At 42.5% G+C, this 491600-nt stretch overlaps 5 protein-coding genes and 1 long non-coding RNA gene across 12 annotated transcripts; 3 read left to right on the top strand and 3 right to left on the bottom strand.

The window, feature by feature from the left end:
- Positions 1-21775: 21775 nt before the first annotated feature.
- LOC140249202 (uncharacterized) lies at positions 21776-25405 on the bottom strand. Its single transcript, XR_011902962.1, has 4 exons — positions 25297-25405; positions 24885-24975; positions 22785-22898; positions 21776-21880 (listed from the first exon to the last, which is right to left on the bottom strand). It is a non-coding gene; the product is annotated as an uncharacterized lncRNA (long non-coding RNA).
- Positions 25406-31277: 5872 nt separating this feature from the next.
- GREB1L (GREB1 like retinoic acid receptor coactivator) lies at positions 31278-154729 on the top strand. 4 transcript variants are annotated; one of them, XM_072329355.1, is made up of 34 exons: positions 31278-31458; positions 84552-84655; positions 97409-97568; positions 97791-97988; positions 105607-105783; positions 107774-107950; positions 110175-110297; positions 113659-113793; positions 115256-115393; positions 115719-115838; positions 117423-117560; positions 119315-119500; positions 123453-123779; positions 124594-124722; positions 125255-125389; positions 127896-128093; positions 129635-129815; positions 131143-131335; positions 131759-131892; positions 134119-134458; positions 137923-138038; positions 138415-138659; positions 139692-140254; positions 140744-140846; positions 143968-144123; positions 144339-144478; positions 146357-146518; positions 146842-147046; positions 147704-147869; positions 148223-148450; positions 149361-149502; positions 150096-150296; positions 151028-151166; positions 151911-154729. In XM_072329355.1, exons 3-34 carry the CDS (start codon positions 97412-97414, stop codon positions 152072-152074), a joined length of 5916 nt encoding a protein of 1971 aa, XP_072185456.1. In that variant the 5' UTR covers positions 31278-31458; positions 84552-84655; positions 97409-97411; the 3' UTR covers positions 152075-154729. The 4 variants fall into 4 exon arrangements, with proteins under 4 accessions (XP_072185456.1, XP_072185458.1, XP_072185457.1 ...); XM_072329357.1 differs by lacking the exon at positions 110175-110297; XM_072329356.1 differs by lacking the exon at positions 110175-110297 and having other exon boundaries at positions 31282-31458; positions 97409-97580.
- Positions 154730-155182: 453 nt separating this feature from the next.
- ESCO1 (establishment of sister chromatid cohesion N-acetyltransferase 1) lies at positions 155183-182450 on the bottom strand. 2 transcript variants are annotated; one of them, XR_011902807.1, is made up of 13 exons: positions 182360-182450; positions 179731-179834; positions 179342-179540; positions 177416-178790; positions 176795-176906; positions 175590-175659; positions 174471-174585; positions 165979-166110; positions 159869-159991; positions 159188-159277; positions 157935-158078; positions 157476-157663; positions 155190-156176 (listed from the first exon to the last, which is right to left on the bottom strand). XR_011902807.1 is itself a non-coding variant. In XM_072328575.1 (12 exons), the coding sequence occupies exons 3-12, from the start codon at positions 179536-179538 to the stop codon at positions 156029-156031; spliced, it is 2571 nt and encodes an 856-aa protein (XP_072184676.1). In that variant the 5' UTR covers positions 179539-179540; positions 179731-179834; positions 182360-182450; the 3' UTR covers positions 155183-156028. The 2 variants fall into 2 exon arrangements, 1 of the variants encoding a protein (XP_072184676.1); XM_072328575.1 differs by lacking the exon at positions 159869-159991 and having other exon boundaries at positions 155183-156176.
- Positions 182451-185396: 2946 nt separating this feature from the next.
- Positions 185397-207499, bottom strand: ABHD3 (abhydrolase domain containing 3, phospholipase). Its single transcript, XM_072327824.1, has 9 exons — positions 207216-207499; positions 205596-205759; positions 202615-202797; positions 200838-200883; positions 197982-198094; positions 193735-193908; positions 193029-193077; positions 192779-192944; positions 185397-187074 (listed from the first exon to the last, which is right to left on the bottom strand). Exons 1-9 carry the CDS (start codon positions 207360-207362, stop codon positions 186896-186898), a joined length of 1221 nt encoding a protein of 406 aa, XP_072183925.1. The 5' UTR covers positions 207363-207499; the 3' UTR covers positions 185397-186895.
- A 9374-nt stretch (positions 207500-216873) lies between these two features.
- On the top strand, positions 216874-287722 carry MIB1 (MIB E3 ubiquitin protein ligase 1). Of its 3 annotated transcripts, none has more exons than XM_072328054.1 (21): positions 216874-217389; positions 225262-225433; positions 228105-228234; positions 229846-229950; positions 236596-236662; positions 239799-240003; positions 241637-241820; positions 242124-242268; positions 243684-243817; positions 244818-244925; positions 246922-247119; positions 249221-249372; positions 264619-264751; positions 265040-265126; positions 267792-267920; positions 271857-272038; positions 273771-273963; positions 275639-275717; positions 275969-276082; positions 277250-277350; positions 282395-287722. In XM_072328054.1, the coding sequence occupies exons 1-21, from the start codon at positions 217161-217163 to the stop codon at positions 282533-282535; spliced, it is 2988 nt and encodes a 995-aa protein (XP_072184155.1). In that variant the 5' UTR covers positions 216874-217160; the 3' UTR covers positions 282536-287722. The 3 variants fall into 3 exon arrangements, with proteins under 3 accessions (XP_072184155.1, XP_072184154.1, XP_072184153.1); XM_072328053.1 differs by having other exon boundaries at positions 267792-267953; positions 275969-276055; XM_072328052.1 differs by having other exon boundaries at positions 267792-267953.
- An 83931-nt stretch (positions 287723-371653) lies between these two features.
- On the top strand, positions 371654-391178 carry GATA6 (GATA binding protein 6). The gene is made up of 7 exons (XM_072328653.1): positions 371654-371787; positions 372470-373247; positions 375666-375832; positions 378736-378861; positions 380360-380447; positions 380538-380644; positions 388525-391178. Exons 2-7 carry the CDS (start codon positions 372488-372490, stop codon positions 388690-388692), a joined length of 1416 nt encoding a protein of 471 aa, XP_072184754.1. The 5' UTR covers positions 371654-371787; positions 372470-372487; the 3' UTR covers positions 388693-391178.
- The last annotated feature ends 100422 nt before the right edge of the window (positions 391179-491600 follow it).

The following is a 491600-nucleotide window of genomic DNA, read 5'->3' as shown; positions in this document are numbered from 1 at the left end:
GTTCCAGTTCCCTCAGCCACTCCCTGTAATACTTGTGCTCCAGACCTCTCACAACTTCACTGCCCTTCTTTGAAGGCAATGCTCCAGTGCCCTCGATAATGACTTTCTTGTAGTGAGGGGCCTGAAAATGAATGCAGTAGTCAAAACAAGTAGTCACTTGCCCAATGCACCCAGCTCCAAAACAACGCTCAGAGAGGAGCACCATCCCCTTGGCTTGACATCTGTATGGGAGATTGGTAATCACAGCCTGAACCTCTGATTAATCAGCTGAGGCAAGTATGGGGTCAGCTGTGGGAGCACAGGTGAGAGTGATGTAGCTGTGCTCCCAGAAGGGGTGGAGCTCGACTCCATCCCCTCAGACCTCATTTAAGGGCTAACTCCCACTGCGGCAGCATCTCTTGGAGATTGCTTGCTAGTGAGGACTGCCCCAGCTTCTTCAGCTAAGGCACCACCACTGGTGAGTTTTCCTTTGCTTATTGCTTCTTAGTACTTTTTTTGCCATCTGTATATTAAAAACCAATACAATATCTTGGGGAATTCTCGGATAGGAGAACTGGGTGGTGGGAAGGCCTGAGCTCACACATTGTGAATGATTTTGCCACAGTAGCAGTATAGCCTAGTAACCTCCTCCAGTGTTCCTCATGAGGGAAGCTGCTGTGTGTGTGTGCTCAGCTGCATGCAAACAGAATATTTTAAACACCTCCATCAAATTGAGCTTTTCTCATGAGTATGGTGGACTAAAAATGAATGTCTGCCTCAAAATGCCACAGAATTTGTGTGGGAAGAGCTTCAGCCAGCTGTCTAGGAAAGCGTGAGCCCTGCTTTGAAAGCATCAGGGGAAGCAAAAGAGAAAATAAATGCTAATTTTAAAAGCAGCTATGGGTTAAATGTGTCTGCTGTGGTAAAATACTCACACTGTACTCATGAGTGTAATCATAGAATCATCATAGAATCACAGAATGGCCTGGGTTATAAAGGATAATCCAGTTTCAACCCCCCTGCCATGTGCAGGGTCACCAGGCACCAGATCAGGCTGCCCAGAGCCACATCCAGCCTGGCCTTGAATGCCCCCAGGGTTGGGGCATCCCATGTAATGGATTCTAATCCATTGAACACTCATTCACATGCTTCACTCTTCAAACTCATTTTCACAGTCTGCACTCAGAATGTATCTGTATGATAAGGAATTTATGCATTTCTAGCTTTGCCCTCTTAGAAACCTCATGAAGTTCTATCCTTGATTAGCAGCTATAATGCGGTGAACACCCTCCTTAGGCAAAACATTTTGCTTTAGCTAAAGTTCATCTGTGCACCAGAAAGTCCTTTTGCAGGAGCGCTCAGCATTTCAGGCAAGGACCAATGATACGTCAGCATAACTGAACTGACTTTAGATAATGAAAAACCTCATACCAACACTGTGCTTGGTGTACCTTCAACGTGTGAAAAAGGCTGTGTTGAGAGGTGGATGCTGGTAGCTTCAGGTAGCTCCAAGTGACGCTTCCCTTGCAGGCTGCATGCTGGCAGAACTACTGAAGGAATTACAGATTATATTGAGCCAGTGGGAGAGAGAAAACACAGAAAGATGACAGATATCATTCATACTGCTTAGTACAAGAAAAATAAGGCATTTTGGTTCTTGCGGGATGAGGGAAGGTAACAATGAAGACAGAATAAAAACAGAAGAGAATAGAAATTGCCTAGGGAATAAAAATCATTAGCAAGTGAAGACAAATTGGGATATGAACAGTAAAAAAGAGAATTTGTCATGGTTGTAGTCAGTGAAAGTAGTATCTTTCAAACATCTGTAGGTGGTCAGACATTGCAAAATATACAGGTGTAGATGTGTGTGTGTCACTGGTATTAATAGACATGGAGGGCTCCAGCTACATGACCGTGCAGTTTGTGTGTAGTGAGTGATAGATGAGAAACAGATCGCCTGGATCTTTGTTGTTCTCTTGAATGAGCAAGAAATAGGCAAAGAAAAAATAGTCACCTTTCTGAAGTGTTGCAGTGGACGGGTTTGGTCAGGATTTGGGGAGGGCGAGGTTTAAGAAGAAACTGTTGCAAGCTCAGAAGCAAACTGAATGGGATGGTCTGCTCCAGTGCAAACACAGATGTGTCTGCTGCTAGCAGGCAAGGGCAGAGTTGCAAAAACAGCTCAGCATAAGCCCTCCCAAAGCAACTTGTTAAGAGTGTATTAAAGCAGGAGCTAAAAATTAATCTCCTGATGGCATCACCTATTGGGTTATAAACAACAGAGAATTGTTTCTTTTTAATTCCATTGTAAGTAAAGCAATTACCGTCATTACAGACCTCTTTGTACATTAAGCTGTCGTGAGTCTGACCTGCTGTTAATTTGTTAGCCATGAATCATCTACAGCATTAAGAATCGTTCTTCCCATTTCCTCAGTTCCTCCTCCCAGACTCTCTCCCAGAACAATTTTCTCTCACCCCACCTTACTCCTACTTGACCCACATATGCATATCATATTTCCCGGGGTTGGAGTTTGCCAGTCCTCACTCAAATAGTTGTTCTTCTGAAGACAAAAGTTGTGAAGTAAGCCGGGCTGAGTTTAAAGGTGAACTAGCTTTGATTCTCCCTGTTTACCTTATATATATTGTCCTAAATAACTACACTGCCTGTAAATGCTTTGCTCTTTTGCTGAAGACTATGTCAAATCCATAAAAATCTAGGTTTTTATCATGGGTCTGGAAAATATTTAACTGTTTCAGACTTTGGCAGATAATTAACTTCTAAACTGCGCATTTCATAACTTTGCTGGAATATCTGGAGCAGGCTTTGTGCAGCCCTTCTGTAGGCAGGATGGCAGTTGATACTCATCACAATATCGAGTTTTGTAAGACAAGATTCAGGCAACTTCTAATATCAACAAGCTTCATGTGATTGCATCTGTTTTGGTTTTTTTTCTTGCCTCTGAGCTTTAAACTGAAGGCACTCAAGTGTGAGGTACTACAGAATCATTTTTAAAAGCTTTGTCAACAATGAAGAATGTGAACTCAGTGAAAGAACTGGAATTATAAATGAATCAGGTGGTTTTTAATAACTAAATCGCAGCAGCTGCCTTGGTCATTTTGCTCACTCTCAGGATGTTTTCAAATTCTTCTGTTCATTTTGTGCCATTGTGGGCTGCTGACTTACTGCTATTTTACACCAGCACTGTGTTGTCATGTTTCTGGAGCTCTATTACTCTTAAAGCACATCTGTAAGATTCAAGGGAGTGTAGTCTTAAAATACTGAGAGAATTTCCATTTGGTCTTTGTTGCAATCCTGTTTTCATTTGACCATAATGGTCCAAAACTATAAATGGAAGCTTTACAGGTGTGGTCATAGGCAGAACACAAAGTGTTCCAAAGTGTGAGAAAGCTTCCCTCAGGTCTCAAATCAAAGGGTTAATTTTGCTTTTTCTTCTCTCCCTCCCCTCCTCAAAGATAAAAGACACTAAACTTCCTACTTGTTGCAAAACACCATGTTGGGTAATTCAGCTTTGAATACTTGAAAGGCGGTAATTTTATATCAGTTTATCCCTTTGTTATACTGATAACTTCAGGTCAGAGGCACTGCCTTAAACCGATTCAGAACAAAGACAGAGGCCCATAGTTTCTTCACCTGGTGAGAGCAAAACCTGACAAAGTGATGGACCCAAGGCTGGGAGCTCGCGTCCTCCTGAGATCCATCTCGAAAGTGGTGTACACTCAGAGTCATCCCTCCCCAGCAGCAGTTTCTCAGGCAGGAGGAAAAAGGAGCCTGCTCAGTCTGCTTCTTCTACTAAGGTCACCTACTGCCTGTCTGCTGGGCCTGGAGAAGCTCAGAAATGATCCAGAATATTTGTATGAGCTTTATTTTATGTGCCCTACATTTTGTCTGCAATCTCTTGTTTCTGGAGTGACTGTGTCAGAGAGAAGCGTTTTTAAGGGCGGAATTACCTAAAAATCTGTCCAAACCTTGTGCTGCAACCTCCTGAAAATTCATGTCTGCCCTTTTCTTCAGAGCTGTTTTGTAATGACACTCATAAACTATCCCAGTGGGATGGCAGGATAGATTAGGCTGTCCTGTAGAGCACTCCATTAAAAAAATTACAAGCTGATTGACTCACTTATGGCCTGTGGCCACAAAAATGCTTGCCAAATCACACCTCTATGGCGCTGTAGCACCTTTACCAAAGCAACAAAAGGTTGGGTGATGAGCAGAGGTTTCCTTTGAGTCTTAGGGACCAAAGAGGTAGCCATGAAACGCCTAGGCAAAGCTGGTGCTTTGTTATGTTCTGTTATTACAGATCTTTAATCCTTACTCCTCTTGTGTGGCCAACCTTCACGAAACCATGGAGTCGTTCAGAACTAAAGTGCTTTTCAACAAATTACTGAAACCACACATACTATATCCAAACCACTAAGGAGTCCATGGCTGTGGCCATGCCATGACTTCGTACTCATTCTGCTGTCCACGCTGTAAAACATCCACAGTAATTCTGACCACGTCAGCACTGCACTTCACAGATGTGATGGTGCAATGCTGAAGTAGCAGCAGATACATTCTCCTACCTCAGGCTTGAAAAACATGTGGCAAGACTAGAAGTCTGTCCTTTTACCTCCAAACACACTTGCTGAGGAGAGAATTACTGCACTGCACCTGCAGGCTGATGCAGGCTAGTTTCTAGCTAGCTACCTGGGCTACCAGCATTAGAGAAATCAGTGTCTGGGAATGCCTTGTTGCTTGTTCAGCCCCAAAGCCATGTTGCTGCAGCTTTGTGCAGCTGTTCCATCCAGCTGCATTGCACAATCACGTCTGTGCTGGCGTAGGCTGAGTTCCTGCAGGCACTGTGCGGCACAGATAAGACAGCGTCACTGTCGTCACAGGAGGATAAAATGATGGTCACTGCAAAGGAGTGCCCGGAACTGAAAACCAGAAGAATTTTTCACTAAAAGAAACCCAGGCTCCACAATAGTTTGGCTCTGTGTTATTTGGATACTTCGAGTACAGCAGTTAAAAATCTAAATCCAACTAATTATGAAAATTCATTCAGTTGTAGCAATCAGTGGTCACTGATGTTATCTGCACTGTGGGTAAGAATGGCAAGAATGCCTCGTGGCCAATATTTTTCCTATTTGATGACCATATGATTATCTTTGGTCAGCTGTTCCCATTTCCTCCTTGAGTCATTCCTGAAAAGCACTGAAATGTTGCAGCCTTATTGCTTGTCCAGCCCTAATTGCGTCTGTCTCTAAATCAGTTTTTCAAACAGCATCTCTCACTGAGAGTGTACATGTCCTGCATCTTGTCAACTGGAAGCACCCACTGTGTGTAGGACTTGAGTCACACAGGTTGGCAACTTGCTTGGTCTTGCTGAAATGGAAGAGGTGCAATGGAGGACCATCAAATGTGCCACGATGGTAACACAACACAAGAAGGAAACAGGGAAAATAATAGAATAATGAATCATTTGAGTTGGAAGTTACCATTAAAGGCCATCTAGTCCAACTCCCCTTCAATAAACAGGGACATCTACAGCTATATCAGATTGCTCAGCGCCCCATGTGCTAGGGGAGACCATCTGCTCTTGGGCAGGTTTGTTGTCTGTAAGTGCCTGAGGCCACTGCGTTGTTCTGAGCACACGCTCTACTGCTGGCTTTGTCACGTCCTGACCGGGCTGTTGCAAAACACTGTGTGCAGACTCCCCAAAATGAGTCATGTCTGCAGGCATGGATGTCTGCATAGTGGCGCAGAGCTGTGCAGAGAGCATGGCACTGCCAGTACCATGCAAGAGCCCATTCACTAAAAACAGAGCGTCGGGTGAGCAAATGAGCCAGGAGTTAAGGGCTCTGCCATGTGAGAGATACATTACTGTGTGAAATTCAGGTGTCCCCCCTGAATACATCCCCACTTGCAGAGGGCTTCAAGCTGTGCTCTGAAGGGCCGCTCCCCATAAGATCGTGTAATGATGGAGCGTGACCTGCCCCGTGCGTCCAAGCCCTCAGCCTTTCCACATTTCTTGGAAAACCTTGTCACAGCCTACAAGACAAAATCCTATACTGGGAGACATAGCTGTGTTACTCATACATTTCAAAACTGTGGGTAAACTGGATAGTTTCTTGCACCATTAGACATATGACTTCATCCTGTCTATCTTCCTGAGTCTGTTTGCCTGTGCTGCCAAATCTGCACAATGACTCCCCGTGCTCCGGAGGTATCTCCATGCTGCCTTATCACCAGCTGAATGCAAATTCCTTGTCACCTCCTAAGCTGAAGGGTGCTGAAGTGTGGGATCTCATGTTTTGTATCCATCGGATACTAACTGCGCTGTTTCAGTATTTTCTTTCTTAATATTTTATTTCATGTTAAACAGCAACAGAAAGGGTAGTATGGCAAAACTGAATCAGAGAATCACAGAATCGTAGGGGTTAGAAGAGACCTCCAGAGACCATCGAGTCCAACCCCCCTGCCAAAGCAGGTTCCCTACCCCAGGTAGCACAAGTAGGCATCCAGGCGGGTCTTGAATATCTCCAGAGAAGGAGACTCCACAACCCCCCTGGGCAGCCTGTTCCAGTGCTCCGTCACCCTCACCATAAAGAAGTTATTGCACACATTCGTGCAGAACTTCCTATGCTCCAGTTTCTGGCCATTTCCCCTAGTCCTGTCTCCATACAGTGCTGAAAAGAGCCTGGCCTCACCACTTTGTCCCCACACCTCAGATATTTATAGACTTGGGTCAGGTCCCCTCTCAGTCTTCTTTTCTCAAGGCTAAACAGACCCAGTTCACTTAGCCTTTCTTCATAAGGGAGATGCTCCAGGCCCTTCACCATCTTTGTGGCCCTCCATTGACCTCTCTCCGAGAGATCCCTGTCTTTTTTGTACTGGGGAGCCCAGAACTGGACACAGTACTCCAGATGAGGCCTCACCAGGGCAGAGTAGAGGGGGAGGATCACCTCCCTCGACCTGCTGGCCACGCTCTTTTTAATGCACTCCAGAATGCCATTGGCCTTTTTGGCCACGAGGGCACACTGCTGGTTCATGGCCAACCTGTCGTTCACCAGGTCCCTCTCTGCAGAGCTTAGTATCCTAATACAATTGTATTTCAATATCATAGAATCATAGGAGCACGGACTGGTTTGAGTTGGAAGGGATCTCAAAGCCCACCCAATCCCACCCCGTCCCATGGGCAGGGCTGCCCTCCAGCAGCTCAGCTGCCCAGGGTCCCATCCAACCTGGCCTTGAGCTCCTCCAGGGATGGGGCATCCACAACCTCTCTGAGCAACCTGTTCTAGAGCTTTGCTGGCCTCTCAGTAAAAAATTCCCCTTGACATCTCATCTAAATCTCCAGGTTACCCACCTGGCCCATCTTGAAACACGGACCAAGGAATCCAGCCTATGCAGAAGTTGGCAGCTCATGCAAAAGTTTGCAATGTGACAGCAAAAAGAGAAAAGTGTTTTCCGTTTGGTGATTTCTGGGTCTTTCACAATGCAGTTAGCTGGGCAGTTTACTCAGGGTATTCATGAGCTTGCTGTCATTAGCAATGAGCTATTAGTTGCTCAATCTCTCAGGTTTGATTTTATTATCACTTCAGTATAACAAAATCTTATACAGCCCAGTCCATTTCAAGCCCTACAATTTACACTCACTAAAATGCTAGGACCAAAACCACATCCCAAAATTGTCCCATCCTTCTCGGTGTGCTTCCTCTCTGTTTCTGAGCAGCTGTTTCCAAGCCTGTACAGCACAAATGTTTTATTTGCAGAAAGTAGCATCTCAGGTGGATATTGAAATGTTTACACTCCTGCAATCGCACTAAGATAAAATAAAACAGAATTACAAAGCAGCTATGGACAAACTGATATTGATAAATAGTGATACAAAATGAAGCATCTTTCCCACTGGTAGCAGTTTCCAGTACTCTGCCTTTGTCCTTCGGATTTAATTAAATCTCTCACAGAAAGCAGAATGCGCTGGTACTTGACCTTTGTTTTCAGCAGGCACAACACAAAAGGCATTAGAATCAGTGACAATGCACAAACCCCAACACACTCCAGTTGTCATTCAGCGCAACACAGTACTCATCCTTTGTAGCATCCTTTAAATGGAGAGACCCTGGGTTAGGAATTGATTCAAATGAAGCCATAATCTTCTTTCCTAGGCTCTCCTGAAGAACCGCGACAGCTACTCCAAGCTGAGTACACATCATGCAGCCCACCAGCACTGCAAAGCGCTGCTGCTAAGGCCATCTCTTTTTCGCATTGCATAAACTACATGACTCTGCGCTCCTTATTTGGCTTTCCTTCCTGTCCATTACCCCATCCCCTCCCTTGGGACCATCCATAATCTCCCCGCTCCCACCCCTCCTACCTCCTCCTAGCCTCCTTTTTCTCCACACTTGTTTTCCAGCTGCTTTCCTCTGCATCATCCCTGTCACTTACTTCTCTTTACACCCACGTGGCTCTTCACACAGCCACTTCACACTTTTTCTTTCTCTTCTCACACCAACACTTTTTCTTCCTTTTCTCTCACAGTGTTTTTGTTTTTTCTTCTTCTTCTCTGCTTTCGCATTAAGGCGTGGGGGCACAGAAATCAGGAGTGAGCAGATCTGTGCTAGTGGTGAAAAGTCACTAATGAAAAACTTTAATTCTTGCAAAACTCATTGAAACTGGCCCAAAAATTAATTCTCTCAGCTAAGATGAGAACCGGTGTGAAGTTCATTAAGGAAAAGAATGATGCTAAGTGGCCTGGAACCAATAGGAAAGATTGTTGAGTGAGAAGCAGCAAGAACAATGTGGCTTCTGGTTACGTTAACAAGGGATAAGAAGGCACACATTAGATATGCTCCTTGTATCAGGAGTGTTTGGAATACTTCCTATGCCTGAAACCCTTCTTAGCCCTTGTGGGGAGGCCCGGCACTACAGAAGGATGCTCTCTTCCCACAGTGCCTGTGGGAATTTACTGTGGAAGTGGAAGAAGCAACAAATGCAAGCTAATAACATCTGTGGGAAGTGATTTAAATGCTATTGTAACTGCTATCTGAACTTGTACCCAACCCCGAAGCCCTCTGCATTCAACACAAACCATGAAAAAAAGCGTTTTTTCTCCAATATTTTCACGGTGATCTATAGCTATTTCCAGATCACCTGAACCAAGACCAGCCAGAGAACATCAAGCCTGGCAGAACGTGGCTGTGCCCTTCATTTCTCTGCGAGACAATTTCCCAGCAAGCACAGAAGCCTTGACAACCACACCAGACGCTCAGATCATGGCATGCCATGTCCAAGGCGTAGGTCATTTCCCCAGCACCTTGAAGGAGGCGATGTGCTGCCTCTGCCATCCCTGGCTTCTCCGCATTACGTGTTCTCACTGCTGTTGTTCTCTTCATTCTGTCTTCATCCAAACTTTGACCTCTGAGTGACTTTGAAGTTTACATACGAGAAAAAAGCAGTCGGGCAGCTGCTAAAACAAGCAAGGAAAGATCAAAGGGTTCCGAAAGAATTAAAAACAAACGACTTTTATCTTTTACTTTTGTGTTTACCAATACATTAACGGACACAGACAGATGGAGAGATACACAAACACGTACACATATATTTAAATGGTAAAGTACAGAAATTACTGTGAAGGAATATTGCTCAGATTAGCGTGGCTGAGTGCTGAAGCATAAGGAAATTAGGAAAAATAGGAAATACCAGATTAAGATTGCTATGCTAATTTATTTCTGCCACCGGGTGTGATTATCCCGCTGTACAGCATGAGGTATGCATCCTGTGGGAAAGTCTGCAGTTTGGTGGTGCCGGGGATGCATCTGTGAGAACACAAGTGTGCCAGGACAGGGAATGAAAAGAGAATTTAAGTCTAATCTTTTCTGGCGTGTCAAGAACTGGCTCTGTGAGTTAACTGGTGCTGTGCTACCAAGTGGGACATGGGAACTGGATGCTCTAGCTTTTTTATTGGGAAGAAAGCTGGAGGAGGGCAGTCCCTGCAGCACAGATAAGGAATCCCTTATTCTTGCCATTTATTCGGTAACACAAGCTGGGTTTTCAGGCATTTATTCCTTCAATTTAGACATGGAAGTGTGGTAAGCTGAAGCCATTTGAACCACATCCTGGAAGTCTGGTGAGGAGGAATCAGGTTTTATTTCCTCTACCTCACAAAACCTTCCTAGCCCTTTTCTCTATTAAATCTACTCTGGAAATGTGATCCCACTTTTGTATCATGCTTTCTCCTAACGCTCTGTCACCCACTGCTGTCATGGTGTCAATGAGAACGCAGGTCCGTAAAGCAGTGCGGTTGGCCAGCCATCCTGGCAGCCTGCCCTGACCTTTGCTGGAGAAACCAACCAGAGAAAGGCCAGGGACATTTCCGGCAGTTAACATTTCAATGAGAGTCACACAGAAATTCACAGAGCACAGGAAAAATTGTCTCTGAGATGAATGGTTTTGCCATCCAAAGGTTGCTGAAGAAAAAAGCAAAGATGTTAAACTTCCCAAAAGATCTTAATCTACCCAAGAAGAAATTCTACAGGTACAAGTATGAATAACAATCGAAAACAATGCTTTTATTGAAAGTAAAGCTCCAATGCTTCCTCAGAGGTTTCTGGTTATTGCTAAGATCCTCCTGCTCTGCACCATCTGGGCTCTGCAATGCTTGGTTGCTTGGGGCAGGCTGTCCTGTCCTTTGGCATCGCATATACGGTTACGGTCATTTCCACAGCCAACTAATTCAAATCTACTTTCCTATATGCTTAAACAGTGCTAAAATGTCTTTAAAGGAAAACAGCGATTCACTCTATTATAGAAGGAGGCACATCCTACTAAATGACAGCTCTCTGCATGTCATTTTGCCACTCTGCCTTTGATAATCCACAGTCTCTCACAGAAGCCTGTAACCTTAATCAGTTACAAAAGGTGCCTTTTGGGGCACATGAAAATACATTTCCCTGTGTTTGTTTGCTTGTTTGTTTCTTCCATAATGCTGGATTTCACCCTTTGTTACAATGGACCTTGCAGAGCAGAGTATGGCCATAAACAGAAGTAGAATCATCCCTGAGGTATTAGCCTCACAGTTTGAAGCAGTTTGTATATAGCTATCTTCTCTATCTATCCCTTGGGCGTAAAGGCAGTAAAAGAATTCCTAAAGAAGGAAAGGAAATTGCATTGGTCAAGATCAAATTGCAAGCTTGCGCAATTGGATGTACTGACAACTGGCCACCAGATATCTCTGCAGGAGTCTTGCCAGCACATCAATTGTCCCATGGTCTGGAATTTGGTGTTTAACAAACATCTCCTCCTAGGTGTAGTTGTGGGATGGAAGTTACGACAGTTGCGAAGATTGCTTGTCTTACTGAACGTGCAATAATGAGCAGCACTAAGAGAAACCCAGATTTTAAATGAAGATCCCCCTGCTTGCTAGCACTGGTAGGGATACTGCATGGATAGGGAGTTCAGCTTCATAGCTTCAGTATACTGAGCCTGCACAGGGCTCCAAGTTTATCTTTGGGGCTCAAAATGAACTCAGCCTCTAGGGGAGCAGGACAGTTGTGTGCAGCATAACAAAGCTGACCTTGTGTACAACAGCTCAGAGCTATATTTTGCTCTCATTGCATGGAAGTTAAAGCACAGCCTTTGCACCAGCAGTGAGTTCTGAGCATTTTTTGTTTGTTTGTTTTGGAACCAACAGCAGCAGAGCACATTTTGTGCATTCACTCATTTGAAACCTGTCCAATTCCCGGTGGAGGAACAAGAAAATGGATGGGTTTGGGGAAGCCTGCAGTAGTTGCGGTACACGGCAGTCACCTCTCAACATTCAGATGGATAATATCTGTGCACATAAGCTGTGCTGCTGGTGCATTCTGTTGTTGTTTTTGAGCTGTCCTCAAGTATACGGGAAAGGATGGTAAGACATGAAGAAGGCACACTGTCAGTTCTGCAAGCTGTCAGTCATCAGCTCACACCTCGGGACATAAGAAGCAGCTTTATTTACTGTCTTCTGAAGCAAAGACACCCCTCAACAGTTCACTGTGCACACTTCTAGCGAGCAAAATGTTTCTGTGTACATCCTAATCTGACATTGGGTAGGCAGCTATTCATCACCCCAGCGCTGAGCAGTGTGCACACATAATGAGAAAACATATCCCTTCGTATAGGACAAAACAATTCTCACTTTGACTGCTAGGATTTTATCCCAGATACTAAGAAAACTCTGCCTAATTGCTGACTGCATGCATCTGCTCTCATGGGAGGAGAAACAGCCTCACAGCAGCCAAATGATTTTCTGGAGGGTGGATGATTCTGCCTTTCTGCTGGACTGAGAAGAATCCTTCTAAGCATGTGCTGAAACATCTGCTTTGTTGTAGCTGGTGATGTGGGAATGATACAAATGGGCTTAGCTTCTGCTTTTGGGTGGAGAAGGTTAAACGACTACCTAGGGAACACTCGCATTAAACAACAAATATCCCATATACACTGGATTAATGAAGCATGTAGATGATCAGCACTTCCCATAAGCACCTTATGGTGACTTAAGCCCTTTTCCTGTGATATTCTTACTTCCCTATCAATAAAATTCTGTAGCTGTTCATCATGATATCATTCTGCACTGTTACAAAAGTTATCCAGGATGAGACGCACGGATTTCCTTCTTTCCTGAAGATGTTGCTATATTTGTTGTGGTATTCCTTGACAGAATTCTGGGCAACAAAGCTAAGACTAAATAATACTAAATAGTATTGGACAAGTCCAGCCTGGAGCCCTGCAGCCCAGGGTAAAAGGCTTTGTGGACACTGGGAAACATTTTGCTTCTAGTAGCTGAGGAAACATATTGACATTTGTCTTTGGTGCTGGCGCCAAGGTACATTTTGGCTGTCCCTCTGGGAGGTGAAGGGGGGTGATGGGTCTAAAGGTCTTGTGTTTTATCACCATAACTTACCCCATCCTAGATTGCACAGAACAACGAGAGGAAAATGTCATTGTTGCCAGGTTTCTTATTCAGCCCAATGACATTCCCCTGGGCTGAATCAAGGATGAGTGAAGGAATCTGAGGTTGAGCAAGAGAATTTGAGGAACACAGCTACATTGCTGCCATGAGCAGAAGCGAGCAGAGGAATGATGAGCTGATCTTAGTCACCTCCCTTACTTTATAGGGCAGAAATACAGAGGAGGTGCCCTAAAGGCCTAGAATAGACCAAGGTCTGAGTCTGTGAACACAGTTTGGTTATGTGGCAATATTCCAGCCTTAAAAGAGGTAAATGTACCCACTCTCCTGTTTACTTTCCCTTACAGAAGATGTTGGCTTGGGTCAGTCTCTGTGCAGACAAGTTTGGTGAGGGCTGCTTAGCCTGGGACACTGGCATGGTTGAAGATATCTACTGAGTGAAAGACGTTCATCACTTTGAGCAAAATACTGCTTACCCATTTCTCACTGCTTGCCTCTCTCATTGGCACCGAGGGATGTGGGTTAGTGGGCATTCTGGAGATGGTGGTTAGACTAGATGAACTTGGTGGTCTTTTCCAGGCTTAGTGATTCTGTGATACCATTTCTGCTTCATCTCTTGAATTCTCTCATCTTTTCTTCTTTCTTCCATGTATTTCCAACACATGCTGGACATCGGCCATAGTAGCTTCTTCTCTCACGTGTGCCTTGTTTGCATTTTCCATGGGCATCAAATCACTCCAGCGTTTGGGATGGAAATTGCTGCTGTTTGTACAGTCAAAATCCCTTTACATGTAACTATTTCAAATGAGGGACAGCAGACAGTGAAACATCCAGCTATTTAAAATGTAAAAAGCCCGGGTCCTTCGGAAAGTTCTTTCTACTGGTCCTGCAGAAGATGGAGGGCAATCAGAAGGGGAGCGGCCACCACCTCTACCAGGTTGCAGCAGCAGAGAAGCCCTGCTCCTGGAGGAGATCCCACTGTGGGAATCTCCAGCCTGCTGAAGTTATGCACACATAGGCAGAGCAGACTTGGCAGTCTGAACAGTCTGTCCCTTAGGAATATTGACAGATGAATGTAAACTCATTTACTTCGCTTTTTCATTCCAGTCCGCGTGCTTGCGCAGTACACCAAGTACAGCAGCATCTGGAGTCACTTTGAACAACAGGAGAAAGCATTTTCCGGTGCCAGAAGTAGAATTTGGTACATTTATAACTCGTGAAATGTCAGGAGTTTTGGCTACGCTTTGTTTCCCATCGTTATGAAAAAAACAAAACCCCTACAAATGCAACAAACCAAAACGTATGCAAAAGGATTCTCTTTTTTGTTTCTTTTTCCTTTTTTTTTCCCATAGCTGAACGTCTCTGAGCCATTTTGCTTAGGAGCCCTCAAAACTGAAAGACCTAAAACCAGCTCCTGAATTTTCCTTACCATTCTCCCTACCACCACCATCTTCGGTATCCATTAACCCGGCTCCTCACCGAAAGCTGAAAACACAAAAGAAGTAAACATCAGTTAATGAGGTTTGCACCTGGGGGTGGTAAACAAAGCTGCTCGGGAAACTGCTGTGGGAGAGCCAAGCCCAGCCCAGAGAGGGCAGGTCTGTCTGGGGTAGGCAGTGTGTGCAGGGAGCAGCAAAGGTATTTCCATCTTTAGGATTTCAGAATCAGACAGGGAACGGTGAGGAGAAACACCTTTCCTAAATGTTCCCGTCCTGTTAGAAAGTGCGTATTTGTCTGTCCCTTCTTTTCATCGCACTTGGAAGTAGAATTTGATACTAATCCCCTTCCTTATTCCTCCGCAGTTCGAGGCATTCCAGATCTGTACTTCTGTCATACATTTGTCCTGGGCTTTTGCCTCCACCCGAAAGAATCAAGACTTTGTCTTTGACTTGGAGAATTGAGACTTTGTCTGACAAGGGCCGACATGGCGCACGCTAAACAAAACAAGCCTTTGTGTACCATTGTTATCAAAACATTGTAACACCAGGAAACAGCCACACAAGGACTTTCCTTTGCTATTAACTGCTGCTAGAAGTCTGTAGAAGTTCAGCTCCTCTTACTTCTCAGTCCTACTGCAGTAACCAAATGCTTTGGTGAAGAGACCATAAGAGGATTTTTTTTGTTACAGAATAGTAATGCATGTATTAAAAGAGCACATTCTCACCTTATGTTCCCTTCACTTCCACGCATACACCTGTGCATTTGGTGCCCTGGGAGCCCCCACAACACAGCCCCACAAGGTGACAGTGCTGCGTGAGCTGCTTGGTGCAAGGAGCATCCTGCAAGGCTTCCTTCCTGCTGCCAGGCCCACTTCACAGGGCTATGGTCTGAAATAAGAGCAAACTAGGCAGGATCCAACTTCCCTGTGCTCACACTGAGGGTGGTTTCCTTCTTCTGTTCTTGTGGTGCTCAGGTGTTATGAGGATTGGTGCCGCTGCAGGCAGTGGAGCTAAACCAACACTGCACAAAGGAGAATCGGGCTGTAGGTCTGCAAAACATCCATCCCCACCACGGGCTTTTATTGCTGCAAAGACATAAATCTTTGTATTAGGTGACTTCAAAAGTCATAAAGCCCTAATTGTCCACACAGCCTACCAGCAATGCACTGCTGATGCATAAAATGTGTGTAGATAGTACACAAATACACTCAGCCCGGGCTTAAATTTAGCATGAACCACACAAAAGATATCTTTATAACTAAGGATGGTGGGAAGAAAGATCTCATTCCAGAACAGATGAACAAGTCATTTTTTCACTGATCCTGGATTTGGCCGACCCGCCTTAAATGTGACCTAAGGCATTTCTTAATGCTTTGGAAACTGCATCAACGTACTTGGGTTGGAGATGCCGCAGTCGGGAAAAAAAAACCCAGTAAAGCTGCTATTTTTAAAATTCTGCTGTTCCTTTTTAAAATAGAACAACCAAAACCCAAGTTTTCCTATAGCTGTAGTCTTTCGGGCTAAGCAAACTCCAGTGATTTCAAAAGCAATGGGAACACGGAGTCACTTGGGGCCAACCAGGAAAGGCTTAACTATTTGTTCTTTCACAGGGAAACGCTGTCAAAAAGAGTCTGCTTGTAGAGCAGAATGTAAAATACAAATATAAAATGAATATCAGAAGTAGAAATTAAAATAAAGCAATTAAAATAAAGCTTTTTTTCTTAAAAGACAGGGCAAAAGGAAAGAAAATACAGCAGCAGTGGTTTCGGTGGTGTGCAAGCAGTGCTAACATGTTCAGCTCTGTGTTTGCACAGTGCCTTTCAGTAGAACGGGACTTTACCAATGACAACTGGCACTGGGAAGCCAGTGTCGAGGGGAGGCCAACGGGAGCTATGAATGCCTTTCAGCAGCAGGAGGCTGTGAGCTGCACACTCTGAAAGCTTGTGCTGCTACTCCCACCAGCACTGCAGACTCAAAGCCTTCCCTTAATAATGTACAACCCCACTCTTCAGATTTAAAGGGAAAAAAGTCTCCTTCCAGCAGTAGAACATGCTTGAATACTGAGCATGACTAGGATGGATCCTTGTTTCATGCTTGTCTTGTACCAGACAACCAATCAATATTTCATGAGCTGGTGCTAGGTGATTTTAGGTCATACCTTTTATACCCATACCAAATACCCCCAAAACATTGAAAAAACCCAGACATGGGTAGGGAGGATAGCCTGGCCTTTGGGATGTGTTTAGCTGCAGGATGGGTTCACTGCCAGAAGACTCACCTCTGAGCATCACTCATCCCACAGACAAAGTGTCTCAGAGGAGGACTCGGCCTTCATGCATCCTGTCAGCTGCAGCTCAGGGCTGATGATTTCAGCAGGGACTCAGCTCCCATTTGTCCATAAGTTGGACATCCTTTGGTATATGAGGAAGAAACTCTTTACTCAGAGAGTGGTGAGGCGCTGGCACAGCTGCCCATAGAAGCTGTGGTGCCCCATCCCTGGAGGCGCTCAAGGCCAGGTTGGATGGGGCCCTGGGCAGCTGAGCTGCTGGGGGGCAGCCCTGCCCATGGCACAAGGTGGGACTGGGTGGGCTCTGAGGTCCCTTCCAACCCAAACCATTCTATGAAGATTAATTTTTTCAAAACATTTTAAGTATGGGAATAGCACAGAAAAACAAACAAATCCTGAGTGGCTTCCAAGTTGGTGGATTAATGATAGTTTGGAATGGGCAGGGCTTGGCCTATGCAGTCTGAGAACCATACTGGGAATCTGGGATCGACACTTGGGCTTTGAAAGCACCAGCCATCTCCTGTTTGTTTGTATCTACATCTATGTTGGGATAAACAGCACTCAGCAGAAGAAAATGGTTTGTTTCAGCATTTCAGCCAAAGGACAGCAACTGCAACAATGAGGCACTCCCTTCCCTACCTTCAAAGCCAACACAAGATCAGTCTTGAGGCTGAAACATCTTCCAGCTGCACCAACTTGGCAGGTCAGGGCTGCTGCTGGGCCACGTGTTGTGCAATGCTGTGGACATTTTATAGCTAGAGCATTTTTGTCTCATTGATTATGGAATAGAAATTACTTGGGCACATTGTGGTGATGTTGCAAAGCCTTTGTTGAGAAATGAGTCTCTCCACGGAGTAACTGCCATGTGTGGTCAGTAGGCAGACCAGGCACTGGGAAACCTTTAATCTCGGGCCATCTGAGTAGCTCAGCAGTGCTTTCTGGAACATCTCCAGACCCTGAGAGGTCAGAAAATGTGTCACATAAATGTTTAATGGTATTTGAAGTCACACATCCACGAGTATGCATTGTTTCTAGGGAGAAAAACACAAACATAAAGACTTGAATCAATCATTGAATCAATCATAGAATCAATCATAGAATCACAAGGTTGGAAAGGACCTACAAGATCATCTAGTCCAACCGTCCTCCCTTAATCATACCTACAGAAAACCCCTAAACCATATCTCCTAGCTCCCTATCCAGATGCCTCTTGAACACTGCCAGTGATGGCGACTCCACCACCTCCCTGGGCAGGCTATTCCAGTGCCTGACCACTCTCTGAGAGAAAAAGTTCCTTCTTATGTCCAGTCTAAACCTCATCTGATACAACCTGTGGCCATTTCCTCGGGTCCTGTTTGTTGCCTGGCAGAAGAGGCCAAGCCCCTCCTCATCACAACCTCCCTTCAGGAAGTTATAGAACGCAATGAGGTCTCCCCTGAGCCTCCTCTTCTCCAGGCTTAACAATCCCAGCTCCCTCAGCCACTCCTCATAAGGCCTGTGCTCCAGACCCCTCACCAGTTTTGTTGCCCCTCTCTGGACACGTTCCAGGGCCTCAATGTCTTTCTTGTAGTGAGGAGCCCCAAACTGAACACAGTACTCGAGGTGCAGCCTCACCAGAGCTGAGTACTCTCTGCTCCTGCTGGCCACACTATTTCTTATACAGGCCAGGATGCTGTTGGCCTTCTTGGCCACCTGGGCACACTGTCGGCTCATGTTCAGCCGAGCATCGACCAACACCCCCAGGTCCCTTTCCTCTTCACAGTCACCCAGCCACTCTGCCCCAAGCCTATAGCGCTGCATGAAGTAGTAAAGCTCTGGTGGTATGGAGGTGCTGTGAGTGCAGTGAATACTCTGCAGATACAGCTCGTAGCAGCTCCGCATGTTGGTGCTGGCAAAACCAGAAGGAGCAGTGTCCAACATCCCCAAGATTTCCATGAGCTGATCGGGTCATGAGGAATCTTGTCAGCAAAACTCTGTTCTTTGGCTTTAGAAATAGTGCCTGCAATGTATAAACTATTCTAAAGAGCAATTTGTCAAGGCTAAGCCACACGTACATTCACTGCATGATTTAATAATAGTAAAGATAACTTAGGAAAGAACAGTGTGTTTTATTTAAGCAGTGCTGCCTGATTAATTCAGGCATGGTTTTCTGATCCTCACTGGGGTCCAAAGCACATGGAGAGTATTTTTTCACTTTTCACCATCTCAGCATAGTTAATAGAGCAGTGAGAGTCAGCGTCGTCCCTGATATGCAGACAACTGAGAGACCAGGCACTTCTCAGCATTTAATTCTGCTGTTACATCTTCGGCAGAGCTGCACCAAGTAATTCTGCCATTTGAGTTCAGTTTTTCTGCCAGCGATGCTAATAGTTTGTTTTGCATGTTGTACCAGAAAATCTCTCCTGCTAGAAGGGTAAAAAAGTAGCATCTTCATCCTTGCTCCTTTTAGCTTTTTCAAGTGTTTCTAAATTTTCATCTGGAGGTTTTGGTTCTAAAAAAGCCAACTTAAATATCGGGCCATAATTATGTTTGTGAATGATCCCCTGCCAATTAGTTCAATAAGAACTGCTTAGCATTTTCCAGTATGGCCAAGAGATTCTGTACACTCTTTCCTGTGGGCAGTGGCTATTTTACACAGTACAGTGCGAATGGCACAGGGCCAGCGGTCAGATGAGAAACACACAGAGAAAGAAACCCGAATACATTTCAAATGCCCGCAGTCTGGGGATACAGCAGATTTAGCTTTAGGATTTGTAGTATCAGACCAGCCGCTTGCAGACCCGTCCTTACTTTCTACGTTTTACCTTCATCCTCTTTGCCGTATCAGCCCCGTGCTTTCTTCTAGAGCTGGCCGGCTACGCGCAAAGCGTGAAGCCCCGATCTGAGAGCGGAGCGGTGTGGGCGCGGTGTGGGCCGGCACCGCTGGGCGGCAGTGCGGGGCAGCGCTCCCCCAAGCTGAGTGCATCGGAGCGCTGAGTGCCTCGCAGTGCATCCTCGTTAAGTCTGGTGACACACGAAGTGGGGAAGTGTTGCTGTTTCCCCGGAGGGCTGAGAGGCCTTGCAGAGGGATCAAGATACATTGCAGCGCTGGACAATCATCAGTGGCACAAAGTTCAACATAAGAAAATGCAACCTGCTAAGCCTGGGATGGAGCAGTGCTGGACTGGGAATGGACTGGGGAGCAGCTCAGCAGGAAGGTACCTGGGGCTGCTGGTGCCAGAAACTCGGTGTGAGCAGCAGCGTGCCCAGCAGCCAAGAGGGCAAAATTCACTGTGGAGTGCACTAAGCACAGCACAGGCAGCTGGACAAAAGAAGTGATTCTCCTACTGTTCTTGGTGTTGTGTGGTCTCACTTGGAATATTATGCGCAGTTCTCATCTCCACAGCTTAAAAAGGATGACAGTGGCATTGAAAGCATCCAGATAAGGGCAACAAAGCAGGTCTGGGAGGCATTTCCTGTGAGAGAAGGCCAAGGATATCAAGCTGTCCAGTATGGAAAAGAGGCTGAGAGGCAATCTTGCTGCTCTCAACAGCTGGTGGAGAAGTAGAGGGAAGTGCTGGGCTCTGCTCCTGGGAACCAACGGCAGGAGGGGAAAGGCAGAGAACTTCCAGGGGAGAGTCAGACTGGGCACTGGGGAACATTTCTTTACCCTGAGAGGAGTCAAAACCTGGAACAGGCTTCCTAAAGAGGTGTTTGGTGCCCCATGCCTGTCAGCGTTAAAGACATTTTGTCGCTTCCCCCAGTAATGTGCTATAGCTTTTTGAACTGTTCGGGTGGTTTGATGCGATGATCTTTGAAGGTCCTCAACTCTACACTATTCTATTCTGTTCTATTTTATTTTATTCTATTGTAGCTGACAATGTCCCACTCCAAGAGCTGTGGATGAAGAGAGGTGGGAAAAGATGAACGGCAGCCCTGCTGTACTGAATAGTGCTGGTACTTAGTGCCAACTACAGTGACTTATGCTTGGGCGAAGCAAACAGAACTCCAGTTTTGCTGTTTAAGAATCTCTACAACTGGAATATCTCTCAGGTGAGCTATGGAGGCAGCGAGGCCTCAGGAAGACTCACTCCATACCCACAAGTATGAGCTGAGCAATAGCTGCATGCTGCATGCATCTCAATCCACTGAGATGGTTGAAAAAAGGAAGTCATGTCTGGTCACACTGCTGGTGAGACAAGGCTGTACACAACAGTTCTGCTATCGGGCATCCTAAAATGGGAAAACTTGTACCATTATTATCCTTGAAGTTTCAAAGAGCTGACAGAGGAACACTGTGAGCCACTAAAAGTCACTGCCAGAAGAACTGGAAGTCCAAGGGATCTCCAGGGGCTGGGAAAGAAGGGCACCCTGCAACTGTGTTTTGAAAGGTGTGCAGAAGAGCCCAGACCATTTCAGGCTATGGAGTATTCAGCATTATGCTGGCTATGGGCCTAATGGATGTTCATAGCCTAACGAGAATGCTGGCCAAAATGCCTGTGTTATTAGATCACAAAATAAAAGAAGTAGAGGCTATTTATGCCAATGGGCGTGGATTTACAGAAAGAAGTAGATTATGCTGAGCTAACATGCTATGTTTTGAGAGGAGTAAGAGCTTACTTCATTAAAACAGCTCTGTTCATATAGTAAATTCCTATGAAGCACGAGGCTTTTGTTGTGCACAAGTATTTGACCAAGAAGTTGTAGCAAATTAATTGACTGGATGGTTCAGAAAGTGGTTAACCCAATTTTTAATCTGAATGTGAAACAATGAGCCATTGACCAGAGAGGTGTTAACTAGGGGAGCACTGTGGGGGTTGTTTCCTGGCCACTGCCCATTTGGATTTGTGATACAGAAGAAAACAAAGCCATCATGTTGCCACAGACATGAAGACTGGAACAGACCTGAATTTTGGTCATAGGCAGAACTAAGTACAGGTGAAGTAAAGGTCTGCAAGTCTTTCTCCTGGGATGGAAATCACATCCTTTTACAACAGTCATCCTAAATACGTAAAACTTTATACATTTCTGAAGTTCAGGACTTCTGAAAATAGCACAGTAAGAGACATTACAGAGTTTGCCCCATACAAAGATAATTTATTCAGTCCCTCTGGCTCTCCTGGGTAAGAGATGCAGGGAGAAGGGGGTGAGCATGGAATTGGGTTGTGCAACCAGCACTCCTTCCATTCATTCAGACCTCTTGCTCAGTTTGCTACAGTGGCTTCATACTAGCAGCTTGGAAACAAAATCTGTTAAAAAGAAGAATTTGTGCTTTTTCCAAGGGTTTCTTCAACCACAAGCACCCCTCCCTGCACCCTCACATTCTGCTATTGGACTGCTTTCCCACAGAACAGCTAAAGCCAGTGCTTGCGTGTCTGTGTGTTTACTTCTATGTAAGCCATCCGCACCTTCACACTTGTGTTATTTTTTTCATGTTAGCTACAACAGCAGAGTTGACATTGCTGGGAAGCTGAAAGCACCTATAACTGTCCCATCTTCTTTACTGAGGCAGTGCAGCTGCTTACTGAAAGAAGAAAGGGAGAGCACCTACTCCAGCCCTCTGTTCAGACCAGGCCCAAGCTCTAAATGTGCCCCAGGATGAGAAATTGTTGGTCCCTCTGGGCAATCAGAGGCACCAAAGTAAGTCTTCCTTCTCTGTCACCCTGGTGGAATTTCCCTTCTTGTTCCCCAACAGGTGAGTGTCAGCTGGTGCTTGCAGTAGAAAGGGGAGCACTCAGTTATGATGTGATGAAGGACAAGCTTCTTTGCTTGAACATTCTCAAGTGTGTTTTTGGTCCAACTTGTTGCTCAGCAACCCTGCTCCAGCAAAACCAGATAAGGTGTGAGTGGAAACACTGCTCCCAGTCAGCTGGCAGTGAAAAGAGCAGGTAGTAGACCAAAGCGTTTGATGAAGCCTGCTTCTACCAGTAACAAGTGCTGTGTTTACCTGTTTCCCTTTCTTGTCCATCCACAGATGGCAAAAACAATGCCATTAATTTCTGGTTCCCTCCCTGGCAGCACCTCTTGAAGGATTTTATAAGCCACTTCTAGTATCCACTTTCAGCTCTCACTGTCAATAGGATTTCCTTCCTAAAACCCTCTGCTCACAGTGTGCTTTTCTCTTCACCCTCAGTTTTATTTGGAAATCAATACCTCAAAGTCTTGTGATTTTCAAGTTTCCTTCTGCACAACGTTCAAGTCCCCGGTGCTGGCAATCAGAGCAGATGTAGAGGGGACCCAGACACCAGGAGCAGATATCTGGCAACTCTAAAAGCAAAGGAAGAAGGAGATACAGACAAGTGGGATTACTGATCTGAAAACAGTCCTGTAGAAGAAGAAGTCTTCTTTATGTGGTTTAATATTTGATTTCACGTTTATAGATCGATAACACAAGTAGACACAGTAAGAGACATAGCTGGCTTTTTATTACTTTGGATGAACAAGTCCTCTTGCAAGCAAACTAGAAAACACAGAGGAATTTATTTTGCATAGCCTGGACCTACCCTTTCTCTGGAGCTGTTGGAACATGGACTGCTCTACACAGTAAACACATAATAATTAAATGAATGGAGATTAAATGGTAACGTAATTCTTAATTAGAGTTTTATGTTAGAAATAATCCACGGTGTTAATGACTACAATTTTTGTAGCCATAGGGATTTTCTTTGTCCCTGCAGCTGCTTTTAGCAAATTTCTATTCAGCAGTGCAAACAGCCAGATTTCCTTCCCTCCAGATGGCAATAGCAATCTGCTTTCTGTCTAACCAGCAGGAGGTACCGGGAAACATGTAAAAGAAACCCAACTACCCAATATGTAAATAAGAAAGGAGCTGAAACTTCACATTGTAGTCATGAGGATCCCACACTGCCGGAGCCAGGACTGAGGGTTATTTTGGCTGCTGCAGGTACTCAGATAAAGAGATAGAGCAAGTTAGCACAGCAGCCTTCCCTGCTGACAAACCTGAATCTGAATCCCATCTTGGATTGCTGGCAAAACGCATGTGGGGACCCTCCACTGGCTGCGCTCTGCTGATGCCCACAGAAGACAGATGAGAGTGAAAAGCTGAACAGCGCATGGCTAGCAAACTCACTTCACTGACTGCATGTTTGGTAGCACCCTATGCCTGAATACAGAGAGTGATGGTGAATGATACCAACCTCCACAGAACTACCAACTTCCCTGATCCCTAAGTAAATGCAACTCAGAATTTAAACCAAAAGGCTTCTCGTGCACTGAACAAAATTCACATCCCAGGAGAATTACTCATAGAAGAATGGGCATAGTAGGAAGATAAAAGTAAAAGTAATCAATACACTATAGCTCAGATACAGATTTATTTCTACAAGTAGGTTTGTAGGCATATAGAAACTGGAACATTTAACCTTGTGGTTTTTAATCTTTGAGAAATGAGAGCCAGCTGGGAGACAAGCAGCTAAAACCCTCAGTGCCTGCACACCTGCAGAGTGCAGGTTAAGGCAGCTCAAGGTGAGGACCCCAGGAGCTCCCCACAGAGGTGTGGTGGCTGCCGGACATGTTTCTGGAGCTCTGGAGGAAGCTTTGGCTATGGGAAAGGCATGTCACGCCCTGCAGCACATGCTTACCTGGCTTTCTGTGCTTGGAGACAACCCAGCCGAGTTGCGTCTGCATTCACAAACATGTAAACCCTCTTGGGAAGTTGGGGAATTTGTAAATATGGGAGTAGGCAGGCACAGAGATCTGCCTCCAGAAGGCTGTGAGAGAGGTCTGCTCCCAACAGCACCTATGCCTGTTAGGACATAGTGAACGCTGCATGAGCTCCACTCAGCAGCTTAGCTTTTCACTAGGATAAGGCCTACTGTGACATGCATGGACCCAGTAGGAAAACTGGGAGGGGAGAGGCTGTTAGTTCTGGCAGCTCCACAGGCCTGGGGAGTTTGCCGTAAGCTGCTTGAAGCAGGAATTTTGTCTGTATAAAGACAGCAATGACAAAACCAAGCATGGTTGGGCTTGTCCAGCCTTTGCCACCTCATCTTAAAAACATTTTCCATCTCAGAAAACCCAAAAAGCTCAAACGCATCTCTGTCCTTCCAGCAACAAAACAAAATGAAGTCACAATCCAAGAGGAAAACATGATGCCCTGAACAGATAAACTTCCACAGATTACGGGCAGTGAAAAAAAACATAAAGTCAAGCCATTTTTAAAATGCTAACAATGCTTTGCAGTATGAACTTTACTGCCAGAAATACTGTAAGTGTGGGATTTTAGGTTTTTACCTGTAAAGTGCCCAGTTTCCATATCTTGGCTCCACAGTGGATTCAGGGCCATTTTCTACACTTAGTGTTATGTTCTTGACAGCTCGTGCTCCTACAGAGAGCAAATAACTAATGAAAAAGGCAGCAAAAATAAAATAGCAAGTAAGCTTACTGCTATTCTGCATGCGGGGGCAGAGCAAACACCCCAACAAACATAAGCCAATGCATTTACTTTGATGAGATTCACTGCTTTTACCAAAAAAAAACCACAGCAAATGCTGCAAATTTGGAATTTGAAGATTTACCGTTAAAATGAACCAAACCAGCCAACCAACCCCCCCAAAAAATAACCTAAAAACAACAAGAAGACAGCAATAAAGCAAGGTTTTGTGAGGTCAGAATTTAATAGCTGATATGAAAGCCCTTTTCTCACCTCTGATGAGCAAGCCAGGGGACTGAACTTCAGAGACAGCCCATGAGTGCTTCTATTGTGTACATCAGGGAATGACTGTGGGAATGCGTTATATCCCTCACTATGCCATCAGTAGTACTGCAGGAAGAGGGGCTGCACTCACCTAATAGTGGTGTTGTGCAGGCTCAGTGAGGTCTCCAAGCTCTTTTAAAGTCAAAGAAGAGAATCAGGGGAGAGGGGCTGCGTTCTGAAAGTGTTTGATTCAGAATGGGATGGAACCAGAATTGCCAAGTAAGGAAAGTTCATTGTGTAAGGAAAGATGGATGAGAGCTAAACTTCCAAGTGGCTTCAAGTTAGGCATGACTACCTCCTCTCTCCATGTAAGCCCTATTTAAAAGGATTATTTCACTCTAGATTGTAAAATAGAGTTTGATTAGATTATGTGTTTAGCAGCAGAGGGGTGCTGGTGTCCTACCCATGTTTTCAAAGATATCTGGAAATTACTTAAACGTCAATCAGCCACATTCTAGAGTATCTTTTTTACTACAAAGCCTAATTACTAAAAAAAAAAAAAAAAAAAAAATCAGAAATATTCGTGAATTTTGAAAATGAATGAGAAAAGCAAAATTTATACCAAAATATAAGGGAAACAGAACCTCTGATTAATCGTCTGAGGCAAGCGAGGAGTCAGCTGTGGGAGCACAGGTGAAGGTAATTCAGCTGTGCTACCGGAAGGGGTGGAGCTTGGCTCCACCTTTCCCAGATCCCATTTAAAGGCTGACCACCACTAAGGCAGCATCTCTTTCTGGAGATTGCTCCTTTCTGGAGAGCCTTGACATTGGTGAGTGCCTATCTTGAAGGCTTCAGAGTTGGTGAGTCCTTTTCCTTAGTTATTCTTTGGCTATTTATTTCCAATGATATTTGTACTATTCCAACTGTGTATTATATGTGTGCCTCCGGTGGCACAGTGGTAGAATTGCTGCTTGCAACACCAGAGGCCTGGGGTTCGAATTCCTCCTGTGGCGCAAGTGGCAGAAATGCTGCTCTGCTACATAGAAGGGCTCGAATCCCGGGAGTTGGACTCGATGATCTCTAAGGTCCCTTCCAACTCACACGATACTATGATACTATGATATACTTGTATTATTTCAACTGTACAATACCATACTTGTATTATTTCCACTGTATACAAAAAAAAACCTCCACAAACAAACCCCAAACCATAACTCTGTAAGGCTCAGCTATGACAAGTGCTAGTTTTAAAACAGTTTTAACACAGAACTTATTTTCTCACAGCATCTCTCTCAGTATAAGAAATGGGAGGTCCCTTCACATTGCGTTGTCTGAATATAGAGAAGCACAGTTACTGAGTCTCTTGTACAGTATTGGCACAAAGTGTTCTTGCTTTTCAAAGAATAACTCACATTTAGGCAGGATAATGCCTTTTACCTTTTGCTGGCACTGTCTGCTGTTAGGGCTACGCTTCTTGGAAAAGGTAAAAGCACCTTACTGTGTCTAGACAGGGTACTGTTGTAAGCCTGTAAACAAGAGTTGATATTGCAATACCAAGTATTTTATAGAAAGTTCTGAACAAAATGAGAAGTCGGCTATAATTCCCACTGAGACTGACATTTTAGGGATTAGCTTCAGGGCTTTCATGTAACCACTTCTTTCTCTTTGTGAAACGATTATCTCTGAAAGTGCTCATTCTGCAAAATCCTATCAAAATCAGGAAGGAATAGAAAGTCTTTGTGTGCTACTGGTGATGTGCTACTGTGAAACTACCAGGAAAGCTCCATTCTTGGAAATGATCAAGGCCAGGATGAATGGGGCTTTGGCTACCCTGATCTAGTGGAAGGTGCCCCTGCTCATGGCAGGGGGTTGGAACTAGATGATCTTTAGAGTCCTTTCCAACCTTAGATACGATGACGCTGGGATTAAAGCAGTGGCTGATCATCAAGAAGCATGAATTCTGCTCCTAGCCCTGCTCTAAATGGTGGGGTTTTTTGCAATAAAACCATTTAATTTTACATACTCCAGCTCCTCATCTTCAGTATTGCTTCTGTTTCATGCTAAACATCTGTTTTGTCCACTGATAAGAAACATTCTTCAGGGAATAGCTAATCCAGGTTGTGTCCATTTCATCAACACCTCGATTTTAAACATACCTGACAGAAATTTACTGTATCACGATCAGGGAAGGAATAATTCATGACAATAATAAAAGAGAAAGGTATACTAAATCAGAACAGACCATTGAGATTCATGCAGAAAAATAATGGTTACTTAGAAGGCTCATGCCAGAATTACCTATCACGATAGTGGGATTTGCTATTGCCCCAACAAAGGTAGTCAAAGCAAAGTCTGCTATCAGTTTTTAACAACTGCAAGACCAGGCCTGTGGAATTCAGACACTTTTTCTCAGATAAAGTTTAATATCAACAGTTTGGTAGGCTGGGTCAAATAAAACCTTCATACTAATGTTTCTAGGAAAGAAATCATTGCTTCCAGACATTCATAGCTCACGAATATCGAGAAAATAAAGCAGGGTTCCCTTTTGTTGCTGTTCATATTTTATTGTCATAGAAATTTATTGTTAATTTCTTGAAACCTGAAAATGATTATTCCTGGAAACTATTAAGAAATTATTGTTTAATTTCTTGAAACCTGACTTCTGAAGCTGGAAACGTCAGGCCATCAGCAAATGTAACAGGCAAGACAGATATAAACCACAAGCTCTGGTTCAGAGGATGATCTAAGATGAACAGCCTACTACTTTCACTAAAAATGAAATATACTGGAAAGTTTGATAGCTGTTGGAAATTGTTGAGAAGTTTGCAGTCTGCACTCATAGCTAGGAAGGGGAGAACTGGCAATTCCTACTGGCCACAGTATTAAACATACTACATTGAAAGGGATATTATTTGCAGTGCCCTCTAAACTGGAAATCACAAGGAAAGTGAAGATATACGTAAAGGCAGGGGAAAATGAAATCTATTGTGAAGGCTCAAGACTGAAGTATACCTGTCAGCATCTGGAGTTCCACCGAGCCCTATCAAACCTTGTGCAAACTGTAACATCATCGTTAGCTCTTAGGCAGTCCTTCGTAACAGAAGATAGTACAGGTGATGGTGTCTTGCTTGCTTTGTGACTGTGAACGTGTCTAAAGCCCAACAATAAATGACAAAGTTGCCTAGTCAGGGATCAGAAAACACCAAGCCAGGTGCCTTTTTGATACTGACTCTTCACATCAGTATTAACTGACATTGCATCCCTAAGTGAGCCTCTAATCTCTGTGTGGGTGCATGGCTGCTTGTCAATAATTCCCAGAGATTGACTCCAGTTTCCCACTGCCTGAAGTTGCACTTTCTTGTTCCCTCAAACGTTCTTTTGTCCTCGCTGCTTGTATGCTGCCCCAACTGTGTGGTCTCTCTTTCACTCGGCAGCTGCTTTGGCATTCCGAGTCTTCTATTTCAGTTATATGAGCGGCTCCACACATTCATGCTGTGAATATCATTACTTCAAATCCTGAAAGACTTTAACGTCCCAAAATGTTCTTGTTACGGATTGTATCCCACCATCTGATGTACAATATGGCACGCAGATGGCACAGAGGAAACCACCCTACAAGCTGTAAATGTTAACACGCAAAATGGAAAGTCAGAAGAAAACATAATGAATGTTTCTTCCTGTAAAAATAGAAGTATAAGTAAGACCAAATAAGAAAATAATTATTGCGTTAAAGCAACCAAAATAATTCTCACCCATGCAGTAGTAAAGTAAAATCAAAGTAAAATTAAAGTAAAGTAGAATGAAGCATATGTCAAGGGAAATCTAGACTGCAATAAGGATCAATGTAGGCATAACTAAGTCATTTAGGTTAAAATGATCATATGCTATAGCAGGTATTCTACAAGCACCTTGATATGCTTTCAAATCAAGATGTGCTTTTTAAAGTAATGATTCTGTTACTGTCTGAATCTGTTCAGGGTAACATAACAACATTAGCTTGAAGGGCTGACACTGATATTGCTCAATTCATTCACATTTTGAAGCATATTGACAGCGCAGTTGACATCTACAAGATACAAGCGAACATGCTAGAACAGCAGCCTAACTCTTTAGCAACAAACAACTCTCAGGTTTCCAGGAAATTAAGTGTACCATTTAGAACAGGCAAAATAGCAGAGCTTTAGGACTTGACCTCAAAGCCTGATCTGACTTAGCAGATTCCCTTGAACTCCACTTTGGCTAAAGTTTTATCTGTCTATTGTGAAGGGTCGTATTTTCAGCAATGCTGCAAATACACAGAAACAAATTGGGCTAAAATGGAGGCGTGTCTTCAGTATGCCAGAGCTGAAGCACAGCTCTAAGCAATTCAAACACGTGAACAGTGCATTACTTAACAGCTACCCTGATCCTGAGAACTGTAGCAGGAGAGTGTATAGAAGAATGCTGTGGGGCTTACGGCTGTAGCCAAAGAAGCTGGCAGAAAAAAATCCATGTATGCAGAAGTACTTACTCACATGGGTGCGTACAAAGCAGTGAGCACTTATCTGTTGCATGTGAAGATTTTTCCCTGGCATGTTTGTTTCAAAGGCTGCCTACAATCTTGCCCCAAGCTTTGGTCTCTAACATACATACAGACAGCTCCAGCTGTTCCCCATCAGTGAAAGAAACCACAAATTAGCACGGCGTAAAAAAAGCAATGCTCAAATCAAGGTAAAACAAAACAGAGCCAGCAGTGAAAAAAGCCTCTTTAACATCTATTGGGGAGAGTGCGATTAGTGAATAAAAGGTTAACCTTGTTGAGTAATCACAGACATCTACATAATCTACTAGACAGGTACCTGTTGCTCACTGCTGGAATATCATCTCCGAGCAATCTCTGCTTCCTCCAAGAGGCAGGGACAGTTTGTTTTCTCTGCTCCCTTTTGATGTAAAACTCTCATATTTGTGGTAACGAGAGCACTAGCTGTAATGCTGGAACTCAGTATTTCAACCAGCAAAGACAAAAGGAAAGGATGTGAGAGAAGTATCTTATTCCTCTCAATGTCATGCAGCAACGGGTTGCTGTCAAATAAAAGCAAGGTTCAATGGCTGTTTACCCTCAGAGTGCCTTGCTGCATTTCCAGCCCCCTGCCCACGCTCCAACTAAATCCAACCTTCATCTTTATGCACACTGGGAGTTCATACCCACTGTTTCTCCACAAAGACTGTCGCTTCTTACAGCTTGAAATGTTCCAGAACGTTCTCTGTCCATCATCTCCAATACACTCAGGTTCGCTCAGCTGTCTGCCTTGCCTGCCCCTGCTCAGTTTAATCTCCTACACAAATACACACACGATGCCCTTTTCTGTTCTGGGTCCAGCAGTCTCCCAGCTCACTCAGCTCTTGCAGTTTCTACCTTACCACTTGTGAGCCAGCTCAGACTAACCAGCCCCAAAACAAGATGTGAGCTGACCCCTCTGACGATAAACTGCGCTCATACTCCTCTCCTGCCTGGTAACCACTGCCTCTCATGAAGGAAATGACACTTTGCCCAGGGCCATCTTCTGCCTTCCCCATCAAGTCCAACTCCTGGCTCCACACAGGGCCACCCAAAATCCAACCCCTATGTCTGAGAGCGCTGTCCAGATGCTCCTTGATCTCCAGCACTCGGGGCCGTGCCCACCCTGCATCCCGTTCCATGCCCACCGCCCTGTGGTGCAGCACCTGGCCCCGACCCCCAGCCGCCCCTCCCCTGGCACAGCTCCATGCCGTTCCCTCGGGCCCTGTCGCTGTCACACAGAGCAGAGCTCAGCGCTGCCCCTCCGCTCCCTATGAGGAGCAGCAGCCGCCATCAGGGCTCCATCAGCTCCTCTGCTCTGCCTGAGCAAACCCAAGAACCTCAACCCCCGCCGACCCCCGGTCCCCGCTGTCAGAGCAGCGCAGGAGGGGCGGCACCTGTGGGACCGCCCCCTTCTCCTCCCTCCCTTCCCCTCCCCTCTTCCCGGCGGAGAGAGCGAGAGAGACTGAGACCCGTAGGGAGACGGCGGCAGCGGGGCTGCCGAGCGGCGCTGCTCGCAGCGAAGGGGCGGCTTTAGGGAGAGGGAGGCGGGGGGGAAGAAAGGGGGAAAAAAAGAAGAAGTGAGAGAGGGGTGGAAGGAAAGCGCTCAACTCCTGCTCTCCTTGCCCGGCGAGGTAAGGCAGCGGTTCGGGGCTCCCTTCGTGTTTTCGCCGCTTCCCGGGGAGGGCACAAAGGTAGCGGTGCGGAACTCGGTGCCGCTCGCCCCGCGGCCGCTGTCACCGGCGGCTGCTAATGCGCTGCCCCGGGTGGGCTCCGGCCCTTTGTTAGCCGACTGCGGACCGCAAGCGGCGTCGTTGGGAGAGCCGCGTAGGGAGCACCGTGCGGCGCAGCCGGCCGAGGTGGGCGGGGTGACGGGGGGTGCAGGTGGCTCCGGCGGAGGGCGGCGGGCGCGGAGCTCGGCGGGCGGCGCTGCCGCGCGGGCCACAGCCGGCAGGGGGCTCCCCTCGCTGCGGGAGGCTCGGCTGTGGGCGCCGGGTGCCGCGGAAGGGATGGCCGGGCCGGCGGGGCTGAGGGGCGGCCCTGAGGGCACGGTGCCGCTCGGAGGAGTTGCGGTGGTAGTTCCGAGCTGCGAGGGCCTGAGTGCAGGAGGGGAAAGCAAACAAACAAACAAGAACCCCAACAAAACGGCTTGAGTAGATGTCGCTGCTCAAAAGCAGCTGACAGATTTATTAGCTGCGCCTCCCGCTCTCCGAAGCGTCTGGAAAGCCGTGAGACTTTGGCCTTCCAAACGCTCCCCGGCTCCCTTCTGAAGTGTCTGAAAGGTGAAAACTTTCTTTAAGCCGCCGGGTTCTGTCCGCCGGTTGCCGTTTGGTTCGGCCGCGGGTCTGCCTGCATTCTGCCGTGTGAGAATCATCGATGGGCGAATGTGTTTAAAGTGCAGAATGCTTCTGACCTACCGAGCCAAAAAAGAGCTCCCTGCTCCTTTATCTGGGTAGGATTTCTCCTTTAATCGCCCTGGAGATGTGACGTTGTAAGTATGACTGCGTTTAGCTTCCTTTGACGCTTGTGACTTTGCCACCGAGTGACATGTTTGGTCCTGAAGTGATGCTTCAGATTCTCCGTGTGCCATCAATACTTGTGTTATAAAGAGCTTTTTATTTTTAAAGACTGCAGTAAAAGGCCCTTGAAGGTTAAAGTGGACTTTATTTCTTGATGTCTTAGGAATAAACGAAGCGTACATTTTCCTTTGTGTGGATGAGAGGAAAGCCAGTAGGTGCCTGTTTCAGTTCAGGACGTAGCTCTGTGTGTGACATGGGGAGGGTGGCTAAGAGCTCTCTGTGCTGTTCAACACTGATGCTTCACCGGGTCTCTGGTTTTTCCCTGTGGTTGGCCATACCCTCCAAAGAAAAACAAGGGTGTTTGTGTGAAACAAATCTTGTCCGAGATCTTTAACAGAAGAAGTTTAGTTACAAAAGCCCTGTGTGTACCTACTGGTACTTATTTTGTTAGTTGCATTTGGCTGGAGGTATGTAACAACAACGAGTAGCAGGGATGTTTTGGAAAGGCAGGTTGTAAGCCCAGGATGTGAGATTAAAGGGAATAGGAAACCTGAGCTTTTAGTAGGTTGGCTCAATATGTGATGCTTTGTAAGATCTCACGAGGGCATCACAGTGTGAAAAGTTGGTTTAGGATTCAATAAAGCAGATTGGTTCAAGGTCTTCTCCAAAGCATCCCTATTGGCACTGATATTTGATGGTTCAGTGAGTCGTGTGTCAAGTATTTCATAGCTACAAGGAAGAAGAAAATTGGGAGAGTAATTAATAGGAAATAGGGAATGAAATGGTTTTAAGGGGAGATGTGAGAAAACCTCTGTTTTGTGATTGCCAGCACATTACAGATGCTGTGCTGTTTGTTCAGCAAAAGGCTTGACTGGGCATAGTGTCAAAAATAGATTCTGGGACACATTATTAGCGACAGCTTAAACATGATTTGATGCATTTCTCTATAATTTTGGGTTCTTAGGAGAACTGAAGGGGGTGTAGAACTGTAAGGATTTTACTTTGAGGACTGTATCCTGCTGCTTCTTTCATATTTGAGTGGGTTTTAAACATGCTTTTATGTCTTGTGTGGTTCTGTACCATATGTTTTGTATTTAATTCTTTGAATGACCACTGAAGTGCAGCGAGCATTGGGTGAATGTGGCGACTGTTAAGTAGTGCTTAGTGGCGGGGCACAGTGATCAAGAGGGGAAGTGAAGAAGAGTACCATGTCTAATTGAAACTACAGGGGGCAGTTGGGTAGGTAGGATGTAATTAACAAAACCTGGAGCTTGGACATGATATTAAGGCATCACGTCTTTACTCTTGTAAAAAGAGCGGTGAGATAGCGTAGAAAACACTTTGCTTGTTTGGTTTTAGAACTCAGTAGTGTAGCCTCGTTGAGGCATTTGCGTTTTGCCAGTTCTTGCACGGTCATTTCTTGCGCATAGCACAGCAGACGTGTTTTCCTTTGCTTCAAAAACAGAACTGCGAGGACTGTTGAGAGGGCTGACAAAGGAAAGAGTAATAAGCCTTGACATTTTGACAATGATGTCTTCTAGAGGATTAGCCCCGTGAGCTAGACTTCATTAGAAACAATAACTGATTAAGATATCGTGGATATTCTGAAACTTAATACAGTGGCAATCATAAAACAACACTAAATTTTTACCGCTGATTGGCGTGGTTTGTTTTATGGTTTTTTTTTGGTAAGTATCATTGACTTCCCTTAAATCATGTCTGGTCATGATGCCCCTTAAAAATGTTTTTGCCTAATATAGTCAGCTTTGCTTTGTTGTTGGTTTTTTTTTCTTAATCCCCAACCTAACCTCATCTTGTTTCATGCTTTACTCTGTACATCAATCTGCTGATTTTGTTTTGTGTGTTGCAAACGCATCCTCTTACTGAGAACTCTGAAAATACCAATTCTCTCCTTATTATGTGAAGGAAAATGAATTTGCATTTAGTCTCCACAGGCTCATTTGCAACTTTGAGCATGGTATATATGGCTTGTGGTAATGAATTTGAACTAGCCAATAGGTAGGGAAATCTCCCTAAAATAAGCAGTTATATTGTGAAGGTGCTTATAGTGGTGAATTATCCAGTTACATTAGGCTCCTACTATTTTAGTAGAACAATTAAGGTTTCTAAAATGCCCAAACAAACAAAAAAGCAAACCAACCAAAGACAACAACAGAACCTCTGCAGAATGTCTGCTGGAGGAACCCGCAGATGACAGAAGTCTGGAACAATGTTTATTCGTGCTGGTAGCAGCCATGTTTTGTACGCTGCTATGGCTGGCTTGGGAATCTCAAGTGGAAGCACAGAGTTCTTCATAGAAGTGACTCTAAAACCTAATTATTTTTGCTTTGAGTGACTCATCACTCAAGTCAAGTGCTTTGGTTAATTTGTGTTTAATCAATGTGTATATATATTTAATAGCAATTGTGGTACTAAATAAAATGTTGATAAAACAGAACAGACTTGAAGAAGTGTATATTGTGACGTAAAATCTCCAGAACAGTAGGCTAGGTAGGGAACTGCCCAAGTCAGCGCGACAAGGTTTATGATAGAAATCTTCACTTAACATTCCAGGTAAGATTTCAGATGTTATTCTGAAGTAGATTTTTTTTCAAGTTGATGGTGCTGTGAACAGCAAAACTGTGTGGGCAGGCTTAAGGTACTGTTACTTAAGAGATTACCAGACATCTGTCACAGTTGTTCCATGAACAGTTCTGGAGCAACTGGTTTTACAGAATGCCATACAAGGTGCCCCAGTTCTCCATCTCTATCACAGGTTGTGGTTAGTCTCCAGTAGCTCTGTTCAAGATGGTTGGTGTGATCCGAGCAGAGCACTCAGAGGTGAGTGAAGGTAGTTACTGAATGTCAGTAGCTTTAAAATGAAAGCTCACCCTTGCCAAAAGTAATAGAACTTGCCTGGAACATACAGTGTGAAGTTGTTAAGGTTAGTTAGGTAAGTGAGAGCTCTTCTCAGTAGCTTAGTGCAGCTGGTTTCTATGCCACGAGGAGCCTGGGCGCCTATGTCTTCTACACTGGAGTCATGGTGAAATAGGAGTGTTCAGATTGTGAGGAGCATTATTGTTGCCTCTTAATATTACTGATGTCTCAGGATGAGGATCAAATAAAGAAGAACCTTGTCCTGTCAGCTGTCAATCTGCAGATCTCCATAACCTGTCCTGAGTGCATTGGCTTTCTGCTGTTGCTATATACCTTGCTACTTCTAGTTCTCTGCTTACTGTTTCTTTGGTGTGCAGCTGCATCTCAGCCTTGCTATCCAGGAGATTGTGCCATCTGCTTTTACTGCATCTGTTCCTGCCTCACTTAATCTCCCTGTGGCTTGCCAGCAAGCCCTCTGCATCTTGTGTTCCTTTAGGGCCCTACATGGCATAAGTCTTCTCACGCTTTCAGTCCATGTGGAGAATAGCTGTTTTGTAAAGGAAGCTTCATCTCGCAGTTTCTTTAAACCACTTCCACAGAATCAAATTCGTAGTGCAACAAAGAGATTCCTTTGAATACGAGGAACTATATCTTGATTTTTCTACTGCTACCATGCCCTTCTCTGCATTGAGAAAAGGTTAACAGCTTCCTGCCTAGGCCAGCTATGATGTGTGTGACGTTTAAGGGTGTGAGGGTTTCCTAGCGTTGTCAAAAATGCTTTCAACAAATTACTTATAGGGATAAGCTGTCCAAAAGTTGCCATTACTCTTCCTATCTTGATCTCTTTGGGGGAAAATTCTGATCTTGAGAACAATAATTAGATGTATCAGGTGGGCAATGGGTACCAGCTCACAGAGGTGCAGTTATAAAGAAGACCTAGAGGGAGAGGGCAAAGCCTTCCCAGGGAGGTGGTGGAGCCACCGGCCCTGGGGGTATTCAAGGAACGATTGCATGTTGTGTTGAGGAACGGTGTAGTGGGAGCTCTTGGTAATAGGTGAACGGTTAGACTGGATGATCTTTTAAGTCTTTTCCAACCTTGGTGATTCTATGATTCTGTGATTCAGAGGCATCCAAGAGGATTTCAGCGCCCAGGACGGAGAGGTATGCAGAAGCACTGCTGAAGTGCTTAAAAGCAGAATAACAAGTTGAATGTGAAGAATACATGCACTGTCATAGGCCTAGCTGCAACAGTTTCAGCAAATCTTAAAGGGTAGCTTTTTGCCAGATTTTTTCCTTTTAGGAGACTCAGCTCTTGGTTTCCAAGCCTCTTAAAGAGCGGGAAGACGGCTTTCCTGCCAGAATGTTGTTTTTTCTTCTCCCTCTAGGTCTGCAGTCACGATAGCAGCAGATGTGGGAGGTAATGTGGATTTCAGAGGCATCAAGATTAAAACATGTTAGCTGTTGGAAGCTTTTGTGTTGTGTTGCAGAATCTTTCAAAATGAAACAGCAGGACATCTAAATGCACAGATTGTTTTTTTGTTTTGTGGCATTAATTTAATAATACCCTTATTACTTAGGGACCCGGTGTCATAATGGCTTGATGTCTTAATGGGTCAGAGTGTTCATTTTCTTTGTTCAGCGATCGCTTGGTTAAGGTGGCTTATGTGGGTATGAATGCCAAGAGCCTGTTCACGGTTGTGTTTGTTGTGTATTTAGGCCAAGAATTCTTGATGTGTAGTAGAAATACCATGAGACGTATTCAAAGTTGTATGCCTCTGAAATACTTAAATAAAAACCATCACCAAAAAAGCTTCAATTTTCAAAAGCAGATGTGACCTTGAGCCAGACAAGCTTAGAAGGGAGCATTTTTCTGGCTGCTCTCAGCTCTCTTAATGACCAGTATTTACTTGCTAACTGTCTGATGTGGTTGTTTCCTTGCAGTGCCTAATGGCTGTGCAGGTAGGTGTCTGTTCTCCTATGTGGCTCAGGTGGCTGGCTTTCTGTCAGGCCTGATTTTGAGGTGATTCTTGTGGATTTGGTGTAGGAGGAAGGCTGTGCTTGTGATAGGGGTAAAGAGCTTTCCTGCACGACATGGCGAAGGTTTGTGTCTCCATTTGCTGTCACTGTAGTAAATCCATTTGTGATTATGTGCTAAAACTGGACTGGTTAACTGCTGAGTTGAACTTGTGAAGTTCCATGTTTGTGTCATGTTCCTCTTGATGGGGGGGGGGGGGGGGGGGGAACAGCAAATCTGCATAATCTGTGTGTGCAGGACAGCTGAAAACTCCTCCTAACGTTGTTGCTTTGATGTCTGTTTGAAGGGGAAAATAATGTTTGCTTTCTATCAGTGTGTTTAAAGGATGCTGTCCCAGCAGTGTAATAAATGAGAGCTGGATCTGGGATTTGCATTCAGCGGAAAGCAGTGTTCTTCCAGATGTGTTTTAATTGAATTGTCCTGTGAAAACGGGCTCACCTTGGAACTCAGTAACATGCAGTTCAGGGGCTTGCAGTTGAAAAAGAGAGGAATGCAGCAGATGTTTTGATGCTTGCGATGGCTGATGATACTGATATCTTGAGGCTTGTGTTCTCTACTCTGATTCACTGCATAAACAAGTACGGGATGAACCTCCGTGTGTAACCTTGACATATGACTGGATCTTTGCTTTGTAGTTCATTAGTCATTTATCCAAATTGCAGTATCTGTGTATTGGGAAACAGATTAAACATAATAGTGAAACATCACCTTTTTCTATTTAACCTGAGGGAAAGATGTATTTTTGAGCTTCTGGAATATATGTTATTAAGAAACAGAACTTCAGTTCTAGTTCTCCTGAGAATAACTGGGAGCCTTTACATCTAAATTTGTCAGGTTAAGAAGTCAAAACTGTTGATGCAGGTCAGCCCCAAACCAAAAGACATCAAAGCAGTGTTTTGTTTTCACAGTGTTTCCAATGTGGCCAAGCTTTCCGTGTGATGTTGGGCTGTGTGACCTTCAGAGGTCCCTTCCAGTCTAAATTATTCTGTTTCGTGTAAAGTAGGAAAGTGCGAAAAAAAAACCCCATACAACCTCACAGAACCGGCCAGTGTTAGATGTTGGTTAGATGCAACTTCTGCAACAATTTATCTGGTCTCACAGCTTTGGAAAGGTACCTGAGGAACAGGCTATCAGCAGCATGGACTATTTTGGTAGCCAGCTGTCTGCTTGCTGTCTTTCTGACTGTTACTCTGCCCTGGGCTAGATGTGCTTTCTGTATGTGATCAGAAATGCATATTGATTTCATATCCAATTATGTATGTTAGTGGAGAGCTACTTCGAGTTATTACTAGCAGCTATCTGCAGGTTTGGTTGTACTGCTTTGTGGGAACCTAGAAATGTGCTGCTGATTGAGGTGTTGATGCTCATATGTCAGTAGGAGGGCTACAGTGTGTAAGCTTCAGTACTCCGTAAGAGGCTGTTCAGCTTGGTTTGGGTAGAAGATGGAGCACCAGAGGATAATATTGATACCCACCAGACTGACTTTGATGCATTGTCTGAAATCAGCCTTCCTGGGTTAATGTTCATAATCCAACATTTTACTTCAAGGAATCTACAAATAAGCCCTGTAACATATTTTTAATGCTTTTCTGGACTAAAATTATGTGTTAGGAGGAGAGATTTGCTTGTTTTATTTCAGCCGGTCACTTCTACAGTTTTAGTAATTGGTGAGGCTTGAGAAATGCTGCTCTCTGTTACTTCCCCATGTGCATATTTCCAGTAACTGAGTTGTATGTGTGCCCATGCGTTTTTCAGGACGCATTGATGGCAGTGTGGTATTAATGTTGACTCAGGGTATGGGTTGAAGTTTCAGTCTAGATGAACGTATTCCAGCAGTCAAAAGTGGGAAGAAGGGATTTGCGCTTCTTAGCTCTAATTGTGAAAAGAGGAGTGGAATCTGTTCCAAGTGGCTATCGGAACAAACTGTGAGAAGTTGAGCTTTTATTAAAAACCAAAATAGCAACAAAGCAAAGGCAATGGCAACAAGAAAACATCAGCAAGGGAAAAAAAAGGGAGAAGAAGGAACTGGAAATCTGCAATTAGAGATGGGATGTTTTTCAAGATATGCAGTTTTAGGAAGAAGTTGACCTGCAAGTTAAAGGGTCAGAGCAGAGCTGTTAAGATTCATAATCAGTCCTTTTTCCCAAAGGAGAGAGAATGAGTGTATTCTAGGCTAATGTTTGGAAGGAGGCTGGCCTCGGGATGTGTTCATTAAAGCAACTCTGTCCTCCGTGTTCCAAAGTGCAGTTCATGTTGAGGGGAACTGATAAATCTCTTATTTGAAAAATGCATGTTGAAAATTAAATCTATTCCCTGCGTTGTCAGAGTGCCGTTCTGGTCTGGAATAAATCTCATATACCGTTTCTTTCAGCCAGTGTGCAGAGATATGAAAACACACTGGTGAGCCTTCTTGTGTCCAGGCTGTCGTTATGTGTGCTGGGAAAAATGGGAGGCACTACAAATATGGAAAGACAAAATAATTTAAGAGAACCGTCTTCTGCAACGTGTTGGTGTCAAGCTGATGAGTAAACAGTTCAAGACAGCATCTCTGTATTATCCGTAAGAGGGTTATCATTCAGGTGGTGATTTTCTTTATTTCGAAAGTGAGGCTCGCAATGATCTGCCTACTATCACTATTGGCTTCCTTTTACCTGATGTTCTGTAATTTCTTCTAACTTTCTACAGCTAGGCTGATTTTGATGTAACAGAGCTTCTGGTCGCTGTTCTTTACTCTTCTGTTTCCATTTTCCCGTTTCACTGGAGAAAAGCACTTGTGATTTCCATAAATAAGAGTTTGTATTCAACTGATATTTAGGTACTACTTGTACTACTTTCTTTTGAGAACTGTTTTGTAAGTTTGGCTTGAGGTTAGTGCATCTGACTAGAGGAGGTGAAGTGTAGTGTAGTTCAAGATAAAGAGTCAAGTAGAACTCAATGCCTCAGACAGAGTCAGGAGACCTAGAGATCTGAACTAGCAGTTTGAGTTTTAGAGAATCCAAGGAAAACCTTTTAAAATGTTGTTAGGAAAAGGCAGTGGTGAGCAAGCTCTTTGGGCATCAGTCCTGAAGGTTACCTTAAAAACTTGTATCTTCTTGCATTTCAGCCAAAAAAACATACCATGTATCAGGGGATTCCACTTTGGCCAAGGAATCTGGAGTTTCTTTAGTCTCTGAAGAAAAGCCTGATGGCAGTTGGGAGGGGAAGAAACCCAGTCTTTCCTTCCCTTCTGAGATGATAATGTCTTTCATATCATGGTAGTGCTGTGTTAAGGATATCAGTTTATGACCATAAGAGGAAAACTTGTAATGCTATGATAAATATTTATGTAAAGCTATGGCATAGGATTTGTTAATATGACGGATTGTGTAGTAGCGCATAAAAGACCTTCTGTTGCAAGGGCGTATTTCAAAGCATTTACACTGATGTTTAGAAGAATCAAAGCCATTACAATCCATACAGACAACTTGCTAATGCACATTAGAGAGAAATTGTAGGATTTTATATATATATATATATATATATATATATATATATATATATATATATATATTTAGCCAAATTCTTAAGTGTTAGAAAAGATCTTATATCCATTTCTTTGTAATACTAGAGGACTTTGCTACCTGCTCGATGAGAGAGAGAATAGCTTCATAAAGTGACTTCAGCTACAAGATTCGTAGTAATCAGTAATGAGGCAAGGGAAATCAGTTGAAAAAACGTTGATTCTGGCCATGAGTTTAAGTGAATGACGTTTTGCTTTCACTTGAGTGCTCTGGGTGACCGTATGATGTGGACTGGGGTCCTCAGAAGGGTTTTGCTTTCAGATTCTGCAGAAAATGTACAGCTCCTCTATGCCTCTGTTGCTGCCTCAGTAAAATGAGGGTGACATGGTGATGCTAGGAGGCCTTTAAAGTGCTGTATGACAGTAATGATAAGGTGTTACGATTTTCTGTGACCAAGCCTAAGGGTCTTTAATTCAATAGTCCTGTCGTGACCTTGGGTCACTGTGCATCATGCTGCTGTCATGAAGCTGTGGACATATTAGACCACAAATTCTGTTCCTGGCGTATGCCTGAACAGTTATTAATTTGGCTTTTGTGTTCAAACCTTCTGTTTAATTTGAATTAGCTTAGCTGTAATTTGAGTTGAAATGCCTTGGTCTCTGGTTTCTCTGCGAGGTCAGGGTGCTGCGCGTGGACAGCCGGCGCGCTGTCCCCACTGAAGCAGTTTTGCAGCCAAATGGACTCTAAAGTCCAAGGCCCTTTGTCAGAGAAGCAGACTGTGTTTACCCATGGCAGTATCTACATCGTTGTCAAACGGTTATATAAAATACAGAGGGATAGGGAGCCAGGCTGTGTTTGGGAGAAGAGCTCTGGATCACTGAGGAGCAAATGCAGCCCTTGCAGGCTGGCACAGCCTTTCCCTTCCCCCAGAGAAAGACTCATTTTCTTTCATGGGGGTTTTTGTTTATTTGGCCGTATGTTTTAGTAGTCTGAGTATGGCAACCAGGGCCCCAGCTTTCATAGGATACCCAGTTTGTTGCTGAAGTGAAACTTTTTCTTTCCTGTTTAATTTCTGCAAGGGTTGTAATTGTAAACCTTATTATTATTTATTACAGATGATGCTTAGTAGGATCACATTTAACTACATCTCCTTTGAGGCCAGCCTGTCTGTCACCCATTTGTATGACACCAGGACACGCACACCAGTTTGTTATTGGCTCTCAGTGTGAATTTCAGAGCCACTGCTCCTTACCCAGCTCCCCGTCCCCCTTCTCCTGCTCTGTACTCCCTACAGAAAGACACTGTGGCTCTGCCTCTGGGAAGGAGATTCTGCTGGTGTTTTCCAGTACCCCAGGTTGCTCATTCTGACCTAGGCTGGTTCGTTCACTGTGAATGCTCAGAGCAATCGCCTTGTTTGCAGGCGTGCCCTTCTGTACACTGATGATAACCGTGGCCCGTTTGCAGGGGATTACGTTTCAGGATTTTCATAGGTTAAAGCACACACAGAGGTTTACGATGATGACTTTTTCAAAAAGCTCAACCCTTTTGTCAGGGTGGCGATCAGAATCGTGCCGCTTCTATATACAACAAGTCAGGAATTGTGCTCCTCAGAGGAGCCCTTTCTCAGGTGTCCAGTGAGGCCCTGGGCCCTAATCCTGCCCCACGGGGAGCCTGCAGGCTGCCTTCCTGCTTACACCCAGGCCCGTTGCCCTCCTGCATTGCCCCTGAGGAGGATAAGCACTCCAGCACCACATCTCTCATTGGAAAAATAACTCAAGGCACAAGCACAGTACCCTAGCGGGCTGAAATGTGTGTGTATCGGGGAGGAGGGGAATTACGAGTAGGGGAAGATTTATGCCTTCCTTTGCGCTGTTGCTTGGTAACAGAAAATGCCTCTTAAGCCTATTTTTGGTGAGGGGAGGGGTGAAACTTGATTCAGTGACCATCTGTCCCAAGCCAGTTGATTTCCTGTTGAGCTGTCCTTTGTTTCTGTCAAACAATTGATTGTTACCCTTTGCAGATAAGGATACTGTTGGTGACATTGCCCTGAATCAGCAGGTTGGCTTGTGGAGACCACAAATCAGACCTACCACTTTTTTTTTTTTTTCCTCTTTTAAGTGTTTTGGGTTTTTGGTTCTTCTGAGGCCACTAATTGCATTATTTTTTTCCTGGTTTTTATTCATTTGTATTGCTCCTTCCTTTTTTCTTTTTGATTTGTTTTCCTTTTTGGGGAACGTCTGTCAGTACAATATTAGAGTGGCATAAATTCAATTGAAATATATATTTTTTTCAAGAAGTAATAGTGCTCTTTTTGTAGTGTGGAGTCATTGGGAAAAAGCCACAGTTTTGGCTGTGTAAGTTTTTTAGCAGTGACGGAAGCAGAAATTAACTGAAGTCACTATTGAAGAAATCCCTGCTGTTTCTTTGGAACAAAACCAAAGGATTTTGTTTTTATTTTTATTTTATAATTACAAATGGAATATTGTATATATTAATAATATATACAATATATTATTTATATATATTATATATGTACTGTTCTTGCTTAGTTGTTAGAAAATCATTCTCTCAGTATAGTATCTCCTGATGTTTGCTTAGTAATAGATAGATTTAAACTCCGATTAGATTATTTGTCATCTTCTTTCATTATATAGCAAAAGCTCGTATTTTTCCTTCAGGTTTATGCATGTAGGGTACAAGACATGCTCTGTAGCTGCCTTTTTTGGTTAAGCATTTGCATTCTACTTCCTTTCCAGCCTTGAATTACAGTGTTCAAAGAGGAGGGTTGTGCTTTGGTTATTGGCTGGAAAAAGAGTAAGGAATACATATCCAGAAAGACAAGTAAAATCTGCGCGTACAGAAGATATGTAGTCTGAAGCTTCTCAACATTGCCTTGGATGTCTATTGGATTAGGATCTTTTTGAGCTGGTAGCAAAGTACCTACTAAACACTGAGTTTAGTGGATGTTGGGTCAGGAATACTTGTGAGTTTTTGTTACTTCCTTTATGAAGATGCAGGAGATGATTAAAATCTGTGACTTGGCTTAATAAGAGTTTCTTAACAAACCATGTCAGTGAGCCTGTGGTTAGATGTGTGGGAGCACTGTGGCTTTCTTGCTGATTAGCCACCTTTGTATCTTCCTTTCTGGTTGGCTGAAGAGAAGTTCTGAGACCTGAACCTCTCTTTTCCCCCTGTTGTGTTGCTGTTTGTATGCCATGTGCTGTGGTCTGGCATAGGAAGTGATCCACTTGAAAAGAACTTCTAGGTTACTTTTTCATATATATATAAAGTTCCTTGATCCAACACACCAAGCTGAGGTGTGCAATGATATGTGTGACTGAGTATAATCTCTTTTTCGTTAGTTAATGGCAAATATATCGAGCTGTTTACAAATGTGAAGTTTATTAGGTAGAGAAATGCTACTTTAGGATTAGTTCGGGAATGTTGTTAACTGGATGTACATACAGATTTTTTCAAAACTAATTGGACATGCATATATGCTGCTTTCTGCCTTTCTTGTGCTAGAGATTAATAGACAGCATCAAGATGTCTTTCAGCCTTTTTTACACTGTCTTGAAAATCCAAGAACATTTGTATAAATTAGGTGGTTGGTTGGGGCTATGAAGTTTAAACCTTGCAGGGAGGGAGCTGTTCTGAATTGTCTTGGAGTGGTTCTTTTTTGTCCTACCTGCAGTAATGAATTTCTTTGAAGGTGGGAAAGCATAAAGAGCTTCAGAATTTATTTTTTTTCAGGCTTGAAATTCCAGTCCCATGTATTTTTCTGTCACAGAGTAGTTATTTTTCTGGTAAAGTGTAGTTATGTTGCTAAGCTGTATAGCTCAAATTGTAGGGAAAAGACTGAAGGTCCGGTTCTCTCAAGCAGGTGAGTCAGTGGTGCACACAAATGACAGAGCAGTTAGGCTTCTGATTTGCACCTATCTCCATCTTCTCCTGAGTTGTGCTGTACCGCATTTCTTCCATTTAAAACAGATCTCATGTGTGCTTTGTTCACAGATAAAAGCAGCTGCAGATCTGTTGTTAAGGGGGTGCAGCACCTGTGGCTTACCTTACATGCAGGAGAGCAGTAATTTGAGAAAGAGAAGCAGGTAGGAGACTGGCATCTGCTTGCATTCACCTTCTTGTGTTGCTGTTGCAAGGGTACAATTATTTATGTATGTCTTTTGCCTTTTGAATGCTGTCAGAGTCTGAGCAGTGCGTTTCAGTGCTGGAGCATTCTGCAGTGCTTTTCTTTGAGGAAGGGACATGCATGGGGTAGGGTCTTGAGTGGTAGGGTCGTGATCAAGTTGCTTTATCACACCAGGTGAACTAATGTTAGCGCCTTGCATACATCATTGTTACAATGATCATATTGCAACTCAGCCACCATTCACAGAACCAATAGCGGTGCTGTTTTTAACACAAGTTTGAGAAATATTTCTTTGCTGTGGTATAAAGGCCTACTTGCGGTATGCGGGAGAGAATTTGGTCACTGTATCAATGAATTCTTGCTGTGAGAAAGATGGTGCTGTCCTGTCCCCTCCAGCCCATCCCTTTATTTCTAAAATCACGTGCATCAAAGGTGAATGTGCCAAGCTTCTCTTCTCCCTGCAAGGTGTGGCTACCGGTACCAGTGGTAGGTTTTCCAGTGGGGAAGTAACTAAAAGAAGATTTTTTATGGAATGTTTCTTTTCCAGCAAATGGCTTTTTGCTAAAGTTTCTCTTTGGAAAGAAAAAGAATAAAGAAACATGAACTTAAGGGAGATGCTGTCAGCTACTTAATCGTTTGTCACAGCCCCCTTCTGCCTTAGAGGCTATTCCATAGGTGAATGCTTGCTTTCAGAATAGATGTGGCCCTTGGGCATGCTAACTGTGCTTTTTCTCCAGTCTTTGCTTTGTATTGACTTGATTGCTGGCTGGGCTGCTCCTCTTGGACCACCTCTGCTAGCTTCATCCGCATCTCATTTCAGAGAACTCAGTTTTCTGAAGGCAGGAGAATGGTCCATATGGATCAGTCCTGCCCTGTGTTCTGGTTCATCTCCCATGCCCTTTGTTGGATGGTGAGGATGCTCAGTAGCAGGGAGAAGTTTTGGGGAGATTTTCTGGAACTGCCTGGAACAGCTTCCTTTTCATCTTTTCTAGCGAGAGAGAAAAATCCATAAAGAAGCTTTGTGGGGGTTAGATGAAATCAACCGATTTAAGTTCACTTTCATTTCTGCTTCTTCAGAGAAGAATCATTCTGGTACATGTAGAGCTAGAAGAGAATCTGCTGGTTTTGCTGGGGGAAGCCTTTGTGGGCTTGCTAGGTGGGGGGGTGCTCTTACCCAATTTGGGTAGGCAGGCAGGTCTGTGCCAAGCAGTGTATGTAAAACCAGTCTGGAGGTGTGAAGTGATGTAATAGATGGGAGGGAAATTGGAGAGAAATAGAGTTTCTTGTAATTTATGCAAACTTGTATCTGGTTTCAATACTATAAACATATTTTGTATGCTAAATGAATTCATCTATTTAAATATTTTAGGAATCCTTTTATATTATTTTTAGAACTTGTGGTTTCCCTAAGATCCTTTTCTCCTTAAAAGTGATTACACTTATTTTGCCTCATTTACAGTCAGAGAACAGAGTGATGGAAAAACGAAGGGACTAATTGACCTGAAAATTGGAGTTGTGAGGCCTAAGCTAATGTCTCCAACCTGAGGTGACCTTCGTTATGTCTGTGGCAGGAGAAAATGTGCTCTTTTATAATCTGCTGCCTCACTGCTCTTATGGATGCACTAACCATTGTGGGGATGAGGTTGTTTCTGGACACCTGATGGCATTCAAGAGGATGGAAATAGCAAGCCCTTTTTTTTTATCTGCAAAAGTCGTGAACGGATAATGAAATATTCTCCCATCCATAATGACTAGTGGGCTTTCATTTAGGTATTCCTCTTGATTTAACTTAGAAGTTGGAGTTGCCTGGAGAAATACTGCTGTTCTGCAGTGTGATTAGGTGAACTAGTTTGTTCAGGCAGACACTGAGGGTGTAAACTCTGAACACTTGATGTGATTCTAAAGTCAAGTCTTGCCATAGTGTGGTACTCATCCTCTATGTTTGTAAACGAGTGCAGAAGACTGCAAATAAATGGAGGTGTCTTGAAATGGCAGTTTCTTTGAATGTAAACAGATAAAATGGAATGTATCAGTTTGAAGGGAGGTGATGAGATGTGTAGGGAGATTAGGCCAGTCTCTCTGACTGAACTGCTGTCACCTTCCAGTTTTTCTCATGTAAAGATTTGTCATCACATGATGACTGTGTAGGTCTTGTCTTCTTTTGTTTTACCCCTCACTGAGGAAAAAAAATTCTTTCTTTTTCCCTGTTTTTCTCATTCTGCAGCTCCACTATGTTTTATCATCATATCAAGGAAGTTGATCGGGCTTTCAGAGAACAAAGTTTTGATTAACAGGTTGTTTTTGTTGGCCGTATCGTTGCGTGTTTGTAATATGTAGCTGATTCCACAGTCCTCTTTTGAGGAGAGTTAGCTGACTTCCTTGGGTTTTCTGAGCATGTTGCTGGTGTACTTGCAAAGGAAGAAACTACGTGAGGCTGTGAGTGTAAAGATGGAGAAGCTTTTGGTGTGCTAGGGGCTGGCTCTAACATAATCCAGATGGTTGCGTTTCTGCTTATTTTTTTCTGACATCTTTGCCTGAAGCTTTTTCAGATTGTTTTCCCAAGCGACCAGATACCAGCAAGGGGCTGGTCTTGGAGTTAAGCCGGCTCAAGGCGGTGGTTGGAGGATCTTTGTTCTGATCCGTCTTGACCACAAAGTTCCTAGCAGACCTTGGGGGTTGGGGGTTTGGAGCTCAGTCCTTGTTCTGTGGGTTTGTTTTTTGTTTTGTTTTAACTTTTCTTTCTTTCTTTCAGTGAGTAAAACAAGCAGCTAAATTCTCCTTAGTGTTTGTGTTGAATTAACACCCCCGTTAAAGCCTGTAAATAAACTGTTCTTGAGGTTACCAAAATGTCCTGAGCAGATATCTTGGCTTATTTTTTTTGCAGGACATTTGTTTAAAGTAAATTCTCTATTAAGTCCCAAGAAAGTGGCTCTTTGTTTTACGCCTTGTTTTGGAATGCTATTTATTAGTGATATCCAGGGGGGTCAGAAACATAAATAATGTTTGTTTCAAGGTTTGTTGGGTGCAAATGGTGGGGGGTTCACACTGAAGAGAGCTGTTTTGTTTGGTGTGGCTAATCAGGAGTGAGGCTGGAATTGCTCATAGCTGTCATTCAGGTTTTGTTTCAAAGTCCAAGGGCCTACTGGGAAAAACAAAAAGCTAATGAAAGCTGACTGTATTTCAGCCCAAACCCTCAGGAATCCAAAATGATGTCCTGACACTCAGTGTATTCTTATTCTCCTGCATTCCCTTGGTTACTAAGGTAACAGGTTTTTAGAGGCTTTACATCTTCATTGTCAAGTATTTGCTACACTTATTGTTGCTGTTTGCAGATTAGGGCAATTTAAACAATGCCTTTTGAAATGGGGACCAAAAAATACAAAAAGAAATATGGTAGAAATAGATGTAATGAATCAATTACCTTCTCTCCTTTACATTTTCAGTGCTACTTCTCAGAGGCTTCATACAGAATTTAACACCGGATTTTAAGCGTGGAGGCATTTTCTTTTTCTTTTTTTTTCCCTTTTCTTTTGAGGCTATTCATTACAGGACTCCTTGAATATAGATGTTAAGAGTATTACTTTGTAACTTTGTGCCTTTTCCTAACAACAGAGTTGTCCTGAAGGAGCTTCAGTTTGGATTTGCATCCGGGTGTTGTTTCTCTGATTAAAATACACCTAAGACAGTCACCTGAACTTCACAAGCTGTATTACTGCTACATCACTGCGTGGGTGAAATCAGACTTGAAAAATTAAGCATCCAGGGACAAATAGGAGAAGACTTCTGTGTGTGTTTAACAACACAGCAGAACTCGAGCCCAGGGTGCTCTGTTGATGCTCCTCTATGTCCATTTAGCTAGAGCAGAAATGTGCTTGTTCACATCTTCCCTGGAAAAGAGGATCGTGGTGGAGATGATCAGACTTATTTTAAATGCAACTTCTAGAAACTTACTTTTTTTTTATTGTCTTATTTTTTACTGGCTGTTAGAGAGTTTGCAGCAGCAAACATCTTCATTCTGTATCCGTGATAAGAGAGTAATAAATGCTTGGTGTGCAGTGTTAACTCTTGAAACTACTGGGGACTTTATGCCAAGCTGATTTATGCGTTGGCTGTTAGGCACGTAATTTTAAGCTTTGTGTCGTAAAATCTTCCTTCTGTAAAATATGGATGATGCCCAGATATGAGTTAGGAGGAAAAAGTGTAGGTCTGAGCCCATGTGTATAAAGGACTTTTGGGGGACTGTGATGCTGTGTGTGTAAGATTATGTGCCCAGATCATGACAGACAGAATGTAAGGTTGGAGCTCTCTCTGTTAATGAGTTTTGGATGTTTTGATTTTGATAATGTTTTAATCGTTATCACTAAATAATTCTCATCCTACATGTAAGCTTTAATTTAAACAAACAAACAAACTTCTTGCATTTATATGAAGCAAGCTAGTGCTATGATTATATCTTTATTACATAGTTCAAATAATTGACATTTTGTAAGAATGATGGAGTTTAAATATCGTTTCACTGGTGGTTTACGGTGTGGTTTCTTTTATCCCCTCCATTCCCCTTTTCTCCTAAACAACTTTTTCTCTTTGCCTGCTGCAGTTTAAATGCTTTTAAAGCAACTATACAGCTGCCTTCAGCTTGTGTTGCAAGAAATATGGTGTGAACAGAGTTTGAAGAGTCAGAGAAGACTTTCTAGCTGTTGTTAGAGCTCCTGTTGATTAACAAGATATTGCTTCGTGCATCTCAAATCAATGACACTTGTGATCTCCTCTTTGCAAATAACTGAGTTTGAATATTGATAACTGCTTATGTCTCATTCATGTATGCAGTCTGGGCTCATCTTTAATTCTGCACTAGTGTTTCTACCTCTGCATAACAACTCTTGCTTAAGCAAAGTTTCTTTAAAATAAAATCTCATTTTGAACAATATCATCACAAGCCAGATTCTGTTTCAGAATAAGTGATCTTACCAGGTAATTTCTAGGAATAGACAACACTTTTCCAGTGATGAAAGCAGTCTTTTTCAGCTCTCTTTAAAGAGAGTTTACTCTGGCATAGCTGTATTATAAAGATAGACTGACTGTACAAAGTGGGCTTGAGGCTGAATTTAGGATGCAGTTTTGTGTAGCTGCATGGCATTGTAGCTGACTGTTGTACACAGCCTAAACCAGACCGAATGCAGTATGGTGGATGCTGAGTCCTTCTTAATGTCACAGAGGCAGCGTTCTTAGTTGAGAACAGTCTTACCATACTGGGGAAGATGCAGATTTTCTCTGTCCTTGAAGTGAGGCCATAGTCTTACACTCCAGAGCCATTTGCCCACACACAGGCAGCAGCTGTGGGTGAGATCCCCTTACTGCTGAAATGATTCGCTAACTCACTGAGAGTGTGCCCTTGGATTGCGTTTTTTTGTGAAGGTTGTCTATATAAAGGCAACGTTTTTGCTGCTTGTTTGCTGCTGAATATAGTTTCTTTGGAAACATGAGTTAGAGGCCCTGTTGGGCGCCATTTTGTGAATGGTGCTGGCCTTGGCTTGGGCTTACTGAGATGGGTTGCTGTGTGTGCTGAGTTACAGCTGTCCCTACCCCCGTTACAGCAGGAGGTAGCTTACCTAAAGGAGACAGGGCTTAGGGGCTGATGTGTGGATTCTCCAAACACAGAGCAGATTACCCCATAAAAAGGAGGTGGCAGATGGGTGGCAGACCAGAAGGGGTGAAGCTGAAGGCAGGCTGAAGTACTCCCTGAGATGAAGGGCAGAAGGGTCTTTGCATGCGTCAAGCACAAATTATCATGTTTGTAGGGAAGACTTTGATTAGGTTGTTACCTTAATAGTTCTGTGTGTGTGATTGGTGCTTTGCCCTGGACACAGGTGTGATTTGGTATCAAAACAGCTATGAACAAATGAAGATGACTTCCTCCTTTATAATAAGCTACTTACTTATAGGACTTACATGTTTAAAAAGCTAATTAAGGGAATGATAACAAATAGGGTATGCAAAGAAAAAGTATACTTCTTTGCCATAAGACTTTAATAAACAGTTTTACCTTTGTGGTTGTTTTTACTGTTGTTGTTGCAGGGCTGCTTATGTTTAAATTTCCCCTCTTTTGAGATTCGAAGATAGTAGTATTCATCATGGCTGTTGTAAGCTTACTGGGACAGCTTGTAAATTCCTTAGTTTGGAGGGGGGGAAGAAAAAAAGAAGTGACCAAATTGTTAAGGCTATGAGCGCTGACTTGGATGCAAAAGAGTCTGCAAGGATTTGTTTGTTTTAAATAGAGACTTCTTATTGCTGTTTTACAAACTTGGAACAATCATTGCAAGTCAGTGTGGCAAGAGGCTGTTATATCTCCTAGCAGATATTTTTTTTCCCTCTATTTTGTAATAGTTGTTTTCCTTCCCTGTGGGAAGAGCGATGAATGTTAACCCATCACAGTGTACTCTCAGAGGCTCCCAGAGGAGACTGGTTGGACTTAACTGTAGGGAATGGGGAGAGTTTCTTGGTGCTTTGTGTGTGCTCTGTCATTCCAGATGTAACCAGCTCAGCAGAGCCCTGCTTTTTGTCAATGGAAACAAACCTTCCTTCCCTCTTCGGCTCCCCATCTAATAAGCAAGAGTAAGTCTTGTGCAGAAATACTTCTTCATGCTATTTTTTTTTCTTTTTTTTTTTTTTTTTCCTTCGTGGTGTTTGTTTTGTTTTCTTTAACAACGATTTTTGTGCTTTAATCAAACTGCATCGTCATCTCTTCAGGAAATAAAGGGAGGAAATAAAAGCATTCCTAGCAATTTGTGATGGATGCCAAAGAAAAAAAAAAAAGGAAACAAAAAATAATAATAATAATAAAAAAAAGAGGCTCCTAGCAGCAGAGAGAAGCTATCGCAGTGAAATTAATAAGTACAGAGAACCTGTGTGTAGGGAGATAAAGGTAGGAGAATGGTCAGTGCAAGCGAGGCTGACCAAAGTATCGCTTTCATTTCTGGAAAAAGCAGGGAGTAGGAAAATGGAAACCAAAGCAAATCTATCAATAACCTCCTGTGCAGTTAAAACTCATACTCCTTCCTCTGCCATCCTGGGTTTTTGTTTTCGTACGTATTACCTGATTTTTGAGCAGTTCTAGGGAGAAAGTCAGTAGGCAAAAGGTAGATGATATTGCATGGCTGTGGCTGAACTGTGAGTTGAAGGAGTCTTCCTGGCAGCACATCGGTCTGTGCTGTCCCATGTGCAAGGGCACTCAGATGCTGCTGTCTGACAGTACTGGCTTTTCAGAAAAGTGCCCAACTTTGTCTTTGAAGAAAATGTGTTTGGATCTGGAACCTACACAATTACTTAGGCCTGATTACGCAGACACGCTTCAAAAACAGCGTGAGAGAACATCATCTTACTACGTGGGAGTTATCATCTGAATTAAAACGAACACAAACCAGTAATAGAAACCCCATCTGGCTTACTAACACAGTAAACCTAGTGCACAGTTAAATGGAAGGGCTTTGCTTTATATAGAAATCTGTGGTCTGTGTTTAAAACAAATCTAACCTTCTTGTCCTAACGAAGGCAGTATTTCATTTGAACAAGAAGCAAGGAGAATCAGTATGTCGCAAAAGGCAAATGTTACCTGTATGGTGAGCACATAATAATATATTGCATGATGCAGACTTGCAGAACAAGATGCACAATATTTTGGGCAGGGAAAGCCTGAGGACAAAATTCTTTGCTCTTGCTGCATGCTGGCCTGTTTAGCCCTGGACTACCTTTCACTCAAGTCTGAATCGAGTGCCAATCCATTCACTTAAGAATCTCACTGCCTGGTTTCTGAATCATTACACAAATGAACTGACACTTCAGCCAGTTGCCGTTAGTACAAGAATGAGAAAGGATAAATATTCTGAAAATTGATGTTTGCAATAATAATGAAAAAAAAATCAAGAAAAAAAGCACTACTTGTTTCTGTTAGAGATTGTTTTCTTTGCTAAATTTCAGCTTTGGATTTCATTCCTTATTAAACTGATGGGTCAGGTAGTACCTATGGATATTACATGTGCCAGCTCTTGTAGTGCAATTGAGGACAGAATTTTGTGACTGTTTTTATTTAGTTAGTTATTTTTGATGGAAGGTGCTCAAATGCTGTTATTTTTAGATAGCAGTCAGAATGATTTACATGCCTCTGGATCTTTTAGCCATGCAGCGCTACTCATCAGTTGACTGGATCACATTTATCTCAGTAATATCTAGGTGTGGTTGAGTGCCAGAGAAAAGAGCTGTAGTTTAAATGCCAACTGTCTGAAATTGTTGACTTTTTTCACAGTCTAGAAAGTTCAGGTTTCTGGTGCTTCAAAATAATTATTCCCATGGGAAGAGCTTGTTTGCCTGAACAATTAGGCAGCCTAGTGATGTGTCCCCATTGATGAAGATGACAATGATGAAGCACAGGCATCTTAGAATCAAGCAGTAAACTTTATTCCTGGCATGCCAGCAGCTGTTTAAAATGGCTTATATTACCAAACATGAAAAGTCTTAACCATATTAGTAAGTGTTGTGTATTATAGTCCACACTGGGGAAAGATGGAATGAAATGTAAGTATGTTCTTTGTCTTTGAAGTGGTTTTCTCTTATGGAAGAATGGATTATAGAAACGATTCAAGAACCTTTTTCAGGCTACAAAATGTTATTCACTTCATATATGTGTGTGTGTGTATTTATATATATGTACATGTGTATTTATGTATTTTAAGGTTCCTGTTACTGTACTAGAAGGAATGGACTTAGTTCATCAGCATAGTGATTCTGAAGAGGGTTGGAGAGGTGGAACAACCTGCCCTCTTATCTGAGGAGAGCAGCGTTTCTGTGCGTTGTTAACGTCATTTCTAAATTAAGTAAATTCTTAAGGAATGTCTCATTATCAGCATGGCAGTTCTAAAAATCTGGAGAGGATGTGAAGGCCATGCAATAAATTGAAAGTAAGTCATACATTGAGTAATGTTGTCTTTGTTATTTAATGCTTTAATAGAAGAGTGATTAAATGTTGTAGTGTATTCAGGCTATTCAAACAAAATGTGTCTGATGTTAATTAAGTATGCAACATTTTTCAGATATGATTTAACCCTTGAGTCTTAAATATGTGTGTGTTACAGTCTCTAGTTTGATACCGTTTGAATGCCCTTCTGGGAGAGCATGTGCTGCTGTTCACCTCTGTAGTACTGCAGCGGCGCGAAACAAGGGCCAAATGAATACAAACGACTGGTTGCAGCTGAGTTTCGTTTGCAAAAAGGGATACAGTGGAAACCAAGAGGCCAAGGGGGTTGTCTTCCATCTGTGCTGAAGATGCAAAGTCATGCTATCTAAAGGAGAAGAAAGATGACATTGCCCTTTAGCCTTGGTTTAATGTAGGTCACTTGGGTCACCAGATGACATGACTTTAATGGCCAAACTGCTTTTAACAATTGCCTCGGGCAGTGTTTAATTTTAGTGATCTTTTGGCAGCCTTCAGGAGAAGGGAGAGGAAAATTCCACCTTATCTTCTGGTTTTCACACGGTGCGCACTCAGCTGTTTCTGTGATCTTTTATGACTGGTCAGTATAGAGCAACATGTGTCAATGTGATTATCCACATATGAGAAGCGTCATTTACTTCCAAGCTGCTGGAAAGCTGTCAGAACAGTTATTAATTATTTTTTGTTTTGTTTTCTCACTTCATTTTCTTGCTGGTAAAAGCCTCGGGGACTGAGCAGGCAGAAAAAATGTCTTCATATCATCTTGGTAATTGCTTGTCATGTTTTCTTCCTAAAAGAGAGTTAACACTCAATATTTATACTTGGTAACTTCACATACTCTTCTGTGCTGAAATTTTTCTACTGAAACGCAATACTCTGTGAACATTTTTTTACTGTGGGTTTATAATAAATCTTGGTCTAGGTTCACTAAAAGGTTTGTCAGCGTTCTTGGGCTCCTTGTATGCAGAATTTCTAGTCAGCTTGAGCTGACTTACAATTTACTATCCTGCTTTCATGTGTGATATTTCTGTTTGTGTTATGAAGCACTTTAACAATTAATCACATACCATAAAAACAGATAAGGAAGGGTAGAGCTGTATTCCTATTGTCCTACTTTTTTTTTGTCCTAGGGATGGACTAGATTAATAGTGCAGGGAATATACAATGTTCCCTTTCAGAAATGCCTCATATATCTTGGCAGGTGTGTGCGTGTATTTCCGTTCTGTATAGATGCTTTTGGTGAGTTATTGCTCGGAAACAATGTCTCGAAGTTGTAATGGAGAGTGTGATTAACATGCTAGCTTAATGGACTGTGATGGGAGGGGAAAAAAAAGACAAAAGCAAATGTTACTAAAGGGAAAAAAAAAAAAGAGATTAAAGCAGAAAACATGATTCCACCATGCACATTCATCTTCAGTATATCAAATTACTGAATGTCATATGCAGTTTGTCGCACTCCCTCTTTTACGCAATAACAGGTATTAAGACTGGGAAGAAAACACACAGAAAGGTGGTAAGAGATCAAAGGTGCAGAACAACTACTACATCAGAAACAATTAACTAAACATCAGCCTGGGAGAAAGACTGCTGAGGTCCATAGAATAATGTGAGGCAGATGGCGGTACCTGGTCATGTCTTCTGATGCTCCTCGGTTCTTTCTCCACAGATGGAATCAGTAAGTGCCATGCTGAACATGAGTAAAAGGTGGTAACTGTAAGGTGAGCTGTGATACTCTGCTTTCAGCACACCAGCATGCTGCAAGCTTAAGTGTTTTCTTTTTGTGGAAGCTGGACAAGTTCATAGCTGCTGTTAAATGAGCCTTGAGCTATGGATCAGTGGAGACTGGAGTTGTATTTTGGATAGTTACTCCTACAGTAACATCATGGTTTCTGTATTCTTCTAAGCATCAGCAATTGGTCACTGTGAATGAAGTGACGAGGCTGACACACCATGGCTAGTTTGAGGTTGTTGTGACCATCCCATAATTCTTTGTTTGAGTGGGTCACTGGATTGGATGGCGTGGGCTGTAGAAAGCCTTCCAGTTCTGGTCTTTGCTCGTGGTGCCTTTTCTGCTGGCTGAGAGCTGGAAGAAAGCAGTATGCGGTTTTCTGGTCTGTGCTGGTTTTGTAGGTGATAAAACTAAGCATGAAAAGGAATTTGAGGAGCCCTGAAACAACCTCTAGTTTCCTAAATATTTGGATTTTTCAGTTGATGGGTAAGGTCAGTCCCTCCAGTGGGTTTTTCTTATGTTACCTTTCCCTAGCAGCTGGGACTGTTAGATGTGCTGCCTAACTGGCTAGGTTCCCTCATGAATATTGAGGAGCCTAAACATCTTTTGTACTCCTGTCTAATCTTTATGGAATTTATTTGCGAGTTTAAATGCAGTTGAAAGAAAACGTAATTATTTGAGCCGCTTTTCTATCAGAAGTGGACAAAAGCAAATGTTACAAAATAAATACAAATAATTAGAAAGAAAATCACTTTGTCTTGCCCCAAATAGTAATAATAAAGTCACCGGAAAGAACCTTTTATATCTTTTTAAAGCTCTGAATGTAATATGCCATTGCTTCAGTGTGCACAGGAACAGTGGGGCATGAGGGTGACATCCAATTTTTCTTACATTATTTAGTAACTGACACAACATGCTGTGTTCTTGCTGGTTGTTAACAGCACGTGAATTATGAGGCCAAAGGGGTCTTCCTCATGACAATAGCCAATGTTTGTAGAAATGCAAAGGTCGTGATCGCGGCTACTTTTTTTTTTAAAATGCCAATGGGATAGTGATGACAATCACTGACCTAGACAGATTTTGAGGGGTTTATTGACTCATCTCCTATACTTTATGAGCACTGATGGTTTTGGTGCAGGTCTGACATCTGTGCTGTGCCATATGAAGTGAGTTTGACCTCACAATGAAATACAGTTCTTTCATATTTCTGTGAAAAGCAAGAACACTTGGTTTGCTAGCTTTATGTTTCAGTGCCGTAAAGCTACAGTAGCATTATTTGCCATCTTTAAGAGTCACCTATTTAAAATGTGGTTTTGTTTTCAGCATAATTTTGTTTTGCTTATGAATTTGTTGAGGGGAAAAAAAGGGGGGGAGGGTTTGGGAGGGCTGTTGATTTACTTCCAGTTCATATGTGTTAATATGAACAGTACTATACTTTCAAACAGAAAGCGTTATCAAATTTGAATTAACACTTCATAACTTAATCTTAGGCCTTTCAAACAAAGCTTTTTAATGGCCTTCTGCTGACTGTACATGACTGTATGTTTTAGAATTTATTTATGGATTTTACTCATGAATAATGTGTTGGAAGGAATTTGTGGTTGTGAGCAACGTGGCCACGTGTTTTAGTTTCTCTCTCCTAGCTCCAAGCAGGTGTTCCAAACTGCCTTTCTGTGAATGTTGAATTGGTCCTGAACCAATTCTTCTGCACGTGGAGTGATCTTATGTATGTAAGTGTATTTCCTGGATAGAGTGGGATTTTCAAAGAATGAACCCCGCCATGTTTTAGTCACCTCTGATAAAGATTAAAAATTAGAAATGGAAAAAAAGAAAAGAGAGGGTCATTATTTGGTCCTTAGGAAACCATGATTTTCAGCAACTGCATTGGGATGCCTTTTGGAGTAGTAGAAGACAAGACTAGGAGAGGGAGTGTGGGTGGCACACGGCCACACTGAGTCACAGCTCTAGGAAATGTATTTCTTTGTAGCCTGAGGAGACAAGAGGCATTGGATGACCTAATCTTTTTCATCTTGAATTTTTCTCTTCTGACGTTTCTTTTTCATTGCTGAGGCTAAATGTGGAGCCATGCTATTTATTTCCTTTTTCATAGTAAAGTTTCAGCAGCGTAGAGTTCATTAGTTTGAGCCTGTCTGAGTCCATGCCTTCAAGCATGGTGTTATTTTATGTTTACCGAGCCATTGGTTTATTACTAAAGCAGATGAACTTTCTTTGCTTTGTGATGAGAATTCTTGTCTTGAAAGAGGCTGGCAATTATGCAGTATGTGACTTTGGCAGTGGATAGTAATAGCAAATTCATGTGATCTTTGTCATAAGCTAAAAGAGTTGATCTAAAACCAGTCATGACTATGAACTAATTGAGAGTAATCCTAAAGTTCTTGGCTGAACTCTTCCAGTATTTTGGAGGGGCTGGGGGAAGATGGAGGCTGAAAGTCTCAACAAGGTTAAAATGAATTTTAGAAACAAATAAAAAGAAACAGTGGGAACTTTTGGTTTCGACAAAGATTATTTATTGATTTAATAATCATAGATGAAACTGGTAATGTAATCTGTTAAGCTTGTTTCTGTTGTACAGTTTAGTGTTCCAGTGCTCTCCCAGACGGTGGTTATTTGTGTGAAACTTGTGCTTACTGAACAGCTGTTAGACTACTCTGTCCCCATATTTCAGTCGCAGTATTTGGCAGTTCTTGGCATCAAGCATGCAGATGAAACAATTGCTTTGTTTGCAGAATGGGAAACATTTTAAGGTCACTGTTCTTTCCTGCTGCTTTTTTTTTTTTTTTTTTGCTAACAGCCTTGCACTGTAATTACCTTGTGCTTGGCAGGAATCAACTTAGTCTTGACAGTGCATCTTAACTGTCCCTTCAGGAGTCGGCCAAAGCTATCCAAGTTAAAAGCCAACATTTCTAGCTAATTCATGCTCAGAAACTTGGTTGTGGTGATCTGCTGAAATCCTGCATTCCTTGTGTCTCTGCTCTAGCCCACAGCTATGAGGAATGGAGCAGGACTTCTACCTGCAGTTGTTCCTCTGGCCATGTCGAGCCCTCTGAAACTCAGGCAGTGAAGCTGAGGAGACTTCTAGGGTTTAGTTTGTGTGAGTCTGAGTTCACTGGTTGGACTTAGGCAATGTGCAGATGGTGAGGGTATGGAAACACTCAGAGAGAGAGAAAGAAAGGTAAAGGAGGTGAAGCTGGCCATGCAAGAATCTGAGTGCTGGGAAATGAAGGAAGAAATGCATGCTAGAAAATAGTGAGATTGGCTTGATGAGGAAGAACATGGGAATCAGGATAAGAAGCAGAAATGATGGGGCCATTGGAGGCAAAGCTGGGTAATGACTCTGAGAATGTCATGTCATGGAGCCTGAGAACCGACTAAGTTAGGGGAAAAAAGATCTGATGAAATAAAGTACTTCTGACCAGTTCAGTTACAAAGTGGATTGGTAAGGAGCCTTTGGATGGGACAGAACTAGAACTTGAGTGAGGGCTGTATGAGACAGCTGAGACTGTCTAGTGAAATAGGCTGGGCTAAAGCTAGACAAGCCAGGTGGGAGGGGAAGCAGAGATTGTTAGACCAGAATAATGCATTTCCATCTTGCTTTATCCTTTGTAATGCCTAAAACTGAATAGGAAGACTTTGTTTTTTTTTTTTTTTCTCCCCTTAACCTCATCATTCTTTTGCTGTCAGTAAACCTCTGAAGTCAAGTTGACTGACGAAGCCGTGCCCCACTAATAGTGGTGTGTGTGGAGCACCGTGACCTGAAGGGAGAGCTCCAAAGCCCTTTGCCACTTCTGTTTGTAAAGCAAATGTGGGAGAACCAAACGCTCTGTGAGCTGTGGGAATACTGGCAGTGCTGCCTGCCTTCTGTTTGTCTTCATAATGACAAACCATCAGCCTCTCCATCTGGGGCTTCAGTATGCCAACAGGCTCTCTGTGATCATTGCTGTGGCAAAGGCATGGCAGGGCTGGCTGAGGTCCTGGGTCAGGCTGGCATTGGGATAGAAGCAGGTCACAAAGAGGGATGGGAATGACTGAGGTCAGGGAACCAGAGAAGCACAAATGAATTAATTTCAAGGGCAAGGCAGAGGTGAAGGAGCTAGGCCGCGATCTGGAAAGGAAAAGTCGTTGCCTGCCAGAGTAAACATCAAAGCCTGCAGGCTGAGGTGAGACTCAAACCTGAACCAGGATGCAGGAAAGGAGCCCAAAGAATCAGGCTGCTAGAAACTGAGGTGTGATGTACAGCTTTAGGAAAACAAATAAGCTCCTGGAATGTCTTCTCCGGTGACATGCCTGCCACTTTGTGGCAGTATTTCTGAGTATGGGGCTTCTGCCTCGTCTGCTGGCCGAGTGGGGGACTCATTTCATCACATGGAAAAAATCAAACTGAGCCATAGTCCTGTAATTGAAGATAAAGTATGCTGTCTGACTTAGTGCTGGTGCCTAGGTTTCTGTAAGAGGGTGCTACACAAATGGGTCTGTACTTTGTAGTGTCACCTTTGTTTTGTCAAAACAGGGACACAGGGAAGAAAAATTCACTTAAGCTGAATTGTGTCCTAAAGTTGGTTGTCTGGTAATCAGTTAAGTCCCTAACTTATCAGAATTTTTTCCTTTCCTTTTCTCCACCTTCACTCAACCCCATTCCCAGCACCCCAGGAGAAGCTTTTTCATCCATAAAACTTCATTATTCTTTCAAAACTTGTATTTAGTGATATCCTTTATATACTATGTTTGTAAGCTGTGAAAGAGGCACATCAAAACTTACAAGTTCTGTTTTTTTTGTTTTGTTTTTTGTTCAGTGTGTTTGTTTTTGGCAGAGGAAGCACAAAGTGTAGTGAAGGGGAGCAGTGTTAAGGGAAAATGTAATGCTTGACTTAACATCTATTTTTCATTTTAAAGACTATTTTAATTCGATGTTCTGTCTAATACAGTATTTGGATTCTCCTTTATTTTTCAGTGTCTCTCTACTCTCTAGATTCCAGGAAATCCTTTTCATCAGGGAGCAGTCATGAGCAATGACAACAAACTTTTTGGGCTTTCACCAATGCTGCAAAATACACTTTTTTTTTTTTTTTTTTTTTTTTAAGACTGTGAAATGTACTAAAATATTCACTGTTACCTAAGAGAACTGCCAATCTAAAGATCTCTTAATTGTGATGTGGAATTGGTAGGACTGCTGCATGTTGGCTCCTCCTTCCTTCCTTTTTGCTTACCAGTAACTCTGATTCTCTTTAAAAAAAAAAAACAAAAAAAAAAAAACAAAAAACATATATATATATATATATATATAAAATTTTAAAAAATCTCATCATAGCATATTTTGAGTTGGAAAGGACATTTAAAGGTCATCTGTTCTAACTCCTTGTAATGAACAGGGACATGCACAGCTAGATCATATTGCTAAGAGCCTTGTCCAGCTTTTGACCTTGAGCATCTCCAGGGATGGGGCTTCCTCCACCTCTCTGGGCAGCATGTTCCAGTGCCCCATCACACTTAACTGAAAAAAAAGAGAGAAAAAAAAAACAGAAAACAAACAAACAAACAAAAAAATGCAAAAAGAAAAAGCAACAACAACAACAAAAAAACTTTCTTCCTTATATCCAATCAAAATCTCCTCTCTTTTAGTTTGGAACAATTTCCCCTTGTTCTGTCACAATAGACCCTGTTAAAGAATCTGTCCCCTTCTTTCTTATAGCCCCCATTTAAATACTGAAAGGCTACTATTGGGTCTTCACAGAGCCTTCTTTCCTCCAGGCTGAACAGCCCCAGCTCACTCAGCCTATACTCATAGACGAGGTGTTCCATCCCTTACATCGTTTTTGTGGCCTTCCTCTGGAAGAACTCTTAACAGGTCCATGTCTCTCCTGTACTGAGGACTCCACATCTGTACTCCAGGTGAGGCCTCACCAGCACAGAGCAGAGGGGCAGGATCACCTCCCTTGCCCTGCTGGCCACGTTTCTTTTGAATGAGCCTAGGATATGGTTGGCTTTCAGGGCTGTGAGGGCACATTACTGGCTTGTGTCCCGCTTCTCACCCACCAGTAACCCCTGGTCTCTTTTGGTAGGGCTGTGCTCAATCCTTTCATCCCCCAGCTTGTATTGGTAGTGAGAGTTGTCTTGACCCAGGTGCAAGACCTTGGATTTGGATCTGTTGAACCTCGTGAGGTTCATGTGGGCCCTCTACTCAAGCCTATCTAGGTCCTTCTGGATGGCATCCCATCCCTCTGGTGTGTTAACAGCACCCCACAGCTTGGTGTCATCTGCAAACTTCCTGAGGGTGCACTCAATCCAACTGTCGATGTCAATGATGAAAGTGTTAAAGAGCACTGGTCCCAGTACTGACCCCTGAGGGACACCACTTGTCACCAATTCTTCCTTCCCCACCCAACAAATGCTTTATAGCTGACAAACATAAGCCATTTCCTAACCTTATCCTCTTTCTACAGAGGTCATAAAAATTGCTAATGCAAATGATGTTGCCTTCTGTTGTGCGCTTATAGAAGGAAGCGGATCACTGCAGTTTATGGGGTACTTACCCTTTTCGGTACATGATGAATGGCTCACTTCAAATGATGTTTCCTCATTGATTTCCCACTATTTATCACCAGAAAAGGCAGAGCAGGAAGAAGAGCATTTAAACATGAAGTTGATTTTGAAGATGACATAAATTACACTACAGTGTGAAATCATGGCAATATAGCATTTGCTGGAGTAGTGGAGCAAAATACATGAAGTCGCTTCTTTAAACTTAGAACTACATTGCAGTTTTACTGCTTGCAAGACTAGCTAAGATTTAATTGATGTTACAGTCTCTGAATACCTCAGTTACTGCTTCACAAGAAGTAAAATTCTTTAATCTTCCTGAGATGTTAGTCCTTAAACTTGTTTGCATTGTTTGTTTCACAGAATCCAGTGTTGGCTAACTTGCTAGCAAAGATGAGGTTACATGGGCTAGAAAAGAATAGGGTGTTTCAGAAGTCGCTTTGGTAGCTACTACTGCAAACCAGTTAACATAATAAAAATGTGTACGTTGGATTTTGAAGACAATGAAACTGTTGAGGTGAGGTCTGCTTGTTTCAGGAGTTGTGAGTTGTAATGATTTTCATTTTCACTGTGTAATAGCAGAGCTATCAGTGATTTTCTTGCATTATTTATGTCTGCTGAGATGCGGTATTAGTTCTGCTCAGTGTAGTAGAAAAGACTCTTTGCTTTCTTTGGACTTGTGCTTATAGATTTTTAGGCTTAAACCATAATACAGTCTGCAGGCTTCCCAGTCTGATCAGTTTTGATCTTCCTTGTTTTCTGGAAACCATTTTGAGTGAATCTGTGAACAATCTCCATGACTGCTTAGAGATGACTGGGAAAAAATATGCTGTCCATTTCCCTTCTAGGAATTATGGAAGTGGTCTTCAGATACCTTTGCTGTAGACATGGAGCAGTGTGGTGTGCAGAAAAGCAGATTATATCATGGCTCTTCACTTATTTGCACATGTTCTTTCTAAACTGTGGAGCACTTCTCTGCAAAACTAATTTCTAGAATGAATATTACCAAGTGTGCCATGCTTAGTTTGACTCATTTCTTCCAGTTCAACTGCAGTTACTTTCAAGAGAAGGACTCTGTGTCTTGTGGGAGGACACTTCAATACAATAGCAACAATAAAAATAGTTACCAGCCTTGCACAATGCAGGATTATGTTGAATTAATTTAGTGGGGTAAGTGTTGCTCTCTAAAGGGCTACATCAGTTCCCACAATGCCCAAGTGGAGCTGCCACAGTTAGTGTCTGATGTACAGTCTCTTTGGATAGAGATGTTAATTGGGTGGATGCTGAGTAGTGTGTAATTTTATGAAGAATAGCTGCAGCTTTGCATCTGTATAAGATTTTTAACTGAACAGCTAATTGGAAATATATCTTCAAGAGTAGTTGTTAGGAAGCAAGGAACAAACTATGTATTATTACTTCGAGGATTTGTAAGGATGAGGGTAAAAAAAGAAAAGGAAAAATACCATTGATTTTTCTCTGGCGTGCTTCATCTTCATGAAAAACAACTGTAATTCATTTCAGTGTATCTGCTTTTTTTGTAACTTAGTGTTTAGTGTGCACGCTTGAGTGGCAGAGAACACAATGTACTTTTTTGAAGATAACAAATGTTTTAAATGTTCGTGATGAGAGCAGCATGCACTGAACAAGCACAAATCATTCAGGCACCTCTTTAAATTTCAGATGTTGAATTTAAGTGGTTTAAGATCGAGCTGAAGTAATAATACAAAAATATGCTTTTTTTTTTTTTTCTTCCCTCCTAAATCCAGTGTTTGTAATTGATATTGTACATCAAGCAGCTGCTGATGGCAAGCCTTGAAGGAACTGACCCCAAATCTGAATCTAATAGTGTTCTGGGATGAATTGTTCCCAGTCCTTGTACTTCTAAACCAGTCTCATTTCTGACAGTGGTAGAAGCATCTGTACTTGGCCTCTGTTTTGCTGTTGCTGGGGACATGACATGCGCTGAAATTACTAAGTTTAGAGATCCTGACAACTAGACAAGAGCATCTGAATCCTGATAGTAACAGGGAGGTAGTCACTTGGTAAGGTCAGAACAGTGTTGCTGTTTCATGGTGTTGCTGGAAGATGAGTAATTTCAAACAGAGCGCAATAGCAATAAAATGGTGACAGAATTTTTATGAAGTTAAAACTGCTATGTGAGAGTATTCCACATGTATCTACACCTCTCTTTTGCCTGTCTGATATTGTCTATATATTAACAACACAAACAATATATGAGAGAAAACTTGTGAGAGTCATCTCTTTGTTGTCAGTAATTTTCCTTGGATTTTTATAGTTATGGGAAGAGGAATTAAATGGGAGATTTAACAAGACTGAATTATCTCTGAATGCCATTATACTTGTATTCTGGTCCTGGTTCAAAGTCTTACATTACTGCAGTCAAAATAACATTGTTTTTTTTTTATCATTGAAGGCTGAAAGCTTGAGCAGAGATTCTTGTTGTAAATGAGGATTGCTTGTTGCTATGACTTCTAAAACAATGTCATTTAATGCAAGCTATCTGCATGCCACTGAGTGCTTCTCTTCCTTTTGTAAGCGCCAAGTTGTGTGTTTCCAGAAGGTTCGACTCCATCTGTAGGCAAAACTTAGGGGAGCTGCAATACAGTTCTTTCCTCCAGTCTGTTCCTACCACCCAGTACAATTAAATCACCATAATAAATAAAGCTTTTATACTTAGACTATATTTTAATTTCTCTTTTCCACATCTTCTGTTTTTTTCTTTGTAATTTCCTGCTTCATCTGGAGCAAGATGTTTTTTTTTGATTGCTGGTTTGTTTGGTGATTTTTTTATTTTTTATTTTTTTATTTTTTTGTAACTTCTAGTTTTCTCACTGTTTTTCTTCTTGGTGAAAGGCCAAAAGTTGAGGCCTCTAGATGAATTGCATGCATTGCCAAAGAAGAAGAGTTGCGTAACCTATCATTAAATTTCTTAATCACTGCCACTCACCTTCAGGACAGAAATGCACGCTGCTTCCAAAACCACAAACTAACAAGTACATTTGTGTTTATCGCTCAGACACATGACTTTTTATTTCTGGACATTAGAACTGTAATCCATCCAAGAAGATAATTTTATAGAGCTATTAACTTTATAACAGCTGTGTTTTTTCTTCACTGTCTCTTCTGCAATGCACTTTAAAGGCACACATGCTGGACTTCAGGGAAAGGCTGGTCTTTGAAAGGCACCTACCAGGGCAGCAAGAAGCTGCACATGAGCTCTCCAGTCTCTTTTTCAGATGGAGGTGCCAGGGGAGCTGTGTGTGCTGTATCCTGGCTCTCAAGCTGCCTCCTGGCCCCAGATATCTTTGCTCTGCATGTGTGGGAAAGATACAGCCTAGTTTGGACTGTAGGTCAATTGCAAGCTGTGTTAACAAAAGAAACAGTTTCAAAGGCATGTCTTATCTTTGCCCAAGCTGCTGCAGGTCCCAGGCCTTTCCCATTCTGTCGCTGCTAGAGAACAACTCCATTGCTTTCATGCATGTAATGCAAAGTTCAAGAGGCGCCTGGGTGAGGAGCTAGGAGATACTACCCACTGAGCTACTAAACTGTAATGGTGATAGGAGGAAAGTTGAACTAGATGGATGATATTGTGGGTACTTTTCAACCTTGTGATTCTATGATTCAGCAGTAAACAACAATTGTAATGTTCGTTGTTAATCTTTGCCTTTAGCTTGACAGACTTCTAGCTCGCTTTTAGTCTTCCCGTTTAAGAGGGATAATGCAGAACTGACAGATAAGAGTGCTAGGAGTTCTTGCATAGCTGAATCTTAATTAAAAATACTTCTTTTCAGTCCTCCAGTGTTCTTAAATCCACTTGTCTAGTTCCTGTGGTCCAGTAACACTCCATCTGGTGCTGTGGCTGTAAACATCTGCTAAGTTCTTGCCACTCGCTTTACAACACTGTGCTCAGCCAAGAGGCACAGCCCCTTCCCAACTCCAGGGAACTTGCCTTTGGCTGGCCTGGGCATTTGTAGGGTTACAGTTGACAATCTGTTTATTTATTTCCATCCCCCTAGTTTTGACTCTGTATTCCCAGTCTATAAGTCTTACGCTAGTAGTGTGGGAATGCAATCCAGAAACAGAAGCACTGTTATTTCTGGCAGCAAAGGTGGCTTGGGCATGAGGAAAGGCAGCTTTTTTGATAGCCCATACTGAGGGAGAGGGGAAGAAAGAGGGAAGCAGTCTTACCCTTATCTTTACATCCCTTAAAGCAAGATATGCAGTATGAGTGCTTGGCATTTCTTCTGTGTGAGATAGCTGTGGAAGGATCCCAGAGATAAATATTTGGGGAGCAGGACAGCTGCAATAGATAGATTGCTCAAGTGGACGCACCAAGCAAATCTGCTAGCAGAGTTTGTGCTTTCCTCTCTGGTTTATGAGGCCTATGGTTTCTAGCTTACTGTCTTGAGTAAAATATGTATCTAATAACTTATAATTACTTTGAGAGTTACTTACTAACAGTTATGATTTCATTGCTGTTGTTGTTTGCTCTTACTTCATGGCTGTACCAAGAATACAGGACTTCAAAATCTATCCTGTTCCTCTCAGTTCATTCAATTTTGGTATGCTTTGACTGGAAAGGAGTAGATAATAAAACAAGTTTAGGGCTTTTTTTGCTTTTTTTTCTTCTAAGCTTACACATAACAGAAGCATCAACAGCTGTGGCTGTGATTCTAGCAGGACCCAGAAGTGCTTCTGCAGGCAGGGGTGAGGTAACATAGATGCTGATTTTGCCTCTTGGACATTTTCTGCTGTTGTGAGATGTGGTTGTGTGGTCAATTATATCTCCTCGATTAAGTGATACTTAATGCTTACAATTGCATAAAATACCAGTAAAGCTATGGGAAGGTCTATTTCCAGGCTGTGTCCTGCAGTATTTGCTGCAGAAATTAGAGTTTCTTAGTCTGACATCGGCAGTATTTGAACTTACGGGCAGTTCCAGCCTGCTTGGTGTCCCCTAAAATATCACACAGTTTGTGGAAAGAATGCTGCATTCATTCTTTGAACAGCTAATTTTATTGAATTGATGGTATATGTCACAGAAGCGGTGACCAGACTGTGGTGTAACTGAGCAAAAGAGGAGTGCTTTGAGAACTGGTCAGGGCCTGATAACAAGCAATTATTTTTAAGGGGGAGTTGGGTAAACCCTGATTTAAACAGTCAAGAGTGAAGTGGGACAGATAAATCCAGGGTCACAGAGTCCTCGTGCCTTGATGAAGCTGTCTTTCTTGGCAGCCTCAGAGAACATAGGCTCCTGTAGGCTTTTCTTTGGTGGTTACATCTGTCAGCCAGAGGACTGTACAGGTTATGGCCTGATTACATTTGAAATAGATCACCAGGAACTGAATCAGACATCCCTGGCTGCAGTAGTTGCCAGAGTGCCATGCCTTGATCCTTCCTGGCCTGAACCAAGAGTTGTCCAGGAAACAGAGCATTGAAAGAAGTGTGTAACATCGCTTTCCCCTTCTCTATGAGTGCAGAAAAGAATTAAATGGGCATATAATTATAGCCAAGTCTTTGCTTTATGTTTTTTTGGGGAAGGTGAGGGAGATGAGTGGAACTAAAAGAAAGGTATAAATATATGGAATGTGCATATAATAGGAATATATACACATATATGAGAAAAACTGCATTTTGCCTACTAAGTATGTGTTTTTGAGAAGTATTCAGAATGTGGCTCATGTATTTATTTATTTATTTTTTTAACATAAGGGTATCTGTGGTGGATTGCAACAAATCAGTTCCCTCAATGATACATTACTAGAGTGGAGCTCAGTTGCGTAGGGAGTATATAGTACCCTCCTTTAAGAAGGCATTTTTAGTTGTTTTTCCTTTAAAAGATGAAATGCCACAGAGTTTTCACAAGTAAATATGTTACATCTTGCGTAAAGTAGGAAAAGAGGAGGCAATTGAACTGTGTAAAAAGAGAAAACATTAGGTAGGAATCTCTAGCAGGCCTGTGAATGGGAGAGAAGGAAAGGAGGCCTTGGTGTGCAGTCCTGCTCACAAGGGAGAGTGAAATTGGAATCAACCATCATTTAGAAAGCACGACATGCTTACAACTTTAATATTTACTGTCTCTTCTTTCAATGCACTGTAGTGCTGACTCTGTCTCCACGATTTTTCTGGATTTTAAATCAGACCAGTGTAATTAGCTAACTTTACTTATTAGCCTGAGCTGACTCTAGCCACACAATGGTTGAATTGGTTGCCATTATATTTGTTTAACTGCTCTAAAGTAAGTTTCCAACAAAGGGTTCCTGCACTTAAATAGCACTGTGAGCACTGCTGCCCTATCAATCATGCAGGCCTTTCCCTCCTGCTGTCCGCTCTGATAGACAGATCTGCTGATGTGGGTACTCTGGAAGAAGAGATCAGGAAGAAGGGATGATGGATAAAGACCATCTCCTGTCTTGAGAGGAAATCAGAAAAATCCTTTCTTTCACTGTCAATAAGCTGCTTTGTCAAGGTGTCACAAGATTAATTATGCTCATGCAAGGAGTGAGAACTTTTCCCCCTCTCATTTTGGAGTAATGGGGTGGCATTCTTCTGAACTGTGACAGAACTGCAAAGAAAGAAGCTTAAGAGATTTCAGTGCTGTAACATCACTGTTCTGTAAGCATTTGTAAAGCTCTTTGGCATACATCCCGGGTACTGTGAGGTTCTGCCAGTAATTGATTGATCAAAGTATTTGTTTCAGGTGCAGCATGGACTTGATCCCACGAAACATGTGGTGCTAACAGAACTGCAGTCTGTCAGCACTGTGGGTTTTTGTAGGTTTTTAAAGATCAAACTTTCAATGGAGAGCTGCAGAGAGCCTTTCTATGACTTAACCATGAATGCAAAAGCATTCATGTGCGTTAGTTTCTGAAATTACACATTTTCACAAAAAGGGAAAATCTCCCATAAGTGATTGGGGAATATTTTCTTACTGGATCTGTAGAATTCCATTTAGCATTTTGTTTTACCGTTGCCCTTTTGCATGTTTTGATTAAACAAAATGTAGAGCACATTAAAAACGGAATGATCTGGCATTTCAAATTAGTCTTTTAGTGGATCAATGCAATGAGTTAACGTGAATTCTGAACAGAATAGGTTGAAATTTAAATAAAAAAGTCTTAAAATTAAATCAGGGACCTGGGGAAAAGAAAAAAAAAGAAACCTCTTTAAAATGTGAGGCCATTTTGACTTTGTGACTTGAGATATTAAGCAAGTCTCTTTGCAGGCTCTTGGAATGTTGCACAAATTACATCAGTGAAAGGGCTCCTTTCTGTGACTTAGTCCTGTGGTCAGATGGAAAGCATTTCTTGTAATTTGTTGGTTTATATGTACTTACGTATTTCTTAGGAGTTACGTTTTAAATTAGTAAAAGAGAATTGGATACTTAAATAGCCTCATCAGTATTTCGGCCTAGCATCTCTGGAATAGATTTTCTGGTTTTAATGTTCACGGTGCTGCACTATGAAAAGCAGCTTATTTTTTTATTAATTTTTTTAATGTTTAATGTTGATGCTCCCGTGCAGCTTCCCTTCAAATTAACGTCGCTTTAAAACTGCTGATCTCTAATATATGAGAAATGAAATCCTAACTAAACCAGCATTTTCAACATGGATGTGCCTGACCTTGAAATGCTGCTGATAAAAGCTAATGCTGTTAAATTGCATGACAAATTAACCCTCATTTCCAATGCTTTGTGTGTGTGTGTGTGTGTGTGTGTTTCCTGTAGGATATATTGGCTTTGATCCTACAAAGCAACGCTTCTTTTACAGTCGGTTATTTTTTAATGAAGGAAAATCAATGAACAGGTTTCAGTGTCTGATTTCAGTGGTAGCAAAATGAAATGGTTCTTTTTGCATCCCTCTGCCACTCTTCTTAATTGTATTGAATGCCTGACATGAATCATTGCCTTGGTGGGGAGGTAACACTTACAGCTTGAAACTTTATTTTTACGTATGTAAACCTCTTTAAGGATCACAAGTTTACATGAGAAAAGCATAGGAAAATCAATAGCGGAATGGGCAAGGAATAGCTTCCTGAAGCAGCTTATTTATATATTTATTAAGGCTTAGTGAATCATCGTGGCATCATTGTAAATGTTCTTTTAGTCTGACTTGAGATGAACACTGCTTGTCTCACAAGTAGCTTTTTCCTGAAACATTCAATTTTTGTACCATTTCAGCATCTGTCCGTCCTGGAGCACGCTTTTATGTTATTGAGAAATGACATTGCAGTATTTATTGTGAATTCAGAAGTTAGATTGCAGGACCGTACACAATCTGTTTTTTCACTTGCATTTCTTGAGGAGCGTGGCCTTGGTATGGGATTTGACGGGAGATAGGGATCTGCCTTCCTGGCCTGCTGGCCCTGTGTGCATAGCCCAGTGGTGCAAATTGCCACTGAAATGGAATAAACAAGCAGCTGTAGAAATAATTCACATAGCAGTAACTGGCTTTTGCTAGTTTTTGTCTGCTGAAGACCTGGCATGTTTTCGTTTTGAATTGAACCGTCGTCTGCATGAATTCATTTGAAGGGGCTATTATCATCCTGTGTGAACTTTGGAGGGAAGCACTCACAGGTCATAAAGTGAATCACCCACCTCCCTGTGCTCGAGCAGGGACCTGTCTATGCCATGGGGACATTCAGCTGTCAGCTCAGCATGGTGAAAGCACACTGTATCCTCCCTCTTGCATCCCTTCTCCCCCTGAGCCTGCCCTGCCAGCAGTGGCAGAGCCTGCCTCCCTGACGGCCCTTCTGGATGGTTTTGCTCTTTCACTGGGGAGGAATGACAGATTTTTACCTCCCACCTTCTCTGTGTCAAGCCTCTTGTTCGCTGACTTGGACAAATACAACCTAGTGCGTGCCCTTTGTTTTCTGTGCCTGTCACCTTGTTTGTGTTACCTATTTTTTCTTTTTTTTTTTTTTTGCATTCCTCTGCTTGTGTTGTGTTGTCTTTATAGCATCAAATTTAAGCTCTTTATCTTCTCTTTCAAGGCCCTCAAATCCCCGAGGTTTTTTCCTTCCCATTATCTGCCCCCGTCTCTCCTTGTTATTGAGATGTCAGCCCCGGACCCATTCAGCCCGCAGTGCCTAATGGGGCAGACACAGCTGACCTTGATCGAGGGCCAGGCTGGCTCTGGACTTGGATTTTTGTGTTAGCCAGTGCAGTTCTGTGCCTGCTCCTCTGGGCTTGTGGGGTGCTTGTGTTCCAGTGGAAGCTTTGGGCAGGATGAAGAGCTTGATGTCTCCTTCAGAGAAACCCAGAAGCTGGGTTTAGAGCTGTTGCGGACCATGGGGTTTTACAGCAGTGTGGGTTGAAGTGCAGCGGGGCCTTTGTTCTGAAGGGGTAGTGCACCTGAGGGAGCGGGTGACAGTGCCAAAGGGGTGGCTGGAGAAGGGATGTGAGGTCTCAGCCAGCTCTGCTCTCACGGTCACCAGCTTTTGTCTTAAAATTCCTCTTTGAGGAGCAAAAATAAGGTGGTGGGTATAGCAAGGGTACTGTTGTGTTGTATCTGAAGGAACCTTAGGAGGATGCTGACAGGGAGAGGAAGAGGTGAAAGCTTTGTTACTGTTTCACCAGCATTTCTCAGAGAAATTAAGAGAAAATGAGTTCTGCTGAAGTGACCTTTTTTTTTTCCATTGCAACTCCTAAATAACAAACGAGAAGCATTTTGAAGCTGAAAACTTTAGTGTTATCCTCCTTTTGCATCCTTTCCTGTAACTAAACTAAGGGTTTTGTTGAAACCTGAAAACTGTTTTAAAAGGGGCAAAGTACTTGATCTTGCAAAGACCCGTACATTCCTGTAGGAGTACCAGGGAATGGAGGATGATGATTTTTCTTTTTCAAAATTAGATCTCCAACAGATCAAATGTGAGCTTGAAAATAGACTGTTCTGGGAAGGAAGTGAACTTGAGAAAAACAGGCAATTTAATAGGAATGCTTTAACCTTGCTTTTAGCACAAAGTATTTTTGTTATGCTTGTTGACCCGATTGCTTCAGTGTCATTGCAGAGTATATTTTCTTGTATTTTCTGTTGTTGTTCTTCACATATTCATGGAGAAGGAGTAATCCGCATGCAACATTTGCTTGATACCTAACCTCAGATAAAACAGTTGAGTCTCTGCTTTCCTACAGAGAGTTTTTCCATATGTTATTTCTTACAGTTTTAGAAAGATAAGAACTACTGTTTTTCTGCTTTAGTAGATGAATGGCTGTGAATGGCACCTTGCAATAAAGTCAGTGTTTCAGTGCTGTTCCCATTAGGCCTTTTGTATTTATCAGGAAGGAATCCCTGAGCACAGGCTTGTTTTCTGTGCAAACACTGGGAGAATGTGGGGACCAACAAGGTTGAGCTGACCCTACGTGCTGGTCTGTTCTGTGCAGCTGACTGACATGTTTCAAAGGTTAAGCTAACTGGGGATGAAATGTAATCAGTAGCGTGCTGGATCCTTTCCAGATCACACTAGAGGGGTGCAATAACCAGCACTGTTAGCTTTGGGAGAGCAAGAGAGACAGAGGTCATTACCTGTGAGCATAAGGAACCAACTGTCTTCTCTGTTACCTCCCACGTTCGTTTATTTAAATCTTATCTGGAATTGTTATCCTGCTGGACTCTGGTTTTCCAAAAAGAAAAATGGCTGTTTATTCTTCATACACTGTAATTTGTATCTTTCTGCTGATTTCTTGGGAGTTTCCCCAGGATTTCAAACCCTGTCAATAGTTGGGATTTAAAACAGTGTTCAGGGAAGTGGGAAAAGCTGCAAGAAAAAGTTGCTGCTTTTCACATGGCAGCCAAAAATAGGCCGGGGTAAACGAGACAGTACTCTAGTTAGAGAGTTGTATTGCACCAGTAGAGGGAGATGCTCTTGGTTAAGTTTTGTTCTTTCAGTAGGTAGTAGCTAGGAAATGAGCTGATATGGTTGGAAGCTGGTGAGGGATGGAAAACAAGAATCATGGAATCCGTAGAGCTGGAAGGGATTCTTAAAGGTCATCTGGTCCAACTCCCCTGCAGTGGACAAGGACAGCACAGGTTGTCCACGGTCTGTTCCAGCCTCACTTTGAAAGTCTCCAGGGACTGGGCACCAACCACATCTCTGGGCAACCTGTTCCAGTGCCTCACTACTCTTACTATAAAATACTTCTTCTTTATATCCAACTTAAATCTACATTCTTTAAGCTTGAAGTCATTTCCCTTTGTTCTGTCACCACAGACACTGCTAAAGAGTCTGTCACCTTCTTTCCTGTAGCTCATCTTTACATATTGAAAGGCTACTATGACATCTTCACAGAGCCTTCTCTCCTCAGAGAGCCTTGTCCACTGTTGCAGTGACATATCATAAAAGGCTACTAGGTTGGTCAAGCAGGATTTGCCCTCAGTGAAGTCATGGTGGTTCTCCCATATCACCTCCTTGTCTTCATGTGCCTTAGCGTCAGTTCCAGGAAGATCTGCTCCATGATCTTTCCCAGGACAGAGGTGAAACAGAGGATAGGTTGGTAGTTCCTGCAGTCATCCTTTTAACCCTTTTTAAAAATGGGTGTGATCTTGCCTTTTTCCAGTCACCAGGGACTTCACCTGATTGCCATTTTCAGATAGCACTGAGAGTGGCTTGGCAACTGTGCCAGCTAATTCTGTCAGGACTCTGGGATGCATCTCATTGGGATCAATTGACATGTCAATGTTCAGGTTCTGCAGGTGATCACAAACCTGATTTTCACTTATGGGGATGTTGCTTCCTCAACCCCCTCCCACCAAATTGAACCTCTGAGGGTTGTGCAGGGAGCAGTTATCAGAGAGGATTGAGGCAAAAGAAGTTTAAGTTTCTCAGCCTTTAACATTGTTATCAGCTTGCCCATGTCACTCAATAGGGGGGATACTCCTTCCTGGACTTCCTTTTCTGGTTGAGGTACCCATAGAAGCCTTTCTTGGACTAACTCCCTGAAGAGCTGCAATTTAGTAACTCCCCGAAGAGCTGCAATTTAGCTTTCCTAAAATTTGGCATCCTAATTTTACTGTTCCCTGTCTCATATTCCTCTACCATAACTCAACCATAGCGTGGTCTCTACAGCCCAGGAAGCTATGGAATGGGGGGAAATGGAACAGAAGCAACAAAGCAAAGGTAGCATCTCTGAGAAATTACTTCCTCTTTCTTCCTATTCTCAACCACCCAATTTTATTTTTCTTCAGCTCCATCTCAGTATTTTCGATCTTCTGCATTCAGATCAGAAATCCGTTCTGAGCATCAGATAAAAAGGCTTCCTGGAAGGCACCAGAAGTGTGCAGCATATGGTGGGGAAGTACTGCTTATTGTCACGTTAGGGATTTCAGGGTTGACAGGCAGTGAAGCTAGGATTTTTCTCCCTGCTTAGCTTTTATACAACCTGTTCTCAGAAACTATCTGTACAATAAGAATCTACTAAGCAGGGAACAAAAAATTGCCTTCTTTTTGAATTCATTGAAAAGGTTCCCACTCTACAAAGCATGTTGTTTTCTTTATAGAGCAGTGTATGAATATGGCCTTGAAAGCCAATACATGTAGCAGCAATGGAGCCTTTTCTCTGAAAGAAAAAGGAAGCAGATGGAGGATGTACGTTTCACAGCAAGTCAGACCTATTAGGCCTGTAGAAAGGATTAGATTAATAAGTGTCCTTGTATATAGTCCTGATTTTTATGTTATAATTAACAGCTGGAAACATGAAAGCCTTTTCCAGGATTTCTCTGAGTGTTTCAGTTTATGCATTTTGCAGCGCTCACTAAAGAAGCCCTGACTAAAATAGAGGTCTGTATTAGTTAATAGGAAGATAGGCTTTGTCCTGAGTTCTGCGTAGGTTGGTTATGATGCCAGAAGAAGAAAATGTTATTGTTTCTACCTTTATTAGACTATGGGGAATGTAGTCACAGAGAGAACTCCCTTATTAGTATTGCCATCCCTTGCTACCCTCCTATATTTAAAGCATAGAACAAACTTTTCCTTATTTCTGAGTCTTCCGGACAGAGGGATCTTCTTATTTCAGTGTGTGAGAGAGAGAACAAGGTGTTTTCTTCCTATCTGCTTTTCTTACGAAATTCTTCTTGAAAGGCCTTTTATTTTCTAAACTGATTTTTATTTTCCGCTATGCTTGAGTACTGGGGATGTGGCCAGACTGAGCAAAATCACTGTCTTGTCCGTGTGAAACCTGACTATTTGTCCTGCCTTTCACTTAGGCCTTTGTCTATACTAGATTTCTTAATTGCTCAAAGAGCAATGTGTTTGGTTTCGCCACCAACCGTAAAGTAAAATTCAACATCCATTTCCAGAAACACTTCCAATCTTTTAGCAAACAGTGTCTAAATTAGACATCATATCTGTAGAGATATAGTTTCTTCTCTACTAGGATAGCTCTTCTGGTGTTTGTTATTTGTAATCTAGATGTCTACTCACATTTACTGTCACTTCAGGTAGCTCTCTAGGCTTTATGGAGGTCCTTGTTTGAAGGGCTTCTCAACAAAATCAGTTTTAATGTGAAAGAGGTTTTAGACTCCAACTGCACTCTTAGAGGATTTGATCAGCACAAATAGTGAAGATGTCATGACCTGCCTGCAGCTATCCCATCAAGTCTAGATTGGAGCCCTTCAGTTTGCCAGTGAGGGTCTTTCTTCCAGAGGAAGGTTCCTCTGCTAGGGAACCTTAGGAACAAGAAACGCAATTTCTTCCACCTCCAAGATGTTCAATCAGCTGTCCAAAGTGGGGTCCACGACAGTTCTAGGTGAGGGGAGACTGGGGAGTCAGTCATTTTCCCTATGGAAAAATATTTAGAATTCCTCAAAGACATTCAAAGTTAGAATTTCTAAGAAGATTTGGCTGTGTATGTCTTTCTGCACAAGCAACAGCAGTTAAGCAGCAAGCCCAAGGGTTTCTCTTTTGCTGGATTACCGCAGTGCTGAAGGAATCCAAAGGAACAAAATGAAATAATGTTGCTTAGAAAAGCCCTTTGTAAATGAAGTATATGGGATCTGCTTGGATTAAGCATCTAAAGATTACTTTTAATATTCTGGGCTAATCATCTTGCCTCTTCGTTTAGGGTGCTCTGACACTTTTATAAGAAAGAGACTTTGAAAAGATCGCTAATGGACATTTACTGTGTACGGCTGCCAGCAAAGATTGTGGTGCCGTCCTTCAGCAGAGTAAAGGCTTCCTTCATGACACTCCTTACATCTTTCCTTACAGTTTTCTTTCTGTGAATTCATAAAGGCACATTTAAGCCTATTTTGGATAAGAAGTTAACTTTAAAAGCACAGTGATAGAAAAGGTTTTCTGCTATGTCAATATTCTGTCTCCCAGGTCGTGCCTGCAGTATTTTTGCTGCTGTGCAGAGCCGTGTTGATGTCTCACAGCCAGAGCAGTTTGGGACCATGGAAAATCACCCTTGCACAATTTCCATTCTATGCCATTGGACTGTTTTTATTCTTGTGTTTTTATTCTTGTCCTGATGTCAGTATGGTGGTACCAGTGTCATCAGAGGATGTCCTTACTGTGAAATGAGACGTCTGTACCGTCCTCCACTTTTCAGATATGTTTTACATGTTATTGCAAAGCCATCGGGTAACAGAGGGTGTTTGCAGAGCTTTTATGGGATGCCTCGATAGCAGGCTCTCCTTGTCAGTATGTACTGTAAGTTGTACCTGGACACAGTCACTGTTTGGGCTTTACGGTGTCTCTGACTTCTCCAGGATGTTTTTTCAGAGTACATTCACTGTGCTTCCCCCTGAGAAGAATCAGTTGGCTGTGGATACATATGCTTATGAAATCCTGTCCCTGCTGAATCTGCTGTGTTCTCTGTGTTCCTTATAGATACTTCATAGCATGACAGTTCTCTCTCTAGGAAAGAAAGCAAATTAGCTTAATTTCTTGTCAGCATGTGTAATTCTTCATTGTGTTCTGGATAAGACAAAATTGTGGCAAATTTTCTGAGTTTAGCCTGAAAACTTTTCTTCTTCTAATATCTGTATGTCTGTACAGACATCCATGCCTTGATTTTACAGTTCTTTCCTAGAGATGGAAATGCACCCAGACCTGCTTCAGCATCAAAATCCTCTTAATGTTCTCCTTCTGATAAGGCACGTAGTACAACTCTTTCCTGTGATGAAAGCGAGCAAGTGAGACATGTATGTGTGCAACACAGGAGCCTTCTCATGTGGTGACAAGAGAATATTTGCAGTATGCGCCTTCTCTGCAGGCGGCTCTTACATACAGGTAGAACTAATAAATCTGTTCATCTTGCCTAGCAAACATGTCAGTCATTCAACAGAAACCTGTACAGCAGATTTAAGAAGCATTATTAGATCTATAAAAGGTCACAGGGATTCAAAGGCAAAGAGGCTCGTTTAACTCTTTATACTGCATTGAGGAATGCATTATTTCAGGAGCCTGTCTGTGCTGCTGCAGTGCTTCATTGCTTCAGATGTCACTTGAAGCAGGAGCGGTTTTTATAACTACACAGTAAACTCAAGATGGCTTAATGGAAATGATTTCTTCATGTGTCAAAATGACCCCTTTGTTTCTCATTTTACTCTTTTGTTGCCTGCAGCTAATCTGCTTCTGGGTTATCAGATCCAAGCATCTTACAATGCTGACTCTAGCAGTGGTATTCAGCTGGAATGCCGCCTTTTGTTTACTGGTTTTACCAGGCCTCCAATGCTTTCTTTGGTCATCTGGTGTCTCCACTAATGTGATTTGCACTCCCAGGCTCTGCAGGTAGTCATGGGCTTTTATAAGGGAATTAGAGGAAGGCCTGCCACCCTGGTTGCTAATGAATCCATAGGGTATTTCTTGTTTATGTTTCGTTTTTTTCAGCTTTTTTATTCTTTTTTTTTTTTCCATTTTTCCTTTTTGTGGGGGTGGGGAGGGAACAGCCTGTTTGTGTTCTTACGCATTTTTCCCCCCTCTGTTCAAACTTCTGCTCTAAGTTGCTTTACTTGGCTCTGTGGCATTCATGTTTTAAATGAAATTCCAAATCTTGTTGATCAGACTGTGCTTTTTATTTTGTTTTGCTTTATTTTCAGAACTGGTAAAGAAAAATAAGTGACCACACAAAATACTTAAGCTTCATATTGCAACAAGAAACAGTTGTTCCTTCTGCTACTGAATGTAGCTCTGAGAAAGAAAACTGCCTTCCTTCAAGAAAATTGTTTCAATTAAAATAGCAAATGTTGGCATAAGTAGGGAAGTTGAAGTGTTTTATTAATTGTGCTGCAGCTGGAATTGTAAGTCTTGCAAGCACGCCAGAGTTAGTCGTAAGTTGAGAAACACCATCAGTGCAGTCTGTTCATTCTGAGCCAGTGAAGGGCATAGTTGACATAGTCAAGTAAATATTGTAATAGACTTCACAAAAGAATGTAGATCTGAGATTGTTTTTAATGTGAAATACGTAAATATTTCATCCATTAATATTAAATATATATTCATATATATATATGGATGTATATATAATGAGAATAAATACTTAAACATTTTGTACTTATTTTCTAAAGTAGAGGTGATTTCTAGGCTCTGGGGAGTTAAGTTGGTAGGAATGTCAAATGCTGAGTAAGTTGCCATATCTATATCCACAACCTCATACTTAACTATCGCTGTTGATCTGAGTGAGGACTAATAGAATGATTAGGGTTTTTTTGGATTAAGCCTACTATTTTGTTACAGCCAGCATTTGGCTTGCACAAAAAACAAGCACAATGTCAATGCTTTTCAGGCTTCCTGCTAGTCTAATTAAGACTGGACCTGCAGTGGCAGGACCTGTGTATTTTTTTTTTATCTTTGCAAAATATTTTTGTTTTTGTTGTTTTAGAATGGGAGATACTGAATCTGTGATAAAAGCAAAGGGATTTTGGAAATAAACGGGCCCTTTTCAGAAGATAATAGCCAATCTCTTTATCCGAGTCTGAAGAATTTAGAGTGATAAGAGTCGTCTCGCTGATATGTGACTTGCAGGGCTGAACCTTTAGGAGAGAGCTTTATAAATAGTAAAACACATGGGCATGTTACAGCGCCCTTCCTTTGTGCTATTCTGTGATGCTGGAAGAGGTTATATGTTTCATTGTTTCATGCAAGTATATTTGTATTTTTAACACATAACCTGAACATTGGAGCATTATTTTCTGTTCAAAGAAATGCAGTAACATTGAGTTGATGTTTGTACTTCAGAAAAATCTGTAGAAATTCAGGTGCAGGATTTTCAATAATGGCCATATTAAATGAGGGTATGTCAATTGAGTTTTAGCAGGCTGACAGCCATGCTGAAGGTCCTTGTGACCCAGAAGTTTGTGACCCATGAAATCTCAGTTTTCCTTCTATTGGTAGCGTATCCTGAAGTACAGAGAACTGAAAAATGCATCCTGTGTGACCCAGCACACTGATCCTGTACAAGGGGAAAATTATTTTGAGCATTTGGCCAGAAATGTGTTCGGTACAAACAGATGTAAGGAGTAAGATTAAATTGTATTCTTAAGCAAATTCTCGGCACAAATTCAGACAGGCAGAAGGTGATATTTGCGGGCATGAATGAGGTCTGCTGTATTTTTATTCAGAACGGTGATTTCAGATGCTTGGCCATTTCATTGACTCAGCTTCACGTGCTGCATGTCAGCAAGCAGAAATTGAAGTATTCCTTTATTAATGTACTTGTGTCTGATGGAAGGAGATGAGTGACAGCAAGGAAATGGGCAGCATTACTTCTAAAAATGGTAAATATCCCAAGGCTCCTGAAAGCAAGCAGGCAGGCAGGCGGATTTTACAGCTCTGTCCAGAGCACAGAAGGAAGATAAATCATGGCCATCCCCCTCTCATTTTTGAAATGGTTCAACCCTGGGGTTTAGCTGAAGGACTTAAGGAGTTTTTGAAGTGCAAATAGACTGGTGAAGGGTAAACCTTTTCAGAGTTTCATTTAGATGGATTTTTTTTTTTTTTCTATGTGAATTTCTGGCACCAGCTGAGATCTGGAAGGCCACGGGATTTTTTTGTTTTTGATCAATCAAGCAAACAGGACTTGCTATGGGGGTGTACATTCTCTGCATACGTATTGATCCTATTGTGTTTAAAAGTAGTTAATTTAATCGGGGCTTTTTGAAACCTTCCTCCGTAAGACTTGCATTAATGGAGCTGTCATTTCAAGGTCATGTTTCAGTGTCAATAACTTAATACTAGTGGCACTAGTAGCAATATTTCAGTTATTCTATGTTAGTATTGAGTTGTGTTAGAATTGGTTTTACAAAAATACTTTAAAAAAATACTCAGTCTCAATTGAAAAATGTTGTATTCATCAAACGAGACATTTCCAAAGCAGACTGGTGTTACTAAATACATCAACACAAGTAGTTGTGTTACTCTTCATTACTGCTTAGGTCACTGTCTTTGGCCTGATCTGTTGCATAGAAAGTTGGGCTCCAAGAACCCATTTTACACCTTGTCCTTTCTCACAAGAGATAAAGTCTGAGGAATTACTCAGAGCTCTATAATGTAGTTTTGACCTTTTACCATATTCTTGGTCTTGTTTACCTAAAAGATGGACTGCATATTAACTATAAACACTTCTCTCTACTGTGATCAATATTTGGAATTGCGACATGTAAAGGTTGTCTCTATGATAAGATATCTATTTGACTGTAGGGCAGCATATATTTTGCTACTTTTGGTCTGTACTCGATGCCAAGACCTCAAAGTATTCAGAATATGATTTCAGAGCAGTGTGGACTGATCAGGCTGGGAAGTGAGGTAGAAAGCAGAGCATTTTGTGCAGCTGTTTCAGTCATGTCCCAGTACGATAGAGGCTCCTACATTTATGTTTTTCCCAACCGAGTGGGGAGTTATCAAATGTTTTGGTGCAGGGATCACTCAGTGGCTCAGAGTGGGAGAGCAACTGTGAAGTTAGGATGCACCTCTCTTGTTGGGATGCTTCCACAGTTTCTGTTCAAAAAGGACCAAATGCAGTTGATGTTATTTGTTCTTTTCACAGATGATATGCAGAGAGACTAACTCAAGTCCTGTTAAAAAAATATGGCTGCAGAAGTGTGTATTGCAGTTTTCCCCAGGCCTCGCATTAAACTTTTGGTTAATAGACCCCCTACGCTTCGTTTTACAGCTCTAGCTTTTATCTCCATTAACCTCATGTGCTGTCAATCTCATGTACTGTAATGATGGTTATTTCCTGTAGTGTTTGAAAACCGGTCATGAGATGCTGTTTAAAACTTTCCTGAGAGAGAAGGAGAGAGTATCTGTGGCATCACTTTTGCAAGTATGTCACTGGGAGATGCTAATATGCCCTTCTCTTTGTTGAGTAAGAGATTTACAGAACCACCCAGGACTGTTTCTCTCCCACACAGAAGTCTGTTTGCACCAAAAAGTTAAAAGACTCTGTGTGCATTTTGAAGCAGAGATTTTTGCTCCAATCTGCTTAGACGTGTGAGTTTTAGCTGCAAAATATACCACTCTAATTATAAAAAATCATAATAATTTAAATGATGTGTGCTCAGATGTCAAAACAGACTTTGTAAATTACAGATTTGTCAAGCAGCTGTGATGTTGAAGTAACATAACTCCCATTAAACTATATGTTCATCAAGTACACTTGCTGGTACTGTGATTATGAATTCCTGTAGAACTTAACTGTGAAACAGCTGGTCTGTAGAATGTGTAGGCCTCAATGGAGTAATATTTGTGTTTTGAAGGAGAACTTGTGTGTAGTGTTGCTGAAACTGTTTCCAAATGCCTTCTAAGTTTGTAAGAATTTTTCAGCAGTTTTTATACCAAATGTCTCTACTCTTTCATTTTGATCACAGGTAAACTTCACAAAATCCTTCCATGGGTTGCTAGGGTAAAGAAAGTAAAAAGGCCGTCATTGCCACTAACTACAGCTGCCACAAAGCACATTCTCTTTTTGGCCTTTGATTGTGTCAGATTCCTTTTCTTTGCAATTGTTTTTCCTTTTTTTTTTTTTTTTTTTTTTTTTCTTCTTCCACTTGAGAGAGGTTTATGGTGCCATGTCCTTCAGGACAGCCCTGTCTTAGGGTTGAAGTTGTATTTCTCTCTGAGTTCCTAGAGGTGATGTTATCTTTTGTTCCCTTAGCAGCGTGGTCATTCCTAAGAGCATCTGTCACTTGGGGCATCGTAAGATGGATGAGCCTCAAGTGAACTGCTGGTTGAAGCAAATGGTGAAAATAAGAAAAGCTGAGGGGGCTGGGGTCTTCAGAAGGGACAGACAACAAGGAAGCTCTGTTAGAAATCAAAAGTAAGCCAGGCGGTATTGGAAGGAAGAGCCAAGATAGATCACACATTACCGTATCCTATGAGTCTTGGAAGCTAAGACTGAGGACTGATTTATGCTGAAGAGATCCGTCTTGGTGAAAATGCCATAGGTTTTCTTCCTGTCTGCAAATAAAGGAGGATCCAAAGGGCATGATCTGAACATCATGTGAAAACATCATGTGAAGAAATTATATTTTTGCAACATGCTCCAAGGCTAAGACAAATCAATGCTGCCGTTAACCAGCAGAAGGGTTGCCAATTTTTTTGTGCTTCCTAAGTGGTATGTGAGAATCTTTCAATACCGAGTGGGTCTGTAACAACAGAAAATCAAAGCTGAGTTTATTAGTAATTAGTATTAGATTTGCTTCTGGAAAAACAGGAAACTTGAAATTCTTAGCATTTTGGCTTTCAAAGGGTGCTTAATGTTTCATTGCAGTATCTCTGATGCAGTCTAGCTAGCTAGTTCAGTTAGTCATTGTAATGGAAAGAAAGTGGTGTACAAAAAACAACACCACCCAACATCCCAAGTCCCCCCAAAACTGCCCCCAACACGCTAACAAGTGAAGCCAGAGCTCCAAACCGAGCAGAGGTCTGTGTTTGCAAAAGCAGCTGGCTGCAAACAAAAGGCGCAGCCCAGTGTGTGTCAAGGTTTGGGAAGGGTCTGGGAGGATCTCGACTTGAAAAATTATTTTGTCACACTATTGGCATTGGTCCATAAGGGGAAGCACTGGTTGAAAGGCGAAGAAATTAAGATGATTAGAAGCTTTAAAGCTTCACAAATGGTAGAGTATCTCTCTTCTGAATGGATGTAAATAATAGATGAAAGACTAGGGGTGACAACAAAGGATCAGGGCGTTTAAGAGAATGTGTGCAGCCTGAATAGCGGTCTGTGGCCTAGGGCCAAAGGTCTTAGCTTTGAGTGTAATTAGAAGAAAATACAAAAATGTCATTACTAGCAGGTGAAATGTTCAGCACGTGTCCGAAAAATAGCAATTTCAGACCCAGGAGCTGCTGGAATTGGATTACTGCCGTTCTGCGATCATTAAAGTCCTCACAGAGTCCTCTGGTTTGGTCAGGAGCTGAGCGCATTAACCTCATTGGCCATCTGTGGTAGATCTGCTGCTGGGCTAGCAGGGATGTGGGGCAGGAGCTGTGTGCACATCTTCACCCAGAACACAATCCCAAACAAAAACATTTCCTTGGTAAGAGATAAGGGCTGGAGTTGCTTTCCTCAGTAGTCTGATTTCTAAAAACACAAGGAGGAAGAAGTTTAAAGCTATTTCCCTTTGAATTTTAAAACCTGGCTTCTGAATTACAGGCATGCATTGTACAGAGTTATATTCATTCTGTTCTTGACAATGGGTCTAAAGGTGTGGTATCAGCTTTAAGCCTGAAATCCTATCTGGGAGCAAGAAGACAGATTCCTTGAAATCTTTTTGCAAAATATTAAGAAGTCAAACCAGCTTGTATGCCTAAAAGTCTTGTCAGAATCCCATTGATGATAATGTAATGCTTTTCCTCATGTTAATTACTGTTCTGTACAGCCACTAGTATTTTAGGAGATACTGTTCTGCTTGTTACTTGCTCTGCCGTTGTTGTCATTCTTTGAGTATTTCAGGTGTATTCTGTTTTATAAATTGTAATTTCTATTAGAAATACTTCCACTTAAATACCTTTGTGGGGTGTCAAATAGGAGAGAAATCAGCAAATTCTGACGTTGTTTTGAAAACTGTTCTCTAGTTCTGACTAGATAACCACCCACCCATTTAGGTGGCTTCTTTTTGAATGAGGAGTCAAACAATTATTTCTACATTATCATTTCTTTTTGATGTTTCTGTAACAGTTAAATGTTTCACACTGATGAGGTAGGTTCCTAATATTGCATATGGTGACTTCAGCACTAAAAATGTACAGATGTTGTGACAGACTTGGACTTTCTGGTAGAATGCACAGAAAAAAAGCAATGCAGCTTCAACCAAGTATGCCCTTTAACCAGGTGTGGATAGGCAGGTTTTGTTGGGTGGTTATAAAATACATGCTGGCACAAATCATTCTAATGTTTTTTTTCTTTCTCCCTTCTTATTTTTCAGGTGGTTTGGAGTTTTAAGCAGTTTCACAGCAAGACTTCACAAACTCTTAGCTGCATCCTTTAATCATGACTGCATTTCAGATAGGCTAAAAGGAATCTGAGAAGGTACTGTACTCCTCTTTCCTAATAAAGAATATGTGGGATGTTTGTGTTTCACTTTTGAGCTTTCAAATACACGGACTACATTTTGAGAATGTTGTAGACTGTAAATTTCTATATTGTTTTGCTTTGATCATGCATGTATCTTAAGTTCTCCAGAGAGGTCTAGCGTATGCTTCCATTTTTCTTACATATCCATCGTGAGGTCAGCTTTGTTATTTAACGACACTTGCAGCTGTAACAATTTTCTTCTGATACTGTACTTAGAAGTGCTGCAAATACCTAAGCTACTAGCTAAATATGAGTTTTATTCACTTGGAGAGTGGGTGTTTGTTTGTTTGTCCTCTCAAAGGGCTTAAAACAAATGGGAAGAAGAATGCAGATCTTTGTCATGATCGGGATAGATTTGTGCTTCCAACTGAGATTCTCACAAGTGTTTTTTCTGACTTCTTAAAGGGGGAGGCTTGACTTAGTATACAGTATTGGGCTTGCATAGTTTCTTGTTGCATTTAAATAGCCAGCGTACCCAGAAGGCTGAAGATGCTTTATGACCTCTTGCATCCCTGGGGCAAGGGCAACGTGGAGGCCTAGCAGAGCTAGGGGGTCATTGCCACCGCCCGTGTCCCGAGTGGCCCCTGCAGGGTCCCAAAACCTGCCTGCAGGAAGGTTTTACTTGGCAACATCTGGATCGTGGTAGGAGTCAGTAAGGGGGGAACCTCCAGCGTTTTGCTTCCCTGGGTGCCAGGAAGATGCAACATTCGCCTCCTCGATGGGGGGGAGGCAGATTCTGTGGCCCTGAAGTTAGGCCTAAACAATTGCAGAGGTCAAAGGACAGCTGAGTGCGGTCAATGAGACACCCTGGGGTGTATTTTGTTACTTAGTAAAAGGAGCAGCATCCTAAAACCCTAAAGGATTCTCTTGAAAATCTGTGTTGTGAAAAGGTTTTATGAGTCTGATGGCAAAAAGTGCTGATTTAGCTAAGGAATGCTTTCTTTTGTCTAAATGAAAGGCTAATCCTTACCAAATGTTGGCAGCTATTATAGCGCGGTCAATGCGGGTCTGAAAGGACAGTTAGAGAAGGTATACTTTGGTATCCCAAACGTTTATCATTTTATTGGTTCTATAACTGAAAAAGTTCCCGAACCTTCACCTTTTGATCCTAACATTTATATGTCATAACCAAAAAGTACGAAGTAAAGCCCATCAGTTAGAAATTAAGACTGCTTCTTCGGGAACTGTCCTATCCCAGTCACTCTGTCTCTCCTCAAAGATTTGCTTTAGATTATCAAGATACAGCCTCGTTTAAATTATAACTTTTTAATCTCCTAAAACTTACTAAGTGGTTGAAAATATGGGGTTGTTTTTTGCTGCTCTTGAGCAATTTTTGCTGATCGTGTTGTAATGCTCACAATGAATTTTAAAGGACAGTTTTTGAGTAATTAATTCCAATAATTTATTTAGCATTACCTTTCTTCAAATTGACAGATTATTAACACTTAACATTTGTCACAGAAACAGATAAGAAATCAATGTCAAGAGCCAAGACCTCGTAAGTAACAAGAAAGGAAATGCAATAGCAGCTGTCTTCGCAAGAAAGGTGGTGGGGGAAGGAGCTTGTATGTGGCTGAAAAGGTTTAGTGCTTTTTGTTTCCCTTTGGAAAGGGGGGTGGCTGCGGGGCACAACCCAAGATCTCAGACTCCTCGGCCCTCCTGTCTTACACAAACAGTCATTGTCAAATTAGGAAGAAAAGATACTTGGGAGCCAGTGCTAGCATTTATATTGTAACTAACATGGCGGTTTGTCCTGATCTTTAGAAGAACACCATAAGAAGAGTGAAGAAGAATGAATTGCTTAATTTTCAAAGGAAAAAAAAAAAAAAAAAAAAAAAAGAGCAAAGATGTTGACAAACAATTTTGTCTATTTTTTTTTCCTATTTATTTTGGGGAAAAAAACAAAAAAACAACTTGACTGCAAATTGTGGCTCTCCAAAGAGCTTAATTTTTAAACTCTTTAAAAATGCTATTTACAGATGCTTAGCATTGATTTATGTCAAGGTTAAGGCACCTTTAAACAAATAAAGTTGTGAATGAATAAACCTACTAAAATACAAATCACCAATTAAACACAGAAGATATTTGTATAGCATTCAAGTTGCTACAAATCTGACACATATTCTGAATTTCTTTTGATAACCCCATCTAAAATCATCAGGAAATGATAGCGTGTGTGTTTGAGGGGTACACAAGGGAGTGTACAGATAGGGTAGGGATGGAAGGTCAAGCCTTAACTTTGACTTTCTAGGCCTTAGCTTAATTCTTTTGCAATAAGGCAGTAACAGATGAAGAAACAATTAGTGATTTATTTATCCATGAGACTGAATTGGCTTTTGCCATCGGGATGTCTGTTCGCAGCTTTATACATATTAATATCCCATTTTATATATGTGTCTGTGTAAAATGAAGAGATACTTAATATCAGCTTTATAATTAATACACTTTGGGAAGTATATATGTGAGCTGGAAAACTTACTTTTATGATCCTATAATTTAGTTACTCAAGATATATGGAAGTATGTGTATTATTAAGACTTTTTTTCATCTGCTGTTCTGCAGAGAATTGTTCTTTATCTTATTTACATGTTTATTGGGATTTTTTCCCCAAAGAAGATTTTAGCCCGCAGTAAGTATTTTGCACATAGTATTTACTCTGACTGCTGCAAAAGCAGAATATAAATACTGAGAGGGCTGTTTTCTTTATACTGAATGTCAGTATTCACTGGAAGTTTTATGTGGGTGCCTCCAAGAGTTCATAGAACCAGTAAATGTTTTGTATTACTGACTCACTAAACAACAATAGCAGCTTTGGGAATCAAAATTGCCTCTGCTCGTGTGTTCCTGTTGCAGGTAAATTAAGTCCAATTTGTAAACATTCTTAAGTCTTTTTGGGAGAAAAACAAGTAGAGAAGCACATCTGATGCCTCCAATAGATAATACATGTTAGTATCATCTTTTTTCCTTCCAGGACATAAAGACCCCATATGCAATGTGTCAGAACAAGTAATGAATTGCATCACAGGACAAAAAGGAGCATTAGAATTATGAATTTTTTCTTCTGTTAGGGGTTAATATGTAATTATTGATTTTTTTTTTTTCATCTTTTAGGTAAAGATTAAGGTTTTTCTTTGTCAGATCTAAATGGCATTATATAAATGCCCAGAAAGGGGTACATGCCACAGACACCTATTGGGATTCCAAAGCATCTGGAAAGAAAAGCTTCAATGACAGTTTTTTTGTTGAGGCGTATCCCTTTGAATGTCAAAACTGTTCTTTCTAGATACATCCCCCACATATGATGATGTTAATGTTTGGTTCTGTTGATGACTTGCTGGTGGAAATTCTCATTTTACTGAAAGCTTGGATGTTGCAGAAGGCCAACCAGTGATGTGCATCTTTGATCTCAAACAGGGACTGCCTCTGGTAATTTCAGAGATGCTTGACAGAGTCTTTGTTTATTTTACAGAAGAATTCATGGTATTCTGGGGAGGGGAGAAAGTAGTCAGGTTTGACACATGATAAACCCATGTTTCAGGAAAGGAAAAAGGATTCTACAAAGCACTCCACAATTTGAAGTTCATTTCCACCAAGATTCTGTGCTAGACACTTGTCTTTTTAATAGAAATTCTATCAGAGATGTAAAAATCTCAGCAGGGAGCCTGCAGAAAATGTCCATACAATATTTAGCTTAAGATTGTGTGTTTAAGGTGATCGCTATGGTGATGCGAAAGCAGCTTGCTTTATTTGTTTGCCTCTGCATCACTAGTTAAAAGGAGCTGCAGAAAAAAGATGCTACATATGTCTCTTGACCTGTGGACAGCACGGGAGCTTCAGATTAGAAAAGAATTGTTGGTTCCTTTTTAAAAACATATTCTGAGCTCTCATGAGGAGAAATGGAACCATTTTGATCTATTTGAGAATAATAGTTTTGGAAGAGTTGCACAGGAATGTGCTCTGAGAACTTCTGACAAACATTCTGACACAGCCTCTCCACAACAGAAGAGAGGCTCCTTTCCACGTTTGTTGGTTCCTTTCTAGGAGTCATCGTTTCCAACCCTCATAAAAGTAAGGCTAATGCTTTTTTTGGACTTGCTTTGTTTTCAGTCAGGGCGTTAGGCAGGAAAAGGATTGTAACCCATCACCCACGTATACATTTTTATACAAATGCTTTAGTGAAGGGAGTTTGACTTTTCAAGACATTATTTATTACTCCTTGATTTATTTTTACTTTTTAATCTAGAAATCTGTGTCATGGATTCGTTTAATAATCTGAGAGAGAGAGAGAGAGAGAGAGAAAGAGAGAGAGAAAGAAGTAAAACTTGATAGTGCTTTTGGCAGGATTATTCATTTTATGGATCAAGGAGATGTGGGAAACGGAACTCGTGATGTTCTTGGCTGTTAAGTATCCTGGTTTGTGCCACATCACAGCCGAGCTCTGGGTGTAGATCCCATCTGGTTTTCAAGGTGCTAACCCCAGCAGAAGGGTAATCCTGAGGTGGCTTTCTGGTTGTGTATTTGAGAAACTGCCACACAATGACCGCAGTTCTGCTGGCTTCAAGGGGTAAAAATGAGCCGCTTGCAGCAAAAGAAGGGATGAATCTTACAAAGTCTTCCCGCAGAGCTTCAGTTTTAGTCTTTTACAGCTGCCACAAATCAGAACAGGCATCAGATAAGATGAAGACTGGAAAAAGAAAGTATTTGGTAGATATTCCTGAAGAATCAGGCTGTCCATTTGGAAAGTTGCAGTAGCAAAAAAAAAAAAGAAAAGAAAATAAAAGAATGAGAGTTAGGAACAAACTGAGTAAATATAAAGGTTCAAAAGAATGTGGATATTAATAGTGTCACATGGTGATTTCTGTTAGTCCAGTAGTGTTGAAGAGTTGATCACAAACTCTACTGCTAAGGCCTTCAAATGATGTTTGGTGCTGTAGGTGAAGCACTCAGCTTCTCACTGTCAGGCCAACTTAGCTTAATAGACCTCCACGGAGTCCATTTTTACTAGCAGTGCAAGTTGAAATGCCACCATCAGTGCTTCATTTTGTGTCATTGTGTATCTGTGAAACATGGAAATTTAAAAATATATATTAAAATATATATGTATGTCTAAATGGGTTATTATTAGACAGTGCTCCATTGCAATAACCATTAAATCTACGTTAAAACTTCGGGTTTAAGTTACCTAACTGATGTGACTAAAAAGATACATTCATGTGTTATAGATTAACATAAACTATGCAACAACATCATGTCTGCAGTGGTTCTAACTTGTTTGTTTTGCTTAGCAATTGCTAAATGCATTTTAGCTAGTTGCTTACTATCAGAATGTTTGGTCAGTGAATGCCTATATATCTGTAAGCATGAAAACTATATACGTATATACATATATATTTACATGTAAATGAATGAAAATCTCTAGGCTTGGAAGCAAATACCAGTTTTGATTACATGATTTTGGGAACTTATTTGAGATCAGAGAAACATCTCATTTTTGCTACATCTGGATATATAGTTATTTAAATCATTCTTATGTTAATTGCATAGATACTACTCGTTCTTTAGTTTCACTAGCTGAGGTGTGAGTGGTGGTACCCCAGTTTTCAAACATAACTTTCCTGATTGTGCTAAGGCGCAAAGTTTTTGGGAGCCTTAATTCGTGTCTACAACTAATTGCTAAATCAGAATTACACAGCCAAATAATACACTTTGATCTTAGAACTGAGATTAAGCACCATTACTGATTTAGTTGTATTGCAGTGGCATTAATAATGTGGTTAATAGCCCAAGTGATTTAAGGGAAAGGCCGTAAAGGGTGAAAGCTGAGTAGGAGTGGGCTTGCTTTAAGGAAACAGGATGAGATCTTCGGAAGTGCTCCTTGGTGATTCCCTTGTGCTACCTCTGCAATCACTGTGAGCACATCCTTTGCTTTAAATTGATGAAATCTTTCAACATTACCAAAAATTAAAAATGACAAGTTAGATTTTTATGATGATAATTTTTTTTTCCTTGAAGTTTTTTTTCCATATCAATAAAAGGGTGAAATGTACACTTTTGGTTGAAGGTACATAGAAATGTTCCGTCCCCTGTGTACACAGTGGAAGATCCCGGTAGCACAAAAGGATTTGCTCCAGCTTTCGCAAGTTAATTTTAAAAACCTTGGAAAACCTTGACAGTAACTTCTCCAATCATTTCATAGAATCATTTACTGGACTCAGAGAAGCCTTGCAGTCGGAATGGGTTAAATCAACATAATTAACTTCTGAAAGCTTCTGTTTCATGAAGAATATTTGCGAAAAGCTCAGACTTCGCTGTATTATCTTCTTATTCTCATATGCTTATGTGTTACTAAACTTTATATTACTGGCAAATTAGTTTTTGTATTAATTCTTCTATTTTATTTTATTTTTTGCCCTTATGTTCAAATTTGTGGTTGTCTTTCTGTACTCTTCCACAAACCTGTACTGAAGAACTTTCCATGAAACACCAAAGGAAAACATGAACCAGTGGGGAAATGATTAAAAGGATTTAAATTATTTATTATTATTTACCTATTTAAATTATTGCTAAACATGACGTACAGTTTGCTTATAGTTTCTAAGTAGGTTTGTTTTTCCACAGTAGTCCATCAGAGGGAGATGTCTGGGGAGTTTGGTTGGGGATATATATGTGAACAGTTGGGCAGGTGAGGCTGTAAAAGAGGCAGTAAGAGTTTGTGTATGCATGCAAGTGGTGACAGGACATAGTGTTTATTTGTAGATGAGCATTTACATGCATAGGAGGTTCTTTGCACATGAAACCTAGTTGTGTGCTTATGGCAGCCATCAAGGTGTTCCTCATTTCAGAGCAGCCTGCTGGATGTCGCATTTGTGCTCCATTAGTGTTCCAGTATTTTTATAGAACTTTCAGTAATTCTTCTGTGTTCAGGCATTTCACTGCCTTAAAGGACTATAGCATAGTGTCATTTATTCACAGATACGAGCCTCTCATGATTATTGCATATTGTGCAATCACTGTGTGTGAACTCGCTTAAAATAAGTAGTCAAATGTTTTCTTTCATCTGTTTGTTGCATCTGTTTAGCAAGGAAATGGCATCAGAGCTAGTTTGGTACTTGCTCAATCCTTAAATCATCTCAAATCTCACAAAAGGAATGTGATCAGCATCCCCAGCCTTCCTCTGTTTGTGGCATGTGAGCTTAGAATACCTGGGATTCGGCATCTGGTTTCTGAGTTGGAGGCCATGGCCTGGAGGAAAGTAAATCCAGCCCAAGCTCTATGTAGTTCAACTCACAAAGCCTCATGCGTGGGAATGTGGCCAAATAGTTTTCAGCTCCAGATGGGGCTAAGGAGGACCCACTGCTGTCAGTTTGACGTGGATTGACTCTAACCACACACACTGAACTTTGAAACAGTACTTGGAAATTTCAGACTTGTAAAAGATTACATCTAAAGAGAGCATTCGAAAGATGAAGGAAAATGCAGGATGTTGAGCAATAAACTGCTGAGCTCATAACTTAAAAGTACTGAATGACAATTTTGTCATACTTGAGCTCAACTCTGAGAGACTTCTGAAACAGAGCACCTCACAGTGTATTCTGAGTTTGATTGCAGCTGTGAACTCCTCTTGATGTGTGCGAATAATGTTAAAAAGAATCAGAGACATTCAGAGCTTTAAATAGGTGACTGAGTTTCAGATTTGATTTCTTGGTTATTTTCCTTTTGTAGCCTCAGTGCTGCATCACTGAGTTTTACCTTTAGCGTGTTTATTATTTTGTGAGCTGTGCCTGAAGACTATGAGGATGTCTGATGCAGTCGGGCTAGAGCATCCATTTGGGATTTGCTTTCTGTTCTCGTTGTGGAATAGCTTTTCTATCTGCATCTGGTGAAGAAATTTTCCAAGTCCCATGTAATCTGGTTCACTACTCCAAGTACAGAGAGATGCTACTGAGTAAGAAAAAGGAAAATATTGTCAGGAAAAGTAAGTGTTCTTGATCTTTCACATTCTTTACTTGGACGTGGTAGTGGATATAGGATGTTATCAATATTTTCTTCAAAGTAAATGCAAAATTGTAAGACAGCCCCACTATAAGCAGTCAGTATAGTCTAATTGTTCATTTTTCTTTTTTTTCTGGAAGGCTTTGTGAATTGTCTTGTCACTCACCAGATAAAATTGTAAACTCTTTTACAGTTGAGCTTGAATAACCCCAACACAGACAAAAGCAGGGTGAGAATCTCAGGATCTTGAAAGGACTGTGGGGGTAAAAGGGATCTTACAAAGGCTGTGAGATAAGGTACATGTTAATGAGAACACTCTGTCTTTCATTCTTGTCTTGAATCCCATATTAAGTCTTTCCTCCTTGTTGCTGTGGTTGATGCTGGTACATACTTCTGTCATTGTAGTCTACGCTTTTGATTAACAAATGTATTTGTTACTTGTGTTGTTAGCTGTCGTCCTTTCTGCTTGCATGCATGCTTGTGATAGATCCTAAGGATGCCCTAGTGGAAAAAATATGAGTCCCAGAACATCAGTAAGGCTGATGTAAATAACAGAAAATGCTTGATGTACCTGAAGCAATCAGCTCCCAAACAATTTTACAGTATAAATAGATGCCTGCTTTCCCTTTGCCTAAGATGACCCATCGAGATACAGAAGCTTTGTGGGGCCTGAGAGTACCTTTGTCAAGAAACTTGTTTTCTTTTCCTTTGAAGAGAAACTTTTCTGTGGGGTTAAGCCAGATCAAAAGTCAGATTATGTGTTTTGGAGAATACAATTACATCATTAGGTTAAACACAAAGTAAGGACTTGATAGAGCTGACTTAATGGAGGGTGTTTGCATCAGATTCATCATTCGCTATCAGGTAATTGTGAAATTGCTTTAAGCCATAACAACAACACTCACCCCTCCCTCATCCTCCAGTTCAGTTCCTCTCCTTTAAAGTCTCTGGGGTCATGACCCACCTGGAGGCCAGATATGCGCTATCTGGTGTACTGAATGATCTGATTATATTTTTACTCGTAAAGCCTACAGCTCCATATGTAGATCTGCTCCAAAGAATTGCTGGGTAATGGCCTACTTTCCAAAAAAGCTCTACTTTCTTTTTTTCCTTAGTGTATGGGAGGGGTATGTGCAGGACCAGAGTGATGTATTTTTCTGATTGGAACAAGTCTGTAACGTTTGCAGTGCTCAGACACTGCCAGTCTGCTGGAGCTGTAAAGAAACTAGGACCTGCTTCTTCTGGAACATGCAGTGTCCTGTTTGTGCGCAGATCTCTTGGCCATACAGAACTAGATTATTTGCTTGAATTGATATGACTTCGTTGCAAATTCAGCCTCTGTGGTTGAAAGAAGCATTGAAATTTGTCCTTTACTGCCGTGCTAAAATCATATTTTGAAATCTTTAGCTACTTCTAATTCTGTCTGCCTTTACAGAGTCACCTGTCAGTCCTAGTTTTGTTTTCTACAGTGAACATCTATAGTTAATTTCTGACCAAAATTTACAGCATTAGTAGCCCAATTCAGACTGCAGAGTAGCTCTCTAACTCCAGCAAATGCCCCTTAATCCTTCGGCTCAGTGTTAGCTACTGCAAAGAAGGCGTGAAGTAGTCTCAGTAAATGTGCTTTGAAGCAGCAGGGCAGTAGTGGAGATGCTCAGGATGTGTAGGGTAGGAGTCATGATGACTTAGTGTCAGGATCTTTACAGAAAAGCACCCTCAGAGTGATAGAGTTGGGAGGTGCAGGTCGTCTGAATGTCAGGATGTTCTCCTTTTAGGTTTTGCTGCAAGTTTCATTTTGAAGTCATTAAATTTTAATTGTCTCATGTCTCTCAATAGTGTTTTAAGAACATGGATTAAAAATTGCCTGATTCGAGTGGCAAAGTTGGTGGAATAGAAGGGGTATCTGAACCTTCTTCCTTGACGGAGTAATGAGAAAGCATAGAGGAAAATCTTAATACACATACATACTCAGCATAATCCACAAAATAACGCTCTGCACGGTACAGTTTGAAACAGCTAAAGATACACTGGGCTACAGACTTCTGCAGAGATTTGAAAACAAAAGTCAGTTTCTAAATCATGATATCCAGTGGTGTGAGTTAGTAAGAGCTGAAATATAGGAATTTAACCAGGTCTGTGCTTATCTAGCTGCAGTTGGTATGCATGGAAAGAATTACGTGCCCCCAGATTAAACCTCTTGCACATTAGAGACCCCTGAGTGTGCTCAAATAGTCCAACTTTGGTTGTTTTATTTATTATTATTATTATTATTATTATTATTATTATTTTAAACCAATGTGGAAATAAAGGATAAACATATTATTTGGATTTTTTTTTTTTTTTTTTTAATCATAACCATTAATTCGTTTGTGTTAAATCACTAGTTTTGGTCAAATTTTAATGCAGAGACAGCAGGTACATGTTCTAGTGACAGAAATACTTTTTGCCTCTTTTTCTCTCCCTTCCAGTTCCACCTATTTATTTTTGCCCCTTTGGAAATCAGCCTTGAAGCCCCTCCACAGACACACTTAAAGCAGGTGATGCTGTGCTGCTGCTCTGCTGCTGCTGCAGTGTGCTGACTGCAAGCCCCCTACCACCGACACAGTCAGGAGGAAAATGAAATGCTTCCTAATTGCACCAGGCACTCAGGGCAGATTGAAAAACAGAAACACAAAGGCAGTAATGCCCTGAATCAATGTCCTTGGCTTTTGGTTGGCTGGATTAGAAGAGTGGATGGGAGAGCTGCATGCTGTGGGAAGGCCTCTCCAGCCCTCTCCCTTGCAGAGGGGCAGCCTCCTTCTCCTGCCCCTTCTATCCCCAGCTCCCTTGAACTCCCTGTGAGGCCCAGCTGCCCTAATGGCCTGGGGCAGCGTTAGGACATCAGCTGCCCAGCTCTGGCTTGCTGGCACTGGGCTCCCTGGGGCCTAACTTCCCCTGCTGCAGCCAGGCCCATGTCTTGCGACTGCTCCCTCACCACATCCCACCTCCTGGTTTCCTCACTCTTCTATATATATAAATATATATCACAGATTATGGAGAAAGCAGAGTATGAAGTGACTTCAGATAGACAGTGCCCTGTGGGAAGTGGAAATTTTTTAAATTATTATGAAAGGTTGATTCATTTTTATCATGGTACTGTATGCTTATACACACTCTCTGTGTATGAAATTTCTTCTCAGAAAGAGCAGTGAGGCAGTGGCACAGACTGCCCAGGGAGGTGGTGGAGTCACCATCTCTGGAGCTGTTTGAGAACCATGTGGATGTATGTAGCACTGAGTGACATGGGTCAGTGGACATGGTGGGGATGGGCTGATGGTTGGACAAGATGGTCTCAGTGGTCTTTCCAACCTTAATGATTCTATGTGGAATTGTACGAAGTCTGAACAACTAACTGTGCCTCTCACCCACCTGAGGTGAGTAATTAGGTAAACTTCATCCCCAAGTCTTACAGGAGGACAGGAATATTCTTCTATGCTGGGAGCTCTGAAACACTACTGCAAGCAGCTATTGTTGCACTTTTACAGGTGGTGCTGAAAACCTTGAGCAACCCAGTAATCAACCAGGAATAGAATTGCAGGTTTTCTAAATGCCTACTTATCTTCTTGGCTGAGGCCTTTTTCTGGCTGTGGGACTAGGTGACATCTAGTGAAGGAAAGTACAAAGACAATATTATAAGTGTTTGTACTTTGTACTATTGATTTAACAGAGGAAAAGTAACCTCTGTTGAAATAAAATTCTCTGAAAATGCAGTCTTGTATTTTGAGCAGTAGAAAATGTTACATCTTAAATTGTTTTTTTGGAGTAAATGTTACATGGCATGATGACCCAGCAAAGTGGAAAATTTCATGTTTCATTGAGTCTGCCCTACCTAGATGTAAACCTTTCTGTGGCCATCCTGGTACTAGATGTTTTACTATATCCTAATGCTGAGGGAACAAATATAAGTGGTTGTGGGGTGAATAATGTTGCCCAAGGAGAAGTGATGATATAAAGGTGTATTTGTGCTTAATATTTCATAAAATTAATAAGTTAATCATTGTTATAAACATGAACGTTAACTGTCAAAATAGACGTTTAGAAGGTTGTTATCACTATAGCAATGTAAAGCATCATTTAAAATAAAAACACTGTGTTTGCAGAAGACTCTTAAAAACAGGGAGCTGACTTCTACGCAATTCAGTTAATATTAGCAAAACCAAAATTTCAAGTTACTGGATGTCTATATAAGGGTTTTTGTTGTTGGCTTGTTTGTTTGTTTTGCAAAGGATGGCATATTCACTCCCAAGTTAAATAACGTTAAAGTAGTTCAACAACTAGTGATGAAGCCAGACTTGAAGTTTTCAGTCTTCTGTGTTGTGTTCACTTCTATGGTCTATTTCAAAAATTCTTAAAATGATAATAGTAATGATTTTCTCTCTCCGCTCTGCCCTCGCTCAACCAAAATTCTACACCAGAGGGGTTCTTGAGTTTGCTGCAAAGGAAATGTATGTGCAAAACACAAAGCAATTGTGCTAAAACCTGTAATTGAAACAAGAGTACGCGTGGTGTACCAAATACTTAGAAATATAGCGCTAGTTAGAGCACAATATTATCAAACTTGACGTCTCTGCCAATGTCTGCCATGGTGGATATTAAAAAGACCTCACTTGTCCTTTGTAAAATGTCTGTATGTGCACTTTCCCTTGTGCTTATCAACCATTTTCTTTGCATTTTTAGATCATGGGGAATTCATACGCAGGGCAGCTAAAATCTGCCCGTTTTGAGGAAGCTCTTCATAACTCCATAGAAGCTTCTCTGAGATGTAGTAGCGTTGTCCCACGGCCGATCTTCTCACAGCTGTACCTGGATCCTGACCAGCCACCTTTCTTGCCGGAAGGTAACCATGAAAGTATGGCACATTTCAATTGTTGTTTTTCTGAGAAAAGGGTGGGATGTGTTTCATTATATAACAAAAAGCTGTACTGCTGTTCATTGTGTGACACAAAATCTGAATTTCAGACCTTGTTGAGGAGACTGAATAGCATACTGTTTTTTTTTTTAAAAGGGGGTAGTCACAAATGCTGATGAAAATTTTATTGTGTATTTTATTCTTGCTCAGATGTGAAGCCAAAGGTGGAAGAGCTGGATAAAGAGTTAGTACACCGCTATTCACAAAATGGAAATTTGGACTTTTCTACTAACCAAACTGTTAATGAAATGGAAGATGAAGAGGAGGATGAAGACATGTCAGATTCAAGCAGTCCACCAATCCCGTATTCACAAAAACCCGCCCCAGAAGGGTCTTGCACTACTGATGGTTGGTGTACTTTCTTTTACCTGTGAGATCTTCAAAAGCAGGTCATAGTATAACGCATTATCTCTGAACTTAGAAACACTTGAGCAAGGAGGTCTCAAATTAACTGTTCATAGTCAAAGCCCTAGATCTAAGATAGCATTAAGTAAGAGGCCTTTTTTTTTTTTTTTAGCACATAAAATGAAATATGTTACTTGAAAACAGTTCCTGAGATTCATTGTGGCACATTATTAGTTTCTGAAAGTCCCTCGTTTTCTTTTCTCACCACTGATTCATTGTCCATAAAGAAGTTACTTGAGTTAACATTGATATGGCTTGTTCCTGGTCTATCTCTAAAACCATGGCAGAGTGATTAGACATTGAGGTGTGTCAGAAACTTTGACGAAACTGGATTTTATTGCTTGCATGGGCAGAAGGCAGAGTTGGAGGGAGAACATGGGGAAGAGACTTGGTGTTTGTTCTGCTGCTAGGAGGACAAGAGGGATTTTAGCAGAAGCCTGTTTTCTCTTCCCTACCTGCCCACTTGCCATTGGTTACTTACCCTGAGCAGTCCTGATTGTTGTTCAAGGTAATCAAAATTGCAGACAGTACTATTTTTGTTTTCTTTTAAACATGTGAAAGAAAGGGATGGATCATTATGAATATACCTGTTGAACTTTTCTTTCATTTAAGTATTCACCCTTAATGACAATGTACCTCCAGTTCCCCTTAATACAAATAATAGACTGTCCACTATGGGAAGTTCTTTGGAAGGCTCTTTGCTTGCCAGAACAAGAGCTGAAATGGCATCTAAGAGAAAGTCATGCCAGCAGGACTCTGTAGCTGGGAGTGTGATGAGAGAGGCAACTAAACTGAGCAGCAAGGCTGGTGAGGTATCTGGCGCACTGGTCTTATGAGGAATCGTTGAGGAAACTGAGATTGTTCATTCTGGAGAAGAGGAGGCTTATGAGAGACCTCATCACCCTGTACAGCTTCCTGAAAGGAGGTTGTGACCAGGTGGGGGGTTGGCCTGTTCTCCTGTATAACTAGCAATGGAACTAGAGGGGGTGGCCTCAAGTTGCACCAAGGGAAGTTCAGGTGGAATGTTAGGAAAAATGTATTCTCTGGAAAAATGGTCAAGTGCTGGAATGGGCTGGGCTGCTCAGGGAGGTGATTGAGTCAGTGTTTCTGGAGGTGTTAAGAAATGTTTAGATGTTGTACTAAGGGACATGGTTTAGTGGGGGAAATACTAGTGGCAGGTGGTTGGCTGGACTAGATGATCTTAGAGGTCTTCTCCAACCATGGTGATTCTATGATCTACATGAAATGCAAACTGTTCCATGTTTATCAGTGCTGCTTCACTGCTGCCTAACATGACACTTGAAGGAAATGCTCACTGACAAGTGCTCCCTGCATTGCAGTGTGGTTGCATATTGCTTATCAGAAGGTTATGCCTAGTGACACTATAGTTACATAGTGCATGTAACTATGTGCTCATGTATTCATGTTGTTGTCTGAAGTGCGTTCTGGAAGACCTTACGTAGGCAGTTCTGTGTTTTGATTTTTATCTAAAAGTCGCCTATGGTCAGCGTACATTGGAATAAATTTTTTTATCTCATGTTCTCCAAAATTTAGGATTGTGCAGTTCATTGCTCTTTGTCAACTTAGCTGTTCTGAATTTGCAAAATCTCTCTCCAGTGTTTTCCATTTAAAAGTACATTCCTTTTGTGTCTGGAAAATGAAAGGAAATATATATATATTTTTTAAGATTACCAATGATCTGTAAGAAGAGTTTTATTTGTGTTTAAAACCCCCAGTTTTGTTTAAAACATTCACTCTGCTGGTTGTATCTCAGCAAGATATTAATCTGATAGCTCATCTTTCTTCTCATGAATATGCCCTTCCAGAGACTTAAGATACAATCACTGTCACTGTTTACATTCCTTATCTTAGTTATTTAATTACAAAGATAAATAACGTTAGGTAAATGTTAAAGAATACTGGTAGACTAATTAAAGTCACTGTAGCTGTTTCGATGGATTAAACTGAGCATGTGCTTCATTGCTTATCCAGGAGCAAAATCTTGGTACCAGAACCCGCTGTTCATATCTCCTCTTGCTGTAAAACCCATCTCCCACATTTTAGCACAGGTGGGGTGAAATCTCTCCTTTTTCAGATATTTGCACAGTTTGCTTTTCCTGCATTCAGGATTTACGCTGTTGTCATCAGGTTATTTTCTGTGATGACCTGTTCCTTTACTCAGATGGCTGAGTTGTCAGTCACATGAAAGCTCTCGTTGCCTTTTTTCACCTGTAAAAAAAACAAGTGCTTTGCGACTGACAATTTGCTGGATGCTCCTTTGCAGTTGGCCATAATGTTACATCCCTTAACTTTCCTGTTAGCCTTTGGAAGGAGCCAACTGCATTTGTTATCGATGCTCACTATTTGGAATAAAAGTAAGGGCTTTGTAATCAAGAAGAATAGGTATATAATTAACTTATTGTAACTTCCATGAAGGTTAGATTTTAAGAAAAAATACTTCTCTGTTTTCATACAGGTACCTCAAATTCAACAAAATAGTGCAGGAAACTGCTCTGATTTGTTTGCTGTTGCTTTAAAAACGCACCGTTTCTAAGTTGTAGGAAAGCATTTTATGCACAACGTGGGAAGCACAATGGTAACACCTCGCTTTTGTTAGAAAATCCTCAGTTTACTTGTAGCTTAAAGATGGGCCGAGGTAGTTTCTGAGACAATTAGGTAAACAGGTACTTAACACCTGATCAGTTACTGTGAAGTTACAATAGCAAGTGACAGTGTCTGGTCATTCATATGTAATTCTTGGAAGCTAATTTCTTATGCAAATACCTCATTTATTGCAGTTCAACAAGGGGCTGGTACCCCGCACTGAAACTGCTTCTTCCTATCAGCGGGGAAAGGGAAGACGTATAAAAACCACAATTTGAAGAAGATTCTGGGTGTCAGCAGTTGAGAAGACGCGTTTTCATTTTCAAAATGATGGCACTGAATTAACCTAAAGAAAGTGGTGCTGAGAATGCAAGTAGAATACTCAGAAACAAAAACGAATGGATTTTCTTTCAAAGAAATGCAGATAATGCCTGTAAAAGCCATTCGCTATTCTTTCTGTGACTGCTCTTGGTATTTGCAAATCCCCAATCAGAACACAAATGCCTGTTCTTTATTTAAACAAAGCTGATATCCTGTGGGAAGATTATTTTCATCGGTTTTGTAGTCCTCTTATTTGTCTATAAGATACACACAGGTTGGTGGGACATGAATGTGCCATTCTTTTTCCTTAGGTCGTGTGTGTTAGGGCTGCTCAGCATAAAAAATAAGGTGTTAACTCGGTTACAAACGAGTTATAAATCTCAGCCGTGAGATGCAGATAGATTTTGCATGGTCAAAATCTTACACATGGGCAGCACAATTTAGATTTGTGTAGAGAGATCCAGCTTTGTCTTTTCTAATAAGGGAAACCTTAATATCAATTCATAATCGTGCAAAACAGAGGGGAAAAGAGGTTGGGGTTTCTGTGTTGTTTGCTGGCTAGAAAAATATACTTTCATAGTTCAAACGTAGCAGAGAAAGTGGTAATCCCTCCTTAGTATACCTGTAGTCAATCACATGTTTCTAAATAACTATTGCTTGCATGGAGTTTTCTCATTTCGTTTAAAAAAACAGCTGAAACCAGAAGAGTGATTTACAGTCCCAAAAACCGAGGGGAAGGATGTAGATGACAGGCTCTTGAGTGAATACCAACCCCCTTTCTTTGAAGGAAGATTCAAGACTTTACTGCACAGCAGCAACTTTACATTCTCTGAACATCTCCTGCTTTAAGCGAGCACCAGCTGTGCTGTACCTGGCCAAAAATGCCAGCCTCCCCTCGCTGGTGCTGTGGCAGCTGGGTGAACGGGAACACCTGGAAGTGTGAGGCTCCCTGTGCTGCCCCCTATCGCTGCTTGTCTGTTAGGATGGCTTGTCTTTGCTGCTGGGGGAGCCGGGGGAACTGCTTTCTTTTCAGTGTCGGTGCTGTTAATCTGTCTGCTTCCCAGGAAAACGCGGTTGATGCAATTGCCTGGATGTCCTGCTGCCGGTCTGTCAGCGGGATGGTAGCTGCTTTCGGCCACTTTGGGCTGAAATGTAGAGAGCCTAGTATCAGCAAGATCTGTAAAGTTCAGGAGCTTGTCAGGTGACATTGGAGCCCCCAAACTAGTGTCCCCTGGAGCAGAAAAGTAATTATACCTCTCCTTTCACACAGCCCAAACATTACGGAGGCATGTGGTGGCCAGCTGATCTACACATGCATACCTCTGATGCAGAGATGTCGCCAGCTGAGGCAGACAAAGATGCAGGCTTGAGATTGCGCAGAGAGGAAGGAGATCGTAGTAGGGTTCTGAGAGAACTTTGGATGGAGGAAGAGATGACACAGGGACACGAGTTACATATTATTTGCAAGTTGTGCAGGAGTATATGTAGAGTACTGGTGCAACACTTCATTTCACTGGGACGTCCAAACCTTCAATCATCCAGAAAAGCTCAGAGTTTCATGTATGATGTGGAATCATCAAATGGTTTGGGTTGAAAGGGACCTCAAAGCCCACCCAGTCCCACCCCATGCTGTGGGCAGGGCTTCCCCCCAGCAGCTCAGCTACCCAGGGCCCCATCCAACCTGGCCTTGAGCACCTCCAAGGATGGGGCACCACAGCTTCTATGGGCAGCTGTGCCAGTGCCTCACCACCATTTGAGTGAAGCATTTCTTCCTAACATCTGCTCTAAACCTTATTCGCTTTAAAACTGTTACCTTTTGTACTACAGCTGTGTTCAGCTAACTGAACATTGCATGTTGGAAAGCAAGTCCATAGTGAAATGCGTTAAGTGTTGACGATCAGAATCCTGCTTTCTCTTGTGTTGTAGTATTGCTGTCGCCAACAGTTCATTCAATAGCCTCTCTCTAGACATTGTGCTTCTGGGCATTTCTGGAGAAAATCCTTCTTTAAAGATACAGGTTTAAATCTGTCTTGAAATCTTATCACATTTGCTGTTTCATAATCCTTATCTACAGATTTCCTGTTTGCCAACATTGTCAACAATGGGTAATTTTTCTGTTTTAAATCTAGATGTACAGTGGTATTTTCTAAGTATGTCAGCTACTCAGATTTCACAGAATGTCCAAAATATTTCAGATCTGTTTTGAAAATTCTGGGCATAATATCCAAATGACATATAAATTTGAGTAAGAAGAATCTGCTCTGAATGTAAGGGAGTTTTCATTCACATATTTATTGGCAACTGTCTCTTCACAAATTACTCTATAAAGTCTAGATAATACTTACCTGGGCTCCTAGCCTTCCGTTTAATTAGGATTAATCCTAATGTCTTGGAGGAATACACCTTTGAAAGAGTTTTACGTACTGTAATCCAACTTCATCTAGTCATAAAATAAGTTGTTTTGCTTTAAATAGGGAGTTTCAATGTTTTCCCCCTAAAATGTAGGCTCCTTCTCATTGGTGAACAATCATTAAAATTCACTGATTTGTAAACAAATTAAAAAACCTCAGGCATTTAATTTTAATTAATTGGTCGGAAGAAGGGAATGCAAAAGGGGAATGAATCTGGACTAGCTCTCAGCTTCAACGAGCTGTTGCTTCAGCTGAGCTAATTGAATTGCTGAAGAAAATATTCGGCCAAGAACTGGCTCAGCAGACTGTGGGTGTAGGCGCAGGACTGAACACGTATTGTATGGTGTTTTCAGCAAGTTGCTGCTTGCCAGGGAGTTGAACGTCTGACTGTAGGCGTTCCCCTTCACACGTGATCCTTGCCTGGTAAAGTTTTGAGATAAAAACAAACAAAAACCAACATTAGGTTTCACTGTCCTCACTGGAGTGTTAAGCTGTGTGTGAGTGTAGTACATGAGAGTGCAGCCAAGTTAATAATACTCAAGGTGGCTGTGGGTTAAGCTACAAATTTTAGAGTCTTTCTCTAGTGGTTTGCTTTTTCTTCCTGATTTCTCTACCAGCTGTGGAGTGCTTGAAAAATATTTAAAATCTGATTAATATACATTAGTAGGTTAAATGTTGATAGGTATTTCAATAATTCCAAATTAAGTTCGGTGTGTTTTTAACGACAATGTCAAAACAGGATATGTTTTCGTGATACTTTATGTAGAAATATTGATTCATACAGATACATGCATGTGTTGTCCTTGCTACCATATTCCTATGGCTGTAGCAAAAGAGAGTCTCTTTTACACTGCGTAATGTCTTTGGACATCAGAGTCTTGTTCTTAGTAAAAGTTGGTGGTGCTTTCACTGACTCCTGCCTAGGGGAAATCAGGAAGCCCCATGTGATCAGGAAGCCCACAGAGGAAACTACATAACTGTTGTTTTCTCTCACACCTGTTGCTTCTTCATTTGAAAGTGGAAATCACTAAAGAAAAAGGTTTTGGGTGGTTGTGATCCTTCAGGTTCAGTACTGAAGTTCATGGAAGAGTCTTTGAAAGTTGTTAGGTTAAAAGAATCTGACTTTGGAGTTGGCTTTCTTTTGCTTAAAATATTGGTCCAGGTGAACTTGCAGAAGTCCCCAAATTGTTCTGCAGTGTTGAAAACCCCAAAGCTATTTCATCCAACCTTTCAAAAATCCCAAGCATGGTGGCCTAGTAGGTGGCTGCCAAGCCCATCATGAGTCCTGAGCTCTTAAGGATGTTGCTGGGACTCTCAGCCACAGATTTGGGCTGCTTTTTGGTGTGTCCCCCTCTGCCCCCTACACACTGCTCACTCCAGTTCCCCTTGCCCACATCACTGGCTTTTTCATTGTAATAACGAGCAGTACGAGAACCAGTGTTATGTGTTTGCCTATCTGTGTGCAGGAAAAACCAACTGGAGACTTGAAGTCACGCAGCACTCAACTGGAGATTTACAGACAGCGTGTTGTACAGCTCCAAAAACTTCTATAAAAAAGAACTGAGGAGGAATGCTAAAAGCTTTCTGAAAAAACTCTGAGCTGACATGATCAGTGTGGAGTTGGAGAGCAGACAGGTTGATGAGCGCAAGCTTTTACTGAAGCAGCGAATTACCTCATTTATCCTTGATGGAATTACTAGAACGCTCAATTTAGAGACAAGTTAAAATTTAATTTGAAAATATTATTCCTTTAGTAGTCAGTATTAAGCTTCAGTCATCGTTTTTTTAAGCACGCCTTTGTACTACTTAGTGGTGGTTTTTCACCAGTGTCAGCCGGAGACAAGTAACAAAACCAAAGCTGATTCCTCTGAACTTAGACTGTAAACTAAGATTTTGAGAAGAAAAGAATAATTCTTCAGGGTGTTTTAAGAGCCGTTTCCTTCTTATTTTGAAAGCTTGTGGGAAAAAATAACAGTTTCTGAGCCATGTGATATCTTGTCTTTATAGTCTTAATTCTCTTCTTTTCCCAAATGTTCAGGATTTCTTTAAAATAGTGTATTTATCTACTGTCTTTGAACTTCTGAGCTAGTGGGTCTGATCAGATGCTGTATCACTGATGTGAAACCCCATTTGTTAATGGAACTGATAAAAAGAAACAATAATAGTAAAAAAAAAATAAATCTTGTAAAAGTTTATAATTTATTTTGGTTTTATTTTATTTTTAGGTTTTTGTCAAGCAGGCAAGGATTTACGATTAGTATCACTGTGCACGGAGCAAATTGATATCCCAGCAGGCTTCCTGTTAGTAGGAGCCAAGTCTCCAAACCTTCCTGAGCACATTCTAGTCTGCGCAGTTGACAAGCGGTTTTTGCCAGATGATCATGGAAAAAATGCACTTTTAGGTAAGAGGATCTTGTTTGTTTGTTTCCTTCATACCATAACAATTCAGAGAAAAAGGTTGGTTCAGAATGATCTGATGTCATTTCAGCTGATGATCTTCTATTGGAAATACATTGAGAAGAGGCTTGTTTTTATTAAATCTGTAGCTGGACCTGCCATAAAAGCCTAGTTTGAAATAAGTCCATCATTCCACAATTAACCACAACTGAAGCTGGATGATTTCTGTGTGGGCTGAAAACAGTTGTTTGCCTGGCAATGTGAAGTATCCAAGTATTCTTTATTTCTGCTGATGCTTGCAGCACTTTCATTAAAGAAGAAATATGCTCATACAGCTGTGGATGATAAGCTATTTTTCTGTAGATTAATGGGCAAATTCTACTCTTCTCTCCATCAGGAGCATAGCTTTCAATAGGAGCTCTGGTGTCAGTTTGGCTCTCAGAAACTAACACGCAGATTTTGATAATACATTTACATCAGTGGTTACATTTATGAGCTTCTGCATTTTAATACAGGACTATTTCTTGGTCCCTGGAGAAAGGCACCTGGATTTTCCTACCTGGCTCACAACTGGTGCACATTTTAACAGAACAGTAAAAGTGATGTAAAAGTAATGTATTTTGGCATCTACATCCTGTTTTGACTTTACATTCTCATTTCTCTCTCCATTCACTGTGCTGCCTAGCATACATTCAGAAAGACCTTTCAACAGGCAAGAAATTACAGTGAAGCGTAAATAACCCTTCTGTTAAAGGCTCAAATTCTGGTCCATTCTAGCAATATTTTAACTATTGAAAACACCTCCTCCGCATACTTATGAGCTTTAATATTATTTTTCCCTTAAGCCTATTTAATATTCTATAAACCTTTGGACCTGTGGCAGAGGGGAAAATTAGATGGGAGATGCTATGAGATGTGTCCTTGCCGGGTATAGCTGGGGAAGTGAGGTCATGGGGAGTACTCTGGTGTTCATCGCTATCCTCATAGGAACTGCTTCCCAGTGAACAAGGGAAATGTCAAGAGTTGATCAATACAGGCTATCTCATACAGAATGCTGCTGATGTTCAGTCTGATCAGATGTGGTAGTACTTGTCTTTGTGGGTAAGCTCCCCATGTCATACCTTTGTATCAATTAATTGTCTCTGATGTCACTTGATAATGAGCCTACTGACTCACAACTGTGTTCTGGCATTGCTGATGTTATGTATTTAAACAACTATGTGCCTGTGTAACTGGTACACAGGAAATGACTGAGTAACCCTGTGAGACCCTAATGACTGCTTCTGAAAACTGTAGACATGCACCAATAGTTCCCATGGGAACAGCCATATCAAGGGTGTAACCCAGTATAGGCCCCTATTTTATGAAACTATGTCAGAAACATTGCAGAAAAGCAGTCTTTTACCTGCCTTGCTCCTAAATATGTTCCTTTTATGTAAGCTTATATAGCAGCCTTAAATGAGTGGTTTTAAGTCACCAATATTAAAGATGCAAGGTCCACCTTATTTGGAGAGTGCCTTGTATAAGGAATCTCAGAGAAAGTCACTAGATATTAGGTTAATTTTAGCCAAAGTTGCTGTCATATCATGGAGCAGGCACTATTTTGAGAGAGGGAAGGAAGCACTTGGCTTGGAACCTGTGGTTTTTAAGGTAGGAATGTGGAACAGAAATGGGGAGACCTTATGAAAATCATAGCTTCTCCCAACCTCACAAACTGTTCTTTGCTCTGCATAGAGTGGAACAGCTGTGGTAGAATTTTGGCCTAAGTCAGTGTGACCTGAAAGGATGGGAAAGTTTCAGAAAGGTAAAGACTAAAATCTGCCTTTGTTTGGCTGCTTCCTGACACATGCACTGAGCAGCGCATCTATGGTAACTATCTGGCTGAGGGCATCTAGGCACTCTGAACTGGATGTGCAGGTAGGTTAAAGTGGCTTCGTTCCTAGCAGCCGTCACATGCTGTTCAATCTGTGTGTACCTTCTGCTTCATTCATGCAGGATTTTCTGGGAATTGTATAGGCTGTGGAGAAAGAGGATTTCGGTACTTCACAGAGTTCTCTAATCATATCAACCTGAAATTAACCACTCAGCCAAAGAAGCAGAAGCACTTAAAGTACTACCTAGTAAGAAGTTCCCAAGGTGTACTGTCAAAGGGACCTCTTATTTGCTGGAAAGGTAATTAAGGTGCCCGTTCACTTGGGGTTTTAATATTATATTGACATGATGTTGAATGGAAAAATGAAAGTTGCTGCTGGAAACGTATACATTAAAAAGAAACTACTGAAAATGAATTTATTTTCTGATTGAAAGAGAAATTCTCTATGATTTCGTTGAAGTTTGGATTGTGCCAGAGAGATTTTTTGAATCTTCTTAGTAACCACGCAAATAGAAATCATCTTCTTCCATCTCCCAGTGCTTCCACTGGGAATGCTAAATCTGTCCTTGAGATGTGCAGCCACCTAGGTCAAAGATACAAAATTCCTCTATCTGGTGCTCCTTCCCTGTACCTAAAACAAGGTGACTCGTAGCCAGGGCTCTGGCACTGGCTTTACACTGATATTTATCTTAGTAGGTACAATTCAATCTGGCTAATGCCTGAGGATAGCCAGCACATCATTGTATTAAGAAAGCTCTTCTCACCGATTGCAAGGAAAGGAGATTATGCATACTCGTGCCATTCACTGGGTGTTTTATACATGGGCTTACCCTCTACCTCTGCAGTATTGTTAACAAATCTGCTAAAGAGATGGCATTTGCAAGCCAAAGGCAAGGCAAGGGGGTCTGGTAATTATGTATGTAGAATTTTTGAGCTAGAGCCATACAAAGTCTTGAGAACAGTTTACCTTCTCACTGCCTGCTAAGCTCGTATATATGCTGGCTGCCTATTTTCTTCAGCTGTGTTGTCAGTAATGACAGAGTTCAGTCTGGTTCCTGTTGTTCCAAAGTAGATGAGGAGAGGAGAAACTCCACAGGAGGACTGACACTCATCTAAAGGGTCACATCCTCATGTGAATGGTAGCAGGACACCAGAGAGATGATTATCACCAAACTGTATGAGTAATTATAGTACTGTATCAGTTTGTGGTTCAAAGGGGTCCTGTCTTTGTCTGCTTTTCTTGATTACAAGTATAGTTATCTACTACTTCAGAATGGATGTGTTTTTCAACATCATTTTTCACAAGAACTACTGAAATTGAATTCGGTAGTCTGTTTCTTATGTTCCGAATACTGAGAAAGAAAACCTTATTTTATGTTATTTTTCCATGAATTATGAAGGGGTTTGTCCATGCAATACTTAGCAGATTGTTATGTTGGAACACTGTGTGCAGCCTGATGATGTTCACATGCAAGACTATTGACAACAATCAATCTTTGCTTGGTTAGTGAGTGTAATCTGCAGTCATGTTTTATTTTGTTTCGTTGTATGTAGACTTTTTTCATCGGAGGCAATATTTAGGCTACTGGTATGCTGAGATGCAAGGAGGGGAGCAGAACTAGCTTCTGAATCCTTTCAATGAACCCCCTGATGTTCATGCTATTGGGGTTGGTGTATGTCCTCGTTCATACTATCAGGGCTAGCACATGTGAGAAGCTATTTTAAACCTTTCAGTCACAGATGTGATATGTGATGGCGTGGAAGAAGTAGATAAAAAGCTAGCTTTTAGTTATGTGCTGACTGTGTGTGTTTTGAGAGCCTAGAAAGTTTAGAGTATTGACCAAAAATAGACCTCATGGACATTATTTTGATGGGATCTACCTCTGTATTGATACCATCCATCTAGAAACCCTTCAGCATTCATTTACGGTAAAGCTCTAACCAGAAGAGAAGTGCTGTTGAACATTCCAATCTCTTCAAACAAAGCCTGATTAGATCTCAGTAAAAAAAAAAGAAAAAAAAGAAAGATTAATATGAGATTTTAAAAGTCATTTTCTCCTCCCTCAACTAAGTTTTCAGCCAGACAGACGTTCCCAGGGATGTGATCTCCCTGAAGATTTTCTGGACACATACTGAGAATCTGAGTGTCAGCACTATTTTCCTTCTAAAGGGCAACATATGATGGTTTGTATAAAGGTTGCGCCACGTAGCATTTCCTGGGAAATGTCCAATACCTTCAAATCTCTTGCAGACTGAGAGTTGAGGGCTCTTGCCATTTTGCAGCATCTGGTCTCTGTTTGCCAGGCGCTCTCAGTGGCCCCTGGGGAGGCTTTCTTAATTAGAAGACAAAGTTGACTAAACTGCTTGAGCTGTATTTTCGTTGAATGCTGCCATTTGCTGCTGTTTGTTGTATGTGCCGTGTGTATGCTTTTAACATTTTGTCACCTTTCACCACTGTGTTGCTGAACTTTCCGGCTGGAAGGCAGGCCTTGTTAATATGTACTGTAGCTGCTTCGTTTGCAGAATGTAGAAGCAGGCAATCATCTGCTGCTAGCCTCTCTGCTAAACCAAATTCTGCGGTGTCACCGTCCACGACCCCAGAGGGTGGATCAGCTAATGGATACAAATCAGGGTTCACTCAGACAGGTAGGAGCTGAAAGTGCTATAAAGATAACCATTGGGGTGGTAAGTTACCTCAGATATTGTTGGTTTAGAGATGCCATAAACAAGTGAGTATTTACTTTGAGCCATGTGTAGATTACAGCTGGGAGGATACCTTTTGGAATTTGCTGTGGGAAAGATTAAGAGCCAGATGAGGTTGAAGACGAACTTGTTCTTCATAAGAGCAGTCAATTAAAGCATTAAATGATCTTTTGTTTAATTTATTAGATTCCTTGTTTCCCTGTATTTGCATCATTTTGTGGATCTCAAAATATTTGAATTATGCGTTAATAGCATTTACAGCAAGATCTTTACGTAGTGTATATAGACTAGGATATTTGCCTAGAAATGGAAAAAAACTTCTCCTTTGGGGCTGAGCAGGACAGTTCTTATTTATTTATTTGCTTATTTATTTATTTCCACACAGGTAAAAGTAAAAATCAAAGCATTTCCTCTTACAAATACAGGCTTTTTTAATGTTATGTGAGCTCTAGTATGCATCTCATATGTGCTTTCCAGTTCTAAAATGCTATTAGTGACATACTTGACTGAGGAGAAACAGTAAAAATCAAATGGACAATGGCTGACAAAGGAGCAGCATCCTATATTAATTTATTTCTCACAAATAGCTGAAGAGCTTCTCTTCGACCTTTGTTTTCTCATAGTTTCATTGCAGCTTCATCTGTGTTGTTGTATGCTTTTATGTCTGTTTCTGCTATTTCTTGAAAAATTAAAAGCAGGAAAAAGTTTGGTGGTTGTAAGTGGCTGATGTGTATGTGCCACAACAGAAATCCCTTTAGTGGAGGATGAAATGCAGATGAAAAAAACAAGCTTGTTCAAATAGAAAGAAAAGGAAAAAAAACCAAAAACAACCAAAAACAACCCTAATAATAATAAAGCTGTAAATGCGTAACAAACAAAAACCGAACATAGGTCTTTTAATGGAACTGCAGTCACTAATCAATATATTCAGGAAAATCCTTTCTCCAGGTGGCCAAGCTGCCTTCTGTTTAGCAGGCTGTATGCTTTAGGCTTTTGTTACAATGAATTGAGAGTGTCATTCAGACACATCTGCATTTCACTGCATGATCCATTGGCTTCCAGAGGCTGGCATGAGAACTGTGCAAATGCATGGGAACCAATTTATATGAAGTAACAAATGACACAATAATTAACACAGCTTTGTCTTCTATTGTACCTGCCAAGTTAATAGATACACCTTTTATGTACTGCTTTCTGCTTATCACTCACTGTGATTTTCAGTCTGCTTGGTTTTTCTGTGTCACTGTTTGTACTCTTAGGTCACAGTTGCCCCAGACCTTTTCATCTTGTTCTGGGTTATCTTCTAGTGAAGATAATGTTTCATCCATACATCTGAATCCATACGTTTCAATTCCCAGTGACCAGGAGAAGGGGGAAGGGCACCTTTTTCCTCTGGTGTGAATTCTGACATATGTTGCCCATAAAGGTCTGGCTGTTACTCCCCTTGGATTGCATAGCTGCTTGCACTTCAGGTTGGATGGCGTGTTGTTTTAAAATGGGAGTACTCATTAGCAGGTTGCTTTTTAAAATCGTTTTCAGTTTCTTGTCAACTCACCCATTTTTCCCTTTGAACTTGTGTAAGTATTTCTGTCTCCTGCCTTTGTAAGGCGTTAGTTAAGTCTCCATATCCTAGAAGCCACCTGTAGGCAGGCAGTCGCGCTGAGTACTGCACTGAAATTGTAATTTCATGATAGAAGTTAGAGCGCAGTAGAATTATGAACTATCCTAGTTAAACTTGACAGTGTGCTGTGGCCACGACACTGTCCCTTTTTCAGAACAGCATGGGAAGATGCAGTTCCATGTCAGATGAGCTGTATTTTAATTGGCATTACAACAGTGGCTGAAACTTTGAACAGCATCAGGAGCTCTGTTTAGGCAGACATGCAAGAGATAAAACTTCAGGTGCTTAAAGGATAGTAAACAGCTAGAAACAAGGTTTTATGATAGAAAGATAAACTACTTTTATTAAAGGCAGTATTACAAGTGCTGCATAGGTGTCAATGTGATGTTTATACCAGCCATCTGATTTCACACATAAAATGTCAAGAAAATGTATTAGAACTGAAAGAGTAGGAGAAGACAAACAAACATACTCAACAAAATGAGAGACCAGCATAATCTTGCAAAGCTTCTGAGCCTAACAGTCTGGTGGCTGTTATAGCATTTGTCCTGTGAACGTGGACAAGGCTTTCTTCTGGAACAACCCTATTGGCTCCTGTTTTCTCCCCATCTCAGTTGCTTGTCTGGCAAAACAGACTCTCCTCCTCCCATCCTTCCTCGCCAAATGGCGTGTCGCCTGAAGGGGAATGTATTTGGCAGATCTAATTGGTCTTTGCCTTCTGTTTTTTTGGGTTTTTTTATTTGTTTGTTTTTCCACTGGCTGTTTTGCTAGGACATCTGTAGGTGAACTTAGCCTGTTTCTTGCAGACAACTTTCTGCACAGATGTTGAGATAATGTCCCTTCACCCTGGGAAGAAAAAAATTTGGATTTGCCAGTGTGTCAGCATCCTAGTGTTGAATTTTTCTTTGTAATAAACTGCAGGTATGAAATGCCTAACGTTAGCATGCAGACAGCTTTTGAACCTGTTACGATTTACATTTTTATACTGGGCAAGCTTCAGGTTATTTTTTTTTCTTATGCAAATTATTTATTTTAGATGTTTTTCCTTAAGCATTTCTTAGGCAGGGTCACACTTTTTGTAGCCTTATCGATAATAGAGCTGTAAGGTGATATGTATTTGATTTTGATGAGCCCTAAGTCAGGCTCTTCTTAGTCTGACAGAAGTTCTGTAACGTGTTCTTGAAAGTCTCACATGACACAGATTCCAAAGCCTTTGAGGCAGCTTATTGCAAGTGCTCATTTGCTGTGCTTGCTGGGGACAGATCACTGGCTCTTTGCCTTAGCTTTCTCATCTGTTACACAGGATAAATGCATTTACTTGCCTACCTCACAGGTGTGTTTTAAGGATCAGTTTTGAGAGCAGGCTCTTTCTGCAGTTAAAATATTTTTCAGCTGGATGTGAAGATGTTCTGAACGAGATCTATCATGTTCAGAGTGTTCTGAACGAGATCTATCACGGGCTTAGTGTATTATTGGATTCTACAGAAATGACTGGTAAATGTTTGTTGCAACTCCTGTAAGATATCTTTAAATGATTTTTTAAGTGTAAAATAGTTCGTTTGCGTTATTTGCAAAGGTGTATAGATAAACGTATACGCATGATTGTCCTTATACAGTACAAAACATAAATACTGACATATGTAGTTTTCAATTATTACATAGTTAAATGTCTTCTTTTCTTAGATTCTTCAGTGTTCAGTCCAGCAAAATCATCTTCTGCTATTAATTTAAGTGGAACTCAAGACCCATCTCGGAACAAGAACATTGTGAAACCTTTGGCTTTGTCAGTGCAACTCGTAGGAAAGACATTTGCTTCAGGTAGCACTTTGCTTTCCAGGACAACTGAAAGCCAAGGGAATTATCTGCTTAGAAGCAAAGAAATAAGAAAATGATCCTAGAGATGGAAAAAGGAAAGGAGAACATTCACTAGTATTTTCTAGAGTCTTCAGATTCGTGAAGACCTTCGAACTGAGATTATCTGTGGCCATTACTGTCTCCGGACAGATCTTTGGCTTTCAGATTTGACATTCTGATAGAAGTGCATATGGTATCACTCTTGTACTTGCTAAGACATCTAAGAGAGCAGAAAAGTCGTCTCTTGATAATGACTGTGATTCTTGCATCAATAACTGAGATGTGTGTGCTTTTCTCCTTTTGTAATGGGTATAGTTACTTCAGATGCATGCTGTGGAATACATTCTCGCTTAAAAGAGGTTTACTATATGTGCCATTTTAATTGATCATTTCTATATTGTATGTTTAATAAATTAGAAGTCTCAACTGTGGCACCTAGAGCCCTCATTTAGGTACTCTGTTATGATATTCTGATTATTTATTAATTAATTAGCCCTCTAAACAATCAAAATTAACACAAATAATATAGGGAAATATTTTTTTCTTATTCAAGCATATGTTTACTTCATTTACATATGCATGTGAGCATTATGTTTTGTACGTAACGCTTTATTTCCACTTTATATGCATACTACTGTATTGCTCCTAAGGAATATACTGCATTGCAGAAATCATTAGCACAGTTTTGTGTAAAATGGCTAATTCTGCATTCAAGTATTCTATATGTATTATATCTTCAGTATACTAGTACTTTCCCCCTCTTTACTTAAGAGAATTCAATGTTCAGGAGGAATTACTTCCCACCCTTTTCAACTCATTTCTGTAATTAAGCCACATCCACCAGATCTGTCCATACCAGATCATTGACATGGGAGTACAAACAGGGAGCTTGCAACAGGCAAGTGCTGTTAACTCAGATTTTGAGAGGCATGGTTTGCCTCATTAATGCTTAGGGCACGCTGCGCAGCAAACTGTTGTGTCTCCCATGCGAAGGCTTCAGATGAGAGTCCTATAGTGATTTAATGTGTACGGCATATGGATAATCAGGGAAAAAAATAAGTAGGTGTACCAGTGAGACATAGATACCTTTAGGAACTGAATTTATGATAGGTACCTTTTAAAATTCTTGGTGTCTGAAAAACATTCCACAAGATTACCCGTGATTTGTGTGTGCAATCTTTTTATTCTGGTGAGGTTATTTTGGATTTTCTCCTCATCCAATTTTTTCCTTCCTGGAAATGCAGATATCTTGTTTCAGTGTTAAGATTTTGAAGCCTATGTCCAAATTATCCTCCACTAGGTACTCTTCATGCTTTCAGTCAGGCATCTTGCCATGTTCTTTTGTGTGTGCATGCTGCTGTATTGTTTTGTTTGTTTGTTTTCAAGATTGTCTCAAGCCACACACTCTGTATTTTATTATACTCAGCTCCTCTTTCACTGCGTGCCACTGATGTTGCTAATGGAAACGCTAATGGAGGAAGAAATAATGTATTGAGTTCTACAGCCTCTCGGCCAATGCCTCACTCGACCTCTCCTAGCCCTGCCTGTGCAGCTGGAGACCAAGGTAAAGAAAACTCTGCTCTGAGTTCTTTTTAAGCTGCAGTGGCTGTTGGACCCAAAATTGAGGATCTGGGTTTTCTTCCCATCATAGCAGTTCAGTCTTTACAGATTTATTTGTTTTCTGGTGATGACAGCACTGTTTTTAACAGTTTTTAACAGAGATGGCAGCGTTTCTAACATCGTAGTCTGGCTTCATGTAAGTCTAGGTTTAAACCTCAGGAGCTCTGTAGTGTGAAACAGCTCAACACTATTGTGAAATGGAAATGTAGGCTCGAGTCAGGTCATTCAAAAGAATGGAGTTTAGAATTAGTTTTTGCTTTTCTTCACAGCATCAATGTCCAATTCTGGACCACCAAAGAAACGTCATCGGGGATGGTCTCCTGGATCCCCAGTACCTCCTCCTGGCTTAGTGGTACCTGTTCCTACGATTCGACCCTCAACTAGAACAGGTAAAACACTAAGGATACAGAGATTTCATTTGCAAAAAGCTGTAGTCAGGCAGACCAGCAGCCCTGTGCTGCTTCACTTAAGGATCGCACAGAAAATATCACTGAGCTTGCTGTTAGTAATTAAAGACCCTGTGGAGAGTTTTTCAGATGTCCCAGAAAAGTTTCCATAATCAAAGATAGGACAATAGGAAAGCAAAGCTCTTGATCCTTCAAGGAGAGAAAAGGAAGATGAGAGTTACAAGGACCTAATTTTAACTAACTTCCCCAAATCTAACTCAGTTCTTCTGAAATTGTACAGGTGTGTGAATATATGCATATATTTGAAGGGTTGCCATTAGCCTTCAGCTTGAATATCGTGTCTCCATCTAGTGTGACGTGCTCTTGAAACAGCACACTCAGTTCTTTTATAGGAAAGATGCATTTATGGAATTTTGGCCTAACATACAATGCTGATATCTCCATTTTCGGTTAGAAGGAAAAGGCTGTGAGACCAAAAGGCCTGTGTGTGGAAAAGCTCTAGGAGGGACATATAATATCACAATATGAAATAGGATTAAGTATATGCACGTGTGAGTCGTCATCAATACACAACAGCACTACTTCATACATGACTACTAAGAAAACTGTTTACTATTGAAGGGCTTTGCAGCTATGGGAGTCAGAATAGTTTATAAAGGGGAATATGCAATTACTGATCTCTCTGTATAGTGGGAGAATAAACACATAAGAAAGGGGAAAAAAGCCCAAAGCATTTGTTGCCACGTACAACTTATTTTTAATTCTGCTTTGGGAGATTTGGTTGAGAGAGATTTTGGAATTTATTTTTCAGAGGTGTTTATCATGAAATAAGGGTTACATAGTAGAAAGGGCAAATTGAGCAGTTCTGCCTACTTGAGGACCTCCAGTCGATCACAGCTGTTTCCACAGCTAAAGCGTATGCATGCATACATTCATTCGAGCTGCCTGTGATGTTTTTCTGCAGATAGCATTGTTTGAAAAACCTGTTGCAAACAACCAAAAGAAGCCTGAGAAACTTCTGAAGCATGCCTCACACTGAAAGCTGATAACATATGACAGAATTTTGCACTTTGTTTCTTTTTACATGTGAAAGCTACTTTTGCACCTTCATGCGTGAAGCCTAACTTTTATCCTTCTAACAACCGTTCAAGGGCATCTTTGAGATTTTGGCTTCTGTTTTCTTATCTGCATACGTTCTAGGTCCTAAGTCAGACCAGTTGGTTCCCTTTTACTGAAAGGTATTATTGAGAGGTGGGCTCTGCCTTAGAGATGGCCTCTTGGCTTAGTACTTGGCTTTGTTTGAAGATGCATATTCAAGCCTGTGTTTTCCTCCCTCATTCCCACCAACAATACAGTGGCCAGAAAAGTTTTATTTTAGGGGTGGGGCTACAGGAGGGTATAGCTTCTTCATTTAAATTACTTAAAGCTATAGCAGGAAATGCAGAGGCCTTTTGAATTTTATTACAGTTTGTGATCTGCAGTTATTTATTTTTTTATTTGTTAATATGACCAAATCACAGTATGAGCCTCCTAGTAATGAAAGCTTCTCTTTTCTTTATTTTATAGAGCCTCTTTTGTCAGTCCCAGTTCCTCAATCCATGTTAACTGGAATTTTACAGCCTCAACCCATCCCAGCAGGGGAGACTGTAATTGTTCCTGAAAACCTGCTGAATAACTCGGGAGTCAGACCAGTGATTCTGATAGGTAAGTTTTACACTGGGGAGTCGAATGCTGCATTTTGAACAAATGCATGTTCCCCTAGGAGAAACGTGTTGCTTTTCTTTTTTTCAGTTTCTTTTTGTTCCTTCTTGCATTCAGTACATATGTTTCTGTCATGGGCAGTTTGCTTTAGTTGCTCAACACTTCAAATTTGGAGTTAGATTTCTGAGAAGCTGATTTGCAAACAGGTCGTGACCTCTGGCCGAGCCGAAATTTTGTACAAATGCCATTTTTGTAAAATCCAAGAATAGAAATATTTCCACATAACGAATACAGCTCTCCAGAAGAAACAACTTACAAAACAAGTATTTCCTGCAGCATTTGTAGTCCAGATCTCAAAGCCCAAGAATTCCACGTGAGAAACAGAAAATTGACTTGATATGACTAATCCAAAGTGAACTGGACTAACTTTTTGTCTTTTATAGTCTATAATTACTGTAAGCAACTGAGATAACAGGTCAGGCTTTTAAAATTCTTTAGCTGTATGAGTACATTGTTAACCTCTAGGAGGACATTGCTTTTACTGCAGAAGTGTGACTCGTAGTCTGAATATTCTTCTCAAGCTGAACAATATAGGCATAAAATATAACACAAATAGGTTGGCTGAGTCTGTGGAAAGTTTTGACAGATTTTAACTCTTCAAATCTCTTCCCAGTCCAGCACAGTACAGTTCCTTATGTAAAGTAACTTCAGTGTTAAAAGAAAACATCTGTATAATCCATGGGATAGTTTATCATTCATGAAGAAATAGAGAAGTTCTGAGTCCTCACCTGCACATATAATCCTAATACAATTTCAAAAGAATTAACAGGTCTGTCTACACCACTAAAACCACCAAGGGTAGGGTTACACTTCTTTCGGTTTGTCTTGTTTTCTGGAAGCGTATTCTAAAGCTGCAGTGTGGTGCTTTAATGTTTTCAGAGAAACATTTCATTATTAAAGATGAGGTTGTCTACGGTTATCAGATTAAGTGCAAACTGAATGCGGCCCTCAGGCTCTTGGAGAGTTGCCAACGGAGTCCTCAGCTTGGCTAAATGTTAGTGTCCCTGAGAAACAGAGTCCTATTAATAGAACAGAACCAGATGTACCCAAATGGATGGGTTTGGCAAAATCTGTGCGGAAATTTTTTTCAAAGGAAAACATTCTCAAGGAAAAAAAAGGGAGCCTGTTCTCCTCATCTGCTTTACCTGACAGAACACCATGTTTATTTGTGGATGCTTTTTTAACCTGTTAATGGAAACAGAAAGCAAGCATGGAAGAAAAGTGAAATGAATCAAGGCAGTACTGTGGCAGCTGAAATCAATTCTACTGATACTGATGCTGCTTTTGTAACATTAAGATCAATATTCTTTTGCCTCCATTGATTTTTGGGTGTTGGTGTTTTTTTTTTTGCACACTGTATTATGGAGAATGTGTAAAAGGTCAGGGTAAGACCCAAGCAGATAATATTCTCATTTGTATTTGGAAAAAAATAATAATTATCCTAATGTGCCGTTGTCCATAGTTTTTGCACATCTGTGTGATCCTTCATGGTAATTAGTAAATAACTAAAAGCTAAAGGAACAGTGGCCTGTCTCATTTATTTTGTTAGTAATTATAATGTCAAGAGCAGTCGCCGATGCAGTATATTTAGCAAGGTAACATTTAGGAGCAATTTGGAAACGTATATGTTGCACATGATTTCGTGTAGTGACGTATCTTGTGAATTTCTGTTTTTTGTTTTGTTTCTTTTATGAAAGGTTATGGCACTTTACCTTATTTCTATGGCAATGTTGGTGATATTGTTGTAAGTCCCTTGCTGGTGAATTGCTACAAGATTCCACAGCTGGAAAACAAGGATTTGGAGCTCCTGGGTTTGACCAGCAGTCAGCTGCTAAGTGTGGAGAACATGATCCTTTTAACTATTCAATATCTTGTCCAACTAGGTAAGCAGTGTGTCCCTAAATACTCCAGTTCTTATTTTTTACTGCCCTTTTTCTCATCAGCCTCTTTATGATGTCTGCTTCAATTTTCTGATTATTTTTTTTGTCCCTTGAAGAGGTAGGTGGCTCCATCTAGCGTGTGTGTGTATTCGCTACTTTGAATGTCAGGTTGAAGAAGAGAATTTTAGGGCTGATACTGCTTCTGCTCTCCATATGGGGATTGACCAGGTCACCTTTGTGAAAACTGATCCTCCTTTGCAATGCAGATAACTCATTTGCTTAGGGTATCAAACCATCAGTTACCACGGCTCTTTCTAAGGACACTTGGTCTGTTTTATTTAGTTTTGTAACAAATGCTAGCAGATGTGTGATGGTCATCATTGTTTTGGTGACAGCACCGTTTACATGAAAACCACATTTGTTATTCAGATGAAGGCAAATTGTTCAAAGCATATCTCATTCATGTAAATGTATTTGAAATGGATCCTTTGCAAATTTGAGAGCAAAGCAGGTTTTCTTTCTCTTATTACACGTCCAGACGTTTTCCCCTGCTTTAGATAAACCTTACTGTTGACACTACTATATTTTTTAGAAGTCAAAGAGATTACGCAGAGCATCTTTAAGGAAGCTTCTGTGAGCAGATTCTGTCTTAACTTCTGTATTTGAAAAGATGCTATTTGTAATAGAGGAGTGTCAAGTGACTTTTGTGAAGATCACCCTGCTTTTCCTGTACTAGATACCTGTTAAAACATCTGTAATACATAATGGTGTGAAATGTGCAGACATTTCAAAAGAAGTGCAACTGGTGATAACCCTATAATTTGGGAAATAAATGTGCTCTGTGTCAGTTTAACCCTTGTGTTCTTACTCTCTGCTGTTCTCTGTTGATGCAGTACTGTGACAGACAGGAAAAAGGCTGTCTTCTGTGTTGTAATGCCCTAAGTGACCTGTTTGCTTTATTTATCATTCTCTGCTGTGAAATACCCTTAATAGTCCATTGTGTGCCAGGCTAGAACAGACAAAGTGTTTCTTTTTCTTTACAGGGTGAATGTATTTCTCTTGCTGTCCTTTCAGTGGGCTTATATTTGTTAGCCGAGGTTTTTTAACCTCACTGGAAAGTTGTTAGAGTTTTCATTTTAAAAACAGCTGCCTCACACAGTTTTGGATTGATAGAGGCAGCTTGCAAACTTCCTTCTGAGAGACACGTAGCCAGCTGGTACAGCACTTCTGATTAGAAATATTTTTTAATTGAAGCCTATGAAATCAGTGAGCCTCATTCCATAAGTAGATCTTGCCTTAGGAGATGTTTTGTCTGTCATTGCCGCAGGCTGGAGCAAAAGCTTCTGGAGTTGAGCTGAGCAATGTCTAGTAAGCACCATGCCTTCGTAATAAAGAAATTCCTTTGTTAGCAGGTGTTACGTTGGCTACGTGCACAAAGCTGAGCAGTTTGCTACTTGGCCTTACTTGGAGGTAGGCATTGGCAGTGTGAGATGAAGGAACCTAATGAGGGAAAAGTTAGAAACATTCTGAAGAGTGTGGGAATCAAAACATGGCACTGGTTTTGATCCTGCTCCAAACTGAAAATTGTTGGAGTCCTGACAGTTGCACTGAGCTGCAGACTTTATCCAATTTGTAAAAGCAAAGCAGATTAAAGATGATTGATTGGAGGGCAGCCACGTCCCAAACGTTTTTGATGAGGAGAAAAGACACATTGCACGCATAAATGACCAGTTTATTCATGTGAGCCTCTTTCTTGAGAAATATTTGTGCATAAAACTGTATAGAAGTGCAGATCATACGTATACAATTTATGAAAGTTCTCCTTTTTGGTTACATAGCCAAAACTATATACATAGGGCTGTGTGTATGCATGAGAGTTTGTTTCAGTCTCCCTGTGAGACCATGGCAACATTATTAATAGTAATAAAATGCTGTTAAATTTTCTGCAACCAAAATGAATGATCTCACAGCAATGTTACAAATTAACTGCAAAGCAAGTACATCTTTAATACTGTTTGAACCTACTACGAAGGCAATTCACAGTTAAAGCTGTGATTGTAAGCCATAATGCTTCTGTAAATAAATTCTTATAATAAATGCTGACTGATGAAGAAATGACTTAAAAATGTTCAGGAAATGTGTTCGATATTTCCTTTACTTCATCATATGCGACCCTGAGGTCTGTGTTTTGAATTTTCACCTGGAGATTTCTGAACTACCTTTTAACTACCAGTCTAGATTTATAAAATCATTCTTTCTCAATTGAATCACTTTGACTGTGCTCTTGCTCAGTGCAAGAACAAGCCTCTGTATTCTGTGAAAGGGATGTGCAGACACCCAAACCTTGAGAGGTTATCCTAGCAATGCCCCCAGCCTTAAATGGCTGGAGGGCTCTCTGGGTACACAGTGAAGTGTGTGTTCCCAGAACTGGATGGCACTGAACTTAAACTGAAGATGCTTTTGAAAACATAACTACTTTAATAAGGTCTTCCTCAGATGTGAATTGTATATGGTATTATTCCTTAGCAGTTTCATTTTCTAAAGTCAAGATGATCCTTTGAGAACTCGTTTCTGTAGAGAGGCTTTCAATTTTTCCATTTAGTTTAGAACATCTTTTCTGTTATGGTCGATGGGTGTTAGATGGAGTTTTTTTTTCTGAGAAAAGTTATTTATTTGTCTATCAACTAACATTTACTTCTGCTGCTTTGAGATTTTCAAAGACGATTCCTCATGAAGGAAAATATTTTTTCTAAAAAAAGAGAATTATAATGAGGGTTATGTCCGTCTGTGCTCTGTAGCCCACAGTGTCCATGTCTTAAATGAGGTTCATCAGAACATCTCAGTGTGCAGAAAAAAATGGAGACAGGTTTGCATTTAGAAGTCTGTAGTTCCTTCACCATGCTATAGTAGGTAATTGGTTGGTGACACTCTCCACATTTACGTCTTAAAAAGGCAAAATGACAACAGGCAGCGATATTTACATGTCATGTACTTGTGTTACTCACCCACGCCCTGCCCGGCTTCTGTCACAACCCTTGTTTTCTTTTTTCACTACCCAATTTGCTTCTTGTCTTTGGCCCCAAAAGAAAACATACAAACAAAAGAACCCAGCATTTCACATGTTGCTGGTATTTGTTCCCCCTCTTTTTGTCACCGAAAAGCAAACTGCTAAAGTGTGAAGCTCTATCTGCTTTTGCACTGACATGAGACCTACGCAATTTGAAGTATGGTTACTTTTTGCTCTGCATTCATGAATATTTTTAATGTGTTCCTGGGTATCTCTGGCTGTAAGATAAGTCTTAGTGAGCAAAGCGTTATTTAGAGCTGAATGACTGATACTAAGATAGGATGACTTCCGTTTTCCAGTTGAAGTTTACTATATAGTTTACAAGCTCTAAGAAATGTAGATGAAAAGTTGTATGTACATATGCTTCTTAAATGTATGAGCTTGAAATTTTGCTATATTAAATTGTAAAAGAAAAGGTTAAGCATATTCATTTGCATCCAAGTTTAGTTTATTGGTATGAAAAATGAGGAAAACCAGCATGAAGACCAGTGATAGGTTTTGTCATACTGCACGGCTGTGATTAGAGTGCAAGAATAAGCATTTGCATTGTCTGCTGTAAAGATGTATAGAGGCAATGTGATTAACCCTTCTGTTTCAGGCACTTGCTTCCCCTTCCCCTTGTTTGTGCCACCGTTTTCTCAGGATAGAAAAGCTAGGAATAAAATGGAGGGGTGGTAGGAGATTAAGTACAAAGGGGAGAGAGGGGATTCTAATAAGAAAAAGCAAGAATATGTCATGCAGATAGATTTCCACTGAGTAGAGAATGGGTTTTTACATTTAAAAATACAATGAAGGAACTTCTCACGTCAAGACAGACAAGAGTTATTTCTGGTTCATTAACATTTTCACATGAGATACTGTTCTTCTATTTGTTTGTTTTTAATGTAGGTCCTGACCAGATACCCCTGAGGGAAGAATTTGAGCAGATCATGCTGAAAGCTATGCAGGAGTTCACTCTGAGAGAGCGATCCTTGCAGATGAGTGCACAGTGCATCTCTGTGTCACCAGCTCAACTCCCCTGGCTCGCTAGGTTAATTGCCAGCGTGTCTCGGGACCTCGTGCACGTGGTGGTTACCCAGAACTCTCTGGCAGAGGGGATCTCGGAGACATTGAGGACTCTCAATGAAATGAAACATCAGCAAAAGCTACCAGATTATGTAGTTGCCATTTGTGCATCAAAGATAAGAGGAAATGAATTCTGCGTAGTAGTTCTGGGTAAGTAACAGTTGCAGTACACTGAATGCATTTTGTCAGGACATTATTCCAGCTTTCCAGTTTTGTTCTTTTTATTTTCCTTTGTGTTATTATACTGCAGTGTCACAGTTCACTCAATCAAGACTTGGTGCACGGGTGTCCATAGGAACCTAGAAAAAAACTGTACAGTAGTGGTTACTACTCCTTGAGAGGCCTGAAGCTCGATTGTTTTTGAGGCATCTTTAGAAAACATCTTTGAGTGACCCAAACATCTTTGAGTGGCAAATTTGTCTGTCTCTCTTTCTTACATGGCACTATTGATTCCCCACAGTCTTCTGCAGATCACTGCAAAACATGATATTATTTTATCCTTTTTACCATGTTGAATTTTAGATTCCTCGTTGGTGGTTGGCTGTGACATCTATGCGTGTGTGTGTGTGTCTGGCTGGAAGTGAATTTTGACTTGTCTTTTGTCCTTAGCTGATAAATTAAGAATGTCTTTTTTGTGTTTTTTTTTTTTTTAATTTCCCACACTGAGGCTAATTACTTTTTAATTTTTAACCAAAATCCTCCATTCCATCCAAGGTACAAGCCTTTATTTTGCATATTATTTGTTACCCAAGGTGCAAACTTAACGGGCAACAGGTGGCAAAGTACATGCTATACGTATATCCAATTTTTCTGTCAACTATCACAATTGTTTTGAGACTTCTCTCCCAGTCAGTGGAGATCCATCACTGAAGATCTACGTGCCTCTGAACTCTGGAATGGAAATATTATGTTGACAGTTCACTGTATTGTAGATGAATCTTCCTTTTTTTCCACTCTCCTCCAGGTCAGTATCAATCTAGAGCACTTGCAGAAAGCATGCTTACCACCAGTGAGTTCTTGAAAGAGATCAGTTATGAACTCATCACGGGGAAAGTTAGTTTCCTGGCATCACACTTCAAAAATACTTCTCTAGGTGAGTGATCCTAAGAAACAGAAGTTCCAATAAATGCGGTGGTTGTGTAATTTCTTTGGGGAAGGAGCTCAGCAGCTGATGCATACATGCACAAAGATAGTTCTCCCTTCTCCATTGAGAGGCATTACTTTTTTCTCTTTGCTGAATGAGTGTAAAGAAGTGTTCATCTTATCCTTTATCTGTGTGAGAATTACTCATCCTTTGACAGAATGTTTTTAACGCTGTTGGTACTGCTAAATATAATAGGAATGAGTGTTCTTGTTTGTGTTTTTAGCATCGGCTAGAGGCCATTTCTTTGTAATCATCAGATGTCACCATTAGCTATAAAGGCACAGAAATTAGATTATTCAGCTTTGGTTTCTTTTTCTTGGAATTGATTTAACTAGCAAAATCTCCTTTCCTCTCTTCCCTTTATTTCCAGCTTCCCTTCACAGATTTTACATCAGCTGTGTGCGAACGTGTGTGTGTCATGTTCTACATCATTTGTCTAAAAGTGCTTCCAAATAATTTGGTGTTGTTAATTCTTCACTAGGTGATGATTTGGATAAGCTGCTAGAGAAAATGCTACAGCAGAGAGGGGAAAGTGTCATTATTCCTTTTAATGGAGATGTGAGTGAGTGTGTGTCATCTCAGGAGGCAATTGCCATGGTATCTACACAAGAACCAGGTAATGTTTTTTACATACAAGATGTGAAATAACTGAGTAGGTTGTTAAATGTCAAATGTACATATTCTAAGGCATATGCCTTAGAAAAGTCTGAATGCTGCAGTCACTGTGCCAACCTTCAAATACTAATACTGCCAGCTGGATGTAGACATCAAGCAGTCTCTTGGACAGAAAATCTTAGTAATAACCTTCAGCAGTATTTACCACCCTGCATTTGATAAAGTCATATGATCATCTGCTCTGCACTAAGTAAAGTAGAGGAGGTGCCAGCATGGACTTGTCCAACCTTTGTAAACCTAGAAAAGGTTGTGCAGTCTTGGGCTTAAGGCAGGGAACTGTGCTCTCCTCCTGATCTCCCTAGTAGGTGTCCTGTATTTTTTTTATATTCCTCAACTTTCCATGTTTATAGTGGTTAATAATAATAATATGTGCTACACAGTTATGCCTTGGGATTTTTTTTTCCCCCAATTTTTCAGGAAAGTGTATTAAAGATTTTGGATTGAATGTGCTAGGCAAGCGCAACCTATCGTTTTCTTACCTGAGATGTGTACTTATTCAGCATACATGGCAAGATACTTACATGCAAAGGATGAAGCAGAGTTGTCTGTCTGAAGATGTTAATTATCATTTTCCCATTTTTGAATTCTTTAATTACTCAAAGTTTTAATAAGTTTTAACCACGTTTTCATTTCTGTGTGACAGTAATGGTAAAAGAAGATACATTGAGCTGCTGTGAACACTGGGATTGTTTTAGGTCTAGAATCAAAACAGATTCAACCTCCTGTAAATCTTTGCTTTCCCTGTGAAAGATCATGTGCTCATGATTCACGCTAGTTAGCTCAAAGTAATGATCTCAGTGTTAAATCTGAACTAAAATAAGATATTTTTATAGTCTCCACATGGTTCAGAAGATCCAGTTAGGGTGGCAGCTAGGTACTTTCTTCTCCCCCAGAAAGATAAGCCTTGAGCTTCCTCACGGGACTAATTTGAAGTGAGAACCATCTTTTGATTATTTTATTTTTCTGTTGTTCTTAACATGTAATGATATACATTGATGCTTTTAAAAAACCTCCATGTTTTCTCAAACAATGATTCTGAGCTAGTTTTATCTTTAAAATATGGCTGTACAATGACTGAAGCTATTGGGAATCAGCCTGAATAAAAAAGAAGAGGTAAGTTTCCTAGGCAGTGAGTGAGACCTTTCACCCAAAGGAGATCTATGGAAATAAGCACCAAGGCAGGTCTGAACAGGAGATAAACAGATACACATGAACATGTCTTTGTAGAATTGACATATCAGGTTTTGACGCCCCAAACACATTCAAACTTTCATGCATATGAAAGCGCTTAATAGTGGCTTGTCACTTGTAAAAAGGGAGTTCAGTTCTTTAGTATTAGCTTTGAAGCAGATCTGGGTTTATTTGCATGTTAAAAAATGCTCTTCTAGGAAATTTTTATGATAAGCAATCTGTTAATTTGGATTTCATTTGTACTAGAAAAAGTGATGTAAACAAAAACCGTAATGTTATTCTATTCAATCCTACTTACTATTAGTAATCTACAAGTTGCCAAAATTCAGGGGCTATTGAAACTTGGATTGTTAGGCATAGAAAATACCCACTGGAAATAGTGAAATATAGGAACATGCTTTTTCTTTTAGGCATATACCAGAGCTTTCAAATTTCCCATAGCAGAGTCCCCAGTTCTCTGTAGGTAGTACTGTATTGACCTTTATGAAGTTCCAATTAATTTAAGACTAAAATCTTGTTAAAAATGAAGAAACCTCTAATCAAATTTAAAAGGGGGAAAAAAAAGCTCCCCCCTGCAAAAGACCCCCTTAATTGTTTGCTTGTCTTCCATTCACAGCATACGTTAGTACCAGGTAGTGTATATATATGGTGCTAATTTAGAGTGAGGCTGAAGCAGTCAGAGTAGAGCTGATGTATGAATGAACTCCCGGCTGCCCTGCTAGAATGTCTGTGGCAGAATTATCAACATGGGCTCAGTTTCCTCAGGTTAAGAGATGTGGTGGTTCTCTTGCCACAGTGCCCTGAGTACAGCAACCTCAGCACCCATGGATGGTCCTCTTGGCAGGAGGGAGGAAGGGAAGCTTCTGAAAGAGAACTGCAAGCTTCAGGAAGAAGATTAGGGATATAGAGATATCTCTGATATGTGCATACTATGTATGTGTTGGTTCATTTACCAGATTGCATATTACTTTGTTGGCACTGAGGTTTCCTTGGGTTGTACCCTTCAAAACCCTCAAAATGTTGAAGGCATTTTAAGAATGGGAGTGCTGTACTCAAGGTCATTTGACAGATAGTTACATTTTGATCAAAAAAGAGAAAGGTGACATTTGTGAACTCTGTTAGATTTATTTTGGTGAGTTATTCTTTTTCCCTGGTAATGGAGAGTACGCTATTGGGTTGGTCATGTTTTTTGGGGCGGTGTGAAAGTAAACATGTTCCTTGTGTTCTGTTTTCTTTTTCAAACAAACACACTCTAGATTTGGATGTTGATACCTTCCAAATTTACCAGCCACAGCTTACAGTTGCCAGAAAGCTCTTGTCCCAGGTTTGTGCTATAGCAGACAGTGGCAATCAGAGCCTGGATCTGGGCCACTTCAGCAAAGTAGACTTCATCATTATAGTTCCCCGTTCAGAAGTCCTTGTGCAGCAGACCCTGCAACGGATCCGGCAGTCAGGTAAACGAGAGGGGTGGGAAAGGAAACGGTTAATTCAGGCCAAAGTATATGATTGCTGTTAGGCTATTATCTGATATAAATGCAGAAGTAAGCTACACTAGCATGTATTTTGCGCACTGTGTATTAGCTCCTTTAGTTGGTATTATTGATGAATTCAAAACATTCCTTTCTCAGACTCGACTCAAACTGTATCACATAAGCAACAAAAGAAATTCTTGCAGAATGGAGGAATGTATGACTTAAAGTAATATTCAGCTGTCAAGAGAAAGAGGGGATGGATGGCTGCAGTTCTGGTCTTTTATCACCTATAATTGCTAGTGCAGTTCATTCTAGGTACACATTTGTTCATACACTCTTATGTACTGAACACAGGGATCGGTGCAGGAAACTCTTAGATAAATAAATGAGTGAGCAATGCAATCACATTAGTGGACAATAATTACTTTGCTGGTTCAAACAATGAGTTTTTATATCAGTCTTGTGTCTGAACATAGCTGATACCAACTGCTTAAAGAACAAGAAAGCTTTAGGAGGGAGATGATAGAGTACATCTCTTGAGAATTACCCTTTTGATTCACTGTTAGTGACTGGCCTGTGCCCAGGAAACTGTAGGAGTTTCTCTTTGTTGTACTTGATTTTGTTGTCCCTCTCTGCATGTATTTTTTATTAGCTTGATACTATTTTACTGCTAAAATGAGAAGAATGAAATAGGTTATTGAAGTAGGTGTTACTTTTCCTTTCTAAAATGACTGTTGTTACATTTCTTGTTTCTTCAGATATTTTATTTACTTAATTGTATTTGTGTCATAATAATGCTCCACATTAAACCAGAGGTTGTCGGATATCTTTTAAATGCTTTACATTATTTTTTGAGTGAGTGGTTTCTACTTTTTCACACAGTTTTTAAGATGACTGAAGCCATGGTAAATGTAAATTTGAGCTGTATCACCATGGCTTGTTGCTACTTCTTTAATTCAGAAGGTGTTCAAAGCTACATTACAACTTGCCTTTTTTATGAAGACGATGACAGTTGATCATTGCAAAGACTACTACGGAGTAGCTGTATTTTACAGACATTTGAACATTAACCTTGAGGTAAAACATGAAAAGAGCGTGAAAAAAAAAAATAGCATTCTTGTGAGCTACTTTTACTTAAGTTTATTGTTTTTGTAAAGGTAAGATCAGAGCAACAGCTTCTGATTCTATCAAGTTTAGTATGGCCTAACATGGGGAAATTTGACCTGGTATCATGGAGCACCACCAACTGAGTGCTGCTCTGGAATTTTTTTGTGGATATATTTTGTTGTTGCTGTAAACATGAGAAGTCCTGAAAGGTCTTTGGGCATTTTTTGAAGAAAATCCAGAGGTCAAAAAGCGAATGGCAGTCTTCATTGTGAGAAAGAGTGCGTTCTGATTACTGTCTTCTTACCAATGCCTGTCAGTGATAAGTTCTGATATTGGCAGATAATATCTGCAGGTGACACTTGACATTTGGATGTACTCAAAGGAAAAGGTTTTTGTTGCGTTCTCCTTTCTGGCAGGTGTCCTTGTGGACCTGGGCCTAGAAGACAATGGAACAGCATATCAGAGAGCTGAGAAATATGTGGTTCGGCTCGACAATGAGATTCAAACAAAATTTGAAGTTTTCATGAAACGAGTGAAGCAGAATCCATACACGCTGTTTGTGCTGGTTCATGACAATGCACATGTGGATCTAACAAGGTAGCTGATTCAATGTACTGCAGGAAAACAATTCTCTTCTGGTATCTTTCTGTTTTGTATTTCAGAAGACTCATCTTTGACACCCAGAGGTTTCCCTAGGTCTAAGGCATTTGGTTCCACAGAATCAAATATTGTCCTTTTGCTTGGGTCTGATGTTTGGTTAACTGATTTCATTGAAGTAGGATGAAAACTAGCTTTGGATTTTTAGATCTTTAATAAAACTGTTAACAGGGATAAGTTCTACAGTGCTGAAATTTGACAAGAAGAGTGGAGTTTAACATCTTTGCTTACTTCTTTGTCTTTTTTCAATTCCCTGTTTTTGTGTTTGTTTGTTTTTTTCTGTGCATAACTTAAAAACTATCCCATGTTCACAAACTAGTCATGATTTAGTTCATGTTTTTATCTTTAATGATAGTGTTGTTTTTGAAATGAAAAGGATTACGATTAACCAGTAATATTTTCTGAAAAATATCCTAGGACCTGTGAGAAAAGGACTTAAAGAACAGTAGTTTGGTTGCAGTTGACCAGTGTAAGATAAGTAAAGAGCTTATCATACACACATGTGAAGAAAAATTTCTTCACACTGAATCATAATTTTGCAATGGAAAAAGAAAATAAGTAAAGCTTATTGTTCTGGTCTTGTTTCTGGAGTAAACCGAGGAGAAAAATGTTAATGTGATTTAGATGTGTTGCATAAGGTTGTGGGACTCACTTGACAGCAGAGTCAATAATGAAAATACTTTCCTTGTTGGAGAGCTAAAAATACCCAGCAGCAATGTTCTTCCTGCGTTATGCTTCTCATCAAATTTTTGTTATTGTGTTTGGTGTACAGATTTTGGAATTCCCTTTTAACCTGGAAGCTAACTTGATTCCAGGAGCTGGAAATCATGACAACAGGAGACTATCAAGTCCTCTAATCTCTTTAAATAAAGAAAGTTGTTTCTGCCTGGAAAATCAGGTGGATTTTGTAAATGTGTTCCTGTACCCTATCCCCACAACTCACGCAACAGGGTTCATCTGTAAGAGAGGCTTCATCAATTTTGGCTCATTTTTGGTTGCCTCCGTCTTACGATGGATTAAATTAGCTCACTAATTCAGTGTCTTACTTACAACAGATTTAGTCCTTTATTTAGGTTTGGGATTTTTTTTGTCCTTCTTGTCTACTCTACCTGTAGAGAACACTCAAATGTTTCACATCTTTCACCTTTTCAGAGTGTTTTTTAAGCTGTGATTCTCAATGCTGTTGGAGATTTTTCTGGAGAAAGAGAGTAATCCATTGAATCTCGGGATGTCAGTAAGGCAATTCTTTGCGTTCTTATTTCTGCAGTGCCATTTCAAGTTCCCTGTCACATGGTGAGCCTAGTCATGGTCTGGCTGATAGAGTTATTAATTGCAGGGAGGTCCTTGAAGCATTCAACCTCCTTGTTCTTCAGGTCAGCTCTTTTCCTTATGCCTTGCAAACGCAGCAGTCCAGGATCAGCTCTAGCAATGAGGTACATTGGATACAATTTGATGCTGTGGTAAGTGTTTTATTTATAATTTTAATTGTGAATTTGAACAGAATTGTTAATTTTACTGAATCTAGCAGATATATATTAAAGAAAAACTTTAGAAGAGAGCTCTTTCTCTTCTGGTGCTTGTTTGCTCAGGTTCTAGCTACACAATCCTGGGATGGTGACAGTAGAGGTACAGTTGACCTTTAGGCCCAGGAATTCTCCTTTATCCAGGTCATGTAAGATGAGCAGTGGCTTGTTTGTGCTCTGGTCAGACAGAGCTGTGCAGGTGTGCTGGAAACCTCTGGAGCTGACTTTATATTTTCAAGTAGTCTGTTGTGTTAGCAGGAGATAGAATAGTGGAATGAAGGAGTGAGTGTATATACTTGGCTTTACAATTGAAAGTATTTCCAGCTTTTTGTATGTTCTTGCTTTTTCTGTATGAAACAGGATGACACAGCAAGTGAAGACAAGCTGTACTTTGGATTGAATGAATACAGCAAGTCTCTCCAATGGGGAGTGACAAGCCCACTTTTGAGATGTGATGAAACCTTTGAAAAAATGGTCACCACGCTTTTAGAAAGGTAAATAGTAACGTGAGATGCTGCTGAAGTGGGATCTTAAGTGCACAGATGCTTGTCAGCCCCATCATGGGAGGATGAAGGCATGATATGACATTTGATGTTGATCTTGATCTGTTACATGTGCTATTTTTATTTTTGTAACAAAAATTCTTGTATTTTTCAACAAGAAGGAGGGGATGTATTTCATTCCTTTATAGAATTATTAGGCCTATTCAGTGCCAATTCATGCTCGCAGGTGCTCCTGCCTTTTGGCTCAGCCCTCATTAAGCTACGTGAAGTTTCATACCCCTTCACTTCTGGTGGCTGTCTGCTGAGACTGCCAACAGATTGGTTAGTGGTGTCCCAGGTGAGTGATATCATTTCTAAACCTTCCATTTTATTTATTTCACTAGCTGACTAGGTTTTCATCCCTGCATCTGTGCGAGCAGAGGGGCGGAATCACCTCCCTCAACCTGCTGGTCACATTTCTCTTGATGCAACCCAGGATATGGTTGGCCTTCTGGGCTGCAAGCACATACTTAGCAGCTCATCAGCAGACACCCCTAGTCCTTCTCCTCAGGTTTGCTCTCAAGGTGTTCTTTGCCCGGCCAATATTTGTGCTTGGGATTGTCCTAACCTATCTGCTTTCTGCAAGCTGGGTGGTATGGTTAGAGCACTTGCTGGTGAAGGCTGAGGCAAAGAAGTCATTGAGCACCTCAGCTTTATATCCTTTATGACCAGTTTACTTCTGGAGTGGGCCTACATCTTCCCTAGCCTTGTTTTTATCACTGATATACCTGTAGAATTTCTTCTTGATTCTGTTACAATTAATAATTGAAAATGTATCTATATTTATTGAGTAAAATACAATAACAACTATGCTGAGTTAGCAACATGAATCATTAAGCACATCCTTGTTTAGTATCTACAAATATATAAGTAATAAGTGTGATGAATAATATTAAGGTCAGTTAATCTCATTGCATCAGTTCTTTCAGCTTTTCATAGTCTTTCTGACCAAGTCCAGTGGAAGAGTTGGTGGCCATTGCTGCTGTCTTTCTGTTCTCAAGATGTGGATGGGGAAAAGAGTGATGGAAGATTAGATCATATGCAAATATTATCTTGATGTTGAAGTTAAGATCAGCCTAGAAATAGAGAGAAAGTGAACCTGTTTCTTGGAGCCAAGATGTATTTTTCATCTTACTTTGTTGATTAAGTCTCTGTTTCAAAGAGACTATACCTTTTGTGTAGGTAAGCCATGCAGCCTTGCGAGTCTGAATAGGTGTCGGATGTTTTGGTTTTATCAGAAAGACTCCATTTATTTTAGTGTCCTAATTGCAGCAGGTACTTGAATGAGAGGAGGGATAAGAGGTGTTTATAAATTTACTGATTACGGTTCATAGAGATACTGTAACAGACAGGCTCAAAACTTTATTCAGGTGGGCCTCATACTAAATTACTCCAGAAAGGGAACAATGAAATTTGGAGCTTTTTGTTGTTTGGACTTTTGTAGCACAAGGCTACTGCTCCAGGTGTATTAGTGTCAGATTTTATTTGATGTTATGGCAGTGAGTGAACTTGTGGGGAATGTGTAGAAACTGAGTGCTATTTAGCTTGAGTAGGTTTAATTTCTTTTTTTTTCTTAGCATTTCCCATTTTGATTTCTGATCTGTTATCACTGAATGTAACTGTAATGAGAGAGAAGGAAATATTGGCTGTATAGCTTAAAAGGCAAAGTGCAAGTTCAGTTTTGGGCTCAGAGCCAGCAGTCTCTGCTGGGTAAGTTTGGCTTTCTGCTGAGACGGTGGGAAATGGGAAATCATGAAGAACTTCTTACCGAAACCACTTAAAGCAGCGATGGTCCTCTGAGTTCATGTAAGAAACAAACCTTCTGGACAGCAAAGCAATTAGCCTGCAGTCTTGGAGTGAATCACATCTGAGATGATCAATATCTCCATCAAACTGAAGAACTTTAGCAGAAATTGTTTCCCAAAGGAAGATAACAGAAGCTTATCATTCCTTTTAGCTCAGAGCAGGACTTTGCTCTTTATTCTCTGCATTCAAGGAATATCTGCTTAAGACATAGTTAGATTTGGTGCAAAGTCATTGTGAAAATTAAAGACTTTGTTCTTTAAGCACTAAAGACAAATGGGCACTTCTTTACTCCACAGACCTGGTGTTTGGTTGATTTTTCAGACACTGCTTTGATTTTGCATGTGCTGAAACAGAGTTGTTATCTCCCCTAAGGTATCCACGGCTGCACAGCATGGTGATTCGCTGCTACCTTCTCATTCAGCAGTATTCCCAAGCTCTGATGTCTCTCACGACAATGGCCTCGCTAAGAGATCACAGCACACCTGAAACGCTCAGCATAATGGATGACCTTATCACTTCTCCAGGAAAGGATAAGAATGGCTGTGGCCACATGCTTGTCATTAGGGTGCCATCTGTGCAGCTAGCCATGCTGGCCAAGGAGAGGTTGCAAGAAGTAAGAGACAAGTTAGGTCTGCAGTATCGTTTTGAGATCCTCCTTGGGAATCCTGCCTCAGAACTCACTGTTGCAAAACACTTTGTAACACGTTTGAAGGTGAGCAGAAGCTATTTCTTTGTATGGCCATTGTAGTCCTATGACTGTTGGACATGTTTTTTGTGCTTCCCCATGTATTTTTAAGTTAATTGCTATATGGAAGGATGAATGTTCTGTATCTTTCTCTAAGGAAGTATACTGTACTTCTGGTGTCTGTAATGATTTAGAAACTCAGAAAAAAAAAACAACAGGTTGTTTCTGAACCCTGACTTCTGGATTCCTGAAGTCAGACACCAGATGTTATCTCACTTTTTAAAACTGAATATCAGCATGAGTCAGGTAGGTTTCCTCTTTGAATTTCTGAAAGCAGAGCTCAGATCTCTCTAGACAAGCTAGTTATTGCCACCAGCTTATCTATTTAGTGTATCTAACTGCATGCTCAGTTTTTCCACCTTCTGCTCTTCTGGTAACCAGTAAATCCCTTGTAGATTTCTTGTCTCAAACCACTGCATGCTGAAAGCCTCTTCTGCATAGCATATATGCACCAAGCTAAACTTGTGCATGGACCTGTAAAAGCCTGGTACAAACAGCCGCATCCACTTCCTGTATTAACCTCACTACGCTAAGCCAAGTTTGGTTGCCTTTCTTAGGTACCAGCCTGAGAATAGTTCAGGTTATCTGTCCTGATTTGTGCTCTAAGTCTCACATAGTGATTTGTTCAGTGTGCTCAGAAACACACAGAAAATGAAGGAAACGTATGAGCCTTTTTGCAAAGTTTCTGAAGAGCTTCTCTACAACCCAAACCAGGCAGAATGTCCTTTAAGAAACCACACCTTCTGCTTTCTAAATCCTGCCTGCAGCAGAAGAAGGAAGAAAAATAGTGAAGGAGAAAATAAGTTGTGAGGTAACAGTTCTGTGCTCTGCTGGTGGGAGTTTTGTTGCCGTTGGTTTGTTTGGTTTTATTCAGCTAGATTTCAAATAATTCTGGACTGTGAATATGGTGAGACTTTCTTTATGGCCCTTTGTCTTGCTGTTGCAGCCCCATGCTCATTTCCAGAACAGCCTGTTAGGCTTTTTAGTAGGGATCAGGATGAGTGTGAGAGTCTGATGCAGATGAATATCCATATATCCATTGATCTGAATAGAGGACTTTGATCAGGTAGGAAAAAAAAACCAAACAACAACAACAACAAAACCTCCTAAGTAATTCTTCTTATCCCTCTTACCCACAACATAAGATGCTTTCCTGGAGTAAACAAAGCTACAGGCTTCTGGTCTTGTTTCTTTCCTTGTATACAACTTAAAAAAAAACAACAAAAAAACACAAAACCAACAAAACCTACTCAATTCTGAAAGATGCATATGAGTGAGAAGAATTTAGTTGCCCAAAAGGAAGTCTTTTCAAGTGAGTTATTTCAGTTGGATGCTCCAGAAAGATGAAAATTGACTGTGAGGCTTGTGCTTGGCTGCCACAGCTGCTAATCTGGCACGTGGATTTTCTCATGATATTAAGGGTAATACTAAAGGTGAAGAATGAGAGTGGGGAATGGGTCACAGTCTGTTTTCCCTGTGAGTACAGAGGAGAGGAGAGTAGGCCGCTGGTGAGGCTGAGGCATCAAGTGCTGGTCCCACTGACAGCTGCTGTGGGTTTCAGAGAGAATGAGATTTCAACCCAATCTTTTGGAAGAGCAGGGAGGGAATGTTTGATTTGACTTTAGCGTCTTCCAAAAAGCAAGTAACCAGTGTGTGTGGTTCCCCAGCAGGGCTATGGTCTCTGGTGCTGGTAGCTGAGCAATATATCCTCCATCAGATGAGCCCCATGGCAGCCTTGGAGGGAAGAATCACCTGGAGGTGCAGAATGAAAGAAGAGATGGCAAATAATTTAAATAACTGTTTTGTTGAACAGGCCTGTTGTCATGGCTATAGAGGTCACCTTTTAAGCATAACAAGAATCAGTTTTGGAGCCACTGAGAAGTGAGGAGACCAAAGGGCTGCAGCTGTCTACCCCTCCACGGTACTGTGGACAAGAAATACATTTGTGTGCCAGTCCACAGTTGAAAGCTCCAGGCACTCGAGCTTCTTTTCAAACCTTTAGGCTAGAAGAAATAAAATCATCCTTGAACCTGTCTTCCCCTATTTCATTTTCTAGCCGTGCTTTTTCTGAGAAGCTTCAAGAGTTGGAGAGGCAGGCTGACACACAGCCAGGCTAACCCTGCTGAACCTACAAATCTCAGCTTCTGAGGCTGCTTGACTGAGATGTAGAGTTTGTTAGGTAGTTGGAGAAATTACTTCTTTTCTACGAGCATCTTACACAGAGGATGCAGAAATCAGCAGGGGAGTGAAATCAGGACTGAGAAAAGAGAATTAAAGCCATAACAGAGAAGGGAAATACTATTCCAAATCATGTTCTTCATAAGCTAAGAAGGGGAATATTCTTGGGTTATTTCAGTGGAAATTTTCTCAAGATAAAGTGGCATGCTGAGTCACTGGTCTGCTGTTGATTCCTCCTTTTCAGTCCCCTTCATCTGCCTGAGAAGATGACTCATAAAACATGACCTTTCTGGGGTGGAGAAAAGGTGAGGAAAGAACAGGTTAAGCGTTTAGAACAGAAGAATGGAGAGGGAATTCAGGGCAGGATTCTCTTTGCAGGTCATGTTTTTCATACGGTTTGCATAAGTTGCTTTGTCAAGACAGCTTTGTCTTGTCTTGCCCATCTGTGCTGAAAAGAGTAATTTTTATATTTATATTTATTTTTAATAGGAAGATGAGTGGTTGAGTTTGCCATCTGTGTGACTCAACAAAGTAGACTCTGTGTCTCAGCTAGGTTTTAGTTTTCTTCTGAACTCATTTTGTATGTTATTACAAAGATGGACAGGAAAACTTCTTCCAATGGACTAATATGATGCAGTGCAAACATGTAGTGATTCTGGAACCAGTATGGCTTATTTTCTTGGTCTGAAGAGCCCTTAATGTCTCTAGTCAATGTAGAAGTATGAAATCTCTGTTATATGTGAAGACCCTGCTAGTCTCTGCTGATCTCCTGCCCCTGGACTGGTCGCTGATTGAAGAGGCAGTTTTATCATGCAGTACCCACAAAGTATTGACAAGAATGGCTAGGTACGAACCTGCATTTTCTCATTTCATCTTTATAATTCTGATGTTTGTAAAGGCAAAATGACTACTTGCCTTTCTAAGTGAGAATCTCTTGAGTCATTCAGCTTTGCTTCCTGTTAACAGTTGCTGTAGTATGCTCATGCCTCTTGAATAAATGCTGCCTGTATCCTATGGAAGCGTGGGCACTGTGCAACGATACAAGAAAGTTAGTGTTGTTCAAGACAGAGCAGTGTTTTAGGAGGCTGAATGCAAAACAGAGAACACAAATGGGCTCAACCATGTTCACCAAGCTCTGCTGAAACAAGAGTGTGCTAACCTGCATACAAAGAAAAAGCAGGAACTGGAAACAAAAAGGAGTAACAGTTTAAAAGGTATCACTTAGATGTGACTTGAATATTCTCCATTCACAGGCCTGGAGGGGAAATGAGCAGGACGACTGGATTCCTCGCACCTATCAGGATCTGGAAGGTCTACCTTGCATTGTTATTTTAACTGGCAAGGATCCTCTGGGAGAAACCTTCCCCAGGTGCTGTTACTGTGATACAGTTGTTTTCTAAAATGTTTAGATAGCTATTTCTTTGGGGAAAGATAAGTGGTTTGATACCAAGTGGTTGTTTATTTTTCACAGAGAAGTGCACGTTAGGAGGCTTTCTTTTTGGGGAACAGTTTACAATTTTGGGAAGCGTGGTTTGTGAGAAGTAAGGCTCCTGCACTGTGTGGGTCAGTGAACATTTGTGCCAAGTACTGAGGAGCATGACCTATGTGCTGAATGTTGTAACACTATGTGATATTTCATGGCTGCTAAAATTGTTCATGACTGTTTAATAAGCAGTTAGAGATACAGAATATTCTCCAGAGTTGCAGAAGACAAACCATCCTTTTTCTTTGGTTGGATTTTGTAGGTCACTGAAGTACTGTGACCTTCGGCTAATTGACTCAAGCTACTTAACTCGGACTGCATTAGAGCAAGAAGTGGGCCTGGCTTGCTGCTATGTCTCAAAGGAGGTGATTCAAGGGCCTATTGTAGCTCTTGACCTTAGTGAGAAAGAGCATGAGAAGGCAAATGGTAGCGAGAATGATGCCGATGAGCTGTTGATAGACTTGGACAGGCCGCAGAGTAACAGCAGCGCTGTCACTGGAACCTCAGGTCAGTTAACTGCTGCTGCTCTGAAGAGTAAGTCTTCATTTATACATCTTTGAAATTTGAGTGTGAATATTGAGATGTTTTGACAAACATGGACTGTTTGGAAGTATGCTGCTGCAGGCTGAGCAGTGAAATGCTAGTAGCAGATTCTTGCCACAGTGAGCAATTTTCCTGTCTGCAGCTCAAAGGGGAAAGTGCTGCAGTGGGAGAATGGGCTGCCGTACCTAATTGTCCTTATGATTTTGCTTAAACAGTTGCAACAGTTTGATCTGTTGGATCCAGAAAGGATCTTAAAAATGAGGATGGGAATAGATAGGATATAATATTAGGAACAGCAAAATGCTGTGTAACTGTTGGGGTAGCTGTGGGTGAAGGTGGATGTTTGCCTCCTGGCTAAGACCAACAGAAGGGCTCGGCCTTACCCTTCCTCTTCAGGCATCAGTAGAAGATCACCCCTCACCAGGTTTTTCCTTCCTTGTGTTCATCTGTCACCTCTAGGTCCTTCCCTTTGCTTCTGTATGAATTTGAGGAATTAAGACAGCTTAATTGTGCACCAGATTTTGCCATGCGCTAACATAAAAGTGGCTGATATGGAGGAGGGAGCATAGGTCCAAGTTGCATTAAGATCGCTGTGAAATAAAAGCTCTCTTCTCCATAGAAGAGAGAGTCAAATTGATCTGTGTATACACTGGCATTTTATACTTGAATTTCAGAAGATTATACCAACAAATTCTAAATCCCAGATGGAAAATGATAGTTAACATGCTGTGATTACTGTACATTTGGAATTGGATTGTGTTTGGATTCTGAACTTGAAAAGAATGGCTGTTGCCCCTCCAATAAAAGAGGAAGATGGTGATGGTTTTTTTTAATGGTGAAATACTCACCCATCTACAGCACATGGTGAGCCCTCCCAGCTGTACTCAGGGAACAGAAGTATTTGTAGGGTAGGATTGTCCCCAGATGAGTTCAGGATTTATTTGCATTGCCTCATGTCAGTCACATCTGTCCATTTCCCACCTTTTGTTTCACCAGGTTCCCTGGCTGACAACGGCGTGAGCTCCTCAAGCGCTGCAGACAGGTCTCAGAAGCAAGCACCGTCACTTAACTTTCAAATGGTTGCACACAGCTCAGTAGATGAGGGGGCTTACCCTGAGTTCACAGCCGGAGAGACTCTGAAACAGGAATGTGACTCCTTGGGTAACCAGATGGCAAGCAGCACCACTTCAAAACTATCATCACTGTCGTCAGTCTCTCAGACATTTCGGTGGCCTGGTCATTCAACCAAAGACAGCAAAGCCCTCCGTGCTGCACTGCCACGCATCGTCATTCTGTCAAAAGCTGCTTACTGCCTCCTCAGCTCACAGAAAAGTGGGAATTTGCCTTCCTCCTCTTCCCTGCTGCCTCACGCTGACGTGTCCTGGCTGAGCTCTCTAAGGCCTCTGCTTCACAAGGACATGAGCAGCGAGGAGCAGTCACTCTACTACAGGCAGTGGACAACAGCCCGGCAGCACCATGCAGACTTCAGCAATCAGGGGGAGGCATCCAGCTCAAGGAGTTTTCACCCCAGGCGTCTGCTTTTGACAGGGCCACCACAAGTAAGAGCACAGTTCTTTCCTCCTTCCCTACTAGCAGGATAAGTGGACCAGTGTCGAGGACTGCTATAGCAGCTGCAGGTGGAGATGTACTTGAAAAGCTCGTGCAAAGTTGCACCCAATTATGTGTTCAGAAGTGAAAAATCAGGCAAATTTGAAGGTTAAGTTCATGCTGAAAGTTGTTAAGAGAATGGTTCTTTATGTCTCTTGTTTTAAGCTGGTAAGATATACTTGTGAATGGCACCAGACATTAAATTGCTGTATCAGTGGAGAAATGGTCAATCACTGCCCATCTCTCTTCATACAGAAGTGATAGAGGCTCTAGGCCAGGTTTTCCTCACAGATCAACTTTGTAATGCCATTCAGCATAATGGGCAATATTAGGTCATGTTAAGTTTTCAGGAAGAACTAGAGTGGCAAAAAAAAACCCATGCATTTATCCAAACCGTATCCTTCTTTCATATTAATCTGAGTTGGGATTCTCTGGTTCAGGTGGGAAAGACTGGCTCGTACCTGCAGTTTCTAAGGATTCTCTTCCGCATGCTGATCAGGTTGCTGGAAGTAGATGTGTACGATGAAGAGGAAATTAATACCAGTGAGTATTTAGAAGTCATTATTAATAAGCATTATTTAGTGACCTTGTTATGTATTGACAAGCGGTGGCAAATATTTTAGATTTACAGAAAGACTTCATAAATTACAACTGCCACTTGTTCTGTCTAGTAATGGGCAGTTAGACTTGTAGGTACCTGCATATGCTTAAAAATAGATTAATAAAAATGTAAATTTTACATTGGACTTAACTAAGAACTCTTTAAGTGCATTTTTGACCGGTTTGTTTATTTGGCACTAAAGTGAAAGTGAATATAAAGCTCTATACAGGAAACATCTGCTTGCTATTTGCAGCATCTCTGCTAGCTGATTTTAAGCTGTGGCTGCTACTAAGCAGAAAAGACAGATTGAAGAACACTGCTTTTCTGCCTGAGACATTAGTATTACTTAATTAAAAATTAGAAACCAATCTTAAATGTATTCCCAGAACTTTGAGTACTGTTATTTTCTCATTATTTGAACTAAATTTCCCCCATAAGCTTAGGATGAAGTCAGTGTGTAAGACCAGGCAGTCTGGTCTGTTGTGTTCCCTGCAAATGTGTCACACCCCTTCCAGGAATGTGTGACAGCGCGTCAGAAGAGCAGTTTGGGTTTGACTTGGGGTTTGTGGTTGTGGGTTTGTTTTATTTTCCCTGCAGCTTCTAATGGAATCCTCTTCTAGATCCTCCATGCTCTGGTGGTTGAAAATATTCGGGGGCTGGACTAGAGGATCTCTAGAGGTCCCTTCCAGCTTCTGCAGTTCTGTGATTCTTTTTATTCCCCAGTAAAAAGATATTCCTGTGTCCCAATTATCGACGTTTTAGAGAAGATTGAAAAAGATGTTGCTTCAAAATGCTTTTACTCTTCTTTGATGTTTGCTTATATCATGCAGAAATCTTACTCCCTCTCAGCTTTCATCTAGGTAGTCTGAACCAGCTGGCAGGATCCCCACAAATGACAAGCCCACTATTCTTGTCATCAGTTTAGTAGTTCATCTGGACATCTATTTTCAATTTATCCTTCCAGCATGTCTGACCAGAAATGTGTGTGATGTTGTGCAGAATGTTAACATAATGTTACCAACGTGCAACAGCTTGTGTATTTCCCTGCCTCCACTGAAAGCCCCATGATAGTTGAAACCCATGATTGCACTTGTCTTTTCCATTTTCCTGTTTCACTGACAGCTCTGTTTAGCTTGTGCTCGTGGGTTCTTCTGCAGCTCAGTGGTTTCCAGCTGACAGACACCCAGCCTACAGCAGAAATGCTTGTTATTAGACCTTGACTGCACAAACAACTTTCATTTCTTCTGCTGAATGTCGCCCAGTTTCTGTTTCTTTAGTTTTTGAGCTCATTGAATTCTTTCTGGGTGATCATCTGTGCCTTCTCTGTATTGACAACAGCTCTTAAGTTTGTTGGTGACACAGATCTAAGGCTTGGTTTCTTTTTGAGGCAGTGATGCTAGTGAAAATATTAAACAGTGTGCCCACCCTGCTGATCTCTGTTAACTTCATTGGCAATCTCCAGCAACATTAATGCTTATGACGTTACATGCTGCCATCTTCTGTTTAATCAGCTTGTTCAGCTTACAGACCATTTCTTGTCTCTGTTCTCTTGAACTGATGTGATTTGTCATATAGCACCGTATCAAATACTGAAGTCCAGAAAGATATGTTGCACTTTTTTTATTTAAAGAAATAGATCTGTCACATCTGTATAATGAAAGTCATGCAGCATTTCTTTGGTCAACCAAAGAATGTGACTGCATTTTATTGCATTTTTCATTTACTCTATCTTTATACAAATGTCACAGTAATGGACCCAGAGTTTCATAGATCTCCTCTGAAATGGTGACAATATATGCATTGTGCTTGCACTGCAGTCAGGTTTATACCAGATTTCATAACCTTTTCTTTAAGAAAAGTGGCATGAAGTTTATTCTTCCTCATTCATTGAGGTGTGGATCAAACTTCAAAACAAAACAGCTGTGCTTTGCTGAAGTCTGCCTCAGCGTGATACTTAGAAAAGCTTTTTTTATCTTGGGCTTGTTGTCATTCGAGGCAAAGCTTTATTTGCTGATGAGCTTTTTCCATTTCTCTTGGACTTTCTACATTCTTAGTGTTCTTTTTGCCTCTGAAGCCCCTTCCTCTTGGTGATCTCTCATGGCTTGGTTTGCTGGTTACTGATTGTTTGGCAGAAGTGACTCCAGGAAGCCCAATTCTTATTTGCAGAAGAGTGCCTGGTGTTCTCAGCCCGGTGGGTGAGCTCGCTTGGGATTTGTGTGAACAGACTTATGGGCTTCAGAGGTTAGCATTGTTTGACCAGCAGCTTCCTACCAGTCTGGGTAGGGTGAGCATATGCTTGTTTGGAGACACTGCTTTCGTTTCATCTGAGTTTACCTTCCCGAAATCAGTAACCTTATTCATTTGGCCACTCTTATGTGTTCTCTCTGATTTTAAACTGGATCAGTTCCTGTTCAAGCTTTGTTTCAAGTGTCAGTTTGTCATCTTAGGAGAGTGCTTTCTGATGTTGTTGCTCACACTTGATTGTCTACCTTGGACACACCTCTACTGGATGAAGCAAAAAAGTTCTAGTTGATCCCTGCTCTCACACCTTGTTCTCTAATAGAAGTGTGTCTTTTACTGCCTTTATCATCTACTCAGCAGCTAGTTTATACATTTATACACTCTGTTTCTCCTTGCTTTAATATCCTTTTGCCTTTGGATGCTTTTGCTTCTTCTTTACCCATTGCTCTTCTTTCCGTGTACTGAAATGGAAGCCATAGAGGGGCTGGAAGCTCTGTCAGTATCTTCTGCAAAGACAGCTTATCTGAGCAGTTTATGTATAAACCAGAATGAATTATGCTTCAGCAACTTGACAAAGAGCAGAGCAGAAAGTTACCCATGAGGCTGCTTCACCTACACACATTTTCCAAGGAACTGCTGTTTCTTTGAAGTGACTTTATGTTGACCATAATTTCAATTTTGGTAACACTGATGATGTTTAGAGATGTCTGTGGTGTGTGCGTGTGCACACTTGTCTGAGTTCCTGTGCAGTTGTAAATCAGCAAACATTAAGCACCATTTAGTGGGTATCTGATACTGCTTACCTAAAACGTGTTGTTGCAGATCATACAGAAAGCAGTGAAATTGCTCAGTCTAGCAATGACCACTGGCCAGATATTGAGATCTTCAGTAAAATGTCTTTTGACCTGAATGTACATGACCCCAAGTACAGAAATATAAGTCCAGTGTACACGGAACAACTGTCAAGAGTGAAACAAGGTGAGTAAAAAAAGAATTTTCTCAGAATACTTTCCTATTTAAAAAACAAAACTGTTTATTATCTTAATTGGATTCGTGAACTGAAGAGAAGCCTTTATTCTCCTAAATGATATCGAGCAAAACAAAACATTTGTTCTTTACAGTTGTTACAAGGATCACAGTGTCTGGATTTGGATGCTCATAAAATTTCTTTTTCTTCTTTCATCTGTGTAAAGAAACAAGCAAAGAAATGAAATCAGAGGAACCTAAGAAAAGAGAGACCGTGTCCATGATGCTGACAAAATATGCAGCTTACAATACGTTCCATCACTGTGAGCAGTGCCACCAGTACATGGACATCAATCCTGCTGCACAGGTTGGTGCCAAGGCCCTAGGGTAAACTGCATCCTTGATTTTTCTGTGGTCTCTGCAGGCATACCACTCTGGTCTCACGACTCACGCTTTCACCTTCCCTGAGATGGAATTGTTTAATTTCTTCCATTCTCAGGGGAGATATTGAGCTACAGACCCTGGAGCATCAACTGTGTCTGCTGCGTTCCACATGAGCAGTTCTCTTCCCCAGCTGCCTCTGACAAAGGGTGAATATTTGGACTAGTTATCTCAACCCAGAGCATTATTCAGCCTACCCAGAGGGTTCTTAGTGTCTCATGGGAGAAGACTGTAACGTTGAGAGGGATGCTTGTCTTACCTAATGGCAGCCAACCTCTAGTAGGAGACTGGGTGGCCTATTTCTTCCTCCCTTTGTTGGTAACCGTCCCTGCTTCTTGGCAGTGGCTTTACAAGTCACTGGACAAAAAGGATCATTTTTAATTGTTTCATAATCCTTTTGGTTCTCTAAAATGAAGATTTTTGCTCACCAGGAGGCTGGCAGGTAAGATTTTTCCTGTTTAGTAGCTCAGAATTACTTATTAACCACCACCAATAGTTTACTTTGGGGCTTCTTACCTCAATTCATTCTTTTCTTGCTCACTAATCTTTGCCAGCAGCTTGCTATTAACCTAACACAGCATAGACACACTGACCTGGAAATGTACAATGTCAGTTATTACAGAGCTGCACCAGCAAATCTCTTTTAAACCTCATGCTTCATTACCTACGTTGACACAAGCAAATCCTCCCAAAGGACATCTGTTGTTCCCTTTACACATCTTTGTGCATCTGGTCAAGCATAATGACTAGTAATAAATAGAAGTATCTACTTGTTCTTGTAACTACAAGTTATGTATGTAGAAGTATGAAAGAGAACTCTGAGAAATTACATATCCGAAGGAGAGTCATTGGTTTGCAAGCATTATGAAGGGAGAGAGATTCTTAAAGGCTTTAACAGAATCTAAATAAACCCCTTTTCATGCTTCGTCTTTACTTTGGCTAATTACATCAGCTCTTTAGAAAACATTATAGAGGCGTGACTGCCAGGAGCAAAGGATTTGACCTTGAGGTACAACACCTCCCTCTCTAGGAGGAAGTCTTACCAGATATGTCGGCATTTTAGATGCATTTGCATGGTTCAGTGAAGTGCTGTGCAAACTCAGGCTCGCCCCATATATTTCATGGCTTTGTTGATGGAGGGGTCTGCCTTGGTTACGTCTTGCTTAGAAGGGGATTGTCACTGGAAAAATGCCATGCTCACGTGACCATGCTGCTGCCACCTCTGAATGGCTGGGCATTCTGCTGTGGAGAATCACCTGTATGATGCAGTGGTCTTTGAATCTTTGGGGAAAACTTCTTTTTTTTTTTTTTCCTAGTGTGTGTATGTGTGTATATCTATACTTATGTTCCATTTCTCCTTGTAAATGCTCGTAAATAATTTCCAGCTCTAATAAACTTCAGAAAAGCCCAGATGGGCCAAAGATCACTGATGATGTAGAAAGCTGTTTCAGTAGCAGCGGTTACATGTTACATGCCGAAATGATGTCACTTGTGGTAGAGGAAAATGAGAACATAATAAAGTTAGCGTCAGTTACTGAAAGAAAATGTGGTTGTTCTTCTCTGGTGGCTGCCAGTATTGTAACTGCCAGAGCAGGATGACGTATTATAGAATCTTAGAATCACAACGTTAGAATGGCCTGGGTTGAAAAGGAACACAATGATCATGTAGTTTTAACCCCTCTACTATGTGCAGGGTTGTCAACCACCAGACCAGGCTGCCCGGAGCCACATCCGTATGTATGTTCCTTGTCCAATACCTGCTTTCAAATTCTTCTGCTTTTTGTTTGTTTGTTTTTAAATACAGGTATCTGACTCCACTCTGCACGCGTTCACGTTTTCATCTTCAATGCTAGGAGAAGAGGTCCAACTGCATTTTATAATCCCAAAGTCCAAAGAGAGCCATTTTGTCTTTAGCAAGCAAGGGAAGCACTTAGAAAGCATGCGTCTCCCTCTCGTTTCTGACAAGGTGCGTGTATGGCTCCTATCCGTTTGTGGTCTACATGTGCTGAGTGCAGTCAGCTTGACAAGCATCTACAAACTAATGATGATTGGCTGGTTTATCTTCTTCTTGTTGCTGCTGTTTTATTTTAGTCCTTTGCATAGATCTTGCCTTACCCTCCTTTGAACTGGACTTCTTGAAGAGATTCATTCCTATTTGCATTCCTGGTATCCAACCCAGATGTGTTGCAATGATGAATAATGTTCAAGACTAGTACAATAAGTAAAAATACCTATAAGGAATAACTTGCTTTTTACAAAATGTTGGCTGAATATCTCCTGTTCTAGCAGAATTTGAATGCAGTCAAGAGTCCTATCTTCACTCCATCGAGTGGACGTCATGAGCATGGCCTCTTGAACCTCTACCATGCCATGGAAGGCATCAGTCACCTTCACCTCCTCGTAGTCAAGGAGTATGAAATGCCACTGTACCGCAAGTACTGGCCCAACCACATCATGCTCGTCCTGCCAGGCATGTTCAACAATGCTGGCGTTGGTAAGAAACACCATCAGTGCTGTGCAAATGTCAACATCCACATTGAGCAGTATGGGTCACGTTGTTTGAGAAACTTTCCAATGTTGTGATAGCAGCAGTCTGAGTGCAAGATATGGTGGTTTGTAAGAAATGCTGCTGGAGATGTAGTTTGCATATTTATGTACAGCATCTCAGTTAAAAATAGGGTGTTTTATAGACTGCATTCATTCATTTTACTCGGCTCTGATGTATGGACATTCATTCTAGGTATTTTACCCAGATTTTCTTTATTGGTTAAGCTGAGGCTGAATATCAACTGTAGCTGAACATTGTGGGTTTGAACTTCAGACTTCATTTTCATGGAGTTCCCGAGTTTCACCTGCATAAAGTTTTAAGTAGCTTTGATTTTAGGATCTCAGCCACTTTTTGGTTTATGTTATTCTTTTAATGCCGACCAAATCATTTTTTTTGTGATCTCTTAAACGATCCACTTTCCTTTGTATCTGCCTTTTAGGTTGCAGTCCCACTGAAAAATGGATGTTTTGATTTCTTCTTAAACTAAGATGTGATGAACTCTAAGTTCATAAAGGGTTTGCAGATCTTTCATAGCCTTTCTTCTACAAGAGAGAGTGATAAAATCTAAGATCTCTGCATGTCTTCTTTACGTTGTTTCCTCAGGTGCTGCAAGGTTTCTTATTAAGGAGCTTTCATACCACAATCTGGAGCTGGAGCGAAACCGCTTGGAGGAACTGGGAGTCAAGCGTCAGTGCGTGTGGCCTTTCATTGTGGTCATGGATGACTCCTGTGTGCTGTGGAACATGCACAGTGTTCACGAGCAATCCAGGTAAGTCTCCTTCCAGAAATGGTACATAGGGTGATTCCTTTTCCCTTTCTAAATTGCTGCATGAGACCCGATTGTGCTGAAGGGCCCCTATTCTTATGATAGCTGAATAGACGGGATAGGATTGTTTGGTGGTTGTTTGAAAAGCCTGTGTTTGTTTATTTATCTATATGTTTAAAGCATGTAGAATAGCATGTCTTGATAATGGAATTTCTTGCACCTGTATCTACATGTATTCCATTAACTGTGCACATGCGTATAGGTATGTGCACACTCAAGCACGTACATATAGTGTCGGTTCCATAGACAAAGTAAGCCACGTCTGTGTGTTGTGTGCGTTTCCTTCCATTTTGCAGCCAGTCCCTGGAGCCTGGGGGCACCAGTAAGAACGTGTCTTTGAAGAATGTTCTCCAGCACATTGAAGCCACCCCCAAAATTGTTCATTATGCAATATTGGGTGTTCAGAAGTGGAACAGTAAGCTAAATGCCAAGAAGACAAAGGCTCCGTTCTCCCGGTGTCACGTGCATGACTTTATTCTGCTCAACATAGACCTGACCCAGAATGTGCAATATGATCTGAACAGGTGGGTGGTGTGTGTTGGTGGTGAGATATTTTGACGGGGCAAGAAGCTCGTCACTGTGTTTCTAAATGTCTCTGAGGTCAACGGGAGGATCCTGTCTGAGGTACATAGTCACAGAAATAAAACAGTCGTGTATGCTGCATCAGGATGAATAAGGCATTAAAGCACACTTAGCAGCTGAAAGAATGGGAAGGGAAGCTGTGAGGCAAAAGAGAGCTACAGAGGGCTGAAAATGCAGGGATAGAAGGGGGAAACTTCAGGAGAAAAGAAGAACTGGGGGGTCGCACTTAAGGAACAGCAGCCAAAATGAGCCAGTGACAGGAAGTGTGGGGCTCCTGGAGTGCAGGAGCCTCTTACATGACTAAGAGCCGAAGTGTGGGCAATGGCTGGGCCACTGTTGTGTCAAGAGCACTGTCAAGGGATTTCTTCTGATTCCTTTGGTCACCTCTCCCTCTCTGTTGCCTCCTGGCTTGAAATTACAACAGATGAACTTTGTGCTGTATCTTTCCTTCTTTTTTTCCCCCTCTTATAACAACTCCATCCTAAAGCATTTGCAGTAAGGCACTGCTATCACAGGGCTTTACTTCTAATTCTTATCAGAGTGAAGCAAAATCTTATTCCCTGCCCCTGGTTTCAGCCAGGTGGGTTCAAAGAAAACCCACTGGGGCATCTCACCCTGCATCCTGCTGAAAAGCAAAAGTTTGTCATCAGAGATCACCAGAAGTTGTTTTCCTACACCAGGAACACACTGAAGAAAAGTATCTTAGGAGCCATGTAAAGAAATTACACCAGAGGCATATCACACTGTCTCCAGAGCTCAATGCTAAGCCCACCTGGATGTGGGTGTTAGCAGCGGGTGTGTGTATTGCTGACTTACAGCAGCTGACTCAGTCACCTTGTGTTTTATTCCCAGGTATTTCTGTGAAGATATAGATTTCAATCTGAGGACAAACAGTAGCGGCCTGCTCATCTGTCGATTCAACAACTTCAGCGTCATGAAGAAACATATTCAGGTTGGAGGACAGAAGGACTTTGTTGTTAAGCCAAAAATTGTGGTGAGTGTGTATCCATGCTCAGTCATATGTAAAGGGTGAAATCCAGACCCATTTACCTGAAAAAGAAGGAATTTTCTAGGCTGTTACATTTATTTAGTATTTATTTGAAATTTGAAGTTGGTGGCCTACTCTGTGGTAGAGCTGCAGGAAGTATATTGCTAAGGATAAATGATTAACAACAACCCTCCTAAACAACTGGAAGATAGACTGGGATTGGAAAGAGTGTGGTCTAGCTCTGCACCTCCAAAGGTGAAAAATTTCTTCACCAGCAGAGTGGTGAGGCAGTGGGACAGGCTGCCGGGGAGCTGTCGTGTTACCATCCCTGCAGGTGGTGAAGGACTGTGTGGATGTGGCAGTGGGGGACATGGTTAGCGGGCACGGTGGAGTTTGGGCTGATGGTTGAACTAAATGATCTTACAGGTCTTTTCTAACCTTAATGCTTTAATATGGCAAAATCAAGTAGAGGGGTTTGATTCTTCACCCAGCTTTTTCTCTTCCTCCTGCTGTGGTGATCCTCTCCCCTGCTGGATGAACCTCTGTAGGGAAGATGTACTTAAGGGGGTTTAAAGGGACTCCTTTTGCTTTTGTTGCAGGTTTCTGACAGCCCGGCACCAATCATGCCTCTCCAGTACGTCTGTGCCCCAGACAGTGAGCACACGCTGTTGGCAGCCCCATCGCAGTTCCTCCTGGAGAAGTTCCTTCAGCATGCAACATACAAACTCTTCCCTAAGGCCATTCATAACTTCAAGAACCCAGTATTGGCCATTGACTGCTATGTGAACATCGGTCTTGAGGTACAAAATATTTGCAGGGATTGTGGGGAGCAGGAAATGCAACCCTGTACTTCAGCATCTTTAGTATTGAAAACACTTCTTTTGCAAACAGCCTCTTGTGATTGGAAAGAGCTTGGTCTAGCTCTGCACCTCTGAAGGTGAACAATTTATGCTCAGGAAGTGTAGTGAGCCATTGGTACCTGCTGCCCAGGGGGTGGTGGAGTCACCATTGCTGGAGGTGTTCCAGAACTGTGTGGGTGTGTCACTGAGGGACATGGTCTGTGGGCATGCTGGTAACGGGCCGATGGTTGGACGAGGTGATCTTTTTTTTTTAACAAACATAGCAATTCTGTGATTGATGCAGGGGCCTGAAATAAGGCACTTCATGGTTTGTGACCAAATGTGAAGTTAGTCTGGTTTGTCCGGTGAGTTCTTTGCCCAGGGAGGTGGTGGAGTCACTGTCCCTGGCAGTGTTGGAGAGGTGTCTGGATGAGGAGCTACAAGATATGGGTTAGTGGCTTGTGGTAGCAATGGTGACAGGAGGATGGCTGGACTGGATGACATTGTAGGTCCTTTCCAACCTTGTGATTCTATGATTTGATTTCCCTGTGAAGTCAGCTCATCACTGCTGATGGTCTGTATGGCTGCCAGCACCATCTCACCCACCAGTCAGCACCGCTTTGTGCTCCCTTCCACTCCAGGCCCTCACAAGGCCATGTTTAACACAAGTGCGTGCTTTCCCCTTCATGCAGGTGGCCATTTGCTATGTCAGCTCACGGCCGCACTCCGTCAACGTCAACTGCGAAGGGGTGTTCTTCAGTGGGCTCCTGCTGTACCTCTGCGACTCCTTTGTCGGCGCTGACTTCCTCAAGCGGTTCCGGTTTCTGAAAGGTAAAGCCTTGCCCTGCTGCACGCTTTACTTTGCCAGGATGAGCAGCACAGGGGAAATGGGAAGGCAGAGCGATGAACAGGTGCATTGAATGACTCAATTTTCACCTACTGCTGCCATCGTTTTCACAAGAAATAGATGGCCTGTCAATTTTCAGAGCGTACAATGCTGCTGCTTTGGTAGTAGGTGCGGGTCATTGAACCTTAGCTCAGCTTTGGTAAATTGCATTTGTTAACATTACTTTAAAGTCACGTCACACGGAGACAGGTGCAGAAAAATGAGGACAGGTGGAGATCAGTCTGTGAGCTGTAGTTGCAGCAGCTTGAGAGCTGGGAGCACAACGCCATCACTGCTGACACAAATGAGACCATCTGCCACAGTGCTCCGTACCACGGCACAGAACGCTCAGTGCTGTGGGATGGGACAGCTCTTAGCTGGAGGATGGAGGGGGTCTGCCCTCACCGGGACTTACAAACCTTGTCCAAGTCCCTCTTGTCTTTATAGTGACACATCGCCAATTGCCATGGGCTAACATGGGTGAGTTTGTGGTAGCATCTGAGCACATCAGCCTCCCGTGCTGAGGATGGCGGAATTACTTCACTAACGATTTAAGGATCGTGGATGGAGGTTAATGCTCTCCGTGCTGTGGCTGACAGCAGCACCTCGTATTTACGATCCTGTCAGGCAGGGAATGAAACAAAGAGTCATTACGGTTCCTTAATGCTCTCCTGTATTTTCACTCGAAGGTGCCACACTGTGCGTCATATGCCAGGACCGGAGCTCGCTGCGACAGACCATCGTCCGCCTGGAGCTGGAGGACGAGTGGCAGTTCCGCCTTCGGGATGAGTTCCAAACTGCTAACAGCAGTGACGACAAACCGCTCTATTTTCTTACCGGGCGCCATATATAAGCTTTGAGGAGATGCCCATCGTGGGAAAAAAAAAGGAACACTTTTGTTTGTTTGTTTGTTTTAAAAAGTACAATCACTGTGGAGCAAAGTGCAACCAATATTTATCAAGACTACTCAAAAGGGATCCCCCAGCCTTCGAAAGCAGGCTTTATTCCTAGCTCTCAAACGATCACAGCAGTTCCAATTTTGAGGATCATGGATTCCAGTTATTGTCACGTTGGTCCCAACCGCCGACCCCGATCATGCGGCCATCGTGCTGGTCTGGGAAGAGGACAGAATTCAGCTGATGGGGAATTCTCTCTGTTTCCAGCTGAGTTAGTTCGGGGAGAAGCCGCTTTCAGCAGCCGCTCACTTGAAGGTGTTACAAAAGCTCAATGCAGCATATGGGGTTTATCAAAGATACGCGGAGGAGAGCCCAGTGTCTCTCTACAGACTGTACTGCGGTACAGTAATACTCAGGGGTTTGAAACTACAATGTATGGTAGATATTTGTATTAAAAGGAATAGTCTCGTTCTCTGTGCAGTGTTAGCTTAAAATTTGTAATTGTGTTTGTACTGAAACTGTCTTTGGCAAAATTTCCACAGGTGTTCAAAGTTTACTACTCGGACCTGAACAAAGCAGCAGCTGCATGGCAGGCACGGGGTGGTGCTCACAGGTCCTCCTTGTGGTGTTACTGCGTCCCACTGTGGAGTTCCTCACCTCCAGGGATAAAGCTGCAGGCTCACATGGTGAGGAGGCTCCTCCTGCAGAGGCTCTCTTCATTTGGAGCCCAGCGCAGCCTGCCAGCAGGAGACCTTCAGGTTCCCCATTTCTCCGAGTTTTGAAAAGCTGTGGCCCATCTTCCCCTGTGTGTCCTGCTGTGCGGATGGTGACGGATGCTCACTAAGGCTTAGATGGTCTCAGTGGTCTTTTCCAACCTTAACGACTGTACGGTGCCTGGGGGTGGGAGGGCAAGCACTGTTTAGATCCTTCTCAGTCAGCTGCAGTTGGCTGCAGAGCTGAGCTGCATCACTTCCCACCTCTATGTAAATCAGAATGTGTCAACGGTGCTGGGAGGGCATCGGTGCCTGAGCTGGATTGCAGAGAGAAAAAATGAGTCCAAATGAAGGAGCTCTTACAGCATCTGAAGGGGAGAAGTCCCAGGGAGCTGGGTCTGCTCAGGGGGGCTTCTGCCCAGATGTAGTGTCCACTGGATGCACCCCCTGAGGCCGTCAGCCCTTTGTTTTTCATTATCTACTGGCTGTAGTGATGGTCACACTGTGGTCTGATGCTGGACAAGAGTCAGGAATCTGTCCGTTGTTTGAGAGGAATCCAGAGCAGTGGAATGTGGTTGTCAGGGTTAAATCCCCCTGGGACACGGTCTCACTCCTGCCCTTAGCACTGGTGACCCAGCTGATGTTCCCATGTGTTATTAAGAGAGAAAATCTCCCAGCACGTCGTGATGTCTTTATTAGAAAGAAAAATGCAGCGTGTTTGTAAGAGAAGCCCAGGTATGTTCATTAAATCTCTGAAAAATAATGAAATTGGTCCATTGATACTTAGCTGCCACTCACTGGAGGAGCTGCTGTAGCTGCATTCTTATTTTCCACACCCTGTGGTAACTGAGCAACTGTTTTATCTGATAAGAAGTTTACAGATGAAATCCCATCATGTCTTAGGCTGAGGCAAAAGGAAAATGAGTTGCCCCTGTTCGTGTCACTTAACTCTGATGCAGCAGATTTAGCAGACTCCAGCTGAACGCCGCCCTTCTGCAGCTGGGTTTTGGATTTTCCTGCAGCCCCAGCCTGCCTTATATTTGAACTCTCACAGGGACACAGAGGTGGGTGCTGAAGCTTTTGCTTTGTCCCTGAATGCAGCCCTGGAGTTCTGGTTTGCCCAGAGGGGCTGAAGGGTGGCTCCGGCTCTCAGTGTGATATTAAAGGTTCGGACACTGGGCGTTCAGCAATCAGATCCTTTCTGCTCGCGTACTCCATGTTTGCACTAACAAGTTTTAAAATCCCAGATGCTGAGACTGCTGTGAGGACGCAGCCCTTTGGTGAAACAGTGCGAAGTTGTCCCGGAGGTTGAGGTCAGCAGCAGAATGTCGGCATGGTGGCCTTCCTGTACTAAGAAACAGTGATCCGAGCAGCTGGGTTACCTCAGCTCCCACCTGCGCAGACAGGAGGAGGTCTGGAACTGCAGGGAAACAGGACACAAATGGGCCCACAGCACGTAGGGCCTGTCCAGCGCCTTCCTGGAAAGGAGCCCCTTGGTTGACATCTGGATTAGCGCTATTCCACCTTGAGTTTAAGCCTCGCCCTCACGGCCATGCCTATGAATGTATTACAGCGGCCAGCGTGATATTTTACTTGTAGATGTTATTGCCTATTCACAGGTTAAATTTGAATGTAAACTAAGATTTAAAGAATCATATTCAGATGCTTTTTTTGCTTAACTTATGTAATTGCTTTCTGTGACTTTTGGAAGAGGGTTCAAATGTCGCTTTCCTCGTGTAAAGCTTTCTTAACCAAAAACAAAAACAAACCTTGGTGAATTTAGCTTCACTAGTCAGTCTACCTCATGTTATTGTCGATGAACTGAAACTGTCTCAAGTTGTGGCGATGGTACGTTTATAATGTGCTTTCATTAAATCTGAGTCAATTAAGATACCATTTGAAACCACTTCTGTCCTGACGTTGGCAGCGGCTGCTCTCCAGGCCCACACCAGCGGTGCTCACCTCCGTGCTTTCTGTGCACCTCCCCCAGCTGTGTGACGAAGCCCATGGCAGCACAGCTCACTCTGACAAAGGTTAAGGAGGTTCCCAAATCAAAGCGAACTAAAAGTATGAATTTCAGTTCCTTCCCGCCCTCCAGGATGGCTTTAAGCCATTGGTCAAGGATGACGGTAGCACCTCTCATCAGCCCCTGAGCCTCCTGGCAGGATGGTGCTGAGCCAGAGCTCCCAGGAACTGACCAGCAGCACCCACTGCCACCGCCCTGATTGCCAAAGAGCCAATTCTGACCCCAAGAGCACAGGGATTGTTTCTCATAGCCCCTGTCCAACCCACGGTGCTACGGTTCTGTTTCACATACAGAAGGATAAATACACAAAGGATTCACTCACACTTGGTGTCAGTGCAGAGTAACTTTAGAAAAAGCTATCAAGAATTTTATTTTTCCATCTATCTACATTATGTACAGGTCAAGAAAGGCCACAGCAGTTTTTCAACATACAAACCCTTTAAAAGAGGAGAGCTTTATGAAGGAGTGACAAGTAGCAAAGTGAAGTCCGCTAACAAAGGCGTATACTCAGTACAGTACTGGATGCTGGTCCCTGCCATCCGCACTGCCCCTTTGACTCTACGACTGACCTGGGCCAAAAGGCCATTGGGGGTGGTTTGGTGCCAGGCTGGCCCAGCAGTAGCAGAAAGGTGCACCCACCGCCCACCAGCAGCCACAGGGGTCTCTGCCCAGCACAGCTGTGCAGGTGCTCCTGGCCCTGCTGATATGGGGTGGGGCTGGGGGCTCTGCCACGCAGGCAGCCTTCAGCTGCCTCACCTGGTGTGGGGAGATGGGCTCCCAGCTCCACCCAGCACTGGTATATCACCACATTAGGAACTTCAGCCTGTACTCATCAGTGAGACTATAGTCTTTGCATTAGTTTACAGTCCACTATGAACAATTTTCTGCTGCATGTAAACATGACTAACTAGATAAAATACAATCATACTTCTGTAAAAGTTAATAAAATATCTTTTCTTTAAAAAAAAAACCAAACCAAACCAAACCAAGCCCAAAGTTAGCCTAGTACTGCATTGTTTACAATTTTAATAAAATATAGTACAACCGTTTGGTTGTTACCAGTCCTGAGTTCACGGTAAGAAAAATGGCCCTGGCTTCTGCATAAGGTCCGTGCCCATCCCGTCCGTTCTGGCAGAAGTCTCCCAGCAGAAATGGGGTTCCTTTGGGGGCAGCTAAACCTGCTGCTGCCCGTTGAGGAAGTTGTACACCAGGAACTGCCCGGTGCCGCAGTACTGAGTCGCAAAGAGTTTGCCATCGGGAGTGGGGTCTGAGAACGCTATTTCTTCTTTACTTAAATACGAGCCATAGATGAAGTTGCTCCTGTTTCAAAGAGAGGTAGAAAGAAAAACTGAATTACCCTCAGAGGATAAGGTAAGGTTATTTACACTATCAGGCCACAGATCGTCGATGAGGAGGTGGGACGTTCCAAAGGAGGAAGCCTCATTCTCTATGAGCTGACTCCTCTTATCAAACAGCAAAAAGAAGCCCTCGTTCTGGGAAGGTTTTCCCCTCCTAGAAGAATAGTTTCTATGGGGCAGTCTCTTCCGAGCTGCACTGAGTTCAGTTTTGGTGTTTGCTCTAAATTCTTTCCAGCTATTTAAAGCACAACCACCAGGAAGGGAAACAACAATGACCAGCAAGGCAGGCTCCTCGCTGAGGGGCCTGGTGGAATTTCAAGTGCCAGTCCGAAATAAAACACGTTTGACGTTTTGGATGGGAGCACAGCTTGGATTAATTTGGAACACCTAAAAACACGGCCTTAACACAACTCCTAAGCAATATGCATTCTGTGGTGATTATATGAAAAGGAAGATTCAAATTCATTTGCTTTTATATGAAGATATTCTATGAGTTCTGTTCTTGCTTGAATACACAAGGAAGTGGTCAAGGATACCGCTGTACTTTTCCGGATGGCCACATGAGAAGTTGGGGAAAACAAGCCAGTGAGAGACCAAGCAAGAACCAGGACGCAGCAAAAGGTGAAATGCAGCGTTTTTAACATTTGTTCAAACAGCAGTGCAAATATTTGAGTCCTTTTGCACTTAGTACGCAGCTGAAGCTGCTCCTCAGTACCTACCAAAGCCCTGTGGAAACTGAAAACCCCTCAGAACATTTGGTGAAGCTGAGCAAAGCTTTAAAAAAAAAAACAAGTCAAAAACTGAACCACGTGGCTGAAGTACAGCTGTAAATGCTGACTGGGCACCATCAAACAGCTGTGTGCGCTTCTTACCCTCTCATTTCCCCCTTCTTACCAGTAAGGATCGGGCCTTAGGCCAGTGACAGTGTCACAGTCCTTAACACTTGGGCCCCAAGCACTCGGCCTGATTTCCTTCACTCATAATTGCCTGAGAGGAATTTACCCAAGCCCACCTGCAGGGCACTAGGCCGGATTATCACAGCTCTTAGATAGAGACCCCTTTCAAACACAAGATACTGCAGAACACTGACGTTAGTTCCTGAACCCCACGCTATACTGGAACCATCAACTACACTCACCGCTATATTCCCAGCTATCACAGGAAACTTAAAAACCCGAGCTTGAAGCACAAAGTAATGCAAGGGCGTCTTGGATTAAGTTCCAGAAAAGCCACATAACCAAGGAAACATCTTTATTATTACCTGAGACACTCTATCATCCGAGAAGCAATCTTCTTCCGCCGCATCATGCTGAACACCCATATTCGACTGATCCCACAGATAGCAGGCTCTGGGGAGGTTGAGCAGCACCACGCTTTCTGCCTTTCAAATATGACTTTTTCATTTTCTGAACTAATTTCTGGAACCTTCTCTTCTATCACTCTGTAGCCCTACAGGTGACATCAAAACATTTGTTACTTCTTAACAGCATCATTATCAAATAAACTAATTCTTGTGTGCCTCAGCTCAGAGTCAACTATACAAAAAGGAATGGCTACACTTCAGAGCGATTTAACACCGAGAACCTTCCCCATCCCTCTCCCCATATGGGCTCAATGGCCAGTCCTGGGTTCAAAGCTAATTCTGTAGCTGCAGAACACCAGGAACACAGCTACCAAGCACCAGCTCTTACATACCACCTTTCTCCACTCCATCACTTACCCACTGGATGTGTTCTGCAATTAAACAGCCAATAACTTTTTTGTCATTAGAAATAAAAAGAAGAGTTTTCGTTCTCGAGTAACACATGAGCGGGGCTTGCTGAAATCCCAAGTCGTTGTCTACCATTTCTCTAATTTCTTCAACCTGTCAAAATCAGTTTAAATGCTATATAAGAAATATATATATATATATATAAAATACACGTCTTTACAAATATTCATAAAAACAGCTATATGGAAGCACGTTAAAGCATGTAGAACGCTAAAAGCTACTCCAGAAGTAAGGATTATCCTAAGGCACGTACAACATGAGCCCACATAACTGCTTCTTGAATAACACTCGGCTGAAATAGGAAGAGTAGACGCCTCTCCATCAGCTTTCAATAAGACCAAGCCCCAGTTATTAAGAGCTGACAGAATGCAGGTTATCAAAGCGTGGACTCTGATACTTAGCAGATGAGGTCTATGCCAAACCACAGAAATGAGGCAGTCTCCCTCAGTGGTGCATTAAAAGGCACCAGCTGCCTTAACGCACACTGCAGTTACGCACGACACTGGATGTAACGGTGCTACGAGTGTATAAAGCTAGTGGCATTCTAATGAAAATTATGTACCACTTGTTTGCTCTGGAAGAACAACGTGTACTCATGAGCTTAAATTGCAGTACAGAGATCCTATTGGATACGGAGGGAACAATTCCCACGTTATGGACACAGAAGTACTGCAATGAATTCTTGGGGAGTTATACAAAAAGGCCCAAACAAAAAGCCCACAGTGGCACAAGTGTAATACAGTTACTGGATGCAGCATAACCAGAGCTAATCCTGCTTTGGACACAGGAATGGAAGAGATGACTTTGAGGCCACTAGGTCCGTTTTTAGCCAACCATCATCTAGAGAATGGTGCAGGCTCTCATGCTGTGAAATACCATCAGCATGTTTCAGTTTGTTTAAACACAGCAGAACATTTTTATTACACAAAGTACCTTGGCAGGCATTCAGCAAATAGGTTACAAACAAGGCGAGCAGCAGTTGGCTGGAGCTGCTCCTGCCTTGCCTCCCCTCCAGCCCAGCTCCACCTCCTCATGAGAGGCACGCTGCAGGAGCGAGATCTTGGACCTCCTTGTGGAGGAGGCTGCAGAGCCACGGCAGCTTTGAGTCCAACCTCAACTGTTTACTAACTCTACACCCCCATCACTCATACCAAAGTAATCAGACAAAGTAAGATACACAAGTCCAGTCCTTTTCACCGTACCTTTTTAAGTGCATACTTTGGGTCATCAGGAAGAACCATTATTATCCTCCCATCAGGATACTCAGCCAAAATTCTCTCCTTTTTCCATCCCTAAATAAAACAAACATTTATCTAAACCAGATACAAGGCGCACTTTTACAAACAGCAATTGCATATCATTGCTCTAGACACTGAACTTAGGCAGAGACTTCCAACTATTTAGCAGCTTGCTGTGCTAGCGAAGGAAACTTCAGCTAGCGTCTTAAAACGAGCACAAGAGATATAACAGGATCTTATTTATGGTAGAATACAACAGCCTAACTACAACTAGAAAGGATTTATGAAAGCGTCTCATTTCCCAGCTAGTCTTTTTCCCCCAAGGACCGCAGCGCACACGGAACTTTTAAATGGAAGCAGCACACTCTGCTCACACAACTGATCTCCACACCTACGTCATACTTATTTTCAAGTCCAGCCAATGGAAAAAACCCTACCGGTTCATCGAAAGATTTCTTTTTAACATAGTTACCTCCACAAATACACACTCAGTTTTAAAGTTTTGGCATGCGAAAGACCTCCAGGAGGTTCTAAGTGAACTGATTGGCATGCAGTTGCCCAAAATGTAAGGAATAGTTTATTTTGTTACTGATCATAACTAATAAAGCCACAAGAAGGATACTATAAAAAAATTTGTATAACTACCTTCTAAGAATCTAATGGGGAAGGAGGCTACGTTGTGTGTATCTGAAGTATAAACATACTCAAAAAAATAGAGGTAATTAACTCTTCTTCAGATCCACACTGGTGGTGAATAATGAGCAGTACCTGCATGGAAAAAAACAAAACAAAAAAGCCACTTAAATCTAGTAAGATGGGACTGGTAGATATCAGAAATCAAGTTGCTTTGACGGGACCTAAAACACTGAATGCAGAAGTAACTTCAGCCACTAGAAAGGCTGATCGACGAGTCTTACACAAAGCAACTGCAAAGGAAAAAGCCTTGGAAGAAACAATATCGATGGAGTAATTCTCATTGCAATCCATAACTTCCCACAAAATAACATTCAGCTAAAGACCAAGCAATGCAATTTGGCACCGAATGAATGCCATATACACTACCACCAAAAAAAAAGTGACAAACTTTGGTGTTGTAACACTTGAGCTGCACCTCAGGTGCATCGTGCTGGTTTCAGCCCCTTGCCCCAAACATGACATGAAGAGAATAACTTTAGCAACTCCCCTGCTTGCCAGCAGTCCTGCAGCTACTGAGGTGTAAGTCTCACCCCCGGCAAGGCAACAGCAGCAATACAGACACCATTTAGATCCTGCCCGCCTTCCTGCTCTGTACTGCTTGCACTGGGTATCAGCACAACCATTTGGATTTGTATTTATTGTGGTCTAAACATGATTCAGGTAAGCAAGCAAGTGTCATTTGTAGGACTGTGATGTGCACTTTGAGAATGCTGGAAAAGGGGGACAAAAAAATCTGGGCAGGGCTTATTATTCTCCAACCTCAGACAAGGAAAGCTTCTGTCTACCTACATTACACCACCTTTGAGCATCACTTAGCAGCTAAACAGCCCCAAACAGCACCCAAAATATGTCGCAGGCCTCACACAGAAAAACACTCTCTATGTTTAAAGCTCAGGCATTCTGTCAACCTAATAGCCAGGGATCTCCAGCAAAATGAAATCTGTTCAGAAACATTTTCTGCTATCACCACGCTGCTGTTGTATGTTTAAGCAATAGCTTGTAAAGCACAAGTCTAAATCTAATTCAGTCAAAATACAGTAACTAAAGATAAAATTGCTCTCTAGCACTCAGAGCTCATTACTGTTCACCTATTTGTTTTCTTAAGTGATTGGTACTATATAGGAACTAACTGCATTCAGAGGAAGGGGATGTTCTAAATTCAAGTCGTTTGGAATTGAAGCTGAAACGTATCTTTTAGATGGAGTTCAAAACCTTTCTCCAAACGCTGAGCTCATCTACGATTTCTAGTTCACTTGGTTTACATTAGAGAAGACACTTAAAGCCCTTTGTTCCTGAAGCAGCTCCATGCATTTCACACATCTCCTTCCTCAGCACCCTTAGTTCTCAGCCTTAGGAAGGAAGGAACTGTTCTTCATATACAAATGACTATCAGAAAGATCTGTCACTAACACTGGGCTGTAATGCAGGCAGAGGGCAGCAATGTATTACTACAGTAAGAAACAAAAGCGTAGTGTCTGCAGTGTATTTTACAGTATTCTACTTCAATGTCAGAAAATGCTTTTCCCTTCCCTTTTAACTGACATTACTCCAGGGCACTAAGACTTACTGCAGAACAAGACGCCCTGGCACTCCTGTACATTGCTTGTGATCAACTGAACAAAAAGGGAAGCTCTTGTTCTCACCAGGATACATGTTCTGCAAAGGCCTGGGGTAGAAGAGTGTGATTATGCCACTCCTCCCTGACACTGGGAGCCTTTCTTAACAGCAGATGACCTATATGAGTAGCTGTAGCGTGGCACATATAACCTCATCACCAAAGCTAGGCAGATGAGTGCCGCACAGAGTCCCACTGGTGCATACCAACAGTTGCAGTGCCCTCTTCCCTTCCATGTCACAGCTATTTACCCCACAGGGACTCACAATGCTTTGAAAACGTGCCCTGAAAAGCCCACCTGATACTTCATGACATTTCAAACTATTCGATAACTTTCCCATCCAATTCAAACAAGACTGAAGATTGCTTGTGCTTGTTTATTCGGGTACGACAGCAATAAAAGTACACAAAACAGAGACCAGAAAAAGGACAACACAGCTGCTAGTCCATCAGGATAAAGTGATACAGACAGTAAGTACAGCTACGCTGCAGTACGCTGCCCTCACTGGATACGTGTGTGACAAGGTAGAACACAGGTGGAAAGATGGCTCCCAGAGCCCTGTAGCGCAAGTGTTCCATGCTCAGATAACATACAGTATGTTCTGCTAAGAGATTGATACTATCTAACAGATTTGCTTTTGAAAACATGCACTGGAAAACACAGTAAGACTGCTTCCTGTGCATTTCCTCGTGTGTTAGAAGTTCTTAAGTACAAAGTATGGCAGCAAACCTGGTATTTTTCCATGTCTGTCAGTGCTGACTTGACAGTACATTATCTTCCCCAAATGAACACATATCGATCAAAAGCAGTGCTGTATTTTTCTTGCACAATTTCTTCCCCCAAAACGACTGAGTTAGAGAGGGAGACGTGGTTAATACTGTGTAATTCTAGATATCTTCACGTAGAAAAGCACTGGTGGCATTTTCCCTTTAGTATGAAACGTTATAATACTTCGCAGCAGAGAAATAGGCCCGGTGCATTCTTCTTCCTGCCTCTTTCATTAAGTCAGAGATACTCAGCCTCTCCTTCAACTGTAACACGGAGAAGGGGGTTCTGACTACAGAATGCATGAAGATCACTGGATGCTGCTGTTCTAACACAGCTCACAAACTATGGGTATTACAGGAGGCTGCTAACGGTAAGAACTTAATTTGTCATATTACATTTCATTTTGCATAGATGGATCAATTTTGGAATTCATGCAAATCAAGAGAAGGTGACATGAAGCTGATCGTCATCTTCAAGCCTGACAGCCTGTTAACATCAGCTTCCAGGAAGCTGGTTGTTATGATGTGAAAATCATAAGCACCTCAGAGACAAACCTGTATGCTGTTAGTAGAATACCCGTTTAAAACTTAGGCAGATTTAACATCAGCCCAAACAACAGCTCCTTCTGCTTTCTTGAGCTCTTAACTGAGACAATGAGCTAGAAATACAAACACTGCATCAACTGCATTCACAGCGTGCAGCCAAATCCACAGGCATTTCCTAACTTAAATATTTATCTTCACGACATAAAAACCTCATTAAAAATAACATCTCTCTCAACAAAAAATATCTGTGCTGAAGTACGGAATTGATGTACGTGGTGTCACAGAGACACTCAACATCTGCTTTTTTACAACTGAAACTGAACCACGTATCCATCCTCCAGTTTAGCACTGAGGTTAACAACTGATATGTAATCGCTCAATGCAAGCACATGCTAGAAAGGAGTATTTCTCCAGAGATTTTCAGATGTCTGAAACCAGAAGGATAGCGAGACAGATTCCTGCCTTCTGGCTACTTGGTACTTAAAAAAGAAGGCAAAAATAATCCACAAAGCAGCTGCATGAAGGTGGGCAAGCCACTAACAACAATGCCAATTTTCACAGTTCACAGTAACAGAAGCTCTGCCATCATATACATACAGTCTTTTTTTTGTGATTCTGTGAGATGAATCACCAACAGAAATACCAAGCACATAACAAGAGAAACTCAATAGGGAGAAAGGCTGAGAATTATAGAATGGTTTGGGGCCTTCAAGATAATCTTGTTTTAACACCTCCCTCCAGACCAGGTTGCTCACAGCCCCATCCAGCCTGGCCTTGAATGCTTCCAGGAATGGGGCATCCACAACCTCTCTGGGCAACCTGTTCCACTGTCTCACCACCCCCACAGTAAAGAATTTCTTCCTAACACGTAGTCTAAATCTACCCTCTTCCAGTTCAAAGCCATTTCCCCTTATCCTGTTTCTACCTGCCCTTACACAAAGTCCCTCCCCAGTTTACCTATAGGACCCCTTCAGGTACTGGAAAAGTCATCTCAAGTCAGATTGGGACTACACCATATGAGATGAAGAATGTTAATAAGGAAAAGATGCTCCTAAAATATTTTAAAACAGCCTCCCAATCAACAATAGTACCACACCTGTTAACTACATAAAGCCCACATTTGGAGTGCTAATACAATAACATCCAAGGTCACCTGGGTCGAACTAAGATCTTCTCTAAAACATTCTAATTGCCTGACGGTGCCATCACTTCTGTCAGGGAAAGGAATGTAGTTACAGGTTCAATACAATAATTATATGTAAGCCTTTAGAAACCAAGCATATGTCCTCCAAATCATCCTTTCAGAAATCCCCACTAGAAGCCTCCCAGCGAAAGCAGGCTAACAAGCAAGCATTCTTCTGGTATCTGGGCAACAAAGAATTAGTAAGGAGAGACTTAGTGTACTAATTCACTGGCAAGAAGGCTTATCTACAATTCTAATTATTTTCTAAGAGGAGGTGAAGGCGTTTCTGTCATGAACATTACCTCTCTACAATCAACAAACCACCAACTATGGTCAAATGATTAGTGCTAGAGATGTATCTACTCAGCAAGGCAGAAAACTGAGTCAGTCACATTTTCATGAGGAAAAAAAGCCAGAGGGGAATGTAAAGACTCAGAAAGACCTTCCTTCACGTCTTACCCTACACAGTTTCTGTTACAGAATACCCAGCTACATTATCACTCTGCACTCATCTGTCATGAAATGTAACTAAGCCCTAACATTGCAGAAATACAAATGTTCACTTGCTGAACTGACAATGCAAACCATTTGCTTAAAAACAAACTGTGTCAAGTTTTACCAAGGTGCCCAGCAGCAGAAAGAAGAGTAGGTATGTCTTTAATTTGATTTCAACCTTCCCTAACTTCGCTTATTTACAACTGCCGTAAGGCAGTCCGCTCTTTCACTTTTTATATACAAGTAAGAAATTTCAATCTCTGAAATATCCGATTCCAAACTTCAGTGCAGCTTCCTATCACCATGTAAACCTAGCAGCTTTAAATATCTTCTGAACTCATATGCCAGCTTCTGCTCGAAAGAACTAACGCTTTCTAGTGACTTATCTTTACATCTCTGGTAACACTTAAGATCTTAAAATACTTGGGAATATGGGAGGGAAGGCAAATAGGAGTAAAATGAGAAAACGTTTCTCATCCTACAAGGTAGCTGCCCCATTGCAGAAGAAATCTTTCAAGACGTCTGCATTATTCAGCAAAAACTAACCAAGAGCAGAACAAGTGCCAGAACTATCTACCAGGCAGCTTCAAATGCTAGCTATAAAGGTATATTTTTGTATTTATGAATCATGGAATAAATTGAGCTTGAGATTTAAAAGCAGCCCATACTGCCGTTTGGTACGTACATGAAATGAATTGGTGGCCTCAGTTCAGTTATCCTGGAGGTCTTATCTACTCGAGTGTAGAGTACTGAAGGTAACATGTGTGATAAAGAAAAACAGACTCTGGGGATTCTGTTCTGGATTTCAGACATGTGAACAGATATTTTCTATGGGTCTTGTAATATCAGCTACTGAGAAATAGCTGATTTTACAGCAGCAGAGAAATTGCACAAAAATTTTGTATCTCAGTTTGAATATGAGAGATATTTAGCTATAGCAAACAGAACAGACCTACTGAATAACAGCTGGAATTTATACTTAAAAATTACTATTGCACTATAAATTTGGTAAGGTTTCAAAACACTGTGATGTTCTATCAACTGGACTGTGAGGCAGTAATGTAATTAAGAAAAAGCAATTTAGAAGTCATCTAACATTTCACAATTACAAAAACAGTCATATCTTTTCCTGACAATTAAATCCAACCACTGCAAGCAGAAACCTGTATTAAGCACTCTCAAAACAGTGACATTACTTTGCCTTCCTACCATCACCACATTCCCACCTCCCACTGCTAAGGAATTGCAAAAGAAAGAATATAATGGCAATGCAACATCACTATTCTAGTGAATGCCTTTATAAGTGGCATACAGCCTGTCTGCTATGGCTTTTGAAACCATTCATTTCCAACAGTGGATTCATAGTCTCTTGTGATATTAATCTATTCAAACAGGACAGTGCAGTATGAATTTTAAATAGTACACAGCAAGTAAAAGATAATATTTTCTTACCACATATTTTACAGCACTTATGAACTGGTTATGAAAGAGCAGGTGTTGGGTTTCATCCTCTGGATTTGATGCAGTATAAAGCATTCCACAAATATTACAAGAAATAGCACCAAATCTCTTCTGTCCTGCATCCTATTGAAGAAAAAGAAAGAAAAAAAAAAGTCATGTCAATTCCAAGCACAGAAAATATAAACAGAGCTTCCAACTCATCGGAAATGCCCTTCATAACAGTATAAAGGATCTTCTATACACACCTAATAACAAAGGCTAAAATTGAGTGAAACACAAGAAATAGTAAGGAGAGAAGTTAGAATTCCATCCTTTGAAAACCCACGCAGCCTTAAAGGGACGTGCACTACCTATCATTAAAACACTATCATTATTAAAATTAGGTTTCATCCTTCCTATGCTATGAACAATGGACTTCTTTTCCTATTTAAAAACCCAACTTTCCTTGTTACACTACTTGCAGTAAATATGATCATTTCTTCACACATACTAAACCACATCCAGACCCACACTATTCGGCGTGCACTACAGATCTGTAGCTACAACACGAATGGAAGATCATACAGCTTTATTCGTAACCCTTTGTGCTACCCTCCAACTCTACAACCGAGCACTTTCTAATTAAGGGCACCACTCAGTGCGGATTGCTTTGGGATTTATTCATCCAGGTGCAACACATTACAAAGTAACTGTATGCTCTGATATATATGATATTCTGTAAAGAAATTGATAGTTGTGCACAGATTGAAAGTACTCAATTTGTCAGAAAATATATCACCCATATTTGTTTTCTAATAGATGATACGTTCACAGTCAAAAGGTCTACTTCACAGAAAAGCACGTTACAACGCAAAAGTGTTGGTCAGATACTTCTCACTCCTTCCATCTTGAAAGATACTCTTAAGCCAGCCTAAGAGCTGCATGCCAGCTCAGTTCTCCAAGTGAGAGCAACTTATTTCCAGTAACCATTAGAGAAGTCTGACACACAGGTATCAGTTTCTTTCCAAGAAGAGATTACAGGTACAACTGCTTTGGTCACACAGACCCAGAACTGAACTTCTCTTGAAGAGCACATGCGTGGAAGTCAGCCAGAAGAGAGAAGGTGAATCTGACAAGGTGTGCCAGTTCATGCATTCACATCATATACAGAAAGGCAAACAGAAACACACTACTTCGATGAAGGAAAGGGAGAGATGCATCCTGAGGTTACATTTGCAAAGTCGGGACAAGATGAAGTTTCTAAAGGTGTAAAAAGTGAATTCAATACATTTCATTCTACCTGCAGACTTCCTTTAAGGAAGCAACATAATACTAAAGAAGGTCCCCATCCAGACACCAAAAAACGCTCAAGGGCTTATCTACGAAAGAAAAGGCAGTTCAGCAGGAAGGATGCACAGTGATTGTCTTAAAATGAACCAACTGAGCCAAACTTAATTGCTAGATGAGGATGGAGAACATACTCCCCATATCCAGGGTACAGCAAGTGAAGAGGGAGTCTATGCTGGTCCTTGGAGTACACTTAAGAAAAAAAAAGTAGATTAGAAAATCTGTTACCTAAAGTAACCCCTAAAATACCAGTACTGCAATGAAACAATTTCTGTTCAATTTGCTGAGGAATTGAAGGTATTTAAGCCAAAACATCTATCTGGAGCTAAAATCAAGCAAATAATAAAATAGCTACGTAGGATGCCATCAACAACGAGGGACTAGAAAATCCTCAAAGCTGCCAAGCTTTTTAGCTTGTACCACCTCATATTGTAAATACACACACACTGTTTTGGCAGTATTGCCACAGTTGATAGTTTGTCTCCCTTAGATGCCGCTGGTATCACTTTGACACGCACACGGTTGCATCAGTGCGTGACATACAAACAGGTTAGTGCTATAAACCTGCTACATGAACATCAGAAAAACACATTATAGCACCCACAGCAATCTTCTGAACTCCGTAGCCTCCACAAATGCTGGCTCTATTTTCCTATTTTTCTTTTGTTTAGCAAATACTTAGCAGTGTTCTGAGGGTAATAATGGCGATAGCCTTTTTTGTAACTGAAAGAGGGTTTCAGATGCGCACTGCAGGACATAACGCTTCAAGGACGGAAAAGAAAAAAGCTTTGTAGATCCATATAGTACAAAACTAGGACACGGAAAATGAAGTTAGGAGTTACGAAGAATCCATTTTGCACTTTAAGAAAACATCTAGAGAATCTGGCTATTTTTAACCTTATGCCATTGCAAAAGTAAAAGGGGAAAGGGCATGCATCAAGAGATAAGAAGTGCTCCCAAACAACACTGCATTCAAGGTCACCAGTACTCCCTAATAGGAAGACAAACAAACAAATCAACATTATGCACCACACTGGAGAGTAAACGAAACCCTTAATAACTTGGATGTGGGGAATTAAAAGCAAACAAACAAAAAACCCAACAAACAAAAAGCAACATGCTTTCGCAATCTAATTACAGTATTTATTTATTTACGTTTATCTTGCTTTAACTTCAAATTGATGGGCTTCAATCTTGTCAGCCAACACTGGATTCTAGAAACTGGACAATAAATGTACTGATGACTATTGTGGGGGACCTGCTTTAGAAGGAGGGTTGGACTCAATGATCTCTTGATGTCCCTTCCAACCCCTGCAATTCTGATTCTGTGACTTGCAGAACTAGGAAAATGTGTCAGAGCTCAAAGAGGGGCTTCATATCAGAACAGCATCTAAGAAAATTTCTGGTTGCAGGAAGAAAAATAAATTATTCTATATAAATTGCGATTTTCCAAACAGTAACAATAAAGAGCAGGGATACTTCTACTTCCAAATGAGATTCTGCAGGTGTAGATGGCAGTTAAGCATTCCCGATACATAGAATCATAGAATTACTCAGGTTGGAAAAGACCTTGAAGATCATCAAGTCCAACCGCAGCCTAACCAGTAGCCTATCTCTTAAAAAACAACCACAAAACAATACCACAACAACAAACCTCTGCTAAATCATATCCCTGAGTACCACATCCAAGCGGCTCTTAAACACATCCAGGGATGGCGATTCAACCACCTCCTTGGCGAGCCCATTCCAGTACCTAACCACCCTTTCTGTAAAGAAGTTCTTTCTAATATCCAACCTAAACTTGCCCTGGCGCAACTTGAGGCCATTTCCCCTCGTCCTGTCACAAGTCAGTAGTGAGAATAGACCTGCCCCACGCTCACTGTAAGAACCTTTCAGGTACTGGAAGACAGCAATAAGGTCTCCCCTCAGCCTCCTCTTCCTCAGACTAAACAGCCCCAGCTTCCTTAGTCTCTCCTCATAGGGCTGATTCTCCAAGCCCTTAACAAGCCTCGTTGCCCTTCTCTGGACCTGCTCCAGTACCTCCATGTCCTTCTTATGCTGAGGTGCCCAAAACTGGACACAGTACTCGAGGTGAGGCCTCACCAATGCTGAGTACAGGGGCAGGATGACTTCCTTAGTCCTGCTCACCACACCATTCCTGATACAAGCCAGGATGCCATTGGCCTTCTTGGCCACCTGGGCACACTGCTGGCTCATATTCAGCTGACTGTCCATCAGCACACCAAGGTCCCTTTCCGTCTGGGAGCTTTCCAGCCACACCTCCCCAAGCCTGTGGTGTTGCCTGGGGTTGTTATGACCAAAATGCAGGACCCGACACTTGGCCCTGTTGAAACTCATTCCGTTAACCTTGGCCCATCGATCAAGTCCATCCAGGTCCCTCTGTAGTGCCCTTCTCCCCTCAGGCAGATCAACACTCCCTCCCAGCTTAGTGTCGTCTGTGAACTTACTGAGGGTGCACTCAATCCCCTCATCCAAATCATCAATGAAGATGTTAAACAGAAGCGGCCCAAGCACCGAGCCCTGGGGGACGCCACTTGTGACCGGAGGTAATCCTCATTAGCGAAATTACATCAGGTAATCCTCATTAGCGAAAGTAAAGGATATGTGAGATGCACTGGTTTTCTAGGCTAATTGTAATTGAACGTTGCAGCAATGTTGTCTCATTCTCCAGAAGGATTTCTTAAATCTGTGTTAGACAGAAAGAAAAGTCTTACCAATATCTTCCTTGAGAAGATGCATGTCTGCTGATCCTCCATGTGTAGAATAGGGAGCCCTGCAAGCAAAAAAGGCATTTGGTGCCTCTGTAGGAGATGAAAAGGGGCCTTTTTTATTCTTCCCTCTCTCTTCAGGCACGGATCAGGTCACCTCTTTCTTTATTACCTAGTGTGTGTTACAGCAAGATTATTTTTTCCCCTCGCCTTCTCATGGAGCAAAGAATAGAACCCCGCCATAAAACAGGCAGGCTGGAAAGGAAATACAGCGGAGAAGAACAGGAAGGAACAACACAAAGATTTTTGGGCACCCCACAGCAAATGAAAACATCAAAGAATGCCATTTCAACAAAAGATGCATTCAAGACAGAAGTTGATGGGTGGATCCACTTGGATGGGAGGATCAGAAGACACAACCCAACTCAGAAACAAGTTTCACTTGGAAATGGAACTGCTGTGTATGGCATTTGTTATTATAAATACAAAGTTAAAAACCAGCTCTGCACAATCCATTCTCAACCCATGTGAAAACGTAACTCAAGTACATCACAGAGTGCCCTGACGGTAGCAGCCTTTGTGCTTGACTTCCCAAATCAGGTCACAACTACCTCAGGGAACACTCTTCAAAACTCTCAGGACAAAGGATGCTGAACACCTGAATTTGAGAGAGAAGGCTGGGCTTTGCTGCTGGAGCAGAAATGAGAAGGAATAACAATGAGAGACAGTGACCACGACAGTCCCATGAGGGGCAGAGCTGTCCCAAAGGATAAGATTTAAATGAGAAGTAAGGGAGAGTCACTGCTCTCATCTCTACTCAGTCCCTTCCCACACATTCACACAGTAACCACTGCTTTGTTCTTGCTGGGACTGCAGGACATCGACAGCATGTAACTAATGAGAAGAACACAATATTGACCCAAAAACATTCTCCACTTCTTCAGAGAAATTGACAACTGGACCGTTCCAGTTTAAGGAAGAAATCTGCAATTTTAAATGCCTGTCATACAAGTTTCTTCAGGCTCATGAGAAATCAGTTCTATGCTTGTTTTTATTGTTTCCATCAAGGGTTGTGGTTTCAAACTGAAAATTATGTCCAAGTTCAAACAAAATACAAGGAATACTTCAAGTATGACATCCAAATGCATAAAGTGAATTAAGCTACACACCACTACTATACAAGGCATCGGAACCAAAGCACCTTTCATCAAGCAATCCTGATCCATACATTTACTGACATTCAAAATCACCTACACTTCTTCAGACTTGCTCCCATCCAGGCATAGATCAGATCATTAGAATGGAAGAAGCAGCTCTACAATCCTATATTTTTATCATTTTGATTATGTGTTTTCACTGTTTAATTACTGTACATGTTACTCCCTAAATCTAGTGAGCACAATTTTCAACAGAGTAGCTTTATTTGCAGAGGAACTTGTGTCCTTAGTGGCGCAAAATGGAAGAAAACCTGTGAGGTACAGGGATACTACTCAGAACGTTCTTTTGTAGCATTATCATTTCATACTTTTATGGTCAAAATTTTGTTCTAGATGTGGCAGGAAATCAGAATCTTACAAGACAACAACAGATGACTTTCCTCGTCTTGGATGCAAAGCAAGATCTCATACAAGCTGACAACGCCTGCTTTGCAGATTTACATTTCCTTTAACTTCTGAAACTGAAAGAACAGATGATTTCATATTCAAATAAAAGAAAACAGTGCATCATTCTGTAGAAGTTTCAGTTTGGAACTTCACTCTACCTGTACAGTACAGTTCACAGATATTCAAAACACACTCCTTCTCTAAACACTAAGTTGGGGAGTTGGAACATAACATATTTTGGGGCTCAGTCTGACCCTCCTGCAGAAGAACAGAGGTACCTAGCTCAGAACCTAAGTCACTGCACATCACATGAGTAGCATTGTTTTCCATCACTGCTTGTTTTACAAAGAGCTGCAACATTAGAATCCCTTTTCAGCTTAAGTGCCGCACTTGGAAGATCCCTGCTTTTTAGGATGTGTAAGACAAAGCAAATCTGAGGAACATGGAAACAACTCATCCTGCCTTAGCTCTGCCTTTATACAACAATGATAATGTAATGTTCAAAAGTTGCTCGGATGACTAGATGATGTACACCAAGAAAAAGAATGTTGCAAGTACAGCTAGTAAATATTGCTTCTACAAATGGAAGTCATATTATTTTACTTCTTGCAATTAAAGAGCCTTAAAGCTTGTTACGAATTTTATATTTATATACATATATACATATATATATATATGTGTGTGTGTGTATATATATATATATATAAATAAAATTCATTTGTGAGAAGAAGGAAGATAATATACATCCCCAAAGACTGAGTACAAAAATAAGGCACGTTGTAGAAAACAATGACTAGCTTCATCATACCACCTCCCCAAACATTTAGAATACACAGATGATATTTTTAACGTCTCAAATTCTGAACCTCAAGATAGTTAAAAGGCACCTCTCAGGCACTTACTTACTTTAAGGTACAAGAAACTGTGAGTTAAACATTCCCTGCTCTGAATAAAAGCAGGACTTCTCACGTTTGCTCAAATGAAAGAATGGGACTGCTTCACTATTCTTAGAGGATTGCTGAAGAAGTACATAAGCACCTTTGAAACCATCCCCATAAGAACAACAAAAAACAATTCATAGAACCAATTCCCCCAGATCTCTCAGAGCTGTTCAGCCATTCAGAATGAACACTTAAGAAATTCACCACGGATTTGCAAAACAGAACTATTACCTTCAAAAAGAATTGTAGTTTATTAGATGTCTTTAATTCCATTCTTTTGAGTATTTCTATGAACTAAGTCTGTGCTTCAGAGGCCCACTCAGCAATTCTTTCTCCCCCAGCAGGTACTAGCACAAACTATCGCTGACATAACTTTGTCTTGTCTCCACAGTAACTAACATCAGTTTTACAGGGTGCCATAACAAATATTTGAGACCCTCAGTATGTTTTGATAGTGCTAACAGAATATCAGAGTGCTACGTTCCCCAGCGCTTTCCTGGTAAAGCAAACTACAGGCATTATCAAAACGCTCTTTCAAGAGAATAAAAAAAGTCAACTCCAAACACAGTAAAACTGAAGTGAATTAGGCTTGCATGAAGTGATAAAACCAAAACATAATAAATGGTCCAAAGCTGCTGTTTGCAAGTAAGCAGCATATTTTGTTTTTAAATGGGCACTTTCCAGAAATACTTACAGAAAACAAGAATTAGGTCTCTCTCATTTCTCCTACTGCTCTTCAGAGGTGACCATTCTTTATAATCTAAAATTTTGCTGGGTTAAATAACTTTTATTTGAATATCTGGTGAAAAAAATTACTCCCTGCAGTAGCTAAGCAGCAAGTTATTTCTTCTTGTCAAAGGTCCTAAGCAACTCATCAGTCACACTCTATTAACTGCATAACTAAAAAATATGTAAAATACACTGCAGCGACGAGGAATACTCTACAGTTCTTTCTATATAGCTATTTAATGACTCACATTAACTTTGTTGGTAAAATGATTTTTAAGTAGGCAATAGCCAAACTACTTAAGTAAATGTTAGTTATTGTTCATAATATACTATTTTACGCCGTTTACCATTCTGTGACTAGGCATCCAAGCATCTAGCTGGGTGTCACTTAGGCAAATGAAGGATATACTTATCAAATCACTTCTCAGAAGTTCTACTTTTGAAATATCAAAGCATTCAGGGTTCAGCTGGTTCTATTTTGGTTAATACCTTCCTATGTATAATCTATGCCTTACATGAAAAATACTGCAATTTAGCCAGAACATCAATGCCATACGAGAGGGGTAATCTCATTGAGAAGCATCCCACAGACTCCTTCCTAATGCTCTGGCTTCCCCCCCCCAGCAGCTTCCCAGATTTCAATTTCCCAACGCTTCTGTAATGTATTATGGTGAAAATCAGCGTGTTTATGGAAGAAAAATAAAATACATTTGTTCCAAGACAAAAAGTTTGTCTCAGAACCTTGCATACCTGAATGATGCAGGAATAAAACCATTCATACCGATTTCACACGCATCTACCACATGCAAACCCCCATCCATCTGAAATATTAGGAAACTGAGTTTTTGCGCATAAGCAAATGCACATTCATTATCCCTAAAGCAAATGAATTTATACTGAGCAGTCAGTCTTTTCAAAGCAGCAGAATTTTTCTAACAAGAACCAGTTTTAAATGTAAGTCACTCAGCTACCACTTCCTCTAAAAATACCAAACGATCATTTAGCAAGGGTTCAATTCTAATAAATCATTTACAATAGCAATAGCAGTACATACAAGTGAGGATTCTTTCTCTTGCTCTTAAAAACACAGCACTGCTAATTCAAAAGTAATTTGTTTGAGGAAGTATAAACCTTACTAAAGGGGAGTTACTTACTATGATCAGCTGCTTTTCACCATCTTTTCCTGCTTCCTTTAGCTTCTGAATATGCTCCTCAGATGGTAGCAAGTTACTGCACTTTGATGTTAATGCAGGATTTGTCAATGGAACCCTAAAATACAAATATACTTCATGTTAAAAAGGAACTGCTCATAGCTGTCATTCCAGACACTTAAAACCACTGTGATTAGTATAACTAAGCTTTAAAAGGATGCAAATGTAAGTTTCGATCTCCAAAACGTAGACCTATATACCTTAGCTTGCAAACCAGATAGAAAAGAAGGGAAACAAGAGGACTAACTAAAAATACAGTTTGTGTCTAAACCAATTACAAGGTGCTTTTTTTTAGTAATGAAAAAAAAAAGGTGGAATTTATTATCAGGTAGGATAGGTTATTCACATCTATTAACAGAATAGAGACATTTTTTAGAGCATTAAGGATGGCGCCTAATGCGATTCATTTCCCACACGAGGTTTAGATTACTTGTTACAGGTATCATGTGTCAGGCTGCTGAAGCAAACTCTGTAAATACTGCCACGAATTCCAGAGAGCTATATAAAACAGATAACATAAATCTCTCAAACTCAGTTCAGACTTATTGTTGTCAGTCAGGGGAGATGGGGAGGAGGGAGGGGAGAGGGAGGAAGAAGGGCACTGAACTGTAGTTTTACAGCAATCATAAGAAAATCTCAAATTAAGTCCTCTTTCCCTTAGCTGAGAAAACCACATACACAAAGACCATCCTAATTTAAGGATTAGGAAATCCTCCCAAAAGTAGACAAAACAATCCAGTAAGCAAAAATCACGTAGTAATCCCAACTAACGTACTTTCTCTTAGTCTCCTCCTCAAGTCAGGTGATTATTAGAAATGTTTGCCTGACTTTGCTGAACCCTACTTTAAAACAGTACAGTTATTTACAAGAACTTCCTTGGCTTTCTTAACAGAACAAAAATATCCTTTAATAACTAGATAAAACAGAAGTCTATTTTTATTTAATAAAAATAAGAAACCAGTCATTTGAAATTGGAAGTTGAGGCTAGAACAGCCTTATAATAAAAACGGTCGTAACTCTAAGAAAGGTTACAGCCATTCCAGAACCTATGAAATACTATACCTGTTCTCAGTTTCAGAAGTTTGATTTGTAGATGAAGTGTGTGTCAACTGCTTGGGAGCCAAACCTACAACTAAACAAAGATTGTCATTTCATTAGAAAGTTGTTCAAATTTCCTTTGTAGCTGACTACACAGCATGTTCTTTTAGACACTAATTAAAACTAATTAAGTTAAAGATAATGCTGCAATTTGCTCATAAACAATAAAGAGAAACAACTTTTGAGGCAGTATACAAGTGTTTCATCACATATACTTAAAAAACATGCAGTTTTCCTTAACTTTTTCTGGGCAGTTCTGCATAGCAGCTTGCCATCCACTAAGCATGGGCAGTAGTGAAACTACACCAGAGTTTATAGTACTAGAATCATAAATGCCACCACCTGGAATGTGCTCTATAACACTGAAGAAGAGATTCAGAATAGATTACAAAAAACAAACAGCAAAACTTTCTCATTCATCACATTTCTCGCATTCTCGTACAGCACAGAGTCATTAGTTCTACAAAAATACCCTAAAACAGTAGTAAAATCATAACTGCTTAGTAGAGCGAAGTAATTAAACAGTGCTCTCAAGATCAGATCTTTCAAACGAAACAAAATCCTGTCAAATCAAGAATTCAAGGACACAAAGCAAAAGGATGAACAACTTCAAGGGGAAAGATACACTAGTAATACGCTGATAGTATTTCTTAATCAAACATATTTGAGCTAAAATATGTACATCACACTCATCTCAAGGTCTAACAAACTGAATTCACAAGCTGAAAAAACAAGAATATATCATAAAATGGGAGAACAATTGCACAATTCATAATTTGGTCAAGACCAAGCACAACAAATTAGAAGACAATTAATAAACTGAAGGTTTATTTTATTACATGGAAAAGGTTGTTATTTGTGCTTGCTTATTCATAAGTTGTCACTTCACTTATGTTAAAATGGGGCACGTTAAAGCATTAAAACATTCACGCATAAAGCACAAAGAAGAGCCAGAAGTAGAGCTGGGAAGAAAAACAGATACTACTTCCCACTTCAGAACCCTCGGATAAAACCACATTTGCTGCTATTAACATGGTTATAGTGTTAGGTGCAAAGATACATTAAAACCTTCAGTGAACAGTTCCAGTTCTGGAAGTTTGGCTCCATGAAACATCTGTCTGGAAGGAAGCTGATCAGAAAAAGTAGAAAAGTTATTAGTAAGCAATTACCTTGTGGATCACATTCTCCAGGTTCTTTTTTTAATTGCTTTGATGGTTTAGGAGCTGTAAGATGCTTTACTGGAGAGTTTTCTGGACTTGATTCCAAACTTAATTTGAAGTTCTAAATAGAACACAGACAATTAGATTTAAATTGAAAAAGCAAACAACTATTTAATGCCTCTAATATATTATCAAAGCCATTCAGTTAACTCAGCATTAACATCTTGAACGCAGCGCCAATCATACTTTAAGTAGACAAAATGCTTAGGCAGTCCACACTCAAGAAGAGAACAGTCCTCCTACTCCATTTCTTTTAATACATCTTTTCAGAACAGCTTAAGATGTCAAGAAGCATCCAGATGAATCTGTACAACCTTTGGCTGCAGCAGGAAACTTTTTACCACCCACATTTAATTGGCTAAGGAACTTGGGAGAATGAACAGATCAATTTTCCAGTTTACTGTCATTTCATCTACAATAACATATCAGCAACAGGACCTTTAGCGTGTCTGAAAATTTAAATTACTGTAAAATAAAGTTATTGATAAAACAAACCTTCTGAGCAGGGCATTCTCAGAAAACAGACTCAGAACACCCTCCCCACCACACACTGTAGCTAAAATGACTTACCTCATCAGGTCGTGGCTCAGAGAAATGTTTTGTCAAGTTATGCAACAAACCATTTTCCGCACCACTTTTCATGGGTTGTTTCATTTCTAAAGCCACTTCTTTGCTTCTGGCTCTTTCCGATGAAGGATCTGACTTATCCTGCACACAAGTTGTACTTTCAGTCTCAGACAGTCTTGTCGCTGGCAGCTGGCCTTCCACCTTAGAATGTTGTGCTTCTGTAGCTATTTGACTTGCCTCTGAAACTTCCGGGAAATTTTTTAACAAAGAAAGCTTGGGGGCATTAACAGAATTTAAGTTAGTCTGCTTCATGTTATTAGCTTTCAGTAATTTAATTTTGGTCCATTTAGAGTTTTTGTTTGAGGAGTTACTCCTACCATTCAAAGTACACTTAACAGGCATTCCTTTTTTGCTAGGGAAAAAACGTTTGCACTGAGTACTTTGAGCAGGCTGTTTCTGAGTAAGCATTTCACTTTGTTGCAGCTGTACTTCAGCATGCTTTTCTTCTTCTATTTTACCACATTCAGCATTAGAGGAATCTTTTTTCACCTCTACTGTATCTGACTCAATTTCACCGGCAATTTCTTCACAAAGTTCAAGGATGCTCACCCTTTTGGATTTCACATCACTCTCCGCTTGATCAGCTACTTTTGTTTCACTTACAGACGGCTGTGAAACCTTGTTTGGTTTTACACTGCCTTTTACGTTCTGGTGCACTTGTTGCTTTTCCTTGGTTACCGTCTTAGAATTTGGCTTTGGAGAATCTTCCTTCACTTTCTTTGTGCTGCTAAGAATTGGAGATACAGGGTCTTTTTGGTCTTTCTTAACTTCCTCAAGGCCGTCATCAGGACATAATGATGAGTCTTGAACGCTGTGTTGAAGGCTTTTTGAATTATCGTTTTTCTTGTCTGCCTTACACTTCTTCTCTTTTGGAGAGCTGGTCACCTCTACACACATCTCTTTATCTTCTTTTGCATTGTTTGACTTTATTTTGGTGTTTTTCTGTTCTGCTTTCTCTCCAGCAGGTTTAAGCACTTTCACCGCAACATTATGAGCAGGTCTTTTTGCTTGGCTACTCTGTTTCACATCCAAAGCTTTTTCTTCTTTAACTTCTCTGCTGCGGAGGGATCTTGCAGGCTCTTCCACATGTGTTAGCTGCTGCAGCCTCTGTGATCTCCTCGCACCGGGCTCGCTTGGAGCAGTTATGCATTTTGACTTAAGAATTTCTTGCACAGGTTTTTTCTGGCACACCTCTTTACTTTTTGTAGACTTAGGCTGCTGCTGGACCTTTTTATCAGGTACTACTTTACTATTTGAGTTGAACCCTGATGATCTTGTAGTCATGCGTGTTCCTAGTTCAGATTCATTTGTGTTGACACTGAAATATTCAAATAATTATTTTTCAGCATCCAGAAAAATCAATTTGTCATTAAAACCTATGAGCCTCTGCATCTGATTTGTTTTTTTCCCCTTCCTTATAAATAAGAAAGTATATATCTCTAATGCTTTTAGAATCACTTTCTCTAGAATCTGTCTGAAGAGACATCACTTCTACCCGGTTACTCTTAAGTGCAGTGCTCAATGCATTTTATGAATTGCAAGACTGAACCATGAACTCCACATGAATGCCTTCCAACACTTCTAGCAGATCTTAATTGTTGATACTTATAGCTTTTAAATGAAGTACCAGCTTTATTCTCCCTTCAAAACCCCTTCTTGGAGGAGTCTTTCTGGATTTCAAGACACTAAAATGGTTCCAGAGAAACATCATCTAGAAGATATCAAAATGACTTAAAGCTGATTGCCCCACCAGTAATATTTAACTATTTCAACCACCTTTAACTCTAATTCACTCTCTTTATACTATTTCTGCACTAATTCAGTCTAGGAAGAAAATGTACAATAACTACATATTGTTTTATCACTGACCTGTTTGATTTGACAGAGGTTCTGAGTACAGTTTTCTCCTGCACCGCACACTGATTAGAGTTTGATTTATTTGAGGCATGTTTTGTATCTGACACCTCTTTCTCCTTCTTTGCTGACGATGGTTTGCTGTTCTTGTCCAGCCTGGGACGTTTAGCAGATGGCTCTACTAACGCAGACTTCCTTTTCTGAGCTGCCATTTCTGCAAACCACAACAATTGATTCAGCTTTCAGCATCTTTGTCAGCTGTTACAATAGAATCAAAGATTTGCCCCTTTTACAAAATAAAGTAACTGACATTCACTTTTCCTTTCAGAGGCAGGCCATGTAACTACATTCAGAGAGCGAATCATCAAAGCAACTTCAAATCAAACTACATTTATTTTACTTACAGGTTTTTACAAGAGGCAATTGATGTTTAGGCCAAAGTAACTGATCACGGTGTGCCAAGAGCATTCCTTACGTATATGCTTACGAACAAGACGTTTCATGACACCTACAAAAAAATCAAACACACACGTTCACATAGCACTTAGATCAAGTCAGCACGTTATTAAGTTTCTTCTCAGACTCTGAACTCAATATTCCCACCCTTTACCAACCCCTCAAATAATATTTAAAACGTCTTTAATGTTCAATTTAAAAACAAACAGAGAAAAAATTCTGCTTTTATTTACACATCTCATAATGTTGGGGATTTTGCTGCCTTACCTGTCAAACTGTGGCAGATACAGTACATATATGTGAAGTTTCTCAGCCTTTTGCATTTTTCCAGAGAATAGCACGGTGCCCGTTTTTCACAGCCCTTAGAGAAGTGGGCCTCCTCTTAACTCCGTGCATCCCAGCAACAGCCAATCAACTCATTCCATTCTGAGTCTGCCACTACAGAACTTTAAGGACATCGGCAACTGTCTACAACTTTTCAATCTAATACCAATTACGCGACGGTTCAGAGACAGAAAGTCTAGGAAGTGGCATTTTTGAGACATTTGCCCTAGGCATTAAAGATGACGATGTCTCCTGAAACAACGTTAAAGATGCAGCAGTTAATAAGCACTAGAGTCTAAAAACTAACAGATTCCCAGTGAAGTTATCCCAGGCTCTTTTACATCTGTGGCTTCTGCAGCTTTTCACTTCTCTTATCCAAAGGTACCATTTTAAGCAATAATTGTTCAGTAAACATATCACCTCTCTAAAAAACTGAGGTTGCTGGAAGATGCAGTGCTCAGAACTTCCCTACCACCTTTTTAGGTCAAGATTTATCCATTAATTTTTGCCGAGGGCAGCCAGATAATTTTCTAAATGAGGATTCTAATAACTTTCAAGCATTAACTCATCCGATGTAAAATGGCAGATTTTAAAGCCCAACATGAACAATTACCAGCTGTACAACGCTGGTTAGACACTTCATTTCAGCACAACTTCAGTCAGCCTTCCAGCACTGACAAACACGTGCCTTTTTCTAGCAATTTGGAAGACACGTTAAGCAACTTTTAATAACCATTCATCATCCAAACAGAAAAGAGCTATATATTCTTTCCAGCAATTCACGCTTACAATTGTCCTTAATCCCACTTTCATTTCCCCACTCCCTTGCGAGGCCATCTCTAAACATGCAAGATGAACGATGCTCAGATTCAAACAGACACCAATGCTGTTTTCTGACTTTCTGATTGTAAGAAGCTGTGTGACCAGCAACATACATTTGAAGTGGCATTAGAGAACGTATAGAGGGAAAAAAATCTCTAATAGCACTCCACATATTGCACTAATCTCATATTGATTCTCATCCAGGTTGGATGGGGCCCTCAGCAGTCTGATCTAGTGGTTGGCAACCATGTCCATGGTAGGGGCTTGATGGTCCCTTCCATCCTAAGCCACTTTGTGATTCTATTTCCATGTCTCTCCCTAAGAAGCAGAAAACAGAGCCTTGCTAATAGTGAGTGTGCTCTAAGACAGATAGAAAAAGAACAGTTTTTCACTCCCCAAATATTACCAGTCAAGAGATGCGGTATTGCCAGTTTACAACTGCACTCAGGATGAAAACACCAGGCACAGAGGCCAAATGAGGCTGTGGGCTCACATTCTCTTAGTTCAGAGAATGCCACTGACCGCCAGCATTTGAGATCACAGTGACACACACACCGTGCAGCCAGCCAGACCTTCCTGGTGCTTTCCAGCCACTCTGGGCCACATGACAGGGCACACTCAAGGAAAACTTTCAAGACCAAAACACAAACCGTGACCCTTCCCTTGCCGGTACTGTTTTTCAGGACGCTGACAAATCGTTCTCCTACCACAAAGAGCTCCAGCTTCTTAACAGCCAATCCCTCTCTCCTAATGCTGTTGGCAGCTGGGCAAGGACCTGCCAGCTCTTCAGCTCCTGCACTGAAGAAGTCCGTCTGGTACAAAGCCAGGTTAGGAGAAGGGAAGGCGCTGAAGATACGCGAGAATAAACTATGCAACGACCAAAGCTTTCGGTACACGAAGTGGAGGAGAGCCCAGCGACGCCGCAGAACCTACAGCGCCGAGTCCCTGAGGCAAGAACGAGCCCTCGGGCTCCGACAAGCCGGTGGGGGAGGGGAGAGGGGTTGGGGACACCTGCCTGACAGGGCTGGGCTGGCACACGGACCTCGGAACTCCAGAGAAAGGCCGAGGGAAGGCCTCGGTGCGGGCCCGGTGCCGCCCCACGGCCACAGCGTAGCCGGAGCGGGACCCGCCGGAGCCCCACAGCCGGAGGGAGCCTCCCCAGCGCGGGGCGGCCATCCCCGCGGAGCCAGCGGGGGCTGAGGGAAACGGCCGCACGCCTCCGGGCCCAACGGCAGCCGGCACCGCCCGCTCGCCCCCGCCACGATCTCGGGGCTCCGCGGCCGGCGGCAGGGCCGGGCCGACAGGCCCGAGGCGGGGAGAAGGCACGGCTCGGCGAAGGGCTGCCAGACGCGCGGAGCCGACAGGAGCAGCCGGCAAACAGCGGCCGGTACCCGCGGGTGGCAGCGACCCCCGGTCCACCCGCCCGCTTACCTCGCGCCAGGGCAGGGACGTGCGGCAGCGCTCAGCCGCCCTCCGCACCGGGCTGCCAGCTGCGGGATCGGGGCGGGGGGAGGAGGGGGGCGGAGCGGGGGGGCGGAGCGCAGAGAGGCTCACATCCGGGCATCGCCGCGGGGAGGGGCTGCGCCTGCGCAGTAGGGCGGCGGCTTGAGGCGGGCGCGGCTCCGGCGTCGACCGGTGGCGGCGTGTGGGGTTGGGGCGGGATTTCCCTTCGGGCTGTCCTATGGGCGGAGGCGCCTACCACAGTAAGGGGGGGAGCTGGGGTTGCTCGTTGTTTGCTGCTGAAGTGTCCGGATTCATACAGTTATTAATGGTTGGAAAAGACGATTAAACTCGTCTGTTTCACCGTGCCTGCTGAGCGCATCCCTCGGTGCCGCAGCCACGCAGTTCGTGAACACCTCCATTCTTGTGCAGGTGTTACTTATATCTCCCTGTAACTGCTCCTTTTCAACGCATGATACTCTGCCGTGACTTTACTTTTAGTGCACCAACACCTGGTCTCTTGTAGGTTACTGCAGGAGAGCAGCATGCTTTCCAGATGAAAGATGCTTTAAGCACTGGATTGCCTGTAAACTTCCCGGCGGATGATAAAAGCATTTTTTAATGTGACGGCCAGCTTTGTAAGCTTAACATGATGTATTGACATCCTTTGTCCTTAGGACCACGAAGCAAGTAAAGCTAGTTTTTTTTCCTCACATTGTTCCATGTATTTTGTTGAACAGCACATTTATTGTAAAGAAGCGAGCATTCTTGTAAAGCACTGCATTCCAAAACCTGAGAAAACTCGGGTCGTGCAATACAAGAATATGAGTAAACTTCCAGCTTTCCACAGAAGGTGGAAGCATTGGAAGCGCTAATTTCAGTTTGAGCGTGCAAGAGAATGTCTCCTTTACTGAAAGAACTCCTCCTCAGAGGATGTGGTGGCTGTGAACAGGAGTGCTTAGGAGCAGTCTTACTCTGGATCTAGGGGACTTGAGGAGGAAGGAGGAGCTGCATTCACACAGGTGCAGCATGTTGACTGAACAGGTGTAAAGCCAAAAGGATTTTATATTAATTTAGTTTTATTTACTAATTTTAAGTATAATACTGCTGGAGTGCCTGTTGACTGCAGCTGACTCAAGAAGGAACTGCTGTATACTTGCAGTCTAGGTTCTTGGTTATGAACCCTATCATGGCAGTCCTGCTAGCACAGAGACCTTGCAGCCCCTTTGACGTGTTAGCACATACCAAAACTGCCCTGCTGGTTATCAGGTATCTCAACTGGTCAAGGAAGTGGTGACTGACAGATGCAGAGGTAGCTATTGCTTAAGCGTCACAGCTGTGATTAACCCTGCATACACTGCCAGTGCATCTGAAGAATTCCTCAGGCAGGTTACCCAAAGCCACGTGTGAAGCTGTTTTGAACCAGTGGTTTTCTAATCACTGTATGTTTAGTTCCTTTAATAGACTGGAAGGGCAGCTGAGACAGCACAGGGTACCGTATTCCCACCCTTTCTGCAGATTCGTGAGGTCCCCATACCCTCATCCAACAGGAGGGAAGAGGCAGGATTCTTGCAAATCTAATGGGAAAAAGAAGGACAGGAAAATTGGATCCCACAGAGGAAGAGGTTTTTTGCCAGTGAAGAACTGCTGGCTATTGTGGCTGCTTGTGTATTTGGCAGAAACAAATAATACGTACACATATGTATGGCTGGGATATTCTACAGCAGTTATCTGCAGATGTTGTTTTCCTGGCTGGCAAGAAACACTGCTAACCTGTCTCAAAGAAGGGATCCAGCGTGTATGCTGGAGGTATAGCTATGTCTGGTTTGCAGTGATTTGGGGCCAGGCCAGAGACTGTAAACTATGTCAGTTACACACAAGAGGTCCAAACAATGACAGAAAAAAGGAAGGGGCCCAAAGTCTGAAACATTTGGGAACTGCTAAGGTAAGCAAGCTGCTTCATTTTGTTGGCTTGAAGGGCTCAAACCATTTCTTACTAGAACTCAGTTGGAAGAGGCAACTTGCAGCCGAGAGGAGGTAAGGAGCTTCCAGAAACACACACTGGATGTAATTCTTGAAAGCAGAGGCCTTTTCTAATCCCTGTAGTGATCAATCTAGTTGTCAGAGTGACTGTGCTCTGTGACAATCAGCATGTCTGTTACTGAAGCTTGACACTTGGTGCTTTACCAACACAACCATGAAGACCTGCCTCATGTCAGCAGCATGTATTGCCATTTCATCAACACCAGCTCTCATGGAGTTGTTCACTGCTCTCCATAGCCCACTCTGGTTAAGTCTTGTAAGCTGTACTGGTGTGTGTCCTGGTTTCCTAAAAAAACATTAATCCTTCTGTTCAGTGTGAAATGTACACAGTGGGTTAGTTTCTTTGCATCCTTGGTATTACATTTTCATTTCTATTCTAAATTATCTTTTATTCTAGGTCTATTTGACAAGGCTTAATACGTTGTACTCTAAAACCTTAGATCCAGCAAGGTTTCTGGGTGACTGAAGGTCTCAAGAGCAAGCTGAGGTTATGCTTTGGAGCATACATGTTATAGGCACCCTTGCGAGCAGGAGGATAGCACTAGTTTCTAGATTTTCCTTTCGACTTCAGCTACTACACAGTTCTGAACAGAGTGCACATCCTGGACTCAGTATTTTGGCCACTCTGACTTGCTGGTGAAGCTTTGTGTAGAACATATAAAAACACCACATAGGAAAATTGCTTGTTGTGTTTCTTAGTAGCTCTCGTGTCTCTGAAAATAACTGAGTTATTAAGTGTCTACATCTTATTTTTTTCAGACAGTCTGACTGGGAAAGCTTGAAGGTAACCACAGTGAAACTGGATTGTTGTCTGTTAGCATGCAGTGCTTTGGACAATGCATTTTCCCCAGCAGGATGTAAGCAAAAGCACTCTGCATCGAGGGGATGACAAACACCTTAATAGATACTTATACAGAGAAACGTACCACGTGGTTCTGTGTGGGGGATTGGCCCTAAAGGAAATAAGTGCAAAGAGACAGAAATTCTGCCATCAACCATGTTACTTTTATTTAATCAGTAAGGTGTGTTTTTAATATAAGTGGTTTTATTTTTTATTAATATTTCCTGCTGAGTTTCCAACAGTCCCATACCCGAACAATTTTACAAACGTAATGCTCAATACACAGTTTATTGCTCATTGTTTCTGTAGGAACATAACTTCTCTAATGGGAATGGATTTAAGAATGAGTAAGGCACCCTACTAATATGCTGATTTCATCTGTTGTAGCAACATGCATAAAATTTCATTTTGCTTTTCCCACTGGTATTGGGTAATTAAGTTAGACTGTATTATCTGTGCAAAGCCCAATGCCTTGCCTAAAAGGACAAAACTTGAAAACACTTTCTAATTTTTAATGTAACCTCCCGCCTTATAAAATGAGCTCTTATGTAGCGTATCTTGATTTCTGCTTCATCTGAAGACAAAAAGTTATTTCTGTTCTTCCCTTGCCTTTGCTGTTACTAGGATACTTGCCTTGCAAGAGGACCGTTCACGTGTTACTTAAGACAGATGACCTGACTTGCTTTTTATCCACATTTTCTTCTTGCACTGACCCTGTTCAAAACATAGCAATAAAAATGCAAAGGCATCTCCACCACTGGATTCAGATTGACACATTTGTTAAAATTTAAAACAGACTATATCATAACTCCCTAGTGCTCTATGGTTTCTTATTTAAAACTGTAATGTTCTTGCAAGGTAATATAAACATAACAGACAGTAATTGAATTTACCAGTTATATGGAGTATCTATTACAGATATGACTACACCCAGCTGTACACAAACACCGAAATGCAAAATGCCTTTTAATTATATAAGTGATTACAGTACTCTTTTAAAGGAATCTTTTGGTTATATGTAAACACTATAGATAAGCCGCTTAAAAAAATACACACGTAAAATGAATACGGCATTGGCATAGTTTAAAACACAATAACTAGACCTAGATCTGGATACTGTCAGGGTAAAACAGCAAAAGTCAATCAGCCTAATGCTACAGAATAGCATGCTGCAATTTAGACTTGTTTGAAGAGCCAGAGCTGCTTTTTGTTCTCTCCTTTTGTTTTCTGAAGATTTTCACCTAAGGAATGGGACAACTTCTACTATGTTTGGCAAGACAATAAATGCTATTTTGAATGTTGCCGTTCTAATATTAAAAGCCATCTAAATTAACTCTCCTAAATATGTACTGGTTTAAATTAAAATCTCGAGGAATTACAGTCTATTTACTCGATGATTTTGGTTAAGTGCAATTCGATGTATGCAGAATGCTGTTTCATTTAAGGTCATTCTCAGTAAGGCATATTAAAAATAAATACAAAAGTGACAATGTATTATTTAGTTTCTTGCTACAAAATCTTAGGCAAAAAATATTTTTGCGTGTAGTAATGGACTTTCTCCATTTGCTGGCTTATGGTAGTTAAAATTTGTGCATTAAGCTTAACTGCCCTTGTTAGAATGTGCCACTGCGCTATAGCCAAAGCTACATGCTATAGATTTTGTTTCCATGCTCAAACACGGCTTGTACAAACTGCTTGAAGACTCTGTCCATGTAAGTGCACTTCCTTGGCCATATTCCTTCCAGAAAACCAATGTGGCCTCCACAAGAAGTCAGGACCAAAGCTACATTTGCGTTTTGTTTGGCAGCTTCCACCGGTATAGCTAAAAGGGAGGAAAAAGAACTTCAGGTATTTATCATACTATATATGAATAGATATGCACAATAAGCTTAAATGTGTAGCAGGAGTTAGAAACAGAGCTGTGTCAAAAGCCATTTCTGTCTCTTCATCATTAACTCAGCTTTTCTGTGTGATTCTTCTGGCTGCTGTAAAACCATCAAGTGTTCATGTTTTTCACCAAAAGGATGGTGAGGGGCTGGAAAAGGCTGCCAGAGAGGTTCTGGATGCTCCATCCCAGTAGGTGTTCAAGGCCAAGTTGGACGGGGCCTTGAGCAACTTAATCCTGGGTTATCATTATCGTGTCTGTTTTTCTGTACAATTACATCTGTATGTTTAGACCATACCATGAAAATATAGCGAGAGGTGGTGCTTGCTCTGAGGAACTCATCACCTGAATACACAAGGTAAGCAAAAGATGAGGAAATGGGCTAACACTGTCACTATATCAACTGGTCAACACAAGGTCAGAGTTGTATGGAGCTGTGGTGTTTGTGCTCTTGATTCAAGAAATGGTTGTTTTAAGCATTTTCCTCTGAAGTTTTGCATATGCTTAACATGCTTTTCTCCTAAACAAGCAGAAATCTCTGTACATTTCAGTGAAGAGCACTGTTTCAAGTTCCAGTTTACAAATAATAAACTGTGGAATACAAACAAACGAAACAAAAACAATCCACCAAAATCCACACAGATTTGGTTACTCGGGACTGACAGAACAGCAGCAAAAGAATAGCCATGTTGTCCAGAGACAAGGAAGTTACAGGGATTTCACCGTATTTGTCTAAAAAAGGTGATGATTCCACAAGAAAATAAATCCAATTTCGGGTCATACACTGTATGGGAGATTGGTAATCACAGCCTGAACCTCTGATTAATCAGCTGAGGCAAGTGTGGGGTCAGCTGTGGGAGCACAGGTGAGAGTGATGTAGCTGTGCTCCCAGAAGGGGTGGAGCTCGACTCCATCCCCTCAGACCTCATTTAAGGGCTGACTCCCACTGAAGCAGTATCTCTTGGAGATTGCTCTTCAGTGAGGACTGCCCCAGCTTCTTCAGCCAAGGCACCACCACTGGTGAGTTTTCCTTTACTTATATTTATTTATACCTTCTGTACATTTGTTACCACCTGTATATTAATAGCCAATACATACACAAAGTTAAAATTGCCTTGGCACCACAACAGTGACCCATTCACAGGACTTTTAATGCCGCCTTATGCATTAAAAAGCATTTTTTTAAAGAGACACTTCATCAGGTTCACTTTGGGGTGGGTCAGTTGTCCATATCCTTTCTGAGCTTTGTCCCCCCTGCTTCCTGGAGGTCTCTGTTTCTTTACCACTTATACATTTTCTACATTAAAGGTCATTATCCCTGCACATCTTTACCTTTTCTATGCACATGTTCCCTCCTTTCATTTGGAGGCTGGCAGGCTGACTGCTGCATGCTTCAGATGCCAATTTGCCCTCATTCTTATCAACTAGAGGAACAGCATGTCACCCATTCCCCAGCTAAAGAAGGACTGTCAGCCAGAGAAGCTGCACAGGATGTTGAATGCAGTGACTGTAAAACAGATCCCACCTTAAAACAGCTGGGGGCAGAAGCACTGGACCTGCATGTTCATGAGAGCAGCCTGCACCTCAGAAGTCTGTCCCAGCAGTGCATGGCACAACACACTGCGTTCCACTCCAGTCCTCAGCATGGTTGCTAAAACCACTGCACATACAGCACAGATAGTGTCTTTTCTGAATGCTGTGTTATCTGGCTCCTGCCCATAATACAGATACTTGATTGTACACTGCACACAGCCAATGAGCGCCAGAGAGCAGTGGGAATTCTCTTGCAGAGCTGAGATTCTTCATTACTCTCCACTGTCCATTTTTTTTCATCCTTTTAAAGCTGCATGCATTTAAGTAGCTTGATTCCAGCATTTAGTAAGTGATTTAGATTCTTTAAGTAAAAGGAGCTGTGTTTCTCACTGTCTCTACAAAAAATCCTTTACTTTTCCTTTGTTCAGCTGGAAAATTGGAAATGCCATATGCAGCACCTAGGTCTTTTATAGCAAGGCTGAGGCAAAGCTAAATAGAAAAGTCAATGAGGCCAGCCAGACAGGAATAGGTAACAGCACTTTTCTGTGCTGGGTAAAGTGTGAGCCATATGCAGGTCTTTGTGAACATCATCTTCCCCATCCTGAATGTTCCCTATTCTATCTTACATTCATTTACAACAGAATTCTGCCACAGATCATTGCTCTTATCAAAAACTGCAGCACTGGGCTGAATATGTAGTCATTTCTTTCCATTTGCAGTGAGGATGATCAGTAGCTGCCAAGTTTGACCTGCTGTTCCATTTCTGCTCTAACTTCCCCTACAGAGCACAGGAAAGCCTGTCCATGGCACAGTCTCGACACAGCTAGGTCACCATTTGTACAGTTCCTCCCCAGCAGAGTTTCTTGCTCTTCAGCTTCTCAGGAGAGAACTGAAAAATGTGCCAAAAATGCAAATGATGCTTGGCAACCACATGGTGCTTCTCTCAAAGCTGTTTCCATCCACTAATAAAGCCACAGCGCAACAGAGCAAATTCTGCAAAGTAAAGCGCAGACAAATGGAGCACTGCTCTCTGGATTACAGGGCGGTATGCCAAAAGACAATACTGTTCATCTTTGTCCAAATCTAACCTTGTGCATATGCTTCCAATGACCAAAATCTGTACTGCTGCTTGACCCAGCAATGCACACATCTGTAATATGTGATCACAGAACCACAATGTTAAACGCACGTGCAGAATTGTTCAGAATCAATCTGTTGTGGCTTCTTTGCAGGACAACAGAAAAAAACAAACCATGGTATTTGCATAAGAGGATGCAAAATAACACCTAAGAGTCATTATACCAAGTCTGGATTCAGAGAGTCAGAGATGTCCAATAAAAAGTACAGTACCTAACTTCAAGGACAGGGTTTCAGCTTGGACACAACACACACCAGCAGCAATTAGCTAGCACTAGTATGATGAAATTTAAGTTGGATGCTTAATATGCTGCTGAAAGTCTGTTCAGATGAAAAGTCAAACGTGACACTGACTCTGTGACACCAGCCCTTTAGGTTTGCTACTGCAAAACTGACAGAGGAAGCATCAAGATGGGTGACCTCCAGTAACTGACTGCAGCAGCTGCAAATTCTAGGTTGTTAATCAAGGTGCCCTGTGTTTCCTACCAGCACTCAGTGTGGAAAGTTGTTGCATGTGGCACCAACTAAAAAGGAGTCAAGGATACACATACATAACAAAGTCATGCTGTTATCTGTAAATCAGACTGGTGACCCATCCTAGAGTAAACTAATCACCATCACAACAACAGTGCAATCCTGTGAACAAAGAATAAACAAATGCCTATTCCCACACACATTTTCATTGAGAAAGGCGAGTTAGAGTCAGAGTTCAAGAGAGGATGGACAGTCTCTAACAGACTGTAACATTCATTGTTTCAGATTCTTCACGGTGCTCTACCTCACCTCTCTCTACTCTGCAAGACAGCTAAGGCATTTTTTATTGTTTAGTTCTAACAATAGGTTTGATACTTAATCTTAGCCAAGAGACCATCCTTATAATCCACTGTTCACCACGAGCCATGCTTCCTTTAAAGACCAGCTCTAAGAGAGGAGAGATCCAGTACAATAATACTCCAGGGGGCTCAGGCTGCTGGTTTGTCAAGCTATGGAACCCCAGAACTGCACAGAGTGTGGAAGGGAGCTCCTGAGATCATCTAGCTTACTACTCAGGCAGGACCAGACAGAGCAGGCTGTGCAGGACTGCATCCATCAGGTTTTGAACACATCATGGATGGAGCTGTTCAAACGATTTATTCAGACAATCTGCTGCTCCAGTGTGTGACCACCCTCAGAGTAAATAAATAAATCAAGTGTTTACTTGTGTTCAGACTGAATTTCATGAGGTCAGACTTGGGGGATGGAGCATCTGTGCCCTAGCTTTAGTCTATCTAACAAAGGTCCCACACCCTGTGAGACACAAGTATGCTGTCTAGTTCGCCACTGCTGCTACCTGCACTAACTAGCCAGCTTACTCCTGTCACAGTATTTCCTATTCAAATAGAAACCACAAACTGAGCTAGAGCGAAGCAGAGGCAAATCAGAGGCAGAACTGTGGCACACCAGAACACCTGTTTTGTGGTACTGTGGGGGAAGTCATCCATGAGTAAAAAATTATCTTCAGAATGACTAGCCAGGTTTTACATTTGGACCCAGGATTTAAGATCATAGCCACATCCATTATCATTTCCAAGTCAGTATATGCTTGCAACAGTAACTCAAGCAGGAAAAATAAATAAGTCCTACAGAGGCTAGTAAATAAAACTCTGTCTTACTACATTCCTGAACTATTAATTGTTGAAAGTCAATGAAGTATTCTGGAAGAGTATTACTATGTTTGCCTAGATCTTACTTTTTTTTTTAGGTCTCTGTTTTGGCCAATGTAAGGGATGGGAGGCTGTCAGCTCTTTATATTGCTCCTGAGTAGCACAGACAGTTTTTGTTCAAGAGGAGGAAAAAAACCAAATCTGGCTTTTTTTCTAGTGCACTCCACTGGAATGGCCCTTATCTCTTCACGTCAAATTTGTCTCTAACAGGTCTTCAAAATACTAACATAAAATATGTGCATTTTTCAGTATATGTTTTACATGTGGGCAATACATAAACAGAACATACATGCGTATACAGTATCTTCCAGTTCCTACATTCTTCCATTTGTTGTTCTAGTCTGTTTACCAGTCTCGATTTTGTGATTCATTCTACAATAATCTCACTTGACTTGTGGTAACAGAAGAAAACTTCCCTGAGATAAATCAACTGAATTAACTTTGTATTTAAAGGTATCAGGTGTTGACTGCGTTGGTGTCCTCAACCAGCTGTTCATTACAGTGATTTTCTTCTATATTAACTTTTGTTTTTCACTCTTCCTTCTCAGACACTGTAACCAATACACAGATTGCAGGAATAAGCAAATCTTTTTTGAGACAGTTAGGAACAGGGTTAAAGATCAAAAGCACAGTGTTCATAATGATTGCATGTCTGGCTGAAAATAGGAAGAGAAAGGAAAGCAAGGTATTCAGCCAACCAGTTACTATTTAATATTGCATCTTCATCCAGTTGGGTTTTTATTGATTATAATGTGTCTCCTTTTAGAAGTTCACCTCCTCTGTATCTTTTCTCCTGCCCTAGATTTTGGCCTGCATGCTAACTTATGTGTTTTTTTTTCCTATTTAGTTTTCAGGGACTGGATTTCATGTCATTGGAATCATGAACAACAAGAAGGAGACTTTGAGTCATGAAACATAAGCAAACCTTGGACATTCTTTGTAGGGACTAGGGAAGAAATGGTAACAAAGAATATTTGCTTTAAATTCTGTTGAACGTATTTCTTTGCTGTTATATAGAGACTAAGGGCTAATGGCTGCCACCCCACGTGCTTCTTCTGCATTCTATCCTAATCAGGCCTCTCTGTACCCAGCTATTTTGTATGTGTTTTATACCAAGTAAACTGCAAGACTGACCCACTCCTGGAGGTTATGAACTATGCATAAGTAATTATATACAACTTCACACACAGTTCATTCTCAGACCTTTATAGTTTGTCTTAAGGATTGTACAAATAGAGAAATACATTTTTTAAAAAAGCTACACTTACCATGACCTGGTGAGAAAACATCATCCACAGAGTTTAGGCATAACACTGGAATGCCTACAGACTTCAGCTTGCGACACGGGCTGGCATCTTCATAGTAATCATCAATTGTACGGTAGCCAAACATGACAGAAGTGAACTGTTTATCAAATTCTCTAACAGTTCTAGCCTGAAGTACAGAATTCAAACAGGGAACCATGTCAGCATTTGGAAAACGCCACCAAGATAAAGTGAAAGTAACATTTTTGCATACCTTCATCACAAGATCCATATCAAATAATTTCTCCAGCATTTGCCGATGCCTAAAGAGAAAGGGATACAAATTGTAGGGTTATATGAACAGATGTAGAGGCCCTCTGCTCCATAGACACGTTTGTATAGGTATCTTCCTATCAACAACATGCCTGTTTTTAATTTTATCGTATGAAAAATCTGCCTGTGGAAATCAAGAACATAAGAATCATTCTTTTCTATGCAGACACATCCAGCAACATAGTCAAAATCTGCATTAGTCATAAGAAAGATGCTAAAGTTCAAAGAATTAAATACTTGAAATACAAAACACAACCTAATTTTACAAAGCAAAGGATGAACTAATCCTCTCCATGCTTCTGCAATCAAAGCTGACTGAAAAGAATTTGTATATGTAATACATACACATAAGTATACAGCTCAAACTCTATACGTGTGGATGTCTAAAAAGTTAAATCGGTTAATTCCATAACTCCAGAAGTACATTAGTTTTCTGCTGACTCCCTGGACGAAGAGAGAAATTTAGTCACATCAATGACAATTTTTCCTGCAAAGATCCCTTTGATTTCAAAGCCCGTAGAAAAATGCATGCAGGACAACTTTGTGAAGTGTTGTTACAGCACAAATTTTGCCAGCATTATTGTACCTGCTGCAGACCTTATGCTAACATCCTGCCATCTTGCCAAATAGTTTAGAAGGCAACTCACCTGCTGATAGAGGATTGTAGACAAGTAGTCAAGTAATAGTTGAAAAGAAGCCAGTTTAGTGGCTTCTCCAGAGATTCTACAGATTCAAAAACATTCCAACCCGCAGAGAAAATTGCAGCTGCCATTAAAGGAGTGTCTCTGCCAGTTTTGCCCAGGTAATTTAAAAGAAGCATGCTACAAACAGAAATGAGAAACAGAAACACATATACTATCAAGTTGTTTGCTTCAATCTAAAGCACATATAACAATCAGCCACCTTTTTGTCTGCTTTTCCTTATAGTTATTGTATGAGCCTTACAGCTGTGCCTCTAGAAAGCAGTCAACGTCATCAGCATATGACTCAAGAAGTTTTCTTTCTCTCTCTACATTCAGAAAGGAACTGAGTATGTTGTGTGGGATGCGGGTAGAAGCACATTTAAAAATAAAGATATATCTACTAGTCTTATTTATATCACTGAAAGGGAGGAAAATGTCAAGCAAATATACCTTACTCACGGAACAGGTATTCTTGACTGTTAGTATGTTTTACAATTTTACAACACTTAAACTTCCTGAGCCAGTAAATCTAATCAGTCTGCCTGATAAATGCACCCCTGGCACACTTGCATCATTATGAAGCTGTCTTTGGAATGGAACATAATACCTTTACCCCACCTCAGAGATATGAGAGAACACAGCCCCTTTTTCTTAACAGAAAGCATGAAAAGAATGAAGTGGTAGATAATTAATAAAACTAAAAATCATGACCCAAATAGATGGTATAAATCTTGCCTTTCTGACCAATTGCAGCTTACAGACTGTACTGCTGATGTTTAATTGAGTTGGAAAAAAAGGGAGAGTTCACGAGTACCTGACCCTTCAGATGTTCAAAAATTAAATTAGTGAGAAGATAGATAGTAAAGGAAAAATATCAACAGAAAAGCTGTTAAGGTTTACTTGACTGCTTGATACCCCAAGGCTTCCAAGCAGCATTTTAACATCAGATCTTGAAGCCAAAACATTAGAAGCTCCACAAATTAATATACCCTCCTGGATCACCAACCCTCTATACCTTGGCTTTATCTGTTATACAATGGGAGACAGCAGCCTATAGCAATGACAGTGTGAATCACTCTGCCATCACAGAGAATTTATCCCTGCACCCTGCCCACCAAATTGCAGGATAGCAGTGCAGAAGGGAGATGTAGGTTACTGCCTACTCACCAGTTGGTAGGAACAAGCAGGAGAAGAATAACTAACAGTGCTTGGGAATGCGTACTGCAAACTACTCGAGTTAAACCCATTGAGGAAAGCTGCCTGTGACACGTATAGGAGTTAGGTAGTGTGTGCTCCCCTTCAGTCACAGGAAAGGAGGAGCACATGAGCCAAGGGTCTATATACTCCAAGAAGAAAAATGAGCCATAAACCAATAAAAAAAGTTGCAGTAGTAGCAGAAACCTTATAACTTTACAGAACATGTGTAGGGGAGATAAGGTATAGGAATATTTCTGTTAGAAAACAAAGTCCCTTTCCATAATAATATGTACCAAGGATCTGACGATCATTTTACATTTACGTTTTTGTGAAGTGAATGTCTATTTTTTTTTCTCAAATGGGCAAATATGTCCTATATAACTTAACTGGAAATTCAGAAATAATTTAAAAAAATATAAATAATGAAAAATATTGTTAGATTAGGACAAGCGGATGATATTCACAGTATGCTCCTAGTGAAATCTCTGCTCCTGCTCAATTTTAAACATGTAAGTGCACCAATTAATTTTGAAGTATGGAGACAGTCCCCATGTGGACTTTTGACTGAGTTAATAAAAATATCCTGAAGATGGAAGGAGGGGGTGGGTGGAGAGCTGGCTGCCAGGGAGATACAGTCATTGCACAAGCATGCAGGAGACTCTGTATGGAATACCTGAAGTTCAGCTGGAATTGGAATTGGAATTGGTAAGGAACATGCAGAACAGGGCTTCCCTATAAGTACACTGTTAACAAAAGAAAGGCTCAGAACAACATTGACTCCTTACCCCTCAACAGTGAAACCAGTTGTAACATCACAGAAGGAAAGCACACTTTGTCCTTGATAAATCCAATCTCATTCTTATCACTTGTGTGACTGGAAATGGCTTCCATAGGATCTCCTCAAAGAATGAAGTTAAGCTGACCAACCTATATTCCCCCCTGGACCAACTACTCAACAGAGCAGGGGACCTTATGACAAAACATTTGTAAAAGGCCAAGGGTACCTTTTATTTTCTGTCTCTACTGCTGAGGTTAAGTCCATTCTCAAGCCTACTATGTTCCTTTGCCTAGTGGCAGAGTATGGGAGACTGAAGAGTTACTCATGGAAGAGGAAGACTGAGCAAGGACCCAGTTAGGCAAACTGGACACACAGGATAAAGTGTGGTGCACCAAAGCTCCAGAAGGAGAGAGACAAGGTCCATGTGAAACTGCTATCACTTTTGAAACAATGCAGCAACTATAATGTACTCCTGATGCCTGGAAAAAAGTACATGTCGCACACTGCAAAAACAAGAGGACTAACTTTGGGACTATCATTTGGATGCCATTTCCAAGCATGTGAAAATCAGATAGTGACTGGTAACAGCCAAACAGCCAAGGACAAAGCATGCCTGATTGCCTTCTCTTATAAGCCAACTGCTTTTGAAGATTATAGGAAGGGAGAAGACATTGCTTACTTTAAATTTAGCAGGGCTTTTGAGAATCTTCCATAGTCTCCATGTAGCCCATGGAGGGACAGGGTATTAATAGGAGACCTGTAATGTGGTGGAAAACTGGCTTAGACCACTAGGTTCAGACGGCTGTGATCAGGAGCATGACATCCACAACCAAAGATGTTGGATCTGTTTAGCGATGTTCCTTTGGGATCAGCACTGGGGCCGATACTGCATAACAACTGCATAATGAGATGAACTACAACCTTGGTGGGCTTGCAGGCCAAACTGTGGGGAGGGCAGTTGCAAAAAGACAAAGTTGCCATTCTAAGTGCCCTCAATAGGCTGTAGAAATAGACCAGTAGACACCTTGTGAAGTTCAACAAAGCGAAATGCTAAGTCTTACGCCTAAGACAGATCCAGGACTGGAGAAAAAGTGGTGCTGCTTCTGAAAACGACTTGGGCAAGCCAAGCACAGATGAGCAATGCACCCTCGCAGCAATGAAGATTAACAATATGCTGTGTTAGTACAAGCAAAATATGCAGGTCTAGACAAGTGAAAATTTCCTTGTACTCGGCACTTACGAGGTGGTATCTGGAGTACCAGGCCCGATTTTGGGCTTTCCAGAAAGACTGATATTGAGAAACCAAAGAGGACCATATCTCTTTATACTGAATACACTGGCCAAATTTCAACATCATCAATGGAAAAACATTGGCCTAATTGATTTAAAAGACTTTGAAGTTTCTGATTTAATAACTACAGTGCTTGAATAAACCTGTATTTACCCCAAAGTTCTTACAAGTCATTAGTAGATTAATGTCAATGCACAGCTCTATTATCTGCCCTCTGTCCATAAAACTCATGACAAGGAAGTCTCAAAGTTTCTACTGTGCCTGCAGGAGGGAAGCTCCCTTCTCCTCCATTTTTTGTTCAAGAGGCTGTCTGAACATTTCTCCTACTTTCTAGCAGTGATTTTTCTAGCAACTGTTCTATCGGTATCTGTTCTAGCTATGCTTTTTGGACACAAGCCAGGACACAACAAGTCTTAACGCCACATGCTAAAAATCAACCCATGCTGGCTTTCAGTAACAATGCTACTACTTGCTTTTGAGCGAGACAGAGCAGATACTCACACCTCTTCCACCAATACCTACCCACACGCTGCAGAGCCTGGGCAGACTGAAAATCTTTTTAAAACCTGTAAATTCCAGAGACTGTTAAAAAACATGGTACATTAGCTCTAGTTTCTATTTCGTATTCCTTTGTTACAAAGATGGTCTTCATAGCTCCCATAGATTGTATAGCCCACTTGTTTCTCTGTCAATCCATCTGTGTTTGTTCTCTGTTTGTCCCTATGGTGTCCTCCCCTCAAATCTTTTGAACACTGTTTGCTTTCTGCCTTACCCGACACAGAGCTAAAAGAGCTAAAAGAAGAGAGTCTTCTGAATACTCACAAATACAGACAGACCAAAATCAGTTGCAGTAAGTATTGAAGAATAATTACAATTTACAATCATGCTGTAACAGTCTTATTGAGATCACAGATAAACTGAGACTTCTGTTACATAATACCTTACCCTCCCATAGAAACACCTGCTGCCATGAAGGGAGCTGAGGGGTGCAAGTTGTGTATGTGATGAATCACTGCCTCCAAATCCTCCGTGTTAGCTGCACAGTAAGTCCTTGGAGTCTGTAAGGAGTCATAGGGAAAAATGGCACCATAAGCTTTTTTATCAACCTTTAAGGACAAAGCAAACTGTACAGTGGGACATTTATGTAACAAGATAAATTTAACATTTATCCTGAAAGCGCACTAAATAGCAAATAGAAATCCAAGCATTTCAGGAGGAGGTGGATGAAGGAGAGTCTTGCTATCATTACAAAATAAGATTGGTAATAAAGATGTTCACTACCTGCAACTATTAAATCATTATGTGAAATCTAACCACAGAGTCACTAGCTAAACTAGATAAAACTAGATAGGCACCAATATTTTTAAGATATCCTAAGGAAATGAAGACACATCATCAAGGCCATAATTTACTAATAAATCAAAAAAAGCCATAATGGCAATTTGATCATCGTCCACATTCAAGTGCCAAAGAAAATATAGATTTCAAGTTCTGTCAGCTCAAACTTGAAAGTTAGACTGTATTTAGATTCTATACACAATATGAGCAAATAAATAAAAATTCAGCACTGCAGTTTACCCAATTTACTACCATACTCTATTAACAAAAGCAATGGAACATATATATTATATCCCTTCTCTATCTACCAGCTGCAACTCTTCAGATCCTGAACTGGAATGTGAAATGCTTCTCACTGCCATCAATAGGGTTTGGATAATCCCCTCCCTGCTTACCTGAAGCTAAGATAAGCCTGGCTTTTGAGCCTCACCTGCATAGGCAACTACCACAGGTCACAACCTGAAGACTTTGTGGAGCAGTGTAAGGGAGTTAAATACTTTTAGGAACAGTAGGAATTACAGAGATTTGGTTTTTTTTTTTCTTTTCTAACAGTGTTGTCTAGATTTCTTCAACAGAACTTGAACATTGCAGTTGTTACTAAACATATTAGTGACCTTGGCTTAACTTAAGGTAGTGGCTAGCCTGCCAGAATTCAGTACAATAAACATCAAAAGTAACTATAAAAGTATTCTATTTTAAATTAACTGGTTTTGTTTTTGTTGCTTGAAGCAACACCGTATTTTAAGGTGATTTTTTTTTTCTCCTTTTTCTGTTGTTGTTTTAAACTGTTTTCAGTTAAACAGCTTGGATATTTGTGGGCAGTTTTATCAAGTTTAATTAGAAGGAGCTAATTACTTAAAGTACATTGAACGTGGTGAACATTAAAATGTTGAAGTAAAAAAAAACAGGAGAGAAAACCTAAATCTGGATAATGAAAACTGAAGATGTTTTCCATTTATGTTGCATTCCCAATTCTCATCCACATGAATCACTGTGCCCTTTATTACATCCCATTAATTATAAATGGTGTGAATGTGTTTTATTTTAATTAAGTTGTCAAGTTTACAAGGAAAAACACATTATTTTTGGTAACTAAGGTCTAATGTATTCTAAGTGAATGTATATCAGATTAAAAGTTTATAAAACTGTAAGTGACTGAACTTATAAAGCTATAGCTTATAAAACTATTTAATTTCAGTTAATTCCTAATACTTTTATCAGGATACCTTTTCATTGTACTAAGGCATTTTAAGACAGTGTCTTAGCTCACATTGGCTGTGGTCACTTATTATTTGATGATTCTGTAACAATAATTCACAGTAACTTTTAATTAAAAACAAACAAACAAAAAAACAACAAGCCATCTCATTTATTTAACTGATTCCCTATATAGCTATCACATAGTGTAAATTTACATCCATCTTTAAAGAGGCGAGAAAAATAATTACTTGCTTGACTAATTTCCACGGTGCTGCTCAACCATGCTTCAAACGCATTAACTAGGGATTTCATATTGAAATGTAGAAACCCCCTTACAGAAAACGTTACAATTTCAGCTGTTTTGCTCCACAGTAAGATCTTATAATGCTTAAATATGTAAATCCGATTACACTAAATTACACACAATGCTCCCAAACAAGAGATCTTTTCTGTTAGCGCTTCAGAAATTCATCAATAAGGACTTTGTGTGTCACAAAACTGCTTTGTACATCCATCTCCAGAAGTATGCAGAAAAAATACCCTAACATGGCAATATTTGCATTGAAATATTTTATCTGATTATGGGAAAACGTTCAGAGCTTTTTAAGTTTGAAACCAGGGGATTAAAAAGAATGCAAAACAATACTGAGTATTATGCACACTCATACCAGCTGCAAAATTCTCAACAAAACACATATGAAGAAACAAAGCTTATTCAGCAGTATTTCATCACAGCTTGTGCCCAGCTGCAGGAAATGTTTAGCTTCACAATCTCATCATCTGTGGGACTGCCCGTTATTCCTAGGCAAACGTGACATGTGTGTCTCAGTCACACAGCAAAGCTATTTGTTTGTAACTAAGTTTGTGTCATAACTGCAGAGAAATACAGAAGAACACATTCTATTTTTAGGTATGGCTATCCATATAAATCTGCTTTGTTAATTCAGTAACACATAATACAGAACAATTTTAACAGCACAGCTTTTTAACCATATCAATATTTAGCCTAAATTGATATGGGCAGTTGTGCAAGTAATTATCACTGCTCCTACTGAAAAAGAATTTTGTGTTGAGCAGTTGGTCTCTGAGATTTAAAATAAAAGGTTATATCTCCTCATTATTGATCTACCAGATGAGATGTTCTCTGCATTTTCAACACACTCTATGAGTCCCTCTCCCTTAAATAGAGCCTTACAAATAGACACCAATGGTTACATATCCACTGATTACACGAGAGATGTTTATCTTAACATTCATCCTTACCAGAAGCTCCTCACCAGCAATTCCTCGATTGTTAAAAACCACGCATCTGAAAATTGAGATAGTAAATCCCATGATATAGATTGTTTGTTCATCTAAAAAAATAACGTGCATGCAAATGAAAATACATAAAGAAATGCAAGCCAATTCTATGCTTAAGTTCAGCGCATAAATATTTACTGTTCTACAAATGCTGAAATCTGACAGGAGCAGGATGACCTTTATACCAGAATGGGACTTCACTGAAGTCAGTGTGACTGTAAGGGAACTCTGTGATCTGTCAGTCTCATCTGCAGGATGAGAACTGCATGGCTTACCTGACAACAGCGCATGGATCTCGCTCTGCCTGCACTCGGAGCTGGCCAATTACAGGCTGTAAGTTATGCCAGTGCGGTGCTGAGCCTAAAGCAGTGCTCTGCAGAAGGACAGCTATGTGCAGACATTCTCCATATCACATCATTTTATGAATTAGCAATAAATGACCCAATTCAAAACTACAACGGCTGCATCTAAATTTTGTACAAGATCCTGGGGATCTTTGTTTTTTGTCCTGCACAGCAATGTTTCTGCTTTCTCTATGCTGGAGTTGCTGAATTTTCTAGCAGTTACACAATACCTTAGGAATATATGCTTTCTTAACAAATCTTATTTCTCTATTGCTTTTCTATCACGCCATTGGAATGACCTTGTTAAATAAAATATACATATTTAAATGGGTTAAAGGTACGTGAAAAGAATGAATAATGAAAAAATGGATTACTTTGCTGTTTTCCAAATGCTGCTGTTTAAAAACAAAGCCAAAAGTTCTCCTTTATAACGTCATATTTCCCTTTGCTAGGTGATCAAATGCAGGTTTTTCATTCGGGACTATTTTAGAAACAATTCTAAGTTGTTGATTTGGGGTCTTTCTTCCTTTCTTTCTTCTTTCTTCTTCAGCACTTGTAGTGCTGTTTACACACAAACGTGGAAGCAATAGTTATTTTGAAAGCAGTTTGAACAGTTAAGAGTGCTGCCGTACTTTCACAATTTATAAAACAGTCACCCAGATGTCCAAACAGAGAACAAACAGCCAGAAATGAGCATAAACACTCATATATACTTGAAGAACTTCGTATTGTCAATACCAGAAGCCAGTCTGCAATTATAAAATGCCACATTTCAAGCAGCAACAATGACAACATATTTTAAAGCACAGTTGTGGGAATATGATTACATAAAGGAATTCCCTCACTGACTAATGCACTTATTACCCAATTCTCACCAGAAGCCTTAATAACAAAACTAAATTACACAGTGGCAGTCAAGAGGTGACAAACCTCTTCCTGCAGCATTACCAGTAGCTGTGGGTTGGCTTCCCTTTCTGCACTCAAGAATTGAAGGCTACTGAATTGGGCAGTTCTGGCATTCAGCAGCTGATCTCCTCCAAGGCCTGCTGCCAGCAATCCATCCACACAAGGCTTTGTGAAGCTGAATACAAACCCCTTCTCAAGGAAGTGTAAAGGTACACAAGTGCTGATGTTATAGTTTAGGATATGGCAGCAAAGCCCTATAAAGACATAGCTTGTTTTCACTGCAATTTCTGAAGCACATCAGTAGACACTAAAACAGATTTTTAGAATTTACTGCCTGTTACATAATTTGGTGATCATTATTATTATTACCTCTAATACTTTCTTACATAAACTAATTTCCCTAAATCTCATTGGCTTTAGGAAGATTCCTCATATATAAACATATTTGATCTTGCACATAAAATACAAGTAATGAAATCCAACAGCACCTATATCCCAGTGTTTCACTTTGATGGATCATATGAAGAATGTAGGATTCCTTGCTTGTTCCCGTCAGACCAGGCAACAACAGGACTGTAGGTCTTGTGCTGGCATCCGGATAATATAAGCTGTCATTATTATCAAACCAATCCAACGAAATCTGTCCTCCATCTGCTGTTCTAATGAGCTCACTGAAAGGCACATTTTAAGACAACCATGATTAGTTTTAAAATATATGCATCCTAGTAAGAGTGCTTAAACTGTAAAATTTAGCAGGTATGAAATCTGCTTGGTTCATTGTGTTTTAACACTCAAAGTACCACCTGGGTATGTTTACAGATATAACAGGTGACAGGAGTTAGTGCAGTCAGTTGATGGCACAACTCCAGCTTACACTCAATGAAGATCTGACCTTTCATCATTTGCTGTTGATGCAGTTGAAGTTTGTAACTAATGTGGCTTTTGGCACTGCCTATTTTATGTGGGTTTGTCTACTACAGTTTTCTTTTCCTTTGTGTGGTCCGAGAACCTTTTGATAGCACTTTGGGCAGTGTGTCGAATACCTATCGTGGTTTTTTTCCTCTACTCAAAGAAGCAGTGTGTATAACTGATGACACTTGGCTATGTTTTTAACACATGGAACACAGACAGACACTACTCCATCTTTACAGGATCAGCAAAGCCAGAATTTCACCCTATACCTCTACCAACTTTGCTAGCATGAACTCTTAAAACACATACCTTAAGAATGTAACAAATGTGATACTATCCCAAGAAGCTAAGCATGCATTAAACAATGAGATGATGGTTTCAATATATATATCTTTTTTTGTTTGTTTGTTTTGTTTTAAATAGAAACATACAGCATCTTCCCTTTTCTCTGGTGATGTATACATCACGTGAGAGAGCTAATGTAGAAACTACCAAAATTTAGGTCCTCTTTGCATTTGATTTTTCACTTGAAAATATAGTTTTGATAGAAATTACTACAGATTTTAAAGCTAATCAGCCTTCTTGAACCCACAGTGTCAGCTTTGCCCTTTTTTAGTAATGGGCAGTAGACGCAATACTAGCATGTACTGCCAACACAATCTCCAATGGTGCAAATTAAGCTTTGCCTCATGGAACTACATTTCTTTCCTCACAAACCTTGCAACAGAGAGCACACAAGCAGGGCTACAAACAGTGGACATGGCCATGCCACTGAAATGTTTCCTAGTTACTAAAACTAAGGAAAGCTGCTAAATGCTAAATCTATTCTACCATGCAAACAGAGCTGAAACAACTTGTGCTGCATCCAGGTTCCGGAGCATAAAAGTATTTCTCCTTAGCTCTTGTGCCAAATGCCTCACTTGCCAGACTTAGTCTCACTTCTGTGTAAGAGAGATCAGCTAAGGACAAACAATACATTTAATTTCTTTCCTCTTAGAATTTAGGCATCAAAGAACACAAGACAAACCTGAGAGGTAAAACTAACTCTGAAAATTCCAGAAGACTCATATATTCAGAACTAGGCTGAGAGCAGCCATGCTATGATTAAGGTTGAACATATTGGTTAAATGGATAGACAGAGTGATAGCATTACCTTTCCAAAATGAAAGCATTCAATCACCAGAATAACACTATTTTTTAACATGTTCACCACCATCAGCTCTGCATTTTTGCCAGCACTGAACAAGAATCTGCATGCCAAGCTCATAAAAATCTGTACCAGCGGAGACGACCCACTGCTGCTGTCACCACTGCAGAAACACATCACTCACTGCCTCATTGTGCTCACAGCCACTGGTTGGTCTCCATCAATGTTCAGCAAGCATCAATGAATGTCAACGGGTGCCATTTTTTTTCCCACATGGAAGAATTCAGTGACACTCCGTTGCTTTATCCACACTTCCATGTCAGATGCCATTCTGTTGGACTGCCCCTCTGCTGCCATCTGTCACACAGCAACAACATGTGATGGAATATTGGTGGGAAGGTTCAACCTCTACTGCTGTACCACCAACATCCACCTCTGATCTTATGTGCCAACATCATAAGGAGGCATTCAATCACCAGAATATTTGATCATTCAATCACCAGAATATTTGATGCACCAGATGACTCTGCTGCCATCCAAAGGAACCTCAACAGGATGGAGAAATGGGTTCACAGGAACTGCTTGCATTTCTACAAAGGGATGTACAAGTCCTGCACCTGGGGAGAAACAACCCCCAGGCACCAGAACATGATGTGAGCTACCCAGATTGAAGGCAGCTCTGCAAAAAAGGACCAGGGGTCCTGGTGAACACCAAGGTGACGGTAAGTCAGCAGTATGCCCATGCCACAAAGGCTGATAGTATCTTGGGCTACACTGGGCAAATTCTCACCATCAGGTCAAGAGAGGCAATTCTATTCAGCTCTAGCAAGGCCACACCTGGAGGGCTGGGTCCAGTTCTGGGTCCCCCAGCACAAGAGAGACATGGACACACAGCAGAGAGTCCAACAAAGGGCCATGAAGATGCTGAAGAGCCTGAAACATCTCTCCTGTTTAGACAGGCTAAGAGAGCTGGGCCTGCTCAGTTTAATGGGGTAGTTATCAACATGTACAAATAACTGAAGGGAGGGAGCAAAGAGGACAGAGCCAGGATCTTTTCAGTGGTGTCCTGTGCTAGGACAAGAGGCAATGGGCACAACTGGAACACAGGAGGTTCCCTCTGAATATGTGGCACTTCTGTGCCATGTGTACAATGGAGAACTGGCATAGGTTGTAGAATCTCCTCCTTGGAGTTCTTCAAAAGCTGCTGGGATGTAGGCCTGGGCTATGACTTTCTGAACTTACTACATATTGAAACTGGGACAGAAACAGTACCAAGCCTAGGACAGAGTTGTAGAGATGGGCATAAAGCAAATACATGGGCACAAGCTTGAGCAGTGATGGTAGCTGTGACCCAGAGCAAGGTGACCATTGGCTACACAAACAGTCACTTTCCAGAAGAAAAGCACTTACTTTCTGTACTGTACTTGGGGTCTAGAGGTGATAAAGGGACGCAGGAGTGTTTGCACCCGACCTTCCCAGCACCAAATCGTGGGATAGTAAGTTTCTGTCACAACAGGACAATACTCTTCCAGAAAGCGGCAGAAACGCTCATTGCTTGCCACCAGCTGGGGTTTCTAGGAAGAGAGACTACAGTCAGGAATGGGCATTCAGAGGAAAAATAAGTAAATAAGTAATAAATCAACAAAAGTCTGTTTAAATCCTCTCCCAGAAGATCAATTTTTTTAACATATTTACTTACATAGTGAAGATATAAGTAAACAAAAACCAAATGAAATGCTAACATTGTGCAACTGAAAAACAAAAATCACTAAGCATTATGGATTCCTATTTCTGATAATACACTATTCCAGCTCTACTTCTACCAGCGTCATACCTTTCCCTGAGGAGCCAAAAACACAGTGTAACGCTGCAAGTGAGAAAAGTCCGTACTGCATCCATTTTCCTGTATGATGCAGGAATGAAGCTTAACCAGGGATGTGGACTGTTCTCTTGCAGTTCCTATTTTAACCTGGCAGTACATTCCCTCTCCCACCTCAGGCTACAGCACACACTGCATTGGTACTCACCTCTATAATGCTCTGCATGCAGATATATTTCTCACAGCTTCAATCCCAATTAATGTGGAAATCATCATACCAAGAGACTCATATTTTAGCAACCATATTACTTAAGCTTCCCTTTTACGCTGACTCTCCAGCATGCAGGCAGTAGCAGGACAATAACAGAAGATCTAAAGAAAACCGTTACACACACGGCAGCAGCAGCCTGTCCTCCCGACCCCTTATTTTCCTCCTCTGACGAAAAGAAAGCGTCCTTTTTTTGACGGAGAGGAAGGCAATGTTCTCAGCAATTCTATGGGAGCTCATGGCAGAACGCAAGTCTTTCCCGGCCTTAAATCTTTGCATGTGTGTATTTTCAGTTGGTTAAGCACTCAATGTGGCACTCACTATTACTCCACGGGGCCGCTTTAGATGGGATCAGGCTCGCTGTACCCAAATGATGTGTGAAACCTCTCCTGACCAGATGTACAAGGGTGGTAGAGCCCTAAAACGCAGCAGCAGCAAGTCCAACAGTACTTAAACCGACACTGAGGGCAGACACAAGGGCAGCGAGCTCCTTCGTGACCCGTGCTGCTCCTAAACCCCACACCCGGTCTTTCATCGGAGCAGGGATTCCTCAGGCCGTTCCCGAGTCACCGCTTCCCGTCTCAATGCACTGCAGGACACCACCAGGCAAAGCCCCTCACCCCACGCCCTCCGGGCCGGACCCCCCCCTTCTTCCAGCCCCAGGGCCGCGTTTCGGGCAGCGGGAGGCCGCGCACCCCCTCACTCCGGGTGGGCCGCGCAGCAAAGCTCGGGGTTCTTCCACGGCCCGGCCCGGCGGAAGGGCCCTCTGAGGGCTGACCCCGCCGCAAGGACGCCGGGCATCCCCGGCACGGGCAGGGAGGGGACGCTGCGCCCTGCCCTCCGCCGGCCACCCGAGGGCCGGTGGCAGAGGTGACCTTCGCGGGACCGCGGGACGCTGTCAGCGGGACACCTGCGGAGCCCGGCCCGCCGCCCTCCCGCTCACCTTGGCGATGCTGCTGAGGTAGTAGCAGGCGTAGGCGACGCCGAAGCCCAGCACCAGGGACAAGCCCACGCCGGAGCCGAAGAGCCCCACGCGGACCTGGCTCTCCAGGTAGAGGGACAGCTCCCGGGTCAGCACCTGCCAGTCCATCGCTCCGCACCGCCGCCCACAGCCGGAGCGAAGAGGAGGAGCCGCCGCCCGGCTCCCGCTGTCCGCCGGCTGCGCACGGCGCCGGGCACCGCTCCGCGTTACAGCGCCGCCGGCGCCATGCCCGGCCCGCCCCCGGCCCGCCCCGGCCTGCGGGGAGCGGGCGGCCGCCAGGCCCGGGGCATCAGGGGGCGGCGTGAGGCGGTGCTGGGGGTGGCGGGGCCGGGCGAAGAGGCCGGGCTGGGCCGTGGGGAGCCTCAGCTCGCGGCTGGTCCTTTCCTAGAGTGCCCCAGCCCTGCGCTTTCCCTTCACATGGGACGTCCTGGAGACGGGGGCAGAGAGAGCGACGTATGGAAACGCAGTGACTGCGGTACTGCTCCTGCCCGCACGCTGTTATCTGTACAGCACAAGAGCCCTCAGGAGTACGGGAGGGAGACGGGACGCTGGGGATTTCCAGGTGCAGAACTGGCTCATCCTCACCAGCCGTGGAAATGTGCTTGAGACTGAAGTGTGTGGCAGCTTTGCTATCTCTCCTTTTAGTTTCAAGGCGTTAGTGAAGAACAGAGCGGAGCAGATGCAGTCTGGAGCTCCCCAGGATATCTCTGCATGCTCCCTTCCAGCAGCACGGATTGCTGCATGGAGACCCTCACGTGTTTGCCTGCTCTGACGCTTCCCTCTCCAGCTGAAGTAGCAGTGTGACTGCGTTTTTCCTTGGTAAAATCATAGGAGTCCTGTTGATAATACGTGGGCGTCCAACTTTTTGGCTTGCCTGCACTGTATTGAGTGAAGAGGAATGGCCCTGGGCTGTATATACATAAGTTACTCTGAACGTAATGCCTCCTATTTATTTCCATGGAAACTACAACAGATGAAAAGAGCGCGATAACACTATTTGATAGAGCAAACTCGCATCTACAAAACACTATTTTTTAACATGTTCACCACCGTCAGCTCTGCATTTTTGCCAGCACTGAACAAGAATCTGCATGCCAAGCTCATAAAAATCTGTACCAGTGGAGACAACCCACTGCTGCTGTCACCACTGCAGAAACACATCGCTCACTGCCTCATTGTGCTCACAGCCACTGGTTGGTCTCCATCAATGTTCAGCAAGCATCAGTGAATGTCAACGGGTGCCATTTTTTTCCCACATGGAAGAATTCAGTGACACTCCGTTGCTTTATCTACACTTCCGTGTCAGATGCCATTCTGTTGGACTGCCCCTCTGCTGCCATCTGTCACACAGCAACAACATGTGATGGAATATTGGTGGGAAGGTTCAACCTCTACTGCTGTACCACCAACATCCACCTCTGATCTTACGTGCCAACATCATAAGGAGGCATTTCTTTCAGAGCAGCCTCGTAAAATATATGTTTAATATGTAAGTAACAAAACATTTTAATTTTTAATGCTGTTTTTTCTTCTTAAAACCAACCAAACAGGGAAAAAACCCGGAGAGGAACAAGGCCATAAAACTAGTGGGATCACTAGTGGGATATTTGCCCTTGTTGCTGTGAAACTGACATGTCACTCTGGTTCAATGGCAGTGGCTGCGATCCTCAGTGGGCTCACAAGGTATTCCTCAGAGATTTTTGACTAACTTTTACTCTTTCTGTACGTCATCCTTGAAAATATTTGTTCACGCATGTATGTACTGCTGAAAAGCGGTGACATGAATGAGGCGTGGCTGTGAAGTGAGGGGTATTTATCTCTGGTAAGAGGGCTCACAGAAGTCTGACAGAGAGACATTTGGGGGCTGAATATCTGATTGCAACTCTATATATTCCATTTGAAAATTTTCAGGTAATGTATTTACGTCAACTGGAAATGATACTGTGAACATGAATTGTTTTTGCCCCAATCTTGAAACCAATGCTCAAATTCTTTATCAAAATGGAAAGCATGGTTGCATATTCTTTGCTGTTCAGAGCACTGTGTTTAGCCTGTTTATCAAAATGGATAACATTATTTTCCATCACTTGAATCAGCACTGCCCAGCACTGCCTTCCCTGTGCCCTGGCTTCAGTCGACACAGTGTGAATAGCACACTGATGGTTTGGGTGTTGCTGAGCAGTGGATACATGCCCTGAACCACTCTGCAGTGAAGAAACATCACCTTTATAGTGCAGGGTGGAAGGCGACTGCATTGCAAGCTGAGCCAGCCCTCGGGTTGCACATGCCTGGCTGGCCCTCAGGTTGCACAAATATCCTGCAGCTGTGTATCTGCTGCTGGAAGTGCTCCTGCACATCACAGGACTCAGCAGTACCATCCTGCTCTTTATTTTATGCCTCGGCTCCATGATCTGTTGGGGAAATACATATTTATTGAGACCCTTCTTTGCAAGGAAGACCTAGTTGTTCTACTGCTTACCTTACTGCTTACCAACAGTGTTGTCGTGCTATCCCTTGGAGACTCACCACAAAAACACAAACAGGAAAAGGCATGTAAAAGCTGGAGATGAGGCGTGGCCTACCTTCTTGCTTCTCCTTGATCTCAGATCTTATCAGAGAGACACTGCTCTGATGGAATTTGAAAACATTTCTGGTCCTGACTTGTTCATCATTAAATGGTGGGGGCAAAGCTCCTGGCTGTCTTGGATATTGAGCCAAAGAGCTTAGGGAAGTACTACAAGTTGCTTGCTCATGGGAGTAATAAAGCGTCAGGTATACAGGACAGGCCACATGCAAACTGAAAGAAATGCCTGTACTGATCAGGGTATCATCTTGCTTTTAGGGTATGTCACTTACGGTGTCAATAACAGCGATGTTAATAACTAACTTCCTTGTAAGTAATCCCTGTCACACCATCCAATTCCAGTGTTACTTTCAAGTCTTCAAATACTTACCTTGTGACCAATGACAAACTTTGCAGAGCCAATAAAGAAAATACTTTATCCTGTCCATGCTACAACCACTTCCAAGTAATATTGTGACTGCGCATGGTGTGTGTGTGGAGACATCAGGTGATCAACACGGTGCTTTGAAATCTTACTGCATTGTCCTTTCAAAGGAGCAGAGTCCTGCACTATGAAGTGCTTGTATTTTGCCCTATGCTCTCCAGTGCTTACTAACATTCTTGAATCAACCCAGCTGCAATGAACTGTAAAGATCAGTCAGAAGGGAAAGGGCACGGAGTTGTTCTTTCACACTGTGTCCCAATTTATTTTGTTTAAGCAATAGATAATAATTTACAGAAGCAACTGGCGAGTCATAGCTTGATTTGTGTATTTATTTATTAATTAACTAGGAAGTTACATTAGTAGTATTCTATCTTTTTATTTTTTAATTAAGAGAGGCGACTCCGTGACCATCTGGAGTTGGAGGGAGGAGCCGTTACGTCCTTACAGTTGGAAGCTGGTCCCAACAGAGTTCTCTGTAGCCCCACTTTTGGAATTGATTCCAGTAGGTGGTACAGCCTAGTTCTGAGGAGAAAACAGGTGACACCTTGCCTCGGGGTTTTAAATGCGAGGTTTTGTTTGTTTGTTTCTGCTTTTATTTTATTATTTTTATTTTTCATTTTTATTTTTATTTTAAATTGTTTAACTGTATATCTCATCAAGCAAAATGGGGAAAATATCTTCTGTGTCAGCTTGACCTATCTAGGGACTACATTAAAAGCTCCTTTTCTGTGTATGAACTATATGAGAAGTTTTCCATCAGTGCAGGAAAAATGGTATTAATTGCTCCAGATATTTTTTTATCAGCAGGGGAATGAAAGAAGAAAAACACATTTGAAATGTTCAAGTCAGTATTTCTCAGGCTTTCGTGTGTATGACAAGTTTTTTTCCCTTGAAGTGCGAATCAAGTAGTGAAATGGTAAAGTCCACATAAGTTAGAAGTACTTTCAGTTTTGAAGGAAAGAGACAGCTGTGTATATGCTTGTACCCTTGGTGTTCATGAAGAATAAGTAAAGAAAACAATGATTGTGGCATTAGGAATAGTTGTTTCTATGTGCCCCTTTCCTGAACTTTGCTACTTAGGCCATTATATTCACTTCCTCACACTGCCAGATCTTTTTCTTTGCTCCTTCAGGGTATATTCCTCAGCCCTTTCCATCTATCAAAGCTACAAGAAACATAGGATTCAAAGAGAATGCTTGCTATGCTTTGTATCATTCTATTCAGCTTTCCATTAACTATCGTTCCTCCAATTAAAGGGTGAGAATTTCAGTTGCAAGGTAGACTTGGTACCTTGAGCACAAATGCAACAACACAACTTAGCACTCTTTCACTCTCTGTTTAGGTGGTTGAAGATACCATCAACAGCTGTTGTAACGTGAAGGCTGCCTGGTACTCTTCTCCCTTGGACAACCTCTTGCGTAAATACTGATGAGCATAGAGTACATGAAACCATTTCCCTACATTTGAATACAGCTGATGAACTGCTAAACACAGGTTTGTAGTTAGTAGAAGACTGGGCAAATTTGACTCATTACTGTTTAAATAATGGTGATAAAACTTGGTTTGTGTAATTTACAACATTCACAGAAGAATTAAAAATCTGTAAGACGTAGTTGTCAGAAATGTGAATTAGCTTCAAATTGATTGTTTTGCTCAGAAATCAATGATGATAATTCATGGCATGCTGAAAACTGAGAATATGAGACTGTAAAACAAAGTAAATTCAGTATAAAGCGGGTGAATACTTTGAGGACGTGTTTCTTAACATTTGTAATGAAATAGATGAATTTGATTACCAAAAGCTGCTACACAACTCAACAATTTTCCTAAGGGTGCAGTAGAGTTCAACTTTGAGTCTAGGTTAAATTTCCTCCTGGCCCCGAGGCGTCTTTTTGGTAGCTTAAAGTGAAACGTTTTCAATTTTGTTTACTCACTTTCATTCCTTTATATACACTTTAAAATTGAGAAAAACCTGCCCTTTTTATTTCAAACACAAAGTCAAAGCATCTTAGAATGTTTTATCGTAACATAAAAAACTGCTGTACATACGTGGTGAACTCTTGTTCTGCCCACAACTGTAGTATGGATCCATCTGAATTCAGTAGCCAGAAAGATGTCCAATGACCCTTTTTCCTTTAGACAATTCCTTAGATTTTTCTTTAGCACAATAAATTACAGTTATTTATTAGCAGTAGACACAATCTTAAATGAGATGTGTTTTTAAAACACTTTGTTTATGTATGTATGTTTATCAACACCTTATTATTATTATTATTATTGAGAATTTCTAGCAGTATTTTTATTAAATAGAGAATTCAACACATCCAATGGAGTGTGCTAGATATCTTATTGGAGCTTAAGATACGTTATGTTACGACTGGGACTTAGGAATAAACAAACAATGTTTAGATTCTCCTTTAGCTCTCCATGTTTGATACTGCTTTAGCAGGTTGTTAAAATTGAACGTATATATTACTCAGTGCTTAAATAATCCTTCTGGCGTTACATCGTGCATACTGAAAGCCTTCATAATAAAATAAGGTCCTATACTATATGTTTCATTAAGAACACAGTTAATTGATCTTGACAAAAATTACCCATGAAGACAGTTTATTTTCCTGTCAGTTTAAAAATAGGACAGAATCACAAGATGGTTAAGGTTGGAAGAGACCACTAGGTCCATCTGGACCAACCTCTGCTCAAGCAGGGACACACAGAGGAGGTTGCTTAGGACCACCATGTCCAATTGGCTTTTGGCTTTTGAAGATCTTCAAGGAGGAGACCCCACAGCCTCTCTGGGCAACCTGTGCTAGTTTGTATCAGTCACCCCTTGTCCTTCATCCTCTCACACCCTTCCTTCAGGTGTATATGGACACTGATGAAATCCCCCTGAGCTTTCTCTTTTCCAGTCTGAACTGTCTGGCTTTCCCAGCCTCTCCTCACAGGAGAGATGTTCCAGTCTTTTCATCATTTTCCTGCCTCTTTGATGGACTCTCTCCAATGTGTCCATGTCTCTCATGTACTGGGGAGCCCAGAACTGGACCCAGTATTTCAGGCCTGGCCTCACCAGCACTGAGAAGAGATGAAGGATTTCATCAGTTACAGAATCTGCTGGTGGTACTTTGCCAAATGCATCCCAGGACACCATCAGCTTTCTTTGTTGCAAGAACATGCAGCTGGCTCATGTTCAGCTTGGTGTTTGCCAGGACTCCCAGGTGTCCTTTTCTATCAGACCGCCTTCCAGCTGGGTGGCCTACAACTGGGGGCTAAACATTTGGAAGTGTCAGGTAGGAATGTGCTCTTGGATCCACTGAGGTGCACTGATGTAGGAGGATTTGTAACAAACACAAGCACATACTTTTATACTACTCATTCTGTATCAGGTATGTTGTTTTTACTCAGAACAGTTCAGCCTTAAAAGGTTATTCAAAGGAGAAGGTTCTGAGATAATTATTTCAGGGAAAGATGCTCTTCTTCATCCTAAAATGTTGTGGGTTTTTTTTATCATTTTGTTTTGCTTTCCAGCATGGTGAGGCACTGGGATACTTCATTTTTTTGGGCAGATCTCCAAGGAATTAGTTTATTTTCACAGAATGAAAATGAAGTAATTTATTTATAATCTCTGCTCAGCTGTTTTGCCTAGAAGAGAGCAGCAGATAAAACTTGTTATGAAAAGAAACGGTGGCATTGACATTGGCAGTTAATATACATGTTGTAATTAACACATTCATAGGGAGAGCATAAGAAGCATCCATAGCAGTAGCATAATAAAAATACCAAACCCAGCAAAACTGCTAGTTGTGTTGTATGACAGCTTGCTCACTGTCTGCCAGTAAAAGTAATCGAATCTGCAGAAACTTGGAAAAAAACCAACATCAGTTGCTTATGTTATTTCTGAAAATCGGGGAAGAAATGGCGTGGAGTTGTAGATGATGAATCTGGCAATCAAAACTGGAAGTACAATGCAACAGTAAACGGGATAGGTGTATAATGGGAGGCACTGCACGGCCATGTGATGGCAGCAGAGGCTGAGGAATTAGTGATTTATTTATTTTTTTTCCTACAAAACCTGGACAACCAAGATGTGGCCTAAAGTTAATGACTCATTCTTTGGAGTCTGGAGTATCTACATTAGAGGATACAGATGGACAACTCCCATTTTTTTTTTCTATTCACTTCAAAAGATGTGTGGCAAGTTCCTCAGACCAGAGGTTTCTGTGGAAGGCGCTTACATACTTTTTTAAATGACATTTTGGGGCGAAACTTCTCAGCAAAGCAGGTTTTCACTTAGCTTGCAGATATTTCCATCTATTTTCCTGGGTTTGTCAAATGAGTTTCACAAAGAAGAGTATGCATATTTCAACACAATCAAGGCAGTTGCTTACTTTTTCCTAATGCCTTTTCCTAATGCTTCTTTTTTTCCCCCCCTCCACCGGAAAAAAAGCTACACTGAAAAATAACCTCCTGGGGAAAGCAGAGAATTAAAATCAGCTGTAGTCAAACAGGACAGTCCACAAAAGCTTTTATCAAAGTCTGTCTTCAGTACATGTACATACTTGTATTAAGATTCTCTGATGGATCATGACATTTTGCAGATCCACAAGGCAAAGGGGCAGAGTTCAGACAAGCAGCTCTCTGGAATGGCTTTGAACAGGCTTGTGGGCTGGGTGACCACCAAAGTCCTGTTTCCTGTGGCTCTGTGAGGTTTGTCATTCTCTGTGAGGCTAACAGCTGTACTTACAAAAGAGGCCATATGCTCTCCAACAATAACAAAGAGTTTAGAGGGATGTCATTAGGTTATGCATAATGCTGAATTCTGAATAAACCAGAGGTCTTCTTGCATGGCGCCTTGTTGGATTGCTCTAAAGTGGCAGGAAGCAGTGGGAAAGACCATAATCACCAGCTGGAGGATGGTGTGACTCAACAATATGTGTAATTTTTGGTAGCCAGAAGAGAACTAGTTCTGTAGCTCTTTCTGTGCACCAAGATTCGTGCACTGAATGCATATTAGGAGCTCTCTGTAATTACAGTCAAGTATGCCTAGAGCAGTGTGGATTCCCTTCTGCCAGCCTGTGATCCAGCTGCTCTGTCATGACTATTGGAGGTATTCAAAGTGAGCTCTACCTCACCACAGAGGCAGCAGTGATTAATTACAGCAGCACTGTTCTGGTAAGTAAGGCCTTCAGCTGGTGAGTTTTGGGACAAAACCAGTTATTTCCTTATTGTATCACTTTCCAAGTCTAAACAAAATGCATATACAAACCCAAAAAAGTTGTATCTGTCATTTTTCTTGCCATATTCAACGTCCTTTGGCATCTCCATCTTGTTTATACCTTTCTTTGAGTCACTTATTTCTAGCTTTGCTTTGGCTTCTTTTCAGATTTCCCTTTCTGCTTTTGCTGCTCACATTCTGATTCTTGTATCTTTCTCTTGATCTTGTATCTTTGTCTTCTTGAAGAAGCTCCAGGATAACACCTGTACACACACATTGCTGCTGAACTGCAGCAGCATCCTGCTTAAGGTCTATGCTATAGGAGATGCCATTCTTGGAAAAATAAATCTAAGGGATGAATTCGTCAGGTTCTCTGCAGGATACTTGTCACTACTTCTCAGCTCAGACTATTGGTTTTCCTGGCACACATACACTGGTTGCAGAAAGCTTTTTTTTATTCAGCCCTATCAAGGAGTGATAAAAATGTACTCCTAGTTACACTTAGGTATGCATACTTAGGTACGCCAATAGCTATTAAAGCCTGGAAAAGCAGAATGTGGTAGATAGATAGATCCCTCATAGAACCTTTGTTAGATCAAGAAATATCCAGGATTCCAAGGAGATTCTGCCATGTGCACACATTCAATTCTAATTCTGCATACCAAATCTAAAAGCTAGTATGAGCTGCGGGCAGCTTCTGTATGGGGAAAAGCATCTGCCAGAAACCCAAGCTGCCCGACAATTGCATCCTTCCTTGGGTTAGCACCGTAGTGTAAAGGCAGCAGTCACTGTATAGAAGTAGCAATCAAACAGTGCTTGGCAGTGCCTATTGCCAGGGCCAAACTTTGTGCTGAAGAGGCGTTCTTTAGTTTTAGCTCCGGGTTCAGAAAAGATGGGTGATGGGAGAGATGTGATGGTAGTGGGGTGGCTATTTGTATTACGGTGTTCTTCTATATGTTGTGTGAGAATGGCCGCAAAAGAAACCAGGAAATGATCTCATGGGCATTGCTGACCGTATGAGTACCCACGGAAGTGGATGGAAGCACAAAAACGGTACAAATACTCAGGATACAAGAGTAGCCGGGCTGCCTTTTTGCAGCCATTTCCCTGCTGACTGAAAAAGTACTCTTTTGTCTGGAGCAGATGAGCCCGTCCTTTAAACGGATGCCTCCAAGAAGTTATGAAAGGACACAGAGGGGGAAAAGAAGAACAGTGTTTCTAATGAGGGATCATATTCTGTGTAAGATTACAGAGGGAAGAGCGGAACCGCAACCTGGACGGGACCCTCCTTCTCTGCTGCCGCCAAATCACCTCACGTTGGCGGAGCCGTGGGGCAGGGGGCGCTCGAGCGGCGTCGCCTCGCAGCTGCGCAGCGGCGCCAGTGCGGAGCGCATGCGCAGGCAGGGAGGCGGGGGCTGCCGGCAGCCGCCGGTCTCCCTGGTGCCGCCGCCGTCGCGGCCGCAGTCCCCGGATGTAGCGGCGGTCGGGGGCCGGCGGCGGGCGGCCCGCAGACGGGAGGAGAGCGGCCCGCAGGCCTCTGCCCGGCAGCCGCCGCGTTTGCCCGGCGTCGCGTCGGGATCGCCTTTCTCGGCGCAGCGGCGGCCCGCGGCCTCCCGCCGCGCTCCCGGCCCCATCGGCGTCCCCCTGGGGCCGCCCCGCCGGCCGGGCCCGCGCGGCGCCGGCGGGATGAGCAGCTCGAGGAACAACCGCGTGATGGTGGAGGGCGTCGGGGCACGCGTGGTGCGCGGCCCCGACTGGAAGTGGGGGAAGCAGGACGGCGGCGAGGGCCACGTGGGCACCGTGCGCAGCTTCGAGAGCCCGGAGGAGGTGGTGGTGGTGTGGGACAACGGCACCGCCGCCAACTATCGCTGCTCCGGGGCCTACGACCTCCGCATCCTGGACAGCGCGCCCACCGGTGAGCGGGGCCGGGCAGGGCCGGGGCTGCGGGGCCTTCCTCAGGGCGGGTGTCGGAGCCTGTGTGTGTGTACGTACAAATGGTGGGAACGCCGCTTTGTCCTGCAAGCAGCGCGCTGCCTGCTGTGTGTATCGGCAGAGCTGAAGAGTGGAGGTACTGGGAGGAAAGAAAAGCAAACAAAAAACCACCGTGCGTTTATTCCTTTAGTTCCTCACCCGCTCCGTGTTTACGTTTTAAATTCAGATCCGACATTGGGTTTAGGTCTGTGCTGACATTATGCGGCACTGGAAGCGGGGCAAGCGCTGCAGGGAAACGTTCCCTTCTCTGCAGTGAGAGCTCAGAATTGGTTCGGGTTCGATGTGAAACGCGGTCTGGTGGGCTCCAAGCAGAAGCCCCTCAGTCGCGGGGTGATTGGTGCTGTTTGTTGGGGTGCTTGGACGCTGTGTTCTTGTAACATCTCTGATTCAGAACGCAGTGGCGAGTGGATACCGACTTTGAGCCAGCAGTGTGTGATACTGCAGGAGGGGCAGTTATAGGGGTGAATTGGAGCCAGCAGGCTTTGGAGTAGACAGAATCATTTCATTAATTCTAAGTAGAAAAAATCTTTTGAGAAACCTCACGTAGGTCTTTCATGGTGAGCCTTGGAGATGGGTTTTGTGCTTCTCTGCCTGGGTAGCTTCCCCTCCCATTGTACTGGGAGATGCAATTTAGGCTTCAGTTGGAGATGGCTTTTGGAAGTTGTCCTACTGGTTGGAGATCCTTGTCTTGTGGATGTTTATGCTTTGAAACTTTACCTGCCTTTGACTTCTTGTGGAAACCAGTGGGGCTACTTCTGCTTAAAGCCAAAGTGTATGCAAGAGGGATGAATATGAGCTTTGTGTGCTCAGTACTGCAGCTCTGTCTGACTTACTTAAAAGCTGACATGATAGTTAACTACGTCTGGAAGCATATGCTTAATGCTCAGGTTTATGTCCCAGTATTCCTGTAGCTCTCAGCTTCACATCCTTAGCTGCATATCATGAATAATCAGTTATACTTTTACTTCTGTATCAGAGTTTTAATTTCTGCTTTGCACATATATTTTTTGGGGGAAAATTAAAAAATATCGGTGTTTTCAGGCTTTGCAAGCAATATTTCTCCAGGTTTTTGGCCACTGTGTTCAGCGTCCTCAAAGAACTGCTGCTTGGGACTATCCGGGTTGCTTTTTGCTGGAGGGACTTGCTTTTCAGGTCACAGTTCCCTGAAGATAGAAAGAGTAAAAATCTGTAAAGCAGTAAAAAGAAAGCGCTGTAGTCTGACTTGAAAGCTCATAGGGTTAGAATGCTGTCAGTATGGGCTGCAATCTGGTTTTACTACTGGATCCACTATGTATTCTTCCAAATAGCTTCCCTTTAGTTTTCCATCTTTTTGTGTTTTCTCCACAGTAGGGGCCGTCTGTTGTTTAGTATAAGGGACTCTGACATGGGATGATAATTTGATGTTATTGCTGGGGTCTTTTAGACAGTTTGGATCTAAGTTATAACAGGAATAGTGGAGCTGGTTGGCAGGGCTTTATAACCATAGTGTTATGTATGTTTATAACCATAGTGCTGGTGAGGGAGCATTGTGAGGTGTTCTTGGTTTGCTGACACTTCACATCAGAGTGTTGAATCAAGCATATCTCTTAGAGTTTAACACTGAAACAAAAAACACCTAATAGCTCCGTATTACAGTCATAACACGATTTTAAGTTTATAGCAAGGAAAAAAAAAAGAGCAATAGGAAGCAAAGTTTGATTGTTTATTGCTCTGGAGTTCTTAGGCATTCAAAACCCAACTTGATTATAGGTTCTTAAAAGCAGTCCTTGCAGCCAGAGTAGTTGTTTTGGTGAGTTTGAGTCGTGCTTTCAGCAACAGTAGCGATGCATCAGGAATCCATGGGTTTGTAGAAGTGATGTATGGGAACTCGTTCTAATTTAAAACAAGCAGGACCCTGAGTTTTGATATATGTATATACAGATAAATATTTGGTTTATAGCAGAACAATGTTTCATAGACTTAATGATGTAGCGTTGTTCTTGCTTTGTAACAACTGCAAACTGTTATCAGTACTGCAAGTACTGTTAACTTCTTATGAAACTTTATGCTGTTATTGCTAACGTTTTAGGACTGTGTTCCTGGAAATCTCATCAGCGATTGATGTGAAAGATCTCTTCTGGGCTATGCGTTTTAGATGTAGTTGTCTGAGTAATGATTGTTGTTTTTCCAGTGCTCTACCAAGGTAGCTGTACTGGCAGCCCATTAGCGATCATATTTCCATTGGCTAGCATTTATTTAAGCAAGGTAAAGTGATTGAGAGGATTTATTAAACTAAGAATCTGCAAAGAAAACAAACTTGTAGAGAAAGATTCAGGAAAGTCTTGTGAGTACCCCTTGTTCAATAGTGTTGTGGAAAAGGAAAGGAAAGGGTAAGTTTGAAGTTGTCCAACACAAAAGTACAGTTTAATCTCAAAGTAATCAAGATCAAGTGCATAGAAGCAAGCTGTATATTTAGGAGAGTAGGCAGTGTCCTGCCTAACGTGAAGACTGTACAGTTTTATGCTTGCAAAGAATACCTCCGACTGTGTTAACATAATGCTTGTGGCCATTACAGGATTTTGTGTGTTTATGCTCTTTCTGAAGATTAGTTCTACAAAGCTTAGGTAAAAACATGTTTGTCACCCATTTCCTCTTTTATATCTTCGGTTCAAAGTAACAATGTAATTTTCCTGCATATAGTATGTACTCAATTGTGTTTGAATAAGGGGAGGTGGTGGTGGAGCTGGGATCAGGAAATGAAGTGTTGATGCAAAATTATCCTTCAATTAAAGCGAGTTTGTGTGCAACTTGGCAGCTGTGAGCTGCACTCTGTATTAACAATTCAGATGTAACCTTCAGAAGGTCTGAATGGTTTTCTGTACTTGCACTAATATTTTGCTGTAACCTGAAGAGCCGCATGGAACATCTTAAAAAAGCAGAGCATCTTGGATGATTTACCTTAAATATTGGCTTGCTCTTTTAGTGCATCAGGTTTCAATTTAGGCACTTAAATGTGGTTGTGTTGATTTTCTATGGTGGCTGCTTGTCAATATTTACAGAACCCCTCACAGCTAAAGTTCTAGTAGTTGGATGAGTGAGGGTCCTTGTGTAGCCTGTTTGTATGAGCCTGTCCTTTGTTCTGCCTGCCCTTCCCCCATGTCTGCTGCACAGTAATCCTCCCTGCTCCTATGTCTTCTGAGACAGGACACATGCTATGGCAAGTCTGGCTGCTGCCAAATCCGACACTTAAATAGATAAGTTTTGTTTGTGTGTTTTGGTAGAATTTGGTTAATCTCTAAGAATTCTTTGTTTCCAGTCTCACCATAGTGTCAAAAATATATGGAGCGAATGAAAGGGGAGAACAAAGCATCTCTTTATAGTTTATGGTTTCTCTTGCCTGATGGCAGTATTGTCCTTATGTGAAAGGATTTGAGCTTCTTAGAAGTTCTGTAGAGATCCACGAGTCCCTTGGAAACCAGATTTTGTTGGTTCTGAAAACTATTTGAATTGCTGTTGACTTCTGCAGTGCGTAACAGTGAGTGGTATGGATATTGTCAGTCTTACTTTAAAGCTAAAATGTTCTTTTTTGGCGGCAGGGGAGGGGGTGCAGTTACGTATTGCCACGTTTGTATGTGTGGATGGTACAGAAGAGAGCTTCGTAACAAATTCAGGGAGTAACTGATACGAACAACAATGCTTCTGTTACACTTCGTAGCTTTAAGAGCAGCTGTAGGTTTTAGGAACATGCGGGCTGTAGAATCTCTATCTCTGTAGCAACAGAGGAGATGTGGCCCAGGCAATCTAGGGAAGATCTAAAAATGAAAACTCCCTCTAAATGTGAACTTCACACAATTTGCAGCTTCTTAACCTTTCTTAAAAAGCCTTTGTTTTAAAGAGCAGAAGCAGTTCGATTGCTACAGCTTGCATTTTGGTCAGAATTTCAGTTTAGCTTAATTGCCTACGCTTGACTCACCCTGCCAGTTGCTTCTGCTGTGTTTCCTTTTGTATTCCAGGGTAGTTCTAGAGCGTGCAAACTGATTTATTTTTTGGGGTGAGACTAATGCTGCTGAGCATTCAGTCCATTGGGCTAGACTAGAGCCAACCTGAGGTAACATCTCAGCAGTGAGTTTTGGTGAATAGACCCTTTTCAATTTGATTTGAACATGAAGGCCAGAGATATGCGAGGAGGAGCTCCAGGTGTTGGCATAGACCTCAGTTCCCCCACAGTCCCGACTAAGAGCACGATGAAGCAGTTATTACCCTGCAGCCCATGGAGAGGACCATGTGGAGTGCTTTTCCTGCCACAGCCCATGGGAGACACTGCACTGGACTGAGCAGGTGGATGTGTCCAGCAGGAAGCTGCAGCTCATGGAGAGGATCTGGCTGTAGCAGGGGAGCAATGAGGAGCAGCAGAAGGGACTGTTGTGCACTGACTGACCCCACTCAGCTGCCCCACTTGGAGGTGGAGGAAGGAGGTAGAGGGGTTGGGAACAAGGGAGTGAAGCTGAACCTGCGAATAGGAGGGACATAGAAAGTAGGTGTTCTTATTTTATTTTATTTTATTTTATTTTATTTTTTATCATACCACTCTATTTTTAATAATTTTAATGATTTTTAATTTTCCTGAAGTTGTATCTGTTTTTTTCCCCAATGACAGTTGGTAGGTGATCTTGCTGTCTTTATTTCCACCTACAAGCTTTTTCAATGCACTTTCTTTCCCCATCCTGTTGAAGAAGGGGAGTGAGAGAGTGGTTATGTGGGTGTACAGCATCTGGCTGAGGTCAGCCCACCACACTCATGTACTTCTTCTCTATCTCATTCAAGTTACATTAATATTTTAGTCTTCTTTAGAATATACTGTTGGTCAAAGTAATGCATTTTGTTAGTGTTAGAGATATGAGTGAAAGCTTAGTTATCACATTTTATAGGTGCTAGTATCACCTTGTTTCAGCTTTCTTTTTAGTGGGTGAAGTTAGAGCTGCCTCTTTGTCCACTGTTGCCGGAAGCATTCAAAGCCACTTCTCCCTCCGGATCCCTAATGCGTTGGTGAAACATCCTGTAACAGGATTACTTGCCTGCTCCTGCCCTGCAATGCTTGCTTTGTTATGCCAGAGGTGTTGTGTAGCACCAAAAAGAACAGGCTTGGGAAACCAATTCAGCTGGATACTTTTCCTCCTGGCTGTGTTTCAGTTGGATATATTTCCTGACTCAATTTGCAGCTTCACCCTGCAAACCCTTTTGCTTCCATTATTAAGAGAATGGAGCAGCATGGTCAGGTGAAACTGGATGGAGCTTTAAGCAACCTCATCTACTGGGAGATGTCCCAGCCTATAGCAGGAGATTTGGAACCTTAAAGGTCCCTTCTAACCCAAACCGATCTTTGATTCTGCATGCCAGAGTGGGTGTTGCTGCTGAAGTCGTGCGTCAGGGAATGGCTGTAGAAAGGAAGTTCCTATCAGGGTGCTGTTCAGGAGTTAGTGATATTAAAAATGTGACCCTCTCGGTCACGGACTCCAAATATAGATAGGTACTGTTCTTTTTCAAGTCCCAGACGCTGTAGTCAAATGACTTTTGGATAAGGCATCTTGGTGTATTTTTTTTCTTGTTCTTTCTTAAGGAATTCAGCTGAGATTCAGTGGCTTGAAATGATTCGCTTTTAAGTGTACCGTGAGGTGGTATAGTTTTTGATTGCAGGACTCCTACTTAAATGTCTCTCTTGCTCTCTTTTCTTACTGCTTGGACAAATTTAAGAATCCCGCAGGCATCCAATTGCTTAGTCCTTTTGCATCCAGAGTAAATGTAATGCTTGGCAAATTGTCTTCCCTGAATTTCAGCAGCTATTAAAAAATTCCAAATATGCACAGCTGCTCTGTTTCTTTTTAAAATACCAATGTAGCAATCCATTTTTTAAATCCCCAAGTGCCGTCAGCTCAACCCTATGAGGCCAAGTCTTATATCTGACAAGACTCATTAAGCAGGGCAACAAAGTGGCAACTGGTCCCAGACTTTTGGATGCATCTGCTCTTGAAGGCTTCCAAAAATAGTGTAGTGGTCCAGTGTACTTTGTAGCAGTGAGGCAGTTGTCCCAAGAACATAGTTAATACCAGGCTTGAAATCTAAGTGTACTGAGCCAAGGAAGTTAGCTTTCCTGACCCTGTGTGTTGGGGAAAAGGTCATCAGTGGGTTGGGGGGTATGATATAAGCATGGTTGACTCGGAGTTCTTGCTTTGTAGGAAAACAGCATTTTTAGACGATGTTACTATTAAGTGCTTCTAAATGTAGAAGGATAGTTATAAAGAATGATTACGGTGTAAAAGTTGTGTTGACATTATTTGCTGACTCCAACTCCAGACATGAATTAAATGAGCTGTCTGTGCCAGGCCTGCAAAACTTCAGTGTGGAATTTGTGGTCAAGGTATGGATGCTGCCTGAGTCATGAAATACTCCAGCAATTATAGTGATGGTGTAGCTCAAAGTCAGCAATTTCAGGATGGTTGCTGTTTCTGAAGGCTGTCTTCAGCTGCCCCAAAATACTGCTCCCATCTCTACAATGCTGTGCAGCCTTTGCTCCAAAGGCGTTGCCTTTTTTGGCCTTAATCTTCAATGCATCTGGAAAGTCTGTAATCATGAGGCTGGAAATCTTCCTAAATATGTTTATTATTAGGTGATGGAAGATGATGAAGTAAGAAGCTTTCTTGGTTAGGAGAAATGATGCATGAGATACACCAGAAGACTGTGCTGTTATTTGGAGGGACCTTGACAGGATGGCAGGAATCTCATGTAATTCAGAAAGGGGAGGAATAATCCCTGCACCGATACGTAGTAGGGGCAAACTGGCTGGAAATTTGTGGTTCAAGAAAGGCCCGGGGGAGTCCTGATGGATGGCAAAGTGCCCAGAAGCCAGCAGGGTGTCTTTTTGGCCATGCAGTGCTGTTGGCATCCCTGGACTGCATTAGGTGAAGTGTTGCTGGCATGCTGAAGGAGTTGGTCCTTCTTTACAGGCCGCACCTGGAATGTGATGTAAAACCTATGTTTTATTGGCTTGCCAGCTAAGTCAAGCAAAGCGCCGCAGAGATCTTGGAGAGGTTTGACTAGACAGTCTCCAGAGGGTACTTCTAACCTCAGCCATTGCATGATTCAGTGAAACAGACAAAAAGGCATTTCCTTCAGTTTTGCTTCTCCAGCTGCTGATTTTTCTTCACTGCAGATGGCTTATTCTTTGGGCACAAGTGACTAATGGGTTTGTAGTGAACATGGCTGTCCTTTCCAAAAGCATCCCTTCTGGCAGGGCTGAAAACCATTTTTTCATTAATTTCAGAGATTTGTTTTTGGTGGTGGCTTTTTTTTTTTGTAAAGGGTGAGTAATGGGGAAAATGCCATGTTCCTCTACACCTGTAGAGCTCATCTTTAATTTGTGCTACATACCGATTGCCAGTGCTTGTTGCTTGTCCCTTCTATTTTTCAGATTTCTCCAAAGCTCCAGAATTTGTTTTTTATTATTATTATAAAAGGGGTTCGTTTACCCCTTTTCATTCTCCTAAGCTAATCTCTGAGTACTTGTATTGGGGCAATACAGAAGCGTCTCTCTTAGAATTTGAGAGTTGAGGGGGGAAAAAAAGATGGAACATTTCAGGGACAGGCTGACAGCTGGAGATACGAGGTGGAATAGCTCATCTTTTTCCCTCATTTGTAAGGACTGATGTATTGCTATCAGGCTTTATTGACTTTTTAATGTATGCTTTCAGATTACAGTGGTGACTACAAATCTGTATAGTGATGTAGCAGCATTGCTAAGCTTTTTTCTTGTTTTCACCAGGTATCAAGCACGATGGGACTATGTGTGACACTTGTCGACAGCAACCAATCATTGGCATCCGATGGAAGTGTGCTGAATGCACGAATTATGACTTGTGCACAGTTTGTTATCATGGGGACAAGCATCACCTAAGGCATCGTTTTTACAGAATTACCACACCAGGAAGTGAAAGGTAAAATCTAGCTTTTCCCTCCCCGTGAAATTAAGTAGGGAACAGTTAACAGTGGTGAACTTCTGTAACTGCAGGTTTGGTTATTGAAACTTGGTTTAAGTAAAACACTGTCTTAAGAATTGGGTTCTGTTACTGATTCTGCCTCTTTGTGAGGGGCTTTGGATGAAACAGATCTTTGGAGATTGGAAAACATGGAAGTTTAGGAAGAATGGAGTAGAGAAAGAAGTTTGGATGTGATTACTCAGTTTCTTTAACTTCACTGTATACTTCCTAGTTCCTGTATCATTACTTAGCAGGCTTAAAACAGACTGTTATCTTTGCTGAACATATAATCACAATGTGACTTGTTATTGAGTTCCTGAATGTGGACATCACTTTAAGTTCAAAAGACAAATTGGACTGAGGAAGAGTTTCTCTCTTGTGGGCTGTGGGGCACAGACGGGAGTGGAGACCCAAAAAAAGAAAAGGCGAATTGAACTCCTTAAACTGTTCAATGCAAAAAGCAGAGAAAAGATATCATGAAGGGTTATTCTAACCAACATCTTGTTTATAATGTTATTTTCTTAAGCATCTGTTAACTGAGTCTCCTGGAGAGCTGTAGTATCACAGAATTACAGAGGTTGGAAGGGACCTCCAGAGATCATAGAGTCCATTCTCCCCCCACAAAGCAGCCCCCCTGCAGCAATCTGCACAGGTAGGCGTCCAGACAGGTCTTGAATATCCCCAGAGATGAAGACTCCACAACCTCCCTGGGCCCTGTTCCTGTGCTCTGTCACCTCCACTGTAAAGAAGTTCCCTTTGCATATTGATGTGGTACTTCCTATGCTCAAATTTATGGCAGTTTGCAGTAAGGATATCTGTTGGGATAGAAATGGAATTTGTCTTATTCTCACATAGCTGTTATATTCTTTGACTTTAAATGACTCGTTTACATTCAGAGCTTCTTTTATAATTTACCTACTGGTTAAGTGAGAACAGTTGATACTTGCCTGATAGTAAATACTTTAAGAGCTGCATTAAAGTACTATGTAACAACTAAGTGCTTTAGCTCTCCAAAGTATTCTGTCCTTAAATCCATTTTTTCCTTTCTTCTTGATGAAATAAGGTTTACAAACGTGCTGTGATTCAGTGCTGTGCTTCTATCAGCAATTTTACAGTTGAGGGGTGTGGTTAGTGCACACAGACTGAATTCTCATTAAGTGTCTTGTAGGGACTCTGTTTATTTTCTCAGACATTTGCCTTAAAGTTCAGCTATGGCAAAAATGTCTGGGCCAACCACTTAATCAAAAAGCAGCTACTGTTTTTTGGAGATTCATGCCAGTATGTCTAGTTACCAAGTAGCGTGAGCTTAGGATCTGAGTTACAACGCTCTAATGTAGAGCAAGTCTTAAAAGTTGATTTTGAGAGAAGAAAGTTCAGGCTAAATGTGGTTAATAAGGACTAAGTAGCAAAATACAAATCTGCTTTACTTCTGTCTAGAAAAAACACACCCTAAAAACTCATTGCTTCTGAGAATCCTTACCAGACCTTTTTACTTTTAATTTCCCTTTTTTTCTTTTTGGCTGAAGTTTCCTGTGTAGTTTTTGAGTAGTTTTGGAGACAGAGGCTCAAGCAGTGGGCCCAGGTGAACCTCAGGAGGTTCAACAAATGCAAGTGCATACCAAAGTAATATATGCCGTTCTTTGTCACAGTTTCATAGATGTTGAGATTTTTTAAAAGGCTGCTGTAAATAACATATCTTTGTATTATCTTTCACCATTTAATATTACTTAGATAAAAATTCCTAAGATTTTCATGCGTTCTTTGCACTGATTATAATCGTTTAACTTCTTCCTTGTCTGCCATCTGCTGGATCTTAGAAGTTGAGCAGGAGGGTGTTACACTGAAGGAGTCAGGAAACATTCTCATTTCATCTGAAAAATACTTTTGAGTGGCAGCATTCTTGTGGCATGAAATAAGAAGTCAAATTGCATACCGACTGGTGGCTTTTCAGATTAAAACACAGGAGAATGTTTTTCTTTTCTATTGCTAGAGCCATCACCTCTTCTGTTTGGTCTTCTGTACTCCATGTCCATCTAAGTCTGAGGCAGAAGAGTTTTGCTTTAGGAAAATAACCTGTTATTACAAAAACAAGGCTGATAAAATAGATGCTGGTATATTGAATGACATTTGCTACGATAAGCAGTCTGTAGTATGTAGAAAATGTCTGAGACATAGGAAGGGGAAAAGATGTAGTTCCTTTACTTGGCAGAATTCTGGATAATGGCAGGAATGTAATGCCTGGTGCGCATCAGAGACAAACAGGATTGTGTTGTTCACAAGCCTTGTTTCTTTACAGATTTTAATAATATTTAATATGAGTACAGTTCTATATGCAGCTAATCACAGGTTATTGTTGGTAGTAGGAAGCTTGAGGAATAAATTAGTGGAATTAAAAGTTAGTTCTAAGCATATGATAAAACATATTTAGTAAGATTATGGCTTTTTGTCTTGTGGGCTGCTGTTTGAGTTGGAAATTGGTTGATGATTCACATATTGAGATCTGCATTTGTTTAGTTATTTTATTCAAGATGATCTCCTTTCCCACTCCCAAAGATTCATCTTGAACTTTCTTTATTATCTTGACATTTTTGGGTGGTTGTGTTTTTTGTTTTGTTTTTAATAACTTCAGGGTATTGCTGGAGTCTCGCCGTAAATCAAAGAAAATTACAGCAAGAGGAATCTTTGCAGGTGCCAGAGTGGTGCGAGGAGTCGACTGGCAATGGGAAGATCAAGATGGTGGCAATGGGCGTAGGGGAAAGGTAAAAAACAAATACAACAAACGTCTTAAATAGTTGTTTTTCTTTGTAATAATGTAGTGAGTTTGGTGGCTGTTCTAATTGAAGAGTACAAATAGCACCACAGTTTGCTAGTCATTTCTGAATCATACTCTGTAATGCTCAAGCACTTAAAAAAGGAGGGGGTGTCTAGCATGACCAGTTCACTGAAATTTATGTTTTTACAGTTCCAGGGTGAAATTTTTAAGAGTAGAACATGTTTGTCTTTGCATGACAGGCTTTAAGATTTGAGTGTGTGTATTTCAGCATTACTGGAGCTGGTATAAAGACAGTCTTTGCTGGTCACTGCTGCACTCTGTGGTCTGATTGCTCCTGGGTCATCACATTTGTCTTGGTTTTAGGTGCTTATGCTGTAGATTTTTGTTCTATTATAGAGACTATCTCAGTTTAAAGTGAGAACTTTGCAAGTTTTGGTTGTGCGTGTTACCATTACTGGCTTGCTTAGGACAGAAAGTTTTTTTGATACCATTTATAATATTAACGAAACAAAACAATTGATTAGAGAATTGGATTGCATTGAATGACATGGAAAACTTGCAAATGATTTGCAACAGCCTAAACTTAACTGGATCTGAGGAAAGTTTGTTTAAGTATGAACTTAAGCAGAGCATGTAAGGTAGGTGATGTCTTTTATCACCATACATGGGCTATTATTAATGATGACCTTATGTCCTACACATTTATGGAAGCACTAGGACTTCTGAGGATTTCAATTTGGATATTAATGAGAGGAAATAATAAATTCAAATCTCTTTGAGCAAGAGGTATTCACATATTGTTTATTTCCATCTCGATTCTTTACCCTTTGCTTTGAATTGTGTGGGATATTTTGAAACCTTGCAAAATAAGGTACTTGTGTTGGTTTTATGTGCTAAGCAAGAATTATTGAGATACGCGTAAGATGGAATTGTGTATGAAGTGTTTTCAAGATGGGTGTAAACTAGGAAAGCAGGAGAGAACAGAGACAGTTTTTAAACAAAGGTATGTATTAAGGCAAATTCTGGTAGTTCCTTCTTTGAATAATAGAAGTGTTTTAAGAATTTGCTACATGGCCTTGTGATTTCAGAAACGTTAAGGAAAATCCTTTTCACTTCCTTTCTTTTGTCCTGTTGTTGAACAGATTGGCTCTGGACATAAAACCTTGTTTCTTCACAGCGTTCTGCCTCTTGCCTAATGTAGGTTAATTGTCATTCTCTTTTCCTTAGTGAAACACTTTCTAGTAAGAATGTCAGGGCATCATAAGTTTTTGCCTTACAGATTTTGTTCTGTACTTAAGTAGTTAGATTATCTTCTATATATATAGATAGATAGAAGATAATCTAACTACTATCTATCTATATATATAGTATATATATATAGATAGTATATATATATATGTGAAAGAAAAATAGGCTGCTATTTTATTAAGACGCCCAGGGAATGCTTCTGTTGGCATTTATGAAGAGTTACAAGAAATGTTTGATCAAATTCAGTGACTGCTTTTTTATTAATTTGTCCAAAGGGATCAATCAGATTTTAAGTTCATATAGTTTTTGTAAATCTTTGTTACATAAATGATTTCTTGTTTTTAAATAGGTAACTGAAATCCAAGATTGGAGCGCGTCAAGTCCACATAGTGCAGCATACGTTCTTTGGGACAATGGTGCTAAAAACCTTTACAGAGTTGGCTTTGAGGGCATGGTAAGCATAAAAGATAAAGGGTAAAATGCTGAGTGGGGGAAGGGTAGCAAAAATAACTTGCGCTTTATTCTGCTGCTTTTCTAATATCCTTTGTCAGTTTGTATGCTGTTAGTCGGGTCATTGTGAGTACAGCTGTATGGATCATACATATGTATTAGGAAAAAAAGTCTGATCTGGGAATCCATAAAATGTGAGTAATTTAAAGTTAAGAGCTGCTTTTTGCCTGAGTGTAGTAAATATTTATGTTGTGTACAATTATTGTTGTGATATTAATGTGCTTAAATTAAAATTGAGAAAGGAAAAAAGCTTACTCACTAACTTTTTGGAGACCTTAGTTTTTAACTCCTGAACTCTTAAGTTCACTTCAAAGTTTAGCCTGATTACTACAAGATTTGCAGGTTTTGAGCTATAAAAAATACTCAGAATCCTCTTATGAGCAATTTTTCTTTTTTCCACTGGGAAGATGTAGAATTACATTCCAACCTGTATTTGCTTTACCCATAGGTTTTTCACTTCCTATCTTCTACATCTACTACCCCAGCTTTAGAGGGAAAATAGGTCAGACTCCAGCCTAAATGCCTTCTGTTGCTGGGTTTTCATATCCTAATGAGGGTCAGGGAAAGGTTACTTTGATTATCAACTTCTTATAACACCTTAATTAACATTTTCTTTGCATGATTTTTGTTTGATAATGTAGAGGAAAACAATATTAACATTGAGGTGTCATCAGATACGTATCAGTAATAAAATCTTAATGACTAGTTTGCAGCTTCTTGGAGAATAAAATAATCTGCTTGCCTTATTTGCCTTATTTGAAAGATTTTTAGAATAAAAATGGAAACACATTTTAATGCCAGATTTAGAAAGATTAAATATCTGTAGTGCACATCAGCTTTTCTGATACATACTTTGGAAAGCTTATGTACTATTTTATCAATAATATGGAGCAGGTGGATGCTAAGGATAAAAATACAAGTCACTATTGAGTGACATCCTTTCTGGTCCCCCCAGCTTTAAAGAACATCTCTAATATCCTAGCAGAAGGGAAGAATGGTTATGGTGATATTTGATTGTGATATGTGGAAAAGAATTTGAATTACTAAAGTACAGACAGAATGAGAGTTCAAGTGATTTTATTTATTTTTTTTTTCTTTTAAATTTCAGGGTTCTTGGATTAAAATGTGTGAATGGCCTGATAGGGGATATAATACTCTGGAATCATTAAAGGTTCCTTTTGATGTCAGAAAAACTACGTTAAGATAAGCTGTACTTCGTTCTGAAATGAATAATTTGTGTTATTAAGGGAGTAAGTTACTTGTAAAACCATCTGTATTCTTTGGCAAACTATTGCTACGTGAGCAAGTGTTCAATATTTCTAACATACTTAGCTACTTCATTGACTGTGAGCTGAACTGAGAAGTAAACGGTTACCTTCCCCCTGAAATATCTACAAATAAAAATGTTTGGTCCATCAAGTTTGTAATAAACAAAAAAAGTCTTCTAAATTGCTCATGAAACACCACATATATACGCATAATATATAAAGAGTAATATGCTGTATATGCAGACACGTGTATCGAAGATAATTTGAGGCTTTGTATGTAGTGCTTAGCTGATTGCAGTCCAACTCTATGTTAATTTTGTCTTTGAGTGCTTTTGATGAAAGCAGTTTTCGCATCAGTTCTTGGGTATCTGTGACAGTCACATGAAAATGTGTTTTATAACTGATGAGTTGTGTGCCAGTTTGTACATTTAATTGTGGTTATTTGATAGTATTGCTGCTCTCATATAAAGCTGGCTAATGGACTGTCAGAAAGCTCAAATATAGTCGGGGCAAACTTGTCTGGGGACTTAAGGATTGATTAAGAATGTCCTGAGAGCGTGGAAACAATATGCAGGGTGTGTGCCCATGTAAATACAGCTGGGAGAGAGCAGGACTTGCAAATGAATAACACTTGACTCAGACACAAATGAAGCTGATTAAAGAAATGCAGCTTATTATCGTAAGTCAGGGTTGCTTATTGATAGCTGACAGCCTGTGTCTGGTGCTTGAAATGAATCTATCTGGCCTGCCAGCTTTTCTGTGGGAGAGACAGGGATTGGCTACTAGAGCAGCAGGTGCTGCCTGAGAATTTCCATGTATTTGTAGTCAAATCCTTACAGTTTTTAATTGAGTTTGCTGTGGCTGTGTTTACGTATGAAGTGGTTGAAGGATACATCCTGTATTTCTTTAGGAGTTTCTGCTGTCGTGCTGATGCAGGCTGTGAATCCCTGAAGTGAAATCTGGTTTTATGGTGCTGCAGGGTTGAATAACGTGTTTGTTATATCCATAGTAGGAATGAAGTACTGTGGGATAATAAGGTTATCGGCAGTGCTTGCACTTCATACCTACATGTATTCAGATTATAGGGCCAGACCAAGCTGTTAACCACGTTTTCCTACTTAGAGTGTGTGAATGCAGCCCACTGCAGAAAAAAGATAACACTGCATGGAATTAGAGAATCAAATGAGAACATTGTGATTTAGCTTTTTGAGCTTGTTTATAGTTTTCATTTCTTCATATCAAGCACCTAAGGATATAAAACTGCAACACCATTGGTGTTCAGTGGAATGATTTTGCTAGAAAAACTTCAGAAAATGGTTCCACCAGCAAGCATGCCCTAAATCTATTTAATTATTTAGGAATTATTTCTGTGTTACTAAATTTCTTTGCTCTGACCACTTGCCTTTTCCGCTGTGATTAACCTCCTCTTGTTTTTCATGATGAAGGATCTCCTTTCATCTGTGTAGCTTCTGAAAGAAGTAACTGTAGTTCTCATCCATCACTGTCACAGTCATCTGTAAGCCATCTGTGTTTGTGTACTTTTTTTCCCCACAGAAGTCTGTATGGTTGAGTTTCCCTTATGTACTAGGAGGGTTTATTGTCCTGAAGTTTTGATGTTGTTTTCAACTTTATTTTTCATCCTGGTTGATAGCTACTTTCTGGTCATCAGCTTTTTTGGGGGTTACCTTTAAAAGATAATCCTTGAAATTACTCTAGACGATTTTAAGAGGGGTTTATTAGCACACACTTAAAAAATAAATAAAACCAATGCAGATCTCTTGCCATGCTATGCTTTGCAGGTGAGTGTTTCAAACTGTATAGAAATACATTTGTTTTGTGCAGCTATGGCACAGAATCCAAGTCAGATCTTCAGCTGCCTTGTCCTTGATCTTGTCTGCTGTACCTGAAAAATGAGGAATTTAGGAAGGATTAACAAGCTCATGAGATCATGAGCAGCTGTGGAATTGCTCTAAGACAAAATTGTGTCCTAAGCCATGAATTCATCTGGAACATGGCTGGGAAGCACAAGAGTTACTCATTTCTGTTGTTAATACAATTGTCTTCTTCTGAAGTGGCAAACTTGGGCTTTGATGTCATTTAGAAAGTAGGAGTAGTTGCTTTTGAATAGAGGGAGGAGTGCAGTATTTATGTACCTTGTGCATTTTTTCTTTGTATTTGTCAGCAGACTTTGTTTTGCTTCTCTTTGTGTGGCCCTACTTCTCTTCATTCTCTTGTAGTCTTAACGAAGCCCAGTTTTTTGTCTCTCTGTAACTGAGTTGCTTAGAAACTTATTTTTCTTATTTAGAGATATACTTGTCCAATTTTGTTATTTGCTATATAAGCCATGAATTTAAAGCGATCCTCTTTAGAAACAGTTCGTTGTGGAAAGTTTTTATGTGTACTTATAATCAATAAACAGATTGTAAGCCTTTCATGCAGGTTTTGGCTGCAGTCTAATTTCCTCTGCAGGAGGCTGCTGTTAACACCTCATATGTTTTTATAATTTCAGTTTGTTTTCTCTGCTGTCTTCCAATTTCTGCTTTTATTGCTTTCAATTCTATCAGCTCATTGAAACCGAACGATTTAAATAAATTACATTTGAAATAATGCGTTCCTTAAAACTTCTCCTAAAGCTTTAGGATTTGTCCACTCCCTTGTTGCAGTCTGGTGGCAATGCAGCGTACGCTGTCCTTCATTTTCCCTGTGAGGGCACACTTCTTTGTTCTCAGATTAAAGACTTAAACAGATATTTGAAGTGTGTGTTCACTGCTACCTTTCTCAGACACCTGTGCCTGGGGGACAGTATTGGTTGGGATAACTCTCAGGTCAGTAGTAATTTCTCTAGTACATACAGCACTACTTCAGTGCATCTGGTACAAACATTCTTTTCCTTAGCATCACGCCTGGTCTCCTTATTGTGTCTGTAGTCTTGTGTCCCTTGTTTGAGTGGCTGGACACCCATGTTTATCAGAATAAATGAATTATTCCAGTAAGCAGCTGCTCCTTCAGCATTGTTTTACACTTCAAGGTCAGGAACGATGGCCCTCTTAGACCATCTGCCAGCACTGCTGACATTGCTGTAATGCACTTTTCTTTTTTAATTCCCCAAAGATTTTATGAAGTTGGTGCTGTTGTTTTTTCAGTGGTATAATTGGATAGTAAGTTAAAGTAAGCTGTTTCATTCTCTGTATTTCCTATTTGCTTCATCTGTTGTGATCTCTATGTAATTCAATCATATACTCCTATAATTCAAACGGCTTTTCAGAGAAGTGAAGGAGGTAGATGCTAAGAATGAAAATTACTCTAGGCAAAATCTGTCCATACTGGTTGCTTGTATGCATTCACTGTTACTTGAAATCTTGCTGTGTTGTGGTAAAATTTATTGCATTTTCATTTTAGCCATTTTCTTGACTGGGGTTTCCATCTTTTCTCAAAGTATAGACAAATTGCAGATGTTCTGTAGCTTTTTCCTTTGCAAGAAAAAGAATCATCTTCTGGGTTCATTTGAATGATTTCTACATCCCATTAATGTATATACAAGAATGTTTTGTTTGTCTTTGTATATTTGTTCCTGTCAGGTTCTTACTTTTGACGCTGTTTCTGCTCAGTGTATCACTTTGAGTCTAAACTTGCACTTCGCCTCTTCCTGTTTTGTGGTGTGCTTGGCATTTTGCGCTTGGATTCATCATCTTCAAATGATCCACCTGTAAGACTCATGCTCTTAGGACACGAAAACTGCTCTCACAGTTCCCTGTTCTTTTCAGGGTTGGTTGTGTTGTTGTGGAAGGAACTCTTTGCTGTAAATGCAGCATGCATCAGTTACTTTTACTGTCCTAATCTCTGTCAGTACCTCAAATTTCAATACATTTTGTTTGATTCCTTCTCCTTTTGGCAGAGGCTTATGTGGGAAAATAATCACGTTGCTTTGCTTTTGTATGGCAGTTAGATCAGTAATTAAACATTGATTCCACAGTGTTGCTAGAATGAAGGCAGGTGTGAAGCTGAGGCTGAAGAGTAAGCTACAGCTCACTGTTACAGCTACACCCAAATATGTATATTATTTATACTCCAGAAATCACATGCAACAGGCTGGGCAGTAAGAGAGTACAGATGGGTAGGTTTCTGTTCTCTGGGCATTCATTAAGTTGCCACTGGGGACACTGGGATGGTCAGCAGCCCTTTGTTCTCAGCACAGCAGAAGGCCAGCCTGCCCGCTGGGTGGCAGCGCACCACTGCAGCTGCCTGCAGCCCCTTTATCGCTGCCTGTGAGCTGTATCTATATGTCATTATTTTGTGTGTCTTTATTTTGATCTGGCTGTTTCTACTGGTTTTTCAGCATGTGGTGATGCATCCTTCATAGGTCTGGGTATACTCTGGATTCTCTGTTGTTTCTAGCTGCTTAGCAGTTTCAAACACTAAAGGAAGTTTGTTTCGATTTGGTTGGTTACATCACAGCCACCACCTGTCCTCTTTATTTCCTTCCCCTTTCCCTTAGGATATTCTGACATGTTTACAGACAGTGCCTGATCTCCTTCCCAACTCATCATGCACACAGAATGCCCTTTGTTTAGAGTGGATTGTTCTGCAAGAAGCAATGCCAGATGGTAGCCCTTTGGCTTAGAGAGTTATGCAGAGGAAGAGAGAATTATAGGGACTCTGCTGGCTTTTTGAACAGGAGCTGGTTATCACTCTTGAAACTTTTGTTCCTCAGATAATACAAAGTGATCTTTCTGGAGGCTTAGGCTTTTGAATGTTTCTCTTTAAATGATCGTGTATAGCTCAGCATAATTAAACAAAACAAAAACCCAACGCTAATATCTTTGTATTCCATGTATGCTTTGTAGGAAATTCTTTGGTTTCTAGAGTTTGCATGCCAGGTTTTATTTTCTAAGTTGTTAAAATATTTGTCAGAAAAAAAAGTTGTGAAGAGGGTGCAGAACTGACAGGTTTTAAATGATATCATACGGGAAAGGGCTGTGGCCTCAAGCACTGTCTGCAGATGATTCTTCCTGTGCTTGCTATCATATGCCGTTTGTTAAGGATAACTTCATAAAGCAATGCCAAGGAGGCTTGTGTTATTTTAACACCTTTTTGAGTTAAAAATACCTTATTTCACAGCCTTTTGCATTGGTGAATGTTACTAAAATCTGGAGAATGTCAGTGTTGACAACTTGGAAAATATTTAAGCTTATTTGTGTTACTGACATTCATAACTTTCAGCTTTGCTTAATTGAATGTATTTAAATTCTGGTTCCAGTGAGCTGTATTACCCAGAAAACTCAGTCAGTAAGGACTAATGATGTCTTAATCTCTTTCCTTAGTCTGACCTGAAATGTGTCCAAGATGCAAAAGGAGGCTCCTTCTACAGAGACCATTGTCCTGTGTTAGGTGAGTTGAAAATAAAGTAAATTTGCCTTGTTCTGCACTAATTATATGTAGTCTTGTTTTCTCTTTTCAAATCCAATCTAAAATTACAGCCCTTTCTAGAGAATGTAAATGGTAACATTTTTGTGTTAATAGTAAATTTCTCTCTTTCCTCAATGTATTTGATATCGGTGTGCCAAGAGAATGGTGAGGGTACTGCTAAGTATTGAAATCACGTTGGGCACTACTTCTAGGGAGCCAAGTATCTATGCATTCTTACAAAGACTTAAAATCAAAGGATCATTTATGTTGAAAAATACCTCTAGGATCATGCGGTCCAACTGTCCACCTGCTACCAATATTGCACCATGTCCTTTAGTACCTCATCTAAATGTTTTGTGAACACCTCCAGGGACGGTGACTTCACCACCTCCTTGAGCAGCCAGTTCTTGTGTCCAGCCACTTCTAAATAATATGGTGTGTTTAGAAAAGTATACGTGGCAGAGTTAATATATATTCAAGCAGTGTCACTTGAATATATAATTCAACCTATTATTTTGTACCAATAAGTAGTATTTGTTGTGAAATCTTGGTTGAAGTTTCCCCTATCTACTCTTGCACTGACTTATTTTTAGTGCCCTAGCTGGGCTGCAGGCATGAGCAGAGTGTACTGTAAAAATAATTGCCAAGTGTTGTGTTTTCTACAATGTGGGCAAATTGGAATAAGCTCATGGATTACTGAGTACAAATTTCTCAGTTATCTTAGTATGTATTTCCTTAGTAAAACACTTGGTCATAAAATGGGATATTACGGAAAATTGTGCTTTTCTTCTTCAGTTAGTTATACTTTAGTGCATTAAAAAGAACCAACAACACAAAAAACATTAGTTGATGATAATGACTTTTCTAAAGTGATGAGAATTCTCTATTTGCTAGTCTTAGGGATTTGCAGCAGGAATTAAACTAAAGCGTTACCTTCAAGCTGTTCTTTTAGCTTTGAAAAGGTGAAAATAGTGAAGGTCTGTGTTAGTTAGAAAAGAAGTCATCACTTGGCCGTGTGCTGTCATGTAGAGAAATTACTTGGAAGTAAAATATTAAGCACTCCGAATGTTGCTTTCTTTCTGTGTGCTTAAAATTAATTTGTCTCTTTAGTCAGGCATGAACAGGGACATAAAAATAGGTTCTTATGCACACCCTGTATTCATTGTAGTTCTAGCTTTAAAAGTATGCTTTCTACTGACTTTTATTTTGTGCCTCATTGGTGACCTTTGTGATGAGTCAAAATGCAGTCCCAGAAAATCTGCAGGTGACAAGAAATTGACAGAATGGTGTGATTGAAAGTCAAGATTTACTCAAAAGAATCTTGAGTGAGCAAAGAATTCAGTAAATTGAGACCCTGTGGAATTTAAATGGAATTTTGCACACTTGTTGCTATAACCCCATATACTAGAACAAACTGGGAATTGAGGAGCCTTGATGAGGAAGACCTGCGTGCTGAAGTGAAGCTGCTGAAGTGGCAGCATGCCATCATTTATTTGCAAATAAAGCAAGTTGAATAGTGGGCTATGTTAGGAAACAGAATATGTTTTTTTATCTCCCTCTTACCAAGAGTGGCAAGGCAACGACAAAGATAACAGTGTGCTTTTAGCACTATTTTTGGCAGAAAACAGGAAGATTCTTTCAGAGCTTACACAAAGAGCTCAGACCAGGTAGCCTCCAAAGATCCCATTCTCCAGTTAACACTTCTAGAACTCTGCTGTTTTTACTCTTCTTGCCTAGGCTTCCTTGTCTAATCAGGGCTGTCTCTGCAATGTTTGTAATGCCTTCCATTGAATGGCTTTCTAACTATGGAGTTCTATATCAGCAATTTTTCTGAAGAAATATTCTTTACTTTGCTGTCTTTTGCAGAAGTGGCTGTTTATCATGTTGTGTTGTGTGTGGTTTTTTTTTTTTTTTGTTTTGTTTTTGTTTTTTTTTTGTGGGTATTTTTTTCCCCCCAAAGGTAAAGGGTGCAGACTGAAAATAGTGTTCTATATACATGTCTATTAAACAAAGACTAGAACAGAAAGAATTCATTGTGGCATCATGGGTGGTCGTCGAAATCAAAGTCCATTGAGCATGAGCATCCATTCACAAACATGGTTCCTTCCACAGCAGTTTCTTCTTCAACAGTATCAATTCTTTTCTTGGCCTTTCTATCCTCAGCAGACTTACTGGCATTGCTAATTGCAGAGCCACATTTGGTGTGGATTTCAGTCTCTGGAACTGGTCTCCCTCCAAAGAATGTTTTTTGTGTCAGACTATTTGTTTCTACTTGCTATTAAAGCATGGAGACCCTTTCTCTTACGGCATCTTGCTAGGCAGCAGTATTGTTAAAGGACTTCTGCTGACCCTCTCCTGTGCAACCAGTATTGTCACTGAACTCAGTGTACAAGAGTTCTGTGGTTGTCACTCTGCTGTTCTGTGGATGACAGCAGATGGCATCCTCTGTTTCTATCAGTGAGCACTTGTACAAGATGCTTCTCTCATCAGTTACCACAGCTTGAGGTCTATGAATGTATGCTCTTTTCCATCAGCTATTGACTTTTTGTGATGGCTTTTGAAAGTAAGCATTTTCCACTGTGAAAGTTTTTTGGCCAAAAATTTGTGAGCTTTCTTTTTTGTAGCTGCATTCCCACTTAGAACACCACAGATCATCGTAAGTCATTTTCAAGATAGTCTTTTGCCAGTTCTTTTTCCATGTTCATGAACTGACCAAATTCAAAACCACTTTGTGGGCATTTTGCCTGTCTTTCAACATATGGAGGGATAGGTGGCACTTTGTATATGATTACCTCAAAGCTATCGGAGCTAGATGTTTCCAGATGTCTAGCACCATATGATAGCTATTACATCTTGGTTAGGAGCCATAATGGAAGAAGTACTTAATATTGACCATCTTTTTTACTTGCCTTGAAACCTCAACAAGAAATAGGTTATTTAATACCCAGAGATTCAGACTTCTTTTACCTGTTCATATTTATTTTAGCTCTTGACCACTACATAGATAAGGAGCCTCATGGTTATCAGCTATGTCAGAAATGAACTTCTATTTTTCAGATTGCTTGGAAAATTACTGTGGTCATGTGAAAAACTCTTTTTTTCTTCTTCCCCATTTTAGGTGAGCAAAATGGTAACAGAAATCCTGGTGGTCTGCAGATCGGTGACCTTGTAAACATCGACCTTGATTTGGAAATTGTACAGTCTTTGCAGCACGGTCATGGGGGATGGACTGATGGCATGTTTGAAACCTTAACGACAACTGGAACAGTTTGTGGCATTGACGAGGATCATGACATTGTAGTACAATATCCAAGTGGCAATAGGTTTGCTTTACAGCCTTTGTTATTGATTATCACAAACTTTCTTTGGCATGTGTGATCGCTTACTGCCAGAAAGGTTCTGTACTGCTTTCGTGTATATTAAGATATCTCTGAGAATTTTTATATTTCTTCTGCAATATGTAATGAGAACTTAAAAAGAATAATTATAATACATATATAAAAGAGCTCCAAATGTAAAGGATTTAAAGCTGTAGGTTTGGACAGGGAGGTTTGCTGCCTTGCACACTTAGAAAAATGTTGAGTCCATAATAATGAAGTTGTGGAACATGTTATTTCCAAAATGTTGTGTTTTACGCAGTACCCGTTTTGTCATTATTATGAAGTATCCCTTGGCTTCAGGGAGAATGGTAATAGCAGCCTAATGTAGGAAAAATTCTTAAGAGAGCTGCTGATGAATGTCTGTGTTGGGAATCTCAACTAATAGTATAGATACATTGACTTGATCTGTATCTAGATATTTTTTTTTTTCAGTGGGGATTTGCTTTGTGTAACTGTAAAGCAGGAATAGGAAGTGTTGGGGAAATTGTTGCCAAAACCACTAAATTCAAGCCAGATTTTATGTTCTGTGAACTGCTTTGTTCTAATGGGATTCAAACACAGCTGTACTGATAGATATGAGCCAATATATCCAAATAGTTTTGTCATCTTGCTTAGAGGTACTGGTTTTCTCTTTAAAAAGCAGCCACTAATTAGATTATTATTTCAGTTCTGTCTGGAGACTGACCTATTTAATTTGTCCCAAAGGAGCTAAAAATCATTGCTCTTGGTGAGCTTCATGTGGTTAGTGATTGCCCACCGTGCCAATCTATTTAAAAAAAAAGTATCAAGAGTTATATCTGTCAAGACTAGCGTTGCCTTATTCTGGCTTTCCCTCTGGATATTGCCTGTTAATGTTGCAAAGTAATGCAAAACAAATCTTTCCCAACTAATGTGAGCCGTAGGGATGCAAGTGGCTATAGAGGCAATCAGAGGAGCTAATCTGTATTGTGTTTCTTTTCTTTGACTTTTGTCAGTCACCTGATGCTTCTCAACCAGATCAAACAGTTGAATGCTAGTATAATAATAATAAAAAAAAGCTAAATTTCTGTAAACCAATAAAATTGAAAGTAAAAAGTTGGAATAGCTCAGTAAAAAAATCAGGTGCATCTCGACTTTGCATGTGATTGAAGAATCTTTTTATAACTCCATGTTGCATCTTCTAACTTTGGAGAAGAGGAGCAGCATCCAGAGTTCTTCCCTTGTTGTTGTTTCTTGACACTGCAATCATTTGTGAGACAACTTTAATCTTTCCTGCTCCAATTTGACTCCTTCTTGCCCTGGAAAAATAGAATGAAAAAAACAAATACTTTCAAGAGTATTAAGTTGTTATGAGCTGTTAGCTTGTAGGACATTTCTTCTTTGTTTCAGTAATTTACATCTCTGAAGATGGCAGTATTCAACTAATGAGCCGTGTTCACTCATATGGGCAAGAAGTAGTTAACAACATGCTGCAGCATCAGTTTGCAGAAAGTTCTGTGCATGCAAGCAGAACCTTACCTGGCTTATTTATTCATGTTTTTTAACATTCATTTCACTTCCCAAATTTAAAATCTACTTTAAATGATTCTTCGTCTAGATGGACATTTAATCCAGCTGTTCTCACCAAAGCCAATGTTGTCCGAAGTGGAGATGCTGCTCAAGGTGCAGAAGGAGGTACTTCGCAGTTTCAAGTGGGTGACCTTGTTCAAGTGTGCTATGACTTGGAGCGAATCAAGCTTCTTCAGAGAGGTCATGGAGAGTGGGCTGAAGCAATGCTTCCTGTAAGTAGCTGTGTGTTTGGACTCAGGGTGATTAAACTTGTGTAATATTTATTGTTACAATTGTTAATAATACCTGGTGGCTGTGAAACTGTGAGTTCCAGAAGTTCCATGAACTTCTAAGTCAGAGAAAGTATATTTCACCAAACAATGTTTAATACTTGCTTAGCATGTTGAAACTTAGCTAGAAGGGTTAGCAACTGTACTGTTACACAACTGTTTTGATAGAATTTGTTTTCTGTAATGTTTAGATACCTCAATTCTTTATTCTTAGTATATTTACTTCAGATCTTTCCTTCATTGCAGACTTTAGGTAAAGTTGGTCGTGTCCAGCAGATCTATTCAGACAGTGACTTAAAGGTAGAGGTTTGTGGGACATCTTGGACATATAATCCAGCAGCTGTCTCAAAGGTGGCATCAGCAGGATCTGCTATAAGTAATGCATCTGGTGGTAAGTGTAAAGAATAACCAGTAACGTATGTGTGACAAGTACTTGTGTTAATCGCAGAATTGTTAAGTACTGATACAGGCTTTGTATGTAAGGTTAATAAGATTCAGACTGGATGTTTGTCTACTCCAATATTATGCTTCATGGAGAGATAAAAGGAGAAGCTTATGGTAGGCATGGAGTTATTTATAGTTGTTATCTTGATAGAAGCAAAAACTCCAAATCAAATGCATGTTTTTCTTTGGCTATGCTGCAAGTATATGTTTGGTGGCCAGCTCTGAGGGCTTTAAAGCTGAAGCAGTTGGAAGGGATGTTGGATTGTAACAGGCTGTAAGGCATGAAGAAAGTGTCACTGGGAGAAGGAAGCAGCACATCTGTTGTTTAAAGCAGGTTGGAGATAGCGAGCCTAAATGAGGGATCTGTTGCAAGCAGTTACTTATGATAAAATTCTTAAAAGGTTTTGTCTTAAAACTTAATCAGATATGCCTCGGGCTACATTATCACATTTGGTTCTGTTGAACCTGCTCGTGTTTGTAGAATCATAGAATGGCCTGGATTGAAAAGGACCACAACAATCATTTAGTTTCATCCCCCCTGCTATGTGCAGGGTCACCAACCACCAGACCAGGCTGCCCAGAGCCACATCTGACCTGGCCTTGACTGTCTTATTCCAGTGTGTCACCACCCTCTCTGTACAAAAAAATTCCTCCTAATATCTAACATAAAACCTCCCCCCCATCTTAGTTTAAAACCATTCCCCCTTGTCCTAAAGTGTTAGTGTTTGTCTAATACTGATGGCAGAAAGATCACCCAATATGTATTTTGTGTTCTATTGACTGTTTCATTAGTCAATTGTACTGAAATGTCTTTTTTCTTCTTTGTCATAGCTAATTGTTTTGATCCCCCCTTCACATATTTACTTTAATGTCAAGAAATCCTTCTATATGGGCTTTTAGACTTTTTCATAGGGACTATGGGCATAGATACAGTGAATTTTCTCAAAAAGCAAACAAACAAAAAAAGCAACAAAAAACCCACAGGAGAAATGATGAAGTCACGGCGAGTATAATAATAGAGGGCAGGAAGCAGACGAAGTTAAGATAGAAGACTAAGAAGCCTGATACATCAGCATGTAAATCTGTATTTTTACCTGCTTCCCCTCCGTTCTGTATTTAGTGGTAGACAAGCTATTTGTGGTTAAAATAAATCTTTTGTTCTGAAATATTTGATGCGACCATCTCAACTATTTAAGGCGTTTAGTAGGATTCAGGACTTATTCAAAACTCTATAATAATTTAAAGGTGGTTTGTGTATTACTAGTTACATGTCTTTAGAATTATGACAACTTCTGCTGTTGTTTTTCTGTTCATTTGTGGCTAGAATTATAGTCGTAATTGTGGTTTGTTTAATAATTGTAGAGAGACTGTCCCAGCTATTGAAGAAGTTGTTTGAAACCCAAGAATCTGGAGATCTCAATGAAGAATTGGTTAAAGCTGCTGCCAATGGAGATGTTGCTAAAGTGGAAGATCTGCTAAAGAGACCAGATGTGGATGTGAGTTACCAGGGGTCCTGTAATGCTAAAGGAATAGTTATTCTTAGCCAATCAGTAGCGTGCCCTGCATAGGAGTAATACATGTTATTCTGGTGCATCATCTCCCATTTGTTTTCCCTTTGCCCTTTGCAGAGGGATGTCTGAAAATGCAGCTTAGTTCCCTGTTTTGCTGGGCAAGTTTTGTTATGCTGTCTGCTGTGAATAAAAATGTCTTCAGTCCTGTGTCTTCCAGAGTAAGGGCAGAATTACTCTCACAGTTAACGAAGGTTCTTTAGACTTCTTTTGTTTTTAGAAAATAGAAGGAGGGATGGTAGGTTTGAGTGGGTGGATTTTTGTGTTGTTTTTTGTTTGTTTTTTTTCCATGTTCACAAGGTCTACTTTCTCAAATAGTGCTTCCCAAATTGTTTAATCATGTTGCTATTTAATTAAACAGCAAATATATAAGGACACAATTCAGGGAAAACCTTAGAAAATCACAATTGGATTTTTTTCCTTGCTACAACAGTAGGTATTCTTGTAGGAAAAGGATTAATGTCCCATCATTTCTGAGGGCTAGTCCGTAGCTCCGGATTATACGAAGTGTGGTGTTTTGTTCAGATTGTCTTTTGTTGTTGACATAAATTAGGAAATGAAGTAACGTATAGCTTAGAGCAGGGAGCAGATGTCATTGAGACCTCTTTCCAAAAGCTTGCCTTTACAGAGGCCCAAAGGTAATCTATATATATATTTTAGTCCAGCTATCGTTAAGGTCTTAATGTGTGAAATAAATGCTCCTTCTTTCCTTCAATCTAGCTAATGTTATAACAATAAGATAGAGTAGACTTAGGAGGAGATGGTGTTAAAAAGGCAGCTTTCTAAAAATAGTTAATGTGCAAGTCTTTTGCTATTCTTTTGATTCAGTAATATACTGAATATGTTTTCTAAGAGACTTGCATGTATGCAGTGTCTCGTAGTGGTGTGTGCACCTTGCAAAATATCTCAAAGTGTTAATTGCTTCCAGGTAAATGGACAGTGTGCTGGACACACAGCTATGCAAGCAGCTAGTCAGAATGGCCACGTTGACATTTTGAAGTTGCTTCTGAAACAGAACGTGGATGTAGAAGCAGAGGTAAATGAAATGTTTCAAATACATGCTTTCTGTACCCTTCAGTTTTAAACTTAGCTACATACATGAACAGCATATCTATTGGAGTTGCTTTCCTGCAATAATTTGTGAATTCTTCTGATTTTATTTTAGTTTGCACTACATACAACTATATTTCTAATCTTTCTAATGTGTTTCATACTGATAACAGGTTAGCTGCTTTTGCTTTTTGCATCTGTAGACAGCTATTAAAACAGCAGAGTAATAAAGGGTGTGGAAAAATTCGCTTTCTTTTTTCATGGTATGTAGCCATGCTGCAGAGAAACGAATAGGACTTTTTGTACAGATTGCTTTTCTTAGACAGAATGTGGCAAAGTGTTTTGTGTTCAGTGTAAGATGTGTTGCTTTGTATTTAAAAGCTGGTTATGCTGTGTTGATATCACTGATGGAATGGTACAATCCTTGGTACTGAAATAATTTTCATATTCACTGGTACACCTTTGCTTTGTAGAAGTTTTCTACTTAAATGGCAAAAATGACAAATCTGATGCAGTGCTTTGTTGCTGTGGACTAACATCTGTGAAACACCTTCATTTTAGAAGCAGTATATTGGCTGCGGTACACACTGTGCACTGTTGTGTCTGAGCTGCTTTTCATCTCTACTATGGGATCCAAGCTGCAGCATTAATTAAGTTGCAGACATACTTTGATGGTGTAAGGAAGGATTAGATGCATTGCAGAAGGAGGATAAAGTGTTATCTACACAGCTTTGAGATAAGACATCTTGTAATCACCAGGTAGAGTTTTTAGTGTTCCCATTATCACAGTGGTAAGGAGATTCATCAGTGTTGCCTCCTCTGTGCTTATCTCAGCTTAATTCTGAGTTCAAGTGGCTTCTATTTTGTCAGAAAAAAAAATTGTTACTGGCAGCTTAAGAAGCCTGTTATTAAATAGTAACAATATGTAGTAGCTTTCTAGTGCGCCGAAATGAATGGGTTAACAGCACTGACAATATTGACATGTATAGAAATGCAATACTTTTAGTATTTTGTTTTTTGTATTGAAAACATTAGATTTATATTGTCTTAGGAAAAATGCTTAGCTAGTCACTAGCTTTTTCTAGGTATATTAATAGGCTACTACGTAGAAATTGCACAGTACAAGTTAGTTCCTGAGGTTACTGGTTTTTACAGTGAGCTTAAAAAAAGACACAGTGATATCTCACTGTGTACATAAGTTTAGACAAGCAATTTGCTTGTGGAAATTACTATATCACTGAAATCTCTTATATGTTTTCCATTTTCTTTTTGCTTTTGTGTACTCTTGCTAATGTTGAAATCACTTGATTGATATTTTCAGAGGTATCATAGAATAATCCTGAGTTGGATGGGACTTACAAAGATCACAATGTCCAAGCCCTCGCCAGCACGGTCCACTCTTATGGATGTTAAAACAACCTTAACTAGAAAATTTATGACTTTCATCTGAGAATAAAGTAATGAAACTGAGACAAACCAAATTTAATCAGAATGTTAATACTGTAGAGCTTCATCATAGAATTTGAACTTGCATTTCATTTCAACTTCAATTGCGGATTTCCTTTGGAAACAATTTATGAACTCAAAGTTAAGACATGATAAGCTCTAATACATGTTAGCTTTATTATATGAACAATTCTCTGGTCTTCTTCCGTGATTCAGAATTTGACAGGTCCTGGATTACAGAACGGGTTATCCTTAGTTACAGGGTGGATGATGTATTGTGTTTTTGTTTGTTTTTGTTGACAGTGGTGTAGCACTGAATATCTGATATAACAGAATGCATACTTCTGTACACAAACACATTCTTTCTTCTCTATTAATCCTTTGTGGTTCGATCTGTTCTTTTATTAGTTTAGTAAATAACCTCAATTCCATTCAAATATCCTCTTTTCCTTCAAAGAAGTTTTCATGGTTATGTTTAAATTCTTCTTGAAATGAAGTGTAGAATACATAGAGTTAAACTCATGTTTCTGCCTTAGGATAAAGATGGAGACAGGGCTGTCCATCATGCAGCCTTTGGCGATGAGGGTGCTGTGATAGAAGTTTTGCACCGAGGCAGCGCAGATCTGAATGCTCGCAACAAACGGAGGCAGACTCCACTTCATATTGCTGTCAACAAAGGTCATCTTCAAGTTGTGAAGACTTTACTGGACTTTGGCTGCCATCCTAGTCTCCAGGTAACATGGATGTTAGATACCTAGAATGTGAATCTATTCTGCTTTAGCATTTGAAGTGTGTGGATGCTGTGTATGGATAATAGAATAATTATGGAAAATAGGATGGAAAGGAACAGACTTTGTCAAGTTATCTCTCCCATCTTCTACTCTAATGTGACCAGCTGTAATAGAAATGCTGTTATATTGATCGGTTTTCTGAAAATCTTGATAAAGGCACCTCATTTACTCAGGCCAGTTCATGTTAATTGATATTTTCACAGACTGTAGTTTTCTGTAATAATTTTTTCTCTAAATTCTTGCTTGTCTAATCTGCAGCTATTTGCAGCTTTGAGTTTTTCTTTAGTTGTTGATACTGTGGAATGTTTCATTGAAAGAAACCTTGTATATTTCCCCCAGAATTGACCTATCATTGATACAACTATTTAACCAGATTCTCTTTTAAAGCTCAGACTTGTATCTAAAAGGTCATGATATACAGGGCCACAAGTTCCATAATTACACAGGCTGTTTTATCTGTAATGAACGTGGTGGAAACTGTGACATATGAGTGGAGCCTACTGTTGAGAAGGCAGAGGAGAAATCTGCTGTCAAATAAGCATCTGTATTATGCATGAACTTTTGTCTTGAGTTTAGTTAAGGGTGATAATGTGCATCATACAATGGTCTGTGAGTAGCCAAAGTGAATATCTCTGACTTGAAATAACAGAAATGCATTTGGTTTGAAAATTTCTGTGGAATGGTGCTGTGGATCTCTACCTGGAAAATAAAACTGTCATTGAACATAGTGAACTTTAAGATCCTGCAGGTCTGAACACTAATGAGCAAATGTGAGTAGGTGACTGACTTGGGCGATAAGAGCACAGAGTAGTCAGGTTGAGGCACATCTGGAATTTAAGTGCCCATCACTGTTCTACTTAAGCCCGTTCTCTGTGTAAACAGTAGCATGTTAATATGTAAGTAGTAAATTCAGCTAATGCGATCAATTAGATTGGATAAAAGCTACATAGTTGAATTCTAGCAAACTGGCTCAAGTGTTTCCTTTAATTGACATTTTTTGTTTGTCAGTTTGTGATTCTCACGATAAAAATTCTAAGGATTTGTTTCCATATTACAACCTATTGCTAAAATGTTCAGTTTGTGTGTTTATCAGTTAGTAGCTGAGTCAGTGACAAAAGTCTTCCTGACTTATATGGTGTTAAAATTTTACTGGAAGCATAAATCTGGAGAGTTCGCTTTAGCTAGCAGCAAATAAGCATAAATGGATGTGTTTTCTCACTGTTAATCACAGGACATTCCTTTTTAGCCCAACCGTTTGGGTCCTTGAATAAGTAATGTACAAACCTCTTTTAGGAATAAGTAGTATTTCCCCTTATTTGGGATATTTGAAGAATAAAATGACAAGCTAAAAATATAAATGATTTGCCTTCAATTTAATTATGCAATGAAATCACAGAAATATTCTCATTTTCCTTGTGTAATGTAATCCAGAATGAGCTATAAGAAGTATAAAAGCTTAATATTGCTTGTAACATTGGCCTTTGCTTTATGGAAAATGATGTGCTTCAGTTAAAATGACAGATGTGCCTAAATTCATTACTTGGTCTGCATTTTATTTTTGGTTCTCTTTAAGCTTTTATTTCATACCACTTTTTGGCACTATTTTTCACATGGTTAATTACTAACTCAGTCTTCACCATCATCACTCAGAATTTCCTGCCTGGCTCATCTCTGTTGTGTTCTTGTTGCTTGTTAGTCAGAAATGTTAATTTGGGCATCCCATTAATCCAGGTGTGAGATACTGAAGCTGATATCTACACCAGTATCTCCAGTACTGTCAAATGCAAGGCATACTTGAACTGTGGTTTGGAGTTCTGGTAGATGAGGAAACACCGAAAACAGGGAGCCTGGAGAGGGATTACCTACTTGAGTGTTTGCAAAACCAGAACAAGAGCAGAAGCACTGTGCTCTGAACTCTACAATATAGCCACACATCTAGAAATGAAGATCTGTTTTGTGTAGTCAGTTTTTCCTAGTGATATTTACATGTTACTTCTTCATGTGGATGCATACAGAATCTGATGTAAGCTGTTTCTGGTTTCAGGATTCTGAAGGTGACACTCCACTTCATGATGCAATAAGTAAAAAGCGTGACGACATTCTGGCTGTATTGCTAGAAGCTGGTGCAGATGTTACTATCACCAACAACAATGGCTTTAATGCTCTTCACCATGCTGCACTAAGAGGAAACCCAAGGTAAAGGTTTGGTTTTAAAAGATATTTGCTCATTTGTGAAAGGAAGATAAGAGCATTTGGAATGTGGTATTCTTGTGAAAGCTCTTTGAGCCTCCTTATAACTGTGTTTCTTAACTTTTTGTATTGCTCAGATAGGAATTGTTTCTAATAGAGAGTAGCCACAATTAGAATGAGTCCACTGATTTGCTGTGTTCAGTGCTGTGTTGAGGCAACTCCAGGTGTCTGTATAAGTTTTCAAATAGGCTTTTAGAACGGAGAAGTGGAGTAGGATCTTGAAGCATTTGTAAAAATGCTTCTGTTCTTCTTGAATGTTGGAACTGGGGAAGGGATTGGAGTTCTTAGAAACACCTGAGTGATTTCTAAAGATGCTTTGTGGGTAGAAAGTGATAGGATTGTTGGGTTTAATTGCCTTTGTTAAAAGGAACATATAATTTTGTTCCCCCAAAAGCATATATAGGAGGAATTTCCTCTTTATGTAACAGGTCATTCTGAAGAAGTTAAATTTAAGGCATAATTTTTGTGCTAGTTGCATACTGTGCATCTGTGTTCAATCCTCAGTTAAGATAGTTTTCCAAAAAAACAATTGCGTCGGTAGAGCTTGATGGGGAGGACTTGCTGGTTGCTTATTGTGGTATGGATAAACTGATTCTCTTGAAGGCTGTTATTGTAACAGGACTTTGGTGATATTGCGTGGTGGAGAATTGTACCTTTGCATGAAGAGTTTACTTGCTAAATTCTGGCTGCTTTTCAGTTGAGTGAAGCTGGACAAATAAGGGTGTATATTGTATATGGGAATAACGTGGGTGAGTGTCTTTAGCATATAGCTATCAAGGCTGATAGTCAAAAAGTAAATAGAGTGTTTACATATGTAAAATGAATGGAATCACTTGATAAGCTGAAAGTTGTGGTTGGGAGTGTTGATGGGAGTAATAACTGTGTTTACCGCGTTCTACGGTGCCTGCAGTAGGTCTGTAAGAGAACATTTTGAGGATGTTGTGAAAGGAGCATATTTTTGGCATTCAAGGACAATTGTTTCACAAACTGGTAACTTATTCATTTAACGGGAACTTTCCATATTTACATTAATGGCATCAACCAGGAATACTGGTGCAGTCTCCAGTTTACCTGGATTGGATTACTTTTAATTTTCTGTGTTGCTTTCCCTAGGCTGTTGTCACAGTTGGTTTGTGTGGAAAAACGATCTCAATATGAAATGCAATGTAAGGTGTATGGAAAAAGAGTTCTTCGTAGGGATGTGGTGAATGTTTTAGGAGCTACGGGATTTTTCTTTGACAGAGAGATCAAAATTGGAGCTTGGTCTAGTTTGGTTTGACAGCTGGCAGAATATGAGGCATAGTACAGTTTTTCCCGGAATCCTGTCTTCTTTCTGAAAGTTTTTACTTGAAGAATAAAAATATTTCCAATGTCAGTGATTTGAACCTTGTGTAGGTTTCCCTGTGTATGTGTTTTGACTAACATCTGAAGAGGTTTGCTGTATAAAGCAGAAAGTAGATACCTCCTTTCTGGTTGCAGCTGTGCTTGAGTACCTCTGAAGCAGGTAGACAGCAAGAATCTTTTATTCTACCATGAAAGTTGGTAGTTTCTTTTCTAGAATTAGGCATTTCACACATTGACCTGGGAAGATGTTAATGGAAATGAAGATTTCTTTTGTACCATTCCTCCCACGTATCCTCCCCCACCTCCAGACCCAATCATAATTATTTGATTCATTTGAGAGTTGAGTTCTGCTTTCCTTTAGACTTGAATGATTTTCACTGATTTCATTATGTTGATCTGCAGTTCTGCCACTGGCCTCTTTCTGCATGAAAACAGGTGACTTGTTTGTATTTGTCACCTGCTCTTTCTAATCTGCTATAGAACAATAGATACTACTAATCTGTTGAATGCACTGAGCACAAAATATTTCAAGTACTGTTAATAGTAATACTCTGAATTTTACCTTGTAGCTGTTATGGATCACAAACAGTACGTAATACATTCTGCTTGAAGCCTTGCTTAAGCACTTACTTGTATTTCCTCATCTAAGCTTTCTAAGCTGGAGTTTGTGTGGCTTGAGGCTATGGTGCCTTATATGGAATAGACTGCACTAGACTCCCCTTAAGGTCAAATATATAAATATATAAATAATTGTTATACGAGTGTTTTGTTTTTATTAACAGTACCATGAACCTTTAAGCTCGGCAATTGTCTTCTCGGTGTTAATGAGATTTTTCAGAATAAAATATGAATATACTGTACAGATCAGTTCTGCTTCCCACCTTTTCAACTTCTGCTGATGTTTGAACTATTTATGTACCTGTGACTTTGAGTTTTTCATCTGAAGATGAGACTGTAAAGTGTGGGCGTATTATATATCCATCGCCCCAGTTAGACGGAGGTTTGCATTGTATCTTGTGAAGAGAGCTATTCACGCTGCAGTCAGCATCCTAAATAAAGGCTGCTTTTGGAGCTGACTTCTCTTGGCACACATGTACTACTAGTTCCTTAGACCATTCTGCTGGATTTTAGGTTAAAAAAAATATTGGGGTAAGATGCATCTTTACCCTGTTGTTCCATAGCAAGCAGTTTGTCATGTCTGTGTTCGTAAACTGGTAAATAGGAAATAGTGCTTCAAAATGGAATTGCATTTTTTTTTTCCCCGTGGTTTTATATTATCTTTTTCATACATCTGTCCTTCTTTATAACTGTGCAGATGGTTTGAACTGGTTGGTAATGGAGTTTAGCTGCCGTGTTCTGTGAGAGTTAGGATTTCAGCTGTTCTTAGTATCTCAGGAATTTGTGGTGTTTGCTCATGCAAGTCCTCAAAGAGACAAGGCCTGGAATAATCAGAGAGTTATAAAATAATTCTATGAAATACTAAAAGTAGTCTTTGCTTCCATATTTTTTTATGGGTAACGTAGATAGAAGCTGAATGCTTCAAAATTAATAAATTAAGAGCATGCTCTTAAAACGGTTTATTGAAGTATTATGTCAGAAAATGCTTTGGAAGAAAACTTTTGTTCAGATTGGTGTTGAGCAGGAATATAATCTCCATGGGCAGACCTATAATTAGGTAGCACATTAGACTGTAGCTGCTGAGGTCAGTGACAAATTTATCTTTAAATAGTAAATAATATGCCCAGATAGCATACAAGACAGCAAATACAATTTCTACCCTGGGGTGTTTCTCGTGCAATTTGTTGTTTTCTTTTTAAAGGACAGAAGGGGACAAAGGAAAGTGAGGGATAACAGAGATGTCCAGCAAGTAGATGTGCTATTGCAAATACTGTTCATTTTTGATGGTTTTTTTGGGGGGGGATTCAGTTCTGCTAAGAGCGCAGCAGACTTGAGGAAAAATACAGGAGACAGTCAGTCATTGGAAAATGTGTTTATTTCGCTGTTTGCCTGTCATCAAAAATGCTATAAGATCAGTTTGCAATGGGTATAGACATGATATTAAACACTGTTAGCTGCTTATTTACAAGTGCAACCTTGAGATGTTTGAAATACTGAATTCATTGTATTTCTTGTTACTTTCAGTCTTATAAGTGCCTGGAAAAAAAATTAACCCTCTCTGCAAAGGACTGCATAATTATATATAATATAGTTATACAATATATTAATTATATATATATATAATTCTGGCTTAGTGTCTAGCTTTAAATATGTTAATAAATAAAAATCCTGTAGTGATCAATGCATAGCTACAGCTGGTTGAAGGGGACCAAATCCATTGAAGAGGTGATTTGGTTCCATTTTACCAGCTTTAGCAAAGCATTGGAGTGCAGGAAGGTTATAATTTAATAACGTATTTTTAAGACCCTTTAGCATACGTGGACCGTTCACAAAGGACATGTGGCTTCCTCCTGTGTTATGTGTTTTGTTTCTAGTCATTGCAGATGTAAATTCTTTAATTTTGAAGTGGCAAAATGGAGAGAGATGTACCAGTGAGGCCTCACACGTACAGCTCAAATTCTACTTGCAGTTTAAACGTTTTTGATCTGCAACAGTGAAATTCTAGAGTAGTGACCAGAAACGGTGTACTTTCAGGTTGTACTCGTGTAGGGCTCCTTTGCCACTCAGTGTTAAGCATTACTGGAGGGAAGGTTTCATTTTGCCACCTCCCTACCCCCTTGGTTTTCTGGCAGGTTACCCTTTGCAGCTGCTTTAGCTCTGTACTTGGGTAGCACAAGTGTAAATGTCAAGTGCTTTCAATTCCATCACTATATCTCTGGTTAGTATTAACTTTTTAGGAATGATTACATAATATAGCAAGACAGATTTATTTTTTTCCCCTACTTGTATGTATATGTAAATGTTATATATCAGGAAAAATGCAGTTTTTACAATGATCTGGGATTTAATCTGTTTGGTTTCTTTTTTTTTTTCCCCTCCTAAACCAAAACTCCTTTAATACATTTGTACATACTACCATAGCTTTTTATATGTGGTGTGCTGACTTTGGTGGTTTTTTCTTTTTCTTTTTCTTTTTCTTTTTTTTTTTTTTTTTTTTTAATGAGCTTTGACTGCAGTGGGAAATGGTAGACAAAAGTTAGTTGAAGCCATTCACTAATAATGACCGTGTCAAGTATAGTCTGCATCTGTTTGCTGCAAGGTCTGATACTGGTGAGAAGATTTATGTAAATATATTCCCAACAGCATGCATGCTAATAGAAACATAGCAGGTGTGTCACTTGGACTTCAGCATTAAAGATGGTTATAAAATTAGTTTCTATTTTTACCAGTTATACAGGAACTGTTTTACAGATACAGCTGCTCAAGTGTGCTTTTGGATGGTAATACAGTTGCATGTACTGGCCATATCGGGACAAAAAACGGCCATGGAAAAAAAGCCGTGTAGCATTTGATAATGTCAGCATCTGTTATCCCTGTCAGTCACACAGTTGAAATGTTTGAGTTGCAACTGTGTCAGCAGATGCCCAAAGTTCAACGTGTGCTCAGTTAAAAACCGAACAGCTGATCTAACTGATGGATGTGACATTTCAGAGTGACTGGGTATGTATTCTTAGAGCTACGCTAACATGAACTAGCAGGAAGCAGTGTCAAGGTATAATTTTAACTTCTGTGTCACTCAGAACTGTCATTTTGTTTCGGAACAGCGCTGCAATGTTACACAAAGCAGAGGAGAAAGAACTCCACATGATGACTTGTTACCAAAAACCTCTCTAAATACATTCGAGATGTTAGAAAGTTTGAGTATACAGGAGAGGCCAAATCAATTAGTGCATAGGACAGGGACTCTTCAGTAGAACAACTGGATGCTTAGCAATTAACCTCTCTGTAAAGCTGGTGGTAATACCAGCCTACTTCTGTGAGCGCGATCAAGTTCAGTAGCATCACTGTTGAGAATAGCCACTGTGGTTTGTTTCCCACTATAAAGTAGATTTTAATTTGGATTTAGAGATGCCACTGTCTTTATGCCACAGTATCTGCTTCTAAGAGAAACAGCTTTTTAAGTTATGTTAGCATTTCACTTTAGCAAATGGTTCTGATTGGAGAATGTTCTTTCTTCTGTGCGTTATTCTGTAGTTTCAGGTAGTAAAAATAGCAGGCTATGTTGTATAATAGCGATTTGAGAATTATTTGAGTATTTTAAAAATAAGGTTCTCCATCTAAAATTGGTTTGTTGCTTTGTGGTTTTGGTTTGTTTGTTTTTTTTTTTCCCCCCAGACATTTTAATAAGCACATGGATAGACTTAGAATTCTTAATCTGGGACAAATGTGCCAGCTTCTCATGAATGTATCATCTAACTGATCTTAGAAGGCTGCTTTATGAATAGAATTGCTGTACTGGTGAGCTGAGAGTATTCCTCAGATTTCCCCTATTTCTGAATTTAGCATTGAGCCTCTTAGCTTAGGGATGGTATGTATTCGCTTACTTTCATTAATCCTGCCTTTAGAACTTGAAACTGTTGTGGGACTTTTTTTATAGAGTAGGTCTTAAAATTTCCAAGATGTTACAAAATGTTTGCGTGGCCCGTTTTCTCAAATCCAGATTAAAAGTAAATGCAGTTAATTTGAACATGACGTGTAAGGTAACTTAGGGAAGTACTATTTGCCATTTGTGTTTCCCTTTAGGAATCTGTCAATAGCTTTAATCTGCTGACTAGCAACTGGGGCCTAGAAATCTCTGTATTGTCACTTTCTGTGCATAAACCAGACACAGCAGTTTGTACCAAAGAGCTCAGTGAGCACAGTAAATGCTGATTTGGAGAAAATTCTAACCTAAATGTTATATACTAAATGGTAGAAGTCATTGCACTTAATATACTTCTGTATATCCTTTTCTCTAAATCACAGCCTTAATTTCTCATCTCTTTCTGCTTGTTGTCCTGGTTGCACTCTGTAAGTTGTTAAATATTCCGTGGTGGATGCAAATTGAAAAGGTGTCATTGTAAGTACACAGAACTCACTGCTATCAGTAAAACAATGGCTTGGTTAAATGAGAACTGTTTTGGTAATTGGGCTTTTAAAGATTGTTTAGATCTGTTGTATGAAGTGTACTGTAATGATAACTTCTGTTGATCTGAATTAGCATGTTGAACTATTTGTTCCCAGCCTCACTGTGGGTTTTGTGATTACAGCTGATGTTCTGTTTGTAGTCCAAGAAAAACTTTCTCAACCCACGTATATAGTCCCTTAATTTAATGCTTTGTGAGCTGTTACTAATAAGTATGTGTTATTTAGGCAGTACTGGCTGACCCTTAGCCAGTTAACTTGTCACTTGAATGTCATTCAAATTGTGGGGAAGCACGCTCTTCCCAACAGCTGTTAGTTTCCTCTTACTGGTCGTTCTGTGCCTGCCAAAAATACATACTTCTTTACATTCCATAGCATTGTATGTTCATATGGGTACATAAAGAAGTATGTGCTCTGAGCAGGTACTTGTAGAGTTGCTCTGCTACCTGTCAGGTAAACCTGAAAAGCACTTTGCTGCTTACCGTTTCTTTCATTAAGTAAAATTCGAGGCTGAGATTTCTTTGGGAGTACAATGTTACAATTAACTGATGATAGAAAAACCCATCTTATTAATCTAACTGAACTTAGCAATGCAATTTACCTGCACGGTGGCTTTAAGCCTGTTATAGTTCATTACTCTGATGGCACTGACATGAGAAGTGCTTATCCAGGCTTCTGCAGCTGCTTGCTGGTTCTGAGTGACCAGGGTTGAACGGAGCCTTGAATCACTGGCAGTGTTGCAGGATGTGTTCTTGGGATTCAGAGTTGTATTCCAGTGCAAAAATGGCAGCTTCCTCTGAGGTCTTCAGGCGTACTTCCACGTATGTGCTTCATGCAGGATCCTGGAGGGAACCACAAGCTCATCCAATACAGCAGTTAGAAACTTGCTTACCCTCCCCAGCCCCGCGTCCCTGCTTCATACACCCCATGTTCTGCAAACTCATTGCAGGTTTCTGCTGTAGTTGAGAGTAGTCTTAAAAAAAGTGGATGGGCATACCAGTGGTGATCCTGCTTATCACAGCCATAATGGCATGGAGTTCAGCAAACAACCTCTAACTGCTGCGACAGGGTTTGGATTGTCAGGCCCAAGGTCACATGTGACAGCTAATTCCTATTCAACACTTCTACAGAACGGGGTTGGTGTTTTCTTTTTTTCCCCTAAATTGGCACTCACCTGCTTCAGTCAAAATGCTCTTCCTGCTTTAAATATTATGAAATTTAAAAGCCCAACAACCCCAGCCAAACTGCTCGATCAGACTCTGTTAGGTCTGGAATGGAAGTTAAACATTAGGTGTATTGCAGGGGTTTGGCTCCACAGAGTTGTCAGACACGGCTTGGGGCTGCTGAAGTTGTGGTTCAGCGATTCACTGGGGTTATTGTGAGGAGTAAGCTATCTTTTTCCAGTGTTAGAAGCTAAATGGCGTGACAGTTAGTAAATGTGGTAAGGCAAGCCAAGAGCAGAGGTAGTATGGATTTCTGCAGTTCATGAGAGTCCTAGTGCAGCTGGCAGAGAGCAAATCAGCGTGTGGCAGGAGCCGGCGCAGCACTGAGAGCAGCAATGCAGCAGCATCCTAGTGCTGTAAGTAGGTTGTTCCCTCGTGTAGCCAAGAATAAGCACCTCTGTGTAGCTTCAGAGCTCTGCCCGGCCCTGCTGGTGGCTTTTTGTGTGGTTGGTAGTCCTTTAGTTGTGGTTTGCATAGGAAAACAGGAATGTATCAGTGAAACTAATGCTCACTGTTTGCTGAGCAGTTAATGGCACTGCAGTATCTAAGTTGATCTTCTCTAGCAAGAATTCTGCCTGTCTGACAAGTTGGGCTTTCCTGCTAGGAATTTTGGACTTGTTTTCTTTCCTGCCTGCTCTTTACACCACCAATGCGTGATGCTCCACCACACTCAAACCAAGCTGCTCCCAGAGCAGAGGAATTAATCACAACTTAAAAAAAAAACAAAAACACCCCAAAAAAACCCATCTAGTAAATAAGTCACACATGCAGAAAGTCATAGGCATCCTTAAACGTGCAGAACACGGCAGGCGGCGTGGCGGTGTGTTACCTGAGCTCAGGGTCATGCAGGCTGGCAGCGGTGCGGCCAGGGCCCAGCAGCTGCCATCTCACCCGCCAGCTCCTCGGGCCGGGCCGGGCCTGCAGATTGCGGAGAGGTGCGGGGCCGGCGGCACCTGCTGCCTGCGGTGGGGTGGTGGGTGGTGGTGGTGGAGAGATGGTACCTCACGGCTGCTGGGCTGGGAGCTAAGAGTCCAAGGATGGGTGCTGGCAAGCCATGAGAAGGTGGGCTTAGATGAAGGTAGTCACGGGCAAAAAAAAGGGGGGGGGGAGGACGGGAAGCCCAAAAAGAAAATCAGTTCCCCCTCCAAAAAAAAAGTTGGGAGTCTCTCCAGAAAAAATTGAAAATCAAAATAAAAACAAAGGCAGCGATCGTCTCTCTCCTCCCCCCTCCCCTCCACTCTCCCTGCAGCGGTGGTTCCTTCTGGCGCTCCCGGCCGAGCCCCGCATCCTCCCGTGGCCGAGCTGCGCTCCCGGGGCGCGCCACCGCCGCCGCAGCTCCGCGCCGCCGGAGCCCTCCTGCCTTCCGTCCGCAGAGGTCAGCGCCCCGCCGCCCGCACTGCCGCTCGCGGGCCGCAGCCCCGCCGCCGGGCTTTATAGGCGGCTAAGCATTTGAAACACGCACAGCCGGGCCGCCCGGCTCCCCCGCGCCTCGCTCTTCCCTGACCATATTTAGTCAACCCTCGCAAAAAATAGCCTCCCAGCTGCCGATTGTCGATCCGGGCGCTCTCCCGCGCTCCGCCTATCGATTGAGCGGCCTGCGGGTCCGCTGCGCCCGGGGAGTTCCGCGCCGGGGGACATCCGCGCTTCCCTCCCCGCCCGAGGGCGGCCGGACACCGCGCGTGGCGGTGGGGTGGGATGCGGGAGGAGAGCCGGCGCTGCGGGGTTCGGGAGTCCTGCGGTGTGCCGGGCTGAACTAAGAAATCCGCTTCGTAAAATAAATGGAAGCGAGAGGTGGGCGATGCTGCTCTGTGGGAAAAGGTCTGAGGGAAAGGAAAAAAAGATAGCAGTCCAACCCTGAGCTGCGTGCTCCATCAGTCTGATCGTTGTGTGTGAACTGGCCTCTAACAGCACCAGTGCAGTGCATGCGGAATAGAAGAAGGGCATTTTTTAATTTCTGTATGTCTGCAATCTTATTCTCTGAAGCAAATAAAGTAACTGATATGACAGGGTATGGAGCCCAAATATTTCAAGGTTTTATTCACATGGCAGTCTTTACGTTCCTTGGGTGTAAAGAGTGAAAGTGCCGATGAGTTTCTAAAGCCAACCGTCTCTGTGAACACCCCAGTGTAGTTGGTAGTTACTCATCCATATAAGCTCAGCACTCTGAGGTGGCAGAGCCCTGCAGGGACACACTTGGATCATGGTCTGCTCATTTCCTCCCCTCTTTGTGCTGTCTTTGCCCCCCAGCCATGGGCACCCACTTGTCCCATAGCTTCTGTTGCAGCAGAGCTCTGTGGTAGAAGTTGGATTTATTTCCAGTTGATTTCGAAGTTGTACTCTGAAGACTAAATTGATGTGTATGATTTCTACTAACCCTGTGTATTATGTCCCTTACCGCTCCTTTAGTTTCACGTTTAGTGACATGAAATCCCCAAGTGCTGAGAACTGATGGACAGCACTGAAAAATAAAGGAAGGAAGCAGCCTGCTTGCTCATACACGTGCTAACGGAGCCATCCGATGGTTACGAACAGCTGACCTCTGGTTGTGCAGTACTTGGTAATGCCACTCCCAGGTGCTGCTCCGCGTCTCACGTGCTCTGGGGATGCTCCTTCCCCGCTCTGAGCACAGCTGTCTGTGAGCCGCTGTGAGCAGGAGCAGCGGGCTGCCTGGCCTGGAGCTGCGTGCTGACGTGCGCTGCAGATCATAGCGTTGCCAAAAATAGAGCTGTCCCGCTCCTGTGCTGCTTCTTGCACTGTGTTGGTACAAATACTTCTTTTGGCTCCCAGTGAGCTGGACCAGGGTAGTACTCTGCACAAGAGAAGTAATCCAGATGAAAGAGGTCATTCTTTGTAGGTGCTGTTGTGGTGGGAACGACTTCTATTATGTTTTTGAACAGATGTGGTCAGAGGACAAGATAATTATAAGTGAAACATAGTCTTGCTGCTTTTGTGTTTTAAAATGTATGTGGTACATACTTTAAAAGATAACTTTGCAACGGCAACTGTCTTTAAATCTGTTCCACTAACTGTTGCAGATAGAAGAGGAAGCAGGTGAACAGCTTTGGCTGAGCAGGGCTGGGGATGAGTGGAGGAAAATGTGTGGGTTGGGGAGCAACATTTCAAGACACAGTTTAATGTGGAGTATCATGTGTGAGGAAGACGTGTCACACTGTAACACTGGAAAGCTGACCTGAGAGAGGAGAATGGCAGGAGAGTAAAGAAACTTGTCATAGAGTGCATGGAATCATTATTACAACCCCTTAGAGATAAGGTTTCCTGATCAGTTTGCGCTGAACTAAGGCTTTGCTCCTGGGAAGGGCAGTCTGCCCTCCCTGCAGCTCCAGATCCAGTGTTTCCTTGTTCCTGTTGTGCACAGTGGTTGTGAAGTCACAGCGTAACCTGGTTGAGCTCAATGATCTGACTGAAAGTGAGTGTACCTAGTCTGCAGTCTGGCAGGTTGTTTCAGTGACTGTCTATGCAGCCATAATGCTTGCATTGGCAGAGTAGGGGAAAGTGGGGCAGTGTCTTTTGATAGCAACTTAAGCTAAATGTGCTTAAGCAGATGTGTAGTCTCATTTTTTACTTCAATGTATGTATCTATTCTCTACCAAAACAAACATACAGCAACCAACCTTCCCCTTCATCATGCTGCATGCAGTCAAATTGCAGTTGGTGCTACCGGAATCTTCTGCCTAGTTTTTCTTAAACAGGATAGAAGGATGGGTTTGCAGTTAAGAATATTAAGCCTCAAATCTTTTCTATGCAGCAGTGTGGTAGTTTGGTCTTCCTCGTAAGTACTTTTTACCTTGTAGGTTTTACAAATACAGCCTTTACTGTATGCAGCGTTCTAAGGTAATGCTCACAACATCATAGAACCACAGAACATCCCAAGTGGGAAGGGACCCACGAGGATAATAGCGTCCAGTTCCTGGCTCTGCATGGGAGCACCCACAATTCAGTCTGCGTCTGAAAGTGTTGTGAGCAGCTGTAAAAATTCAGTAAGAAGAAATACACAAGGAAAAAAGTTCTGTAGGTCAATAGTGAATACTGTACTGTACGTTCAAGCCCTTGGTTGTGACACTGATGACTGCTTTGTCAGAAAATTCATGCCGTTGAGTTTGTGTTCTGATACCCTGCGTTATTTAAAGATGTGTATGTGAAGCCATAATTCCAGAACCTCTGAATAAAAATAATGATAATAATTAATAATGATAATAAAAAAGCCAACGCTCAAAAAGCATCTTTGAAGCTATTCAGTTAGCCCTATAATATGTAACAGCTGAGTAAATCGTAGATTATTATGGTCTGAGGCTGATTTCAGTTACTCATAGATTTGCTGATCCCTTAATCTTTTTAATACAATTAAAGTAGTACTGCTCTGTTCTAATGTATGGAAAATGAAAGCAGGTTTTCAGGACCACACTGATGTTATGATCCTGAAAACAGAGCATTGCAGTTCAGCTTCCTCGTTCATACTTTGTGTGGATAGGTGAATTAGGAATTGCTGTGTAACTGGCATGCGACATTAATTCACTGAGATGACTTTTTATGGTACAGTGCATGCTTGTTGCGGTGAGCGCTGTTCTGAATGATAGCCACTTAGCCAAGTTGTCAAGATTTTGGCAGCAGCTCTAGAAAATTCTGATAAATAGAAGAGCAGTAGCAGGAAAGCCTGCAACGTGACGAACAGAGTTTTGTGCGCTGAAAGAAGCTGCCTTTCTGCTAGTGGGAAGGAGCCCGCAGCCGCTGAGCTTCTTACTTAAAAGAGTTTCCCATTTGTGGCGTATTAATATCTTGCTAATTTCTAAGGTGTCATGTCCACAAAACCATGCTTCCATCTTGCTGCATAGTAGGAACTTGGTGCAGTCTGGATCAAAGAGAAGTGTGTGGTTTCTAACTTGCCTAGGCTGTAGAAACAAGTGTTAGTTACTGTTCCTCAAACAGCTCACTGGGAGAAGTGTAATATACATGTCTATTATACACAGCAGTTATCTGTTTTATTGGCTGTGTTTTTTTTTTAGTTTTGTAAAAGAAACAGGTGAGCTGTATAGTGAATATTTGCATAAAGGTAAGGTATGGTTGTAACCCTTCAATGCTTTATAGTTGAACTTTAGAAGGAAATCTGCGTGGCTTTTAACAGTAAACTAAGTAGGAAAAGAATTGAAAGCAGTAAGGTTCAGAAAGCAGATAAGGTAAGGTTAGTGCTCTTACAAATACTAGGATGAGTGAATTTTTTAATAGCATACAAAATAATACGTCTGTAGTAAATTTCCTCCCAGAGGTGAGGTGTTAAAGAAATAATAGTATTGTTTCTGAGGCGTGCTCACCCTGTAGTGCATCTGTTAAAGTATGTGAATGTGCTTTGAATATTGTTTTATTTAAATCTGTCGAGCTGGCAGTTCCTTATTTTCTTGCAGAAGACAAGGACATAAAACACAACCTGAGGTGGTTAGGGTTATTCCCTGCTCAGTGACCAGAACTTTGGAAATAAGCCAGCTATATTTAAAGAGCAGCTTCTGTGAGCGTTGTGCCTTGCCACAGCATTCTTGAAGATGTAGTTGCAGTTGTGAGAATTTCTTCACCTCATTTTTCTTCTGGGTCCTCTGTTGCCCCACCTTTTATAGGTCACTCCCAGTAGTCACGTTACCTCTTTCTTCCCGTCACAAGGAATTTTCATGTTATTTCTTTTGTGCTTTTCAGGTGACCCACAGTAGGTACTCCAGAGCTTTGTGGCTTGTAGAAGCACTGAGCCTTGCAGTAGAGAATAAAGAGAGTATGGGCTGTGATTCCTTGTGGAGAAAGCAGAGGACTGGGCTGCTGTTCCTCTTGGCCTCACATGCTCCTGAGGCACGCTCTGTATCAGCTTGGCTTTTTGAAGAGCTGATGGTGTGCCCAGGCACACTGTGCAGTTGTCAGCTAGGTGTGACGTGAAACACAGTGCTCTGGGCTTGCTCTCTCTGGGACAGCCAGAAACTGTTGACACGTTTCTAACTAGTTCTGTTTTTATATGGGGTTTGGATAGGCATCTTTTCATTGCAAAATAAACAGTGCTTACAGTGCAGCTGATATCCCTGTACTTTGTTACATTTCCTAATGTTTTGGTACCTCCTATTTCAATAAATTAAGTACTTAATTTAATCTTTCAAAGGATAGTGGTTTTTTATCCCTAAAATATTGCACGTTTTTTTTTACTAACATGTGACAGAACTATAGATGAAATGAACAGAAGCCAAGCAGTGGTTCAGAGCGTACAGTGTATAATCTGTTAAGTGTCGTGGTCTCATTTTGCTGTGTTACAAGTGATGTCAACAGTGAGGAAGTGAGAAGCTTAGCCAGGTAAACAAGATGATCTTGAGAGATAGAATGGCTTAATGTGCTTACCCCATAGAAAACTGTGATTCTGCTGGAGGCTGAGCTGATTCACTGACTGCAAAATACATTCAGTTCCTAGGGAAGAGATTGTGCCCACTGTACAGAGCGCTGTCCTGCAGAGCAGGCGGGTAGTGGGCTCTGTGTGGTCATCAGTGTCCTTGGGAGCTGTGTGACCCTGAGGCCTGAAAGTGCCTTCCTTGTGGTTACTTTGGGATCAGGACCTGCTGCAAGAATTTTTGAGTAAAATCTGAAAGGCTTTATTGCATCAGGCTATTTCTGCGGCTTACTGGAATTCTACCTTTTGAATTATCGGATACTAATGAAGATCTGTTTAATTCCATTTTAGAATCTACGTTGGAAGGCAGCTTATGACCTGCATTAGCTAGCAATGGATTTTAAAGCTTGAATTTTGTGATGAAGCTCTTTTTTTCTTTTGAATTGCATGTTTCTTTAAGGGAAGGAAAAGGTCAGGTGATAGAGGAGATTTGTTCTTATATTTCTTTCCAAGCAGCCGTCACAAAGGAACTCCTTTTGCTTTTTACAAAGACAAGACAAAGGGAATCATGTTTGATTACCTGCCTGTTCTAGAAGCTAAGTGAAGACAAATGAACTTGAGAAAAGTATTTTCGGAGAGAATGTGGGATGATTAAATCAATCCTGCATTCTTTGGACTTAATGGGCTTTAGTTTAATACTACAGCAATCATATTGCTTCTCCCTGCCCTAGAACTTAAAATGCAAAATAGTAAATCTACTTCCACTTGGTATCTTGGTAAGCACACAGAGAAGTGGGGTAGAAGACTGAACATTGCCATGATGTTTTAAACTCGGCCACTTTTTGTTACAGCTATTTCCTGTATTCCACTAACAGTCACATAGGAGTTTCAGCATTTATTTCATTTGTTTTTAGAAGTTTTATTGTTTAGCACTTGATGATTGGCTGCTTTGCATACTTCAACTGGAAGAAACTGAATATGAAATTATTAGGCTTTGGAGCTGTTTCACAACTTACCACTCACTTTTTCTCCTTTCTCTCTTCTGAAAAAGAGGCTTAAGCTTGATTTTTTCACTGCTACTTTGTAGTTCCAAGAATGAATATTGGTTTTACTATTGTCTTGTTGTTATTCAACAAATACCTCACAAATGCATTTATCCATTTCTGCTTGTTTTAGTGCAATGCGTGTATTGCTGTCCAAGTTACCACGGCCATGGATTGTTGATGAGAAGAAAGATGATGGTTACACCGCCTTGCATCTGGCAGCTCTCAACAATCACGTCGAGGTGGCTGAACTTTTGGTGCATCAGGTAGGGTTCTTTCCTCATCTGGAGCATGGGGTGCCATGTGGGGAGCTGTAGAGGTCAAACTTGCTTTTGAGATTGGTACGTTGGCTTAATAATGGATTTAGATTTGGACAGTCTGATACCCAGTCTGATTCAAACATCTGTACAGCAAATGCTTGATGTACTTAATAACTTTTGCTCTCAAATCTTCAAAACAGTAATCATACTAAGGGTTTTATTTTGGGCTTTAATTGACTGCCTTGCATTAACGAATTGCTGGAATAACTGCCTAATGCTTTGAACATCTTCTAGGGCAATGCTAACCTGGATATCCAGAATGTTAACCAGCAAACTGCTCTACACCTTGCTGTTGAGCGCCAGCATACACAAATTGTTAGGGTAAGTATATTACTTGCAATATGCCATGTGGTTAATGGTTATTCTAGGTCATTGTAGCTCTCAACACAGAGATACTTCATGAAATTCAGTAAATGGCTTAGCGACATGTTCTAACTGTTGAATGTTTGTATTATTACTCTTGATTAGTTTTGATGTAGTTTTCGCTTTTGCTAGCTCAGGAAAGCTACAAGCAGTAATAAAGTGAACAGTGAAATTAATGCTATTTCTGTTTGCCCACGTGGTTATGAAGGTTTAATGCTTCCATTTAACAAAACCTGGTTAAAGGCAGAGGAAACTGGAGTCCGGCACCACTTACTCATTCTAGCATGGATTGCTGACATGGGCTATTAAGCTTGGGAGAGAGTCCTCAGTGCTGTAGGTTATGTTCACTAAGAGTGAATTCATCACCCTGGCCTTGGCCCCCTGTGCAATTTTTGTCTTTGTGTTGTGAGACTCTTCCTTATAATGAAAAATGTTTCCTATTCAGGCCTAATGAGAATTGTGTCCCTTATGTAGATTTGTATGTGTGGTTCTGTTGAGCATTATTTTGCAGTAAGGTTTCTCCATCTCTGCGGGTTGATGGATGTGATCTCATTACAGTGAAACATGTGATATGGCCCTATATCTGGAACCACTTGCTACCAAAAGAATGGTTTCATAGAGTCAGTGTCACTTGCATTCTGCAAGCTTTTCTGCAGCTATATTTGGTGAGCTCTTGTGCCCTTCTGGAACTGACACGTTACCTAGGAATACAACACTAATGCAGCAGATGAGCAGGAAGGTAGGCACATTGAAGAACTAGTGTTCTTAGATTGTGTATTGGATTTGGCATACTTATGCACAAGAATATTTAAGTGAATGACTCTGTAGAGTATCCATATTTCAACTTTGGATTAGCTTTGAGAAGTCCTAAAATAACTCATGCAGCCATGCAAAGAACATGTTGGCTCCTATATTTCAAATTTAATTCCTATTGGGTACTTTCCAGGGTTGGGTTGTACGCTCAGGCATTTGTGGAATAGTGGTCAAAGGTAGCAGAGTTCTTTTAAAAGCTCTGCTGCCATGACAAAGGGTAATCTTCCTTTCCTTTCCTTTCCTTTCCTTTCCTTTCCTTTCCTTTCCTTTCCTTTCCTTTCCTTTCCTTTCCTTTCCTTTCCTTTCCTTTCCTTTCCTTTCCTTTCCTTTCCTTTCCTTTCCTTTCCTTTCCTTTCCTTTCCTTTCCTTTCCTTTCCTTTCCTTTCCTTTCCTTTCCTTTCCTTTCCTTTCCACTTTTTTTTATTCTTCTTATTTTTTTCCTTTTTCTGAAAAGGCTTTGAATTTCCATGGTACCCAAAGATTCCATGTTAACCTGAGGAGAGTTTTCTCATAGATTGTCTTCTGAGAGATTCACTAAAATCCCATAGTAATTATAGGGAAACTTTATTGACATGATGCCATTTATTTCCAGGAGAAACTAAAGCGGAAAATGACTAGTGGCAGACACAGGATATGAATGTAAGGAATTAAAATTGGGTCAGAGTGAGTCTGTTTAGAGGATGTAAGTTGTCCAAGTGAGGCTGTTGAGAATCTCAGCTGATTTTCTTGCGTTCAGTTGTGGAAGAAAGAATTGGGAGAATGTGATAAACTGCAATCAATTACAGACAGATGTTTCCTTGAAACATATGCTGAGTTTCTTTATAGATACTTTATTTTTAGTCTTTTCAAGAGTCTGTGATTCTTTCATTCTAAGACATGAAAATCCCTGCAACTTTGCTACTTCTGAAGAGGGAGATATTTCCCTTTATATATTCCTGTTTCTAGGCTGTTCTTTTTGTCTCTGCTGCAATTCAGAGGGTTGCAGACTAGCAGAAGTTTGAAACTGAAGTTAAAACATCAGCTTTTGTCTGTAGGTTTTCAAAAGCAGTGTGATTATTTTTTTTAACAGGCATTGTTATTTGTTAGCATGCATTCGTTGTGATGTTAACAGCATATTTGAGCAAGTTCTGGTGCATCAAATTATAAGAGGGGTTTGTGCAAGGACAGTATGAATATGAGGACCTATGCAGCCTTATTTGCTTCCCTACCATCTGAGCTGGAACATGTCTTAAGGGGATATGGCTAATTTTAGCCTTAAGGATGATTCTTATAGTTCATTACTTTCCAAAGTGTTCTGAGATGGTATTTAATAGTCAGTGGGTTTTAATGTCTTCTGCTGCATTAGAATTAACCTAAATATGTGTTTAACTACTTTGTTAATGTGAGAATACTGCTGTACATTAAGTTGTAAAATTTAGCATGGTGTGAAAGTGGTGATTTTTGAGGTCACTGAAACCTAATGTTACAGAAAGCATAGGCATTGAAATGTTTGCCTGCTTTGTTCTGTTTCTGATACACTGCTCTGATATGTTGCCTTGTTTGTAGGCTAGTTGGTACAAATTAAAAATAGAAAGAATCCTGTGAAATAGCATCTCTTTTAGCTATCACTCAGTCAAGCAATTAGGCTTCTGCTGGAATAAAATTGATATTTGAAACAGGTGAAGTGCTTTGACTGAAGGGTGAGCTCTCAACTGTGTACTGTGGTGCGGGACCTGATAGTGAATTCTAAACCAGAGATTCCTTGAAATTAGTGTTTATATGTGATAAGGAGCTATTCTTGTGTTTTAAAATGAGTTCTTTTCCTTCTCAGCTCTTAGTCCGTGCAGGTGCTAAGCTGGATATCCAGGATAAAGATGGGGATACTCCCCTGCATGAAGCCCTGCGACACCACACGCTGTCACAGCTCCGCCAGCTCCAAGACATGCAAGATGTGGGCAAGGTAGATACTGCTTGGGAGCCATCAAAGAACACAGTAAATAAAATGCATTTATTTATTCTTTTTTTCTTATGTGTTTGTCTCCTTATTATTCTAGCTTGTCTCGTTTCTGTACTGTTGAACTGTTTTGGGTTTTTTGGCAGCATAAGTTTATGTAGATACTACATTACACTGCAGTGTAGGCAGGAATCCTTTTTTTAATGGGGCTTTTCACATTTAGTCATTGCCTTTGTTAAAGAAAAATTGGGGTAATTTAGTTCCAAATAGTTTGGCAAGTCTGTCTTTCATAGTAAACGTGTACAGCTGCCAAAAAATCAAAAGTGGTTTTTTGAAAGAGGAACAAGCAGTAATATAGTACAGAATAAGACTAAAATTTGTTTCTGTGGTTCAACATCTTGCATGATTTGTTTGTAGCTTTCATTGTTCAGACTCTGCTATAACCTTCTGAGAGCTTCTTCTGTTAATATATAAAGACTAAAAACGCTTTATTCTGATTGTTCGCATCTTTGCGACAGAGTCCATTTCAGAAGTGATACAGTAGTAAGGAAATAGTCTAAGAAATGCAAGATAATAGAAGTCAAGATGTTTTTAATTAATAATAATAATGAAAAGTACTTATGCCTGTAAAGGTGTGTGAACACCATGTGAAGTTTCTAATTTGGCTGATAGAAAGGGGAGGAGTAAAACTTGTGGTTTTCATGGTGGAAAGCAAACACTTCTTTTTTCTTCCTGTGAATAGTAAAGATGTGCAGCATGACACAGAATTAGGTTTACTGAGTCATTTGTTGCCAATATCTTAATACTTTTTTCACATTTAAACTGTGGGTGACAATTCTAGCATTTCGTTCCAGAAAAACTTGATGGAGAAGCCTTTCTTCAAAACTTTACTTCAAAAGTAATTCTGCTGTACAACAAATAGGCTTCAAATTGGCTACTTAATTTCACTGAAATACACTGGGATAAGCTTTGGAAAAAGATTAAAAGTACGACTGGCATAAATAAGAAAATAAGAAAATCCTATCACTTATAAGTGATAGGAAGAAGCTGATCAGAACTCTGTTGTGTTCCCATGATCTGAAACGGACTCTGTGAGCGATGGTCAAAAGGCTTTGTGTGCATGTATTTAATTTTGAAAGGAATGAATAAGATAAGTATTCTTTCTTAGGTTCAGCATTTGATACATAGGTTTTTCAATTGCCTTACCATCAGTGACATCCACAGTGAAACTGGAAGAGTTGTTTTGAATTATTTTTTCTAGCACAGGTGTTTTTTCACCTTATAACATCTATTTTTGAGAGTTTTACATTTCAGAGAAAAAGGAGGATTTTTTTCATTTTCTTCTAGTTTCATTTGAGCTGTATAGGTTCAGAAAAAAAATTCACTGGATTCATCGGAAAAAGGTAGCGTAACTAACAAAAAGACTCGTTAAGGTTGTATCTCTGATCTTGAAATTGCTCTTTCATTAAAACCCCACCCCCCCCAGAAAAAAAGAAACCCAAGTAGTACATCATATTTTAACTTGATATCAACCTTTTGGTCTTTTTTGCTTTTTTTTTTTTTTTTTTAGCTCACTTTTGCCTAACAAAGAAACTTGTGAAGTTTTGAGCAGTGTGAAGGAGATATGTGCTCTAAGTATACAAAAGCAAAACTTGTTTTATGTAGTGATATAAAACAAAGTAAGATATGGCAGAAGCTGTGAGATGGAGTCAAGCTTGGCTAATGTATGCCTAAGAACTCTTAAGGTAACCAGCAGATCAAAGTATGTTGTTGTAAATACTAAATGAGCACAATACTTGTATCTATTGTGATGGTAGAGTAAAAATGCTATAAACTAGATTTTTTGCCTGTGACCAGTTTTAATAGTGACCTGTGTGTGCAGGCTCTGAACATTTAAAGATGTCCAAATACAGATGATGGATAATAGAAGATCAATAGAATTAATAATAGAATAATAATATAGTCTAGGAAACAATAAGCTATTCTTTTTGCAAATATGATGGTTTAAGGTAAACTGACAGAATCTGTATTTTTTGAATTACTTTTTATTAATTAATTTAAAGATTGGGAAAACTTGTGAGGTTCCTGTAGCCTATGTAAGAGCAAATTGGACAGGTAAAACTTGAGAGCTGATTTTTGCTCTGATAAGGACATTAGCCCACATCTGATTAAAATTTAAGATGCCAACCTACTGAACCACCTAGAGAGCATCTTTGTAGTGCAACACTTCCGCAATATTTCAAGTGAGTAAACTGAAAAATAAATACAAATATTACTTGTAGGAGTTGAGATGTCTTTCATGCCCCATCCCTGGAGGCATTCAAGGGCAGGCTGGATGTGGCTCTGGGCAGCCCGGTCTGGTGGTTGGCAACCCTGCGTATAGTGGGGGGGGTTGAAACTACGTGGTCATTGTGGTCCTTTTCAACCCAGGCCATTCTGTGATTCTCCAGAGGAGACTTGCTGCAGCTGTGCTGGACTCTTCGTTGTTGGTTTTTTTTTTCAGTCAATTCTGTGTGCCTGAAATGTTTCAGACTTCCAGAAAAGGTTCATGTGATGCGATCACATCTTGGTGATTTTAAGGCATACACTATACAGAAGCATTTCGGATACTCCTGGTATTAAATCTTTCAAACTATTTAGTTTTCATCTGATCATGGGAAAGTATGCTGGCCTGCAGGTATCCATGAGAACATGAAGCAACCTTCAAGAATGTTGTAGCTTGTAGTCCCAGTAACATCTGCTGAAATAAAAATTTATAGCTGGGAAGAACTATCGAGACTCAGATTAAAAATGAATAAATAAAAAAGCTTTCCTAAAGCTGGATGGCAACATGACAAGGATAATCTCACAGTTAATCAAGGCAGTGGAAAGACTTATAGTACTTTACGTGCTGCAGGGTATGGGCTCAAGCCCAGTTTCTTTATTTACAAGAACAAACTAGAGAGGTTTTGAAAACTATTGCATAGTTCAGACTCAAAGATAGGCAACCTCTTGATATTCAACAGGTATCTGGTATTTGAAATTTATTTCCATAAGCTACAGTGTCTAGCATAGTACAGATAGTGTTTTTTTAAACACTAAAGGACTTTTGACCAAATAAGAATGATCTGAATTTTTAGGGGTACCCAGCATTCAGAAGGCCAGCTGCAGGGATAGGCTGCACTAACTGAATGTAGCATAGAATGATGAACGTTAGTCAAGTTGGGTGCTTAAACCAGTTGGTGAGAGTGAGGTGCATACGAAGTCCTGCCTCTCCTGATGTCAAAGCCTTTATGGTTCTGGAATTCTGCACTCAAAACTCCTTGAATTTAGGCTGTTCTAAAGCAATTCCTTTGAATAATAATTTAGTGCAGTTTGACTGCGTCATCATGCACAGTAGGTGAAAATCACTAATAAAACAGCTGTAAAATGGTGAAGAAGTGTTAAATGATGAAGACAGGAGGACAGATATGAGTTTAAATGCCATCAGGCTGAGAAGGCAATTAAATCAAGCCTTTGCTGGGCAATTGATTTATGCACTGGGCTATAAATGTGTGTGCTGCTTCTTTGCCCAGCTGTTCTCAGTCCAAGTATGGCGGTGGTACCATCTTGTGTGAACTCCGCAGTTTTAGTTTTAGCATTCTGCATACATACACACTGGGATTATGCCCTTTGAAATGCTTATTACAGAAGCAGACACTTCCATGTGTGTAGGTTTGCGGGAGATTCGGTGCTTCAGTAGCTGACCTATTCCTTGAATAATTTTAGTTCCTTAAAGAAAAGCTGAGTACAACTGATATAGAATTAAACAGCTGTATAATAGTCTTAATTCTGGAGTCACTTCCTTGGGCGTACAGATGTATGCATGTATGTGTTTATGTGCACATGGGCATGTTTTGCTTTGGTCAGGCTTCTCTTAACTGCAGAGTGTCTCAAATTGCTTACCTATTTGTTTCCTTTCAGTTAATAATGGGACTTGGCACTCAGGGAGCAGAGAAGAAGAGTGCAGCATCTATTGCCTGCTTTCTGGCAGCCAACGGAGCTGACCTTGGCATTCGTAATAAGAAGGGTCAGTCTCCCCTTGATCTCTGCCCCGACCCTAGCCTCTGCAAAGCACTGGCTAAATGCCACAAAGAAAAAGTCAGGTTTGTATAATAGTAAAATTCCTACTTTCCAATCTGTTTTCTGTAGATTAACTGACGTATTTAAAAATTATGCTCTTATTACCTATAGCATTTAAACAAATAAGCGTTTTCTTGATTTTTGCTTAATTCTTTATATTCGGTGGTACACCAAATGCTATCTGCAAATGCATTTGTTGAAACTTAAGTAAGTTTTGCAAGAGTTCCATGCAGTGACTGAAATTTGAACTGTACCTTATTCCTAGGCCTTGTCTTTCCTCTGGCAGGTACCAGCCAGGGTGGGTTGCACCCCTGCCCTGTGGCATCTGGATCTGGGTAGGGCTTGCTGTTCTTACCTGCTTAGCTGTGGCTTTGCTGCAGGCATCATAACAGCGTGATGGCCTGACTGTGCTTTTGTCTAGGAAAAACAGCTATCTGACCAGGCTGTGAGGAATTCTTTTAGTGGAGAGAGAGACTGATTGGATTTGGGGTTTGGTAACTTCAAAGAGGGTCTAGCTAATTAGAATTAGATTGTAAGAATTGCGAAGAGTTAGACTGGATGTAACTAGAGCAGGTTATTTCCTAAAGCTTGGTACGCAAGGATTTTGATGAGCTGGGAAGTAAACAACACTGGTTTTTACACTCAGGGTGGAGACTGCAGTACCAGGAACTAGAATTACAGCAAAATGCATGTTCCTGTGGGAGGAAGGGAAAGGAAAGCTGGGAAGATGCAGCTGGAACTTGGTAGAACTCCAGCTCCAGAAAAGAGGTGGAGGAATTCACTGGAAGAGTTAACTGCTCACTGGGACAGGTTGCCCATGGAGGCTCAGAAATCCATCTGTGCAGGTTTGGGAGACTGAAATGGACAAAGCCCACTGTAATGTGGTGTGAATTCAGTGCTGATTCTGCTTTGCATAACGGACCTCCTGAATACCTGCCAAGCTGAATCACTGTATGACTTTCCAGCAAGAGAAGGAGGGGTTAGACCTGGCACCTCAGATGCTCTTCTCTAAGGATTACAATTTCACTGGAACCCTGCACATGAAAATTTACAGCTTGCTACTTGTCCCAGTTATATTCCCATTATTGACTCGATCCTCATCCCTAATTCCTGTTTAAAAATCACTGTAAGACAACAAAGGCCATACTTTCAAAATGCTGCAGAGGGGGGCTGTTTTTTGTTGGTGTTGCCCAAAGTGTGAACGGTTTGTTCTTTCTGCGGTCGTTTTATTTATTTTTTTGTCAGCCTCATCACTGTGGCTGTTCCTATTCCTTGCCACCTTTTATGGGCTTGTGAGCATTATGGGACTGAGCTGTTTACATTTAACCTGTGCTCCCTCTGCTGGGTGAGCTGCAGCAGGGGACAAATAGGTTGAGGACACTTATGGAGTTTGAGCGTTCTTTTACAAGCCTGATTGCAAAGTATTATGCAAATATATTCAGGATTTTCTAGGTGTTATGCAGGTGTGAATCTACAGGGTATTACTCTATCACAAAGTAAACTCAGAAGATGGGGGGGAGGTTTTTTACATTTACAAAATGTATTCTGATTTGTGTGGTCTTTTTGCAGGATGTCTTAACTGACCATGAAACCTTGTGCAATGGTGTCAACCGTACATTTGGGAAGATACAGTTGGGATTGTTTTATCATATACACTGATGCTTGAGTGCATAGGAACATATAAATAAGCAGCTAATTGTTGCGCAGCATGGGCTAGAAATAATAAGAAAGTCTCACTACAAGATTTCTTTACAGCGGTCAGGTTGGTTCCCGAAGTCCATCTATGATCAACAATGACTCTGAAACCTTAGAAGAATGCATGGTGTGTTCAGATATGAAAAGAGATACTCTGTTTGGCCCATGCGGACATATTGCCACTTGTTCTCTGTGCTCACCACGAGTGAAAAAATGCCTCATCTGTAAAGAACAAGTTCAGTCTAGGACAAAGGTAAAAACTTCCACAGCTTTTTGTTTCTGTCAAGGAAAACTGTATTGCATTTTAAGCAGTATTTTGCCTTACAGATGTATCACTGGATGGAACTACCTATATCACATGATGCTCTTTTCTGTTTGCCTGTACTCATGTCCTGTCTGCTGCTCATTCTCTCTCTCTCCCCATCATTATCTTTGTTGTTCAGGTCATCAGAGTTTGTAATAGAGCCATCTGAAGTTATATCTTATTGTGCGTTCTCCTTCAGAGTAACAGCTATTTGTGTCCTATTTTGAGGACCTAATCAGAGTGAGTTCCTCAGGTTTCTCAAGTGGTTGCTCCCAGGTATTTGCAACTAGTCCAGGTGCATCCCCCCTGCTTTTGTTTATATCTTTACTCCCACTAATCTCCAGGTCTTGTCCTTCTGATGCTTTTTGTCTGTTTAAATAAATAAATCTCATATTCCACTTACAGGTTTTCTAATCTGTGGAAAATCCATTCTGTTCTTTTTGTCTTAAACGCCTTTGGTTAATTGGCTTCTGTTTTGTTGGTTTTTTTTACTCTGTAATTGTACAAATTGCAAATATAAATTAGTACTGTTTCTACTGCTCAGTCTTTTATTCTTACTTATACTTGTTTACTCATTCTTCCATGCATATTCTCAAAGGGCAAATCTTAGCACAGCTCTTTCTCTGCAGACTATGTAGAGAAATACTCAGTGGAAAGGTTCAGCCATGGGGGGTTAAGGACAGCAGAGTTGGTCTGCTGCTTTCCCTCATCCATTTAAAGAAGCGAATGTATGGAAATCAGTTTTCCTATATGAAAACTGATCATAAAGGATACCCATTGTAGTGGTTATTAATATACAGATGGTAACAAATGTACAGAAGGTATAAGTAAATATAAGTAAAGGAAAACTCACCAGAGGTGGTACCTTGGCTAAAGAAGCTGGGGCAGTCCTCACTGGTGAGTGATCTCCAAGAGATACTGCTTCAGTGGGAGTCAGCCCTTAAATGAGGTCTCAGAGGGGATGGAGTCGAGCTCCACCCCTCCTGGGAGCACAGCTACATCACTCTCACCTGTGCTCCCACAGCTGACCCCATACTTGCCTCAGCTGATTAATCAGAGGTTCAGGCTGTGATTACCAATCTCCCATACACCCATAAAGGATAACCTTCCTTGGATTTCTTCTGCTGAGTTAGGGAGTGGAATATCTGTTCAGTACTTCTCTAATATAGTGCTAAGAAATGAATGAATGTGGTCAACGATTTTGTGATCAGGAAGAGGTGGTCCAGACCAATATGAATGGAGTGGCTTGAGGTGTCTGTGTCCTCTGTGTACATTTCATCACATTAAATGGCATGAGAAACCTCTGACCCAGAATATTAGTACAGATTACTGTAATACATTGCAGCAAAGGAAATAGAAAAGATGAAAGAAAAAGAAATATCCTAGCTGCTTCTTTATGTCTGTCAGTGTCCTGAACACATAAATTTTGCCAGCAAATATCAGTTCTTCAAAGTCAGTACGTTAACTGCTTTAAATTGCATTTTGAGGTGATGAATTAGTAAAAACGACATCAGGTGGAGCTCCTTAAAATTCACGTGCCTTGTGAAACAGAGTGAAAAATGCAAGTTCATATAAACATCAGGAGATAAACTTTTCTCATGTGTGTGTTTATTGTACTTTACAGATTGAAGAATGTGTAGTGTGTTCAGACAAAAAGGCGGCAGTCCTTTTCCAACCTTGTGGTCATATGTGTGCTTGTGAGAGTAAGTAGACTTTACAGGATGTTCTTTTTGAAATAGTCCTCAAGCAGAAAACTTTTATTTGAAAAAATAATACTAAAAGCTCAGTAGGAATGTGAATTTGAGCCCAGCTTAGTTGTATTATAAGCCTTTGTTATGATATTGCTATGATATTGCTATATTGTTACTCTGAAAAGAATAAACAAGTTCATGGGTTAGATAAAGGAACAACAAGAATAGCAGGAATCAGATTTACATTATTTCTGTCCTTTCAGATTGTGCAAGCTTGATGAAGAAATGTGTACAGTGTCGGGCAGTGGTAGAACGAAGAGTGCCTTTCATAATGTGCTGTGGAGGGAAAGGTACAGAAGATACCACTGATGATATTTGTGAGTGACTCCAATACCCTGACTCCAAATACTCTTTCCCCTGCTCCCACCAATGTCTTTTCATTCTTGTTTTTTGAAATGGCCTAAATTTTTCCTTTCCTTTTTGACTAAAAGTTTAAGAAAACAGTGTTAAGCTACGTATCCTATTTGCTGTGTTTGCACTGCTAGCAGCAGATGCCATGAGAGCACCAACCACTTCATGAAAAGTCTCCATCATCCAGAGTAGAAACTGAAACATACATCAACTTTGTGGCCACTTATTAATGGACTCACAAATCAAAAGTTTGACTTAGTGTGCAGACGAGTAAATCTCTGTTTTATTTTTACTTCTGTAACTATCGGACTAATAAAGGAATGGTAAATATTTTGCAACTAGGTATAAGTAACTTTCATGATGTTGTTTTAATCTTGCATCTCCTTCTTTGATCATTTCTTAAACTTCTTATGATTTCTCTAAATGATTTCCGTGGAAAAATAATCCATAGATATTTTATATATATGTGCTGCATTTTATCTGAATTGAAAAACGCGGTTATTCTTGTCACGGTATTTCTAAACAGACAAGTATATAGTCCTCAAAATCATAATTTTTTAACTGTGCATGTTGGAAATGTGAAGTACTTTTCAGGTTATTTTTTGTTTCACGTAGCAACATTGCTTCTTGGATCTGTCACAGAGAAAAGTGGTACACTGAGTTTGTTGAAAATTTCAACAGACGACTTCCCTGGCACTTGTGTCATTTTCATCACCAAATAGAATCGGCTGTATGGATAAGAAAATGTTTTTGATGTGAAAGGGCTTGGGCATAGGAATTTTTTTGTGTGTGTTTGTGTGTGTGTGTGTGTGTACTAAGAACTTCACTGGAGAATCATTGTTGACAGATAAGAATTCTGAGAACACTGAGGGGCTTACAGGCATCTTGAGCATCATTACTGAGGAAGTTCATACCACGTTTGTTGCTTCAAAACTCAGATTTTTTCACCTGGGACTCAAGCCACAGTGTGGTTGTAGTGAATTCAGATTATCAAGTATGTTTGAGTGGCATCACTTCAGATAATTGGAAAAATTATAGTTAGCATTCGGAAAATAATTATTCCTATTTCATTAGATGTGATCATATATCTTTATTTCCTCTATGTTAAATTCTAACATCTCTGTTTTCTCTAGCAAGTGGTAACATTCCAGTTATGCAGAAAGACAAAGACAACACTAACGTCAATGCAGATGTACAGAAGCTGCAGCAGCAATTACAGGACATCAAGGAACAGGTAAAACTGCTAGATAAAAATTGTATGCACCAGTAAGGTAACTGAAAAGAAAATAACATCTTCTGTTATTTAAAACAAAATAACTCACTGAAGCGATTCAGTTCTTCAGTTTCAGTTAAATGACCCTTAATTTTTGTGGTTCCTTTGTCTTCCACGTACAGATTTAAGAAAGGGTGGCAGTTTTTGATGATCTTTTACCAGAGCATCTGTGTCAGTGTGACTTAAAAAAGGGTGCTCTGCCCAGTCAGTATGTCCTGTGCTGCTGTAACTGACCTGAATGTATTAGCTGCAGCAGGAAGTGTTCTTACAGAAGTAGATACTCTTCACTACTCCGTCTCAGGCTTAACATTTGCTTTTCTGTTTGTGAGCTACTTTTGAACAGTGGCTGTCAGCTGGTCATGAAAGGCTCTACTGTATGTACTCTTAAGCAATTGTGTGTGTGTGTAATTGGAATATTTGGGATACAAGTGAAAGGTTTTTTTCCTTTTGTAATTATGCATCATATTTGCAGGTGGAAATCTATTCAAATTGACCATAGATGATGGTGGTAATTCATCAGTAACTAAATAGCATTCGATTTAGAAACATTATAAAAGCAAAAATAATAATTGTTTCAGATAATCAAGAATATTTAAATTTGCTACACCTGTAAATGTAGTCCAGTTGAAATGGCTTACATACTTGTCTACATGTGAGACTTTGCTGTGGTACATCACTGAATGGTTTCTTTCTTTTCCATTCAAGCAAAGAGTATTTTAGATGTTTTCAGTGGTAGAGGAGTATCTGACTGTTGTATGAACTTACTGTACTAGAAAAGAGCCTTGATAATGTGACTTTTGGCTTCGTGTATACAACAATTGGGAAAAGAAAATGTTTTAGTGGATACAACAGACAGAGAAGCTTTTTTGTTTACAACTAGCGATTTCCTCTTGGAGGCTTATAGCAGTATGTGATGCTCCAGTGATGTCAGCGTCTCATCCAGCTGAGGCAATTTTTGCTCTGAGCTGTTGGTGTACATACAAGTTAAGACTGAAGTTTTGGATCACCACTTCTAGGGCCCGTACCTTTAAATACCTTGAATTTAAGAACTGATGTTCTATCAAGTTTTAGCCTTGGTAGTATGTCTGAAAAGGACTGCTCCTGGTATATGGAGAATGGGCCAAAGACCCTGATAGTGGTTAGAACTCAAATATCTTATTCAAAACACATTCCTTCATATTTTGTGTAGAAGAAACATGCAAATTAAATGTTGTCATTTGAAAAATATATGTCCTCCTTAATGATAATGTCTGGAGCTACTGTGTGTCCGTGACTTATTAAATCTCCTGGTTTGCTTCAGTTGTACTTTTAAACATAATTGGATGAAAAGAATGAGATAATGAGACTACTACATTGGCATTTAAAGTGATATATCCAAAATATACTGATGAATGCTTAAATCCAGGAAATCTGTTTTCTTCAAATGCATTCATATATTTTCTACTTACTTTGAGTTTATTTCAGTTCTGTTTGGATAAGGTAATAGATTTCCTTTTAATGGGGATATAAAAGGATGACTACTTCACTTTACTGTTTTTCTCCTTGATTAGATGTGACCTCAGGTTTGTTTTTTTTCTGGTTTTCCAGAAGTGCTCTGTTGGCCATAACAATTCGTACCATAGGAAACTGTTAGCAAGAAGCTTTCCAATATCAGAAAGTTGTGCTGCCACAGGGCAAAAAAAGAGCATTTTATACACGTCGCTTTCTACTTGTGTTTTCTGGTTTTCATATTTTCAATGGCAACTAAGATTTAATACTGAAATGTTTTGAGAACTGAGGTTCTTTTGCTTTGACATTCACTTTTATCTTTTAAAATTTGTTAAAAATCAGCATATAGCTAATGGTTATTCTACACCTGTTTGACAAGAAAGAGATTGTTCTGGTTGTTCTCATGTGGTTTTGCTTTGAGACTCTTTTGTGTTTTGTTTAGTGTCATTTCTGCTTACTCCAGTGAGGGGGCAAGTTTTGTGTCATACTTTTGAGCAGCAAGTAGGATTTGATTACAGTTAGTCATCTAATCTTTTACGTTTGTGCTTCAAGTGATGCACAGCACTGAACTTCAGTCATGTCTACTTCTGATTTGTGCTTTAATAGTTCCCTTTTACATTGATGTTTTCATACTTAAAATTAATTTGTTCTCTTTCAGCAGGTATAAACCTATGTTTCAACTCATACCTTCAATGATAATGTAATATGTTAGTGCAGCAAGCTTTTAAAACCATTTCTCGTGCCGAGCAGAAGTGATGCCTGATGTCAGCTGAATCTCCCACATCTGATGACCACACCATTCTTCAGGGATTCCCTGAATGTGAACCCTTGTGACTGTAATTGCAATACCTTCACCTCATTTCATACATAACCACCATCATCTGTCTAATATCTTATGTATGTTCCTTCACCATACCTACATCACTTTCTTTCTGCTTAAAAATGAATTTATTTTGTCACCGTGCACCTGTATGTTGTTGGAAAAAATATTTTTGATAATGAGGAAATACTTCAAACAGTTTAAAACATCTTTTTAGTGGTAAAAAATGATTTATTTGAATTATCAGACCAATTTATGTGTGATGAGCACTTTCTGAAGACTGCTCTTACTTCTCTGTCAAAGTAATTCCCACATATAATAGATGGTAGTGCCTTTTTATACTATTTGTTTTGCATCAAAAGACGTGAGTCAAACAATCCCTGCATATAAAAGGAATGTAAATGTGGTTTCATACAGAGAGTGTTCTAGCAAACTAGCACAGCAGTGGAAAGATGTTGTGGCACAAAATGTGTGTAAGCCATGTATGAACTTTATTCCCTTGTAAAGGTGCGTATGAGCTGGTACTTAAATTTTGAATGCTCCTTGGAAGCTGGGTAGAACTTGCGTAACTTTGTCTTGCATCCTGGCTAGGAAACTTTTGAACTGATTGAGAAAATCCTTTTCAGCATAGTGGCATAGCAGACAGCAAGTTTGTTTCTGCCAGCTGAATTCTCCTACTGTATGAAGTAGCATTAATGTTAAAATAGTATCATATTTAGAAATAAACAAGTACTGTATTTTAAGTCTTTTGCATTTTTACTTAGCTGAAGGAATTGGGCAAAAAAAAAAAAAAAAATGGTTCTAAACACATAGAATAAGGTCTACCAGTTTTTTTTTGGTTGTTGTTGTTTTTCTCCAGAGGTGAGATTTGGATTGCCTTAGTCAGTCTTTTATCAAAGGATGTCAGGTATTGAGGCAGCTGTGTGTTCAACAGAAACTGACAGCTACTTGACATTGAAGTCTGTAGGCTACTGAAAGAAGCAAGCTCTCGTTTTCCCATTGGAAGCCTAGATGGGGATGTGGTGTGAATGGACAAATAAGCTGGGCTGACTGACAGACTCTCAGGTCTTCTGCAAGTTTTTGTCTGTGCTTTGGTATGACACTGTTGGAATTTTGACAAAGATGGAGCATAGTGTTCCTTGTCAAGAATACTTTTTTTTCCTTTTCTTTTATTTTTTATTTTAAACAAAGTGACAGAAGGATTTATCTGGAAATTTTGTGTCACTGCTGGCCCATTATTCTGGTTTCCTGGAGATTAAAATAGGTGTTTGGCCAAATTCTTTGTCAGCAGATTGATGGTGAAATTATATGTGTGTATATACATATATGTATGTGTGTATGTATGTATTTGTGTTTATCTAAGCTACCTGCCCTAGGAAATAGTAACTGTTATTTCCATAGGAAGGATGCTTTAAGATTATACTTGACAGGGCTTTTGCCAAGGATCATCTCTCTCTCATGAGATGAACAGTCTGATGTAAACTCCCAGTGATAAGTGTGGAAACAAGTCACAGGTGCAAGGTGGTGATAAAATGAATTCGTTTGGAATGTTGGACTTGCTGGCATTTCATATCATAAGCGAATGAGGTTCAGTGTTTTTAAATGTTAGCGTGTCTCAGATTTGAGTGCATCTTATATTTGATTTGTCAGTCTATAGAACAAACTTAACAATTATGTGTTGAAACATCTATTCATTTACTAACCTTTATTAAGCCTGTTAAAAATGAAATCCTAATGTAAGATAGAGTTGCAATGTGTTTATGGTGAAGGAACATGCCTTACAAAATCTTCATTTTCTGCATACAATAAAAGGTGAAGGACATTGTTCCTTAGTCATTTGGTACAGAATAAATTTTGCCGTTGAAGAGCTTTAGGAGATCTTTTTTGGGGCATTGGCTGTCACTATAATGTTCAGCAATTAAAACGGATTTTAAAAGTTTGCTGTGCTATTGTTATGACTGAAGGTCACAGATTTATTAAATTGCTCTTCATATAAAACTTAGATAATTTCTGCAAGCAAAGACTGGAATTATGAATATTGAATCTTTACATACAGTGCTGATGATGCAGTATTTTTATTACTTCTGCATTTGTTTAGTGCTTGTTGCATTGAGGTAAGTATGTGGTGAGCTACAGAGCCTGAAAGGGAATTGCTAAACCACGTACCTGTGCATTACATGACACAAAACGTTGTGTAGTGTTTGTATCCTGAAAGGTTACGTTATGTCAAGGTGAACACTGTTAAAATAGTGTCTTAATTCTGCAAATGTAGATGATGATACTGCAAACATGATATCAACCTCCTGCTGGATCGACTTACTTAAAGATATCAGAACCATAGAATGACTTGGGTTGGAAGGCACCCCGAGGGTCATCATGTTACAGCTCCCCAGCAGGGGGGAAAAATAGACACAACATTTATGTCATGATGGGGTAGGAAAAGCCCCAGTACTTTAAGTGGATGAGATGTAAAAATGTTCATTTAAAAACAAACAAAAGGATAAACATTGGGCTGAGGGGGAAAAAAAAAGCCCACAACTTTTCAGGTTAAGTAATATATGCTTTAGGGTTATGCTGTGGCAACAGTCTGTTATACTTAAGGTGGCCTATTTATTGTTAACTTTAATTTATGTATTGCATACTCAGTACTGTGTCCCTGCTGCCATTGAGTATATAACCTGTAAAAATCTTTTACAGACCATGTGTCCTGTCTGTTTGGACCGTCTGAAGAATATGATCTTTCTCTGTGGCCATGGGACGTGTCAGCTCTGTGGAGACCGAATGAGCGAATGCCCTATATGCCGCAAGGCAATCGAACGGAGGATCCTTCTGTATTAAGAAGAGGAACAAGTGTCTGTTGTTAGCTTATGAATAGTAAGGACGTCCCGATGATTTAAATCCCTGCGAGTTTGAAAGGCAGTAAAAGGTTCTAATGAAAACATTTCTAATTACTGTAGCACAGGTTCATTAAAGACTGTGAACGCACCAAATAACTGAACAGTATTTGAGCAGTCAGCTTGTAACTTTACTCAGAAAAGATGCTAATTTACAGCAGTCCTTTCTTTTGTTGTGTTTTTTGTTTGTTTGTTTTCTTTCTGTCATTTTCTTTCCCTTCAAGTGTAAAGGGACAATCTTGTTTTGGTTTTTTAATGTGCGTATAAGGTGTTGAGTGATGTAGTTTTTCTATTTTATTATTATTTTTTTTTTAATGCCAATTAACTATTGAATATAAATCTATCTAGTGCTTTTTAAAATGCTTTTCTGGAGAATGTTCAAATATTCTGTGACATTTATAATTTGCAATAATTTTCGTCTTGAAACACACAATAATGCATAGTCAGTACAAAATGTATGCACAGTTGTAATAAACATAATACTGTTTCCATAAGATCAGGCCTCAAAATACAATGCCAAGGTAATTTCTACTTTAATGTGCCCTTTGCTGAGGATGAGCTGGGAAAGAAACAGGAAAAAGAAACAAACCCGTTTTAAAAAGGTTACGTTCTTCAAACTGCACTTTAGCCTAACAGGTTCAAGCTGACCTAAATAAAATGAACCTCTTGACTCTGCTAGCCTCATAGTTTCTTATGGAATAGCTTTTAATGTGATTGGAAAGGAGAACATTTGAGCAGTGGGTGAGGTATCCATTTCAGATGAGTGAATTCAATCAGTTTTGGGGGAACATATATATATATATATGTATATATATATATATACACACACACATACATGTGGGGCCATTCAAATATTCTGTGTCTATGAATTAGAAAAACTAGATGTGAAGTCTGAGAAAGTTAAACTTCAGCATCTTACCTAACAAAGTATGAAGCAAGCTTTTAACTGGTATCATTTTCCTTTCTTGATTCAGTTACGTTGTCTCCAGAGAAATAGTAATCAACAGAAGAATCAAAACTTTAATGTAGCTTTTCATCTACTTCAAATGTTAAAACCACGTTAGCTGGGATCAATAGGTAATACTGCAGTTCAGGATATTGTTGGCAGAGCAGTGATTTCAGAGCCGTGCCTGGGTGAGATGATATTGTATGAGGGAGTTAGCCATCATTGATGTGACTGAGGGGTGTTCATGAATCTGAAAGTACTGCTGTGAGGAGCTGCAAACCATTAACATCTTGATTAAAAAAATGCATCCTTATGTCTTTTTTGGACGGAAAAAAAAAAGTGTGCTGATTTAAGAGTTGCTTACAGGTAACAAGAATGTGATGCTGCTTGTAAGAGATTCAGCAGTTTCCTGAGTGCAGTTTGAGTAGCCCTTTGCCGTTGTGCTGGCTTTGTGTGAATGTGGAACAATGAAGAAATACATGCTGGAATCGTTGAAGTGCCTTCCTTGCAGCAAAGATTAATTTCTTGTTTCATTCTCACTGCAAAATATGTGGTAAAAGGTTCAGGGGAAGATCCAAGTAGGAATAAAGGAATAAAACTGGTCTCTTTGGAAAAATCAATCTCGGTCTTTTGAAGCTTGTGTTGATATGCCAGAACCTTGTAAACTTTGGCAAAAGCCTTAGAAGAATGTTACTAGTAAACTGCTAAGACAGATAAACTTTTAAACAGTAAGATTTAAACACTTAATGGTGTCTTCCAGGAAACAGCTACAATGATAGATTGGAACAGTGTATGGCCAGTGGCTTTTAACAGAGTGAAGTAATGTTCAACTCTTCTACAGACAACTTAATCCTTATCCAGAGTTGCAAATGTGTTCATCATTCTTTTCAGTTATCTTTCATTGGACACAGTCTTAATCTGGAATCAATATGATATTGTTTTATTTTGTATGTTAATAGTTATTTGAAATTACCTATCTCTCTCTGTCTGTTTGGCCAAAGTAAATAGCCCTCCCTTTCTGGTACTCATTGGATCCCTGTGCTAAAATATGAAGACCTCAAGGAGCTTTGGAAAACTTTTGATGAAAAACGTCTTTTTTTTTCCACTTTGCTGTTTCACTGTCTCCACTTGGACTCCAATTGCACAAGTGCTCAGTGCTGTATTTATTTAGACAATACGTATGCCACTAAGCCTGATATTTTTATAGTGTGTTTGTCAGCTGAAATGTCTGCAGTACCCTTTGGTTTCCTTCCAGTCTTCCTCCAAATATGATTTTCTAGTGGGATGTGCCGTTTGTTCATCCATCCTGATTTTTGTCCTGTAATGCATTACATCTGTTTCCTCTAGTTCTGGTAGACACATTTTGAATATCATGCCCTATTTACTCTTCAAGGGGACCTCTATAAGCATAAAAGCCGAGTGGATTTCTTCTTGATAATGCAGGTCAAAACTAAAGCCTTGTTGCAGCAGCTGGCATTTTTCTAATTCTTTTTTACTGGAACAATTCAGAACTACTCAGAAGTAGTTCACCTTTGCATTAGTTGAAAAATGCAGCTGAATAAGAATTGATCTGAAGTATCCTGGGTGGAAAACTGGAGTTGAGTATTAAATATTCCTGATCTGCAGGAGGCAAGAGATTAGCAAAAGTAGCTAAGCCCTCTGTTAGGCTTGTGCTTTACAAGAGAAGCTGTAAGTTACTCCGCAGCACTCTTAATAATTGCATGTCGTCACAGTCAAATGGATATAGACACAGTGACTGAAGGTGTTGCTATAGGAGCAGTTGTAGGCTTTTGTACTGTAATCATGCCAAGCGGGCTTATTGGACAGTGCCGAGTGACAGTTTATAAGGTATCACTGTTGGGAATTTAACTTCGTGCTTTCAAGATATCAAGTCAAACAACTGAATGCAAGGTAGAGTAACATGCTTGAAGGTATTGCTACTGGCCTGGTTAACAGGTTGCCTTTCAAAAAACTCAATGAAGAAAATGTTAGCAAACCCAGTAGGACTTAAAGATATAGAGGACAAAGAGGATGAAAAACAAGCTTTGTTTCTCATGATTGTTCCTCAATACTCAACAGCAGTTTTGAGATTGAATTGGATCATACATCTCCATTAGTTTCCTCAGCCAGTCAAGGGAACAACTGATAGGACTGCCCAGACGTGAGGTCTGTTCAGATGTTTAAGCAAATCCTTTTCCTTTTCAATTCAGTAAAACAGATAACTTGTCTAATCACTACATGGTGATTTTAAAGCATGGAGACAACCTAGAAGGCTAATAGAACATGCTAAACAATTCTAGTGTTTTTTGTTTTTTTTTTTGTTGTTGATGATTTTGCTGTGTATCATCTGCTATACCCCAAATTCCTATTGAACTCATTTGGCACTTTTTAGAATTTGGGCTCTTAATACTTACCTTCCATTTGTTGAAATACTCTACTTGTATGTTAAGAGTTTGGAGGCATCCCATGTTATTGGCGTGGATACTGAATTGACGTGGCAGGAGAATAAGCAAGCTGCTTTGTAAATATGAGAGGCTGATCAGAAGCTATGATTCCTAACTTGAATTGAGCGAGGATCTAGCAGATTTGCACAAGTACTTGTGCCTTGTTAGCATAGTCTTACAATTGGTATTTAGCTTCTTTTAAAGACATTAAATGATCTTTTAAAATAATTTAAGCCCTTACTGTATAGATATTTTCTAGAGATGAAGTTTTACGTGTTCATACCTGTTTTTAGCAGTATTAGTTGCAGCTCATGCAAACAGTAAGCTGCTTGAAGAAGCTGCTTTGGGCTAGTGATGTTGTTTTAGCTTCCTCTACAAATAATGTGCATTAAACATCAGAAACTCAATTTTCCAGTAGCAGCTGGTGAACCAAGAAGCCTATCCTGTTCTTTGTGCTGCCTAAGTGAGATTTTCACTTTAAAAATTCACGGCATCCTAACTTTTAATCATGCTACCTCCTTTCTCTCCAGGTACTGAATCCTGGCTTAGTTTGTCTTTGGGAAAGGATGGGGGAACATTTCAGCTTTCCTTTTGCTTCATGGGTTTGGATGTCTTAAGTACATCGCAAAGCATTTTTACTGACCGTATGAACTATGTATGGTAGAAGCGTGTGATTTGCCACCATGTCCATTGTGTATTACTCTTGCACAAGCTGCTGGAATTCGTACTGTTGTCTTTTTATGTATTTCGTAACTTGTTTGTGCTGACAAAGCGAAACTGTTATCACGGAGGTTTTAGTATAAGAAGTGTAGAAGTTTTATAGCTGAGCCTGTGGTTTAAAAAAAAAATAAAATAAAAATAAGAAAGTTCTGACTCAGGGCTTTTTAACAACTTCAATACATCTACGATATTCTTCAGCACGCCTTGGAGAGCATCGTAGATTTAATGACTGTACAGTGCCTTGATAGAACCGTATAATGGGCAGCAGCCATAGAGTCCTTACAGAATGCAAGTATCTTTTGAATCCAGTTGAGGAGTTTAAGTTAACACAGCTGTAATGTCCCTGCTATGGAGTTACGTACTTGTACATACTTTCTGTGAAGGAAAAACAGCAAACGTAGGTCTTGCTAAGCTTTCTGTAAGTTGTTTTGTTGTTGCACCAATTGGGAGCAAGGGGGTGTGGGGTGGGGTATGGAGGGCTTAGTGTTCAAATGTACCAAAGTAGCGTTTCTGGGAAAGACAGCTGGTAAAAAGCTGCGTATGGGATCTTTATCGCGTGAGGGGAGAGGTTGTTCTATTAAAATAATAATAAATAAAAACGAAAATACCTTCTCTATTCTGGCCCAGCAAGTGTTTCTGAAGGGGGAGAGAGAATCAGCAGCAGTTCTGTGTTTGCATGCCGTTTCATATTACAAAAAAATAAGTACTTTTATGCTTCTAGGAGATACTTCTATCACAAGCTTACTGTCTTCACGAATGCAGATTATATTCCTATTAGAAAACCAGTTTTACTGAACCGCAGGAACATTTTTGCTACTGTTAAAGCCAACTTTGTATTCTCAGTAGTTTTTGACATGGCTGTTTACTGGAGAAGCTTATGGTTGTCTGTGTGAATGTAGTGGATTTTTCTGTATGCAGATAGCATTATATAATTGCTTACATTAAAACCGCTTAGCAAGGTCTAAGCTTCTCAAGAGAAATGCTGGTGTACTGAATGGTTAATAAAACTTGTTATATAAGATATTCTTCTTCAATAGCTTTGATTTAAAAATGTAATGAGATGGAATTAATATCGCTTATTGTGCACACGTTGCTGGGGAGATTTCAGCTTATTTGATTGTTAGTAGAAATGATGTTAGATGTCTCCACAGAATTAGATTCCTGAACAAGTAGCTGTGAGCTGCTGATGCCTCATGGTTAAAGATGCGAGAGGCCATCTAGTGAGAGGGAGTTTGCAAACCTCCAAGTATTCTTGTTCTTTAGAATGTATCACCGAAGAGAAACGTCAAGTGGCTTTCAGTCTTCTGAATACTCAAGTATATTTTAAGCAACCCAACTGACGGATGAAGGGCAGATTGTTGACTTTTTTTATCTTTAGAGTGTGGATAAAATATTTTTATCTGTAGAATATTATTTTTTCTATAAATATTTTCTATATTTTTTTCTATAAAATACAGCCTATAGTACTAATTAGAGCTGCTGTTAATGATAAAAGCACAGAATGGTTTAATTTGGAAGGGGTCTTAAATCCCACCCTGTGCCGTGGACAGGGCTGCAAACCACCATCTCAGCTGCCCATCCAACCTGGCCTTGATCTTCTCCATGGATAGGGCACCACAGCTTCTCTGTGCAGCTGTGCCAGCGCCTCACTGCCTTCTGAGTAAAGAACTTCCTCCTAACATCTAATCTAGATCTCCCCTCCTTTAGTTTAATACCATTCCACTTTTTCTGTCACCATCAGATCATGTTAAAAGTCAGTCTCCATCCTGTTAAGCTTCCTTTAAGTTTCAAAAGACTGCAGTGTGTTTTCCCTGGAGGCTTCTTTCCCTTTTCCAGGCTGAACAAGCCCAACTCCCTCAACCTTTCTTCATCACAGAGATGCTCCAGCCTTCTAATAATCTTCATGGCCTCCTCGACCTGCTGCAGCAGCTCCACATCTATTTTTTTTGTTGTTGTTGGGACCCCAGGCCTGGACGCAGTACCCTGGATGGGACCTTACAAGGGCAGAACAGAGAAAGAAAATTGCCTCCATTTCCCTGCTGGCCCACCTGTGTTTTGAAGGATCCACCTAGGATACCATTAGCCTTTCAGGCTGCAAGAACACGCTGCTGACTCGCATCTAGCTTTTCATCCACCAGGACGCTCATTTTCTTCTCCACAAGGTTGCTCTTTCACAGTCTGTACACATACTTGGGATTTCCCCAACCTGAGTGTAACACCTTGCACTTGGCCTTGTTAAATGTTATTAGGTTTTTGTGGCCCAATTTTCACTCTTGTCCAGGTCCCTCTGGATGGCATTCCTTCCTTCTGTTCTATCAACTGCACCACTCAGTTCGTTGTTGTCCTCAAGCTTGCTGAGGGTACACTCAGTCCCATCATCTAAGCTGTTGATAAAGATGCTGAAGAGCAGCAATCCCAGGACAGACACCTGAGAGACACCGCTTGTGACTAACCTTGACCTACACGTAGAGCTGTTCACCAACAACCCTTCAGCTGCAGCTGTCCAAACTGTGCAGCCATCCACTGTGTAGCCCACCTTTTAAATCTGTATTTCTCCAACTTAAGGATGTTGTATGGGACCACGTCAAACGGCCTTACTGAAGTCCAGATTGATGACATCGGTTGCTCTTTCCTTCTTGTCTGATGCCATTACTCCATCATAGAAAGCCACCAGATTGGTCAAATGTGCCTCATTGTATCTTCTGGGAGGATCTGCTCCATGTTCTTCCTAGGCAGAGGTGAGGCTCACTGGTAGCCTCTACTGTATCCCTTTTCATGATTTCTTCAGTCTTGGTTTATATGATGGGTCTATGTGAATAAATGAGATTTTCAAAGAGATTTTTTTTTACCTCTGAAAACAGCTGATGCAAAATTATCAAAATATATTTAAATGCCTATTGTTCTTTAAGGCTTACATGCTGTTTGCATACTTCTTTAATTGTAAGTGGTGGTAGTAGCTTTAGCATAGGCGTCACACTTGGGCTTTGTGGTTTCTCTAAGGCTTTCAGCTCATGATGGTCACAGTGGATCTGGCTACTGTTAAGGTGCTGATGTTTTCATATTTTTGAGGCTTCATCCATAGTTGGGAATAGAAGACACAGAAGAAAGGGCAGATAGCAAAGACACAGCTCTGTGTAAAAATCCCTTCGAACTCTAAGGATTCTAACGATGCTAGAAATCAAGAACTGCGCAGCCGATGATGTAAAACTTGTATTTGGTTACGATGCAGGACAGAGTTGTAGGAAACTCAGTGTAAAATATGCTTCTTAACAGTTCAGATTTGTTGAAGCTTACTTGACTGACCTAAAAAACTTGACACAAAGTTTAGTTTCTGCAGATGGGCAGGAAGAACACGCGTGTGATGGGAACATCCTGACCTCTCTTGACACCGCGGCGCTGTTTCCCTACACTGTCTCTGGAGATAAATCTGTATCAGGTGAGTGTACAAACTTAATGCCCTACTGATTGATCTACGCGGCAGCGCTTGTGCTCCCTGCAGTGTCTGAGTGTTTCTTCCACAAGGGGTCAGTAGCACACTCTGCTTGGGACACGGGGTTTTTTTTTGTAGTATGAGCACAGAGCAAACAAGGGATAAGGATAATGATGATTGCATTAATATGTGGGTGGACCAGTCCTCACTTGTACCCTTCTTCAAGCAGGCTAAGTATAATTAGCTTATTTGCTGACTTCAGTAAGCACCATATTCTATCCTCTGACTCTCATGTGACATTGTGACATGAACATTGCTACTATTGATCAGGGCAAAGTTCCAGTGGAGTATTTACCTTTAGCTCTAGTGGAAAGTATTCATTTAGCCTAGCTCTTTTTTCCCAAAAGCACGTCGTCGGTGCAGATGAACTCTAGGAGAGAGTTTGTCCAGTGAGCAGGGGAAAAAAATCTTGTATAAGTGTCCCATGTATTCTTAATGATAACCTCAGTCTCCCTGGATGGCTAGGACTGATTAGCATTTTCCACCCTTTCGTAGCACGGGTTGTAGTTAAATATGCTTTGACCCCTATCAGTCTGCCCAGTGGAAGGAATGCCCAACTTCTCGAGACTTCCCATAGTACGCAGTTAACTTGGAGACACAACTTACAATTAACTCATTATCTTTCTACCAGGAAGCTAAACAGACCAGACAGCTGAAACCTAAACACAATTTTCCAATCCTTGTACCAAAGCCATATTCCACAAATAAGACTTTAAGCAGGTCAATGTCTTTCAGGTTGGCACAGGTTCTTCTGCTTGGTGAAAGAACCTCCCCTTCGTATTTGTAACTCACTCTTTTCTGTCGATTATGGTTTTTGCATTTCTTGTTTCCTTTCATCTCCTGCTTCTCAACTTGTCCATTTCATGTTCTTCCCGTGAAGTATTGCTGATAGCAGAACTGTGTCCTGTGCTTCTCAGTGTTGTTCTTTCCTGGACTTACTAAAATTAATCTCCATTATACTGGGATTGGCACAGCACCTTGGCTTAAGTAGAGCCTAATCTCAACAAAATCTCTTCCTAATCTCAACAAAATCTCACATTATTTTATCAACAACCCTTGTTTCTTAATATTGTCAGTTTAAGAAAAAGCTTATGGCTGCCCCTGAGGAAAGGGAAGGGGTGCTGCTGTTGTTGCACCCCTATGTGATGAAAATCAGCAACAAGCAAATACTTGGGGGTATTTGCTTTTCTGTAAGCTGCCTGAAATTTCCATTGCCAGCCACATCTCAGATTCAGTTTTCGGTCATTCCCAAAGGTACTTCCCCAAGAAATGCACTCTTTGTGTAAGTTGCTGTCTCCTAGGACTGTGTACTTTGCCAACTTGAGTTGCCCAGAAGTCGCTTGCTCAGGTCAGTAGGGTCACTTGGATGGGTATAGGTTGTTTGCAAGGAGAAGGGTTCTATTGCTGGGCTTTTCGCCTCATCTGTGGAGAAGTATGAAAATATTCTGTCTCTTTGAATAAAAGCAAATCTGAAACCACATGTCAAGTAATATTCTTCCTACTAAGCTTCTATAATTCCCGCTGTTCATACGATCATAAGGTATCTTGTCATACTTTATGAAAGCTATAGAAAATTAATGGCAATTTTACAGTGTGTATTTCCCAAAGGACATGTTATTGAATTTGTTGCCTTTGAAACACAGTGCTATCATTCTTTCTCTCATCGTCCTTTGTGGACAGACCTGTAAATAAAGACTACTTCAGATACATGTAGGCAAGGTTGATTTTCCCAACACAAACAGCTTAGTTAAGATATTTCTAGTATAGGCTTAAAATTCAAAATATCAAATCCAAGGCTAATGGCTGTACTTGTCTGATCTATAACACAGGGAACTTAGATCACCTAATTCATACTATTCTTGGGTTTTGGTCAGTTGATTCTGACTCTATTTAAAGCTGAGGGATTCTTCATTTAACTGCGGTCCTCTGAAACTGTGCTCCTACAGTTTAAATTCATGTGGAGGGATTGTAGCCTGATAGTACTTTATGCACTTCTTCTTTGGCCTTCTGAGAGCTTCTATCATGGATCCATTGAGTCCTGCTGTAACGCTGCCATCTCCACTATCTTGCATGTCTCACTATCCCCAACGGGTCCTTCCACACTCAGTCTCTCTGGAGCAATATGTCCTAGACTTAAGCTAGTACCAACACGTGGGGAGGGAAGGTGTGATAGCCGCATGCCAGTCCTTGATGCAGAAGTTATGGGTCCAGTGCTCTGCCTAGTACAGTTATTTCCCACGACATACAAGGATGTAATGAGAACATTACTTAGATTTACTTCAAACTGGGTACCTGCAAACAAGCAGTAGTATAGAAAGCTGCTACAGATCAACTACTTAGCAGTTACCTACGTGAAGTTCTTGCCTTGCAGCAGTCAGTGGTTGAAGGCAACTAGCACCGTCAGAGTGATGAAGCCAAGCAGAGTTGGCTGAGCCAAGCCCTTGGGGCCCTGAGTTGACATTAAGTAGCGTATGAGTTAATTAAATATGAGAAGCGTATCTTCAAGAGCAAGATTGGGACACCGGACATCTAATTTTAGACTTTATCTGCTATGTTGAGTCAAATCATGACACCAAGATCTGGCAAACCATCGTTGAGCACTCCGGGAAAAGTGAAGTCACTGGGTGATTTCACAGGTTTGTTTTTACAGGAGTTTCTCAACTTCGAGAAAGTAGATGAAGCCTTCAGAAAACAAACAAAACAAAACAAAAAGGATCCATTCGAACAGGAGGATTTAACGTGCCCTTTTGAGTGGCATCTGTGCCAGGGAGAGGACTTGATTCTCTAGCGCCGTTGATTTGTTCTGGCCTTCTTCTCTCTGTCCATCTTCAAAAATCAAATGTAGGGCTGCCTTAATTTACAGATGATGAGTAATTTTGAGAGCAAATCGATGTCTTTATTACAGTCGTGCTTGGAATTCTTGAATTCTCGCATCCTTTCCCACAAAATTAGCCCAGATTGTTTTGTCAGACACAGGTGCTTGACCATTAAGCTAAGCAGTTTGAGTGCTTTTAAGCTTGTTGATAGTGGCCTGCAGCTGCCAAATTTTTCTGGGGAAGAAAAGTAAGGACTTGGCACATTCTAGGTTGTGCAGCCCTAAGCTGGGCGACAATGTGAGCCACGGCCTTTGCTTGAAGGGTGTGTTGACCTCATGATAATGTAGTATTCTTTGTGAACTTAAAAGTTGTTTCTTCCCTGAAGGGTGGCTGTCTGAGAAGAGGTCTGTAGTGCTGTGGCTGGGCTGTTTCTATCGCCTTGCCTAGGAACGTGGGGCACACCACCATGTTGCACTCAGTAGGCTTACCCCACAAAGCTTTAAAAGAAGGTTCCTGAGCAGCCGTCTGCATCTTTGAATTAGTTGTTAGCGGACTGGAAACAAGACCATCTAAAAAGGCACAGACTTTCAATGTTCAAGCCAAAGAGTACCTCTCTACTCTTTATTTTTAACTTCCCTCCTGATACAGAAAGTATATCTGAGGGAAGAAGGGAAGCTCTCTGGCCAAAATAATGATAATAAAAAAAATCTTTAATGACCTGTTAGGAGATTGATAGTTTTTCTAACCCCAAGGAGAGCTGACTGCCTTAGAGCTGAGGTTGGTGGTGTTATCCACAGTAACTGCTCACCCGTGTTTGTGCGAAGCTCGTTTTTATTGTGTTGTTTGGGTCAAAGATAAGCCGGTGGCTCTGTTAAGTGCGACGAATATCTGGGAATGGCAGCGTAGCTCTGCTGAGTGCTGCTGCCAAAGCTGGAGCAAGCCAAGGGAGGCTGATTCTTTTGTCGGGGACAGAAATGTGGTCTGACACGGCTCTTATCAGAGGGAAGGATTTTTCACTTCAGGAGGAAGTTTGGCTGGGAATGCACTGGATATATTTTCTTTCCAGTTCTGTGGGAAGTCCCGTATAAATGAGTTTTCTATGGATATAACAGTTGTGTTTCTGTCTCCCCTCTGGACAGAATGTTAGTGGCTATGGATGTGGGAAATAAAGTTGACTTAAAATGCTTTTAATCTAAGTGAGTCAGCAAACACACCTTGCATGTTCACAGCCAGGAGCCATTTGCTCTTGGCTCATGCTACAAAGCAGGCAAAAAGTGCTTCTCTTTTTCTGTAATTTTTTATTCCAGATATTTCTGAAGTTTCCCTTGATCCTTTCCAAAACCATCGGATTGTAGTTAAATTAAAACCTGGCCTTTTCTTTTGGTGAGCACTTTGTGCAACAGGAGGTATTTGTATGAGTTCCAGCATAAACTTGGACTATTTTGTTTAAACACTGAGAACTGACGCGTGTTCCAGAGGAACTCCGGTAATGAAGTTGAAGAGACAGGTAGTCTTCTAATTGCATCCATGAGACTGAGATTTGTCACATTTGGGTCTCCTGGGTTTTCTGCAAGTCTTCACTCAAACCACTTAGTTCTGTGTTTCCCCTTTTATTCTGCATGTGAAATAAGGAAAAATTAATGCTTACTAGGACTACTAGGAGAAATCAGCTAGCATGTGCCAAGGAACATGTAAAAGAATAGATGAATTCCTGAGTGGTTAAAATGCCTCTGCTGCCAGCCCATCCCTTGGTGGTATAACAGCTTGCTTCAGTCGTATCATGGTATCAGGCCTTTTCATGGTGGAAAACTCTAGTGCTAGCCCGCAGGCCTGCCAGAGGCCAAACAGGCATAAAATGGGCTTTTGTATTGCACCACCCAGGCAGCAGGAATTTTTAACTTATTAATTAACGAGTAATCATGTACAAATAGATATTTTATTACATTTAACAAGGGACACTTGATCATTATTTACGTTTTAGAGCAACGAGTGGGAGAAATCTGTGTTGAATAAAGGTATTGAGAGGCAATTCTCGATGAGGTGACAAAGTGGCCGCTCTGTGTCGGCGTCGTCTCTTTGGTCTGAGCCTTGCAGTGGTTGTGGGCCACGTACTGGAGCTTTTGGAAAGGGCCTGGAGCTGGGCCTGCTGCTGCCAGCGGGTGTCACTGCGGGCATTACGGACAGGGACGGCGATTTGGGACAGGGAACAGAAGTTCAAGTGTGAATGAATTTTTGTTGTTGAGTTAGGGATCAATAAAGCAAAGTTGATTTAAACATTTGCTTGCTAACCACGCATTTGGCAAGGTGTTTCACAGAGATGCTTAAAAACATTCTAAATGTTTATTTTTATTTATTTCCTGGGGGGAGGAGGTGCATATCCCAATCAGGACTAGATTCTCTGATAGAAAAAGTCTCATCACTGCCGAATTCCATACCTGTTCTGCCCCTGTGTGTGTCCATATGTCTTCTAGCACTGAACGTGTTATGCATGTTGTATGTGATGCTGGTTTAAAAACTAAACAAACAAGGAAAAAGAAGAAGAAGAAGACAGGAATAGGTTTTTCTTGAATCCTATACAACTACCTGTGTGAAATTTTGGTGTTGCAAACCAGAGTGCTGGAGGTCACTCTGCTCAGTGCCCACCTTCACCCAGCAGCTTTCCATCTCACCAGCAGTGTGGCCCAAAGGAAAGCCCTTCAGGCCATGGTCACCAGAAGTTGGGTAGCCCTCTGCTACTGCCACCACCCAAATAGAGTCCCCACTCTGGATCTGAGCTGTGTATGTGCTGTGCATTAAAATCCTCGTGGGGCCTGCACTTTGGGAGAGGCCTCTTCCCCACGAGCCGTTGCCAAGGCCCACGCTGTCTCCATGTGTGTTATCATGAGGATGACAGTTTAAACAGGCCTTATCACTGTGTATTCAATCAAGGTTTATGAGGACTGATAAAGATGTCACCTAGTTGCTTTGTGTGTTCATTAAAACTCTATTCCCTCATAGGACTTTGCTGTTTTAGGTTCTTTTTTCCCCCCTGTCTTCATGGATTTTTAGCTATCTTCAGAGGAGATGTATATGTAGGAAAGAGAAGTTGTTGTGCCTGAGTTAGTACTAATACTTCTGCAGGGAAGAACTTACAATGGTTTGTAGCTCTGTTGACCTGAGCCTATCTGTATTCAATATCTGGTGTTATCAGGATTGCTTATTTAATAATTCAGTAAACTTTTCCTAGAGATTTGTGTGCAGTGGAGCTCAGCTGGGGCTGGTTGCCCTTGGGGATGCTCAGCCAGCCATTCACATTCACTGCGCTCTCCTCAGCTTGTCCATTTTCCCAATGGACAGCAACACAGAAAAGTATACTTTCTTGTCTTGTTTTGGTTCTAAGTCAAAGCTTAGGGAATAAAGCTCTATAGAATGTCTCAATAATCTTCAGGTTATCTGGGTACAATGAACAGTAACAGCAAATGGCAAAAGATTAAATTTTTGTTGGTCTGATGTTCTAAGATCCTCCACCTCTTCCTTTGTCTTTTATCCACACTCTTTTCCAGGCCATGGTTTGGGATAAATGCATTGTCTCAGTCGTATGTGGTAACATTTCCATTTTCTGCAGAAAGTCTCATTTTTTTTGCTGTGAGCAGAAGTCATTCTCTTGCATTTTTGTTGTTTAAGTAAAATTTGCTGTAAAACAAAACAGATACACAAAGCCATAATGAAAAATGATTAGTTGCAGCTGTTTGCTCCATTATATAAGAAGGACGTTTCTATGGAATCTGTTGGCTGGAAAAAAAACTGTTGAAAATATCTAACAGAAGGAGGACCCAAACTCAGGATTGAATCAGTAGAGATTAAACATACGTGCTGGGGCTTCTTTGAAAAATGGGAAGAAACCGAGTATTCAGTCGCTCCCTTACAGCCCCAGGCCATAGTAAATTTCTCTTACTTACGCTGCAGCGCATTGGCCCTCTGCATCCTATAAACTCTGTGAATACTAATGGCTGTCGGCATTTCAGAAATGGTTCTTTCACTTTTGTTTGCAATTGCTGCTGGCAAGCATTGAGCTATCTAAGGCTTTAATGCCGTGCGTGCGCTTTTCATAATAAAATGTTGTTCCATGAGGATAATAACGCTTACTAGAGATTAGTAAAATGAAAAGCAGCTTCTCCACATCACTTGTTAACACTTGTAATGGTTATTTGCTTATTAATGCTAATTTGTTATATGCTTCCATTTTAGCTCTATAATGTCTCTGGTCTAAGCACAAGGCACTTCAATATGCAATAATTACGAATAGCCATTCTGGCCTCCTGATCTCTGTTTAAAAAAAAACCGAACCAACAAAACCAAACCACCACCAACAAAGCAGTAACCACTGTAGTATGACCTGGTCTGCTTGTTTTGTGGAATGTTTTATATCAGAACCAATTGTTGACCTCTGCCTTATCAATTCACTCTGTTTGTCGTTAAACAGGAGTCACCGTACTCTCTGGAATATTTGCCTGTGATGAGGCTATTTTAGCTGGTGTCCATTTAGCCTTGACCATGGGATACTTGCTGGTCATCCAGTAGTACAGTTCTTTTTGAAGAAGAATCACTACATTGTGCTGATCACATCTATGGAATATAACAGAGTGAAGGTCCTTAGGTCTTACTCCTTGATGCTTTATGAACTCAGTACTGTGCTTCTTGCGCAATACTTTAGTAAGGTGGACTCACAATCACCCTCTGGTGCAAGTAAATAACAAACATATAGGTCCCGATGGAAGCTATGCTCAGCAGTGCCACATACCTGCCTTCTTTTCTGAGGGTAACATCTTCAGGCTACTCCATTGTCTTTTGAACCAGATCTCTCTAAGAAAGCCTTTCTATAGGGCTTAAACTTTTCTATATTTTTCTTTCTATGTTTTGTTTTGTTTTACGATCTCCCTTTGCCTACCTTAAAAATAAATGCAAAAAAGACCGTCAATCTCTTTTTTTTTTTTCTTCATTTTTTCTCGTCTTTCTAAAATGAGCAGCCTAAGAGCATAATTACTTTACCTTTTGGTATTTTTTGGAGTTAAACTAGAAAGTACCTTCGTTCCAGCCAGTTGCTGGGTTCAGAGAGCCTCATTCATAGAGTGAGCTGTTTTGGCAGGGTGTAGAAAGGGGATCTGAACAGGGCGATAAAATCTGCCTTTGGAAATATTTCCAGTTTCTGTGCAGATGCAACACAGTTCTGCCAAATGGCCAGAATGTGGTTGCCATCCAAAAGCTCACCTAGCTTTGAGTGTATGTTGATTTCCATTCCCTCATTCAAACCCAGGATGTTGATGTAAGCATAGTAATGGCAAGACTGAAAATCTGGTGATAAAACAAAAAATAAACCACAACTATTGTCAATACTGAGAGAGCACTGTTTCTAGTTAGCCAGATGAGAAGGTGTTCTCAGTGTGGAATAAGTGACTTTTTCCTTTCATTCTCTGGGTCAGGCAATATATCCAGCTGTTCATACAGCTGACATTTCAGCTGTGCCTGGTAGTTCCACCCATAACATCAAACCTTGAATGTATAGCTGGACTGAAGCTATACAAGGTTACAGCTCTTGACACTGACGGTTATCTTCACAGTGGGATCTTAGGCTGTTATCACCATCCTTTGAAGGAGCATCAAGAAGTCTTGAAGACTTGCAATTGCTGCTCCCTTTTCTTGTTGAGAGGGAAACCTTGGCAAGCCAGAAAGAAGAGGGGATGTGTTACGGGAAAAGATGTGAACAGTGACGTGCCAGCAAGGCTTCATGCCCCAAGCAGGCCACTGCCTTGTGCAGGGAGGTACATGCAATGCAGATAAAAGCACAGTGGTGGTGCTGGTGCCGTTGCTTTGCTGCATTGTGTTGCATTGTAGCTATGGCATCTGGAGATAAAATGGAAGTGTGTAGGCTGTTGCTATGTTGAGATATGATTAAGTATTTATTGACGACAACCACACTGTTCCCGTCTAAAAGATGACTGAGGCCTCTGCATATCTGTTGAGAAGGCTTGCCTGCAAATTTGCATATGTCAACCAGTGTTTACAGGAGTTGAAGGCTCAGTGATGAACAACCTCATTAGCCCAGACCCTGTAGAGACACTAGTTGCTCTAGCCCTTGTCTACAAGACCATGCTGATCAATTTTCTCAGCTGAGAAAGAGGTTGTCTTCTCCCCATCTGCCATCCTAGAGCAATTACTTACATTACATGTTTCTTCTCACCAAAAGTGCTCAGGGATATATTGCATTAGGAGACATTAGGAAATATTACTTCTCAGAAAGGGTGGTCAGGCACTGGAATGCACTGCCCAGGGAGGTGGTGGAGTCACCGACCATGAGGGTGTTCAAGGAACAACTGGATGTTGTGTTGAGGGACATGGTTTAGTGGGAGCTATTGGTAATAGGTGAACAGTTGGACTGGATGATCTTTTAGGTCTTTTCCAACCTTAGTGATTCTGTGATTCTATATGGTGAATAGCCTTGTTTCTTATAAAGATACCTCCCAAGTACCTTTAAAGCAGACCTCAAGAACTGTTGACTGAAAACTATTATGAGAGTTCTGCTGAAGTCCAGACACTTTACCCCACAGGCATTTGTGTATTCCCTCAAATGTATGGAAATTTCCATAGCACTGAGTTAGCAACTACAAACGCTCCATTTTTTCTAATTAGTGGAGTTACAGTGCAGGCCGGTCAAAGTGTTGTTGTTGTAATCCTTATCCGCCTTCCCTGCAATGTTGCTGCTACTTGTGCTAATCTAAATGTAAATTGTAAGCTCTGTGGGACAGTCTGTCCCTTGCATTTGAAACATCACTCCTCCTTCTTTCATGTGTGTGTGTGTTTTATTAAATGAATTTGCCTCATTCTTGCTGCAAAATACCTATTTCTTACCTTATGTGTTCCTTGATGATTTCTAAATTCATGTACCTAATCAAAATCGTTGGGGGGGGTCTCCCTTTCCAGCCATGAATCAGGATATCTGCACTAAGCCAGCAGCATACAGTGTGTTTTAAGGTATCTACAGTGCGTCCCACTGGAGCGTCCTTGTTTCCCTAATGGCCAGGAAAAATAAATTGCCTTTACAAGATGCTTGATGATCAACAAAACAGAACTGTTTGGGAAAGAAGAAATGGGTGGGCAAAGAGAGATGCAAAGAGCCAGAGAACACCCCGCTGTTGGTTCTCCCCCTCTCTTGAGCTGAGGTCCTGCTCCAGTGCAGCTGAAGTGGTAGAAGTCTTGAAGAAGGCTTTTGGATGTGTAGGCTTCAGACCATAGAGGGGCTGTACGGGTCAAAGCCAATACCTGTATGTTACCTCATGTAAATAAATCATATGCCTGCAAAATACATGCTAAATTTTGCTGCTGGGTCCAGTGGGAGTGGAAAAGTAATTCAGTGCAGCTGGATGCCTGTTTGCCTTCTAAACTGTTTTTATGGTTTAAAAGAATAGCTTCCTAAACTGCCATCCTATGAAAAACCGGGTGTAGGGCTGCACTACAGCACAAACACACACTTTAATGGAAAGATCTGTTCTCCTACTTACCTTTCACAGCATCCTCATCCCCTCTAATGAAGGAATTTTTACCTAATCCGCCTGAGCAGCTGTTGGCCGCCAAATGGCTGGGCTGTGCTCCTGGCTGAGCTCGTTCTGGTGAGAGGAGTTCTGCCGTTCCCATGCTCTTCCCTCAACTTGAACTTGAGCAAGGAGTCCCTGTGGTGTGTGAATAGCAAACTGGTGGCTGCAACAATAAATACTCATTTGCAAGGTTCCCAAAGACTGTGTAAGCGCTCAGTGCAATACAACCTGAGGACTAAGGGAGATGGAGGTGGTCGTGGCTACCAAACTCAGAGCTTGGCCAGTGGACTAATGTCTTCATTGCTTCCACTGTAGTTGGAAAGAGACAAGCTCCTGTGAAGCTGGTGCAAGTTGCACCAATTGTCTGAGGGGCTCTGAAAATTGCACGTGTGGGTTTGGTGCTAATTATGAAGGTGCCCCATCCTATAGCTCCATTGCTGTGGTGACAGTGAGCCAGGTAAGGTAGTAACCTGCCCTATCCTAGGTGCTATAGCCCACGTGCTTATGGTGAGTGTGCTGTGATATCTCTGCATTCAACTCGGATATCTGTGGAAATGAGGGAAACAAACTCTCACGTTTGATTCACGCAGCCAGAAGCAGCTGAGAATCATAGAATCAATCACAGAAGAATCTGGGTTGGAAGGGACTTTAAAACCTACCCAGTCCCACCCTGTGCCATGGGCAGGGCTGCCCCCCAGCAGCTCAGCTGCTCAGGGCCTCATCCAACCTGGCCTTGAGCTCCTCCAGGGACGGGGCACCACAGCTTCTATGGGAAATGTGTTGCTCTGCTGCAACACTGCTGAACACCAGGCAGGCCAACAACGTTTTTGTCTAGGTAGCAGCTTACACAAGAAGCTGCTTGGGTTTCTCCTCCATTTCTGGCCTGCTAAAGGCACTCAGGTAGGTTCTCGCAACACACAGTTGGAATGAAGTGGTGTGGCCCTGGGTACATGGAGAATGTGGGCCCTTGTCAGCTCTGTGCCCCCTTCTAAAAATGCAAATTGATAAATAAACACTGAAACAATAGGGCTCCACTAATCCTTTTACAAAGGGCAAATTGCTAATCTAGCTCCCCAGCCAGGATGGCTGCTCCGTGTTAACAATAGCGGCATTTATACCTTATGTTTTACTTGCAAACTGACATGTAGTGAGTTGGAAAGGGTTTCACTCACCTGCTCGGTGGGGCAGTCGGCTAATCCTTTCATGCTCCCAGCCCCAGTAAGCAGTGCTGCCATCTGATCGTGCTGGAGGGAAAAGGGCCAGCGCACCTCTGCCAAATTTTCAGCCACATTAGGCTTGGCTGTGCTTTAACAAAGCCACCAGTGTCTCCAGCACAGGGAGGGAGAAGGATCTGTTCACATCCCCATCCGCAGGGTGCTCGGCCTGCACAACCCGTGCCTGGTGCTCAGCGGTGCTGGGCAGCACATGGAAGGGGCTGCCTTGCTTTCCGCCTTTCCTGTTCTCACTTTGTGAACACATTGAACCTTTTTTGGCAATGAATGGGGGGCCAAAGCACAGCATATGTGTGTGGGTCTCTGTGGGCCTGGACTGTGAGGCTGTGGTGGGTAGCCAGCAGTGCTGGAGAAAGGCCTCCACATTCTTGTCCTCCGTGCTGCCCTCACACGCAACCAGGAGGCAGTGTGCTGGCCTACCAAAAGGGGAATCATTTCCAACTGGGTGATGGATAGCTTGTGTGAGGCCTGGCCTTGCCTAGCATGCACTGTTTCATTTTATTAGGTTCACTCTGTGAGGATACTGTGAGGTACTGTGAGGATAGCAGAGGAAAATCAGGATGTTTCCTTTTCTTTTTTGTCCCTGGAAGGATTATATTCATAATCTCCCAATGTCATGAGAGATGAACATCAACCTGTGTGTTTCCAAGGAGAAACTGCAACTTGCATCATGCAAAGCAGTTTACACAGCCTGTATTTGGGGGATTCTTTGGTGAGAGAGGCAGGAACAGTTAAATGTGCCAGACAGACCGAGCTCTGCACAGCCAGGAGGCACCCAGCAGCTGCTCTCAGCCAAAAGACTCAGGGATGCCAGACAGCCCAACGAGATGTTGGAGGCCTCGTTCTGCCTTGCTGGGCTGTCTCCATTACCAGGAGGGGAAGTGTTGATGGAGTATCAGCTCAAAGTTAAATCCTTCTACGTAAAGGAATAATTGCAGTTTCTGTCTCTTCTAGCAGAGTGGCTTTGGTTAATGAAGGCAGAACTGACACACCCACAGAAGAGTTACAGAAAGAAGCTGTTTCATCCCCATTTCTACTTCACAACATTAAGACAATATATCTGACATTATTGATTATGACTTTCGTTACAGGTTTTGTTTCAAACTATCAAGTTTGGTTGTGGTGCTGTGGGTGATGAGCAACACAAGTAAGCACCTATGCTTTAGGAGGTGGTGTGAAGGGATTTTAATACCTGAGGTCAAGTCAATCCAGTCTTAACTACTAAAAAAATTCAGGGCAAAATTAGGCAGAAAGAAGAATTAAATATGTGCAGGCAAACGTTCAAGAGAAAAGAAACTAGCAAAAACTGATTGTGAAAGACTAGCAGGACTATGTTATAAACTAACACTTTGTGGATAAGAAAATACACAAATTTTTACAATCAAATTTATTAATCATTTCTAATATTTCACATTCTATTTCAGTGCATGAATTCTGCTATTTTTTTTTTTTTAAGTCAAATGAGAACATATATAATAGAACTGTAATGCAGGTAAGGAACTGACGAATCACACAACAGCAGTGACTTGTATGGGAAGAAGGAATAACAGATTCAAAGTAGTTTTCTTGGCAGAGTCTCATGAAAATAAATCAGGCTATTAAATTGCTTTAGTGTTTTCACCAAGTATCGCTGTAGGATTGTGGTGATGACCTGAACTTGGGAAATATTATCAATAGAGGGGAATTTGGGCATCCTTAAGGAGATGGAAATAATCACAGTAGCAGAAGTGGTGCACAGTGCAATGCTGCAGTGAGCAGGGCAAAATTCATTGTAACACTGGCTTGTGTTTAAGGAATCCTTAGGAAAGAAGGGCAAGAGCTGTCATGGGCCAATTGAACTGTGCTAGAAAGGTGGAAAAGACATAGTGACATTAGGTTGGACAACAGCTTCTTGAGGTCTGGTCGCCACTGCCAGGAGGGCAGCTCAGAATTCGTGTGTTTGCATGGTGGTAGAGAAGAGATTCTTGTGGAATTACTGGAAGAAGACCAGTGTGTGTGTGTGTGTGTGTGTGTGTGTGTGTGTGTGTGTATTTATTTACATATACACAAAAAGCCATGATGTGTCCGGGCAAGGAAGGTACTACTGCTTCAGTATGAAGGCCTCAGTTCCCAGAAATGCTGCCTCAGGCCTTGCAAAACACCTTTCTTGTAGCCATCTTTGCTTGCAGTATGCAGGGGCAGGAATGATCTCTTCAGTTCACAAGGGCTGTTGCCGTTGTGCAGCCTTGCCTGGAGGTGTTAATTCCCAGGTGGAGTAGGATGAGAACCAAGCACTGGCTGAGTCTATGCTTGAAGCTCAGAAACTCACCATCTACCCACCGCTCTGTCTGAGAGGGCCACTGTATTGAAACCTTGTGAGACCCACACTGCTTCAGCTAAAAGAGCAGCTGAACAAAGGTCAAACCCAGAAGGGGGAAGAAGAAAAAAAAACAACAACAAAAAAAAGCTGAACAAGAAACTAAGACCTGTGGGAACAATCACGGAAGGAGAGGAAGGAAGAGTGTTTCCTGGAAAATAAAGAACCTCATTGAACTTCACATCTAGCTCAGACACCCAGAGTCGACTCTGCTATGTTAGAAAACCTTAATCCAGCAAGACCAGGGAAGAAAAAGAGAAGAATTTAAAATGCTGGAGGAGTCAGCGATAACAGTTTGGCTCCTTTGTTTAACCACCATGCTGTGTGCCACATGAGGATGCTGTGTGCAGCCTTGTGATCAGGCTGCTTTGCTCCTGGATACAGAAGAGGGGGGGAAATGGGTGTGGAAAGCTGAAGAGTCTCACTCTGGATCATCAGGAGAATAGGAATGTAAGTGTAGACAGGCAGATGGAGGTGGCCTACATGCAGCCACTTGGCAGTGCAGAAGAACCCTCACTCTGCAACACTCGACATACGCTGCGCAAAAGTTAAAAGCAACTGAAAGAGAATTTTAATGCCATATTAAATGTTGATTCATCCATGGCTGGAGCCGCAGTGACCCAGAGGGCTGTTGTTTGATCCAGGTCTGAAGTGACAAATTAATCTGTAAATTATGCCCGTTTCCATGAATGGCAAAAGTCATCTGATAGAGACCGGTCGTGACGGGTGTGACTTGTAGTTGGAGCCACGTCCTCCTGGTGTGCGGGCGCGCGGCCGTGTGAGTCACTCTTGCCCTTGGGAATAGCCTTCTGCAAAGGAATGTTATCAGCACCTCCTGGCCGGATTGTTCCCTACAGGCCTGGCTGCATCACAGGGCGCTGGCTGCCAGGGTTACGTGCATGTATTCAGCTCCTGCCTTCAGAAAGGAGCGGCTGAAGTGCCTGAACAAAGATTCGCTCACAATCTGGTCCACACCAATGGTCAACAGCTTTTGCCTCTGATCACAAATGGCAACAAAAAAGAGCGTCCCAGTGTGTTTCTTATTGTTGTAGTTTGGTTTAGGTCACCCAAAAACTTAGGAATACTCTTTAGGAAATAGCTGGAAATTTAAATATTTATCTGTAGCTTAGGCCAGAGGCTTATTGAGTCAGCGGATCATTTTCAATTGAGAAATACCTGCTTTCTTCACGTGTTACTGACATTAGGAGTGCTTTTCCTGTGGAGCATGTGAAAGAACAAGTCGCTCTTTGAGCAACAGAACGAACCAAATCAGATTTTCATTGCTATCTACAGACTGGATTTGCTCGGCTTTGGCTTTTCCATGAGTGGAACCACAATAGCGTCTCCCTATTTTCTCTCTCTCTTCAGTCTCTCCCACTTATTCTTCCAATTTACACAGCTGTGTATTTTTCTTGAGTTTTGAAGAACTGAGCAACTTTGAGTTTGGTGTGTAAAATCTGGTTAAAATTTGCTGAATGCGGCCAGTTGCATCACCTATCTGCCACTTTGAAATGCTCGTCTAGAAAGCAGAGAGGTTCCCATTTTCATGACATCTTAGTCCCTGCTATATCTGGGCTGGTTTTACAGTCTTGCTCTGCTACATATCCATCCTAAGAGGATGTTATTCAAGATTCACTTCTGCAGAATGGGAAAATAGAAGCTGGAGATGTGAGGGAAGCATTGGTGGCCATCCTCGTTTTGAGGAGAGGTAATAAACTTGGCTATAGGACATTGAGGGACCTGCAGGAGATGGTGGGAGCTGGAGATGGTGTGACCATGCAGCTGTCCCAGGGGTCTCACTCAGGACCTTTGAGAAGGATGAAGTGGAAGATTCATGGAAGGGCACATTATTGCTTTGGTTGCAATGGGAAATAGCTGAGACGTGTGCTGTTTAGAAGGATTTAGGAGCAACTCGATATACATACAGAAGTGCTCTGTGACACAAGCAGCTGTATTCATCTCACAAGTTCAGTGGGAAAAAAAAATAAGTGCTACAAGGGTTGATAACTCTCTTTCCTTCAAGCTAAAAAGCAATTTATTGTTGGAACTTTAATTCCCCTTTTCTTACCATAAGACCAATCCCGTTGGCCAGGTGCAGTGTCAGAAAGTGATCTGTGCTGAGCAGCAGCACTGGCCGGTGTCCATGGACTTTATTAAATAATGGAGTACCACAGCAAAATGTGACACAAGTCCAATGGTACTGACCCCAAATAAATAAAACACTGGTCTTTGACCACAGGGAAAAGCTTGAGCTGTTTTGCACACAAATCTCTGGCCCTTGAGCAAGGAGGGGGAAGGGGAACTTAGTTCCCTTCATAATATTAACCAGACCTGCCTCCTAGGCAGCACTGTGCTTGCCATTTCATTTCTAGGAGCATTTTTCCTGAAAGAATGGTTTCGCACCTGCCCCTGGTAGGTAATTCAGCTGTAGGATCTGGTCTGCAACTGACTGTGGCCTGCATGGCTTTCATCCCAGCTGCAGTGTTTGGTGTTCTGGTTTGCCTCTTGCCTGTTTGCAGCCTGTCCTTTGCATAGCATCGGGCATGCACTGGACTGTCACATGCTGTCCTCTCCTACCTGATGGTTGTTTGCTTTTTTTTTCTTTCTTGTTTGTTCGTGGAGAAGGAAGGAAGCATGGATGGAGGGCAGTTGTTTCTGAAGATGCAAGTTGTTTGGTGTAGCTATGTGCTGAGATGCCAGGACAAGCATTTTGTGGCAAGGTATCCAGCTGCTTGGATGGTGGGGACAGAGGTGTCTCAATGGGCACTCTGATGCAATTAAGAACCTAATACCCCATCCAGTTTTAAGTGTTTGAGTGAAGACCATTAAATAATGTCTAGATTATGCTATCAGAAGTTTCAGTTTCCATTCTGCCTCCCACCATCACTTCAGATTTACTTCCACTGTTTTTCTGCATCTTAATATATTCTGTGATTTGTGTTCAGTCTGCACTGTGCAAGGACAAAGTCCCCTATGTACCTCAAGGGAACTTTCATGTTGCATTTACCTCGATATTCCTCATCTCAGCCTGTTCCTTTATTCCAGTTCGGTGGAGGAGGAGACTTTTCCACAGATGGACATCTTTCCCCACAGCTTGAGCCATGCTTGGAGAAGGACAGCTCTCAGTTTGGACACAGCTCCATCCAGGTGATAATGGCAGGCAAAGACAGCTATTTCCTTTCTATTTCTGGTAGAAACTCCATCCTGCTCATGCTCATGATTTACCTGCCTTCACTTCCTTTCGTCTCTGCTTTCACACTTCTCAAAGACTTAGAGACACAATTTGTCATATAAATGGAGTCTCTGTGGATCTACATTCCCTGATGTTCATCTATACTCTATATTTATAACGAAACTTTTATGGCACCTAAAAGAGCCAAGCGCTTTTGGAAAGCATTCTTTACCACATGCCTTTGTCCAGTTCAAATGCCAAGGGAAGATGGCTGGTGTGTGTGGAAGAAGTTAACTGGTTGCCAGATAGATACAGACCTTCCAGCACAGCCAGAAACAGTTCCTGACAATATTAAACTTTGATTTTCCTCTTTTTGAAAAAAACAAACAAAAGAAAACTCCATTCCCTTTCCTTTCCAGGCCACTTGGCTATGGCTCTTGATCTCTTTCTGACCAGCCACTGTTGAACTCATAAAGGTTCATGGAGGCCACAATGGAGAAGAAAACCTGTTGAAAGCCACTTTTATCTGCATTTTCCCTTAAGTGGTATGTAGAATATTAGTTAGTCATGTGTGAGGAGAAAAGCTAACATCCCTTGTAACTAAGCAGTTGAATGCTCTATATACCTGGGCAAACAGAGAAGCTGCAAATAACCACCTATACCTGTGTAGTAACTTCAAGTTTTCAACTTTCATGGCCACTCCTCAGTGTTTGTGGAGCATTCCTAGAGCATATGGTAACCTTTAGCCCAGCACAAACCTTCAGGAACAAGTGCAGAAACTCTGTTAATCCCGTATGGGGCATATGGTTAATATTACATCCTGGCGAAGCTCTTTTCTTGTTTGTTTGTTTGCTTTTGTTGTTTGCTTTTGCTGTAAGTACATCTGAATCCATCAGCTCTCGTTCAGTATCAGCTTTAGGGTTGCTTGAAGAATGATGCTGATACTGAAATACAGCGTGTCTCATCCACAAAACTGCTGCAAATAGGGTTCTCATTATGCTGGACGTAGGGTGAACATTTCAAAAGAATCAGACCCTACCCAACGACGTGCTCGCCATCCAAATAAACACCACAGAACAAGGGGAGGGAGCAGAGGCTGGAAGCAGTCCTGCAGAGACTTGTGTGAGCTGACACATCCTCAGTAGGACCAGAAGTCCTTGGCTGCATTGCCTCCCTCGCTTGCTATGTTCTCAGGGTTGGTTGTTATTTTAAAAGTTTGTGAACCATCTGCATGTAGAAAAGAACAAATCATAAACCAATTGCAGTTTTCAGCCTTTCTGTTCTGTCATAAGCATTGTTTTAGGGCCAAAGAAGAGGGACAGAAAAATCTGTTAAGCAATATCCCACAAGTGATATAAATCTCCTGAGAAAATAAATAATGTGTCTGCTTCATCCCATCTGATTCCCGAAAGGCACCATCCACAGTAGGATGATGCATGCTGATGTCCTGATGTGGTCCCCAGCGGGGCTGCTGTGCTGTGCTGAGTGGGTGGTGGAGCCCAGCTGTGAGCCTGGCAGGCTCTGGAGAGAGAATGGGAGACAGCAGGTGGACTCGAGCTTAGACAGCCTTCCATCATGGCAGCCTATGATAGAAAGGGGTAGCTGTAGGGAAACAGAGTCTTCCTCCTGAGCCTTTCGGAGAGTGTTATTATACCTGTGCCTCCCTATTTTATTTGTTAGCATCACGTGATATTTCACCACTCTCTATAAATCATAGAATCATAGAATTACCCAGGTTGGAAAAGACCTCAAAGATCATCAAGTCCAACTGCAGCCTAACCATAGTACCCTAAATCTAACAATCCTCTGCTAAATCATATCCCTGAGCACCACATCCAAACGGCTCTTAAACACATCCAGGGACGGTGACTCAACCATCTTCCTGGGGAGCCTATTCCAGTACCTAACCACCCTTTCTGTAAAGAAGTGTTTCCTTCTTGCCTGAAGGGAAGCTGTGGGGACGTGGAGATTGGCCTCTCCTCCTAGGTAACAGCAATGTGATGAGAGGCGATGTCATCGAGTTGCACCAGGGAGGCTCAGGTTGGATATTAGGAAAATTTTATTCTCTGAAAGTCATGAGGAACAGGCTGCCCTGGTAGGTGGCAGAGTCACTGTCTCTGGAGGTGTTCAAGAGCCATGTGGGTGTGTCACTGCTCGACTTGGGTTAGTGGGTAATGTTGGTGGTGGTGAATTGATGGTTGTACTAGATGACCTTAGAGATCTTTTCACAGAATCACAGAATGGCCCAGGTTGGAAGGGACCTATGGGTCATAAATTTCCAACCCCTCTGCCAGGCAGGGCCATCAACCTCCACATTTAATACTAGACCAGGCTGCCCAGGGCTCCATCCAACCTGGCCTTGAACACCTCCAGGGACGGGGCATCCACAACCTCCCTGGGCAATCTGTTCCAACACCTCACCACTCTCATCATATTCCAACTTGGCACAAGCCAAGGCAGTGGAACACAAAGGGCTCTGCCTTTTGTTACTTACTACAGAATGGAGCTATGGTGACCAAAGCCATCAGCAGGGGGTGGCAGCCAAGTGATAGTTGGAGCTGCCCCCTGTCTGCAAAAATACTTTGACTGGACCTTCTTCTTGTGGGTTCCTCAAATCTGTAAGCACAAATTGGACTTGGTGATCCTTGTGAGTCCTTCTCTACTCGGAGTATTCTGTGGTTCTGTGAATGATCTTCTCAGCATCCCCATCAAGCTGGTGAGTTTTATCCCTATTCAGCACAAGTGGGAGCTCTGAGTGCCTTGGAAAATCAAGCTGCGGACTTTCAAAATGGCGCACCCGAACAGCAAATGATCCAAAGTTAAAGGACTTTATAAAATATCTGAATTCTAGCAACTCTCCCCAAATCAATAGAAAATTGCTGTGAAATGAACCCTACTTCACAGTGCACAGAGACAAGCAGTTACATGTGCAGAGAAAAAGTCAGTCCCGATAATTTTAGTGGTGAAAATCAGTGTTTTCTGAAAATATATGTCTGTGAATGTTTCCCTCACCATTCAAGGTAGTCAGCTTTTCAAGTACAGACTGAAGCATATCTAGGAGAGGAACTGTAAAGAAGGGTAGCCCCAACAGCTACCTACTCATGATAAAAGCTGGGAATAGGTTTCTTTTCCTGTGACTTTTCTTATACCCCTGGCATGGGAGCAGGGCAACTGATGGGAAAAGATACATTCATCATCTGAGCAGTTACTGAAGGGGCAAAGATTTGGTTAATTGAAGGAAGACAGTTCTTTTTTTTGCTTAGTTTCTGAATCAGCTGCCCTGATTGTGACTGTGTTCTCATTTGAAACGTTGAGAGGTTAAAAAGTGGCTGCCTAAACCTAAAGCCCTTCAATGTATAGATAAGTGTCTAAACAGCCTGTGGTAGGAGACCGGTTCACTGCAGGGGGCTTAGGCTGGATTTCTGCAAAAGCCCTGAGCGTCCGCCTGCTCCCACTGAAGTCCCAGTTAAAATGTTTTTCCATTTCCTTAAGTGCTGAATTATGGATCTAAAGCCTCAAATTCAGGCATCATTCTTTGTTTGTGTGTGAGATCTTGTTACAAGCATAATATAATAAAGTGCACTAATATGATTTATGGGGATTTTTTTTTTTTTTTTTTGACTTTTCTGCTACTGAATAGATTGAAAAAATAAGATTTTTGTTCCTTTTTATTTCTTTTTTTGATGTTTCTCAGCCAGCAGGGATTGCACTGGGAGCACTGTGAGGAGCTCTGGCCTCCCAAGCTCTTCTTGAAGGCTGATCTCCCCCAGCAGATGACAGAGGGACAGGGTCTTGTGCTTGGAGCTCTGTGCCAGCAGGAAGTGATGATGAGCCATCCCCATTCTTCCCCATGAAAGAAACCTTTGAAATCTCCCTCCTCATGTCCGCAGCTTCTCACTACTGAACCTTTCCCATCCAGACTGCAAGCTACACGTGCCAGAGCAGCCTCCTTTGAGAAAAAAGACAAAAATGAACTGTCAGAAATCCCGCTCATGGCAGCTCTGTGAAACCCTGCTGCACCCTTGCCATTGTAGCAACTCTGGTCCCTCCACCCAGAGAGCCACACTATGTTAATCCTAATTAATAGCATCTCAGGGGCAGCTGGGCAGCATTGCAGGCCCGGTACCTCTCTCCTGCCCGCCACTTTGTTCCACCTTTTGTCGCCATCTGTACATGGTTAGCCGGAGAACGTTTATTATATAATTTAGTTAACTCTCGACTTGCGAGTCTGCCCGTTTGATGTGCCCTCCTGTTAATGCAAAGCACACCATTACTAGTTAATGATCATGAACCGTCATCGCAGTCACTTTGAAAAGGTGACAGTGACGAATGGAGCCAGCGGCTCCCAGGGAGGTTGATCACTGAATGGACAGTAAAGTTTATTTAAGCCGGGCCTGATAATGGCTCTGCATATTTCAGATGGGCTGTTTCCAGTCCCTTTGGGATAGCAGACATTCCCCAAGTGATGCATCCCGCTGCCCCCCAGCCCCCTGCTCTCCTTACTGTAATAAGACAAAAAAGCACCCTGTGCTTCTGCACCTCCTGCTGCAGCTCTGGCCAAATGAAGGGAAATCCCTGGGTGATGCTTCCTCTGAGCTTGGTGAAAGGCTAAAGCCCCTTCGAGCAGCAACTGAAACCCTGCAGCGTAAGGATAAGGCCCAGAGTTACTGTGTGAGAATGTATTGCTCAAGCCACGGCTGCCTGCCCAGTGTGAGGCAGGTTTCTGTTTTTCAGTAGGGCAGTTGTACTCTAACCAAGAATCTGGGTAGTTCAGGGTTATCCTGAGATTTTCACTAAAACCAAGTATTGTACAGGAGAATATCGTCCTCCATGGGTCACTAAATGCAGCCGCCCATGAGATCTCTGTGCCCCTTTCCAGCACAGGCCTGAAGGAAGGGGCCTGAAACCAAACCCCACATCTTGCTCTGCCTTTCTAAGCAGGGCTGATGGGAGGCAGCACGGTGCTGTGGGGCCGGGAGCCTCCTGGTCCCAAGATAAACAAACCCGCCGGTGAGAGTGACCAGCCCTGGGTCAGGCGAAGGGTCGCTCGAAGGTCATGCTGCCCTCAGCCTGGATGTTTTGGTTGCATATTTGCCTTCCCAAAAGTCAGGGTGTGCAGGGACTGAGCCCAAGGACACCCCCAGGGACATCCTCTAGAAAGACCCCTGAAAATGAGGAATGGGAGATGCTAGGGGCGGGCACCAGGCAGGATATCTCAAGCTGTATAAAACCTGGAGCCCCATCATCTGATAGGAGTCAGTTAGGCCCAGCCAGGCTGCCTGATCACACTGCCAAAGCCTAGGTGCAGAAATCAGATCTGTCTGGGATCACTGGAGATGGCTGAAAATCTGAAGAAACGGAGGAAATCCTGAGACACTCCTCATCTTCTCTTTCTGACCTCTGAATCCTTAGATCTGTATTTCAAGCTTCTCTGCTCAGCCAAGAAGGCTGCAAATGCTGCTTTCTATTTCCTGAGATGTGAAAGTAGGGAGATCTGTTGGAAAGGCTCCAATGAATCTCCAGGGATGGCACACTTGTGTCCACATAGGTTTCAAAACTGCTGCACTGCAGAAGCTCAACTGTGCCCGGCCTCTCCCCAGGTACTCCAGGGATAGTCCTTCTGTCACCTTGGCCAGCGTGTGCTGGCTACAAACCAGCCAGCAGCTCACCAATTATTATCATACAGCAAAGAATTACCAGTGTTTTGTTTTCTTCGTAGGTTTTATGTAGCATCAGACAATGAAGAATCCCAGCTGACTTGTACAGCCTTAAGAAAAGAGCTGGTAAGTTGAAGACAGAACACTTTCTACTTTTGTTTTTCTAACTTCAGTAGAACTATCTCAGTCACAGTTGTTTTCTGTGTATAAGACACTGAAAAATCATAGAGCCCTAGAAATGTAGAATCATAGAATCATTAAAGTTGGAAAAGACCTCATTATTAAGGTTAGAAAGGACCTCTAAGACCATCTAGACCTACTGTCAAATCATCCCCACCATGCCCACTAATCATATCCCTCAGTAACACACCACAAGTTTATTGGGAAAGTGTCTTTCTTGTAGGGAGGGGCCCAAAACTGAATGCACTACTTGAGGTGAAAGACATGATGGGGCTATATTAGGTAAAAACACTCTCGCCTTTCTGTACCAATTCTTGTTTGCATTCCTGACTAAGTCTAATGGTTGTGTTGACTGAATCTAGTGCAAAGTAGGAGCCTGTCCATCTACCCACCAGGCTCTGCAGGATCTATTATTTCTTACTCAGGCTGCAAACTAGTTCTATGGTTGAACTGTGCTTTGACTCAGTATGCATATGGTGAATGTTCTGTCAGTGCCTGGACATCTAGCTTGCTCTTGTGGCTCATCTGGGGTCATCTACCTCACGTGGATCCAGGGAAAGACTCAGAGGAAGGTTAGCGGAGGGAGATTAAAAGTAAAGAACCCACATACCCATCTGCAGGGAACATGGTGAACTTTTAACACAAGTGCCCATATGAGAGGAGAGAAGGAATGGGGGGACACAAAAGGTTTTGTCGGAGATTGTTGCAGCTTGGGTAGAGTCACAGCCTGAAGGAAAAGGGTTGGAGAGGTTCTACAGACGCACACAGAAATGTTTGAGACAATTACACCAAGAATATTTATTGCTACATAATTTTTGGCTACTTCTCCACCACAGTCACAGGATGAGAGTATTTTGAGGTCTCATCCACGTTAGGAGGGTAAGAGGGAGTTTGTCATCCAACAGCAGCTTCTGGATGATCTGCTGAGATAGGGTACTTGTATGGCACGAGCAAACTGGGAGTCATGAGCTCCTCGCTGCGTGAGAAAATCATGTCAGTTAAAGAAAGCAATGATTTGTCTCAAGTTTAAACAATATTGAGCTTTACTTTCGAAGCAAAATAAGGACACTGCCATGAAGAAGGCACGTTCAGTAGCTCATCTGTAAACTGACATGCCTTTTTTCTGGTAGACAAGCCTATAAACCATGAGCTGGTATCTCAAATGGCAAGTTATCATGCACATTTAAGCAGTAACAATGGGCTTTTAGGAAAAATAAATCAATGAGTGGAATTAATGATGGCTTTCATTGTCAAAACAAATGTTTTAAGTGAGCCGCAGAGGGGGAGGCAAATTATTCTCATGAAGCTCCGAGGTTTGGGGACGATGCCAGTGAGCTGCCAGATGAGGGCTGGTGCTCATAGCAGTGTTTCAAAGTGGAGCTATGGCCTTTGCCAGGCCTGCTCCAAGGCAGCACTGCAGGCCCGGCCTGCATAAGCAGCGCAGCCCTGTCCCCTCCTGTGTCCCCTCCTGGAGGTGCCATATGCACCCTGGTGGCACACGGAGAAGGAGAAGGCAGGGAGGCCGCCGTCCTTTTAAATGTGGGCTGAGACATTTTACCCAAGGGTCTGCAAACATTTAGACACAAAACTAGGGCCGCTAACTGCCAGCCCATTGTCTGACAGTGACAGTTTTCTCTGAAACTTACTTACTGGGGGGGGGCGAATGTTGATTGAGCAAATGAACACAAAGTGGCCAAAGCCACTGGCTGTGAATTGTGCTGCTGTTAGTTTAAACAGCTTGGAGAGAATTGCCTTTATTCGGGGAAAGGAGGAGGAATATTCACAGAGGGCAAAACTTGCTGGCAGTGACCAGCACAGGGAGATGGACGGACCATTCTGCCTTGATGAGGATGCTCCGCTGGCCATGTTTTCTTGCACAGGGTCTTCCCTCTTCTGAGTGTGATTTAACCCTAGGCCTCCCCATCCCTCTGTCTTCATCCTCCTGCAGTGCTAAGCCTACACTTGTGCCTCTGAGCTGGAGGTAGGAATGCCAGTCAGAGCATATGCCCCATCCTTGGAGACTATGCTCCATCCTTGGAGGCATTCAAGGTCAGGCTGGATCAGGCTCTGAGAACCTGATCTATCTGTAGGTATTCCTGCTCTCACTGCATGGGAGTTGGATTGGATGGTTCCCTTCCAACTCAAACAATTCTGTGATTCTATCAGTTCCAGTAGGCTCTGAGCCATCATGGTCAAACCATTCTTGGCCAGGGGATTCTCTCAGCCTCAGCTCAAACAATTCCCAGGCCAACGTGCTCATCTGAGCCGCATCTCACTGGTTGGAGGAGCTCACTGTGCTCAGATGGGGTCAGATGGACCTAGCAATCTGCACCCACATGTTAACACCTGAATAAATGCACACAGGGTGGGGATCAAAGAGTCTCTGCTCCAGGTGCACACTGAAAACACCTGTGATGTGGAAAAGAACTGCCCATACTATGATTTGGCCACTGTCATTCAGGGATAATAGTCACACAGGTAAAAAGAGTTTCCATGGCCTGACTCAGAGAGCCTTTAGAGCTAGAGACTTTGAGACCTTTTCTAGCCTCTGTGGCATCATGCTCGCTGCCCATGTGAAGCAGCACCCTTGGGTAGAGGGGTCTGTCTCCAAAGGGATGATTAGGGGGAGATGGCAGTGCCTACGTGTAATGAACTGTCTGGCTTACAATGAGGAAGGAGGAGAGGGATGAAATCCCCAAGCATTCAAAGGAGCGGGGAAACCATGACACAAATAGAAGAAGTGTATATTGCCTGATCAAGGTGAACATTTAGGAGAGGTGAAACACCTGATAAATTAACATTTGCATTAAGTGGGATCTGGGCTGATTCCACTATCTGGATAATTTGTGTGTGAGGCATTGAGGCTACTGTTAAAGGTGAGCAGAAATAATTATTTAGATTATTTTTCACCTGAGCCTGCTTGGAAGAGGAGGAACCTTCCTGCCTTGTAAGTCACAGAGGCAGCAGGGCTGGTGCTCTCCTTCCAAGTTTCATGTGAAGCAGGATACATGACTGCAGCAAACAGAAGTGTGTAGCTGATGATGTCACTGCTGTTTTCCCAAGCTGGTGTGAACGCAGTGAAGTGAATTTTGGATAAAGAGAAAGTCTGTTGTGATGCCTACCTGGATGGTACACCTTTATGTGTTACTGTGAGAGAAATGCAACATCCTGTACCTTACAAGCACTGGCAGTAAAAAGAGCCAATAAGGCCCAGGCAGAGGCAAGGACAGATTTATCTCATGCATGGTGAGATCTAGCCAGTAAGACAGTCAAGCTGTGATTTGAGTTAAGGAGGAGATAAGGGGTTCATCCTACTGAGCAAAATATGGCCACTCTGTAACACTCCCTGACAAATATCAGCCCTGAAAACAAGGGATTCCCAGTCTGGCCCTTGTCTTGCTCCAAGCTGATGCTGGGATAACACACCTGGTGCTGGGATGAGGCAGTGGAGCCCACATGAGTGTGGCAGTTGTTTCCCTGCTCTGCTGGTAGGACCCAACAAGGTAAGTGTTGGTACAGGGATGCTGGGTCCCATGTTTGCTGCTGGGATTTCACTGTCACTCAAAGCGCTGAAAAAGTTGCTCCTTTCAGTGTACTCTGCCTTTTTCAGGCTAACAGGTAATGTTTTCATGTCAGCAGCAATTTCTGTGCTAATACAATATACAAGAAAAGGTCAGGAATGGCTTAGAGACATTGTGCTGTCATCAAGCTGGATGACACAAAGCGAGGTTAAAGCTGTTTTCATTGCAGGGCCTTCATTTGCACCTCAGCCAGTATGCACCGGGCTCACAGTTAGCAGTTGGGTTTAATCCTTTTACTCCTTGTGTGAAGGAATGCGCACTCACCAGCAGCTCTCCTCAGCTCAGACTCATCCTCCTTTCCTCCAGAGGTAAAAAGTTCATGGGATGCTCGGTGCACAGAGAAGCATCCATGGGCACTGGGATGAGAACCCTCTCACCCCAGGCTGGGTGTATACGGGCTTTATGTAGCTCCAGACCTGGACAAAGAGAGCCCACGAGGCTGCTGGGATTTGCGCTTATCAGCGGCTGGGGCAGGAAACGTCCCACGCCACAATAACCTGAACTCCACCTTATGTCAGCAAGCCCTACAAACAGAAGGACCCGGCCACAGGCTTTTGCACAGCCTGGTACTGTACACCGTAGCCTGCTCACATGGTGAGCGGACGGAAAAATAACACGGCCGTCCTGTGCTGATGGCCAGCAGATAACCACTCGCCCCTCTCAGGCGGGTATTGTTTCCTTCCCACCGGCCTTCTTTCTGCCACCACCGAGCACACGATAAAGCTTTGGCTTTTTATAGGGCTTCTGTTTGAGTTTGTGCTGATTTCAATGCAGTCATTCAAAACTAACATGTTCGGTGAATTGTTAATTCAAGTTCCCTGGAACACGGCAGCTAGGGAAAATGTGAAGATTATTCTTAACCAGTTAGTGTCGGGTGGGAGTTCTGGGATGCTGCTGGCATCAGGGTGAGGGTCACTCCAGCCCTCTGGCAGTTTCAGAGCCAGGGCTGGAAAGGAAGGAAAGGAGTACAAGCAAATGTAAGGAGTGGTATCTGAGATTCTAAGGCCACCATTTCTTGCCAATGTTGCATCCACATGTGCCTTGAGATAGAAAAGACCTGCAGAACCTTTCAGATCCAAAGCCTTGTGTTAGCTGTTCCCTAAAGTACCAGCAGTGATTTTTGATAATTTGCCTTTACTGCAGGACACAAATGACAACAGCTCATTTGGGAACCCTTTGGCAGCTAGGGAGAGAGGTGAAACACATGGCACACCACATTTTGGGGTTTGGGTTTGTAATGGGATGATCTAACAGCACAGCCTTTGGGAAGAAGCATAGCACAGGTGCTCTGACCATACACGATCCATCTCTTTCAGGGCATAAGTATGGATCTTTGCCTTTACTCAGGGCTCCCTACACTATTTCCAGACCCAGCACCCTTTCAGCAAAATTAAAAGGATAAAAAGAGCTTTGCAGCACAAGCTATCAAGTGCTTCTCCCCATCTGTCAAGAGCCAAAAAGGCTGCTATGAAGAGTCCTTTCTCCAGCCCAGGTAGCTCTTTACAGCTGCTCTATGTTTTTTACTGCGTTATCTGCAGAAGCTTCTTGTGTTTCCACTGTTCGTGCTTCTATCTACTGTGCTCCCTCCTTGCTGCATTTGCCACGCTCACCATAACCCACTGCACACTGTATCTCTGCCTCCTGAGAAGAGGTTAATTTTGGTTGACTGAAATACGCAGCGGGGACATGGGAGAATCTCCCGTCCTTGTAGTTATGTATGTGCTTCTGCTCTTTTCCAAAGCCAAACAATAAAATACAACTGGGAAAGACACAACAATGTCTCCGCTCTGTCAACATGGGCAGCGATGTTACTTGTCAACATCAGTGTGCCCAAAGGTTTGGTTTGCTGCTGCTGTTGGATTATGGAACAGCCAGGATGGCTTTGCAAGCCTGGGAACATGCAAAGCTCCAATGAGAAGCAGCCCCTGGCCTGAGGAGCTGCAGCACTGTAAGACAGACAGAGAGGGAGAAGTCACGGAGACAGCGGTGCTGGGATGAGGAGTAATTAATCCCAGGCTTCTGCTATTGAAGGGCTCTCCAGAGCCCTGAGTTGCCCACTAAAGCAGGCACAAACTCTAAGATTTTATAGTCCCTTTTACTTGATCAGTGAGTGTTTAAGGCAATATTTTGACATTCCTGCATTGATTTTACTCTGTGTATCTCTGGCAAATCATTTTGCTGCAGCACCAGCTCGCTAAGCAAGCAGTTTCAAGCTGATCTGACGCCTCCTAGCTTTAGAGTCCTTCCTGGAAATGCTGTTGTCTACCTGAAGGACAGCTTTACTCTGGTGTGAAAGGTGCTGAGAGTCTGTTGCCTAAAAGTCTAATAAAATTAAGTGCTGTGACAATGACTGTGGTCAGAGCAACATCTGCTTCCTCTGAAAAATCACAAGCATGGAACATACCAGCCTGGGAGGGACAAAAAAAAACAAACAACAAACAAACAACAAACAATTTCAATGTATTATTTTTTTTAAATGCCCTTCAGCATCTACAGAACATTCATGGTACTTCCCAGCACCACCTCATATCCTTGTCACGATGTGGGGGTGCTATGGGACTGATGGGGAAGGAGCAGGGTGGTGTGGGACAGTAATGGCTCTTTGGCCAAGGATGCTTATCCACCAGGTCCTTGTGCCTGATAGACTCTTCCTACACCTGAACACTCCCTTCCTCCACAGGAGAGAAATGTTTGGAAAGATTTTCAGAGTGACCTTCCTCCTCCTCCTCGTTAAATGTAGCTCAATCTTGTAAAGCTCCATCAGGAACAGAAATCAGAGGGCTGAGTGTTTTGGTTCACAGTTATCTGCAAGGTCAGCGGGAAGTACAGTTTGAGTTGGTGAAGGTTCCTCGTTTCTCCCGCAGTTTAAACACAAAGGCAGCATGTTAAAAATAAAAACAAAACGTGTCTGCCTGTACTGACTGCCACTAACTTCAATCCCTTTCTAAACCCAGAATTTGCGCCTTTCCTTTGAAATACTGATAAAACATAACCAGATATGTTTAATGGAGGTTAGCTGTGATGGAAGTTGGGAAAGTCATTGTGCAGGGCTCCCAAAATATGCCTCGGACTCCTCCACCCAAATGGGGAACTCCAAGATGATGCCATACTTCTTGGCTGTGTATGAGGATTTTCACTGCTCATCACTCTGGGGACATGCAGCACAGCAGTTCACTGCCACTGCCTCGACGTGTGAGGGTAGCCCGTGTCCCATCCCACCCCTCTGTCTCTTTCGCCTGCCTTTGTTCACGTAATTTCCATTGCAGCTGGAATACCCTCTCTTTTCTTTAATGGACTCTGTCTGAAATGTGTCTTATGGTATTTTTAGCTGAAAGCTTGGCAGCTTGGCAGCCCCTGGGCATTTTGCCACCTCCAGCAAAAAATGTGCATCGTCCTGATAAGGATTTCAATGCTGTGCTTGGGGGGCCTGCGTGCAGGGAGAGCGGTCTGCTGGCTGCCTGCTCCAGAGGCTCAGGGCTATCCCTGGCAAATCCCATCACACCCAGCCTGTCTTATTGCACCTTGGGTCAAAAGCTGCAGCAGGAGACCTTCCTGGGCAAGCTGTATGAGCAAAGCAGAAGGCAGCCGTCATATGGCTAAAACTGTTGGGCTTTTTTTTTTGCCTGTGGCAAAGCAAATGCAGCAGCTCACCCCCAAAATCTGCCTTGACACAGGCAGTGACAGCTTGCAATGGGTGGAGTGCAGCACACATGAGACAGGACATTTTGGAGATCATAAAATCTTATGCACCAAGTGTGCTTATCTGGCCTCCTGATCAGCACAGTCACCTTCATAGTCAAGGAAGGGAGAGAATCTCCCTCGGGACATATTTTCAGGGGTAACATAGATGCTCTAAATGGTCTTCAAATAAGCCTATCTTCTCTATCGTCACTCTAGGATAAGGAGCCGCCAGGCTGGCAGCTGTGCTGGCCTCTCCCAATCCACAATGCCCTGACCAGGCCTGTAAGGATGGGCCAGGCATCATCTCTGTCTCTGGACAAACAACTCTGCCACTGCCCTGTGGAAGTACAATGGATAGCAATGCCTGAGGGCTGGTGACAGTTTGGTGCTGGATCTGTGTGCATTTATGCACTGAACAGAAGGACAGTTTCTTCTGTTCTATGGGCAAGGATGCTCTTTTTTTCCTTCCGGTGTGAGGTTTGCTTTTTTGTTTTCACTGTGTGATTCAGAGTCTCAGAACTGTTGCTTAACCAGCCTTTTCCACCTGCTATATTCAACTGATTATTCTTGCCTAATTGTAAATCCTTGCACTGTTGCCAACTGAGTTTCATCAAATCACTTCTCTTATCTCTAATTTGTCAAAAACGACTCCTTTCCTTTCCTTTCCTTTCCTTTCCTTTCCTTTCCTTTCCTTTCCTTTCCTTTCCTTTCCTTTCCTTTCCTTTCCTTTCCTTTCCTTTCCTTTCCTTTCCTTTCCTTTCCTTTCCTTTCCTTTCCTTTCCTTTCCTTCCCTTCCCTTCCCTTCCCTTCCCTTCCCTTCCCTTCCCTTCCCTTCCCTTCCCTTCCCTTCCCTTCCCTTCCCTTCCCTTCCCTTCCCTTCCCTTCCCTTCCCTTCCCTTCCCTTCCCTTCCCTTCCCTTCCCTTCCCTTCCCTTCCCTTCCCTTCCCTTCCCTTCCCTTCCCTTCCCTTCCCTTCCCTTCCCTTCCCTTCCCTTCCCTTCCCTTCCCTTCCCTTCCCTTCCCTTCCCTTCCCTTCCCTTCCCTTCCCTTCCCTTCCCTTCCCTTCCCTTCCCTTCCCTTCCCTTCCCTTCCCTTCCCTTCCCTTCCCTTCCCTTCCCTTCCCTTCCCTTCCCTTCCCTTCCCTTCCCTTCCCTTCCCTTCCCTTCCCTTCCCTTCCCTTCCCTTTCCCCTTAGTGACTATTTTGACAATGAACCACTAGCAGCAGCTCCTTGTGTTTTGGTTATTAAATCTGTTTTGCACTGGAACTGCATTTTTCATTTCTGCATGAAGAAGTATGAGCCAGCTTCAAAAGCATGTGAGTCAGCCTCAACCCACCTCCAGAAGCAAGTAGTCTGAGATGTGCAAGATTGATGCAAGATGGCTAGAAGGACACCTTGACACAGATAACAATAGGGTTTAAGTGTTTTACAAGCCAACTTGGTCATGCCTTAAGTAACCAACTGTATAACCTGAAGGTCTTGGTGGCATCAAGGCAGAGAAGTGGAGCCTTTGCAGTTACATGCCTCTGGGACCATTAAGATTTGATTTAAGTAGCTGTGTACTTTTCTGGCTTCTGCCCTTGTAGTGCAGCTCTCCTCCCAAAGGGCACAAGCTCACGTCAGAATATTTTGTTCAACCACGTACACCTTTGGGAGATGCTGCTTTGTATGCAAAAGGCTTTAGACTGAACTTTTTCTTTTGGAAAATTTTCTTTCCAAGAAAACACTTAACTTTTATCCTAGCTTAGCAAAGAGAACAGAAATCCAGACTCTGGAAATCGATGCAGCCTGTAGGATCCCAGCTTCAGAGCAGCTGCTGGCTCTCGGTTGGCACTAGTGGCTTGTATTAAGGGCCGGCAGGTTGCTCCACAAGCCAAGAGCCTGAGTTATCACAAAACCTGCATTAGCTTTCCCCTCACCCCTTGTTGGTTTTAAAACCTTGAAGAGCTGTAGCACGCAGAACAAAGGAGAAAGCAACAGGAGAGCAGCAAGGTCACACATCTGCTGCTTTCCACACTTTCTTATCTCTGACATCATGGGCTGAAGGTCTTTCTTCTCATTAAAACAGCCAAATAATTGCAAACTGCACACAAACTGACTGAATGTGTGGCCTTCTGCTTTAGTCATAATATAGGCTGTCTTGCTAGGGAAGACATTTCTCGGCCTGGCAGTGCAGAGGGTATGAGGAAAGGAGTGGGTCTGTGCGATCACAGCAGGCAACCTTGCCCCTGCTGCCATCCTTGGTGCTGACCAGCCACATGACATGGTATGACAAAGATGGTGAAAGGTGAAAATCAGGAAAAAGTGTGCAAGAGGTGGCTCCTGACAGCAATATATAAACTGCAGTCTTAGTAGTCTTGGTCCTTCCTATGTGATTTGTGAAAAGTTGGAAGGTTCTGCTAGGGCATCCTGCCTAATGCTGACCTCACAGCTCCCCACAGTACATCCCTGTGCCACAGGCAGATTGCTTTTGGCTGTAACTCACCTAGCAGCAAGGCTGCTGCACTGTGCTGGCACGCTCTTCATCCCCACTGGTGAAAATGTAGTTCTGAGTTCTCATGTTGGATTTTCTTTCAATATGGCTTCAACTTCCAGCTATTTCTCTGCCAAAAACAAGAGGCTGTTTGAATGGATTTGTAAAATCTGCCTTCGTTAAAAAAGCTATACAGTGCGAGATGATGCCTGTGGTCTTTAAGTCACCAGTAACCAGTAACACACTACTGCTGTCTCCAGCACAACAAGCTGCCTGCCCCTACTGGTGAGACCCCATTACACCATTAGCAACATACAGGAAGCAGCAGGGACAGAGGTGGACAAAGGATTTTCCCACCACAAGGAGAGTACAGTTCAGCAGGTGCGTTATTGTTTTATTTTTCTACTTTCTTTCTTTAAAAGCCGAGTCTTAACTACTGCTGGAAGTAGTTTGCCAAAGTTTCCAGTTGATCCACCTATCCTCAGAAATAAATCATTCAGCAAATATGCTCTCTTTTTGACTGGTTCTCACATCAGTGTGCTGCCTACATGACAGAAGATTCATCACAGACAGCTTGTGGTGTGCTGCCACACTGTCACTGAGCAGTTCCTCTGTCTTTATACGACTGCTTGAAGACAAAATAAGGTGACACTGCAAATGGTAAATAGCAAAGGCTGCTGCTGTGCAGCTATCACACAGATATTACTCCCTGGTTTGAAGAAGCTCTGCTCAAATATGTACTTAAAAATGAGAGAAAGATGGCAGGGTTGAGTGGACATCTAGAATAGTGATAGACCACTGGGAATTCCCTGGAGCTTCCCACCAGTCAGAGCTGAAAGACAGCAGCAAGACTTGTGGCTTCTTTCAGATAGAGACAGCTTATTCACAGATTAGAAAGTCTTTTAAATGATCTGTCTCTGGGCTGAGCTGATGAACACGAGTACCTGGACGGAGGCTCAGGTGCAGAAGAAGAAAGAAGACCAAGAAATACGCAAACTACCAACAGCTAACCAACAGAGGGACTCTTGGTAACCGCAGGATATAAGAGAACTTGGGTGGAACATTTATTCCCTTTGAAAATGCTAAACACTTCATGGAAAAGTCTCAGTTCTGATGTTGCTCATTTAGCCTTCTGCACTTGGTGTGGAGGATGAGGTTGAAATCTTCTATTTCAGCCTTTTGCTCCAAGTAGCTGCAGTCTCAGTCTAAATATTGCTTTCCATTTTCCTGGAATCACCCCAACAAAGGCCTCCTGAATATCCATTTTGTGATTTAAAATAATTCAGGTTTTCACTTTGGTGTTGGAATGGTGCAAACATTTTTAATGGTAAGAAATATACAGAATAGAAATAATCTTTTCTAACCTGCAGTAATGAGAAAAAGCAATGATCCAGGTCAGCCAGAGCTATTATACCTGTAATATCCCTATGGCTAGTGCATATCTGATGATCTAGGTACATCTCCTCATATATTTAGCTTCTGTCCCGATACACAGAGCTGTTGGTCTCTTAAGGCTGACCAAGACTGTTTATCAGGGTGCATTCCTACAGCAGACCCCAATAGAGTCAAAGTAGAATGAAGACAGATCACAGGGAAGATTTAGGATTCAAGTTAGAACAGCACTGGAAGTCAACGATTGCCCATGCAATGCTGCAGTTGGCAAAGAGAAATAAAATGCTTTGGTTGTGCAGTTCAGCCTCTCTGAAATGCTGCCATTTCTATCCTCTTTTCACTCTGCGAAACTCAGAAGCTCAAAAAATATGGCCAAAGTAACCTTGAGAGTGCCAGGGTTAAACAAGCCCAAGGGCACAAGCTCACAGGTAGGCCTTTCCTAGTGATTAAGGCAGGACTCCAGTGAAGATGTGAAAGGTTTCCCTGTGCTCCATCCTTCCATGTTCACTAGCATTTCCTTCACATTTGTCTGGAATCTTTTAGCCTGAACATACTGCCTGCCTACCACTGAACATTTCTCCTCCATTAGCAAAGGATTATCAACATTTATCACCATAAATATTCCCCAGCTCTCAGGGAAATATGACTTCAAAGCCTCTCACCCCTCCTCCTGTTAGGATCAGTCACATTGCTGCAGCACCTTGATATGTGAGCTCTGCTGGTCTTGCTGTCTCACATGAAGGTTACATTGCAACCTCTTAGGATACTTATTAGGTAGACAAATGAGCTCACGTGACATCTTAATAGCAGGTCAGGTAGACTCAAGAGACAGGATCTGAGTTCCCATATTCCCATCCCAGTGGACTCAGCTTTCTACATGTGGCACTTTCCCAATACCCATCTTTACTCTGCATCCACACGGTCTGGAGCAACAGGCTCTGCTCCTGAAAGACTTTGTATCTTGGCTTCTTCTTCCTCTGACAGTGGTTTTCAGATCTGCAGCCTCTTGGCACTTATATGTTGCTTATAACTGGAGTCTATCCTCAGGAAGCATTAGGAACAACTGTGCCTGCAGATTCCATGCTCACCCTTACCCAGTATCACCTTCACCTTCCCATTCCCTCCTCAGTGGGTGCACTTCCAGTGTCAGCCCTTCTCCAGGTACTTGCTGCATAACAATGAAGCAAAGAGGATGTCCTGCTAAAGAAACATATGGCATATAACCTGCTACTGACTACCTCACCTGTTAACTCTTAGCAGTGTTTTGCAGGCTGTATCTTGCCCCAGATGAGACTCTTCATGTTCAGAAATGGTAATGATGTGGAGCTGGCTGTCACCCAGAGGCTATGGAACATGCAGTCTGAACAGGATTAATCCTATGCAATTGTCCATTTGTAATGCTGCCCTGCACAGTATAGATATCTGAACTGTACACTGTGGAGGATTGTTGCATCCTAAGAGGGCTCAGGACTGAGCTGTGGAGTAGCTTTGATGGGTTACTAGTGACGTTAGCCAAATCACTGTAAACCCTACAGAACAGATCAAGCACCTCTGCCAGAAATGAATGACTTTATTTTCTCTTTTTTTTTTTCGTGCAATATTGAGAGCAGAGGCACATTTGTGGTTACTGTGGACGTACACCGTCTGACGATCCCGTGTCTTATCTTCGTATGGGTCAGAGGAAATGCTGTGACCTTCTGAATCCGTGTTTAAATGGTACAGTTACATGAGTTAGTGAATTGATTTTGAAAGTCTGAATTTCAGTGTGAGCACACACCACACACATCCTACCAAAAGAGCAGTTTGAGTTCTCTATTTCTCCTTGGCAAATCATGCATATGCAGCTGTAGGTGCTCATCTTCTGAGCTGTGATCCAGAAACATGGTCCCATGGTTCATTTCAGCAGGCACAGGATAAAATATGACTGCTGGTTACGGCATCATCTGCTGAGTCAGTCATCATCTGCAATCCTAATACGCCACTTCCTCCTGTAGGTCTGCTCTTGCCTAATCTTTTCTGTGTGATTCCTTATCTCTGCTAGGGCCCTTGTTCTTCAGATATTCAGGCATGTGAGTTCAGTGGCATTTACAGAGTGTTTCTTGAGAAAACTGTGTTTGGAGATGAACCTCTGGCACAGTTCCCGTAATCAAGAAAAAAAATATATGGTTAAAGTTAATAAAGGTTTTACAGAAATAAAGCAATTTTGATTCCAGTTAAAGGCAAGGGTGTGGCTCAGGTTCATTTTTCCAAAGTCCTTTCAGCATTCTTTTGAGCTATAAATGTTCATTCTTTACGGGGTAGCTATGAACAAGGAGAACAGTTATGGGCCTGATCCCAGGGTTTGGCTATGGGCTGTGTGAATATCAACTCTCATGGTATTTATGTGTTTCTAAGGAGAGCTGGAACCCAGTGAATACGTCTAGAGGTCTGTCATTTGATTCAGCAGGTGCATTTTCTATTAACCACATGCTGCGTGTTATACTGTTGTTGTAAATTAAGTGAGAAAGTAATTCAGGGCATGTCTGGACTATGTGTGTACCTGCCCAGCTCAGGGCTAGGCATGCTGAAGAGGGCTTGTCACCTTGGACCCAAGGCTTGGACTCTTCCTATCACATGGTTCATTTCAGTCAGCTGTCGGATCTCTGCTCTCCAGTCACTACTTGAGGAAAAACTATCTTGGGCTAAAGCAGGCATGGCCAACCCACATTCTGCAGGCCGCATGCAGCCCGGCCCAGCCCAGCCTAGTCTGTCCTATGGCTGTCCCCTGCCCCATGCCATCATGGCGGAGGCTCTGATGAGTGGCCCTGCCTGGCCCTGGATGTGCACAGCAAGCAAACACTGGTGTGTGATAGGCACTGCCTGATCTGAAACCAGGGCATGGGGAGAGTGCAGTGCCAGCTTCAGCGATGGCAAGGAATGCTACTCATTTTGGTATACTGGCTACAGACAGTCCTGCGAACAGCAAAAAAATAAATAAATAAAAAGGAGCTGTGCTTTCTGCTGTGATAAAGGAATTTGAGAGTAAGTTTTGAGATTTCTGAAAAAAAATCATCAATTATTATTATTATTATTATTATTGTATATTTGCAATTCAGTTTTCAGTTGACATGAATATATTACCTGTCAGTTTTCAAATGGAATGCAAGCAAATATTCTACTCGAAGAATAATGCGACCACGTCTCTCTACCAGACTTTCATAATCACCAGAGAGAAATACCCCTCACTTCACAGCCACACCTCGTTCATGTCACCTCCTTTTGGCACAGTAGATCCATTTGTGAACACCGATTTTCAAGTATGAAGCACAGGAAAAGTAAAATTTCATCAAAAATCTCTGACAAACTCCTTGAGTGCTCACTGTGAATTGGAGCCACTGCCATCAAATAAGAGTGATGTGTTAGTTTCATAAGAACAGTGACATGTATCCCACTAGTTTTAGGTATTTGTTTCTCTCCTTTTTAATTCGAACAAAAAATAGTTAAAAATAAGGTAAGTTTTATTACTTATATACAGGAGCTGTATTGTATATTTAATGAGGGCTGCTCCAAAAGTAATGTCTCCTACTTTATGATGCTGGCCCATGACATCAGAGGTGGATATTGGTGGTACGACAGTAGAGGCTGAACCTTCCCTCCAATATCCTGTTACCGGTTGTTACCTCGTGACAGATGGCAGCAGGGGGGCAGACTAACAAAGTGGCATCTAATGTGGAAGTGCATATGAAGCAAAGGTGTGTCATCGGATTCCTTCATACAGAAAAGTGATATTAATCGAATGCTTTCTGAATGTTTGTGGAGACCAAACAGTGGATGCGAGCACAGTGAGGCAATGGGTGGTGTGTTTCAACAGTGGTGACACTGAGTCACCCCTGGTGGTAAAGGTTTTGAGGAGTACAACATACAGGCTTTTGTTCATTGCTGGTGAAAATGCATGGCTAGTGATGGTGGCTCTGATGAAAGATAGTGTTTTGTTGCAGAGGATTTGCTTTACCAAATAGTATTATTGTGGCCTTTTATATTGGTTAGTTTCCAGGGAAATAAATAGGAGGCATTACTTTTGGTGCAACCTCTGTATGTGCAGCCCAAGACGATTCCACTTCACTCACTGCAGCCCACGCAATCCAAAAGGATGCATGGCCATAAGTTAAGGTATTCTAAATCCAGGCTATGTGGGGACCTTCCAGTGCTGGGGGATTTCTCCAGAGTAATGTACTCCTGATGAGCTCCTCATCTTCCAGAGCAGCAGATTCCTTGCCAAATCCATGTAATCCCCTTTACAGCTGACTCTGGGTTTTTCTGAGCACCGTGCCTGGTCTTCAAGGAGAATGGCCACTGATCCTTAATTGTCTCTTTTCTATTTATTTATGTATTTATTCAGGCCGCACGCTCATTCACATTGTATTCATTGAGCTTTGATCAAATCCTGAATCACCGTCTGTCTGCACACAAGTATTTATCTAAAGGTATGGGTTTAAACTGATTAACTCAGACTGGTACAAGCCCCAATGTAGGCACTGATGTTGGCTTAATACCTTACTCAGAGTGCTCTGAAGTTGGCTGAGATCTTGTAGGGATCCTCTTCTTTGGGAGTAAAGTGTTTGCACAGTGACAGGACTGAGCTTTGCTGGGTTGTACAGTGGCTGAGCTCAACTGATATGGTGCTGAGGTGCTGCGGTTGGCGTCTGCTGGAGATCTTCAGATGGAGGATCTTGGCAGTGGAGGATGACTTTATTATTTCAGAACTCTCAGCAAGATAACGCTGTTTCAAATCAAGGTGAGCAGAAGCTGCCATCCTGCTCCCTGGGCACTGTGTCCTTGCCCTGCTGTGGAGCCAACTGATTTGCTTTGCAAAGTGCATACAGATGCCTGGAATTGGAAAAGGGACAGAAACACTCCTGTTCTCCCTGGCTGCAAATGAAGCACTAGCATGTGTCCTCTTTCCCTGGGGTGTTTTTCCCACCTGGGTGGATCCAGGCTGCCTCCAGAGCCATTCAGTCCCGGCAGACCCATGGCAGACAGGGCCAGCAGAGAAGCACCCGGCTTTATCAGCCGCCTCTCTTCCTTGCGCTTATCACCAAACGAACTCCCAGTTGGCTTTGTTTGACTTCACCCGGTTTATTGGATTTGTTGCTTCCCTTCTTCATTTTCATATTAAAGGCTGGCGCGGGGCTGTGATCCCACTCAGCACAGCACTGGTGCGCAGGGCTCTAATTGCTCAGCTGCCTGAGGTCATTGCCGGGAGCCGCGCCGTGTGTGGCGACGGCACTGCGTATTTTCTCTCCAGCCAGATTAAAAAAAAAAAGGTTCAATTGGCTCTGGGTCTGTCAATAGTGACTAATCAGGTGCTGTACAATTAATTATGGAGGGGTGTCATTTTAAAACAATTCCAAGGTGGGAAAGAACAGGCCCAGGCCCTTTACCTGTTGGCACTGTTTGTGTTGCTAAGCCAATCCAGCCTGCGTCCTCCATTTCATTTACCTTTTAAACTATTGCCCCCGCATAAGTAAACACTTTCTATAAAGTGTGTGTGCACGCATGTGTGTAAGTGGGTGGAGAGTGATCTGGGAAGCTCTCTACCCTAGAAAAGATACTAATGATGAATGAGGAAAAAAAGGGGAAAAAAAAGAAAAAGAAAAAGCATAATTTGGAGATAATTCCAGAGAAGAGCAGAAGATGAAGCAGGTGGATGAAACAGTGATAGCATTTCAAAATTAAAGATGTTGGCCTTTTCCCTTCCCTTCCCTTCCCTTCCCTTCCCTTCCCTTCCCTTCCCTTCCCTTCCCTTCCCTTCCCTTCCCTTCCCTTCCCTTCCCTTCCCTTCCCTTCCCTTCCCTTCCCTTCCCTTCCCTTCCCTTCCCTTCCCTTCCCTTCCCTTCCCTTCCCTTCCCTTCCCTTCCCTCCCCTTCCCTCCCCTCCCCTTTCCTTCCCTTCCCAGATCAGCTTTTCACTTCATTGAGTAACATATTTCAATTGAAAAGATTAATTAAATATCAGTACACGTGTATATTTTATTTAGTCAGAAGACTTCTACATTGTTATTCAAAGCCGCTTCCACAGTTTTGCATCTAAGTGCCATTGCTGAGAGTTCTCTCCCTCCCCCAGTCCTCAGCAAAAATACATCATGTTGGCTTTGTTAATGGTGAAACATTTAGTACACTTAACCTCAGTTTCTTTTAGTGTTTTGATGACTGCTGCCCTACTTTCTTGCCATGATGAAGTGCTGGGGCTGGAGCTCCTTGTCAGAGGACTTTGCAATATGAAGTGAGCAGGTGCAGCCCACAGGGGCTGTGTAACCAAGGTGCTGCCATCTGGTCTAGGGCAGAAACCTGCTGAACCCAGTATCCTGGTTTCAAAGCAAGAAGTTGCAGCAAGTTTTATACTGAGCATGTGAGAAATAGGAGGGCTGTTCCCAAAGTAATGCCTCATGTTTTATTATGTTGGCACATGACATCAGAAGCGGATGATGGTGGTTTGGCAGTAGAGGTTGAACCTTCCCATTAGTGTCCTGTTACCTGTTGTTGCCTTGTGACAGATGGCAGCAGAGGGGCAGTCTGACAGAATGAAATGTGTATGAAGCAATGGAGTGTCACTGAATTCCTCCATGTGGAAAAATTGGTACCCATTGACATTCGTCATAGAAACACGGCATCGTAAGGTTGGAAATTACTTAAGATGATCTTGATCTGAAGCTAGGGGAGGTTCAAGCTGGATATCAGGAAAAAATTCTTCTCCAGAAATATGGTGAGGCAGTGGCACAGGCTGCCCAGGGAGGTGGTGGAGTCACCGTCCCTGGTGATGCTCAGTAAAAGGGTAGATGGGGCTCTGAGGGTTGTGGTCAGTGGGCATGGTGGGCTGGTGGTTGGACTAGGTGATCTTAGAGGTCTTTACCAGTGTTAAAGATGATTCTATGTCTCTATGATTCTGTGTTTCTATGATTCCACGTTTTCCTATTCTGGCAGGCAGAGCAGTGGCACAGGGTGATGGGTAACACAGGGTTTTATGGCCAAGTGAAATAATGGATGTTGGAGTGGAGGTTACAATGTAAACATGCACTCAGATACCAGAGTAATGAACATAGCATAAATATTTAGATGTGTTCCTACACCTAATTCTTGGCCTCATAATTCTAATGTCAAATAGTTTATAAAAGGCAAAACTGTATTTCAGTTACAGGCACGACTTCATAATTCTTAAGGTTAATTAAGACAGCCAAATGTGCTTCATTCCTGTCTGCTGTGGCTGTGTAACTGTACAAAGTTGTGTATCATTAAAGGCTTTTCCTATCAGTGACTATGACAAAAGTAGTTGTCAGCATATATGAATCTGAGTGTTTAGCCTAGGTGACAAGCAGCAGCAGTGTGCACTGTCCCTACGTCTCGTATAAACATATTGTCACTTGTGTCTACGCAGCAAGTAAAGGAAGAGTTAATGGCAGCTTTAGATCCTGTTACACGATGTGAACACATCTGAAACACAGGTAGCACAGAAACAGTGCATGCCCCAGTGCCAGCCTGTGCCTGCTCCTCCCTCCTTCAGCTGCCCCTTCTTGTGCACTTTGGGGACAGTGAATATCTCCCAGGCTGAGGCTGGCAGGGATCAAGAATGTTTCTGGTAGGGCTGCATGGACAGGCCAGCATCACACTACAGGGCATCCCCTGGGGCCTGAGGCTGGGCTGCTCCTGATGTCTCAGTGTCTCCTACTTGGGATTAGATGAGTGCCAGGCAAGGAATCCCCCTCTGCCAGGGGAATCCCAGCTTGGCACTTCACAGGGTTTTTAAGGACAGCAAGGAGTCTTATCAAGCCTCTTCATCTGACCCAGATACTTTGCATTCCAGTGATGTGCCACAGATGTGCTGAACCCTACAGCACAAACACTACAGCATCTCACTGTCCCCAGGGTCAGCAGTTGCTGGTGGGCTCCATCCCAGACACAGTGAACAGCTTCACTGCCAAAGATGTCCCATGGAGTTGATAGCAGGTGACACAGCCCTGCCCCTCGCCTGTGTCAGCTGGACCGCACGTTGGGTGCCTCCAGTGCAGAGAACAACAAAGTTCAGGCAAACAGAAGGCAGAGGAGGAGTGTTTTCCAGCCCAGCAGCACTAAGAGTGCATTTAGAGACCATCATTGGGTTTCAGCTTGAGTTGCTCTGCAGTGGGGCGTGCCAAAAAGCTCAGTAATTCAGCGTATAATCTTCCCAAGTGCTGGTGCCTGTCACCCCAGTGTTTCACCACTTCAATGCTTCATCAACGCAACTCATGCCCCATCTCTCTACCTTCCATTTCTCAGTATTGTGCCCTTTTGGGGCTTCTTTCTCTTTAAGAGGAAACTCAGCGGAAGCTGAGCTATTCAATATTGTTTCGTATTATTTGGTTGTGAAACAATTTAATTTGTTTATGGCTCTAAAGGTCAGATTTGACTGTTGCCCAAATTTCTGAAGAATAAAGAATGAATCAGGCTGAAGGGGACTTTGTGGCATGATAAAATGGAGAAAGAGAAGGGGGCTAGTGAGAATATTTAACTGGAACAGCAAGGCAAACTTACCTTCAGCTCAGGTTTAAAAGCCTAGTCAATCATTAGACATTTTTTATTATTTACCTGGTACAAAATCCCCCCAGGAGAAGAGGTAGAAAAACTCACGGGCCACATTCTTGCAAATTTTAGTAGCTTGCTCAACAATTTCTTTCTTTTTTTCTTTCTTTTTTTCCTGTGGTTCAGAACCTTTTGAGTGGTATGGATCGCATAGGTGCATTCTTAGATCAGAAACAAGGAGGAAGCACAGAGTGGTTGCGGATCCAAGCAGGGGATGTTTGTAACAGTGATGAGAGCAGGGCCAGCCGGGGACTTTGAGAAGGAAGGTGATTCTCACACAGTGAGCAGAAGACAAAGGTTGCATTTACACCTGGCCAGAGGTTTAATCATCTACCATTTCCAAACACTGCAGGCTCACAATCTGTTGTGTCGGAGATCATAAAACATATCACAAACTGGAGACAAGAGAGCTGGGGCTTGATTGACCAGAGCTTATCTTTTCTTTTTCCGACTTCTTATTTTTCACTCAATTTTCTCCTTTTATTAAAAAAAAAAAAAAGGGAAGAAAAGAAAAAAAAAAAACTTTCCAAAGAACCTGTGATCCCTAAATTGCTGCCTGATATTGCAGAAAACACGATGCAAAGTACTTCTGAAAACCAGGGAGGATTTTTATTCCTCTTTGCCTCACCTCTCCAGGTGCTGGGGAGCCAACCTGGCTGCCCAAAGCTCCTTCCCAGGCTTTCGGGGAGAAGAGAAATTGAAGAAAAGTGACCAAAAAGTGGAGAGAAATATTCAAAGAGGGATGGGTAGAAGCCTCTCTAATAGATTAGTTTTCCAGGTCCCAAGATAAAACCATCTAACACTGAAGCATCTGAACCTGAATCTGTAGGCAGCTTTCATCTTTTCTTTGTTGTGTGGATGTTTGAAATACAGAAACGCAATTCAACGTAAGAATCTGGATATGATGGGAGGGGTTTTTTTTAGGAACATTTGCAGCATTTTTGCACTTCTCATATGCAATTGGTTTCTTCCGATCTTGTAGCCCAGCACTGCCAGTGAGGCTGGCAGGTCTATTGGGCAAGACCAGTGACTCCCATTGCAAAGGGAGGCCTAGGGAATACCATTGCTGCTTCCTTCTGATGGCCTCTGCAGGGTCATTGCCCTTAGCTGAGCAACTGCAGCCAGGCTGTGGGCAGGAGTGGGGATTTGAAACACATGGGATTTCCCACTGATAGTTGTGATGGGCTGTAGGAGTGTGGAATGACCAGGGCACGGCCACAGCTGTCATCCCTCCTGAGGGCTGGGCCTGCAGTGTTCGGGAGGGACCTGAAGATGGGATGTTCCTTTGCACCTCGTTTGGGTGCTTCAGTGCTGATTCATCAAAGCACTTAGCGCCAAGAGAAGGAACCCGCCCTTTTGGGATGAAGGTTTGCACTGCTGACTTCAAAGGGGGCCCGATTTAACCCTTTAACTTCAGTGGGGTTTCGGCCCCTGTTTGACGGTAAACACATGGTACTGCTGGGTTGGAAGGGGACGTAAATAGCTTGAGTGTCTTGAGTGTCATCATCATGGTGCCTTTGTGAGTATTCTCTGCCTGCCAGCTCTGTAACCACTTTAAAAAACTGGGTGGGAGCAATCAGAGCTTCCCCATGATAAACTCATCAATCAAAGCAGGATGGAGGGCCATCTGCCCCTGGCAGGGCCAGGTGCCCTCAGGGTGTCCCTCTCCTTCCTGGGGCTGCCCTCCCTCGACCTGATAACTAGAGTGGCATCTTTGATGTCACCTGGGGCAGCAGTCACACACAATTGCATAATCAAGGTCACAGGAAAATTACACAAAACTTTGCCCACATCTATTGGAAAAATCTGAAACACTTGCAAAAATAAAAAGAAGAAAAAGAAAAAAGATCCCTAACCCCAAACTCCTATCCGTGCCACCACCACACCACACTGAATGGAACACTGCAGTGCTGAGCTTTCCCTTCACAATACCCTAGAAGTTTTTATGAAAATATGTAATATGGGCAATAAAGGCAATTAAAAGCTCTCACTGACAGCCACATTAACTCAGCTCTGTGGTTTTCCCTCTCTCCTCTTCAGATAAAGTTTCAATTACAGGATGATAATGTGTGAATGTAAGACGCAATCATCTCATACTTCGCATTGCTGAGTGCTGTCTGTCTGAGGATTTTAAGGGGTGAATTGGGTTTCACATGCCCTCAGGATCTACTGAGTATTTGCGAGGCTGCTTGCAAAAAAAAAAAGAAATAGCTACTTTGAGAATTTGTACATGAAAATAAAGAGAAGAATTGTCGGAATTTGTCTTGGAGAAATTTCTGCCCTTCCCTCCTTCCCGTGTTAATAAAATTTACATTGAAAAGCACTTTCTTTCTACCTCCCCCCTACCCCTCTTATTTCTTTCCCTTTTGTCTTATCGTATTTCTACACCTTCTCTTTTTTATTCTGTATTTTCTCCTCATTTGTTTGAGAGTAAAAGCAAGTCATGGAGGTAGCTTACAGCCAAGACATTTATAGCAGGAAAGAGGCCAGGACTAGAAAACGAAGCAAGAAAAGCAAAAACTGAAAACATTTTACTAAATAACTAAGAAAAAGATTTAAAAAGCTTTTGAAGCCCAAAAGGCCTCATAGGTGGTGAGGGGGCCACAGGCCCAGCCCTGTTTGCCCAGCTGGGCTGGTGAGAGCCCAGTTTCTCAGCTGCCCCCAAATGCTCTCATCTACTGGTGATTCAGTGGTACGTATTGGCATCAGATACAGGATGAGGCTGTCTGCAACTCCCATCTTGCCTCTCTCTGTCACTCAACTGGAGACGATGACCAGCATGCCAGAGATTTTACATCACCAAAATCCGTGTGGTGCAAAGATCCAGGAGGAGTTGCACAGTGAATCGTGATGCCTCTTTCAAATTCTCAAGTGTAAATCTTAAGGCTGAAATATGTGCATTTCTGACTTGACTCCCTCGTAGCATAGTCCTGTCCCTATACCCTGAGTGGGTTCCTTCCAAATTCTGATCTGCTGAAACTCTCCTCACAGCCTCTCCCACCTTCACTGACTGTTGGTATTTCTGGCCATGAGAATATTAAGGCAGAATCTTCTAGCTTGTTCCACAGACCCACATAAATTAAGAGTTCATAATATCATCTGCTATTCCACTGCTTTATAAATTCTCAAGCTGAGATGTGCCAGAGACGGTCTTTTATCCTGACTGCAGAAAGAGCTCAGTCTTTTTGACTTCCACACCGTACTTGGAAGAATGGCTTACATCTGTCTTCCTAACTTTAAAAAGACTCCCCCACTTTGGGGAGAACTTGTAAGGAAGCTGTTAGTAAACATCTGTATTGCTTTCCTATGCCCTGTCATCTGAAAGACTGTCCCCCTTAATCCCATCCATAAACCAGGTGGCTTAATGGTGGTACAGGAGTTTAAGTGTGAACACAATTCATCCTTATTGAGTTTGCATTGTGCTTTAGAAAACAACAGCAACAACAAAAGTTGGTCCAAGTGGAGCACCCAGAGAAGGATACCCAGGCCCATGTCCAGGCATCTTATGAAGGTCTCTAAGGAGGAGACCCCACAGCCTCTGGGCAGACCGTGCCAGTGCTCTGTCACCTGCACAGCATGGAAATGCTGCCTGGTGTTCAGTGGGAACCTGTGTTCCAAGCTGTGCCCATTGCTACTGGTCCTGGTTCTTGGCAGCACTGGAAGGTGCATGGCCCCATCCTCTTTGCTACTTCCCTTCAGGTATTTATAGGCATTGATGAGATTCCTTGGAGCCTTCTGGCTGAACGGCTCCACCTCTCTCAGCCTCTCCTCACAGGAAAGGTGCTCCATCCCCATCTCCATTTTCATGGTCCTCTGCTGGACTCTCTTCAGTACGCCCAAGTCTTTTGTATTGGGGAACCCACAGCCGGACACAGCACTCCAGGTGTGGCCACACCAGTCCCGAGGAGATGGGAATCAACAAGAATCTGGTGAAACCCGCTCCTGGCTCATGGGAGCGGCTGGATGGCTGCGGGGCCATCGAAAGGATAGAGGGCTGGAAAGCCAATAAATCCAGCAAGGCCTCTTGGCTGCTTTGTGCAGAGATGTAACGGCACGGGCTGGAGTGAACTGCTCCTTTACATACCTCGAGCAGCTGCTGTCACACACAGAACATTTCTTGTATCAGCAGAACTGCTCATCAGCTATAATTTTTGTTGAAATATCTCGCTTTAAACTTAGAGAGCACCAATGGAGGCCTCAAATCTGTAAATCAGCTGCACTTTGGAAAACAAATCATCGCGGTGGAGTTTTGCCAAGCTAATATTCTGTGATCATTCATTATTTGGTTTTCACTTTCTGAGCTGATTTAAAAAGACCATGCTGTAACTGTACCAGTTGCCTCCAAGATATGAGCCTGATTTACACTTTGAAGATGTGAGCAGCCCCATGCCTGTGTTTCTAGGGTGAAGATGTGCTATGACGAGGAGTTTCAGGGCAGCAAACACAGTACCTGTGGATAAGATCTTGCAGGTTACTTCTGCTTACCTGCTTGGCCTAGGGAGGTATTATTACTGACACAAGTAGTGACTTTTCCATGTGCAACAGTAATAGTGATGACTTACTTCCAGAGAAAAGATGGTAAGACATTTCCCACTGTGATTTCCTAGTGGGACTCTGTAAGAAAATACTGTAGAATAAGCATCTATGAGAAGTAAAGCAACGCCTGGAACAAGGATAACAAATGAGGTATAACGGGAACGTGGCATTCACATCTACAGTCCAGAAAATGGAAAGGGAGAAGAGGAAGCACCATGGGAAGGATGGGAAGAAACCTATGGAAATCATATAGTTATTTAAGAGGCCAAGCAAAACACAGCTCAGTGAAACCAGGCCACTGGCCAGGTGTGGTTTCACCTCTGACCGGAAACACGGGGGAGTTTTGAAGGGGAGATCAGAATTTTTTAATCGCCACAGAAAGCCAGAGCTTCATCTAGTTTAACTTTGTTCTGGCCACAAATAACAGAATATGGAAGTTGATCTGCTGTTCCATCCTATTTTTTTTGCAGTTCCTGTAAGTCTGTGCAATTAGACAGACTTTGAGACGAGCTCCGAGCTCCAGATTCTCCTTCCTTGCTCTTGTGAAAGCCTTTCAGGACTTCCTGAAGGTTATTACAGTAATGCTATAGTCGCATGTTAACAAACACCTACCACTTCCAAGAACACAGCTATTTACACGTCACGGGCCTTTTAAAAAACAAAGGGTCTTTCTTCAAAGGCAAATGGGCTTCCTTGTTATTATTGCTGCATCCTTGTTTCCCTGTCTTGGTGTACGGGCAAAACTGGCATGCGGGATTTCTGTCTTGTGTACAGAAACATAAAATTTAGGTCTAGACTATATGTAATCGCTGAAAAAAAGCTGGGGTTACAAAATTCTCACATTTCACATTTGTCGTGGCAAAGGATTAAAGAGATATAAAAGAGATGGACAGGTTCATGTAAGAACAATTGTTATACCTTCTTGCACTTATACCCTCTTTAAATTTATTGTGTTGCCAGAAGCAGAATGAAGAAGCCTTTGTGTAGGCTTGCATCAGCTCTCCCATGCTAAGATTGCACTGACCTTCACAAGGTGCTTGGAGGAGCTGGGAGTTGATAGGACTCTGCATATGCCAGAGTCCGTGGCGTTTCAGGCATACCTCTAAGACAGTAAATGGCAAGGGTACAACTCTTTGAAAGAAAATGTCTGGACAAGGGGTAATGGTTTTAAGTTGAAGAAGGGATGGTTTAGGTTGAATATCAGGGGGAAGTTCTTTACTGTGAGAATGGTGAGGTGCAGGCACAGCTGCCCAGAGAGGTTGTGGATGCCCCATCCCTGGAGGTGTTCAAGGCCAGGTTGGATGGGGCCCTGGGCAGCCTGGTCTAGTATTAAATGTGAAGGTTGGTAGCCCTGCCTGTGGTGGGGGGCTGGAGCTTGATGATCCTTGTGGTCCCTTCCTAGCTGGGCCATTCTATGATTCTATGATTCCATGATACGATAGAGCCTTGTGTCTTCAGTATAGCAGGTAAAACCAAAGCCCATGTGCACCTGTGGTTTCATCTCTCAAATTTCAGCCTATGAAATTAGACTGTAACCACCAATGAGTCTATTATTGAATCATGGATGTTCTATTTCTTTTTGCTAGCAGGCAGTTCACCACAGGTACCCAGTACTTGTGCATACAGACACAGTGTTTGGTGCTTTTTCCAAGGAAGACACCAGCTTGCAGGAAACCACTGAGATGTGTGTAGCAATTTTCCTCTCATTTTTACATCCAGTGAGAAATCAAACTCTCTTATGTGAGTGGAGCAGGTGTCTACAATGTGTGATGCACTCAGAGTAACAGTAATGTTAACCACCCCATCTGGTAATCTGAGTGATAACAACATCGGCTCAGCTCTGATGTTCCTGCTGGTACCGCAGTTCATGTCGTTGTCATTAGCAGCATGTGCCCACCATCCTCTTTCTACAGAGCTAGTTTCAGTTTGGCATATATCCTTTTAGAGTCTCATCCCTTGGGACATTGTTATCTGCGTCTCAACCTCTCTATCCCCATTGGAGCTGCATCTTCCTAGCATCTTTTACCACTTCCAAGAAATCATCCAGTTGAGACATCCAGGAATGGGATGTGGTGCCAGGGGCATTGTGAGATCCCCAGTAGGACGGTTGCTTGCATTTTACAAGAAGGAGCAGCATTGTGCAAGGGCAGATGGCTGAACCTGCAGAACTAGTTTCAGCCATAAATGCTGGGAGCACCGTGAATGTTCGGTGGCTTTTTTTTTCCTTTTTTTTTTTTTTTCTTTTTTTTTTTTTTTCTTTTTTTTTGAAGGCTGAAAAATATATTTGGGAAGTCCTTGTTCAAACTGCAGAGCCAGTCAAATATTAACAAGTGGAAACTGAGGGGGGGGAGAAGAGGGGGGAAGATACTTTGAAGGACTGAAACTTGTGTGGGTTCTTGCTGTATTTGCCAAACTACAATCACTGGGGCCACACTTGCGACAGGCTAAAACGTTGCTGTGAATAGAAAGTACATCATAAGGGTTCTCAAATACGAAAGTGGGGCTGGAACAAAGGGCAGGCACCAGACAGACTTCCCCTGTTGCAATTACCAGCGTGTCACCCTGGTGCCAGCAGTCTGGTGGCGGCAGCAGGCGGCTGCCTTACACCAAACACCACTGGGCAGCTTTCAAACCCTGCACAGCCCCGCTCTTGTGCGCAGTGTTGGTGGCAGCAGAATGAGCTGCCATCTCTCCTTATCATCTCTCCTGTTCTGAGAGTGTTTGCTTTAAAGATGATTTACCACACTTGACAATTACCGAATTTCCTAAATCGAGCCCGAGGCTTGGTTGCTATTCTGTAAGGTGCTGTGTGCAGAGCAGTGTGCAGGAGGTGTGTTAGTCAATGGGTAGCATCTCTGAAACAACACCTACACGTCAGCAGTGCACATGACCCATCTGGGTGCTGATGAGATTTCTACACTAATAGTGCCGCTGGCTTCAGCGCTACGTGAACGCTCTTCCTCCACTTGAATGGCAGGCAATACAAAGAGGTATTGTTTCATGTATATTTTGTTGGGAAAATTACCAAGCATTTATATTACAACATTTGACAACGGTGTCAACAACATTTCCCCGGATTGCTGCTTAATATATCTTAATAACTTGTTTTCCATGTGGTGGTTCTTTTAATCTGTTCTTATTAAAGTCTTCCACGTTCCACCGTGTTTCTTTTGAAGGAAACAAGTGTGTGTACGGAAAGATTAGATTATCCTGCCCATTTTTATTCTTCTTTTTTTTTTTTTTTTTTTAAAGGAGAAATGTCTTCAAAATGAAGTACATCAAAAGTAAAAGTAGGTGACAAATGTTAATATTTGCAAAGTGCTTCTGCTTTGATCCCACATTTCTATTTTTTTTAAGAGTTTGACAAATGCGTCCTGTGGTTTGGCTTCAAACCTCTTTGCCTAGTGCTTTACTTGACCCACAACCCATTTGATCTTCCACTTGTTTTTTCTTCTGTCCAGGAGGCCTCTGGACTCGATAAAGGATAGTTCTTATCTCCCACTCGCTGCTGTTCAGAGGCATCATTTTTTATTTTCGGTTGGATTAGGTTATTGTGTCTGTTTGCTTAGGCAATTTCTAAAGAGACACTCATATTGCTGTTATTCTTTGTGATGGTTGCCTTCCCGTTTTCAAGCCAGTAACAGCTAGATCCAATCAGGACCTGGATGCGCCCACTGATTCTGGCACGGGATGTGAGGCAGCAGGGCTGATGGCCGGCTGCCACTGGGTTCCATCGCATAATTATCATGAATGCTGTCCCCAGTACCAAAGTAGAGAGGCTTTCTATTAGTCAATAACCAGATCCCATCAGGAGCTCTGGAGAGGACTTGTCTGGTTACGAGTTTCCTACTGATCTTAGTGCTGCCTCTAGACTCATTTGGCCTCTTCTGATCCTGACCCTGGTTTTGTTCCTCATGTGCCTGACCTCCTGCATCCTGATAGCTTTAAAGAAATGGACGACCAAGCACAGCCTGAAGTGGATGAATGCTCACCTGTGTGCCAGTATGGGAAGATTCCCTGCAAGTAGAGGTGCCCCTACAATACATCAGGTGGTAACAGTGGGGTTACTGCTGCCACACTTCAGGATGGCCCTTCTGCCAGGATCCTGCATGCTGCATGTTCACTGTAGGATTCTGTTTCCTTGCAGGTAGTGGGGCCTTGGTGCATTGCACTCCAGTTCTGTCCCTAGGAAAAGGCAGTGCCGCAAGTGAGATTAATTTCACCAATGTAGCAAGAGATATGTGTGCTTTGTACAAGGGTGGACGTGAGAAGAAGGGGATCTTGCTTTGAGGAGCAATAGTTACAATGCCTTTCCTAACTGGGGTCATCAGCCGGGGTGTTAGAACAGTAAAAATATCTTTGCTGCTATATTTCTTGTCTTAATGGGAGTGTGACAGCCGTCAGCTCTCTGTCTCATTCCTCCTCCTGCAGAACACATGCTGTGGGAGCAGGGAAGGCATGCAGCAAGGCATGGAGATTTTCATGGGTACGGTTGGGTGTCAGTAATAAAAAAAAAGGAACAACATGAAAAATCCTGAGAATGAGGAAAACGGTGATGATGGCACTCAGAGATTCAGGGAGAGCCTAGCTAGGTAAACACTTCATCACTGCACTGGCCTCTTCTGTGTTTGTCTATCACTTTCCATTCTCTCATTTTTAATGCAGAACTATTTCCTTTTGCTCTTAGAAGTATAGGAATCCTTCTGCAGGCAGTGTCGTGTCTTCTAACACTTCACACTTAATCAGGCACTCTGCCTTTCTCAGGGTGTCGGAACGCTTTTCTTCCAGTGAGAACAACTCTATTTTATTTTAAAAAACACAGCACCAGGGTATCGCACTTTTGTATTTCAAGGAATATCTGCAGCCAGATCAGCTCTTGCTTTCCAACGCTGTTTTCACAGGCATTTCCTGAAGACGGGCTATCAGATAAAATGCTGACATTCGCCTTTTCTCTATCCTCTGTGTTGGGTATTATTTTATTCCTCTTGTTTGTTTTTGCAGTTTCTTTTTCTGGGCTTTACTGAAAGCACTGTGCCAGAGGACCAGGAGGTTCAGCACCAGCAGTGTGTCAGCTCAGAAGCTGTGCGTATCTCTGCTGGAGTCATCCCTCAGCTTGCTTAATGATTTATGAGCAAACTAGGATAAACAATTAATCATAATTAAGGAATGAATCAGATAAAGAAATTTCTCTGCTTGGGGGATTCTTCTAGTGGCCAAAATCTACTGTCATGTCCCTCATTCCACCTCACAGCTTGTGAGAATCCTAGTGGAAAAGTGGAAAGAACCAGTGCTTGGTGCTGTGCTGGCTTCATAGAATCACAGAATGGTTTGGGTTGGAAGGAACCTCAAAGCCCACCCAGTCACACCCTGTGCCATGGGCAGGGCTGCCCCCCAGCAGCTCAGCTGCCCAGGGCCCCATCCAACCTGGCCTTGAGTGCCTCCAGGGATGGGGCACCACAGCTTCCATGGGCAGCTGTGCCAGCGCCTCACCAACCTCTGAGTGAAGAATTTCTTCCTAACATCTCTTTTGTATTTCCTCTCTTTTACTTTAAATCCATTCCCGCTTTTCCTATCACTAATAGACTAAAACGTTGGTTCCCCACTAATAAGCACTAATGTTAATTGTTTTATTTTAAGAAGTTTATCCTCTCCTCTGTAGACTTCCTACTCTTGTGCTCTCTTTCTTACATGTGAACACAAATTTCCCAGCATTTCCTGGGGTGACTCAGAGGGGAGCAGGTGTAATTCTCATGTCCTGGGCACTGGTAGGCTCAGCAGTAATTGCCTGTTTTGTCTGAAGATAGAACATGTGTGAGGGAAGGGTGTACACGGGATGGACTTGGGTGTCAAAAAGCAGCCTCTCCAAGGAGCTCTCCTCTTCCTTGGGTGAACCACCTGCTGCATTGTTTCGTTGAACTCCACACAAAAGGGAAAGCTGTTTTGTTAAAGACAAGAGATGTTAAACCACATCTAACAGCTAATTACCTGGGGTCAATGATGGCTAGAGAGATTGAAAAGCAGGAAGAAATTTAAGTGGACACTTACACTAAGATTAAATGGATCATCCTAAAGAGATGCCCCATCCCCGGAGACAGACAGTGTCAGGCTGGACGGGGCTGAGGGCCTGACTGAGCTGTAGGTATCCCTGTTCATTGCAGGGGAGTTGGACTAGATGGCCTTTAGAGGTTCCTCCCAATTCAAACAGCTCTATGATTCTATGATTCTATTTCCCCAATGAAGGAACATGGCTTACCAGGCGCATCATATTTACAAAGCTGAGAATCCAGCCTCCAAATACTTCACATTTCTCACACAGCTCATGGTTGTAACAGATTCTTATATCCTTACACTGCTCTCACTCTGCTGGAAAGGAAGTGCTGCATGATTACAAATGTAAGGCAGGTGCGGCTGTGCTGTGGGGAGGAGGAGAAAGGAGTGAAGAATGCAGAGAGATGGATCCAGTGCATGTCTGAGGAGTGGTTCTGAGTACACGTGCTCTGCACGCCTGTGCTGCTGCTCTGCTCACCTCTGATGTTTTCATGTATTCCTGATGCAGCCACGTGGGCATCCCAAGAATTCAAAATCTGCTCTGCATCTGTTGTGGCCAGGTCCTGCTTTCCTCTGCCTGATTTTAATGTTACTTGTATGGTAAATCATGTCAGTGTAATTGTAGGTCGACCCCCTTCGTGGGTACAGACTAACCCTAATCCCACTGAGGATTTGGTCTGTGAGATGCACTTTTGTACCTCTAATCTGTGCCTCTGCTCCTCTGTTTGTCCTGGTTCAGCCCAAATATGACCCTCTGTGATGGGAGGATGCCCAGCAATGTGTTTCAAGTAGAGCCTGGCCCAGGAGGGGCAATGCCAGCCTTGGCTGTGGTGGGAGACTCACACTTGCTGGCTCCTCTCCACAGAATGCAACAAGTGGAAATTAAGTCTGCCTTTTGCTTTTACATTTGTGGAAGTGTGACTGGCTTTTTGTCTTGACTCTAGAAGAGCTGAGAGCCTCCAGGGAGGATGGAATAGCAGGAAGAAAAGTACGCACAGCAGCCCGTGGAATGGAAACTTTTGTAAGTGGGGTAGTTCAGTGTTGTTATAACACCTGTCAAGAGTAGGAAATAATACCTTGACCCTTTCCTAGCACTGCTCAGGCAGGTGCTGATACAGTGATGGATGTTACTTACACAGGGAGAAGGGGGAGGCAGGAGGAGGGGCTCTCTTTTTTCCCCTGCAGAAATGCATAGAGTAAAAGGTGTAGATTTAGCAGGTCTGGAAATGCTGGGAAAGGGCAGTGGAGGATAAGCATGTCAGAAAGCATGTAAGCAGGAGACAAAGGAGTATCATTAAAAATAAGTGAATAAGTAGAGTTAATCTACAAGCCCAACCTGAACCAACCTCATATGGAAACTTGAAGTTTGAACATGCACAGATAGTTTATATGAACAATTTTCCATTTTAAGGAATGGCTGTCATTTCTGGGTCTGGCCAGGACTGGCTTGCAAAGCGTAGCACTGTCGAATGATCTGACAAAATTTGTAGCCTGCCTTGAAGCGGGAAATACTGAAAATACCATGAGAATTGGTGGTGGGTTTTGGAGACACAAGAGATTTGGTCTTGATCTGGTGAGGCAAGTGTATGAGTAGCTCCTTTATTTTGTAGGACTGTACAGAGACATACCCCACAATCCTTTCATATGGTCTTATTAGGTATCCAGCCTTTTATGAAACATCCAAGATGAAGACCAGTATCTTGTGAAGTTTGTTCTCGCTCTAGGCTCTTTTGCACCATAAGAGGCCACTAGCATGAACAGTGCTAATGATGAATGAAAATGATAATTTTGGTTTCATGTCAGCCTTTCATGACAAGCTTGTTGTTGTCTTCAATCAATTGCTAACAAGAAGTGTTATCTGAACCTTACATATTACTTGAGGCACCCACTTAACTATAATCAGCCGCTGACCAAGGAAAATCTTAGAAAGGATGGGTAAAGAGATAATCTTCTGCCTATCCGTTCTGCTATTAGCTTTGTCTTCCTGCTTGACGCTGAACATAGCAGGCTTTCTTTCTGTTGTTCTCCCCAGCAGATGACCAATGAAGGTCATAGCCATCATTACTGGGCTTCTCTGCTCCCCAGCCTTTTTCCTTGTTTCTTCACCTTCTTTTTGCTGCTTTCTGTAGTGTGTGGAGGAGAGCAGGTGAAATCCCCTCATTTTCCCCCATCATATTCCTCTTCCATTTCTCCTTGTCTCCTTAGAAGTGGACAACCCATTTCTGCCATAGAGCAGGAGAGTCCTGGGCAGACTGAGTCTTTTGTACAAGACTGCCAGCACTCTCTTGGGAAAATGGTCATCGTGGCCTTTATTTTGGTCAATAGTGTGACTTTGATCACATCCAGATCTGTAGCAGAACTTTCTGCTTTGCGCATGACAACACTGGGAGTTTGGCATTCTGCCTTTCTTGGCTCTTTCCTCGGCTTAAATGAAAAAATAACATTTTAAGAGAAAACAAAGGGTTGTTTCTTTGTTTGCATGCTTTCCTCCAGAATAAACAGTCTTCCATGAAGCGTACCTGAAAAATTCCAGGAAGCCATCTCTTCTGTAACCCATCACACACAGTATGTTACCCATCATACACTACAGACCCAGTGTTTTGTTTCTGGAGCAACTGAGGAGGTTTTATTTTCACTTTGCTTCTCCCTGGCCTTCCCCCACATTCCCACTTTTCCTCTTCTATTATTACCTTAAACAATGCCTTATTGGAAAGTGTACTCTTTCTAAAGTTGCTTTGTTAAAAAGCAAAACAAAAACCACATAAACAACAGCAAATAACAAACTTCCCCCAAATTTCCCACAGAAACAACTTTGACTTTGAAACTGGAAAGCACTGGCACATGGTGCTGCTGGGCCCAGATGTTACATCCTAGGTAAACCACAGTTACCCTCCAGTTGCTCTGCTGACTTATTTTTCCACTTGATGCTCTTCCATTGAGCCCCAAGGTTTCCAGGTTCAGATACCAACTTTCACAGAGACCAGCTAATTGTCAAAGAGAGACTGGAGTGTATATCAAAATCACATTCCCTCTGCTTCCTCACTCCATGCCTTTCAACTCCAAAGATGCTAAACCTGGGCCAGGGCTCTCAAGGTGGTTATAAAGAGAAAGGTGCAGTAAAGTCTCTATCCTCATAAGTGTGTAAATGAAGGGAAGCTGAGAAAGACCCCCTGAGTTGGAGCCACTGGCATGTGTCTGGATGATTTTTTCCCCAGACAAATGGGGAGCTGCCATTCCTCCTTTCTTTACCCTCACAAGCTTTCTGAGAAGAAAACAGAGTGTACCACAAATGCAGAACTACACATTCTTATCTAACCCTGGTGCCTTGTTACAGACAGAGGACTGGTGAGCTCTACCCTTCCAGGTAGGACCACGAAGATCCCTCTTACACTGCAGCCAGACTTGCAGCTAGTTATTTCTTTGTGGGCACCCACAGAATAACCACAGCATAGGAAGTTGTGGGCTGCTGCCTTTTTTGTGTTGCTTGGTCTTTAGGGAGAATTGAAAGAAGGAAGTATAAGGAAAAGAAGGAAGAAGCACACAGAATCCTTTCCTGTTTCTTTTTTAAATCATACATGTCTCTTATTCATAGAATCATAGAATTGCTAAGGTTGGAAAACACCTCCAAGATCAAGTAGTCCAACCATCCAACAATATTTCCCTACTGAACCATGTCCCACATCTAATGTTTCTTGAACACCTCCAGGGTTGGTGATTCAACCACCTCCCTGGGCAGCCCATTCCAGTACCTGACCATATAATGATACATCCTTACCAAATATTTGAAGGCTATATTCATTTTCTTATTTTTCAAATGACTTTAGCCCTAGTTGATTTACTATATCATTGTTTCTAGAGGAATTTCTATATTTTAAACTATCCTTTGGGCCCAGAGCTGTGTAAAGTACTCAGGCACCTTCATCTTATGGTGGTGACGATGAATATGTGTTAATTTTTTTAAGATCCTGCCACATATGTGGCGTTGACATCACAGGGATGACTTCTCCTGAGTGATACTCCTGGGTGAATCTCACGTGAGGACCATGCAGCGCATACAACTTGCATACAGTCAGTTGTATATGGCTTTTTCTGCACTGTCCTACCAATGACCCCTTCTGTAATCAGGCAGAAATCATGCTCCTGAAGAGTGGGAGGTAGTGCTGCTTCCATGCTGGCCTGTTCCTGGGCCCCCGCTGCACAGACATTGCCAACAGTAACAAATTGCTCTGAGTTATGTGCGGCACTTTAGTGATGTGGACTGGTTATTTATTAGAGAGGGATCTGAGACAACAGCAAAGGGCAAAAGTGGGAATTTAAAAAATATCCAAATCAAATGAAATGAATCTGCTTTGGCTAGAGGACTGGTCTCCCATTTCTCACTTCTGGATCAAACCTTATTTATTTAATGGAGGGGTACACGTAGAGATTTGAATGCAAACTCCCGGTGGATAAAGAAATGTTCCTGGGGGTTGTGTGCAAAGGTGACAGGGTTGGACTAAACTGCATGTCCAGAGGTGACAAAGTAGTCTTTTATTATTTTGTTAGTCATGGTTTCCTAGGCGTAAACCTGGCTGTGATACTAGTTATCTTGCTCAGATGTACCTTTCAATTTGAAGAAGTGTAATTAAAATAAGAGACCTCCTTCCATGCCCTTGAAAGGAGAAGCTAGCATGAGTGAGGACACTGTTTGGTGGAAGCCAGGTCAGTGGAGGTCACTGGAGCAATGTTGATTGCCAGGAGCAGAGAGCCAGATACTGAGTTTGTTTTGACTTGGAAGAGAAACTTCTTTGTTCAATGTCATGAGTCTATAAATTCAGGGTTCAAAAATGAGAGAGGAGCTGTTGATGGTCATCCATTACTGGCTGTATTTACATGCAAAAGGCAATGCCATTGGACTACTGGTCTGCACAAATAACTAAGTTTTACCCTCAGTACTTCTGCTTGATGCAGTGGTTTGAAAGGATGAAAATGCTTTGGAGAGGTACCTGCTCAGCAGGAAACGGACAGCTCTTGAGAAGCAAAGGGCTTCACAAGCAGACCAAGATCTGGCAGCAGTATGACCTGGACTTGTAAAGAAGAAGAGAGTGGGAAAAGTTGTTGATGCAAACTCCAAGGCAAGAAACTGGCTATGTTGAATAAGTGCCTCTCTCTTTCCTGGGTCCCTGCTTGGGAAGCTGGATTTATTTCTGTGATGCACCAGGGAAGAGAAATGTTTTTCAGATGGATCAGTAAGTGTGACACATTTCCCTGGAAACAGAGGCCTTGGCTACCACCATTGCTCGTTGCTTGAGGCTGTCCTTCCAAAATCCCACAATACGATGAGGGAGCAACATCCCCACAGTGCAGGAGTACCCGACAACCACATTTTTAAATTGATGCTTATTTTTAGATTCTGCTGAAAAAATAATTTTAGTAGTGGCTACAAGCTGCTGCTTGGATCTACCTAGTCGTTGTGGGGACTATGTCTCCAAGATCAAAGTCTGCAATAAAAACTGAGATTGGCTTGATTCACATTGAATCAGCTCCTCCTCAACAAACATTAAGGGGTGTGCATGACTTCCATAGGCACCGCTCTCCACGGGCAACTCCTATCAGTCCACTTGTGTCATTGTTTCTTCTGTACCAAAAAACCCAGTGCAAAACAACAAAATGTGGCCTTACTTGGCCACCATGAGCAGATAAGTATAGGGTGCTTTGTACCACCTTGTGAGTACACAGTGAAAATATATGGGAAACTGCAGTGTTTCCAATTGAATGTAATGGACTTTAACACATGATTTTTTTTTCATAGACATGAGTAACAATATGTCTAGATCCACCCAAAACTCCAAAGCCAAATTAGCTTTGGGATGGAATAGAGGAATTCACTTTTTCCTCACTTTCACTGCTGGGACATGCAGCCTTCCTCCCTTATGAGGTAATTTAATTTTCACATTATGCTTTATGGGATATCCTTTATTTACCTAATGTTTTCCTGTCGAGTCTTTTCAGACTATGAATCTTGTATATTTTATATACACAAAGGTGACTTTTCCTTCCTCTTATGACCGTAGCTTATCAGTGCAGGCAACCGATACTGGACTCATAAATATGTCACTCTCCAGCCCACGGCAGCCCCTTCTGCTTCATAAGACAGCTTCTTGCTGCTTGCTCCTCCTTCTCTCCCTGTGTCTCCGTGGTCCACTCATCCCCTCAGCTCCGCTCAACTCACCATTGGCCAGTATAAATAAATCACTGATTTAAGCTATAGGTGAAAATCATTGTGAAAGGAGCATGCAGAGGAATGTAATACAAGGTCGGTGGAGCCAGCGCCTTCCGACTCCAATTAAATATTTCCTGTAAGTCGGTGCCAATTGTGCATCTTGTAAGAACATTTGAAAGCAGGAGCTTGAACTCTAAGGGACCCTCTCGCCTCAAAACCTGTTTCCTGTTTAACAAGATTTAACAAGCAGAACCTAACATGTGCCATCAGCAACAAAAGTCATTGTAAATTGCTCCAATGTGCGAAAGTATTGTGCTTCCTCTCTGCCCTGAACACTTACTGGCTCTTCCAGCCTGTCACTGGGTGACAGCAACACGATGCCTCAGTGCCACAGGACATCACAGGCTTGTGCAGGCTCAGCAGTTTTCTGAGAGAGGTGTAAAGAAAGGGTGAAGATACAGCCTTTTCCTAAGAGATCTGAGATCGCTGGGTGAAAGCTTCAAAGCTTCACCCCATTCTCTGAGTAGTTTTGTACAGAGGTTGTGTTCTTGCTGTCTGTGCTAATATTACCAGCCTTTGGATTTGCAATCAGATATGGGCAGAAAAATTGTGATGGTCTCAACAGTTAAGGAGTATATTTGATGCCCATTTGTGAATGGTTGCAATGGGGGCACTGAAAGTATATTCACTGTGGCCAGACACTGGGAACAGAAGTCTTCATCTTAGAGAGCTATACAGTGGTGATAAACATCCATCTATCTATCTATCTATATGCTCATATGTAAAATACATATGTTTTAAAAATGCATGTATATCTCTATCTCTTTATAACTTATAGATAGATAGATATTTACATTACATCTATCTATCTATAACAGGTACTAATTTCACTGTACTACGTTCCCTGTATCTCTTGTTCTAAGCCAAATTGTCTGGGACTTAGGATGCATCCTCCAAGTGCTCCTGAGATAACCACAACAAAATCTGGGGCAAAGATCCTATTGTTTGTAGTGAACAGTAGTGGAATTTATACACCAAAAATAAGCAAATCTGACTGAAGTTTCCAGGTGCATAGCCTGTGTCTTGCCACTATTCCAGGATCAGCTGCCATTCCCACCTGTGACACCCCAACATCAGTCAAGAACCAGCAAGGGCCTGTGAGCAAAGAGAAGAGTGAATACTAAAAGGCACAAGATAAATGTTGTAAAATGGAGTTTACTACCATGAAAGCAGCTCCATCCTCAATACTATTCACAAACTGATAAATACATTTCAGCCGTGCATGTCAAATGAGAACCATTTTCCTCAAAGAGGTTGCACACTCGAGATATAAGACATATAAAAAACGATTGCCTGTTGTCAGGGTGGAGGAGAAGCTTAGAAAAATTGGATGCAGGTTCTTCAGCTACATGTTTAATGGACCATTCTTTATTTGACATCCATCATTTAGGGATATAACACAAATAGGAGGACAGGTCTTTCCTGAAGGAAGTTTCCTCATCTTTGGTCCTTGCCTTCTAATTCATGTGTGGCTGTGGGACCACTCATTTCACATTTTTTATTTGATTGCTGCATTACTCCCCATCCAAGCCAAGCTCAGAGCTGCAAACACAGCTTGAAACCAGCCAACTAAAGGCTTCAACTGCTTCTTCCTCCTCTTCAGTGGGTCCAGGCCTCAAAAAGTTGTTCCTCACACTTCCCATACCCTGATCTCACCCTCTCTGCTACTACCTGGGATCTCATCAAATGTGCTCATGTCAGTTAGAACAAACAATTGCGACATTTAAGCAAAAGCAAGAAGCCAGTTGGTGTGGCCCAGCCTACTCTTTGCCAGAGGGTCTATTAATATCCCCTGTGCACTGGCCCGTCATGGAAACAGGGTGGAAAATGTGACAAGTTATTTTAGAAACAGTAGAATGTTGTCTCAGACATGGACTGGGAGATGAGCTTTGGGCTTCTTCTTATCAACTTGCATGAAACCATTTGGGTAGACATCAGAGAGAAACAGTATTTCCTCCCCAGACTGGGGTGTAAGGGAATGCTTTTAACATAATTGCTCATAATAGTTAGCACTGACAGCTGAAATGTTATTAGAACCACACCTGAGAGGGGAAAAGAAGGTGTGAGGAGAGCACCTGAGGCTGCTCTCCTTCACCGCAGCACAAAGAAGCAGGTGATGGAGGTTGTGCTAGGGCTGGTGCAAGCTGATGGTTTAATTTGGTATGGAGATGAGGTATGGCTGAAGAGGGAAGAGCTTCCAATCCCCATAATATAAATACAACATAACTTGTTGATGCTTTGGTGCCTATATGCTGAGTTTATCATCTTCCAAATCTTCTCAGTTTATCATCTTCCAAAATCATGTGTAAAAACAGGACAGGATAAGATGCACTGTTGACTTCAGTAAAGCCACCCCTTTTTTCTGCCTTTTGGCAGCACAGGCACAAAAATACTATATCCTGGAATGTTGGGGACTGAGGCAGCAAATAAGAGTTTTAGGGCACTTGTCTAGAGGAAAAGCACATAGGTGGGATGCAAGACTCCTGCTTGTGGAACCAGCAGTTCAGACACACAGCCTGGAGGGGACCCACACAAAGTACTTGTGTGCAAAGCAGTAGTACTGGGAAAGACTACACCTCATGCCTGTGCATGAAAAGGCCTTGATTCACAGTGCATTTGCACCCATGGTCTTGAGTACTGACTGCTACAGTACATATGCTTCAGGCACCATTTAAGTATAACATTGGCCATAAGATCCAAGTGAGGTGGATTCCATTCAGTTTAATGCTGTGCGTAACACCTGAAGGAAGCAGCACCCAGGCTAAGGAGCCTGAAGCTTTCTTTGGTAATATCATAGAGTCATAGAATCATTAAGGCTGGAAAAGTCTACTAAGATCATCCAGTCCAGCCATCAGTCCATTCTCACCATGCCCACTAACCGTGTTCCCCAGTGCCACATCCACACAGTTCTTGAGTACCTCCAGGGATGGTGGTTCCACCACCTCCCTGGATGGCCTGTGCCAGTACCTCACTACTTTTTTTGGAGAAGAATTTTTTCCAAATATCCAATCTGACACGCACAAGAAAGGAAGAAAGATGTACTGATATCTCCTTGTACAGAAGGGAAACTGAGTCATGTTTATGCCCTGATTTTAGAGTGTGTGACTTGGATTTATACAAAGTCTCTTGTGCACAGCTGGATGCTGAAATCAGGATCTGTGTCTTATGTCTCTGCTTGAGAGGAGCATGGGTTCAGACAAACATTTCCAGACAGGCAGTGGAGTGGATTAGCACAAAAGACGATGCAGACCTCAGTCATTCAGCTGCCAGCAGAAAAGAGGGGGAGTGCAGTTGGGCAGCTGGTGGAGAAACAGGTGCAGAGAAAGTTTCCTGGTAGCCATGCTGTCATCTTGCTTTGAACCCTCAGCTCCTCAGTAAATCTTCCCTTTTGGAAATCTCTCTTCAAAGTTTCATTTCCTCGTGCTCCTAAAATAGTTTCTGATAAGCAACCTGTCCTGCTGATAAAGCCCTTTTGGTTACATTCCTAGAAATCTATTTTCATGTTTTCTTACTGTGCTTCAGCTGCTTGCATTCCCATTCGGAAAAAAAAATATCAGTGAAAAAAAAACCAACAAACCTAGTCAAGGCTTAACACAACACAGAGATGAAATGGTTAGGGTTAGTAGCACAGCAGGACCTTGTCTGTCAACTGAAGTTCCAAGAAATGTCGTAAACGTGTGATGATAAAACCCGTTTCTAACCTCTCACTGAAGAGACGCGGGGACTGCACTGGCATAGTGGGCTGAACAAGCTGGCAGGGTACAGGGGGACAACACCACCAAATTGCCTTGTAACCCAGTCCACGTCTCGATCATCCCCACTACACAGGAGAGCAGCTGGGAAACACTGCTCTCCTGTCAATGAACTTTTGCCAGGGCTCCTCCCTCAGCTTTCTGGTGTCTGCAGCATTGTGTTGTCCTGTACCTCTTGTCCATTTTGACATAGATGTGCGAAGGTTTGCCAGGGAGAATGTTGGCCATTCTGCTTTGTAAAGCACGGGTGGTTTTCAGAGACCACATGGGAGCCCAGGACTCCTGATGGAATGGGAGCAATGGAAAGAACAAAAGGTGAGGGACATTTGAATGTTTGGGAACCATCTACCATTCCTTGAGACAAGTGCAGAGGTTTCTGTTTAAAAAGCTACAGCAAGAGAATGAGATCTTATAGGGATGGCAGCCAAAAATGATGAAGAGTTTACATGGAGTGATTTATATAAATGACGTTAGAAGAGTGGGTCATCTGATGGTAGTAGCTGTAGGGTCCTCATTAACTTCTGCACAAAGCCTAGGAAGCAGTTTTGTAGCTTCTGAGGAGCAACAAACAAGACGCCAGAAATTCTGGCTTCTTTTCAGAACAGTTTTAGCAGATTCCTGATATTTAACAACAGATGAAATACCAAGTGCCTGTTATGAGGCTGTTGTTAGAGACTGTTTCCGTATGATGTACCAGAACTGTGCCCTACAATACAGAACGTAGAATGGAAGGTGTGCTAAAAGTGACATGCTCATGACATTCCTGCTTTTAAGCAAAACTGTAAACTTGATGTGAGCAAGGGCTGCCTGTAGCTCTCAGAACAATGCATTGCAACCAATTGCACCTTCTTTCAGCAAACCCATTTCCTCATTGTGCCAAGCCACACATCCATCTAGGGCCAGAGAAGGGACTTTCTCCTTCAGAGACAGTGGCTGAGAAGACCTCTTTGTCCTTCAGGGGATTTCAGCCCTACTGCAACTTGTTTGGAAAGTCCAGATATGAAATGCTGAATCATATTCCCAAGGCAGCAGGCAAGGGACACCTGTATGCACACGTGCAGCAGGTGGAGAGATGTTGAGTGTCCCCAAGAAGCATGAGATGGGCTGTGCCTGTCCATGTGGGTCTTGTGGATTGATGGGGAAGAGGAGCAAGGCAGCTCCCTTGCTGCTGCAGGAAGATGCAGATATTTTCTGCATGGAGATGTGGAATGAAGCTTGCCAGCTTTGACAGTGTTCCTTAATAGACAGGTCGCTGCAGTGCAGATATCCCATTAGCAAGCAGCATCTTTCTTTTTGGTTTTCATATATTTCTTCCCACTCAAGCCTGACAAACAAAAAACACTGCCCCCAGCTTAGCCCAAAGGTGACCTCTTGGCAGTGCAGCCTCACAAGTACCCCAACTGCACACACCCTAAACAGAGACATACATTTTTCTAAAGTCAAGAAATCTTTTGTGTGGGTTTGCAGTGACTTGCAGGCATTTGGGAGGGAATCAAACAGGAAACAAGACCGCAATTACTCTAGTGTACATCAGATCTCAGCAAGTAGCCTTGCGCAGTGCCTCTGTGCCCTATGGGCAAAACCTAATTTTTCCAGGATCAGAGAGATCCACCATGCCAGAGGGCGTTCTATAAAAAAACATTAATTTGATCTGGCTGCAAACCATGTATCCAATCATCCTCATTTGGGTCAGTGGCAGTTTAACACTGTTTCTCACAGATTCCCCCTCGCTGACTGTCATGGCAGCACAAAAAGGCTCCATCTCAGAGAACACATAGGAGTAACATTTAAGTCATTTTAGAATTTAAACATTTAAATACCAATGTTGGTGTGATTTTCCATGTTCCTGAAGATGGGTTCCATGCCCACTGACCACATCCCCCAGTGTCACACCCACACGGTTCTTGAACACCTCCAGGGGTGGTGACTGCACCACCTCCCTGGGCAGAAAATGTTTGTTCCCACTCCTCTTAACCCTAATAGTTGCAGCAACTGGATATCAAAACAGGGGATCGGGAAAGACTGCAGAAATGAGTCACTTTTTGTGTTTGTTGCACATGCTAAACATGGAGAAGGAAGAAAATTTGGAGTCATCAAAGTACAATTTCCAAACAGACTTGCATCATTAAAAAGCCATTTAGCTCTGTAGTTCAAGGCTAGGTTTGTTCCCAGAAGATGAGGTAATTTAGTAAAATAATAATGCTCCCATAAAACAAAACCCATAATAGAATTCAGACTTAGCGGTTGCAAAGGAAGGAAACTGTAACTTCTGTCAAAGCACAGGGATGAGATTAGCATTAATAAAGCATTCTTGACAAAGCAGGGTGATAGTATACGGGGGAAGGGACATCCAAATAGCTCTCATTTCCACAATGTTTCCTCTCAGATATGGCCTTTTTAATTAGCCATCGGAAAGAAAACTGAAAGTGCACTTTCTCCTTCTCAGCTCCTGCCTGGCTATTAATCTAAGTGCCGAGAATGGTGCCACCAGTCCATCATATTGTTATGAGCTAGCAGAGACGTAAAAGAACTACATTCATATTCCTTATCACAGCTAGAGGTATTTCCTTTGTGTTGCTAGGAGTATTTTGATTAGTTTTGGCTGTGTGTGCAGAGAAGACACAGTTTATATTTTCCACGGCTCACAACATTTCTAGAATAAAGCTTCTTTCCAGCATTCGACGCTGTTAATTGGAGTTATTTAATTGCTGAATCACAGAATCACAGAATCACAGAATTATAGGGGTTGGAAGGGACCTCTAGAGATCATCGAGTCCAACCCCCCTGCCAAAGCAGGCTCCCTACACCACGTCGCACAGGTAGGCGTCCAGGCGGGTCTTGAATATCTCCAGAGAAGGAGACTCCACCACCTCCCTGGGCAGCCTGTTCCAGTGCTCCGTCACCCTCACTGTAAAGAAGTTCTTGCGCACATTCGTGCGGAACTTCCTATGCTGGAGTTTCAGCCCGTTGCCCCTAGTCCTGTCCCCACGCACTACTGAAAAGAGACCAGCCTTGCCACTATAGCTCCCACACCTCAGGTATTTATAAACCTGGATCAAGTCCCCTCTCAGCCTTCTTTTCTCAAGGCTAAACAGACCCAGTTCCCTAAGTCTCTCCTCGTAGGGGAGATGGTCCAGGCCCTTCACCATCTTTGTGGCCCTCCGCTGGACTCTTTCCAAGAGATCCCTGTCTTTTTTGTACTGGGGAGCCCAGAACTGGACACAGTATTCCAGATGAGGCCTCACCAGGGCAGAGAAGAGGGGGAGGATCACCTCCCTCGACCTGCTGGCCATGCTCTTTTTAATGCACCCCAGTATGCCATTGGCCTTTTTGGCTACAAGGGCACACTGCTGGCTCATGGCCAACCTGTCGTCCACCAGGACGCCCAGGTCCCTCTCAGCAGAGCTCCTCTCCAGCAGGTCTTCCCCCAACCTGTACTGGTGTATGCAATTATTTCTACCGAGATGCAAGACTCTACACTTGCTTATGTTAAACCTCATCCGGTTTCTTACTGCCCAGCTCTCCAGCCTGTCCAGGTCTCTCTGAATGGCCGCACAGCCTTCAGGCGTGTCAGCCAATCCTCCCAGCTTCGTGTCATCAGCAAACTTGCTGAGGGTGGCCACTATCCCCTCATCAAGGTCGTTGATGAAGATGTTGAACAAGACTGGACCCAGCACAGACCCCTGGGGGACACCACTAGTCACAGGCCTCCAGCCAGACACCGCACCGCCAACGACAACCCTCTGCACTCTGCCAGTCAGCCAATTCTCGATCCACTTCACCGTCCACTCATCTATCCCATACTTCCTCAGCTTTGTTATAAGGATGTCATGGGGGACCGTATCAAAAGCCTTACTGAAATCAAGGTAGACTACATCTACCGCTCTCCCCCTGTCCACCCAGCTAGTGACATCTTCATAAAAGGCCACCAGGTTGGTCGAGCACGACCTCCCCTTGGTGAACCCATGCTGAGTACTCCTGATAACCTCCTTTTTTCCCAGTTGTCTGGAGATGGCATCCAGCACAAGCTGTTCCATCACCTTCCCTGGGACAGAGGTGAGGCTGACTGGCCTATAATTACCCGGGTCATCCTTCTTGCCCTTTTTGAAGACTGGGGTGACATTGGCCATCCTCCAGTCTTCAGGCACCTCCCCAGTTCTCCAAGACCTTTGAAAAATTACAGAGAGCGGCTTAGCAATAACCTCCGCCAGCTCTCTCAGCACCCGCGGGTGCACCCCATCAGGTCCCATGGATTTATGGACATTAATGTTTCCTAAGCACTCACGGACCACCTCTTCCCTGACTAAAGGGAAATCTCCCATTCCCCAGATTCTCTCATCAACCACCGGGGACTGGGATTCCTGGGGGAGAGCCCTTTCACTAAAGACAGAGGCAAAGAAGGCGTTCAGTATTTCCGCCTTCTCAGCATCCCCCGTTACCAGAACACCCCCCTCACTTAGTATGGGGCCCACATTCTCCCTAGCCTTCCTTTTGCTGTTAATGTACTTAAAAAACCCTTTTTTATTATCCTTTATCTCCTTAGCTAGATTCAGCTCCAGGTGGGCTTTAGCCTTCCTGGTCGCATCTCGGCAGTCCCTGACTACATTCTTATATTGTTCCCAAGTGGCCAGACCCTTTTTCCACATATCGTGTACTTTCTTCTTTCTGCGGAGCTTGCACATGAGTTCCTTACTCATCCACGCAGGTCTCCTGGCACCTTTTCCTGACTTCTTAGTTACAGGGACGCACCGATCCTGAGCCTGGAAGAGGAGCCGTTTGAATGCTAGCCAGCTCTCACAGGCCCCCTTGCCTTCTAGCACCCTGGCCCACGGGATGGCCCCAAGTAAGTCCCGGAGGAGATCAAAGTTGGCTCTCCTGAAGTCCAGGGTAGCAATCCTACTTTTTGTTTTGCTTCCTCCGCTCAGGATCTCGAACTCCACCATCTCATGGTCGCTACAACCCAAGTTACCCCCGACTTTTACTTCCTTAACGAGTCCTTCCTTGTTGGTGAGAATAAGGTCCAGCAGCACCCCGCCCCGCGTCGGTACCTCGACCATCTGCATTAGAAAGTTATCTTCAATACACTTATTGTATTGAAGGGGTTTGTTTTTGAGACTTTTTTTTAACTCCTGTTGGTTTCATGACTAAGTTTGAGGCAAAACACTGATAGTGAGTTATTCCCAGAGCCAGACGGTGATTTTCAATGAATCATTTATTTAAGGAATGTAATGATTTCCCCCCAGACTCCACTGTCCCCTAGCAGACATGGACAACAGCTCATCTGCAGGAGCACAGAGGTGCTGTGCAGGGAGTGATTTCAGAGCTCCTTTCTTCCCCATGTCTGGTGGCACTTCCTGGTGGTTTTCCTACAGGAAAAGCTCTCAGGGAAATCTGATGGCAGCGGTGCAGAGTGACAGCCTTGTGGTTGCCTGTGGCTTTTTACCACGTGGAAGGGAAAGAAAAGGGCAATGTTCTCCTTCCCCTCTTCAGAAAGAGAATGTGGCAGCCCCCAGGTATCCTGACAGCAACCAAAGCCTCAAAGAAGAGGGTTTGTGCAACAAACATTGCTTCACGCTTGTTCCTGAAACCTCACCAAAGAGAAGGGAAAAAAGATATATTTTGGTGCTTCACAAAAGCACAGGCCTTGCTGGAGGGAGCTGCTGGGAAACATAACCCACTCCGGGGTAAAACAGGCTGAACGCACTTACACTTTCCTTTTTGAGGCTGCTAATTTTATGTGACTAAATTAGTTGAGGAAACCAGATTGAAAAATCAAATGCTGGCCAGGCTCCCGCTGGCTCATGGAAAAGTTCTGTTCCATTTTATCTTTTGTTTCTCTCTGAAACCTGAAGCAAGCAGAAGCTTTAGGAGTGCTAACTGGAGATCAGCACAAATTGGAGATCAGCTCTAAATAACTTTATGACAACTTGTATTGTTTTGTATGTGGAAAATGGAAAAAAAAAGAAAAGAAAACAATGGCAAATAGGCCACTGATTCATGGATTCCTGCCACTTCAGATGTTTCCTACTTTGGCAGGCTGTGAGTGTGGCTCCAAATGAAGGACCGAGGTACTCTTCACTGTGAATTTATTTTCTGGAGCTGTTGCTAACCCTCTGGGTGCTCTTACAACCTGCGGGTTCTGTCCTTCTAAGCCACCCAGGTCAGCAGTTGCCTATGGGAGTGACACAGGCCTGTTATACCCAGCAGCCCCAGGACAGCTTTGCTCTCCTGGTTGAGCCATGCAGCATCTGCCAAGCAGCCAACCAGGAGCCTCAGGTGTGCCACTCTTTGGGACACCATTGTCACTACGTCCCCATTGGGAACAGGAGAGCACTGATGCTGGTGTAGAGGCAGTTAGGTAAAATAAGCTAGCCATGTGTTTATGAGAGGCATGGAGCAGATTCGTTCCGCTCTTCTTGCATATGCCTCACAAGAGCCTTTGTTCTACTGACAAAATCTCCCTGTGCCTTACGATCCAGGGAGCAATAAAAAAGGTATCTTAAAAATGTAGTGATGGTGCCTACTCAACAGGGCTTTAAATCAAAACAAAGTCTTCAGTGAGAAAAAAGGGCTTCTCTCTCTGGAAAAATTCCCGGCCTTGTGTTTCCCAAAACGCTATCAGAAAACATTGTTATCTTGTCTCTTCCTATCTCTGGTGTGTCACTGGAATGGCCTGAATGAAGTTGCTATTTGTAGCATGGGGCTCATGCAAAGCTTGTATCAGTGAAGATACTTAATTACTCCTCTTTGCAATATTATGCAATTGGCCCTTCTCTAATAGTTCTCCTTGTCAATGCCGGGATCTCATGACTCACTGTCATGAGGGAGCCTTCTCCTTCCTGTGAGCAGTAACCGGTTCACTAGCAAATCTCTGTGAGCTCCTGCAAACGAGAAGACCTCCATCCTTTCTTGCTAGCTTCCGGAATGCAGCAATCAGATGTGCTCCAGAAATGATTGTATTCAGATGAAGATAGTAAGGTAAGGCCCTTTGCTCCTCTAAGAAAGGCTACAATGGCTAAACTTCCTTACGTTATTTATTAATAGCGAATGGTTTATCGTAGAACCACAGAACAGTTTGGGTTGGATGGAACCTCAAAGCCCACCCAGTCCCACCCCATTCTGTGGGCAGGGCTGCCCCCCAGCAGCTCAGCTGCCCAGGGCCCCATCCAGCCTGGCCTTGAGCACCTCCAGGAACGGGGCGCCACAGCTTCTATGGCCAGCTGTGCCAGCGCCTCACTGCCCTCTGAGTAAAGAATTTCCTTCTAACATCTAACCTAGAACTCTCTTTAAATTTAAAGCCATTCCCCCTTGTCCTAGCACTAATACACTGTAAAAAGTCAGTCCCTCTCCTGTTCATATACTGGAAAGTTCGATCTGACAGAGCCTTCTCTTCTCCAAGCTAAACAAGCCAAACTCCCTCAACCTTTCTTCATAGGAGAAGTACTCCAGCCCTCTGATAATCTTTGTGGCCCTCCTCTGGACCCAATCCAATAGCTCCACATCCTCCCTGTGTCAGAGGACCCAGGCCTAGACACCGTACTCCAGATGGGGTCTTACATGGGCAGAATTGAGAGGAACAATGCCCTCCCTCTCCCTGCTGGCCACCCCTCTTCTGATGAAGCCCAGGACACCGTTGGCCTTCTGGGCTCCAAACTGTTATGGAACAACTGTTTGGAAAGCATTGTTATGGCTTGCTTTGGAGGCTCTGTAGCCAATGCTGTGCTTCCTATAGATGCTAACATAATGCCAGATGGTTGGCTGGGCATTGCCTGTAGCATTGATCATAAATTAGACCCTGACTGGAGGATGCACCAGGCTAGAGCCAGTCCTCCAATGAATCCAATTGTGGAGCAACTGTTTGAAAGAGTTTAGTTCCCTCTGTCCCTTTCAGTTAGTATAAAGGTGGTTCTTTACAAGTGTAAAAAGTGCATTCCTTAATGACAGCTAGTATGAACAGACTCCCCTGAAATTGAGAGAACTGACTCCTTCATGAGATTTTCCTTACAATAATGCACTGCTAAAACTTGGGAGCTTCTTTCCACACCTGTTGAAGACATTTTGAGGTGAAGGGATTTAAGAGGCTGGGGGTAGGATTAAACACGTACAGTATAGGCATCGCATCATACACCCTTTTTCGGGACAGGTCATGAGGGAAAGTGGGTCTTGGATGGCTTTGTCCAATGGTTCTCTTAGTGCAGTTTTCTCAGCTTTCTGCATTTCTCTATGCTCTACTATCTTTCTCTTTTTACCCTCCTTTCTTCATCCTTAGGCACCAAGGCTGTGTAACACTTCTCATCCTTCATCTAATATACCACACAGAGCACTACAAGTCTCCTAGTGAAGGTGTTTGCTGCAGGAGGGCAGTCATGCTGAAACACATCTTCCAGAGGAGATATGCTGCTTTGGTTAACACAGGGCTATATAGCAGTTCACTACATCTGCTCCATCATGACTCTTTTCTTGGGGACAAACATCTTCAGCAAACAAATGGAATGGTGGCTCATCCTGCGGCTCTGCCAGAACACCCTCCATCTCTCTCCATCAAGGTAAGCAATGTCTGTTTCCTACCAGAGCTCATTTTGCAGCACATCTACACAAGAGTACAGTTTTTTGGGGAGCTGACCAAATTTGTAAGTCCACAAACCACGCTTGCATGCCTGACATGATACACCACATCAGCAGCGACAGAATGGAGCTGGGAAAAGCTCTGCAGGGCAGAGATGAAATGCTCCCTGCTCATGGTGAGACGAGGAGTGATAACAGTATTATCCAGGAACTTTCCCCTCCCGCCTACTACCGCCACCTCCTCTCTCTCAAAAACACAAACAAGCCAACCTGATTTACATGCTCATAGCTGCCAGTGATTGCCAGCTTAATGAGCACTGCTATTTATACCTAAATAACTGCACTCCTAAACAACTGCTTGGGGGGCATCAGGATGGAGGGTAAGGTTCTGTGCCATGGTTTGAAGGGATTCAGGCAGACCTTGTTGTCAGAAGAAGGAATGCACATCTCATCCAAGCTGCAGAATCGCTTTAACGTGTTTTAGACAAATGGAGGGAAGCTGAATGAAGAGAGGCACTGGAGCAGTGACACCATGTATGCAGACTTGGCACACTTACCAGTGTGCACCAGCCTGAACCTATTCATAATATTTTCTTTTGCTAAACAGCTTCCTTTGACCACCTCAGGCGTGGCAGCCCTATATGACACATGGGCAGCACTCTGTGCCACCTAACTCCATGTTCTCCCAGAGCCATCCCCAGCCCAGCACACAAGGCAGTCCTCACATGGCAGCCATCCCGGCACTGCTTTGGCTGAACTTCTGCTGAGTGAATCTCTTGGCTCAGTGCAGAGCTCACAAGGCCACTTAAATCTCTCTGACCCTTTAATGAAGTTTTTAAAAGGGCTTCATAAATCTTCATCACTAAGAATTGCTACAAGCCCCGCAGGGTTCCTCCAGTGGAATTAACCATTAAAACAAGTAGACAGGCTCAGGTATATTTATCACATTCATCTTCATTATTCCATGAGTTTTCCTTCGTTCTCCTCTTATAAATAAGTTACAGCCAGAAAAGGGAACACCAACTCAGTATCGCTTGTAACCTTCCACTACTGCTGCATGAGATCAGTCCTCTCCTTGGGTATGCTTTCCATGCAGGCAGCATCTGCATGCCCACCATTTACCCTTCCATGTTTAAACTGTCATATTGCTCCTCACCTGGGTAGGAACTCTATACTTTGCCTTTCATACAAAGGTTTGCCTCAGGTCACAACATGTCAGCTCCAGAATGGATTGGTTAGTTGCTGGTTACCTTCTCTTTTTTCCCTTAGAATTTTGGCTGTCATTGGCAATTTTTATTTATTTATTTATTTATTTATTTATTTATTTATTTTTGAGAGCAATATCAATCATCTGTGAAACAGCTGCCAATTTGGTGGCTATGCACAGGTTACTAGGAAAATACTCTGTTTTAAAAGAATTGCCTCCATACCATATTACAGTTTCCAGAAGGAGGGCGTAGATTTTGTGTGCTCTGGGTGGGTTTTTTGATGCTTCACCTCTGGGGAATGAGGACAGAAAAGACGTGAATGAGACTCACAGGTGAACAGATAACCCAGTGGAGATAAAGCCACTGAAAACAGCGAGAGTGCTCCCTCCTCACTGATGCTCATGGATGACTGCAGGTCTTCATGATACAGCCCAATCTAGCCAAGCTTGAGCCACCTCTCAGGACAATTTCATCACAAATTTATGCTTTAATGAGCCAGATCATTTTCAAAGTTGACTTTTCATTAGGTAGTTTGCTTATCCCATTAAGAAAAAGTCGAGAGCCATGGAAAATCTCCTTTAGAGCTATCATTATACTACCTTATTTTTAACTTATTTGCACTACAATAATACAGTAATCTGAGGGAGGACTGGAAAAGTGCACATGGATCAGGAAAAAGAAACGTGTGCAGGAAAGAAAAGTCTTATATATATATATATATACACATATACTGAAGGCTTGAATCTAGTGAAAGCAGAAGTCATGTGTCCCTAGTCTAGATCAAGACTGGAATGAAACATGTCAACTGATGAACATGGTGTAGGCTCAAAATCCAGACTGCATGTGAAAGGTGAGATACCTAAAGCACTAATGGAGAGGTCCAAAGCTGTATGAATCACAGCTTCCTGCAATTCTTGCACCTCTGGGTGCTGGATGAGGTCATGTTGTGATGCTGTCACATATGAACAAGTTGGATGATTGTATTTAATCATTGAAGTTGTAGGATGGGTTATACTATGCAATGTGCTTTCTTCTGTAGAGCAGGCAGGGGCACAGTTTTATCCTAATGTGGAGAAGATTAGATTTTATCTGACTTCCTGCGTGTTAAAGGCTATGCAAGTTCACCCAAGTGCTTGCAAAGCTGTATTCAACAATTTGAACTAGGCTGTAACTTTTAAGTCAAGAGACAAAAATCACAGGCAGAGGACAGAAGCAATAAAAGGACCATCATCACCTGAGCTCCATGGAGTGTCAGGAAGCTGGAGAGATAAGAATGGAGGACAGAAAGATTTCAGCAAGTGACTCATGGCTTTCAGGAAAGAAGGAAGAACCTCAAAACCAGACCAAAGTGAACAGGGAGAAGTTCTTAGTCCTGAATCACATATGCGACTTAATCCTTTGAATATAAGCAAAATAAGTAAGGCTGTGATCAGCGACCTGCAAGGAATTGCAGCCGGGGAGCATAGGAAGTTGCTGGTAGACAAGGCACCGTCTCCAACCAAATGCCTAATACTAACCCTGTTCATTTAAAACTGTCACTGACCAAATCTTAGCCACCCAACAAATGTCTTTAGGGACACAGGCCTCACAATTTGGCTGAGGCATTGCCGACACTGTGTTTTTCCACAATAAAACATGTGTGACTGCAAATAGGAGCTGGACTCGATGATTTTTACGGGTCCCTTCCAACTGGGGATATTCTATGATCCTATGACTCTGTGAAATCTCTTGTGAAAATGATGAGCTGGTTTGGGATAAGAAAACAACAATGCTGCAGCACTTCTGTACTGGGGACTTGCAGCAGAGATGCTACATGGCTATAAGAACAGCCAGGAAAGGCAAAGTTTAAGTCCATACGGTGAACTATCACACCGTAGTCCCAGCCAGTCCCTGCCCCAGATGCCTGTTGCCACCTCTGTCCCACAGTTGTCACCTCCTCAGCTGTGCCAAAACATCTGTGTGTAGGACAGTGCTCAAACCAGAGCACCGAAGTACTGGAAGTTATAAATAAACCCCTTGCAGGAGGAGGAGAGAGGGAGATATTTTTAGCTGTAACCACTTCAGCGGTCTTTCTCCTGGTGTGGTCTCACATGGAATTCCATTAACATGATGGGAAGGCAGTGATTGCAGAGCTGGCACCAGCACAGCTCCTCTGGGCAGGAGGGACCCTCCAGGCATCCAGAGAGGGCTGTTTGACAGTATGGCACCAAAGCCAGCGTGCTGCAGAAGGACTTTCCAACATCCAGACCCTACACGGGTTAAAATCAGACCCAGGTCTCCTCAGACACAACATTTGCTCCTTGTTTCTCATCGCCTTAGTTTTAAAACCTATTGCATGCCAGCCAGAATTATTATTAATAGAAACAAATAAAGAGGCACTGAGGTTTTCCCCGTTTTATAAATGAATATTCATTATAACCATTAACCTCCTCCGCAGATTGTGGCAGCGTGGCTAGACATCGCCCACTGAAATCCATTCAAACACAAAACGTGCGATAAACAGGGTAAGAAACATCAGAAGAGATGCAAATGGGAGGGGGGGGGAGGGGAGGAAGCTTCATTTAATGAAATTTTTTACATAATCAACAAAGAAAATATTTGTACATTCCTTAAATAGCTTGAAAAGTTCAAGGAAAAGCATCCAACAAGAGTTCAGAAGGTTGCAGTGCAGATATGACTTGGCAATTTGAAGAATAATCCGGCAACTTGCTTTTGTTTTGGTCCAGGTCATTTCTGGACTTTGATGGGCACAGCCCAGCTTCCACGCTATGGATTGCTCCAGAGAAGCTCTGCACCAGCAGAAGTGCCAGAGAAGCATGTAACATTCAGGCAGCTTTCAGATTGCCGTCAGGGTTTGAAACCAGTCATTAATTCTTTAAATGGTTGGGTTTATGTTGGTTTTTTTTGGTCTTGAATTATTTATCAAAGTTTTCCAATGATATTGATCAAGTTTCAAAGCTCAGCTCCTCAGCGAAACAGCACCAAAGAATGAAGTAGTGTCCCAAGTCTTGAGTCCAGCAACACTTCGTGCTGGTCTGTGTGCTGGGTCACACCAGTCCCTGGATACCTACCTGCGTGTACAGGCAGGATTTCAGTTTAAATTCCTGGACTCTCAGTATGTTCAGCACATCCTTCAAACCTCTCCGAATAAATGGAGCCAAGGGCATGGTGAGTCAGTTCTGTGCTTAGATGATATATAATTGTCTCATGAACTCTGTACAAATTACCTCTTCTCCGTATTGTTTTTGCAGTGTATTGTTTTTCTCGAATAATATGGCACACGTCCAGTTTTTATTGCAGTCAATAAATTACCCCGCTTTAGATCTGGATGGCCCCAAAATGATTAACTGACATCAACCAACATAATTAAACCACCCTTTTTAATACCATTGGTAGTGTTCATTTAGACCACGATGCTTATTTTTAATCTTTAACACATTTCCCTAATAGCATCTTTTTACTTTCTTTTTAACCAAGAGGGGGGAACCCAGACGGGACACTTTGCTCAGCTGTAACAGATCTGTGACTCTAAGGTTGACACGAGGGTGCACTGACGTAAAGGAAAATGCATGCTGTCACATTTTAATTATATAGGTCAATTCTTACGGGCCCTTCTCCAGCAAAACTCCCACTGGAGCCAGGTCCTCAATGGTGAGGCTTTATTTACTTCTTGTGCTTTACTCAGCAGGATTCTCCCTTCCAAAAGGAGGGCTGATAAAATAATTTAGTCCATTAAACAGCCTATTTTTGACATTCACACTGACAGATACTGGGAACCCTCGTAACACTGAATACCACAATGGAGATGTACTGCTGTTCCTTTTAGCAATGTGCAGTTGTAGGGCTGCTGGATTCTGCCTTCATGCAAAGAGGGGGATGAACCAGTGGCAGCTCTCCCTCCTTCTACTGAGTGAGAGGCCCATTGCCCCATACTTCTGGGCTCCCTTTCCAGCTCGGGTTGAACTATTTGCTTTCCAATCCCCTTTGCAGATGCACCCAAGTCAGCTCTGTGTTCTGACAGCCCAAACGCTTGGCTTTGGTCAGTGTATTTTTGTACAGAATGTTTTTAGCTTTCTCTTAGGCACAGGTCCCAGCCATTAGTTTCTCCTCTATGGGTGTATTAAAGGAAATGCTGTGGAAAAGGTGTCACCCTCTGGACCTCGTAGGCATGCACAGTTCCAGGCAGGCACCAGCAAAATATGTTTTTCTATTTCTTGCAAGCAGAGATGAAGCTAATTTGTTTGGAAAAGCCTTGCTGAAGGAAATATCATTCAACAATTCTGTTGAAGCCATCAAAAGCCAAACTGAGGAGATACAAAAATGGAGCACAGCAAGAGGCAGTGCCTGCTTCTATAGGGAGAACCTGAAGGGTACAGCTTGAAGTCTAGGTTCAGGCTGAATTGCACCCACCTTAGAGAGCATTGCCCTATGTAGCACTTAAGAACCGAGCATCAGTGTGAACCTTTGCTGCCACCTCACTTCCCTCTGTCCATCCCCATCCTCCTGCACAGCCTCAGTGCCCACGCAGCTGCCTGGCACCCGAACCACAGAGGTGTTGGGTAACCTGGCAGAGCCCAGTGTGAAACACAGGGAGCAGCCACCTTGCCCCACGGAACATGCACATTTCTGCAGGGCTGCAGCAAAAGCAAGTAATGCACACAAATCTCTAATAAGTAAAAGCTTGTCTTTTTTATTTTTTATTTTTTTTTAAATTATTATTTTATTTTTCAATTGCTTTATTTCACAGCTAGATATTGCAGTTGTGCATGGCTCAGCTTCTGTTTGATCGTTCTGAACAGCAGCTCAGTGCAAGACCCAGATGCAGTCCTGCTTACAAACCCCTGGAGGCGTTTTGGTCCGCAGCTGATGCTGTTACACTCAGGGCTCATCAAAGATGTCTATGCCTTTTCTTTTATGGTTTTTTTTTTCCCCCTTGGAAATAGCCACTGTGCAGATTCCAGCGCATGGATTTAGAGCCATAGAACCGTCGGGCATCCCGACTTGGAGGGGACCCATAAGGACAACTCAATCCGACTCGTGAGGACTGGTTACACAATGCCCGTGTTACGAATGCTGAAAAGAAAAGCAGAGCCATCGGGATGACTCCCGCCTACTCAGCCATCGCTGTGCTGAAGCTTTAATTTCTTCCCTGAGTTTTTATCATCGAGGGTGATAAACGTAGGAACTGATGACAGTGCGCAAAGCCAGCCCCTACGCACGGCCGGCTGCACTCGCATCCATCCAATCGGGGCTAAAACAGAGCAGTTCGCACCTTCAAATGCACTCATCTGTGACCCTTTAGAACACGCCGACGGTGGCAATGGGACGGCACAGTGCAGCCTCCCGGCCATAAGCGTCTTTTGGGACTTTCCGATCCCGATGTCGTCCAGTAACTATGAATAAATTCGATGTGTCGGTAACGCAAAGACCGGCTTTTCCTAAAGCAATCGAAAAGCGCCGATCCTTTGAGCAGCGAACGGACAAACGCTGCCGACGGATGGGAACGGCGGAGATTGAGCGGGGCCGGTAGCACTTACGGGTGGGATAAAGGGGGAAGGAAGGAAAGAGAAAAGGAGTACAAAATAAGGGGGAGCGGGGGGCGGGGGAAGGGTGAGAGTTCCCGCCGCATCCGTACTTCTTAATTATAGTTATGAGTATTTTAATAACGGGTTTTCAGCCAGCCCTGAGATCCTCCCGCTGCGATGTGGAGGCTTTGGTTTGTTTCTATTCGCTTCTCTTTCCTTTCCTTTTCTTTCCGTTCATTTTCTTTCTTTCTTTCTTTCTTTCTTTCTTTCTTTCTTTCTTTCTTTCTTTCTTTCTTTCTTTCTTTCTTTCTTTCTTTCTTTCTTTCTTTCTTTCTTTCTTTCTTTCCTTCTTTCTTTCCTTCTTTCTTTCCTTCTTTCTTTCCTTCTTTCTTTCTTTCTTTCCTTCTTCTTTCTTTCTTTCTTTCTTTCTTTCTTTCTTTCTTTCTTTCTTTCTTTCTTTCTTTCTTTCTTTCTTTCTTTCTTTCTTTCTTTCCTTCTTTCTTTCCTTCTTTCTTTCTTTCTTTCTTTCTTTCTTTCTTTCTTTCTTTCTTTCTTTCTTTCTTTCTTTCTTTCTTTCTTTCTTTCTTTCTTTCTTTCTTTCTTTCTTTCTTTCTTTCTTTCTTTCTTTCTTTCTTTCTTTCTTTCTCTCTCTCTCTCTCTCTCTCTCTCTCCCTCTCTCCCTCTCTCCCTCTCTCCCTCTCTCCCTCTCTCTTTTCTTTATTTTTCCTTCTTTCTTTCTGTTCTCTTTGTTTTTTTTTTTTCTCCATCGATCGAATGTGACTTCAGTTTACAGAACGGATCGGGCTGCGCTCCGGCAGAGATCCCGACTGCTCACGGAACAGCAGTCAGAAATCCATTGGAGCAAGGGAGAGGCTTTGCTGAAGTCAGATTGCAACTTTTATATATACACATATATATACACTTATATATACATACATTTCTATATATATATATACACATACACAGTGTACATATATATATATGTACACATACATATAAGTATATATACTTATATATACACTGTGTATATATACATATACACACATATATGAGTGAATATGTATATTTATATATTTCGTGCGTATATAGAAGATGCAATTTTATATATATATATATATATATATATGCGCATATATGTAAATTGCATCTTTGTTTCCAACTCTCCCTCACGCGCATTGTTTCCAACGGGACTCCCGTTGCCGGCGGTGCCGGCAATAGAAACAACGAAGAAGCCGAAGCCAAAAGCAGAGGGGAAGGCGTTACGGGGGGCCGTGCCCGGCTGGGTGCGGTGGTTTCGGCCGCGGAAGGCCCCCGCGGAGGTTCTTAGAGCAGGAACGGGAGCGCAGCTCTGCCCGCAGGTTTTTGAAGCAAAAAACGAAATGTTCTTTCCGGCCCTGGGAGCGCCTTATCGATAGAGAACAGGGGGAAGTGTCAAGATCCCCTCCGAAGCTCCGTGGGCTTTTAGGGGGAGAGTTCCACCAACCGTCGGGCCCGAGGGGACGGACGGAGCGCCCGCTGCCCGCCCCGCGGCTGCCAGAGCGATAACGCCGGCCCCGATGTCCCAGCGCGGGGGTTGGCGGCGATAAGAGCGTATTTTAAGGCGCTGGGATAAGGAGCGGAGGGGCGCGCAGGCGGCACGTCGGCGCTCAGGACGCAGCGTTATCGGGCCGGCCCCACTCGCTCCCCGCGCCGCTCGAGTACAATCGCGTTACATAAACACCGCCCGGGGAGAGCGCGACGGTCCCCAAAGTGACCCCTCGCAGCCGGCCCGGCCCGGCCCTCCTCGAGATGAGGTGCGCCTAAGATGGGGTTGCCCTAAGAGACTGCAAAGGCCGGCTGTGGGGTTTGGGGTTGGTTCGTTTGGGGGCTCACCGTTACGGCAGAAGAGCGCACGGAGCGAGGCCACGAGGAGCTGGCGGCAGCGGGGAGGCGGGGGCACAGCCGTGCCGGGGGTCGGTGCCCCGCAGGGCTCGGCCCGACCCGAAGGCAGCGTTGGGCCGGCGGCGTTTAGGGGCGGGGATCGGTGTTTGTGGGGGGGGAGAGGCGGCGTCTGTATCATCCCCGGGGCTCTCCCGCAGGTAAAGAACACGGAGGGAGAAAGAAAAAGCGTTTTACGTGGCAAAGTCGTGTGGGGGTGAGCGCGGGGCGTTGAGAGACAGCGGATCGCTGCTTTGAAAAGGTTCTTTTCCACGTGTTGTTACGCCCGTTAACAAACATCGAAAGGTAAAAAATAACGATGGAATGCGATGACATGAAATAAAAACAATTATTTTTTAAAAGATAAAATACAAATAAAACAAAACTCCTAATCCGGTAGGAGAACATCAGGACTCACACAGAGCCCGGAGGAAAGCTACAATCCGACAGAGGAACTTTCTCCCTTCGTACCCCCCATTCTGCCCCCCCAGGTTCTCGCCCCCATCCCCCCCCCTCCACCCCCGCCCTTCGCGGAACGACGCCGGCAGATCCGCAGGCGATAACCTCGGGGCAACGCCGTTATTTTAATTTCCACTCACTTTCCCGCTATCAGTTTGTACACAGCTGAGATAAGAGGATAGGAGGGTGGAAGGCGGGGGGGAGAAAGAGGGAGGAAAAAAAAAAAGAAGAATGAGAACGAAGCAGCGGAGAAACGCACACAGCCTCCGGCTCGCACACGGCTTTGGCCTCACCTGACGGCCGGGGAGGAGCGTGCGTTCCCCCTCTCAGCGCTCTGATGCTAAGGAGCAGAACGAAGGGTTAACGGCAGCGACACCGCCGAGCGCGGCACCCCCCGCCCCCTCCTCCCCTGCCCGGCCCCGAGCGGTGCGGTGCCCCCCCGGCCGCCCGCCCGCAGTTCCCGCGGAGCCGCTGTTTGCTCAGCGTCCGGAGCCCAATCAGGGCCGCTCCGCCTGCACTTTCCCGGCCCGGCGGCGAGAGGCGCCTCCTCTCTCCCATTTATACGCCGCCCGCCGCCGCCGCTGCCCCTCGGCGCTGGATCCCTCCCGGCCCGGAGCCGGCAGCAGGTTTGGGCCCCCCTTCTCCCCGCTCCTTTCCGTTCGCTTTCCGCCGGGGGAGCCCAAGGGAGGTTTGTGGGCAAACATCCGACGGCGGGGCCGTAGCCTTATCTAGCTGCCGGCCCTTATCTGCCGCTTATCTCGGGCGGGAGGGAGACGCGCTCCGCGCCCATCTCCGTGTCGATCCTTACGGGTGCCCCCTATTAGAGACACCGTCTCCTCTCGGAGATGCGGCGGCGGAGGGCTCGGGGCCATCCCTGTCCCTGTCCCTGCAGTCGTAGGCTCCGTCCCCGAGCCCCTCCCGTCCGCTTTCCCCCCACACCGTGCTGGGAAGGAGCGGACGATAGAGGCGGTGCGCGAAGTAACCTCAGAGCGATCGCCTTCCCGGTGCTTGTCACCGCAGCACACTGTCAAATGACTCATTCATCGCACCGGGAATCGTAACGACGGCGGTGACAGAGGAAGGGGCTCTGCCGCACCCCCGTCCCCCTGCCTCCCCCCCCGCAGCTGTGGGTCGCGGAGGGGCGGACGGGAGCCGGCGGGTCCCGTTACGGCCGCCCGGCGCTAACGTTGTTGTTGTCATTTCTCTCCCCCCTCCCTTCCCTCTCTCGTCCCGCCCCACCCCTCGCACCCCCCCCCCCCCCCACGCGGACCCCCTCCCCTCTCCCTCCTCCCTCCCGTCCCCACCCAGCGCGCAGAGCGGAGCTGCATGGCCGTGGCTGAAGGCGGCTGCTGCGCGGCGGAGCGGTGCGCTGCGTCTTCGTACCCCTTCGCCGCCCGGGCGCCTCCTTCGCCCTCCTCCTCCTCCACCTCCGGGACCCCCGCTCCGGAGCCCGGCGGCAGCCCCCGACCCGCCCCGCCGCACCTCGGGGCCGTCCCCGCGCCCGGCCCGCCCGCCCGCCGGGAGGAGGACGTCCCGCTGCCGCTCTCGCTGCCTCCGGACTCGGAGCGGCCGCCGGCGATGTACCAGACCTTGGCTATCTCGGCCTCGCAGGGCCCCGCGCCCTACGACGGATCTCCGGGCGGCTTCATGCACTCCTCGCCCAGCTCTCCCGTCTACGTGCCCACCACCCGCGTGGGCTCCGTGCTGCCCACGCTGCCCTACCTGCAGGGCGGCGGCGCGGCCCAGCCCGGCCACGCTCCGGCCGGCCACGTCTGGTCGCAGCCGGCGACCGAGAGCCCCTCGTACGGCGCCGCGGGCGGCGCGCATCCCTCGGGCCGCTTCCCCTACTCGCCCAGCCCGCCCGTGGCCAACGGCGCCTCGCGGGAGCAGTACGGCGGCGGCCTGGCGGCGAGGGAGCAGTACGGAGCGCTGCCGCGGCCGCTCAACGGCTCCTATCCGGCGCCCTACGCTTCCTACGTGGGGCCGCAGCTCGGCCCCGCCTGGCCCGCGGCGCCCTTCGAGAACTCCGTGCTGCACTGCCTGCAGGGCCGAGCGGCGCCCATCCCCGTGCGGGCTCCCAGCGCAGGTAGGGGCAGCCGGCGGCCGCGTGGGGTTCGGGGGGAGCGGCCGGGAACGGCGCTTCGTTCGGGGCCGTCGCGAAGAGGAACGGCGCCGGGATGGGGGGAGGGGGGGACGCTCGGGGCGGCTTCTCCGTTCTGGGGTTTTCTGCCGTCCCCGAGTGAGAGCCCGTTCTTAACTATATAGGATTATCGAATGAATTATGGGATCGCTTAATTGCTGAGCTACTTCTCGGTTGGACTACGTTAATGATTTCATCCGCAAAGCGCTTCCTTACTTCATTGAAAAAAAAAAGAACACAACCGAACAAAAACCAGCCAATATTTATATGTATTTTAAAGAAAGCGAGTCTCAGCCTCGCTCCGTCGATGGGAACGGGCACCCGCGCTGCTGCCGTGCTGGGATGTCCCGATCGTTCCGGAGGTGTCACAGCGCTGCTGCGGGGAGAGGTTGAGGGGGACACCTCTGTTGGAATCGCAGCGGTGTGACGATCGCTGCCGATCGAGCGGCTTTAAAGGGTGTCTGTACGGGTAGGAGGGAGTGTGTGGAGGGAGAGATGGGACTGTGCGAGAGTACAGATGTATATATATAGGTGTGTATATATATATATATATCTGTATATATGCTTATATGTCTCTATATACTTATATATACAGGTATATATGCTGATATATACCTGTGTATGGGGATGTACGCGTAGACGTGTGTGCACACCCGCACTCTCCGCTCCCGGACAGCCCCAGGCCCAACCCCCGCTGCCCGCTCCATCGCCCCGTGCCGCTGCCGCTCCCCGGGCCGTCCCCGCCGTCTCCCGGTGGCACCGGGCGGCTGTCGGACATAGGAAAGCTCTGCTCGGCGCCCGCTCACGGTGGTCGAGGCGGAAGCTGTGGCGGAACGGAGCAAAGCAAAGCCGAGGTTTTTAACAAACGCTCTGAACGCGATTTCCCCAAATCTCAGCTTAAAGCTAAGGGGGAAATAACAGCAAATAAAAACGCGTAAAGGCTGTTTCGGGCTGGAGGAGACGAGACGGTATACGGGAGAGAAGGGGCAGTGCCAATGGATCCCGATAGGCTTCGGCTCTGCCCCGCTCCGGGCTTCCTCCCGTCCCCACAGGGTCGTTGTCGGGGCGGCGGAGTGCGGGCCGGGGCTGCCCGTCGGTGGGAGAGCTCCGGGGTGCCTGTGTCGGGCACGGCAGTGGCACGGGCGGCTCACAACAGCCCGCAGGCATCGCTTTCGTTTGGTTTGGTTCTAACAGAACACGAGGCGATCTGATGCAGTTCAGCTTAACGTTACTCGCAGGGCTACCAAAAAGTAATCTCAAATCAACGCTTTGCTTTTCCTTTCCACGGAGAGAAATATATTTCTCAAGAGTTAAGGGAAATAAAATACATAATAATGAGGAAAAAAATAATAACCAAAAAACAAAAGCCCGGCGGTGCGATCAGAGCAGGATTCCTTTCGGTCAACGCGAAGGGAACTACCGAGGAGAGACAAATCAAACAGCGATTCCAGCGCTCGTGGAGCATCGCCTCGGTGCTTGGCGTGGGGATGGATCAGTGCTGGCGCTGCGCTCCGCAGCTCTCCGATCCCCCTTAGCCGCCTACTGATACACAACGAAGAGCCGTTCCCAGCACGAGCAGTGCCGCGGGGCCGCCGCCGCGCTCCGCGTTTCCACGCTCAGCACGGAGCGATGCAGGCAACGTTGATATTTGGTGCAGTTTCGTTTTGGAGTGTTTTTTTTTTTTTTCCGTTTTTTATTTTTTTTATTTTTTATTTTTTATTTATTTTTTATTTTTTATTCCTCCCCCCCCCCCTTCAATAATAATAATAATAATAATAATAATAATAATAATAATAATAATAATAATAATAATAATAATAGACAAAGCACGGAGATTGGCAGGGGGAAGGCGTTCTCTTTTACATTCGCTTTCCCTCTGCTCCTCGCCGTGCTCAGCACTTTCCCCAGCGCTCTGCAGCCGTCGGAGCACGATGGCCCGGCGCCTCCGATTTTTCTATTTCCCCCTCACCCACCGAGAAGGAATTGAACCAGATAAGCCAAGCGTTCGTTCCCCTTTATAGCTCGGAGCCCAGGAGCTCTCAGGCCGAAGCTGTACCCGTTCTCTAGGTGTTTCCCACCAGAAAGCCGCACGACTCTTTGCCCGGCGGGGACACCGAGCAAAGCAGCTCCGGGCCCTCAGGTGGGCTCAGAGCAGGGTGGCGAAACGCAGGAGTCCTCGGCTTGCATTGCGGCAGGGCATTACCGCAGGGCGTTTCGGCAGCAGCGGCTACTCTAGGAGCGAGTGTGGCGGGATTAAAGGCAAAGAACATCAAAAAATTAGGTGGTGCTGGGGGGATTCTAAAAAATTCACGCGGGGGAATGGCTCGGCCGTGCCTCATCGCAGTGTCCCGCTCCTGCCCGCAGAGCTGCTGGAAGACCTCTCCGAGAGCCGCGAGTGCGTCAACTGCGGTTCCATTCAGACCCCGCTGTGGAGGAGGGACGGCACCGGGAATTACCTGTGCAACGCCTGCGGGCTTTACACCAAAATGAACGGCCTCAGCCGGCCCCTCATCAAGCCCCAGAAGAGAGTGGTGAGTGTGGACTGCGGGCCGGGTGTTGGGGGGGAGAGACATAGAGGTACGCCTCTGAGGTGTCCCAATTCGGAGACAGTGCTGCGGTGGCACAGGCAAAGGGCCTGTCTTTGGGACCCTCTGCCCACACACAGGTGTTTGGGGTTTATTTTGCATTAGCGGAGCCCATCGGTGAGCGAGTTCACTTCCAAAACTTTCCCAAAGGGATGGAAAAAAATAAAATAGTCATCGGGTTTGGAAAGTGTTTGTTGAGAGAGCCGGGAATTTCTGCAGACCTGCTTTGTTTGCCGAGAGCTCGATCCTTGGGAACGTAAGCAAGTTTTGTATATAACTCAAAGAAAAGCAATTGTTTAAACGACGATAATAAGCCTTTGTTTTGTTTGACTCCTAAGAAATGAGCGGTGATTTTTCTAAAAATACCTTCCTAAAACCGGGGTGTGTGTGGGGGAAATAAATAGTACAAACCAGAGCCCCTGTTTATAACTCGGGCTGGCACTGAATAGGCGAGGAGAGAATTTACCAAGTGGGAACTGCACATTATGTTTAGCAAATCTGGGTGGAGGTCAGCGGGGAAAAAGAATCCGTGCCTTGGTAATGGCTGTTAGGAGCGAGCCACAATAAATCACGCCGCTATAATCCGAGCTGATGGTTGGACCCTTGTGTACGGAGACGGCGTAGCAAAGTGATCGGCCCTTCAAGAGCCTTTCAATCAAACCAGCTGCTCCGCTCTGTTCCTGTTTTTGTAGCGTTTAAACTCACCCTTTATTTCACAGTGGTCTGAATTTAATGCTTTTAACGGGGGAAAGCAAAAAGCTGACACTCAGGTAGCGGATGGTCCACGTTCCAAAAGAGACCTCACCTCTGCTTAAAGGGACGAAGTTAACGTAACGCTGAGGCAGGAGCTGGTTGCCGCTGGGTGCTTGTGTGTTTGTAGCCAGCAGCGCACCAAATCACATTGCAGAAGGTGTTATCTCCTGAGTGGGGAGCTCGACTGCCCATGGCACTGCAGCCGGGAGTGGATTTCAGTGCGCTTGTACATCTCCCCGGCCCTGCTCACCATTTCTGAGTGGGGAGAGGGCTGAGGAGACCGAATCAGAGTCAGGCAGCAGCTTGATTTCAGCCCGACACCTCGGCTAAATAACTCTGAAATAGCTCTGTGCAATAGTCTGCACCAAGCACGCTGGCCAGAGCTATAAATCAGAGGCAGCTGCGTGCTCACGCCGTTGGAAATATGTAGGTGAGAAGGGAAAATGTTTTGAAAATGCTAAACATGTTTAGATTTCCCCAAAGTTTCTGATAAAATTCCTGAGGTGGAAAAGCCATTTTAACTTCAAAATGTGCCCCAAACCTCTCGTTTGTTTAGATACAGGAATGAACAAAGCTACAGGAATAAAATTAGATTCACAGCAGCCTGCATGCAAAAGACAGAAGGGTTTAGCAGCAAAATGGCATTTTGCTTGCAAAGAAAGAAAATGCAACTTGTGTGTTATGACCAACTTTTGTTACAACCTGCTTCATGTGAAACTCGTATTGCACTGTGGAGCGCAATGGGCAGCGCATTTATATGCATTTGAGACCAAAAATTCTGGTGTTGTGAGAACTGGATTTTTGAGATTAGAAAGTAGACACATCTGAAATGCATGGAAATAGTCTGTGTTATATTTGGTGCATTTAAAAATTGTTATTATTGTGCAATTAATAATGAATTACTGCTCCAAAGTTGCACAAATCCTATTAAATCTGAAGCTCGCTCTGAGCCACGGCATAAAATTCCCCTTGAAGGAAACTGGAACAGCCCAAATTCAAGAAACTCAGTCATTGCTCTGGAATATTCTCCACGCTTAAAGCATCGCTGTGTGTTTCCCAAATGGCGGGCGGCTCTGTTGTATCAAAGGTGACCGAGCTGTGCCTAACAACCCAGCAGTAAATGATTCAAGAGGAAGGGCATAGTACCCTCAACTCAGTCATTTCAGTTATGGGCGCTTTATGGTCAAAATAAGATTAATGCAGTTCTCTAAAGCTGACTTTTCCACGTAAACTCGTTCGGCTGCCAGTTGCTGGCTTTTATATATATATATATATATATATATAATTTTTTATTTTTTTTTGACAATGCGATACTTTGAAAAATAATAGATTTACGATGTAGCTGGAATTCTTTGCTTGTGATGAACGTAAAAGAGATCACTTGTTACAGGAACTTTTATAACCCATTCACCTTCATTTCACATGTTTATGAGGACTGCCTTCACTTATGATATACAGCCTGCAGCCATAAAGCGCCGGGTTATGCGGTTATTTCTGATACCGGGTTGCTTCATCTTGGCTCCAAACTCCACGGAAGAGTGCCATAAATGGCTTATTTGCAATGTGGACCTTGTTGTCCCACACTAGCTTTTCTGACGGCCGAGGGAAAGCTCCCCTCCGTAAAACACGTTCCCAAGGCATGCTGTTTTTTCTCATGATATTAAAGCAGAGGATGATAAGGAAGCCCTTCCACAAGATGATGCTTTTTGATGTGTTCCCCTCTCTGAAAGCTGCCCTCAGTCCCTCTCCTTTGCCTAAGCCCAAACTTGTTGCTTGTGTCCCAGGAGGCAACGTGCTTCGCTGAGGACTGCAGGGAGGTTTTTGGTGCAGCGGTGTTGTGGTCTGTCTTGTTGGAGGAATACCCCCTGGTCTCAGTGGAGGCCCCAGTCAGTGGTTCCCATGTGCGACTTGCGGGTTTTTCCAGCCATCTTTCCAGCCTTGAAAATGAGGATAATCTTGCATCAGTTCTAGGATATCCTTCAAAAATGCTATAAAAAAGCTCCCGCCATCCCCACTTTTGGAATATTAACTGCAAAGACACCGACTGTCTGCTCTTGTCCACCTGTTTATGTGTGTTTGCCTCCCCTCACCCACAGCCCTCGTCGCGGCGGCTCGGCCTGTCCTGTGCCAACTGCCACACTACCACCACCACCCTTTGGCGCCGGAACGCCGAGGGTGAGCCCGTCTGCAATGCCTGCGGCCTCTACATGAAGCTTCATGGGGTAAGAAAGTCCCTTTTGACTGAGGTTCCATGCTCCCTCTGGCCTATGTACCATGTCCCCTCACGCTTGGCTGCCCTGTCCCCCAGGCTCGGGTGAGTTGTTGGCAGGTCTGTCTCTCTGGTGGCATTGGGCACAGCATGCAGGTGGCATTTGGCTTCCCAAAGCCAGGGCAAAGTTTCTGTTGACTCTAACAGTCTTGGACTATGGAGTTAGAGAAAAAAAAAAGAAAAAAAAGAAAGAAAAAAAAAAAAAAGATAGAGGTGTATAAAATTGACAAAGTGACTGAAAATGGCATTGGAAAATGGCTCTCCCCTTTTAGCAAGTTATGGTGTTGACAGTGCCTGAAGGGATTTGTCACTGCAAATTTGTACAGATCTGTATGGAGAAACTGCCTTGGGATAACTGGCAGAGGTCCTTTTGTTGCCATGATTTCAGTCAGGGAAAAAAACAACAGTGGACATTTAATAGGACAGCTTTTCATACACCAGACAGGCAAAACTTGAAATGTAATTACAACCGTAGGTAAGCCAGCAAAACTTTAAATGCGATTTCAGCCTTGGCAGGCAATAATGCAGGAAGAAAATAACTTGCACGTGATGGAATATGGCTTGAGACTTGGAGCCCACAGTGACCCACTGGGTTATGTTAAGGCTGAGCCACATGTGCTTGAAGAAGGTGGGTGTTAGGAGTGGTTGGTACACGGTCCAGCCTTTGAAAAAAAAGCAAATTTTATCACTGGTTTAAAAACAGTGATAGTAAGCACATGGCTGAACTGCATTTTCCCAAACTAACTCATGTTATCATGAAGTTAAAATACATTTTAAGCCAGTGTTTTCTGTATAATCATAATGATTATATAGTAAGCACATAGCTGATTTTTGAACTCATTTTCTCTACAGACATAAATTTGGATACTCTAAACCTACATCACACACAGAACTGCTTATAAGAACCAATGCTACTCTGATTATGGCGTGAAGCTTCTGTCCTATAAAGCTTACTGGTGTTGATCCAGTTTGTGTAACTGGTCTGCAAGGAGAGGAGAATTTTTCCCCTCATTTGCATTCTTGCTTTCCAGAACAAACTACTGAAGATAAACCCCAACTGGCTAGAAAAAAGAAATCAGGGATCAGATACATCCAGTCCAATTTAATGTCATATGACCTGTGGCCAAACAGTGCTTTTTCTCCTTTAAACTGGTGCTGTTAATCTGTGGACGGACTGAGGTGCTGGAAAAGCTGTTTAGCCTACATCAACAAAGAAAATTTCCCCACTTCTTTATTCCAATAAAACTCCCCTTGAAAAAGCTCATGGTTTTGCCCAAACAGAATACGATGTTTTTTGGAATCACTATGTCGTGAGAGGAAAAATGACTTGGTGTACGTGATTGAACAGGCGTTTTCAACATCACTCTTTGCTCTTATAGTCTACTTTTGATTTTTGGCCACTAGAGCACATGCACAACTCTAAGACTGGTGTGGAAATTTATTCTTTTCAGGTTCCCCGACCACTTGCTATGAAAAAAGAAGGAATTCAGACGAGGAAACGAAAACCTAAGAACATAAATAAGTCAAAGGCATGCTCTGGTAAATATGAAAATCGGGTAGTTGAGATGCTAGAATTCTTTTCCTAGGCTGGAATATTCTTGTTTTTAATGCCGGACCCTGATGTTTCAGGTAACAGTACTACTGCAGTTCCTATGACTCCAACATCCACGTCTTCTACTAACTCAGACGACTGTAGCAAAAACGCCTCCCCAAGCACACAGCCAGCAGCCTCGGGGGTGAGTAGTGACACAGCATCCGTATTGGTAAGCAGGCCGATCACCGTGCAGTGTTATCACAGCTTTTATCTTATCTAGCAGAACAATAATCTAAATAAACTTTCCACTTTTGTTAGCTGATACTGGAACAAGATTTTCGGAAGATATTACATATAGCTGTAAACAGATCGACAAGCTTAAGTACTTTACAAACCCCTTAATTAAGATCTATATAATTTTTATGATTAAGTTAAGCACGGCTTAGCCCAAGCCCTTTTGTTTTGAAGTGTTTTGCTTATTCTCTCAAAGGCTTTTCTCTGAAGCAAAACCAACAAATGGTGCCCAACTGATCCTTTCAAGAAACATTTACACACATGCTGTTTGTTTCTGAAACGCTCTCTGATAAGAATTTGCCCTGCTGTTTGAAGGGAGGCATAATGCCTTTTGGTTTAAACTCAGTTGTATTCCTACACTCGAACCCAGACCCAGCTGAAAGCAGGCAGAGGATCCCAGCTGACTGCAGTGTGTGTGGATCAGCCCTCTGCTAGCAGCGGGCTCCTCCATGGTCGGGTGTTCAGCCTTTGACAGCCATGAGCTCTAGTAGTTTTGATCCTTATTTTAAGTCACACGCTCATATCATCACAAACTACCTTTCTTCGCTCAGTTATCACATTTGATAACAAATACTACTGTTAATATTGCACACTTTAATACAAATTAATTCCTAACCTTTTGGCTATACATACCCACATCCACGCTCCTTTTGATCTTCATATCCTTTAATCTGCCACATCATTTCTTTCAAAAGCTTTCCTAATGTGGCTTTCTCTGCTCCTTTATTAATAAAAAGAGGACATTGTTTATAATAACTATTTTTCAATGTGTCCCAGCACTCCCACATCCCAGTTCCTATCAATGGCTTTATTACTGACGTACAGAGTTTCATTGTATAGAGGGAAAGGAACAACAAAAAGCATTTTTAGCAGATGCAATTGTTTGTCGGCTGGCAGGGCCACCCAGTTTCAGAAGCTCTGGGTTTTTGGTTCTGACACTGTCAGGCAAGGATTTTATTAACAGGGCTCCTCTATGACTTGAGAAAACCCTGACAATCCAATAAAATTAACAGGGAAAAAAAAGGAGGGGGGGGGAGAAACAGCAATGAAAATGTGCACTATATTTGGGGTTTCATGCTCCCTGCATTGAATACTATTTTAATTTCTCCCCTAAAATTTGCAAAGGGAAAAAAAAATCAACCAGATTTTCCTCACCTTTCCCTTTGGATGCCTATTGACCTGAGGAATGTCGTGCGATTTATGCAATGGGCAGAACCTATCAGCAAAATCTACCCTGAGCCTCAGAGGTGCGGGCTGTAGGTGGTGCAGCTGTACGCTCCTCTGGAAGGAGAGACCTTACAGAGAGATTCCATTTTCACCGTGCTGCCAATTTCTTGGCTGACTGTCTCCTGCTTTCCTTTCGGCAGCCGTTCTCTATAGGACAGTGTGTCAGAACTGGTATTAGCAATATTTCTTTTATCGTTTTGCTGGTACACTTTGTGACGTGATTTTGGCAGGAGGAGTTGTGGGGCTACAGAGGAGAGTGAGCTGAGTGTTCCCAAGGCAAAAGATGAGTTGGGAGATGCTGGCAACTACGAGCCACTTGCAGAAACCCTGAGACTGCTCTTAATTACATGAGGGCAACCCCAGTGCCAGAACATCCCTGGTTTTTCTGTAGATCAGGCTAGGAGAGGACAGTCATGGCTTTTTCTCTACCATCATTCTCCCTGATGTGGCCTGTGTGTACAAAACACTTGCAAAATACCTCTTGTGTGCAACAATCCTGTAAAAGGAAGCGATGGAGGTGGGCTGTGTCTCCTGCTGTGCTCAAGCATCAGCAATTCAGTGGGATGGAGGAGCCTGTGAGCCAAAACGCCATGAGCTGGGTGCTCTTAAGGCCCATTGAAGCTGTCAAGACGAAAGGGAACGCAGCATTTTAGAACATGGAAGCCTTTAATCTGATCATGTATGCGAAGCACAGATACTTTACTGGAGTTCTATTTTTCTCGTTCTTTTTTTTTTTTCCACGTTTGAGCTGACATATCGATAGCCTGAAGGTTTGTGTCTATTCTTAGCACAGGCAGTGGCTTTGCACGAGGAGAATAAGCTTCTTCAGGCCATGTCAGGAGGTAAAAGCCCTCGGATGGATGAATCCTGGCTCTCTAATCTTTGGTTGCCTTAACAAGAAGGGTGACATTGCTGAAACCTGGTCACCTGTTCGGAGAGTGTACTTATCCATTCCCTGCACATTGCACAACTGACATGGCAACTTGTTGTTGCCTTGCTCTGTTTTTTCTTCTCTGGCCCTTCTGCGAGAAAGGGAAAAATGCCAAATTGACATTAGGCAGAAAAAATATGATGACGTTTTAGAAACTGTTGTCTGAAATTCACAGCCATGTTGTTGCTAAATGAAACAGAGAAAATGAATTCCTCTACTGGTACAAAAGTAATTTATTATGTCTCTTGTGGGAGGCTGCCAAAAGAGCTCCTAGTTATGTAAAAATCTAATGGAAATGAAATTCAGCAGAATTCATTTGTGTCAGTAATACTCACTTTTTGCCCTACCTTTCTTTATCTCTTCTAAAGTAAAATAAAGAGGGGAGGGCAGAAAAAGAGAAGGGCAGCAATTACTCACGAAAGTGTCTTTGAGACACTCTATTTCATGAAGGGAACTTCATGCGATGCCAATTTCAAGACAAATTGTCGAGAACCTTTAATGTTGATTTTACATTCTAGCTGAAGTTTAAACATTTAAAAGATGTGATTAATGAATTGCTGTGGGTGCAAAGTTGATTTCAAACATCTCAAGATGTAAAAGTGTTTGGATCGGAGATATTTCGTTGCCCCATTGTAAAGGAGCTATTTGCCAAATTCACATCTGGATCTAGGATTTAGGCCCATTTCTGTTTTCCTAAGCAGTGTAAGTACTGGGTGTCCCGTGTTACTAATATGGAAAAGGCCCAGCTGCATGATATATGAAGTTGCCTAACATCCCCATAAAAAGAAGACTTGAAGGTTTCAGGCAGCCTGCATCTGCATCTATACCTGCTTTCCTTTTGTTGCTGCTGAAACAGCACAGAGAAAAGCTATGCAGAATAATTTGCTAAATGAAGGGCACGGTCTTTAGTGCACACCCATACATTTCCATGCAGGGGCTCCAACTGATGTGATTACCAGAAGGGCTTTATTCCCTTATTAGGACAAAAGGCAGGATGAAAACTGCTGTAAAATCTGCTTTTCATGGCAGGGCATGGAGGCTCCTTGAGCCAGAGCTGATGTCAGTAGAGGCTCAGCAGCACCAGAGCAGTTCCTCTTGCAGAGGACTGTGCTGTGTCCTTTGCCTCCAATCAAGAGCTATTTCAAGAGGACCATAACCGCACACCACAGAGTAAATGCAGAATAACTTAGGACAGACATCTTGCAGGTAAAACATGTATTTACTTCCTTTGGAGGCTGACCTTCAGAAAGTGGCTCAGGACCGGCTTTTCTGTGTTGTAGTATGGAAAGTGGGAGAGATGAAGGAACCAGTCTTTGCAGTTGGTAAGCAGGAAGAAAAACACAGCTCTGGCTGTTCCCCAGATGACAAGGCAGTCTGAGCTGAATTCACTGAGTAGCTTCTGGCATGCTTGTTTTGTTTTGTTTTCAGAAGAGGGTTCATGAGATTGTTGGAGGATTTGATATTTGCTCTCTTCTAGGCAGCACGTTGATAGGAGATAAATACAGGTGACAGGGGAACCAAAGTGAGTACAGTAACTCCCAGAGTGTGGATGAACCGTGACCTCTTAAAAATATTTCCCAGCCACTTGGATATTGGAAAGCTGAATGGCTGAGTCTCCTTCGGACTATGTGATGATGAGATTTCATTTAATGCAGAGTAATCTCTTAGCTGCTGGGGCAGCTTCAATGAGAAAGACTCACCAGCATAGTCGTTAGGACTTTCACCTGGAAAAAGAGAACACAGTGCCTCAGTCCTGGTATGAGTAAATATTTAAAGCAGGTGGAATAAGATCAGTAGGAGGCATGAGGAACATGGCAACCTAAGGCACCAAGTAGTCTGGTAGTCAAGGCATTATGCTGGGAGATATGAAATGTCAGGTTAAATCTTCCCTGTCAGGGAATGGAAATTAATCCAGATCTCTTTCCTCTTTTGCATTAGTCTTTGCTCTCGGACAAAATAGGATTCTTCTTTCCTCTTCCCACTCAATTTCATAAATTTAGCTGCTCATTTTCTTTTCTGTGTGTACATGTGTTCAAGAGAAAGCAGTTCTTTTTGTATCAAACGGAACAAAGCAATCCATCTTTTTTGTTTCAGTGGGGAAAGCCAAGGAAAAAGGAGTATTTTTTGTTCTACTCCAGCCTTATGCATGCTTATAGACACATATATTTTGCTTTGTTTAGCTTTATTGCAAAAGCAATAAAACCAATTATTCAAACAGCCCTCGACAGCAGAAGGGTCATCAGCTTTCCCAAACCATGCTGGAAGTTGCCTCCTTGAGGAAATTAATGAAGTATTAACCACAGATTTATGTCTCTATAATACAAAGGAGAGATTAGAAGATATGTAAACTTACACATCAGCAATATAAACAAAAGGATCAATTAGGCTAGCAAGAAATTACAGCTTTGCATAGCAAGGGGGTCACTAAATCAGGGAAAAGCTGTGGTTTTGCAGTACTGAAACCCTCGTTCGGAAAGGAGGGACAGATTATTTGGAGAAAGTGCTGTGAGTGGGGATGGCAGTTACTGAAGGGAGGCTGAGACTGGAAAATGAAGGGCTCACTACCATTTGACAGAATCCATTATACATGAAATACGTTTTTGCCAGTGTGTTTCAGCTGACTACGGTTATTATTTAAGTGCAGCAAGCCTAAACTGTGCTAGTGGAAGAGGAAGGGAACAGCCTACTGGCTGAGACACAGACCTAGTGTGATGTCCAAAATTCCTGGAGTGTTTTGAACTTTTGAAGTAGAAGGAGCAAAGGTCTATCTGATGGAACAGAGGTTCAGACCAAGGCTCTCAGCCACCCCTTCCAGATGTTAGCACAACTTCTTGACCAGAGGTTTTGCCTTTCATCACCCTCCCCTCTCCCTGGTCTCCATGGCAGGCAGACGGCACAGGAAGGAGTGGGTAGAATAAACAATGAGTCTTCCAGCCGGAGATGTTTCCCTAGTGCTGGGCTGAGCAGCCTTTTTCTGGTCTGGGCTAGCAGAACTGGGGAGGATGTGGGTGTCTAAATCCCTCTATGGCTCTGGCTGGGGTCTGGCTGTGAGCATGGAGGGCAGATCCTCTACAGAGAGGTCACCTCTGATCCAGACAACCTGCCCACAGGCTGCCTGGTTTGTGTAGAAAGAAGGTGGGATCCTTAAACCACCCTTACAGATACAGATATTTGTTTGGGACTTCCATCATTTTTTCCTCAGGAAGTTGACTTTCATTGATTATCTATCTTATTATCAGATACCTGCAATAAAAACAAATCCATTATTTCATTTGATTGAGCCAGCTGTTGAAAATTGGAGTAGCCTCTTGACTTCAGCAGCATTGTTCAGTTCATTTATTCCAGCTAACAAATGTCCTCTAATCAACCAACTAACTTTCTGCTGCCTTTCCTCTGCTGAAGTTGGAGGTAGGCAGCTCGGGTCACCTCTCTCAAAGATCTGGCCACCTCCTTTCTATGAATTTGTTTTCCATGTCTCACTTTGGGAGCTGCCTCAGCTGCCTGGATTTGTCATGATATTACCAAGGTGGGGTTTCCAGGCCCAGCTGTCCTGCCCAGGTCCTGCCCACGCTGGCTCAGTGGGGCCAGGATCCAGCCGTGGTTGGATAGGGATGGGCGGCCTTCAAACAGGACATGCCTCTGCATCCTCCCTTCTGGGGTGTCAGAGGGAGGGGGAGCTGATAACCCGGTATGGAAAGGGCAGAGCACTGTGCCCCACCTCTGCGGGGCTGAATCAGGAAAAGGGCGAACTACATTTTCCGAGCCCGGAAAAAATAGGCAGTGATAAGATATTTGCCTACCGGAACAACAGCGGCAAATATGGGCAAACAGGAACCTTTCAAAACAGCTCCCAGCAATTTCTGCTAAACCTAAACACTGCTCACATTTAAACCCTTCTTCCAGCGTGGGAACACTCAGTCTGTTAAAAAAAATAGGTATGTGGTGCCAACAGGAGTCCACACAATGAATGTGAATTGTAAAAATCTGGGTTGATGCGAGACCCAAAAATGGACCCAAAGGTTCACACGAAAATCGACTCATTGAATTACTTGTGAGCAGACAAAGAGGATATAGAGATTAGTTGTTACTGAATAGCAATTGTGTATCTGATAGAGGAATAATATAAAATTATGTTTTCAAATTTGAGCCATTTTGTCTGTTTTCTGGAGCAGCGGTGGTTTCTCCACTCTCTGCGTTTTGACATAACAGCTGATGTAACTGGGTGCAAGAATAGCAGCCATCAGACATTTTCATAAAAGATAAATAAAATACTGGCCTCTGGTTTGTTACGGACAGAACTGACCGCTGGCAACGAGTACCGCTTTCAGGTGAGGTTTCAGCTGGGCTAGCAACAAAAGCTTTGCGAAGCGCAGCTCGGAAACTGCCTTTGAATAAGCAAAACTCTGCTTTTCCTACGTAAGAACTTCTAGATTGGCATGGCTCCAGGAGAGCCAAGAGCTCTACTCTTGGAAAATGATTAAATATGTATACTTTTCACTTAAACAGCAGGCAGGAAGCTTCTGCAATCAGGGTTTAGGATAGTCTTTTTTTGCTTTTTTTTTTTTTTTCTTCCTCTTTTTAAGGAATCCTGTCCGAAGACTATCCATTAACAAGTAAATTAAGGTTTCCAAGTTGACATATCCAAGAGTTAATTTTGCATGAAGTCAGCTCTTAAACATTTCCTTTATCAGGTGAAAATGTTGCCCCTTCTCTGTCTGGCACCACAAATTTTTTTCCTCTCTAGTGGATCTGCTCAACCTCATGGAAAAAATGATTGTTTCTTTGTCTTTGCAACTCCCTGTTTCTCTATTAAAATAAATGAACTGATTACAGTGCTGGTCAGAGTTTCAGCTTTGTGCCTACCAGGGTTCCCTGAGCTTTGTTTTGGGGTGTTTTAGTGGTGGTAGGTGTCATGAAGCTATGTCAGAAGCATAGGTGGGCAACTCCCTAAGTGGTTAGCCTTGTGGCGATTAAGGGGTCATGGTGAGCTTTTTGGAGGGTGAGGAGTGGTTTTAGATGTCTTAAAGTCTGTGGGAGCCAAAGAAATCTGACTTCCAGGAGGTGCTCAGCACCCACTGCTGGATGCATTCAGCTTCTCCCATGGCGGATGCAGAACTAGAGGTGCCACCCTCCCTCGCTCACACGTTTGGTGCTGGCATCTGTGTTCCTTCATTAGAGAGTGGTGGGACACATGCACTGCATCCTTCCTCATACATGCCTCCTACCTTACTGTCTAATTTCCAGATGCTTTCTTGCACATCGTGCGCTTTCTTTTCTACCTTGCTGTGAAGACAACCATGTACTGTTCTCCAAACACAGCTGTCAACCTAGTTAGGCCATGCCAGCATAGGAAAATGAAGAGGCTGTCCCCAAAATATTGATTCAGCTACAACATTTGGGGGCAGATGATGGCTGTAGGCAGGTTGCCTACAGGGGCCGTGCAGTCTCCTTGAGATCTTAGCTGCTGCCTGGACTTGGGCCTGGGCAGCCTGCTCAGGGTGATCCTCAGCCATTCTGTGGTCTTGAGTGGTTTTAAGAGCTGGGCACAAACCCTGGATTTTCACAAATGCTTAGAAGAGCAGTGCAAAACTCACCCTCTCACTGAAATCTCCCTTTCCATCCTTCTCCAGGCAAGCTCGTCAGTGATGTCCGGCCCAGGAGAGAGCACCAGTCCCGAAAGCAACAACCTTAAGTATTCAGGTCAAGATGGGCTGTACACAGGAGTCAGCCTGACCTCCACGGCCGAGGTGACGGCATCCGTCAGACAGGATCACTGGTGTGCCTTGGCTCTGGCGTGACCCGCTGCCAGCCAAGCTGGATCCCGGCACTGTGCAGCAGCCCCCAAATGTCCATGCGGGGTTTCTTCTGTGGAGCGGTGGCAGTGAGAGTGCTGGCTAGGGACGCTCCTCTGAAATTGTTTCCGTGCCTTGGTGGCAGAGGCGGCTTTCAGTCCCCCTATGAGGCTCTGCCGAAGCATCCTGATCCTCATCTATGCAAGAAAACTGTAGGGAAAGCAAGTGCCCACCGAGGGATAGCTAATGCAGACATACACACTCAAAAAAAGAAAAAAGAAAAAAAAAAAAAAAAGAAAAAAAAAAAGAAAAAAAAGTAAAAATAAAAAGGAAAATTGGGGAAAAAAAAAAAAAAAAAAGGAGAGAGAAACCTAGACCTATTGATAGATTCCAGAAACACATCCTCGACTCACCCAGCAGTGCTGCCTTTCTGATTGTATATTTGTTTTCACTCTCTCATCACCTTCTCCTCCCAAGAATTTGATGGATGCCGTCAGCGTTGGGGAAGCTTGAATTATTAGAGATAAGCAGATACTTTCTGAAGTGTTGGTAGCGTGTACTGCTGGAGTCAGCGTGGGCGCCCAGAGCTGGACATTTGACCTCTTCACCCGTCCTGTGCCCGCCTTGCTCTGCTCCCATGTGCCAGAGCCCAGAGATGCCCGGCGAGGAAATCACAACCTTTGGTACAAGCCTCACGGGATCGAGCTGGCGAAGGAGGTTTTGTTGTTGTTTAAGATATTTACTCACTTTGCGAGACTGCTCTATAACTTTTGAAGTACACTGTGACTGAGGTTTATGAAAGTTCATGTTTTGTGGCTGAACTGTATAGAGCCAGTCGAAATTTGTAAACAGGGTAGCAATCAGATATTTTCTCTTCCATATATACAATAATTTTTTTTTTTTTTTTTAAAAAGAAGTGCAATTTGCGTTGCAGCAATCAGTGTTAAATCATTTGCATAAGATTTAACAACGGTTTTTATACGAATGAATGAATGTAAACATTTTAACTTAATGGTACGTAAATAATTTAAAAGAAAAACTTAACTAGGCATCCTTAGGCTTTTTAGTGCAACAAAACCCATCCGCTTTCTGTATTTCCAGTTGCTAAAGCGGGAGTTTCAAAGAACAAGCCTTCTCTCAGGAAAATTGCCCTACCTGTTTGCTCCTAAGTTTTGTACATTAAAGCAAATGCATCCCCAGGTCGGTTATTATTATTTTTTGCCATTTGAAAGAAGTATGTACTGGAAAGAAACAAATCGCAATGAAACTTTACTACCTAACCGATACATATGTAAATAGTCCATAAGATACGAAGGCATCTTTGAAATTTAGGATGCGATCTGTATAGTGCGACTGACTGACACATCGTTAGGTTGGTTTCCATTGTTTTTTAAATGGGATGGCATTTGGAATGTTGTTTCATCAGAGCTTTACAAATAAAAGGGTATCTTTTTTTTTTTCTTTTTTTTTTCTTTTTTCCCTTTTTTTGTTCTCTTTTTCTTTCTGTACACTGTGCTTTCTCCTTTGTTTCAGCCCCAGCAGTTAATCTGTATTAAAAGCTATGGATGCAGGCAGCACGTCTGATGGCTTCAATGATGTTTTTAAGTCAAAATGTCCCTCTGTATGCCTCCTAGAGGTATGCACAGCTGGGGTCCCACACCTCCCAGCTTGAGAGTCTCTTGTGCGCACAAGTTGTATTTCTGTTTAAACACCTTGTGAAGGCCATAATGTTTTGCTTGGCCTTCACACAGTAGCAAATGTGTGAAAGGCAGGTCTCTTGTGTGCATAAAAATCAGCTGGTGGTATGACAGAGCCCTTGCCTGTCTGCTGGCATCCTCTGGCAGTGAAGTCTGAAGGGCAACCACAGCTGAAGGTGCAGAAAAAGAGAAGATATCTGTTTATAGTTGCTGAGGGGAATAGAAAGCTTCTGGCTGGCTTTGAGGATTAGCCCTCTGCATTTCTTTGCTGTTGGGAGCAAGACTTTGTGTGTTTTCCAGCTATGCCGGCAGTACAGCTGGACAGGGATGCTAACTGCCATCACCCTGTGGGTGGCTGCAATACTTCTCTTCACCTTCCTCAAAATGAGATCCATCTGGGGTAAAGTGGGACAGCTCTTCTGCTTGCAGTGAAGCTATGCTGCTGTGCACCAGCACAGCACCCTGCCTGCTTGTTTTCCAGCCTGTAAAACCCAGAGGGCTGAGGCTCCCTCTGTAATCCCCAGGCTGATGTGAGGACCAAAAGATGGACACGGAGGCACAGGCCTCAGAGAGCAGCTTCTAGCAAACAGAATCAAACAGCCTCTTCTGGAGTTTGGTCTGTTCCAGACCTGCTCAGCAGACCCAAGGAGACTGTCATGGTGCTGGACCACTTCATTTCATTGTGCTCTGTGGGTTAATGCTGGGCTGCTGACCTGGGGACCACATGGGCTGGGATCTTCTAACTTAATAGATGCTTAGCCCCATCCAACTGGAAAGTGGGCCACACAAGGAAACACTGGGTTTAGAAAGCAGAGGGTGTGCACAAGGGAATGAATCTCTTTCCTTTTGAAGCATTTGTTGGCTGAAATACCCTTTTCTGTGGTTTTTCAGTGCTGACACTTAAATGGATAAAAAGCTGTCACTAACGGGTGCTGAGCAGCCTTCAGACTTAGCTGGAGTCTTGCATCCTTTTTGTTTTTTAGGTGTTTTTGTTTTTTTGACAGGAATGAAGTTTGATGCACTACTTCTGAATAGTGTAACACAAACCTCACTACTGGGCTGGAGGAGAGGGCTGTGTAGGTCAGAGCTACGCTCCCTAAAGCAGGGAGTTCAGACCTAATTTGGAGCTGCTGAATTAGCAAACTCAGCTGGCCGCTGGCACTCTTGCCAGCAGCCTATGGATGTCGTGTTGCTTTGAAACCCCCTGGCATCATTTAAGAGGGCTCCCAGGAAATTCTTCTGTCTTCTCAGTACCACCTTTTACCCAGGGTTTGACTTAGGATGGTTCTCACAGATAGTAAGTCTTGCAGGGCACAAAAAAATGTGAAGATTTCTCTCAGATCTGAGGCTGAAAACGTTCTTTTAGGTGATATAAGGAGTGGTGGGAGGGGGAGAAGAGGTAAAACAAAAATAAACAAAAAACCAAAGCAACCTTTCATAGGTAACATGTTCCCTCTTTCTATCAGCAAGAGCATCAAGAACTAAATACTCCGCCTCTTTGGGCTAGAGGCAGGCTTTTGCCCCATTGCAATAGGTAGGAGGGATGCAGTACCACACTGCCTTATTCTATAGATGCTGAGAAGCTCAAAGCCAAGTTCTGTTATGATTTTACATAGACAAAAATCTAAGAATTCTATCAGAGCTCTACAAGAGTACCTTCCTACTCACCAAAACCAATCTCCAAATGTACATTTTTCTGAAGCTGCTTGACAAAATAAAGGTTTGTCTTTTCAAAAATGTTATTATTTATATATATATATTTATTTTGCTTTTCAGTCCTGACAAGCTGGCCCAGCTCTGGGTGCATGAGCTGGATTTTGCTCAGGCTCATACATCATCAATAGCACTGATACCGATAGACGGCCTGGCCAGATGCTTTCCTTACGTATCCCTGCTTTTCTTCAGTGACAGCCCCTGGGATGGGCTGGGAAAGAACAAAGAGAGTTCATCTGCAAGTCTCAATTACTAGTGAGACTGAACAAGCCAAACTGACCACAGAGCAGCTCTCTAGTGCCAGGATGAAGTCTCAGAGTTGACATTCTGAACAAAACAAAACAAAAAGCATACAGTTACATGTTGCGATAGCATCTTTTCCATAGAAACAACAAAAATTAAATGGCCAATGACTCGAGGCATCTTCTTCAGGCTCCCACACCAAATAACACTGTGGCATTGATAGTGTATGCTGCTGTGAGATGTGTGCTGTGGAGGTATGCGAGCATGCAACAACTGTTGGGCTTGCTTTAGTGAACTGGATGAAGAACACACAAACAGGCCTTGTGGAGACTTGGAGGTGTTTTGTTGCTGGTGAGCAATCAGAGGATAAGGACCTGGTGTGAAGTGAGGAGCCAAAGCAGCTGATTTGTTTTGGTTTTCTTGCTGCAAAATTAGATAAAGGCATGTGTCAGTCCTGCAATATTTGCTATATAGGACTAGAGTAATTCTCTGTTCTGCATAAAAATAATATCAGTTATCATTCTTTCCAAGAGAACATGAGTTCTATCATTTACACTCTGTCCCTATTACCAAGAGCTTTAGCTGAACACAGTATGTAGAAACCCAAAATGGACTCCAGTTCCTCCTGAGTGCTTGCAGCTCCAGATCTTCCTTTTCCAGCTGTCCTGAACTTCATTCCTCACAGATCCTTCACTTCCTAAATTTGTATACATTGGAGATTCCAGGGTTGTGTCAAACATACTGAAATCAATATTAAAATATAGGGCAAGGGTTATTGCAGTGGGCCATGGGAGAAAGAAAATGAGGGCTTGAGGGGCAATTCCAAGAGGCCTCTGCTCCACGTGTTGCAAAAGGCTTTGAGGACTTTGTTACATGTATGTAATGCATTTTAAAATAACTTCGTACCTTCTTTCCTTAAAGATATCCGATGAAATTTGCTATAATAGGTAGGAGAGAGGTGGAGAACTCAAGCGCTCTGGTGGGTGTGCAGCCAAACAGGAGCTGTCAGAACAATGCACAATGCAAAAGTGCTAATACATTCCCTGAAATGGACTGGGAAATACTGAGTAGAGGTAAGAAGGTAATTTGGGATGCTGCATTTGGATCTGGCATCCGTATTTGAAAAGGATGTTGACATTTGGAGGGTGTAGGGGAAAAGAGCCACAGAAATGATTTAAGGCCTGGAGAAATTGTCTGGCCTTGACAAATTTCATGACCACAGTCTGCTGAAAGTATTCAAAAGACTAAAAGGTGACTGGTTTAGTGAGCCCCTTCATGGGAAGGAAAATCTTGGTACTGAAAGGCCTTTGATCTTGCAGAGGAAAACAGTGGTCTTTACTCTAGTGGTCAGAAGGTGAAGCCAGATAAGTTCAGGTGAGAAATTAGCCTCAATTGAAACAATGAATGTTATTAGTGATAGGATGATGGCAAGAGAATAAAACAAGGGCTCAATCATCTCCTGATGTCTTCGCAACAGAACTGAAAGACTGAATTTAGCTGAGCAAAAGTGACTGAACTCAGGACTAAGTAGGTTACATTTGCTGCTTTGTGATTTATAGGCCAGATTAGTTCCCATTTGGCCTGAAGCTGTATTATTTTTTGGGATGAGACCCAGTGCTGAGAGCTTGAATTTTTGTCATTATGAAAAACCCCAATGGCACTTTTCCTGTGAGTCGTGGTAAACACTGTGGTGTCTTGACCCACTTTCAGCGTAAGTAATTACTTTTTGCCTACCTAAACCATACTACTTCCTCCCCAAAACTGCCCTGCATCTTTATTGTTTCCTATTAAATACATCCTAAGTTTCACAGAAGAAAAGGCTGTGTTTCAAATGTATGCAATTTGGATCTGAAAGTTCTCTATGGTCTAACACACAGGCAGGGCCACATTTCCAGAACAGCAGCATGGAGAAGTGTCTGTGGGGCCTGGACAGGCACAGATCCCAGTACTGCCTGCACCAGGGCTGGGTCTGCCCCAGGTTTGCACAGTTTGGACGCTCTGTTCTTCACCAAATAAGCTGTGTCACAAGGGTAATTTTATGTGATTTTATTTTAAACTATAAGGGACATTTCACCAAGCCTGGAACAGGCTTCTGAAGGCAGCAGTAGTCATGGAATCATAGAATCATAGCACTATAGAATCATTTGAGTTGGAAGGTCATTTGAGTTGGAAGGGACCCTTAAAGATCATCATCTGGTCCAACCTCCCTGTAATGAACAAGCTCAATCGGGTTGCTCAGGATGGGGCATCCACCACCTCTCTGGGCAACCTGCTCCTGTGCCTCACCACCATTTTGATTTTATTTCCTTATATCCAGTCTAAATATCTTCTCTTCTAGTTGGAAACCCTTGTTCTATCCTTCCTTATAACACAGTTATGTTCTGTTGTTTCCAGAAACTTTGACTTGCCCTTCATCAATTAAAGGTTAGAACCCTGAGCCTGGAAGTTATTATTTCCATTTCATCTAACAGAAAACAACAACAAAAATTGCTTACAAGATGGACTGACAAAACGTTTATTCTTCATTGCAACCACCAAGGGATTTCTTCGAGGTTTTATATTGCATACTGGCTGCACTCACTCAGCATAGGTGTGGAGAAATTTTGCTGTCTGTGCAATTTAGCAGCTCTCAAAAGATTAAAAAGTGTGATTTCTCCCAGAGTATTGTTAGGATTATCTGTGCACTAGATAGAAGGAGGTCAGTAGAGCTCCTGCTTTATTGTCTGGTCCCAGGCTTTGCTCAGTGTAGTGATAAAATTCCTGAGACTAAATAGAAGCTTTGTATAAGCAGGAATATCAGGAAAAACAGCTTGTCTTTCTAAGTCTCCACGATCGGTTTTCAACAAGAAACTTCACATACGGATCCCAGCAGACTCAGGCTCTGTAAGCAGGGCACTGATCTTAACAGTTCTCTGTGGTTGAGTTCATCAGGAGGAAGCAGACAGGCACCAACAGCTGTGTGCTGTATCTGTTCTGCAGCACGAATTGGTCCCGATCCCTCTACCTTTAATGCGTGTCCAGTTTGCCTTGTGCAAGTAGATAGGTGCTTGCCTGAGGACTGTGTGATAGGGTCAAATCTATCACACTGCAAAACCATTTCTTATCTAAAGCAGAGGATTAGCACTTCTGAAATGAACCACATGGAAAAAAAAATAATCAAGGCGAAGCTGAGAGGAGCTCATATTTCACACCTGTTATGTACCAAGGTGTGTATGGTGTTTATGTACACTCTGTTTTCCTGCCCCAGGCAACCTAAAAGATGGTCAGCGTGCTTCACTCATGATTTAATGCACTTCAGCCATGAGCAAACCTATGTGAGTGAAATGTTAGCACTGAGATTTTAGTTCTTGTGAAGTTTTGGCCTCATCTCTTGGACTAGAGACCACCTATGACCCCCCCAGCCCAGGCATGTTCTTGCCCCCTGCCAGTCAGGAGCACAGGCCCCCGTGGGTCTGTGGCAGAGGTTAACTCTGGTTTATATGGGTCTTTAAAAGTCAGGAGCCTAATTTATAGTAGGCTAAAGCAGGCAAGCATATGGGAAGAGGCAAGCTGTCAGCTTCAATTTTGGCTACAAAGGTAAGGAATGCATGCATTATACCCTTGTAATTATTGAGACTACTTATGGCAGCCACCTACATCAAACCTCAGCCACTGGGACGACCCTCATAAATCAGAGAGGAATTCAGGATAGGCCTCAGCTAACTTCTCCAAATGGTTTGAGTGGGATAGTCTGTATTTCAGGGACTCAACAGCTGCCAGGAGGTCTTGGCCACCAGAAGACCCTCCACTGCTGGGGCACTGGGTAGCAACCACCACCTCCAACTTGACTGTGGTGTGGGAGAGCCATGCATACCTGTGGTGCTGCCAAGAGTGCCTGTATTTCGGGCCCAGCAACTTTGTCCTGGCCAAAACTGGCCTGTTCAGAGGAGAACCAATGCACAAAATATGAGCATGTTCTACCTACATAGCACGGGTGGGAAGGAAGCAAGGCAGTCATGGTTTGATGGAGCTCTATTAATACATGCATTGCAACAGAAGGCAAAAGGAATATATCATTTCTCCCAGGCAGATATTTTTTATAGCAGCAGAAAATACAGGCCTTGATTTTGCCCTTTGCACCAGAGATAGGGATAGAATAACAATGACCACTGTGGAGATAATCGTAATTTACACTAAATAAATTATACTACTTGCAAGCTAATTGCAGGTATTGGCCTGAGGCACACAGTCCAAGTTCCTAGCTGCAGCTGAAGAGTGAGTGGGGCTGGCAAACACCTCTGTGCCTTTCTGCTGCTTCAAGCAGAAGGCACAGGCAGAGGGGAGAGGGAGAGGAGAAGGCTTCCTTGGCCACCTGAAGAACAGGGATCATTTACCAACCAAAGATATGATTAGCTTAATTTCTATGTTCTGTTTGTATGACTGGGATCCTGAGAATTCATTGTGTAAGCCAGAGGACAAGACAGCATCCTTCTATTAATAAGTACAGAGTAGGTAATTTAAAAATTCATGTGAGAGTTTCCTTGTTTCAGAAAATCAGCAGTGGACCTGAGGCATGTAGTATGTCTTTAATTAGCATTATTCTTTAAAGTAAGTAATACAGTGAAAAATCTCCTTGAGTTCTCTGATAGCACATTCATTAGCTAATCAGAAATATTATTATTTCCTTTGAAGTATGCCCTACTCTTCCATACTAAAGTGCACACACTGATTTACTGGTAAGGGTAATTAAAGGGCATGTCATAAATGCCGCTGACGTCATGGAATATTGTTCTTTAACTGTCTTTCCAGTTAACTGTTCCATGTGGAAAAATAGATATTTTGCAGCTGACCCTCACCTGGTGTTGAGTGTTCTCCATCTCTCAGTGTCACGGCACTTTTGTGAACCCAGGGCAGTGGAGGATGTAGGCTTTCATTTATGGCTTCCCTTGGCTGTGAAGTAGATGAGTTTGAAAGTCTTCCATTTAACAGCCTTTGCAAAAAGTGTGGCAGCGCCACAGAAATGTTTTCTAAGAAAGATCTTACACAGGAATTTCAAAGAGAGACTTTACCTGTGTAACCTACACAACCCAACAGTGAAGCTCTGGTGGGCAGACGAACACTTTAGAAAACAACCATTTCCCATCACCGTTCTCTTGACTTATACTTTTCCTGAAGGTGGAAACATAGCCCCTGGATGGACAACACAGATGGTGTACACCTTTCAGGTTTTTAATGGCGACCCACTCTATCTGTAAGGAAAGGCCAGTTAGGTTGGAAGAACTGTACCTAACTTATGCATTTAAAGCTTTTTCTTCAGTAATAAACTCTGAAAACTGTGGGTGCTTTTCATCCATCAGGCTTATAAATGCCATACAGGCACAGGGGTGCATGAGTGAAGAGGGGAACTTTAGCATGAGCTTTTCCATCTTGTTTGCTTTCTTGCCTCTCTTCTTCTCCTTCTGCCTTTTTCCTCTTTCCCCCTTTCTTGTTTTGTGTGGTGGATTTTGCTGGTTTTGTGTTTGTTTGTTTTTTAATTCCCAGCTGCAGGCCTGTCTTCTTTAAATCCTCAGCACTGAACAAAATACTTTCTGATTATTAATACTTTTTTTTTTTTTTTTTTTTTTTTTCAATTGTACTTATTGTGTTACCCAAGATAAGCAAGTGGTAGCCTCTCCTTACTGTATTTCAGGCAGTGGTATAATGTGGTATAATTCCAGGCAACAATGATAAATAGGTCGTAAAAAAATAGAATGAATGATCATCCTTCACTCACACAAATGAAAGAAGGAAAAAAAAATCAATAACACTTCATTTCAGAATATGTTAAACATATGTTTAACTGTATATTTTAAAGGTGTGTGGTCCGATTTATCACAAACATGCCTATTTTCAATGTAGACAACTGTCTTCATTTAAAGCAGTGGGCAACATTTAGTTTTTTCAATTCAATTTTGATCATGGATTTTCTTCATGTTATTTGTGTTAGCAGACCCACTAAGTCAGTATTTGCCCTCTGCTGAAACGATGACTCTCAGGCACAGAGGTATAAATGCAGCTGTACAATTAGAGTACTCACAAGCTTTCCCGTTAATTTCCAAGCAGGAAAATGTTCCATCCTCCCACCACCAATGAGTGGGGATTGTTATCCATTTTATAGATCAATAATTTGCCAGGAATCCACAGGTAATATATTATCTTGTGTCTCCCAGGACCCAGGTGATGTCCCAGCTGGTGGGCAAGGGCCTTGGCAGTGATGTGTGACAGCTCATGCTGGTGACTTCTTGCCGTGGTTTTGGCCAGGTCCACCTAACTGCCTCCTAGAAAGAGTAAGGGGACCAGCATGGGCCAGGGACTGTGCCCAGCTTTAATTGCTGCCCCTACTCTGAGGGTAAGAGAGATTGGCTGGAGGACTTCTCCTTCAACTCTTCCCTGATCCATTTCATTTCCCAGCAGAGATATAGCCACTTGATGCGTATATGAGATGTGTGCCTGTCTGCTTGCATGGAAGTGGCATACTTCAAGACTAACTGGTGAAGAAAGAAGATAAACCACAACATGAAACGTGGATGAGTCTTTTGTGACCCTGAGCCAAGCCCTGCCTTAAGTCTGGGGATATTTTTCTTATGAAGGCACGTGATCCTCTGCCTATGCAGTGTCAGCACAAAGCAGAGATAGGCCCCAACACGTGACTCTTTAGTGACTGGTTTGAATGGAATTGTGTGATTTTTTTATTTTTTTTTTTTTTAAACAGATTTATTGTGCAAGCAAAAATGTATTTGCTAAAGATTACAGCAGCCTGTTTGCTCTGAATGCTGAGCCTGGGGAATAAAGACTGCCCTGTGTGACTGTTCATTGCACGGTGAAACAAGGTTTGTGGTGTCAAATACCTGTTCTAGCTTTGTTATCCTCATCTCACACAATCTGCAGCAGGGACTAGCCAGCGGACACAGAGCAAGGCTGGGCTGCAGAGACGTCAGCTCCTGTATCCCTCACAGAAGTGGACTATAGGTCTATATACCGCTCATGTGGATGTGAGATCTGTGCCAGGTGCAAACACACAACTTATGTGTTCACAGATCCCTGACATTTCCAAAATACTTTTCTGGGCTTAGGCAGTCACTGAGTTGCTCTGTGACCCATCTGAGCCCCATTAGGCTGTCCTTAAGCACATTTCTGTCACCTTCTTCTCAGGGAAGGAGGGACCCAGGAGCGCTCACTGATGTCTGACTCCTGATTATTGGCAAAAGAAGAAGCAGGACTTAGCCTTTGACCTCTGATTATTCATTTCTACTTCAAATAGACAATATTTTAAGTTAGATGTATTGTGTGTCGCATAATTTCATAGCTGGAAGATTCTTGCAGCACTCTGCCTTGTTGAGTCCACTCCTAGAGTACTGTGTCCAATTCTGGGCTCCTCAGTTCAAGAAAGACAGGGAACTTTTGGACAGTTCCATGAAGGGCTATGACAATGTTGAGTGGCCTGGAGTATCTCCCTTATGAGAAAAGGCTGAGAGACCTGGGACTGTTCAGCCTGGAAAAGAGAAGACTGAGGTGGGATCTTAACAACACTTGCAAATATCTAATGGGTGGGAGTCATGTGGATGGGGCCAGGCTCTTTTTGGTGGTGCCCAGCAACAGAACAAGTGGCAAAGGACAAAAACTGCAACACAGGAAGTTTCATACGAACACGAAGAGGAACTTCTTGACTTTGAGGGTAACAAACTGCTGGAACAGGCTGCCCACAGAGGCTGTGGAGTCTCCTTCTCTGGAGATATTCAAGACCTGCCTGGATGCTTTCCTGCACAGTCTGCTGTAGGAAACCTGCTTTAGTGAGGGGTTGGACTGAATGATCTCCAGTCGTCCCTTCCAACCCCTACAGTTCTGTGATTCTCCTACAGTGAACATTTTCCCTAACATGCAGCAGCTGAGGAGTGTGGTCCCATTCCCTACAGAGCTGATTGCAAGGCTGGTTTATGAGCATTTCCAACAAGAATAACTTGTAGGCTATGTAGCTTAGTGGACAACAAACCATCTTGGTCTGGTACCAAATGTGTTCTGAGAGCATAAACCACGCAGAAAGGTGGACAGAGATGTCTCAGGCTATTTGACAAAGGCAAATTAAGGCAGAGTGCCACGGGATTTCAAAATCCACCCTATTTCTTTTGCCTGGCTTTTGTTTTTTAAAATGTTCAGTGGGCTGATCTGCAACATATAGACCTCAGTTTGCTTTGGAACTGTAGTTCAGATGTACTTCTAGATGAAAATTAAAAAAAATAATAATAAATCTTATAAGTATGTTCAAGGTCAGTTGATAAAAATAATTATTTTGCCTATGTGTTGAATGCAGTTAGCGGTCCCATCGCTCAATTTCCTTGGCAGAAACAATCCTGAGGCTTTCTTGTGCTGATATTCCACTGCACTGTTTGGAAGGAGAAACTCAGCCAACTGCAAAGTTATCTTGGAGTTGTCCTTGTCCAGGGGAGAATGGGGCTTGATTTGGTCTGGCAGGCTGCTAACATCTGCTGCCATGGCATTTTTTGCCAGCTTTCATGGCGCCAGCGAATAGAAAAATGCTGCAGCCCTTGTATCTCTGGAGTTGGTTTAGCATAAGCTTGTCTGTAGGAGGAGTTTCCTGAAATGAACAACCAGAGCAACTGACCTTGCACTGATCTTGCTGACAGTTCTTGCATGAAATAAGGTTGCCCTGGTTTGGTGCAACATCACTCACCTCCAGCAAGGGAATTTCCAAATGTTAGGAAACACAAAAGAGCTGTAAAGGAGTAACACATCCTGAAGGATCCCTCTGTACCAAACATGGGAGCTGAGCGCATAAGGCTCTGAATGAACTCAGTTACAGACTGCAGGTTGTGGTGGGTTTGCAAAAGATGTCTCTCAGCTCTTGCATACCCACAGATAGCAAATCCCCCACCTAGTTCTGGATCCCAGATAAAAGCAAATGAAGGAGAAACATTCTAGAACAGAAACAATGTCCAAAGGATTTGTTTCTACAGGGCTAGCAGCATCTTCATAGCTGTTACTGAAGAACATGGAAATTGAAAAACCTTGTTGAAAACTGTTGTAAGAGACTCAACAAATTCAGGTTCAAGGCAGGAGACTGAATGTTTTGCCTCTTTGCCCTCCTCATGCTTCATACCTTGGAAACCTACCTATTGCTCTGCCTGTTAATGAACATCTGCTTTTGATTGTCACAAACTCAGATATTTCAGTGAAATAAATACACCTGATGTCCACTTGGGAACCAGTCTATTGTTTCTGCTGTACCAGGTTCGGGCATTGCTTTTAAATCAGAAACTGACACTTTTTTCTCACTTGTCTACTGATTACCTGTAAGCACTCAATTACCCCAGTGGGAATTATGCTTCTGTTTGGTCTAGCTGCAGAACATGGGCTGAAATGTTGTCTTTACCTTGGTGTCTGATGTGTCCTGTGTTGAAGGACTATCTTGCATATGCAGACTACTGGTATAAATGTGTAAATAAACCTTTCCCACCTCCTGGTAATACTGTGTTAGTCCAGATGGACACTGAACAAAATACAGATTAAAATACTGAGGTTAAAAGACACAACCTCGCTGAGTCCTGCACATCTCATTCAGGAGCACCACTCTCCTGTCTTTATGGGAGCCTTGCTACCACCGTGGCTGTCCACATCTGCGACAGAAGCCTTGCACAACAATCAAATCAAATGTAAAAAGAGTGTGATCAGAGTCATGATGAAAGCTGTTCAAGGCGAGTGCTCCTGGTTTCCCAGAGCAGATAGACTTTCACATGTCATGGCATGGTGTTTGCTGTTTGATAACCTATTGATCTTGTCATACAGGATGAAAATCACAGTTCCTACATATGGGAGGAATCAACACCTGTTGATTTCATGATAGCCATCAGACTATATGAGCATAACCATTTCTTGTCTCATAACACTGCTGAGAGCAGCTGAGATTTCTCACCTTCACCTCTTCAATCTCAGTTCCAGCTAGCTTCAGTCTCCGTAACTACTTGTTGTGAAATAATGGGGGTGGGAGGATCTTTCTGCCTGAGAAAGTAAGATGTATATGTAACGTCCCTTTTCTATTTTCCATTTATTTTCTATTTTTATTATGTCCCATCTACATGGTGAAAAGGTTTCATCATTCTAATTGTCTGGGGGAGAAACATCAGTGTGAATGCACTGGTTCAGACCAAAGATCTTCTAGCCCATTATTCTGTCTTAAAGCTGGCTACAAAAAGATGTCTCGGGGAGCGTGAGAACAGGGCAAGTATGTGCAACATTTTCCTTTAAGTCCCTCCCACTCTCTGACCATTTTCAGCTCATAACCTTCCTAAGCCTCTGCAGTTTGTTTATGTGTAGCAGCTCGCAATGGATTCCTCATCCAGGGCTCGTCCTTTCTCCCCCCGATCCCATGTAAACTGTGTGCATCTACAGTGACCTTTGGCAAGGAAGTGCACCTGCTGCGAGAAGAGCCACCTCCCTTGCCAAGAGAAGAGGTGGAAGCCCCCGTCCCTTGAGACACTCAAGATCAGGTGGATGGGGCTCTGAGCATCCTGATGTAGCTGGAGGTGCTCATTGCAGGGGAGATGGTCTAGGTGGCCTTTAAGTGTCTCTTCCAACTCAAATGATTCTATGAGTCTCCTTTGCCCTGCTGTAAACCAAGTTCCTAATAGTTTAATTTGATGGTCATCTTTTGGAAGATAGTGTGGATATGCCAATCCCTATCTGTGCTCTCCAAGCCACTTCTGATAAACTCCTGTCCTATCTTCACCAATGACTCTAATGTCTCTACACCTGTGTCCTCCAACAGAATGCTGTTCACACCATGCTGATATTCATTGCAGTGCAAATCTGCTTACTGATATTATTTCGTCCTCCAGAGGGTACGTGCAAAGGCCATCTTCAGCTTGGAGAGTCAGTCAACAGATGATGGAGAGAAGCAGTTTTCTCCAGAAGGAAACCTGTGCTGCAGCACTGGTATGGTTGTGCATGGCACGTTTCTCAGGGACACCCAGAAGTGTCAGACACAATACTGATCACACTCACACATGGGCTTGACTGGTGGCACTGGGATCACAGCTGAGGGTAGCACTCTCCCAAAGGCCTGCTGTAGCTGAGGTGAAGAAAGTTCAAGTTGCTTGGACAAAATGCTAGCTGGAAGCAGAGGATCTCTCCAGGAAATCCTGATAGCTCTAGATAGGGGGGGAGTGTGTATATGTGTGTATAGGTGTTCTCCCCTCTCCCTGTTGTGTCTCATGCTAGCAGGTCTTCCTGAATTACAGTTTACCAATCTGTACTGTTTTGCTAAAAGTAATACTGTGGCTGCTTCTAGACTAACATTTCAGACTTTCTAGGTATGGGAGAATTCTTCACCTACATCCAAAACTTACAGTAAGGACTAATCTGGGCTCTTTCATGCCTGCTCCCTGGTTTACAAAGACTGTCCATGCTCTCAGCTAAAGGGTAGAGACATGCCTCAGGCTCTGACCAGCTGCCTGACCTGGAGGATTGGGGTAAAAGTCTATAAAGTCAGCCCATAGAAATGGACTAACAATCTGACTATGGATATTGCTGCAGATCAGATGGGGACGTACTGAACTCAGTGCTGCCCAGACCTTCCTTGCCAAGGGGAATGCTACTAGTACAGGGCTGATACTGAGGAAAGCTGGAAAGGCTGTGGGGGTTTGGTGCATGCACTGCAGACTAGGGTTGAGTTTGTTTAGGTTAATGATAACATATGGAAGCACATATGGCGTGGGGTAGAGTCAAAACAACTCAGACGCAGGAAAACAAGTGGCAAGAAGAAAGAAGTGAACAGACAGTACTTTTGTTCAAGCTTCCTTTGGGATCAAGGTGAAAATGTGCATCATTTTTTTTTCATTTCCACTTTCTCAAGTATCCACCAGTCTGCATCACTTGTATTCCAAGCAGCAGCAAAAATACTGGGCCTGTGGAGTGGGATATACTTCTGTTGCTTGCTATCACAACTGATTTTGCAATTGAGAATAATTAATGGGGTTATTTGATGAACTAATCTAACCCCACAGTGCTCATTTGAGCAGCACAAGGAAAAGGCTGGAACAGCAGCACTTACCTTTCCCTACCCCCAAAGGCAAACGAACCATTAACACTGCAGTAAAGCAGCAGAGCAAAGGTGTGTTTGCTGCATGAGGTTGGTCTCATAAAACTGAACTTTGCCCAAGACTGAACGAAACTGTAAGAAAGACACAGTAGGGAACTAAAGACATGATTTTTATAAGGACAAGTTATTTATGATCTTTATCTGATCCTTTATATGGTTTAAATTTTGTTACACAACATCCATTCCTTCCACGCTTTGGCAGGAGAGATGTCAGGGTATTGGGACAGATGCAATAACCATATTTTTAATGCTTAGTTGTTATTGAGCTACCTTCTCCCATTCAAAGTGTTTTATGGTCAAGTTGCTCCATTTACATAATTACTGCCACATCAACAGTTGATTGATTTTATCTGTTTCTCTCCCAAACCAATCTAAAATATGATATGCATATAAAAACATCACACACACTCTTGCAAACTTTACATTTGTAATTGCTTCGGGTCAAAAATATCTGATAAAATTGCCCTCTGTTATTTCTCCCTCCCTGCTAGCTTCTGTCATTCACTGTTCTGAATACTTTATATCACACAGAAGTATCACCTATCAGCAATTTTATTTCTCTTTGAATGGGAGACAAAATAAGTGACACAGAAAGTCAAAACAAAGCCAGTAACTAACACAGGCAACTGGTGAGCACATGGAATCACAAGTACAGGTGGACAGGTTTGTCACACTGAAGTCTGCATGAAAGTCAAAACCACTGATGCTTTCTGGGTAAACTCCATACTGTACACCAAAAACATCTCTGTGATTTCAGTGGTACCTGGACTCCAAAGACCAGAAAAAACTCCAAAGCCACCAAAGCTCCAAAGCTCTATTTCACATCTTATAAAAATTGAAGTAGATAACAAGACTTACACAAGAGTCAGCAGAAGTCAAGATGAGCAAATTCTTCTCCAGATTTTAAATATTTGGAAAGAAGAGTGATGCAAATCTTCACAGTTATGAATTATGCTGGTAGATTTTGACAGCAGTTCATGTGATAGGAAGTAAAGTCAAAGATAGCATAATGAGTAAGAGGTACTTCTTCATTTCTTGATGTCAGGAGTTATCTTTCTGGTATGGACCATCATAGAATAAACAATCTGATTATGTTCTTTAATTTTTTTTCACTTATCCTTGCTCATCTTCCACGAATGGCACACTGTGGCAGATTCAACTTCTCATCTCAATGCGCACATCCTGAAGGTAAAGCTCACTTTTAAACATTTGAAGGAGCATTTGAACATTTGAAGCTTGTTTCCTGCACAAAAGTAGATGAAGAGGTGCTTATAAAAGTTCTCATTTCCAAAAGATTCCAAGCAGAGCCAAAAAACATGCAATACCTCATTTCTGCTCACTAATTTATCTTGCTCTCCTAAGTGTCCAAAATGACAGATTAGGGTGTTTTTTTTTTTCCTGTTTGGGTTCAAATTCTTATGGCTCAGATAGAAGTTTGAAGTGAATGGCAAAATTCTCATGCATTTTCAACAAATGAGGAATTTTTATCTGCTTTAATAAAAGTTTCTTAGCTGCTGCTGCCCCCATTATGGTGATGTTGTTGTCCACCATTTCCTTCTGCTCCTCTGCATCTCCTTGGTGATTCAAGATCTGTTATTTTCGTGCTCCTAGAAAATAACCCTGTGTGTTTTGAATAGGAGAACTGATGAAGGAAGTGGATGGGGAGCTGCTTGTTTTTTGTGGATTGGAATTAAGTTCCTTGCTGTTGACGAAACAGTTGCAGGAAAATAACTACTTCATTCAAACTGCTTTCATGGCAACTGTTGACAGTTTCCTTCAGAAAAGCCAAGCCCCACCATTTACAGATAATAGATTCAATCCTATCCTGACACAGGCAATGCTAACAATAAGCTTCTGTCTTCAGGTCAATAAAAAAGAAACATCTAGTAACAAAACCAGCACATAAACTAAGATGAGGTAAATAATTTGACCAGCTTGTATTTGGCTGGAGACTGAGAATGAGGAACTTTGCTGTAGCATGCACTTGTTTTCCTTCCAGTGGAAGATCACTAAGTGGTGGGAATGCCTTGCTCCAAAGCCTGAGCTGATGGGCACATGTCTATTAATGGAAGCCAGACAAAGCTCCACTTAGTGGCTTCTGTCTTTCCACTTGGACAGAACCTGGATTATTTATTATATTCATGTGGTTATTAAGCTAAGAATGAAAATAATGGGACAATATGCCCTGTGGTGGCATAAGCACTCTGCTGACCCTTCAGGTGACACATCTGACGTCCCATGCAAACAAGGCAGGTGCTAGGTGGGACAAGGCTGAAATGACAGTCCCATGACTGAATGGTGGAGAGATGCTGGGCTGTGAGGTGCTGCCAGGGCAGTATTGACTGAGTGCTGGCATAGGTGCCCAGAGAGGTTGTAGAATTTCCTCCCTGGAGATGTTCGGCAGCCTCCCACATATGGCCTGGACACACTGTGCTGGGTGTCTCTGCCAGAACACAGGTTGGACCAGATGGATCCAGAGGTTTCTTCCGACCTCAACCATTCTGTGTTTCATGATAATTTAATCCAAGAAACTGCTGCCTTCCCAGCTGAGCCCTGTTAGCTTTTCATGTCCTCTAAGAAGTACCCACCTTCTACCAACTTAGCATATGCTTCTTTTTTTCCTGGATGGTGACAATGTACTCACTCTTTTCTCCTTGAAGGTCTACTGTTGGGGTATCATGCACATGTCTATACACATAGAACAATGTTCAAACATTAAAAAATGTGTAATGTGAGGACTGATCTGTCTTGCGGCTCATTTCCAAGTGTAATCCAAATGACTCTTATATGTTGAACTAGATTCCATGGTGTTTTCCAAGACTACGTTTTTGGAGAGCTGAACGAGAAGTGGCATTAAGAGGCAGAAACCCTACTCTTCCTAGGGCTGTGGGCAGGGTCTGCTCAGGGCACAGTCCTTGATTCAGGAATTCACTTCCCTCTTTGTGTGAGGGAGCCCCTGTTTGTTGACTTTCCCAACATGTTGCACAGGCTATCTATTTATTCAGGCCTTTTCTGGATGGGTGGGTTTGGTGGGGAGGATCTTTGAAATTTCCTTTTGCTTTCCTTTCTTTGGAAGATACTCATTCATATCCTAACTGATTTTCATGCTTCACTTGTCCCTTATGTCTCCTAAAGAAGCACGGTAGATGTACATTGTTACAAGAAGTAAAACAAAACAAAACAAAACATGGAGAAATTATTCTCTTCCTACACAAGCCTCTGAACCAGTTCTTTAGTAATTAAGGGAGGAAACCAGACTTCCTCCTTCCCAGTGATGCCAGACATTGATGGCTTGGTCCTTGGCAATACTGGTGCAGGAAGCGTCCCTCATCCCCAGGCACTCACATCCTTACAAGCTGAGGACAAACTGGCAGATGGACACAGCCTGGCCTTCGGTACCAACGGGAACAGCCTCTTTGTCTACTGCGGAACACTCTGGAGATCAAAAGGGATGTGCTGTTGTCAGCTCAGCTCCCCACCAGCTGCAGTAAGCCAAGAGGGACCAAGGCAGGTCTGATCCTCTTGCTTGGGGAGAGCAGGGCGGAAGGATGAGGGGGTAGTGAGAAGGAGACTATGTTGATACCGACATCAAATATTTTTCAAGCAGTAAATCTACCAGATAAACTAATCTCAAGTGCTGTAAGACTCCAGATGAAATACTGGAATATGCCAAGCTTCTCATTTTTATTTCCAAATGTTGAATTAATCTAGATTCAAACAGAGCCAAATTTCACCTTTGAGTAAGCAGGTGCAACTCCACGGGCTTGAACAAGGTTACACCCACTTAGCAGGACTGGATTTGTCCTGGAGTGATTTAAATAAGGCAGAACAGAGCACAGATGTTTCCAGTGTTTCATTTTTGAACCAAGAGGCACGTGAACAATGAAAAAGTGTCCTCAGTCTCTCTCACCAAGCTTTGGCAGGCTCTGTTTAAGCACAAGGCCTCACTATCTTTCCTTTAAAAATAATATATATATATATATATATTTTATTTTATTTTATTTTATTTTATTTTATTTTATTTTATTTTATTTTATTTTATTTTATTTTATTTTATTTTATTTTATTTTCATTTGCTGCCAGTTTTACCCACTTTCTCTTCTTCCTTATCCTTGTTCTTAAGATGTTTTACTTAACAGGAAAGACCTGTCATGAGAGTGAATGAGAGTCTTGTTGATGGATTCACCTGACCCAGATGTTATCTCTTTTCCTTCTGACTCTAGTATAATTGAATGCTGGAATTGTACTTATTTTGCGGTTCTCACTGAAGTTTTTGTGGACATTGTGTTTTGCAAGTTCTCCATATTATATGAAATCAAGACAACTCATGTTACTGGGCATCTATATGCTTCCTACCAGAACAAGTGACTTTTGCTCACCTCACAGTAAGGCTCAACTTAGAAGCAAAGTTGTCTATGGAAAATAATAAAGGGTACGTTGATCTGGCAACAGTAGTTGGTTTCAAGGTAGGTTATAGATATCTAACCATGAATAAGGAGAAAAGCAGCTCTGGGTGTAGAAATGACTACCGTCCTTTCCCATCATCACTCAATGAAGGAACCACTGCTGCTCAAGGGGTCTGGCAGTGCAGCACTGCCAGCCCAGACTGGTTTCTCAGCAAGACTTTCCCATACCTGTGGCTCAGATCATTGATGGTTCAGCAGTATTGGGAGTAGAAGGTTCCCACTGACCTGTCTGCATGATGCTTGGGGAGCTCAGCCCCATCTGGAGATCGGTATCACCTGGCTTTTATTTTCCAACTCAGATATTCTTGGCTCACAACCATTACCTTTTCCTCCACCCCCACTCCATGCAGCAGAGCAGCAGCCTGCTATCCACTTCCTTCCCCCATCGCCCCCCACCACGGCGCAGCCCTAGCAGGAAGGAAGTCAGCAGCCCACCTCCCTCTTCTGTCCTCACAAGGAATGGGGCTGAGTGTCACGTCACTGCTTTGGTGCATGGAGGCAGTGGGGGAAGAGCAGCCGCATGATATTACTGCCCTACTGGTGGATGGTAGCCACCACACTGTCTGATGTTACTGTCATGAGTCACGACACTTCTCATTTCAGGAGGTCTGTCAGTATCTCTGAGTTTACCCAAGGGGAAAGTAAAGATGCCCTTGTCCTTTGGGGATGGAAGTGTCATAGGCTGACGCATTTCCTCTGTTCCAGAGCCATGTGAGGCCTAGCAGCAGTCTGAGCCACTGCAAGCCCGTGAGGTGGTGGCTTTGCTCCTTCAGGCTCAGATGTTTAACAGCCCAACTCAGTGAATTTTGGATGTTTTCAGGGCTTTCAAAGGGCATTTGCTGTTAAAGATCCTTAACATCTAGGAAAACATGGACCTTCTTAAAGACCTGTATGAGACCAACTTTTGGAGCTTCCCAAGGCAAGGCACTCTTTACTGCTACTCCAGCAATTTACTCTCCAGAAATTTTGCATAATATAGGGAGTCTTGCCGGTGTCCCTGAACCGACAACATGCTTTTTTGCAAAAATAGCAGCTTCAGCTGCAGAAAGCACTTTAGGTTCAGACCTGGAGGATGTTAAGCCTCATCTTGCACTTCCCCTTCAGCCATCCCTTTTGTTACTTGTGTTAATATTCTTGGCCAGAGCAGCTTGTGCTGAAGGAAGGGGAACAAAATGTTCAGTCTTTTAAGTACTTAACTTTGCAGCATTTTTTTTCTTGTGCTTGTAAGATTTTACCTAGCCTGGATTCAATATAGGACTTTGCAGGTCTCATCTCGCAGGCATGTATGAATCAACATATCTATTTTTATGCCACATCAAATCAGTGGTCAAAATGAAACAAGGTAGAAAATAAAATGATAAGAAAATGATAGCTATATTTATATGTTTTCTTCCTACAAGCGCAATGCATTTGCAGAATGCAATGAATATAATCTTACAGGTGGCTGAGCAGAAATTCAGAGTATAATTTTGCTGTGCTGCCAGACTCCTTGGGATAAGTTTCCACTAGAGGATCAGCTTGTGTCCTTGTTTGAAGGAAAACACACGTGTCTGTATGTTCTTCCCACCTGGGATGCTATACTGGGTTTGGTAGGCAATTGTCCAGACGCCACTGCAGGAGCCCCTTTGACACTTTAAAATAATTCAGTATTGAACATTAAAGAAGTTTGAGGTTGATCAGCTTTTGTACACACCTCCTTCCATGTGTGCAGCTCTCAAATGAAGCCCATCATATTAACCATCCCCTTCAAAATGCAATCCCATCATCTGTTTTTAGCTTCTGTGAAGAAATACCGCCATTAACACATGCTAAACTTTTCCTGCTTTTGCTTCAGTGATTGCTTTTTCCATAAATTTCAATCAAAATCTCTTCAGACCTGAAGTTAACACTCACATGTTTAATTTTCTTTGCATTTCTGATAAAGTAACGCCAAATTCCATGTGTAATATGCATGATCTGGGTATTGTGCAGCTCTTATTCAGTAGATGGAGTCCAGTCATTATGAAAATGATCCTGGCATACACAGGAAGGGTAAGGAGGAACCAGGTGTCTGCAGAATACCCAACAGCTGATTTCTTCATCACTCAGAACATGCCTTACAGGTTCAGCAATGTTGTCCATCTCACGAGGGGTCTGAGTTTGGATTTCCTTCCTCTTGAGGTCAGCCAAAGGAAGCAGCTCCCACTTTGTGGTCCCCCTCCAAGTGAGGAGCACCCCTGGCCAAGGTGACCTCTGGGACACATCTGAACAGGGTGATGAATTCATGCTTCCTTCAAAAGCAAGGCAAATTCTGCTTTTAAAAATAGCAAGATCTATTATATATGTGCACAAATATTTGATTTATTGATGCATAAATATACATGCCAATCAGTAGTACACGGGCACCAATTGTGCTGCTCAAACAGGGCTGCTACAAGGAAAAGTAGTATTTAGTCTCATATTTCCATAGATCTAACCTGTCGTGTTCATCTTGTTCCTTTGAAATAGCCAATGATATCTGACCAAGCTAATTTAATACAATTGGAAGATATTTACTACCATCTTTGGTAGCTTGGGTTGGGACTGGCTGTGAAATGGTGCACATGTTAAACTGCAGAGAGTCAAACCAAATAGAAACATGGGGAGTTGCTTTTCTGAGTGGATGGCGGGCTCTCCTGCTGGCTACAGAGCCACTGACACGTATGGCTGGTGTGGGCCCTGGGCAAGGGGGGAAACTAAAGAGGTGCCTAGGACTCATTCCCGAGCCCTCTCCTGCTGCTCTGGCCCTAGGGAGGTGAAAAGGTTGCATAGGTGTGAAAAGGTCATTATGAAAAATAGGATAAGTTGCTATTTCAGGTATGGGTTTACCAAAGTAAACCGTGAAGAACGAGGGAAAATGAAAAGATCCCATTTTCTCATGGGTTTCAAGCCAGCTAATGAGGCTGACCATCCAGGAGATGTTGAAAAGAACAATTTCCACATCTTTACTCAACTGTCATGAACTGTAGTGTGTATTCCTTCTTAGTCACTAAAATCCCAGAGTGTAGTTTTACTGCTGGCACTGCTTCCCTCCTTCACCATTTATCCATCAGGCTGCAGTGTTTGGGTCTTCTAGCAGTGCTCCAGTACGTGCTTGTGGCAGAGACATCTTGTCACGATGCTGCAGAGCAGCAAATTCTAACAGAGCTAAAGGTGTGTGTAGACACACCCAGGTGTAGGCAGCTACATGTGCACCCATCCTACGCCCATTCCTCTTTATTCCACATCTTTTGTTGCCTCACAAAAGTGTTGTGAGAAGACCAGGGGGCAGCGTGGATACTGCAGTTACTGACCATATAAATCCATCAGGAACAGAACGAGGACATTTTTACACCAGCACTGATTTTTAAATAAATTGCTTTTCCTTTTAAAACAAGCTCAATGAGCAGGAGATAGAGTTTCCTCAAGGCCACGCATTTCTGTTTCATCTTACTATTGGCAGTTTGGCAGTGTCATTAAATAATGTTGTAGAAGGTTAATTATTTTTAGTCAAGCAATAAAATTTCCAAGCAAGAGACCTGTTTGAAAGGTCGATGACCTCATATAAATTGCTAAGTGTCAATAAATATCTTTCAACACAGGTGGAACAATATTTGTAGGGTTATGGACAGAGCTGTAGAGTTTAGCTTGCTCAAGACCATTAAAGATCTCATGCTTAGAGCTGAACTGCGAATGTCATCAGTGCAACCTTTAAAACTCTGCCTGCTCAGACCTGACTTCTTCAGAAACAGCGCTGCTGTTTTTGAGAGCTGAAGGTCACCAGGAAAGAGGAAAGGCTTTCAAGTAAGGAAAAAAGTGCCAGCGATTTTCTTTTGATTTCACTCAAGCCTCATTCCTGACTTGCTTTGCTTTACACTTTCCCAAACAGGCACAACATTTTATTCGTCGTCTATTTCAGATTTTTCACTCCCTGCTCTAAGTTAGTATTTGATGTTTTATTTAACAGCGAACACAGAGGAAATTTCTAACTTCAGGTTTCTCATGTACCAACGCAACGTCTCAGGCACTCTTCTGTAAGATGAATCTGCATCTGCTGCTTCCTGTGCCTAATGGGAATGGGAAGGGAAGGGACATTAAAAGCTGTTTTATGAGGACTTTCCAACTTCATGCTATGTTTGGATGCTATGTGAGCAACATGCAAGGTTTTTATGAACAGAGGAAAGCATATCCTGAATTATCTTGCTGCTGTTCTACATGCAGTTTCAAAGCAAAACAAAGCATGTCTTTCATAAGTGATTCATCTTCTAGGAATCCATGCCTTCATAGCACCTTTCTTCTAAAACAGGAAATAAATATGTGTTGCTAAGTTACTTTCAAGCTTTGAAAAATCCCACTGCTGCCTCCATTGTCCAGGTTGTGTTCTGAAGGCTGTGCTGTCATACAGCCTTTTTTCCCCCCCATAATGGATATCTGCTCTTTGAAGGTGAAAAGTCACACGGACTCCCAGCTTCCCTCAGCAAATCAGGCCTCTTGCACCTGTGCAAAGCATCCCCCAGCCTCACATTGTGCTGCCTGGCTGGGAAGTGCCAAGAAGATGCAGGCAACATTCACAGGCACAGAGGGAAGTCCTGCAGGCAGCAAGGCACTGAAACAGCACCCCTCACTGGAGCCTTCAACGTGTTGATGCCTGGGTAGGGACACTTTGTGCTCCAGTCATCATCAGCACCACGACTTTTGCCAAGCAGATAAAGCTACCTGCATCTCAAGGATCTACCTTCTTTTATGACTTGGTGCACATCAACATTGTACTGCATGAGATTAACATAGAACTACTTTCCACCTCTGTCTCTTAAGAGCAGGTGTCTTCTGATTAGCTCAGAGCTATAAATAGGACGGGCTAGTGTGATTCCCCACATCCTGGTCAACACTGTAAGTGACCTGTAACACGCTCTCCCAGCAATTCCAGCACTGGGCGTCTCTTAAGCAAATATGGCTAATCGCTTCAGCAGGGTGCTGGCATTACGAATGGAACTGCATGGCAAATAACTGTGACGGTGTGCACAGCACCACCAGGCAAGAAAACAACATCGTCTTGTGAAGCAGAACATTGGACAGCCCGGCCGAGCTCAGCAGCAGCAGCAGCAGCAGCAGCAGCAGCAGCAGCAGCAGCAGCAGCAGCAGCAGCAGCAGCAGCAGCAGCAGCAGCAGCAGCAGCAGCAGCAGCAGCAGCGCACCTCCGGGACAGCCGGCTCCTTCGGGCGCAGCGCGGGGCTCCGCCTGCCGGTGCCTCCCGTACCCGCTTCCAGCACGGAGAGCATCGGGAGGCGGAGATGAGGAGCCCCCTGCCCGGAGATGCCGGCAGCTGCGTACCCACCGCCGCTGGCTCCCTGCTTTTTAAGCGATCCTCGGCGTGTTCTAATAGCTACGCTAATTATCTCCCCATTAAAGGAAACGCTTCACGGCGTCTGTTCTGCCACGATCGGTCTTCTTTCCTTGCCACATCCACCGCTTGCCCAAATGAATTCCGGTCTCTTCGCACCTGAAATGCGTTTGGCCACATCATGCAGTATACAAACTGGATTGCCGTTAGCAGTGTAGTGCTCCAACATAATTTGCCATAATTAGCCCGTCAGACCCGCTAAGCAATAGTTTGCTTTATGTTCCACAAATCAAAGAGCACTCAGGGCAGTCGGAATACTCTGGAAATCATTTCCCTGCAATTTTCAGCAATCTAATACAAATTCTTGGTAAAATGATACATTAGTCACTCATTACACAACATGTCTTTCTCTAATAACTTACAGCTCATTCTAGCTGCACTAAAAATAGTGGTTATAACCCTCATTAATTATAAGGATGTTGGATAGTAAATTACTATTAAAAAAAAGAAAACTTTCGTGCCAGGAACTGCAGCTCCCTTGTTTGTATTTGATGTCTGTATTATGAGACAAATAATGTTTCCTCTTCCCAACCACAGGCCCTGGCTCAGAGAAGCTGGCAAAACTCTCCTGAAACATAGCCATGGCATAGACTAGGGGGACTTGGGGCATTAGGGGGTTTCTGATACCTGGGTTTGTGAAGATCCTCTCCACCCTGTTGTCCTGATATCTGGGTTACAAAGTGACCAGAAAAACTGGGATATAGTATCATTGAATGGCTTAGGTTGGAAGGGTCCTTAGAGATCATTATGCTCCAACCTCACTGCCGTTGGCAGTGCTGCACCCCAGCAGCTCAGCTGCCCAGGGCCCCATCCAAACTGGCCGTGAGTGCCTCCAGGGACGGGGCACTTGCATCTTCTCTGGGCAGCTGTGCCAGTGCCTCACTACCCAGTAATGAAGTCTACACAGGCCTGGAGCCAGGTTAGAAAACCTGTAGGAAGGAGGATGCATTCACCTGCCAATTTCTGAAAGCTGAGAAGTTGGGCTGGGAAGGGATGTTGTTGTCAGGCAGGATCTGCTCTTCCTTGTGCACTGCCTCCCAGCCCTTGGTGATAGGCCAGGGAACAGCTGGTGGGACAGCTCAGGCGCTGCCATACTCATTGGTTCCTTCTCCTTCGTCCCTCTGATGGCTCCAGCCAAGAAAGCACACGCAGATATTTGCAGTATCAGAAGAATGATTCCCTTTTCCATTATTTTTTTCCCTCTTAATTCAACTTCATCCTATGCCTGGTGTGACGTTCAGGGTCTTTGAGTACACATGGAGTTTCACTGCAGCAGTCATACAACCAACAGCACTACAGTATAATTTCCTTGCTAGAATACAATGGTGTAAGCTGTATAGTAAGACACCCCATGATTTATTGCCATCGAGAGGCTGGATCCAAATAACCACATTCTTCTTTGTCTCCTCAGTTAGATGACAGTCTTTCTTTTTTTTCCCCCTCTCAGATTTGATTGATTGCTCTGAATATTTTCAGGTTTTGTTTTTGTTTTGCCACCTTAGTGGAGATGATTGTCACTAAATGTGGGATTTACTTCCTTTGGGAAACCTGTCTTTTTGCCTTCAAAACCCAGAGGCTCCCACTAGCATATTAAAATAGGCTTAGCATTTATAAAATGTTTAAGAACCACAGTCATTTTCTTCACTCACATTAGTTGGAGGGACAGTTCTAACTCAACAGGCAGCACAAAATAGACAGTGATGCTCCAGAGCTCATGTTGCATAAGCTGGTTAATGTAAGCTAGCCAAAGTCTGCTAGCACATTAGTGTAACAGGACCTATTATTCATGGGATGTCCCAATTATCCTCCTTAGTTTGGAAAAATCCTCAACCCTAAACTCTTTTAAATGCCAGGAGTCAGCTAAAATTTTGGTGTTGTGCAATTTCCCAGCAGTGAGGGGGGAGCTGGACTCTTTCTGCCCCTGCACCAGCCACAGGGAACTCACTCCAGCACAAGCAATCACCAGTGAAGTAGCACTGAGGAGAATTCCTCACAAACACCCCTTCAAGAGCCACTTGGGCTCTTCAGTCTGCTGCTGCTCCTGCATGCTGTGGCAGCTCAGAATGTGCAAGAGTTGCAGAATGGTGGCCATGCGTAAGCGAGCAATTTTCTGGAGGCTGTCAGGTTTGAGGGTCATCCAGTGGATCTGCAGTAGCCTCACAATCACTAGGTCACATCCTCCTGCTCCTTGTGCAACGTTATGCTCCATTAGATGAGTGCTACTGGTGTTAAAAGCAGAGGGTATGTAATTAAGGAGATTTCAACCTTCTTGAAGAACAACTTGAAGAACAACTCCCAAATAAAATGAAGTGCTTCTGAGGGCTGACAGACAGATGATTGCTTTCTTCTTTCTGTGAAATGGGACAAGGATGCTAGCTAGCACACAGTTTCTTCTAAGCTTGATCAGATTAGTCTTCATATCCAATATGTTGAAAGAAAGTTACTTGTGCAACAGCTTTGGGGGCTGGTCTTTTTTGGATCCCTCATCCCTTTTTTTCAACCCCTAAGCTGTTAACCCAGTCTTTACTGGACACAACTCTCAGGGAACCCAGGCAGGGCTGGTGACAAACACGCAAGAAGAATGCCTTGTCACTGCAAATGATGTCACTGGAAATTCTCACCAATTCAATGTATCTTCATGCTTTCTGGCATTGGAGCTATTTCAGGGCCAACTGATCTCTCTCTTGGTTCATTCAGGAACACAAGCTGCCTATGGTTTGTGAACACAGGAATCAGGCAAGCTATAGTCTGGGAAAGAAACAGTAAAGGTTCGATTTTCCTCCAAAGGAAGATGTTTGTAGAGCTCTTCAGTGAAAATGTTCCTTCTGGTGTGGCCTGCACACTCATTTTGTGTAGGAACAAGTCCTCTTTCTCCCCAAGATGTGTGAAGCAGGGAGGATACCAAAGAGGCAAACCAAGAGAAGAATGCAGAGCATTCCCTGAAGAGTTGTGGCCTTGAAATTAGGCAGAAGATATCTCATAGCATTGTTTGTTTTGCATGGCTGTTGGGTTTCCCTTTGCTGCAGGGCTTGTGCAGGCTTTTATTTAGTGCAGCCAGCAAGGAGCAGCTGGGGGCGGTGGCTATGAAGGTTAGTAATCTGTGGAATAATAAGCTCCATACAACCCATGTACATTGACTGTTTTAGCTGATGGAAATTAAGATGACCATTTGTCATAAAATGACCGCTGCCTCCTTGCAAGTTATCATCCTGCCAAATTACAGAAGAGTCATTCAGCAACAGGTAAAAGAATCCTTGGCATTTAGGATAGTAAAATAGGTAAAAAATCATGGAAATGAGGTAAAATTGTAGTTTGGGCGAGATGCTGCCAGGTGATGATGTTATGCATACATGACAGTTTTAAAATGAACCTAGAGGGACCGCAAGATTTTAAGCCTAAAATTGAGAGATGGAAAACATGAATTCAGCTGATTAATCTTAGAGACCCACAACATCCTATGTGGGAAAAAAACCTTCCTTTTGGGGCCCAAATGCTGTCCCTGCCTTGCAGGGATTCAGGCTGCGTTACTGCTGGGCAGAAGAGGATTGACCACCAGGCCAGGAACGGTGGGCAGATTAAGACTTCGGCCTCGTCAAGCTGCCATTACTACACATTACCTGTACTGAACCTGTAGGTGCCCAGTCTATTGTGGATGTGGCCTAAAGTTTACTGATCATACTGAGTGAACGCTACCCCAGACCAAATATTTTGCCACAAAGACATATTTTAAAAGACCTTTATTTGTCCAGTTTCTTCTCTCCTTTATTGAGTTTTTATAAACGATCCCCTGGCTGGCAAAATGGCAAATGCTAAGCATATATTGCAGATTATTCACACTACGATTCACACGCTATTCCAATGGGCCCTAGAGGGAAAAAAAAATCTACTGGAGTAGGATGCTGGGAAACTGTCTTTTATTTACTGTTAACTTCAGTGGGGGTGAGACAGTCCAAGAGGCTGGAGAAAAGTCTTGTGACATGTGCGTAACATTCCCGGTTGCTCACTGGAAATAATCTGCACTTACTAGAAGGAGTAAGGGGTTCCTGACTGATGGAAGAACATGACTCTGCTCTTTGCCGAACTCTTTGTTCAGCATTGCAACTCATCTGCATTTGAGAGCTGAAAACAACAATCTCAGAAGTGGTCTGATACAAAATTCCTTACTGCTACCTCATACTACCTTAGGAACTGTAGGCTGCTTCTCTCTCTTCCTTAGTTGTCTCCAGTCCCAGTTTCCCTGGGAAGTGAAGGCACATATAATGCATATTTGCACTTACCCCATCGATCAGACTATTATCAGTTAAAGCCATTCAAAGCCATTACTGCTTTTGCTTTTACCATAACAAACAGCTTACTTCACGAGCTCATTCATGAAAACCAAATTAATTTTAGAGGCCAGTAGTGACAGGTACAATGCATGTTATTTTTACTGAAGGAGGGACATCCAGTTCTAGGCTTACTGGTGGTGCTTGGGAGCTGCACTGGGCTGCAGCCAGAGGATCCTGGTGAGGTTCCTCTGATGCCATGCCAGGTCTTCCCCAGAGGAAATCTGTCCCTCTTTTTAGGGGACAGCCTCTGCCTAATGCAATGTTTATAATGTACTTGCTTCACAGAATCTCATTTAGAGCTATAATTACATACAGAAATGCAGTGAATTAACTTAACGTCTTTCTGAAAATAGTTCAGATGCTTTGGAAATGATGACAACATGAATAAGAGATCCTTGAATACATTAATGAAATTAGGACGGCATAAACAAATTCATGTATAAACTCATTGATTTTGGTGGCATTATTTCTGATTCTGATACTGGCATAAGTCAGAACAGAACCTGGTCATCGGTGTTTTCCAGGGTTTAGAAGGATATAACGCATACAGCTTAATGCTTTTCACTCAGCCTAGACTTTGTAGTTGTGTACACTCGTCTGAATTCCTCTTTTATAATGGCCAAGCCATTAGAAGGAGACCTTTCCTACCCCTTTAGCATGTAGCAGCATTAATAAATCAAATGATTTCTTGCTGGCCAAAGCAAGTTGGCCTGAAAAAAAATATATAAAAATCTATAATATGCAAGCTATGTAGCTGCGATCTCCTTTACTGTAACAACACGGCCCTGTGTGTTGCATATGAAATAGTTGTTTGAAGAAAACATAAAATCAGTATTCGCTTAGAAGAAATCTTTTTTGGTTGAAAAGATGTAGCAATAGCCATGCGTGTAATATAGTTTAACAATCTTAAATATTCCAGACAGGAAAAGTTTTTTGTCAAAGTCTCTGACAGTTTAAACTTTAAAGCTTCAGCAAAACTTTTAAACTTTTAAACTTTGAACCTGTTTGAACTTCATTTGATTTATGAATTATTAAATGTACCACTGAAATTCACCGTCTTTATTTTCATCTAGTAAAGATTTTTTGTTTAAAAGCTGCAGATGAAGAGTGGGAACGAAGGAAATGCAGCCCGAGGAGATTATAGCGCGGTTTTATCAGAACGGCATTCCTCTCAGCTGTATAAAACAAAAATCCAGTAAAATATTTAGAAGTAGGAGAGATAAAGGACTAAAAGTGGTATATACAAAGTGCGGGGAAAATGAATGCTAACTGGAAAGCTGGATTAGACAAGATTTTGAAAATTAGATATCTCTGAATTAATTATTTAACTCTTCCTTCGCGTCGTGCTCAGTTTTTATATGTCAGGATTAAGACGAGGGCAGCACCAAGGTTAACAGTGTCTTTAAAATTAAGTGGAGGGCAGTGGGAAGGAGGAAGGCATTACTTTAGAAAGTTTCTCTGGAGGAAACAAATCTATGGAAAGGGAAATGCCCTGAATGGCTCCCAGAGTCCTGAACCAGAGTGTCAGCTGTAATTTATGTCCTGGCTGACAAGGGACCTGCTTAAATCATGGGGCTCAAACCAGCTAGGTATAAAATGGAGAGACTGAGTGGTTAGCACCACTGCTGCGGCAGCACTCGCATTAATCTAGTCACATCCCTCAGGTTTCATCCCAGCACAGCCTGGTCACTGCACAACTCCATGGGAGCACGAGGATCCCAGGGGGATCCTTCTGAAAGCCTGTAGGAAAGTCAGTCCTGGAAGAGGCACAGAGAGAGCGTGGCGGCAGCCTGTGCTCAGGCGGCGGGTATTTATAGCCTGTGTCTGAATGAGCCTGTACAGATGTAGTTTATCTGGGAGTGCTAGATACTGTCTGCATATTGATGATCCCTTGCTTGCAGGATAAAAGGAGAAATAAATAGAAGGCAAACCCACTCGCTGGCTATGTAACGAATTGTAGAAGTCTGTTTTAGCAGGATGCTTAGTGCTGAGTCCCCAGGGAAGGCATCATCTCCTGCCAGTGAGCAGAGCCGTGTTGGGAGCACTGGGGCAGGGGGAGAGGTGAGAGAGGAAGCGGGTTGCTGTAGCCCTCCTGAACACCTTCCAGCAACTGTTGTCACAGAGCAATCACGTTAATAAGGCCAGAGATAAAAGGGATAAAGCACACTGGTGAAACCGAATGAAACTGGAGCTGCGTGAATGCTGTAATACCCAAAGTTGGCAAATGCGTAAAGTCAACAACCTAAGTTGCAATTGAGCTTCTGCATTTGCGGTGAAAGGAACAGAAGACCCGGGTAAAAATGAGGAAGAACTGGGGAAGAGGGAGGTCAGAAACAATGTACCCCTCAGCCTGTACATGCAGCCATTGCAATAATCCATGCAGCATCTAGCCTCATGTTACACACAGAGAACAAGGTCCTAAGCAGGAGAAGAAACTAGATATGCAAGTATTTTTTCTCTAATAAGGAGCTTTTTGTTTGTCTCTTTCCTTATACCCTGTTCAGGATGATGTCTTCTTACAGAAGAAAAGGCAGGGAGATTCTACGAGAATCCAGCTGGCAGCAGAAAATCAAGGCTATTCATGAGCAAGTTGAGCAGCATTAGGACGCCACCCACAAGTGAGTGCCCTACAGCATAGTTGACCAAGGACAGAGAATTAGGAACCCTATGCACTGACTTAAATCAAAGCACTTCAATTTATTTATGACTGTGATTAATGGTTCTGTGTTGGGGTGGAGGACAGTCACGAGCAGTGTCCCACAAGGTCTTGGGACCAATGCTTTTCAACATCTTCATCAGTGACACGGACGACGGCAACGAGTGCACCCTCAGAAAGTTTGTGGATGATACCAAGCGAAGTGGTGCTGTAGATACATTGGAAGGAAGGGAAGCCATCCAGAGGGACCTGGACAGGCTGTAGAAGTGGGCCCTTGTTAACCTTGTTAACCTTGTCTTTCAGTACTTGAAGAGAGAATTTAAACAGGAGGGGGAACACCTGTTTATGAGGGTGGATAGTGATAGGACAAGGGGGAATGGTTTTAAACTAAGATGGGAGGTTTAGGTTAGAGATTAGGAGAGCGTTCTTCACACAGAGGGCGGTGATGCACTGGAACAGGTTGCCCAGGAAGGTCATGGTTGTCGCATCCCTGGAGGCATTCAAGGCCAGGCTGGATGTGGCTCTGGGCAGCTTGGTCTGGAGGTTGGCAGCCCTGCATATGGCAGGGAGGTTGAAACTAGGTGATCATTATGGTCCTTTTTAACCCAGGCCATTCTATGATTCTATGATTCTAGGATTATCTGATATTAAGTGGGGCTGCCTTCAGAATAGGGCTACTTGACATTTTTTGTGCTGGAGTGTATTTGCTTAGAAATCTCAAAAACTGGATGGTTTATGGATAATGGGAACTGCAGAGAGATGCAAAGCCCAGCTATGAGACACTTAATCACGCAGAGGTTTGTACATCAGTAACCACATTAGTTCTGCGACAGCATTCATGAACACAATGATAATAATTGCAGAATTGGTCATTTTGGCGTGACTTTAGTTAGATTTTATGAGCAGAAAAAATAATAGCATCATTATTTTGCAGCACAAAAAGCATTTGCTCTTTCATCGAAGGCAGAGTCCTAAAAGTTTTTCCTTAGTAAATGCATGCAAGAACATTGGCTCAGATAGGACAAGGTGGAATGGCCTCGAGTTGCAACAGGCTGGATATTAGGAAAAACTTCTCTCTGAAAGGGTGGTGAGGCACTAGAACAGTCTGCTCAGGGAGATGGTGGAGTCACTGCCCCTGAAGGTGTTCAAGAATCTCATAGATGTGGTGCTTAGAGACATGGGGTGATTCTTACCTTGAAGGTATGGCTACCTCAGTTGTACCCTCTGTGCAATTGAAGCTCAGCACTCTGACTCTGTGGTGTTTGGGAACTGGGGCTGTGGTGGTCACCCTCCACAGTACAGGCCTTCAGGAACAATGCTTTGGAAACATAATGCATGTTTGAGTTCCAAAGACAACTTCTTAGTTTGGGGCAGAATCAAAACATTCAGCCTTACCCTGAAAGATAAGTGGAATGGGCAATACCTTGACAGCTGTTGTGTGGCCATGGGAGAGGGCTGACCAGAAGGGCAGTGACAAGAGTCTCTGCAGTGGTTTGTTCCACCACTTTTCACTTGTGCTGTCTCTAGGGATGCACTGAGACAATTGCCACTCAAGACGGAGACTGGGTTTAAAGCCTTTTCTGTGAAATCCAAGGGAGAGAGAAAGAATTAAATAATGTTCAGCGCACTAAAGTTCAGGAGACTGGAAACCATCTCAGCTTTCAGTGTGGAAAGGCAGAGATCTCCCACCCACACCATCAATGCTCTTACAATGCACCCTAAGAGCAGGCTGAGATCAAAGGGGCTTTCTGGATGAAATCACTGCAGGTTTGTGTATAAACATGTCCTCTCTCATCCCTGACCGCTCTGGGATCAATTTCTCTATCAGCAGTTCCATTCAAGACGTGGGCCTGTGAGCAGCAATGAGGGCTTCCAAACCGAGCTGCCTGGGGGATCTGCAGATCAAAAGGTACCGTTGACCAGAGGAAAAAAGTTTCCTCATTTCTCTTGTGTTACCCATAGCATTATTTTAAAAATAAACTCATTGTCACTTTGGCTTCTATGCAGCCTTTCTGTTTTGTGCATGCTCTGTAATTTCCATTGGTGCCCTGACCCAGCCAGGGGCTTTGAATGAGCTCCATAGGAAACAGGTCAGTCCAGAGCAGCCTAACGCAGAGATCTGTCGTGAAAAGCAGGCCTGCGCTTCAGGAAACAACCGGGATGGAAAAAAGAGAGGGGGAAAAAAAAAAAAAAGAAAAAAAAAAAAGAGGAAAAAAAGGGACTTTGCTTGGGGAAACCTATGCAAAACTCAAGGAAACTGTGTACACTGCGGACAATTAAAAGAAATATTTAATAGTGGAATCTCTGACTCACGGAAATGGGTTTTAACCATTCTTCCCAAGCACAAAGACAGAGGAAAGCACACCGCTGTGCAGGTAGAGAGTAGATGCCATGGACTTGGCCCCTTCAGCTTCCAGCATGCATGAAGAAAAATCAGTTGCAGGGATCAGAAAGCACTGCAAGGACAAATGACTCTGACAGTGAAGATGTGTGCTCTCAAGCTTGTTGCTAAAGCTCTGAGACTTCCCACCTTCTGTTTCCTTTGCCTTTTATAAATGTGCATGTTTTCCTAGGAACTCCTTTCAGTGCTTGTTACCCCAGGAGGCTTGCAGCCTGCTTGGCTCTGCCATTCCCCCTTCCAGGGGCCATGGTTTCAGGCACCTTAAGGTGTGCAAAGGAGTGAAGGGATGGGCCCTTTCCTGAAAAAGCCAAGGGGCTGTGCCCCTACTCAAATACATGGTCAACCTGGGGGCTGCGGGCCTAGGAGGCTGCATCATGGAGGCGTGCCAGTGTGATGGGGTGCGTGGAAGCCCAACCTCTCCTCCCAAAAATTTTGTCCGGGCGGCCTCCTCCCTCTCTTCCCGCTAAGCATTTGAAATATTTCCACCCTGAAGTGGACCATTTTCTCCCGACACTTGTAGTGCTTGGCAAACAGCAGTGGCCCGACACATCCCGTCCGGGGTGGGCAAAAGGGGGAAGGTGGCTCCTGCCCACCCCCCTCATCCCCCAACCCAGGCCCTGGCGGCCCCCCCAAAGTATGCAGTGGGCGTGCGCCTTCCCGAAGTGTGTGTTTTGGATGAGGCAGCGCATCAGCTGCCTGGTATCAGCGCTGCGGCTCCGGCGGGGCGGGATGGAGGCTGAGCAGAGCCAGGCTCGGGAGGGTCAAGTACAGGTTGCTGCAGGAAAGAACCGGGGGAGGGGAGCCCGGGTCACTCCTCTCCCTGCTGTCTCTCTTTTTCCTTTTTTTTTTTTTCCTTTTTTTTTTTTTTTTTTTTTTTTTAATTTTTTCATCTTCCCCCCACCCTTTTTCCTTCTTGACCCCCCCTCCTGCCGCAGAAGGGGATGTTGGGACTATTCCATCAGTGTGGTATGTCTGTATAAACATCATTAGCTCCTATGAGCTGACACGCTGGAGATTTTCATTTCGTCTTACAAATCGCTCCCTTCCACAATAAAAATACCACGCATATTAGGCTGGATATGCAAGGAGGGAAAATGGAGATGTTTACTCTCACTGCCTTTGATCTCTAGCAAATCAAAAAGTGATCTCAGCAGAGGACTACCACCCCGGGCCAGAGACCTTGAGGGTCTCCCCAAGGGCTGTGGTGTGAATGTAGGGCTACTGGCCTGGCCAGAGGCAGGGGCAGTGAGCAGGGAGCCAGGCACTACTTTCTGTGCTTCCAGCACAGCAGAAAGGCTCCAGACACAGCAGCTCCAGAGGGGCTGTACAAGGCTAGGCCAGCATGAAATACCTCATCTCTGGTGTGCCTGTGGGGCCCAGCCGACCCCATCCCATCTCTCCCATTCTATCCCAGTGTGCCGTCTGTTCCCTGCCTGTGGGGTGGTGCTGGCAAACAAGGAGTTCTGGCACATGAGCTTCCCTCAGCCACTTCCCCTTTCTGCCCTTTTGTCCTGGCAGCAGAACAGTATTTCAGTGACAAGTAGATCTCCACACTCATCTTCTTCAAAGCCCCTTTCAAGACTTCGCTGCCTCAGTGGCTTTGCTTCTCTGTTTTTTCAGTCATTCTTGGGGAACCAGGGCACTCAGTGATGTATTTATTCCCAGTGCAGCAGCAGTAAAAGCAGTGAAGCCTGCTTGCCCATCTCCACACGGAGAAGGTGACACAGCATGTGTCAGTTCTTGCAAACCTCTGTGGCAAGATTTAACTGAGCTGAGTTGTCCTACATCACAGATGGTCCAGGGACCTACCCTCACCTCAGGCTTTTCAAACCTTCTCTTTTTGCTCTCAGTACTGTGTGTTTTTTTTCTCTTTCTAGTGGTCTCTATGTATGAATGACCAAAGCCCATCTAATTAGGGCCATTTGCAGCAGTAAAATGTGCAGATGCCAGCCCAGACCCTGTTCACAGCAATCCCTGACTGCATGACTAGGAAGGCCTGCCATGAAAAGAAGGGGCCAGGTCAGTTGCTAACAAGAAGCTCAGAAATGCCAAATATCAGCCTATTCCCCTCTGTGAGGCTGCTCCTCTGTGTGTGCCACAGTGCAGACCCATTAGTCAGACTGCACTGGGTCATTTTTCCTTCTCATCCTCAAGAATTTCCTCTCCATACCTCAAATCTTCTGTCCATAAACCCCTAGAACAAGGGTGTGTGCAGAAAGCCCCTCACTCGCAAACTATGCCCCTTACTTCCTCAGCTCAGTGGGGTTGTTTATTTGGCCCCTTCCACTTACTCTTTTGGTAATTAATTCCCATGGGCTCTATGAGGCAGCTTCACTCATTTGTGATTCTGTCTTTTCCTAGGCAAGAGCAAGTGCAGAGGGGATTTTAACAGGTCTCCTACATACACAACTATATGAAACAGAAAATCCATGGCTGCATGACAGCATCTTCCTACTGCAGAGACTCTACCTTTTATATCTGAGTTACATCATGGCTTTCAAGCCCTCAGTTTTAGAGAAGGGTTGGGTAACTAAGGACAGCATTTTGCTTAATAGATGTCAAAAGTCAGAGGCTAAATAGACTCATCATTTTGCCAGTGTCTGATAAGTCAGCCCTCATTCTTTGAATACATTTTTATGCCATGTGATCGTAGTCAAGGCCTGGAGCCCAAGTCATGACCAAATAGTGAAGGAGTTAGGAATCTGCATTTCTCAGCTGGAGAAGACAAACTGGAGCCTTTTGCTCCTCACAGGAAAAAATAAGGTAGGAAAAAACCACAAAGTAACAAACCCAAATGTATTTGTTGAATTCATATTACTCCTTTTATCCAAACAAGTGACAACAGAGATTTCAAAACGTAGCTCTCTAACTACAAGGGAGGAAATGCCCACTTCCAGGTCTGCTCTCATGAGGCCAAACTTGTGATTCCTGTGGTATAAGATTTTCCCAAAGGATAACAGTAGTAATTCCAATATGGCTAATACATTAATGATGGCCATAATGCTGAAATTACTAGTTTACATGATTTAAGAACATCTGGTTTGTAAGACCAGGCTCTCCTTCCCTGCTGGGTCATGCACAGTGGCTTTAATGGCCTGGGTACTGCCTGTCCCGCTGTTCCTATCAGACCCTTCAGGCCACCAAGCTGTACAGCAGGCCAAATGCTCCTGCAGCAGTGATAAGAGATCAGCTTTGCAGTGCCAGGCATCCATGAATGACATCGTACAGAAGCAATGTGCGCTCATTTTTATCACTTGAGCTGCCTGAGTAACTTGAGTAAATAAAAAGGGAGGTTACCGTGTTCACCTTTTCTTGTGGCTTCTGCATTTATTCCATATCACAGTAGTTTAACAAGTAGCTAATTAGTAGAAGGCTGTAATTATTTTTTTAAGATGCTATTGATAGAAAGTTTGTAATTCAAATATTATGGCAATCACATAAAAATAAGGCAGTAGTATTTTGTTTTTCCCAACTTGGGCTCAGTGGAACGAGCTAGAAATATCTAGCTGAACTAATGAGATCCAATCTGGGATCTGCAGTAGAATAATAATCTGGAGTAGTAAGAGTCAGTAGTAGAATATAGGCAACTGTTTGCAAACATCTGTGCCAGCCAAAGCTTCGTAAAATCATACAGACAATAATTTTGAATAAAGGCTCTTAGAAACACTGCAACTTGTTTGCTGACAGCTCACAAATAGAATAAGCCAGGCCCTCTAGATAAATTATTTGCAGTGAGTTCTTTGCTTGGATCTAGTTCTCCTCCTCCTCCTCCGGCAGTATTTTTAAAGTGAACAGTCACTGATTATTTGGATTTTCAGCCCCAGGGATTTGGAAGCAAAAAGAGTTCATCAAAATGAGTGTGGCTTTCTTTCTTTCTTTCCTTTCTTTCTTTTTTTTTGTGTTAATGTGAATTTCAGTCTTAAACAAACATGCCTGCAATAAATCGGGACTTGAACAAGGCTCATCGTGAACATCACCTAATGAGGCAGCTCTGAAGCTAGGAACTGTTGTTCTTCTGAAAGGGGCACCAATGTGAAATCTCCATGCAGTGGAAAGTCTTGTGGGCAGACTTATTGCACTGGCCACAGAGCAAGCTGTAAAGCGCTAAAAGAGATTCTCCCAAGGCCAGCTGCTAGCACAACTTACACAAAAAAATATGGCACATTCCAAAACTAACGTAAAGCATTTAAAATGTGATTTTTTTAAAAAAAACAAGTATAGATGTCAAATATGAAAAATGATGAAGTTTTCTACAGATGTGTAAGAAATTACAAATTCTTATTTACAGCAATACCTTCCAACAATAAATTCCCTCACATCAGTGTCAGCTGCAGTGGGGTTGTAAGTACCATTTTCCCCTTGCATTCCTTGAAAACCTTTGGTAACTGCAAAATCTTCATCCAGCTTGAGCTCTGCTGCATGCTAAGTTTGTTTTAATGTTTTTTGTTTACAAATACATAATTTAGTTTCAGGATGTTTCTTCCCTTCAGTGAACTATTGAACATAACTGTTTTTGAATGGCTCTTGGCATTGTTTTATCTCATAGTCACCCAACAAAATGGCTAGTTTTGCTCATGGGAGCTGGCTTTCCCAAATGTTGATAAGGTGAACAGCTGAACAGCTGAGCAGCTGTGCCCACAGGGCTATCTCGCCTCACCCTCTTCCTTGGCACTTCTTCAGTAGGGCTCTGCCCTGCCAGTCCTGGGCTGGGTCTTCACTGAGCAGTGATCCCAGCAGTCTGCCACTGTGAAAGGCTAAGTGGTCTGGTTCCCTCACAGAGACCCACATACAGAGGTTAGAGGATGCATATTTGTACTCGTAACTGTTTCACCAGTTTTGACTGATGCATAGTGTTCGGTGAAGCTAGAGTTGGAAGTTCAGGTTTGCCTTGGATTCCTGCAGGGTGAGGTCATTGAGTAACACAGATCTTTGACGAGTGGTCCAAAAAGTCACGCCTCCTTCCATACACAGCCCCAGTCCTTCAAGCAAGCATGATGTAATGTGGAAAGCCAAAATACTTGCCATTTGTCCACTCACCTCGCATTGCAAGATCGGTGCAAACTCTCACCGATGGGAAGAAAATCTCAGGCTTTCTCCTGCCTTGGATGCTCTAAAATCCTGTCCCTTAGGATGCCCAAGTCCTTGGTGTCCCCTCTGTGTTCATGTCTGCACCACCTGTCATCCAGAGGCGAGGTGCCTCCAGGTTGGTGTCCCCAGCACAGTGCAGATCTGGAAGAGGTAGCCCAGGGTAGCCCTGCTTCAGCAGCAGCAGTACAGATCTATAGGCACCAAGTGAGGTACAGATGCCACTAAGGGCAAGAGGGCTGAATGGCTGACTCAGCAGCTGCTCTCTAGGAGCAGACCAAAGCAGTTAGGAAATGAGTGCTATGAAGACTCCAAGATGCAATTCCTTCCTAACAGGGAATGGGACAAAACAATTCAAACTATGTGCAGAATTTAAGGCCAGCAACAAAAGCATGCAGAAAGGTATTGCCAGGTTATATAACTTCATCAGCTGCAATCAGTACCTGTGATAATGTCCTTTTATATTGCTGGAATGGTATCATTGCATGGTGTTTACTCTTCAAGTCTCAAAGGCAAACCTTAGGAATACCGTGCAGCATATGTTTTCCTTATCCTTGCTGCTATGTTCCAAGACAGCCAAGAAGCACGCCTTGACATTAACTTCACTGTAAGTTTTTGGTAACTTTGGTGTAACTGCTAAATACAATTTTTGTCCTATCATTTGAACTTGGTCTTGCCCCTAAACATTCCTCTGCTCCCATGTCAGAATCACCAGACTCACAATGAGATGTCATTGTCTCTGTGTATTTCGGAGGTGGCAAATAAGTTACTTTTATTTTCATTATCATCAGCTGCCATGGAACTCATTATCTGATGTCAGTGATGTCCAAAAAACCAGACCTTCAGGCTTGGTCTTGAGTTTTCTATTTTGAAAAGGCCAGCAGGTTGAGGGAGGTAATCCTACCCCTCTGCTCTGTGCTGGTGAGACCATCCCTTGAGTACTGTGTCCAGTTCTGCACTCCTCAGTTCTCCCTGCATCAGCTTCTCTCTGCGCTCTCAAAGACTGCAACTTAGAGCTCATTAAAATTTTATTTCCTGGATGCCTCCAAATGTTGCTTCCCAGAGGAAGTGGAAAACATTTATATACATATATATATGTATAAAAAAAACCACAACACAATACTTTCAGCTACGTAAACGCTAAAATCTGTCACAGTGGATTCAAAAGACAATGGAAAAGCAAATGAAACTTAAGCATATGCCTAACATTGATCAAAACAGTCACCCCGTAAACAGTATTCACTGTAAACAGTACAGTGTTCAGAACAGTATTCGCTGTAAACAGTATTCACTGCAGCAGGGAGCCCAGTTTTAAGGGGTTTCTTTGCCTCTGCATTTACTGTGGTGAGTGGCAGAGCCAAGGCATTAGTTCTCCATCTCTAAGCCTTTCAAAATCCTCCCAAACAATTTTAATGTGAGCACAATGCAACCTTGAGAGCAGTCCTGGAAGACATCTGAATGTCCAGTTCTCAAAACAAGATTTCAACATACGTCACGTCCCTCCTTGGATTATTTTGGCCAAGGGTGACAGGATCAACCAAAATTCTAGGTTACAGCTCATTAGTCCATGACAGCTAGCTTATCCCTGTCTGCCAGTAGGGCAGTTCTGACCATTCACATTTGGACCATTTAAACATTTCCTGGGATAGCTATCTGGATGCAGTTTTTGTGCCCCTGAGCAAAAATAGAAGCAATTAGACTCAAACTGTAGGTGTAACCAGTTAGCAAAGCAGCTGAAAACTTAGAATTGATAAATTCCACTTCAGATGCAAAACGTTAGATGTGATAGTGAAGTACAAGATCTTCAGAACATACTTTCAGATGGAGATGGGTTGCTCGTGCCAGGCTTTTAAAAGAAAACTGCTTTTAAATAATCTCAAGTTAACGAAACCAATTATCAAGTGCCTGAATGATTAGTCACTGGAATGCTTTACTCTGGGAAGTGGTGGACTCTCCAAAACTTGATGTCATTGCATCAGGACTGGACATCTTTCAGGAAGGCTATGTGTCAGGAGAAGTTGCTGAGCTCAGCTTGTGATTATTTGTCCATCAGAATTGGGAAGGGCTGACAAGGAACCTGAAAACACGATAAAAATCTGCAAAAGCAGGTTAGTGGGGTTCCTTATGTGATCTCGCAGTGTAATAGCCAGAAAGAATCCATGCACAGAAATGAATTGAGTGTTGCCTGAAGAGTGGCTGAGTCAGTAGAGCTATCAACTCCCTCTCAGTGCTGCACTGGCTCTGTAGTGCTGACAGCACTAAAAAACTTGTTTATTGATTGTCAATGAAGTATGACTTGAATATGCACAGTCTTCAAACAGAAGAGGAAAAAGATGATTTTACATCATCATTGGTCTGGCTATCACTGCATGTAGCTGCACTAAGCAGATCCAATTATCTTTTCTGTTGCTGAAAGTTTTGTTGTTACTGTTTTAGGAAAACGACTCCCATCTTAGAAGAATTAAATATCATCCTGGAAAAGAAAACTTTCACTTAGATAAGGAAAATGACTGCTGGAAGCATCACAGCAAGTAAATTCTGCCTTTTATTTAACTATTTCCTCTACATAACGGAGGGAATTTTGAAAAAGATGAAAACCAAAAACATGCACAAAATGTAGAAATGGAAAAAGAAAAATGAGAAGATGAAGCAGAAATGCTGCAGGACATCAATAAATACCCTGAAATTTTGGAAGCAGCAAATACTATTTCCCATTCTCCACAGGCACTAGTCTGTAAAAACTGTGCAAAACATTACATCTTGTTCTGGTGATGACTTTGTAGGACTGACCCCCATGCAGAAAGCCAAAGCAATGTCAATGCCTCAGATAAGACACAACAAGTCCTGTTTTGAAGACAGCTTTTTGCACAGAATTAACTTCTGCTATTTAAATACATGCAGGCAGCACTATCTGAGGCAGACATGACAGAGCCATCTCAGCAACAATGCTATGGCTGAAGATGCTTGCAGCCTTAGCTGCTATTTTTAGGTGCTTATCACAGTTTGATTTGAGACCCACTGTACTAGGTGCAGTGCAAACCATACCAATGAAATAAAGCTTTGCTTGTAATTTTAATGACTTTTATGCTTACAATAAGGACAATTTTGGGAAGTGTGGAAGAATTACATTTGTCTTTTCTTTAAGAGCAGGGCAGTCAGTATTCAATGACAGAATAAAAAGTCACTGACTCAGACAATGGGCGACACATGGATTTTGTTTGAGCTGCTGTAACTCCAAAACCTTATTTGAGAAGTTTCAGAATTCTCCCACACTCAGTGGTTGTGCTTGGCACATGGTAAGTAATGTGATTTCTAGTCACACCTCTATTACCAGATCTCCAAGCACGTCAGCAGAGCAGCATGGACCCATTCATTTCTTTATTATCATGTGGAGCCATTTGAACCAGAACATGCTTTACACTCCCACAAGGGCATGGTAGCTCTTCCAGCAATTTCATACTTTCTATGCAGAGATGGAAATGGCCAGGCAAAGTGCAGAATAATGAATAATTGGGTCCGTTTAGGATAAATCCAGGTTACATGTGCAAGACAAGATCTTCAGTGTTTACTTGTTGATTCTTACAAGGTCTCAGTCCAGTCCTGTTTCCTGGTCTCCCAGCACATTGTGAAAGCCCACAGGGCTATCTCATCCTACTCAAATTCTGTGTTTTCTCCATGGTCCTTTCAAATTCTGACATTGTCTCTGCCCAGTAGGTCTTTACCAGTTAGCTGGTGCCTGAAGATAGGGATAGGGTTTGTCTCATCTTCCATGGTTGCTTCGGGTGATTGTTCATGCTCAGAGGGAAGTTGTGGATGAATTAGACTTTCAGAGATCATATCCACACATGGGAGGCTTTGAGATTTTTGATGCCTACCTCGAGTCTGAAAACCCAAAATCTGTGGCTGCTCCCGATTCCATAATTTCATGGATAGAAAATACATTTTATATCTCAGGTGGAAGCTAATTCTGTAACAAAGCTCTCGGCACCGAGATAACACACAACTCGGGTACACATTTTACAGCAGTATTCTTTAAAAAACAGAATAACCGTCTCAAGCTCTCATCTGCATCCTTGAAAATGTGTGTGCAAATCCCAGTGCACTCAATGGATGTTGCATGAGAGCCACACAAATGGAGTCACTTTTCGGAGAGCTGTACAGAGCAAGGCCAGGGTGCTGCTTGCTGTTAGCATTCTCCTAAATTCTTTTTTCTCTGTTCATTTTTATAGTATTTCTCCTCCCACACCTTTGCCCTCCCTGCCTTTCTGAACTTTCACAGATATTTAAGCATTGGCTTTCGTACCGAAACTGGGCCCTGATCTTATGTGAAAAACAAGGGAAACCTTCTGAAGGAATAACCTTAATGCAACACCAGATAAATTAAAAGTACTCGCTGCTGTCATTCAGCAAAGCCATGTGCAGACAGAGAACTTTCACAGCTATTAAAAAAAAATGTGCTATTCAGTGCAAACTTGCCATCTGGCTCCTAGTGCTGGATTCCACTACAGTGTGCTTCTTGAGATTATACTCATCTGCCAGCCTCCCCCTCTCCTCCCAAGGCACTTAGGAAGACTCTTCTGGGAATAGAAAGTGAATTATTTTATCCCAATCACTATGCAGCTAACTATACATGGTAATTAAACAAAGAGACATTCTCCTTCTGCCATTGGAGGCAAAGGTTTTCTTGCTAGCCATAAATAAAGATCCCTCTTTGGGAAGATGAAAAGATATTTACAGAATAAACTGGTATAGTGTTATCATGCTGATGGCCAGGCAAAGATAATTAAGTATTAAAATAGACAGCAAGGGAAAGATATTCAAAGTGGAGACTTCTTATGCCATCTTTAATGGATGCAGTTGTTCTGGATGATCACAAGCATCTTTGAACACAGAAAAGAGGGGGAATTTTTATCTCTGATTTAAACAGCCATGAAGCCAGTGGAGTCCACCAGGAATGAATGCGGTTTGCAGGGAGACCTCACCTCCTATGGACAAGGGAGCTGCTTGATTAAACTCACTGGACTCCATAAATAGGGTCTTCCGTGTAAATGTTTGCAGGATGAGGCTCTAATGGCTGGCAAGGTGGAGAGCTTTTCTGTTCAGCTCCCATCGTGTGCCTGGGAAATATTAACATTCAAGCAGAGGAAAGTGCTCTTGTTTGTACCAAGCACTGCTGAATTCAGCTGTGGGAGACCCGCACAATGCAAACCTCCCCAGGGGCACCCACTCACTTGGCAGCTGCCCCCTCCTGTCTGCAGTCCCAGATGACTCACGCTCTCCTCACACTGGCCCCAGTATTCCCACCAGGCTCCAGCCAGTTTGCTGAACTACAAATTCTCAACACCACACTGCGATGCTGCAGCTCTGACCCTGAATCTGACATTTCCACATGGTCCAAGCTCTTCTTTTTCTGACCCAACAGTTAATCTCCTTAGCAATTCCAATGCATCCAGGACTTCTAGCACGCATTTGGAAAGCTTTGATAATTTTCATTCACCTGCAACTTCTGTCTCAGCGTCAGGACTGTCAGCTCTAAGTCACAAAAAATATCACGAGGCATATTCTCCTGGCTCTGCCTCACTCTGCACTCATGATGCTTACTTAAAGAATATAAAGAGCCTTTCATTTAGTCCTTTGGTTTTGGAGCCTTACTATTAACTGATGCTATGCCTTCAGATCCTTAAAAATAATAAAAAATAAAAACAAAAAAAAAAAAAAAAAGGACCCCAAAACATCAAACAACAGGAGAAATCAGAGATTCTGAAAAATTCTTGGGACTCCCAGAGCATAGCAGAATGGTTAGGAGGAGATCTGAAATTCCTCCTTGGTTCAGCTGCCTTTCCTTCAAGCTTAAAACTACATCGTGATTTAGGCCCCCGTTTTGAATCCAAAATGTTATGACTCCTCCTTGCTTCGCCTTCCAAAGTTTCCTGGATCCAAAATTTCCTAGGCGTATCTTTTAATGTAGATATTCCCCACTGGGTCCTAAGCTCTTGCTTAGGTTCCCAATTGGCTCCACTTCTTGCTCCTGAGACTGAATTTATCTTATCTCACATACGGAGATCCCTAATGGATTCTGCTCATTGGTTGCTTTTCCTCAAGTACTGACACTCCCCCATGGTTTACTCTGCTTCTCAGCCTGCCAAGTAATATATAGCAAGTTATTCATAACTGTGTGAATGTGTTTTGATAGACCAGTTCATTCAAAAGCCTTGGTCCTGCTGATGTCACAGACCTGGTAGTTTGTCAGGCAAACAGTCTTCCATTTGCCAAGACTTTAATGTCTAATGATTAAAAATACATTACGAGAACTAAATATCCAAGCATCATTTTGAAACTCCTCCCTATCTGGAGGACAGAGAGTTTTATGGATTCACACCAGCTATAATTCTGGTGCCTGTCAAAATAAGCTGCCAGAACATGTCCATTGTGTTAGTTAGTGTGTCTCCAAGTTCATTCTGAATGGCAGATTCAACCACCACCCTCAACACTCTGTGGTAAGAAACCACCAGCTTCCAAACTATGTAAAAGAGAGAGCATGGGTCCTCTTGATGTCTTGGGTCTGGACTAGCCCCTCGCTTACACAGCCTGGCTCCATTAGGCTTTACAGCATAGTTCTGCAGCATGTGGCCTGACCCCAAATGCTGCTAATCCCAGCAGTGATGCTGTGACTTGAAGTGGAGCCAGAATACAGGCAGCAACAAGAATGAGTAGCAAGTGGGTATCACGAGCTCTGGCTCCCTGTGCTGGAGCCTACCCTCACCACCTTTGCACTGGCACCTTTCAGTGTCCCTTAGCTAGCTGTCAGCATTTCTCTTTTGGCAATATCCCTGCCCACATGATTATGCTGGGGTAGAGCAGAAACTAAGAGCAGAATCTTGTGTGCTGATAGACCAAACTTGGCTCTAGTCTGGTGCCCTATGATTCACTCCCACACTATTGCTGCCTATTAATAAAACACTTTTTCCAAGACTCAGAAAATGAATTACTCATAGATAAGACACTGAAACTGAAATCTTGTCAACACCGTATATATAGAAAGTGACTGTGGGACAAATACAGATCAGTCTTCCATTCAGTATAGACTTAACACCTGAATGGGTGTGCTTGCTGCAGGGGACAATACCCAGAAGCACTCACCTCCCTTCTGTCATTTGCCATTCATCAGCTACCTGGACCAAGGCCGTAATTTCATTGGTATAAGGTAATTACACAAGTAGAGTGCAAAGCAGACAGGTGAGATGATGGAAAAGATATTTTTGGTATGCATAGGCCCTATATAACCATTTGCTTTTGTGAAGATCAAAAATGACCAGTTTCTGCCCTCCACCAGGCTCACTGCATAGCTAATCCTACCTGCAAAAGATTCTGCTCTACATATTCAGAAGTTCAGTAGCATAATGCTTCTAGTACCACAGTCTTTTCAACATCAGTTTGCAGATCTCCAGCTTTGTTTCAGTTGCTGACAAGTTAAGTCAGTTGTTTTCTGCAGATGTTTCTAGGTGGTCAATATTTCCAAGCAGTCTTTGCTTAACAGAACCTCAGTCATTTAAGATGCTCTTTCATATCTTTTGTCACCTCTCAGTACTGGCAGGTGTTGAAGCCATAAGCCATTTTCAGTCAGTCTGTACATGATATCTCCCAAATTTTCCCCTCAGCATCTGAACAGCAAATAGAGGCAGTCTTATGTAGAATCCACCTCAACAGCTTTTCCAGGGTGATGCCTCAATGCCTTGAAACTGGCTGTTAAAACCTGTTGTTTGAAGGCCCTGGTGGCATGGTCATGCACTTCTGTGAGGAGAACAAATGCTATCTGTGGAGTTATTGGCAAAGACAGCTTTTCAGAGGACTCCAGAATTCATATCCACATCCTTGCCAGGCATCATGACTCTATTTTAACCTCTCCCATGGCAGAAAATGATCCAAATTCGCTTGTCATCCAGTAACTTTTGAATCATGCCAAGTGGCATCTAGGGTAAAACTACATTACTGAAAAGTCTCAGATCCACATAAAGCTTATTCATGTAGAGACAGGGCATGAGCAGATCTAGTGCCCATGCTGGGACAGAAGGATGAACTCAAAATAAGGAAGGCGAAGAAAAGCAAGGAAGGTGATCAGGAAATAAAGAACAACTGAAGGAAGATTTAAAAAGCTCGACTTTGTGAAGTCTAGCAGGAGAAAATGTGAGAGGGGAGACGTTTATATAAAATACATGATTCAAGTACCATGAAAGAATGTGTATTTTTAAATTAAGGGATAACGCTAGCACAAAAATACATGGGTTTTAACAGAGAGGGAAAAACTTCAAGCTGGAAAGTAGAGGGCTTGTAGTGTTCAGTGGAGTGAGGTTCTGAACAGGTCATGCCTTGACCCTCAGGAACTCCTTCCCACCCTGAAAGTCAGTTTGTATGTGTATAGCTAAGATGTTGACTCCAGTTGCAGCCTCCTCACAACACTTAACAATAATCAGTTTTACAAACACAGGAGTCTAATACACGTTAGATGGTTTATGAAACAGGTAGCCTAAATCCCCAAGCCTTGGGGCACTCCAATGTATTTATTCAGGTTGGATATCATGCAAACATTCTCTGACAGAATGGTGAGGCAGAGGCACAGGCTGCCCAGAGAGGTGGTGGTGTCACCATCCCTGGAGGTGTTCAAGAAACACAGAGATGAGGCACTGAGCAACAAGTGTTAGTGAGCATGGAGACAGACCTGGAGATGATCTAGTTCCAACAATTTGCTCAAAGTGGAGCCATTTTCAAAATTACACCAGGCTGTTTGTGACCTTGCTCATTCAAGTTTTGAAGATCGTTATGGATGAAGGCTCCACAGCCTCTCAGACTCTTTCAGAATGACTTACTCTGGTACCTAACTGCTCAGCAGCTTGGTCTTGTTCATCCTACAGGTTATACAGATGAAGAAGCTTTGTATTGCTCTTCCTTTCTGTTCTCTGCTCTCAAAGGCTTACATGTGGAAGAACTGCTTTAAAGTAGGGATGATGAAGCATGGAAAAAGTTGCCCAGATATGTTGTGAAATCTCCTTCTATGGAGATATTCAAGACTCATCTGGATGCCTACCTAATGTAGGGTACTTGTTTTAGCAGGGGGTTGCACTCAGTTATCTCTTGAAGCCCCTTCCAACCCTTGCAATTCTGCGATTCTGTATTTTCTACCTGGGGCACTCCTGATGGCATTCCCACTGCATTTGGGGCATCCCAAGATAGGCCAACAGTGATAGGTTCCACCTCAGAGCCATCACTAAGCCTTGACATGCTGACTGCTCAAGCCTCAGCCGAACCTTCCAAAGCAAATTAAGTCCTGCTTCTCTCCCAGCCTGCCCATCCCACTCCTTTTATGCTAGATGTTGGACTTAGAAATGCTGTCAGTGGCAAACATGCAGCTCTCTGCTCCTGACTTCTGGCCCTTCAGCATCCTGTTTCTTCCCTTCATAATGAGTGATGTTGGTTGACTGTTATCTCACTAAACCTTAATATCCTGAGTAAATATATGGCTTTCAGATTAACCAATTCAGCCTGCTGTCACCTAGAATACTTCCCTCAGTCTTGTTCTAGCTGTGGCACTGGGGACAACTGATCATAGGTTCAGACACAGGTATAAATCCTCCTGGCACATCCCACATTGTTAAAAACCGATATTAAAAGGTTTTTTTTTTCAAGCATTCCTTCAGGAACGACTGAGGTGGTGAACTACTCAGAAAGCAGTGTTATATCGATACTATGACACAGCTTTCCTGTTTGCATGATGACAGACTGACAGTGTTTTGACATTATGGATTGTCATCGTGACGGCACCTCGCAATGACAGCTCACTTTATCTCCCAAACAATTTATAAACATGAATTTCAAAGTCACACAAGAACGATGTGCGATATGTACCAGAAAATGCGAAGAATCCTTCTAAGATCAACATGTTACAAGGAACAGATTTCTTAGGAAACTGCCACAGAGTGTAACAAGAGGAGTGTTTCTGCAGAAATGCTGCCCTTGGCAGATGTGTCCATACAAAGCAGAAGCGTAAGGTCGGGAATCTGTTTATTTACAAGTGAAGTATCCTTGCAGTAACATCAGGAACACTGCAACTTAAAAATACACATGCAAACACCTCACTGGAATGTATTTTAATTTCACTTGAGCTAGACTGGGAACTCATTCCCACTGCTTCTTTGATGTGGCAACAGGCAAGTTAAAGAATGTTCACAGTTTATGCATTCATTTCTGGGAGAGGCAACCCTGAATTCCTTGTGGAAAAAGCCTGTTCTTGCAGAGGGAAATGCTGCTTCTTCAGATTACTATTAAATTCTCTTTCCCTGGATTTTCTTCCCATCCTGTCCACCCAGAACGTACACAAAGCCTAGAGGAACTTTCAGTTACCCACAAGTTATCTGCACACGCCATGCCAGCCCCAGGTGTTGAGTTTGAGTATGCTGGGAGGAAAGGAGATGAAAACTCCACTGGCAGGGACCAGACAGGCGGGATAATCACAAAACAACCAACCAACCCCAAAACAACTACCAAAATCTATGAAAACATTCCTATTGGGCACACTGAGTTGTCATATGTTAGTATGAGCTGCTTCTATAACAGAACTACTATTGGAGTCCTTACCTGGGAAGTTAACGTACTGAGCTGCAACAGTATTGAAACACCTCCTTGACTCTTCATTTCCCACTACTGATATGTTGGTGACTTGATGAACTCTTGCATCCAACTGCTGTCAGGCCCTGAAGATATATAGATCCCTTAGATGCCTCCATGTCCCTTGTGTCCTTTGCCTCACTCTGTTTAAGGTGTCACTCTCCTAAAAAACCATTCCACAAAACTCTCAACAAAAGACTGCTGGTGATTTCTGCATTTTCAACCAGTGCTTCCATAGACTTTAGCCAACCTTCCACTTGCAGTTCCTATTCTTGGGAGAAAAACAGGGACATCTTATGTGAGCCTAGCCTACAGGATAATTTCTGCCTCAGGAATTTGAGATATGGGAGGTGGCCATCTCTGACCAAGCAAACTACATCACACACCCATGTCCTACTTCTTGCTTCTTTTCTCTCCTTCCTTAGGCAGCTCCACACTCAAAACTATTCTGCAACTTTTCCAAATCCACTCAAATTCTTCCAGGGAGGGCTGAGATCCTCTATGATAATACCCCCAGAACAGTGCAATCAGGTTGCCCACATACTGTAGACCCAATGTGTTGTGGGAGCACTGAGCATGTGCTCACCCTGAGCATGTGCTAGGGTACAGCCATCTCCATTCTGCCTGCAGCCCAGCTTGTTGCCTGGGGCAGAAAAGTACTGTAGAAGGAAAAGTGGCACAAATGAGCTTCTCCCATTCCAAAGCTCCCAGAGAACCAGACTGAGGCACATCCTGGATTTCTGTACAGGAAACTAAAGACAGGGTGGTTTCAAACTTTACGTAACAGAACCAAACAGTGTAACTCCCCTTCTGGAAGAGGCAGGGAGACATCCACTTTGGTCAAGGACTTGCTTTTCATTCAGCCCTTCACATCCACTCCAAGTTGCTCCGTTTATCTGAAGAAATTACCATATATTGAAAGGATTTCAGGTTTCTGCACAACAGGCTCTTAGTGACCTCCAACTACTTGCTGGTGTTTTGGTGTGAAAGCATAGAATCATAAAATATCCTGAGTTGGAAGGGACTCATAAGTATCATTGAGTCCAATTCCTGATCACAGTGATAGAGTCAAGAGAGCCACAGAATGGCTTAGGTTAGAGGAGACCTTAAAGATCATTGAGCCTCAATCTCCCTGCCGTGGGCAGGGCTGCCCCCCAGCAGCTCAGCTGCCCAGGGCCCCATCCAACCTGGCCTTGAGCACCTCCATGGATGGGGCACCACAGCTTCTATGGGCAGCTGTGCCAGCACCTCACCACCCTCTGAGTGAAGCATGGGCAGAAGTATGGCACAGTAAGAGGAAAAAAGAAAAAAGAAAAAAAGAAAAAAAAAAAGAAAAAAAAAAAAAAGAAAAAAAAAAAGGCCACTACAGCATTCCACCTTTCTACCACCAATGAATTATTAACCTCAATGATTACATTAATATTTACAAGAGTGTACTAAAGCAGTAAAGATGGGCTAGCTGCAATGCCGTTTCCTCATTGCACATGCCCTCCTTTCCCCTCCGTGCCAGCCCCGCTCTGCTGACTGCTGAGTTCCCGGTGAAAACCTTCGGTGCACACACGCAGGAAGTGAGGTCAGGCTTGTTTTGGCAGTTTGAGCCGCATTTATCCCAGATAGCAGCTGAATTTTATCAGTTGGTTTAGCCTTTGGTCTTCGAGAGACACACTATTATTTCACTCCTCTTTAAAAATAATAATAAAGAGGGGGGGAAAAAAAGAAAAAAAAGGAGAAACGCGTTCAGCCTGAAGCAGCAGCGAGCGCAGCAGCCTGACCACGGAGCCGGCCGAGCGCTGCCGAGAGCGCCCTCGTGTGCCCGCAGCTCCCGCAGCACCACCCCGGCTCGGCGGGTAGCCGGACCCCGCTGCAGGGATGCTGTCCCCTTCCGTGGGCTGGCACCGACGCCGCCCTGCCTGTGTGTGGTTGCAGAATGAGACGTTAAGCTGGACGTTACGAATGAGATGTTGTACTGAGGGATGCTGTTAGTGGGAAGTGTTGGCGATAGGTGGAAGGTTGGACTGGATGATCTTGGAGGTCTTTTCCAACCTTGGTGATTTGTATGATTCTAAGAGTGCAGGTTGCAGTCATTCTCCTCCCTTCTTGTGAGCTCGTTCACAAGGCTTCTTCCATCCGAGTGTGTCCCTCTCAGCACAGCCTTCCAGTAGAAAAATCATACGTATTTTTGTTCTCATTGGTTCTCATTGGCTTTCATACTAAAATCACTGCAAGGCAAACATAAAATGTGTGTATGAAATATAAGTGACAAGCAATGCCCATATTGGAAACTTTCTAGAGATTACTTCAGGCCCTGGAAGAGGGCCCCTGCCTCTGTCAAAGAAGTGTTATCTTGAGATTGTCAATGCATGCTTCAGGGTAAGAGTGACTTTGTCCCCAGAGACCCGGGGGAACATAACAAGTGACATCAGTCATATTTTGGAGACTGTAGAACCTCGTGTCACTAAACGTCAACTAAATCTCTGTACATGGCTCTCTTCAAAGGGTCATTCCTGAAGTGCTGAAAGGTGAGGGGGCTAACTAAGCCAATTAAAGAAACATTTACTAAGCGGGAGAAGCACACGATGATCTGCAGACCAGGTACACGACAATTTATTTTGTTTTCTTTTAGTTTCCATCAGGGCCGAAGTGGGTGGGAAAAAATGCCTCTCCACCAAGCACCAGAGGTAGGACGTGAGCTGACAAAAGGCAGGAGGCTTACTCTGAAGCAATGGCCGTTTCTTTTTCCCCTGGAGCTTATGTTCTGTCTGTTCCACCTCGGCATTCCTTGTGAAGCCAGAGACAACAAACCAGTCTGCCCAAACACAAAAATAAAATGCCAGACAAGCTTCTTTGGGAAAAGCAAAGTTTCTTGTGAAAGAGGAATTGCAACTGGAATTTACTGGAATGCTGGCAGTCATACCATCAGGTCATATCCTGATCCTGCTCTCTTTATTGTAAATAATGAGTGGTCTCCCAGCCACGGCAGCTCCTTTTTTGGCCCTTTATTCATATGTCTGAGCTCCTCGGAAGTAATTAAGATGGGAGACCTTGTTGTGCTATTGAAAACAAACCTTTGTCTTTCCTTGGTGAAACCAGAGTTTTTCCCTTTTGCAGAAGTTGACTCATCTGAAAAGCAGCCACATAGGAATCATACAAATACATTTTGGGATACAAACAGACTGGTTTTTGTCACTCATAGAGGGGACAAAATTTTGCTTTGGTGTAAGCCAACGCCACAGCTACGAGTACTGCCAAGGGATGTAGGCAGAGGTGTTCTTGCAGCTCTGGCAAAGAGGAAACAAGGCATTACTGCTGATCCATCCCTAGAGATGACTGTTTTCCCAGTGAAGCCTACAAGTAGAAATTATGCCTGGACAAAGCTGCCAGCCTTGCTCAATGCGATTCCTGCAGCATCTCAGTGTAGCTCATCTGGCTTTTTGCTGAGGCTGCTCAGTTCACAAAGGCCGCTGACTTGGCTTGATGAAGCTGTGGTAGCTTCCCTCTGAAGGCACTTGCAAAGAGGAGATAGCAGTGATATCTAAAATTAGGAAAACCCCTTTCTGAAAAGATCATGAGTCTGAGCTTTAAAAGAATTTACACACCATGTCCTTATCTGGGATCTGAGTTCAAGGCTGTTCATATCTTGGGTGTTGGTTCGGTTCATTATGGAGATAAGTCCAAGCTGTGAAATTTGGATCTGGATCAAGTTTCTCCATAGTCTGAAAGTGTTTGGCTCCATAGTTTTGGAAAGGGCCTATCACTGCTACTAGGTCTTTTAACCCGAACAACAGATGGAGACATAATAAGGAGAGAAATGAACATTAGGAAGTCATCATAACTGCACCAAGCTGAACTCCCCAACACTTTCCAGAGTCTCTAATTTACAAAGAAAGAAGAATAGTAAAGCATAAACAGTAACTGAAACACATCCAACATTTCAATCAGTGCAGTGCACTTATTACATAGGCTCTATAAATACATTCTGCTAATGCAGGAAGTCTGGAACAAGATCAAGAGCGAAGGCAATTAGCCATACAGATTGTGATTACCAGGCATCTGACAAAATATCGTTTGATACTTGGAAGGATATAATCATGTGCAGAAGACTGCTATCAAAACTGTTTGTTTAGTATAATGAATGTGGCAGCAGAAGCATGTTCTGTGTATGGATGTCTGTGGCAACACCATGCCATGATGTTGGGGTATCAATAGTAGATCATACAACTTCAAAGCGCCAAAGATAGGGCAATAATAAGGCACTACAGAAGGTCTGGAAGAGAAAGCAAAAAGTATGGAGGGAGAAAGAAGCCAGTGGCAGCCCTGTTCCATCAGCACGTGCTGTAAAAAAAAGTACACCTACAACCATCATTTCTAAGGCTCTTCAGGCTCCTTTGATTCTTGAAGCCATTGTATGTGATCCCTTCAGGTCAGCAGGAGACCAAAATATGAATTTACAGCACGCTTCTTGGCCTACTGAAATCTGTGAAATACGCAATCAACTTGTCTGGCATTCCTTCAGGCCTGCAGCAATTATTACGACTACTGACACGAATGTAATATAGCAAAGCAAGGTTTTGAAACCTAGCAAGTGCAGCTAATCTTAGCTAATCTCAGACCTGATTCTTTTAGGGAAAACGTTCTTATACAGTCATCTTGTTTCCCTTGGTTGGTGAAAAAATCAACTACTGGATATACTCCACAGTACAGTCCTTATCATGTTCATTTGACACATACATTGACATCATCCAAACTAGGTAGGCAAGTGTTTGACTTCATTTTAACAAATGTTCAAGTGTTAAAATGCAGCTGAGACTGAAAGTATGCAGACTGGCTATTTTTTGGCAGTTTGGCAGAGGGTAAAACATGAACGTGAATTGTAGTACAGTAGTTAGCAGAATGGAAATCCTAGAGTCCAGAGAGGAATAAGGAGCAAACTGCTCTCCAGCACCATTTGCTTCCCTGAACTTTCACATTTGAGCACCTCATGGGCTATAAAATACCCACCCTATCAACATGCCTGAGAGGTGGGTGAATAAAAGCCTTGCTCTTTACAGGTGTCAGACTCTGCCCAGAATGTCTGTGGTTAGTAGCGATTGAAGCCTGGTCTCCAAAACCCCAAAGCTCTCCTGCCAGACAGGACTTCCCTTTGGGAACAGGCAACGCACTGGCTCTGCTGGGCAGCTCCTGTAAGAAGTGAAGGCTGTGCCTCACTGTTTCTTTTTACTTTGGGTAAGTGCTTTCAGGGTTCGGCATAAATGAGGCCAGAAGGGCAAGCACTGTGGATCAGGAAAGCTTAGAAAATCTAGCACACATTTATAATGATTTTCTTTCTCTTTTCCCTGCTTGCCTTGGAAACAGGGATCTGAGTGCAGAGCTCTCTCCACACCGTACTTTCCTCAGCAGTGATTTACAAACTGCTCTCCTTTACTTCATTCTCCTTCTCTGAGAGATTGCCAGTCCTGTCAGCATTATCCTCTCTGACACTCTGCTCTGGAAATATTTCAAGATCAGATATGCTTTTCTTGCTTTCGCTGCCTATATTTCTGGATGGGCCATCAAACAGACAACGTTTTGCACCGGAGTCTGATGCCAGTGCCAGAACACGGATGAGTTAGCAGCTGCTCAGTCTGCAGAGTCTAGTACCAGCCACTCTGCACACACGGTAGCAAACCTGAAAATCCAGGAAAACAGGAAGCCTGTTGGTGTGCTGCTTGAATTGCAGACCTTTCCCTTATTCAGACCTTCTGGCTGTAGCTGCTGATGGAAAGGAATTTGCAGTGAGAATTGCAGATCAACCTAAATCTCCCACTAAATATAGCCTTCCTAACAGTGAGTGGGGAGAGAGGGGAAATGCAGCAGGAGGGGGAGAGTTCTTTTGATACACAAAACGTAGGCTGTAAGCAGGTAAGTGTTATTAACTAATGATGAGTTTTCAGTAGCAGGGTTCATGAGCTTAAATTCTAAGCTGAGCACAGTTGAAGAAAAAGAGATTCTCTGTTCAAAGGGAATGTTGTGAAGTTACACATGTTACAGAAAGAAAACACGTGTAAGCACAAAATATTACTCAGTGAACAACAATAAAGTGAATGAGTCATGATATTAAACAACTCTATTAAACAGAAGTTGCAGAATTCCTGGGAAGACTGAACTAATTCAATTTCTACTCATTATGTGCCCATCAACATCTTTAGCAGGCCTGAAGAACGAATGGGATGCCAGTGGGAGGCTACTGTGAACAGCAGAGGAAGGGTGTGTAGTGTGGTGGCTAAATGTGTACGATAATGTCATCTGTCCCCAAGAGAACAAGGAATATCTGAACCATGTACTTTCATACCTCTATCCTCTACCAGTCTATTGCTCTGCAAGGAGACATGGCTGAAATCACAGAGTTCCTGCAGATTTCAGACCTTAATATACTCCAGGAAAGATGTTGGGATTTTCCTTTTACCTTGTGTCCAAAACCATAAGCACAGGGTTTGGAGAATGCTCTGAGGGTATTAAGGTGCCTGAATCTGTAAAAGCACAGTTCCAGGTTCAAGGAATATCCAAGCACTCCAGGCTTTTGTTTGCCACTTTCAGGTCATCTTCAGATGCTGCTCCGAAAGCCTTGTATCCTCTTGTGGAGAGGTAGTTGCTTAGAGCCCCAAAGTACAAAGGCTTTCTGAAATGCAGTCCATGCTTTGGTGTGTACTTGAGTGCCAAAGGTGCTTTCATTTCTGTGTCCGTTTAGGATAGATAAAGCTCTTTCAAATCCCACATGAGCTCTAGGGGCCTGGGAAGTGGAATTTCAGAAGCTTAAGCTAGTAAGGTACTCAGAACCAACTCAATATGTACATTGCATCAGCACTGCAGCTCATCTTCTGCAAGTCACATGAATGTGAACACAAATGCCAGTGAGATTTCTGGTGGGAGCTGCACTTGAGTAGAGACTGAAAAAACATTAAGTGCCAGAAACTATGGGCTTGAAGTTCAACTTTAGGCAAGTAACTTTGCTGGCAGCATGATGCTCAGTATCTACTTTTGCAGACAAGTTAATGTGAGACTCAGCTGGACAGAGTGGTATGAAATATAGCAAAGGTGACAAAGTTATCTCTGCTCTTGCTTATTGCTTGAATTTGGTTCCAGTGTTTATAAGACAGTGAACAGTAACCCAACAGCAAGATAAATAAGTAAATAAACAAACAAGCAAACAAATAAATGAGAGACATGTAAATCAGTAGTGCGTATGAATAATACTCGACCAGACTAATGGTGTTTGGTTTAGTTAATATAGCTGATATAGTTAATATCACTAGTGAACCACAATACAGACATTTTTTAAAAGACTGCAATCACCATGACAGCCTGATAACATTTAGTCACATCATTTCCGATTATAGTCTTGAAAACCCTTTTATTTTCCTTCATGAAAACAGAGGGCAGATTTCAAGTCTGTGGTTTGTTCTCAAGTTAGCCTGATTGCTCTCACTTAGAAAAGCACCACGATGTCGTGGGGAAAGCAGAATAGGGGGATTTGTGTTTAAACTGTCACCCAAAATTCAAGGAAAATCTTGCTGTCTTACACTGTAAAACTCATACAGAGGGAGCGATTTGCACATATGATTTAGACTGCTGGTCTAATTTCCAGTAGGATCTTCATCCTGGTGCCCAAGTACAGTGGAGACAGGGGAAGAGCAGCAATCAGGTGGACATCCATGCAGGACCAAAAGGAGATGGAGAGCAAGATCTGTGGGGACAGTCATCCTCATGGTCTTTCTGCAGCACAAACATCTGCTGGTGTCATTCTGCTGCACACTTTTGGAATAGCCCATGGTCAGAACAACCTGGCCTCTGTACTGACCGATACCCAGAAGTCTGAGAACCTTGAAGTGCGGTGGTGGACAACAGGTCATGGCGGGTGCACTAAAGAGTGTAGTTCTGCTGGAAGGAGTAGAGGGGATGCTGACTTTTTGTCTCACATTCTGCATCCAGTCCAGGCCGTGGCACACTGGTACACAAGCCCACAGCGACTGCTGCTCCAATGGAGAGATGGTTCCTTGCCTTTGTTCTTGAGAGCCTGGCTCGCTTTCTGAACTAAACTAGGAGTACAGTAGCCTATGTCCTCTTGCTGCTAGCATAGCTAAGTGGCATTGCATGATAAATAGGTTGAATTTATCGGCATCCTCTGCTGTCTTACACTGATTTACTATCATCGTCTCAGGCACCGCCAAATTATTATTTTATTGGGAAGGAAAATGGAGGTACCACAAAGTGACACTTACTCTTAAGAAGAATTTGGCAGGCAGCCGCGATAAGAAGGACTCAGTGGCCCGAGTCTGATCCTCCCAGCGGGACCACTGCAGTGTGAGGATTCCCTTACTAGGATGTAGTAGGAGCAGAGCCTGCAGCCCCTTGGCTTGCCTCTGCAGCATCTACTTAGCTTAACGTGGTCTGGATGAAACACTTACAAACTCCAAATCTGTGCAAATGTGCAATCAGCAGCCTAATTAATTGTGATTTCCTGACAGAAGTTGTTGCAAATAGATAGGTTAAGCACTGGCGGTGCTGCTCCAGGCGGGATGGCTGCTGGCAAAGTCACTGGTTAGGAATTTACAGAAAGCGAAGGAGAGAGCATACAAGGGCTGTCAAACATCATTTGGTCTGGGAGTCTGAACTAATTGAATTGATATTCAGGGGGAAAGCAGTGTATTTTTATTGTCCAAATGAATCTGGATGAACAACCCAATCCCGTGGTTTGAATTCAGAGTGGTTTTGATTTAGGGATTTGCCTTGATTTATGAAGACAGGAGGCCAGTCCCCCTGAACATATATTTGGCACTGAGGATTTGCACCGTTATTTCTGACTTATCTTGGGCCACACAGGGCAAATCTCACACCCAGAGCTTGTTTTCCTTGAGCTGCTAGGTTTGATTCCACTCTTTGGCAAGTCAGTAGCAGTGCTGGGCTGAGGAGCCACTCTGAGCAGCCACCCTGCTCCCTGGTTTCAGACAATAAGGCAAGGAGCATGGAGGCTCCCTAGGGACTGTTCACATTGGTATCCTGACTGCAAAACCATCCCTATGGGAGTTCAGACATGAGAGGGAGAAAAGGTTCTGAGTGGGGCCGTGTTGCCTGGATAAGGCTGTGTGGCTCTCCATGAAATGCGACCTACAAATCCTAGGCCTGGTGTTTTCCAGAGGAGATGGTGCATGCCAAGCAGTAGTGATTGTACATCACCTTCTCTGGAGGACCCCAGCACCCTGCTGAAGTGGAGTTTCATGCTGGAGTGGTGTTTGGGAGCATGCAATCCCGGCAGCACGGCTCCACGCCAGGCACCAGCCTGAGCTCTCAGAGATGCTAAGCTCCACTTGGCCTCCACGTGGGGGGAGTGGGAAAAAGGGCCAAGGCTCCTTATCTCTTATTTCATCACTTTATTGCAATATTGTGGCTGATTAAGTACTTGAGAATGACTCTCCATTCAATTTTGGTTTTGCAAGCTCCTTAGGGACAGGTCCTTGTACCCTATGTTGCTCCACTTCAGAATGAATAAAGGAAGCGATGTTAAACTGCTGTTTAGGAATTGCAATTATGAAAACTCTGTGAAGTTATTCAAAAGGCAGTTTGAGCTGCCATACTCACCTTTTTCTGTTTTGTGGCGAGAAAAATCTTTGCTCCTGAGCTCAGGAGGAAAATCCAGCCCACAACTGCATGTTTCATAGAAGTTCTAAACTCTGCAAGACAAGTGACTCTAATGGAAACAAAAACAACCCTGTAATGGTAGCAGGTGCAAAATGAAGCAGTACATTAAAAATAGCCCGGCTGCATTCCCCAGTGGCATGAGTTCTCCATGCATATCACTCCGAAATAATCCATTTATCCTTTCTCCCCATGGCTACAGAGATCCAGCTCTGCACTGTTTGTGCTGGGGATCTGCTGAAGCCCCCATCCAGGCTCCCTGTACCCTCCTCCCAGCACTGCACACAGCTTCAAAACCCTTCCCCTGTCTTCTCCCCATTCCCACTGCAAATAAGGAATGACTGCAAGAAGCAAATGCGCCTCTTCGGGTTCTGATAAGTGCTGACTTTATTTCTAGGAGAATAAGGTTAAGTTAATTTGTGTTTTGTTGAGGGTGAATTTGGCTCTGGGGTTGTTTATATTGCAGGGCTTAGCAATCACGAGCTGCTCTGGAGCTCTGAGGGCTGACAAAGGCACATTTAAATAGCCAGCATTCAGTAAGCAAAGCTCTGCTTTCACAGGCTGCGCTCAGCCCTTCTGCAGCTCTTGGCTGTTGCTGCTTCTTCAGGCTCAGACCCTTCACTTCTGCCTCATCTCTCTCTCTGTGGTGTCACCTCCTTACATCATGGGATCGTTTTTCCAGAACTCCACTCTTGCATTTCCCAGTCTCAGATTCAGGCTGGGTGACTCAGAAGCAACGCTGGCTGTGCATACAGCCATGGTGCCACTGCCACCAAGTGCAGCCTGGCTCTGGTGAGCAGCCATCTGACTTTTTCCAAGTGAATTCATTGGTCTGTTCTTTGCTGAAGGCTCCTCTGGCACTATAAGGCCTGCAGGGACATTCTTTTACCTTACAGGTAGAACCATCTGTATAAAAAAATTTTAGGCAGAAAAGTTGCAAATGGAGTTGTTGCTATGCTAGTCATTAAATAAAGGCAAAGAACTAAGAGACAACGTTTTAATATTGTTAATAAAAACAGCCTTTGAAAGTTTGATTGCTGATTGCTTCCATTTATTCTCTTTTCCTTGGGTCTGTTCTCATCCCAGCATGTCGATCTCTTCAGCTGTTGTGCCAGTGCGAAATCCCAGAGCAGACCAAGTAGACCAAAGTCCCAGCAGTTTCAGTAGAGGCAGAATTCATCTGTAGACTTTTAACAGGCCAAGCTGCATCTCAGTAGCTCAGTACAAGGTCTGACAAGACAGAGGACACAAATGAAGTTCATCTGCTGACGGCTGAACATTGTTTTATCTAGATAAATGTTTCACGGGGCATTTACCAGCAGCTTCTGGGCTGCAGTCAGTGAGCCTGGAGATAGGAGGCCCTTATTGCAGTTGGTTTATATCACCCATAATAAATCAACTCTTCTGGCATAAATCAGCTTGTCACAGCCCAGTGCACACATTCATGTGTGCAGACCTGGGTGACTTGCTGCCACAAAGCCTCTCCATGACAGCACGTGTGCCCCGGTGCCTGGGGGAGCGTCTAGGAGGTATACACATCAAGGCCTTTTCGAAGACCAGTGTGGCTGTCTGGTAACCAACTCTGTCTTTTGCATGGGGCCTCTCTCTGGCACTCTGGCCGGTGAGCTCAGTATTTGTCGTACCCTACCACCTTGAGGATTTGCCTGCGCACCTGCTCAGGGCAGCCTGTCGCCTGGCCTCACCTGCAATGCAAGCACTTCAAGTGCTCAGCGACTCCAAGGAGTCTAAATCAAGAATTTAATTCATACCACGAGTCTAAGCCATCAACCTTCTGGAGACACCGGCAAAGCAGCCAGAGATACTGGCTGGCGCTTGGTCAGCCCAACGCTGCTGGCAGATGGTGAGCATAGCACAGCCCTTCCCCGCAGCTGAAGATTTCTTCAGGCTCGGAGGCCTTGCTCATATTCCAAATCCATGCTCTGTTTATATTTTCTTTTGTCCTGAACAAAAATTGGCCCCATTGTGTGGGAGCAACACTGGAAAAGAAAAACAAGAAACATCCACTGAGAGAACATGGATATTGTGGGAGCTGAGGAAATGTACATACTTTGCCGATTCCATTTGCTGATGATGTCAGAGTCAAAGAATATCTCTAAAAAAAAAAGAGAGAAAAAAAGAGCTCGGCAACTTGGAATCAAAAGCTCTGTTCATCACAGCCTCCTGTTAAAAGAAGAAATGTAAACACTCTTCCTTGCCACCACCCTCAGCCTCCCAGAAATTAAATCTGGCTCCATTCGGGTGGACCCTCAGATGGAATCAAGGGGACGTCTCCAGGGAGTCAGGCGTTAATGTACCGGGGGTGCGGCGGGGGGCAGGAGAATTCGAACGCGCAATGTGAAATGCAGGGATTCAAGCTGCTGCATTTCATGGAGGCTGAAGAAGGGCGGCCTGACACTTTACAGATTGGGTGTAATACACAGGAAATTTGTCCTCTCTGCCAGAGTAGTCTAGGGATAGGGCTACCCCCCCACCCCCAGCCACTTTGCTTGGCTGGTAAAAGCTCAGGAGAAAAGGGTTAAATAAATGTTTGTGATATGATAAGGTGCTTGTTTATTCAAGGGATGACAGATTATTGGCTCCCAAGGCAGGGTTGAAAAATAGTACAAAGGAGCTGGCTTTCCCTTCACTGATGTGATTTCCTCCTAAGGTTTTGCTTTTTGGTAGGAACAATATGCGCTGGGAATTAAGAGGGATGACTTTATTTCAGACTGGAACAGACAGACTAAGAGCTGCTTTCTGGAGTCACTGACTCTGTTTTTGTTTTTGTGGGTTGGGTTTTTTTTTTAATCTCTCCCATTTTTTTCCTTTCTGCTGAACTTCTCCCAAACCCTTTGGAAACTGAACTATCTCCCATCCAGGAGGAAGACTCAGCATGGCAGCCCGGCTTGAGCCCTTCAGATTAGTGCAGATACACATCCTCCACTTAACACAGGGTGAAGGGAGGGTTTCTCACTGTCATGGGATGCCTGTAGCAGCCCGGTGGCCCGCCTGATGCTGCAGAGCTGTGATGCACTGACACCGGCGCTCAGCTGTCACTCAGACACACAGCACGATGTTCAGGCTGCAGCAGGGTGGCCAAATCCACGCTCCCATCCACAGGGAGCCAGCCAGCGGCCGCCCATCAGGGAAACCAGGCAGTGGTTCCCATGATCCTGGAGTAACTGACAGTTAAGCCATGCATTTGTTTTCAATGCTTGGATCTGGCACTGGATTCCTTTTTGAATGAAAACTATGCCAAACATCTTTTATATTTTTTTTTCCCTCAAGCAAATATGTGAGCAATCCAGCTCTGAAGTGCCAGAAACATTTGCTTTCCTTCGTAAGAAGTAGGGTAAAGAAAAAAACAAAACACCACACACATGCACACAACAAACTTTATTTAAAAGCCTTCAGAGGACAAGACTCTTTAAGCACTGGACTGAGCTACTGAACCTTGCTCCAGTGCATATGTGCAAAGACAGGTATGTATGTGTAGAATCTTAGAATCATTAAGGTTAGAAAAGACCATTAAGACTGTCTTTGCCAACCATCAAACCATCACCACTATGCTCACTAAAGCATGTATGTGGTGAGTACACACAGAAGGACTCTCTTACACTATCTATTTCTTTCAGATCATGCATTGCTTTACAAATAAATAAGTCTACATACAAAGGTTAACAAACCTAGATCAAAGCTTAATACCAGAACAGGAAAACTTTGAGTCATTTAGTGGGTAGATCCAGGAGTAGGCTACAGAAGCTCACAGATCCATCTGCCTTTAGTGTGGAAGCAATGAGGGCCTGAGTTGCAAGCACAGCTTTCTTCAAATCCTTAGAACTGAGTGCATCCATGGCAAATAAATGTCAGGCAAAAGTAGGATGAAGGTCGTGCTAGAAGGAGTATTAGTGTTCAAAGGCTGAGACAAACAGGGAGGAGATAGTATCACACCAAAGGCAACTCCTAAATGTCATGGTAATCTGCAGAGCATCATCCAAACAAGGTCTGGTGACAAAGATGGACATGAATAACTCATGTGAAAAGGCCTTTATAAAGGTTTGTCCTCAGCATCTCTGGAAACACCACATTCCTTTCTCCTCCAATCTGGCCCTCTGCGGTACCTAAGACTTGCACAGAGTTAGCCAAACATCTCACTTGGAAAGCCCAGAATGGTTCCTGGACTCATGTGTGCAGAGAGGGGGTCCCAGACTGGCACAAAACCCCAGACCCATCCTCAAACCAAGGGCAAAATGGGGCTAGATATTTCACAGCCGCTCCTATGGGTTTACCTTTCCTTCTAATAACTACATTTCATTGAGACTGGTCAGATAATCTATACTGGCTTGATTCTGCTTCGACCATCCTGCTAAGATAATTCTTCTTAATGGTAAGTTACTTACATCACAAGACAAGATCTGTGTCAGATTTTGATTACTGAATTAACCTGTTAGGATCTTGTTTCTTTTTGCATCCCTGCTAGTCTTCACAATCCAAAGTTTCAGCCTCCCACTTTCTCTATGGTTCCTCCTATGTTGTATCAATATTTTCTGGGAGTGAGGACCAACTTATCTAAAAGCTACATACTGTGCTTATACCGAGGTCAATAAAAAGGCATCAGTATCATTTTAGCCTTACAGGTTTGTGCAGCTATTAACAAAAATCCTTTGAGATGTCCCTTGTCCCCCTGCACCCAATTCCCATGATGATTTCATGGGAGGTTTAGTCACCAGCATGCAGTTGATCAAGCGTAGGTAGGAAGGCACACACATAGCCCATAAATGTGTGTTTGGTGGCCTAGAGCAGATACTTCAGGTATTTGGAGAGTTGTCCCTGGTACCCCAAACCTGCATCAAACTAGCGCTTCCTCATCGGGGACTCATTGACACAGGTCTGTCACAGTTGGAGTGGAGCCATTTCACACCAGGGGATGAGCAAACACTGTAAAATATCCAGCTCTGTAATGCGTCAGTAATGCCTGCCAACAGAAATATTCTTACACGCATCCTTCAGCTGCCATTTTTGTTTATCTACTAAAAAGGGGGGTAAGTTTATTACATGCACATAATCCTGTTTCTATCTACATGAATGAACTAATCCAACCCCAAAAGCAACAGCTCAGGATGAAAATAATTTCTCCTACATGGGAAAAAAAAAATCTATACTTCAATGGGATTGCGTATTTTTAGTTCCAGCTTTTGTTTTCAGGATGATCTTTTGATTTGTGGGTCAGGTTAAGTCAAATATTTCCAGGCGGTTCTTCACAAAGAACGAACACCCCTTTGGCTCCTTAGCCATTTCTCTTCTTGGACATAATGTTGGTCTTCAACCAAGCTTGGGTGACAGGTTAACAGAAAGTCAGGGGAAGGTCTTGTAAGACTCAATACTTCTTCTCTAAGAGACTATGTGGAACCAGAGGAGAGGGAGGTTATGTTTTGGGGCTGTGCGTTTACATGGGCCCCAGAATCCATCAGGGAGACCATCTACTGAGGCTGGATGTCACAAGGCTGCTGCCACCACATATTTGTGTAGGATCTCAAGCCAAAGGCTCACGTGCTGCATTTGCACCAGTCACAAAAAGCGATGTGCTGTAAATCCCAACATCCAAGAGCTCCTAAGGCATGGGAGTAGGAATTAAAGGAGCTCTTTTTCTGGTAGTCACCACCACTCATCTCCACTCCTCATCTTCAATGATTCCAGCTTCAAAATCATGCCAGTGAGTAATGCAGCCCTGTCTACCTCCACCATCTATGGCACACAGCAAGTGATTTCTTTCTTTGCCTCAATTACCATGATGGCTGATAGACCATCCTCCTCCCTCTAACCCCCAGCCCCAGGGGATCACATGCTGAAAGCAATGATAATTTGGTTGCTGTTGCAGTTTTGCAGTGATAGGGATCATAATCACTGAGACTTTGATTATGCCCTTTTGAAGATGAGGCAAGCACTGCTGTTTACAGCATCCCGCTGTCATTGGCCATCATATGACTTCCTGACATTGCCTCTGGGGTGATGCACAACCTCCGCTTCCCCAGCAGAGCCCAGTCCCATGAGAGGTATAATTTTGCCCAGTGCAGGGGTAATTCCTTCACTTGCAGGGAAGCAATTGATCATGCACACAGCCTGCCTCTCACTCCATGGCACTAGGCTGGCCAGAAGCCCCCTGGGCCCCCCTCCCCTCTGTCCAGAGAGGATATGCACCAAGCTGCACAAGAACCAATGATGACGTTGCAGCCCCAACTTCTGGAATTTCCTGGCTTTTCTTAATCTTAACATCTCATTAGGCTTTATTTGCAGATGTGTATCCTTGCTCTCTTCTCACACAGGCTGCTGTAAATCACCACTGCCTCTGCTGAAATCCACAGAGCGGTCACAAAAAGGAAAGGCTGGAGGCACAGGGATTGCTGCAAAGGCTGGGAGAGGCAGTACCTCCATGGCTGTGTCCTGAAGGTCCCTTGTGCCACCTAGATCAAAGTCTGCCCCCACAGCCAAACTTTCCTCTAACCATCTTGGCCAAACCAAGTATGCAGAACTTCTGGGACTCGACTGCTGCTAGCTCCTGCTTGGAAGAAAGGCCATCATGCTGCATTTATCTACAGCAATGAATCCATCCAGCCACTTGATAAATGAATGAGGCTTTGGAAAAGTGCTTTGAGCAAGCAAATGCTTTATCTGGATGCATAGAACAACCGTTAATATCATATGCACTAGAAAGATGTGTGGCTTTATTTTTAGCTAAGTAGGAAATACTGAGGTTAGCATTGTTATTCAGAGGTTGAAGATCAAGTGGCAAACTGGTTAAACTGTAAACAGGACTGGAGAGAGAGATGAAATGGGGAGCATCTGTCTTCTCCTTATTTGTTCATGGTGATCACTTATAGTCAATGTGTTTGCTGTAGTGATAAAGCTACATTTTAAATGGAGATCAGTGGTTGGTGAATTGGTCTCCTGTTGCTGCTAAAGTACATCATTGTTCACCTGTAGCACACGGTGCCAATTATTATACCAAAAGGCAATTATCTAAATCACAGGAAAACTACTTCTGCTGGGAGGAAAATATACCATTTTAATAGTATTCCATCTCATCTTCAGTCCAAGGGCCAAATATCCAAACAGTGGATCAGCAGATGTGAAAGGCAGGTGCAAAATATATTGAATGGATCACTGCCTTGAGCTGCAGGCAGTCCACAGTGCCTGGCAGGCTGAAATACCATTGTTCCCACCCTGAGGTGGAAACCCACCTGAGCTCTCTTATCTTTTCTGCAGGTAACCAAAGCAAACCCACAAAGAGGAACAACTGCAGCAGTGGCTGCTCACCTTTGCTGTCCCTGAACTTCTCAGAGTAGGATGAATAGAATGTTGGAGAACATATCCTGGAGTGAAAGCTCAGCCCTGAACCCTGTGTCCCTTGTTCTCACCCCCACTCCAGTAGGGCCACCCAGAGTAGGGTGTCCAGGCCTGCATCCAGACGGCCTCTGAAGGTCCCCAGGGAGGAAACCCCACAGCCTCTGGGAAACTTCTGCCTGTGCTCCATCACCTGTGCAGTAACAAAGTGCTTTCTGATGGTCAGAGGGAACCTGCTGTGCCCCAGCTGTGCCCATTGCCTCTTGTCCTGCCATGAGGAGCCTCTAAAAAGATCCTGTCTCAGTCCTCTTTGCTCCCTTCCTTCAGGTATTTGTACATGTTGATAATCATATCCTGGAGCTGAACAGGCCAGCTCTGCCAGCCTCCCCTCATAGGATACCAGCTGCAGTCCCATTGCCACTGTCATGACTCTTTGTTGGACTTTCTCCAATACGTCCACATCTCTTTTATACTGGGAGGCCCAGAACTGGACCCAGCATATCCCAGGAAACTGTTGGTCCTCCCTGCTGTTGTGTCCACTGGGACCTATAGGCCCAGTGCAGCCCGGCAACACATAAGCCTTTAAATCAGGAATGGCATGCATGCATACGGATTGCCATTTGCACCCTGCAGGCTGGGCAGACCCCATGGCCTCCATTCCCTTCTGTCCCAAAGGGCCGACATATGGCGCATGGCACACAGCACAGTCATCCCAGGGCTGCCCCAGCCTGGCGGGGCAGGGAGGATTTCTGCCTCTCGCACTCCTCCCGGCGCTGCTTAGAGAACATTCCACAGATAAACCGAGTTCATAACTCATCAAAGTACACTGAATTACAGGAAAGCTGTAAAAAAGAAACCTATAAACTGCATACAGATACGAGATACACTGAAAGGCATAAACATAAATCAATATACACCTCGTAAGTAATCTTGCTATACTTAATGTGTACAAAATATGAAGCAAATAATTACATGCCAATGTATATTTCTACAGGCTGTTTTGGGTTGTTGGCTTTTTTTTTTCCTCTCAGCCTGAGATGAAAGCTGCCATTACAGATTTATTTGAGTGGAAATGCTGATGTTTGTGTGAAGTGAACTCTTTCTTTGTTTATGTAACCCCGGGTTTTCAGCTACTTTATCAAATAACTACCTCTCCTCATTGCTGGCCGGCAGAAACCTCAGCCTTGTTCCCCAGCTCTAGTTGCAGCAGGATAAATGCAATGGGAACATGGTGCAGGGACTCTTGGAGCAGCCTAAATACTCTGAGAGGGTTTCCTTTTCTTAAGATGGCAAATTCAGTGGCATTTATCTGCATGGAGAATTCCCAAAGAGGAGGAAGAGTAAAAGATACTCATGAAAGACTCTCATTTGATCAGTGCTTTCACTATGGGAAGACCTCAGCTGTCTGTGCAGGCCAACACACAGTGGTGGCACCAAGCTGTTGGCCCATGCACACAGAACCTGGTTTCTGAGAGCACTCTGACTCAGCCCGCAGGGAGCACACATTCACAGTGGGAGGACCTTCATGGCATGACCACCTCAAGCTGGAGGCAAGCTTTAGCTTTTGTGTCTTTGCAGTGGGAGAGAAGACTTTGCTTTTCATTGCCACCATGCCAGCCAGGTACTGGAGAGAACTCACCAGCACATGGAAATTGCTGCAAGCACTTCTGGTTTGTGCTGCCCACCTCACCGACACACGTAACGTTTCTACTAAGGCTAGGTGGAAAAAATTACAGAATTAGAAACATTGCATTTCATATACAATTCCTGAAGAACTCTGCAGCACATTTTAAACAAGGCATTAATTAGCACTATCAAGGCAATCTTAACACCGGTGTTTCTGTAAAACCACCTTTCATGTGTGTATACAGTTGCTAGTCTATTTACTGTCCCAGGCTTCAGAAGTACTTCTTTTTTTCTCCTGTTAACATATATTTGCCATTTTTTTCTCATCCTCTGAAACATGGTGTTGCCTTTCACTGGGTTGCCTACTAAAGAAAAATCAGAAATCATTTTTTCCTCGCCTTGCCAAAAGTTGTCCAGATTGAAACAGTGGCAGGGTCATGTACATCAAGATATGCCATGGTTGTAGGGGTTGTGGGGAGAGAAGCCTGTCTGTAGGTGGGGGGTATGATTCATTTGGGTAACAATGGAGTTCACGGCCCTATTCTACTCACTGTTTTTCATTTGCCTCAAATAGGTCATTGTCTAACTGGTATAAATCTATCCATTGCTTCTTGAATTATTGCTGAATATTTGGGAAACATATATATATATATACCTATATATATACCTATATTATATATACATATATATATACATATATATATATTTTCTCCTTATGTATATATATATAAGGAGAAAAAAGGGAAAAAAAAAAAAAAAGCTGATTGCAATCACTTCCAAATAACACTTAAATCCTTGACACAAGGTCAGCAGGAAGGTTTGTGTGTGTGTGTGTGTGTGTGTGTGTGTTTTCTTTCTAATCTGTGAGCTGTTCCCTGAGAGACACATTGAGAACTGGGGCTTGTCTGCTGACATGTTTTACACAGCTGATCCATTAGGATCCTGCTCTTCCTAGCCTCCCTGGCACCGCTTTGATCAGCGACATGTTGGGAAAAAAAAAAAATAGGGGAAGGCAAAAAAAATAAAAAAAGAAAAGGCACTTCTCTGATGAGGAATCCCTCCCCTCCACTAAATCATCCCAAGCACTTTAAAGCCATAGGAACCACCGAGGGACCGCTCAGCTCTGTGAGGCTTCACGACTGCTCTGCACTAAAACATCCAGACACGAGACCATAACGCCTGCTGCCCATTGGCCTCTTCTGTGCAGCTCCATGGTTAACCTCTTCCCTGCCCGCTGGGAGACTCAGCCTCTGCTGCCATGACTGTATCCCAATGGGATGTTCCTGAGGGGTCTGTGCCTGCCACTCCAGCAGGGAAATGCCAGCATGACTTCACCACCCCAAGTGCTTGAGAAAAGTTGTATGGAAGAAAACGTGACTGTAGTGAAAAGCTTGCATTGTATCTCAGCCTAACAGCCTTGGACATGGATATTTGGGTTGAGTTATGGACAGTGTGCAGATGGTGAGTGATGCTCTACCCACGTGGGAGCATCCTAAAAACCACACACCAGGAGGACAGCAGAGGCTATGGCCAGGCCCGTCCCATAACCCCTACAGCATATACTCTCACAGGCAGATGGGCCTTCACCAAAGGTTGGGTGAACCTCTGTGCATTAATCCTAGTGACCAGCGTGTGGACTTCCCAGCTCCCACAGCACTAGGAAGCAGCCAGATGCAGAAGCGGTCAGGGATCATTGGCAGATATTACCTCTTGCTTTTTGTCAGACCCTAAATGATGGGGCATAATTTTTAGCTGATTGACATTGATGCAGAGGACTAGACAAAAAAGGCACTTTCATTGGTTCTTGCAGAAGGCACATACAGAAAATGAACAAAGCCCACAGAAAAGGTAGGAATGCGGCATAGGACCAGATCCAGAAGGAAAGGAGAAGCCATTGTGCAGAGGTCCATAGGTCCCCAGCAGCAAGTGGGAAGCTGAGGGCAGTTACAGTGACAGTTTAGAATAGCTTCTCTTTTAAATGATTTAAGCCTGGCTCTTGGCCACTTGCTGGGCAATGGCCAGTGATAACCCCAAATAGCCCATGTCAAATCAGAAAGATAGGCACAACTCACAGAACAGTCATTGCTGTCTTCCATCCCAAGCTGGAAAGTGTCATATGTGCACCTTGCCACAGCAATGGCTCACTGGGGAGGACAGTACAGTGGTTTGAACTTTAACTAAATAGCCCATGGGGTTAATTACCAGCAGGCATAATGCCAGTTTGTGCATGGCAATACTGATTCCTCCCCTGGGTTCACATCCTTAAATCTGCTGTGTTTTGCAATGGATGGAGGACGTTCCAGACATTGCAGAGATCTGGATGAGTTGTCCATAGCTCAAGGAAATTCCCTGAGCCTCATCCCCAGCGACTTTCCTTCTCCTTGCCCATCTCACCCCCACACATTAATTCCTTGCCTTTTTTGAACATTCTTCACTGACTTGAGTGATGGAAGGGAATTTTTGCCCTGAATGCCAGCATGTCCTTGCTACTTGGGTCAGAGAATGAGCAAAGGTAATGTGATGGAGAATCTGTTCTTGACAGCCTTCTCAAGACTGATATTTTGGCAGTACAGAAGTTGAGAAATAACTGAACATCCAGCAGCTGATCTTTAAGGCAGATTTGAGAGCATGCAATATTTTGTCTTTGGTACGAAGCATTTGCAAATGTTTCAAGGGGAGGAATTCAAAAAGCACCAATATGCAGTCTTTGTTCACTTGTGCTTTAGCACAGACTGGGGCTGGAGATCTCATCAGCTCTATGTTTTCTTCGTGGTATAAAACCCTGAGACTGGATGCTGTAAAGCATCCTCACAAGCTCCTTAGGAGTGCATCAATACGCCAGAGTGCCCAGCCCTAGTACACTGGGGCAGCTGAATGCAGCAGAGTGAGAAGAAGCTAGACACCTTAGTAAAAGCCAGGATTAGGAAAAACAAAACAAAACAAAACAAAATCCCACATTAAAACAACATTTTTGTTTTAAATTATTACTATTTCTTTTTTTCAGGCTATTTGCAGATAAATGACCTCCCTTCTTATAATTAAAGAATATGTGCAATTAGCTTAATCAGATCTGTGGGAAGAAAAGCAGTCAGTGAGTCTCAAAAAGCAGGTTCTGAGAAACTGCAGCCAACTTTTACTGGGACCAGCTAGAGACACTACATCACAAACAGCATGAGACCTGCCAAAGCCTCATTTCTGTGAAAAATGATGTTTCAATTTAGGCTCCTGTGTATTGTATTCGTTAATCTCCCTCTCACTTGCTTACTCACTTTTTCTCTCTCGCTGTTTGACACTTTAAGTAGAGGCATGAAGAAGTACTTCCTTGTATTGATATGGATGCTGCATTCTAATTTCTCAATGATACCAAACTGAGTTAATCAGTTCAGTTCCCCATCATCCTCACTGTTCTTTGTACCTCTAGATCCAATGAGGTGATATTTCAAGATACAAGACCAGGGCCAGTGGCTAGAAAATAGGTCTTTCCTTCAGGAAAGGCGAATAGGACTAAATTGGCTCTGCTTTCCTTGTGCAACAGGAAAAGATCTTGAAAACCTTAGTTGTTGTGGGGGTGAAGGTCTTGAGAGGCTGTTAGAAATCCTGGGGAGGAAGCTGGGCTCAGAGAGATCAGGACCTCCTCTCTAAAACAAAGTGGGAGCTGCAAACAGGACTAGTTCCCTTAACCCTTTGCTGGGGTGTTCTTGCCAGTAGCCCTCTCTATTACGTTGCAGATACACATTAGAAAACAGGGAAGAAGGAAACACATCATGTCCGAAAAGCAGCTGTTTAGTAGTTATATCTATTTAATAGTTGTAAAGTCCAAGCTTTCTTCTTAAAAGCAGGAAAAAACCATTTTTAGTAATGGAGAGCCAGCTCTACAACAAGCTTGACAACCCACAACTTGGGCTTGCAACTGGGCAAACTGGGAATCCATTATCAGAACAAATGACTGTTATTCTGTAAGTTACTTGTCAAGCCTTTCCTAAGGGAATTTTCAAGAAAGTCATGAGCCACCTCCACAGTCATGTAGGGGCTCGGCTTTTCACTGGGTGTTGCTCCAGTGAAAGGATAGAGGAACACCAAATCATCCCACGTTTGCCCATGGAGCCTTAGGATCAGGGACTGCAGACTCTGCTGCCTTTCAGAGCAGGGCACAAGGACCACATCAATAGAGCTCCCGGTTGCTTTCCTCTAGCTGGATGGTTGCTCCTCAGCATCAGGCCTAGGACCTCCACCCACCAACCATCACAGGTTATGGTGTCCAGGTTTTCCTATTTTTCTGTCACATGAAGATGATCTAAACAGTTCGGTGAGTTACTAGATTTTGTGGGGTGTTTCACCTCTACACCCTACCAGTAGGCACAGTTATGGGTTGGAGATGTGCTGGCTTCACCTGGCTGAGGTCAAAAGCTTTCAGCTGGCTGACAGAGCCACCACAACTGCAGGTGCTCATAAGCAGCCAGGAAATAGCACCAGAACCAGTTGTTACTATTATTCTGATTTGGAGGGAATCCTGTTTTCTAAACACTTCTGCCCCCAAGGTTTTTAGGCGTGTTTATTGTTGGTATTTTGGAAAACACTAAGATTTTGAAATGCTCCTGTGATCTTCAAATGCTTCTTTTTCTAAAACAAGTAAATGCTCCTATATGCAGCCAGTGGTGGCATTTTTTGATTGTTTGTTTGTTTGGTTTTTTTATTTCTACTTGTTTACAGCTTTTCCCACAAGAGAAAATTTAGATGTGATGTTCCCAAAAGTCCAGGTTTCCCTGCTATTGCCTGTGACTTCTTGTTGACTCTTAACAGATTTCAACCATTTGGATATGAGGGGAAAAAAAATTAGGGTTAAAAATAAAGAGGGGGCCCTAAAATATCTGCAAACCAACAATAGGAAACGGATGTGTTTATTTTTTGGTCTCTTTCCAAAAAACCAAAGGAGGTAATACTTTATGTTCAAAATATTTATTAGCTTGGGTAATGAACACATTCCGATAATGAGCCCGTTGCCTGAAGTGTGAGGCAACAAATAAGTGAAACCCTGTCTATTTTACAGCACATAATGAATGTGCTGTATGCAAAAGCAAACCCTATTGGGGTGCAACACAGGGGCTGCAGCCCAGTGGAGTGGGTTGGGGGTGAGGTCCTATAGGATACCCAGCAATTCGCCCAGTGTGGCGGAGGCTGGTGGGCTCCCTGCCAGCAGCATCAAGGCAGAGAGAGCTGGAGGCCAGCCCAAGTCTCTGGCAAACCCCATTGGTCACCTTCCCGACAAGATAAATGACATTTTAAATACAGAGATGACCTCGGTAATCAGAAATAAATCAGTGGGATAATCAAAATTGATGGGTGAGTCAAATCTAGAAAATTTATATACTGGAGCCCTATAGAATAGCTTGGAAATCCCCGTAAGTCGGGTCCTGGCTGAAATTTTGGTCCCTTTGCTGTAGTAATTTAAACTTTTCTATTTACTTTGGCATTCCTCTCTTCAGTGACTTGGCCTGATTGAAATGCTTTGTTATATCCAACAAGAATAAAAAAATACAAAAGCCGAAGGGCAGTATCTTGGTTTAGGACAACTGTGAACATGAAATTTAATCCTAGGCTTTGCAAGAGGGACTCCAGTACATACCGGGGAGAAGAAAGCAATTAATACTGCATTTAAAAAAAAAAAAAAAAAAGAGCAGCCCTTCCTTTTCACTTTGCTTTTTAATGTCCTGTAATTTGGGCCAAACCAAACACTGCTTACGCCACTACTGATGTTACAAGTTCATGCACCGCCACTGATGTTAGGGACGTCAACAGAGTGGCCTCTGGAAAGGAAAAGGCAAGCATAATTTGTCCAGAGCAGGGACAAAAGGAGAGTGCAGAGCAGAGCTGGCTCTCCTGTTACTTTATTTTATTCCCTGCTGTTAATTGCTTTCTTGATACACCCTTGCTTTTGTCCTTTTGACACGTAGGCTACCATCTCACGCAGGCTAAGCAGCTACCAGAGCTGAAATTGCTCTAAGACCCATTATCCCCTAAACAATCTTAAATCTGCTGGCGCTGCTCTGACACTCTTCTAAAACCTATTTACTGGCCTCAGTGCAGTTACTCCTGCTTCATATCAGTGAGACGAGAGTAGAGCCAGGCCAACTCTCTGATCTACTCATGCCTGACATGTGGCTTACGCTGCTTTTGTGTCAATCAAGAATTTGGCCTTGAGATCCCTACGCTCTTAGTTTGACTCAGTGTTTAAAAAAAAAAAACACGTTTCAAATCCATGCCTCTCTGTTCTTCCTTTCCTTCATCCTTTCCAGACTCTACTAGCCTATTCTTCATGTCTGCAAACTCAACCAAAAGTGCTGGACCGCGCACAGGCCATTTATTGCTTTCTATTGTACTCGTTGAGTTTACACTTACTTATCTGTCTTATTAAAACATTTTAGAGAGAACTATCACTCTTTGTAGGGCTGGTAAAGGTTTTTTTCATCAAAACTGCTTTCAAGTAAAATTGATATTTAGCTAATTAGAATAGATGTTTTTTCATAAAGGAGACAGTTTCTGTTTTCTACTGGTGAAATACAAATGCCTGAAAACCATATATTCAGGGAGATTCTAGTCTCCATAGTTGTCACTTTGGTAACTGATTTTCTTTCAGGGGTTTGCGGTGTCATTGGGTGTTATATTCAATGAGATGATAATTCATAAAGCTTCTTTCAAAAGCTACATCTGCACCCTTATGAGCCCAGGATCTGGGCAGGAAGTTGAACTTGGCATGACTTGGCAGCTTCTCAGGTCCTCTGATGGAGTTTCCATCTCAGTCTTCCTTTTTTGGATCAATTTGTTTAAGCATGTAATAATAAACTTGGGATAGGGCAGCTGTTTTCTGACCAGCCTACTTGCAAATCTTTAAAGCCCTTGAATTATATAAAGGCTGCAGTGCATAACTTGAGCAGTTAACTAGCAAACAATACCACCAGTGAAGGACCAGGAGAATGCTATCAAAATTATTATAATTATGCTTTCTGTATGTGTGTTGAAGATTGAAGATTATTGAAGATTAAATCTGAGGAGTGGTGTAGGTGCTAGATATAGTTCATCAAAGGAAAGGATCGTTCATAGAAAGACCATTGACAAGTGTCAAAGATTAAAGTCTTACAAAGAAGCTGAGAAACAGCTCAGGAAGAGTCTAAGAGAGGAAAATAGACACTTCAAGTAAAAATACAATATCTTTGCTTCCATTCCATGAACAGGAAGATACTTTAGTTCCTTCATCTTCTAATGTGAAAGACTCCATGCAACAAAGCGATACTAGTGGGAAAGGACACAGACCAAATGACCATGTTGCATCCAGGTCTAAGGCATCTAACCATCCTTCTCTAAGTATGGCAAAGGACCCATTGGGAAGGACACATTAAGCACAGCCTCAGTAGCAGATCTAGATCAGGGGTCATGGAGCAGGAAGAGGCCATGGTGCATCTGCTGCTGCTGAAGAAGACAGGCTTTTAGGACTGTAATGTTCTAGCTTTCAGTCACTCATTGTGGAGGTATGCATTATTAGCAGCGGTATCTTCTCACTCTGACACCAGACAAGGCTTCAGCTGCTGGAAATGAAAAGATTGGGAATCATTTCAGTCTGCTGTCCCCAGAAGCAACTGCTGCCTTCAAGCAATTAATTGAAATGACTTCCTGCTTAGGATTTACCCATTTGTGGTCTAATCTTTTAATATCATTGAGTAAGTACAGCAGTTTAACAGTTTCCTACCAACCATTTTCTTTCTTATTACCCTTCACCGTAGTGTAATCCACATTCAGATGTCTTGTGACAATTCTCTGTACTGAATGAACATGAATGCATTTTCAGTTGTGGGGGGGGGTTTTGGTTTGTTTGTCTTTTGTTTTGTTTTTCTTTCTCCCAGAGACCTACCATTGTTTCAAGGAAAGGATATAGTTTGTTGCCTCAGGACTGCAAATGACCTCCTTCCTCAACGCACTACCCAAACCATAAATGCAGCTTATTTGGAAATGGATTGTACAGCAATGCACACATACAGAGTAGTTCAAATTCTGGTCGTGCTCAGACAGCAGTTACTGCCATAATTTTCTGGCTTTGCATTAACTCATTGAGCAGAAGCCTTGGCTTGGTCACAGCATTTTTTCTTGTCTGAAAGATGACCTGGTTTATAGAGGACAAACACTAGAGCTCCTCTCGTTCCTTCCTTTTTCCTTTCACACATATAGACATGCATGCATGCATATATACATGTATACATAGAGAGAACACACAGGCATATGTAGAACACATACATCATATCTGCATACATATATCTTATACATATATATAGACACAAAAATTAATTCTTGGGCTCTCTTTCAGCATCAGTGCATGTGAGGACCTGAAGGGGAAGTCTGCCTCTCTGATGTAGTCATACCTGCTTTTAATTCCAACAGTTCAGCAGATATTTCTAGATCATATTGGGGGAAGGTATCTACACCAGCTTCTTCTGGACAGACAAACTAAACTCTTGTGTCTGTAGTGCAGTGTTTTCCTTGGAATATATACTGTGCCTCGGGACTAGGTGGTATTCCTTCATTCTCTTGAAGAAACATACCTTTCCTTGGAACCAAGGTCAAGAATTACCCATCAAAAAATAAAAATGACCACCAACAACGTGGTCTACATTTTAAGGAAATTAGACACATGCAAATGAAAACAGCCAGAAAATCGGTTCTTGCCTGGGTGACAACTGATTTCTGCTTCTTTTAGGAGTTACAGGCAGTAAAACTGTCAGTTCAATATTGTAAAACAACCCCAGTACTGAGTGGCTTTCCAAATTACAGTAAGTCATTGGGTCAAGCTGCGAGTAGGTTGAGTTGGAAGGATACTGGGCCAGCCCTGGTGCCAGAGTTTTTACCATGAGTAGCAAATCCTTTGTCCCTCTGTGAGAAGTGCCAGGATATACCCAAATCACATGGTGTTGTACAAGCTATTTCCATCCCCACAGTGAAGTATAGTTATAAGGCTATTAGGGCCAGCCAATAACCTCAGTGTCATCCCTGAAAACCACTGAAGTCAGAGCTTGCTCATCACCTCATGTTGTAATTTGTGTAGCTGCAATGAGGCAAAGGCAGTTATAAAAGAACTGACTTATCAAATGACTACACAAGTTGTGAGGCAACTGGGGTGCAGTGTCAGCTGGTGCTGGTCAAAGTGGAGTTTGTCTCACATTTGCCAGAATAGATGGAGGATGCATACAAGTGATTTTAAAGGCAGCAGATTAGAAGATATCTACCAGCCCAGTTTTCTAGGCATGGGAAGAAGGCTTCCCAGCTCTTGCACACTACTGCTCTGGGAGTCCATCTTTTCTGGGATACAGACCATTATCCAAAAAGGAAGAAAGCAAATGTCCAGAGAACTGGAGCATCTCTGCATGAGAAGACAAGGAAAGCTTGGAACTGTAAAAATTTGTTTATTAATGGCAGTTCTGAGAATTTTAAAAAATGAAGTGGGAAAAAAAAACAATCCTTCATGAAACATTGATTACGCGCCAGTTCACATAAATCTCCTTGGCTACCATGTGTTAATATTATTCTTTTAAAAGACTAATAGATCCTATTCCTGACAAGCACAAAGCCAGGAGGTGAGACTTTATCCAGTATTTTCATTTTTAAGCCCACAAGAGGCAATGATTCTATCAGAATATTATTTGTCTGACCAAACCACATTCTCTGTGTGAACCTCTGCAGAGAGCTTCCATTCTCAGGAACTCTCTGTTCCGTCAGACAGCATGCAGAAACAGCATTCCTCTTTGTCCTTGTTCTCAGCTCTATTAAGACAAAATTAGTTTTTCTAAGCCAAATTTCTGTAGCCAACCTCCAAATTTGCATTCAGTTTTTACCTGAAAATCCCTACACACAAACCAGATTGAATCCGAGTATGACACAGAGCTGAATGCTCAAACAGCTGAGGCACACAGATAAAGTGGTGAGCAGTGAAAATGGAATGGGAAACCCGAAGAAAAAGACTGATGAATTGGAAATGTGGTTGAGCACATCTGATTTTGCTTCACTGCATGGGAAACATGGCCGAATGGCCTTTTGAACAAGCAAGAGTCAACCCATTCACAAAGAGCTTTGAAACTCTTAATGTGGAGGCGTTTTAAGGAAGATGTGGGAGATGTACTGGGCAGATTTGGTTCAATGCTTTCAACTCAGTTATTCTATAAAGCTCTAGGGATGTCCAACCATTTGAAAGTAGCCCACGGACATCTCCATGTTCTCAACTTGTCTTCTGGATGACTTTAAGGCAGAGGCAGTCAGTCCCAGAAGGCAGGCACTATCCTTAGCTGTGTGCTTATCAGTCTGTACACATTTTTTCTAGAACTTAGTGTTACCAGATCCTGACTCATAAGAATAGCTTCGCTTTTTTATGAAGCTACCAAAGTGTCCTGGTGTTAGCATGTGTGTGAGTGTCCTGATAAGGGCATGACAGCGCGTGGGAGGCCAGAGATGGGTAATGCCACTGGTATGTAGAGTGGGGAATTAGTTGTGTGTATGGAATGACCTCTTCTTCCAAAGACTCTCCAAGACAAGAGGTCAAGGAGAAAGATCAGTGGTGACAGCTCAAGGTCCAATCCACTCTACCAAAACTTTCCACCCTAATGAATGAAGCTATTCACTAGATTCTGCTTTCCACTTTGCTTCAGTACTGTTTTAATCTTAAAATAAAGAGCTACCTCTCTGGGGAATAACTTCTGCTGTAGTGCAGCCCTAGAGCAGACAGTAGAGTTAGACCAAGGCTGAGACTGATCCCCTTCTCTACTTGCCAGCAGGTTTCCCGGAGTTAGACCTTGAGTAGCATGACTCTGAGAAGGGTTTATGCTATTTGGGACTTAGCCTGTTTCCTTTAAGAGCATCATCTTGCAGAAAGGATTAAAAAAGAAGGCAAAGAACTCATGAAAACACTGAAGTTGTTTCCATACAGCAGAGTTTAAAACAGAACCACATTTTATGGAATTTTTCACACACATCCTTTCCCTCCCTTAAATTTCAATGTTCCCTTTTCTTCTGTTTTTGACATACTGCCATTGAGTGAAATGAAATGAGAAATAGCCAGGGGCTTGCTCTGACATTTTCTTCCCCGCCCCATTCATCCATCTACCCAGACTCTTCTCAGTCTTATTTACTTATTTATTTATTTATTTTAATAATATGGAACAGCAAAAGGCAACCTTAAGGATGTGTGTATCCATTTGCTGTAACCCACTCATTCTGCCGATCCTTGTCACCTTTCTTATCATACCATCAGCTTTTTTTGGACCATCCGAAGCTGAAATAAAAATCCTTTGCCTGCAGATTCACTCCAGATTGACAGGCAGGGAAAAATCTGGCCCCAGAGTCTGAGATCAAGAGCTTTATGGTCTAGTCCTGCCTAATTTTAAAGGGGTTTTATATAGCAGAATTGGAAAGAACCAAGAGACACTTAGAGCACATGTTCTGAAATACCAAGAATAACAAAGCAAAGGCTTAATGAGTTCAAATGTGTATGTCTGCTGTGAGTAATGATGCTTAATCCTGCTACAAAATAATTCCTTTATATGTTCTTCTGTTTTTTTTTAAAATGCATCACTGCTGCACTGGGGTCATAAAAATTACGAATATGTTTTCCCATGGCACGAGGCCATAGCATACTGTAAGGCACTGTGCTGGGCCATTATACACAGCCTGTAATCAGAAACAAATGTATTAAGTGAGATGATGTGATGTTACATGAGAAAAGTGAAAATAGAGCAGGAAAGAGTGATAGACAGTGACTTGGATGGCAACATCAGCTCTGAATGGCCCCTTTCTCTTCAGAAATCAGAGGCTGTGCCAGAAGTTGTTATTTTTCTAGATCCTGGTCTAGAAAATAAAACTAAACTTCTTGTAAGAATAAAGAAATTAAACTTGTCTGAGAACTGAGGTAGGCAAACAACAACAACCCAGCATTTCCTATGCAGAAAGAGAAATGCTTCTATGTTGGTGAGGGTGGTTCTTCATAAGGGGTAGTCAGGTTGGATATTAGGAGAAAATTCCTCTCAGAAAGAGAGGTCAGGGAGTGGCACAGGCTGCCCAGGTGGAGTCACTGCCCCTGGAGGTGTGTGGCATTGAGGGATGTGGTCTAGAGTGATCAAAGGCATGGGTTGATGGTCAGCCAAGATGGTCTCCTTGGTCTTTCCAACTTTAATGATTCTATGATTCAATATGCATTGGCTCAGGCTTAGCTATAGCGTCAGAAATGCAAAGGATCCCATACCTCCACTCCTTCACCTCACGGAGTCCAAGTGTCAGCTGTAATACCGTGAGAGCTGTCACTGAATAAAGGGTTCTTCTTTCTTTAGAGTGTATATTTCTGAGACTTTGCTCCAGTACTGCTACTATCAGCTTAAAAATTAAACTTGACTCAGATTAGGAGAAATACAACAACTCATTTGTCTGTTTGCTCTAAAAAAACGGGGGAAAAAATGCCATTTGTGACAGCTGCTTTCATTTCCAGGAGTATAGTATGTATCTTCAACATCAAAGCAGGATTTTAATTTATTGGCTTAATTTACAGCACACAGAGCAAAAGGTCAAGTAAAAAGTATCTTCTTTAGAAAAATGATAATTGCTTTTAGAGAGCATATGGACTATCTGAATGTTCCAACACTTTATCTACCTGTCCCTTAGAAAGGCTTTTTGAAACCCCTAAAGCTCATCTACTTCTACCCCATAAGAGATTTGCAGACTGATCCATTGCTGTCAGATAGAGGTGAGACCAGTCATCACCCCAGAAGCAAAGAAAGTTGCCTCCTGTTTCTCAGGTGTTACAGTGACGGGTCCTGAGGTCAAAGCAGTGCCCAAAGTGCCCTAATTTCATCCTTGAGTGTTTCTCTCTGGCAGCCCCGACATACAAGGTCTTCACCTATTGCGAGTGAAAACGGATCAGCCAGCGATTCCCAGCAAGCCACCATAAGACCATCAAAACTTAACCACGAAGGCAGCAGTGCATACAACATCTCGAAAACAGATTGCTGGGATAATATTGCTTTCCTTTTGTTCCCACCAGAACAGGAAGAATCAATCAGCTTGATTTGACCTGAGTACCAAAGCACCTGGATAAATAAACTCTATCTGATTGCTAATAATTATCTTAAGAACTGTCTCAGTGGTTATCTTAGGAATTATTCGGCTCCACTTAAATCTATCTGTAAAAGCAACAGTTTGCTGCTTCTCTGCCTTTCACAGAAAACAACTGTCTGTTCTGCAACAGAGCACTCATCCCATTTACTTTTTTTTCCTGAAATGCACAAATAATTGGTGCAAATAGGAAAATTGCACTTCAGGCATTATAAAGCAGGGTTTTTTTCTTCCTAGTGTCCAGACCTTGGATGAAGATTTAATACCTTTGCAATCAAAGAGAAGTTAGTCAATAGTTGATATTTTTGGGCTGTGCAATACAGACATGCATTTATGAGCCACATAAACGTGCCAGGTGTTTTTGTTGTAAATCCTTGTATGGCTACATTTGTTTCTTTTCTGACCCTGTTTCTCCCTTATGGAACTACATGACTACTTAAAATTATAAGTAAATACAGCTAGGAATTTACCATGAAGAAAATCCAAATGAAACTCTTTCCAGATTCCAGCTAACTTCCCCTGTGCGTGAAAAATCCCTTCAGTGGATGAACCCCTGTGCATCTGAAAGCTGCTGAGACCCTCAAACGCAGGAGGCAAGCCATATGCACTACATGCTTGCTTTAATGAAATGATTGATTTATTGGTCACAAATTCCTCAAAAGATTTTGTTTTTATTCCCTGGGTTCTTATCAGGGAGCTCCTCGCATCAGTCAAAATCATGACCGTCATTCAGTACAGGACAGCACAAGTCAGAAGGCTTTCCCCAGTGCCCCCCATTAGCAGGGAGCCTTTCCCTACCCCTGGAGCAGGTCCCCTGTCCGGGCACAGTTATCCCCTCGTCCTACAGCCATTTCCTTCCTTGAATAGGACGAGAGCCTTCCTAATGGAGCTTGAGTGCATTCATGGCACAATAGGTCATTCCTGGCTCACTTGATTTCTTTTCAGCTCGCAGGACAAAAAGGGACATGGTTACACCATTTGCTTACATTGGTAGGTAAAGAAAATCTTAAATGTCGCATGAGTCACTTGCACTCAATTAATTTCTGCTTGTGTTATTTATTCATGTTTAAGATATGACTTTTATTCTATATGTGACCTTCAGCAATGGAGCTGATAACAAGAACATTGCTTTGGAAAAATGAAAGGTTAAACATTAACCAGAAAAATAGTTCTAAGACAAACATTTTGAATGTTTTCTTTCATCGTATTTGGAAGTAACTTGTCGCTTCCCCTCTTACTGCCTCCCTGACATGACTGTTGTGCTGCTGCTCCTGACATAGTGCTTGGCAGATGCAGTAGTCCCCAGGCTTGTATCACCGTGAGATGGATTCTTCCCAGACTACTACAAATCAAGCAGGTCTTTGAGCTGGCTGCAGGCTCTTGCTTAATTAGCTTTGCGTTAACGATTTCTGCTCTTCCTCACCTCCCAAGAGGCACAGCTGAGAGAACAGCCCCCCACCACCATGCTCTGAGGTAGGGCCACATCTCTGCTCCACGTTCTGCACCCTGTTTTCTGTGGGGAGGGAAGAAATACAAAAAACAAAGCGGGCTGGGAGTGGGGTGAAGCACTGTCCAAGTTTCAGAGACACTGTAGGAGTTTGTAGCACTGATAGAAGCAGATGTCTTTTTTCTCTGCTATCCACAAAGCTTCACTCAGGCATAACCACTATTCCCAAAGATTTTAAATTTAGTTAACAGTGTGAGTCAACCACAGGGGAATGTTCTTTGCATCTCTGGTGGCAGAAAAAAAAATGTAACATTAAAAAAAAAGGACAGAAAAAAGAAAATTGATCTCTGCTTTCAAGTGCAGGTGCCCGATTTACTCCCAAACCAATCTGACTTTTTAGTGGGTAGATAACCTTGTTGAGCTCCAACTCCGCTCCAAAGCTACTTCTGCTGTAAGGTAGTCTCTATTCTCAGTTACTGCAACGTTAATTATGGAAAAAACAGTAAATTGATGATGTTACTTCTGCTCCCACCCATTTTTAGAAGCCCAGAACATGGAACATTCATATCTTTTATGCAGTAAAGCAGACTAATTGCCTGTTGTTTGGTTAATTTGAGTAGCAAAAATAAACCACCACATGTAAAGATGAATGAAACAGCTAAGATAAAACCAGAGCCAAACAAACATCAACAACAACAAACTAGGTGGCTGGAAAAGGGTAACTTCTGCTTCGGGAATCTTTCTGGGTGGTCGAGGCTCTGTTTCAGCACACGGCAGGTCAGGGTCCTGGGTGCAGGGCTGCCAGCCAAGCCATGCAGCAGAGACATCCACTGGCCCCATCTCCTGCTGACTCTCACCCACCCTTCCTGCACTGCTGATGCCTCCATGATGTCCCAGGGTGTTTGACCTGCCCTTCCCCAGCACAAAGACTGCTCTGCTGACAATGCTGCAGTCTGCCTGGGGAAAAAAAGTAAAGATGAACAAATTGGAAACAACAAAAGCAATAAAAGCTATAATCATCCAACAGATAACCCAAGCGTCTTCATTGATTTTAGACAGCACACTCTTGAAATCAAAGCTCACTGTCACTTACAGTCCTTAATACCATTGGTAATTGGTATTGGATTGGTAAAACAGTGCCATGCTGGTAAAACAGTAAAACAGTGCCACTTGTTTGTATATCTCACTCTTAGTTCAGTCCATAAAGTTCTGTTGACCAAGTGATGTGTTCTACTAAAGAATGACACCAGGTTGTACTGTGCTGTATGAACAGAGATTTCCTTTCATCAGTACTTATTTTGCTATATTTCATTTTTATTAAAGGTTCTCTTGTCCTTTGTCATGGTATTAGGTGAATAGAAACCTCCTGATCTTCCTCCCTGCGATCATTTATTATTTCATTAAGTTTCCTCAGGTCTCCCATTATTTATGATTCCCACAAGGTAATCTTTGCTGGGATAACAAGCTGGCTCCTCCAGTGTGGCTGCTGGAGCCACAGCCAGACTCTACCAGAAGTCTCCTGTAATAATCTCTTCCTAGAATATTCACAGCCCAGGTCCCAACCCCTAAAGCAGGCTTGGCTGGAGGCAACCAGGGCCTGAGCCCACCACAGTGAGCCTTGTTCCTGCCCTTCTGGTCCAACCCTCTCCCTCCCTGCTCTCTTTCATCTCTCTCGCTGGGCTCCCTGTAGAGCCCCCCTTCTCCAGCCAGACAATCCCTTCCTGTCGCCTCCCTGGATGGACTTCTTCATTTTTTTCTTAGCCAGCTCCCCTGGACAGACTCTTCGTTTCTCATTGACTTGCTGCTCAGTTGAGGTTTCTTGGCCTGGGTCCCAGGGTTCCTGCCTTAATCCATCCCTTCAAAGAGATTTGGATAAGTCTGGATAAGCTTCCAAGCCTCTGGATGCTTATTCAAAGCGTGAGGCTGGGGGAAGGGGAAGCATCTCTGAAGGAAGCCAGAGGCCAGCTATATACAGTCAAGCAAACTGTTGGTTGTTTTTTTTTTCCTGAACCAGATACTCCCCCAAATCCCTCAGCACCTGTGTCAGAATCTGCATTTATGTTACAAAAAAATGCAAGCTCCATCCCGAAACAACACCCCTGAGCATTTTGACAGCATTATGATGGGCCAACATCTCATCGGGGTGTTTGTTGCAAAACTGAAAACTGGGATTCATTCCTTCAGGAGACCTCAGATGTGTTTATACGTAGTGCTGGGTATTTTAGGGGTGACTCACTACAGAAGCCCTATTTGAAACTAAGAGATGAAATGAATTGTGGTGAAGAGGTATGAGCACAGCAACAGAACACACAAAAATGTGAGGCTGGATTCTCCAGCCTGCTGGTGTGGTGTGGGCTGTGTCTCTGTTGCCAGTCACTGCCTCTGGAGGCATGGGAAGGGTTAAGCAGATGCAACATCTGGGCCCAGGAAGAAATCTCTTCTGTACCCTCCTTCCTGCTTCTCACTTTGACATTATGGATGGACTGAGAAAGAGCTATTTGGAACTGTTTCTTTATGCGTTTTGAGTGGTTCTGGTCCTGTTTCGAAGGTATTGGCACCTGCCATGAAAATCACAACATTTATTAGATCCAGATTTCAGCCCCTTTAGAACCCAAACCAGCCTTTGCTCAAATACCACAATTATTTCAGTCCTCCCCATCAGTCTCCCAGCATTCAAGATACGTTCATTCATGGCTCGGTTTCCTGCTCAAAACACTTGCTTTGGTGAAACTCTGTTTTCCATCCAATTGAAGCCCAGTTGTGTCCTGTGCACCAAAGGAACAACTTAAGGCAGCTTTAAGAAAACCACTATCTGAAGTCAGTAAATCTTTGTATATGCTACAACTGCCTTAAGTCAGGAAGCAGTGGGTGTGCTCAAAACAACACATAAAGATAAAGATTGTCAGTGCCAGGAACGCAAATTTATTTTGGAAGAAAACATGGGGGGCATTCCGTGTAGGAAGAGATGAAAATATGTGTCAGCCTACAGAGCCTGCCAGCGCTTTGGCATACACGTGCCGGCTGGCCAGGGGAAGCAGATCTTCAGCTGGAGGGAAGGAAGCATGGAGATCCCCATAGTTTGCTCATATTTGTCTCTTTTCCTTACAGCAGAGCACCTAGTGTTCCTCTGTGCTCTTTTTGCACAGATGGGTGTTGAATGATTCTCAGGGCCAGGAGGGGATTTGGCCACTGGCTGCGCTGCACTCCTGGACTCATTTGGGGACCTACCCTCATTTTTCCGTGAGCAGAATGGGTGTTGTCCCAACCAAACCCTTACACGTTGATCACCCTTTGACCCTAAAACAACATCTATGTCCTCAAGGAAAAGGGCATCTATCAGTCCCCTAGAAAAGCCTTTACAACATGTGATGCTGGAATCATTCCATCAAGGCCAAGGATATTTCTATTCCTTGCTCTGCATGTGTAAATTAAAAGGAGAGGTTATTGCTCTCTGTTAAATGTCACCTGGTTATCAACATACTCCTTTATCTTGTTGCTGGTTTTCCTGTTAGTTAGTGTGCAGAACAGCAGCAAAAAAAAATACAGAAGTGTGTGTCCGTACCAAGAGACATCTTTCTCCAGGAGCTATCATCTTTTAGGTTTTGGGGCACTGTGCTCCTAGGAAAGAAATCCTCTGACCAGCTCCCTACTACAAAAACAGTACCTTTCTTAAGCCATGAAGACAGACAGACAGGTCTTGTGTTGACCTGTATTGGTGTGACTTCTGTATCTACTTGTCTCTAATGCAGGTTACAAAAGCAAATATACTCCATATCCAAACGTGCCTGTGAAACCAACTGCATTAAAACCTTTGTGGGATCAGACAGAAAGTCACACAGGTGAATACTGCCAAACAAGAAGGTCCTTCTTGTTCAGCTCTTGCTCTCTGGCTTCCCTAGTGATACCCTGACTTTGCTGAACCAGAATTGCCTTACCGAGGGCAGAGAAATAATCCACGTATTTAGGGAGACTTAGGTAATCTAAACTGTGCAGCATAATTCAAGTGATCATGGCCATGGTGGCTGTATGCTGTCAGGTATTTGAGCAGAAAGCACAACGACCACAGCACAGCTTGTAAGAGTGGGGACAACACAGAGAAGTTGGTCTGGCTGAGACTGACTTTTCCCTAAGAGGGAGAGCAAAGTGCTGTCCCCTGGAGCCTTTTAACTCTGAAGCTTACAATAATAATGAAATCTCCATGGGCCCAAATGTGCCTCCCACACACATCTCGGATAGGGTCTTACCACACAAGGAGCCCTGCTGAAATTAATGGGCTGTGTGTGGATTACAAGAGGCTATTTGGAACAACTGAGTGTGATCTCACAGGCATTTTCCCACTGTTGTTCCCACCGCCCCATCCCGTGTACCTGGCTCTAAATTTACCCACGTGTCTCCATCAAGGAATGAATGCATGAAACATGGGAAGGGAGAAAGAAGCATTTATATGGAGAAGTACAGTCTGGTGGCCAAAGTATGAACCTGAAGGCTTGGTTTCCAGCGTTGTCTCTCTCACTTGACTCACAGCCAGATGCACCCATGCCACCTGGCCTCCATCCCTTCCTACAACACTGCATAAGAGCCCAGCATCCAGCGCAACACCGTGTCACCCTGTGCACAGCCCCACTGGCTGCAGGCTCATTGCTCACTGTGGGCACAGCCCTGGGCTTGGGCAACGTGGCTGTAGCTGCACAGACGGCCACGGCGGTGCATGTATGCGTCATGGGACTTTTCCTGTTTGCTTTGTCCCCAGGGTTATTTCTGGGTGGGAGGGAGGCTGCAGTGTGATGTCAGTGTGTAAACAGGGAGAAGAGTGTCGTCAGGGCTCGGGGGTGGAGATAACGGGATGCCGAGTTCGCCGGAGTGGGGAGCAGGAAAAAAAAAGTCAGCTGAGATAAGGAAACATAATGGAGATGGCAGCGAGGCCACGGGGGAGGCTGCTGTCCCCATGCAAACGGTTTGGGAAAACAGTGCACCGCCTTCCATTAATTCCCCTGATTAAAACGGAATTAGTCGTTAGGTGTCGGGGACGGGCAGCTGTTTTCAAGGAAGCCCTGGCTCCACCGGGTCCTTCCTCGCAGGGCAGCGGCGGCTCTATCTGGAGGTAAACGTCAGCGAGGCGCGGAGCCGGCCGACGTTTGTCCTCCTCCTGACAGGCCCTGGCCAATGTCCTGCTGCTGAGGGTCGTGGTAATTTACATCCCTTCTGTGTACATTAACTTATCTGCAGCGGGGCTGGCGGGGCTCTTTCAGCCAGCCTGTCTCCTCCGCGGGCTGGGAGACTTTTCCTGCCTGTGGGACCCGGAGCAAGAACCGGCTCCTGCCAAGTTCCTGCGCCGGACGAAGAACAACAAACAGCGCCGAGGAGCCGGCGGCTGTCCCACCGGCCTGGCGGCATCACCCGCAGCCCCGGGCCCAGGCATGGCGGGGAAAGGAGCGAGGCCGTCTTCACCCTGCCACCCCAGCTCCCTCCTGGTCTTGTTCTCCAGCAGCTCCGCTGGTTGGTTGTCCATGGTGGCTCCCCAGTGCTCTGCGCCCACCCGTTTGCCTCAGCCCACTCGGGAGGTTGTGTCACATAACAGGAGATGCTCCCCCTGGCTGTGAATTTTGGTGGCCTGACTGTTGTGACTGACTGCACGTGTAGACTGGGAGGGATACTAAGGTACAGGTACACAGTTAACAGCAAATCTGCTGTGGAAACAAGTGTCTTTTAACAGGGAAGAGTGGAGATGCCGTGTGTGTACTCCTCTGGGCAAAGCTAAAGAGCAGGATATTACCGCATGTCCATGGTATGAATATCCCTGTCACCCCAACATGTACTGCTGAACGTTAGTAGTTAGTGCTGTCATCCAGCAGCATCCCAGAAAGTTTCATCCCTCTGCTTTTACAGTGTTAATTAGTACAATAGGTACAGATCAACAAATTAACATGGAAATCCATTCACTTCTGGCCCTCCAAAGTATAAACGTGAAGTAATCCAAATTAGAAAGCTACATGAGTAACATAGTCCTGAATCATTACTGGAATGCGCTTCTGCACCAAGGTTTTCATTTAGAAGCTGTGTTTTCATTTGCAGCGTATCATAGCACCCATCCTAGCCACTCACCTTCCACATAGCTGCCTGCTCAGGAGAAGAAGCATTGGCCAAGGGTATCCCTCATCACCATTTGCTGGAACTTTGTGGAATTTCTGTGAGAAGGCAAATGGCTGGATCATAGCTGGGAGACCTTTATTACCCCAAACTATTTCATGTGTAGTGAAAATTGTAAGGCTTGTTGTGATACATGTGAAGTCCACTGCCCAGCCAACTGTGTTCTTTATTCCATTTTGACTGAAAGCTCACTAATCTGTTATAAATTCAGGCTGTGCTCATAAGCTCTCATTTTAAATCAGGTTCAGCCAACAAAACAGGAGGAAATCTTCCTAGATTTTTCTGCACTTTGTTTCGAGGGTGATAACAAAAGAGAATGGTCTTTTCTATGGAAAGGCTGACAGGTTTTTTCCACGTAAAGGACTTTCATTGTCAGTTTTATTCTGAGATCACAAACACTTGAGTCATGAAGCGCATCCCTTCCTTCAAGTACTTCCAAGTCATCGTCTGCCTCTGTATGTTGCTGCGTTTAAATCAGACTTTATGAGTTCTACAGATGGGCAGGAACAGGGCCATGGACACCCAGAGCCAGAACAGAAATAGAAGAAAATGATCAGCTCAGAGCCCAAGCAGACATGGATACGTGTTTCCCTCTGGAAACCACCAGTAAACATCAAAGAACAGATTTAACCACATATAACTGGGTTTGAACAAGTGTCACTTGGGTTCTCCCCTCTTGAAACTCCAGAAAAGATAGCAAAATGGCTCTTTGTTTTCTTATTGAATCCAAGCAATTATCGTTAAGAAATAGTATCAGAAAAAAAGTTAAGAATACCTGAAGATTTTACATCAGGTTTAGAAGACAACCAGTAACTAAGGTCAATGGGATATGTGTATATCTCTATACCTCTGTATGACCAAGAAAGAGTATAAACGTTACTGAAAACATGCAGTGTCAACATTCTTCCAGCTACATCAAAACTCCGATTAAACTCTACTTTTTCTTCACATTGTTCTCTCTTCCAGAATCGTGTGCTTACATGACAGGCTCAGTTTTCCGTCTTAGTATTTGCAATGGGAATCCTGAAAACATGTGCCTGTGGGCCACTACATCAGCATGCAAAGGAACAGATCCATTCTTAGAATAACTAAACACCTCTTGGTCTTTGAGAACATCACAATTTGAGATTATGAATATCACGGTACGTTAGCACCATTTTCTATTAAACCACAAATGTCCATAAAAGCTCATCTCTGTATGCTTACAAGCAGCTGCCAGGGAACAGTCTCAGCAACCCCTGTTCTTTTCCCATCTTGCTTGTGATGCTGGGAATCACGAATATCCCTTGATCAAGTCACACATCTGATGAGATACTGGAAGATTGATTCTCATCCTTTGATTCCTTGTTTTCATTTTACTATAAAAGACCCTTATCTTCATCAAGGGGGAGCAGGAGTTCTTCCATCAGCACACACTGCAGAGATTGCTTTGGCTCTGATGGGAGTTTGTCAATTTTTACCACTTGTCAATCTTATGTACACCGACATATTTGCATAGACCTGTTGATTTTGCACACAGTACCAGCTGAAATTTGAAACTTTCCAAAAGTCATAGAAATGAAAGAACATTTCTGTCTGAAGTACTTTTATGGCAAATATCACAAACCTTCTCAAGAGCATTTGCAGTTGGATCACTGGCAGCTGGCTTTTGTTGTTGTTGTTGTTTTCTTTTCTTTCTCTTTCTTCTAGTTACACTGCCAAGCTGTGTTCTAATCTGCTGGGCATTGGGGAAACGAAACAGAAAAATAACTGAAGGGCTTTTGGTAAACTTGGATTTCTCTGAGGCAAGGACTTGTGCTGTGAAGCAGTCAGAAATCCAAAAGCTTTCTCCAAGTGCTTGCACTTTGCCATCAAGGGGGCTATGTCATTTCTTTGAAGCAGGCTCTATTTTGATGGGCAAAACACCAAAGGATGACGTAAATCTCTAAGGACGATTACTTGGGTCCTGTGTCCGGCTTATTCTCAAAAAATGCCTTGACAATCTTCAGAGCTGCTGCTCTTTTGTCTGACAGCAATGAAAACAAGGGAGATGTTGCCAGTCAGACAGCAACTGAATCAAAGGACAGGCATTGTGCTAGGGAAGAGTTCCCTGTGATGTCTTCTTGTTCTTGATACAATTTGTCCTTTCTTTTTGTTTTTTTGTCTGGGGAGGTTTTCAGATAGAAGTGCCAACTTGGTGGATGCTCTGCAATAAGTAAATAATATATATTTAGTTTTCATCTGACACTGGAAGTGTAACACCCCCTCCAAGGCATCAGTGGTCCTCAGGGCTGTTGCTCATGTAGGGCTGAGTGCTTCTGCTTGGATTTTGTAGCTGCCAAAGCACACTCAGGAATGGCAGTGATGCTGAATAAAGGCTTTCTCTCACTGTCTCAGACAGCTGGATGTGTGCAAACACGGAAGCCAGTAAGGGTCCACAGAGATGCACCAGCTCTTTGTATTAGTCCTGCTTCAAGGGTGTGAGGTTGTTTACAGTCATGTTATAAAGCTGTTGGTGCACTTGCCAATTTGATAGTGTCAAAAAGAATGAAATAGACATCAAGACACAGCAAGGAGTCGTCATGTGTCATAAACCTCTGATCTTAAATTCTGTCTCTTCACCCAGTAAGCTTTAGATTCCTAATAGTACCCTCCTACTCCTCCACCGTTCCCATTCGCAGAAAAAAAAACAACACACTTGAATTCCCAGCAGTCATGTGGCAAAACACCAAGATCAAACTAATAATCATCTGAAAACTTTTCCCACTTTTCCCAAATTGTTCACAATTTGACAATTACTGTAAATAACAAAGTCATACTGGCTAAAATGCTTGGTTTATGGTTTATTTATCCTATTTGATTCTGTACATGGTTCAAAATTGTATTTGTCATGCCAGTATGAGAGTGCCATGAGCTTCTTGCAGTGCTGTATTAAGATACGTCTCCATTGTTCAGCAGCAGAAAGTGTGCAGGGGGGGGCAGGCTGTGGAGAGGAGTAAGCTTTGCTATTGGAAGAGGTTATTTCATTCCCTGCCACTCATCAAGGCCTGAGAAGTCCTTGCTTTCTGTGCAGGCAATTTTCCTTTTCTCATCAAGGGCCTTGCTAGAGTACAGGACTACAGCTTTCACCCCTTGGTCTGAACAGAGATTTTTTAGCTTCTCCACGCAGGCCAGAGCAATGTGGAGGTCATTAAGGTTATAAATTTAACTGAAAGTCTGATGGGAGGCCAGTAGAAAGTGCAGTGGACAAATATGACAAAACTGGAATAGCCTCAGCAGTTGAGAAAATGCAGGAGCACTTTCTGCACACACTGATTTTCCAAGGGCTTTCTACATATGGCCTGGCTTTCTAGCCTGGCCAGGAAATGGCATAGGCATGAATAACTGGAACCAGACAACTGGTTGCCTGGGTTGGAGAATATATTTTGACCAGCTGCAAATAGAAGTGGGTGTTACTCTTACTAAATCTCTTCAATAATCATAAATTCAAGAATAAAAAAGAAAACATGGCACATTACTGGGAATATCCATGAAGACTATTCCATGACATAGGGAGAAAATCAGAAATGCTGTGGCAGAACATAAATTCCAAGGGATGTAAAATAATAATGAAACATTCTTCTGCAAGTATGTTACTAATAAGGCAACAAAGGAAAGAATTGATCCAAACTGCTTGTGGGATTTTTTATTTCAATCTTCATTAAAAGCGTTGACTGTGATCAAATGTCTGATACATTTAACACTGTAAGCAAAGAAGCCATTGGTTGAAAGTCATTAGTATGACCAAAAGTCATTAGTCATTAGTCAGGGGTAAAGTGGAAAATGGCATATTGTTACCCCCTACACAGTTAGATATTGTCAAATCAGTTTTGCCTGATAAAATTCACTCCAACAAATTTGGAAAGTCAGTCAGATCTGAAAACAATGACTGAAGTTATAGAGTACAAAAAAAGAGCAAATATGGTACTTGTTTTCATAAGAATTCCCAGAACAATAAATTGCCTGCCTACTTGATTTTTATTTCCAGAAAAATAAGAGAACAAAAAGCTATAGCCAAACCACCAGATGACAGTCAGACTGCTTTGGAGATAACTGGTGCAAACATTAGCCCTGCGCTAAGCTCTACTTAATTTTCGTGTCGAGCAAGATATGGGTTTTTCAGAGTTGATGTCACATATCTGGTTGCTAACAAGGCTTTTTGACATTGCCTGTATTGTATTTTTCCAAGAAAATCCTAAGAAAGCATAAAGTAGTCAAAGCTACTGTAAGGCAGGTGCTCAGACACTTGGAAAACTCTACTCAGAAAGTAGCTGGAAATAAGGAATTGCCAGACTGGAAAGTTTGTTTGACTGCAGTTCCACAGGGGTCCGTCTTAGGTCAACATTTTTATTAAAACTTGGAAAACATCAGAAGGGATTTCTCACTTCTTGGAAGAGATTGGTAACATTGTAGGAGACTAGATCGGAACTGAAATGGTTGTTGTACATTGGAAAAAAAAGCAACAAAAAACATTATTAAAATATTATCAGTAAGGACTGGAGGAACGTATTCTAGACAGAAATGTATTCTCAGCTCTCCAAATGTAAAGTCAGGTGGGGAAGCTGAAGAGACAACAGTTCTTCCAAAAAATGAACTGGGATATAAAAGGGGGGGGGGGGGAGGGGAGGGGTGCACATTGATGGTGAGTCAGTTTTATGATGCTAATTGAGAAAAAAAATAAAATCACCTCCAAATTATGGGGATATTGGAAAGGGAGTACGCAAGGCTCAAAGAGCTCTCACTCTGCTCAGCACCTACAAAGCATCTGCCAAAGAAATGTGTCCATACTAAGCACGTCTTTCATAAAAGATTGGGAGTAACTGAGGAAATTCAATAATAACCAGAGGCTTTGAAAACATTACCTGCAGAGAATGAATGAAGAAAAAATAATGGGTTATTTAGTCCAGAAGGGAGATACAGCAATACTTTTAGATACATAAAATGCAGCCGCTAATAAAGAGTTAAAAAAAAATCTATAAATTCTTCATCTGTTGCAGGTAGAATGATAAAATATGAGCTCAAATTACAGAGTGGGACTTTTCTGTCAAACACACAAGTCACATTTTCTGATGCTAGAAGTAGTTAAATGCTGGTTCAGATTGATAAAAATACTGTCAGGAATAATTTGGGTGTTGCTGATCCTGACTGGCAGGCAAATCACAAAGATGACCTCAAGTTCATGGTCCCCACACTTTTGCAGGCAGTGAGGAACCCAAGAGCAGTCCTAAACTATGGATGTTACCATTGACCAACTCTGGTGTGTGCATCCCACCAAGGGTACTACATCTGATTTCAACTCCACAAGCATTTTTCCTACTTACTATAGCTCCTGGGTTTTCTGTGAGTTTATCTTCATCTGCTATCCTTCACCCATGTACTGCTCTCATCCAGAAATGCTCATCTTGGTCACGTTAGTCAACTGGTAGAATCATTACAGCAAGAATGGCAGGAAGACATTGAATAGCAGAGAGATAATTGATCCTTGAATGACTGGACAAATACAAGGTCCAACAACAGAAGTGTAGATTTCTACCTTGATTAGTCATTGGCATCCCTCCAAAAGGGACCCAGGTGTTTAGTACATTACCCGACCCATGTTAACACTCACAAGTGAAATAAAAGTACCTTCAGGTCAGGAGTGTAAAATGTTGAAGAATAGTCCAGGAGGATGCGAATGGATGGCTGTTTTCTATCTATTGACAGGCAGTGACAGGCAGATCCATCAATGCCACCAATGTAGCTTCAGCTCAGTGTCTTAGTCTCAATCCAAACACCATCTCTAATGCCAGTGAATATCCCTGCTCCTATAAATGTAGAAGCCATATTTCATCTTCCAATCAGATGCTGGACTGAGAAAAAGGACATCTCTTCTGATCTACAGTATGCCTATAGTCAATATCTACTCCACACTTCTTTCTTCCTGTTGCATGGCTCATTTTCTATAGAACAGATGTGCTAACACAGCTTAATTCAGAAGCAACATTTCTGACAATTCTAGGATGAAATACAAATACTCTGTTGGTAATAAAGTTGAATAAAATTACCCAATATGTAGATGTCAAGGCTGATATCTTTGTAAGCACTCTTAGGTAATTCCTTAAAAGAAGAGAGATCCATTATGACCTAATCTGCACTTTGTCACCAGTGTTGTTCCACTGTCAAGGTAAAGAACTGAGGAATGTCGAGAAACCTGTTATGACATTAATCATATTAAACAAGGCATGTGAACAACAACCACAATTAAACTGCAGCAATCAAAGATGCAGGAAGCATTTACATTTTGGGAGACCATAAAGTGGTATGTTTTGCTTAGAAATCACACAGGTTGTGTCAGTCATTAAGACAGGAACTATTTACACATCCTTCCTAAATTGTAGTCCTATCTCGAACAGAATTTGTCTGCATCTCTAGGAGAGTGTCAGAGAATTAACAAGGTACTAAATCTTGACCCTAGTACAGAGTGGTATAGCATCCCCAGTGTCAAGTGAAGCACAAACAGTCTGAATGTATCCCATAGCATCCACTTCTCACATATCCACCAGGAGGATGCATGCCCAATGGCCAAACTATTTCTTAGACTTCATGTTCAGAAATCTCAAGTTTCCCAAACTGCTCTTTAACCACTGGAAATACTGATGGGCTGACAGGAATCACTGGTTGTTAACACTGAGGAAATAGGCTTTTCTTCCCCCAGAGAGTTTCATGGTTCTATGTAAGAAGTCTGAATAGCAAGGTCAAGATTGCTATCCAAATCTAAGGTTAATCAAGCTCCAGCAAGCACAGGTATGTACGTAGGTCAAACCAGTGATACTGTGCCACCACATCACAACCCTGGTGACAGTCAAATGCTCTAAAGGCATTCTGCCATTGGCTGTGTGATATGAACACATCTTAGATACAAACCTTCAACAACAATACTCAGTGATATTATTATCTAGCATTCAGACATAGTGCTGTTCACTGATTATGACTGAAAAGCTCTCCCCTTATGCTACTTTGCAACAGTTTCCAGGGTTAACAACACAACAACTAACTTGATCATAACCTTCTCTGAGCAACAGATGAGACCCTTACAAACAGGACATGGGGAATTATTTGTGTGCACATGCTTTCACTTACACACGCATCTGTGCAAGCCAGTAGTGAAACAGGAAGATTCGTCAGTTTCTCTTTTGGCATTCATCTGATCCATGAAGATGCTGTCCATTGTAAAACAATAATAACAACAAGAAGAACAGCAATAAAAAAGGTAAATTCAAGCATGCATTGCAAGTTTACCTGCAGTAGTTTCCTGTCACCAAGGCTTTGTTCTTTTCCTTACCACTTTGAATAATTTGGAATGCACAGAGCAGATACCAGCAATATACCAAAGAAGAGAATGTTCTGCTTGACTTTCCAGTGCTTTAAAACCATAAAAACCTGTTGCTATTGGTGCAGCATTGAGCCACGGTTCAGACAGACCTGCTCAGCAGAGTCAATGCTTTCCAGCTCCCCAGCTTCAAGGACACTGCTAACAATCTTTCTTCTCTGAGGTTAAGCTGGCCTACTGCCACTGTAAACACAAAATCTCAATTACATGTTTGAAAGATTAAATATCTGATTAAAATTTCTGGCTGCTAATTTGTTGAACTTGGACATATGGGTAAATCTGAACTACATGATACTCAATTCTGCGTGCTCAGAAGCAGGGGGAGAAGAAAAGAAGGAGGATGTCGTATTTCATGAAGCAGCAGGGAAGTCGCATTCCAAATGAAAATCATGATGGAGAATATGATTTAGCCTGTGGACAAAACAAGAGGTGAAGTAAGCTTGGATAGGCTGCATTTCTTGTACTCGGAGGCTTCTATGCAACTATACTACATGTGAAGTCATTGCAATCACCCAGTGCCTCCCTTTGAGATGCTGCACCTGTTCTGAGCAACAGAACTTGCTAGTGGAAGAGACTAAGGATAATCTGAAGCTGAGTCTAAATTCATCAAGGGACATCAATTGGTTGGATCAGTTACTTAAACTACCATCTGAGCCTTGGTTCATCATACCCAGGAAATCTCAAACCTACTTCTGCATTCTCCCCACTCCCTTATTCTCCCTACCTATTGCTCCAAGATTTGTCCTTACAAAGCGACCAGGGTGGGCCATCCCCTCTGACAGTCCTTGAAGTGGCTGGGGTGTGCTCAGTGGGCACTGCATGTCTGGAAACCTCAACAATTTTCTACAGATTATAATTACAATACAGAGTACAGATGATTGAATAATTTTTTTAGAAACAAACAGCACCTTCCTGGCTGCAGATCTTCCCCTTGCCAAACATCATAATTTGCTTATTGCAAGCTATGTTAAAGCGCAGGTCTGTCAAACACCTGTGAAGACTTATCAGGGGATGCAACCTCCAAGCATTATTTCTACTATATTTTCAGCAACAACATTCTTTTTCGTCTCCTTACTCCTGCCTTTGCAGAGACTACTACCATGACAGTTGCTCAACAGCCACATTACCTCCTTCTTTTTCTGCATATCCATGGCAGAGCTATGTTTTCCTTAAATGTCTGCAAATCCCTGGCATGTGATTTATCTGCTCAGATTCAGTACAGTGAGGACAGATGCTGAACAATCTTGACTCAGGCTGAACAACGACCAATTTGTCTTAATTGGTCAGTGAAAGCTCATAGCATCGCTTCTGTTCCCAGCATCAGGTTTCATTCAACAAAGGCAATGAGGCACATCTATGTACTTAAAGTCAGTAAGTGTGTTTTTGAATTGGGGCCTGGTTGTTCTTCAGAACAAATATTGACGTTTTTCCCCAAATCAGCTTTCCATAGCACATCTGTGGCAATAAACATCACTGTTCAAACTGGAAATGAATACACAAACGTGAAAACATCACCAAAGCCAATTAATTTGAAAGAATACTCCTGGCTGACATTTCATTCTGCCAACAGATGGCTCTGGGTAGTGACTGGGGAAAGCTTCTGTACAAGTTACACAGCAGGAACATTTCCAAGAGCTGAGGAGCTTGGGGACACTGGAGAGCCCTTCAGAGCCACTCCACCACCAGCAAGACATGAGGCATAGTCTATTAGGGGTCTAGGCATCCAGAAAATTCCTCCATGCAGAAAAAAATGGCACCCACTGATATTCATCAACACTTGCAGGATGTTTGTAGAGACCAATCAGTGGATGTGAGCACAGTGAAGTGGTGGGTGGTGTGTTTCAGCAGTGGTGACAGAAAAAGTGGGTCACCTATGCAGGTACAGATAGTTAGTTACAAGTGTGGCATGCAGGTTCTTTTTAAATGCAAAATTGCAGAGCTAAAGGTGGTGGCTATTTTGAAAAACAGCATGTAGTAGCTTAGAATTTGCTCTATCAAAGTGCTATTGTGCTCTTTGTGTTGGTTGTAGCTTCCATGGAGACAAATGGGTAGCACTACTATCAAAGCAACCTATGTATTTATACCCGTATGACATAAAAAGTGTTAGCAAAGCATGGCCAACAAACACCCTGTAGCCTACAGATGCTTTTTCAATGGTTACCCAACAGGTAGTTCCCATTGTGAGTGCCCAACAAGGATAAAAGGCACCACAGTTTTGCTGCAGACTCCCCAGCTGAACGTTCAATAGCAAGTCTTGGAGGTTCCCATTCAAAAAAGGCCTACTTTTTCTTATTTTCCTTTGGCCCACATTCTTGCATGATAATGTCACATTTATCCCAGCCATTGAAAGACCCCAGAATGGATGGAGAAGCCTGGTCTTCTCTCTGTCACAGAGCTGAAAAGCACATTGGACTTTGCTGCTTGCAACTGCTCAGTGAGGGGGAACCTGTGGTGCAGAGTAGAACCAGAACCACACTTCTGAGTAAAATATGCAACTCGATAGTCTGAAAATATCATTGGCTGGAAGGCAGCCATTTACTTTTAAGAGTATTTAAAGTATGTTAACTACAGACCAAAAGAATACATTGTAAACACAACATACTAACTCTCTAGTAGAGGAGAGAGGTTTTGTATTTACCTACCAGAGACATTTGATTATCAAGCAAAATTGCCTTGTGAAAAGAAAAGCACTTCATCACCTCATAGCCTTGAGTGCCAGCATACCACGTATAACTTTAACGTGGTTGGTATCTGTTTAGAGGTCACTTAAAAGGTAACTATTTCAAAAAACGCATTCGTATAAACATAAGTTTTAATGCCTTTTGTGCGAAATACAGAAGCCTAGTCCCGAATGCCTGTGCTCGGAGTATTTTTAGCAAGATTAAAGGGGTTAATCCTGGTCAAATTCCACTTTGAATGCTTACGCTCTGCCTACTTCAATTCTCCTGAAATTTCCACCGAACTCAGTGTTCTCCTGGCTTTTGCCCTGGCATGTTGGTGTTACCTAAATATGGTGTCATGGCTCTGCTGGGCACGCAGGGCCCTTGTGGGCTGCTCCACATGGACCAAGCAGGCTTAGACAGGCCTGACCTATGCCAAAGGAGAGCATTTTGCCTTTAGTTTGATCACCATTTAGACACCCGGGGAATAAATGTGCTACACAAATAGGAAGTGCTGCTGCTATAAATACCAACAAGAAGTAGTTATATCTAATGCCTTCCTTTTCACTTCACATTTTGGTGATAAAAAGGATTCTAATTAAGAATATAAACAGGTCTTTCACTTTTTGTTGTATACTTATCTTCCACATGTGCTTGTAATAATCTCCCTTCTTGCCAACACCATCTTGTAAATGAGATCCATATCTCAAGGGTTTATCCTGGTAAAATAAACTGAATTCAATAAAACCCATCTTCAGATATTCCACATGTGAGAGTTATTACTACACTAACATGCTACTGTTGCTTCTGTTACCTAGTGTTACAGATGCATTAACTTCTCCCCTTTTCTTGAGTTATGCTCCACTGTATATCTAAGATAAGAAAATGGAGTGCCTGGAGTCTGTTCAGTGTTATCGTATAACAAACAGTGACTTTTTTATTGAAGGAGCTCCACGAGCAATGCAGGTTTTATTGAAACTAATTCAGAGGGAAAAAAAAATATTTAAAGATAAATGTTGAACTAAAAACAAAGTAAGCCACCATGTTATTTACCACTTTTCCCTTCCCTTCTCCTTCCCCCAGCTGCTAAAAGCTGTGGTCATGTTGTGCAGGGTTGTATAACATTTTTTTAAAGTCAGAGCTCAAAGGTTACAGTGGAGTCTTAGAACTGCGCCCAATTAAGTTGGCATCAGCATTTCCTGCCCTCTCATATTCATTCATTTATCAGCTTCCTTGCTTTGAGCACCTCTGTGGTGCCTGCAAGTTGGATTGTGCACAGGACAGACCTCAGAGTAAAACAAACAGTTGTATTTGAGCTCTGTGAGGTTTCTTTTCTTTTTTTGCCTGGATGACTTCTTCTACTTGTCTAGCTTGAACTTCCTGCCTTGTTACTGTAAAAATGATCTGATCCACTTTCAAACAGAGCCTTCACTGTGTGCTCCTGACCGAATTTCTTTCTCAAAAGAACACCCCAGGCATTCGTTCATCCAAGCAAAGCTAGATACTTATTACATTATTTTGTCCCAGACCCATCCTCCATTTAGAAGAGTGTGCAGTGGGAAGCTGGGTCTTCTTCCAAAACCAAAGTGAAGAAGATGTTTCTTAGATGGGGATCCCAGAACAAGAGCTCAGGCAAAGGTCAGCTACAACTGTTCCTCCCAGGTTCCCATGGTCAAGCCTCCCTTCTCCATTTCTTTTCTTTAAAGTTTCACTTTCCCATTGCTGTCCCATCAGGGAATTCGTTGTGTTGTATCACAGCCATCAGATGGAAAACCAGTTTTGTTTGCAAAGACGTGGACAGACTGACAGCTCGGCCCTAAGACACGCAGTTGTTTTGATTGGCAGCAAGAGCCTGATGTCCAGAATGACTCCAAATGATGAATTAGGAATACAACACCACGGCTCTCTTGAGATGGCCACAAAGAAACTCTTGACCCATCAGAAAAATAATTAGAACGGCATTGCCAATCGCAAGGCTCCTTTTGCAACATTTATAGCAATGGAGGCCTCTCAGGGAAGATTTCCAGGAGCAAAGCCAAATTCAGAAATGAAAGCCAACTAAAGGAAGATTTACACCTCTCAAGAAGATAGCCAATAAGATTTCAAGGTGAATTTTCAGACTTTGGCTGGCTGCGGAGTCACATTTCTTAGATTTTTCTCTTTTATTTTAATGAGGTGAACAAATGTTTTATTTATATATTTATTTTTAACTCAAATAAATAATAATAATAATAATAACAGAAAGAAATACCAAAGAACCATCAAGAATCAAGGCCTGATTTCAGGGTCTCATCTCCAACAACCTTTGACTCTCATCTTTTATTTGCATAAGCACACCCCTGCAGTGGGGTCAGCAACACTCTGAGCTAGGCATTGCCTAAACAGCACAGTGTAATGTCCATGCCCCAGAGAATTTGCAGTGTTTAGTTTTGGTAGGGAGATGAGAAATTAAAATTAAACAAACAAATAAGCATTAAAAATAAAAATAGCAATTTAAAAATCAACTAGAACTAGAATAACATTATGAGTATGCTGGTATAACTGAGACCTAAGACACAGGCAGTGTAGAAATGTACGTACTGCCACACTTTTCCTTTCCTTTCCTTTCCTTTCCTTTCCTTTCCTTTCCTTTCCTTTCCTTTCCTTTCCTTTCCTTTCCTTTCCTTTCCTTTCCTTTCCTTTCCTTTCCTTTCCTTTCCTTTCCTTTCCTTTCCTTTCCTTTCCTTT

This window comes from Excalfactoria chinensis, chromosome 2 (genome assembly GCF_039878825.1).
Source record: "Excalfactoria chinensis isolate bCotChi1 chromosome 2, bCotChi1.hap2, whole genome shotgun sequence".
NCBI classification, from domain to species: Eukaryota; Metazoa; Chordata; class Aves; order Galliformes; family Phasianidae; genus Excalfactoria; species Excalfactoria chinensis.
The sequence above is the reverse complement of the archived record's forward strand: the minus strand, read 5'-3'. Positions and strand labels throughout refer to the sequence as shown.

Coding starts and splice junctions, on each gene's coding strand:
- GREB1L (XM_072329355.1), top strand. CDS start 97,412: ATGGGGAATTCATACGCAGGGCAGCTAAAATCTGCCCGTTTTGAGGAA. Junction 97,569..97,790: donor GCCACCTTTCTTGCCGGAAG/GTAACCATGAAA, acceptor ATTCTTGCTCAG/ATGTGAAGCCAAAGGTGGAA. Junction 146,519..146,841: donor TCCCTCTCGTTTCTGACAAG/GTGCGTGTATGG, acceptor CTGTTCTAGCAG/AATTTGAATGCAGTCAAGAG.
- ESCO1 (XM_072328575.1), bottom strand. CDS start 179,538: ATGGCAGCTCAGAAAAGGAAGTCTGCGTTAGTAGAGCCATCTGCTAAA. Junction 166,111..174,470: donor GTGAAAAGCAGCTGATCATA/GTAAGTAACTCC, acceptor TTTCTTCAATAG/GATGCAGGACAGAAGAGATT. Junction 157,664..157,934: donor TTGCAGAACACATCCAGTGG/GTAAGTGATGGA, acceptor TGTCACCTGTAG/GGCTACAGAGTGATAGAAGA.
- ABHD3 (XM_072327824.1), bottom strand. CDS start 207,362: ATGGACTGGCAGGTGCTGACCCGGGAGCTGTCCCTCTACCTGGAGAGC. Junction 202,798..205,595: donor CCCCAAGTACAGTACAGAAA/GTAAGTGCTTTT, acceptor TGTGCCTTTCAG/TGAGCTCATTAGAACAGCAG. Junction 198,095..200,837: donor TTGCTGGTGAGGAGCTTCTG/GTAAGGATGAAT, acceptor GACTCCTTACAG/ACTCCAAGGACTTACTGTGC.
- MIB1 (XM_072328052.1), top strand. CDS start 217,161: ATGAGCAGCTCGAGGAACAACCGCGTGATGGTGGAGGGCGTCGGGGCA. Junction 229,951..236,595: donor GAGTTGGCTTTGAGGGCATG/GTAAGCATAAAA, acceptor CTCTTTCCTTAG/TCTGACCTGAAATGTGTCCA. Junction 273,964..275,638: donor AAGTTCAGTCTAGGACAAAG/GTAAAAACTTCC, acceptor TGTACTTTACAG/ATTGAAGAATGTGTAGTGTG.
- GATA6 (XM_072328653.1), top strand. CDS start 372,488: ATGGCCGTGGCTGAAGGCGGCTGCTGCGCGGCGGAGCGGTGCGCTGCG. Junction 378,862..380,359: donor TCTACATGAAGCTTCATGGG/GTAAGAAAGTCC, acceptor TATTCTTTTCAG/GTTCCCCGACCACTTGCTAT. Junction 380,448..380,537: donor TAAGTCAAAGGCATGCTCTG/GTAAATATGAAA, acceptor CTGATGTTTCAG/GTAACAGTACTACTGCAGTT.